The sequence below is a fragment of the Fistularia commersonii genome, chromosome 13, assembly GCF_037954325.1.
Source record: "Fistularia commersonii isolate RoL2024-O1a breed Wild chromosome 13, RoL_Fcom_v1.0, whole genome shotgun sequence".
Lineage (NCBI taxonomy): Eukaryota > Metazoa > Chordata > Actinopteri > Syngnathiformes > Fistulariidae > Fistularia > Fistularia commersonii.
The window spans coordinates 3,481,597-4,058,312 of NC_141296.1; the positions used below are offsets into that span (position 1 = coordinate 3,481,597).

General features: G+C 41.3%; 32 protein-coding genes and 10 pseudogenes across 85 annotated transcripts; 38 read left to right on the forward strand and 4 right to left on the reverse strand.

The window, feature by feature from the left end:
• Nucleotides 1-5,581: 5,581 nt before the first annotated feature.
• LOC147227603 (protocadherin gamma-A11-like) lies at nucleotides 5,582-8,009 on the forward strand. Its single transcript, XM_086157690.1, has one exon. The coding sequence runs from the start codon at nucleotides 5,688-5,690 to the stop codon at nucleotides 8,007-8,009; it is 2,322 nt and encodes a 773-aa protein (XP_086013816.1). The 5' UTR covers nucleotides 5,582-5,687.
• Nucleotides 8,010-10,735: 2,726 nt separating this feature from the next.
• Nucleotides 10,736-365,091, forward strand: LOC147227604 (protocadherin gamma-C5-like). 43 transcript variants are annotated; one of them, XM_086157845.1, is made up of 6 exons: nucleotides 133,851-136,366; nucleotides 357,560-357,618; nucleotides 358,079-358,102; nucleotides 358,485-358,538; nucleotides 360,619-360,716; nucleotides 362,314-365,091. In XM_086157845.1, the coding sequence occupies exons 1-6, from the start codon at nucleotides 134,015-134,017 to the stop codon at nucleotides 362,595-362,597; spliced, it is 2,871 nt and encodes a 956-aa protein (XP_086013971.1). In that variant the 5' UTR covers nucleotides 133,851-134,014; the 3' UTR covers nucleotides 362,598-365,091. The 43 variants fall into 43 exon arrangements, with proteins under 43 accessions (XP_086013988.1, XP_086013971.1, XP_086013976.1 ...); XM_086157825.1 differs by lacking the exon at nucleotides 133,851-136,366 and adding an exon at nucleotides 195,562-198,008; XM_086157826.1 differs by lacking the exon at nucleotides 133,851-136,366 and adding an exon at nucleotides 231,390-233,912.
• LOC147227605 (protocadherin beta-18-like) lies at nucleotides 18,909-23,626 on the forward strand. The gene is made up of 3 exons (XM_086158790.1): nucleotides 18,909-21,293; nucleotides 23,321-23,355; nucleotides 23,476-23,626. Exons 1-3 carry the CDS (start codon nucleotides 18,909-18,911, stop codon nucleotides 23,624-23,626), a joined length of 2,571 nt encoding a protein of 856 aa, XP_086014916.1.
• Nucleotides 25,362-27,878, forward strand: LOC147227606 (protocadherin beta-16-like). Its single transcript, XM_086158791.1, has 2 exons — nucleotides 25,362-27,761; nucleotides 27,849-27,878. Exons 1-2 carry the CDS (start codon nucleotides 25,377-25,379, stop codon nucleotides 27,876-27,878), a joined length of 2,415 nt encoding a protein of 804 aa, XP_086014917.1. The 5' UTR covers nucleotides 25,362-25,376.
• On the forward strand, nucleotides 29,967-142,610 carry LOC147227607 (protocadherin gamma-A11-like). Of its 2 annotated transcripts, XR_015107002.1 has the most exons (3): nucleotides 50,193-52,675; nucleotides 53,053-53,179; nucleotides 141,518-142,610. XR_015107002.1 is itself a non-coding variant. In XM_086157865.1 (2 exons), exons 1-2 carry the CDS (start codon nucleotides 30,120-30,122, stop codon nucleotides 141,524-141,526), a joined length of 2,394 nt encoding a protein of 797 aa, XP_086013991.1. In that variant the 5' UTR covers nucleotides 29,967-30,119; the 3' UTR covers nucleotides 141,527-142,610. The 2 variants fall into 2 exon arrangements, 1 of the variants encoding a protein (XP_086013991.1); XM_086157865.1 differs by lacking the exons at nucleotides 50,193-52,675; nucleotides 53,053-53,179 and adding an exon at nucleotides 29,967-32,504.
• On the forward strand, nucleotides 42,699-45,110 carry LOC147227608 (protocadherin gamma-A11-like). Its single transcript, XM_086158792.1, has one exon. The coding sequence runs from the start codon at nucleotides 42,699-42,701 to the stop codon at nucleotides 45,108-45,110; it is 2,412 nt and encodes an 803-aa protein (XP_086014918.1).
• Nucleotides 62,537-65,035, forward strand: LOC147227609 (protocadherin beta-15-like). The gene has a single exon (XM_086158793.1). It carries the CDS (start codon nucleotides 62,618-62,620, stop codon nucleotides 65,033-65,035), a length of 2,418 nt encoding a protein of 805 aa, XP_086014919.1. The 5' UTR covers nucleotides 62,537-62,617.
• Nucleotides 68,719-71,276, forward strand: LOC147227610 (protocadherin gamma-A11-like). Its single transcript, XM_086158794.1, has one exon. It carries the CDS (start codon nucleotides 68,862-68,864, stop codon nucleotides 71,274-71,276), a length of 2,415 nt encoding a protein of 804 aa, XP_086014920.1. The 5' UTR covers nucleotides 68,719-68,861.
• LOC147227611 (protocadherin gamma-A11-like) lies at nucleotides 107,912-110,311 on the forward strand. The gene has a single exon (XM_086158795.1). The coding sequence runs from the start codon at nucleotides 107,921-107,923 to the stop codon at nucleotides 110,309-110,311; it is 2,391 nt and encodes a 796-aa protein (XP_086014921.1). The 5' UTR covers nucleotides 107,912-107,920.
• Nucleotides 137,609-141,152, forward strand: LOC147227612 (protocadherin beta-15-like). Its single transcript, XM_086158132.1, has one exon. The coding sequence runs from the start codon at nucleotides 137,771-137,773 to the stop codon at nucleotides 140,225-140,227; it is 2,457 nt and encodes an 818-aa protein (XP_086014258.1). The 5' UTR covers nucleotides 137,609-137,770; the 3' UTR covers nucleotides 140,228-141,152.
• Nucleotides 144,915-147,620, forward strand: LOC147227613 (protocadherin beta-16-like). The gene is made up of 3 exons (XM_086158796.1): nucleotides 144,915-145,360; nucleotides 146,642-147,414; nucleotides 147,603-147,620. Exons 1-3 carry the CDS (start codon nucleotides 145,006-145,008, stop codon nucleotides 147,618-147,620), a joined length of 1,146 nt encoding a protein of 381 aa, XP_086014922.1. The 5' UTR covers nucleotides 144,915-145,005.
• LOC147227614 (protocadherin beta-16-like) lies at nucleotides 149,856-153,927 on the forward strand. The gene is made up of 3 exons (XM_086158797.1): nucleotides 149,856-150,210; nucleotides 151,498-152,264; nucleotides 153,901-153,927. Exons 1-3 carry the CDS (start codon nucleotides 149,856-149,858, stop codon nucleotides 153,925-153,927), a joined length of 1,149 nt encoding a protein of 382 aa, XP_086014923.1.
• Nucleotides 154,804-157,230, forward strand: LOC147227615 (protocadherin gamma-A11-like). The gene has a single exon (XM_086158799.1). The coding sequence runs from the start codon at nucleotides 154,804-154,806 to the stop codon at nucleotides 157,228-157,230; it is 2,427 nt and encodes an 808-aa protein (XP_086014925.1).
• On the forward strand, nucleotides 158,372-160,939 carry LOC147227616 (protocadherin beta-16-like). Its single transcript, XM_086158800.1, has 3 exons — nucleotides 158,372-158,726; nucleotides 160,014-160,780; nucleotides 160,931-160,939. The coding sequence occupies exons 1-3, from the start codon at nucleotides 158,372-158,374 to the stop codon at nucleotides 160,937-160,939; spliced, it is 1,131 nt and encodes a 376-aa protein (XP_086014926.1).
• LOC147227617 (protocadherin gamma-A11-like) lies at nucleotides 161,950-164,376 on the forward strand. The gene has a single exon (XM_086158801.1). It carries the CDS (start codon nucleotides 161,950-161,952, stop codon nucleotides 164,374-164,376), a length of 2,427 nt encoding a protein of 808 aa, XP_086014927.1.
• LOC147227618 (protocadherin beta-16-like) lies at nucleotides 166,177-170,209 on the forward strand. Its single transcript, XM_086158802.1, has 2 exons — nucleotides 166,177-168,701; nucleotides 170,159-170,209. Exons 1-2 carry the CDS (start codon nucleotides 166,293-166,295, stop codon nucleotides 170,207-170,209), a joined length of 2,460 nt encoding a protein of 819 aa, XP_086014928.1. The 5' UTR covers nucleotides 166,177-166,292.
• LOC147227619 (protocadherin gamma-A7-like) lies at nucleotides 171,164-173,888 on the forward strand. Its single transcript, XM_086158803.1, has 3 exons — nucleotides 171,164-171,518; nucleotides 172,806-173,572; nucleotides 173,844-173,888. The coding sequence occupies exons 1-3, from the start codon at nucleotides 171,164-171,166 to the stop codon at nucleotides 173,886-173,888; spliced, it is 1,167 nt and encodes a 388-aa protein (XP_086014929.1).
• Nucleotides 175,111-179,042, forward strand: LOC147227620 (protocadherin beta-16-like). Its single transcript, XM_086158810.1, has 3 exons — nucleotides 175,111-175,465; nucleotides 176,753-177,519; nucleotides 179,010-179,042. Exons 1-3 carry the CDS (start codon nucleotides 175,111-175,113, stop codon nucleotides 179,040-179,042), a joined length of 1,155 nt encoding a protein of 384 aa, XP_086014936.1.
• On the forward strand, nucleotides 179,940-183,296 carry LOC147227621 (protocadherin beta-15-like). Its single transcript, XM_086158243.1, has one exon. It carries the CDS (start codon nucleotides 180,006-180,008, stop codon nucleotides 182,430-182,432), a length of 2,427 nt encoding a protein of 808 aa, XP_086014369.1. The 5' UTR covers nucleotides 179,940-180,005; the 3' UTR covers nucleotides 182,433-183,296.
• On the forward strand, nucleotides 184,649-187,120 carry LOC147227622 (protocadherin beta-16-like). The gene has a single exon (XM_086158811.1). The coding sequence runs from the start codon at nucleotides 184,649-184,651 to the stop codon at nucleotides 187,118-187,120; it is 2,472 nt and encodes an 823-aa protein (XP_086014937.1).
• On the forward strand, nucleotides 187,651-195,387 carry LOC147227623 (protocadherin beta-16-like). Its single transcript, XM_086158812.1, has 5 exons — nucleotides 187,651-190,214; nucleotides 191,692-191,806; nucleotides 192,905-193,347; nucleotides 193,483-194,028; nucleotides 195,370-195,387. Exons 1-5 carry the CDS (start codon nucleotides 187,794-187,796, stop codon nucleotides 195,385-195,387), a joined length of 3,543 nt encoding a protein of 1,180 aa, XP_086014938.1. The 5' UTR covers nucleotides 187,651-187,793.
• On the forward strand, nucleotides 199,461-209,287 carry LOC147227624 (protocadherin beta-16-like). Its single transcript, XM_086158813.1, has 5 exons — nucleotides 199,461-199,881; nucleotides 201,169-201,941; nucleotides 206,845-207,127; nucleotides 208,415-209,181; nucleotides 209,276-209,287. The coding sequence occupies exons 1-5, from the start codon at nucleotides 199,527-199,529 to the stop codon at nucleotides 209,285-209,287; spliced, it is 2,190 nt and encodes a 729-aa protein (XP_086014939.1). The 5' UTR covers nucleotides 199,461-199,526.
• Nucleotides 210,323-212,930, forward strand: LOC147227625 (protocadherin beta-16-like). The gene is made up of 3 exons (XM_086158814.1): nucleotides 210,323-210,716; nucleotides 212,004-212,770; nucleotides 212,922-212,930. Exons 1-3 carry the CDS (start codon nucleotides 210,362-210,364, stop codon nucleotides 212,928-212,930), a joined length of 1,131 nt encoding a protein of 376 aa, XP_086014940.1. The 5' UTR covers nucleotides 210,323-210,361.
• On the forward strand, nucleotides 214,549-216,984 carry LOC147227626 (protocadherin beta-16-like). Its single transcript, XM_086158815.1, has one exon. The coding sequence runs from the start codon at nucleotides 214,549-214,551 to the stop codon at nucleotides 216,982-216,984; it is 2,436 nt and encodes an 811-aa protein (XP_086014941.1).
• On the forward strand, nucleotides 219,795-226,922 carry LOC147227627 (protocadherin beta-16-like). The gene is made up of 5 exons (XM_086158816.1): nucleotides 219,795-222,389; nucleotides 223,978-224,092; nucleotides 225,191-225,633; nucleotides 225,730-226,314; nucleotides 226,905-226,922. Exons 1-5 carry the CDS (start codon nucleotides 220,005-220,007, stop codon nucleotides 226,920-226,922), a joined length of 3,546 nt encoding a protein of 1,181 aa, XP_086014942.1. The 5' UTR covers nucleotides 219,795-220,004.
• LOC147227628 (protocadherin beta-16-like) lies at nucleotides 244,445-249,015 on the forward strand. The gene has a single exon (XM_086157866.1). The coding sequence runs from the start codon at nucleotides 245,317-245,319 to the stop codon at nucleotides 247,753-247,755; it is 2,439 nt and encodes an 812-aa protein (XP_086013992.1). The 5' UTR covers nucleotides 244,445-245,316; the 3' UTR covers nucleotides 247,756-249,015.
• LOC147227629 (protocadherin beta-16-like) lies at nucleotides 261,784-264,453 on the forward strand. Its single transcript, XM_086158818.1, has one exon. The coding sequence runs from the start codon at nucleotides 262,018-262,020 to the stop codon at nucleotides 264,451-264,453; it is 2,436 nt and encodes an 811-aa protein (XP_086014944.1). The 5' UTR covers nucleotides 261,784-262,017.
• On the forward strand, nucleotides 268,819-273,051 carry LOC147227630 (protocadherin beta-16-like). Its single transcript, XM_086158819.1, has one exon. The coding sequence runs from the start codon at nucleotides 270,616-270,618 to the stop codon at nucleotides 273,049-273,051; it is 2,436 nt and encodes an 811-aa protein (XP_086014945.1). The 5' UTR covers nucleotides 268,819-270,615.
• On the forward strand, nucleotides 304,581-307,889 carry LOC147227631 (protocadherin gamma-C5 pseudogene; annotated as a pseudogene). Its single transcript, XR_015107001.1, has one exon. The product of XR_015107001.1 is annotated as a protocadherin gamma-C5 pseudogene (transcript).
• Nucleotides 308,540-311,200, forward strand: LOC147227632 (protocadherin gamma-C5 pseudogene; annotated as a pseudogene).
• LOC147227633 (protocadherin gamma-C5 pseudogene) lies at nucleotides 312,801-315,565 on the forward strand (annotated as a pseudogene). The gene has a single exon (XR_015107052.1). The product of XR_015107052.1 is annotated as a protocadherin gamma-C5 pseudogene (transcript).
• LOC147227634 (protocadherin gamma-C5 pseudogene) lies at nucleotides 317,167-319,931 on the forward strand (annotated as a pseudogene).
• LOC147227635 (protocadherin gamma-C5 pseudogene) lies at nucleotides 320,963-324,292 on the forward strand (annotated as a pseudogene). Its single transcript, XR_015107053.1, has one exon. The product of XR_015107053.1 is annotated as a protocadherin gamma-C5 pseudogene (transcript).
• On the forward strand, nucleotides 324,653-328,660 carry LOC147227636 (protocadherin gamma-C5 pseudogene; annotated as a pseudogene). Its single transcript, XR_015107054.1, has one exon. The product of XR_015107054.1 is annotated as a protocadherin gamma-C5 pseudogene (transcript).
• LOC147227637 (protocadherin gamma-C5 pseudogene) lies at nucleotides 330,375-333,025 on the forward strand (annotated as a pseudogene). The gene has a single exon (XR_015107055.1). The product of XR_015107055.1 is annotated as a protocadherin gamma-C5 pseudogene (transcript).
• On the forward strand, nucleotides 333,374-337,374 carry LOC147227638 (protocadherin gamma-C5 pseudogene; annotated as a pseudogene). The gene has a single exon (XR_015107056.1). The product of XR_015107056.1 is annotated as a protocadherin gamma-C5 pseudogene (transcript).
• Nucleotides 337,717-341,779, forward strand: LOC147227639 (protocadherin gamma-C5 pseudogene; annotated as a pseudogene). The gene has a single exon (XR_015107000.1). The product of XR_015107000.1 is annotated as a protocadherin gamma-C5 pseudogene (transcript).
• Nucleotides 341,784-346,071, forward strand: LOC147227640 (protocadherin gamma-C5 pseudogene; annotated as a pseudogene). Its single transcript, XR_015107057.1, has one exon. The product of XR_015107057.1 is annotated as a protocadherin gamma-C5 pseudogene (transcript).
• A 22,071-nt stretch (nucleotides 365,092-387,162) lies between the features above and the next one.
• LOC147227641 (protein diaphanous homolog 1-like) lies at nucleotides 387,163-406,284 on the reverse strand. Its single transcript, XM_086157869.1, has 10 exons — nucleotides 406,190-406,284; nucleotides 405,943-406,037; nucleotides 405,455-405,556; nucleotides 404,898-405,137; nucleotides 404,381-404,510; nucleotides 404,091-404,215; nucleotides 403,822-403,986; nucleotides 403,063-403,195; nucleotides 398,902-398,991; nucleotides 387,163-390,345 (listed from the first exon to the last, which is right to left on the reverse strand). Exons 1-10 carry the CDS (start codon nucleotides 406,248-406,250, stop codon nucleotides 390,158-390,160), a joined length of 1,329 nt encoding a protein of 442 aa, XP_086013995.1. The 5' UTR covers nucleotides 406,251-406,284; the 3' UTR covers nucleotides 387,163-390,157.
• Nucleotides 406,285-442,875: 36,591 nt separating this feature from the next.
• On the reverse strand, nucleotides 442,876-476,337 carry LOC147227642 (protein diaphanous homolog 1-like). The gene is made up of 18 exons (XM_086157870.1): nucleotides 474,945-476,337; nucleotides 462,763-462,789; nucleotides 462,123-462,287; nucleotides 460,844-460,945; nucleotides 460,171-460,301; nucleotides 459,776-459,859; nucleotides 459,630-459,693; nucleotides 459,045-459,184; nucleotides 458,583-458,691; nucleotides 458,349-458,459; nucleotides 457,914-458,031; nucleotides 456,201-456,318; nucleotides 453,759-453,874; nucleotides 451,904-451,968; nucleotides 449,884-450,063; nucleotides 445,848-446,378; nucleotides 443,199-443,313; nucleotides 442,876-443,032 (listed from the first exon to the last, which is right to left on the reverse strand). Exons 1-18 carry the CDS (start codon nucleotides 475,038-475,040, stop codon nucleotides 442,899-442,901), a joined length of 2,406 nt encoding a protein of 801 aa, XP_086013996.1. The 5' UTR covers nucleotides 475,041-476,337; the 3' UTR covers nucleotides 442,876-442,898.
• Nucleotides 476,338-478,526: 2,189 nt separating this feature from the next.
• On the reverse strand, nucleotides 478,527-481,441 carry smim32 (small integral membrane protein 32). 2 transcript variants are annotated; one of them, XM_086158556.1, is made up of 2 exons: nucleotides 481,014-481,441; nucleotides 478,527-479,489 (listed from the first exon to the last, which is right to left on the reverse strand). In XM_086158556.1, exon 2 carries the CDS (start codon nucleotides 479,453-479,455, stop codon nucleotides 479,114-479,116), a length of 342 nt encoding a protein of 113 aa, XP_086014682.1. In that variant the 5' UTR covers nucleotides 479,456-479,489; nucleotides 481,014-481,441; the 3' UTR covers nucleotides 478,527-479,113. The 2 variants fall into 2 exon arrangements, with proteins under 2 accessions (XP_086014682.1, XP_086014681.1); XM_086158555.1 differs by having other exon boundaries at nucleotides 478,527-479,492.
• Nucleotides 481,442-500,503: 19,062 nt separating this feature from the next.
• Nucleotides 500,504-561,275, reverse strand: trpc7b (transient receptor potential cation channel, subfamily C, member 7b). 2 transcript variants are annotated; one of them, XM_086157871.1, is made up of 12 exons: nucleotides 560,800-561,275; nucleotides 552,245-553,007; nucleotides 543,721-543,903; nucleotides 538,916-539,080; nucleotides 530,877-531,093; nucleotides 529,151-529,384; nucleotides 526,265-526,529; nucleotides 509,295-509,490; nucleotides 506,555-506,776; nucleotides 503,761-503,841; nucleotides 501,559-501,634; nucleotides 500,504-501,258 (listed from the first exon to the last, which is right to left on the reverse strand). In XM_086157871.1, the coding sequence occupies exons 1-12, from the start codon at nucleotides 561,273-561,275 to the stop codon at nucleotides 501,119-501,121; spliced, it is 3,018 nt and encodes a 1,005-aa protein (XP_086013997.1). In that variant the 3' UTR covers nucleotides 500,504-501,118. The 2 variants fall into 2 exon arrangements, with proteins under 2 accessions (XP_086013997.1, XP_086013998.1); XM_086157872.1 differs by lacking the exon at nucleotides 538,916-539,080.
• Between the last annotated feature and the right edge of the window lie 15,441 nt (nucleotides 561,276-576,716).

Genomic DNA, 576,716 nt, shown 5'->3' on the forward strand with positions numbered 1-576,716 from the left:
TGCTACCTCTGTCTTTACCTTTCGCCGCACCTCCCTGAACTCCTGTCTGTTCTCTTCAGTCCTCTCAGTATCCCACTTCTTCGCTAACCGCTTTCTCTGTATATACTCCTGCACTTCCCCATTCCACCACCAAGTCTCCTTATCTACTTTCCTCCCAGATGACACACCAAGCACTCTTCTACCTGTCTCCCTGATAACACTAGCTGTAGTTGTCCAATCATCTGGAAGCTCTCCCTGACCACCCAGACCCTTTCTCAACTCCTCCCTGAAAACCATGCAACACTCCTCCCTTTTCAGCTTCCACCATTTTGTCCTCTGCGCTGCCTTTGTCCTCTTCATCTTCCTTGTCACCAGAGTCATCCTACAAACCACCATCCTATGCTGTCTGGCTACACTCTCACCTACAACTACTTTGCAGTCACTGATCTCTTTCAGGTTACCTCGTCTATACAAGATTTAGTCTACCTGCGTGCTCCTACCTCCGCTCTTATAAGTTACCCTATGTTCCTGTTTTTTCCATCCTTTTTGCAAAATCTACCACCATCTGTCCCTCTGCATTCCTATCCTGGATACCAAATCTGCCCATCACTTCTTCATCCCCTCTATTGCCTTCACCGACATGTCCATTGAAGTCTGCACCAATGACCACTCTCTCATTTCTGGGAATATTCTGCATCACTTCATCTAACTCATTCCAGAACTTCTCCTTCTCTTCAGATTCACATCCCACCTGCGGGGCATAGCCACTAACAACACTGAGCATCACACCTTCGATTTCCAGTTTCAGACTCATAAGTCTATCTGACATTCTTTTCACCTCTAGGACGTTCCTAACAAACTCCTCCTTCAAGATAACTCCTACTCCATTTCTCTTGTCAGTACCATGATAGTACAACTTAAAGCCTGCTCCTAAGCTTCTAGCCTTACTACCTTTCCACCTGGTCTCCTGGACACACAGTATATCCACCTTCCTTCTCTGCATCATGTCGACCAACTCTCTACCTTTTCCTGTCATAGTCCCAATATTCAAAGGCCCTACTCTCAGTCCCAGGCTCTTTCCTTTCCTCCTCTCTCTCTGCTTCCGAACACGCACTCCTCCTCTTCTTCTTGTTCTTCGACCCACAGTAGCCCAATTTCCATTAGTACCCTGTAGGTCATCAGTACCAATGGCGGTCGTTGTTAACCCGGTCCGCGACCGATCCGGTATGGTATAGTTTTGGTTGTCTCGCATATTTGGTTTTGGCAAAAGTTTTACGCCGGATGCCCTTCCTGACGCAACCCTCTGCATTTATCCGGGCTTGGGACCGGCACAGGGAGACACTGCTCCGTGCCCTCCCAAGGCAGGCTTGGAGAGGCACGAGCCAGTGCCGCCCTGAGGCTGCATTTGTCAGGAAACTATACATACATGTATAAAATGTTTGTAAAGATGGAAATGGAGGATATTTATTCGACAATGACAATGTGGTTACTTGTATTGAAAGAAAAAAAAATGGGATAAAATCTCTTTTCTGAGCTTGTTTCACTACACAGCATGTTCAGTATGATATTTTTTTTATGCTTACTAATGAAAAAAATTGTCGTACATCAGAAATAACCTTTTTAGGTGGATTATGTTGTGGACTAGCCTCATGAGAACCATAACTTCTAAAGTTTGAATGCAGTTATTTTATATTGAGCTCTCACTGCACTTAAGTGTCTTAATGCTCTGCCAAAACTGTTCATATTTTTAATAATGTGTACTATCATTATTAACACATCGAAATGCACTGCGGTCAGCAAAGTAGGAATTTCACTGTACAGGAGAGCACGTTTATATACTGTGCGTGTGAAAATAAAGGCTTTGAATCTTGAATTGGATGGTGCCTCTCCCTACGCGAGATGGTCCTTTCTGTATGTTTGAATGTTGCTCTTTGTCAGCTTGGCTTTTTCTCTGCATTCTGAGGTTTCCACGTGCAATTCAGAATCCACTGATCAGTCTCAATGTAAATCTTTCCTCTTGCGCAGTGGCCAGAATCCAGGACAGATAGTGAAAAGTGACTCTACCTCACATTCAAAAAGTTTATTTTTGTGTTTGGATTCCCAACATGGAATTATTGATCATATTTGTAAACTCCAAACTGACAATATTAGTAATAATGATACTACAACTTGCCTTCAAATTGTTAGTCCTGACTAGAAACAACTGGCAGATAATGACGTCTTCATGTGGTTTGTGGGGAAACTTAATTTTTTTTTTACCATTCTGCCTCAGTCAAGTAGTGTTTGGAACTCTGCTTGTATAGCACATTTGCAATATTCCACCTTTATATGTGCAATAATACTACAACCCCTATGTGCAATATTCTACCAAAACATGTAAAAGCTGGACAATATTTGACTGTGCCTTACCTCTATGTTTGACTCACAGTGTGCCACCTGAATAAGTGAACTTGGATAATTATTGACTTTGTCTTACTACTTAATTCATCACGTGTACATCTTGTTTTATAATTGCTTCGTAATGATAATCACTCCCTTTCAATGAAACCGCATGGACAAAAAAGTCTTTCAGTGATGTCACATGATCACAAACATCACCTATTCACCATCAATATGGATAAGGTGCCATGAGGCAATAACTAACAGATCATATTTTGAAATTATTATATATGTTTTTCCTCCGCAACCCTGAGTGCAAGATAAGCAGCAGAAGATGGATGTATGGAAGGATGTTTGTGTTTCACTCATATCATATTGTTCAAAAAATGCTTCAAATGTGAAATAAGGGATATATTCTACTTCATTGCATATTGTATCAGCCACACGCCCCGTCTGTGAAAGTGGGATTGGTCAGTTTGTAAATGTAAGATGGTAATAACATAAATGTGTGCAGGTTAGAAAAATAAGGGCTCATGGTGTCGCTGTGGCTCAGCAGAAATGTGGACCCGATATGCCCACCCACTGCTGATGTATTTAATCATTTCCTCTTTTCCTTTCCACTGCTCCCTTCAGGGATTGCACAGCGAATCAACCTCCCCCATCTCGCCCTATTCTTTGTATTCTCTCAACCGAACTAATTTCATGTCCTCTGTCCCTATATCCATAAATCTTCTTTGGTCTTCCTCGAGGCCTCCCACTTGGCAGTTGCACCCTTAGCTATGGAGTGTAAAAACTACAAAAACGACATCCAATCTCTCTACTCCATGTATATAATAATTTCTACTAACTTTACACATAAGTATTGGTCATTATAATAATAATAATTATTATTATTTAAAAAATGATCTCAAAATTACTATTTGCCACCTGCTGGGCCGACTTCAAGGAAAAAATCTGTCTCAGTACCTCTTTTACATCTTTTGGATGATGTAGATGGATCTGTAGAAATATGTTCAAGGTGTTTTCTAGTGTCCATAGATATTTTAAGGCTTTTTATACTGCAGTAATGGGAGCATAAAAGACATGGTGTTTCTATTATGCCAAAAAAAATCCAACTCATGGATCATTTACTGGTTCTCTTCACAATTGTTTAAACTCCTGGTTCTTAATTGAAATGTTTGATTTGAGCTGCTGAGTGTTCTGTTATGTCCCTCTGCCTATGTAGCTGTATCTGTGTAGCTGTCCATGGTGCTGAAACGTTGGTCTCGTCAAGCATACTGTATCTGAATCTACATACTTCCTTATCATAAAATGTTGTTTATTCTGAATACGATTTAATAAAGTTTCAAATGTAAAACTGATGTGTGATCTTGGATTGTTTCTTTGTTGTAAAGTTCAAGCTATGGACTACATTACTGGGAATGATGCAATTACTGTTGGATGAGTCATTCAGCTGAAATCATTTCTAAGTTATGATTCTGAATTTTTATGTATTCTGAAACAGTTCTCTGATCCAGGTAAATGTTCTTTGATAATGGCAGAAGAGTTGAGATTCGATAAATGATTGACTTTTACTTCTTGGTTCTTAACATTTTAATTTGCCACGTTTTACAGTTACAGTGTCAAATAGTCATGAGATGATGGTTATAGCCGAAAAAACAAGACCACTTGTGGAACCAAGTGGCTGAAATGAGTTTTTTCTGCATGTTGTCCAGCTCTCTCTTAGTGATAGGGTGAGATGGTCAACGATTTGGTTGGGGCTCAGAGTAGAGTTGCGGCTCCTCCACCGGCAGAGGAGCCATGGGAGGTGGCTCAGGCATTTGGGACAAGGTGCCTCCTGGACATCTTCCTCCTTAGGTGTTCCAAGCATGTCCGACGGGGAGGAGCTTCCAGGTAAGATCAAGGACACACTCTACCCCACCCCCAATAAATATTTCAGTCCACCGCTGGCATGTTTTTCAAGTACGTAAACTTCAACAATTCACCCATGATTTCATTCCACACTTTTCCCTTCTTGGCTAAAGTAATCTCCATGCTTGTCCTTTTTCACCTATTTCTCCATGTTTGTACAGCTCTGTTGATCGTCAAGCATTGAAAATTGTGATTCTGTAATTGGTGTGTTGTTCAAAGTTCACTTGAATTATTTGGGCTCCCTCATGCGTTCTCTACTTTGGAGGACAACATTTATCGTTGTTTCATATATTTTAGCTACTGTATGCAGGTGTCTTAAGGTTTTGTCCCATTATTTCTAATGCACACATTGGTACTTACGATACCTAAAGTTAGTTTCTACAAAATTCGACAAATGGAGAGTAGTTATATAACTGATGATAGACTTCAACAATGTTATTTACTGTTTATTGTTTTAAACAGAACACAAAACAGCCCCAAATATATTAGTCTGAAATTGTTACGTTTATACATACATGTGTACAGTTTATTTATAGATGTGTGGATCTGCAGATGCTACTACATGTGCCCTTCACTTGCCCCTGTGGGACAGATAAGTGATTCTGATGCAATATTAGTGTCTGAAACCTATCAGAATTTCTCACACTGCTCCTACAACTCTGCTGTTCACAGTATACAAGTGGCTTGTGCTTTGCCTGAACAAAATTTTCACTAAATTGATAATTATGACCCCTTAGCTAGTTTGTAATAAACTTTTGAACATTATCTTGTCTTTTCATATTAGAAATGAGTCTGTATTTGTTCTGCATTGATTATCTTATTCTGTCTATATGAAATGTGCTGAGAGAAAAAAAAAAAAAACATGTTACGGTAAGGAGCACTGGATAAATTTTGCCTTATTTTGTCTTTTTGAATTCATGAAGCGTCTATGTAGAGTTATTGATAATTTTTATTCTGCACCTTTTATAGGTGTTTCATTTTTTTTTCTAGCACTTTCATAGATGATGGGAATTTGAATCTCATTCCAGCCTTGTGTGCTGCCTCCACTGATTATAATGCAGCCGAGTCTTATGCGTAACAGAGTGTTATGCGACTCACGGTGTCGCTGTTCACTGATACAAAATAGACACACAACTCCACCCATGACTACGGAAAGGGTATCATTCCGTTTCAAAAAGGACTGTCAGTCATATGTTACCCTTTCAACTATTAACCATATCTCGAGTGTCTGGATATATTTTGTGATTGGTCGTGGATTTTGATTTTTTTTGGGGGGGTGGGGGGAGATAAAAGCCGTGGTTTATGTGAAGATGGGAGACAAAGGATTTTCAGCGCTTCGTCCGATCATCTGCTTCGCTTCCTTTATTATAACGCTGCACCTCGTTAATGGCGATCTGAGTTATTCCGTTCCCGAGGAGATGAAACGTGGATCTGTTATCGGAAATATAGCCAAGGATCTGGGTATCGACCTGAAGACTTGGTCTGCTCGAAAGGCCAGGTTTCATTTGGATGGGACTCAGGACCACATTTGCGACATAAATCGGAGCACCGGAGACTTGATCACGTCGGAGAAAATCGACAGAGAAAGCCTCTGCGGACAGAAACCTTCTTGTGTGGTTAAAATAGATCTGGTTTTGGAAAATCCTCTGGAGCTTCATCGCGTGAGTCTTCATATTCAAGATATAAACGACAATTCGCCGACATTTCCGGAGAGTTTAATTGGAATGGAAATAAGCGAGTCCGCTGCGAAGGGAAACCGCTTCTCCATCGAGGAGGCCCATGACGCAGATATCGGTCAGAACACTGTTCAAAGATACAACCTGCAAAAGAACGACAACTTTATTCTCGCTGTTGACAATAACAGAGTCGAACTGGTTCTGGACAATGAACTCGATCGAGAGAAACAGCATGAAATGGATTTGCTTCTGACAGCCTTAGATGGCGGCTCTCCTCAGAGATCAGGTACAGTCGTCATTCACGTCACTGTACTGGACGCCAATGATAACGCGCCAGTGTTCAGTCAGGCCGTTTATAAAGCCAGTCTGCCTGAAAACTCTCCTGCAGACACGGTTGTGATTCAAGTGACTGCGACGGACGCGGATGAAGGAATAAACGGTGATGTGACCTATCAATTTGGTCATATAACTAATGATGACGCTAATGTGTTTGCAATTGATCCCAAAAGCGGAAAAATTACGGCGACTGGTCTGATTGATTTTGAAAAGAGTAGGTCTATTGAAATGCGAGTCAAAGCTAAAGACGGTTTGGGCCAGACCTCGTATGCCAAACTTGTCGTTGATATCGTTGATATGAACGATAATGCTCCTGTGATCAATATAAATTCGCTTTCTAACTCCATGCCTGAGAATGTGTCTCCTGGTACAGAGGTGGGCATCATTCATGTGGAGGACAGAGACTCTGGCAATAACGGACAGGTTCGCTGTTTTATTCAGCAAAATGTGCCTTTCAAGCTGGTTCCTTCTATTAAAAACTATTATTCCCTGGTAACTACTGGACACCTGGACCGTGAACTGGTGTCTGATTACAACATTACAATCAGCGCCACTGACGAGGGCTCTCCTCCTCTGTCCTCCTCTAAAAGTGTCCAGTTATCTGTAGCAGACATCAACGACAACCCACCTGTGTTTGAGGATCAGTCCTACAGCGCATATGTGAGTGAAAATAACAAACCCGGCTCCACTTTGTGTTCCGTTACTGCTCGAGACCCCGACTGGAGACAAAACGGCACCGTGGTTTATTCTCTGTTACCCGGCGAGGTGAACGGCGCCCCGGTGTCCTCCTATCTGTCCGTGAACGGAGACACGGGAGTGATCCACGCCGTCAGGCCGTTTGATTATGAGCAGTTTCGGAGTTTCAAAGTCCACGTGATGGCCAGAGACAACGGTTCTCCTCCGCTGAGCAGCAACGTGACCGTCAGCGTCTTCATATCGGACGTGAACGACAACTGTCCTCAGATCCTGTACCCCGCCCCGGAGGGCAACTCCTTCATGACCGAGCTGGTCCCCAAAGCTGCGCACGGAGGCTCTCTGGTGTCCAAAGTGATCGCGGTGGACGCGGACTCCGGCCAGAACGCCTGGCTGTCCTATCATATAGTCAAATCCACCGACCCGGGACTTTTCACCATCGGCGTCCACAGCGGAGAGATCAGGACGCAGAGGGACGTTTTGGAATCGGACAGCATGAAACAGAACCTGATCGTGGCGGTGAAAGATAACGGACAGCCCTCTCTGTCCGCCACCTGCTCCATGTATTTACTTATTTCCGATAACTTGGCCGAGGTGCCCGAACTGAAGGATATATCTTATGACGAGAAGAATTCCAAGCTGACCTCCTACCTGATCATCGCGCTGGTGTGCGTGTCCACCTTTTTCCTGACCTTCATCATCATCATCCTGGGAGTGAGGTTTTGTCGTAGGAGGAAGCCCAGACTGATGTTTGACGGAGCGGTTGCCATCCCCAGCGCGTATCTCCCTCCAAATTACGCAGACGTTGACGGCACGGGAACTTTACGCAGCGCCTACAATTATGACGCCTACTTGACAACAGGCTCTAGAACTAGTGACTTTAAGTTCGTCTCCTCTTACAATGACAACACGCTGCCTGCTGACCAGACTCTGAAGAAAAGTCCGTCTGACTTTGTGGATCCTTTTGAGGATTTGGAGGCAGCTGTAGAGGTAGGAGATATTCAAGACCTTCTATTACAATTTTTTCTGAACTAACCATAGAATTCATCAATATCTTTGAAGAACACTTTTTATTCATATTTGATTATGGCATTTGAATCAACTGATTTTTGTCCTCTTGCACGATTTAACAATGTATTAACTCCCTACCCACAAACATTACATTCACAAAGCTCCATTCATTGTCACGGGTTCTGTCATTTTTCTCCCCCTGTGCCCCTCTCTTTGGTCCCTTCTTGATTGTTTCTGGCTGCCCATTCCGTGGTTTCCTCTATATAGCCTGTGTTTAACCCTTTGGTGAGGGTAGTATCTTACTGGATTGTGCTGAATTCTAGGTCGCAGTGGTTACATGATTTTTGCTGGTTGTTTGGTTTAGATTCCTTGGAGCTTGTGTTATTGTTTTTAGTTTCAAATTATATCAGGTCATTGGCTTTTCTTGGTTTTACATTGGGGTTCTCTTTAACCTCATTAAGTCATTAACTTAAAATGTAAAACTTATTTTTACAGTGATATCATTTTTTTTTTCCGAGTCCTGGTTCTGAGTTGATTTGTTTGAATACAGCTGGTGTTTCAAGCCCTTGAGGGTTCAAAAGGGTTGTAACAGCTTTGAATTATTTTCTATACTTTCTGGAAGCAGGGGACATTTAATACACGTTTCTTGACGTTTCACATTTCACGTTTCTAAAATGACCAGTGAATGAAAAACCTCCTCTGGAGTTTTAGGACCTTCCTCTGTTTATGGAACATCATCTCAGAATGTTTGTAAGTGACTCGCGTGTTTTGCCACATGATTGGCAGTGACATGTTAAGTCCCCTTTTCAAGTCTTGAGGTTTGAATGAGATATTATCTTAAGGAGGTAAAACCCCCAAAATAGTTGGACTTGTTTCTCTACTTTGCCCTTATTGCTTGTCTTCATCTCAATCAATTTCTTCATAATTTTGTACAGCCCTGCTCATTATTTAGCCGCACAAAAAGTAATTCACTTTTTGCCAAATATTTCTACTGTATCTTCCTCTGAAAGAGTGAGGATAAGTGTGCCACCATATCTGAATTTCTGTTGTTCACTGCTTATTAATTTGTTAAGCCAATGCCCAGCACTGTATAAAAACTTCTCAGCGGGGCCTGGGAGTTGATGGTTGATTTGCCCAAGCAGTTGGTAGTCCCAACATATATAGTTATCACCCGACTTCAGCTGGATATGTTGCTGTGGTCTGAGATAGAGAGGATATTGTATTTTATTAAACTTTCGGTCTTCTGGGAGGATCAAGCTGAGGAGGCTCGTGAGCACAAAAAAGCTAGGTATGCTGAGATAGCAGTAGAGGTAGAGCAGCAAGATTGAAGGGCATGGGTGCGGCCTGCAGAGGTGGGTTGTTGTGGGTTTGTGGCAAAGTCTGTCATTGCATGTGAACATAAATATGGTCACCAGTGTTCTTTGTTGTTTTTTTTGCAGCAGAATAAGCTATAAATCTACAGTTGTTTAAAATTTTTGAGCTTGTTGAGTTAAAAAAATAATTTTTATATTATTTTAACTATCTCTTGATATTTTTTTTTTAACTCAGTGGTAAAACAGGACCAAACCAAGCATTTAGTATTTAGACTCGCTTTTAAAAATCCAATATTACTGGCAGTACTGCTGGATCATCCCAAAGAAAATAGCATATTCCCTTCTGAACACGTACACTAGTACTGAATATTATGTCAGATTATTCACATATGAGCCCAGCAATTGATATGAAAAAATGTATTAAATGCAAAATTCTATCAAGTCAGCAAATGCTGCTTGACTCATTCTGGCTCTTTCAGTGTAGCAATCTGCAATTGTTGATTCCATCTTTCGACTTCAAGTATCATGAAACTGCTCTCTGTATTGAGTAAATCTTGGCAAGATGGACACTAGAATCAGTTGTCCAATTTACTCATGTTTTCATTTGATACGTTTCCAGTATTGGGCGAAGTTACTCCTATGCTTGTTGTTCTACCTTTTCTGCATATTTATGTACAGCTCTGCTGATCGGGAAGCAGTGCAATAGCTGTTCTTTTCTTCCATAAAGCTTCCTGCTGTGTCTTTCTGAACAAGATGTTTGAAACCATGTCTGAACTTGTGAAGGAGACTGCTCATGGAAAAAAAGGTTTTCCAACCATCATCGTCATATGAGATTACCTTACATATGCTTGATGACTTTGTTTTCATTGTTCTGCAATAGTCTTACTTGTACAATCTTATTCGTAAAATATTACTTCATATTATTTGGCTTTTGTGAAATATCTTGGTCACTTTTCGATCTGTCAGAGGAGATCGAGGAGAATAATGTTTATGGAACACCATCTCAGAATGTTTGTAAGTGACTGCCCATGGAAAGATGTGGACGATAGTCCGGACTCTCTCTGAATGTCAACCTTAACTCACATGTCTATGATAAACTCATTTGAAGAGCTCTGCGAAGTCTTGTCCTGGACATGATATCCAGCCTTTCTGACATTTGCAAAAAAATCACTCTGAAGTGTTTTATTCACCAGTGATGAAACAAAAGTGTCTCGTGGTGTCGCTGTGCACCGACACAAAATAGACGGACGCAACTCCACCCATTACTAATGCAGGAATATCACACACGGTTATTCATGACAACCGCTTGAAACTCCGCTTCCATGTCAGATTTATCCGCTGACAACTGATTACTTCTTTACTTTATTGGGATATCCTGTGCTTTATATTTGACCAACGTTTTTTTTTTATATCAAAAAAATGCTTTTTTGTGTGAAGATGGTAGACAAAGGATTTCCAGCGCTTCGTCCGATCGTCTGCTTCGCTTCCTTCATTGTGACACTGCAGCTCGTTTATGGTGATCTGAGTTATTCTGTTCCCGAGGAGATGAAACGCGGATTTGTTATCGGAAATATAGCCAAGGATCTGGGTGTGGACCTGAAGACTTTGTCTGCTCGAATGGCTCGTGTTGATTTTGACGGTGGACGGAAACGCTTTTGTGACATCAATCTGAACACCGGAGATTTGATCACGGCGGAGAGAATCGACAGAGAAAACCTTTGCGGAAAGAAACCGTCTTGTGTTGTGAAAGCAAATTTTGTGCTCGACAATCCTCTGGAGCTTCATCGTGTGAGTCTTCATATTCAAGATATAAACGACAACTCGCCCGGATTCAAGAAGAATCGAATCGAAATGGAAATAAGGGAGTCCGCTGCGAAGGGAAACCGCTTCTCCATCGAGGAGGCCCATGACGCAGATATCGGTCAGAACACTGTTCAAAGATACAACCTGCAAAAAAACGACAACTTTATTCTTAATGTTGAAAGTAACAAGGTCGAGCTGGTTCTTGATAATGAGCTCGACCGAGAAAAACAGCATGAAATGGATTTGCTTCTGACAGCCTTAGATGGCGGCTCTCCTCAGAGATCAGGTACAGTCGTCATCCACGTCACTGTACTGGACGCCAATGATAACGCGCCAGTGTTCAGCCAGGCCGTTTATAAAGCCAGTCTGCCTGAAAACTCTCCTGCAGACACGGTAGTGATTCAAGTGACTGCGACGGACGCGGATGAAGGAATAAACGGAGATGTGACGTATGACTTTGGTCACGTGTCTGAAGATGAAGTGAATGCCTTTTCAATTGATCCTCTATCAGGGGAAATTAAAGTAAAAGGCATGGTTGATTTTGAAGAAACACCCTCTTTTGAGATAAGAATCCAAGCTAAAGACGGGTTAGGACTAACTTCGTATGCCAAAGTTATCGTGGACGTCATTGACGTGAATGACAATCCACCAGTGTTAATTCTTCACAGATTATCAAACCCCATACCTGAGAATGTGTCATCTGGTACAGAGGTGGGCGTCATTAATGTGCAGGACAGAGACTCTGACAATAACGGACAGGTCCGCTGTTTTATTCAGCAAAACGTTCCTTTTAAGCTGGTTCCTTCCATCAAAAACTATTATTCCCTGGTAACTACTGGACACCTGGACCGTGAACAAGTGTCTGATTACAACATTACAATAAGTGCCACTGACGAGGGCTCTCCTCCTCTGTCCTCCTCTAAAAGTGTCCAGTTATCTGTAGCAGACATCAACGACAACCCACCTGTGTTTGAGGATCAGTCCTACAGCGCATATGTGAGTGAAAATAACAAACCCGGCTCCACTTTGTGTTCCGTTACTGCTCGAGACCCCGACTGGAGACAAAACGGCACCGTGGTTTATTCTCTGTTACCTGGCGAGGTGAACGGCGCCCCGGTGTCCTCCTATCTGTCCGTGAACGGAGACACGGGAGTGATCCACGCCGTCAGGCCGTTTGATTATGAGCAGTTTCGGAGTTTCAAAGTCCACGTGATGGCCAGAGACAACGGTTCTCCTCCGCTGAGCAGCAACGTGACCGTCAGCGTCTTCATATCGGACGTGAACGACAACTGTCCTCAGATCCTGTACCCCGCCCCGGAGGGCAACTCCTTCATGACCGAGCTGGTCCCCAAAGCCGCGCACGGAGGCTCTCTGGTGTCCAAAGTGATCGCGGTGGACGCGGACTCCGGCCAGAACGCCTGGCTGTCCTATCATATAGTCAAATCCACCGACCCGGGACTTTTCACCATCGGCGTCCACAGCGGAGAGATCAGGACGCAGAGGGACGTTTCGGAATCGGACAGCATGAAACAGAACCTGATCGTGGCGGTGAAAGATAACGGACAGCCCTCTCTGTCCGCCACCTGCTCCATGTATTTACTTATTTCCGATAACTTGGCCGAGGTGCCTGAACTGAAGGATATTTCTTATGACGAGAAGAATTCCAAGCTGACCTCCTACCTGATCATCGCGCTGGTGTGCGTGTCCACCTTTTTCCTGACCTTCATCATCATCATCCTTGGAGTGAGGTTTTGTCGCAGGAGGAAGCCCAGACTGATGTTTGACGGAGCGGTTGCCATCCCCAGCGCGTATCTCCCTCCAAATTACGCAGACGTTGACGGCACGGGAACTTTACGCAGCGCCTACAATTATGACGCCTACTTGACAACAGGCTCTCGAACCAGTGACTTTAAGTTTGTCTCCTCTTACAATGACAACACGCTGCCGGCTGACCAGACTCTGAGGAAAAGTCCGTCTGACTTCGTAGATCCTTTTGAGGATTTAGAGGCAGCTGTAGAGGTAGGAGATGTTTAATATGCTTTCAAATACAGAGGTCTTTCACATTTGTGGTATATAATGTTTGCTTTCTAACTTTTTGTGTGTTTGAATCATAGTAATGGAATATATATATACATATATAAATGTGTGTGGTAAGCTAAGATGGCTCCGAAGTGACCATGAAAGTGCTCTGTCACCATTTCATCAAAATGCTGTGGTATTACAGTATAAACAAAATCAGCACACAAATCATTAGTCATATATCAATTGAACTTCACTATTCTATTTATTCTTATTCTTTTATCAATATACACAGGTTTAGTGAATATGACTTAATCATAAGCTAGTATTGGAATTCAAAATATTTTTTTGTTTTATCTCAATCCAAAAATTGAAAGTTATTTTGTGATTTGTCTGTTTGCTGAAGAAAAGTTAAGAAAACCCTCAACTCATCTCTACTGTAGGATTATTATTCACTGTATTTCCTGAGGAAAAGCCAAGGGGTGAAAAAAAATTCCCATGTGGATTGAGCTTTTTAAAAGTTTATAATGGAGTGAAGTTTTTTATATTCATACCATAATTGCTGCTTGTAGATTTTTTTTCACTAACATAAGTAGTTATCATACCGTCGTTTATATTCTTAATTTTGTAGGTGTCTCACAACCGTTTTTTGAACCATCTGTCGATATATTTTGTTCTGAAATGTAATCACGATGAAACCACACATTCAGCAGCAAGGTTTCTTTTTACTTGACTGTTCCTCAGAAATGAAGTGTAGCTGTCCATGGTGCTGAATGTGTTCCACCGCAGATTTTCTTTTTCTGATAGATGGATGGATGGATGGGCTGACTTTATCAGTCCCAAAGGGAAATTCTCGAGACATGTATCGACGCACAGGCTGAATAGTGAATAAGTAATTTAAACATAATACTGATGATTCCTTTGGCAAACGTTTTTGGGTGTAAAGCTTGCGAACAAGAAGGGGCTCAGAGCTGATCCCTGATGGAGTCCCACCTCCACCTTGAACTTCTCTGTTACCCCTACAGCACACCGTACCAGTGTCTCACAGCTAGCATACATGTCCTGCACCAGTCTAACATACTTCTCTGCCACTCCAGACTTCCTCATACAATACCAGAGCTCCTCTCTTGGCACCCTGTCATATGCTTTTTCTAGGTCTACAAAAACGCAATGTAACTCCCTCTGGCCTTCTCTGTACTTTTCTATTAGCATTCTCAACGCAAATACTGCATCTGTAGTACTCTTCCTAGGCATGAAGCCATACTGCTGTTCACAAATGCTGACTTCTGCTCTCAGTCTAGTTTCCACTACTCTTTCCCATAACTTCATTGTATGGCTCATCAACTTTATCCCTCTGTAGTTGCCACAATTCTGCACATCCCCTTTATTCTTAAAAATAGGCACCATCACACTTTGTCTCCATTCTTCAGGCATCTTCTCACTCTCTAAGATCCTGTTGAATAATCTAGTCAGAAAATCTACGGCTGCCTCTCCTAGACACTTCCACACCTCCACAGGTATATCATCAGGACCAACTGCTTTTCCACTCTTCATCCTCTTCAATGCCTTCCTCACTTCACTTTTACTAATTTTTGCTACTTTGTGGTCTACGATAATCACCTCTTCTACCCTTGCCTCTCTTTCATTTTCCACATTCATCAGTTCTTCAAAGTACTCTTTCCATCTTCCCATCACTCTTCTAGCATCTGTCAATACATTTCCCTCTCTGTCCTTTATCACCCGGACCTGTTGTACATCCTTTCCATCTTTATCTCTCTGTTTCGCCAACCTGTATAGATCATTCTCACCCTCCTTACTATCCAACCGAGCATACAAGTCATCATAAGCCCTTTGTTTTGCCTTTGCTACCTCTATCTTTACCTTTCGCCACACCTCCCTGAATTCCTGTCTGTTCTCTTCAGTCCTCTCAGTATCAAATGGAGTGCAAAAAGCTCAAAAGAAAAATCTAAGATTATACTGCATACAGCACCAAAGATATGTACAGGATATCAAAAATGAGCAAACAAAACAAGACAGTGCTCTTTTATCAATCTGCATATGAAACCGTATAAGTGTGAACGTGATAAATATGAAATAGATATTGTTCGAGAAGTGCTCTCAGCAAGAGTGACTGTTGCACGTGAGCACAGATAGTATTGTGTTTTAAGGATTTTGCAGGGGCTGGGGGATGGATGTCCTCAGTTATTTGTTTAGGAGTGATTCAACACCTTGTAGCTAGAAAATGTTTTTGAGTTTATTGGTTTTTGTCCTGAGTTCTGTGTAACCTTTTCCAGAGGGAGGGTGGGAGAAGATAGTTACCTGAGTGTGAGGAGTCTCATGATTCTCCTGCATTTTCGCTGGAGTACCAGTATTAATGACATTGAAGGGGAGGGTGGTGTAGACCCAGTCACCTGGTGTGTTGGAAAAGTCTGAGGCTCTGAGGAAGACTGAGACTCTGAGGAAAAGTCCGTCTGACTTTGAGGATCCTTTTGAGGATTTGGAGGCAACTGTAGAGGTAGGAGATGTTAAAGACCTTCTATTGCCAACGCGTCTTTGAACTAACCATGGAATTCATCAGTATCTTTGAACAACGCTTTTTATTCTTTTTTGATTGTGGCATTTGAATCAACTGAATCTTGTCCTTTTGTACAATTTATCTATCTATTAACTCCTTGCACACAAAAATTGCATTCACAAAACTCCATTCATCGTCATGCGTGGTTGATCTGTCAATTTTTTTCACCTGTGCCCCTTTCTTTTGTGCCTTCTTGATTGTCTCCTGTTGCCCATACAAAGGTTTCCCCTATATATCCTGTGTGTTACCTTTTGGTCACAGTAGTATCTTACTGGATTGTGCTGAATTCCAGGGTGCAGTGGTTACATGATTTTTGCTGTTTGTTTGGTTTCGATTCCCTGGAGCTTGTGTCATTGCTTTTAGTTTCAAATTAATTCTGGTCATTGGATTTTCTTGGTTTTACATTAAGGTTCTCTTCAACCTCATCAAGTCATTCACTTTAGATGTAAAACTTATTTTTACAGTGATATAATATTTTTTATTTATTTTTTTTAAAGTCCTGTTTCTGAGTTGACTTGTTTGAATACAGCTGTTGTTTAAAGCCCTTGATGGCTCCAAAGCATAGTAACAGATTTGAATTATTTTCTATAGTTTCTGGAAGCAGGGTACATTTAATACATATTTTTTTTTATAATTTTCTTCTATGTTTTGACCACTGATTATCTCAACAGTTGTTTTATGCTGTCCTACTTGTTTCATACTTTGTTACCATCATCAGGGATCATTTAATTTTAGGATTCTCAAAGCCAAAATCTGGTCTGCGCAAGTTCTCCGTCATCAAGGTCAAAGTCAATTATTGTCAAATCTTGTCATGGTCACAGGAAAGAGAGTAAGTCCTGTGGCCCTGGCAAGACATAATCGGACAAAATAAAACATTTGGATTTCTCATTGGGAATGTTATCCTGGATGTTACAGGAACTCTCTGTGGTACTGAAATGTTCATTCCAAGCAATTGTGTGTATTTCTTTCTGACTTGTACAGGTGCTAATGCAGTATATAGTGTCAAAATAGTCCAAATATAAAGCAGGTCACCATTTGACCCTGAAGGTTTGACAAGTTTTACGTTGAGCACGCGACTGGAGAATCTTTAATACAGCTAATTAGATATTATTTCAAGGAGGTTAACCCCCAAAAATAGTTAGACTTAATTCCCTACTTTTCCCTTATTGGGAGCAGTCATTGCTCTGTTTGTCTTCATCTCATCCATTTTCTCCATATGTTTGCACAGCCTTGCTCATTAATAAGCAGCAAAAAAAGTAATTTTACTTTCCCCAAATATTTTATTGTATTTTCCTCTGCAAGAGTAAAGATAAGTGGGCCACCATATCTGAATTTCTGTTGTTGACTGCTTATGAATTTGTTGAGCCAATGCTCAGCGCTGTACATAAACTTCTAGGCGGGGCCTGGGAGTTGATTGCTGATTTGAACAAGCAGCAGGTTGTCCCAGCATATAAAGTTAGCACCTGGCTTTGGCTGGATATGTTGCTGTGGTCTGGGATAGAGAAGATACTATATTATATTAAATTTACGGTTCCCTGGGAGGATGAAGTTGAAGAGGCTCCTCAGCACAAAAAAGCTAGGTATGCTGAGATGGCAGCTGAGGTAGAGCTGCGAGGTTGGAGGACGTAGTTGCAGCCTGCAGAGCTGGGTTGTTGTGGGTTTGTGGCAAAGTCTGTCATTGCATGTGAAGCGAAATATTGTCACCAGTCTTTGTTTTTTTTTTTTCTTGTTCTTTTTTTTTGAAGCAGAATAAGCAATAAACCTCCAGTTTGAATCTTCAAGCTTGTCGAGTTGAAAAAATAATTTTGTATTTTTTAACCATCTCTTGACATTTTTTTTTAACTCTGTGGTAAAACAGGAGCAAACCAAGCATTTAGTAGTTAGACTTATTTTTAAAACTAAAATGTTACTGCCAGTAGTGCTGGATCATTGTTCATCCCAAGGACAAATGCATATTAGCTTCTGAACACAGACACTAATACTGAATATTATGTCAGATCATTGCACATATTAACCTAGTGGTTGTTAAGAAATAATTTCTTTAAGGCAAAGTTTTATCAAGTTTTAAATAAGCAAATGCTGCTTGACTCATTAACAACAGTTAAGACAATACATATTTCATTATATTTCTTATTCTTCCTCCTTTCTACTATTATCTATTACTGTTATGTTTTTTTACTTAAAACTCTGGCACTCGGGAAACTCGTGATTAATAAAGTTGTTCTCATCTCTCATTCTGGCTCTTAAAGGGTAGCAATCTGCAATTGTTGATTCCATCTGTTGACTTTACGTATCATGAAAGTGCTCTCTGAATTGAATAAATCTTGGCAAGATGACAGAAGAATCATGTGTCCAATTAACTCCTGTTTTCAATTGATACTTTTCCAGTATTGGACAAAGTTACTTCTATGCTTGTTGTTCTTCCCTTCTCCGCATATTTTTGTGCAGCTCTTCTGATCATGAAGCAGTGCAAATAGCTATTCTTTTGTCCATAAAGCTTCCTGCTGTATCTTTCTGAACAAGATGTTTGAAACCATGTCTGAACTTGTGAAGGAGACTGCTCATGGAATTATACAATTACTAGCCACCATAGTCTTTTGACATTACGTTACATATGGCTGATGGCTTTGTTTTCATGGTTCTGCTCCAGTCTTACTCATAAGATATTACTTTATTTTATTTGGCTTTTGTGAAAGATCTTGGTCACTTAAGGATCTGTAAGCTTTGGAAATGGTGACTGTTTTCCTCATAGCTGTTTGTTGATTTTTCCTCGAGCTGAGTAATAATGGATATGGAATACCATCTCAGAATGTGTGTAAGTGAGTGTCCATGGAAAGATGCGGACAATAGCGTCAACTCACATGTCTATGATCAACTCATTTGAAGAGCTCTGCAAAATATTGCCCTGGACATAATAGCCAGCCTTGAATTACCTTTTCAACGAAATCACTCTAAAGTGTTTTATCCACTAGTGATGAAATAAAAGTGTCTCGCGGTGTCGCTGTGCACCGACACAAAATAGACCCACGCAACTCCACCCATTACTACTGCAGGAATATCATACACAGTTGTTCATGGCAATCGCTTGAAACTTCGCTTCCATGTCAGATTTCTCCGCCGAGAACTGATTGCATCGTTACTTTATTGGGATATCCTGTGCTTTATATTTGACAAAGGGTTTTTTTAATCAAAAAAATGCTTTTTGGTGTGAAGATGGGAGACAAAGGATTTCCAGCGCTTCGTCCGATCGTCTGCTTCGCTTCCTTCATTGTGACGCTGCAGCTCGTTTATGGAGATCTGAGTTATTCTGTTCCCGAGGAGATGAAACGCGGATCCGTTATCGGAAATATAGCCAAGGGTCTGGGTGTGGACCTGAAGACTTTGTCTGCTCGAAAGGCCAGGTTTGATTTGGATGGGACTCACGAACGCATTTGCGACATAAATCGGAGCACCGGAGATTTGATCACGGCGGAGAGAATCGACAGAGAGAGCCTGTGCGGAAAGAAACCTTCTTGTGTTGTTAAAATAGATCTAGTTTTGGAAAATCCTCTCGAACTTCATCGTGTAAGTCTTCATATCCAAGATATAAACGACAACTCGCCCGGATTCAAGAAAAATCTAATCGAAATTGAAGTGGGGGAATCCGCTGAAAAGGGTAGCCGCTTCTCCATCGAGGAGGCCCATGACGCAGATATCGGGCAGAACGCTGTTCAAAGATACAACCTGCAAAAGAACGACAACTTTATTCTCGCTGTTGATAGTAACAAAGTCGAACTAGTTCTTGATAATAAGCTCGATCGCGAGAAACAGCATGAAATGGATTTGCTTCTGACAGCCTTAGATGGCGGCTCTCCTCAGAGATCAGGTACAGTCGTCATTCACGTCACTGTGCTGGACGCCAATGATAACGCGCCAGTGTTCAGCCAGGCCGTTTATAAAGCCAGTCTGCTTGAAAACTCTCCTGCAGACACGGTAGTGATTCAGGTGACTGCGACGGACGCGGATGAAGGAATCAACGGAGATGTGACGTATGACTTTGGTCATTTATCGGCAGATGAAGTAAATGTCTTTTCAATCGATCCAAGATCTGGGGAAATTTCAGTAACTGGATTGATTGATTTTGAAAAAGGTAGTTCCTATGAGATGAGAGTACAAGCTAAAGATGGTTTAGGACTAACTTCGTATGGCAAAGTTATCGTGGATGTCATTGATGTGAATGACAATCCACCAGTGATCAATATAAAGTCCCTTTCAAACCAAATACCTGAGAATGTGTCGCCTGGTACAGAAGTGGGAATCATAAATGTGCAGGACAGAGACTCTGGAAATAACGGACAGGTCCGCTGTTTTATTCAGCAAAATGTCCCTTTCAAACTGGTTCCTTCCATTAAAAACTATTATTCCCTGGTAACTACTGGACACCTCGACCGTGAACTAGTGTCTGATTACAACATTACAATCAGCGCCACTGACGAGGGCTCTCCTCCTCTGTCCTCCTCTAAAAGTGTCCAGTTATCTGTAGCAGACATCAACGACAACCCACCTGTGTTTGAGGATCAGTCCTACAGCGCATATGTGAGTGAAAATAACAAACCCGGCTCCACTTTGTGTTCCGTTACTGCTCGAGACCCCGACTGGAGACAAAACGGCACCGTGGTTTATTCTCTGTTACCCGGCGAGGTGAACGGCGCCCCAGTGTCCTCCTATCTGTCCGTGAACGGAGACACGGGAGTGATCCACGCCGTCAGGCCGTTCGATTATGAGCAGTTTCGGAGTTTCAAAGTCCACGTGATGGCCAGAGACAACGGTTCTCCTCCGCTGAGCAGCAACGTGACCGTCAGCGTCTTCATATCGGACGTGAACGACAACTGTCCTCAGATCCTGTACCCCGCCCCGGAGGGCAACTCCTTCATGACCGAGCTGGTCCCCAAAGCTGCGCACGGAGGCTCTCTGGTGTCCAAAGTGATCGCGGTGGACGCGGACTCCGGCCAGAACGCCTGGCTGTCCTATCATATAGTCAAATCCACCGACCCGGGACTTTTCACCATCGGCGTCCACAGCGGAGAGATCAGGACGCAGAGGGACGTTTTGGAATCGGACAGCATGAAACAGAATCTGATCGTGGCGGTGAAAGATAACGGACAGCCCTCTCTGTCCGCCACCTGCTCCATGTATTTACTTATTTCCGATAACTTGGCCGAGGTGCCCGAACTGAAGGATATTTCTTATGACGAGAAGAATTCCAAGCTGACCTCCTACCTGATCATCGCGCTGGTGTGCGTGTCCACCTTTTTCCTGACCTTCATCATCATCATCCTGGGAGTGAGGTTTTGTCGCAGGAGGAAGCCCAGACTGATGTTTGACGGAGCGGTTGCCATCCCCAGCGCGTATCTCCCTCCAAATTACGCAGACGTTGACGGCACGGGAACTTTACGCAGCGCCTACAATTATGACGCCTACTTGACAACAGGCTCTCGAACTAGTGACTTTAAGTTTGTCTCGTCTTACAACGACAACACGCTGCCTGCTGACCAGACTCTGAGGAAAAGTCCGTCTGACTTCGTAGATCCTTTTGAAGATTTGGAGGCAACTGTTGAGGTAGGAGATGTTAAGAAGTTTCATTTTTATTAAACGTGTGTTTTTAATTAACTAGGCAGTAGTCAATATCATTGACATTTTTGCACACTGTTCTATTATCGTGTTCACAAGTAGAGGAAAAAGGGAATATTGTCAACAAATCAGCGAAAGCATATGGAGAATTGCAATGGCTTACAGTATCGAAATTACTATTTACTCCATGTTCAAATTATAAACATTATTTTAGAATTGTGCTTGATTGAAGCATTTCAATTAATTTTCCAATTATACTACTTGTTTACGCCTGTTGCTCTTTGTGCATAAAATTTAGATTCAGACCACTTCATCATGGATCCTTCTTACGTCAGTTATCCTAACCTGTCCCTTCTTGGGTTTCTCCACCTGTTCCCCATTCCAGTTTGGCCTACATTTGCTGTCTGTAACGCTTGGGTGAGAATGGATTGTACTGATTCCTGAGTTGTTTTGATCACATGGCTCATGCTGTTTGATTTGTTTTCATTCATTGGGTCTCTTGTCGTTGTTAATTCCTCATCATTGTCAGGTCATCAGAAGTTTTTTTTTTTTTTGTGTGTTTGGAATGTCTTCCACATTGTCAAGTCGTACAGTCCAAATGTGAAGCTCATTTCCACAGTGAAGTTATCGTTCCCTGCCTTACTTTTTTACTTACTTTGCCTTATTTCTTTGTTCTCGGGAGTCGTTGTTCTAAATTGAGTGATTTCAATACAGCTGATGTCTAAAACTCTTGTGGGGTCAATTGTTTTTTTATATAATATCTGAAATCAGGGAACATTCAATCCATGTATTATTTTAATTTATGTTTTGAGCACTGGTCATATCAACAGTTATTTATGTGTTGCTGTTACTTGTTGTAGCTGTCCTATGTGTCTGAAACGTTATCATTACGAAAAAAAAACAGTGTGAAAGTACTTGGTCATCCAGCCCATGGCCAATCTTTGTCGAATTATATCATGGCAATGGAAAAGAAATGAAGTTTGTTGGTCCTGAAAAGATATAGCAACAGGAAAAAATAAAACAATCAGATTCCTCTTGGGAAATGTTATTCTGAATTAAATGGAACTGTCTGTGGTGCTGAAATGTTCATTCCAACCAAAGTAACATAATCCCTCCTGAGATGTCTGGATGCTAATGCTGAGCATCAGAATAATTCAAATCTACAACTAGTAATTACTTCATTTTTTCCCTTCCTTTGACACATCTATATCTAGCAAATTTTTGCCTGCTTAATACAGTTGTGGTGAGCAATGTGATCAGTGAATTGATAACTTTTACTTGAGTTTCATCACTGTCCTCTAACAGTTGTTTTTCCCACATGTTTGGCAGTGAAATGTCAAATATACTTTCTATGGCTGCAGTTTTGAATGTAAAATCTTTCTCAAGGAGATAAACCCAAAAAATTGTTCATGACTTGATTCCCTACTTTGCCCTTATTGGGTGCAGTCATTGCTCTGCTTGTCTTTATATCTTTCATTTCCTCCATATGTTAGTACAGCTTTGCTTATTGTTCAGCAGTACAAAATGTTATTCACTTTTCATAAAAAAATAATTCAATTATATCTTCCTGCGCAGGAGTAAGAATCTGTGTGCCACGATCTCTGAATTTGTGTTGTTGACGGCTCATGGGATTGTTTTTTTGCCGATGCCTAGCACTGTCCATACTCTTAACTATCAGTTGAGCTGACCACACATGTTTGAGGACCCTATTTGAATGAGTCTGTAAAAGTCTTTACTGAAAAACAACTTTTGCATCAATCTTGCATCAAAATTCCAAGTGTTTATTGTCATTTGTACAGTCTTGAAACGTGTTTCCTTGAACAGTAACATTCTTATTTGCAAATGTAAACTGCTTAAAGAAATGTGAAAAGCATTAAAGGGATTTGCAAGTTGAGAAAGTGCAGATTGACATCTTAAAAGTTGAGTGCAGCATGAGTTCTCAGGAGTATAAAGGCAGTTGTGTAGAAGAAGCTCTTCTGTGTTGATGTCTTACATTTCACACTCCTGTACTTCAGGCTGGAGGGTCGGAGTGTGAACAGTCTGTGTTGGGGTGGGTCTGGTCCTTTGCAATGGAGACAGCTCTCCTGGGGACTTTGCGGTGGTTGATGCTCTGCAGAGAAGGCAGTTGTGTTCCAGTGATCTTTTCTGCAGTCTTTACCGCTCACTGCAGGCATTTGTGGTCCAAAGCAGTGGTGCGACCATGTCACATAGTGAGGAAGCTGGTTAAGAAACTCTCAACGATACAGCTGTGGTGTTGTATGAAGATCTTTGACAACATGCTAAACTTCCTCGGCCTCCTCAGGGAGTATAGTCGCTTTTGAGCCTTCTTCAGTGTGTCTGTGTGGTGTTGAATAACCAGGTGAGGTCCTCCCTGATTTGGATGCCCCAGGTATTTAAAACCGCTCACTTCTCTGTGTCAAGCTCAAGATAAACAGTGGTTGATGAGGTCTCTTCACTTTCATGAGGAAAGTGAAGTGACAAATTGAGTCTTGTTAGTAAAGTAGCATGCAAAGCTAAATATAGTCATCAGTGATGTTTTTTTGGTTGTTTTGGTTTTTTTTTTGCAACAGAATGTGCAGTAAACCTGCAGTTGTTTATATCTTGAGCCCTGTTGAGTTGAAAAAATGATTTAGTATTCTATATCCATCTTTAGACATGTTCTTTTGTACTAAATGTTCGACAAGGACCAAACCAAGCATTCAGCATTTTGGTTTGTTTTAAAGAATGAAATGTAACAGCTCATGGTGTTGGATCATTGTTCATCCCAAGCGAAATACCATTTTCCCCTGAAACAACAGATGCGAAGGGATTATATTGTCAGACTATTGCACATATGAACTCAGCGATTGATATAAAATAATTTCTTAAGTGCAAAGTTCTACCAAGTTTCAAATGAGAAAATGCTGGTTGAGTCACACTGGATGTCCAAGTGTAGCCATCTGCGAGTAATGGGTTTATATTTAGACTATATATGATTAAAAAGCTATCTCATTATGGTAAATGTTGGAAATATGGACATATGAGTTTTGGGCTGCAAGAACCATTTGTCCTGAGAAAAGGACTGGATTAATTACAGATTTCCACTGGAGATGATTGCCCCATACAACGGTATTTACCTGATTGTGTCATTTATGTTGTCAAATGTTTTAAGTGTTCAGCTTTGAATCTGAAAAATGTTTAACAGTTGGAAACCAGACCAATTTACTTATAGCTCGATACAGTACTTTTCCTTTTTACAGTTCCTTCTATGCTTCTTGTTCTTTCTTTTTCTGTGTATTTTCATGTAGGTCTGCTAATTGTGAAGAGGTGGAAACTGCTCTTCTTTTTTCATGAAGATTCCTTCTGTGTTTTTCAAAAGAGTAATTCTGTTTGAAACCATGTCTGAACTTGTGAAGGACATTGCTCAGGGAAATATGCAATTATATGCCATCATAGTTGTTTGAGATTGCTTTGGATACGCTTGCTGACTTTGTTTTCGTGGTTCTGCAACAGTCTTTCATGTTCAGTATCTTTGATGGCCTGTGTGAAAGCTCTTGGTCACTTACGGATCTGTAAGCCCTGAAATTAGTGACTGTCTTTCCCAAAGCTGTTTGCTGATTCTTTCTCTAGCTGAGTAATAATGTTTATGGAACACCATCTCAGAATGTGTGTAAGTGAGTGTCCATGGAAAGATGTGGACGATAGTCCGAACTCTCCCTGGATGTCAACGTCAACGCACATGTCTATGATCAACTCCTTTGAAGAACTCTGCAAAATCTCGCCCTGGACATGATATCCAGCCTTGAATTGCCTTTACAACAAAATCACTCTGAAGTGTTTTATTCACCAGTGATGAAATAAAAGTGTCTCGTGGTGTCGCTGTGCACCGACACAAAATAGACGCACGCAACTCCACCCATTACTACTGCAGGAATATCACACACAGTTGTTCATGACAATCGCTTGAAACTCCGCTTCCACGTCAGATTTCTCCGCTGAGAACTGATTGCATCTTTACTTTATTGGGATATCCTGTGATTTATATTTGACCAAGGTTTTTTTTAAATCAAAAAATTGCTTTTTGGTGTGAGGATGGGAGACAAAGGATTTCCAGCGCTTCGTCCGATCGTCTGCTTCGCTTCCTTCATTGTGACGCTGCAGCTCGTTTATGGAGATCTGAGTTATTCTTTCCCCGAGGAGATGAAACGCGGATCTGTTATCGGAAATATAGCCAAGGATCTGGGTGTGGACCTGAAGACTTGGTCTGCTCGAAAGGCCAGGTTTCATTTGGATGGGACTCAGGACCACATTTGCGACATAAATCTTAACACCGGAGATTTGATCACGACGGAGAGAATCGACAGAGAAAACCTTTGCGGAAAGAAACCATCTTGTGTGGTTAAAACAAATGTTGTGCTTGACAATCCTCTTGAGCTTCATCGTGTGAGTCTTCATATTCAAGATATAAACGACAATTCGCCCGGATTCAAGAAAAATCGAATCGAAATGGAAATACGGGAGTCGGCTGAAAAGGGCAGCCGCTTCTCCATCGAGGAGGCCCATGACGCAGATATCGAGCAGAACGCTGTTCAAAGATACAACCTGCAAAAAAACGACAACTTTATGCTTAATGTTGACAATAACAAGGTCGAGCTGGTTCTGGAAAATAAGCTCGACCGAGAGAAACAGCATGAAATTGATTTGCTTCTGACAGCCTTAGATGGCGGCTCTCCTCAGAGATCAGGTACAGTCGTCATTCACGTCACTGTACTGGACGCCAATGATAACGCGCCAGTGTTCAGCCAGGCCGTTTATAAAGCCAGCCTGCCTGAAAACTCTCCTGCAGACACGGTAGTGATTCAAGTGACTGCGACGGACGCGGATGAAGGAATCAACGGAGATGTGACGTATGATTTTGGCCACGTGTCTGACGATGACGTGAACGTTTTCATGATCGATCCTAGAACAGGTGAAATTAAATTGACTGGTTCGATTGATTTTGAAAAAGTAAGTTCGCATGACATGAGAGTGCAAGCAAAGGATGGTTTGGGACTGACGTCGTATGTTAAAGTTATAATAGATGTTGTTGATGTAAATGACAATCCACCGGTGGTAATTCTTCACAGATTATCAAACCCCATACCTGAGAATGTGTCTCCTGGTACAGAGGTGGGCGTCATAAACGTGCAGGATAGAGACTCTGACAATAACGGACAGGTCCGCTGTTTTATTCAGCTAAATATCCCTTTCAAGCTGGTTCCTTCAATCAAAAACTTTTATTTCCTGGTAACTACTGGACACCTGGACCGTGAACTGGTGTCTGATTACAACATTACAATCAGCGCCACTGACGAGGGCTCTCCTCCTCTGTCCTCCTCTAAAAGTGTCCAGTTATCTGTAGCAGACATCAACGACAACCCACCTGTGTTTGAGGATCAGTCCTACAGCGCATATGTGAGTGAAAATAACAAACCCGGCTCCACTTTGTGTTCCGTTACTGCTCGAGACCCCGACTGGAGACAAAACGGCACCGTGGTTTATTCTCTGTTACCCGGCGAGGTGAACGGCGCCCCGGTGTCCTCCTATCTGTCCGTGAACGGAGACACGGGAGTGATCCACGCCGTCAGGCCGTTTGATTATGAGCAGTTTCGGAGTTTCAAAGTCTACGTGATGGCCAGAGACAACGGTTCTCCTCCGCTGAGCAGCAACGTGACCGTCAGCGTCTTCATATCGGACGTGAACGACAACTGTCCTCAGATCCTGTACCCCGCCCCGGAGGGCAACTCCTTCATGACCGAGCTGGTCCCCAAAGCCGCGCACGGAGGCTCGTTGGTGTCCAAAGTGATCGCGGTGGACGCGGACTCCGGCCAGAACGCCTGGCTGTCCTATCATATAGTCAAATCCACCGACCCGGGACTTTTCACCATCGGCGTCCACAGCGGAGAGATCAGGACGCAGAGGGACGTTTCGGAATCGGACAGCATGAAACAGAACCTGATCGTGGCGGTGAAAGATAACGGACAGCCCTCTCTGTCCGCCACCTGCTCCATGTATTTACTTATTTCCGATAACTTGGCCGAGGTGCCCGAACTGAAGGATATTTCCTATGACGAGAAGAATTCCAAGCTGACCTCCTACCTGATCATCGCGCTGGTGTGCGTGTCCACCTTTTTCCTGACCTTCATCATCATCATCCTGGGAGTGAGGTTTTGTCGCAGGAGGAAGCCCAGACTGATGTTTGACGGAGCGGTTGCCATCCCCAGCGCGTATCTCCCTCCTAATTACGCAGACGTTGACGGCACGGGAACTTTACGCAGCGCCTACAATTATGACGCCTACTTGACAACAGGCTCTCGAACCAGTGACTTTAAGTTTGTCTCCTCTTACAACGACAACACGCTGCCTGCTGACCAGACTCTGAGGAAAAGTCCGTCTGACTTTGTGGATCCTTTTGAAGATTTGGAGGCAGCTGTAGAGGTAGGAAATGTTCACGACGTGTTTTGGCACAGCGGCATTTGTCACTTGCGATGTACGATATGTGCTTTCCGACACTTCTTTTCTCAGCATGACACAAATGCTCTGTCATCTGTTTAACAAGGTTTACATACTGTTTGGTCTGTGCTCCAAAGTGTTGAAGTTCCAAAAATTGAAGAGTCACTTCGGTGGAAATTTCGATTCCATCAGCTCCACTTTTCCTCTACGTTCATCATTAGCACACTGATGTGTGCGTCTATTCAGGAATGAAGTGTATAATGAGGTATCATTGATATCACCCTACACTATCACCTTTCCATGCGGTCATGAGTTCATCGACATTTTTACCGATGGAAAAAAGTTATAATCAAGTTTTTTAAGCCGCAAGAGTCGAGGCTGGTGGCTCCTTTGGTAGTGTAACTTCGTCCAGGATGATTGAGAGTAACCCCCCCAATTTTTCATCATCTTTGCTTCTCAGTCATCTGTTGAAGATTTATATTAGATTGGTGTCTTGTTCAGTATGATCTTGGATTCATCGTGTTCTTGCGCTTGTTTCATATCTTACGGTTCAAGTGTAACTTGCTGAGTTTCTTGTGAATTTTAAATGCCATCATGTACCCTTGTTCCAGCACCTCATCTCTGTTGGGTGCAAAACATATTGTCTTAGGATCATTGGACTACACAAGTGAAATGACTTAACATATACTGAAATAATTACAATGTGGTTTCAAACAAAATTGTAAACTCTGAATCATAGCTGAAATTAATACAGAGTTCTTGAGTTTCTAAAACCTTGTAAGAAACATAATTATTTCATCATGTATGTCACAAATACCTGTCTTACTTAATGCAGCTATTTAACAGTTGATGGTAAATTGTATATTTGTTCCAGAGCAGAATCTACTACAGACAGTCTTCACAGAATAAGCACACATTTAAAGCTATTCGCAGCTGCTTCTTTTTCTCCCTGCAGGAGAGACCACAGTTACCCCTAGCTTTCATCAAATCCAATTCTTGCTGCATTACTCCATGTGACTCCTTCATTACTTGGTCTTAGGTAATGCTTGGTTACGAGCAAAAAGCTCCCCTTGTATGTAATTTGAAAATGAGCATCTCTACTATTTTGATGATGTCTTACCCTCCATTTTCCACCATCCGTTAGTGATCCCTGCTTTCACAGTGTGCCGTTCATTCATCTGAGGTGCAAATATGAAATAGTCAGACAGACCAGTAAAGGGGGGTTATTCCTTTCCCTTCTCAACCCCTTGCAGCTGATTTAATAATTGTATTGAAAACTTTTACATTTTGTTTGAAAAGTCTTGTTGATATTTTTTTCCACTTGTGTTTGGTCTGCAAGAGTAAACGTGTTTCTCTGTGATCGCAATCTGAGGTTTTACTACTGGTCCTTCTGAGGACCTGTTGTGTATGTATATATGTTTATATATGTAGCTTATGTATGTATATTGTGACATGCTGTCCAGAGCTTTGTGGGGGAGTTTCCCTGCACCCTTCCTACCTTTGAATCATCAGCTGGTCACTTTGCCAGCCTCCTGCAGCTTGACAATGTAAAGGCCAAGTGTTTGTCAAAGTATGTTTGTGGAGGTTCTCAGTCATCCAGGTCATTGTGAATTCTTGTCGTGGCTACTGGACGCAGATTTCTTCGCTTGAAGATGTTTCAACCTTCACTCGAGAGGCTTCTTCAGTTCTAATGGCCTTTGAGGAGTTTCTGAATAACACAGAGTTAGTGGAAGTATGCTATACATATACCCTCACCTGTGCTGTACATTTGCATGATGGGCGAATAGAATGTTGAGACACCATCAGAGTGTATTTGTGCAGTTGATCAGGCCCTGAAGCTGTTATGTTTGTGATATACTTGTCAATCCTGCACATTTCTTAAAAGATTAGTTTTTAAAGTACTATGTCCTCTATTTCCTAGCTGTAACTTTGGCTCACAACAACACACACACATATATTTGTACATGTGTGTGTGTGTGTGTGGGTTTTGATACACACACACACACATATATATATATATATATATATATATATGTATATATATATATATATATATATATATATGAACGAACTCACCCTGGAAAAAAAGGTACATTAGTGGTAGAATTATATAAAAAGCGTCTCATGGTGTCGCTGTGTACTGACACAAAATAGACACTCAACTCTCCACCCATTACGACTGCAGGAAAATCACGTTCTGTTGTTTATGGCAATCGCTTGAAACTCATCTTCAGTGCAACTGATTTTTGCGCTGAGATCTGATGACATCTTTACTTTATTCGTACATTTCATTTGTTGTATTGGATCTAATTTCTTACAAGCAAAGGGGTCTTTCGTGTGAGGATGGGAGACAAAGGATTTCCAGCGCTTCGTCCGATCGTCTGCCTCGCTTCCTTCATTGTGACGCTGCAGCTCGTTTATGGAGATCTGAGTTATTCTGTTCCCGAGGAGATGAAACGCGGATCTGTTATCGGAAATATAGCCAAGGATCTGGGTGTGGACCTGAAGACATTGTCTGCTCGAATGGCTCGTCTTGATGTTGATGGTGGACGGAAACGTTTTTGTGACTTCAATCTGAACACCGGAGATTTGATCACGGCGGAGAGAATCGACAGAGAAAACCTGTGCGGAAAGAAACCGTCTTGTGTTGTGAAGGCAAATTTTGTGCTTGACAATCCTCTAGAGCTTCATCGTGTGAGTCTTCATATTCAAGATATTAATGATAACTCGCCCGGATTCAAGAAAAATCGAATCGAAATGGAGATTAGCGAGTCCGCTGAAAAGGGCAGCCGCTTCTCCATCGAGGAGGCCCATGACGCAGATATCGGGCAGAACGCTGTTCAAAGATACAACCTGCAAAAAAACGACAACTTTATGCTTAATGTTGACAATAACAAGGTCGAGCTGGTTCTGGAAAATAAGCTCGACCGAGAGAAACAGCATGAAATGGATTTGCTTCTGACAGCCTTAGATGGCGGCTCTCCTCAGAGATCAGGTACAGTCGTCATTCACGTCACTGTACTGGACGCCAATGACAACGCGCCAGTGTTCAGCCAGGCCGTTTATAAAGCCAGTCTGCCTGAAAACTCTCCTGCAGACACGGTAGTGATTCAGGTGACTGCGACGGACGCGGATGAAGGAATCAACGGAGATGTGACGTATGATTTTGGTCACGTGTCTGAGGATGAGGTGAATGTCTTTTCAATTGATCCTCTATCAGGGGAAATTAAAGTAAAAGGCATGGTTGATTTTGAAGAAACCACCTCTTTTGAGATGAGAGTACAAGCTAAAGACGGGTTAGGACTAACTTCGTATGCCAAAGTTATCGTGGATGTCATTGACGTGAATGACAATCCACCAGTGTTAATTCTTCACAGATTATCAAACCCCATACCGGAGAATGTGTCTCCTGGTACAGAGGTGGGCGTCATTAATGTGCAGGACAGAGACTCTGACAATAACGGACAGGTCCGCTATTTTATTCAGCAAAACGTGCCTTTTAAGCTGGTTCCTTCCATCAAAAACTATTATTCCCTGGTAACTACAGGACACCTGGACCGTGAACTAGTGTCTGATTACAACATTACAATCAGCGCCACTGACGAGGGCTCTCCTCCTCTGTCCTCCTCTAAAAGTGTCCAGTTATCTGTAGCAGACATCAACGACAACCCACCTGTGTTTGAGGATCAGTCCTACAGCGCATATGTGAGTGAAAATAACAAACCCGGCTCCACTTTGTGTTCCGTTACTGCTCGAGACCCCGACTGGAGACAAAACGGCACCGTGGTTTATTCTCTGTTACCCGGCGAGGTGAACGGCGCCCCGGTGTCCTCCTATCTGTCCGTGAACGGAGACACGGGAGTGATCCACGCCGTCAGGCCGTTTGATTATGAGCAGTTTCGGAGTTTCAAAGTCCACGTGATGGCCAGAGACAACGGTTCTCCTCCGCTGAGCAGCAACGTGACCGTCAGCGTCTTCATATCGGACGTGAACGACAACTGTCCTCAGATCCTGTACCCCGCCCCGGAGGGCAACTCCTTCATGACCGAGCTGGTCCCCAAAGCCGCGCACGGAGGCTCTCTGGTGTCCAAAGTGATCGCGGTGGACGCGGACTCCGGCCAGAACGCCTGGCTGTCCTATCATATAGTCAAATCCACCGACCCGGGACTTTTCACCATCGGCGTCCACAGCGGAGAGATCAGGACGCAGAGGGACGTTTCCGAGTCCGACAGCATGAAACAGAACCTGATCGTGGCGGTGAAAGATAACGGACAGCCCTCTCTGTCCGCCACCTGCTCCATGTATTTACTTATTTCAGATAACTTGGCCGAGGTGCCTGAACTGAAGGATATTTCTTATGACGAGAAGAATTCCAAGCTGACCTCCTACCTGATCATCGCGCTGGTGTGCGTGTCCACCTTTTTCCTGACCTTTATCATCATCATCCTGGGAGTGAGGTTTTGTCGCAGGAGGAAGCCCAGACTGATGTTTGACGGAGCGGTTGCCATCCCCAGCGCGTATCTCCCTCCTAACTACGCAGACGTTGACGGCACGGGAACTTTACGCAGCGCCTACAATTATGACGCCTACTTGACAACAGGCTCTAGAACCAGTGACTTTAAGTTCGTCTCCTCTTACAACGACAACACGCTGCCTGCTGACCAGACTCTGAGGAAAAGTCCGTCTGACTTTGTAGATCCTTTTGAAGATTTGGAGGCAGCTGTAGAGGTAGGAGATGTTCAAGACCTTCTATTGCAAACGTGTCTGTGAACTTACCATGGCATTCATCAATATCTTAGAATAACGTTTTTTTTATTCTTATTTGATTATGGCATTTGTATCAACTGATTTGTGTCCTCTTGTACGATTTAACAATTATTCACTCCCTTTGCACAAACTTTACATTCACAAAGCTCCATTCATTGTCATAGCTGCTTGTTCTGTCAATATTCTTCATCTGAGCCCATCTCTTTTGTCCCTTCTTGATTGTCTCCTGTTGCCCATTCGAAGATTTCCTATATACATCCCGTGTGTAATTCTTTTTGGTGAGGGTAGTATCTTACTGGATTGTGCTGATTTCTAGGTTGCAGTAGTTAGATGAGTTTTGCTGTTTGTTTGGTTTTGATTCCTTGGAGCTTGTTTCATTGTCTTTAGTTTCATATTGAAATCAGGTAATTGGATTTTCTTGGTTTTACATTGGGGTTCTCTTCAACCGCATCGAGTCATTCAGTTTAGATGTACAACTTATTTTTTCAGTGATGTTAGCATTCTATTGTTCTGTAGAGTCCTGGCTCTAAGTTTACTTGTTTGAACACAGCTGCTGTTTAAAGCCCTTGGGGGTTCAAAAGCTTTTAATACATATTATTTATTCTATGTTTTGACCACTGATTATCTCAGCAGTTGTTTTATGCTTTCCTATGTGTCTCATACTTTATTGTTACCATCATCAGGAATCCTTTAATTTTAGAAATCTCAAAGCAAAAATCTGGTCCGCGCAAGTACTCAGTCATCCAGTTCAGTCAGTTTTTGTCAAATTGTGTCATGGTCCCCGGAGAGATAGTAAGTCCCATGGCTCTGGAAAGATATAACAGGACAAAATAAAACATTTGGATTTCACATTGGGAATGTTATCCTGGGTGTTACAGTAACTGTCTGTGGTACTGAAATGTTGTTCATTCCAAGCAAACATATGTATTGCTGTCTGACTTGTACAGGTGCTAATGCAGAATATAGTGTCAGAATAGTCCAAATATAAAGCAGGTCACCATTTGACTCTGAAGTTTTGACAAATTTTACATTTCGCATGAATGGAGAATCTTAAATACAGCGATTCAGTTGTTACAACCTCCAGCATTTATTTCTTTTGTTTGGGTTCATGTATTTGAATCAGATCTGTTATAAATGACTGTTGCTCATGTGAACAAAGCTGCTTGGAATATATAACACAATTGTTGTGAGCAAAATGACCAGTGAATAATCAACCTCCTCTGGAGTTTTATGACCTTCCTCTAAAACTTTTTTACCACATGATTGGCAGTGACATGTCATATTCACATTTTAAGTCTGCATGTTAGAATTAGATATTATTTCAAGGAGGTAAACCCCCCAAAATAGTTTGACTTGATTCCCTACTTTGCCCTTGTTGAGTGTAGTCATTGCTCTGTTTGTCTTTATCTCTCTCAATTTCTGAATATGTTTGTACAGCCTTGCTCATTATTAAGCAGCTCAAAAAGTAATTCACTTTCCCCAAATATTTCTATTGTATCTTCCTCTGCACGAGGAAGGATAAGTGTGCCACCATCTCTGAATTTCTGTTGTTGAGTGCTTATGAATTTGTTAAGCCAATGCCCAATTCCTTCAAGAAACAGGTAAAAACTTTTGTCTTTCAGGACTATTTACTGCGCTGATGCTTGAGCTGCCCCAGATCAGGTTAGGCACCAAGTTAGGCTATTGTGTGTGTGTGTGTGTGTGTGTGTGTGTGTGTGTGTGTGTGTGTGTGTGTGTGTGTGTGTGTGTGTGTGTGTGTGTGTGTGTGTGTGTGTGTGTGTGTGTGTGTGTCCTAAAAAAAAAAAAAAAAAACCCAGCATACTGGTCTGTATATTTCCTGTGCACCTTGTATTTGCAAGTGTTATTTGCAGTTTATGTCCTCTATTGTAAGTCGCTTTGGATAAAAGCGTCTGCCAAATGTAATGTAATGCCCAGCACTGTACGCAAACTTTTGGCGGGGCCTGGGAGTTGATGGTTGATCTGACCAAGCAGTTGGTTGGCCCAACATATATAGTTAGCACTCAACTTCAGCTGGATATGTTGCTGTGGTCTGTGATAGAGAGGATATTGTATTTTATTAAACTTACGGTCACTGGCAGGATGAAGTTGAAGAGTCTCATGAGCACAAAAAAGCTAGGTATGCTGAGATGACAGCTGAGGTAGAGCTGCGAGGTTGGAAGATGAGGGTGCGGCCTGCAAAGGTGGGTTGTTGTGGTTTGTGGCAAAGTCTGTCATTGCATGTAAAGATAAATGTGGTCACCAGTGTTTGTTTTGTTTTTTTTGCAGGGGAATAAGCAATAAACCTCCAGTTTTTTTAAATCTTTGAGCTCGTCGAGTTAAAAATTATTTAGTATTATTTTAACCATCTCTTGATCTTTTTTTTAATTGTGGTAAAACAGGACCAAAGCCAGCATTTAGTAATCAGGCTTCCTTTCAAAAATCAAATGTTACCGGCAGTAGTACTGGATCATCCCAAAGAAAACAACACATTCCCTTCTGAAAAGAGACGCAAATACTGAATATTATGTCAGATTATTGCATATATGAACCCACCGATTGATATGAAATAATTTCTTGAATGCAAAGTTCTATCCAGTCTTAAATAAGCAAATGCTGCTTGAGTCATTTTGGCTTTTCAAGTGTAGCAATCTGCAATCGTTGATCCCATATTTTGACTATTTACCATGAAACTGCTCTCTGTATTAAGTAAATCTTGGCAAGATGACAGAAGTATCAGTTGTCCAATTTACTCATGTTTTCATTTGATACTTTTCCAGTACTGTGCAAAGTTACTTCTATGGCTTTCGTTCTTCTTTTTTCTGCGTATTTATCTGCAGCTCTACTGATCGGGAAGCAGTGCAAATAGCTATTCTTTTTTCCACAAAGCTTCCTGCTGTGTCTTTCGGAACAAGATGTTTGAAACCATGTCTGAACTTGTGAAGGAGACTGCTCATGGAATTATACAATTACTAGCCACATTGGTCATTTGAGATTACATTGCATATCCTTTCTGACTTTGCATTCATTGTCCTGCAACAGTCTTACTCATAAAATATTACTTCATATTATTTCACCTTTGTGAGAGATCTTGGTCACTTATCAATCTGGAAGCTTTGGAAATAGTTCAGTTTCTCTCAAAGCGGTTTCCTGATTCTTCCTCTAGCTGAGTAATAATGTTTATGGAACACCATGTCAGAATGTGTGTAAGTGAGTGTCCATGGAAAGATGTGGACGATAGTCTGAACTCTCCCTGGATGTCAACGTCAACTCACATGTCTATGATCGACTCATTTTGAAGCGCTCTGCAAAATCTTGCCCGGGACATGATATCCAGCCTTAAATAACCGTTGCAACAAAATCACTCTGAAGTGTTTTATTCACCAGTGATGAAATAAAAGTGTCTCGTGGTGTCGCTGTGCACCGACACAAAATAGACGGACGCAACTCCACCCATTACTACTGCAGGAATATCACACACGGTTATTCATGACAATCGCTTGAAACTCCGCTTCCATGTCAGATTTCTCCGCTGAGAACTGATTGCATTTTCACTCTTTTAGGATATCCTGTGATTTATATTTGGCCAACGTTTTTTTCTTTAAATCAAAATATTGCTTTTTGGTGTGAAGATGGGAGACAAAGGATTTCCAGCGCTTCGTCCGATCGTCTGCTTCGCTTCCTTCATTGTGCCGCTGCAGCTCGTTTATGGTGATCTGAGTTATTCTGTTCCCGAGGAGATGAAACGCGGATCTGTTATCGGAAATATAGCCAAGGATCTGGGTGTCGACCTGAAGACTTTGTCTGCTCGAAAGGCCAGGTTTGATTTGGATGGGACCCACGAACGCATTTGCGACATAAATCGGAGCACCGGAGATTTGATCACAACGGAGAGAATCGACAGAGAAAGCCTGTGCGGAAAGAAACCGTCTTGTGTTGTGAAAATAGATCTGGTTTTGGAAAATCCTCTCGAGCTTCATCGTGTGAGTCTTCATATTCAAGATATAAACGATAATGTCCCTGGATTCAAGAAGAATCGAATCGAAATGGAAATACGGGAGTCTGCGGACAAGGGAAACCGCTTCTCCATCGAGGAGGCCCATGACGCAGATATCGGTCAGAACGCTGTTCAAAGATACAACCTGCAAAAGAACGACAACTTTATTCTCGCTGTTGACAGTAACAACGTCGAGCTGGTTCTTGATAATGAACTCGACCGAGAGAAACAGCATGAAATGGATTTGGTTCTGACAGCCTTAGATGGCGGCTCTCCTCAGAGATCAGGTACAGTCGTCATTCACGTCACTGTGCTGGACGCCAATGATAACGCGCCAGTGTTCAGCCAGGCCGTTTATAAAGCCAGTCTGCCTGAAAACTCTCCTGCAGACACGGTAGTGATTCAAGTGACTGCGACGGACGCGGATGAAGGAATAAACGGTGATGTGACTTATGACTTTGGTCATTTATCGGCTGATGAAGTAAATGTATTTTCAATCGATCCAAGATCTGGGGAAATTTCAGTAACTGGGTTGATTGATTTTGAAAAAGGTAGTTCTTATGAGATGCGTGTTCAAGCTAAAGACGGTTTAGGACTAACTTCGTATGCCAAAGTTATCGTGGACGTCAGTGATGTTAATGACAATCCACCAGTGATCAATATCAAGTCTCTTTCAAACCCCATACCTGAGAATGTGTCACCTGGTACAGAGGTGGGCATCATTAACGTGCAGGATAGAGACTCTGACAATAACGGACAGGTCCGCTGTTTTATTCAACAGAATGTCCCTTTCAAGCTGGTTCCTTCCATCAAAAACTATTATTCCCTGGTAACTTCTGGACACCTGGACCGTGAACTAGTGTCTGATTACAACATTACAATCAGCGCCACTGACGAGGGCTCTCCTCCTCTGTCCTCCTCTAAAAGTGTCCAGTTATCTGTAGCAGACATCAACGACAACCCACCTGTGTTTGACGATCAGTCCTACAGCGCATATGTGAGTGAAAATAACAAACCCGGCTCCACTTTGTGTTCCGTTACTGCTCGAGACCCCGACTGGAGACAAAACGGCACCGTGGTTTATTCTCTGTTACCCGGCGAGGTGAACGGCGCCCCGGTGTCCTCCTATCTGTCCGTGAACGGAGACACGGGAGTGATCCACGCCGTCAGGCCGTTTGATTACGAGCAGTTTCGGAGTTTCAAAGTCCACGTGATGGCCAGAGACAACGGTTCTCCTCCGCTGAGCAGCAACGTGACCGTCAGCGTCTTCATATCGGACGTGAACGACAACTGTCCTCAGATCCTGTACCCCGCCCCGGAGGGCAACTCCTTCATGACCGAGCTGGTCCCCAAAGCTGCGCACGGAGGCTCTCTGGTGTCCAAGGTGATCGCGGTGGACGCGGACTCCGGCCAGAACGCCTGGCTGTCCTATCATATAGTCAAATCCACCGACCCGGGACTTTTCACCATCGGCGTCCACAGCGGAGAGATCAGGACGCAGAGGGACGTTTCCGAGTCCGACAGCATGAAACAGAACCTGATCGTGGCGGTGAAAGATAACGGACAGCCCTCTCTGTCCGCCACCTGCTCCATGTATTTACTTATTTCCGATAACTTGGCCGAGGTGCCTGAACTGAAGGATATTTCTTATGACGAGAAGAATTCCAAGCTGACCTCCTACCTGATCATCGCGCTGGTGTGCGTGTCCACCTTTTTCCTGACCTTCATCATCATCATCCTGGGAGTGAGGTTTTGTCGCAGGAGGAAGCCCAGACTGATGTTTGACGGAGCGGTTGCCATCCCCAGCGCGTATCTCCCTCCTAATTACGCAGACGTTGACGGCACGGGAACTTTACGCAGCACCTACAATTATGACGCCTACTTGACAACAGGCTCTAGAACCAGTGACTTTAAGTTTGTCTCCTCTTACAATGACAACACGCTGCCTGCTGACCAGACTCTGAGGAAAAGTCCGTCTGACTTCGTAGATCCTTTTGAAGATTTGGAGGCAACTGTTGAGGTAGGAGGTGTTAAGAATTTTTAATATTATAAAACGTGTCTTTGAATTTACTACGGCTGTAGTCAATATCACTGATTTTTTTTTTTTGCACACTGTTGGGTGATAGTGTTCGCAAGAAGGGGAAAAAGGGAACATTGTCAATAAATCAGTGATGGACGATTACAACTGCTTCCAGAATCAAAATCACAATTTATCTAATTCATCAAATCATTCAGATTATCGACATAATTTTTTCACGCATTTGATTGTTGCATTTCATTAATTAAATGATGTAATTTTATCCTTTTAAACTATTTTACACTTTTTGCTCGTTGTTATATAAAATTTAGATTCAGAAAACTCCATGCTTGTTATGTCAGTTATCCCAACCTGTTTCCCTTCTTGGTTGTCTCCATCTGAAATGTCAAATACAAATTCTATGTCTTCAGCTCTGAATGTAAAATTTTTATCAAGGAGGTCAACCCCAAAAAATGGTTCATGACTCGATTCCCTACTTTGCCCTCATTGGGTGCAGTCATTGCTCTGCTGGTCTTATATCTTTCATTTGTTCCATATTGTCACCCTCTTAAAATAATTGCCTGAGGTATTTTTTTTACAAAAATGTTTCTTTTTGCCTAAATCATGTCCTCAGGATGCTGACCACCTCTGGCAAAATTGCCTATATTCTCAGTTAAACAGATTGTGCCATTCTACCCCTTCAGTAGAAATTGCATATGTCAAGAGTGTGTTAAATGGTTCAGTTTTTTTGTGTTTCCTGAAAAATCTGAAAAAAAATTACTTAGGCGATTATTTTAAGAGGGTGACGGCTTGGTGACGGCTTGTTGACGGCTCATGGGATTTTTTTTTTTTTTTTTTTGATGATGCCTAGTACTGTCTATACTCTTAACTATCAGTTGAGCTGACCACACATGTTTGAAGACCCTATTTGATTTTCTTTACCCTATTTGTTTTTCTTTACTGAAAAACAACTTTTGCATCAATCTTGCATCAAAATTCCAAGTGTTTATTGTCATTTGTACAGTCTGGAAACGTGTTTCCCTGAACAGTAACATTCTTATTTGCGAATGTAAACTGCTTAAAGAAATGTAAAAAGCATTAAAGGGATTTGCAAGTTGAGAAAGTGGAGATTGACATCTTAAAAGTTGAGTGCAGCATGAGTTCTCAGGAGTATAAAGGCAGTTGTGTTGAAGAAGCTCTTCTGTGTTGTCTTACATTTCACACTCCTGTACTTCAGGCTGGAGGGTCGGAGTGTGAACAGTCTGTGATGGGGTGGGTCTGGTCCTTTGCAATGGAGACAGCTCTCCTGGGGACTTTGCGGTGGTTGATGCTCTGCAGAGAAGGCAGTTGTGTTCTAGTGATCTTTTCTGCAGTCTTTACCACTCACTGCAGGCATTTGTGGTCCAAAGCAGTGGTGCTACCATGTCACATAGTGATGAAGCTGGTTAAGAAACTCAACGATACAGCTGTAGCGTTATGTGAAGATCTTTGACAATGCTAAACTTCCTCGGCCTCCTCAGGGAGTATAGTCGCTGTTGAACCTTCTAAGGTGTGTCTGTGTGGTGTTGAATAACCAGGTGAGGTCCTCACTGATGTGGATGCCCCAGGTATTTAAAACCGCTCACCATCTCTCCTTCATGATCTTCAGATGAACAGTGGCTGATGAGGTCTCCACTTCTTCCTCGTGTCCACTGTTATCCCCCGTTATCATTCTTTGTGTTTGAGGTAAAAGATTATTTACAATATTTGTGAATATGAGATTTCATTTCAAGCTGACATTTTCATCTATCAAACAGTCGTTTTTTGGCTTATGCTCAGTGAAAATATGTCAGGGATTTGTTTCTAAACAAAAAGAAAATTGACAAAAAAAATGCTCCACTAATTTCTACAGTAAAATTATCATTCCACCATTTCAACTGAGAAAAATACTGCTCCAAATTGAGATTTGTCACAAAAGTGGATTTTAAAAACATAAGGTGTCAAAACTGGCCGTAACATATTTGGATAAATTTATTAATGCGTGGAAAGAAGGGAACTTTTAATCAATCAAGTCAACTGTGTTTTGTTTTTCAATAGAAAAAGCAGTGAACTTGCAGCACCCGTATCAATGGACAAATCATTGTGAACAAGATGAATATGAAATAGATATTGTTTGAGACCTGCAATTGTCATGAGAGACAATTGCACATGAACAGAGGTAGTATTGCTATTGAAATGTGTTGCAGGGGTTTTTGGATGGATGTCCTTAGTTGTTTATTTGAGTGTATTCAAGACCTCGTAGGTAGAAGCTTTTTTTGAGGTTATTGGTTTTTGATCTTGAGTTCTCTGTAACCTCCTCTAGAAGGGAGGTTGATGAAAAGGGAGTTACCTGGGTGTGAGGGTTTTTTAACTATTTTACTGTCTTTCATTGGAGTCTGCTAGTGTAAATTTCACAGAGAGGGAGGGAAGGGTAGTCCCAATCACCTGGTCTATTCGCCATCACCATCTGGTACAGGTCATTTCTGTCTCCTGCAGTGCAGCAGTTGAACCAAATTGTGCATCAGTCCGTAAAATGGGTCTCACAGTTGGATTTGTGAAACATGATGATCATCAGGTTCTTGGCGAGGTGGGCCTGATGCAGCTTCTTGAGGAAGTATTGTCGGCTGTATCTTCCCAACCTAGTGAGATCGGCAAAGATGTGGACCCCAAAGAACTTGAAGCTTTCCTCCCTTTCTACCTCCTCTCCATTAAAGTAGAGGCCAGGGTGCCTAGTTTGCTAAGGTGTCCTGAAGTCCATTACCATCTTCTTCGTCTTGGTGGTGTTGAGGTACAGGTTGTTTGAGTTCAGGAGGGGGCTGAGGACAAACCCCTGTCATGTAACAGTGTTCAGCATTAGAGTGGAGGGTATGTGGCTTCCCATCCTGATTTTTGGGGATCGTTACATAGGAAGTCCAGTATCCAGGTGCACCGTGAACTGCCAAGGCTCAGGCTGCACAACTTCTGAACCAATTTGTGGTGGAACCTGTCTTAAAGCCAGATTGGAAGTTCACAAATAGCATTCTCATTTTAGTGCTACTCTAATTCAGGTGTGTGGGGGCTTTATGGAGAGCGTTCTGCTTATTGAATTTTGACTTTTACTGCTTCACCCTACCCTTGGGGGGTGGCTTTTTACCTAGGGGTAAAAAGTATTTACCCCTGGCAGGCACTTAGTTTTTAATTCAGAAAATTATTTGTGGCTCTGAATTAGAAATTTATATAAAAATGGGAAACCTACACACTCTACTTGTGATTTGATTCTGTACTTTCTCAGTCATCTCTGTGCATGTCCTTATTCCTTCCGATTTCTGCATATATTTGGACACCTCTGCTGATCATTGGGCTGTGGAAAGAGTGATTCACTTCTCAAAAACTGACTGTTGTGTCTTTCTCAACAAATGTAAGAACCCGCATTTGACATCATCAATGTAATCAATACCCAACACTGTCAATGTAGATCAGCAACACAACCATTTGAGTTGACCTCACATATGTGTTGACCTTGTTTTAATAGCTCTGCAGCATTCTTTCTTGTACTTTTACAGCCTTTTTGAAAGCTCGAGGACTCAACTACTTCTATAAGATTTGCAATTGCGATTTTCTTGACACATAGCTGCTTTCTGTTTACTGGTATTATTATACAAGAGTAATAATATTTACGCAATAACGTCTCTGAATTTGTGTCTGTGGCTACTCATGGAAAGGTCTGGAAATTTTCCCCGATCATCACTGTCAACGTGCGATTTACCACGTATTCAGCTGACCTCGAATATCTATGATGAGCCCGTTCGAAGGGCTGTGCAAAATAGAGTCCTGTACATGATTTACAGTATTAAGATACCGTCACAACGATGTAACTATATTGTTCAACACCACAGTGATATAATAAAATGTAACTCGTGGTGTCGCTATGCACCGACACAAAATAGACGACCGCAACTCCACCCATTACTATTGCAGGAATATCTCATAAACACTCACACAACAGTTCGTGACAATTGCTTGACACTCCGCTTCAGTGTCAGATTTTTTTTTTTGCCGAGAACTGGTTGCATCTTGACTTTTACTCGTACCAGAAATGATATATATTGGATCCGCGTTTTTATCGCGATTTTTGTTTTATGCGAGGATGGGGGACAAAGGATTTCCAGCGCTTCGTCCGATCGTCTGCTTCGCTTCCTTCATTGTGACGCTGCAGCTCGTTTATGGAGATCTGAGTTATTCTGTTCCCGAGGAGATGAGACGCGGATCTGTTATCGGAAATATAGCCAAGGATCTAGGTGTCGACTTTAAGACTTTGTCTGCTCGAAAGGTCAGGTTTCATTTGGATGGGACTCAGGAACACATTTTCGACATAAATCGGAGCACCGGAGATTTGATCACGATGGAGAGAATCGACAGAGAAAGCCTGTGCGGAAAGAAACCTTCTTGTGTTGCTAAAATAGATCTGGTTTTGGAAAATCCTCTCGAACTTCATCGGGTGAGTCTTCATATACAAGATATAAACGACAACTCGCCCGGATTTAAGAAAAATATAATCGAAATTGAAGTGTGGGAATCCGCTGAAAAGGGCAGCCGCTTCTCCATCGAGGAGGCCCATGACGCAGATATCGGTCAGAACACTGTTCAAAGATACAACCTGCAAAAGAACGACAACTTTATTCTCGCTGTTGACAATAACAAGGTCGAGCTGGTTCTGGATAATAAGCTCGACCGAGAGAAACAGCATGAAATGGATTTGCTTCTGACAGCCTTAGATGGCGGCTCTCCTCAGAGATCAGGTACAGTCGTCATTCACGTCACTGTGCTGGACGCCAATGATAACGCGCCAGTGTTCAGCCAGGCCGTTTATAAAGCCAGTCTGCCTGAAAACTCTCCTGCAGACACGGTAGTGATTCAGGTGACTGCGACGGACGCGGATGAAGGAATCAACGGAGATGTGACGTATGACTTTGGTCATTTATCAGATGATGAAGTCAATGTTTTTTCTATCGATTCGAGAAATGGGGAAATTATAGTAACTGGGTTGATTGACTTTGAAAAAGGTAGTTCTTATGACATGAGAGTTCAAGCTAAAGATGGTTTAGGACTAACTTCGTATGCCAAAGTTATCGTGGACGTCATTGATGTTAATGACAATCCACCAGTCATAAATATAAATTCCCTTTCAAACCAAATACCGGAGAATGTGTCACCTGGTACAGAGGTGGGCATCATTAACGTGCAGGACAGAGACTCTGGCAATAGCGGGCAGGTCCGCTGTTTTATTCAGCAAAATGTGCCTTTCAAACTGGTTCCTTCTATCAAAAACTTTTATTCCCTGGTAACTACTGGACACCTGGACCGTGAACTGGTGTCTGATTACAACATTACAATCAGCGCCACTGACGAGGGCTCTCCTCCTCTGTCCTCCTCTAAAAGTGTCCAGTTATCTGTAGCAGACATCAACGACAACCCACCTGTGTTTGAGGATCAGTCCTACAGCGCATATGTGAGTGAAAATAACAAACCCGGCTCCACTTTGTGTTCCGTTACTGCTCGAGACCCCGACTGGAGACAAAACGGCACCGTGGTTTATTCTCTGTTACCCGGTGAGGTGAACGGCGCCCCGGTTTCCTCCTATCTGTCCGTGAACGGAGACACGGGAGTGATCCACGCCGTCAGGCCGTTTGATTATGAGCAGTTTCGGAGTTTCAAAGTCCACGTGATGGCCAGAGACAACGGTTCTCCTCCGCTGAGCAGCAACGTGACCGTCAGCGTCTTCATATCGGACGTGAACGACAACTGTCCTCAGATCCTGTACCCCGCCCCGGAGGGCAACTCCTTCATGACCGAGCTGGTCCCCAAAGCTGCGCACGGAGGCTCTCTGGTGTCCAAAGTGATCGCGGTGGACGCGGACTCCGGCCAGAACGCCTGGCTGTCCTATCATATAGTCAAATCCACCGACCCGGGACTTTTCACCATCGGCGTCCACAGCGGAGAGATCAGGACGCAGAGGGACGTTTCGGAATCGGACAGCATGAAACAGAACCTGATCGTGGCGGTGAAAGATAACGGACAGCCCTCCCTGTCCGCCACCTGCTCCATGTATTTACTTATTTCTGATAACTTGGCCGAGGTGCCTGAACTGAAGGATATTTCTTATGACGAGAAGAATTCCAAGCTGACCTCCTACCTGATCATCGCGCTGGTGTGCGTGTCCACCTTTTTCCTGACCTTCATCATCATCATCCTGGGAGTGAGGTTTTGTCGCAGGAGGAAGCCCAGACTGATGTTTGACGGAGCGGTTGCCATCCCCAGCGCGTATCTCCCTCCGAATTATGCAGACGTTGACGGCACGGGAACTTTACGCAGCGCCTACAATTATGACGCCTACTTGACAACAGGCTCTAGAACCAGTGACTTTAAGTTCGTCTCGTCTTACAACGACAACACGCTGCCTGCTGACCAGACTCTGAGGAAAAGTCCGTCTGACTTTGTGGATCCTTTTGAAGATTTGGAGGCAGCTGTGGAGGTAGGAGATATTCAAGACATGTTTTAGTACAGCGGCATCTGTCATTTGTAATGTATTTTATGTGCTCTGGCTTGGTGTTTCTTTAAATTACATTCCCAATTCAATTAAAGGCCCTTTGGTGTATTTAGGACCTTTGTTTCTTCCATTCACCACGAGTAATAGATGTATTTTAATATTTGAAGGGGAAATTATTCAGAAAGACTTCTGTGAAATGATTACGATTGCCAGCCATTTCCTTTTTCATATTGTTACAACTGTCGAGGGAGTAAATGTTCAAGACGCTTGATTTCAAACATGTTTGAACTAATAACGCAATTATTCAAGAAAGAAATTCAACTCCATCAAAGAATATGGATAATTTGAATGCCCTTATTGGCCCCTTTCATTAAATATTTGAAATTTTTCACACATTTTGGAACAGTACTTTATTTCTTTTAATGCGGTATTTGAATCAACCAAATGGTGTCATTTTATGAGTTTTTTAGAATGAAAGTCTTCACTTGTTGTTTGTCTTCATGCAGAAATATTAGATTCATAAAACTCCAGTCATTGTCATTGGTGCTCCTCTCCTGTGTCTGCAACGGTTTCCTTCTCCACAGTCCTTCCCTCGTTGTCTCCACCTGTTCCCCATTCCACTGTCACCTACACATTCTGTGTGAATCCCTTTGGTGAGGTCGGGTGATACTGGTTTGTACTGTTTTCTAGGTTGTATTGTAGACATGATTTATGCTGTTGGTTTGTTTGCATTCATTGGGGCTTGTGTCAATTGCGATTTAGTCTCTCATCATAGGTAATTAGATTTTCCAGGGTTTTAATTCTTCAAGTTATTCAGTTTTTATGTGAAACTATTTTCTATAGTGAGGTTATCGTTTACGATTTTATTTATTTATTTTTTCCTTTTCCTTGGGAGTCCTGCTTTGAATTGAGTTGTTTGAATACAGCTGATGTTCAATGCCCTTGAGGAGTCAAAAGCTTTTTTTTTTTGTTTAACAAAAGCATCATTTGATTTAACAATTGTAAAAGGAGAAAAGTACTCCAGAACATGGCCAGTTATTCTTGAATTGTGTCATGGCCAGAAATTTGGTCCTGTAGCACTGACAAGATATAACAGAACAAAATAAAACGTTTAGGCATTGGGAATCCTGTTCCTGTATATCATTGTTACTGTCTGTGGTAATAAAAATCTAATTCAAAAAATGTTGTGTCCCTTGGGGGCAATTACCAGAACTGTTGTTTATTCCAAGCAAAATTCCACAATCCCTTCTTTTATGTATCGATGCCAATGCTGAATATAGTGTCAGAATGATTCTAATTTAAAACAGGTCATCAATTTGACTTTTTCTCTGAGATTTAAAGTTTTGATAAGTTCTACATTTTAATGCTGTAGAACCAGTTACTGTAACAACCTCCAGCATGTTGTGTCATAGTTTGGATATGTGTATTTTGAGCCAGATCTGTTATAAATTAATGTTGATCATTTGAGCAGAACTGTTTGGAATATATATGACACCTATAGTGCCAAAATGTTATGTAAATGAACTACCTTCACTGGAGATTTATTACTTAAAAACCATTTGTTTTTAACACAGGTTTGGCGGGGAAATCTTAAATACACATCCTAAATCTGCAGCTTTGAATTTTAAATTTATGTCCAAGAGGTAAACCCCTCAAAAGTGTTTGCGACTTGATTCCCTACTTCATCTCCTCAGCTATCTGCATAGATTTGTACAGCTTTGCTTATTGTTAAACAGTGCAAAATTGTTTCCATTGGATTTTCTTCTGAGTGTCCAAATCAGTTTGCCACCATCTCTGAATTTGTGTTGTTGACTGCTGAGGGGAGGCTTTAGACAATCCTGAACGCTGTCTATAATTCTAACCATCAGTTGAGTTGACCACACATGGTTATGATGAACTTGTTGGAATAAGTTTGTAAAATACTTCCCTGTAAATGATATACACCTTTATTGAAAGATGGTTACAGCATCAATCATACATTTCAAGATTTAGAATATTTGTTATTTGTAAAGTCTGGAAATGTGTTTCTTTGTACAGTGAAATTCTTATTTCGCTGTCCATGTTGAAGCGAAACTGGGAGCAAAAGGGTTGAGTGTGCAAATTTACAAATTATAGATAGTATGCAGACAGAGATATAAACGGATAAGTTAAATGAACAGTTGAGTACAGCACCTGCTGTGCTGTACTCAACTGTTCATTTAAATTATCTGTTGTGGAGTGCAGAAAAGTGACAAATCGGCTGACTCCTGTCAGTTTCTCAGGAGTCTATTGGCAGTTGGATGGAATGAGTTCTTCAGTTGTGACGTCTTAAATTTCCCACTCCTGTACCTCCATCAGGAGGTTATGAATGTGAACAGTCTTTGTTGGTGGTGGATTTGGTGCTTGGCAATGGCGGCAGCTCTCCTTTGGTGTCTGTGGTGGCCGATGCTCTGCAAAGAAGGCAGTGGGGTTCTGGTGATCTTCTCTGCAGTCTTTACCAATTGCTACAGGCAATTGTAGTCCAAGTAGTTTTTCTGCTGAATCATATGCTGATGTAGCTGGTTAAGATTCTCTCAACAATACAGCTGTAGAAGTTGCTGATGATCTGAAGTGATAGAACAAAAATTCCTCAGCCCCCTCAGAAAGTGCAGCTGCTGTTGAGCCTTCTAATCCGTCTGCATGGTTTTGAGGTACAAGGTGAGTACCTCACTGATGTGGACGGCCAGGTGTATTTAAAACCACTCACCCTCTCTTCTCCATAATCTCGGATGAACATTGGCTGATGAGGTCTCCTCCCTCCTCACCCCCGCTATCATCTCCTTTGTGTTTTGTGTGTAATCTTCAATGGTTATTCTCACTTTTTTGAATGTGAGTCTTTTTTTATTTCAGACTTGTTTTTGAGTATATTTAGCAGTATTTGATGAGGGTGTCACAATTAAAAATATGTCAGTGTTTTTGTTTGCTAACAACAAAAATGACACAAAAATATCTACTCATTTCTAGTGTAGAATTATCGTTCCACTCTTTCAAGTCAGAAAAAAAGCTGAAGTTCCAAACTGAGATTTCTCACAATAGTGGATTTGGAAAACATTTAGGTGTCAAAATCTACTGGAACATATTTGTATTACTTTCTTTAAGTTTGTAAAGAAGGGGGACGTACATAACTTTTGTTGTCAGTGGTTTTTTTTTTTTTGTTTGTTTGTTTGTTTTCTGCTATAGCTGAAGCAGTGAACCTGCAGTTATTTCATCTTTAAATTTGTAGAGTGAAAATAATATTTTTGATATTCATATCCATCTTTAGGTATTTCTTTTTCAACTAAAAGGTCAAACTGGGCCAAACCAAGCACTCGTTTTTCAGTTTGTTTTTGAGATTGAAGTGTCGCTGTCCGTGGTGCTGGGTCATTGGTCATCTCAAGTAAAATAGCATATTCCCTTCTGACTGCAGATGCCAATGTTGAAAGTGTGTCAGCATATTTCAAATATGATCTTAGCAATTAAATTTGAAATAATTTCTTAAATGAAAAGTTCCATAAAGTTTTAAATCAGCACATACTGGCTGACTCTTATTGGATATTCAAGTGTAACAATCTGTGTGTTATGAGTTTATATTTTGATTTTATGTATTATGAAACATCTTTATGTTGGAAGTAGATGTTGCCAACATGTACAGAAGAGTTGAAGGGAACAAGAATCAGTTGTACTGAGGAAGGGGCTGGCATATTGACTGGCTTTCACTGGAGTTATTATCATGGCTCCTGACACCTCTATTCACCTTATTGTGGCATTTATGATGTCAAATGTTTTTAGTGTACAGCTTTAAATCCGAAATTTATTTCAACACTGGAAACCCAAACAATTTGCCCATTGTTTGATTGGTACTTTCCTTTATTGGTTACAGTCACTACTATGCATATCTTTTTCTGCATATTTCTGTGGAGCTCTGCTCATCGTGAAGCAGTGAAAACAGCTATTCTTTTTCCATAAGGCTGCCTGCTGTGTCTGTCTGAACACAAGTTATTCTGTATTTGAAATCTTGTCTGAATTTGTGAAGGAGACTTCTTCTCCTTCCTTTTGGCTTTTACCTTCAGGAGTCACTGCAGAGAATCAACCTTCTCCATCTAACCCTGTTCTCTGTGTCCTCCTCTCTCACTACACCCATAAATCTTCTCTTTGGTCTTCCTCGAGACCTCCAATTCCAGCATTTGTCTCCCAATATATTCATTGTCCCTCCTCTGTACATGATCCAACCATCTCAGTCTGGCCTCTCTGACCTTCTCTCCAAAACATCTAACATGTGCTGTTCCACTGATGGACTCATTCCTCATCCGATCCATCCTCATCAATCCCAAAGAGAACCTCAACATCTTCATCTCTGTTGTGAGGGAGACTGCTCCTCAAAATATGTAATTATTAGCCATCCCAGTCACTGTATATCAGCAACACTATTATTTGTGTTAACGATGCTTGCCGACCTGATTTTCGTGGTTCTGCAACAATCTTACTAGTACATTATTATTTATGGCCCTTGTGATTGATCATGGTCACATCATTTAAACTTAATAACATGCTATTTTTTTCATCTATTTTGATTCTTCTCCACTTTATCCTATGATTAGACGCTGCTTTCAATAAAAAGCAATTTCCCCCTTGGGGATCAATAAAGTATTCTGATTCTGATTATAGATCTGTAAATTTTGAAAACAGGTGACTGTTTTCCACAAAGCTGATGCTGATTCTACCTCCACTTGAGTAATAACGTTTGTGGAACATCATCTTTGGATGTTTGTAAGTGACTGCTCATAGAAAGATGTGGACATTCCCCACACTTTCCTTGTTTATCAACGTCACATATTCAGTTCAACTCACATCTCTATGATTAACTCATTTGAATACCTCTGCCAAAGAATGGCCGGTAATGGTTTCGAGCCTAAAGTTACCAAAAATATCTCTCCTAAGTGTTTTATTCGCTGGTGATTGAAGAAAAGGGGCTCATGGTGTCGCTGTGCACCGACACAAAATAGACGCACGCAACTCCACCCATTACTACTGCAGGAATATCACACACACAGTTGTTCATGGCAATCGCTTGAAACTCTGCTTCCATGTCATAGATATCTCCGATGAGAAGTGATTACATCTTTACTTTATTTGAATATTGTATCCATTATATTGGAACATAGTTTTTAAAAGCAAAAGAGTATTTTTTTGTCGAAATGGGAGACAAAGGATTTCCAGCGCTTCGTCCGATCGTCTGCTTCGCTTCCTTCATTGTGACGCTGCAGCTCGTTTATGGAGATCTAAGTTATTCTGTTCCCGAGGAGATGAAACGCGGATCTGTTATCGGAAATATAGCCAAGGATCTGGGTGTGGACCTGAAGACTTTGACTGCACGAAAGGCCAGGTTTGATTTGGATGGGTCTCGTAAACGTTATTGTGACATAAATAGGAGCACCGGGGATTTGCTCACGGCGGAGAGAATCGACAGAGAAAGCCTTTGCGGAAAGAAACCATCTTGTGTTGTTAAAATAGATCTGGTTTTGGAAAATCCTCTCGAGCTTCATCGTATGAGTCTTCATATTCAAGATATAAATGATAACTCTCCGAGATTTCCGGAAACTCGAATCGAAATGGAAATACGGGAGTCCGCTGTGAAGGGAAACCGCTTCTCCATCGAGGAGGCCCATGACGCAGATATCGGTCAGAACGCTGTTCAAAGATACAACCTGCAAAAGAACGACAACTTTATTCTTAATGTTGACAGTAACAAGGTTGAACTGGTTCTGGATAATGAACTCGACCGAGAGAAACAGCATGAAATGGATTTGCTTCTGACAGCCTTAGATGGCGGCTCTCCTCAGAGATCAGGTACAGTCGTCATTCACGTCACTGTACTGGACGCCAATGATAACGCGCCAGTGTTCAGCCAGGCCGTTTATAAAGCCAGTCTGCCTGAAAACGCTCCTGCAGACACGGTTGTGATTCAAGTGACTGCGACGGACGCAGATGAAGGAATCAACGGAGATGTGACGTATCAGTTCGGACATATATCTGATGATGACGTCAACGTCTTTTCAATCGACCCAAAGACGGGCGAAATTGAAGTAACTGGCCAAATTGATTATGAAGAAAGCATTGTTTATGAGATGCGTGTGCAAGCTAAAGACGGTTTAGGACTCACCTCGTCTGCTAAACTTATCGTGGATGTCATTGATATGAATGACAATCCACCAGTGATAAATATTAATTCCCTTTCGAACCAAATATCCGAGAACGTGTTACCTGGTACAGAGGTGGGCATCATTAACGTGCAGGACAGAGACTCTGATAATAACGGACAGGTCCGCTGTTTTATTCAGCAGAATGTCCCTTTCAAGTTGGTTCCTTCCATCAAAAACTATTATTCCCTGGTAACTACTGGACACCTGGACCGTGAACTGGTGTCTGATTACAACATTACAATCAGCGCCACTGACGAGGGCTCTCCTCCTCTGTCCTCCTCTAAAAGTGTCCAGTTATCTGTAGCAGACATCAACGACAACCCACCTGTGTTTGAGGATCAGTCCTACAGCGCATATGTGAGTGAAAATAACAAACCCGGCTCCACTTTGTGTTCCGTTACTGCACGAGACCCCGACTGGAGACAAAACGGCACCGTGGTTTATTCTCTGTTACCCGGCGAGGTGAACGGCGCCCCGGTGTCGTCCTATCTGTCCGTGAACGGAGACACGGGAGTGATCCACGCCGTCAGGCCGTTTGATTATGAGCAGTTTCGGAGTTTCAAAGTCCACGTGATGGCCAGAGACAACGGTTCTCCTCCGCTGAGCAGCAACGTGACCGTCAGCGTCTTCATATCGGACGTGAACGACAACTGTCCTCAGATCCTGTACCCCGCCCCGGAGGGCAACTCCTTCATGACCGAGCTGGTCCCCAAAGCCGCGCACGGAGGCTCTCTGGTGTCCAAAGTGATCGCGGTGGACGCGGACTCCGGCCAGAACGCCTGGCTGTCCTATCATATAGTCAAATCCACCGACCCGGGACTTTTCACCATCGGCGTCCACAGCGGAGAGATCAGGACGCAGAGGGACGTTTCGGAATCGGACAGCATGAAACAGAACCTGATCGTGGCGGTGAAAGATAACGGACAGCCCTCTCTGTCCGCCACCTGCTCCATGTATTTACTTATTTCCGATAACTTGGCCGAGGTGCCTGAACTGAAGGATATTTCTTATGACGAGAAGAATTCCAAGCTGACCTCCTACCTGATCATCGCGCTGGTGTGCGTGTCCACCTTTTTCCTGACCTTCATCATCATCATCCTGGGGGTGAGGTTTTGTCGCAGGAGGAAGCCCAGACTGATGTTTGACGGAGCGGTTGCCATCCCCAGCGCGTATCTCCCTCCAAATTACGCAGACGTTGACGGCACGGGAACTTTACGCAGCGCCTACAATTATGACGCCTACTTGACAACAGGCTCTAGAACCAGTGACTTCAAGTTTGTCTCGTCTTACAACGACAACACGCTGCCTGCTGACCAGACTCTGAGGAAAAGTCCGTCTGACTTTGTGGATCCTTTTGAAGATTTGGAGTCCTCCGGAGAGGTAGGGCAAATCTATGCTTTCTCATCATATAACTTCGTGGATTCTGTTATGGACAATTTGTGCTCATGAGGTTCAGATTTTCTTCTAAGTTGCAGAATCAGTGGAATTTGAAATAAGAAATCAATTATTAGAAATGGCTTGTTTTCAACATTCAAACTCAACATCCGTGTCCCTCCTCAAAAATATGTAACTGGTGGTTGTACTGAAGATTGTTCATCTCAAGGATGTTTGCATATTTCCATCTCATATTTCTTTTATATAATATACAGTACCATGTAGTATATGGTGCTGATTCTGAATATGATTTTGCAACATTTGAAAGACTGAATGAATACTTTCTTTATCTATTTCTTTGAGGGGAAATTCATGTGTTACAGCAGCAGGTGAGCTGCTGCAACAGGCTGCCATATTTCAGTGCCATCTTCAAATATAACACTGATGAATGATTTCAAGTAACTGAGGAAAAGCAAAGTTCCAGCAAGTTGTTATTTCTACACATGCTGGGTGAGTCTTATATTAAGCTGTTAACATGTTAACATGATGTTAAGATTTAATAGTTTAACATAATATATTTTGAAGCCGCTCTCTCTCATTTGAATAATTGTTGGACAGACAGACGGAACTGTTCGAGGGAACAAGAAATAGTTGTACTGAACTTGCCCCAACATTTGTCTTCTCCTCATTTTAGCACTTAGTGTCAAAAATCTTCTGTCTGCAAATTTGTTTTATCTTAAGGAGGTAAATCCGAACAATTTCCTGATGACTTGATTCCATTCTTTTTCCTGTATTGGGTCCAGTCATTTCTGTATGTGTCCTTAACTCTTCCTGCTTCTGCATGTGTTTGGGCAGCTCTGCTGACTGTTGAGCAGTTTTTGGCAGAACAAGGTCGTACAGCAGTGACAAAGCGTGAACCCAAATTAGTACCGAGCTTAGACGAAAGGAAAGAAAAAGAAGAGACCCTCTGCAGCATTACTGTTCACCTCTCAGTTTACTGCAACCCCAAGCAGTTGAGTGCAGGAAGGCTCTCATGAAACACGGCCAAAACAAGAGTAGCTCATCTGTGTCAAATTACAATTAAATTACTGAGTTTGCCCAACATCATAACAGATAAATACAAATAAATAACAATTGAGTGCACAATTAAGCACCTCTACTTGCTCTCACATTATCATGTCAAACATGTTATATTCTGTCAAAAACTGAACAAAATGACATCACCTTTTCCATTTTTTTTTCATTTAGTTATCTCCAAACATTAACTTGGCAAACTTAACTAATTTAAATGTTGCAGGTTTAGTCATAAAATCCACGACCATCTGGTCAGTTGGACATTCTCCAGAAGTACTTTGTCATCAGTCACAGCCAACTGTATAAAATGGTACTTTATATCCACATGTTTGCGCCTCTGTCTTCTGACAGGATTCTTAGCAAAAGCAATCATGCCCCGATTGTCATCATACACCCTGGGTATTGCATACAGATGTTTATTAATACCATCTAAGAGCTGTGTGAGGTGCAAACACTCTTGAATGGTTCAGCTAGAGCAATATACTCTGCCTCACAAGTAAACAGTGCTACTATGGGCTGTTTTTGGTTCAGGTTAGGCTCACACAATACCCACTTGTACTTAGTCTGTCATTAATATCAGTAGTCCAATATGTATCTCTGCAAGCTTCTATACACTCAGGTTTTTTGGAACACATTTTCATGTCACTTGTACCCTTCAGATACCTCAGTGTATGTTTGGCAGTACCCCATTGCTGCTCTGTAGGTTCAGAAAAATACTGTGGCAGTTTGCTTACAAAGAAACTCAAATCAGGTCTTGTACAGACAGTCAAATAGATTGGACTGCACCCTGCCTCTATGTATTTTATAACATCACCCATAAGTGCAGTATCATCAGTGAAATATAATTATTTTTCACAAGATGTTGAACTAGGGTTCCAATCATGCAAGTTGAACCAGGATTTTACCAACTTACTTTGACTGTAACATTGTTACACAGTTGTCATTGGTCAAAATCAGTGTTGAGAAAATGTCTTAGTTTGTCCAGGTCCTTCATTTGAAACCCTGTCATAAGCTGGTCTTTTGTAACCTTCATGGCCTCTTCATCACTTGTTGCAATGATTAAGTCATAACACAAATGCTGCGATCACCACCCGTTTTGTTTCCCATGTGTAAACACAATGATCGGCCTGATTTTGTTGAAACTTATTTTTGGTCAGATATTCATGTAACAGCTTGTTCCAATTCCTGCCCGATTGTTGTATCTCATACAGCAATCTCTCTAGCTTGTACACCAACTCTTTCTTTGTGTGACATGTGTGGCCCTCTGGCTCTTCCATGTATATCTCACAGTCTATGGATGCATTTAAGACTGTCTTGACTTCCGTATGGTGTAAGATCAAATTTATCTGTGCTGCTTTCTGCATCAAAATTCTGACACTAGTCATGTCAAATGGAGGAAACAATGTCTAATAATCTTCTCCCATCTGTAGACTTTTTCCCTTCGCAAAATACAAGCTTTTTATTTCTCAGACCTGTCAACCTTAGTTTTAATAGTATATGGCCATCTGTCCTCCGCTGCTTTCTTACCCTCAGGCAACTTGGTTATAGTGGATGTGTTGTTTTCTCTAAGTTAATGCAATTTTTCATCCATTGCTTTGACCCACTCCTTTGACTTATCCGAGTGCACGGCTTCTGTAAATGCCACAGGTATGTTACAGGTCACTCAAGAGCAGTCATCTATGTTACTCTGGACTTGGTCAGTCGCATACTTTAACAAATATGTAGACAGAGTGTTGTCTGTGTATCTGTCTGGCTTCCTCCTCTCTCTGGAGGGCTGTTGTATAGACTTTAAACTCACACTTTACTTCAACTCTGTGGTTGGTGGTGGATCATTTCAGGCTCATGTTGAGGCAGTTTGGACTTCTGGAGCTGTACAGTATGAAGCCATCATCTTCCAGTGTTAAGTTAGTCTCTGTCTGCTGTTTTACACTTGCTTTAGCCCCAAATTTTACCAATCCATGCTTCTGCACCTTCTTACTGGCACAAAAGTACACAATGTATTTAGGATATATTTTGCTCATATCTGATAAAGACACACTTTTGACGTCTTGGATTCAGTTTTCTCTTGTCCTGTTTGTAAGCAAAACACTTCCATCCTAATTGTTGCATTCTAGACAATCTGCCTGTCAACATATTGGGCTGGTGTCTGGTGGGCTGGTGCCCCGTGCACTTATAAAAACACCTGTTTCTCAGCACAGTGGCAGTCTGGAATGCATAAGTCCTCAGGTCTTTGGGATAAAGCACTTGTGTTTACCATCCCCCTTGCCACGTCAAGAAGTGTATGCTGGTTACATTCAACCATGCCATTTTGTTGTGGAAAGTAAAGTGCTGATACTTCATGTTTGATCCCATTTTTGAGGAGTATGGTCTGGTAACATTTTCCTGTGAATTCGGTACCATTGTCAGATCTGAAGCATTTCAGCTATCAAAAGGACATATTGTGTTCTATGAATTACTCTCTTCAATGACATTTTTGATCAAGTTGATTTGGTCTAATATACTGCGTGAAAATTACAAATACCATGTTTATATACATACTCCTGATGAAATGATTTTTTAAAATGTATTAATTTGCTATATTTCATCAAACACTATAAATTACTCAAGATTTAAATTCTTCTCCACGCTGATTTTCAGTTTATCTTGATCAAAAGGTCATTTATGACAAATATTATACAAGCTGTTGTGCTTAATCCCAATATTGACTTTTTTGGTCACTTTAACTTTTCTTTTCATGTATTACTTTTAAAATGTTACATTCAAATGTGTGCCTGCTCTTTGAAATAATTTGCCTTACCGTCCCGATTGCAATTATAACTCCTGATCTGAAACTGTACATGAAGTATTTTGTTTCTGCATACGAGCGTCTTTCATAAAAAAATGTCACCGGTCATTTTTGGCTTATGAATTGTACAATCTGTTGTTCCAGTCTGTCTGGGTTAGGGTTTGGCTGACGCTGACATTTCTTCCTGCCGTTGTTTTCAAACGAAAAGTGACTCACGGTGTCGCTGTTGACTTGCAGACAGTGAACACGATCACTTCTCCACCTTCTAGTCTTGGAGGGGGACGTAAATCTCTCTCTATATATTATTTTTCCTGGGGAGGAGTAAACGTCTCGATTACGTTATTTTACACGGATGTCTAACATCTCGGAGCGTTGCCTGTATTCGGAATCTATTTTGTCCCCTTTGGGCGCTTGATTTTAAAATCTGGAGCAGTATTTTTCAGGATGGGAGACAAAGGATTTTCGGAGCTTTGCGGGATCAGATACGTATTTTCCTTCATTTTAACGCTGCATCTCGTTCATGGAGATCTGAGTTATTCCGTTCCAGAGGAGATGAAACCGAATTCTGTCGTTGGGAATGTAGCTAAGGATCTTGGCGTTGGCCTGAGGATGTTATCTTCCCGAAATGCTCGGCTTGATTTTGAGGGAACACGAAAACGTTGCTGTGACTTCAATCTGAACACCGGGGATTTGATCACGTCGGAGAGAATCGACAGAGAAAACCTCTGCGGAAAGAAACCTTCTTGTGTTGTGAAATTAGATCTCGTTTTGGAAAATCCTCTAGAGCTTCATCGTGTGAGTCTTCATATACAAGATATAAACGACAATTCGCCCGGATTTAAGAAAAATACAATCGAAATTGAAGTGTGGGAATCCGCTAAAAAAGGCAGCCGCTTCTCCATCGAGGAGGCCCATGACGCAGATATCGGTCAGAACGCGGTTCAAAGATACAACCTGCAAAAGAACGACAACTTTATTCTCGCTGTTGACAGTAACAAGGTCGAGCTGGTTCTGAATAATGAACTCGACCGAGAGAAACAGCATGAAATGGATTTGCTTCTGACAGCCTTAGATGGCGGCTCTCCTCAGAGATCAGGTACAGTCGTCATTCACGTCACTGTACTGGACGCCAATGATAACGCGCCAGTGTTCAGCCAGGCCGTTTATAAAGCCAGTCTGCCTGAAAACTCTCCTGCAGACACGGTAGTGATTCAGGTGACTGCGACAGACGCGGATGAAGGAATCAACGGAGATGTGACTTATGACTTTGGTCACGTGTCCGAAGATGAGGTGAATGCCTTTTCCATTGATTCTCTGTCAGGGGAAATTAAAGTAAAGGGCATGGTTGATTTTGAAGAAACCACCTCTTTTGAGATGCGAGTGCAAGCTAAAGATGGTTTAGGACTGACCTCATATGCCAAAGTTATCATAGAAGTAACTGATATAAATGACAATTCACCAGTAATAAGTCTGAAATCACTGTCTAACCCCATACCTGAGAATGTGTCTCCTGGTACAGAGGTGGGCATAATTCACGTCCAGGACAGAGACTCTGAAAATAACGGACAGGTCCGCTGTTTTATTCAGCAAAACGTCCCTTTCAAGCTGGTTCCTTCCATCAAAAACTATTATTCCCTGGTAACTACTGGACACCTGGACCGTGAACTAGTGTCTGATTACAACATTACAATCAGCGCCACTGACGAGGGCTCTCCTCCTCTGTCCTCCTCTAAAAGTGTCCAGTTATCTGTAGCAGACATCAACGACAACCCACCTGTGTTTGAGGATCAGTCCTACAGCGCATATGTGAGTGAAAATAACAAACCCGGCTCCACTTTGTGTTCCGTTACTGCTCGAGACCCCGACTGGAGACAAAACGGCACCGTGGTTTATTCTCTGTTACCCGGCGAGGTGAACGGCGCCCCGGTGTCCTCCTATCTGTCCGTGAACGGAGACACGGGAGTGATCCACGCCGTCAGGCCGTTTGATTACGAGCAGTTTCGGAGTTTCAAAGTCCACGTGATGGCCAGAGACAACGGTTCTCCTCCGCTGAGCAGCAACGTGACCGTCAGCGTCTTCATATCGGACGTGAACGACAACTGTCCTCAGATCCTGTACCCCGCCCCGGAGGGCAACTCCTTCATGACCGAGCTGGTCCCCAAAGCTGCGCACGGAGGCTCTCTGGTGTCCAAAGTGATCGCGGTGGACGCGGACTCCGGCCAGAACGCCTGGCTGTCCTATCATATAGTCAAATCCACCGACCCGGGACTTTTCACCATCGGCGTCCACAGCGGAGAGATCAGGACGCAGAGGGACGTTTCGGAATTGGACAGCATGAAACAGAACCTGATCGTGGCGGTGAAAGATAACGGACAGCCTTCTCTGTCCGCCACCTGCTCCATGTATTTACTTATTTCCGATAACTTGGCCGAGGTGCCCGAACTGAAGGATATTTCTTATGACGAGAAGAATTCCAAGCTGACATCGTACCTGATCATCGCGCTGGTGTGCGTGTCCACCTTTTTCCTGACCTTCATCATCATCATCCTGGGAGTGAGGTTTTGTCGCAGGAGGAAGCCCAGACTGATGTTTGACGGAGCGGTTGCCATCCCCAGCGCGTATCTCCCTCCTAATTACGCAGACGTTGACGGCACGGGAACTTTACGCAGCGCCTACAATTATGACGCCTACTTGACAACAGGCTCTAGAACCAGTGACTTTAAGTTTGTCTCCTCTTACAATGACAACACGCTGCCGGCTGACCAGACTCTGAGGAAAAGTCCGTCTGACTTTGTGGATCCTTTTGAAGATTTGGAGGCAGTTGTAGAGGTAGGAGATTTTCAAGGCATATCATTCCAAACATTTTTTTGAACCATGCATCTACTCAATATCATCGCATTTTCACTGCGCTGGTATATGGTGTTATGAGCAAGAACAGGGGAAAAACGTAAATCAGTAAAAGCATATGGGTAACTTGCCTCATACACAATACCTATGAAATCTGTAAAATTCTGCACATATTTAATGAATAGCAGATTTCTATTTTAATTGCAGGTGAATAGAATAAATTTGTATTTCATACTATTTTAACAAATGGTAAACACTTGGTGGTGTTTGCTCACAAATATTACATTCAGAATACTCCAGTCATTGTCACAGGTACTGATTTTTTGGTTGTACTGGTCAAAGGTCAAAAGATTTTAATTATTCGCTCTAAAATATCTTTAAGTGAGGAATATTTTATAGTCTGTCTTTCTTTTTTTGTTTTGAACACTGATCATCTCTTTAGTTGTTTATATATTTCAATTTGTATGAGTGTTCTGCAGTTTCTGTCACCATTGTTTGGTGTCATTTGATTTGAAAAGGAAGGGGGATATTTGTGAAGGTTCTCGGTCATCAAGGTCATGGTCACTTGTTGTCAAATCATATTGTGGCAACTGGACAGACATCAGGTCCTATTGCCCTGACAAGATTTGAGAAGACAAAACTGAACTTCCACCCATCTATCCATCCATCCATCCATCCATCCCGGCTTATCTGGAGTCGGGTTGCGGGGTCAGCAGCCGGTGCAATGAGGCCTAGACCTCCCTCTCCCCCCCGACATAGTCCAGCTCCTCTGGAGGGACTCTGAGGTGTTCTCAGGCCAGCCAGGAGACATCGTGTCTCGAGTGTGTCCTGGGTCTTCCCCATGGTCTCCTCCCAGATGGACTGAGCTACCTCATCTGCCTCCTCACTATGCAGAGGAGCAGCGGCTGAACTGTTGTTTGGTTCACAGCCACAAACAACAGTCAGAACCCGTCCCCCCACCTGAAGGCGGAGGGAGGCTACCCTGTCCTCCACCAGGTTGAAGCCCAACATGCATGCCCCGAGACAGGGGTTAATCAATATGCCCACACCTGCCCGGCGCCTCTCACCAGGGGGCAACTCCAGAATAAAAGAGTCCAGCCCCTCTCTAGAGGTCTGGTTCCAGACTTCACGCTGTGCGTTGATGTGAGTCCAACTATATCTGGCCGGAATCTTTCAGCCTTGCGCCTCAGCTCGGGCTCCTCCCCCACCAGAGAAGTGACATTCCATTCCAGTGAATTTTCAGTATTCAGATTTCTTCCTAGGAATGTTTCCCGGAATGTCATTGTAACTGTCCGTGGTGCTGACATAACAACAATACCTATTAAAAAAAAAAGCATGTTCCCTTCTTACTTATATGGATGCTATTGCTGAATATAGTGATTTCAGTGTATGGGGTGTCCTCTAGGGTTCTCCGATTTCCTCCCACAGTCCAAAAAAATCCAGCAGGTTAATCAGAAAAAAAATTGCCCCGAATGATTGGGTGAATGGTTGTTTCTCTATATGTGGCCTGGTGATTGACTGGCGACTGGTCCAGGGTGTGCCCTGTCTCTCATCCTGTGACAGCTGGGATCGGCTCCTGCACCCCCCGTGACCCCGAGTGCTGGATAAGCAGCATATGATGGATGAATGGACTTACCAATGCATTGAACTCTTCATGTAAACTAACTATTATAAGAGTCAATCCAAAGTTTTTGAGAAGTGAAACAGAATGAGAATATAGAATCCCTTGTGGTCAATAATCTGAGAAAGTCCTGTTTCACTCAATGCAGCCATTTAATTGTTGTTGATAGCAAACACTGTATTTGCAAAAGAGCAGAATTCACTGTCACGAAAACTGCCAACCCTCCAAAAAAAAGAAAAAGAAATCAAAAGCTGATTACTTCCAAAATTTCTAGTGAGTGCTGCACCACTTCACGTGACTTCTCCATTATGTGCACCATAGTTGCTTTTATTGGTTGGACTTCCGTGCCTTTTTTTCTTTAATTTTCATTCAAATGTGACCATCTGCACTATCTTGATGAATCTTCCCTTTTCATTCTTGAATATTCTTTGGTGAATATTGTTTTTCAAAACTTGTGGTGCACACACCAAAAGTAGAATGCCAGACACATAGTAACTTTTACAGGGAGTTGTTGCTCTCAATCCTCGACCCCTTAGAGTTTCTTCAATCTTTCTGTTGAAACTTTTTTTTCCTGAACAATGTTTTGGCGAGTGCTCTTTCTGCAAGTGAATCTTACATTTGGCTGTATTTCTACAGTCAGCATCATTATTTAACAAGTATGTGTACATTTGCGTGTAATTGTCTTTCTTGGAGATGTTCAGCTGTTGGGTCTTATTGTTATTGCTCTTTTTTGGCAATTAATTGCATTTTTGTGAATTTAGGATAGTGATGGGATAGAAAGAACTTTGAGATGTGTTGTGATGGTACTTTCCTGACTGAGTTCAGGAGGGGAATAAGGAATTAAGCTGTTATTCTAGTAGACTCATAGAACAGAAGCTCATAATATCACTATGAAAACCTATGGAGATCAATTACAATCTTTGTCTTAATATCATATCTTATCATCCATCAGTATCTACATACTAGTCATATTGATTTATTTCTCTATTGCGTATTTCATGTAGATTTTCATTTGCATACAAAGATGTGCCTATTTATGTCTATTGTGACGTGGGTTTGGGAGCTTTGTTGGATTGTCTCAGCACACCTTTGACACCTTTGAATTATCGTCTGGTAGCTGTGCCAGGCTCCTGCTGTTTTACTGGTTTTTGTATGTTTTTTTTCCCACCTGCACATTATTAAGTAGTCCCTCGTATTCCACATATACACATATTCAAATATACATATTGATGCATCTGTGTGTTTTTATATATATATATATATATATGCGTGTGTTTGTGTGTGTGTGTGTGGTGTGTGTATAACATACTTTCACATGTAATTTTAACTTAAATTGAACATATAAAATCTCCGTTCCTCTGAAATATTTTGGACACCGGTGGGAGTCACATAAAGACCGACTGATGGTGTCGCTGTGCACTAACACAAAAAAAGACAGTCAACTCTCCACCCATTACTACAGCAGGAAAATTCAACACACATTAACCGCATTTGGTAGAAACTGCGCTCCAGTGTCCCGGATTTCTTCGCCCAGAGCTGATTACGTATTTTCTGTATTAGTATCTGTTATTCTTCATATTGGATCTTAGTTTTTTGAAGCAAAAGAGTCTTTTTTGTGAAGATGGGAGACAAAGGATTTCCAGCGCTTCGTCCGATCGTCTGCTTCGCTTCCTTCATTGTGACGCTGCAGCTCGTTTATGGAGATCTGAGTTATTCTGTTCCCGAGGAGATGAAACGCGGATCTGTTATCGGAAATATAGCCAAGGATCTGGGTGTGGACCTGAAGACTTTGTCTGCTCGAATGGCTCGTGTTGATGTTGACGATGGACGGAAACGTTTTTGTGACATCAATCTGAACACCGGGGATTTGATCACGGCGGAGAGAATCGACAGAGAAAACCTGTGCGGAAAGAAACCGTCTTGTGCTGTGAAAGCTAACTTTGTGCTTGACAATCCTCTAGAGCTTCATCGTGTAAGTCTTCATATTCAAGATATTAATGATAACTCGCCCGGATTTCGAGAAAATCTAATCGTATTGGAGATAAGAGAGTCCGCTGAAAAGGGCAGCCGCTTCTCCATCGAGGAGGCCCATGACGCAGATATTGGTCAGAACGCTGTTCAAAGATACAACCTGCAAAAGAACGACAACTTTATTCTCGCTGTTGACAATAACAAGGTCGAGCTGGTTCTGGACAATAAACTGGACCGAGAGAAACAGCATGAGATGGATTTGCTACTGGCAGCCTTAGATGGCGGCTCTCCTCAGAGATCAGGTACAGTCGTCATTCACGTCACTGTACTGGACGCCAATGATAACGCGCCAGTGTTCAGCCAGGCCGTTTATAAAGCCAGTCTGCCTGAAAACTCTCCTGCAGACACGGTAGTGATTCAAGTGACTGCGACGGACGCGGATGAAGGAATCAACGGAGATGTGAGTTATTATTTGGGCTATCTGTCCGAAGATTTGAATGTTTTCTCAATCGACACGAAAACTGGACAAATTAAAGTAACAGGCTCCATTGATTTTGAAGACACCGTTTCTTATGAGATGCGAATACAAGCTAAAGATGGCTTAGGACTGACCTCTTATGCCAAAGTTATCATAGAAATAATAGATGTAAATGATAATTATCCATTGATTGTTCTGAATAGATTATCAAACCCCATACCTGAGAACGTGTCACCTGGTACAGAGGTGGGTGTCATTAACGTGCAGGACAGAGACTCTGACAATAACGGACAGGTCCGCTGTTTCATTCAGCAAAATGTCCCTTTCAAGCTGGTTCCCTCCATTAAAAACTATTATTCCCTGGTAACTACTGCACACCTGGACCGTGAACTAGTGTCTGATTACAACATTACAATCAGCGCCACTGACGAGGGCTCTCCTCCTCTGTCCTCCTCTAAAAGTGTCCAGTTATCTGTAGCAGACATCAACGACAACCCACCTGTGTTTGAGGATCAGTCCTACAGCGCATATGTGAGTGAAAATAACAAACCCGGCTCCACTTTGTGTTCCGTTACTGCTCGAGACCCCGACTGGAGACAAAACGGCACCGTGATTTATTCTCTGTTACCCGGCGAGGTGAACGGCGCCCCGGTGTCCTCCTATCTGTCCGTGAACGGAGACACGGGAGTGATCCACGCCGTCAGGCCGTTTGATTATGAGCAGTTTCGGAGTTTCAAAGTCCACGTGATGGCCAGAGACAACGGTTCTCCTCCGCTGAGCAGCAACGTGACCGTCAGCGTCTTCATATCGGACGTGAACGACAACTGTCCTCAGATCCTGTACCCCGCCCCGGAGGGCAACTCCTTCATGACCGAGCTGGTCCCCAAAGCTGCGCACGGAGGCTCTCTGGTGTCCAAAGTGATCGCGGTGGACGCGGACTCCGGCCAGAACGCCTGGCTGTCCTATCATATAGTCAAATCCACCGACCCGGGACTTTTCACCATCGGCGTCCACAGCGGAGAGATCAGGACGCAGAGGGACGTTTCCGAGTCCGACAGCATGAAACAGAACCTGATCGTGGCGGTGAAAGATAACGGACAGCCCTCTCTGTCCGCCACCTGCTCCATGTATTTACTTATTTCCGATAACTTGGCCGAGGTGCCTGAACTGAAGGATATTTCTTATGACGAGAAGAATTCCAAGCTGACTTCCTACCTGATCATCGCGCTGGTGTGCGTGTCCACCTTTTTCCTGACCTTCATCATCATCATCCTGGGAGTGAGGTTTTGTCGCAGGAGGAAGCCCAGACTGATGTTTGACGGAGCGGTTGCCATCCCCAGCGCGTATCTCCCTCCTAATTACGCAGACGTTGACGGCACGGGAACTTTACGCAGCGCCTACAATTATGACGCCTACTTGACAACAGGCTCTAGAACCAGTGACTTTAAGTTTGTTTCGTCTTACAATGATAACACGCTGCCTGCTGACCAGACTCTGAGGAAAAGCCCGTCTGACTTTGTGGATCCTTTTGAGGATTTGGAATCAACTGTGGAGGTAGGAAATGGTATTCACAACATGAGTTGTGAATAGCACTTGAATGTCACATTTGACTCACTATGGGATAATCTGACACAATTTAATTAAGTATTTGTCAACACTTGTTGGTCTTTGCACACCAAAATTAGATTTAGGAAACTTCACTAATTGTCATGGGAGCTCATAATGTCAATAGTTTGTGTCTGTTTCCCTGTTCTTGGATCCTTCTTGACGATCTCCACTTCTTCCCCATTGTGCCCTTACCTGTATATGTTGGACGTATCCCTTTGGTGAGGTTGGCTTCGTGCTGGATTGTACTGATTTGTAGGTTGCAATGGTTACATGATTTGTGCTGTTTGTTTTTATTCCTTGGTGCTTGTGTCATTGTTTACAGTTTCTAATCATAGTCAGGTCATTGGATTTTCTAAGTTTAGTGATTTGGTTCTCTTCAACTAACTCGAGTCATTGACTCTCGATGTGAAACCCATTTCTACAGTGAGTTGTCATTCACAGTCGTATTTTTTTTTTCTTTGTCTTGGGAGTCCTAGTACTAAATTGAGTTGTTTGAATAAAGCTGATGTTTAAAGACCTTGAGGGGTCAAAAGCTTTTTGTAACAGATTTGAATAATTTACCATAAAGTATCTGGAAGTAGTTTATCGTATTTTATCTTATGTTTTGACCGATGATCAAGTCATTTATATATTGCTGTTGCTTGTGATAGCTGTCCCATATTTCTCATACATTTTTGTTGTCATCACCAGGCATCATCTGATTTTGCAAAAGCAGAAAACCAGTGTGTGAAATTACTCAGTCACCCAAGCATGGTTGATCATTGATGAATCATATCATGGCAACTAGAATGAAATTAAGTCCAGTGACCTTGACAAAATATAGAATGACAAAGTGAAACATTTGGATGTCTCACTGTGATTGTTATCCTGAATGTCATTGCAACTGTCTGTGGTGTGGAAATGATGTTCATTCCAAGCAAAATAGCATATTCCCTTCTGACTTGTATGGGTGCTAATGTTCAATACAGTGTCAACATAGTTCAAACATGAAAATGATCATCAATTTGACTCATTTTTCTAAAATTTAGAGCATTGACAAGTTTTCCATGTAGCACATGCTTGGAGAATCTTAAATTCAGCAATTCAACCTCCAGGTTGTAGTATCATATTCTGTGACTGTTTTTTGAAACAGGTCTCTTTTGGAATTCACAATGGTCAGATGAACAGAACTGCTTGGGCTGTATATATATAACAGTTGTAGTGATAAAAGCATTTAGTTAATTAATTACTTTCAGTGGGGGTTTATTAATATCCAATGACAATTGTTTTACCACGTATTTGGCACTGACATGTCAAATACACATTTTAGGTCTGTAGCTTTAAATGTGAAATTTATGTCAAGTTGGTAAACCCCCAAACATTGTCCTTGACGATATCCCCTACTTGACTCTATCTTTTTTCTTTTTCTGCAAATGTTTGGACAGCTTAATTATTGTCAAGCAGAGCAAAAAGTAATTCACTTTCTCCAAATATTTGCTCTCTCCATAATCTTAACCATTGGTTAAGTTGATGACACATGTATGACAAACATGTATGAATAAGTCTGTGAAATACTTCTCCGTAAATGATTTACAGCTTCAGTGAAAGATAACACATCACTCATACATATCATCTTCATGTATTGTAATTGGATTTTGAATTTCAGGAGACTAATGGTTTCAATTGTTTAATTAGTGTGGCTTTTGGCATTTGGCTAAGAAGATAATCTCCACTTTGTACAGTTATCACACTTTTTCTTCCTTTCTTCAATGCACCTTGCAGCTGTAAAGGCAAATATGTTACAACAACACATGCTCCATCTTCAGGGTTACATTGCAGTACCTGTATATTTTGCTGGCTTGCAGTTGTCAAAGACATCATGCTTTATGTTAATATGAAATCTATAAATGGCTCAATACTTGAGAAAGTGACCCCTGGTTTGCAGGTGAGCATCATTGTATTCAGATATTTCAGAATCTGACTCATAGAAATAGAATCTGATTGTGGTGATGAAAGAATATGGACAGCTCTCTCTCGATCTCTCTCTCTCTCTTTCTCTCTTTCTCTCTTTCTCTGCCACCTGCTCAATGTATTAACTTTTTCAGATAACTTGGCCGGGTTGCCTAAATGAAAGGATACTTTTTGATATTGTGAGGAATTCCAAACTGACCTGTTAGATCATCGCGCTTGTCTGTGTGCTTGTGTCTTTGTATGTGTTTGTATATGTGTGTTTGTGTGTGTGTGTGTGTGACGCATTCGGTGAGAGACCGTCTTGGTTTGATGACAGAGAACATTGCACTGAGGCACACAATCTTTTCTGAACTTGCTTGCTTACTTACTGTCTAATTATATAAAAGCACAATATTTGTTTTGATTGTGTAAAACAAAACATTTAGTCATGACTTGATTGGATACGTTGTCTTTGATGGATACAGTCTTCTCCATACTTGTTGTTATCGCTTCTTTGTCTTCACATGTTTGTACAGCTCATTTCAGAGCACACGTAAGCATTCATCAGAGGGAATTGTGGAGAATCCTTTCTCCAAAGATTTCCATTGTGTCTTCAGTTCCAAGTTTAAGAATCTCTGTGTAAAACCATCTCCAAATTTGTGTGGGGAACTACTCATGGAAAGCCATGGACAATGTCCTACGCAGTCCCGCCATACCAACCTAATTATCACTTCATTTTGACATTACATCTATTTTCAGCTTGATTTAATCGCTCTGAAAACACTCTTGTCCAGTACACTCTGTATCTAAGTTAGAGCCTCGGTGATAACTTATTCTGCAGTGAAAAATATACGTCTTTAATTCAATAAATAAAAAGGATGGTGGATACAGGTACAGTGATCATGTGATATCTTTGGAGACACCCACATGAACTTAAAATAATCAATCCGTCCCCAACGTGTGTGCCCTGTATCAGGTGGCAAATTATGTCAATCAATTTGATCTATATGGCCTTAGATTTTAGGGTAAGACGATGATTTGTCTTTTTGCCATTATGCTGTTTTTTGTCTCAAGAACATCTGAAACCTCTGGAAAGGCAAGAAACAATACATATTCCAACATGGAGGTTACAACATAATGTAATAAATCCATCGCAGAACTGCATATACAAGCATATTTTGAATTTTGACTAGAATTCAAAAGGCAATGTCTTTTATTTAACTGGTGTGTGTGTGTGTGTGTGTGTGTGTGTGTGTGTGTGTGTGTGTGTGTGTATACTTTAACATTGTAATTTTGTAATATTTTCTTTCTTTTCTTGGTCATTGTCAACAATTTGACATTTTTATGAAAATCCTGCATTTCAATAGCACAGGATCGTGTCACATGAAGAACTTTGAGGCTTGTTGTGATGACACTGCTGAATGAATGCATTTAGGAGTGAGAGCCAGGAATGAAGATTTTTTAAGCGTTTTATGAACGACTGAAACTGAATCTATGATCGGTGTGATGAACTCGTCAAAAAATGTTTTTTTTTTGTTTTGATATTACACAATACATTTATAATCTATCAATCTATCTATCTATCTTTTTTATCATTTTACTTCTCTAACTCCGAACTGTTACACACACTGGTGAAAGAATAAAATAAAAAGCGGCTCAGGGTGTCGCTGTGTACCGACACAAAACAGGCAAATACAACTCCACCCATAGGTTCTGCAGTTTTTTTTATACACAGTTGTTCATGTCAAATGCTGGAAACTCCGCTTCCATGTCAGATTTCCCAAACCAAGTCGGATTATGTTCTGAGTTATTTTGATTAAACTCCACGGTTTGCATTGGATCATAGTTTTTACATGTCGAAGAGGATTTTCGTGTGAAGATGGGAGACAAAGGATTTCTAGCGCTTCGTCCGATCGTCTGCTTCGCTTCCTTCATTGTGACGCTGCAGCTCGTTTATGGAGATCTGAGTTATTCTGTTCCCGAGGAGATGAAACGCGGATCTGTTATCGGAAATATAGCCAAGGATCTGGGTGTGGACCTGAAGACTTTGTCTGCACGTAAGGCTCGTCTTGATTTTGAGGGGACTCGTAAACGCTATTGTGAAATTAATCTGAGCACCGGGGATTTGATCACGTCGGAGAGAATCGACAGAGAAAACCTGTGCGGAAAGAAACCGTCTTGTGTCGTGAGAATAGATCTGGTTTTGGAAAATCCTCTTGAACTTCATCGTGTCAGTATTCATATTCAAGATATAAACGACAACCCGCCCGGATTCAAGAAGAATCGAATCGAAATGGAAATACGGGAGTCCGCTGCGAAGGGCAGCCGCTTTTCCATCGAGGAGGCCCATGACGCAGATATCGGTCAGAACGCTGTTCAAAGATACAACCTGCAAAAGAACGACAACTTCATTCTCGCTGTTGACAGTAACAACGTCGAGTTGGTTCTTGATACTGAACTGGACCGAGAAAAACAGCATGAAATGGATTTGCTTCTGACAGCCTTAGATGGCGGCTCTCCTCAGAGATCAGGTACAGTCGTCATTCACGTCACTGTACTGGACGCCAATGATAACGCGCCAGTGTTCAGCCAGGCCGTTTATAAAGCCAGTCTGCCTGAAAACTCTCCTGCAGACACGGTAGTGATTCAAGTGACTGCGACGGACGCGGATGAGGGAATCAACGGAGATGTGACGTATGACTTTGGTCACGTGTCTGAAGACGAGGTGAATGCCTTTTCAATTGATTCTCTATCAGGGGAAATTAAAGTAAAAGGCATGGTTGATTTTGAAGAAACCACTTCTTTTGAGATGCGAGTACAAGCTAAAGACGGGTTAGGACTAACATCGTTTGCCAAATTTGTTGTGGATGTCATCGATGTGAATGACAATCCTCCAGTAATAAATATAAATTCCCTTTCAAACCCCATACCTGAGAACGTGTCTCCTGGTACAGAGGTGGGCGTCATCAACCTGCAGGATAGAGACTCTGACAACAACGGACAGGTCCGCTGTTTTATTCAGCAAAACGTCCCTTTCAAGCTGGTTCCTTCCATCAAAAACTATTATTCCCTGGTAACTACTGGACACCTGGACCGTGAACTGGTGTCTGATTACAACATTACAATCAGCGCCACTGACGAGGGCTCTCCTCCTCTGTCCTCCTCTAAAAGTGTCCAGTTATCTGTAGCAGACATCAACGACAACCCACCTGTGTTTGAGGATCAGTCCTACAGCGCATATGTGAGTGAAAATAACAAACCCGGCTCCACTTTGTGTTCCGTTACTGCTCGAGACCCCGACTGGAGACAAAACGGCACCGTGGTTTATTCTCTGTTACCCGGCGAGGTGAACGGCGCCCCGGTGTCCTCCTATCTGTCCGTGAACGGAGACACGGGAGTGATCCACGCCGTCAGGCCGTTTGATTATGAGCAGTTTCGGAGTTTCAAAGTCCACGTGATGGCCAGAGACAACGGTTCTCCTCCGCTGAGCAGCAACGTGACCGTCAGCGTCTTCATATCGGACGTGAACGACAACTGTCCTCAGATCCTGTACCCCGCCCCGGAGGGCAACTCCTTCATGACCGAGCTGGTCCCCAAAGCTGCGCACGGAGGCTCTCTGGTGTCCAAAGTGATCGCGGTGGACGCGGACTCCGGCCAGAACGCCTGGCTGTCCTATCATATAGTCAAATCCACCGACCCGGGACTTTTCACCATCGGTCTCCACAGCGGAGAGATCAGGACGCAGAGGGACGTTTTGGAATCGGACAGCATGAAACAGAACCTGATCGTGGCGGTGAAAGATAACGGACAGCCCTCTCTGTCCGCCACCTGCTCCATGTATTTACTTATTTCTGATAACTTGGCCGAGGTCCCTGAACTGAAGGATATTTCTTATGACGAGAAGAATTCCAAGCTGACCTACTACCTGATCATCGCGCTGGTGTGCGTGTCCACCTTTTTCCTGACCTTCATCATCATCATCCTGGGAGTGAGGTTTTGTCGCAGGAGGAAGCCCAGACTGATGTTTGACGGAGCGGTTGCCATCCCCAGCGCGTATCTCCCTCCTAATTACGCAGACGTTGACGGCACGGGAACTTTACGCAGCGCCTACAATTATGACGCCTACTTGACAACAGGCTCTAGAACCAGTGACTTTAAGTTTGTTTCGTCTTACAATGATAACACGCTGCCTGCTGACCAGACTCTGAGGAAAAGTCCGTCTGACTTTGTGGATCCTTTTGAAGATTTGGAGGCAGTGCCAGAGGTAGGAGATGTTCAAAACGTGTCATTATAAACAGTTCTTTGAACTGACCATGCAACTACTCAGTATCAGATATGATCAAGAAGGGGGGGGGGGGGGGGCATCAGTCAAAGCGTATGGGTAATTTGAACATCCGTATACCCCAAATTTATTAAATATGTCAAATTATGCACATGTTTCATGAATAGCATATTTTATTTTTATTTTAATTGCAGTTTAATAAATTAAATTGTGTCTTTTTATACCATTATGACAGCAATTTGTAAACGCTTGGTGGTGTTTGCTCACAAGTATTACATACAGAATGCTCCATTCATTGTCACAGCTACTCATGTCAATAACAGCACATGTTTCTCTCTCCTCGGTCCCTTCTTGAGTTTCTCCACATGTTCCCCATTTCAGTGTTACCTAAATAAGTTGTGTGTACCTCTTTCTTGATGTTGGCTTTGTTCAGTGGCCCTGACACGATATTACAACAGGACAAATACGAATTTACAGTATTTCAGATTTCTTTCTGGGAATGTTTCCCGGAGTGTCATTGTAGCTGTCCGTGGTGCTGAAATGGCAACAATTCCTGTCCAAAAAAATCATGTTCCCTACTTACTTATTTGGACGCTATTGCTGAACACAGTGTCAGAGTAGTTCAAACATAGTATCTGTGGTGGGTATAAAATATTCTTCTCAAATTTAATGTCTGAAAAAGTTCATTATTTGACACGTGATAGGACTATTTTAAATTCAGCGGCACAAATCTCTATGTTATGATGTCATACTTTGGGTTAATGCAGTTTGAGACAGCTCTCTGATCTAAATAATGATCGCCAGATGTGTAGAATTGCTTGGAAGGTACAAGACATGGTTGTAGTGTGAAAGGAAATCCAGTGAATTTTTGACTTTCTCCTGAGTTTTAATGGTTTCCTTAAATATTTGTATTTACCCCATGCTTGGCAGTGATGTTGTCAAAGACTCATCTTAAGTTTGCAGCTTTAAATTGCAGATTTCTCTGAATGAAGTGAACCAACAACATATACTCATGACTTTATTCCATACTTTTCACATTTTGGGTAGAGTCAACTCTCTTCTTGTCATTGTCTCTTCCTGTTTCTGCATATGTCTATGCAACAGTTTTCAGAGCACTTCTGATCATGACCTCATGCAAAAAGTGATCAATTTTTCCAAAGTTTTATTTATTTTTTCTTCCTCTACAAGAGTAAGAATCTGTTTACCTCCATCTTTTAATTTGCGTTTGACACTGTGAAAAGACGTAGATGTCCAACACTATCAATAATCATCATCATTACTTGGGTTTAACGCACACCTAATGAACTTGTTTGAAAGGTTTGGAAAAATACTTTCCTGTAAGGGATTTACAGCTTTAGTCAAAGATAACTATTGCATCAATCTGTAAGCACGTGATATATTTACGGACATTGACATGAACTGAAGACATGCCAGACCTATTTGGTTTTCATCAGCTCGTTAATGATTTCTTTCAGTTTGATTACTTTGAATTTTGATATTAGGATAAGAAGATAATCTAGACCTTGTGCTAACGTTGAGGCTGCAATGCGGGTTGCAGTTAAGCATAATTTAGGATATCGCAATACTTTGAAGTCAGCATCCGTTTGTTTGAATAACAGAGCCTTTTTTTTTCAATCTCCATTCGGTCACTGCCTTCTCCAGTAACTCTGCGATGATCATTCCCTCATGCTTGTCCAATATGGCTTTTTGTTTTTACCATGGCTCAAAGTGGTCTCTCATCTTTTATACAGTGTTTACATATTTTCTTGCCCCAAACTGTTCAAGTCTTAAATAGTGAAGCCACCAGCTCAGGTGAAATGTGAGCCTCCATCAGTTCCATATTTAACCCCAGCATGCTGATGTCTTTTCTGGAGGAAAGTGTCATGAAGTATCATTGCAATGCCCTTATAGGCCTGTCACCTTTTTTGACAGGAATGAGTTCATACACATTTTACAAGTGACAGAAAATACTGATTGAGTCATCTCAGATGCAAAAGTTGAGGTTGGTGATACCTTTGGTGGTGTATCTTCTCACAGTATGATTTGAGAGGAATCATCTGAATTTATGAATCTTTGTTTCTCTCTTATCTGCCATTCCATACTCATGTTTTGCACACCTCATCTCTGTTAGATGCAGAAGTTGATCCAAATGTTTTCATTCCATCACCGAGAACTGGGTTGGCTCAAAACAATGTCTGACGTTCATTCGAGTACGCAATAAAAATGGCAGAACACTACTGAAGCAATACGCTTTAGAAATGTGTCTTTTAAACAAAACATTTGCCAATGCATCAAACTCTGAATGTAAACCAACCATTATAAGAGTCAATCCAGAGTTTTTGAGAAGTGAAACAGAATGAGAAAATGCAATTCCTTGTGGTCATGGCTCTCAGAAAGTCCTGTTTCACTCAATGCAGCCATTTCATAGTTGTTGATACCAAACATTATATTTGCACAAGAGCAGCATTCGCCCCCCCCCAAAAAGTCAAAACCCGATTACATCCATCACTTCATTTCACTTGTAAATGATGTGGCTCTTAGTAATTTGGTTGGTAGGTCCTCCTTGCCTTTTTTTTTTTAATTTTCATGAAAAAGTGATCATCTGCACTATTTTGCTGAATCTTCATTTTCATGCTTAAATATTCTTTGGTGATTTTCAAAACTTGTTGTGCAGACAACAAAAATAATGTTCCAGACACACAGTGACCTGAACTGGGAGTTGTTCCTCTGAATGCTCAACCCCCTGCAGTTTGTTCAATCTTTCTGTTGAAACCCGCTTTTTTTCCTGAATGTCGTCATGGCGAGTTCTCTTTTTGCAAGTGAATCTTCAATATTGGCTGCATTTCTACAGTACAGTCAGCATCATTATTTAACAAGTACATATATATATATATGTGTGCACTTCCCTTTCTTGGTGGTTTTCATTATTTGGATTTATTGTTATTGATTGTAAATTTAGGATAGTGTCCCATGAGGAACTTAGAGATTTGTTGTGCTGGTACTTGACTGAATCAATTTGGAGGAGGGGATAAGGAATTAAGCTGTTATTCTAACAGACTCAAAAAATGGAAGCTCATAATAGCCATGAACAATTGCAATTTTGTCTTCATATTACACCATTTCAATGTATTAGCCGTCAGCATCTACATAATTTTCATATGTATATATTTTTCTTTTGCATACTTGGTATAGATAAACATTTACATACAGAGATATGCATATTTATGTAGATTGTAACATGTCTCCCCACACCTTTCCCACCTTTGCATCATCAGCTGGTAGCTGTGCCAGGCTCCTGCTCCTGTAAGTGTGCTAATTGTGCACACTGGTGGTGCACTATTAATATGATGGGGGTGTGGAGGCAGTATCAGCGCAACTGTTCGTGCACTAAATCTGACCCTGAGGTTTTTCTGTTTGTTCAACAGTCTTTCAAGCTCATTATTTATAGAGAGTTTGTACTGAAGTATGCTATACAGATATGTGTGTGGGTGTGTGTAACATGCTTAACATACTTTAACATTAACATATTTAATTTTGACTTAAACACAACATAAAGTTTCGGTCCCTCTAAAATATTCTGTGCACCAATGATGGAATAAAAATAGGCTCTTGGTGTCGCTGTGCACTGACACTTAACTCTCCACCCATTTCTACTGCAGGATAATCACATTCAGTTGTTCATGCCATTTGGTTGAAACTCCGCTTCCATGTCATAGATTTCTCTGCTGAGAACTGATTACATCGTTACTCTGTTTAAATATTGTATCCAATATATGTTGGACCATATTTTTGAAAAGCAAAGGAGTCTTTTTTTCTGAAGATGGGAGACAAAGGATTATCAGCGCTTCGTCCGCTCGTCTGCTTCGCTTCCTTCATTGTGACGCTGCAGCTCGTTTATGGAGATCTGAGTTATTCTGTTCCCGAGGAGATGAAACGCGGATCTGTTATCGGAAATATAGCCAAGGATCTGGGTGTGGACCTGAAGACTTTGTCTGCTCGAATGGCTCGTGTTGATGTTGACGGTGGACGGAAACGTTTTTGTGACATCAATCTGAACACCGGGGATTTGATCACGGCGGAGAGAATCGACAGAGAAAACCTGTGCGGAAAGAAACCGTCTTGTGTTGTGAAAGCAAATTTTGTGCTTGACAATCCTCTAGAGCTTCATCGTGTAAGTCTTCATATTCAAGATATTAATGATAACCCCCCCAAATTTCGAGAAAATCGAATCGAAATGGAGATTAGCGAGTCCGCTGTGAAGGGAAACCGCTTCTCCATCGAGGAGGCCCATGACGCAGATATCGGACAGAACGCTGTTCAAAGATACAACCTGCAAAAGAACGACAACTTTATTCTCGCTGTTGACAGAAACAACGTCGAATTGGTTCTGGATACTGAACTCGACCGAGAGAAACAAAATGAAATGGATTTGCTTCTGACAGCCTTAGATGGCGGCTCTCCTCAGAGATCAGGTACAGTCGTCATTCACGTCACTGTACTGGACGCCAATGATAACGCGCCAGTGTTCAGCCAGGCCGTTTATAAAGCCAGTCTGCCTGAAAACTCTCCTGCAGACACGGTAGTGATTCAAGTGACTGCGACGGACGCGGATGAAGGAATCAACGGAGATGTGACGTATCATTTCGGACATATATCTGATGAAGACGTAAATGTTTTCGCAATCGATCCGAAAAACGGACAAATCAAAGTGACTGGTTCGATTGATTTTGAAGAAAGCAGTTCATTTGAGATGCGTGTACAAGCTAAAGACGGTTTAGGACTAACTTCATATGCCAAAGTTATCGTAGAAATAATAGACATAAATGACAATTATCCACTGATAATTTTGAATAGATTATCAAACCCCATACCTGAGAATGTGTCGCCTGGTACAGAGGTGGGCGTCATTAACGTGCAGGACAGAGACTCTGACAATAACGGACAGGTTCGCTGTTTTATTCAGCAAAATGTCCCTTTCAAACTGGTTCCTTCAATCAAAAACTATTATTCCCTGGTAACTACTGGACACCTGGACCGTGAACTTGTGTCTGATTACAACGTTACAATCAGCGCCACTGACGAGGGCTCTCCTCCTCTGTCCTCCTCTAAAAGTGTCCAGTTATCTGTAGCAGACATCAACGACAACCCACCTGTGTTTGAGGATCAGTCCTACAGCGCATATGTGAGTGAAAATAACAAACCCGGCTCCACTTTGTGTTCCGTTACTGCTCGAGACCCCGACTGGAGACAAAACGGCACCGTGGTTTATTCTCTGTTACCCGGCGAGGTGAACGGCGCCCCGGTGTCCTCCTATCTGTCCGTGAACGGAGACACGGGAGTGATCCACGCCGTCAGGCCGTTTGATTATGAGCAGTTTCGGAGTTTCAAAGTCCACGTGATGGCCAGAGACAACGGTTCTCCTCCGCTGAGCAGCAACGTGACCGTCAGCGTCTTCATATCGGACGTGAACGACAACTGTCCTCAGATCCTGTACCCCGCCCCGGAGGGCAACTCCTTCATGACCGAGCTGGTCCCCAAAGCTGCGCACGGAGGCTCTCTGGTGTCCAAAGTGATCGCGGTGGACGCGGACTCCGGCCAGAACGCCTGGCTGTCCTATCATATAGTCAAATCCACCGACCCGGGACTTTTCACCATCGGCGTCCACAGCGGAGAGATCAGGACGCAGAGGGACGTTTCCGAGTCCGACAGCATGAAACAGAACCTGATCGTGGCGGTGAAAGATAACGGACAGCCCTCTCTGTCCGCCACCTGCTCCATGTATTTACTTATTTCCGATAACTTGGCCGAGGTGCCCGAACTGAAGGATATTTCTTATGACGAGAAGAATTCCAAGCTGACTTCCTACCTGATCATCGCGCTGGTGTGCGTGTCCACCTTTTTCCTGACCTTCATCATCATCATCCTGGGAGTGAGGTTTTGTCGCAGGAGGAAGCCCAGACTGATGTTTGACGGAGCGGTTGCCATCCCCAGCGCGTATCTCCCTCCTAATTACGCAGACGTTGACGGCACGGGAACTTTACGCAGCGCCTACAATTATGACGCCTACTTGACAACAGGCTCTAGAACCAGTGACTTTAAGTTTGTTTCGTCTTACAATGATAACACGCTGCCTGCTGACCAGACTCTGAGGAAAAGCCCGTCTGACTTTGTGGATCCTTTTGAGGATTTGGAATCAACTGTGGAGGTAGGAAATGGTATTCACAACATGAGTTGTGAATAGCACTTGAATGTCACATTTGACTCACTATGGGATAATCTGACACAATTTAATTAAGTATTTGTCAACACTTGTTGGTCTTTGCACACCAAAATTAGATTTAGGAAACTTCACTAATTGTCATGGGAGCTCATAATGTCAATAGTTTGTGTCTGTTTCCCTGTTCTTGGATCCTTCTTGACGATCTCCACTTCTTCCCCATTGTGCCCTTACCTGTATATGTTGGACGTATCCCTTTGGTGAGGTTGGCTTCGTGCTGGATTGTACTGATTTGTAGGTTGCAATGGTTACATGATTTGTGCTGTTTGTTTTTATTCCTTGGTGCTTGTGTCATTGTTTACAGTTTCTAATCATAGTCAGGTCATTGGATTTTCTAAGTTTAGTGATTTGGTTCTCTTCAACTAACTCGAGTCATTGACTCTCGATGTGAAACCCATTTCTACAGTGAGTTGTCATTCACAGTCGTATTTTTTTTTTCTTTGTCTTGGGAGTCCTAGTACTAAATTGAGTTGTTTGAATAAAGCTGATGTTTAAAGACCTTGAGGGGTCAAAAGCTTTTTGTAACAGATTTGAATAATTTACCATAAAGTATCTGGAAGTAGTTTATCGTATTTTATCTTATGTTTTGACCGATGATCAAGTCATTTATATATTGCTGTTGCTTGTGATAGCTGTCCCATATTTCTCATACATTTTTGTTGTCATCACCAGGCATCATCTGATTTTGCAAAAGCAGAAAACCAGTGTGTGAAATTACTCAGTCACCCAAGCATGGTTGATCATTGATGAATCATATCATGGCAACTAGAATGAAATTAAGTCCAGTGACCTTGACAAAATATAGAATGACAAAGTGAAACATTTGGATGTCTCACTGTGATTGTTATCCTGAATGTCATTGCAACTGTCTGTGGTGTGGAAATGATGTTTATTCCCAGCAAAATAGCATATTCCCTTCTGACTTGTATGGTTGCGAATGTTCAATACAGTGTCAACATACTTCAAACATGAAAATGATCATCAATTTGACTAATTTTTCTAAAATTTAGAGCATTGACAAGTTTTCCATGTAGCACATGCTTGGAGAATCTTAAATTCAGCAATTCAACCTCCAGGTTGTAGTATCATATTCTGTGACTGTTTTTTGAAACAGGTCTCTTTTGGAATTCACAATGGTCAGATGAACAGAACTGCTTGAGTTATATATATATATATATATATAAACAGTTGTAGTTATAAAAGCATTCAGTTAATCAATTACTTTCAGTGGGGGTTTATTAATTTCCAATGACAATTGTTTTACCGCGTGTTTGGCACTGACATGTCAAATACACATTTTAGGTCTGTAGCTTTAAATGTGAAATTTATGTCAAGTTGGTAAACCCCCAAACATTGTCCTTGACTATATCCCCTATTTTGCTCTAATGGGCTCCTGTCATCTCTCTTCTTGACTATCTTTTTTCTGCAAATGTTTGGACAGCTTAATTATTGTCAAGCAGAGCAAAAAGTAATTCACTTTCTCCAAATATTTGCTCTCTCCATAATCTTAACCATTGGTTAAGTTGATGACACATGTATGACAAACATGTATGAATAAGTCTGTGAAATACTTCTCCGTAAATGATTTACAGCTTCAGTGAAAGATAACACATCACTCATACATATCATCTTCATGTATCGTAATTGGATTTTGAATTTCAGGAGACTAATGGTTTCAATTGTTTAATTAGTGTGGCTTTTGGCATTTGGCTAAGAAGATAATCTCCACTTTGTACAGTTATCACACTTTTTCTTCCTTTCTTCAATGCACCTTGCAGCTGTAAAGGCAAATATGTTACAACAACACATGCTCCATCTTCAGGGTTACATTGCAGTACCTGTATATTTTGCTGGCTTGCAGTTGTCAAAGACATCATGCTTTATGTTAATATGAAATCTATAAATGGCTCAATACTTGAGAAAGTGACCCCTGGTTTGCAGGTGAGCATCATTGTATTCAGATATTTCAGAATCTGACTCATAGAAATAGAATCTGATTGTGGTGATGAAAGAATATGGACAGCTCTCTCTCGATCTCTCTCTCTCTCTTTCTCTCTTTCTCTCTTTCTCTGCCACCTGCTCAATGTATTAACTTTTTCAGATAACTTGGCCGGGTTGCCTAAATGAAAGGATACTTTTTGATATTGTGAGGAATTCCAAACTGACCTGTTAGATCATCGCGCTTGTCTGTGTGCTTGTGTCTTTGTATGTGTTTGTATATGTGTGTTTGTGTGTGTGTGTGTGTGACGCATTCGGTGAGAGACCGTCTTGGTTTGATGACAGAGAACATTGCACTGAGGCACACAATCTTTTCTGAACTTGCTTGCTTACTTACTTTCTAATTATATAAAAGCACAATATTTGTTTTGATTGTGTAAAACAAAACATTTAGTCATGACTTGATTGGATACGTTGTCTTTGATGGATACAGTCTTCTCCATACTTGTTGTTATCGCTTCTTTGTCTTCACATGTTTGTACAGCTCATTTCAGAGCACACGTAATCATTCATCAGAGGGAATTGTGGAGAATCCTTTCACCAAAGATTTCCATTGTGTCTTCAGTTCCAAGTTTAAGAATCTCTGTGTAAAACCATCTCCAAATTTGTGTGGGGAACTACTCATGGAAAGCCATGGACAATGTCCCACGCAGTCCCGCCATACCAACCTAATTATCACTTCATTTTGACAGTACATCTATTTTCAGCTTGATTTAATCGCTCTGAAAACACTCTTGTCCAGTACACTCTGTATCAAAGTTAAAGCCTTGGTGATAACTTATTCTGCAGTGAAAAAAATACGTCTTTAATTCAATAAATAAAAAGGATGGTGGATACAGGTACGGTGATCATGTGATATCTTTGGAGACACCCACATGAACTGAAAATAATCAATCCATCCCTATTATGTGTGGCCTGTATCAGGTGGCAAATTATGTCAATCAATTTGATCTATATGGCCTTAGATTTTAGGGTAAGAAGACGATTTGTCTTTTTGCCATTATGCTGTTTTTTGTCTCAAGAACATCTGAAACCTCTGGAAAGGCAAGAAACAATACATATTCCAACATGGAGGTTACAACATAATGTAATTAGATCCATCGCAGAACTGCATATACAAGCATATTTTGAATTTTGACTAGAATTCAAAAGGCAATGTCTTTTATTTAACTGGTGTGTGTGTGTGTGTGTGTGTGTGTGTATACTTTAACATTGTAATTTTGTAATATTTTCTTTCTTTTCTTGGTCATTGTCAACAATTTGACATTTTTATGAAAATCCTGCATTTCAATAGCACAGGATCGTGTCACATGAAGAACTTTGAGGCTTGTTGTGATGACACTGCTGAATGAATGCATTTAGGAGTGAGAGCCAGGAATGAAGATTTTTTAAGCGTTTTATGAACGACTGAAACTGAATCTATGATCGGTGTGATGAACTCGTCAAAAAATGTTTTTTTTTTGTTTTGATATTACACAATACATTTATAATCTATCTATCTATTTATCATTTTACTTCTCTAACTCCGAACTGTTACACACACTGGTGAAAGAATAAAATAAAAAGCGGCTCGGGGTGTCGCTGTGTACCGACACAAAACAGGCAAATGCAACTCCACCCATAGGTTCTGCAGTTTTTTTTATACACAGTTGTTCATGTCAAATGCTGGAAACTCCGCTTCCATGTCAGATTTCCCAAACCAAGTCGGATTATGTTCTGAGTTATTTTGATTAAACTCCACCGTTTGCATTGGATCATAGTTTTTACATGTCGAAGAGGATTTTCGTGTGAAGATGGGAGACAAAGGATTTCTAGCGCTTCGTCCGATCGTCTGCTTCGCTTCCTTCATTGTGATGCTGCAGCTCGTTTATGGAGATCTGAGTTATTCTGTTCCCGAGGAGATGAAACGCGGATCTGTTATCGGAAATATAGCCAAGGATCTGGGTGTGGACCTGAAGACTTTGTCTGCACGTAAGGCTCGTCTTGATTTTGAGGGGACTCGTAAACGCTATTGTGAAATTAATCTGAGCACCGGGGATTTGATCACGTCGGAGAGAATCGACAGAGAAAACCTGTGCGGAAAGAAACCTTCTTGTGTTGTGAGAATAGATCTGGTTTTGGAAAATCCTCTCGAACTTCATCGTGTCAGTATTCATATTCAAGATATAAACGACAACCCGCCCGGATTCAAGAAGAATCGAATTGAAATGGAAATACAGGAGTCCGCTGAAAAGGGTAGCCGCTTCTCCATCGAGGAGGCCCATGACGCAGATATCGGGCAGAACGCTGTTCAAAGATACAACCTGCAAAAGAACGACAATTTTATTCTCGCTGTTGACAGTAACAAGGTCGAACTCGTTCTGGATAATAAACTCGACCGAGAGAAACAGTATGAAATGGATTTGCTTCTGACAGCCTTAGATGGCGGCTCTCCTCAGAGATCAGGTACAGTCGTCATTCACGTCACTGTACTGGACGCCAATGATAACGCGCCAGTGTTCAGCCAGGCCGTTTATAAAGCCAGTCTGCCTGAAAACTCTCCTGCAGACACGGTAGTGATTCAAGTGACTGCGACGGACGCGGATGAAGGAATCAACGGAGATGTGACGTATGACTTTGGTCACGTGTCTGAAGACGAGGTGAATGCCTTTTCCATTGATTCTCTATCAGGGGAAATTAAAGTAAAGGGCATGGTTGATTTTGAAGAAACCACTTCTTTTGAGATGCGAGTACAAGCTAAAGACGGCTTAGGACTAACATCGTTTGCCAAATTTGTTGTGGATGTCATCGATGTGAATGACAATCCTCCAGTAATAAATATAAATTCCCTTTCAAACCCCATACCTGAGAACGTGTCTCCTGGTACAGAGGTGGGCGTCATCAACCTGCAGGATAGAGACTCTGACAACAACGGACAGGTTCGCTGTTTTATTCAGCAAAACGTCCCTTTCAAGCTGGTTCCTTCCATCAAAAACTATTATTCCCTGGTAACTACTGGACACCTGGACCGTGAACTAGTTTCTGATTACAACATTACAATTAGCGCCACTGACGAGGGCTCTCCTCCTCTGTCCTCCTCTAAAAGTGTCCAGTTTTCTGTAGCAGACATCAACGACAACCCACCTGTGTTTGAGGATCAGTCCTACAGCGCATATGTGAGTGAAAATAACAAACCCGGCTCCACTTTGTGTTCCGTTACTGCTCGAGACCCCGACTGGAGACAAAACGGCACCGTGATTTATTCTCTGTTACCCGGCGAGGTGAACGGCGCCCCGGTGTCCTCCTATCTGTCCGTGAACGGAGACACGGGAGTGATCCACGCCGTCAGGCCGTTTGATTATGAGCAGTTTCGGAGTTTCAAAGTCCACGTGATGGCCAGAGACAGCGGTTCTCCTCCGCTGAGCAGCAACGTGACCGTCAGCGTCTTCATATCGGACGTGAACGACAACAGTCCTCAGATCCTGTACCCCGCCCCGGAGGGCAACTCCTTCATGACCGAGCTGGTCCCCAAAGCTGCGCACGGAGGCTCTCTGGTGTCCAAAGTGATCGCGGTGGACGCGGACTCCGGCCAGAACGCCTGGCTGTCCTATCATATAGTCAAATCCACCGACCCCGGACTTTTCACCATCGGTCTCCACAGCGGAGAGATCAGGACGCAGAGGGACGTTTTGGAATCGGACAGCATGAAACAGAACCTGATCGTGGCGGTGAAAGATAACGGACAGCCCTCTCTGTCCGCCACCTGCTCCATGTATTTACTTATTTCAGATAACTTGGCCGAGGTCCCTGAACTGAAGGATATTTCTTATGACGAGAAGAATTCCAAGCTGACCTACTACCTGATCATCGCGCTGGTGTGCGTGTCCACCTTTTTCCTGACCTTCATCATCATCATCCTGGGAGTGAGGTTTTGTCGCAGGAGGAAGCCCAGACTGATGTTTGACGGAGCGGTTGCCATCCCCAGCGCGTATCTCCCTCCTAATTACGCAGACGTTGACGGCACGGGAACTTTACGCAGCGCCTACAATTATGACGCCTACTTGACAACAGGTTCTAGAACCAGTGACTTTAAGTTTGTCTCGTCTTACAATGACAACACGCTGCCTGCTGACCAGACTCTGAGGAAAAGTCCGTCTGACTTTGTGGATCCTTTTGAAGATTTGGAGGCAGTGCCAGAGGTAGGAGATGTTCAAAACGTGTCATTATAAACAGTTCTTTGAACTGACCATGCAACTACTCAGTATCAGATATGATCAAGAAGGGGGGGGGGGGGGGACATCAGTCAAAGCGTATGGGTAATTTGAACTGCCGTATACCCCAAATTTATTAAATATGTCAAATTATGCACATGTTTCATGAATAGCAGAATTTATTTGTATTTTAATTGCAGTTTAATAAATTAAATTGTGTCTTTTTATACCATTATGACAACAATTTGTAAACGCTTGGTGGTGTTTGCTCACAAGTATTACATACAGAATGCTCCATTCATTGTCACAGCTACTCATGTCAATAACAGCACATGTTTCTCTCTCCTCGGTCCCTTCTTGAGTTTCTCCACATGTTCCCCATTTCAGTGTTACCTAAATAAGTTGTGTGTACCTCTTTCTTGATGTTGGCTTTGTTCAGTGGCCCTGACACGATATTACAACAGGACAAATACGAATTTACAGTATTTCAGATTTCTTTCTGGGAATGTTTCCCGGAGTGTCATTGTAGCTGTCCGTGGTGCTGAAATGGCAACAATTCCTGTCCAAAAAAATCATGTTCCCTACTTACTTATACGGACGCTATTATTGAACATAGAGTCAGAGTAGTTCAAACATAGTATCTGTGGTGGGTATAAATTATTCTTCTCCAATTTAATGTCTGAAAAAGTTCATTATTTGACACGTGATGGTACTATTTTTTATACAGCGGCACAAATCTCTAGGTTATGATGTCATACTTGGGGTTAATGCAGTTTGAGACAGCTCTCTGATCTAAATAATGATCGCCAGATGAGTAGAATTGCTTTGAAGGTACAAGACATGGTTGTAGTGTGAAAAGAATCCAGTGAATTTTTGACTTTCTCCTGAGTTTTAATGGTTTCCTTGAATATTTGTATTTACCCCATGCTTGGCAGTGATGTTGTCAAAGACTCATTTTAAGTTTGCAGCTTTAAATTGCAGATTTCTCTGAATGAAGTGAACCAACAACATATACTCATGACTTTATTCCATACTTTTCACATTTTGGGTAGAGTCAACTCTCTTCTTGTCATTGTCTCTTCCTGTTTCTGCATATGTCTATGCAACAGTTTTCAGAGCACTTCTGATCATGACCTCATGCAAAAAGTGATCAATTTTTCCAAAGTTTTATTTATTTTTTCTTCCTCTACAAGAGTAAGAATCTGTTTACCTCCATCTTTTAATTTGTGTTTGACACTGTGAAAAGACGTAGATGTCCAACACTATCAATAATCATCATCATTACTTGGGTTTAACGCACACCTAATGAACTTGTTTGAAAGGTTTTGAAAAATACTTTCCTGTAAGGGATTTACAGCTTTAGTCAAAGATAACTATAGCATCAATCTGTAAGCACGTGATATATTTACGGACATTGACATGAACTGAAGACATGCCAGACCTATTTGGTTTTCATCAGCTCGTTAATGATCTCTTTCAGTTTGATTACTTTGAATTTTGATATTAGGATAAGAAGATAATCTAGACCTTGTGCTAACGTTGAGGCTGCAATGCGGGTTGCAGTTAAGCTTAATTTAGGATATTGCAATACTTTGAAGTCAGCATCCGTTTGTTTGAATAACAAAGCCTTTTTTTTTCAATCTCCATTCGGTCACTGCCTTCTCCAGTAACTCTGCGATGATCTTTCCCTCATGCTTGTCCAATATGGCTTTTTGTTTTTACCATGGCTCAAAGTGGTCTCTCATCTTTTATACAGTGTTTACATATTTCCTTGCCCCAAACTGTTCAAGTCTTAAATAGTGAAGCCACCAGCTCAGGTGAAAAGTGAGCCTCCATCAGTTCCATATTTAACCCCAGCATGCTGATGTCTTTTCTGGAGGAAAGTGTCATGAAGTATCATTGCAATGTCCTGATAGGCCTGTCACCTTTTTTTGGCAGGAATGAGTTCATACACATTTTTCAAGTGACGGAAAATACTGATTGAGTCATCTCAGATGCAAAAGTTGAGGTTGGTGATACCTTTGGTGGTGTATCTTCTCACAGTACGATTTGAGAGGAATCATCTGAATTTATGAATCTTTGTTTCTCTCTTATCTGCCATTCCATACTCATGTTTTACACACCTCATCTCTGTTAGATGCAGAAGTTGATCCAAATGTTTTCATTCCATCACCGAGAACTGGGTTGGCTCAAAACAATATCTGACGTTCATTCGAGTACGAAATAAAAATGGCAGAACACTACTGAAGCAATACGCTTTAAAAATGTGTCTTTTAAACAAAACATTTGCCAATGCATCGAACTCTGAATGTAAACCAACCATTATAAGAGTCAATCCAGAGTTTTTGAGAAGTGAAACGGAATGAGAAAATGCAATTCCTTGTGGTCATGGCCCTCAAAAAGTCCTGTCTCACTCAATGCAGCCATTTCATAGTTGTTGATACCAAACATTATATTTGCACAAGAGCAGAATTCACCCCCCTAAAAAGTCAAAAGCCAATTACATCCATCACTTCATTTCACTTGTAAATGATGTGGCTCTTAGTAACTTGTTTGGTTGGACCTCCTTGCCTTTTTTTTTTTTTTTAATTTTCATTAAAAAGTGATCATCTGCACTATCTTGCTGAATCTTCATTTTCATGCTTAAATATTCTTTGGTGATTTTCAAAACTTGTGGTGCAGACAACAAAAATAATGTTCCAGACACACAGTGACCTGAACTGGGAGTTGTTCCTCTGAATGCTCAACCCCCTGCAGTTTGTTCAATCTTTCTGTTGAAACCCTCTTTTTTTTCCTGAATGTCGTCATGGCGAGTTCTCTTTTTGCAAGTGAATCTTAAATATTGGCTGCATTTCTACAGTACAGTCAGCATCATTATTTAACAAGTACATATATATATGTGTGCACTTCCCTTTCTTGGTGGTTTTCATTATTTGGATTTATTGTTATTGATTGTAAATTTAGGATAGTGTCCCATGAGGAACTTAGAGATTTGTTGTGCCGGTACTTGACTGAATCAATTTGGAGGAGGGGATAAGGAATTAAGCTGTTATTCTAACAGACTCAAAAAATGGAAGCTCATAATAGCCATGAACAATTGCAATTTTGTCTTCATATTACACCATTTCAATGTATTAGCCGTCAGCATCTACATAATTTTCATATGTATATATTTTTCTTTTGCATACTTGGTATAGTTAAACATTTACATACAGAGATATGCATGTTCATGTAGATTGTAACATGTGTCTCCCCACACCTTTCCCACCTTTGCATCATCAGCTGGTAGCTGTGCCAGGCTCCTGCTCCTGTAAGTGTGCTAATTGTGCACACTGGTGGTGCACTATTAATATGATGGGGGTGTGGAGGCAGTATCAGCGCAACTGTTCATGCACTAAATCTGACCCTGAGGTTTTTCTGTTTGTTCAACAGTCTTTGAAGCTCATTATTTATAGAGAATTTGTACTGAAGTATGCTATACAGATATGAGTGTGGGTGTGTGTAACATGCTTTACATACTTTAACATTAACATATTTAATTTTGACTTAAACACAACATAAAGTTTCCGTCCCTCTAAAATATTCTGTGCACCAGTGATAGAATAAAAATAGGCTCTTGGTGTCGCTGTGCACTGACACTTAACTCTCCACCCATTTCTACTGCAGGATAATCACATTCAGTTGTTGATGCCATTTGGTTGAAACTCCGCTTCCATGTCATAGATTTCTCTGCTGAGAACAGATTACATCGTTACTCTGTTTAAATATTGTATCCAATATATGTTGGACCATATTTTTGAAAAGCAAGGGAGTCTTTTTTTCTGAAGATGGGAGACAAAGGATTTCCAGCGCTTCGTCCGATCGTCTGCTTCGCTTCCTTCATTGTGACGCTGCAGCTCGTTTGTGGAGATCTGAGTTATTCTGTTCCCGAGGAGATGAAACGGGGATCTGTTATCGGAAATATAGCCAAGGATCTGGGTGTGGACCTGAAGACTTTGTCTGCACGAATGGCTCGTGTTGATGTTGACGGTGGACGGAAACGTTTTTGTGACATCAATCTTAACACCGGGGATTTGATCACGGCGGAGAGAATCGACAGAGAAAACCTGTGCGGAAAGAAACCGTCTTGTGCTGTGAAAGCAAATTTTGTGCTTGACAATCCTCTAGAGCTTCATAGTGTAAGTCTTCATATTCAAGATATTAATGATAACCCCCCCAAATTTCGAGAAAATCGAATCGAAATGGAAATTAGCGAGTCCGCAGACAAGGGAAACCGCTTCTCCATCGAGGAGGCCCATGACGCAGATATCGGTCAGAACGCTGTTCAAAGATACAACCTGCAAAAGAACGACAACTTTATTCTCGCTGTTGACAGAAACAACGTCGAGCTGGTTCTTGATAATGAACTCGACCGAGAGAAACAACACGAAATGGATTTGCTTCTGACAGCCTTAGATGGCGGCTCTCCTCAGAGATCAGGTACAGTCGTCATTCACGTCACTGTACTGGACGCCAATGATAACGCGCCAGTGTTCAGCCAGGCCGTTTATAAAGCCAGTCTGCCTGAAAACTCTCCTGCAGACACGGTAGTGATTCAAGTGACTGCGACGGACGCGGATGAAGGAATCAACGGAGATGTGACGTATCATTTCGGACATATATCTGATGATGACGTAAATGTTTTCGCAATCGATCCGAAAAACGGACAAATTATAGTGACTGGTTCGATTGATTTTGAAGAAAGTAGTTCATTTGAGATGCGTGTACAAGCTAAAGACGGTTTAGGACTGACCTCGTATGCCAAAGTTATCGTAGAAATAATAGACATAAATGACAATTATCCGCTGATAATTCTGAATAGATTATCAAACCCCATACCTGAGAATGTGTCTCCCGGTACGGAGGTGGGCATCATTAACGTGCAGGACAGAGACTCTGACAATAACGGACAGGTCCGCTGTTTTATTCAACAGAATGTCCCTTTCAAGCTGGTTCCTTCCATTAAAAACTATTATTCCCTGGTAACTACTGGACACCTGGACCGTGAACTTGTGTCTGATTACAACGTTACAATCAGCGCCACTGACGAGGGCTCTCCTCCTCTGTCCTCCTCTAAAAGTGTCCAGTTATCTGTAGCAGACATCAACGACAACCCACCTGTGTTTGAGGATCAGTCCTACAGCGCATATGTGAGTGAAAATAACAAACCCGGCTCCACTTTGTGTTCCGTTACTGCTCGAGACCCCGACTGGAGACAAAACGGCACCGTGGTTTATTCTCTGTTACCCGGCGAGGTGAACGGCTCCCCGGTGTCCTCCTATCTGTCCGTGAACGGAGACACGGGAGTGATCCACGCCGTCAGGCCGTTTGATTATGAGCAGTTTAGGAGTTTCAAAGTCCACGTGATGGCCAGAGACAACGGTTCTCCTCCGCTGAGCAGCAACGTGACCGTCAGCGTTTTCATATCGGACGTGAACGACAACTGTCCTCAGATCCTGTACCCCGCCCCGGAGGGCAACTCCTTCATGACCGAGCTGGTCCCCAAAGCCGCGCACGGAGGCTCTCTGGTGTCCAAAGTGATCGCGGTGGACGCGGACTCCGGCCAGAACGCCTGGCTGTCCTATCATATAGTCAAATCCACCGACCCGGGACTTTTCACCATCGGCGTCCACAGCGGAGAGATCAGGACGCAGAGGGACGTTTCGGAATCGGACAGCATGAAACAGAACCTGATCGTGGCGGTGAAAGATAACGGACAGCCCTCTCTGTCCGCCACCTGCTCCATGTATTTACTTATTTCTGATAACTTGGCCGAGGTGCCCGAACTGAAGGATATTTCTTATGACGAGAAGAATTCCAAGCTGACCTCCTACCTGATCATCGCGCTGGTGTGCGTGTCCACCTTTTTCCTGACCTTCATCATCATCATCCTGGGAGTGAGGTTTTGTCGCAGGAGGAAGCCCAGACTGATGTTTGACGGAGCGGTTGCCATCCCCAGCGCGTATCTCCCTCCTAATTACGCAGACGTTGACGGCACGGGAACTTTACGCAGCGCCTACAATTATGACGCCTACTTGACAACAGGCTCTAGAACCAGTGACTTTAAGTTCGTCTCCTCTTACAATGACAACACGCTGCCTGCTGACCAGACTCTGAGGAAAAGTCCGTCTGACTTTGTGGATCCTTTTGAAGATTTGGGGGCAGCTGTAGAGGTAGGAAATGTTCTAGACGATAATGCTTCATTCTCTGCCTCGTTCCCTCAGAATTTCCATTGAAACAATCCTTGTGTTTCTTGGAATTTTAGGGATTTTTATTAACATAAGGCTTTTAAGTGGTCGAAATGTGTGTAATATATTTGGATTATTCACAGTCTAATGGATCTAAGCATGGCACATTATATATATTTTCATTTTCTGTTAATTATATGGTCAGGATCCTATTCTTTTAATCTTATAAATGTCTCATTATTTTGTAACCATCTTTAGAATTAATTTGTATTGGACATTGAACAGCAAACAAGTGAACCTTGAACATTCTGATCCTTATTTTTGGAACTGTTTCACCAAATGTCAGTGTGACTGTCAGTGGTTGTGATGGTGAGTAAAGTATTGATGACTTTAAGTTATGATTGACTTTAATGGGGTTTCAAGGCTCACCTCTCATGTTTGTAGTCGTTAACATTTTGGAATTGGAAATGTCAATAACACATTTTAAGTCTGCAGTTTTTAATCTGAGCTTTATTTGAAGCGGATAAGCCCTATTTAGTCATGACTTGATTTTATATTTTTCCCATTTTCAAAGGGAATTTGGGGATATACAGCTTGCTGCTAGTCCTCATTTTCTTCCAGTTCCTGTTTTTGTGTATCAGAGTACTGCAACTTCATTACTGACTCACTCTTAAGAGTTTAGCTGATCATTTATTGGTGTGAATGCTGATTGTTGATCCCTGAAAGTGTATACTTTGCCTTCCTCTTTAAAAGCAGGAAACTCGGTATAGCATCATCTCTGAATTTGTGTAGGAGACTGCTCATGGAGAGATATGGACAATATCCTACACAGTCCCTGCATGTCAGGTTCATCACCAGTTGACTTTGACATGTAGCCACACCAAGGCTGAATATGTGTGAATATGTGGCACCTGAGTGAGAGAGCCATGTTACAGGGAATGGAGGTGGAGGATGTGGAGTAGATGGGGTCAACAGTCCAGAGCAATGTAGGATGTGGAAAAGAGGGGAAGAAACATGTGGAAGCAGATACGCTGGCAAACGTTTGACTCATGATGCCTTTCTCGATGCAACTGTTTGGTTAAAGACTTTGGCTTGTGCCCCCCTGAGGCCTCTTTATTTAATCTTTTTGAAACTGTACTATTATTTTCCATGACTGAAAGGCAACAGCTCATTGAATGGCTCATATTTGGTTAGGCTAACGTATAAACCAGCTGTATCGTGGAACATAATTCATTTTCTCAATAATATACAATCCAGCTCCAATACGGCTTTCAAATTGTCTGTCACAACATTTGGTAACTCTGTTGTGAATGATTTACCTCAGGTTTCATCACATTCCATATCCCCCTTTTTTGATTTAATTTTCATTTTATGATTTATTTTTTATACAAGTGCTGATTAGTATGTATGACTGTGTGATATATTTTTTATTGTTTGTTTTTTTCACAATTTCATTTTGTTTTTTCGCAATTTTTCAATTGTAATGATAATAGTGTTCACATCACATCATGGCCACTCCTGAACATGGTGATCTCTGAAGATGAAGGTTGCTAGTTGACCTGCCCTCCTCCCACAACAACCAGAACTTTTCAAAACATTTTGAGTATTGAAGCTGAACACCAATAAAATGGATAATCTCGAGGTGATGTAAAGACCCTGGCTGCTTCCTGAGAAACTAAATTAAATTAAATTAAGGTGTTTGTATCCTAGTACTAGTCAAATATGAAGCATGAAGTTCAAAGTGTAACTTCCTGTGTTGCCTCAAGAAAGAAATCCAGATAAAATTACATTTACCAATATCAATAAAATATTTAATTACAATTTATTCTAATGTAAAGTTCCCTTTATTGATATTGGCATTTTAAACGGGTGTGTTGAGCATTGTTTCTTATTTTCTCAATCTTGCATACTGTAAATTAATATGAATTCATACATCTTTCTAGACTCATATCTGCAAAAAGCAGCTCATGGTGTTTTTTGGTGAACAGCGGGAAGTAAACCCAGCTGACTCTCTAAAAGCTGGTACTTGATCTACTGTATATAAATGTCTTAAGGATATAAATCATTTGTTATTTGCACAGCTGAGTATACAATCTAATGTCACCTGTGTCCATATGGGGACCAAATTATTGCCTGATAGCTCTGATCAGCCACACTTGTTTTCTTTCTTGGTTATCATGCTACACCTCCTGCATGTTGTCCTGAAGCATTGGGTTGCAAGAAGGATTCATTGTGAGCATGTTTTGTTCTGGTGGAAGATCTTGCTGTTGACCAGAGAAGTTATCTTCTTGTCAGGTATGAGTTGATGATGAGAAGCTAAGAATTGCACTGCAATATAAATTTTATGAGGCAACAATGTGATTACGCGACAGTCATTCAATTGCATTGTCTAAGAACACATCTATAATCAGTGTATCTTATATTAGATACAGGAACATGCTTAGAATATTAAGGACAGATTTTTGTGAAAAATATGTGTGTTTTGAAAACCATACATAAATGCTTTTTCTTTTATTGGAGCATTAATTTTTGGGACACACTTTATTCTTAGTTTGAGTGTGTGATGACATTAGTTGAGTTTGAAAAACTGCCATAACACTATCAACAACTGAGTTGTCTGTCAATCCCTGTCTGCCTCTCTTTCTGACACTGTACATGCAAACACACTATCTCTCTCTATCTCACACACACACACACACACGCACACACACTAATTTTATTTTTTGGAAGAAAAAAATACAGCTTGAGATTTTGGATTTTTTTTTTCAAAGAAACTTCAAATTCTAGCATCACTTACAAAACTGTCTTATACCTAATGATCAGATTTCACTACGAAGGTGTGTGTGTGTGTGTGTGTGTGTGTGTGTGTGTGTGTGTGTGTGTGTGTGTGTGTGTGTGTGTGTGTGTGTGTGTGTGTGTGTGTGTGTGTGTGTGTGTTTTGGTTCTTGGAGTTTGGAGTCTTGGAGCCCAGTTTCAGAACAGGATGAGCTCCCTGACACATGTTTACATCCTCAGAATTAGGGGAGCTGCCCCAATGGTTGAAAAGAAACATTACTAACTTATGATTGAAATATTCTTGTGAACTGGATTTCATTGCTGTGTCCCAATCTTTCCTTATTCTACAGATAGAATCTGACATTCTCTCTTTCTCACTCCCTTTCATATTTGTTTAATATTCCTTTCATTTTTTGTTTCATTAATTTGAATAAGTCTTCATCCCTTTTTTGGCTTTCAAAGGGATGCATTAATTTGTCATTTAATGCATGACTATATGTCCTCATGCTTATTTTAAGATGCTTTTACAGTATGTTATACTGGTAAGGAGCATTTGGTGGAAATAGACATTTTCGTCGGTGAACAGTGAATTTTGGAAAAGAGAAAATGAACCATTTTACACACCGTTGATAGAATAAAAATAGGCTCTTGGTGTCGCTGTGCACTGATAGAAAATAGACGTACACAACTCCACCCATTACTACTGCAGGAATATCACAGAGTTGTTCGTGACAAATGGTTGAAACGACACTTCCATGTCGTACATGTTGCGCTGCAGAGAACGGATTATATTTTGACTTTTAGTATTTTTCATTGTTTGGATCAGATCATTCTTTCTACAAACGGGAATATCTCTTTCGCGTGAAGATGGGAGACAAAGGATTTCCAGCGCTTCGTCCGATCGTCTGCTTCGCTTCCTTCATTGTGACGCTGCAGCTCGTTTATGGAGATCTGAGTTATTCTGTTCCCGAGGAGATGAAACGCGGATCTGTTGTCGGAAATATAGCCAAGGATCTGGGTGTGGACCTGAAGACTTTGTCTGCACGTAAAGCTCGTCTTGATGTTGATGGTGGACGGAAACGTTTTTGTGACTTCAATCTGAACACCGGAGATTTGATCACGGCGGAGAGAATCGACAGAGAAAACCTGTGCGGAAAGAAACCGTCTTGTGCTGTGAAATTGGATATGGTTTTAGATAATCCTCTAGAGCTTCATCGTTTGAGTCTCCATATTCAAGATATCAACGACAATTCACCGACGTTTCCGGAGAGTTCGATCGCAATGGAAATTAGCGAGTCCGCTGTGAAGGGAAACCGCTTCTCCATCGAGGAGGCCCATGACGCAGATATCGGGCAGAACGCTGTTCAAAGATACAACCTGCAAAAGAACGACAACTTTATTCTCGCTGTTGACAATAACAGAGTCGAACTGGTTCTGGATAATGAACTCGACAGAGAGAAACAGCATGAAATGGATTTGCTTCTGGCAGCCTTAGATGGCGGCTCTCCTCAGAGATCAGGTACAGTCGTCATTCACGTCACTGTACTGGACGCCAATGATAACGCGCCAGTGTTCAGCCAGGCCGTTTATAAAGCCAGTCTGCCTGAAAACTCTCCTGCAGACACGGTAGTGATTCAAGTGACTGCGACGGACGCGGATGAAGGAATCAACGGAGATGTGACGTATCAATTCGGTCACACATCAGATGATAATTTAAACGTTTTCTCAATCGATCAAAAAACCGGACAGATTAAGGTGACAGGATTGATTGATTTTGAAGAAACCTCTTCTTTTGAGATGCGAGTAAAAGCTAAAGACGGTTTGGGACTGACCTCGTATACCAAAGTAATTATAGAAATTACCGATGTTAATGACAATTATCCGCTGATAATTCTGAATAGATTATCAAACCCCATACCTGAGAATGTGTCTCCTGATACAGAGGTGGGCGTTATTAACGTGCAGGACAGAGACACTGACAATAACGGACAGGTCCGCTGTTTTATTCAGCAAAATGTCCCTTTCAAGTTGGTTCCCTCCATCAAAAACTATTATTCCCTGGTAACTACTGGACACCTGGACCGTGAACTAGTGTCTGATTACAACATTACAATCAGCGCCACTGACGAGGGCTCTCCTCCTCTGTCCTCCTCTAAAAGTGTCCAGTTATCTGTAGCAGACATCAACGACAACCCACCTGTGTTTGAGGATCAGTCCTACAGCGCATATGTGAGTGAAAATAACAAACCCGGCTCCACTTTGTGTTCCGTTACTGCTCGAGACCCCGACTGGAGACAAAACGGCACCGTGGTTTATTCTCTGTTACCCGGCGAGGTGAACGGCGCCCCGGTGTCCTCCTATCTGTCCGTGAACGGAGACACGGGAGTGATCCACGCCGTCAGGCCGTTTGATTACGAGCAGTTTCGGAGTTTCAAAGTCTACGTGATGGCCAGAGACAACGGTTCTCCTCCGCTGAGCAGCAACGTGACCGTCAGCGTCTTCATATCGGACGTGAACGACAACTGTCCTCAGATCCTGTACCCCGCCCCGGAGGGCAACTCCTTCATGACCGAGCTGGTCCCCAAAGCCGCGCACGGAGGCTCTCTGGTGTCCAAAGTGATCGCGGTGGACGCGGACTCCGGCCAGAACGCCTGGCTGTCCTATCATATAGTCAAATCCACCGACCCGGGACTTTTCACCATCGGCGTCCACAGCGGAGAGCTCAGGACGCAGAGGGACGTTTTGGAATCGGACAGCATGAAACAGAACCTGATCGTGGCGGTGAAAGATAACGGACAGCCCTCTCTGTCCGCCACCTGCTCCATGTATTTACTTATTTCCGATAACTTGGCCGAGGTGCCCGAACTGAAGGATATTTCTTATGACGAGAAGAATTCCAAGCTGACCTCCTACCTGATCATCGCGCTGGTGTGCGTGTCCACCTTTTTCCTGACCTTCATCATCATCATCCTGGGAGTGAGGTTTTGTCGCAGGAGGAAGCCCAGACTGATGTTTGACGGAGCGGTTGCCATCCCCAGCGCGTATCTCCCTCCTAATTACGCAGACGTTGACGGCACGGGAACTTTACGCAGCGCCTACAATTATGACGCCTACTTGACAACAGGCTCTAGAACCAGTGACTTTAAGTTCGTCTCCTCTTACAATGACAACACGCTGCCTGCTGACCAGACTCTGAGGAAAAGTCCGTCTGACTTCGTAGATCCTTTTGAAGATTTGGAGGCAGCTGGAGAGGTAGGAAATGTTCAAGACGCCTCATATCAAACATCTGTTTGAACAAACCATGCCACTATTCAGGAAAGAAATCTGTACCCAGTCAAAGAATACACATAATTTGAAAAGCCTTATTGGTCCTTTTTAATTGAATATTTCAAATCACACACACCGTCAGCACTTTTTTTTTCTTTCAACGTTGGATATGAATCAACTAAATTGTGTCTTTTTATATAATTTGTAGAATGAAAGTTTTCACTTGTTGGTTTTCGTGCACAAAAATTAGATTCATAGAACTATTCATTGTCATGGGTGCTCCTTTTCTGACTGCACTGGTTTCCTTCTCAGTCCTTTGTGCTCATTGTGTCCACCTTTTCCCTGTTCCACTCTGACCTACATATACTGTGTTTGCCCTTTGGAGAGGTAGGGTTAAACTGGTTGTACTGTTTTCATGGTTGTAGTGGTTACATAATTCGTACTTTTGGTTTTGTTTCCATTCCTCGGGGCTTATGTCATTCCTAATTAGTTTTGAATCATAGTCAGGTCTTGTGTGTTCCTTTTTTTTTTTTTTTTTAACTACCTTTGTTGAAGACAGTTATGTTGACACTCAGCTCATGGCGTGCGCCCTGGTTTCAAACTGTTTGAGTCCAGTGTTTGGGTCAAAAGCTTTTTATTCACAGATTTGAATTGTTTACATTAGCAGTGATGTTCATACATCGACTCTTTTTATTGATTTTATTTTTCCATATCTTCCATTTTTTGCATAGGTTGGTACAGCTTTGGTTACTATTAAAGCAGTGCAATAGGTAATTCACTTTCCCCAAAGATATTCATTTTGTCTTTCTCTGTAAGAGTAAGAATCACTGGCTCTGAATCGTTGTAGGACCTCTTATTTAGACATATAGCGATTGCTGAATGCTGTCCATAATCTTGACGTCAGTTGAGTTGAGCACACATGTTTGATGAACTTTTTTGCATTGATCTGATAGATATTTCCCAGTAAATGATTTCCAGTTTTGGTCAGACGATTCTTGCGTCAGTCGTACATTTCATACACATTTTATTCATTGTAATTCTCATACCAGCTGGAAAATTATTTCCTCCAGTTTCATTACTGTGGCATTTAACAATAAAGCAAGAAGATAATCCAGTCTCAAGTACCTTTATTTTCACTTTGTTATACATAAGAAATAGTGCTTGCGAAATGAGACATTTTCCTGGGACTCAACTCAAAACAACACATCACATACACACCCTATAGTGCCCCACACATGCACACATGCATCCTTGAGATGTGTAAAGCACCAGGAAATAATATGGAATTAATAGAAATGTGAAACTTGCTAAAATTAGAACAGAGACAATGTGCCGACAAAGTGCTGGAGTTATTCAAGGTGCAGTAGTTATTCCTGCTCAGGATGGGCTGATCAGCATTTTTAACAGCTTGTGTGAGGAAGCTGTGGATCAGCCTGGTGGCTCTGTCTTTCATTCTCCGGAAACATTTGCCTGATGGCTGCAATTCAAGGTGTTTGTGGAGAGGGCGTGAGGTGTTCCATATGATTGACATGCTTCTGCTCTCACAGTGGCTCTTGAGAAGTATTTGGGCAGAGGGGAGGGAAACTCAGATGATCCTCTCACTAACTGTCCTCTGCTGGGCTCTTTTGTCTGCCATACTACAAGTGGAGTACCACGTTAAGATGCAGTATGTCAGGATGCTCTCAACCACACCTCTGTGGAAGGTCCTGAGGGCGTGGGTGGGGAGAGAGATGTATTTCAGCTTCCTCAGGAAGTGCATTCTCTGTTGACTTCAATTCACAATCCCAGAAGTGTTCTTATTCCACTTCAGGTCCTGGGATATCTGCATACCGAGGAACCTGATGTTGTCCAGTCTCTCTACTGTGCGGTGTAGCAGAGCGGGGCTTTCTTGGGTCGTGACTTCCGGAAGTTGATGATCATCTCTTTTGTCTTGTCCACATTGTTCTCTGCACCAGCCTTCCAGGTGTTTAACTTTTTTCCTGTGCATTGATTTCTTATTGCCACGCATGAGTCCCACCACTGTGGTGTTATCTGCAAACTTGATGATCTGGTTCCCCTCGTGCCTGGATAGACAGTCGTGCATTAGTAGTGTAAACAGCAATGGACTGGGGATGCCGCCTTGAGGAGACCCAGTGGTCAGCGTAATGAATTTGGAGGTGTTCTTTCCACTGACTGTTATCACTCAGACAGAAAGTCCAGTATGGATCCAGAGACATGTGGGGGTGTTCACGAGTACGAGTTTAGTCTCTGGGGGACGATGGTGTTCAACACTGAGCTGAAATCAATGTAAAGGATTCTGACGTTGTGGTCCGAATGTCCACAAGATGTCTATCAGGAGATCTGCCAGCCTAACAGTGCAGGTTTTGAGCAAATATCCTGGGATGTTATCTGGACCTGCAGCTTTCCACTGGGTTGACCCTGCCGACGGTCTTCTGTGTGTCTGCTCCGTTGATGGTGAGGTGGGACCAGCCCACCCTCTGGTTGTCAGGTTAGATGCTCCAAAGCTCGCAAAGAAGTAATCTGGACTGTTTGCCATTATCATGCTGTGTCTTATTTCATTCAATGCACCTCAAGACTATGTAGGCAAGAATAACACAGCTCAAAATCTGTCTCAGGATAAGGGTTACACTTCAGTATATTTTGCTGTATTGCAATACTGTAAAAAAATCTGTGTTAGCATCCATCTGTATGACTGAAAACGCTAGCCTTCTCTCTCTGCCGGCTGCTTCATGTATTGCTTCAGATAACTTGACTGAGGTGCCTTTTTGTTTTGTGAAGAATTCCAATGTGACCTATCTGATCATCACATTTGCGTGTGCGTGTGTTTCCACCTTTTCCCCATCAGACTTTGATAATATGTTTGATAAAAATGATCATTCCTCTGAGGCATAAAATGTGTCTAGAACTCAAATGGTTTTCAGTTTTATGCTGGTACACCATTCATCTTTGCTTGTGTAAAACAAACAATTTTCTCATGAATCCACCCCATACTTTTCCTTTACTGGATCATGCTCTTGAATCTCGTATCCTTCTGTTTGTGCACATATTTGTGCAGCTCATTCAAGAGCTCATCTGACCATTATTCAGAGAAAATTGTGAGGAATCCTTTCTACAGAGATTTTCATGATGTCCTGCACCCCAAGGTGGACAGTCTCTGTGTAACGCCATCTCTTAATGTATGTAGAAAACTAGTATTTGAGAGATGTCGATAATATTCCACATAGTCCCTGCACATTAGCTTCATTGTAAATTTATGTTCCTCCTGTTTGAATATCTCTGATAATACTCCCCTGTAAATAACACCCCTCTACATGACTTAGAGGGTAAATAAAAAATAAAACAGCAATTAATAATACTTTTCACAATATGAAATCAATACATTGGAATGTGTTACACGGGGGTCATGTGATATTTCCCTGATTCATTAAAAAAGTCAAAGTTTTTTTTTCATATGTACAGTCTGGAAACATATTTCCCTGTACAGTGGAATTTTTGTTTTTCTGTCCACAGTGAAGTCGGATAGGAAGCAAAAAAAAAACAAACAAAAAAACAATAAATAATAACATTATTGCAATGAGGTGTAAACAGTGCCAAGAAATGTAAACAGAACTAAAAGGGTTTGCAGGTTGAAAGAAAGAGTGCAAATTGAAATGAAAACTGTTGTGTTCTGGAGATGTGCAAGTTGAGAAAGTACAGATTGAAAAGTTTAGACGTTGAGTAAAACTTTGACTGAAACAAACATCAGTCAACAGATAACTGTCTACTTGTCTTCCAAATCTGCAGTCTTTGTAAGGTGGCTAATGATTTTAAGTACTTTAATTAATATTACTGAAGACATTCGGGCAAGAAGATGCTTTATTCATTGTGACAAAATCATGCTGTTTCTTATTTTCCTTGATGTACCAAAAGGCTCCTGAGAGGCAATAATATGGCTGGGCAATATATTTCCCAACATGGGTGTTACATCTGAGATATATTCTAGTGTTTTGCAACACTCGACTGAAGTCATATGTCTGTTAGAATTACCTCCCAGAGTGTAAGACGTACACAGTGCTGTTTCTGCAAGTACATTTTGAATATGGACTCCATTCCACAGTTATCGTCTTTATCTAACCAGTTTGTACACATGTGTGCGCAGCTTTATAACATACTTTCTTGGTGGTTTTCAACAACTTTGTTTCATTGTTAATTATCAACTTCAGTATTTTAATAGTAACATTTTAATTGTAAAAGACAGCGTCACATAAACCTTGAGATTTGTTGTTTGGCCACCGATGATTTAAAGAATGCATTTATCAGAGAGACAGATATCATGTCAGTTTATTCAATAAACTGATTGAAGCTTGAAGAAAACAGCTGCAATTTTTTCGTGTGATATTCCACCGTATGCATATATGTATTTATCTGCCTTTCGTTTTTCTTTACTTCGTCGAAAAGTGTTTCACATACAGCGATTGTATACAAAGCGACTCATGATGTCGCTGTGCACCGACACAAAATAGATATACAACTCCACCCATTGCTACTGCAGGAAAATCCTCAGTTGTTGAAGACAATCGCTGAAAACTCCGCTTCCATGTCAGATTTCCCTGCCCAAGTCGGATTATATGCTGGGTTATTTTGATTAAAATCCACGGTTTGCATTGGATCATAGTTTTTACAAGTGAAAGAGGATTTTCGTGTGAAGATGGGAGACAAAGGATTTCCAGCGCTTCGTCCGATCGTCTGCTTTTCTTCCTTTATTATAACGCTGCAGCTCGTTCATGGAGATCTGAGTTATTCTGTTCCCGAGGAGATGAAACGCGGATCTGTTATCGGAAATATAGCCAAGGATCTGGGTGTGGACCTGAAGACTTTGTCTGCACGTAAGGCTCGTCTTGATTTTGAGGGGACTCGTAAACGCTATTGTGAAATTAATCTGAGCACCGGGGATTTGATCACGGCGGAGAGAATCGACAGAGAAAACCTGTGCGGAAAGAAACCGTCTTGTCTCGTGAGAATAGATCTGGTTCTGGAAAATCCCCTCGAGCTTCATCGTTGTAGTCTTCATATTCAAGATATAAACGACAACCCGCCCGGATTCAGGAAAAATAGGATCGAAATGGAAATACGGGAGTCCGCAGACAAGGGAAACCGCTTCTCCATCGAGGAGGCCCATGACGCAGATATCGGTCAGAACGCTGTTCAAAGATACAACCTGCAAAAGAACGACAACTTTATTCTCGCTGTTGACAGTAACAAGGTCGAGCTGGTTTTGGATAATGAACTCGACCGAGAAAAAAAGCATGAAATGGATTTGGTTCTGACAGCCTTAGATGGCGGCTCTCCTCAGAGATCAGGTACAGTCGTCATTCACGTCACTGTACTGGACGCCAATGATAACGCGCCAGTGTTCAGCCAGGCCGTTTATAAAGCCAGTCTGCCTGAAAACTCTCCTGCAGACACGGTAGTGATTCAAGTGACTGCGACGGACGCGGATGAGGGAATCAACGGAGATGTGACGTATGACTTTGGTCACGTGTCCGGCGATGACGTGAAAGCCTTTTCTATTGATCCTCTATCAGGGGGTATTAAAGTAGCTGGTGTGGTTGATTTTGAAGAAACCACGTCTTTTGAGATGCGAGTACAAGCTAAAGACGGATTAGGACTAACTTCATATGCAAAGGTAATTGTGGATGTGGTTGATATGAATGACAATCCACCAGTGATAAATATAAATTCCCTTTCAAATGCGATACCTGAGAACGTGGCTCCTGGTACAGAGGTGGGCATCATTCATGTGCAGGACAGAGACTCTGACAATAACGGGCAGGTCCGATGTTTTATTCAGCAAAACGTCCCTTTCAAGTTCGTTCCTTCCATCAAAAACTATTATTCCCTGGTAACTACTGGACACCTGGACCGTGAACTAGTGTCTGATTACAACATTACAATCAGCGCCACTGACGAGGGCTCTCCTCCTCTGTCCTCCTCTAAAAGTGTCCAGTTATCTGTAGCAGACATCAACGACAACCCACCTGTGTTTGAGGATCAGTCCTACAGCGCATATGTGAGTGAAAATAACAAACCCGGCTCCACTTTGTGTTCTGTTACTGCTCGAGACCCCGACTGGAGACAAAACGGCACCGTGGTTTATTCTCTGTTACCCGGCGAGGTGAACGGCGCCCCGGTGTCCTCCTATCTGTCCGTGAACGGAGACACGGGAGTGATCCACGCCGTCAGGCCGTTTGATTATGAGCAGTTTCGGAGTTTCAAAGTCCACGTGATGGCCAGAGACAACGGTTCTCCTCCGCTGAGCAGCAACGTGACCGTCAGCGTCTTCATATCGGACGTGAACGACAACTGTCCTCAGATCCTGTACCCCGCCCCGGAGGGCAACTCCTTCATGACCGAGCTGGTCCCCAAAGCTGCGCACGGAGGCTCTCTGGTGTCCAAAGTGATCGCGGTGGACGCGGACTCCGGCCAGAACGCCTGGCTGTCCTATCATATAGTCAAATCCACCGACCCGGGACTTTTCACCATTGGCGTCCACAGCGGAGAGATCAGGACGCAGAGGGACGTTTCCGAATCGGACAGCATGAAACAGAACCTGATCGTGGCGGTGAAAGATAACGGACAGCCCTCCCTGTCCGCCACCTGCTCCATGTATTTACTTATTTCTGATAACTTGGCCGAGGTGCCCGAACTGAAGGATATTTCTTATGACGAGAAGAATTCCAAGCTGACCTCCTACCTGATCATCGCGCTGGTGTGCGTGTCCACCTTTTTCCTGACCTTCATCATCATCATCCTGGGAGTGAGGTTTTGTCGCAGGAGGAAGCCCAGACTGATGTTTGACGGAGCGGTTGCCATCCCCAGCGCGTATCTCCCTCCTAATTACGCAGACGTTGACGGCACGGGAACTTTACGCAGCGCCTACAATTATGACGCCTACTTGACAACAGGCTCTAGAACCAGTGACTTTAAGTTCGTCTCCTCTTACAACGACAACACGCTGCCTGCTGACCAGACTCTGAGGAAAAGTCCGTCTGACTTTGTGGATCCTTTTGAGGATTTGGAGGCAACTGTAGAGGTAGGAGATATTGAAGGCATTTTCCTGCAAACATGTTTGAACTAACCACGGAACCACTTGGTATCAAGTGTTCACCACGCTATTAAATTTCAGAGTGAGCCACAAGGAAAAACAACAGCAAATGGGTTTGCATATGGAAATCCATAGCATGTGGATAATTTGAATTTCCTTATTCACACCATTTATCAAATTCCACACATCCCATACATTTTGTGAAGAGTATTTTAGTTTTATTTCAATGTGACATTTGAATCAATTTAACTGACATTTTATACAATTTTAACAGTTTCTTAATACTTATTGGTGCTTGTCGTGTCAGTTGAGTGCACTCGCATCTCCTTTGTCCCTTCCAGACTGTTTCCACCTGTTCCTCATTCAATGGTTACCTTTCTATGTTGTATGTATCTCTTTGGTGAGGGTTACTTCAAACTGATTCTTTAGGTTGTAATGGTTACATGGTTTATGCTGTGTTTTTTTTTTTCTTCCTTCATTTCTTGGCGCTTGTGTCTTTTGCTTTTCTGTTTCTAATCATAGACAATTTCTAGGTTTTGTTACTGTTTTACCTTACTTTCTTCCTTTGTAGTTAAGAAAACTGTGGCCTCAAGGTGTGCGCTTGGGGTCTCTTCAACTGCATCAAGTTATACAGTTTACTGTTGATGGGACACTAGTTTCAACAGGGTATCAATCTATGTACTTTATTTTTTCTCTCTTTTACGGGAGCTCAGGTTCTAAATTGAGTTGTTTTTAGTACATATGACATGCAAAGCCTTTTTAGCGTCCAAAACTTTTGTAACATATTTGAATTTTTCACTAGAAATATCTAAGCAGGGAACATTTTATACATTTAATTTTATGTTTTGTGTCCTCTATCTATAGCTTATCCTTGTTACAGCCATCCTATATATTTCACACAACTTTTGTGTCTGGTTGCACATTGTTTGAGCAAAAACGTCTGTGAAGGTACTCCATCATCCAGGTCATGGTCAAACACTGTCAGATATTTCCATGGCAACCTGAATGAAATTTTATCCTGCGGCCCTGACAAGATTTGACAGCAGGACAAAATGAAACCTTTAGATTTCTCAATGGGAATTTTCCCCAAATGTCAGCATAACTGTTTTTGGTGCCGAAATGTTCAGTCAAGCAAAACAGCACATTCTTGCCCTAATGCTGAATATAGTGTCAGATTATTTCAAAAATAAAATCTATACAATAAATATATGATATACGATCTTAAACTTAGCAAATGGGTTATAATATAATGGATGAATGTATTTTGAATTAGCTCCCTCATTCAAATGAATGATGAATTTGAGCACAAATACCTGGAAGGTACAATAGCCAGTGTTGAACAAAGTACTCAGTGAATTATTGACCTTCACTGAAGTTTTACTGCGTGTCCCAATACCAGTATTTTCCCAAATTTTGGCAGTGTCAGTGTCAAAGAGGTCTCCACCTTTGCAGCTTTGAATCTGACATAGCAAGGAGGTAACCCCCCCCCCCCCAAAAAAAAAAATCACTAATACTTTGAGTCCATACTTTACCTTTTTTAATTCAGTCACCTCTGTGCTTGTCCTTAAGTTCTCTGTTTCATCAGATATTTGTACAGCTTTGCTCATCATAAAGCACTGCGAAAAGTAATTCACCCTCCCAAAAGATTTCCTTTGTGTCCTCCACTACACGAGTAAGAATGCATCTCTATATTTGTGCTGGAGACTTTTCACTTAAAGATATCGACCATGCTTGACGCTGTCCGTAATCGTAACCGTCAGTTGAGTTGACCACACGTCTATGGTAAACTTCTTTGAATAGCTCTGAAAAATACTTCCCTGTACATAATGTACACCCTCAGTGACATATATTGATTTTCAAAAATACTTTCCATACACATTAGGGTTTATTTGAGCATGTGATATCTTGATAAACTGAAGACGTGTCTGACTTCGGTCTTTATCCGCTCGCAGTTCCACCTGTTTGATTACTGTGGCTTTTAGAATCAGTGCAATAGGATCATTTACTCTTTATACCATTATCACGCTGTTTCTGATTTTCTTTGATTGAAACTTGTGGCTGTGTGCGGCCCAGAGTATGTTGGCACAATACATGCTCCAGGATAGGTGTTGCAATCCAGTATATTTTGATATACTGCAAGAACTCCATGTGTTAGCATCTGTTTCCTCAAAAGACAAGGTATTTTGCTTTCAACATCAAATCAGTTGTTGCTTTCTCTGGTAGCCTTGCGGTGGTCTCGTATGAATGCTTCTCCAAGGCAACAGTGTTCAACTAGGCTGTTTATGAAGCCAGCCTGCCTGAAAACTCTCCTGTCGGCACTGTAGTGATTTAAGCTGTTGTGACTGAAGGAGTCGAGAGGGATGTGGCATTTATGTTTGGACATCTTTTAGAGGAGATAAAACAAAAAGGGTTTTCAGTTTCGATCAAAAATATTTGACATTTAAAATCAGTTTGATTCTTGACTGTGAAACTCTTGATGAGATTTGTTGGGAAAATGAAAGAAATTAACAAGTCTGATAGCTTGAAACAGAACCTAATCGTGGGAGAGGAGGATAACTGCAGTCCTCTTTCTCTGCCAGCTGCCCCATGTGTTTATTTTTTTTTTTTACTTTCATTTTATGAGAATAATTCCAAACTGACCACCTATCTATTGATTGTGTGTGTGTGTGTGCGCTTGTGTGTGTGTGTACCCATTTCAATTTGAATTTGATGTGTTGGTTAAAGTAGTCATTCTATCAAGGTATGCGATCTTTGCTGAGAATTCTTAATTAGTTTTCATATTATGAAAGTAGTGTCTTGGTCTTTGCTTGTTTAACATTTTATTTTTATACCAACAAGTGAATGTAAGAGTATGTGGTATCAATGCATTTTAAGCATTCAGCATGATGTTTTTAATTTGACCATTTATTGCTTTATTTGAATATTTTTTTGGACTAACATTTGCCAACCCTGACACATGCCTTAGCTTTATACAATTTGACTAAACACATCAGCTTCTCAAAATGCCATGATGTGTAAATGAGAGGATGAGTGCTTGTTTGTCTGTAAGTGGCCCTGCTATCATCAGGCTACCGGTCCAGGGTGAACCCCGCCTTTCGCCCCAAGACAGCTGGGATAGGTTCCAGCATCCTGCGACCCTGACTGCAGGGTAAGCGGGAGATAATGGATGGCTGGACATCAGCTTACCAATGCAATACACTGTAATTTCGAGGTTTCTCATTTAATTTCAGGAAACATACTCAAATGTTTACATACCAGTACCACGCAGTGAGGCAGGATATTTTTTTTACGTTTGCCTTTACTTTCAAACGTACCGTCTCGTGTTGCACCGCGTTCTGATCCCACTTGTTTTTCAATCTCCTTTGTAAGCCATCACCACTTTCCTCTCTGCAAATGGGCAGTTTTATTTTCAGTTTGCCCCTATTTTGTTTTGATGAAACTGCAATAGTCAAGGTTTGCTCTAATTTATGCTTGTTTGAAATCCACATGTTTGCCTCTCTTGGTAATAGTATTGTAAATTTCAGCAGGTATTATCTGAGATGAACATTAGGATTATCTGAGTGACATCACTCATCCATCTACGTTGGTTGTTCATGCTTTCCACTCTTGAACATGACTTCACAATTTGCCTGTCCATTAACTGCACTCTTTCACGTGCTGTCTTTATTTACTTCCAGGCTTCTTCTCCTGTTCCCCCTCCTGTTTCTGCTTCCTCTTGTGCTTTTTATTCTAATTCTACTGCTTCTTCTTCTACTTGTTCTTATGCATAACCTTTTTCTACTCCTCCTTGTTATCACTATTGACAGTACTGCTAGCAGCCAGGGTTGCATTATTAGTAGTTGTAGCTGTATTCATATTGTTAGGTTTTGTGTGGAGACTTGAAGAAGTGTCTTCCCAGCATCCTTTGCTTTGGTTGTCCGAACTTTGCTGGTCTTCTATAAATTAGCACTTGAAAGCCCGAGTGTTGATGGACGTGTCCTGTACAGCAGCGGTCCCCAACCTTTTTTTTTGTCCCATGGACCAGTTCTAGGCATGAAAATGTCTCCGCGGACCAGTTAAAGGTGCAGGGGTTCAAATAATAAAAACTGCTGTCATTTTTTCACAGTATTTTATCTAAATACAACAATTCCAATTTATAATTGGGAATTACAATATTAAGTGTGGCAGTACGGCCAAGGCGGACACAGTCGTTTATTCAGAATAAGATCCAGGGGGTTAATCGAAAAAATATAATTTGTACCAAGAAAGATTTTCTTTGCGGACCAGTACCAAATGATCCATGGACCGGGGACTGGGGATTGGGGAGCACTGCAATACAGGTATACGTGTGATGCACTAACCTGTGCATGACAGGAGGGCAGAATGTGGGGTCACCATGAACGGGAATGTTTGTGTCCTTAGACAGAGCCTGATGTTTATCTAGTTTTCCTATTGTGACTCCTTGATGCTTCTGGTGAACATACTACTGGAACACAGTGAATTACTGTTGTTGGGAATTGGAACGATATACTTTTTATTACCATTGTCTTGTATAATAATGCTCCTGTGGAAGTAGCCCACTGTACCTCCGATTGTTTGTCCATATACTCGTATTTTCCTCGTTTTATAAAAAGGCTGTTATTTCTTCATTTCCCTCGTGGAGTCGCTATTTGCTTTTGTTTGTGAAGCATTTCCCCCACATCGCCCTATTGTTCGAACACATGAAGGGATTTTCGTTGGTATTTCTTGGTCCGACACGCCATCGTTAGTTCCTGCGGATTTCTCTCGGTTTCTTGGAAACCATATCTGGATTACGGGTCGAATCTCCGATCTAAAGGAGTGCCGTTTTGTGCACGAAGATGGAGATTAAATTGTGCTTTTGCCTTTTCTTCACACTCTGGCCGTTGGTGGATGGTGATCTGAGCTTCATTGTACAGGAAGAAATGAAGCGTGGATCTGTTGTCGGGAACGTAGCAAAGGAGCTCAAACTGGATCCTGTGAAACTGGTGGCGAGAAACCCACGTTTTGATGCCTCTGGGAATCGCAAACGGTATTTTAATATGAACGCTAGAACGGGAGATTTAATTGTTGAGGACCGGCTGGACCGGGAGGAGCTTTGCGGTAAAAAGCCGTCGTGCGTCATCAAACGCGATATCGTGCTGGAGAATCCGCTCGAACTGTTTCCAGTTAATGTGCATTTACAAGATATCAATGATAACTCTCCACAATTCAACGAGGAATTAATCAGTATTAAAATTAGAGAGTCAGCAATGAGAGGAGCCCGTTTTGTGATCGAGGAGGCGCATGATACAGATGTCGGTAAAAATTCTGTCCAGCAGTACAACCTCGGAAAGAATGATTATTTTGTTTTGTCCACCGATGCAAACACAATCGAACTCGTTCTTGATAAGGAATTAGATCGAGAGAAACAACATGAAATGGATTTGCTTCTGACAGCCTTAGATGGCGGCTCTCCTCAGAGATCAGGTACAGTCGTCATTCACGTCACTGTACTGGACGCCAATGATAACGCGCCAGTGTTCAGCCAGGCCGTTTATAAAGCCAGTCTGCCTGAAAACTCTCCTGCAGACACGGTAGTGATTCAAGTGACTGCGACGGACGCGGATGAAGGAATCAACGGAGATGTGACGTATGACTTTGGACATGTTTCAGAAGAGGTTAAACAGGTTTTTACAATTGATCGGAAATCTGGGACCATTAAAGTCACGACCAGTCTTGACTTTGAAAGTGTGACAACATATGACCTGCGCATAAAAGCACAGGACGGTTTGGGGTTATCATCATATTCAAAGGTAACAATTGATGTCACAGATGTCAATGACAACTCTCCTTTTATCTATGTGAAATCTATAAGTAATCCAATATCTGAGAATGTGTCACCTGGTACAGAGGTGGGCATCATTAACGTGCAGGATGCAGATTCTGGCAGCAACGGGCAGCTTCACTGCTCCATACAACAAAAAGTCCCTTTCAAGCTGGTTCCTTCCATCAAAAACTATTATTCCCTGGTAACTACTGGACACCTGGACCGTGAACTAGTGTCTGATTACAACATTACAATCAGCGCCACTGACGAGGGCTCTCCTCCTCTGTCCTCCTCTAAAAGTGTCCAGTTATCTGTAGCAGACATCAACGACAACCCACCTGTGTTTGAGGATCAGTCCTACAGCGCATATGTGAGTGAAAATAACAAACCCGGCTCCACTTTGTGTTCCGTTACTGCTCGAGACCCCGACTGGAGACAAAACGGCACCGTGGTTTATTCTCTGTTACCCGGCGAGGTGAACGGCGCCCCGGTGTCCTCCTATCTGTCCGTGAACGGAGACACGGGAGTGATCCACGCCGTCAGGCCGTTTGATTATGAGCAGTTTCGGAGTTTCAAAGTCCACGTGATGGCCAGAGACAACGGTTCTCCTCCGCTGAGCAGCAATGTGACCGTCAGCGTCTTCATATCGGACGTGAACGACAACTGTCCTCAGATCCTGTACCCCGCCCCGGAGGGCAACTCCTTCATGACCGAGCTGGTCCCCAAAGCTGCGCACGGAGGCTCTCTGGTGTCCAAAGTGATCGCGGTGGACGCGGACTCCGGCCAGAACGCCTGGCTGTCCTATCATATAGTCAAATCCACCGACCCGGGACTTTTCACCATCGGCGTCCACAGCGGAGAGATCAGGACGCAGAGGGACGTTTCAGAATCGGACAGCATGAAACAGAACCTGATCGTGGCGGTGAAAGATAACGGACAGCCCTCTCTGTCCGCCACCTGCTCCATGTATTTACTTATTTCAGATAACTTGGCCGAGGTGCCTGAACTGAAGGATATTTCTTATGACGAGAAGAATTCCAAGCTGACCTCCTACCTGATCATCGCGCTGGTGTGCGTGTCCACCTTTTTCCTGACCTTCATCATCATCATCCTGGGAGTGAGGTTTTGTCGCAGGAGGAAGCCCAGACTGATGTTTGACGGAGCGGTTGCCATCCCCAGCGCGTATCTCCCTCCTAATTACGCAGACGTTGACGGCACGGGAACTTTACGCAGCGCCTACAATTATGACGCCTACTTGACAACAGGCTCTAGAACCAGTGACTTTAAGTTCGTCTCCTCTTACAACGACAACACGCTGCCTGCTGACCAGACTCTGAGGAAAAGTCCGTCTGACTTTGCTGACGTGTTTGGAGACAGTGATGCTTCTCCTGAGGTACGCACTCATTTCACACTGATCGATTAATTGACAATTTGTCATTGGAGTTACATCTTCCTTTATATGGATGCAGTATGTTCAACATTTCTGCTTGTTCTGTACGATGCTTTGAAAAGCTGGGGTTTCTTCTTTTTATCTTTTACATCAATTTATTGATGTGTGTGTGTGTACATACACACACATATAAAGACTTTACTTGGTAAGCAATCAACACACTTTAATCAAATGTAAGTCGAAAAAAAGTGCAGTATTTTCTGTATTTAGCCTTTTTATCCAAAAATTAGTCACCAATCATAATCCCGCATTGTCATTTCAACATGAACAGAATAACAAAGTTTACTCAGTTACAGTTCAGTTCAGAATAGTTTTCCGAGCTTTCTCTGGATTGGACTGTCGTGTCTTCGGTTTCTTTATCTGGTGAATTTTTCCAAGAGTCATTTTAATGTTTAGTTTGTACACAGTACATCAGCAGCACCTTCCACAGAGACATGCTTGTCACTTAATGAGTCGTTCAGTGTGATGGAGGAGGTCGGACCCATATAGTGAGGGAACATTCGGGCGTTGAGGAGTTCCGTGGCCGTTCTTATGAACGTATCAATAATGATGAAGGATTATTTGTTTGACCTGAGATGCAGATTCTTCTATTTTTTTTTTAATGTCTCTGGTGGTGGTGAAGTTGCTGCTGTCTATTTTCTAAGGCTGATGTCTATTTATTTGTGGATGTCTTGATATTCTCTCTTCTAATGTCTCTCTATTCATATTTATATTCATATTCATTTTATTTTTGTCTCATTTCTGACAAAACTGTTACGCTGCTGTGACAAAGGTTTTTTTTTTTAATTTTAAAGTTTATTTTATCTTAAGTTAAACTGGCACTGATGATATTTTTTTTTCTTGGACTGAAAAATCAACATAAAGGCTGAAGAACTGGCCAGTATGTTTACTCTCTACTCTGTATTCATAATTGGTCATTTACATCTAAGACTCTTTGTGTAACTGCATATGAAGAGGCCTCACGTGGATAAGAATAAGAATAAGAACAACTTTATTTATCCCGAAGGAAATTGTTGTGCTAGAGTTTCAAGTAAAACATAACAATAACAGATAATAGTAGGAAGGAGGGAGAATAAGAATACAAATAAAAATATGAAGTGTCAAAGTCAAGGCTATAAAGTGTTTTAAGGTCTTAAAAAGTACAAAGATTTGAATATTCCCTTCAGCTGAAGGAAGAGGAATTGAAAAGTCTGATAGCCTCAGGTAGGAAAGACCTCCTGTGGCGTTCAGTAGAGCTCCTTGGATAAGATAGGATAATACTTTATTTATCCCCATGGGGGAAATTCGGGTGTCGCAGCAGCACAGGGCAGAGAACAGGTATCAAGACATAAAACATTAAAAATAAAAATAAATAGAGACATTAAAAACAACAAATAGTGTACAACAACAGAAGAAGGATAAAAATAGATAACAAACACAAGTTTAGTTTTTCCTCAAAAAGTGACTCTGACTTGTCAGTCCAGTCCAATGTTGTAGTTTGCATTCAGCCCACCTGTTGTTGCAATTTCAAACAAAGCAAGTTGTTTTCTATTGACCAAAACTTCATTTTATGTCATTCATAGAATGTGAGGAAACATATTGCATACCATGCCTTGAATATAAGCTTCCCATAGAGAAACTCAAAACACACACACGTAATTTCCCTTTTTTTTTCTTCTTTTGTTTGTTGAATTCTTTACTTGTTTGTAATTTACATTCATACAGCCCCCACCCGTGACCACAGTCATTTCTTCTATCCTTTGACAACATCTTGTGAAATAGATAGTAGAGTAGATACACTTTATTGATCTCAAAGGAAATTAGGGTGTCAAGCAGCATACACATAACACACATTGTACAGATCAAACATATTGCAAACTTCTAGATACAAAAAAATATTAAATTAATTAAAAAGAATCATAAAATAATAATAATGATAAGAATATGATAATCCAATGAGGTAGGAAAAGTGTCCTGACAAGGTGCCTTCCAGGAATTCAAGTAGGATAACGTGTCCTAATAAGACTGTCCAGTGTTAAGGAAGAGTCCTTCAGTGCAGGACTGTATTTATCTCAGACAGTGCAGCAGACTGTTGTCCAGGGTAATATAGGAATAAAACCTCTTCTGAAATATTTGGCTTAACTGAAGTTTCAGTGATTGTGGGAGACGGACATAGAAGTCCAGGATTGCTTTCTGTTGCATGTAATAGAATGAGAGGTACCTTTTCCATGTAAGCTCTCAGTGTTATTGGTATAATTTAAGAATGAGTTTAATGTCGGTTCAGTGTTGTTACTTTCCTAAGCCATGTGTTCGTCCCTTAAGTTGTATCTGTTTTGTGGACATCAGGTTAATTTTGCCACACGTGTGTTTCTTGCTGATACTTTATACTCCCAGTTTGGTGGAAGGAAATAGAGAAAATACACAGACAGGATTGTTTCACATTTTCTGCTCCTTCATTTCCAGACCCTTATAGTTTTTGTACTATTATTTTTTTTCCCAAATGTTTGAACTTCACCTCTCGAGATTTTAATCCTTCCTATACATCATCAGTTCATGTAGATATCTGTTTAAGTAAAATATTTGTCAAATATTGGTAGGTTTAGTTCGGTCTTGTCATATCCGATACATGCTCATGGTGTCAGTGTGTGCCAAGTAACGACGAGGCGTCGTCACTCCCCACCTTCCTCCGAGGACAAATTTAAACCCGGAATCGCGTGTGGAACCGCATTTTATCAATTTTCCTCATCCAGCGAAGCAAATACACGTTTGTCATTTTTTAACAACAGATCTGGAGACCGTTTTTGAAACATTTTATCCCGTTTGATACCATTTCGGAACACCGCTTGCCTGACGATGAGACGCCGCGTATTCACTCTGCGCCAAGGCCCAGCTTTTGTTTTTCTTTTCCTCCACCTCGTCAACGGAGACTTAACGTATTCGATCCCCGAGGAGATGAAACGTGGATCGATAATCGGAAATATCGCCAAGGATCTGACGCTTGATGTGGACCGGCTTTCGGCTCGAAAGGCCCGCATCGATACGGAAGACGACGGCGTCCGGTACTGCGAACTGAACGGCAAGACCGGAGACTTGGTTGTTCGGGAAAGGATTGATCGAGAGGGGCTTTGTGCAAAAAGGGCGTCGTGTGTTTTAAAACAGGAGCTTGTACTGGAAAACCCGCTGGAGGTCCTGCGTATTAACATCCGCGTTCAGGATATAAATGATCATTCACCGCAGTTCCGTGAAGATTCGTTGAGACTGGAAATCAGTGAATCGGCAGTGAAAGGTGCGCGATTTCGTCTGGACGAAGCACATGATGGAGATATCGGTGAAAATTCTGTTCAGACCTACTCGCTTCAGCGGAATGATCATTTCTCTTTGAATGTTAAGACAGAGGGCAGTGGACGAAGGTATGGTGAGCTGGTTTTAGAGAAAGAGTTGGATAGAGAGAGTGAAAAGGAAATAATGCTGGTGCTCTCAGCTTTAGATGGCGGCTCTCCTCGGAGATCAGGCACGGTGGCCATTCACGTCACCGTGCTGGATGCTAATGATAATGTCCCGGTGTTTAGTCAGACTCTCTATGAAGCCAGTTTGCCTGAAAACTCTCCTCTTGATGTTCTGGTAATTACAGTGAGTGCAACTGATGCAGATGAGGGAGTGAACGGTGAAATTTCCTATGGGTTTAATCACGTTTCCGATGAAAACCAGGTTTTCTCTCTCAATCCTGAAACAGGTGAAGTAAAAGTTGCTGGATCTATTGATTATGAAAAAGACTCCTCATATGAGCTGCATTTAAGCGCAAAGGACGGCCTTGGGTTGGCGTCATATGCAAGATTAGTTATTGAAATTACCGATATGAATGACAACGCGCCGGTTATACAACTGAAATCATTGTTGAACCCCATACCTGAGAACATGTCACCTGGTACAGAGGTGGGCATCATTAACGTACAGGACAGAGACTCTGACAACAACGGACAGGTCCGCTGTTTTATTCAGCAAAATGTCCCTTTTAAACTGGTTCCTTCCATCAAAAACTATTATTCCCTGGTAACTACTGGACACCTGGACCGTGAACTAGTGTCTGATTACAACATTACAATCAGCGCCACTGACGAGGGCTCTCCTCCTCTGTCCTCCTCTAAAAGTGTCCAGTTATCTGTAGCAGACATCAACGACAACCCACCTGTGTTTGAGGATCAGTCCTACAGCGCATATGTGAGTGAAAATAACAAACCCGGCTCCACTTTGTGCTCCGTTACTGCTCGAGACCCCGACTGGAGACAAAACGGCACCGTGGTTTATTCTCTGTTACCCGGCGAGGTGAACGGCGCCCCGGTGTCCTCCTATCTGTCCGTGAACGGAGACACGGGAGTGATCCACGCCGTCAGGCCGTTTGATTACGAGCAGTTTCGGAGTTTCAAAGTCCACGTGATGGCCAGAGACAACGGTTCTCCTCCGCTGAGCAGCAACGTGACCGTCAGCGTCTTCATATCGGACGTGAACGACAACTGTCCTCAGATCCTGTACCCCGCCCAGGAGGGCAACTCCTTCATGACCGAGCTGGTCCCCAAAGCTGCGCACGGAGGCTCTCTGGTGTCCAAAGTGATCGCGGTGGACGCGGACTCCGGCCAGAACGCCTGGCTGTCCTATCATATAGTCAAATCCACCGACCCGGGACTTTTCACCATCGGCGTCCACAGCGGAGAGATCAGGACGCAGAGGGACGTTTCCGAATCGGACAGCATGAAACAGAACCTGATCGTAGCGGTGAAAGATAACGGACAGCCCTCTCTGTCCGCCACCTGCTCCATGTATTTACTTATTTCCGATAACTTGGCCGAGGTGCCTGAACTGAAGGATATTTCTTATGACGAGAAGAATTCCAAGCTGACCTCCTACCTGATCATCGCGCTGGTGTGCGTGTCCACCTTTTTCCTGACCTTCATCATCATCATCCTGGGAGTGAGGTTTTGTCGCAGGAGGAAGCCCAGACTGATGTTTGACGGAGCGGTTGCCATCCCCAGCGCGTATCTCCCTCCTAATTACGCAGACGTTGACGGCTCGGGAACTTTACGCAGCGCCTACAATTATGACGCCTACTTGACAACAGGCTCTAGAACCAGTGACTTTAAGTTTGTCTCGTCTTACAATGACAACACGCTGCCGGCTGACCAGACTCTGAGGAAAAGTCCGTCTGACTTTGTGGATCCTTTTGAAGATTTGGAGGCAGCTGTTGAGGTAGGAGATGTTGTAGACAGTTTCCTCTTTTTGAACTAACCATGACACTTCTTTGTATCATTGTGCCTACAATATGCTGTTATATTAAGAAATTAGCAAAAAAAGCAGTTGGAAAAAAAGGTCAGTCAAAGCACATTGATTATTTTGACTTGTCTCATTCACACAACTTATTTCATATTTTAAATTATACAAATTTTATGAATAGAGCTTTAATTTTAAGTGAATCAACTAAATGGAGTAATTTTTTAATCTGATTTTATTCATCAGGGTTATTTAATTTAAAGTCATGGAGGTCCAGTTGTGAAATTTCCTCCAAGTGAAAGGTCAAAACTTATGTCCAGCATGTGTCTTATGGCTGTCCTACCTTACGTCCGCATTTTCATACGGTTTCAACAATTGTTATTTCTTAAACTTGTATGGTTGCACTTGTATAGTAAACAGCTAGTGCTTTTTCTAAAAGTAAATGTTGTCCTATGCAAATAAATTTAAGGTCCTTATTTCAGAGACAGAAAAATACGAACTTCAGATTCCAAAAATTTAGAAATTTTAAACAAGTTAAGTAACGGTTTTTCCTCTTAAATTAAATACATTCTCAGCCTACAATAAATGCAAACTCGCACTTTGAGGGAAGACCAGGTGCAAAGAGAGTTTTGGCTATTTTTTTTCCTTCTTGAATTAAAGCGCTTCCAGCATAAAGTAACTAACTGAAGACCTACTTTTCAAGTAAAAATTGTAATTGTATGCATAATGAGTCAGTCAGGTAGATCTGTCGCACTGTGCTTGCATGTGGTTATTTTGCGTGTCCCTGCACTTCAGGAGATCATTTTGCTGAAATGAGCTGTTGCTTGTTTGGTAGCGGCGATTCACGCTTCCACTTTTAATTAAGGCCATGTTTTCAGAGCACATGAGATACACTGGTTTCGATCTGCCAGCCAAAAGAAGGAACTTCAGTTTCTCCGTCAATTTGTCTTTAAAACAAAGTTTTTTCCGCATCAACTTTCCTCCTTTTTTTCGAACAAGCCATACTGTCATTACTGGCTCTTCCTCTTTGCTCTGGTGCACTGGTGGCACAGAGCAAACAAACCACCAGATTGTCTCTATTGACGCTATTGTTGTAGTTAATTATGTATTCTATTTTGTGAATTTATCAGCTTGGTGAGGGGTCTGGATGAAATGATCCGCCATTTGATAATCCCTGCTATATATTCTCTTCTTTTTCCATCTATTTCTATGTTTTCGCTGATCATCTCTACAGTTGTTTACACATTTAAATCTGTGTGAGTTGACATCATTTGATACAAAAAGGAGTTAACATGTCTGTGGAGGTTCTCGGTCATTCAGGTCATGGTCACTTGTTGTGAAATCTTACAGTGACAACTGGAAAGAAGTTCAATGGCCCTGACAAGATTTGAAAACGGGACAAAATTGAACTTTCAGCATTTAGATTTCTTGGTTATTTTCCCCTAAACTGCACTGTAACTGTCCGTGGTGCTGAAATCCTATAAACTCTCTGCCAAAAACAACATCTTGCCTTCTTACTTGTATGGATGCTATTGCTGAATATAGTCAGAATAGCTGAAATACAAAAAAACAGTGTTCAATTTTGAATGTTTTCCTAAAATTAAAGTTCGAACTATTTCAATATTTTTAACATGATGGGAAAATATTACATTCAGTGGTTAAAAATCTCTGGGTAATGGTGATATATTTTGGGTTGAGGAAGTAGGAAACAGATCTGTGATCTAAGTAATAATTAGAACATTTTGGAAGGAAAAATCCACAGTTGCAGTAAGAAAGATATCCACTGAATTTATCATTTTCCCTGGAGTTTTGCTGCTTACCTTAAATATCTGATTCACGCCGTGGTTGGCAGTGACAGTTTCAAAGGCACAGCAAAGTTTACAGCTTTGAATTTAAGATTTTTCTTACATTTTATAATTGTTTTTCTCTAGTCTCTTCCAATTTCTGCCTACATTTATTTACTGCTCAAAAAATAAAGGGAACACTTTAGTTTTTGAGCAGAGTACAATAGTTTTACAAGCACTTCTCTTCATTACTTGAAAAAAGTGTTCAACTTTTCCCAAAGCTTTGTTTCTCGTCTGCAAGAGTAAGAATCTGTATTTCTCCATCTTCGAATTTGTGTTGGACTCTGCAAATGAAAGACATAGATGATGTCCAACACTGTCAATAATCGGAATCATGACTAAGGTTTAACGCACACCTAATGAACTTGTGTGACAGGTTTTGAAAAATACTTTCCTGTCAAGGATAACTGTAGCATCAATCATATATTTCATACACATTTGCAGTTATCTTACTGTGAGCATGAGAAATATTTCGGGACATCAACATACACTGAAGACGTGCCTGACTTATTTGGTCTTTATCAGCTTGCTATTGATTTCCTTCAGTTTGATTACTGTAGATTTTGACATGAGAATAAGGAGATAATCTAGACTGTCTGTTGTTTCTTATTTTCTTTGATGAGCCTTTAGACTCCACAGGCAAGAAATGGTAGTATAACCCATGTCCCCTGATAGGGGGGATAATTGAGTATCACAGTACTCTAAAGCAGTGTTTCCCAACCTGTTTTGAGCCACGGCACATGTTTTACATTGGAAAAATCACACGGCACACCACCAAATAAATATGTCAAAAACATTTTGAATGAAATAGAATGAAACTGTAGTCTCAATTTACTTACTCAGAGTGAAATCTGGCCCTGTTTGGTTGAAGACAAAGCTGATATTCTTGCAGGAGCTGAGGAGAGAAACACACAAAGATCTCCAACTGCTCTAAGTCTCTCTTATTTTAGTATTTATTATAATAATGCTTGAAAATCCCAGCTCATTTAGGTATATTGTGGAGAACAGAAGCAGACCTGAAATAGCTTTATTTTCCAGAATGGGCAACTCCTGAGCAACAGTCAGACAAAAACTGTCCAAAGGTAGATCAGCAAAGCTCAGCTTTGGATCATGACTATGACTGTTTGGTTATTTCCAACTGCAGTTGTGATGTATTAGTTTCCAACCCATCCTATGTTGGATTGATGTCTTGTTCAGAGTGTTTGTGGATTCATTGTGGTCCACCAAATGTTTCAAACCTTGTTATTCAAGTGTAACTCCTGAGTTCATTCTGCTCTGAGAAGGCCATGTTTTACTCACCTCATCTCTGGATGCAGAAGGTAATCCAGTTCTTCTAAATTCTGCCACTTGTAACTTGGATGGCTCAAGGTAGTTGCTGGGGTTAGTTGAAGTAGACGGGTAAAATGGCAGAGCATCATTAAAACAATACTTTTTCATAATGTGACCTTTAAACAAAATACTGACTAATGCATTGAACTCTGAATATAAACCAATCATCAGAAGAGTCAATGGAGTAACTTTAAGTGACCTCTACATTATGTGATTCATAGTAACTTGTTTGGTTGGAATTCACACACCTTTTCTTTTAATTCGCATTTCAAAAGTGATCATATGCACTGTCGTGATAAGTCTTCCCTCTTAATTTTTTTTTAACATTCTTTGGTGAATATTCATTTTACTCAACTTGCATTGTACACATCAGGAGTGAAAAGCCATGCAGAGGGAGTTATTCCTCTCAGTCTTTCCATTGAAAAACTTTTATTCCTGGACATTTATTAGACAAGTGCTTTTTTGGCAAGCGAATCTTGAATATTGGCTGTATATCCACACTCAGCGTCTTTATTTAACAGTTATATATGTAGTTGTGTGTTCTTTCCTTTCTTGGTGATATTCAACTTGGTTTCTTGTGATTAGTGTGTTTTTTTTTTTACTTGTCTGCCTTTTTAGCGTAAGATAGTGTCACAGAAGGAACTTTGAGATGTGTTGTGATGATACTTTGCTGAATTATTGAATTTCGGAGGAAGAATACGGAATTGAGTCTGTCTACATCCTGGGCATATCTGTTTATACTGCTCAAAAAAATAAAAGGAACACTAAAATACCACATCCTAGATCTGAATGAATGAAATAGTCATATTAAATACTAAATTCTTTACATAGCTGAATGTGCTGACAACAAAATCACACAAAAATGATCAATGGAAATCAAATTTATTAACCCATGGAGGTCTGGATTTGGAGTCACGCTCCAAATGAAAGTGTAAAAACACACAACAGGCTGATCCAACTTTAATGTAATGTCCTTAAAACAAGTCAAAATGAGTCACTGTTGCTTCTTAAGTGGACACTTTGATTTCACATAATTTCACATTCGGTTTCACATGTGATTGACTTGGAGTTACAGTGTGTTGTTTAAGTGTTCCCTTTATTTCTTTGAGCAGCATATTTCTCTCACACACACTTTGTACAGACATATATAAGCATATACATATATTTGTATATGGTGCAGAGTCACGAATGTTTGGATTCATGTTGATGCTTGTTTTCTGTGTGATTTTTGGGTTGCTGGCAATTTTGTGGGTGTGGTTTGGAGTGCAAAGAATTCTGTTTTTTTTGTTTTGTTTTTGTTTGTTTGTTTGTTTTACCAGGAACTGAGCAGTAACAGTTTGTTGTGTTGCAGGGTTGTGTGTTGTGTTATTGACCAACAACAGCTATTGCTAATTAAACAGACGTTTTACCGTCACCTGGATGTTTCCCTGACTAAAACACTACAATATACACATATATGTATATACATATATGCATGTGTATTGTGTCGTGCTGTCAGGAGCTTTCTGAGAGTTTCCCTTCACCCTTCCCAGCTTTGAATCATCAGCTGGTAACGTTGCTTAGTTTGACAATTGAAAGCCTCAGTGTTTGTCTAAGTATACTCTCCATGCAAACTAACCCGTGCTGTACATTTGCTGAGGTTTTTCTTTTTTGAACCTGCACATTTATTGAAAGATTGGACCTTAAGAATGAAGTCCTCTACTCTGTTTCCCAACTGTAACTCGCCACAACACACACACACATACACACGTATGTATGTGTATTTGTGTATATGTATATATATTTATGTATGAATATTACTTACCCCGAAATAATTTGTATACCAGTGGTAGAATTACCTAAAAAGCGACTGATGGTGTCGCTGTGTACTGACACAAAATAGACAGTCAACTCTCCACCCATTACTACTGCAGGGAAATCACACACACACAGTTGTTCATGACAATTGGGTGAAACTCCGCTTAAGCATCATGGATTTCTCCGTGGACAACTGACTACATCTTTACTCTATTTGAATATTGTGTCCTTTTTATCTGGATCTTGGTTGTTTCGAGCAAAAGAAGCTTTTCGTGTGAAGATGGGAGACAAAGGATTTCCAGCGCTTCGTCCGATCGTCTGCTTCGCTTCCTTCATTGTGACGCTGCAGCTCGTTTATGGAGATCTGAGTTATTCTGTTCCCGAGGAGATGAAACGCGGATCTGTTATCGGAAATATAGCCAAGGATCTGGGTGTGGACCTGAAGACTTTGTCTGCTCGAATGGCTCGTGTTGATGTTGACGGTGGACGGAAACGTTTTTGTGACATCGATCTGAACACCGGGGATTTGATCACGGCGGAGAGAATCGACAGAGAAAACCTGTGCGGAAAGAAACCGTCTTGTGTTGTGAAAGCTAACTTTGTGCTTGACAATCCTCTAGAGCTTCATCGCGTAAGTCTTCATATTCATGATGTAAACGATAACTCGCCGCAATTTAACGAAGATTTGATCGAGATGGAAATATGGGAGTCCGCTGAAAAGGGCAGCCGCTTCTCCATCGAGGAGGCCCATGACGCAGATATCGGTCAGAACGCTGTTCAAAGATACAACCTGCAAAAGAACGACAACTTTATTCTTAATGTTGACAGTAACAAGGTCGAGCTGGTTCTGGAAAATAAGCTCGACCGAGAGAAACAGCACGAAATGGATTTGCTTCTGACAGCCTTAGATGGCGGCTCTCCTCAGAGATCAGGTACAGTCGTCATCCACGTCACTGTACTGGACGCCAATGATAACGCGCCAGTGTTCAGCCAGGCCGTTTATAAAGCCAGTCTGCCTGAAAACTCTCCTGCAGACACGGTAGTGATTCAAGTGACTGCGACGGACGCGGATGAAGGAATCAACGGAGATGTGACGTATCAGTTCGGTCACACATCAGATGATAATTTAAACGTTTTCTCAATCGATCAAAAAACCGGACAGATTAAGGTGACAGGATTGATTGATTTTGAAGAAAGCAGTTTTTATGAGACTCGAGTGAAAGCGAAAGACGGCTTGGGACTGACCTCATATGCCAAAGTTATCATAGAAATTACCGATCTTAATGACAATTATCCAGTGATAAATCTTAATAGATTATCAAACCCCATACCTGAGAATGTGTCACCTGGTACAGAGGTGGGCGTCATTAACGTGCAGGACAGAGACTCTGACAATAACGGACAGGTCCGATGTTTTATTCAACAGAATGTCCCTTTCAAGTTGGTTCCTTCCATCAAAAACTATTATTCCCTGGTAACTACTGGACATCTGGACCGTGAATTGGTGTCTGATTACAACATTACAATCAGCGCCACTGACGAGGGCTCTCCTCCTCTGTCCTCCTCTAAAAGTGTCCAGTTATCTGTAGCAGACATCAACGACAACCCACCTGTGTTTGAGGATCAGTCCTACAGCGCATATGTGAGTGAAAATAACAAACCCGGCTCCACTTTGTGTTCCGTTACTGCTCGAGACCCCGACTGGAGACAAAACGGCACCGTGGTTTATTCTCTGTTACCCGGCGAGGTGAACGGCGCCCCGGTGTCCTCCTATCTGTCCGTGAACGGAGACACGGGAGTGATCCACGCCGTCAGGCCGTTTGATTATGAGCAGTTTCGGAGTTTCAAAGTCCACGTGATGGCCAGAGACAACGGTTCTCCTCCGCTGAGCAGCAACGTGACCGTCAGCGTCTTCATATCGGACGTGAACGACAACTGTCCTCAGATCCTGTACCCCGCCCCGGAGGGCAACTCCTTCATGACCGAGCTGGTCCCCAAAGCTGCGCACGGAGGCTCTCTGGTGTCCAAAGTGATCGCGGTGGACGCGGACTCCGGCCAGAACGCCTGGCTGTCCTATCATATAATCAAATCCACCGACTCGGGACTTTTCACCATCGGCGTCCACAGCGGAGAGATCAGGACGCAGAGGGACGTTTCGGAATCGGACAGCATGAAACAGAACCTGATCGTGGCGGTGAAAGACAACGGACAGCCCTCTCTGTCCGCCACCTGCTCCATGTATTTACTTATTTCCGATAACTTGGCCGAGGTGCCTGAACTGAAGGATATTTCTTATGACGAGAAGAATTCCAAGCTGACCTCCTACCTGATCATCGCGCTGGTGTGCGTGTCCACCTTTTTCCTGACCTTCATCATCATCATCCTGGGAGTGAGGTTTTGTCGCAGGAGGAAGCCCAGACTGATGTTTGACGGAGCGGTTGCCATCCCCAGCGCGTATCTCCCTCCTAATTACGCAGACGTTGACGGCACGGGAACTTTACGCAGCGCCTACAATTATGATGCCTACTTGACAACAGGCTCTAGAACCAGTGACTTTAAGTTCGTCTCCTCTTACAACGACAACACGCTGCCAGCTGACCAGACTCTGAGGAAAAGTCCGTCTGACTTTGCTGACGTGTTTGGAGACAGTGATGCTTCTCCTGAGGTACGCACGCATTTCAAACCCGTCCATTAGTTAACAATTTGACAAAACCAGGAGTTTGTTAGATGTGAATTTCATTTTCGCTTGGAATTTATTGTTTTGATATTGGAGAGCTCTTTTATTCAAACATAACATTTTCTCATATTAAATCCAGATACACTAACTGATATCCATTTTACTTGCATTAAATATATTTCACATTTGGCTTCAACTTCTGGTTGAAGCCAAACAGAGCAACATTTGCGCACATCAAGCAGCATTTTCGCCAAAGGTCCTGGTTGCCAAGAAATGAAGATTTTGAATTGAAATTTTGATACCACAATGAGATTCCCAAGCTCACAAATGAACAATTCTCTCTTCAATCATGGTTCAATTTCTTTTCTTTTTCTTCCTTACATCTTAATTGCTTTACATGGGTGTAGAGTCACTTCATTCCCATCTGGGATAATTTTCTTAGAATCCCTGCTGCTCTTCTTGCAGTCATGTTTCCTGATAGTCTTTTCAAAAAAAAAAAAAAATCTTAAAGCCCTAACAGCTGCTTTATCAAGCAGGTGTCTGTCATGAAGATATGAGCTACATGAGTTATGTTCTCCTACTTGGAATTGTCTTTGTATGTTTGCTTTTAGAAAGGTATTCTTGTCCTTTATTTCTACTGTATGTGTGGACATTTTCAGAAACCGAGGAGGTCAACACTTTGTTGAGAACGGTTTTGTTTTCTCTGCACAATAATCTAACTCTTGGTGTTCTTTGGTTGATCCTTTTGATGGCTCAACCATCAGGATTGATCTGAATAGACAGATTTTCAGACTTTACTGAGGTGTTTGGGGAATCAGATGGGTGTCCAAAGGTACACATATCTGCCATAATATCGTTTAAATCACATAAAGTAATACATTATATGAATAATTAATGAAAAAGGAAAACTATAAGTTGTAACAGAAATAATAAGAAAAAAGGAAAAAAGTTTCCCATTAACAAGATGGTTCAATTTTTATATGAATAGCCTTTCTCTGGGTAATTTTTTTCCAAACTTACCTTTTATTTTCCTGTCATCTGCTTATTAATCTTCAATGCCTTAAAGCTTTAAAGCATAACTTTGATTATCTTCCTTTACTTGATAAAGATGTAAGGCATGGTGTTACACCTTCTTTGTGGATTTGAAGATCCGACCTGTCTGGACACTGAAGGATGCAGAGATCTTAATCCGTGCATATGTGACATTGTGACTCGATTATTGCAGTGTCTTTTTTTTCTGGGTTGTCCAAAAAAATTGTCCAAGGCCTTCAAAATGTCCAGAATGTTGGCATAACTCCACAGGCTTCCTGCTCAGAACAAACTTTGGGCATTGCATCTCATCTATGAAATAGTCGTTGGCATTATAACATCATATCTGTCTGATTTGGTGAAGCCATGTATGCCTGGACATGCACTGTGTTCTGAGGGATACAGTCCTTTTGTGCCCAGTAGGTCTGGAATTAGACTGTTGGCATGAGGGTCATGTTTTGTGTACCATAATTGTGGAACTATTTGCTTCTTGCCATCAGGCAGGCCTGCTCTGTTTATCTTTAAAGCAATGCTGAAGACCCACATGTTTGCTGCTGTTTTTGAGTCCTGAGTTGTGTTTGTGCGAGTGTTTTTTGATTTATTTTCTCTCTTTGTAGCACGGTGATGTAGTGATTACCACTTCAGTCTCACTTCAAGAAGGTTTCTGGTTTGACCCCGGGCCTTTCTGTTAGGAGTTTGCATATTTCCCTGTGTCTGCATGGGATTCCTCTGTGTCCCCCAGTTTCCTCAGTCTAAAAACATGTAATAGGTTGATTTGATAAAACTTACCTATTCAAGACCTTCACAACATGATGGACAGAATCAATGCATTGAATTATGAGTCTATTCACTGTTCATTTACATCCCACTCTTAACCCACTCTCTCTTAAACAGCACTTTGACAGAAAGTGCCCTATAGATATACTTATTATCATCATTATTACCATGATGACACTGTATTAATATAATGAGGTGAAAAAAAATCCTTCTTATCCATGCCAACAAATAATTTCACCAGTCTGTCATTTAACCTTCATTCCATGGCCACAATTCTATTTAAAAAAGAAGTGTTCTTCTTCTTTTCCTTTTCTGCATTTCCCTTCTGGGATCGCCACAGAAATCAACCTCCTCCAACCAACCCACTTGTCCGTACTCTCTTCTCTCACCTCAGCTAACTTCATGTCCTCTTTCATAACATCCATAATTCTTCTCTTTTTAAAAAAGAAATACTGAGAATATTCAATTGCTTACACTGTCACAGGCCATGATATTTCTCCATCTCCATATGCATGGGTGCAAGGATTTGTAATTGTCATATAAGATGGCACATTATGCAAGATTATTTATTTTTGACTTGAGATGAAAGCAAATGACGGCCTTGGTAATCAAAGATCACACTTTATCTTGTGTTCCAACTACAAAACCAGTCTCACGCCATCACATGATCATTTTTGTTGAGGGAATTATTTTCTGAAACAAAACTCCCACACTCAATTATTTGGGGATAATTTGGCCAAGCATTATTGTCCAGAAAACTATCAAATAAGATTTTTATGACCTATACATTGGAAGAAAATGGTGATTTAGCTAATGCAATGGAATTCTTACTTTGCACATCACCCTCACTCCAGAGGAAGAGCAATAAAGAAAATAACACAAAGCAATATGACAACACACAACAATACAGGAGACAGATGACTGAGATGTGCTGTGAAATAGTGCAAGCAGTCAGGAAATATAATTTAATGAAGTAATAAACACGAACTATGAAAAATATATACTATTATGAATTAAGGAGGGGGGTGGCTCTTGTGCAGAGTTAGCAGTCAGTTGAGGTTTGTAGTGTGGAGGGGAATTCAAGACTCTGAAAGCATGTGGGCAAAAAACTGTTTTCAAGTCTTGCTGTTTTTACTGTCAGACTCCTGTAGCTTCTACCTGATGGCAGAAGTGTGAATGGGTTGTATTGTGGGTGTGAAACGTCCTTTGTGATGTAACGGGCCTCCTGATGAACCTTTATAAAAATGTCCTGCAGTGACGTAAAGGCTACTTCAGAAATGTGCTCGCCTGGTTTGATTACCCTCTGGAGAGCCTTCCTGTCCTGAGCTGAGCAGCCTCCATGCCACCCAGTGATGAAGCTGGTGATGACACTTTCCACTGTGTCTCGGTAAAACGCGCTGTGGATTTTGGTGGACTTTCCAAATTTCCTCAGCCTCTTGAAGATGTGCATCCTCTGCTGTGACTTCTTCAGGAGCAGCTGGGTGTTGTGAGACCGAGTAAGATCCACGCTAAAGTCAATGTAAACATGGGTATGCTGCGCCTTCCTCCCCCTGGGATCAATAACCAGCTCTTTGGTCTTCTCTGTATTTAAGGAGAGATTATTATCCTGACAACAGGCCACTAGTCCTGCCTGCTCTGCCCTGTATCAGACCGAGTACTTCGGTGTCGTCTGCAAATGTTATGATGCCAGTGTTGGTCTGGGACGCACGCGGTCATAAGTGGAGAGGGTGGACAGCAAGGTGCTCAGCTCATAACCCTGTGCTTAACAGTTCTGATGCCCGATATCCGATTTCCATGACTGAGTGACTGGCGTCTGTGTTGAAGACAGTTCAGCACCCAGTGGCAGAGGGAAGATGTCGGTCCGAAGCGGGCAGCCTCTCGGGGATTCTGTGTGGACGACTGTGTCGCCAGTGTCCTGAGTCGACAGGTTCCTCCCATATGCGTATTGTTTTAATGCCGGTCTGTTGTGTATCTTATTAACAAGCCACTCGCCTGACAAATGCAAAGCTGGACGTCACACTGAAGATAATGTGACGGCTTTTGAACTAAAGAGGAAAACTCTGATTTTGCTTAAATCCTCTCTTTAATGCAGAAGTTAACACACATTTATTTTATCAATTTCCATTTCAAGTACTTGCTCTGTGGTTCCTGTATAGATCATAACTTGATACCAAAAGATTCTTTCTTCGTGTCAAAAAGGTGCATATGGAGCTTTACGGATTTTTTTTTTTGATTTTTTTTTTTTTTAAAGCTGTATGTTTATATTTTCTTTTGACTCTGTGATTGTCGAATCGGACTCGGGGTGTCGCTGTACTCCTGCAGTCAAACGGTTCGCTCACTCCTTTGTGGAAGGACGTTCTTGTTCACACACGGACTGGACCATTACTGGAAAATCACCGCTGCGGCCGCTTCGCTGAGTATTTTCCTGCATAAATTCTCCATTATATTCGGAGCTCATCCTCAACTATGGATTTAATAGTCCGAGCGTTTCAGCCGCGCAAAATCTATTTCCTCCTCCTTTGGTCGCATTTCGTTCACGGAGACCTGAGTTTTTCTTTTCCAGAGGAGCAAAAACCAGGATCCGTTATTGGAAATCTCGCTAAGGATCTCGGCTTGGAGACGAGCGCCTTTTCCAGCAGGAAGGCTCGTATTGACAGCGATGGGACTGATAAACGTTATTGTGATATCAAGCTGAGAAACGGAGAGCTGATCGTCGCGGAGAGGATGGACCGAGAGGGGCTTTGTGGCAGAAAGGCGTCGTGCGTCCTGAAACAGGAGCTTGTGCTGGAGAATCCACTCGAACTGCATCGGATTAATCTACACATCCAAGATATTAATGATAATTCACCGCAATTCGACGACGAGCGGATCCTTTTAGAAATTCGTGAGTCGGCAGTCAGAGGAGCTCGTTTTGTGATCGAAGAGGCGCGGGATGCGGATGTTGGGCAAAATTCAGTTCAGAATTACAATCTGAGGAAGAATGAAAATTTTATTCTGGCCGTTAGTGGAAATACGATCGAGCTTGTTCTCGACAAAGAGTTAGATCGAGAGAAACAGCATGAAATGGATTTGCTTCTGACAGCCTTAGATGGCGGCTCTCCTCAGAGATCAGGTACAGTCGTCATTCACGTCACTGTACTGGACGCCAATGATAACGCGCCAGTGTTCAGCCAGGCCGTTTATAAAGCCAGTCTGCCTGAAAACTCTCCTGCAGACACGGTAGTGATTCAAGTGACTGCGACGGACGCGGATGAAGGAATCAACGGGGATGTGACGTATGACTTTAGTCATGTGACTGATGACGTAAGGAATATATTTAGTATTGACAATAAAATGGGTAAAATTATTGTTATCGGCAATATTGATTATGAAACAACTCCATCGTATGAAATACGAGTGAAAGCAAAAGATGGATTAGGTTTGTCATCTTACGCAAATGTAATTGTCGCTATCACTGATGTGAATGACAACGCCCCAGTGATCAATTTGAAGTCACTGACAAATCCGATAGCTGAGGACACCCCTCCTGGTACAGAGGTGGGTATCATTAACGTGCAGGACAGAGATGCTGAGAAAAACAGACAGGTCCGCTGTTTTATTCAGCAAAATGTGGCTTTCAAGTTGGTTCCTTCCATCAAAAACTACTATTCCCTGGTAACTACTGGACACCTGGACCGTGAACTAGTGTCTGATTACAACATTACAATCAGCGCCACTGACGAGGGCTCTCCTCCTCTGTCCTCCTCTAAAAGTGTCCAGTTATCTGTAGCAGACATCAACGACAACCCACCTGTGTTTGAGGATCAGTCCTACAGCGCATATGTGAGTGAAAATAACAAACCCGGCTCCACTTTGTGTTCCGTTACTGCTCGAGACCCCGACTGGAGACAAAACGGCACCGTGGTTTATTCTCTGTTACCCGGCGAGGTGAACGGCGCCCCGGTGTCCTCCTATCTGTCCGTGAACGGAGACACGGGAGTGATCCACGCCGTCAGGCCGTTTGATTATGAGCAGTTTCGGAGTTTCAAAGTCCACGTGATGGCCAGAGACAACGGTTCTCCTCCGCTGAGCAGCAACGTGACCGTCAGCGTCTTCATATCGGACGTGAACGACAACTGTCCTCAGATCCTGTACCCCGCCCCGGAGGGCAACTCCTTCATGACCGAGCTGGTCCCCAAAGCTGCGCACGGAGGCTCTCTGGTGTCCAAAGTGATCGCGGTGGACGCGGACTCCGGCCAGAACGCCTGGCTGTCCTATCATATAATCAAATCCACCGACTCGGGACTTTTCACCATCGGCGTCCACAGCGGAGAGATCAGGACGCAGAGGGACGTTTCCGAGTCCGACAGCATGAAACAGAACCTGATCGTGGCGGTGAAAGATAACGGACAGCCCTCTCTGTCCGCCACCTGCTCCATGTATTTACTTATTTCAGATAACTTGGCCGAGGTGCCTGAACTGAAGGATATTTCTTATGACGAGAAGAATTCCAAGCTGACCTCCTACCTGATCATCGCGCTGGTGTGCGTGTCCACCTTTTTCCTGACCTTCATCATCATCATCCTGGGAGTGAGGTTTTGTCGCAGGAGGAAGCCCAGACTGATGTTTGACGGAGCGGTTGCCATCCCCAGCGCGTATCTCCCTCCGAATTACGCAGACGTTGACGGCACGGGAACTTTACGCAGCGCCTACAATTATGACGCCTACTTGACAACAGGCTCTAGAACCAGTGACTTTAAGTTTGTCTCGTCTTACAATGACAACACGCTGCCTGCTGACCAGACTCTGAGGAAAAGTCCGTCTGACTTTGCTGACTTGTTTGGAGACAGTGATTGCCCCAGTGAGGTAAGAAAAAACATACCTTACTGCTTGACCCAATTATCACTGATTCTACAAATTCTCACCTGAAATGGCAAACAAAAAGAGGTGCATATTATGGAGAAAGCAGAGATAGATGTAACTCTGGAAATTGGGTTTTGGTCTTTTTTCCCTGCTTGTTTAGTTAGCTTCCATTTATTTGTAATGTGCTTCTCGCTCTTAGTCGTCTTGCAATTGCCAGTTTTATGTTCTTTTTTTGTATTTGAGATTATATTTTTATAACTTCACACATCCAGCATCCGTGTTAAACGGTTGCATGGTAAACATCCAATACCAGATGATCCATCTTTATGATTTAGAGTTTTTCTTTTTTGTCATTTATTTAATGACGGGGATAGGATCATAAACAGAATGACAATAGCAATGACAAAAAGATGTACGACATGGCTTTGACATCATCTTTGGTATCACATTGAATGGTCCAGCTTTACTGAATTAAAGTTCACGTCTTACTTACTGGTTATCAGTAAGTAAATGCATACAATGTATATAAACTGTTTCATGACATCACGTTCAAGATGAATTCTGAAAAGAAGTAACTTCTCAGGAGAAGTTATCTGTCTTTCTTAATCCTCAAAACAATCATCCATCTGAGTGATTACTTGAATTAGTTTTAATGTGTGTGTGTGTGTGTGTATGTGTGTGTGTGTGTGTGTGTGTGTGTAAAATCTTTGCTTTGTGGTATGCTTCATTGAATCATGATTATATTTTGATCATTCTGCTGTCATGACCTGAACTGAAAAATGGATGGACATGTTGAAGTTCTAAATGGTTTGCTGTTTGATTCCTGGCTCCTCTTGTCTGGATGTTGAAGTGTCCCTTGGCAAGATACTGAACCCTCACTTTTTCCCCAATGGTGTTTTTACTAGCACCTTGCATGGCAAGTCTGATGCCAGCATTGTGTGTGTGTGTGTGTGTGTGTGTGTGTGTGTGTGAGTGAATGGATGAATGATATCTGGTGTAAAGAGCTTTAGAACTGCAACGTGTGAAAGCCCTCTATAAGTTAAAACCATTTAGCAAGTGATGGCTCCTCAAGTGGTGGGCAAAGGCAATATCTGTTGTTTACAGTCCAGCCTGGAATAGACCTATACTTATCAAAGATCAGTGTGGTGTTTTTGTTTGTAAAGCTGACTCTTGTTTGCATTTTTTTTTACTTTTTTCTTTATTCAGTAGTTATTTAGTAGTCCAAATTTCACTTCATTTTAAAGGCCTTTTGTTTGATGATGCTGGTACTTTTGGCTCATTTTCAGAAATAAGTTGATGTTGGCTCTTGCATACATTGACTGGATACTGTTCATTCTTGAATGTGAAATAATTCAGTAAAGAAGAAAAAAAACAATGCAAAGGTTGTGAACTTCAAAACATATTTTGATGCATTTGTTTGAACTGGAAAGCAATATTGAGTTGACTGTCTCCGTTAGAAGAGGATGATTGAGCTTCTTTTGAGTTTGGATTAATGCACAATTTATAATAAAACACACGTGGAACAAAGAAGACAAAACAAAAACCTTCTGTCACAAAAGAATCACACAATTTAGTGTCCTATTCACTGAGATGATCTCACATGCTGCACCTTTCTACATCAGGCATGGCGTGCATGCGTTAATCAGAATGTTTTCTTTTAAATGTAATTCATCCAGTGAGTTGGAAGCTTGGAAGATAATTTTCAAATACATTTACAATTAACCTGAAAAGTGCATTTAATAAATGTATTACTAATTTTAAATGCAACTATAATGTAATAAAAATGATACACAAATGTTTCAGACCAATGTCAGAATCAACAAATCACTTGAGAGATAAATAAATGAAAACATAAATTTACTCAAGTCATGGTGATTACTTTGTTCTTCTTATGTATATATACAGTATATATTTCCACGAATACGGCACTATATATATACACAGAAATTGTCAAAGATTATCACTGATGAACTTTGTGCTTGACAATGACTGTAATTTAATTTAAAGAGTATTTTGAAGTAATTATCTTTATATAAAATTGATTCAAGCAGCACAGCTGATGGATTGGACACATGCATTTGATCTGCGTTGTACACTTTAGGACTGAAATTCTCTTCAGGATGACACAGATGACCAAGAGAGGATAAAAACAAAAATCCCCATCAGTCTGCTCTAGCATGATAAGCAAATGTGAAATTACCAGAGGCATAACATGTACAGGGGCAGATGACTGATATTCGAGGCTCTAAATTGCACACACGCGTGAATGAGGGTGAATTGTTGGATATCGCTATATAGACTCCTCAAAAAAATAAAGGGAACACTAAAATAACACATCTTAGATCTGAATGACTGAAATATTCTTATTAAATACTTTGTTCTTTACTAATTGAGTGTCCTGACAACAAAATCACACAAAAATTATGAATGGGAATCAAATTAATTCACCCGTGGAGGTCTGGATTTGGTGTCTCACTCAAATTAAAGTGGAAAAACACACTACAGCAGTTCAGAGAGTGAATGAATTAATGCACGATCAATTATAAAGGTCAATCTTTATATCGATTGTGTTAGCATTATTTATCATCTTGATTTTTCCTGGATGATAGGAATAGTTTGGTGAACACAGAGTAAGGTCGCTCTATCAACACTTAGGAATCGGTGCTTCAGCACAGAACAAGGACTTGACTGAATCTGTGGACGACATGCTGTACTTCTGTGAACCTCCAGCACAAACACTGCTGAGTCTGATGCGCAACTTTCCATGAGACTTCCATCTTGCCTTTTTTCAATGTCGGCTTTAGATTTTTTACCTAATTTCTGTCTTGGAAATGACACTCAGGGAGAGTTGATGGCTATGAAAAAGGGATATTTATTGGAGATCTGGTTGAAATCACCTGAATTAAGTAACATGCCCTATACATGTGAAAATACATGTTTGTGTGTATTTATTTATTTAAAGAAAGAAATCTCCATCAGTTGGAAATACTCTAATTCAGCTTCATTAATTGTGCGTATTGAATTGATGTCATGCAGTCTTTTTTTAAGAAGATCTGATTTTTTCCACTAATTAATCGTGACTTCTGTTTCCTTTTGATTTATTATTTTTAAAACAACGCAAACCCACATTAATGCACCAATCAATACAAGTAAATCCTTTTGTGCTTTATCTATAACAAAGAGGAGGCTTTATCAGAAAAGGTCCTAATTATTTTCCAGTGCAGTTTTAGGATTAATATTAATAATGTGTATCATCTGTAATAATACCATTAAATAGGGTGACGTAATTATTCATCTCCTCCTGTATATCTATTTATTCCAAGTCTTTGAGTTAATTATCCATCTGATTCTGTATAGTTACTTTCAATTCTGATTCTTTTACATCTTTTAACATCTTTTACATCTAATTATCTACATAATTATGTTTTGTTTCCCCAGGGATTAAAATAAGGTGCAGATCTATCTATACAAAATTACTTTTTATCAATATGTGAGTGTTTTCTGTCCTCTCTTTGTCATCATGCAAAGTAATGGGTTTAGTTTCACAGTGATTGGAAGGCAATTCCCTCAAAATATCATAGTTTATCTCATTTTATTTTATCACTTTTATTAAGATAATATCAACTTTATTGATCCCCATAGGGGAAATTCCTTTGTCACAGCAGCGTAACAGTTATAGTGTCCTTAAATATGAATATAAATTTAAACTGATAGACAATTAGAAGACAGAAGATAGCAAAAGACATCCACAAATAAATATACAGCAGAGAGAACAATAACAACAACAAGGAAAAGACGAGACAACAGAATGGGGGAGAAAAAAAAAACAGTATGAGTGAAAACAGACAACCAAAACGACAACAACGGGGATAGGATCATAAACAGAATGACAATAGCATTGACAAAAAGTAAGCAGGATGCTCATTTTTATTTATCATTATTATTTTATTTATTTATTTATTTTTAATTTAATGTTTAAAGCGAGGCCACCTCGCGGTGGCGCTCTACACCGTCCATAGGATATTTCTTTGTAGCTCTGTCCGTGAAGACGTAACATTTCTGTGCTCCTGTGTTCTGTTCCCGACTGATCCCCGCCTCGCCGAGCCAGTCCGCAACTCCTCGTTGATCACGGAGCTTCCAATGGCGGTGAATTATTTCCTCTTGATTTGCTTTCCTTTGGCGAGTGGAGACTTGAGTTTTTCTTTTCCAGAGGAGCAAAAAACAGGATCCGTTATCGGAAATCTCGCTAAGGATCTCGGCTTAGAGACGAGCGCCCTTTCCAGCAGGAAGGCTCGTATTGACAGCGATGGGACTGATAAACGTTATTGTGATATCAAGCTGAGAAACGGAGAGCTGATCGTCGCGGAGAGGATGGACCGAGAGGGGCTTTGTGGCGACAAAGCGTCGTGCGTCCTGAAACAGGAGCTTGTGCTGGAGAATCCACTCGAACTGCATCGGATTAATCTACACATTCAAGATATTAATGATAATTCACCGCAATTCGACGACGAGCGGATCCTTTTAGAAATTCGTGAGTCGGCAGTCAGAGGAGCTCGTTTTGTGATCGAAGAGGCGCGGGATGCGGATGTTGGGCAAAATTCAGTTCAGAATTACAATCTGAGGAAGAATGAAAATTTTATTCTGGCCGTTAGTGGAAACACGATCGAGCTTGTTCTCGACAAAGAGTTAGATCGAGAGAAACAACACGAAATGGATTTGCTTCTGACAGCCTTAGATGGCGGCTCTCCTCAGAGATCAGGTACAGTCGTCATTCACGTCACTGTACTGGACGCCAACGATAACGCGCCAGTGTTCAGCCAGGCCGTTTATAAAGCCAGTCTGCCTGAAAACTCTCCTGCAGACACGGTAGTGATTCAGGTGACTGCGACGGACGCGGATGAAGGAATCAACGGAGATGTGACGTATGACTTTGGTCACGTGACTGAGAGTGTGAAAAGGATATTTAGTATTGATCGCAAAGTGGGCGAGGTGCGAGTGATTGGCGGTGTTGATTATGAAACAACCCCATCGTATGAGATACGCGTTAAAGCAAAAGATGGATTAGGTTTGTCATCTTATGCAAAGGTGATCATTTCTATCACTGATGTGAATGACAACGCCCCTGTGATCAATTTGAAGTCACTCACAAATCCGATAGCTGAAGACACCCCTCCTGGTACAGAGGTGGGCATACTTAACGTGCAGGACAGAGACTCTGACAATAACGGACAGGTCCGCTGTTTTATTCAGCAAAACGTCCCTTTCAAGTTGGTTCCTTCTATTAAAAACTATTATTCCCTGATAACTACTGGACACCTGGACCGTGAACTAGTGTCTGATTACAACATTACAATCAGCGCCACTGACGAGGGCTCTCCTCCTCTGTCCTCCTCTAAAAGTGTCCAGTTATCTGTAGCAGACATCAACGACAACCCACCTGTGTTTGAGGATCAGTCCTACAGCGCATATGTGAGTGAAAATAACAAACCCGGCTCCACTTTGTGTTCCGTTACTGCTCGAGACCCCGACTGGAGACAAAACGGCACCGTGGTTTATTCTCTGTTACCCGGCGAGGTGAACGGCGCCCCGGTGTCGTCCTATCTGTCCGTGAACGGAGACACGGGAGTGATCCACGCCGTCAGGCCGTTTGATTATGAGCAGTTCAGGAGTTTCAAAGTCCACGTGATGGCCAGAGACAACGGTTCTCCTCCGCTGAGCAGCAACGTGACCGTCAGCGTCTTCATATCGGACGTGAACGACAACAGTCCTCAGATCCTGTACCCCGCCCCGGAGGGCAACTCCTTCATGACCGAGCTGGTCCCCAAAGCTGCGCACGGAGGCTCTCTGGTGTCCAAAGTGATCGCGGTGGACGCGGACTCCGGCCAGAACGCCTGGCTGTCCTATCATATAGTCAAATCCACCGACCCGGGACTTTTCACCATCGGCGTCCACAGCGGAGAGATCAGGACGCAGAGGGACGTTTCGGAATCTGACAGCATGAAACAGAACCTGATCGTGGCGGTGAAAGATAACGGACAGCCCTCTCTGTCCGCCACCTGCTCCATGTATTTACTTATTTCCGATAACTTGGCCGAGGTGCCTGAACTGAAGGATATTTCTTATGACGAGAAGAATTCCAAGCTGACCTCCTACCTGATCATCGCGCTGGTGTGCGTGTCCACCTTTTTCCTGACCTTCATCATCATCATCCTTGGAGTGAGGTTTTGTCGCAGGAGGAAGCCCAGACTGATGTTTGACGGAGCGGTTGCCATCCCCAGCGCGTATCTCCCTCCTAATTACGCAGACGTTGACGGCACGGGAACTTTACGCAGCGCCTACAATTATGACGCCTACTTGACAACAGGCTCTAGAACCAGTGACTTTAAGTTCGTCTCCTCTTACAATGACAACACGCTGCCTGCTGACCAGACTCTGAGGAAAAGCCCGTCTGACTTTGCTGACGTGTTTGGAGACAGTGATGCTTCTCCTGAGGTACGCACTCATCTCATGCTGATCCATTCGTCGACAATTGAAAAAACAACACACTTTTGACTTTCATTACATTTCCAATTGAAATGTTTTCTTTGTGGTTGTAACTACCTCCTCTGCATTTGGTTGCTTCCCAGAGTTTGAGAAGTGAATTTAACATACATTTTATTTTTATGTGTGTGATATATACAGTGGATAGATCGCTTAATTGAGAGATGAAAATTTGTCTGCTTCCGTCTGAATCGTTTTGAAATAGTGCCGGTTCTCCATAGGATTTTTTTTTATTATGTTTTCTCGGAATTTATTTTCCAACCATGTTGTCATTAATCTTCTCGTATAATTCAGGGTTACCCAATCAAAGTTGAGGAAATCAGGGTTTGTTGAATACCTGAAAAGGATTCTTAAATCATAGTTTTGCAGCAGACATGCAGTTTTCTATCATGTTTGCGTCATTGTTTGCTGATATCACCAACTCTTTAGCAAGATCTGCTGATCCATCTGTATGAAAGGTCATCCCATAATAATATATATTAATGTTATTATTATTAACATTATTATTTGTATTCATTTATATCATTTATTTATTGATTAATTCATTTTTTTTTATTATTTTTTTATTTTTTTTACCACGGAGTCTGTCATTCTTCACTTTCAAAGAACTTCCTTTTGCTCACATCTGCTTTTTATCTGTGCTTATTGCCAAACACAGACTTCGGTTGTCTTTTCTTGGATTAGACATTCATTTCACCCCGTTTGACATGATTTTCATGTCTATGAAAATCAAATTCAGTTCAGGCAAAACACCTTCAGTGGTGCATCAGCTCTGATTTAATTCAACTAGATTTAACTAATATAAAACCCTTGTATTTCTGTGCTGCATGGATACCCTGTTGTGATATATTCTTCTTTCCTATTCATTTAATCGCAAGTGTGTGTCTTAATTCTGGATGCTGTCATGTTTTTAGTCTTTTGGTGATGCTCTTTTGTAATATGTGACTCATGGATGCAGTGTCTCATCCTATCTGTGTCAGTGGAACTGGAGCATTGGGTTAGAGCTCAGGGCTGTGTGTGGATGTATGTGTGCGTATGAGGGAGGGACAGAAAGTCAGTCAGTCCGTTGTGCCTATTTTTTTTTCTCTCTTTTTCTCTCTCTCTCACACACACACACACACACTATATTTATCTGTCTGTGCGTGTGTGTGTATTCAGAGAGAGAGAGAGAGAGAGAGAGAGAGAGAGAGAGAGAGAGAGAGAGAGAGCGCAGCGTTGAATCGAGGAGAGGGAGGAATCCAAGCTGACGGCTTTCCTAATAGAGCATGATTAACTCGGCAGAGAAGCAGAGAACCGTTGGATTGCGGCATCATTTTTTGCTCCACTTTTGGATTACGCGGTCGGGATTTAGCAACGATGTTGAAAAATCTATACCCCAAAACATGTTTTATAGCAGACGGGCTCTTCGACTTGAAAACATGCCTGTTTTTCTTGACGTTTTTCCTCGTCTGTGGTGTTTCGTTCGGAGAAGTCCGTTACGTCCTCCCAGAGGAGATGCAGCGGGGGTCTGTTATCGGGAATGTCGCTCGAGATTTGGGATTGGAAGTGGAAGAGCTCTCCCGCCGTCGAGCACGGATTGTCGCAGAAGGAGCGACCCAGTTATGCGAGCTGGACACGGTGTCGGGAAACCTTTTGATCAGCCAGCGAATCGACCGAGAGGAGCTCTGCGCACAAGCGAGCGACTGCATCATACAATATCAGCTTTTACTCGAGGATCCCCTTCAAGCATATAGCTTGATATTAGATATCGCAGACATAAATGACAACAGCCCCGTGTTTGCCGCAGGAGAAATACGACTCGATCTTGTGGAGTCTACGGTGTTGGGGAGACGATTTCCTTTGGAGAATGCGCACGACCCCGATTTGGGCACCAACTCAATCCATGAATACAAACTGAGCCCGAATGATCACTTTGCTTTGGAAATGAATACGCAGATGAATGGCAATACTTATCCAGAGCTTGTTCTTACACATGCTCTGGACCGGGAGATGAAGGCTGCGCACGTCATGAAAATCAATGGAATCGACGGGGGAAATCCAGCCAGATCGGGCACCGCTTCGATCTACGTCCGAGTTTTGGACGCCAATGACAACGTCCCGGTTTTCAGCCAACGGGTTTATAAAGTCTCCGTGCCAGAAAATTCGGCTGTGGGAACTATCATAGCGGTGCTGAACGCAACTGACTCGGACGACGGTGTTTACGGAGAAATAACGTACTCTTTCAGTCACCTGTCAGACAAGACGGGAGGAGTTGTCGAAATTGGTCCTCACACTGGAGAGGTCCGCCTGGCGGGTGTCATCGACTACGAAGAGGCCACCGCACACGAGCTGGACGTTCAAGCTCAGGACGGGGGCGGACAGGCCTCTCACTGCAAGCTCGTAATCGATGTAATGGATGTAAATGACAATAAACCCGTCATAGAAATCAAGTCGGCATCCACGAGTGTGGCTGAAGACTCTAAGCCTGGAACTATGGTTGCGCTGATTAATATTTATGATCTGGACACTGGAAATAGTGGGCGCGTGACGTGTACGATTTCAGACGATGTCCCATTTAAAGTGTTGTCAGAGGTGAAAAACTATTACATGCTTGTGACGGATGGAATGTTGGACAGAGAATTGCAATCGGAGTATAACATCACGGTGACCGCCACTGATGCTGGCTCCCCGTCGCTCTCCAGCTTAAAGGTTTTAACTATTGTGATAAATGATATCAATGACAACCACCCGACTTTCACGCAGAACGAGTACAATACCAACATCTTGGAAAACCAACCAGTTGGCACATTTGCAATGAAGGTCAAAGCGGAAGATAGCGATGACGCATCTAATGCTAAAATACTCTATCAAATATCGAAGGACACGAGCCACGAAGTGTCGTCTCTCCTTACCATTAACTCGGAGACAGGGGAGCTTTTCACATCCAGGCCGTTTGATTATGAGCAGTCTGTTTATTTTCAAATTAAGGTTATCGCGCAAGATGCAGGCGTTCCTTCCCTCTCCACCACCTGCACTGTTAATGTTTTTATTAAGGACCAAAATGACAACGCGCCCGTCGTATTATATCCAGTCCAGAACTTTATCGCGGAGGATATGGTGCCGCACGAAGCGCCCAAAGGTTACTTGGTTACCAAAGTAGTTGCTGTAGATGCTGACTCTGGCCACAATGCGTGGCTTTCTTACAGAATAATTCAAGAGACGCAGCCTAACCTCTTCACGGTGGGTCTGCATACGGGCGAAATCAGAACTTTACGTGCGTTTATGGAGGACGAAGAATCCAAACAAACAGTGGCTGTTTTAGTTACTGATAACGGGCCCGAATCCCTCTCTGCCACCGCGACAGTCAGCATTGTTATCGGGGACGGGCTGCCAGTTTTACATGAACTCTTTGAATTCGCGGATGAATCGCAAGACAGTGATAATTTAAGACTCTACTTGGTTATTGCGTTATTTACAGTATCATCTCTTTTCGTCATATTACTCGGCGGATTGTTTTATTTCAAACTCTGCCGGCGCAGTTATGTTTACCGGTCAACGAATGCCAGTCTACCTGTTTTCCCCACGACCTACTATCCCTCTAGTTTCACCGATTTCAGCCGTTGCGGGACGCTGTTGCACGACGACCGGTACGATTCTTTCTTGACAACTGGTTCGTGGAGAGGCGATTTTCGTTTCGGTTCAAACACCGACACTGACACGTTAAAGAAAAGGAGTGCAGCCTACCAAAAACACACCCTGAGACGCACCAGTACTGAGAAAGGTAGTCTTAAGGTGAGAGCAGGTGCACCCCATCCTTGTTACATGATGAAATGAGAAATGCTATCACATTACTTATTTTCTTGTGGTTACCTTTTTCTTTTCTGTAATTGTATTTAGTGTCCTCCAGGCTGTATTACCTGTAAGGCATCTTGTACTGAGAGCTGTCGTGTTGCACTTGTGTTTATCACTGCCCAATATGTTCAACTTGTGCAGTCAATGTGAACCTCATTGAGTATTTATTATCCTGAAAACAACAACCACAACTGTGTGAAAATACTAACGGCATGAAATGCATATACTAGTTCTATTGTGATTGCTAATGTTGTAAATTCAAAAATATTTTTGTTAGCTGCCTGTTAGCTGTCAAAATGTTCTTGTCGTGGCAACTGGACTCGAACGTCGTCACTTGAAGACGTTCATCCCTCATCCGAGAGGCTTAAACTTTTCGTTTGTTTGTTTTTGTCCATCTCTTTTTCACTGACTCGGCAAATGTTCTGTGTCCTTCGGATACTTTGTTCTGGGCTGAAATCACCGAATTTCATTTTCTGTCACCCATTATCTATAAATATGCTACATTATTTTGATCCAAAATGTAAAGAATGGAGGTGGGGTTCTCATTATCTTATAACTATTCATCCTATGAGCCCGTGAAAAGTGAGCACAGTTTCACCAGAAGACTCAGAATCACCTGAAAACTCTTTCATTTATGGAAAAAGCAAAGGTGGTGGATGCAGAACTTTTACTTTATTATTTCTGTAATTCTTTCTTATTTCTACTATTTAGGTACATGTAGTTTGACAGTTGCAAACCTAATATACAGTCCCATTCTCCAGTATCCTCTTTGCTTCCTAACTGTTTTTCAATTAAATTACAACTGTTACACTGACTTATGGAGTTTTTTGCATTTGCAATTATATGGTACATGTTCTATATGAAATGCATTCAGTCCACAAATAAATAAATGATTCCAGCATTCCAAGTTTTCCATCATACCATTTTTGTTTGTGCCATTGTGTTTTCTGCACACACACACACACACACACACACACACACACACACACACACACACACACACGCACAGACACTTAGATATTAATAATGTGAATATTTCAAGAACATATTATTATTACTATTGTTGTATATTACTTGTGTTGTTTCTGACCTTTATGACCCTTATTCAACAACCCAGTGAGAACAGCGATGGACAAAGATCCATACCTGAAGTGATATTTGGTTCTTATAGCGATATATTTCATATTCTGACTTTTGCATTCTCTTTTTTTTTTTTTCTTCCATGTACCCTTGATGCACACCATGACTGAAAACTCATCTTTGGTCCAACAGGTAAGATAATTTTTCCTCATACTGATAAGTATTGGGCTAATAGTAAAATAGATTTCTCATTTGTACTACATTCTAACAAAATCCAGCATCAGCTTCCTTAACATTTCACTTACAGCAAAAAATATAGGCCCTTTTTTTCTTTTGCTTTTCTATCATTGGCTCTATCTCTCTCGCTCTCGGTCTCCCTCTCCCACGCACACACACATTTATATACATAAAACACATACAGTTCTGTTTTTTTAGATGCCAATTTCACATGAGACCCACATGCGCATAAATAACATGCGCATCTGCTGTGTCGCTGGGGCTTGAATAATGCATCATCACATTGCTGTTTTAGCTATTATTGTGTGTGAACATGGGGACCAAGGGAGGCACAGTCCTGACCCATTTAAAAACAGTGTTTGCCTGTGAAGGAATACTGTAAAATGTACACAGCTGTGGAACCGTGCAGTAGTTATTTCATGCTTTATATTAATTCCATCGCTCAAATGTAGAGCACTGGACTTCTCAGTCGTGTTTGATCATCAGAAATATGTCTTTGCAAGTATTTACCTTTCCAACTCCTCTTCCTTCCATAAGGAGAGACTTGTAATGTTTAAATGTATCAACAATTAGATAGTGATCAGTATTTCCAAATATGCTGTTTTACTACTTCACTGCAAGTGATGGTGTTCTTTTTAAAAAGTACTTGTGTAGCCCAGACTTAGTCCTTGACACCAGGTTTCCAACTGTGGAAAATGGGCGATGGTCATGTACTATACATTTGTCATTGGATTCTTTTTTTTAATATCCTATTCATGTTTTAAAACAATTGATAATGGTGCTCTGAGTTAACATAGTACTCAGTGTGGTATTTGGTAATGTCTTCATGCTGGTTACAAGTGTTTTGACTGTGTGAAAGCACAGCAACTGATGCTATGTTGACAATGATGGAACACAAATGTGGGAACAGTAAAAAAGCATGTCCCTTTTTGGATGCAACTGACAACAGACTTGCAGTCTGAACACCGTTTATATGTGATTTTGAAAATGTATAATAAAGCGCATGTAATTCCAAAGTGAATGCCATAGACTCAGATTACATTTATGGCCATCGTGGAAACTCTCACTCAACCGAAAGAGAACCGCTGCTCGATTTAACGGCCCCTGTTGTCATTTTGAAAATGTATAACAGGGTCGGCAATGCATCCACAAGGTAAGAGGAGTATCGTGAATGAACCACATCCTCTGATGGAAGCCTATGATGGTCATAATTCAAATTAAAATGCATCGGCTGAAATGTTTTTTTTTTTCAATCTCATAATGTGACTGCATATTTTGACTCATAAATAGAATGTGTAATAAGTAATCCAAACTATTTTCAGTATTTTCTTTAGGTCATTACTAATAAAAATGTGATAACAATTTGCTAGGGTATGTTTTGAAAATTAAATCCTAAATGTCTTTTGTCTTTCAATTAGTCACAGAATGAGTAGTCTGGAAGAAGAAAATGAAAACGCAGTTTGGATTACTTATTACTCATGAGTCAAAATGTGCAGCCGTATTATTAAAAGGAAAAAAGTGTGTCTGTTAATGTATTTTAAAGTGAATTATGATCATCACATGCTTCCATAACCCTCTAGTGGTGAGCTGGGAAATTCAGTTGGTTTTGTTGCTGTTTCTTTAAATGCATGACGTGGTTACTTACACTAAGCGATCATTTTGCCGTGATTTTAATCATGGTGAACAGCATCTGAAACCGACAATGACACTGAAATGGGGTCAGTGCAGTAGCGGCAGAGAAGGGAAAAAAAAATACTTGGATGAACCGAAGATAAGAAGTGGGTCGGGAGGATCTTTTACTCGCTGTCCATGGTGCTGAAATACAGCCTGGAAAAATTGCAGTCGCAACAACGGAAGGACCGCTCCCAAAATGAGCAAGAGGAGGAGGAGGAAAGGGAGAGGGAGGAGAGGGACGAGGAGGAGGAGGGGTAATGGGAGGAGAAGAGGAACAGCTCATTCCATTGTGTTTGCATAGACACATATCTCTGTGTTAAGCCGTGCAATCTACATAGATGTTGCCGCTATTCTGATTCAAGATTCAAAGTGTTTATTATCATATGTACAGAGTGGAAATGTGTTTCCCTGAACAATTAAATTCTTACTTTGTTGTCCGCAGTGCAATTGGATTTGTGTTGATGATGAATATTATAAATAAGACCACTGTTGGCAGTGCAAAGGTAAAATATTGAGGGCAGCTTTGTGTGCAACTCACAAAGTGCATGTGCAAGGATGATTGTAGTTTAAATGGCAGGATTTATATTTGAAGATGAACGCAGCACCGGCTGTGCTGTGCTGCTTGAAGAGTGCAGAAAAGATGTTGCTCTCACATCAATGTTTGATTTAGGAATGCATGTGCAATATTGAAGCACTCAAAAAAAGGCAAGTAATATAATGCTTGCGGTGAGTATATGTAAGAATCCACTGATAAATAAGCACAACGGTGTGGTTATGTATTTCAGCTGGTGAATCTGTACAGAATGCACCGCTCCGTGCACTCCATGTCCAAATATGTGTTTTAAATGTTAGCCTCTAAGAGACGCTGTTGCCTGACAAATCCATTGTGCTCATCACTTAGAGGGAGTGTCTCTCTCTCTCTCTCTTCACTGTGCACTGTGTGTGCACAACAGGCTCTGCTTGATGAGAGCAGATGCTGAACACACATGTGATCCAGTTCTACAGATTCTGTCACTGTGAATGAACCAGGATTGCACACATTCACTTTCATGGGCGGAAGCCATTATTAATTTGAATCAGTTGACTTTTAACACTTATTTGAAATGGCAAAGAAAATCATTGACGCTCTGCAGAAAGATGGTGCAGCTTTGGCCAACGGACAGTATGGCTTTCCATTTTACAGACTCTTTTGCAGCGTCAAATGAAGGCGCAGATTTTATACTTGATCCCAGAGGAGATGAAGAAAGGTTCACTCTTTGGAAATGTCGCGCACGAAATAATTACATTTTAATTTCCACTTTTGAAACTCTCAAATTTTTTTCTTCAATATATAAATCTGAAGCCAACACAATACAATACACTAATACTCTGACAATGACTGATATCATGACCACTACTTGTAACACTGCAAGTACTACGAAAAATAATAACGTCCTTATTTTTTATCCTATGTGATCATAAGCTCCATATGTTTAGAAATGATAATTGTCTCTCACTAGACTTGACACTATTAAGTTCATGAACACTTGTATTACTGTTAAAGGGCTCTGAGCGCCGCTAGTGACACATCACTGAATAACTGTGTAGGCAAGCAGCGACGGTCCACCTCCTGAATTCATTCTCTGCGTTCCTGCTGAGGAAGAAGACGGGCCGCCATTGGGTGTTAGAAAAACAAGCGTTTATCCGTCGTGTCGGACATTTGCAAATACGGACATCTCTGGCATTTTTGGATTTTATGTCGAAAAGGAGTCTGGATTGTTGGATTTAAAATGTGCGTTTTCCGGATTATCGCTCGCAGAGACCGATGGCGAGTACTGTTCGTCCTTCTTTGTCTTCTGAAGCTGAGCTCTGTGGTCGGACAGGCTCGTTATTCCATACCGGAGGAGCAGGCGGAAGGATCTTTTGTCGGAAACATTGCGAGGGATTTGGGTTTGGATGTGGAGAGGCTGGTGTCAGGTAAAGCCAGAATTATTATAAAAGGAGGCCGACAATATGTGGATTTAAACCGAGATAAAGGTACACTCGTTATCAGAGAGAGAATCGACCGGGAAGAGCTATGCAGAAAGACGACGCCCTGCAGCTTTAGCTTCGACATCGTTTTAGAAAATCCGATTCAGGTTTATCGTGTGACGGTAGAAATAATAGATATTAATGATAATAGTCCGTCATTTCCAAAACATGAAATCAATTTGAAAATAGTTGAAACGGCTGCGGTTGGAACGCGTTTCTCGCTGGAGAGTGCAAATGACCCTGATGTTGGTATTAATGACATCCAGAAATATACCCTGAAACCTACAGATCACTTTAAATTGGAGTTACAAAACCAGCCTGATGGAGGCAGATCCGTCGAAATGGTTTTACAGACCCCGTTAGACCGAGAGAAGGAGGAGACTCACACACTCGTCCTGATCGCGTCAGATGGCGGTGAGCCTCATAGATCGGGGACGGTGCGTATTCAAATCACTGTGCTGGATGCGAACGATAATGCGCCAGTGTGCAGCCAACCTGTTTATAAAGCAGAAATTAGAGAAAACTCCCCCGAAGGAACGGTGGTAACTACTGTTAGTGCAAATGATGCAGACACAGGAGTCAATGGAGAAGTTACATATTCCATCCCGCATGTGAGCAGGGAGGAAAAAAAGCTGTTTGATGTAAATGTTTATACAGGTGAGATTAAAGTAACAGGGGAACTGGATTTCGAATATTCTAAGACATTTCACTTGAATATTAAGGCCAGTGACCATGGAGGATATACTGATACATGTAAAGTTATCATTCAAATAATTGATGAGAATGACAATGTCCCTACAATACAATTGATGTCATTTTCTAACTCTATTCCTGAAGATTCTCTTCCTGGAACAACTGTAGCAGTTTTTAATGTTGATGATGAAGATTCTGGTAGTCATGGTGTTGTTAAGTGCTCCATTAACCAAGATGTTCCTTTCAAAATTGAGTCTTCTCTAACTGGATATTACACATTAGTCACTGATAATATCTTAGACAGAGAAAATATTCCCGAATTCAATCTCACAATATCCGTCTCTGATCAAGGCTCTCCTCCATTGTCCAGCAGTAAAACCATCCATGTTAAAGTGTCAGACGTGAATGACAGCCCGCCCACATTTGATCAGTCAGAGTACAGTAAGACGGTACCAGAGAACAACCCTCCTGGATTCTCTGTGTTTACTCTCAGTGCCACTGATGCAGACTGGGCTCAAAATGCTCGCGTGTCTTACTTCCTGGAGGACAAGGAGGTGAATGGGGTTCCTGTGTCTTCCTTGGTATCAGTCAGTCCAGAGAGTGGTGTCATTCATGCTGTGAGGTCCTTTGATTTTGAGCAAGTCAAGTCATTTGACTTCAATGTAACAGCTCGCGATGCTGGTTCACCTCCTCTAAGCTCAGTGGCTATGGTGAGAATCCTGATCCAGGACCAGAACGACAACCCGCCTCAGGTTCTGTATCCGGTCCAGACGGGCTCTCTGGTGGCTGAGATGGTGCCTCGTTCAGCAGATGTGGGCTACCTGGTGACTAAAGTGGTGGCTGTTGATGTGGACTCTGGACAGAATGCCTGGCTCTCCTATAAACTGCAGAAAGCCACAGACAGGGCGCTGTTTGAAGTGGGCTTACAGAATGGAGAAATAAGAACCATCCGCCAGGTCACTGATAAAGATGCCGCCAAACAGAGACTGACCGTGATAGTGGAGGACAACGGACAGCCCTCTCGCTCGGCCACGGTGGTCATTAACGTGGCGGTGGCGGACAGCTTCCCGGAAGTGCTGTCAGAGTTCACGGACTTTACGCAGGACAAGGAGTACAACGACAACCTGACCTTTTACCTGGTCTTGGCTTTGGCTGTCGTCTCCTTCCTCTTCATCACCTGTTTAGTGGTTATAATATCGGTGAAAATCTACAGATGGAGACAGTCTCGCGTCCTGTATCACTCCAACCTCCCTGTGATTCCATATTATCCACCGCGTTACTCAGACACTTTGGGGACAGGGACTCTCCCACACGTGTACAACTACGAGGTGTGCAGGACCACTGACTCCAGGAAGAGTGACATGAAATATATGCAGCCGATGAGCCAAAGTTTAGTGAATGTGGACGGAGCAGAAACTGATGCTACACTTACAGAGAATCAGCTGTCAGGAACCTTGTCAAAGATGTCTACTATGGTGAGTAACATACAATACTTATTTTCAGTAGGTTACTTTGTGAGATCATACAAAATGAATGTGAATGAAATTGGCGCAAATTTCTTGTCTTTTGCATCTCTCTTCGTTGTGTTGAAAACTCACATGCGTGTCTGTCTGTGTTGTGCATGTGTGTTTGAGTAGGTTTGTGCTTATGCATGTGTTCTTAGGTCTGTATGTGTGCATGAGGTGGGCATTTACATACCTATCAATAGGAACGAAAATAACGGTAAAAATGGAAATTCGATTACCGTATTTTCCGCACCATAAGGCGCATCGGATTATAAGGTGCATGTTCAATGACTGGCCTGTTTTAAAACTGTTTTCATATAGAAGGTGCACCGCATTATAAGGCGCATAGAAAGTACTGTAGTGGATGGGGTTTCATTATGCATCCACTAGATGAAGTTGCGCTAAAGGGAATGTCAACAAAACAGTCTCATAAGTCAGCCAAACTTCATTAATAGCATACAAACTAACATTCTGACAACTCCGTTCACTCCCAAAACAAGTTAGTGCACTCAGAAAACGGTACTGTACGTACCGGAAGCTCTTACTTGTATTTGTGCTGCCTTTGTTGAAAACAATGTATTTCCAACTCCATATGTCACAGTTCAAAGTGTTTCATAAAACAAAAGCACCAAGAAGGAGCGGCTCTAAGTTCATTGATGTTCATGTTGCTAGCTAGTTCTGTTGCCTTCATCTGAATAGTGACTGTAGAGACGCCTCTACTTGCCGCTCTCTGTTCGACAACCTGCTATTCGAGTTTTTCCTCCAACTGTGACCGTCTCGCTTTGTTCACTCGGAAACTCTGTTTAGTCTTCTTTACTTGCTGCTGGTCATCTTGTTGCTTCCTCCACTTCCGTACCATTGATTCGTTAGTATTGAATTCTCTCACTGCTGCTTTACTCCCTTGTTCTACTGCGTGACTGATCACCTTGAGTTTGAACTCTGCGTCGTAAGCATGTCTTTTGAAAGGTGCCATTTTGGGGTCTTTATACACACACACACACACACACACAAGTGTTGTGGGACTGGAGCTCCCCTTTACAGCTTTTACCGCTGCAACTTCGGCGACGCCCCCTGACTACGGTAGCCATAATTAGCCAATACTGATCCATAGATGAGGAGCATCGGAATATAACGCGCACTGTCAGTTTTTGAGAAAATTTGAGGCTTTTAGGTGTGGCTTATAGTGCGGGAAAATACGGAAATTAAAACTCTGTTAGTTTGAGAGAAAGGGCATTTAAATATTTAACTTTAGTGTTGAAGAATGTCTCGAATAGTCCTGTTGTTAGCAAACATTTGTGTATTCCGTATTGTACTAAGAAATCAAAACATGCACTGACTGTCACATGATAGTTCCAATCATTTGGCAGGCGATACCTTCACTTACCCTTTCCACTGCAGAAAATGTAAGGAACAAAAGAGATAATGAAAAGAATTAGTACTCATTTTAAGGACTCATATTGTTGCAACCTCATAGAAGAAGCTATATATTATCGACCTATCACTCTCCAGCCCGTCGCTGACCACTTTACTGCAGGTTTGTCATAGAGGATGTTGTCCCATGAAGATTCGAGAATGAGTGGTGTGAAGTGTAGGGTCTGCTAAAGTTTGAAAAGAAAGTCAATGTTTAGTGAGTGTAGATGGAGCAAAAACTGATCCTTTATATGCGATAATCAGGAGGTGAAAATTCATTTTATTAGTAAATGATCTTTGGAAATAATAACTTACTTAGGTGGCTTGAGATGAACCTGTAATGACCTTTGTCGCTGTCCATGGTGCTGAAATTTATCTTTGGTCTTAATGTCACAACAGTCACTGTGCTTACAGAACGGTTACTCTTGACTTGGATTTCATAAACATTTCAAAACATTGAAGAATTAAAGATCTACAGAAACAAAATCAATGATATAAAACCATTTTTATTTCTAGCATTGAACCTCAGGAGAAAGAATTTTCTGCGATATATATATATCTGAAGCCAACATCATACAATGCACTAATACTGTGACGATGACTGATATTGTGGCCATCACTTATAACAATGCTAAAACGAATAAAATTAATGAAAAATAATATTTTTTATTAATATTACATAGTGATAAATTACTGTCCATATATTGAGAAATTTTATTTGTCTTTCACAGGACTTGAATCTATAAGTCCATGAACACCTGTATTACTGTCAAACGGCTCTGAGCGCCGCTAGTGACACATCACTGAATAACTGTGTAGGCAAGCAGCGACGGTCCACCTCCTGAATTCATTCTCTGCGTTCCTGCCGAGGAAGAAGACGGGCCGCCATTGGGTGTTAGAAAAACAGGCGTTTATCCGTCGTATCGGACATTTGCAACTACGGACATCTCTGGCTTTTTTGGATTTAATGTCGAAAAGGAGTCTGGATCGTTGGATTTAAAATGTGTATTTTCCGGATTATCGCTCGCAGAGACCGATGGCGAGTACTGTTCGTCCTTCTTTGTCTTCTGAAGCTGAGCTCTGTGGTCGGACAGGCTCGCTATTCCATACCGGAGGAGCAGGCGGAAGGATCTTTTGTCGGAAACATTGCGAGGGATTTGGGTTTGGATGTGGAGAGGCTGGTGTCAGGTAAAGCCAGAATTATTATAAAAGGAGGCCGACAATATGTGGATTTAAACCGAGATAAAGGTACACTCGTTATCAGAGAGAGAATCGACCGGGAAGAGCTTTGCGAAAAGACGACGCCCTGCAGCTTTAGCTTCGATATATTTCTGGACAATCCAATCCAAGTCTATCGTGTGACGGTGGAAATAATAGATATTAATGATAATAGTCCGTCTTTCCCAAAACATGAAATCAATTTAAAAATAGTTGAAACGGCTGCAGCCGGGACGCGTTTCTCGCTTGCTAGTGCAAATGATCCTGATGTTGGTATTAACGATATACAGAAATATACTCTGAAACCAACAGAAAATTTCAAATTGGAGGTAACACAACAAGCTAATGGACGCAGATCCGTCGAAATGGTTTTACAGACCCCGTTAGACCGAGAGAAGGAGGAGACTCACACACTCGTCCTGATCGCTTCAGATGGCGGTGAGCCTCATAGATCGGGGACGGTGCGTATTCAAATCACTGTGCTGGATGCGAACGATAATGCGCCAGTGTGCAGCCAACCTGTTTATAAAGCAGATATTAGAGAAAACTCTCCTGAAGGGACGGTTGTAACTACTGTTAGTGCAAATGATGCAGACACAGGAGTCAATGGAGAAGTTACATATTCCATCCCGCATGTGAGCAGGGAGGAAAAAACGCTGTTTGACATTAATGCCCAAACTGGCGAGATTAAAGTTACAGGTAATCTTGATTATGAAAAATCGATTATATATGAGCTAAACGTTTTGGCTAGTGACCATGGAGGATATACTGATACATGTAAAGTTATTATCCAGGTTATAGATGAGAATGACAATGTCCCTATATTGCAGTTAATGTCATTTTCGAACTCTATTCCAGAAGACTCTCCTCTTGGAACAACTGTAGGTGTTGTTAATGTAGACGATAAAGACTCTGGTAGTAACGGTGTTGTGAGGTGCTCCATTAACCCAGACATGCCTTTCAAAATTGAGTCTTCTCTAACTGGATATTACACATTAGTCACTGATAACACCTTAGACAGAGAAAATATTCCTGAATATAATCTCACACTATCCGTCTCTGATCAAGGCTCTCCTCCATTGTCCAGCAGTAAAACCATCCATGTTAAAGTGTCAGACGTGAATGACAGCCCGCCCACATTTGATCAGTCAGAGTACAGTAAGACGGTACCAGAGAACAACCCTCCTGGATTCTCTGTGTTTACTCTCAGTGCCACTGATGCAGACTGGGCTCAAAATGCTCGCGTGTCTTACTTCCTGGAGGACAAGGAGGTGAATGGGGTTCCTGTGTCTTCCTTGGTATCAGTCAGTCCAGAGAGTGGTGTCATTCATGCTGTGAGGTCCTTTGATTTTGAGCAAGTCAAGTCATTTGATTTCAACGTAACGGCTCGCGATGCTGGTTCACCTCCTCTGAGTTCAGTGGCTACTGTGAGAATCCTGATCCAGGATCAGAACGACAACCCGCCTCAGGTTCTGTATCCGGTCCAGACGGGCTCTCTGGTGGCTGAGATGGTGCCTCGTTCAGCAGATGTGGGCTACCTGGTGACTAAAGTGGTGGCTGTTGATGTGGACTCTGGACAGAATGCCTGGCTCTCCTATAAACTGCAGAAAGCCACAGACAGGGCGCTGTTTGAAGTGGGCTTACAGAATGGAGAAATAAGAACCATCCGCCAGGTCACTGATAAAGATGCCGCCAAACAGAGACTGACCGTGATAGTGGAGGACAACGGACAGCCCACTCGCTCAGCGACGGTAGTTGTTAACGTGGCGGTGGCGGACAGCTTCCCAGAAGTGCTGTCAGAGTTCACGGACTTTACGCAGGACAAGGAGTACAACGACAACCTGACCTTTTACCTGGTCTTGGCTTTGGCTGTCGTCTCCTTCCTCTTCATCACCTGTTTAGTGGTTATTATATCGGTGAAAATCTACAGATGGAGACAGTCTCGCGTCCTGTATCACTCCAACCTCCCTGTGATTCCATATTATCCACCGCGTTACTCAGACACTTTGGGGACAGGGACTCTCCCACACGTGTACAACTACGAGGTGTGCAGGACCACTGACTCCAGGAAGAGTGACATGAAATATATGCAGCCGATGAGCCAAAGTTTAGTGAATGTGGACGGAGCAGAAACTGATCCTACACATACAGAGAATCAGCTGTCAGGAACCTTTTCAAAGATGTCTACTATGGTGAGTAAAATGCAATACTTATTTTCAGTAGGTTGCTTTGTGAGATTACATTCAATGAATGTGAACAAAAGTCACACAAAATTCTAGTCTTTTGCAACTCTGTCCATCGTGCTAAAATCTTCCACATGTGTCTGTCTGTGTGTTTGAGTAAGATCCTGTGTGTTTGTGCATTCTGAGGTGTGTGTGTGTGTGTGTGCGTACGAGGTGGGCACTTACAAGCATAAGTTAGAACAATGATAATGGTAAAATTAGTAATTTGATGAACAACACCCCTGTTGTTTTGGGATAAAGGGTATTTGAAATATTTTACTGGAGTATTTACGAATATCTACAGTAGTGTTTTGAGCAACCAGTTGTGTATTCCATATTGTACTATGACATCAAAACATGCATAGACTGACACATGATAATTTAGATCAATTGGCAGGCAATACCTTCATTTTTACTATCTGCTGTATAAAATCTAACGAACAGAAAAAAAATTGTAAATAAGTAGTATTCTTTTTAATGACACATATTGTAGTTGCCCCAGAATAGAAGCTACTGGCCAGGGCCACCAGCCTTTTTGAAACCGAGCTACTTCATGGGTAGTGGGTCATACGAAGGGCTACTTGTTTGATAGGCTCTCCTGAAATAACAAATTTGCTCAGTTTGCCTTTAGTTATACATTATTAATAATGATTAATGATATGCATCTATGTGAAGACACTGATCACGTTAATGATTTCTCACAATAATTATCAACAATGACAACAAGGTGCGAAACAGATATCAATATTCAGCATTTTATTAGTTCTCAGTGATTGTTAACTTTTCAGATGATCACTTACATCACTACGTTTCATAGGAACAATGTCTCATTTTCACTATGATGTTTCACCATGTTTATCAATCACGTAATGTTAAAGAAAAATCAACTTACTTATTTTGTGTAGCTCGAAACGAAGCTTTGTTTTTTTTTGTGACTTATTCGCCAGCTTTGTGAAAAAAGACAGTTACTTAATCAAAGCTACCTTCAGCTAACGGGCTGTTTCTGCCCGTAGTGCGCTTCCCGGTAGGTAGTTAGCATGCTAGCTTTTATGACACGTAGTCAAGTGTCTCTCCACATTGAGACGATTTGACGTCGCCACACTCGCCCCGGAAATGAGACACACGCATGTTTCTTTCACGGTTGTAAAAAAGAAGTCCTCCTCCAATTCGTTGTGTAAGTGATGAGTGTTTTTTTTCTTTTTTCTGACATGTTATGGGGTAAAAAAAATTGCATTCACCGTCCATTTCCGCTGCGCCCGCTAGCTTACTCTCCACTAGCACTGGTTTTGTCACATGCGCAATACTGACCTTTGAACTAGTGTAGGTCAGAGGTCACCTAAACTTATCTAAGTTCATGTATAATCAACATATTTTTAAGATGTTGTCATTTTCATATCTATGTAATGCAAGTGTGATAAATAAAGAATAGCAACAGAATAAAATTATTTTTCAGATGTAGCTCACTAGTGAGTTGTGCTATTTTTAGAACAGCCTGCGTCAATTTATGTGGTCCTTGGGGGTGACCTTGTGCCCACGGGCACCGTGTTGGTGACCCCTGAGCTATAGGCTGTCAACCTGTCAACCTACAGTCTTTGCTGCACTGCAGGTTTGTCTGAAGGATGAGGTCTGGTGATGATTCGAGAATGAGTGGTGTGAAATGCAGAGTCTAGTATCAAAGAGTCAGAGTGTTGTGAGTGTAGATGGAGCAGAAAGTGATCCTACACATGCAGATAATCGGCAATCAGAAACCTATTCAAGGATGTCTAATATGACGAATTATACATTTTGTAAGTGATTGATCTTTCGAACTAATAACTTATTGAAGTGACTTGAGATGAGCCAGGAATTGTCTTTATCGCTCTCCTTGGTGCTGAAATGAATCTTTGATCTTTCTGCCACAGCAGAGTCACTGTTCTTCCAGAAGGATCACTCATGACTTGGTTTTCACACAAACATTTTAAAATGATAAAGAAAGAAAAATCTAAACAAATACAGTTAGTCATGTAATAACATTTTTATTTATAGTCTTGAACCTCTTAACAAATATTTCTCTTCAAGGTATAAATCTGAAGCTAACAAGTGCAATTCATTAATACTCTGACAATTACGAATATCGTGATCACTACTTGTAACACAGCTAAAACTATTAAAATGAATAACAAATATATTTTTGTTTTTATCATTAGATAGTCATGAATTTCGGTCCATGTGTTAAGAAGTTATATTTGTCTTTCACTGGACTTTAAACTATTAGGTCCATGAACACTTGTATTACTGTTAAAGGGCTCTGAGCGCCGCTAGTGACACATCACTGAATAACTGTGTAGGCAAGCAGCGACGGTCCACCTCCTGAATTCATTCTCTGCGTTCCTGCTGAGGAAGAAGACGGGCCGCCATTGGGTGTTAGAAAAACAGGCGTTTATCCGTCGTGTTGGACATTTGCAACTACGGACATCCCTGGCTTTTTTGGATTTTATTTCGAAAAGGAGTCTGGATCGTTGGATTTAAAATGTGCATTTTCCGGATTACCGCTCGCAGAGACCGATGGCGAGTACTGTTCGTCCTTCTTTGTCTTCTGAAGCTGAGCTCTGTGGTCGGACAGGCTCGCTATTCCATACCGGAGGAGCAGGCGGAAGGATCTTTTGTCGGAAACATTGCGAGGGATTTGGGTTTGGATGTGGAGAGGCTGGTGTCAGGTAAAGCCAGAATTATTATAAAAGGAGGCCGACAATATGTGGATTTAAACCATGATAAAGGTACACTCGTTATCAGAGAGAGAATCGACCGGGAAGAGCTTTGCGGAAAGACGACGCCCTGCAGCTTTAGTTTTGATATATTTCTGGACAATCCAATCCAGGTTTATCGTGTGACGGTGGAAATAATAGACATTAATGATAATAGTCCGTCGTTCCAAAAAACTGATCTTAATTTCAAAATAGTTGAAACGGTTGCACTCGGGACTCGTTTCTCGCTGGAGAACGCAAACGACCCCGATGTCGGCATTAATGATATACAGAAATATACTCTAAAACCGCCAGGAAATTTCAAATTGGAGGTGAAAAACCAGCCTGATGGAGGCAGATCCGTCGATATGGTTTTACAGACCCCGTTAGACCGAGAGAAGGAGGAGACTCACACACTCGTTCTGATTGCTTCAGATGGCGGTGAGCCTCATAGATCGGGGACGGTGCGTATTCAAATCACTGTGCTGGATGCGAACGATAATGCGCCAGTGTGCAGCCAACCTGTTTATAAAGCAGAAATTACAGAAAACTCTCCTGAAGGAACGGTGGTAACTACTGTTAGTGCAAATGATGCAGACTCCGGAGTCAATGGAGAAGTTACATTTTCTATTGCTCATGTTGCTAAAGAGACAGAAAAGCTCTTTCATCTAAATGCTCATACTGGTGAGATTAAAGTTACAGGTAAACTGGATTTTGAAAAATTTAAAACCTATCAGTTGAATGTTAAGGCCAGTGACCATGGAGGACATACTGATACATGTAAAGTTATCATTCAATTAATCGATGAGAATGACAATATCCCTACAATACAGTTAATGTCATTTTCTAACTCCATTCCAGAAGACTCTCCTCCTGGAACAACTGTAGCTGTTGTGAATGTAGATGATGAAGATTCTGGTAGTAATGGTGTTGTCAAGTGCTCCATTAACCAAGATGTTCCTTTCAAAATTGAGTCTTCTCTAACTGGATATTACACACTAGTCACTGATAACACCTTAGACAGAGAAAATATTCCTGAATATAATCTCACACTATCCGTCTCTGATCAAGGCTCTCCTCCATTGTCCAGCAGTAAAACCATCCATGTTAAAGTGTCAGACGTGAATGACAGCCCGCCCACATTTGATCAGTCAGAGTACAGTAAGACGGTACCAGAGAACAACCCTCCTGGATTCTCTGTGTTTACTCTCAGTGCCACTGATGCAGACTGGGCTCAAAATGCTCGCGTGTCTTACTTCCTGGAGGACAAGGAGGTGAATGGGGTTCCTGTGTCTTCCTTGGTATCAGTCAGTCCAGAGAGTGGTGTCATTCATGCTGTGAGGTCCTTTGATTTTGAGCAAGTCAAGTCATTTCAATTCAACGTAACAGCTCGCGATGCTGGTTCACCTCCTCTGAGTTCAGTGGCTACCGTGAGAATCCTGATCCAGGACCAGAACGACAACCCGCCCCAGGTTCTGTATCCGGTCCAGACGGGCTCTCTGGTGGCTGAGATGGTGCCTCGTTCAGCAGATGTGGGCTACCTGGTGACTAAAGTGGTGGCTGTTGATGTGGACTCTGGACAGAATGCCTGGCTCTCCTATAAACTGCAGAAAGCCACAGACAGGGCGCTGTTTGAAGTGGGCTTACAGAATGGAGAAATAAGAACCATCCGCCAGGTCACTGATAAAGATGCCGCCAAACAGAGACTGACCGTGATAGTGGAGGACAACGGACAGCCCTCTCGCTCAGCGACGGTGGTCGTGAATGTGGCGGTGGCGGACAGCTTCCCAGAAGTGCTGTCCGAGTTCACGGACTTTACGCAGGACAAGGAGTACAACGACAACCTGACCTTTTACCTGGTCTTGGCTTTGGCTGTCGTCTCCTTCCTCTTCATCACATGTTTAGTGGTTATTATATCGGTGAAAATCTACAGATGGAGACAGTCTCGCGTCCTGTATCACTCCAACCTCCCTGTGATTCCATATTATCCACCGCGTTACTCAGACACTTTGGGGACAGGGACTCTCCCACACGTGTACAACTACGAGGTGTGCAGGACCACTGACTCCAGGAAGAGTGACATGAAATATATGCAGCCGATGAGCCAAAGTTTAGTGAATGTGGACGGAGCAGAAACTGATCCTACACATGCAGAGAATCAGCTGTCAGGAACCTTGTCAAAGATGTCTACTATGGTGAGTTATGCATTTTAATCACATTTTCTGTTATGAACCATTGATTTATTTCTGTCTTGAGATGACAGAGGAATGTCCCTTGTCACTCTCCAAGGTGCTGGAATTTCCAACGCTCTGAACTGAAATGTTGTCCGTTCTTTCGGTCATGTAAGACTTGTGTCGAAGGTTCACTCTTGCTTGGTAAACAGTCATGCACTTTATGACATTTGAAAACCTTCTTACCCTTTTCCAGTAATATTTTCCACTTCTATTCTCCTTATAGATTGAAAGAAATGTCTTCAACCGTACCATTGCACTTTCCATATGAAGTATTCATAAGTTGTCATAAGTTTAATGGATAGAAGCCTCTCAGAAAAGATATGAAAGGAAACTGAATAAAGGTGCCTCGATAAGATTTTATAATTATTCACCATGACCTTGGTGACTTAGAATATTCATTGAAAATTATCTGAGGAACTTTTCGAAGATAAATTTCTAACTTTACAGGGAGAAACCTTCCACACTGAAGGAAATCAATTCAAATTTACAATCCGACCACCATTGGGTTCAACCTGAGGAAAAAATCCCACATACAATAAGATAGAAAAAACACAAAAAAATTAAAAGTAATTAATCATAAAAATAAAATTATTTAAGTATCTTCATACAGAGCCTCAATTTATCTTTTCATCTTATAGACAATGTACTATTCTCGATTCACGTGCCTTTTCCACTGATCTGACAGAAATCGATTTCAGCTAAATCATTAAAAACATATATTAGTGTCAACACGGACTATTATTAGATCATTAGGAGTAGGAGGAGGAATCACTGTGTTAATAATAGTAATCATAAAAATGAACTTAATATGCCATTCAAAAAAGTGATCCTTTTTCAATCAGTGGTCTATCAAATGTGTACCAACACACACACATCACTTGTATTACTGTTAAAGGGCTCTGAGCGCCGCTAGTGACACATCACTGAATAACTGTGTAGGCAAGCAGCGACGGTCCACCTCCTGAATTCATTCTCTGCGTTCCTGCTGAGGAAGAAGACGGGCCGCCATTGGGTGTTAGAAAAACAGGCGTTTATCTTTATATCGGACATTTGCAAATACGGACATCTCTGGCTTTTTTGGAATTTATGTCGAAAAGGAGTCTGGATTGTTGGATTTAAAATGTGTGTTTTCCGGATTATCGCTCGCAGAGACCGATGGCGAGTACTGTTCGTCCTTCTTTGTCTTCTGAAGCTGAGCTCTGTGGTCGGACAGGCTCGCTATTCCATACCGGAGGAGCAGGCGGAAGGATCTTTTGTCGGAAACATTGCGAGGGATTTGGGTTTGGATGTGGAGAGGCTGGTGTCAGGTAAAGCCAGAATTATTATAAAAGGAGGCCGACAATATGTGGATTTAAACCGTGATAAAGGTACACTCGTTATCAGAGAGAGAATCGACCGCGAAGAGCTTTGCAAAAAGACGACGCCCTGCAGCTTTAGCTTCGATATATTTCTGGACAATCCAATCCAAGTCTATCGTGTGACGGTGGAAATAATAGATATTAATGATAATAGTCCGTCATTTCAAAATCACGAAATAGATTTAAAAATAGTTGAAACGGCTGCAGTCGGGACGCGTTTCTCGCTGAAGAGCGCAGACGATCCTGATGTTGGTATTAATGACATACAGAAATATACAATAAAGCCGACAGTAAATTTCAAATTGGAAGTAACACAACAACCTAATGGGCGGAGATCAGTTGATATGGTTTTACAGACACCGTTAGACCGAGAGAAGGAGGAGACTCACACACTCGTCCTGATCGCGTCAGATGGCGGTGAGCCTCATAGATCGGGGACGGTGCGTATTCAAATCACTGTGCTGGATATAAACGATAATGCGCCAGTGTGCAGCCAACCTGTTTATAAAGCAGAAATTAGAGAAAACTCTCCTGAAGGGACGGTGGTAACTACTGTCAGTGCAAATGATGCAGACACAGGAGTCAATGGAGAAGTTACATACTCTTTTGCTCATGTGGCTAAAGAGGCCGAAAACCTGTTTGATGTCAATGCACATACTGGTGAAATAAGGGTTACAGGTACACTTGATTTTGAAAGAAATAGTGATTTTGAATTTGACATTAAAGCTAGTGACCATGGAGCATATTCAGATACTTGTAAAGTTATTATCCAGGTTATTGATGAGAATGACAATGTCCCTTCAATACAACTGATGTCATTTTCAAACTCCATTCCTGAAGACTCTCCTCCTGGAACAACTGTAGCGGTTGTTAATGTTGATGATATTGACTCTGGTAGTAACGGTGTGGTAAAGTGCTCCATTAACCAAGATGTACCTTTCAAAATTGAGTCTTCTCTAACTGGATATTACACATTAGTCACTGATAACATCTTAGACAGAGAAAATATTCCTGAATATAATCTGACAATATCCGTCTCTGATCAAGGCTCTCCTCCATTGTCCAGCAGTAAAACCATCCATGTTAAAGTGTCAGACGTGAATGACAGCCCGCCCACATTTGATCAGTCAGAGTACAGTAAGACGGTACCAGAGAACAACCCTCCTGGATTCTCTGTGTTTACTCTCAGTGCCACTGATGCAGACTGGGCTCAAAATGCTCGCGTGTCTTACTTCCTGGAGGACAAGGAGGTGAATGGGGTTCCTGTGTCTTCCTTGGTATCAGTCAGTCCAGAGAGTGGTGTCATTCATGCTGTGAGGTCCTTTGATTTTGAGCAAGTCAAGTCATTTGAATTCAACGTAACAGCTCGCGATGCTGGTTCTCCTCCTCTGAGTTCAGTGGCTACCGTGAGAATCCTGATCCAGGATCAGAACGACAACCCGCCTCAGGTTCTGTATCCGGTCCAGACGGGCTCTCTGGTGGCTGAGATGGTGCCTCGTTCAGCAGATGTGGGCTACCTGGTGACTAAAGTGGTGGCTGTTGATGTGGACTCTGGACAGAATGCCTGGCTCTCCTATAAACTGCAGAAAGCCACAGACAGGGCGCTGTTTGAAGTGGGCTTACAGAATGGAGAAATAAGAACCATCCGCCAGGTCACTGATAAAGATGCCGCCAAACAGAGACTGACCGTGATAGTGGAGGACAACGGACAGCCCTCTCGCTCAGCGACGGTAGTTGTTAACGTGGCGGTGGCGGACAGCTTCCCAGAAGTGCTGTCAGAGTTCACGGACTTTACGCAGGACAAGGAGTACAACGACAACCTGACCTTTTACCTGGTCTTGGCTTTGGCTGTCGTCTCCTTCCTCTTCATCACCTGTTTAGTGGTTATTATATCGGTGAAAATCTACAGATGGAGACAGTCTCGCGTCCTGTATCACTCCAACCTCCCTGTGATTCCATATTATCCACCGCGTTACTCAGACACTTTGGGGACAGGGACTCTCCCACACGTGTACAACTACGAGGTGTGCAGGACCACTGACTCCAGGAAGAGTGACATGAAATATATGCAGCCGATGAGCCAGAGTTTAGTGAATGTGGACGGAGCAGAAACTGATGCTGCACATGCGGAGAATCAGCTGTCAGGAACCTTGTCTAAGATGTCTACTATGGTGAGTTATGCATTTTAATCACATTTTCTGTTATGAACCATTGATTTATTTCTGACTTGAGATGACAGAGGAATGTTCCATGTCTCTCTCCAAGGTGCTGGAATTGCAAACGCTTTGAATTGAAATGTTGTCTATGTTTTCCGTTTCCAGTCAGATTGATTGTACTTGTTGAAGCTTCACTCTTGCTGGGTAAACAGTCATGCACTTAAATAAGTCCGTAAACCATCTTACCCTTTTCCAGTAATATCTTTCATTGTAGATTGAAAGTAATTTCCTCAACTGTACCATTGCAGTATCCATATGAAGTTTTCATAAACTGTTATAATTAACATGGATAGTAGCCTCTAAGAAGAGATATGAAGGGAAACTGAATAAGATTTTAGAATTATTCACCATGACCTGGGTGACTTAGAACATTCATTGATATCTAACTGAGGAACTTTTCAAAAATACATTTTTGATTTTATCGGGAGAAACCTTCCACTCTGAAAGGAAATAAATTCAAATGTACAATCCAACCACTAATGGCTACAACCCGAGAAAAGAAACCCACATACAATAAAATTGAAAAATGAAAAAAATAAAATAAAATAAAAGTCATTAATCATAAAAATAATATTATAGAAGTATCTTCATAGACAGCCTTGATTTTTTTCATCTTATAAAGACTATACTATTCTCTATTCAATTGCCTTTTCAACTGATCTGTCAGAAATCCATTTCAGCTGAACCATTCAAAACATAATATTGTCAACATAGACTATTATTAGATCATTATTAATAGTTGGACTAATAGGAATTGTTGCGTTGAAAATAACAATAATGACATTAATGAAAATAGTAAACTTCATACTCCATTCAAAAAGTGATCCTTTTTCATTCAGTGGTCTATCAAACGTTTATCAACACACACACACATCACTTGTATTACTGTTAAAGGGCTCTGAGCGCCGCTAGTGACACATCACTGAATAACTGTGTAGGCAAGCAGCGACGGTCCACCTCCTGAATTCATTCTCTGCGTTCCTGCTGAGGAAGAAGACGGGCCGCCATTGGGTGTTAGAAAAGCAGGCGTTTATCCGTCGTGTCGGACATTTGCAACTACGGACATATCTGGCTTGTTTTTTTTAATTTTATGTCGAAAAGGAGTCTGGATCGTTGGATTTAAAATGTGTATTTTCCGGATTACCGCTCGCAGAGACCGATGGCGAGTACTGTTCGTCCTTCTTTGTCTTCTGAAGCTGAGCTCTGTGGTCGGACAGGCTCGCTATTCCATACCGGAGGAGCAGGCGGAAGGATCTTTTGTCGGAAACATTGCGAAGGATTTGGGTTTGGAGGTGGAGAGGCTGGTGTCAGGTAAAGCCAGGATTATTACGAAAACAGAACGACGATATGTGGATTTAAACCGAGATAAAGGTACACTCGTTATCAGAGAGAGAATCGACCGGGAAGAGCTTTGCGGAAAGACGACGCCCTGCAGCTTTAGTTTTGACATATTTCTGGACAATCCAATCCAGGTTTATCGTGTGACGGTGGAAATAATAGACATTAATGATAATAGTCCGTCATTCCAAAAGCAAGAGATCCATTTGAAAATACGTGAAACAGCTGCGGTTGGAACGCGTTTTTTGCTTGACAGTGCAGACGACCCTGATGTTGGCATTAATGACATACAGAAATATACACTGAAACCTACAGATAATTTCAAATTGGAAGTGAAAAACCAACCCCATGGGCGGAGATCAGTTGAAATGGTTTTACAGATCCCGTTAGATCGAGAGAAGGAGGAGACTCACATACTCGTCCTGATCGCTTCAGATGGCGGTGAGCCTCATAGATCGGGGACGGTGCGTATTCAAATCACTGTGCTGGATGCGAACGATAATGCGCCAGTGTGCAGCCAACCTGTTTATAAAGCAGAAATTAGAGAAAACTCTCTGGAAGGGACGGTTGTAACTGCTGTTAGTGCAAATGATGCAGACACAGGAGTCAATGGAGAAGTTACTTTTTCTATTGCTCATGTTGCTAAAGGGGCCAAAAACCTGTTTGATGTAAATGCAGATACAGGTGAAATCAAAGTTACAGGTAAACTTGACTTTGAAAAAGCTAGTTATTTTGAATTTGACATTAAGGCTAGTGACCATGAAGGATATACTGATACATGTAAAGTTATCATTCAAATAATTGATGAAAATGACAATGTCCCTACGATACAACTTATGTCATTTTCGAACTCTATTCCAGAAAATTCTCCTCCTGGAACAACTGTAGCTGTTGTTAATGTAGATGATAAAGACTCTGGTGGTAATGGTGTTGTCAAGTGCTCCATTAACCAAGATGTTCCTTTCAAAATTGAGTCTTCTCTAACTGGATATTACACACTAGTCACTGATAACACCTTAGACAGAGAAAATATTCCTGAATATAATCTCACACTATCCGTCTCTGATCAAGGCTCTCCTCCATTGTCCAGCAGTAAAACCATCCATGTTAAAGTGTCAGACGTGAATGACAGCCCGCCCACATTTGATCAGTCAGAGTACAGTAAGACGGTACCAGAGAACAACCCTCCTGGATTTTCTGTGTTTACTCTCAGTGCCACTGATGCAGACTGGGCTCAAAATGCTCGCGTGTCTTACTTCCTGGAGGACAAGGAGGTGAATGGGGTTCCTGTGTCTTCCTTGGTATCAGTCAGTCCAGAGAGTGGTGTCATTCATGCTGTGAGGTCCTTTGATTTTGAGCAAGTCAAGTCATTTCAATTCAACGTAACAGCTCGTGATGCTGGTTCACCTCCTCTGAGTTCAGTGGCTACAGTGAAAATCCTGATCCAGGATCAGAACGACAACCCGCCTCAGGTTCTGTATCCGGTCCAGACGGGCTCTCTGGTGGCTGAGATGGTGCCTCGTTCAGCAGATGTGGGCTACCTGGTGACTAAAGTGGTGGCTGTTGATGTGGACTCTGGACAGAATGCCTGGCTCTCCTATAAACTGCAGAAAGCCACAGACAGGGCGCTGTTTGAAGTGGGCTTACAGAATGGAGAAATAAGAACCATCCGCCAGGTCACTGATAAAGATGCCGCCAAACAGAGACTGACCGTGATAGTGGAGGACAACGGACAGCCCTCTCGCTCGGCCACGGTGGTCGTTAACGTGGCGGTGGCGGACAGCTTCCCGGAAGTGTTGTCAGAGTTCACGGACTTTACGCAGGACAAGGAGTACAACGACAACCTGACCTTTTACCTGGTCTTGGCTTTGGCTGTCGTCTCCTTCCTCTTCATCACCTGTTTAGTGGTTATTATATTGGTGAAAATCTACAGATGGAGACAGTCTCGCATCCTGTATCACCCCAACCTCCCTGTGATTCCATATTATCCACCGCGTTACTCAGACACTTTGGGGACAGGGACTCTCCCACACGTGTACAACTACGAGGTGTGCAGGACCACTGACTCCAGGAAGAGTGACATGAAATATATGCAGCCGATGAGCCAAAGTTTAGTGAATGTGGACGGAGCAGAAAGTGATGCTACACATGCAGAGAATCAGCTGTCAGGAACGTTTTCAAAGATGTCTACTATGGTGAGTAATGCATTTTAATCGCATTTTCTGTTTTGAACCATTGATTTATTTCTGGCTTGAGATGACAGAGGAATGTTCCTTGTCACTGTCCAAGGTGCTGGAATGACCAACGCTTTGAAATGAAGCGTTATCTGTGTTTTCCGTTACCAATCAGACTGATTGTACTTGTTGAATGTTCACTCTTGTGGGGTGAACAGTCATGTGTGCACTTCATGAAGTTCTCCAACCGTCTTACCCTTTTCCAGTAATTTCTTCCAGATATGTTCTCATTATAGTATTTGAGGTTTTCATAAATATTAAGAAGTAACATGAATAGAAGCCTCTCAGAAGAGATGCAAAAGGTCATTAAGAACTGAAACTAAATGGAGTTGCCGTAACGAGCTATTACAATTATTTGCCATGACCTGGGTCACTTATAGTTTCATAGTCTACTATTTTGTTTATTATCAATGTCTTCCGCTCACAGATGACCACTTCTTCTTGAAGCATCACTGTTGGCTTGGTGATAAAAATACTCTGCTGTCCTGTACAATGGATGAAGTTTGTAAACCCTCCTGACTTTTTTGGTTGTATTTTGCAGACATGATACTATAATGGGCCAAAAGCAATTTCATCCAACACATCATTGCATTTTCCATAGGAACTTCTCAGAAATTGTATGCAGTGACAGAGAAAGAAGCCTTTCAGAACACATGTGATACATTAGCAAAGACAGAAACTAAATGGAATTGCCGCATTGAAATTGTGTAATGATTTACCATGACCTGAATGACTGAAAGCATTCAGAGATAAATTATTTAGGAACTTTTCATAAATCCATTTTTAAATTTAGAAGGTCAAACCTACTACACTGAATAGAGACGAACTCAAAATATTGGGGTCAGCGTGACACAATAAGTGGAGCAATCTTCTTTGGAACAGAACATTCCTTGTTAGATTCCCATCTCCTCCTTGTGTGTCAAAGTGATGTTGAGTAAGACACTGAACCTCTAACTTCTCCTCTGGTGCTGGTTGACGGCATCCGACTGCTCATGGTTCATCCATGATGGGGTAATTGCAGAGAACAAATTTCCTCACAAGGGATCAAGAAAGGATACATTAAGATATACACTACAGCCATCATCACCACTAGCCGAAAAACAAAAGCAATCTACTGGACGAATGAAGAAAAAAAAAATCACAAAAATAAAAATGCCACAGTACTATCATACACAACCTTTATTTTCATTTATATTAGTCATAGACAGTATTCTCTTTTTCTAATGAAGTACCTCTTTACCTGCCTCCTCAGTAATCAATTTCAGATATGTAACACAATTATTATCATTATTATTGTTACTATTATCATTATTATTATTGTTAATCAGGATATGGAGGTAGATTCTGTGAGAGCTTACAGAGAATATGGTAAGGTGGAGAGGGTTGATTTGCTGTCGGGAACCCTGAAGGGAAAAGCTGAAAGGAGAAGAATATCATTACTGTTAAATATAATGATAACAACAATAATAATTATAATAATAAATAATAATAAAAATACCAAAAACAATAATGATCATGATAACAATCATAATTATAGTAATTGTTAATAAATGTGATTATAATTTTTATTGTTGTAAACGCAATATGCCATTCAAAAAGTGATCCTTTTTCAATCAGTGGTCTATCAAATGTGTACTAACACACACACATCACTTGTATTACTGTTAAAGGGCTCTGAGCGCCGCTAGTGACACATCACTGAATAACTGTGTAGGCAAGCAGCGACGGTCCACCTCCTGAATTCATTCTCTGCGTTCCTGCTGAGGAAGAAGACGGGCCGCCATTGGGTGTTAGAAAAACAGGCGTTTATCCGTCGTATCGGACATTTGCAACTACGGACATCTCTGGGTTTTTGGATTTTATGCCGAAAAGGAGTCTGGATCGTTGGATTTAAAATGTCCTTTTCCCGGATTATCGCTCGCAGAGACCGATGGCGAGTACTGTTCGTCCTTCTTTGTCTTCTGAAGCTGAGCTCTGTGGTCGGACAGGCTCGCTATTCCATACCGGAGGAGCAGGCGGAAGGATCTTTTGTCGGAAACATTGCGAGGGATTTGGGTTTGGATGTGGAGAGGCTGGTGTCAGGTAAAGCCAGAATTATTATAAAAGGAGGCCGACAATATGTGGATTTAAACCGAGATAAAGGTACACTCGTTATCAGAGAGAGAATCGACCGGGAAGAGCTTTGCGGAAAGACGACGCCCTGCAGCTTTAGTTTTGACATATTCCTGGACAATCCAATCCAAGTCTATCGTGTGACGGTTGAAATAATAGATATTAATGATAATAGTCCGTCTTTCCCAAAAAATGAAATCCATTTAAAAATACTGGAAACGGCAGCAGTTGGAACGCGGTTCACGCTTGCAAACGCAGACGACCCAGATGTTGGTATTAATGATATACAGAAATATACACTGAAACCTACAGACAATTTTAAATTGGAGTTACAAAACCAGCCTGACGGAAGCAAATCCGTCGAAATGGTTTTACAGACCCCGTTAGATCGAGAGAAGGAGGAGACTCACACACTCGTCCTGATCGCTTCAGATGGCGGTGAGCCTCATAGATCGGGGACGGTGCGTATTCAAATCACTGTGCTGGATGCGAACGATAATGCGCCAGTGTGCAGCCAACCTGTTTATAAAGCAGAAATTAGAGAAAACTCTCCCGAAGGAACGGTTGTAACTACTGTCAGTGCAAATGATGCAGACACAGGAGTTAATGGAGAAGTTACATATTCCATCCCCCATGTGAGCAGGGAGTTGAAACGGCTGTTTGATGTCAATGCTCATACTGGAGAAATAAAGGTTACAGGTAAACTTGATTTTGAAAAATCTACGACCTATCAACTGAATGTCTTGGCCAGTGACCATGGAGGATATACTGATACATGTAAAGTTATTATCCAGGTTATTGATGAGAATGACAATGTCCCTACAATACAACTGATGTCATTTTCGAACTCTATTCCAGAAGACTCTCCTCCTGGAACAACTGTAGCTGTTGTGAATGTAGATGATGAAGATTCTGGTAGTAATGGTGTTGTTAAGTGCTCCATTAACCAAGATGTTCCTTTCAAAATTGAGTCTTCTCTAACTGGATATTACACATTAGTCACTGATAACACCTTAGACAGAGAAAATATTCCTGAATATAATCTCACACTATCCGTCTCTGATCAAGGCTCTCCTCCATTGTCCAGCAGTAAAACCATCCATGTTAAAGTGTCAGACGTGAATGACAGCCCGCCCACATTTGATCAGTCAGAGTACAGTAAGACGGTACCAGAGAACAACCCTCCTGGATTCTCTGTGTTTACTCTCAGTGCCACTGATGCAGACTGGGCTCAAAATGCTCGAGTGTCTTACTTCCTGGAGGACAAGGAGGTGAATGGGGTTCCTGTGTCTTCCTTGGTATCAGTCAGTCCAGAGAGTGGTGTCATTCATGCTGTGAGGTCCTTTGACTTTGAGCAAGTCAAGTCATTTGAATTCAACGTAACGGCTCGCGATGCTGGTTCACCTCCTCTGAGTTCAGTGGCTACTGTGAGAATCCTGATCCAGGATCAGAACGACAACCCGCCTCAGGTTCTGTATCCGGTCCAGACGGGCTCTCTGGTGGCTGAGATGGTGCCTCGTTCAGCAGATGTGGGCTACCTGGTGACTAAAGTGGTGGCTGTTGATGTGGACTCTGGACAGAATGCCTGGCTCTCCTATAAACTGCAGAAAGCCACAGACAGGGCGCTGTTTGAAGTGGGCTTACAGAATGGAGAAATAAGAACCATCCGCCAGGTCACTGATAAAGATGCCGCCAAACAGAGACTGACCGTGATAGTGGAGGACAACGGACAGCCCTCTCGCTCGGCCACGGTCGTGGTTAATGTGGCGGTGGCGGACAGCTTCCCGGAAGTGCTGTCAGAGTTCACGGACTTTACGCAGGACAAGGAGTACAACGACAACCTGACCTTTTACCTTGTCTTGGCTTTGGCTGTCGTCTCCTTCCTCTTCATCACCTGTTTGGTGGTTATAATATCGGTGAAAATCTACAGATGGAGACAGTCTCGCGTCCTGTATCACTCCAACCTCCCTGTGATTCCATATTATCCACCGCGTTACTCAGACACTTTGGGGACAGGGACTCTCCCACACGTGTACAACTACGAGGTGTGCAGGACCACTGACTCCAGGAAGAGTGACATGAAATATATGCAGCCGATGAGCCAAAGTTTAGTGAATGTGGACGGAGCAGAAACCAATGCGACACATACAGAGAATCAGCTGTCAGGAACCTTGTCAAAGATGTCTACTATGGTGAGTAACATACAATATTTATTTTCAGTCGGTTGCTTTGTGAGATTACACTCAATGAATGTGAACAAAAGTCACACAAATTTCTGGTCTTTTGCGACTCTGTCCATCGTGCTAAAATCTTCCACGTGTGTCTGTCTGTGTGTTTGAGTAAGTTTCTGTGTGTGCATGTGTCCGTGTGTGTGTGTGTGTGTGTGTGTGTGTGTGTGTGTGTGTGTGTGTGTGTGTGTGTGTGTGTGTGTGTGTGCGCGCGAGGTGGGCCCTCACAAACATCAGTAAGAACACTAATAATGGTAAAATCAACAATTTGTTGAACAACACCCCTGTTATTTTGGGAGAAAGCGTATTTGAAATATTTAACTGGAGTATTTACGAATATCTACAGTAGTAGTGTTTTGAGCAACCATTTGTGTATTCCATATTGTACTACAACATCAAAACATGCATAGACTGTCAAATGATGATTTAAATCAATTCGCAGGCAATACCTTCATTTTTACTATCTACTGTATAAAATTTCAGGAAAGAAAAAGATAATGTAAAGAAGTAGTACTCTTTTTAATCACTCGTATTGTAGTTGCCCTGGAGTAGAGGCCACCTTTTCACCAACCTTTTTGAAACCGAGAGCTACTTCATGGATACTGAGTCATACGAAGGGCTACTAGTTTGATAGGCTCTCCTGAAAAAACTAATTTGCTCAGTTTGCCTTTAGTTATACAATAATTATCAACAATGACAACAAGGTGCGAAACAGATATCAATATTCAGCATTTTATTAATCTCAGTGATTGTTAAATTTTCAGATGATCACTTACATCACTACATTTCAGAGGAACAATGTCTCATTTTCACTGTGATGATGCACCATGATTATCAATCATGTAATGTTAAAGAAAAATCTTACACATTTTTTGTAGCTCTAACGATGCTTCGGTTGCTTTTTGTGACTTTTCCGCCGGCTTCATGAAAAAAGACTGCTGCTTACTCAAAGCTGCCTTCAGCTAACGTACTTAGCATGGTCGCTTTTATGACACGTAGTCAAGTGTCTCTCCACACTGTGACGCTTTGACGTCGCCACACACGCAGGTTTCTTTCACGGTTGTAAAAATTAATTCCTCCTTCGATTCGTTGTGAAAGCGATGAATTTCTTTTTTTTCCGCCATGTTTTTGGGTAAGAAACCGCATTCACCGTCCATCTGCGCCGCGCCCGCTAGCTTACTCTTTACTAGCACTGGTTTTGTCACGTGCGCAATGCTGACCTTTGAACTAGAGGAGGTCAGAGGTCACCTAAACTTATCTAAAGTTCATGTATAATTAACATATTTTTAAGATACTGTCATTTTCAAATCTATAGAAATGCAAATGTGATTTAAACAGAAAAGCAACAGAATAAAATTAAATTTTAGACGTAGCTCACTAGTGAGTTGTGCTATTTCAAAACAGACTGCCGGGCGACTTAGGTGGTCCTCAGGGGTCCTAGTGCCAGCGGGCACCGTGTTGTTGACCCCTGAGCTATAGGCTGTCGACCTGTCACCCTACGGCCTTTGCTGCACTGCAGGTTTGTCATAGAGGATGAGGTCTGGTGAAGATTCGAGAATGAGTGGTGTGAAGTGCAGAGTCCAGTATCAAAGAGTCAAAGTTTAGTGAGTGTAGATAGAGCAGAAAGTGATCCTACACATGCAGATAATTGGCAATCAGAAACCTATTCAAGGATGTCTACTATGAGGAATTACACATTTTGTGAGTAAATGACCTTTTGAACTAATAACTAATTGAAGTGACTTGAGATGAGCCAGGAATGATCTTTATGGCTCTCCTTGGTGCTGAAATGAATCTTTGATCTTTCTGCCACAGCAGAGTCACTGTTCTTCCAGAAGGATCACTCATGACTTGGTTTTCACACAAACATTCTAAAACAATAAAGAATGAAATATCTAAAGAAATACAGTTAGTCATGTAATACCATTTTTATTTGTAGTCTTGAACCTCTTAAGGAATATTTTTCTTCAATATATAAATCTGAAGCCAACCATTACAATATATTAATACTCTGACAAAGACCAATATAATGATCACTACTTGTAGCAATGCTAAAACTACTAAAATTAATGAGAATATCTTTTTATTATTGTCATTAAATAAAAATGAATTTCTGTCCATACATTAAGAAATTATATTTGTCTTTCACTGGACTTTAAACTATCAGGTCCATGAACACTTGTATTACTGTTAAAGGGCTCTGAGCGCCGCTAGTGACACATCACTGAATAACTGTGTAGGCAAGCAGCGACGGTCCACCTCCTGAATTCATTCTCTGCGTTCCTGCTGAGGAAGAAGACGGGCCGCCATTGGGTGTTAGAAAAACAGGCGTTTATCCGTCGTGTCGGACATCTGCAACTACGGACATATCTGGCTTGTTTTTTTTAATTTTATGCCGAAAAGGAGTCTGGATCGTTGGATTTAAAATGTCCTTTTCCGGGATTATCGCTCGCAGAGACCGATGGCGAGTACTGTTCGTCCTTCTTTGTCTTCTGAAGCTGAGCTCTGTGGTCGGACAGGCTCGCTATTCCATACCGGAGGAGCAGGCGGAAGGATCTTTTGTCGGAAACATTGCGAGGGATTTGGGTTTGGATGTGGAGAGGCTGGTGTCAGGTAAAGCGAGGATTATTATAAAAGGAGGCCGACAATATGTGGATTTAAACCGAGATAAAGGTACACTCGTTATCAGAGAGAGAATCGACCGGGAAGAGCTTTGCGAAAAGACGACGCCCTGCAGCTTTAGTTTTGACGTAATTTTAGAAAACCCGATTCAGGTTTATCGTGTGACGGTTGAAATAATAGACATTAATGATAACAGTCCATCATTCCCAAAACAAGAAATAGATTTAAAAATAGTTGAAACAGCTGCGGTCGGAACGCGTTTTTCGCTGGAGAGCGCAGACGACCCTGATGTTGGTATTAATGATATACAAAAATATACACTAAAACCTACAGATCATTTTAAATTGGAGGTACAAAACCAGCCTGATGGAGGTAGATCCGTCGAAATGGTTTTACAGACCCCGTTAGATCGAGAGAAGGAGGAGACTCACACACTTGTCCTGATCGCGTCAGATGGCGGTGAGCCTCATAGATCGGGGACGGTGCGTATTCAAATCACTGTGCTGGATATCAACGATAATGCGCCAGTGTGCAGCCAACCTGTTTATAAAGCAGAAATTCGAGAAAACTCTCCCGAAGGAACGGTGGTAACTACTGTTAGTGCAAATGACGCAGACACAGGAGTCAATGGAGAGGTTACATATTCTATTGCTCATGTTGCTAAAGGGACCAAAAACCTGTTTGATGTAAATGCTAACACAGGTGAGATTAAGGTTAAAGACAACCTTGATTTTGAAAAATCTAAATCTTATCAGTTGAATGTCAAGGCCAGTGACCATGGAGGATATACTGATACATGTAAAGTTATTATCCAGGTTGTTGATGAGAATGACAACGTCCCCTCAATACAGTTAATGTCATTTTCAAACTCTATTCCAGAAAATTCTCCTCCTGGAACAACTGTAGCGGTTATTAATTTAGATGATGAAGATTCTGGTAGTAATGGTCTTGTAAAGTGCTCCATTAACTCTGATGTTCCTTTTAAAATTGAGTCTTCTCTAACTGGATATTACACATTAGTGACTGATAACACGTTAGACAGAGAAAATATTCCTGAATTCAATCTCACACTATCCGTCTCTGATCAAGGCTCTCCTCCATTGTCCAGCAGTAAAACCATCCATGTTAAAGTGTCAGACGTGAATGACAGCCCGCCCACATTTGATCAGTCAGAGTACAGTAAGACGGTACCAGAGAACAACCCTCCTGGATTCTCTGTGTTTACTCTCAGTGCCACTGATGCAGACTGGGCTCAAAATGCTCGCGTGTCTTACTTCCTGGAGGACAAGGAGGTGAATGGGGTTCCTGTGTCTTCCTTGGTATCAGTCAGTCCAGAGAGTGGTGTCATTCATGCTGTGAGGTCCTTTGATTTTGAGCAAGTCAAGTCATTTGACTTCAACGTTACAGCTCGCGATGCTGGTTCACCTCCTCTGAGTTCAGTGGCTACTGTGAGAATCCTGATCCAGGACCAGAACGACAACCCACCTCAGGTTCTGTATCCGGTCCAGACAGGCTCTCTGGTGGCTGAGATGGTGCCTCGTTCAGCAGATGTGGGCTACCTGGTGACTAAAGTGGTGGCTGTTGATGTGGACTCTGGACAGAATGCTTGGCTCTCCTATAAACTGCAGAAAGCCACAGACAGGGCGCTGTTTGAAGTGGGCTTACAGAATGGAGAAATAAGAACCATCCGCCAGGTCACTGATAAAGATGCCGCCAAACAGAGACTGACCGTGATAGTGGAGGACAACGGACAGCCCTCTCGCTCAGCGACGGTAGTTGTTAACGTGGCGGTGGCGGACAGCTTCCCAGAAGTGCTGTCAGAGTTCACGGACTTTACGCAGGACAAGGAGTACAACGACAACCTGACCTTTTACCTGGTCTTGGCTTTGGCTGTCGTCTCCTTCCTCTTCATCACCTGTTTAGTGGTTATTATATCGGTGAAAATCTACAGATGGAGACAGTCTCGCGTCCTGTATCACTCCAACCTCCCTGTGATTCCATATTATCCACCGCGTTACTCAGACACTTTGGGGACAGGGACTCTCCCACACGTGTACAACTATGAGGTGTGCAGGACCACTGACTCCAGGAAGAGTGACATGAAATATATGCAGCCGATGAGCCAAAGTTTAGTGAATGTGGACGGAGCAGAAACTGATGCTACACATGCAGAGAATCAGCTGTCAGGAACCTTGTCAAAGATGTCTACTATGGTGAGTAATGAATGTAAACCGTTATTTTTTCTTTTGAACCATTGATTTATTTCTGGCTTGAGATGACAGAGGAATGTTCCATGTCACTCTCCAAGGTGCTGGAATAACCAACAATTTGAATTTAAATGTTGTCTATGTTTTCGGTCAAGCCAGATTGATTGTTCTTGTTTAAGGTTCACTCTTGCTGGGAAAACAGTCATGCACTTTATGAAGTCTGCCAACCTTCCTACCCCTTTCCCAGTAATATTTTCCGCATATGTTCTCCTTATAGACTGATATCAATTTCTTCAACTGCACAACTGCACTTTCCATCTGAAATGTTTATAAATATTAAGAAGTAACATGAATAGAAGCCTCTCAAAGAGATTTAAAAGGTTATAAAAGACCAAAACTAAATGGAGTTGCCGTGACAAGCAATTACAATTATTTGCCATGACCTGGGTCACTTAGAAGTTTCCTAGTCAACTATATTTTCTAATATCAATGTCTTCCGCTCACAGATGACCATTTGTTCTTGAAGCATCACTGTTGGCTTGGTTACAAAAAATACTCTTCTGTCCTGTACAATAGATGAAGTTTGTAAACCCTCCTGATTTTTTTGGTTATATTTTGCAAACATGATGCTATTATAGGCCAAAAGCAATTTCATCTGACACATCATTGCACTTTCCTTATGAACTTCTCATAAATTGTATGCAGTGACATAGATAGAGGCCTTTCAGAACACATGTGAAACATCAGCAAAGACAAACTAATTGGCATTGCAATGATAAGATTGTGTAATTATTTACCATGACACGGATGACTGAGAGCGTTCAGAGATAAGATATTTAGGAACTTTTCAGAAAGACTTTTTTTTAATTTTAGAAGGACAAACCTGCAACACTGAATGGAGATGAACTCGGAAAAAAAGTACAGCCACCACCAACACGAGCCAAAGAGACAAAAAAATTTACAGGATAAATGAAAAAAACGTATATCATAAACATGAAATACCACAGTATCTGAATACACAACCTTTATTTCAATTTATTTTGTCATCGTCAGTATGCTCTTTATCTAATGAAGTACTTCTTTACCTGCCTAATAAATAATACATTTCAGATATATTACATATTTTATTTAACTAAATATATATGATATCATTATTTTTACTTTCATCATCGTCGTTATTGTTTATAATAATGATGATGATTGATTGATAATAATAATAAAAAAAAAATCAATGTACATTGGAAGGAGTGATCCTTTTTGGTCAGTGATCTTTCAAACGTTAACCAACACACACACATCACTTGTATTACTGTTAAAGGGCTCTGAGCGCCGCTAGTGACACATCACTGAATAACTGTGTAGGCAAGCAGCGACGGTCCACCTCCTGAATTCATTCTCTGCGTTCCTGCTGAGGAAGAAGACGGGCCGCCATTGGGTGTTAGAAAAACAGGCGTTTATCCGTCGTGTCGGATATTTGCAAATACGGACATCTCTGGGTTTTTTGGATTTTATGCCGAAAAGGAGTCTGGATCGTTGGATTTAAAATGTGCGTTTTCCGGATTATCGCTCGCAGAGACCGATGGCGAGTACTGTTCGTCCTTCTTTGTCTTCTGAAGCTGAGCTCTGTGGTCGGACAGGCTCGCTATTCCATACCGGAGGAGCAGGCGGAAGGATCTTTTGTCGGAAACATTGCGAGGGATTTGGGTTTGGATGTGGGGAGGCTGGTGTCAGGTAAAGCCAGAATTATTATTAAAGGAGGCCGACAATATGTGGATTTAAACCGTGATAAAGGTACACTCGTTATCAGAGAGAGAATCGACCGGGAAGAGCTTTGCAAAAAGACGACGCCCTGCAGCTTTAGCTTCGACATATTTCTGGACAATCCAATCCAGGTTTATCGTGTGACGGTGGAAATAATAGACATTAATGATAATAGTCCGTCATTCCAACAACGCGAAATAGATTTAAAAATAGTTGAAACGGCTGCAGTCGGGACCCGTTTCGCGCTGAAGAGTGCAGACGATCCTGATGTTGGTATTAATGATATACAGAAATATACACTAAAACCGACAGACAATTTCAAATTGGAAGTAACACAACAAGCTAATGGACGCAGATCCGTCGAAATGGTTTTACAGACCCCGTTAGACCGAGAGAAGGAGGAGACTCACACACTCGTCCTGATCGCGTCAGATGGCGGTGAGCCTCATAGATCAGGGACGGTGCGTATTCAAATCACTGTGCTGGATGCGAACGATAATGCGCCAGTGTGCAGCCAACCTGTTTATAAAGCAGAAATTAGAGAAAACTCTCCCGAAGGGACGGTTGTAACTACTGTTAGTGCAAATGATGCAGACACAGGAGTCAATGGAGAAGTTACATTTTCGTTTGCTCATGTTACTAAAGAGGCTGAAAACTTGTTTGATGTAAATGTACATACTGGTGAAATAAGGGTTACAGGTACACTTGATTTTGAAAGAAATAGTGATTTTGAATTTGACATTAAAGCCAGTGACCATGGAGGATATACTGATACATGTAAAGTTATTATCCAGGTTGTTGATGAGAATGACAACGTCCCCTCAATACAGTTAATGTCATTTTCAAACTCTATTCCAGAAAATTCTCCTCCTGGAACAACTGTAGCGGTTATTAATTTAGATGATGAAGATTCTGGTAGTAATGGTCTTGTAAAGTGCTCCATTAACTCTGATGTTCCTTTCAAAATTGAGTCTTCTCTAACTGGATATTACACATTAGTCACTGATAACACCTTAGACAGAGAAAATATTCCTGAATATAATCTCACACTATCCGTCTCTGATCAAGGCTCTCCTCCATTGTCCAGCAGTAAAACCATCCATGTTAAAGTGTCAGACGTGAATGACAGCCCGCCCACATTTGATCAGTCAGAGTACAGTAAGACGGTACCAGAGAACAACCCTCCTGGATTCTCTGTGTTTACTCTCAGTGCCACTGATGCAGACTGGGCTCAAAATGCTCGCGTGTCTTACTTCCTGGAGGACAAGGAGGTGAATGGGGTTCCTGTGTCTTCCTTGGTATCAGTCAGTCCAGAGAGTGGTGTCATTCATGCTGTGAGGTCCTTTGATTTTGAGCAAGTCAAGTCATTTGAATTCAACGTAACGGCTCGCGATGCTGGTTCACCTCCTCTGAGTTCAGTGGCTACTGTGAGAATCCTGATCCAGGATCAGAACGACAACCCGCCTCAGGTTCTGTATCCGGTCCAGACGGGCTCTCTGGTGGCCGAGATGGTGCCTCGTTCAGCAGATGTGGGCTACCTGGTGACTAAAGTGGTGGCTGTTGATGTGGACTCTGGACAGAATGCCTGGCTCTCCTATAAACTGCAGAAAGCCACAGACAGGGCGCTGTTTGAAGTGGGCTTACAGAATGGAGAAATAAGAACCATCCGCCAGGTCACTGATAAAGATGCCGCCAAACAGAGACTGACCGTGATAGTGGAGGACAACGGACAGCCCTCTCGCTCGGCCACGGTGGTGGTTAACGTGGCGGTGGCAGACAGCTTCCCCGAAGTGCTGTCAGAGTTCACGGACTTTACGCAGGACAAGGAGTACAACGACAACCTGACCTTTTACCTGGTCTTGGCTTTGGCCGTCGTCTCCTTCCTCTTCATCACCTGTTTAGTGGTTATTATATCGGTGAAAATCTACAGATGGAGACAGTCTCGCGTCCTGTATCACTCCAACCTCCCTGTGATTCCATATTATCCACCGCGTTACTCAGACACTTTGGGGACAGGGACTCTCCCACACGTGTACAACTACGAGGTGTGCAGGACCACTGACTCCAGGAAGAGTGACATGAAATATATGCAGCCGATGAGCCAGAGTTTAGTGAATGTGGACGGAGCAGAAAGTGATGCTACACATGCAGAGAATCAGCTGTCAGGAACCTTGTCAAAGATGTCTACTATGGTGAGTAAAATCCAATAATTACCTTCAGTTGGTTGCTTTATGAGTTTTCATGAAATGAAAGTGAACAAAATTTGTGCAAATTTATTGTCTCTTGCGACTGTTCATCTTGCTGAATACTGACATGCGTGTCTGTCCGTGTGTTTGAATACGTTTCTGTGTGTGTGTGTGTCTGTGTGCATTCTGAGGTGTGTTTGTGTGTATGAGGCGGGCACTTACAAACATCAGAAAGAATGATAATAATGGTAAAATTAGTAATTTGATGAACAACACCCCTGTTGTTTTGGGAGAAAGGGTATTTGAAATATTTAACTGTATTGTTTACAAATATCTACGGTAGTAGTGTTTTGAGCAACCATTGTGCATTCCGTCTTGTACCAAGACATCAAAACATGAATGGACTGTCAAATGATTTAAATCAATTGGCAGGCAATACCTTCATTTTTACTATCTACTGTAAAAAAAATTTAGGAGCAGAAAAGATAATGTAAATAAGTAGTACTCTTTTTAATTACTCACATTGTAGTTGCCCCAGAATAGAAGCTACTGGCCAGGGTCACCAACCTTTTTGAAACCGAGAGCTACTTCATGGGCACTGAGTCATACCAAGGGCTACTAGTTTGATAGGCTCTCCTGAAATAACTAATTTGCTCAGTTTACCTTTAGTTATACATTATTAATAATGATTAATGATATGCATCTATGTGAAGACACTGATCACGTTAATGATTTCTCACAATAATTATCAACAATGACAACAATGTGGGAAACAGATATCAACATTCAGGACTTTATTGTTCTCAGTGTTTGTTACATTTTCAGATGATCACTTATATCGCTACATTCCATAGGAACAATGTCTGTCGTGTCTGTAATGTTAAATAAAAATCACCTTACATATTTTGTGTAGCTCTAAATGAGGCTTTGGTTGCTTTTTGTGACTTTTTCGCCAGCCTTGTAAAAAAAGACAGTTACTTACTCAAAGCTGCCTTCAGCTCATGGGCTGTTTCTGTAGTAATTAGCATGGTAGCTTTTATGACATGTAGTCAAGTGTCTCTCCACATTGTGACGCTTTGACGTCGACTCATGTAGGTTTCTTTCACAGTTGTAACAAAGAACTCCTCTTCCCATTCGTTGTGAAAGTGATATGTTTTTTTTTGTCATTTTTCTGCCATGTTTTGGGGTATGAAACTGCATTCACCGTCCATCTGCGCTGCACCCGCTAGCTTACTCTCCACTAGCACTGGATTTGTCACGTGTGCAATATTGACCTTTGAACTAGAGTAGGTCAGAGGTCACCTGAACGTATCTAAAGTTCGTGTATAAGGAACATATTTTTAAGATCTTGTCATTTTCAATTATATATATGTGCAAGAATGATTTAAACAGAATAGCAACAGAATAAAATTATATTTTAGGCATGGCTCACTGGTGAGTTAGGTAGTTTTTTGAACAGCCTGTGGGTGACTTATGTGGTCCTTTGGGGTGATCAGGTGCCCTATGGCCACTATGTTGGTGACCCCTGAGCTACAGGCTATTGACCTGTCACTCTTTGGCCCTTTGCTGCACTGCAGGTTTGTCATAGAGGATGAGGTCCGGTGAAGATTCAAGAATGAGTGGTGTGAAGTGCAGAGTCCAGTAAAGTTGTATCAAAGAGTCAAAGTTTAGTGAGTGTAGATGGAGCAGAAAGTGATCCTACACATGCTGATAATCGGAAATCAGGAACATATTAAAAGATGTCTACAATGAGGAGTTGTACATTTCGTTTTTTAAATGATCTTTCGAAATCATAACTTATTGAAGTGACGTGTGATGAGCCTAGAATGATCCTTGTCGCTGTCTTTGGTGCTGAAATTCATCTTCGGTCTTACTGTCACAGCCGAGTCACTGTTCTTCCAGAAGGATCACTCTTGACTTTGTTTTCACACAAACATTTTAAAGCAATAAATAATTAAAGATCGAAAAAAATAGATTCAGTCATGTTATAAATTTTTTTTATTTCTAGTCTTGAACCTCTGAAGAAATATTTTTCTTCATGGTATGAATCTGAAGCCAACAAGTACAATACATTGATATTATGACGATTATCAATATCATGATCACTAACAGTAACACAGCTAAAACTAATAAAATGAATGTTAAATATCTTTTTGTTATTATCATCTAATAGTGATAAATTACGGTCCATGCGTTAAGAAGTTATATTTGTCTTTCACTGGACTTGAAACTATTAAGTCCATGAACACTTGTATTACTGTTAAAGGGCTCTGAGCGCCGCTAGTGACACATCACTGAATAACTGTGTAGGCAAGCAGCGACGGTCCACCTCCTGAATTCATTCTCTGCGTTCCTGCTGAGGAAGAAGACGGGCCGCCATTGGGTGTTAGAAAAACAGGCGTTTATCCGTCGTGTCGGATATTTGCAAATACGGACACCCCTGGCTTTTTTTGATTATTTTTCGAAAAGAAATCTGGATCGTTGGATTTAAAATGTGCATTTTCCGGATTATCGCTCGCAGAGACCGATGGCGAGTACTGTTCGTCCTTCTTTGTCTTCTGAAGCTGAGCTCTGTGGTCGGACAGGCTCGCTATTCCATACCGGAGGAGCAGGCGGAAGGATCTTTTGTCGGAAACATTGCGAGGGATTTGGGTTTGGATGTGGAGAGGCTGGTGTCAGGTAAAGCCAGAATTATCACTCAAGAAGAACGACAATATGTGGATTTAAATCGAGATAAAGGTACACTCGTTATCAGAGAGAGAATCGACCGGGAAGAGCTTTGCGAAAAGACGACGCCCTGCAGCTTTAGCTTCGATATATTTCTGGACAATCCAATCCAAGTTTATCGTGTGACGGTGGAGATAATAGATATTAATGATAATAGTCCGTCATTCCAACAACGCGAAATAGATTTGAAAATAGTTGAAACGGCTGCAGTCGGGACCCGTTTCGCGCTGAAGAGTGCAGACGATCCTGATGTTGGTATTAATGATATACAGAAATATACACTAAAACCGACAGACAATTTCAAATTGGAAGTAACACAACAAGCTAATGGACGCAGATCCGTCGAAATGGTTTTACAGACCCCGTTAGACCGAGAGAAGGAGGAGACTCACACACTCGTCCTGATCGCGTCAGATGGCGGTGAGCCTCATAGATCGGGGACGGTGCGTATTAAAATCACTGTGCTGGATGCGAACGATAATGCGCCAGTGTGCAGCCAACCTGTTTATAAAGCAGAAATTAGAGAAAACTCTCCCGAAGGAACGGTGGTAACTACTGTTAGTGCAAATGATGCAGACACAGGAGTCAATGGAGAAGTTGCATATTCTTTTGCTCATGTTACTAAAGAGGCCGAAAACCTGTTTGATGTAAATGCACATACAGGTGAAATCAGAGTAACAGGTAAACTTGATTTTGAAAGGTATAGTGATTTTGAATTTGACATCAAAGCTAGTGACCATGGAGCATATTCAGATACTTGTAAAGTTATTATCCAGATTATTGATGAGAATGACAATGTCCCTTCAATAAAGCTGATGTCATTTTCTCACACCATTCCTGAAGATTCTCCTCCTGGAACAACTGTAGCTGTTTTTAAAGTTGATGATAAAGACTCTGGTAGTAACGGTGTTGTTAAGTGCTCCATTAACCAAGATGTTCCTTTCAAAATTGAGTCTTCTCTAACTGGATATTACACATTAGTCACTGATAATATCTTAGACAGAGAAAATATTCCCGAATTCAATCTCACAATGTCCGTCTCTGATCAAGGCTCTCCTCCATTGTCCAGCAGTAAAACCATCCATGTTAAAGTGTCAGACGTGAATGACAGCCCGCCCACATTTGATCAGTCAGAGTACAGTAAGACGGTACCAGAGAACAACCCTCCTGGATTCTCTGTGTTTACTCTCAGTGCCACTGATGCAGACTGGGCTCAAAATGCTCGCGTGTCTTACTTCCTGGAGGACAAGGAGGTGAATGGGGTTCCTGTGTCTTCCTTGGTATCAGTCAGTCCAGAGAGTGGTGTCATTCATGCTGTGAGGTCCTTTGATTTTGAGCAAGTCAAGTCATTTGATTTCAACGTAACGGCTCGCGATGCTGGTTCACCTCCTCTGAGTTCAGTGGCTACTGTGAGAATCCTGATCCAGGATCAGAACGACAACCCGCCTCAGGTTCTGTATCCGGTCCAGACGGGCTCTCTGGTGGCTGAGATGGTGCCTCGTTCAGCAGATGTGGGCTACCTGGTGACTAAAGTGGTGGCTGTTGATGTGGACTCTGGACAGAATGCCTGGCTCTCCTATAAACTGCAGAAAGCCACAGACAGGGCGCTGTTTGAAGTGGGCTTACAGAATGGAGAAATAAGAACCATCCGCCAGGTCACTGATAAAGATGCCGCCAAACAGAGACTGACCGTGATAGTGGAGGACAACGGACAGCCCTCTCGCTCGGCTACGGTTGTGGTTAACGTGGCGGTGGCGGACAGCTTCCCAGAAGTGCTGTCAGAGTTCACGGACTTTACGCAGGACAAGGAGTACAACGACAACCTGACCTTTTACCTGGTCTTGGCTTTGGCTGTCGTCTCCTTCCTCTTCATCACCTGTTTAGTGGTTATTATATCGGTGAAAATCTACAGATGGAGACAGTCTCGCGTCCTGTATCACTCCAACCTCCCTGTGATTCCATATTATCCACCGCGTTACTCAGACACTTTGGGGACAGGGACTCTCCCACACGTGTACAACTACGAGGTGTGCAGGACCACTGACTCCAGGAAGAGTGACATGAAATATATGCAGCCCATGAGCCAAAGTTTAGTGAATGTGGACGGAGCAGAAACTGATGCTACACATGCAGAGAATCAGCTGTCAGGAACCTTGTCAAAGATGTCTACTATGGTGAGTAACATCCAATAATTATCTTTAGTCAGTTGCTTTGTGAGTTTTCATGAAATGAAAGTGAACAAAATTTGTGCAATTTTATTGTCTCTTGCGACTGTTCATCTTGCTGAACACTCACATGCGTGTCTGTCTGTGTGTTTGAAAACGTTTCTGTGCGTGTGTGTGTCTGTATGCATTCTGAGGGTTGCGTGTGTATGAGGCGGGGACTAACAAACATCAGGAGGAACAATAATAATGGTAAAATTAGAAGATCGATGAAAAACAGCCTTGTTTTTTTGGGAGAAAGGGTATTTGAAATATTTAACTAGTATCTACGAATATCCACGGTAGTTGTGTTTTGAGCAACCATTGTGCATTCTGTCTTGTACCAAGACATCAAAACATGCATAGACTGTCACATGATGATTTAAATAAATTGCCAGCCAATACCTTCATTTTGACTATCTACTGTTTAAAATCTAAGGAACAGAAAACATAATGTAAATAAGTAGTACACTTTTTAATGACACATATTGTAGTTGCCCCATAATAGAAGCTACTGGCCAGGGCCACCAACCTTTTTGAAACCGAGAGCTACTTCATGGGTATTGAGTCATACGAAGGGCTACTAGTTTGATAGGCTCACCTGAAATAACTAATTTGCTCAGTTTGCCTTCAGTTATACATCATTAATAATGATTAATGATACTCATCTATGTGAAGACACTGATCATGTCAATGATTTCTCACAATAATTATCAACAATGACAACAATGTGGGAAACGGATATCAACAGTCAGGACTTTATTGTTCTCAGTGATTGTTATATTATCAGATGATCACTAACATCACTACATGAGACACACCCAGGTTTCTTTCACAATTGTAAAAAAAGAAGTCCTCCAATTCCTTTTCTGAAAGTGATAAGTATTTTTTTCTTTTTTCTGCCATGTTTTGGGATAAGAAACTGCATTCACCGTCCATCTGCGCTGCGCCCGCTGGCTTACTTTCCACTAGCACTGGTTTTGTCACGTACGCAATACTGACCTTTGAACTATTGTAGGTCAGAGGTCACCTAAACGTATCTAAGTTCATGTATAATGAACTGTTTTTAAGATCTTGTCATTTTCATATCTATGTAAATGCAAGTGTGATAAATAAAGAATAGCAACAGAATAAAATAATATTTTAGATGTTGCTAACTAGTGAGTTGTGCTATTTTTAGAACAGCCTGCCGTCAATTAATGTGGTCCTTGGGGGTGACCTTGTGCCCACGGGCATCGTGTTGGTGACCCCTGAGCTACAGGCTGTCGACCTGTTACTCTTTGGCCCTTTGCCGGACTGCAGGTTTGTCATAGAGGATGCTGTCTGGTGAAGATTCAAGAATGAGTGGTGTGAAGTGCAGAGTCTAGTATCAAAGAGTCAGAGTTTAGTGAGTATAGATGGAACAGAAAGTCATCCAACGCATGCAGATAATCAGCAATCAGGAACTTATTAAAAGATGTCTACAATGAGGAGTTGTACATTTCGTTTGTAAATGATCTTTTCAACTCATAACTTATTGAAGTGACTTGTGATGAGCCTGGAATTATCCATGTCGCTGTCCATGGTGCTGAAATGTATCTTTGTTCTCTCTGTCACAGCCGAGTCACTGTTCTTCCAGAAGAATCACTCTTGACTTGATTTTCACAAAAACATTTTAAAACAATAAATAATTAAAGATCGAAAGAAATACACTCAGTCATGTTATAACATTTTTTATTTCTAGTCTTGAACCTCTGAAGAAATATTTTTCTTCAAGGTATAAATCTGAAGCCAGCACTATACAATAGATTAATACTCTGACGATGACCAATATCATGATCACTACTAATAACACTACCAAAACTAACAAAATTCTTGGAAAATATATCATTACTATTATTATTGAATAGTAATGAATTACGGTCCATACGTTAAGAAATTATATTTGTCTTTCACTGGACTTGAAACTATTAAGTCCATGAACACTTGTATTACTGTTAAAGGGCTCTGAGCGCCGCTAGTGACACATCACTGAATAACTGTGTAGGCAAGCAGCGACGGTCCACCTCCTGAATTCATTCTCTGCGTTCCTGCTGAGGAAGAAGACGGGCCGCCATTGGGTGTTAGAAAAACAGGCGTTTATCGTTATAGCGGACATTTGCAAATGCGGACATCTCTGGCTTTTTTGGATTTTATGCCGAAAAGGAGTCTGGATCGTTGGATTTAAAATGTGCATTTTCCGGATTATCGCTCGCAGTGACCGATGGCGAGTACTGTTCGTCCTTCTTTGTCTTCTGAAGCTGAGCTCTGTGGTCGGACAGGCTCGCTATTCCATACCGGAGGAGCAGGCGGAAGGATCTTTTGTCGGAAACATTGCGAGGGATTTGGGTTTGGATGTGGAGAGGCTGGTGTCAGGTAAAGCCAGAATTATTACTAAAGAAGAACGACAATATGTGGATTTAAACCGAGATAAAGGTACACTCGTTATCAGAGAGAGAATCGACCGGGAAGAGATTTGCGGAAAGACGACGCCCTGCAGCTTTAGCTTCGATATATTTCTGGACAATCCAATCCAAGTCTATCGTGTGACGGTGGAAATAATAGATATCAACGACAATAGTCCGTCATTCCAAAAGCACGAAATCAATTTAAAAATAGTTGAAACGGCAGCAGTCGGAACTCGTTTCTCGCTTGCCAACGCAGACGACCCCGATGTTGGTATTAATGATATACAGAAATATACTCTGAAACCGTCAGACAGCTTCAAATTGGAGGTGAAAAACCAGCCTGATGGAGGCAGATCCGTCGAAATGGTTTTACAGACCCCGTTAGACCGAGAGAAGGAGGAGACTCACACACTCGTCCTGATCGCTTCAGATGGCGGTGAGCCTCATAGATCGGGGACGGTGCGTATTCAAATCACTGTGCTGGATATCAACGATAATGCGCCAGTGTGCAGCCAACCTGTTTATAAAGCAGAAATTAGAGAAAACTCTCCTGAAGGAACGGTTGTATCTACTGTTAGTGCAAATGATGCAGACACAGGAGTCAATGGAGAAGTTACATATTCCATCCCCCATGTGAGTAGGGAGTTGAAACAGCTGTTTGATGTCAATTCTCATACTGGAGAAATAAAAGTTACAGGTAAACTGGATTTTGAAAAATCTACTACATATCAACTGAATGTTTTGGCCAGTGACCATGGAGGATATACTGATACTTGTAAAGTTATCATTCAAATAGTTGATGAGAATGACAATGTCCCTACAATACAATTGATGTCATTTTCTAACTCTATTCCAGAAGATTCTCCTCCTGGAACAACTGTAGTTGTTGTTAATGTTAATGACAAGGACTCTGGTAGTAACGGTGTTGTCAAGTGCTCCATTAATGCTGATGTTCCTTTCAAAATTGAGTCCTCTTTAACTGGATATTACACATTAGTCACTGATAACACGTTAGACAGAGAAAATATTCCTGAATATAATCTCACACTATCCGTCTCTGATCAAGGCTCTCCTCCATTGTCCAGCAGTAAAACCATCCATGTTAAAGTGTCAGACGTGAATGACAGCCCGCCCACATTTGATCAGTCAGAGTACAGTAAGACGGTACCAGAGAACAACCCTCCTGGATTCTCTGTGTTTACTCTCAGTGCCACTGATGCAGACTGGGCTCAAAATGCTCGGGTGTCTTACTTCCTGGAGGACAAGGAGGTGAATGGGGTTCCTGTGTCTTCCTTGGTATCAGTCAGTCCAGAGAGTGGTGTCATTCATGCTGTGAGGTCCTTTGACTTTGAGCAAGTCAAGTCATTTGAATTCAACGTAACAGCTCGCGATGCTGGTTCACCTCCTCTGAGTTCAGTGGCTACCGTGAAAATTCTGATCCAGGACCAGAACGACAACCCGCCTCAGGTTCTGTATCCGGTCCAGACGGGCTCTCTGGTGGCTGAGATGGTGCCTCGTTCAGCAGATGTGGGCTACCTGGTGACTAAAGTGGTGGCTGTTGATGTGGACTCTGGACAGAATGCCTGGCTCTCCTATAAACTGCAGAAAGCCACAGACAGGGCGCTGTTTGAAGTGGGCTTACAGAATGGAGAAATAAGAACCATCCGTCAGGTCACCGATAAAGATGCTGCCAAACAGAGACTGACCGTGATAGTGGAGGACAACGGACAGCCCTCTCGCTCGGCCACGGTGGTCGTGAATGTGGCGGTGGCAGACAGCTTCCCTGAAGTGCTGTCAGAGTTCACGGACTTTACGCAGGACAAGGAGTACAACGACAACCTGACCTTTTACCTGGTCTTGGCTTTGGCTGTCGTCTCCTTCCTCTTCATCACCTGTTTAGTGGTTATTATATCGGTGAAAATCTACAGATGGAGACAGTCTCGCGTCCTGTATCACTCCAACCTCCCTGTGATTCCATATTATCCACCGCGCTACTCAGACACTTTGGGGACAGGGACTCTCCCACACGTGTACAACTACGAGGTGTGCAGGACCACTGACTCCAGGAAGAGTGACTGTAAATTTGGCACAGCCAGAAGTCAGAACGTGCTGATAATGGACCCCAGTTCTACAGGAACCATGCAGCGGATCCAGAGTGAAAAGAACATCCTTGATGAACCAGACTCTCCTATAGAGGTTAGTTTTACAAATATTCAGAATATATGCCATCCTGACAACGAAGGGCTCAGTTGACAAGGGTTGCTATAGTGATGTGAAACAATTAAGGTGTAATAGGTCCGAAGATACTGATATTTCTCCCTGGTAAATTGATGCATTTACATTATGCATTCTAAATGATGGAACATGTTTGCTACCACTTGCAATACACACACACACACACTCACAAACACACACACACACACACACACACACGCATTTTTAATTTTCATATGTATGTAAACACTACGATTTCAAAATATATTCAAATATTGCGTGTGTGTGTGTGTGTATCTTTATATATTTATATTTGTTTGCATGCATGTGTGCGCGTCTGTGCGCTCGCGTGTGTTTGGGCGTGCGTACGTGTGTGCCTTTTCTGCTCTTTTTTAAACGTATCTGATTTCAAATATTATGACTTAAAAAACCATCTCGGGTAGAGAAGGAGTTTTTTCTTGCTTTCACTTTTCTGACTCCAAGGGACGCTGTTGGCCAAGGAACTCCATTTCTGCGTCGTGCGTTATTTGTTTCCTCCCCTGACTGACGACACAGTCAGGGAGGGCGGCTCTGTCTGGTGCGTCGAGGTTTAGCGAAATTAAAGAGAAAATCGGATCTAACGGACTCGTATGAAACGTGTATTGACCGGGAAAATAATTTTAGAGATCAGAACGACCGCGATTGATCACTTCACTTGATTTTTGTCTGAAGAATGGGACCTCAGCGATCGAGTGGCTTTTGCTTAAGATGGCGATTTGTTTGCGGATTGCTGCTGCGCCTGCTGCATGCGGGAAATATGGTCGGTGGCCAGATTCGTTATTCTGTACCGGAGGAGATGAAGAAGGGATCCGTCATCGGGAATGTTGGACAAGATCTGGGTTTAGACGTGAAGAGGCTCCGTTCCGGGCGGGCCCGGATCGTGACTGGAGAAAACATCCAGTACACCGAGCTGAGGGCAGACAAAGGGATCTTGGTCGTGAACGAGAGAATCGACAGGGAGCAGCTTTGTGGAGACGTCACGCCATGTAGCTTCAGCTTTGAGATAATTCTGGAAAATCCGATAGAACTGCACAGAATCACCGTGGAAGTTCTGGATATTAATGATCACGCCCCGGTGTTTCCGAACAAAGATACAAATCTCCGCTTCGAAATCAGCGAATCCGCGACGGCCGGAGCGCAGTTTCCGCTGCGCAGCGCGGAGGATCTGGACGTGGGACTGAACACTCTGCAGGATTATATTCTATCTCCAAATGAACATTTTGTGTTGCAAAAACATGCGAATCCGGATGGAAGCGCGTATGTGGAAATGGTGCTGCAGAAGCCTTTAGACCGAGAGCGACGTCCGCATTTATCTTTAAAACTCATCGCAGTGGACGGAGGATCACCGCAGAGGTCTGGTTCTGTAAATATAGATGTAACTGTGTTGGATGTCAATGATAATATTCCGGTGTTTAACCAGTCTGTTTATAAGGCGTCTGTTTTGGAAAACACGGAGAAAGGTGCGAGTATTATTACCGTGAATGCAACAGACGCAGACAGCGGTTCAAACGGACTCGTTATGTACGCTTTGTCTGAATTGAAAGGAATCGCAGCAGGCGTTTTTAGTATTAATGTAAACACCGGGAACATTTTTGTGTCGGGTAAAATAGATTTCGAAACCAATAAAAAGTACGAGATAAGAGTCGAGGCAAAGGATCGGGGTGGCCTGACGGGCACAAGTAAGGTCGTGATCGACGTCATAGACGTCAACGATAATGCCCCGGTCATTAACGTGATGTCATTTACCAACCCGGTGTCTGAGGATGCGCGTCCTGGAACGACAGTGGCAGTATTGAACATAAAAGATGCAGATTCTGACAGAAACGGGCAAATCCACTGTTCGATTGATGGAAAACTCCCCTTCAAGATCGAGTCTTCCCTGACAAATTATTACAATTTGGTGTCAAATAATTACTTTGATAGAGAGTCAGTTTCAGAATATAATATCACAATAACAGCAGTAGATAATGGAAATCCGCCTCTGTCCAGTTCAACACAGTTACAACTGAGGATATCCGATGTCAATGATAACGCGCCTTTATTTGATAAAAGCATTTATTCTGCATACATCATGGAGAATAATTCCCCCGGTACGTCAATATGTGCGTTGAGTGCACGAGACTCTGACTGGAACCAGAATGCCAGAATCTCCTATTTCCTGGAGGACACACAGGTCAGTGGTGTTCCAGTTTCTACTTATGTGTCTTTAAATTCAGAAACTGGTGTTCTTAATACGGTTCGTTCCCTTGATTATGAGCAAATCAAACAAATTCAGGTGGTTGTCAAAGCTCAGGACGGAGGCTCCCCTCCGCTCAGTAGCAACGTGACAGTGAAAATCCTGATCCAGGACCAGAACGACAACCCGCCTCAGGTTCTGTATCCGGTCCAGACGGGCTCTCTGGTGGCTGAGATGGTGCCTCGTTCAGCAGATGTGGGCTACCTGGTGACTAAAGTGGTGGCTGTTGATGTGGACTCTGGACAGAATGCCTGGCTCTCCTATAAACTGCAGAAAGCCACAGACAGGGCGCTGTTTGAAGTGGGCTTACAGAATGGAGAAATAAGAACCATCCGCCAGGTCACTGATAAAGATGCCGCCAAACAGAGACTGACCGTGATAGTGGAGGACAACGGACAGCCCTCTCGCTCGGCGACGGTGGTCGTTAACGTGGCGGTGGCGGACAGCTTCCCAGAAGTGCTGTCAGAGTTCACGGACTTTACGCAGGACAAGGAGTACAACGACAACCTGACCTTTTACCTGGTCTTGGCTTTGGCTGTCGTCTCCTTCCTCTTCATCACCTGTTTAGTGGTTATTATATCGGTGAAAATCTACAGATGGAGACAGTCTCGCGTCCTGTATCACTCCAACCTCCCTGTGATTCCATATTATCCGCCGCGTTACTCAGACACTTTGGGGACAGGGACTCTCCCACACGTGTACAACTACGAGGTGTGCAGGACCACTGACTCCAGGAAGAGTGACATGAAATATATGCAGCCGATGAGCCAAAGTTTAGTGAATGTGGACGGAGCAGAAACTGATCCTACACATGCAGAGAATCAGCTGTCAGGAACCTTGTCAAAGATGTCGACTATGGTGAGTAACATGCAATACTTATTTTCAGTCGATTACTTTGTGAGATTACATGAAATGAATGTGTGTGTGTGTGTGTGTTGTCTGAGGTGTGTCTGTGTATGAGGTGGGCACACACAAACGTATAAGTAAGAATGATAATAAAGGTAAAATATGAAATTCGCTGAACAAAGCCCCCGTTCTATTGGGAGAAAGGGTATTTTAAATATTTAACTGTATTGTTTAACAATTGCTAAGGTAGTGCTGTTTAAGCAACCACTTGTGTATTCCGTCTTGTACTACGACATCAAAACATGCATGGAATGTCACATGACGATTTAAATAAAATGGTAGGCAATACCTTCTCTTTTCCCATCCACTGTAGAAAATGCAAGGAACAGAAAAGATAATGAAAAGAAATAGTACTCTTTTTAAGGACTCATATTGTACCGACCCCAGAATAGAAGCTATATATTGTTGACCTGTCACTCTGGCCCTTTGCTGCACTGCAGGTTTGTCATAGAGGATGAGGTCCGGTGAAGATTCGAGAATGAGTGGTGTGAAGTGCAGAGTCTAGTGCCGTTGTATCAAAGAGTCAAAGTTTAGTGAGTGTAGCTGGAGGAGAAACTGATCCTACAAATGCACATAATCAGCAATCAAGAACCTATTTTAAGGTGTCTACTGGTGAGGAGTTATCCATTTCGTTAGTAAACGATCTTTCGAACTAATAACTTATTGAAGTGACTTGAGATGACGCTGGAATAACCCTTGTCGCTGTCCATGGTGATGAAAATTATCTTCTGTCTTCCTGTCACAGAAGAGTCACTGTAATTCCAAAAGGATCACTCTTGACTTGGTTTTTACGCAAACATTTTTAAACATTGAAGAATTAAAGATCTAATGAATTATAATCAGTGACTTGATAACGTTTTTATTTCTAGTCTTGAACCTCTTAAAGAATTTTCTTCAATATATAAATCTGAAGCCAGCACTATACAATACACTAACACTCTGACTATGACTGATATCATGACAACTACTTGTAACACTGCTAAAACTATTAAAATTAATGAAAAATGATGAATATATTTTTTTATTATTATTAAATAATAATAAATTACTGTCCATGCGTCAAGAAATTATATTTGTCTTTCACTGGACTTGAAAGTATTAAGTCCATGAACACTTGTATTACTGTTAAAGGGCTCTGAGCGCCGCTAGTGACACATCACTGAATAACTGTGTAGGCAAGCAGCGACGGTCCACCTCCTGAATTCATTCTCTGCGTTCCTGCTGAGGAAGAAGACGGGCCGCCATTGGGTGTTAGAAAAACAGGCGTTTATCCGTCGTGTTGGACATTTGCAACTACGGACATCTCTGGCTTTTTTGGATTTTATGTCGAAAAGGAGTCTGGATCGTTGGATTTAAAATGTGTATTTTCCGGATTATCGCTCGCAGAGACCGATGGCGAGTACTGTTCGTCCTTCTTTGTCTTCTGAAGCTGAGCTCTGTGGTCGGACAGGCTCGCTATTCCATACCGGAGGAGCAGGCGGAAGGATCTTTTGTCGGAAACATTGCGAGGGATTTGGGTTTGGATGTGGAGAGGCTGGTGTCAGGTAAAGCCAGAATTATTACTAAAGAAGAACGACAATATGTGGATTTAAACCGAGATAAAGGTACACTCGTTATCAGAGAGAGAATCGACCGGGAAGAGCTTTGCGAAAAGACGACGCCCTGCAGCTTTAGCTTCGATATATTTCTGGACAATCCAATCCAAGTCTATCGTGTGACGGTGGAAATAATAGATATTAATGATAATAATCCGTCATTCCCCAAACAAGAAATAGATTTAAAAATAGTTGAAACAGCTGCGGTCGGAACGCGTTTCTCGCTGGAGAGCGCAGACGACCCTGATGTTGGTATTAATGATATACAAAAATATACACTAAAACCTACAGATCACTTTAAATTGGAGTTACAAAACCAGCCCGATGGAAGCAGATCCGTCGAAATGGTTTTACAGACCCCGTTAGATCGAGAGAAGGAGGAGACTCACACACTTGTCCTGATCGCGTCAGATGGCGGTGAGCCTCATAGATCGGGGACGGTGCGTATTCAAATCACTGTGCTGGATATAAACGATAATGCGCCAGTGTGCAGCCAACCTGTTTATAAAGCAGATATCAGAGAAAACTCCCCCGAAGGAACGGTGGTAACTACTGTTAGTGCAAATGATGCAGACACAGGAGTCAATGGAGAGATTACATATTCAATTGCTCATGTTGCTAAAGGGACCAAAAACCTATTCGATGTAAATGCTAACACAGGTGAGATTAAGGTTAAAGACAAACTCGATTTTGAAAAAACTAAATCTTATCAATTGAATGTGAAGGCCAGTGACCATGGAGGATATACTGATACATGTAAAGTTATTATTCAAATAATTGATGAGAATGACAATGTCCCTTCAATACAGTTAATGTCATTTTCAAACTCTATTCCTGAAAATTCTCCTCCTGGAACAACTGTAGCCATTATTAATGTAGATGATAAAGACTCTGGTAGTAATGGTGTCGTCAAGTGCTCCATTAACCCAGATGTACCTTTCAAAATTGAGTCTTCTCTAACTGGATATTACACATTAGTCACCGATAACATCTTAGACAGAGAAAATATTCCTGAATATAATCTCACAATATCCGTCTCTGATCAAGGCTCTCCTCCATTGTCCAGCAGTAAAACCATCCATGTTAAAGTGTCAGACGTGAATGACAGCCCGCCCACATTTGATCAGTCAGAGTACAGTAAGACGGTACCAGAGAACAACCCTCCTGGATTCTCTGTGTTTACTCTCAGTGCCACTGATGCAGACTGGGCTCAAAATGCTCGCGTGTCTTACTTCCTGGAGGACAAGGAGGTGAATGGGGTTCCTGTGTCTTCCTTGGTATCAGTCAGTCCAGAGAGTGGTGTCATTCATGCTGTGAGGTCCTTTGATTTTGAGCAAGTCAAGTCATTTGAATTCAACATAACGGCTCGCGATGCTGGTTCACCTCCTCTGAGTTCAGTGGCTACCGTGAGAATCCTGATCCAGGACCAGAACGACAACCCGCCTCAGGTTCTGTATCCGGTCCAGACGGGCTCTCTGGTGGCTGAGATGGTGCCTCGTTCAGCAGATGTGGGCTACCTGGTGACTAAAGTGGTGGCTGTTGATGTGGACTCTGGACAGAATGCCTGGCTCTCCTATAAACTGCAGAAAGCCACAGACAGGGCGCTGTTTGAAGTGGGCTTACAGAATGGAGAAATAAGAACCATCCGCCAGGTCACTGATAAAGATGCCGCCAAACAGAGACTGACCGTGATAGTGGAGGACAACGGACAGCCCTCTCGCTCGGCTACGGTGGTGGTTAACGTGGCGGTGGCGGACAGCTTCCCGGAAGTGCTGTCAGAGTTCACGGACTTTACGCAGGACAAGGAGTACAACGACAACCTGACCTTTTACCTGGTCTTGGCTTTGGCTGTCGTCTCCTTCCTCTTCATCACCTGTTTGGTGGTTATTATATCGGTGAAAATCTACAGATGGAGACAGTCTCGCGTCCTGTATCACTCCAACCTCCCTGTGATTCCATATTATCCACCGCGTTACTCAGACACTTTGGGGACAGGGACTCTCCCACACGTGTACAACTACGAGGTGTGCAGGACCACTGACTCCAGGAAGAGTGACATGAAATATATGCAGCCGATGAGCCAAAGTTTAGTGAATGTGGACGGAGCAGAAATTGATGCTACACATGCAGAGAATCAGCTGTCAGGAACCTTGTCAAAGATGTCAACTATGGTGAGTAACATACAATACTTATTTTCAGTAGCTTACTTTGTGAGATTACATTCAATGAATGTGAACAAAATTCACACAAATTACTAGTCTTTAGCAACTCTGTCCATTGTGCTAAGATCTTCCACGCGTGTCTGTCTGTGTGTTTGAGTAAGTGTCTGTGTGTGTGTGTGTGTGTGCGCGCTCGCGCAAGTGCGTGTGTGCGCATGTGCGCAGGCGTGCGCGCGTCTTCTGCAGCGTATATGTGTGTGTGTGTGTATTAGGTGGGCACTGAAAAACATATCAGTAAGAAAAATAATAATGGTAACATTAGAAATTCGCTGAACAAAACCCCCGTATTTTTGAGAGAAAATGTATTTTAAATATTCAACTGTATTGTTTAACAATTGCTCGAGTAGTATTGTTTTAGCAACCATTTGTGTATTCCGTCTTGTACCATGACATTAAAACATGCATAGACTGTCACATGATCATTTAAATCAATTGGCAGTCAATACATTCACTTTTCCTACCCACCGTATATAATTTAAAGAACAGAAAAGATAATGTAAAGAAGTGGTACTCCTTTAAAGGACTCCTATTGTAGCGACCCCAGAATGGAAGCTGTATATTATTGACCTATCGCTCTCTGGCCCTTTGGTGCACTGCAAGTTTGTCATAGAGAATGCGGTCTGGTGAGGATTCGAGAATGAGTGGCGTGAAGTGCAGAGTTTAGTAAGGTTGTATCAAAGAGTCAAAGTTTAGTGAGTGTAAATGGAGCAGAAACTGATCCGACACATGCAGACAATCGGCAACAATGAACCTATTCAAAGATCTATACTATGGGGAGTTATACATTTCGTTTTTAAAATGATCTTTCGAGCTAATAACTTATTGAAGTGACTTGAGATGACACTGGAATAACCCTTGTCGCTGTCCATGGTGATGAAATTTATCTTTGGTCTTACTGTCAAAGAAGAGCCACTGTAATTCCCAAAGGATCACTCTTGACTTGGTTTTCATGCAAACATTTTAAAACCTTGAAGAATTAAAGATCTAACGAATTATAATCAATGGATGGAATAACATTCTTATTTCTCAGCTTGAACCTCTTAAGAAAGAATTTTCTTCAATGTATAAATCTGAAGCCAGCACTATACAATACTTTAATATTCTGATGATGACTGATAATCATGACAACTACTTGCAACACTGTTAAAAACATATAAAATTAATGAAAAACAATGTATATTTTTTATTATTATTAAATAATAATAAATTACGGACCATACGTTAAGAAATTGTATATGTCTTTCACTGGACTTGAAACTATTAAGTCCATGAACACTTGTATTACTGTTAAAGGGCTCTGAGCGCCGCTAGTGACACATCACTGAATAACTGTGTAGGCAAGCAGCGACGGTCCACCTCCTGAATTCATTCTCTGCGTTCCTGCCGAGGAAGAAGACGGGCCGCCATTGGGTGTTAGAAAAACAGGCGTTTATCCGTCGTGTTGGACATCTGCAACTACGGACATATCTGGCTTGTTTTTTTTAATTTTATGTCGAAAAGGAGTCTGGATCGTTGGATTTAAAATGTGTATTTTCCGGATTACCGCTCGCAAAGACCGATGGCGAGTACTGTTCGTCCTTCTTTGTCTTCTGAAGCTGAGCTCTGTGGTCGGACAGGCTCGCTATTCCATACCGGAGGAGCAGGCGGAAGGATCTTTTGTCGGAAACATTGCGAGGGATTTGGGTTTGGATGTGGAGAGGCTGGTGTCAGGTAAAGCCAGAATTATTACTAAAGAGGAACGACAATATGTGGATTTAAACCGTGATAAAGGTACACTCGTTATCAAAGAGAGAATCGACCGGGAAGAGCTATGCGAAAAGACGACGCCCTGCAGCTTTAGCTTCGATATATTTCTGGACAATCCAATCCAGGTTTATCGTGTGACGGTGGAAATAATAGATATTAATGATAATAATCCGTCTTTCCCGAAACATGAAATCCATTTAAAAATGGTTGAAATGGCAACTGTCGGGACCCGTTTCTCGCTGGAGAGCGCTGACGACCCTGACGTTGGTATTAATGACATACAAAAATATACTCTGAAACCTACAGATAATTTCAAATTGGAGGTCCAGAACCAACCTAATGGACGCAGATCAGTTGATATGGTTTTACAGACCCCGTTAGACCGAGAGAAAGAGGAGACTCACACACTCGTCCTGATCGCTTCAGATGGCGGTGAGCCTCATAGATCGGGGACGGTGCGTATTCAAATCACTGTGCTGGATGCGAACGATAATGCGCCAGTGTGCAGCCAACCTGTTTATAAAGCAGATATTAGAGAAAACTCTCCTGAAGGGACGGTGGTAACTACTGTTAGTGCAAATGATGCAGACTCAGGAGTCAATGGAGAGATCGTATATTCTATTGCTCATGTTGCTAAAGGAGCTAAAAGGCTGTTTGATGTTAATGTACATACAGGTGAAATTAAAGTTACAGGTAAACTTGATTTTGAAAAAGCTAGTAATTTTGAGTTTGACATCAAAGCTAGTGACCATGGAGCATATTCGGATACTTGTAAAGTTATTGTCCAGGTTATTGATGAGAATGACAATAGCCCTACAATACAACTGATGTCATTTTCCAACTCTATTCCAGAAGACTCTCCTCTTGGAACAACTGTAGCCATTATTAATGTAGACGATAAAGACTCTGGTAGTAACGGTGTCGTCAAGTGCTCCATTAACCCAGATGTACCTTTCAAAATTGAATCTTCTCTAACTGGATATTACACATTAGTCACCGATAACATCTTAGACAGAGAAAATATTCCTGAATTCAATCTCACAATATCCGTCTCTGATCAAGGCTCTCCTCCATTGTCCAGCAGTAAAACCATCCATGTTAAAGTGTCAGACGTGAATGACAGCCCGCCCACATTTGATCAGTCAGAGTACAGTAAGACGGTACCAGAGAACAACCCTCCTGGATTCTCTGTGTTTACTCTCAGTGCCACTGATGCAGACTGGGCTCAAAATGCTCGCGTGTCTTACTTCCTGGAGGACAAGGAGGTGAATGGGGTTCCTGTGTCTTCCTTGGTATCAGTCAGTCCAGAGAGTGGTGTCATTCATGCTGTGAGGTCCTTTGATTTTGAGCAAGTCAAGTCATTTCAATTCAACGTAACGGCTCGCGATGCTGGTTCCCCTCCTCTGAGTTCAGTGGCTACTGTGAGAATCCTGATCCAGGATCAGAACGACAACCCGCCTCAGGTTCTGTATCCGGTCCAGACGGGCTCTCTGGTGGCTGAGATGGTGCCTCGTTCAGCAGATGTGGGCTACCTGGTGACTAAAGTGGTGGCTGTTGATGTGGACTCTGGACAGAATGCCTGGCTCTCCTATAAACTGCAGAAAGCCACAGACAGGGCGCTGTTTGAAGTGGGCTTACAGAATGGAGAAATAAGAACCATCCGCCAGGTCACTGATAAAGATGCCGCCAAACAGAGACTGACCGTGATAGTGGAGGACAACGGACAGCCCTCTCGCTCAGCGACGGTGGTCGTTAACGTGGCGGTGGCGGACAGCTTCCCAGAAGTGCTGTCAGAGTTCACAGACTTTACGCAGGACAAGGAGTACAACGACAACCTGACCTTTTACCTGGTCTTGGCTTTGGCTGTCGTCTCCTTCCTCTTCATCACCTGTTTAGTGGTTATTATATCGGTGAAAATCTACAGATGGAGACAGTCTCGCGTCCTGTATCACTCCAACCTCCCTGTGATTCCATATTATCCACCGCGTTACTCAGACACTTTGGGGACAGGGACTCTCCCACACGTGTACAACTATGAGGTGTGCAGGACCACTGACTCCAGGAAGAGTGACATGAAATATATGCAGCCGATGAGCCAAAGTTTAGTGAATGTGGACGGAGCAGAAACTGATGCTACACTTACAGAGAATCAGCTGTCAGGAACCTTGTCAAAGATGTCCACTATGGTGAGTAACATACAATACTTTTTTTCCAGTTGGTTACTTTGTGAGTTTCATGAAATGACTTTGAACGAAATGTTGCGCAAATTTCTTGTCTTTTGCGACTGTCCATCGTGCTGAAAACTCACATGCGTGTCTGTGTGTGTGTGTGTGTGTGTGTGTGTGTGTGTGTGTGTGTGTTTGAGTAAGTTTTTGCGTGTGCGTGCATTCTTAGGACTGTGTGCGCATGAGGCAGGCACTTACAAACTTATCAGTAAGAAGGAAAATAATGGTAAAATTAGGATTTCGATCTATAACACTTATATTCTTTGGGGAGAAAGGGTATTTTGAATATTTAACTCGTGTGTTTCAGAATTGCACAAGTATTACTGATTTTAGCAACCATTTGTGTATTCTGTATTGTACTGTGATGTCAAAACATGAATTGACTGTAACATAATAATTCAAATCAATTGACGGGCAAAACCTCCACTTCTTGTGTCCACTGTATAAAGTGTAATGAACAGAAAAGATAATGTAAAGAAGTTGTACTCTTTTAAAGGACTCATACTGTTGTGACCCCAGAATGGAAGCTATAAATTATCGACCTATCGCTCTTTGGCCTTTTGCTGCACTGCAGGTTTGTCAGAGTGGATGAGGTCTGGTGAAGATTCGAGAATGAGTGGCGTGAATTGCAGAGTTTAGTACAGTTGTATCAAAGAGTCAAAGTTTAGTGAGTGTGGAAGGAGCAGAAACTGATCCTACACATGCAGATAATTTGCAATCAGGAACCTATTTAAGGATGTCAATTAGAAGAAGTCATACTTTTCATTAGTAAATGATCTTTCGAACTAATAACTTATTGAAGTGACTTGAGATGACGCTGGAATAACCCTTGTCGCTGTCCATGGTGATGAAATTTATCTTTGGTCTTACTGTCACAGAAGGGTCACTGTAATTCCCAAAGGATCACACTTGACTTGGTTTTCACACAATCATTTCAAAACATTTCAGTAATCAATGACATAATCACATTTTTTATTTTTAGTCTTGAAATTTTGAAGAAAGATTTTCCTTCAATACATAACTCTGAAGCCACCACTATACAATACACTAATACTCTGACGATGAGTGATATCATGTTCACTAATTGTAACACTGCTAGTACTACTAAAATTAATTAAAAGTAAGCATAATATTTTTTATTGCTAAATATTAATACTAATATAAGGTCCATACGTTGAGAAATTATCTTTGTCTATCACTGGACTTGAAACCACAAAGTACATAAACACTTCACACTTGTATTACTGTTAAAGGGCTCTGAGCGCCGCTAGTGACACATCACTGAATAACTGTGTAGGCAAGCAGCGACGGTCCACCTCCTGAATTCATTCTCTGCGTTCCTGCTGAGGAAGAAGACGGGCCGCCATTGGGTGTTAGAAAAACAGGCGTTTATCCGTCGTGTTGGACATTTGCTACTACGGACATCCCTGGCTTTTTTGGATTTTATTTCGAAAAGGAGTCTGGATCGTTGGATTTAAAATGTGTATTTTCCGGATTACCGCTCGCAGTGACCGATGGCGAGTACTGTTCGTCCTTCTTTGTCTTCTGAAGCTGAGCTCTGTGGTCGGACAGGCTCGCTATTCCATACCGGAGGAGCAGGCGGAAGGATCTTTTGTCGGAAACATTGCGAGGGATTTGGGTTTGGATGTGGAGAGGCTGGTGTCAGGTAAAGCGAGAATAATTATAAAAGGAGGCCGACAATATGTGGATTTAAACCGTGATAAAGGTACACTCGTTATCAGAGAGAGAATCGACCGGGAAGAGCTATGCAAAAAGACGACGCCCTGCAGCATTAGTTTTGACGTCGTTGTAGAAAATCCGATTCAGGTTTATCGTGTGACGGTGGAAATAATGGATATTAATGATAATAGTCCGTCATTTCAAAAACAGGACATCCATTTAAAAATGGTTGAAAGTGCTGCGGCGGGGACGCGTTTCTCGCTGGAGAGCGCCGACGACCCTGACGTTGGTATTAATGACATACAAAAATATACTCTGAAACCTACAGATCATTTCAAATTGGAGGTCCAGAACCAACCTAATGGACGCAGATCAGTTGATATGGTTTTACAGACCCCGTTAGACCGAGAGAAGGAGGAGACTCACACACTCGTCCTGATCGCTTCAGATGGCGGTGAGCCTCATAGATCGGGGACGGTGCGTATTCAAATCACTGTGCTGGATGCGAACGATAATGCGCCAGTGTGCAGCCAACCTGTTTATAAAGCAGACATTAGAGAAAACTCTCCTGAAGGAACGGTGGTAACTACTGTTAGTGCAAATGACGCAGACACAGGAGTCTATGGGGAAGTTACATATTCTATTGCTCATGTTGCTAAAGAGGCCCAAAACCTTTTTGATGTAAATGCAGAAACAGGTGAAATTAGAGTTGCAGGTAAACTTGATTTTGAAATAGCTAGTAATTTTGAATTTGACATCAAAGCTAGTGACCATGGAGCATATTCAGATACTTGTAAAGTTATTATCCAGGTAATTGATGAAAACGATAGTATCCCTTCAATTCTATTAATGTCTTTTTCTAACTCTATTCCGGAAAATACTCCTCCTGGAACAACTGTAGCTCTTTTTAATGTAGATGATGAAGACTCTGGTAGTAATGGTGTTGTGAGGTGCTCCATTAACCGAGATGTTCCTTTCAAAATTGAGTCGTCCCTAACTGGATATTACACATTAGTCACTGATAATACCTTAGACAGAGAAAATATTCCTGAATATAATCTCACACTATCCGTCTCTGATCAAGGCTCTCCTCCATTGTCCAGCAGTAAAACCATCCATGTTAAAGTGTCAGACGTGAATGACAGCCCGCCCACATTTGATCAGTCAGAGTACAGTAAGACGGTACCAGAGAACAACCCTCCTGGATTCTCTGTGTTTACTCTCAGTGCCACTGATGCAGACTGGGCTCAAAATGCTCGAGTGTCTTACTTCCTGGAGGACAAGGAGGTGAATGGGGTTCCTGTGTCTTCCTTGGTATCAGTCAGTCCAGAGAGTGGTGTCATTCATGCTGTGAGGTCCTTTGACTTTGAGCAAGTCAAGTCATTTGAATTCAACATAACGGCTCGCGATGCTGGTTCCCCTCCTCTGAGTTCAGTGGCTACTGTGAGAATCCTGATCCAGGACCAGAATGACAACCCACCTCAGGTTCTGTATCCGGTCCAGACGGGCTCTCTGGTGGCTGAGATGGTGCCTCGTTCAGCAGATGTGGGCTACCTGGTGACTAAAGTGGTGGCTGTTGATGTGGACTCTGGACAGAATGCCTGGCTCTCCTATAAACTGCAGAAAGCCACAGACAGGGCGCTGTTTGAAGTGGGCTTACAGAATGGAGAAATAAGAACCATCCGCCAGGTCACTGATAAAGATGCCGCCAAACAGAGACTGACCGTGATAGTGGAGGACAACGGACAGCCCTCTCGCTCAGCTACGGTTGTGGTTAACGTGGCGGTGGCGGACAGCTTCCCAGAAGTGCTGTCCGAGTTCACGGACTTTACGCAGGACAAGGAGTACAACGACAACCTGACCTTTTACCTGGTCTTGGCTTTGGCTGTCGTCTCCTTCCTCTTCATCACCTGTTTGGTGGTTATTATATCGGTGAAAATCTACAGATGGAGACAGTCTCGCGTCCTGTATCACTCCAACCTCCCTGTGATTCCATATTATCCACCGCGTTACTCAGACACTTTGGGGACAGGGACTCTCCCACACGTGTACAACTACGAGGTGTGCAGGACCACTGACTCCAGGAAGAGTGACTGTAAATTTGGCACGGCTAGAAGTCAGAACGTGCTGATAATGGATGCAAGTTCTACAGGAACCATGCAGCGGATTCAGAGTGAAAAGAACATCCTGGATGAACCAGACTCACCTGTAGAGGTTAGTTTTCCAAATTGTGAAGGCCTTAGTTCTTGTTTTCTGTTCATTTATTTATAGTCTTTATTTATTTATTTATAGTCTTTATTTATACTGCAATTTCCTTCGGGATTAATAAAGTTGTTCTTATTCTTATCTTATTCTTATAGATTTCATCATAGATGTATTCATAATTGCCTAAAATTTCTTAGTTTCCCACGTTTCATCATTTGAGTTTTACATGTTTCTTTTATGATATCTTAGTCTGCGTGTTCAAGAAAATGCAAATGTTTAAATCATAAATACAGCAAGTTTTAATAGCATTCCTCTTCTTAGTCTTCAAATAATGATTATAATTCCTTAAAATGGATTTGCAAAACAAGTATTTAACTCTGTGTTTCTTTACACTTGGTGCAATCCTCTCAAACCAATTCTTGATACATATTCCAGTATGTCTGTACATCTTTAGTCTTCTCAAAGTCTGTCTTGGTAGAGCACTCTGCACACACTTTCAAAATAATGGCCACATGTATTTTGAGTGATCCTTCATATGAGACTGACTATTTTCAATGTTCCCTCACATTGTCATACCTTGAAACATTACTTTTGTCACAGGTGTTGTTTCAATTGTGGGTCATTGACTTTTAAGCTCCATAGTTTTTCTCTGATGTGGGATAAATGTATCAGTGTTTCATAAGTTATTGTGGGACTGGTCACTTTTGTACTTTGGCATGCTTTTGGTATTGTTTGTCAGAGAGTCAACATTACTTGTGTCAAACGGTTCCCTGAAGTCAATAATACTTTCATGAAAAACTACTCTTATGTGTTTGATGAATAGCATATTTGGTCAGAAAAGGTCATCAAAATGTGTCCTTTGCCAAAGTAGAGAACAGAAGGGCTGGACGAAAAAGATCATGTGAAATAATTCATGAGTAAACATAAAGTTCACTTTGTGGTAAGTCTAAAGTCCTATAGTGGCAAGACCATAAGTAAATACAGTGGTAAAATTAAAAGCTCTGCTCGGCCCCATATATATCTTGAAAAATGCTGGTACGTCCATCAACAATCCACTTTAAATGAGGGAATACACTGTCACCCCCTGAAAAGCATGTACCGTCTAAACTTCAACACACCATATTTTGCAATGAACTCTTGTTTTTGCTCAATCTACAGCTGGATTTTTCAACGAATGTCTTCATTTTGAATTGAAGAAATGTAGCCAACGGGTCGAATGTTTTTTCTGAAGTATTGCTCTCAAGGACAGTTCAATAACCTTTTCACCGTTCAACAAATACTTCCAATTCTGACAGTTATGGATGCAACAATTCTAGCTTCCCATCTCTCACATCACGATTTCATTTTAATTGATGACGTTTTTAAGATAAGATATTCTTTCTCGCTCTCCATAGGGGAAATTCTTTTGTCACAGCAGTGCAACAATGACAGTATTAATAAATATGAGCGCAAATATAAATAAGAGGGATGATTAAAAAATAGTAAAAGACATCCTCAAATAAAGAGACAGCGGAGTGAACGATAAAAAAGGAAAATGTAGCACTTACTACATATATAATGGGGTCTGGACCAGGACTAGATATGGAGCAAGAGCAGTTAAATGGTTAAAAGATAAAGAGATACCACAGACCAATAGTTAGTTTAACTGCTGGCTTGTTTATCAAAAGAATTTAAGTTGTTAGAAATAGTAGTAATTATGAATTGGTACAACATAGATGTTTACACAGACACAACATTAAGTACACAAAACCATTTGCATAGACATACAAATATGAGTTTCAGTGTCAACCCTTGTTTCCCCTAAAGTAAACAAACAAATATGAATGTCTCATTCTTCCATAGATTTAAACTTATTTAGTTTTGGTATCTAGTATTGAGCTCTCTTTAAATTCTGTTTTCAATCTTTGTCCATCATAGGTTCTTATTCAGTTCCTACTTTTAAATGTTTAAGCAGTAAGTTATTTTCTTTTAACTAGTAATCTCTCTTTTAAATCAAAATAGGCCTATGTTAGTGTTAAGAAATCCAGTATTGGTATAAGCTTCCTAATAGTTCAACAATAGTAATCACTGAGTTACTTTAAGCTTCTCAATTAACACAATAGGAAATGAACACATTCAATTGCAAAACACTAGAGATTCACAGGTCAACATATTCAAGGTATTCCGAATAAAATGAAACATAGAGTGAATACACAGTTCTATAGTTATAAAAATCTTGCTACACAATCAGTCCCTTAGCAAGTAAATTCTAGTTAGCAAGTGAAAGCAGAGCTATCTCTTCTTATGACCGTGTTGAGATCCTCTCGGGGTAAACACTTGGAAAAACTGAACTCAATCGGCTTGCAGTTCAAAATCCACGTTTTCTAAAAGCAGAAGAACAGAATAGTAGAAAAATTCTCCTACCGATTTCACATCCAGTCGAGTCGAGGTTCTTTTCGCGTGTGTCTCGCCATCAACATTCATATCCATGGATTCAAACACTTCACCGGTTCGCCGGCAATACAGTCATTAAACTTAGCAGGAAAATGTTCAAAGTAACCTCAGTCTATTGACATAGAAAATGAAATAAAACACTTGGAAAGATAAAATAAGCGTCAGAAATACTTAATATCTGTTCCCTTCTTTGTTCACTCACTCGATCAACTCGACAGCATAACGTTCTGTATCAGTTTTTTTTTTTTTTTTTTTCATTCTCGTAGCTTCTGGAACGAAATCGCTATCAGCGTTGTGATTGGCTGATAGATCGACCACTTCCTATAGCAACAGTGCTATTAAACTAAATGACAAAATAATCCACCAACAGTATGAAATAATATTTTAATCCTATTTATCTCAATTAGACATTTTTATATCACCAATATTACTTTTTTTAATGATGAAATTCTTCTTAATATTTATTCTTATTTATTGAAGTATTTATGAACTTATGGCTATTTTCACCTGGGCTACAACAAGAATAGGCAACAGAAGGGGGAGAAAGACACAGCAAGGGTGAGAACAGACAACCAAAACAACAACATGAATAAGAACAACATAGTGACAAAAATAACAAATATATATATATGTGTGTGTGTGTGTGTGTACAGAGGAGGGAAAGAGAATGTATTGGTAGACGGATGCTGGAATTGGAGCTGCCAGGCAAGAGGTTTCGAGGAAGACCAAAGAGAAGATTTATGGACGTAGTAAGAGAGGATATGAAGGTAGTTTGGGTGAGAGAGGAGGATACAGAGAATAGGGTTAGATGGAGAAAGTTGATTCGCTGTGGCGACCCCTGAAGGGAAAAGCCGAAAGAAGAAGAGGAAGAAGATATATTTATATACATATATGGAGATTTTTAAGTCGTGAATCACTTTGTTTGTATATATGTACTTTAGAAAAGTATAATATTGATCTGGTTATTGTTCTAATACAAATGGAAACACTTTATATCAGTACTTGTTTCCTTCAATGCATCCTTAGTCTTGTTCAAACAATTAGTCAGATGATTAGAAAGTGTGATCCAAGTGAGATCTACATGACAGTAATGCTATTTGTAATCTAGTTTTGTTCATTCTCTGTTTTTGGAGATATGGCACATCTGATAATAGTGTGTCAAAAAGACTTCTGTGTTGTGTGGCTGCATGTGTGTTTGAGTAAGTTTGTGTTTGGGCGTGCGTTCTGAGGTGTGTGTGTGTGCATGTGCATGCATGAGGTAGGCAATTACAAACATCCCAGTAAGAACTATAATAATGGTTAATGGGAAATTCGATAGATAAAACCTCTGTTATTTTGGGAGAAAGAGTATTTCAATATTTATTTGATGTTGAAGAATTGCTCGAGTAGTACTGCTTTGATCAACTTTTGGTGTATTCCGCCTTGTACTTTGCGACAAAACATGCTCGACAGCATAAGGCTCTATATCGTCACTCTTTGGCCCTTTGCTGCACTGCAGGTTTGTCATAGAGGATGCGGTCTGGTGAAGATTCGGGAATGAGTGGTGTGAAGTTCAGAGTCTAGTAAAGTTGTATCAAAGAGTCAAAGTTTAGTGAGTCGGATGGAGCAGAAAGTGACAAGACTTATGCAGAAAATTGGCAATAATTAAATTATTAAAAAATGTCTACAATGAGGAGTTGTACATTTCGTTTGTAAATGATTTTTCGAACTAATAAGTTATTGAAGTGACTTGAGATGAGCTTGGAACGAACCTTGTCGCTGTCCATGGTGCTGAAATGTATGTTCGGTGTTACTGTCACAGCAGAAACACTGTTCTACCGGAAGGATCACTCTTGACTTGGTTTTCACACAAACATTTTAAAACATTGAAGTTTTAAAGATCTAAAGAAATGTAATCAACGACATACTTACATTTTTACTTCTACTTTTTAAATTCTTCAGTTAGATTTTTCTTTGCTATAAATATAAGAAGCCAACATGATACAATACACTAATATCGCCATGATCATTAATTTGTGCACTTCTAGTCCTACTAAAATTAATTAGAAATAAGGATATTGTTTTTTTATTGCTAAATAATAATACTAATATAAGGGCCATACGTTAAGAAATTATATTAGTCTTTCACTGGCCTTCAAACTATGAAGTACAAAAACACTTCACACTTGTATTACTGTTAAAGGGCTCTGAGCGCCGCTAGTGACACATCACTGAATAACTGTGTAGGCAAGCAGCGACGGTCCACCTCCTGAATTCATTCTCTGCGTTCCTGCTGAGGAAGAAGACGGGCCGCCATTGGGTGTTAGAAAAACAGGCGTTTATCCGTCGTGTCGGATATTAGCAACTACGAACATCTCTGGCTTTTTTGATTTTATGTCGAAAAGGAGTCTGGATCGTTGGATTTAAAATGTGCATTTTCCGGATTATCGCTCGCAGTGACCGATGGCGAGTACTGTTCGTCCTTCTTTGTCTTCTGAAGCTGAGCTCTGTGGTCGGACAGGCTCGCTATTCCATACCGGAGGAGCAGGCGGAAGGATCTTTTGTCGGAAACATTGCGAGGGATTTGGGTTTGGATGTGGAGAGGCTGGTGTCAGGTAAAGCCAGAATTATGACGAAAGGACGCAGACAATATGTGGATTTAAACCGAGATAAAGGTACACTCGTTATCCGAGAGAAAATCGACCGGGAAGAGATTTGCGGAAAGACGACGCCCTGCAGCTTTAGTTTTGACGTCATTTTAGAAAACCCGATTCAGGTTTATCGTGTGACAGTGGAAATAATAGACATAAATGATAATAGTCCATCATTCCAAAAAGCTGAACTTAATTTGAAAATAGTTGAGACAGCTTCAGTCGGGACGCGTTTCTCGCTTGAGAACGCAAACGACCCTGATGTAGGTAGTAATGATATACAAAAATATACACTAAAACCGTCAGATAATTTCAAATTGGAGGTACATAACCAGGCTGATGGAGGCAGATCCGTCGAAATGGTTTTACAGACCCCGTTAGATCGAGAGGAGGAGGAGACTCACACACTCGTCCTGATCGCTTCAGATGGCGGTGAGCCTCATAGATCGGGGACGGTGCGTATTCAAATCACTGTGCTGGATGCGAACGATAATGCGCCAGTGTGCAGCCAACCTGTTTATAAAGCAGAAATTAGAGAAAACTCTCCTGAAGGAACGGTGATAACTACTGTTAGTGCAAATGATGCGGACACAGGAGTCAATGGAGAAGTTACATTTTCTATTGCTCATGTTACTAAAGAGACAGAAAAGCTTTTTCATATAAATGCTCATACAGGTGAGATTAAAGTTACAGGTGAACTCGATTTTGAAAAATCTAAAACTTATCAATTGAATGTAAAGGCAAGTGACCATGGAGGATATACTGATACTTGTAAAATTATCATTCAGATAATTGATGAGAATGACAATATCCCTTCAATACAATTAATGTCATATTCCAACTCAATTCTGGAAGATTCTCCTCTTGGAACGACTGTAGCAGTTTTTAATGTAGATGATGAAGACTCTGGTAATAATGGTGTTGTCAAGTGCTCCATTAACCAAGATGTACCTTTCAAAATTGAGTCTTCTCTAACTGGATATTACACATTAGTCACTGATAACACCTTAGACAGAGAAAATATTCCTGAATATAATCTCACACTATCCGTCTCTGATCAAGGCTCTCCTCCATTGTCCAGCAGTAAAACCATCCATGTTAAAGTGTCAGACGTGAATGACAGCCCGCCCACATTTGATCAGTCAGAGTACAGTAAGACGGTACCAGAGAACAACCCTCCTGGATTCTCTGTGTTTACTCTCAGTGCCACTGATGCAGACTGGGCTCAAAATGCTCGCGTGTCTTACTTCCTGGAGGACAAGGAGGTGAATGGGGTTCCTGTGTCTTCCTTGGTATCAGTCAGTCCAGAGAGTGGTGTCATTCATGCTGTGAGGTCCTTTGATTTTGAGCAAGTCAAGTCATTTGATTTCAACGTTACAGCTCGCGATGCTGGTTCACCTCCTCTGAGTTCAGTGGCTACCGTGAAAATCCTGATCCAGGATCAGAACGACAACCCACCTCAGGTTCTGTATCCGGTCCAGACGGGCTCTCTGGTGGCTGAGATGGTGCCTCGTTCAGCAGATGTGGGCTACCTGGTGACTAAAGTGGTGGCTGTTGATGTGGACTCTGGACAGAATGCCTGGCTCTCCTATAAACTGCAGAAAGCCACAGACAGGGCGCTGTTTGAAGTGGGCTTACAGAATGGAGAAATAAGAACCATCCGCCAGGTCACTGATAAAGATGCCGCCAAACAGAGACTGACCGTGATAGTGGAGGACAACGGACAGCCCTCTCGCTCGGCCACGGTGGTCGTTAACGTGGCGGTGGCAGACAGCTTCCCGGAAGTGCTCTCAGAGTTCACGGACTTTACGCAGGACAAGGAGTACAACGACAACCTGACCTTTTACCTGGTCTTGGCTTTGGCTGTCGTCTCCTTCCTCTTCATCACCTGTTTAGTGGTTATTATATCGGTGAAAATCTACAGATGGAGACAGTCTCGCGTCCTGTATCACTCCAACCTCCCTGTGATTCCATATTATCCACCGCGTTACTCAGACACTTTGGGGACAGGGACTCTCCCACACGTGTACAACTACGAGGTGTGCAGGACCACTGACTCCAGGAAGAGTGACATGAAATATATGCAGCCGATGAGCCAAAGTTTAGTGAATGTGGACGGAGCAGAAACTGATCCTACACATGCAGAGAATCAGCTGTCAGGAACCTTGTCAAAGATGTCTACTATGGTGAGTAACGCATTTCAACCGCCTTTTCCATTTTGAACCGTTGATTTATTTCTGTGTTGAGATGACAGATGACCGTTCCATGTCACTCTCCAAGGTGCTGGAATGACCAACGCTTTGAACTGAAATGTTTGTGTTTTTGTCACATAAGTCTCTTGTTGGAGGTTCACTCTTGCTTGGTAAACGGTCATGCACTTCATGAAGTTTAAAAACCTTCTTATCTCTTTTCCAGTAATATCATCCACCTATGTTCTCATTATAAATTGAAAGCAATTTCTTCAACCGCACCATTGCACTTTCCATATGAAGTTTTCATAAATTGTTATGAGTAACATGGATAGAAGCCTCTCAGAAGAGATTTTGAAAGGAAACTGAATCAAGTGTCCTCGATAAGATTTTATAATTATTCACAATGACCTGGCTGACTTAGGACATTCATTGATAATTAACTGAGGAACTTTTCAAAAATTCATTTTTGATTTTATAGGGATAAACCTTCCACACGGAAAGGGAATTAATTCAAATTTACAATCCAACCACGACTGTCTCCAACCCGAGAAAAAAAAACACATACAATAAAATAGAGGAATGAAAAAGAAAAAACAAATAAATAAAAATCATTACTCATAAAAATAAGATTATAGAAGTATCTTCATAGACAGCCTTGATTTTTTTTATCTTATAAACACTGTACTATTCCCTATTCAATTGCCTTTCCCACTGATCTGTCAGAAATCCATTTCAGCTAAATCATTAAATACATGATATTGTCAACATGGACTATTAATAGATCATTATTAATACTAGGAGTAGTAAGAATTGTTGCGTTACTAATGATAATAATGACATTAATGAAAATAGTAAACTTCTTACTCCGTTCAAAAAGCGATCCTTTTTCATTCGGTGGTCTATCAAACGTTTACCAACACACACACATCACTTGTATTACTGTTTAAGGGCTCTGAGCGCCGCTAGTGACACATCACTGAATAACTGTGTAGGCAAGCAGCGACGGTCCACCTCCTGAATTCATTCTCTGCGTTCCTGCTGAGGAAGAAGACGGGCCGCCATTGGGTGTTAGAAAAACAGGCGTTTATCCGTCGTGTCGGATATTTGCAAATACGGACATCCTTGGCTTTTTTTGATTATTTTTCGAAAAGAAATCTGGATCGTTGGATTTAAAATGTGCATTTTCCGGATTATCGCTCGCAGAGACCGATGGCGAGTACTGTTCGTCCTTCTTTGTCTTCTGAAGCTGAGCTCTGTGGTCGGACAGGCTCGCTATTCCATACCGGAGGAGCAGGCGGAAGGATCTTTTGTCGGAAACATTGCGAGGGATTTGGGTTTGGATGTGGAGAGGCTGGTGTCAGGTAAAGCCAGAATTATTATTAAAGGAGGCCGGCAATATGTGGATTTAAACCGAGATAAAGGTACACTCGTTATCAGAGAGAGAATCGACCGGGAAGAGCTTTGCGAAAAGACGACGCCCTGCAGCTTTAGCTTCGATATATTTCTGGACAATCCAATCCAAGTCTATCGTGTGACGGTGGAAATAATGGATATTAATGATAATAGTCCGTCATTCCAAAGACGCGACATAGATTTAAAAATAGTTGAAACAGCTGCAGTCGGGACGCGTTTCACGCTGGAGAGCGCTGACGACCCTGATGTTGGCATTAATGATATACAGAAATATACTCTGAAACCTACAGATAATTTCAAATTGGAGGTAATAAACCAACATAGTGGACGCAGATCAATCGAAATGGTTTTACAGACCCCGTTAGACCGAGAGAAGGAGGAGACTCACTCACTCGTCCTGATCGCGTCAGATGGCGGTGAGCCTCATAGATCGGGGACGGTGCGTATTCAAATCACTGTGCTGGATATAAACGATAATGCGCCAGTGTGCAGCCAACCTGTTTATAAAGCAGAAATTAGAGAAAACTCCCCTGAAGGAACGGTGATAACTACTGTCAGTGCAAATGATGCAGACACAGGAGTCAATGGAGAAGTTATATTTTCTATTGCTCATGTTGCTAAAGGGGCCAAAAACCTGTTTGATGTAAATGCAGATACAGGTGAAATTAGAGTTACAGGTAAACTTGACTTTGAAAAAGCTAGTTATTTTGAATTTGATATCAAAGCTAGTGACCGTGGAGGGTATACTGATACATGTAAAGTTATTATTCAAATAATTGATGAGAATGACAATGTCCCTTCAATACAGTTAATGTCATTTTCTAACTCCATTCCAGAAGACTCTCCTCCTGGAACGACTGTAGCTGTTGTTAATGTTGATGATGAAGACTCTGGTAGTAACGGTGTTGTCAAGTGCTCCATTAACCCTGATGTTCCCTTCAAAATTGAGTCTTCATTATCTGGATATTACACATTAGTCACTGATAACACCTTAGACAGAGAAAATATTCCTGAATATAATCTCACACTATCCGTCTCTGATCAAGGCTCTCCTCCATTGTCCAGCAGTAAAACCATCCATGTTAAAGTGTCAGATGTGAATGACAGCCCGCCCACATTTGATCAGTCAGAGTACAGTAAGACGGTACCAGAGAACAACCCTCCTGGATTCTCTGTGTTTACTCTCAGTGCCACTGATGCAGACTGGGCTCAAAATGCTCGCGTGTCTTACTTCCTGGAGGACAAGGAGGTGAATGGGGTTCCTGTGTCTTCCTTGGTATCAGTCAGTCCAGAGAGTGGTGTCATTCATGCTGTGAGGTCCTTTGACTTTGAGCAAGTCAAATCATTTGATTTTAACGTAACGGCTCGCGATGCTGGTTCACCTCCTCTGAGTTCAGTGGCTACTGTGAGAATCCTGATCCAGGATCAGAACGACAACCCGCCTCAGGTTCTGTATCCGGTCCAGACGGGCTCTCTGGTGGCTGAGATGGTGCCTCGTTCAGCAGATGTGGGCTACCTGGTGACTAAAGTGGTGGCTGTTGATGTGGACTCAGGACAGAATGCCTGGCTCTCCTATAAACTGCAGAAAGCCACAGACAGGGCGCTGTTTGAAGTGGGCTTACAGAATGGAGAAATAAGAACCATCCGCCAGGTCACTGATAAAGATGCCGCCAAACAGAGACTGACCGTGATAGTGGAGGACAACGGACAGCCCTGTCGCTCGGCCACGGTGGTCGTGAACGTGGCGGTGGCGGACAGCTTCCCAGAAGTGCTGTCAGAGTTCACGGACTTTACGCAGGACAAGGAGTACAATGACAACCTGACCTTTTACCTGGTCTTGGCTTTGGCTGTCGTCTCCTTCCTCTTCATCACCTGTTTAGTTGTTATTATATCGGTGAAAATCTACAGATGGAGACAGTCTCGCGTCCTGTATCACTCCAACCTCCCTGTGATTCCATATTATCCACCGCGTTACTCAGACACTTTGGGGACAGGGACTCTCCCACACGTGTACAACTACGAGGTGTGCAGGACCACTGACTCCAGGAAGAGTGACATGAAATATATGCAGCCGATGAGCCAAAGTTTAGTGAATGTGGACGGAGCAGAAATTGATGCTACACATGCAGAGAATCAGCTGTCAGGAACCTTGTCAAAGATGTCTACTATGGTGAGTAATGAATGTAAGCTGTCATTTTTCCTTTGAACCGCTGATTTATTTCTGGCTTGAGATGACAGAGGAATGTTCCATGTCACTGTCCAAGGTGCTGGAATGACCAACACTTTGAAATGAAATGTTGTCTGTGTTTTTCCGTTTCCAGTCAGACTGATTGTACTTGTTGAAGGTTCACTCTTTCTCGGTAAACAGTCATGTGTGCACTTCATGTAGTTTGCCAACCTTCTTACCCTTTTCCAGTAATTTGTTCCAGATATGTTCTCATTATAGAATATGAGGTTTTCATAAATATTAAGAAGTAACATGAATAGAAGCCTCTCAGAAGAGATGCAAAAGGTCATGAAGGACTGAAACTAGATGGAGTTGCCGTGATTAGCTATTACAATTTGCCATGACCTGGGTCACTGAGAAGTTTCATAGTCTATATTGTCTATTATCAATGTCGTCCGCTCACAGATGACCACTTGTTCTTTAAGTATGACTGTTGGCTTGGTGATAAAAATACTCTGCCGCCCTGTACAATAGATGAAGTTTGTTAACCCTCTTGACTTTTTTCTGTTATATTAAGCAGACATGATACTATAATAGGCCAAAAGCAATTTCATCTGCCACATCATTGCACTTTCCATACAAACTTCTCAGAAATTGTATGCAATGACAGAGATAGAGGCCTTTCAGAACACATGTGAAACATCAGCAAAGACAGAATCTATATGGCGTTGCTATGATAAGATTGTGTCATGATTTACCATGACCTGGATGACTGAGGGCACTCAGAAATACATTTTTCAGGGCCTTTTCATAAATATATTTCAAATTTTAGAAGGACAAACCTACTCCACTGAATGGAGATGAACTCAAAATATTGGGGTCAGCATGACAGAGGAGATAGAGCAATCCTCTTTGGAAACGAACATTCCTGGTTCGATTTCCGTCTCCTCCTAGTGTGTGGAAGTCTTGTTGAGCAAGACATTGAACCCCTAACTGCTCCTCTGGCGCTGGTACCCGGCTGCTCATGGTTCATCCATGATGGGGTAATTGCAGAGACCGAATTTCCCCACGAGGGATTAAGAAAGGATACATTATTGGTAGTACAGGTATATGCAACACAGACATCATCAACACTTGCCAAAAAAACTAAAACAATCTACTGGACAAATTTAAAAATATATATATAAATTATAAAAAGTATCTTCAGTAATAACAGTATCTTCATACAAAACCTTGTTTCCATTTATTTTAGTGATAGTCAGTATTCTCTTTTTCTAATGACGTACCTCCTTACTTGCCTGCTCTGTGAATTCATTTCAGCTAAGTAACACTATTATCCTTATTATTATTTTCATCATCATTATTATTATCAGTAATAATGATGATGATGATAATAATAATTATCATCATGATCATAGTAATTGTTATTATTATTATAAACTTAATATGCCATTCAAAAGTGATCCTTTTTCGTTCGGTGGTCTATCAAACGTTTACCAACACAAACACACACACACACACACACACACACACATCACTTGTATTACTGTTAAAGGGCTCTGAGCGCCGCTAGTGACACATCACTGAATAACTGTGTAGGCAAGCAGCGACGGTCCACCTCCTGAATTCATTCTCTGCGTTCCTGCTGAGGAAGAAGACGGGCCGCCATTGGGTGTTAGAAAAACAGGCGTTTATCCGTCGTGTTGGACATTTGCAACTACGGACATCTCTTGCTTTTTTGGAATTTATGTCGAAAAGGAGTCTGGATTGTTGGATTTAAAATGTGTGTTTTCCGGATTATCGCTCGCAGAGACCGATGGCGAGTACTGTTCGTCCTTCTTTGTCTTCTGAAGCTGAGCTCTGTGGTCGGACAGGCTCGCTATTCCATACCGGAGGAGCAGGCGGAAGGATCTTTTGTCGGAAACATTGCGAGGGATTTGGGTTTGGATGTGGAGAGGCTGGTGTCAGGTAAAGCCAGAATTATTATAAAAGGAGGCCGGCAATATGTGGATTTAAACCGTGATAAAGGTACACTCGTTATCAGAGAGAGAATCGACAGGGAAGAGCTTTGCGAAAAGACGACGCCTTGCAGCTTTAGCTTCGATATATTTCTGGACAATCCAATCCAAGTCTATCGTGTGACGGTGGAGATTATAGATATTAATGATAATAGTCCCTCATTTCAAAAGCATGAGATCCATTTGAAAATACGCGAAACGGCTGCGGTCGGGACGCGTTTTTCGCTAGACAACGCGGACGATCCTGATGTTGGCATTAATGAAATCCAAAAATATACACTAAAACCGTCAGATAATTTCAAATTGGAGGTACAGAACCAGCCTGATGGAGGCAGATCAGTTGAAATGGTTTTACAGACCCCGTTAGACCGAGAGAAGGAGGAGACTCACACACTCGTCCTGATCGCTTCAGATGGCGGTGAGCCTCATAGATCGGGGACGGTGCGTATTCAAATCACTGTGCTGGATGCGAATGATAATGCGCCAGTGTGCAGCCAACCTGTTTATAAAGCAGAAATTAGAGAAAACTCCCCTGAAGGAACGGTGGTAACTACTGTTAGTGCAAATGATGCAGACACAGGAGTAAATGGAGAAGTTACATATTCTATTGCTCATGTTGCTAAAGGGGCCAAAAACCTGTTCAATGTAAATGCTAACACTGGTGAGATTAAGGTTAAAGACAAACTCGATTTTGAAAAATCTAAATCTTATCAGTTGAATGTGAAGGCCAGTGACCATGGAGGATATACAGATACATGTAAAGTTATCATTCAAATAATTGATGAGAATGACAATGTCCCTTCAATACAGTTAATGTCATTTTCTAACTCCATTCCAGAAGACTCTCCTCCTGGAATGACTGTAGCTGTTGTTAATGTTGATGATGAAGACTCTGGTAGTAACGGTGTTGTCAAGTGCTCCATTAACCCTGATGTTCCCTTCAAAATTGAGTCTTCATTATCTGGATATTACACATTAGTCACTGATAACACCTTAGACAGAGAAAATATTCCTGAATATAATCTCACACTATCCGTCTCTGATCAAGGCTCTCCTCCATTGTCCAGCAGTAAAACCATCCATGTTAAAGTGTCAGACGTGAATGACAGCCCGCCCACATTTGATCAGTCAGAGTACAGTAAGACGGTACCAGAGAACAACCCTCCTGGATTCTCTGTGTTTACTCTCAGTGCCACTGATGCAGACTGGGCTCAAAATGCTCGCGTGTCTTACTTCCTGGAGGACAAGGAGGTGAATGGGGTTCCTGTGTCTTCCTTGGTATCAGTCAGTCCAGAGAGTGGTGTCATTCATGCTGTGAGGTCCTTTGATTTTGAGCAAGTCAAATCATTTGATTTTAACGTAACGGCTCGCGATGCTGGTTCACCTCCTCTGAGTTCAGTGGCTACCGTGAGAATCCTGATCCAGGATCAGAACGACAACCCGCCTCAGGTTCTGTATCCGGTCCAGACGGGCTCTCTGGTGGCTGAGATGGTGCCTCGTTCAGCAGATGTGGGCTACCTGGTGACTAAAGTGGTGGCTGTTGATGTGGACTCTGGACAGAATGCCTGGCTCTCCTATAAACTGCAGAAAGCCACAGACAGGGCGCTGTTTGAAGTGGGCTTACAGAATGGAGAAATAAGAACCATCCGCCAGGTCACTGATAAAGATGCCGCCAAACAGAGACTGACCGTGATAGTGGAGGACAACGGACAGCCCTGTCGCTCGGCCACGGTGGTGGTTAACGTGGCGGTGGCGGACAGCTTCCCCGAAGTGCTGTCAGAGTTCACGGACTTTACGCAGGACAAGGAGTACAACGACAACCTGACCTTTTACCTGGTCTTGGCTTTGGCTGTCGTCTCCTTCCTCTTCATCACCTGTTTGGTGGTTATAATATCGGTGAAAATCTACAGATGGAGACAGTCTCGCGTCCTGTATCACTCCAACCTCCCTGTGATTCCATATTATCCACCGCGTTACTCAGACACTTTGGGGACAGGGACTCTCCCACACGTGTACAACTACGAGGTGTGCAGGACCACTGACTCCAGGAAGAGTGACTGTAAATTTGGCACGGCTAGAAGTCAGAACGTGCTGATAATGGATGCAAGTTCTACAGGAACCATGCAGCGGATTCAGAGTGAAAAGAACATCCTGGATGAACCAGACTCTCCTGTAGAGGTTAGTTTCCCCAAATTATGAAGGCATTAGTTTTTCTCATCTGTTCATGTATTTATAGATTTCATCGTCGATGTATTCATAATTACCTACAATTCAATAGTTTTTTACATTTTATTATTTGATTTTTATATATTTTCTTCGATGATATCCTAGTCTTCAAACTATAAATGTAGGAGTTTTAAATACCTGTTTTCCTCTTTTTATTCTTCACATTCTGATTACAATTCCTTAAAATGGATTTGCAAAACAAGTATTTAACTCTGGGTTTCTTTACAAGTGGTGTCATCCTCTCAAACCAATTACTGATACATATTCCACTATGTCCGTACATCTTCAGTCTTCTCAAAGTCCGTCTTGTCATAGTGCTTTGCACACACTTTCAAAATAATGGCCACATGTATTTTGAGTGATCCTTCATATGAGACTGACTATTTTCAATGTTCCCTCACATTGTCATACCTTGAAATATTACTTTTGTCACGGGTCTTATTACAGTTATGGGTCATTGACTTTTAAGCTCCATAGTTTTTCTCTGATGTGGGATAAATGTATCAGTGTTTCATAAGTTATTGTGGGACTGGTCACTTTTGTACTTTGGCATGCTTTTGGTATTGTTTGTCAGAGAGTCAACATTACTTGTGTCAAACGGTTCCCTGAAGTCAATAATACTTTCATGAAAAACTACTCTTATGTGTTTGATGAATAGCATATTTGGTCAGAAAAGTACATCAAAATGTGTCCTTTGCCAAAGTAGAGAACAGAAGGGCTGGACGAAAAAGATCATGTGAAACAATTCATGAGTAACCAAAAGTTCACTTTGTGGGAATTCTAAAGTCCTATAATGGCAAGAACATAAGTAAATACAGTGGTAAAATGAAAAGATCTGCTCGGCCCCGTATATATACTGTCACCCCCCGAAAAGCATGTCCCGTTTAAACTTTAATACCCAGTATTTTGCAGTGAACTCTTGGTTTTGCTGAATCTACAGCTGGATTTTTCAATGAATTTATTCATTTTGAATTGAAGAAATGTAGCCAAGAGGTCAAAGGTTTTTTCTGAAGTATTGCTCTCAAGGACAGTTCAATAACCCTTTCACCGTTCAACAAATACTTCCAATTGTTACAGTTATTCGTGCAACAACTCTAGCTTCCCATCTCTCACATCATTATTTCATTTTCAATTTATGACATTTTTAAGATAAGATAAGATATACTTTATAGCTCTCCATAGGGGAAATTATTTTTCAGTCTTTGTCCATCATAGGTTCTTATTGAGTTCCTACTTTTAAATGTTTAAGCAGTAAATTATTTTGTTTTTACAGTTAGTTATCTTTCTTTTCAATCAACATAGGTCTATTTTAGTGTAAAATACTATAATATTGGTATTAACTTCCTAATAGCAGGTCATTTCAACTATAGTAACCATTGAGTTACATTAACACTCGAAGGACTAAGGATGGATCATCTTAATTAACCCAATAGGAAATGAACGCATTCAATTGCAATTACACTAGAGATTCACAGGTCAACGTATTCAAGATGTGCCAAATAAAATAAAAAATAAAGTGAATACACAGTTCTATAGTTATCAAAATCTTGCTACTCAATCAGTCCTTTAGCAAGTAAATTCAAGTTAGCAAGTGAAAGCAAAGCTATCTCTCCTTACAACCGTGTTGAGATCCACTCTCGGAAAAAAAATACTCAATCGGCTTGCAGTTCAAAATCCACGTTTTCTAAAAGCAGAAGAACAGAATAGTAGAAAAATTCTCCTACCGATTTCACATCCAGTCGAGTCGAGGTTCTTTTCGTGGGTGTCTCGCCATCAACATTCATATCCATGGGCTCCAACTCTTCAACGTTTCGCCGGCAATACAGTCATTAAACTTAGCAGGAAAATGTTCAAAGTAACTTCAGTCTATCGAGATAGAAAATGAAATAAAACACTTGGAAAGATAAAATAAGCGTCAGAAATACTTAATATCTGTTCCCTTCTTTGTTCACTCACTCGATAAACACGACAGCATAACGTTCCATATCAGTTTTTTTTTTTTTTTTTTTTTTTTTCATTCTCGTAGCTTCTGGAACGAAATCGCTATCAGCGTTGTGATTGGCTGATAGATCGACCACTTCCTGAAGCAACAGTGCTATTAAACTAAATGACAAAATAATTCACCAACAATATGAAATAATATTTTAATCCTATTTATCTAATTTAGACATTTTTATATCACCAATATTACTTTTTTAATGATGAAATTCTACTCGATATTTATTTTTATTTATTGCAGTATTTTTGAACTTAGGGCTATCTTCACCTGAGTTACAATAAGAATAGACAACAGAATAGGGGGAAAAGACAGCAAGGGTGAGAACAGACAAACAAGAATAACAACAACATGAATAAGAACAACATAGTGACAAAAATAAACATGATGCAAGTGGAGTGACACCAACAGGGATAAAAAAAAAGATTTTATATTTGTTTGTATATGTGTACTTTGAAATAGTATAATATTGATCTGGTTATTTTTCTTGTACAAATGGAAAACACTTTACATCAGTACTTGTTTCCTTCGATGCACCTTAGTCTTGTTCAAACAATTAGTCGGATGATCAGAAAGTGTGATCCAAGTGAGATTTACACGATAGAATATCTATTTTAATTTCAATCTAGTTTTGTTAATTCTCTATATTTGACGATATGGCACATAAGGAGACATTCGCTAATAGTGTTTTAAAATGACTTCTGCATTGGCTCGGTTTTAGATTTTCGCTGCAGTGTTATTATATGAACTCTTAGGGACGCTGTCGACCTGAGTGTTGACGGCTGAGCGCAGGCTGGAGCACATCCTCCAGTGTTGCGTGGATTTAATACAGAAAGAGGACGCCGAGAGACAAACTGGATATTCGGAAAGGATTGTTTATCGAGAAGGAAGATTTTTCCCATCGTTTAATTTCGATTTCCGGATTACTTTGCTGATTTATCGAGATCGGACTCCCAGAGCGTCTTTGTGTCGGGATTTAATTCGTCAGTTGGAGAAAATGGATAGAACAATGATGTGGCAAGTATCGTTGTTCGTGTCTCTGGTTCTCCTCGGCTCGGTGTCCGGGCAGGCCAGCTATTCTATCCCGGAGGAAATGCCGAAGGGATCTCAGATCGGCAACATCGCGCAAGATTTAGGCGTCGAAATCAAACGTTTAATATTCGGGAAAGCCAGGATTTTTTCCAGGAACAATGACGATTACATCGAGCTGAACCGAGAGAAAGGAGTCCTCCTCGTGAAAGAGAGAATAGACAGGGAGGCGCTGTGCACGGAGTCGGCGCTTTGTGCTTTACATGTTCAGATTATCTTGGAAAACCCGATGGAATTTTACACCGTTACGGTGCAGATTACAGATATCAATGATAATGCACCGACCTTTGAAAAACATGAAATGAAATTTAAAATCAGCGAGTCTGCGATGATCGGTGCGAAATTTGTTCTCGAGAGAGCCGCGGACCTCGATGTTGGAATAAACGACCTTCAAAATTACGAATTGAAACATAACAACCATTTCGCTATTAAGCTCCATACCAATGCAAACGGTCAAAAAAACGTCGAGATGGTTTTACAAAAGCCTCTGGACAGAGAGACGGAGGAGCAGCTTTCTCTGGTGTTGACGGCGGTGGACGGCGGGGAGCCGCAGATGTCGGGAACCATGTTGATTCTTATTACGGTTTTAGACGCAAATGATAACGCCCCTGTTTTTACGCAGTCCACGTACAAAGCTGTCGTTCACGAAAATTCACCTCTGCATACCGTTATAGCAACTGTTACCGCCTCAGATGCTGATCGAGGCTCCAATGCCAGAATTACATATTCAATAACGAGTCTAGGAAACGTTAAAAAGATATTTACCATCGACAATGAAAATGGTGAGGTGTGGTTGAGTGGTGATGTTGACTACGAAAAGTCGAGACATTTTGAAATAAGTATAATGGCGAGTGACGATGGAGGACTGACTGATTCTTGCAAGTTAATTGTTGATGTTCAAGATGAAAATGACAACAAGCCAGAAATTAAAATAATGTCCAAATCAAATGTGATATCGGAGAGCGCTGAACTTAATACTGTGGTTACAATGATAAACATCGAGGATCGAGATTCAGGAGAAAACGGGAACGTGAATTGCTTTATTACAGAAAATATACCTTTTACATTAAAAATGTCAACAAATAATTTCTATAGTTTAGTGACGGAGGGAGAATTAGACAGAGAGCGATCCTCTGAGTATAATATCACAGTGACCTGCTCTGATGAGGGAGTGCCCTCCCTCTCCAGCAGCGTCACGCTCACCTTACAGATCTCAGATGTGAATGATAACACACCTGTCTTTGAGAGGAGCTCATATGAGGCCTATATTGTAGAAAACAACACACCTGGTCTCTCTGTATTCACGGTGAAAGCCAGAGATGCTGACTGGAACCAGAATGCCAGGATTTCTTATATACTGGAGGACTCTTCTGTTAACGGAGTGCCAGTGTCCTCATACGTGTCTGTCAGTGCTGATAGTGGAGTCATCCATGCAGTGCGCTCTTTTGACTACGAGCAGATCAGAGATTTCCGCTTCCGTGTCAAAGCGCAGGACGGAGGCTCCCCTCCGCTCAGTAGCAACGTGACGGTGAGAATCCTGATCCAGGATCAGAACGACAACCCGCCTCAGGTTCTGTATCCGGTCCAGACGGGCTCTCTGGTGGCTGAGATGGTGCCTCGTTCAGCAGATGTGGGCTACCTGGTGACTAAAGTGGTGGCTGTTGATGTGGACTCTGGACAGAATGCCTGGCTCTCCTATAAACTGCAGAAAGCCACAGACAGGGCGCTGTTTGAAGTGGGCTTACAGAATGGAGAAATAAGAACCATCCGCCAGGTCACTGATAAAGATGCCGCCAAACAGAGACTGACCGTGATAGTGGAGGACAACGGACAGCCCTCTCGCTCGGCCACGGTGGTGGTTAACGTGGCGGTGGCGGACAGCTTCCCGGAAGTGCTGTCAGAATTCACGGACTTTACGCAGGACAAGGAGTACAACGACAACCTGACCTTTTACCTGGTCTTGGCTTTGGCTGTCGTCTCCTTCCTCTTCATCACCTGTTTAGTGGTTATTATATCGGTGAAAATCTACAGATGGAGACAGTCTCGCGTCCTGTATCACTCCAACCTCCCTGTGATTCCATATTATCCACCGCGTTACTCAGACACTTTGGGGACAGGGACTCTCCCACACGTGTACAACTACGAGGTGTGCAGGACCACTGACTCCAGGAAGAGTGACATGAAATATATGCAGCCGATGAGCCAAAGTTTAGTGAATGTGGACGGAGCAGAAACTGATCCTACACATGCAGAGAATCAGCTGTCAGGAACCTTGTCAAAGATGTCTACTATGGTGAGTAACATACAATACTTATTTTCAATAGTGAGTGAATTGTTAGTTTACATGAAATGAATTTGAACGAAATGTTGCACAAATTTCTTGTCTTTTGCGACTGTCCATCATGCTGAAAACTCACAGGCGTGTCTGTCTGTGTGGTTGTATATGTGTTTGAGTAAGTTTCTATGTGTGTTTGTGTATGTGGTCTGAGGTGTGTTTATGTATGAAGTGGGCAAGTACAAACATATCAGTAAGAATGATAATAAAGGTAAAATTACAAATTTGCTGAACAAAACCCCCATTCTTTTGAGAATGTCAAAAGTCATTTTAAATATTTAATTGTATTGTTTAAAAATTGCTCGAGTAGTACTGTTTAAGCAACCATATGTGTATTCCGTATTGTGCTATGACATCAAAACAAGCATAGACTGTCACTTGATTATTCAAATCAATTGGCAGTCAATTCCTTCACTTTTTCTATCTACTCTATAAAATTTAAAACAGAAAAGACAATTTCAAGAAGTAGTACTCTTTTTAAGGACCCATATTGTAGCGACCCCAGAATAAAAGCTATATATTGTTGACCTGTCACTCTCTGGCCCTTTGCTGGACTGCAGGTTTGTCATGGAGGATGCAGTCGGTTGAAGATTTGAGAATGAGTGGTGTGGATTGCAGAGTTGAGGAAAGTTGTATCAAAGAGTCAAAGTTTAGTGAGTGTAGATGGAGCAGAAAGTGATCCTACACATGCAGATAATTGGGGATCAGGAACCTATTCAAAGATCTCTACTATGAGAAGTTATACATTGCGTTAGTAAATTATCTTTCGAACTAATAACTTATTAAAGTGATTTGTGATGAGCCTTGAATGATCCTTGTCGCTGTCCATCGTGCTGATATTTATCTTCTGTCTTAGTGTCACAGCTGTCACTGTAATTCCCGAAGGATCAGTGTTGATTTGGTTTTCACAAACATTTTAAAAAATGACAATATCAAAACTCTGCAGAAATATAATCATTAACATGATTACATTTTTATTTCTACTCTTGAACCTCATAAGAAATATTTTGCTTCAAGATATGAAACTGAAGCAACACAATACAATGCACTGATACTCTGACGATGATTGATATCATTATCACTACTTGTAACTCTGCTGAAATTAATACATTTAATGAAAAATGAGACTTATATTTTTTTGCTAAATAATACTAAAATACGTTCCATACGTTGATAAATTATCTTTGTCTTTCACTGGCCTTGACACTGTTAAGTACAAAAACACTTCACACCTGTATTACTGTTAAAGGGCTCTGAGCGCCGCTAGTGACACATCACTGAATAACTGTGTAGGCAAGCAGCGACGGTCCACCTCCTGAATTCATTCTCTGCGTTCCTGCTGAGGAAGAAGACGGGCCGCCATTGGGTGTTAGAAAAACAGGCGTTTATCCGTCGTGTTAGAAATTTTCAACTACGGACATCTCTGGCTTTTTTGATTTTATGTCGAAAAGGAATCTGGATCGTTGGATTTAAAATGTGCGTTTTCCGGATTATCGCTCGCAGAGACCGATGGCGAGTACTGTTCGTCCTTCTTTGTCTTCTGAAGCTGAGCTCTGTGGTCGGACAGGCTCGCTATTCCATACCGGAGGAGCAGGCGGAAGGATCTTTTGTCGGAAACATTGCGAGGGATTTGGGTTTGGATGTGGGGAGGCTGGTGTCAGGTAAAGCCAGAATTATTACTAAGGAAGAACGACAATATGTGGATTTAAACCGAGATAAAGGTACACTCGTTATCAGAGAGAGAATCGACCGGGAAGAGCTTTGCAAAAAGACGACGCCCTGCAGCTTTAGCTTCGATATATTTCTGGACAATCCAATCCAGGTTTATCGTGTGACGGTGGAAATAATAGACATTAATGATAATAGTCCGTCTTTCCAAAAACGCGACATAGATTTAAATATTGTTGAAACGGCTGCAGTCGGGACGCGTTTCTCGCTGGAAAGTGCAGACGACCCTGACGTTGGTATAAATGATATACAGAAATATACTCTGAAACCTACAGATAGTTTCAAATTGGAGGTAATAAACCAACATAGTGGACGCAGATCTCTCGAAATGGTTTTACAGACCCCGTTAGACCGAGAGAAGGAGGAGACTCACACACTCGTCCTGATCGCGTCAGATGGCGGTGAGCCTCATAGATCGGGGACGGTGCGTATTCAAATCACTGTGCTGGATGCGAACGATAATGCGCCAGTGTGCAGCCAACCTGTTTATAAAGCAGATATCAGAGAAAACTCTCCTGAAGGAACGGTGGTAACTACTGTTAGTGCAAATGATGCAGACACAGGAGTCAATGGAGAAGTTACATTTTCTATTGCTCATGTTGCTAAAGAAGCCCAAAAGTTTTTTGATGTAAATACACATACTGGTGAAATTAAAGTTAAAGGTAAACTTGACTTTGAAAAGAATAGTGATTTTGAATTTGATGTTAAGGCTAGTGACCATGGAGCATATTCAGATACATGTAAAATCATTATCCAAGTTGTTGATGAGAATGACAATATCCCTACAATACAATTGATGTCATTTTCCAATTCTGTTCTGGAAGACTCTCCTCCTGGAACAACTGTAGCTGTTGTTAATGTTAATGACAAAGACTCTGGTAGTAACGGTGTTGTAAAGTGCTCCATTAACCCTGATGTTCCCTTCAAAATTGAGTCGTCATTATCTGGATATTACACATTAATCACTGATAACACCTTAGACAGAGAAAATATTCCTGAATATAATCTCACACTATCCGTCTCTGATCAAGGCTCTCCTCCATTGTCCAGCAGTAAAACCATCCATGTTAAAGTGTCAGACGTGAATGACAGCCCGCCCACATTTGATCAGTCAGAGTACAGTAAGACGGTACCAGAGAACAACCCTCCTGGATTCTCTGTGTTTACTCTCAGTGCCACTGATGCAGACTGGGCTCAAAATGCTCGGGTGTCTTACTTCCTGGAGGACAAGGAGGTGAATGGGGTTCCTGTGTCTTCCTTGGTATCAGTCAGTCCAGAGAGTGGTGTCATTCATGCTGTGAGGTCCTTTGACTTTGAGCAAGTCAAGTCATTTGAATTCAACGTAACGGCTCGCGATGCTGGTTCCCCTCCTCTGAGTTCAGTGGCTACCGTGAGAATCCTGATCCAGGATCAGAACGACAACCCACCTCAGGTTCTGTATCCGGTCCAGACGGGCTCTCTGGTGGCTGAGATGGTGCCTCGTTCAGCAGATGTGGGCTACCTGGTGACTAAAGTGGTGGCTGTTGATGTGGACTCTGGACAGAATGCCTGGCTATCCTATAAACTGCAGAAAGCCACAGACAGGGCGCTGTTTGAAGTGGGCTTACAGAATGGAGAAATAAGAACCATCCGCCAGGTCACTGATAAAGATGCCGCCAAACAGAGACTGACCGTGATAGTGGAGGACAACGGACAGCCCTCTCGCTCGGCTACGGTTGTGGTTAACGTGGCGGTGGCGGACAGCTTCCCCGAAGTGCTGTCAGAGTTCACGGACTTTACGCAGGACAAGGAGTACAACGACAACCTGACCTTTTACCTGGTCTTGGCTTTGGCTGTCGTCTCCTTCCTCTTCATCACCTGTTTAGTGGTTATTATATCGGTGAAAATCTACAGATGGAGACAGTCTCGCGTCCTGTATCACTCCAACCTCCCTGTGATTCCATATTATCCACCGCGTTACTCAGACACTTTGGGGACAGGGACTCTCCCACACGTGTACAACTACGAGGTGTGCAGGACCACTGACTCCAGGAAGAGTGACATGAAATATATGCAGCCCATGAGCCAAAGTTTAGTGAATGTGGACGGAGCAGAAACTGATGCTACACATGCAGAGAATCAGCTGTCAGGAACCTTGTCAAAGATGTCTACTATGGTGAGTAACATACAATACTTATTTTCAGTAGGTTACTTTGTCAGATTACATTCAATGAATATGAACGAAATTCATACAAATTTCTTGTCTTTTGCGACTTTGTCCATCGTGCAGAAATCTTACACGAGTCTTTGTCAGTGTGGGTTTATGTGTGTTTGAGTAAGTTTCTGTGTTTGTCTGTGTGCATTCTGAAATGTGTGTGTATGAGTTGGGCCCTTACAAACATATCAGCAAGAATTATGATAATCATAAATATTCGATGTGTAAAACCTCTGTTCTTTTGGAAGAAAGGGCATTTTGAGTATTTAATTGGAGTGTTTAAGAATTGCTCGAGTGGTACTGTTGTGAGAAACCATATGTGTATTCCATATTGTACTAAGACATCAAAACATGCATAGACCGTCCCATGGTGATTTAAATCAATTGGCAGTCAGTACCTTCACTTTTCCTATCCACTGATTAAAATGTAATGAACAGAAAAGATTATATAAAGAAGTAGTACTCTTTTTAAGGACATATATTGTACCGACCCCAGAATAGAGGCTATATATTGTCGCCCTGTCACTTTCTGGCCCTTTGCTGAACTACAGGTTTGCCATAGAGGATGAGGTCCGGTGAAGATTCGAGAATGAGTGGTGTGAAGTGCAGAGTCTAGTGCAGTTACGTCAAAAAGTCAAAGTTTAGTGAGTGTAGATGGAGAAGAAACTGATCCTACACATACAGATAATCGGCAACAAGGAACTTATTCTATTATGTCTACAATGAGGAGTTATACATTTGGTTTGTAAATGACCTATCGAACTAAAAACTTATTGAAGTGACTTTAGATGAGCCTGGAATGATCCTTTTCGCTGTCCATGGTGCTGAAATTTATCTTTGGTCTTACCGTCACAGCAGAGTTACTGTTCTTCCGGAAGGATCACTCTTGACTTGGTTTTCACACAACCATTTTAAATCATTATAGTTCTAAAGATCGAAAGAAATGTAATCAACATAATTACATTTGTATTTCTACTTTTTAAATTCTGAAGAAAGATCACTCTTCAACATATAAATCGGAGGCCAACACGATACATGAATACTCTGATGATGACTGATATTATGATCACTACTTGCAACGCTGCGAGTACTAATAAAATTAGTAAAAAAAAATGTATACTTTTTATGGCTGAATAAAAATAACAATATAAGGTCCATTAGTTAAAAAATCGTATTGTCTTTCACTGGCCTTCAAACTATTAAGTACAAAAACACTTCACACTTGTATTACTGTTAAAGGGCTCTGAGCGCCGCTAGTGACACATCACTGAATAACTGTGTAGGCAAGCAGCGACGGTCCACCTCCTGAATTCATTCTCTGCGTTCCTGCTGAGGAAGAAGACGGGCCGCCATTGGGTGTTAGAAAAACAGGCGTTTATCCGTCGTGTCGGACATTTGCAAATACGGACATCTCTGGCTTTTTTGATTGTATGTCGAAAAGGAGTCTGGATCGTTGGATTTAAAATGTGTATTTTCCGGATTACCGCTCGCAGAGACCGATGGCGAGTACTGTTCGTCCTTCTTTGTCTTCTGAAGCTGAGCTCTGTGGTCGGACAGGCTCGCTATTCCATACCGGAGGAGCAGGCGGAAGGATCTTTTGTCGGAAACATTGCGAGGGATTTGGGTTTGGATGTGGAGAGGCTGGTGTCAGGTAAAGCCAGAATTATTACTAAAGAAGAACGACAATATGTGGATTTAAACCGAGATAAAGGTACACTCGTTATCAGAGAGAGAATTGACAGGGAAGAGCTTTGCGAAAAGACGACGCCCTGCAGCTTTAGTTTTGACGTCATTTTAGAAAATCCAATCCAGGTTTATCGTGTGACGGTGGAGATAATAGACATTAATGATAATAGTCCGGCCTTTCCAAAACACGAAATTCATTTAAAAATACTTGAAGCGGCTGCGGCCGGGACGCGTTTCTCGCTTGCCAGTGCAAATGATCCTGATGTTGGTATGAATGATATACAGAAATATACTCTGAAACCTACAGATAATTTCAAATTGGAGGTACAGAACCATCCGGATGGACGCAGATCAGTCGAAATTGTTTTACAGACCCCGTTAGACCGAGAGAAGGAAGAGACTCACACACTCGTCCTGATCGCGTCAGATGGCGGTGAGCCTCATAGATCGGGGACGGTGCGTATTCAAGTCACTGTGCTGGATGCGAACGATAATGCGCCAGTGTGCAGCCAACCTGTTTATAAAGCAGAAATTAGAGAAAACTCCCCCGAAGGCACGGTTGTAACTACTGTTAGTGCAAATGATGCAGACACAGGAGTCAATGGAGAAGTTACATATTCCATCCCTCATGTGAGCAAGGAGGAAAAAAAGCTGTTTGATTTAAATACACAAACTGGTGAGATAAGAGTTACAGGTAATCTTGATTATGAAAGATCGATTATTTATGAGTTAAACGTTTTGGCGAGTGACCATGGAGGATATACTGATACATGTAAAGTTTTTATCCAGGTCATTGATGAGAATGACAATGTCCCTATAATACAATTGATGTCATTTTCCAATTCCGTTCCAGAAGACTCTCCTCCTGGAACAACTGTAGCACTTTTTAATGTTAATGACAAAGACTCTGGTGACAATGGTGTTGTAAAGTGCTCAATTGACCCGGATATACATTTTAGAATTGAGTCTTTAACTGGATATTACACATTAGTCACTGATAACACCTTAGACAGAGAAAATATTCCTGAATATAATCTCACACTATCCGTCTCTGATCAAGGCTCTCCTCCATTGTCCAGTAGTAAAACCATCCATGTTAAAGTGTCAGACGTGAATGACAGCCCGCCCACATTTGATCAGTCAGAGTACAGTAAGACGGTACCAGAGAACAACCCTCCTGGATTCTCTGTGTTTACACTCAGTGCCACTGATGCAGACTGGGCTCAAAATGCTCGCGTGTCTTACTTCCTGGAGGACAAGGAGGTGAATGGGGTTCCTGTGTCTTCCTTGGTATCAGTCAGTCCAGAGAGTGGTGTCATTCATGCTGTGAGGTCCTTTGATTTTGAGCAAGTCAAGTCATTTGAATTCAACATAACGGCTCGCGATGCTGGTTCACCTCCTCTGAGTTCAGTGGCTACAGTGAAAATCCTGATCCAGGACCAGAACGACAACCCGCCTCAGGTTCTGTATCCGGTCCAGACGGGCTCTCTGGTGGCTGAGATGGTGCCTCGTTCAGCAGATGTGGGCTACCTGGTGACTAAAGTGGTGGCTGTTGATGTGGACTCTGGACAGAATGCCTGGCTCTCCTATAAACTGCAGAAAGCCACAGACAGGGCGCTGTTTGAAGTGGGCTTACAGAATGGAGAAATAAGAACCATCCGCCAGGTCACTGATAAAGATGCCGCCAAACAGAGACTGACCGTGATAGTGGAGGACAACGGACAGCCCTCTCGCTCGGCCACGGTGGTCGTGAATGTGGCGGTGGCGGACAGCTTCCCGGAAGTGCTGTCAGAGTTCACGGACTTTACGCAGGACAAGGAGTACAACGACAACCTGACCTTTTACCTGGTCTTGGCTTTGGCTGTCGTCTCCTTCCTCTTCATCACCTGTTTAGTGGTTATTATATCGGTGAAAATCTACAGATGGAGACAGTCTCGCGTCCTGTATCACTCCAACCTCCCTGTGATTCCATATTATCCACCGCGTTACTCAGACACTTTGGGGACAGGGACTCTCCCACACGTGTACAACTACGAGGTGTGCAGGACCACTGACTCCAGGAAGAGTGACATGAAATATATGCAGCCGATGAGCCAAAGTTTAGTGAATGTGGACGGAGCAGAAATTGATGCTACACATGCAGAGAATCAGCTGTCAGGAACCTTGTCAAAGATGTCTACTATGGTGAGTAATACATTTTACAGTAATTTTTCTTGCACTTCTCAATCCACTTATTTGTCTTGAATTGAGATCCAGACCAATGACAATTAGTATTTCCATAGATAGTACCCAGTCCACATGCAGACAGACGTTGTGATCTTGAAGTTCTCCTTTTTTTTTTTGTTCATGGTCCATGTTTTTCTGTTCATGAACACTTGAAAATATAAATTGTCTGTGTCTCTTGTGTTTTCACGATGTGAATAAGAAATTTCCCATTTTTTTAATAGGGTTTTATGAATTTATAATGAATGCATGCGTGTGCGTGCATCGTGTGTGTGTGTGTTTGTGTGTTCTTGCTATTGTTTGTGCTTGTGCAAGCATATGTAAATAAGAGAAAGCTGTATTCCACTATTAATATTAATTATGATCACTCAGCATATTCAGCAGCTATTTCAATGGATGATGTCGCCATTTTGTTCTTTTGAATTAAGTACCTTCAACAATTTGTTGACTGTTCTATCACTCTTTGGCTAAATATAGCCTTTTAAATTGAATTTTCACCTGTCAGTGATTATTCCATCACATCAAGATCTGCTTACATTTTTAGAAAAATCTAGCCTTGTCAAATTGCAGTTGATCAACTTATGTTGATCTAAACTGCCCCCTGTTTGCCAAAATTAATTGACAAACAGCATATTCTTTTTTTAAATCCACTGCAAAACATTAATTGAAATAAAGTAATAAAATCATAACGCAATATTTTTTAAAGGACACCTATGATTGTTTCCGTCAAACCTGTTTAGATTATTACTTGGACTTGACATTTGGAAGTCTGGGCTTTGTATTTTACCTTCTGCATTATATATTATTTTAAAACTTACATTTTGAGAGGAACTTGAAGACATCTGCTATGATACTTTCAGGTCCTGTTACCTCAGTCTGTTGTTGAAGTTGGTGATTTGCTCCTATGTTCTCCGTTACAGCTTGATGATTTCTGTCTGTCAGAATACAATTATTCCATAGTCCATCGTAAAACACACCATGTGTATTACTTTTAGAGGGCTCTGAGCGCCGCTGTTGATTCATGGCTGAATTTCTGTCCAACCAGGCAAAGCAATGGTCCACCCTTTATTCCATCTCAGTGCGTTACTGGTGAGGAAGAGGATGGTTTGTCGCGGCGGATGAAAATACGGATATTTCTTGCTGGATCGGGCGTCTGAATTTAACATTGAACGTCGCACTGTCGGATCTAATCTCGACGCATTTCCTCACTGAGGCATTCCCGAGTCTGGATCGTTGGATTTAAAATGCGTATTTTCCGGATTATCGCTCGCAGAGACCGATGGCGAGTACTGTTCGTCCTTTGTCTTCTGAAGCTGAGCTCTGTGGTCGGACAGGCTCGCTATTCCATACCGGAGGAGCAGGCGGAAGGATCTTTTGTCGGAAACATTGCGAGGGATTTGGGTTTGGATGTGGAGAGGCTGGTGTCAGGTAAAGCCAGAATTATTACTCGGGAAGAACGACAATATGTGGATTTAAACCGAGATAAAGGAACACTGGTTATCAGAGAGAGAATCGACCGGGAAGAGCTTTGCGGAAAGACGACGCCCTGCAGCTTTAGTTTTGACATATTTCTGGACAATCCAATCCAGGTTTATCGTGTGACGGTGGAAATAATAGATATTAATGATAATAGTCCATCATTCCAAAAAGCTGACCTTAATTTAAAAATAGTTGAGACAGCTTCAGTCGGGACGCGTTTCTCGCTGGAGAACGCAAACGACCCTGATGTAGGTATTAATGATATACAAAAATATACACTAAAACCTACAGATCATTTCAAATTGGAGTTAGAAAACCAGCCTGATGGAGGCAGATCCGTCGATATGGTTTTACAGACCCCGTTAGACCGAGAGAAGGAGGAGACTCACACACTCGTCCTGATCGCGTCAGATGGCGGTGAGCCTCATAGATCGGGGACGGTGCGTATTCAAATCACTGTGCTGGATGCGAACGATAATGCGCCAGTGTGCAGCCAACCTGTTTATAAAGCAGAAATTAGAGAAAACTCTCCTGAAGGAACGGTGGTAACTACTGTTAGTGCAAATGATGCAGACACAGGAGTCAATGGAGAAGTTACATTTTCTATTGCTCATGTTGCTAAAGAGACAGAAAAGCTCTTTCATCTAAATGCTCATACCGGTGAGATTAAAGTTACAGGTAAACTTGATTTTGAAAAATCTAAAACTTATCAATTGAATGTGAAGGCCAGTGACCATGGAGGATATACTGATACATGTAAAGTTATCATTCAATTAATTGATGAGAATGACAATGTCCCTTCAATACAGTTAATGTCATTTTCTAACTCCATTCCAGAAGACTCTCCTCCTGGAACAACTGTAGCTGTTGTTAATGTAGACGATAAAGACTCTGGTGGTAATGGTCTTGTAAAGTGTTCCATTAACCCAGACATGCCTTTCAAAATTGAGTCCTCTCTAACTGGATATTACACATTAGTCACTGATAACACCTTAGACAGAGAAAATATTCCTGAATATAATCTCACACTATCCGTCTCTGATCAAGGCTCTCCTCCATTGTCCAGCAGTAAAACCATCCATGTTAAAGTGTCAGACGTGAATGACAGCCCGCCCACATTTGATCAGTCAGAGTACAGTAAGACGGTACCAGAGAACAACCCTCCTGGATTCTCTGTGTTTACTCTCAGTGCCACTGATGCAGACTGGGCTCAAAATGCTCGCGTGTCTTACTTCCTGGAGGACAAGGAGGTGAATGGGGTTCCTGTGTCTTCCTTGGTATCAGTCAGTCCAGAGAGTGGTGTCATTCATGCTGTGAGGTCCTTTGATTTTGAGCAAGTCAAGTCATTTGAATTCAACGTAACAGCTCGCGATGCTGGCTCACCTCCTCTGAGTTCAGTGGCTACTGTTAGAATCCTGATCCAGGATCAGAACGACAACCCGCCTCAGGTTCTGTATCCGGTCCAGACGGGCTCTCTGGTGGCTGAGATGGTGCCTCGTTCAGCAGATGTGGGCTACCTGGTGACTAAAGTGGTGGCTGTTGATGTGGACTCTGGACAGAATGCCTGGCTCTCCTATAAACTGCAGAAAGCCACAGACAGGGCGCTGTTTGAAGTGGGCTTACAGAACGGAGAAATAAGAACCATCCGCCAGGTCACTGATAAAGATGCCGCCAAACAGCGACTGACCGTGATAGTGGAGGACAACGGACAGCCCTCTCGCTCGGCTACGGTTGTGGTTAACGTGGTGGTGGCAGACAGCTTCCCCGAAGTGCTGTCCGAGTTCACGGACTTTACGCAGGACAAGGAGTACAACGACAACCTGACCTTTTACCTGGTCTTGGCTTTGGCTGTCGTCTCCTTCCTCTTCATCACCTGTTTAGTGGTTATTATATCGGTGAAAATCTACAGATGGAGACAGTCTCGCGTCCTGTATCACTCCAACCTCCCTGTGATTCCATATTATCCACCGCGTTACTCAGACACTTTGGGGACAGGGACTCTCCCACACGTGTACAACTACGAGGTGTGCAGGACCACTGACTCCAGGAAGAGTGACATGAAATATATGCAGCCCATGAGCCAAAGTTTAGTGAATGTGGACGGAGCAGAAACTGATCCTACACATGCAGAGAATCAGCTGTCAGGAACCTTGTCAAAGATGTCTACTATGGTGAGTAACATACAACACTTTTGTTCAGTAGGTTACTTTGTGAGATTACATGAAATAAATGTGAAGAAAAGTCGCACAAATCCTTTGTCTTTTGCGACTCTGTCCATCATGCTGAAATCTTACACGAGTGTGTCTGTGCGGTTGTATATGTGTTTGAAGAAATTTCTGTGTTTGTCTGTGTGCATTCTGAGGTGCGTTTATGTATGAGGTGGGCACTTACAAACATATCAGGACGAACGATGATAATGATAAAATTATAAAATTCTTTGAACAAAACCCCTCTTCTTTTGGGAGGAATGCTATTTTGATATTTAAGTTTAATGTTGAAGAATTGCTTAAATTGTAATGTTTTTAGCAGCCAAATGTGTATTCCATATTGTGCTATGATATCAAAACATGCATAGACTGTCACTTGATTATTCAATTCAACTGGCAGGCAACACCTTTTCCTATACACTGTATAAAAAGTCATGAACAGAAAAGATAATGTCAAGAAGTTGTACTCTTTTTAAGGACTCATATTGTACCGACCCCAGAATAGAAGCTATATATTGTCGCCCTGTCACTTTCTGGCCCTTTGCTGCACTGCAGGTTTGTTATGGAGGATGAAGTCTGATGAAGATTCGAGAATGAGTGGTGTGAAGTGCCGAGTCTAGTGAAGTTGTATCAAAAAGTCAAAGTTTTGTGAGAGTAGATGAAGCAGAACGTGATCCTACACATGCAGATAATCGGCAATCAGGAACCTTTTTAAAGATGTCTACTGGTGAGGAGTTATACATTTCGATTTAAACGATCTTTGGAACTAATAACTTATTGAAACGACTTGAGATGACCCTGGAATAACCCTTGTCGCTGTCCATGGTGCTGAAATTTATCTTGAGTCTTACTGTCACAGCAGAGTCACTGTAATTCCCAAAATATCACTCTTGATTTGGTTTTCATACAACCATTTTAAAACAATAAAGAATTAAAGATCTAAAGAAATATACTCAATGACGTAGTAAAATTTTTATTTTTGGTCTTGAACTTCTGAAGAAAGAATTTTCTTCAATGTATAAATCTGAAGCCACAGCTATACAATACACTAATACTCTGACAATGGGTGGTATCATGACAACTACTTGTAACACTGCTAGTACTACTAAAATTAATTTAAAATAAGCATGGTATTTTTTTATTTCTAAATACTAATAAAATATAATCCATACGTTAAGAAATTATCTTTTTCCCTCACTGGAATTGAAACCACAAAGTACAACACTTCACACTTGTATTACTGTTAAAGGGCTCTGAGCGCCGCTAGTGACACATCACTGAATAACTGTGTAGGCAAGCAGCGACGGTCCACCTCCTGAATTCATTCTCTGCGTTCCTGCTGAGGAAGAAGACGGGCCGCCATTGGGTGTTAGAAAAACAGGCGTTTATCCGTCGTGTTGGACATTTGCAACTACGGACATCTCTGGCATTTTTGGATTTTATGTCGAAAAGGAGTCTGGATCGTTGGATTTAAAATGTGCGTTTTCCGGATTATCGCTCGCAGAGACCGATGGCGAGTACTGTTCGTCCTTCTTTGTCTTCTGAAGCTGAGCTCTGTGGTCGGACAGGCTCGCTATTCCATACCGGAGGAGCAGGCGGAAGGATCTTTTGTCGGAAACATTGCGAGGGATTTGGGTTTGGATGTGGAGAGGCTGGTGTCAGGTAAAGCCAGAATTATTATTAAAGGCGGCCGACAATATGTGGATTTAAACCGAGATAAAGGTACACTCGTTATCAAAGAGAGAATCGACCGGGAAGAGCTTTGCGAGAAGACGACGCCCTGCAGCATTAGTTTTGACGTATTTCTGGACAATCCAATCCAAGTCTATCGTGTGACGGTGGAAATATTAGATATTAATGATAATAGTCCGTCATTCCAAAAGCATGAGGTCCATTTGAAAATACGCGAAACGGCTGCAGTTGGAACGCGTTTCTCACTGAAAAGCGCAGACGACCCTGATGTTGGCATTAACGATATCCAGAAATACACACTGAAACCTACAGATCATTTCAAATTGGAGGTGCAGAACCAGCCTGATGGAAGCAGATCCGTCGAAATGGTTTTACAGACACCATTAGACCGAGAGAAGGAGGAGACTCACACACTCGTCCTGATCGCGTCAGATGGCGGTGAGCCTCATAGATCGGGGACGGTGCGTATTCAAATCACTGTGCTGGATGCAAACGATAATGCGCCAGTGTGCAGCCAACCTGTTTATAAAGCAGAAATGAGAGAGAATTCCCCCGAAGGGACGTTGGTAACTACTGTTGGTGCAAATGATGCAGACACAGGAGTCAATGGAGAGATTACATTTTCTATTGCTCATGCTACGAAAGAGGCCCAAAAGTTGTTTGATGTAAATGCAGATACAGGTGAAATTAAAGTGTCAGGTAAACTTGACTTTGAATTATCTAGTATTTATCAGTTGAAAGTCCTTGCCAGTGACCATGAAGGATTCTCAGATACATGTAAAGTTATTATCCAGGTTATTGATGAGAATGACAATATCCCTACATTACAACTCATGTCATTTTCTAACTCCATTCCTGAAGACTCTCCTCTTGGAACAACTGTAGCTGTTTTTAATGTTGATGATGAAGACTCTGGTAGCAACGGTGTTGTGAAGTGCTCCATTAACCAAGATGTTCCTTTCAAAATTGAGTCATCTCTAACTGGATATTACACATTAGTCACTGATAACATCTTAGACAGAGAAAATATTCCTGAATATAATCTCACACTATCCGTCTCTGATCAAGGCTCTCCTCCATTGTCCAGCAGTAAAACCATCCATGTTAAAGTGTCAGACGTGAATGACAGCCCGCCCACATTTGATCAGTCAGAGTACAGTAAGACGGTACCAGAGAACAACCCTCCTGGATTCTCTGTGTTTACTCTCAGTGCCACTGATGCAGACTGGGCTCAAAATGCTCGCGTGTCTTACTTCCTGGAGGACAAGGAGGTGAATGGGGTTCCTGTGTCTTCCTTGGTATCAGTCAGTCCAGAGAGTGGTGTCATTCATGCTGTGAGGTCCTTTGACTTTGAGCAAGTCAAGTCATTTGAATTCAACGTAACGGCTCGCGATGCTGGTTCACCTCCTCTGAGTTCAGTGGCTACTGTGAAAATCCTGATCCAGGATCAGAATGACAACCCGCCTCAGGTTCTGTATCCGGTCCAGACGGGCTCTCTGGTGGCTGAGATGGTGCCTCGTTCAGCAGATGTGGGCTACCTGGTGACTAAAGTGGTGGCTGTTGATGTGGACTCTGGACAGAATGCCTGGCTCTCCTATAAACTGCAGAAAGCCACGGACAGGGCGCTGTTTGAAGTGGGCTTACAGAATGGAGAAATAAGAACCATCCGCCAGGTCACCGATAAAGATGCCGCCAAACAGAGACTGACCGTGATAGTGGAGGACAACGGACAGCCCTCTCGCTCGGCCACGGTGGTCGTGAATGTGGCGGTGGCGGACAGCTTCCCCGAAGTGCTGTCAGAGTTCACGGACTTTACGCAGGACAAGGAGTACAACGACAACCTGACCTTTTACCTGGTTTTGGCTTTGGCTGTCGTCTCCTTCCTCTTCATCACCTGTTTGGTGGTTATTATATCGGTGAAAATCTACAGATGGAGACAGTCTCGCGTCCTGTATCACTCCAACCTCCCTGTGATTCCATATTATCCACCGCGTTACTCAGACACTTTGGGGACAGGGACTCTCCCACACGTGTACAACTACGAGGTGTGCAGGACCACTGACTCCAGGAAGAGTGACTGTAAATTTGGCACGGCTAGAAGTCAGAACGTGCTGATAATGGATGCAAGTTCTACAGGAACCATGCAGCGGATTCAGAGTGAAAAGAACATCCTGGATGAACCAGACTCTCCTGTAGAGGTCAGTTTCCCCAAATTATGAAGGTTTAGTTTTTGTCGTCTGTTCGTTTATATATAGATTTCATCATAGACGTATTCATAATTACCTACAATGTCATAGTTTTACACATTTTATTATTACATTTTATATAGTTACTTTGATGATATCTCCGTCTGCGTGTTCATGAAAAAGCAAATCATCAAATTATAAATGTAGCAGTTTTGAATACTGGTTTCCTCTTTTTATTCATCAAATCACGATAACAATTCCTTAAAATGGATTTGCAAAACAAGTATTTAACTCTGGGTTTCTTTACACTTGGTGCCATCCTCCTCAAACAATTCCTGATACATATTCCAGTATGTCTGTACATCTTTAGTCTTCTCAAAGTCTGTCTTGTCAGAACACTTTGCACATACTTTCAAAATGATAGCCACATGTGTTTTGCATGATCCTTCATATGAGACTGACTATTTTAAATGTACCCTCACATTGTCACACCTTGAAACACTGTGTTTATACTGTGTGAATACTTTTGTCACGAGTGTTGTTTCAGTTGTGGGTCATTGACGTTTAAGCTCCATAGTTTTTCCCTGATATGGGATAAATGTATAAGTGTTTCATAAGTTATTTTGGGACTGGTCACTTTTGTACTTTGGCATGCTTTTGGTATTGTTTGTCAGAGAGTCAACATTACTTGTATCAAACGGTTCCCTGAAGTCAATAATACTTTCATGAAAAACTACTCTTGAGTGTTTGATGAATAGCATATTTGGTCGTAAAAGTACATCAAAATGTGTCCTTTGCCAAAGTAGAGAACAGAAGGGCTGCATGAAAAAGATCATGTGAAATAATTCATGAGTAACCAAAAGTTCACTTTGTGGGAAGTCTAAAGTCCTATAGTTGCAAGACCATAAGTAAATACAGTGGTGAAATGAAAAGATCTGCTCGGCCCCGTATATATCTTGTTGAATGCTGGTACCTCGGTCAACAATTCACTCGAAGTGAAGGAATACACTGTCACCCCCTGAAAAGCATGTACCGTTTAAACTTTACTACCCAATATTTTGCAATGAACTCTTGGTTTTGCTGAATCTACAGCTGTATTTTTCAATGAATTTATTCATTTTGAATGAAGAAATGTAGCCAAGAGGTTGAATGTTTTTTCTGAAGTATTGCTCGCAAGGACAGTTCAATAACCTTTTCACCGTTCAACAAATACTTCCAATTCTGACAGTTATGCGTGCAACAATTCTAGCGTCCCATCTCTCGCATCACTATTTCATTTTAATTGATGATGTTTTTAAGATAGGTATACTTCATAGCTCTCCATAGGGGAAATTCTTTGTAGTTTTGGTATCTAGTATTGAGCTCTGTTTAAATTCTGTTTTCAATCTTTGGCCACCATAGGTTCTTATTCAGTTCCTACATTTAAATGTTTAAGCAGTAAGTTATTTTCATTTAACTATTTATCTCTCTTTAAAATCCCCACAGACCTGTTTTAGTGTAAAGAAATACAGTATTGGTTTAAACTTCCAAACAGTTTAACTAGAGTAACCACTGAGTTACTTTAAGCTTCTCAATTAACACAAAAGGAAATGAATACATTCAATTGCAAAAGACTTAAGATTCACAGGTCAACATATTCAAGATAAGACACATTAAATTAAACATAAAGTGAGTATACAGCTCTATAGTTATAAAAATCTTGCTACTCAATCAGTACTTTAGCAAGTAAATACGAGTTAGCAAGTGAAAGCAAAGCTATTTCTTCCCACGACCGTATTGAAATCCACTCTCGGTAGACACTTGAAAAAAATGTACTCAATCGGCTTGCAATTCAAAATCCACGTTTTCCAAAAGCAGAAGAACAGAATAGTAGAAAAATTCTCCTACCGATTTCACATCCAGTTGAGTCGAGGTTCTTTTCGTGGGTGTCTCGCCATAAGATTCATGTCCATGGGCTCCAACACTTCACGGTTTGTCCAGCAAAACAGTCATTAAACTTCGCAAGAAAATGTTCAAAGTAACCACAGTCTGTCGACATAGAACATGAAATAAAACACTTGGAAAGATAAAATAAGCGTCAGAAATACTTAATATCTGTTCCCTTCTTTGTTCACTCACTCGATCAACTCGACAGCATAACGTTCTAGATCAATTTTTTTTTTTTTTCATTCTCGTAGCATCTGGAACGAAATCGCTATCAGCGTTGTGATTGGCTGATAGGCGACCACTTCCTAAAGCAACAGTGTTATTAAACTAAATGACAAAATAATTCACCAACAATATGAAATAATATTTTAATCCTATTTATGTAATTTAAACATTTTTATATCACCAATATTACTTATTTTTTATGATGAAATTCTTCTTAATATCTATTCTTATTTATTGAAGTATTTATGAACTTATGGCTGTCTTCACCTGAGTTACAATAAGAATAGGCAACAGAAGGGGGAGAAAGACACAGCAAGGGTGAGAACAGACAACCAAAACAACAACACTAATAAGAACAACATAGTGACAGAAAAAAACATGATGCAAGTGCAGTGATTCATCAAGGATAAAAAAAACATTTTATATTTGGATATACTTTGATTTGTTAATCCTTTTGTTTGTATATGTGTGCTTTAGAATAATATAATATTGATCTTGTTATTGTTCTTATACAACTGGATAACACCCTTATACCAGTACTTGTTTCCTTGAATGCACCCTTAGTCTTATTCAAACAATTAGTCGGACTATTAGAAAGTGTGATCCAAGTGAGATTTATATGACAGTAATGCTATTTTAATTTCAATCCAGTTTTGTTCATTCTTTGTTTTTGAAGATATGGCACAACCGATAATAGTGTTTAAAAACACTTCTGCATTGTGTGGGTGTGTGTGTGTTTGAGTAATTTTCTGCGTGTTCGTGCGTTCTGAGGTGTGTGTGTGTGTGTGTGTGTGTGTGTGTGCGCGTGCGTGCATGAAATGGGAACTTACAAACATCTCAGTAAGGACTATAATATTGGTTAAATGGAAAATTTGATTGATAAAAAACCTGTGTTATTTTTTGAGAAAGGGTATTTAAATATTTAACTCGAGTGTTGAAGAATTGCTTGAGTAGTACTGCTTTGATCAGCATTCGGTGTTTTCCGTCTTGTACTATACATGAATACATGCTTAGACTGTCACATGATGATTTAAATCAGTTGGCAAGCAATACATTCACTTTTCCTACCCACCGTCTAACATTTGAGGAACAGAAAAGATCATGTGAATAAGTACTCTTTTTGAAGACTAATATTGAACCAACCTCAGAATAGAAGCTACATATTGTATACCTGTCGCCACAGTCTAATACAGTTGTATCAAAGAGTCCAAGTTTAGTGAGCGTAGATGGAGCAGAAACTGATACTACACATGCAGATAATCGGCAACCAGGAACCTGTTCATAGATGTCTGCTATGAGGACTTATACATTTCGTCAGCAAATGATCTTTCAAACTAATAACTTATTAAACTGACTTGAGATGAGCCTGGAATAACCCTTGTCGTTGACCATGGTGCTGAAATTATCTTAGGTTTTACTGTCGCAGTAGAGTCACTGTTCTTCCTGAAGGATCACTCTCGACTTGGTTTTCACACAACCATTTTAAAACATTGACGAACTAAAGATCTAAAGAAATCAACTCAATGATATAATCAAATTTTTATTTCCAGACTTGAACCTCTGAAGAAATATGTTTCTTCAAGATATCAAACTGAAGCAAACACGATACAATACATTAATATTCTGACAATGACTGATATCATGATCACTACACGTAAGACTGCTAAAACTAGTAGCATTTATGAAAAATAATATACATATATTTATTACTATTAAAAAATAATAAATTCCTGTCCATAGGTTAGGAAATTATCTCTGTCTTTCACTGGACTTGAAACCACAAAGTACAAAAACACTTCACACTTGTATTACTGTTAAAGGGCTCTGAGCGCCGCTAGTGACACATCACTGAATAACTGTGTAGGCAAGCAGCGACGGTCCACCTCCTGAATTCATTCTCTGCGTTCCTGCCGAGGAAGAAGACGGGCCGCCATTGGGTGTTAGAAAAACAGGCGTTTATCCGTCATATCGGACATTTGCAAATACGGACATCTCTGGCTTTTTTGATTTTATGTCGAAAAGGAGTCTGGATCGTTGGATTTAAAATGTCCTTTTTCCGGATTATCGCTCGCAGAGACCGACGGCGAGTACTGTTCGTCCTTCTTTGTCTTCTGAAACTGAGCTCTGTGGTCGGACAGGCTCGCTATTCCATACCGGAGGAGCAGGCGGAAGGATCTTTTGTCGGAAACATTGCGAGGGATTTGGGTTTGGATGTGGAGAGGCTGGTGTCAGGTAAAGCCAGAATTATTATTAAAGGCGGCCGACAATATGTGGATTTAAACCGAGATAAAGGTACACTCGTTATCAGAGAGAGAATCGACCGGGAAGAGCTTTGCAAAAAGACGACGCCCTGCAGCTTTAGTTTTGATGTATTTCTGGACAATCCAATCCAAGTCTATCGTGTGACGGTGGAAATAATAGATATCAATGATAATAGTCCGTCATTCCAAAAACGCGAAATTTATTTGAAAATAGTGGAAACGGCTGCAGTCGGGACGCGTTTTTCACTTGACAGCGCAGACGACCCTGATGTTGGCATTAATGAAATCCAAAAATATACTCTAAAACCGGCAGATAATTTCAAATTGGAGGTGAAAAACCAACATAGTGAACACAGATCAATCGAGATGGTTTTACAGACCCCGTTAGACCGAGAGAAGGAGGAGACTCACACACTCGTCCTGATCGCGTCAGATGGCGGTGAGCCTCATAGATCGGGGACGGTGCGTATTCAAATCACTGTGCTGGATGCGAACGATAATGCGCCAGTGTGCAGCCAACCTGTTTATAAAGCAGAAATTAGAGAAAACTCCCCCGAAGGAACGGTGGTAACTACTGTTAGTGCAAATGATGCAGACACAGGAGTCAATGGAGAGATTATATATTCTATTGCGCATGTTGCAAAAGAAGCCCAAAATTTGTTTGATGTAAATGCACATACAGGTGAAATTAGAGTCACAGGTAAACTTGACTTTGAAAACGCTAGGTATTTTGAATTTCACATTAAGGCCAGTGACCATGGAGGTTATACTGATACATGTAAAGTTACTGTCCAAATAATAGATGAGAATGACAATGTCCCTTCAATACAGTTAATGTCATTTTCCAACTCCATTCCAGAAGATTCTCCTCTTGGAACAACTGTAGCTGTTCTTAATGTCGACGATAAAGATTCTGGTAGTAATGGTCTTGTAAAGTGCTCCATTAACCCAGACATGCCTTTCAAAATTGAGTCTTCTCTAACTGGATATTACACATTAGTCACTGATAACACCTTAGACAGAGAAAATATTCCTGAATATAATCTCACACTATCCGTCTCTGATCAAGGCTCTCCTCCATTGTCCAGCAGTAAAACCATCCATGTTAAAGTGTCAGACGTGAATGACAGCCCGCCCACATTTGATCAGTCAGAGTACAGTAAGACGGTACCAGAGAACAACCCTCCTGGATTCTCTGTGTTTACTCTCAGTGCCACTGATGCAGACTGGGCTCAAAATGCTCGCGTGTCTTACTTCCTGGAGGACAAGGAGGTGAATGGGGTTCCTGTGTCTTCTTTGGTATCAGTCAGTCCAGAGAGTGGTGTCATTCATGCTGTGAGGTCCTTTGATTTTGAGCAAGTCAAGTCATTTGAATTCAACGTAACAGCTCGCGATGCTGGTTCACCTCCTCTGAGTTCAGTGGCTACAGTGAAAATCCTGATCCAGGACCAGAATGACAACCCGCCTCAGGTTTTGTATCCGGTCCAGACGGGCTCTCTGGTGGCTGAGATGGTGCCTCGTTCAGCAGATGTGGGCTACCTGGTGACTAAAGTGGTGGCTGTTGATGTGGACTCTGGACAGAATGCCTGGCTCTCCTATAAACTGCAGAAAGCCACAGACAGGGCGCTGTTTGAAGTGGGCTTACAGAATGGAGAAATAAGAACCATCCGTCAGGTCACTGATAAAGATGCCGCCAAACAGAGACTGACCGTGATAGTGGAGGACAACGGACAGCCCTCTCGCTCGGCCACGGTGGTGGTTAACGTGGCGGTGGCGGACAGCTTCCCGGAAGTGCTCTCAGAGTTCATGGACTTTACGCAGGACAAGGAGTACAACGACAACCTGACCTTTTACCTGGTCTTGGCTTTGGCTGTCGTCTCCTTCCTCTTCATCACCTGTTTAGTGGTTATTATATCGGTGAAAATCTACAGATGGAGACAGTCTCGCGTCCTGTATCACTCCAACCTCCCTGTGATTCCATATTATCCACCGCGCTACTCAGACACTTTGGGGACAGGGACTCTCCCACACGTGTACAACTACGAGGTGTGCAGGACCACTGACTCCAGGAAGAGTGACTGTAAATTTGGCACGGCTAGAAGTCAGAACGTGCTGATAATGGATGCAAGTTCTACAGGAACCATGCAGCGGATTCAGAGTGAAAAGAACATCCTGGATGAACCAGACTCTCCTATAGAGGTTAGATTTCTCCTCTTTTGCTTGTTCCGGAGTTTTGTGTTTCTCTTTCATTTGCATCGTGACAATAGGAATTCAGCACTGGACAGAGGCAGATTCGTGCCGTCTGTCCCTTCCTCTCTTTCTCCCTCTTCTGCTCTCTCACGCTCTGATTCACCGCGGTTTTCTCAGTTTGTCTACAATTCCCATTCTTTACTGATTTCCATACATCCTGTTCAGAATCAGAATCAGAATACTTTATTGATACCCGAGGAGGAAAGCAGCTCCTGCACACAGATCAAAGTGGAGACAAATCAAAATAGAGCTTCATATCAAAAATATAGAAAATAGTGAATTATAAAATAAAATAAAAAAAAAACAAACATCAAAATAAATAAATGAAAATAAAGTTAAAGGTATGTCAAAATATATGTTACATATATACATGTGTATTTACAAGTACACGCATGTGATTAGATGTAGTATTTATGTGTATAAATCAGGGATTTTGCACAGGAAACAATGGAATTTTTACATATATGGAAAATTATTACACATCCTCATTGCACATTATATTCCACCCTTTCTTTTTTTCAATTCAGTATTTCTTGTAATTTCTGTGTGCGAACTCTGTGGGACGCTCTTGGCCAGCGTGTTGCAGATTGAACGCACACGCATAGACCCGCCTTTTGTAAACCAGCATTTCAGAGAAAGAAAGGATCGAATCGGTCGGTCGTCGGATGGAATATGTTTCTGGAACCCTAATTTAAACCCTGGAATATATATTTTTTTCGGATTTTATCAGATCATCTGTTTATTATTTGTGTTTTCTCTCGGACGTCGTGTTTTTTGGGGGTCTCCTTTGTGTGCGTGTTGAAGCTGCGCGCAAACCACGGATGAACAATGATACGGCAAGTGTGGCTTTACATGTCCGTCCTTTCTCTTCGCGCTGCGCTCGGCCAAGTGAGCTACTCCATCCCGGAGGAAATGGGGAAGGGTTCCCTCGTCGGTAACATCGCTCGGGATTTAGGTTTAGACGTGAAACGACTGAAATCGGGAAAAGCACGTATATTTACCAGCGATGGCGAGGATTATATCGAGCTGAGTCGAGAGAGAGGCGTCCTTCTTGTGAAAGAGAGAATCGACAGGGAGTCTCTCTGCAGACAGACGACGCCTTGTGCGTTACATTTGCAGGTCATTTTGGAAAACCCGATGGAATTATTTCGTATATCCGTGGAGATAACCGACATAAACGACAACGGTCCGAGTTTTAAACACGACGAGAGACGTTTTGAAATCAGCGAATCTGCGATCGTGGGTTCTAAATTTGTATTAGAAAGGGCGATCGACGCCGACATCGGCGTAAATGGTTTGAAGAATTACAGCTTGAAGCCGACGGATAATTTTGTGCTTAAAACAGAACGACAGGCAGACGGGAGTAAAAAAGTCGAGATGGTTTTGCACAAGCCGTTAGATCGGGAGAAAGAGGAGAGGATATCACTGCTGCTCACGGCCGTGGACGGCGGGGAGCCGCAGATGTCCGGCACGGTGCGGGTTTACGTGACGGTGCTCGACGTCAATGATAACGCTCCTGTTTTTACGCAATCCGTTTATAAAGCAACGATCGCGGAAAATTCCGTTAAAGGCACAACGCTGATCAGAGTCAGTGCGTCAGATGCAGACGACGGGACAAACGGGGAGGTTTCCTATTCGCTGTCCACAACCATGGACATGGTGACAGACATATTCGCCATTAACCAACAGGGGGAAGTGATTTTATGTGGCGTTGTGGACTTTGAAAAAGCTCAGCATTACCAGATTGATGTTGAAGCAAAGGACAGCGGTGGTCTCTCTGACTCCAGTAGAATTATGGTGGATGTGGTTGATCTTAATGATAATCAACCTGGGATCAATATACTTTCCAAATCGGAATCAATTCCAGAAAACTCTCCACAAAATACTGTTATAGGTATGATTACTGTTCTGGACCCCGATGCAGGTGACAATGGCCAGGTAGACTGTAGTATACATGGAAGCGTGCCATTTACTATTGTGACGTCTTCCACTAATTTCTATAGTTTAGTGACAGAAGGAGAATTAGACAGAGAGCGATCCTCTGAGTATAATATCACAGTGACCTGCTCTGATGAGGGAGTGCCCTCCCTCTCCAGCAGCGTCACTCTCACCTTACAGATCTCAGATGTGAATGACAACGCGCCTGTCTTTGAGAGGAGCTCATATGAGGCCTACATTGTAGAAAACAACACACCGGGTCTCTCCGTGTTCACGGTGAAAGCCAGAGATGCTGACTGGAACCAGAACGCCAGGGTTTCTTACATACTGGAGGACTCCTCTGTTAACGGAGTGCCGGTGTCCTCTTACGTGTCTGTCAGTGCTGATAGCGGAGTCATCCACGCAGTGCGCTCTTTCGACTACGAGCAGATCAGAGATTTCCGCTTCCATGTCAAAGCGCAGGACGGAGGCTCCCCTCCGCTCAGTAGCAACGTGACGGTGAAAATCCTGATCCAGGATCAGAACGACAACCCGCCTCAGGTTCTGTATCCGGTCCAGACGGGCTCTCTGGTGGCTGAGATGGTGCCTCGTTCAGCAGATGTGGGCTACCTGGTGACTAAAGTGGTGGCTGTTGATGTGGACTCTGGACAGAATGCCTGGCTCTCCTATAAACTGCAGAAAGCCACAGACAGGGCGCTGTTTGAAGTGGGCTTACAGAATGGAGAAATAAGAACCATCCGCCAGGTCACTGATAAAGATGCCGCCAAACAGAGACTGACCGTGATAGTGGAGGACAACGGACAGCCCTCTCGCTCGGCCACGGTGGTTGTGAACGTGGCGGTGGCGGACAGCTTCCCGGAAGTGCTGTCAGAGTTCACGGACTTTACGCAGGACAAGGAGTACAACGACAACCTGACCTTTTACCTGGTCTTGGCTTTGGCTGTCGTCTCCTTCCTCTTCATCACCTGTTTGGTGGTTATAATATCGGTGAAAATCTACAGATGGAGACAGTCTCGCGTCCTGTATCACTCCAACCTCCCTGTGATTCCATATTATCCACCGCGTTACTCAGACACTTTGGGGACAGGGACTCTCCCACACGTGTACAACTACGAGGTGTGCAGGACCACTGACTCCAGGAAGAGTGACTGTAAATTTGGCACAGCCAGAAGTCAGAACGTGCTGATAATGGACCCCAGTTCTACAGGAACCATGCAGCGGATCCAGAGTGAAAAGAACATCCTGGATGAACCAGACTCTCCTATAGAGGTCAGTCTCATAGAGGCAAAGTCTTTTCAGTCAGATGCTCGTGGTTTTCAGGGAATGTAGAGATTTATGAGTGATACCAAGCTTTATAATTTCTGTCCTTACTAACAACGAACTTAAACTCAATACTTTCAACCCTGTCTTCATTGATTTTATAATTCTACTATATACTGTACAGTAAATACTATATACTATTATAGTTTATAATTACATTGATTTTTTACTCACTATCATTCATTAATTACTTAATTTTATACTATATTTAAAACCCATTGCCGAATTCCATTCTATGAGTTAGAAAAGAAAAACACCCGCACATCCACTGCCCAGTAAGGGCTGGTTGCTGGATCAAAACAATTTGATTTGGTTTATTTGAGTTTGGGAAAAAATCTGACCACCAAAAATATACTGCAAGAAGAAAAGTTGATTTTTTTTTTCACATATAACACAAAACACTTGCATGACGTTTTGAGCAAAAGTTGTCTCTTCCTCAGATGCTTACACATATTTCCGATAAGCATCTGAAGAGGAGCCTATTTTTTGCTCGAAACGTCATGCTTGCGAGAAAAAGTGTTTGTGACATATATAAAATATCTGTAAAATAGATCATCTTTTCTTTTTTGAGCATATTTCTGGTGTGCAGATTTTTTTCCGAACGCTACATATTCGATTTCATTACCTTTGAAAATCTGTTTACACACATCCATATCTATGGATGTATCTGGTTTTACTTCTTTATCTATGTCTATATCTATATCTATTTCTATATCTATAATGTATGTGCACGCACCTCCAAAAGACAGTCACACGATTTTTTTGACTGGAGGGAGCTGTGAAATGAAAGGTAATATAAACGCTCATCAAAACCGAACTGCTGTTTGTCATTTGATGAACAGAACAGAAGAATTCCAGTTGAGATGTTGTTTTAATTTGCATGCATCACCCGCGGTTGTGTAGAAACCAACAGCTCTCTGTGCATAGTGTGATTATTTACGGTGCTGAATGTGTTTCTACGCCTGTTGTGGAACCAAAGATGGCTGCAAAGTTTTTCTTATTTTCTCCAAATACCTTGACCTTGATAATGCCCTTTGTTGTCACTACTTTAGTTATCTTGAAGGATAACTGCTCCACAATAGGCTTTATGAACCGCTGAAGGATAGCTCAACCGTTTTTTCTTCTTTTTTAATTCAATGTTGGATATTGCAAATCATCTATATGTGGTAGATGATACGGACAATCACTCATGGCGCGCTTTTGTCTAATTTTATACTTGAATAATATTCTAACGTGATCTCTATCCTTACTATTTTTCACCCCCTTCATGCAAAGTCCTCACTGTGTGGTGAGCTATTCTGCAGTACAAGTATTTGGGCTCTCAGGGACGCTGTTGACCAGTGCTGAGGTTTACCATATTTCTCTGTTTGAGCAGCATACGAGTCACACATCGGTTGTTCAGCAGAATCAGCCTCTCATTCGGCGGCGCGGAGACAAAGAGATATCCTCGCAGCCCGTTATTTTTCATCCCGCGAAAAAAAAAAAAAAAAAAACTGGATTATATTTGGATTACAACGACGCTCTTGCTTTGGATTACGTGCTTTTTTTTTATTAACAATATTCTTTTCATGACGGACAAAATGTCGGACGGAACGATAAGATGGCAAGTACTATTGTTTGTCCTCGTCTTTTCCCGCAGCCTTGCGCTTGGCCAGGTCGCCTACTCGATTCCAGAGGAAATGTCTAGAGGTTCTTTGGTCGGAAACATCGAGCAGGATTTAGGTTTGGACGTGAAAAGACTGAAATCAGGCAAGGCTCGCATATATACCGAAGACAATGAAGAATACATCGAGTTAAATAAGGAAAGAGGCGTCTTGCTGGTTAAAGAGAGAATCGACAGGGAGGCGCTCTGCGGACAGACAACACCGTGCGCTTTTCACTTTCAAATAACGCTGGAGGATCCGATTGAATTCTTTACGGTAACCGTAGAAATCAACGACATCAACGATAATGCCCCAGCATTTAGAAAGGAAGAGATGAGATTTCGGATAAGCGAGTCGGCGGCAGTCGGAGCGAAATTCGTGCTGGAGCGGGCCATGGATCTAGATGTCGGTTTAAACGGCGTGCAGAGTTACGCGTTAAAACCCGCGTCACACTTCCACCTGAAACATATCACCGAGCAAGATGGGGGTAAAAATCTGGAGATGGTTTTACAAAAGCCTCTAGATAGAGAAGCGCAAGATCATCTCTCGTTAACGTTAACAGCCGTGGACGGCGGTGATCCGCAGCTCTCCGGTGCGATGCGAGTAGAAATTTCAGTTTTAGACGCAAACGACAATGCCCCGGTCTTTACACAGGGAGTTTATAAGGTAAATATAATAGAAACAACTCCTAGAGGCACGATTTTAAGTACAGTTGAGGCCGTTGATGCCGATCAGGGTTCATATGGAAAGGTGTCATATTCAATAACAAATACATTAGATGATGTCCCAGTTATGTTTAAAGTGGATGGAGATGGAGGTTTGGTCGTTTTGACCGGGAGCCTAGATTATGAAAAGACGCAGCGCTATGAAATAAATGTCCAAGCGAGTGATGAGGGAGGGCTGACAGACTCCTGTAAAATTATTGTTGAGGTCATCGATACAAATGACAACGCCCCGTCTATTAATGTCATGTCTAAAACAAATTCAGTTTCTGAACATTCTGCTCCTGGAACTGTGGTCACTATTTTCAATGTGCAGGACCCCGATTCGGAAGAGAATGGAAGGATTCAATGTAGTATTGTGGAGCATATGCCATTTCTAATGAAATCCACATCAAAAAAGTTCTTCAGTTTAGTAACAGAAGGAGAATTAGACAGAGAACAAGCCTCTGAGTATAATATCACAGTGACCTGCTCTGATGAGGGAGTGCCCTCCCTCTCCAGCAGCGTCACTCTCACCTTACAGATCTCAGATGTGAATGACAACGCACCTGTCTTTGAGAGGAGCTCATATGAGGCCTATATTGTAGAAAACAACACACCGGGTCTCTCTGTATTCACGGTGAAAGCCAGAGATGCTGACTGGAACCAGAACGCCAGGGTTTCTTACATACTGGAGGACTCGTCTGTTAACGGAGTGCCGGTGTCCTCATACGTGTCTGTCAGTGCTGATAGCGGAGTCATCCACGCAGTGCGCTCTTTTGACTACGAGCAGATCAGAGATTTCCACTTCCGTGTCAAAGCACAGGACGGAGGCTCCCCTCCGCTCAGTAGCAACGTGACGGTGAAAATCCTGATCCAGGATCAGAACGACAACCCGCCTCAGGTTCTGTATCCGGTCCAGACGGGCTCTCTGGTGGCCGAGATGGTGCCTCGTTCAGCAGATGTGGGCTACCTGGTGACTAAAGTGGTGGCTGTTGATGTGGACTCTGGACAGAATGCCTGGCTCTCCTATAAACTGCAGAAAGCCACAGACAGGGCGCTGTTTGAAGTGGGCTTACAGAATGGAGAAATAAGAACCATCCGCCAGGTCACTGATAAAGATGCCGCCAAACAGAGACTGACCGTGATAGTGGAGGACAACGGACAGCCCTCTCGCTCGGCCACGGTGGTCGTGAACGTGGCGGTGGCGGACAGCTTCCCGGAAGTGCTGTCAGAGTTCACAGACTTTACGCAGGACAAGGAGTACAACGACAACCTGACCTTTTACCTGGTCTTGGCTTTGGCTGTCGTCTCCTTCCTCTTCATCACCTGTTTAGTGGTTATTATATCGGTGAAAATCTACAGATGGAGACAGTCTCGCGTCCTGTATCACTCCAACCTCCCTGTGATTCCATATTATCCACCGCGTTACTCAGACACTTTGGGGACAGGGACTCTCCCACACGTGTACAACTACGAGGTGTGCAGGACCACTGACTCCAGGAAGAGCGACATGAAATATATGCAGCCGATGAGCCAAAGTTTAGTGAATGTGGACGGAGCAGAAACTGATCCTACACATGCAGAGAATCAGCTGTCAGGAACCTTGTCAAAGATGTCTACTATGGTGAGTAACTGATTTTAACAGAAATATATCTTGAATCAACTTTTGCCAGTTGACATTGAGGATTTTGACAAATCCTCCTAGATAGTAACCAATTCACATGCACTCAAACCATTGTAAACCTCAAGTCTTTCCTTTCTTTATCTCTCCATGATGCTGAACACTTTACAACATTATCTTTTGCGTCTGTTAACTGCAGTCTAACAGTGTGAATAAGAAAAGAATATCTGATCTGAACCAGACTTTCCTATAGAGGTTAGAATGCTGTGCCTTCTCTGATTACCAAAGATATGTGTGTGTGTGTGTGTGTGTGTGTTTGTCTGCGTTTTCAGCTGTTTTTTTGCTTCTCTTTAATTGTTCGTATTGGCACAAGTCCATTTCAGCACCAAGGACAGCAACCTTGTAGTTTTTTCGAAGCAGGCTCATCCATATGCTTCATCGAAAACTCAAATTAACTTCACCTCCCCTTTTTTTTTTTTGTTTCCCTAACATCCCACAATATTTGTTTTGAAACAGAAGACTCATTATCACATCAAAACAATATAACATCAGTGCGAGTTTAGTAGTTTCATTTTTCTGCCCTGCAGTGCCTTCATTTTTGCACCATTTGGGCAATCTCTGGTATTTGGTTGCCGTCTGTGTTTTGGATGAGCCAGACTCCCCGGTAGAGGTTGGTCATACTTTGTTGTTTTGCCTACAGTGTATGCAGTTCCTCGGTTTTTCAATATTTGCATTTCAGCACAGTGGAGAGCAACAAAAACATCATAGACAGCAATTGTTTCATTAAACCTCAAGTTTAGAAAGCCATGTATCATAGAATACATGGCTTTACATGACAATACATAGAGTCCTCTACGTCAATGAATCATTAAAAAGACAAAATGTGCTGAATGGCCGGGGGAGCATTAGGTCTTTGTTTAATTAATCTCCACCATTTTTGTAGTTTTTGGTGCGCTGGAAGCCTCTGTTTACGGAAATTCCCCTTTCTCTCCTCGGACCTGAATTTGTACGATGCCACCAGTTTTTTTTTGTTTTTTTGTTTTTTTTTTTTCCTCCTGCAGCGTCTCAGTTTGAACTCTTCGGGCCGCTGTTGCCCTGCACGTTTCTGCAGCGTGTTGCTGTTGTTGCAGATCCTCCCAACCGCCGTGTTAAAACGACACAGACCGCCAGTCTGGGCGGTTAGAAAGCTCGCTTCGGGGATCGGATCGCACCGTATTCGGACATTTTCTCTTTGGATTTCGATTTTATTTCTTCCTGTGAGACCACCGCCCTTCTCTCCTTCGATTTCCATCGCGCCATGAACGAAACCCGGGGATTATAACGGACTAAAACTGTAGCTTTGTTGAGAAAGAGGAATCGGAAAGAACAATGAAACGGCAAGTATTGTTAGTCTCCATCTTCTGCATCGGTTCTGTGATCGGTCAGGTCAGCTATTCCATACCGGAGGAAATGGCGAGGGGCTCTTTAATCGGTAACGTAGCTCAGGATCTGGGTTTAGACGTCAAAAGGCTCCGATCCGGGAAGGCCCGCATTTACACCGGAGACGGTTCGCAATACATCGAGCTGAATAAAGAAAGGGGGGTTCTGCTTATAAAGGAAAAAATAGACCGCGAATCGCTGTGCAGGCAGACGACGCCTTGCGCTCTGCATTTCCAGATTACGTTAGAAAATCCGCTGGAATTATTCCCCATCACGGTAGAAATCACCGATATTAACGATAACGCGCCGCTTTTCCAGAAAACCGAGAGAAAACTCGACATTAGCGAGAGTGCGGTCGTCGGCTCCAGATTCATGCTGGAAAAAGCGATCGATCCCGATATCGGACTGAACGGGCTTCAAACCTACACCTTAAAACCGACTGATAATTTCGCGTTAAAATTGCACAGTCAGTCGGACGGGAGCAAAAAGGTGGAGATGATTTTGCAAAAGCCGCTGGACCGAGAGAGACAAGAGCACATCTCTTTAATTTTAACGGCGGAGGACGGAGGTGAGCCGCAGATGACCGGAACAATGCAGATCCACGTCACTGTTTTGGATGTAAACGATAATGCGCCAGTATTTAGCAAAACTGTGTATAAAGCAAGCATAACAGAAAATTCCGCCGTGGGAACGATGGTTGCTAAAGTGAGTGCTTCAGATGCGGACAGAGGCACAAATGGAGAGGTGACCTATGTGATCGGGAATAGCATGGATGCAGTTTCTAAATTATTCGGAATTAACAAGAACGGTGAGATTATATTACAGGGATTTATTGACTATGAAAAAGAAAAGCGATATCACATAGATATAGAGGCGGTGGATCGAGGCGGGCTCTCTGATTCAAGTAAAATCATAATCGATGTCATCGATGTAAATGACAACAGTCCTGCTGTCAGTCTGATTTCAGCCTCGGGCTCGGTGCCGGAGGATTCACCACGAAAAACAGTCATAGCTTTAATGAGCGTAAATGACCCGGACTCTGATACAAATGGCAGGGTCGACTGTAAAATGCATGAACACATCCCGTTTGAAATTAAACGGACAGCAAATAATTTCTATAGTTTAGTGACCGACAGCGAATTAGACAGAGAGCGATCCTCTGAGTATAATATCACAGTGACCTGCTCTGATGAGGGAGTGCCCTCCCTCTCCAGCAGCGTCACTCTCACCTTACAGATCTCAGATGTGAATGACAACGCGCCTGTCTTTGAGAGGAGCTCATATGAGGCCTACATTGTGGAAAACAACACACCGGGTCTCTCCGTGTTCACGGTGAAAGCCAGAGACGCTGACTGGAACCAGAACGCTCGGGTTTCTTACATACTGGAGGACTCCTCTGTTAACGGAGTGCCGGTGTCCTCATACGTGTCTGTCAGCGCTGATAGCGGAGTCATCCACGCAGTGCGCTCTTTCGACTACGAGCAGATCAGAGATTTCCGCTTCCGTGTCAAAGCGCAGGATGGAGGCTCCCCTCCGCTCAGTAGCAACGTGACCGTGAGAATCCTGATCCAGGACCAGAACGACAACCCGCCTCAGGTTCTGTATCCGGTCCAGACGGGCTCTCTGGTGGCTGAGATGGTGCCTCGTTCAGCAGATGTGGGCTACCTGGTGACTAAAGTGGTGGCTGTTGATGTGGACTCTGGACAGAATGCCTGGCTCTCCTATAAACTGCAGAAAGCCACAGACAGGGCGCTGTTTGAAGTGGGCTTACAGAATGGAGAAATAAGAACCATCCGCCAGGTCACCGATAAAGATGCCGCCAAACAGAGACTGACCGTGATAGTGGAGGACAACGGACAGCCCTCTCGCTCGGCCACGGTGGTCGTTAACGTGGCGGTGGCGGACAGCTTTCCGGAAGTGCTGTCAGAGTTCACGGACTTTACGCAGGACAAGGAGTACAACGACAACCTGACCTTTTACCTGGTCTTGGCTTTGGCTGTCGTCTCCTTCCTCTTCATCACCTGTTTAGTGGTTATTATATCGGTGAAAATCTACAGATGGAGACAGTCTCGCGTCCTGTATCACTCCAACCTCCCTGTGATTCCATATTATCCACCGCGTTACTCAGACACTTTGGGGACAGGGACTCTCCCACACGTGTACAACTACGAGGTGTGCAGGACCACTGACTCCAGGAGGAGTGACTGTAAATTTGGCACAGCCAGAAGTCAGAATGTGCTGATAATGGACCCCAGTTCTACAGGAACCATGCAGCGGATCCAGAGTGAAAAGAACATCCTGGATGAACCAGACTCTCCTATAGAGGTTAGAAACTTTATAATCTCATCTTTGTGGCAAGCACGTCTTTTCTTCCCTCCCACATTTTGTCAGTGTTTCACCTTCCAAAGCAGGTTCAGTAACCTGGACAGGGAAATAACAGCTTTTCTGTTTTTTCCTTTTCATCACATTTTTCCGCCCAAATGATTCTAATGTGTTAATTCTACAGCTTGATTTATCTTTCATTGAGACAATTTTCTATTTTCTTTGTGGAATACCACAGTAATCTGTCACTATTGCCTTTTTTCGACCGCAAACTCGTATGTGGCCAGAGTATGTCTTGCACTTTGCATTTCCATGTCACCTAAGAACATCAGATAGAAGTGTACTCCATCACTGTCAAAATCACTGATATTAGTGACAACTATCCTCTCTTCTTTCTCAAAGAGAGGATTTTTGTATTCAGTGAATTGGCAATAAGTGGATTGAAATTGCGCTTAGAGGTTAGACATGTATAACCCCCTCCCAACCCTTGTATTAGCATTTGCACTCCACCTCTCTTCCTCCTGAACATGGGAGAAAACACTTTGCACGGTGACCCATGGGTCAGAGAGGGGCAAATGTTAGACTGGCTGCACCGAACGTCAATTAAGTGACAATTTTCACAGTGACGACGGATGATGGGCTGAGTCTATTTTTTCTATACCATGTGATCTACCCACACTACCTTTGCGATCGACCGGTAGATCGCGAAAGACGTATTGGGCTCAGGTGCTCTACAGGAACAATGCAGCGAAAACAGAATGAAAAGAAGATCCTGGATGAACCAGAATCTTCTCGAGATATTAGACTTTTGTACCTTTATATTGGCACATTGAGGTGACCCTTCAAAGGTGACCGCTGTTCTGTTCAGCACCTTGGACAGTGACATGACTCATTTCAAGCATGTTTTCCTCCCAATAATGCCTTGTCAATGTCCTTCAATATAAAATGTCATCCTCTTAACACTAAACCATGAAAATTGTAAAATGTAGTGACACTTTTTTCAAAATCCTAAAATATAATTTTACTTTTATTATTTGCTTTCAAATATATATAAATCTATCTATATATACATATATCTATTACAACTGAATGCCCACGTAATGAAAAACCACGAATTTTAAAGTGGTAGTAGTGATTTTATCAATATAAATCATATTTCTAGCAGTTTTTCATGCGATTTTAGGAAGTATTAACCATTTCCAGCTTTTCAAATTAACTTCCTTATACTTACAGCATTTTGTTTTCAGATACACGTTTTGTTTCATACGGAATCAACTCGTCCATGTACAAATTTTAAGGCTTATGTCTTTTTGAACCCAGTTTCAAATGTAGTTTAGTTCTGTGGACTCACAGCGCCGCTGTTGACCAGCGTGTCGTAGATTTAGCGCGGATTCGACGCACGTCCCATCCTGTCTTTATTTCACATACGCAGACAAAGCACATCGTCTGGATTTTGACCGGAGACGCTGGGATTTATCGTTGTCCACGTTGGGAATATTTTTTTACTCCTCTTTTGTGTTTTCAATGGTGGAATCTACACATTTTTTGCGTTTACTGCGTTTCGCTGCGGAATAATGGCGAGCAGAACAATGGCGGGGCAAGTACTCGTGTTTTTCTCGGTCCTCTCTGGCAGCCTGGTGCTCGGACAGGTCAGCTACTCGATTCCCGAGGAAATGCCCAAAGGCTCTCTCGTTGGCAACATGGCGAAAGATTTCGGTTTGGATGTTAAACGCTTAAAAGCTGGCAAAGCGCGCATTTTCACCGCCGACACGACCGAGTATATCGAGCTGAACAAGGACAGGGGAGTCCTCCTCATCCGAGACAGGATAGACAGAGAGGCGCTTTGTCGGGAAACGACGCCCTGCGCTTTGCATTTTCAGATCATTCTAGAGAATCCGATGGAGTTTTACACGGTGACCGTTGAGATTACGGATGTGAATGATAACCCCCCCTCCTTTGAAAAGAGCGACGTTAAATTCAGAATCAGCGAATCTGCCGTCATCGGAGCTAAATTCATATTAGATCGTGCCGACGACCGTGATGTCGGACAAAATGGGCTGCAAACATATAAACTTGAACCCACTGATAATTTTGTCATAAAATTACATGATCAAATAGATGGGACAAAGAACGTGGAGATGGTTTTAGAAAAACCTCTGGACAGAGAGAAAAACGAGCATCTGTCTTTAGTGCTCACGGCGGTGGACGGCGGGGAGCCGCAGATGACGGGAACAATGAAAATTCTTATAACTGTTTTGGATGTGAATGATAATGCTCCTGTATTTACACAGAATATTTATAAAGCTTCAGTCAATGAAAATGCACCTATTGGCACAGTGGCGCTGACTGTTACTGCGACAGATGCAGATCAAGGGTCTAATGGCAGGATAACATATTCAATTTCAAGTATGTTAGACCATGCTCGTGGATTATTTGAAGTAAATGAGGAAAATGGTGAAATTCGACTGAAAGGAAACATAGACTTTGAAAATGCTCGAACTTTTCAGATAAATATGCGTGCAAGTGATGATGGAGGACTAGTTGACTCCTGCAAAGTAATAATTGATGTCATTGACATGAATGATAATAAACCTGATATCCATATCATGTCTAAGTCAAGTGTGATATCAGAAGATGCCAAACCTGGTACTGTTGTTACAATGATTAATATTCAGGATGCAGATTCAGGTGAAAACGGCATTGTACAGTGTACAATGGATAATAATATCCCTTTTATGATGCAGTCGACTTCCAATAATTTCTATAGTTTAGTGACGGAGGGAGAATTAGACAGAGAGCGATCGTCTGAGTATAATATCACAGTGACCTGCTCTGATGAGGGAGTGCCCTCCCTCTCCAGCAGCGTCACTCTCACCTTACAGATCTCAGATGTGAATGACAACGCGCCTGTCTTTGAGAGGAGCTCATATGAGGCCTATATTGTAGAAAACAACACACCGGGTCTCTCCGTGTTCACGGTGAAAGCCAGAGATGCTGACTGGAACCAGAACGCTCGGGTTTCTTACATACTGGAGGACTCCTCTGTTAACGGAGTGCCGGTGTCCTCATACGTGTCTGTCAGTGCTGATAGCGGAGTCATCCACGCAGTGCGCTCTTTCGACTACGAGCAGATCAGAGATTTCCGCTTCCGTGTAAAAGCGCAGGACGGCGGCTCCCCTCCGCTCAGTAGCAACGTGACGGTGAAAATCCTGATCCAGGATCAGAACGACAACCCGCCTCAGGTTCTGTATCCGGTCCAGACGGGCTCTCTGGTGGCCGAGATGGTGCCTCGTTCAGCAGATGTGGGCTACCTGGTGACTAAAGTGGTGGCTGTTGATGTGGACTCTGGACAGAATGCCTGGCTCTCCTATAAACTGCAGAAAGCCACAGACAGGGCGCTGTTTGAAGTGGGCTTACAGAATGGAGAAATAAGAACCATCCGCCAGGTCACTGATAAAGATGCCGCCAAACAGAGACTGACTGTGATAGTGGAGGACAACGGACAGCCCTCTCGCTCGTCCACGGTCGTGGTTAACGTGGCGGTGGCGGACAGCTTCCCAGAAGTGCTGTCAGAGTTCACGGACTTTACGCAGGACAAGGAGTACAACGACAACCTGACCTTTTACCTGGTCTTGGCTTTGGCTGTCGTCTCCTTCCTCTTCATCACCTGTTTAGTGGTTATTATATCGGTGAAAATCTACAGATGGAGACAGTCTCGCGTCCTGTATCACTCCAACCTCCCTGTGATTCCATATTATCCACCGCGCTACTCAGACACTTTGGGGACAGGGACTCTCCCACACGTGTACAACTACGAGGTGTGCAGGACCACTGACTCCAGGAAGAGTGACTGTAAATTTGGCACAGCCAGAAGTCAGAATGTGCTGATAATGGACCCCAGTTCAACAGGAACCATGCAGCGGATCCAGAGTGAAAAGAACATCCTGGATGAACCAGACTCACCTATAGAGGTGAGATTTTGTTGAATGTCTGTAGCTCCTTTGAGGTGACTTGTAGAAATGTCTGTCCCCTCATGTCGAGCACCTTGGACAGTGGCATGATTTATTTCAAATATTTTATCTTCTCTCATGCCCCATACATGTTATAGTTTCTTTCTGAATCAATTCTTGTCTTCCTGCAGTATGCCATGCACACTTTAGGATGTATTAGCCTTTTTCTTGGTTTTGAAAGTATCGTTCTGGATACCTTATCGAATAAGGGATCACCAACCTCTTTGAAACCGAGAGCTACTTCATGGATACTGAGTCATACGAAGAGCAACTAGGTTGATAGGCTCTCCTGAAATAACACATTTTCTCAGTTTGCCTTTAGTTATACATTATTAATAATGATTAATGATACTCAACTATGTGAAGACACTGATCACGTTAATGATTCCTCACAATAAGTATCAGCAATTACAACTAGGTGTGAAACAGATATCAATATTCAGCACTTTATTAATCAATCATTGTTACATTTTTCGATGATCACTTACATCACCACATTTCATCGGAACATTGTCTCATTTTCACTCAAATTTTCACCGCCCGAAGTGCGCTTCCCGGTGGGTAGTTAGCATCTTAGCTTTTATGACAAGTAGTCAAGTGTCTCTCCACATTGTGACGCTGGGACGTCGCCACACTCGCCCCGCAAATGAGACACACGCAGGTTTCTCTCACAGTTGTAAAAAACAACTCCTCCTCCCATTCGTTTTCTGAAAGTGATACTTTTTTTTTTTATTTTTTCTGTCATGTTTTGGGGTAAGAAACTGCATTCACCGTCCATCTGCGCTGCGCCCGCTAGCTTACTGTCTGCTAGCACTGGTTCTGTCACGTGCACAATACTGACCTTTGAACTAGAGTAGGTCAGAGGTCACCTAAAGTTATCTAAAGGTCATGTATAATGAACAGATTCTTAAGATATTGTCATTTTTAAAAATCTATATAGATGCATGTGTGATTTCATAAAAATAGCAACAGAATAAAATTACATTTTAGACATAGCTCATGAGTGAGTTGTGCTATTTTTAGAGCACCAGCGGGCGACTTATGTGGTCCTTTGGGGCGACCTGGTGCCCGCAGGCACCGTGTTGGTGACCCTTGACTTATTCTTTTAAACATGTTTTGTAAGTGTTCCTCTTTGAAAGTGAGAGAGCTACTTTTTGGTTAACAATTTGTGGGATGTAAATCCAGTTTGATGCACACTTCTGAAATAGTGTATTTGCTGAATTTCCTTTCAATGTTATGCTGTTATAAATAATTAATGTTTACAGACATGTGAAGACACACTGATCATGTTAATGGTTTCTGACAATAAATATCAACAATGACACACATGGCAGGAAACAGATAAATATCAATTTCCAACACTTGATTTATTTACATCTCAACAAATAGTTATATTTTCAAATGATAATCTCCATCACATTCGTCAGAAATCACAATGTCCTATTGTCACAAACCACTACTTCAATATATTATACACTACCTCACACAATATTTTGTCACCATTATCAAATGCGTGATATACAAAACTCCACTTCCAGATTATTAAATCATTCTCATCATATTTTGAACTTATCACCAAATCTACAGTACTTCAAAACTGTCATATGTTACAATGTGACATATGATGTTTTACCTGAAAAATCTACTTACATACATAGACTCACTATTTAAGCCCTAATTAATGAGTGTAATGCTTTCCTATCGAGGACGTTTGATAATGTTTTTGACATTACGTTTTCACTTGACAACTCAGAGAAAACAAACACACACTAATACAAACACACACAAGGAGAGAGAGAGAGAATTGATAGTCAGGCGTCCAAAGTGAATTGATCCCCAATAATATAGCTTCTGCAAAAATCTTTACTAGATCTGAAGCTTTTATTTTTACCTGTTATAGTGGTCATGTAGGAATGTCGCAATGAGCGGTGTGATCCTCATTACAGATTTAGAGGACGGGATATCTTATACACAAAAACACACACACACACAAATACACACACACACACACACACACACACACACTATGGCTGAGCTGGTGAGGGCACAAATGGAGGTTACTACTTCTGTTTTTTTTTTCTACTTTGATTTTCATATTTACACCAAAGCAAGTGTGATTTACTAAAAAGGATAATTCCAAAAAATATTTGCAGCTCACCGGTAAGTGGCCCTTTGGCGAGCTATTTTTTAGCAGTGACACGCCGGTCACTCTCACTCATGCGGTCCTTCCAGGCGACCTGGGGCCAGCAGGGACCACGTTGTGATCACTGATTGAAATTGCATTTTGATTTTAACCCAGTTTCAAATGTAGTTTAGTTCTGTGGACTCACAGCGCCGCTGTTGACCAGCGTGTCGTAGATTTAGCGCGGATTCGACGCACGTCCCATCCTGTCTTTATTTCACGTACGCAGACAAAGCACATCGTCTGGATTTTGACCGGAGACGCTGGAATCTATCCTTGCTCACGTTGGGAATATTTTTTACTCCTCTTTTATCTTTTCAATGGTGGAATCTACACATTTTTTGCATTTACTGCGTTTCGCTGCGGAATAATGGCGAGCAGAACAATGGCGGGGCAAGTACTCGTGTTTTTCTCGGTCCTCTCTGGCAGCCTGGTGCTCGGACAGGTCAGCTACTCGATTCCCGAGGAAATGCCCAAAGGCTCTCTCGTTGGTAACATGGCGAAAGATTTCGGTTTGGATGTTAAACGCTTAAAAGCTGGCAAAGCGCGCATTTTCACCGCCGACACGACCGAGTATATCGAGCTGAACAAGGACAGGGGAGTCCTCCTCATCCGAGACAGGATAGACAGAGAGGCGCTTTGTCGGGAAACGACGCCCTGCGCTTTGCATTTTCAGATCATTCTAGAGAATCCGATGGAGTTTTACACGGTGACCGTTGAGATTACGGATGTGAATGATAACCCCCCCTCCTTTGAAAAGAGCGACGTTAAATTCAGAATCAGCGAATCTGCCGTCATTGGGGGTAAATTTGTCTTACACCAGGCTGTAGATCACGATGTCGGAATCAATGGGTTGCAAACATATAAACTTGAACCCACGGATAATTTCGTCCTGAAATTACATGATCAAATCGACGGGACAAAGAGCATTGAGATGGTTTTAGAGAAACCTCTGGACAGAGAGAAAAACGAGCATCTGTCTTTAGTGCTCACGGCGGTGGACGGCGGGGAGCCGCAGATGACGGGAACAATGAAAATTCTTATAACCGTTTTAGACGCCAATGATAATGCTCCTGTATTTACACAGAATGTTTATAAAGCTTCAGTTAATGAAAATGCACCTCTAGGAACAGTGGTGGTGACTGTTACAGCGACAGATTCAGATCAGGGGTCTAATGGTAGGATCACATATTCTATTGCAAGCATGTTAGATTATGCTCGTGGATTATTTGAAGTAAATGAGGAAAATGGCGAAATTCGACTGAAAGGAAACATTGACTATGAGAATGCTCGGACTTTTCAGATTAAAATTAGTGCAAGTGATGATGGAGGACTTTCTGATTCCTGCAAAGTAATAATTGATGTCATTGACATGAATGATAATAAGCCTGATATCCATATCATGTCTAAGTCAAGTGTGATATCAGAAGATGCCAAATCTGGTACTGTTGTTACAATGATTAATATTCAGGATGCAGACTCAGGTGAAAATGGCATTGTACAGTGTACAATGGATAATAATATCCCTTTTATGATGCAGTCGACTTCCAATAATTTCTATAGTTTAGTGACGGAGGGAGAATTAGACAGAGAGCGATCCTCTGAGTATAATATCACAGTGACCTGCTCTGATGAGGGAGTGCCCTCCCTCTCCAGCAGCGTCACTCTCACCTTACAGATCTCAGATGTGAATGACAACGCGCCTGTCTTTGAGAGGAGCTCATATGAAGCCTACATTGTAGAAAACAACACACCTGGTCTCTCCGTGTTCACTGTGAAAGCCAGAGATGCTGACTGGAACCAGAATGCTCGGGTTTCTTACATACTGGAGGACTCGTCTGTTAACGGAGTGCCGGTGTCCTCATACGTGTCCGTCAGTGCTGATAGCGGAGTCATCCACGCAGTGCGCTCTTTTGACTACGAGCAGATCAGAGATTTCCGCTTCCGTGTCAAAGCGCAGGACGGAGGCTCCCCTCCGCTCAGTAGCAACGTGACGGTGAAAATCCTGATCCAGGACCAGAACGACAACCCGCCTCAGGTTCTGTATCCGGTCCAGACGGGCTCTCTGGTGGCTGAGATGGTGCCTCGTTCAGCAGATGTGGGCTACCTGGTGACTAAAGTGGTGGCTGTTGATGTGGACTCTGGACAGAATGCCTGGCTCTCCTATAAACTGCAGAAAGCCACAGACAGGGCGCTGTTTGAAGTGGGCTTACAGAATGGAGAAATAAGAACCATCCGCCAGGTCACCGATAAAGATGCCGCCAAACAGAGACTGACCGTGATAGTGGAGGACAACGGACAGCCCTCTCGCTCGGCCACGGTGGTCGTTAACGTGGCGGTGGCCGACAGCTTCCCGGAAGTGCTGTCAGAGTTCACGGACTTTACGCAGGACAAGGAGTACAACGACAACCTGACCTTTTACCTGGTCTTGGCTTTGGCTGTCGTCTCCTTCCTCTTCATCACCTGTTTGGTGGTTATTATATCGGTGAAAATCTACAGATGGAGACAGTCTCGCGTCCTGTATCACTCCAACCTCCCAGTGATTCCATATTATCCACCGCGTTACTCAGATACTTTGGGGACAGGGACTCTCCCACACGTGTACAACTACGAGGTGTGCAGGACCACTGACTCCAGGAAGAGTGACTGTAAATTTGGCACGGCCAGAAGTCAGAACGTGCTGATAATGGACCCCAGTTCTACAGGAACCATGCAGCGGATCCAGAGTGAAAAGAACATCCTGGATGAACCAGACTCACCTATAGAGGTTAGATTTTGTCGAATGTCTGTAGCTCCTTTGAGGTGACTTGTAGAAATGTCTGTCCCCTCATGTCCAGCACCCTGGACAGAGACAGGATGCGTTTCAAAACTATTATCTTCCTTAATGTCCTTTCCATATTATTTGACCTTATCAAATCAAATCTTGTCTTCCTGCAGTATACCATGCACCTTATAGGACCTTTTCCCTTTTTTCATGCTTTTTAAAGTACATTTTTTGATGCCTTATTCTCTTAAAACATGTTTAGTAAGTGCTGAATGAACTCATCTATGAATGTATTTATGTCAGAGGTGATCTAGCCCTTTGAAATTGAAAACTACTTTTTTGGTGCCAATTCATTGGAAGGCCTCCAGTCTGATACACACTTATAAAATAACTAAGTTGCTCAATTTACCATTGATAATATGCTAGTTTTAATAATTAAAGCTATTCGTCTGTGTGAAGTCACACTGAGCATGTTAATGATTTTTCACAATAATTATCAACAATGATTTAACATGCTAGGAAAGAGTTAATTTCAACATGTAGCACTTTATTTGTGTAAATCTCTTCAACTATTTAGATTTTCAAAGGATCACATCCACAACATCCCTTTGAAAACACAATCTCCCATTTGCACCAGCGGCTATTTTTTGTCAGCATATCATACACTACCTCACACCATGATCTGGAACAGTTATTAACTGCATGATATACACAAATCCACTTAAGGGTTTTTTAATCATTCTGACCACATTTTGAACTTGTTATCTAATTTGCAGGAATTTTAACAAAATTGTCACATGTTGCAATCTGAAATGATAGGTTGACCGATACATCAACCAGGCTGTGTTGGACTTTTGCCTACACTTGTTATTCTGTCCAACACTTCCTTGTTGATTATTCTGTTTTACTAAAATGTTAGTTGTTTGATATACAAAATTACACTTTTGGATTTTTAAACAATTCTTATCACATTTTGCAATTGCCACCCAATCTGCAGGTCAACAAAATTGACACTAGTTACAATGTGACTTGTCACATCAGCCTACATACCGAGATTCCCTATTTAGGCCCTAAATAATGAGTTAATCTCCAACACAGTCTGATTGATTTTTCAGTATGACTTCAATTGTTATTGTTTAATAAATAATGCTTTCCTATCGAGGGATGTTTGATCAGGTTTTCTCAACGTGACGTCTTCATATAACAGCTCATACAGGAGAGAGAAATTACATTGAATTAGGCTTCCAAGTGAGTTAATGCAAACAGAATACAGTTTCTGCAAAAACCTTTACAATATCTGAGGCATTTTTTACGTGTTGTGGTTAATTCGCCATGTGACAGAACAATCTGATAACCAACCGCTGACTGAGAGGACGAAACAATCACACACACACACACACTCACACACACACATTGGTGGCTGTGCTGGTGAGTGCACAGATGGAGACGAATTATTATTCTATTCTAATTACATATTGTCATTCAATTTTACACCCATGCAAGTGAGATTTATAAAGAATAACGCCAAAAATCAAGGGCATCTCAGTGATAAGTGGCCCTGTGGCGAGATATTTTTTAGAACGGTTCGCCCGTCACCCGTGGTCCTTGCAGGCGACCTGGGACCAGCGGGGACCTTGTTGGTGACCACTGTTGGAAATGTTCCTGTTTTTTAAGCCCTGCTTCAAATGTAGTTTAGTTCTGTGGACTCACAGCGCCGCTGTTGACCAGCGTGTCGTAGATTTAGCGCGGATTCGACGCACGTCCCATCCTGTCTTTATTTCACATACGCAGACAAAGCACATCGTCTGGATTTTGACCGGAGACGCTGGGATTTATTGTTGTTCACGTTGGGAATATTTTTTTTACTCCTCTTTTGTCTTTTCAATGGTGGAATCTACACATTTTTTGCGTTTACTGCGTTTCGCTGCGGAATAATGGCGAGCAGAACAATGGCGGGGCAAGTACTCGTGTTTTTCTCGGTCCTCTCTGGCAGCCTGGTGCTCGGACAGGTCAGCTACTCGATTCCCGAGGAAATGCCCAAAGGCTCTCTCGTTGGTAACATGGCGAAAGATTTTGGTTTGGATGTTAAACGTTTAAAGGCTGGCAAAGCGCGCATTTTCACCGCCGACACGACCGAGTATATCGAGCTGAACAAGGACAGGGGAGTCCTCCTCATCCGAGACAGGATAGACAGAGAGGCGCTTTGTCGGGAAACGACGCCCTGCGCTTTGCATTTTCAGATCATTCTAGAGAATCCGATGGAGTTTTACACGGTGACCGTTGAGATCACGGATGTGAATGATAACCCCCCCTCCTTTGAAAAGAGCGACGTTAAATTCAAAATCCGAGAATCTGCCGTCATCGGAGCTAAATTCATATTAGATCGTGCAGTCGACCGTGATATTGGTATTAATGGGCTGCAAACTTATAAACTTGAGCCCACTGACAATTTCGTCCTGAAACTACATGATCAAATCGACGGGACAAAGAACGTGGAGATGGTTTTAGAGAAACCTCTGGACAGAGAGAAAAACGAGCATCTGTCTTTAGTGCTCACGGCGGTGGACGGCGGGGAGCCGCAGATGACGGGAACAATGAAAATTCTTATAACCGTTTTAGACGCCAATGATAATGCTCCTGTATTTACACAGAATGTTTATAAAGCTTCAATGAAAGAAAATGCACCTCTAGGAACAGTGGTGGTGACTGTTACTGCGACAGATGCAGATCAGGGGTCTAATGGTAGGATCACATATTCTATATCAAGTATGTTAGACCATGCTCGTGGGTTATTTGAAGTAAATGAGGAAAATGGTGAAATTCGTTTGAAAGAGAAAATAGACTTTGAAAACGCTCAGACATTTCAGATAAACATTCGTGCAAGTGATGATGGAGGACTTGCTGATTACTGCAAAGTTATAATTGATGTAATTGACGTGAATGATAATAAACCTGATATCCACATCATGTCTAAGTCAAGTGTGATATCAGAAGATGCCAAATCCGGTACTGTTGTTACAATGATTAATATTCAGGATGCAGATTCAGGTGAAAACGGCATTGTACAGTGCACAATGGATAATAATATCCCCTTTATGATGCAGTCGACTTCCAATAATTTCTACAGTTTAGTGACGGAGGGAGAATTAGACAGAGAGCGATCCTCTGAGTATAATATCACAGTGACCTGCTCTGATGAGGGAGTGCCCTCCCTCTCCAGCAGCGTCACTCTCATCTTACAGATCTCAGATGTGAATGACAACGCGCCTGTCTTTGAGAGGAGCTCATATGAGGCCTACATTGTGGAAAACAACACACCGGGTCTCTCTGTATTCACGGTGAAAGCCAGAGATGCTGACTGGAACCAGAACGCTCGGGTTTCTTACATACTGGAGGACTCCTCTGTTAACGGAGTGCCGGTGTCCTCATACGTGTCTGTCAGCGCTGATAGCGGAGTCATCCACGCAGTGCGCTCTTTCGACTACGAGCAGATCAGAGATTTCCGCTTCCGTGTCAAAGCGCAGGACGGAGGCTCCCCTCCACTCAGTAGCAACGTGACGGTGAAAATCCTGATCCAGGATCAGAATGACAACCCGCCTCAGGTTCTGTATCCGGTCCAGACGGGCTCTCTGGTGGCTGAGATGGTGCCTCGTTCAGCAGATGTGGGCTACCTGGTGACTAAAGTGGTGGCTGTTGATGTGGACTCTGGACAGAATGCCTGGCTCTCCTATAAACTGCAGAAAGCCACAGACAGGGCGCTGTTTGAAGTGGGCTTACAGAATGGAGAAATAAGAACCATCCGCCAGGTCACTGATAAAGATGCCGCCAAACAGAGACTGACTGTGATAGTGGAGGACAACGGACAGCCCTCTCGCTCGGCCACGGTGGTGGTTAACGTGGCGGTGGCGGACAGCTTCCCAGAAGTGCTGTCAGAGTTCACGGACTTTACGCAGGACAAGGAGTACAACGACAACCTGACCTTTTACCTGGTCTTGGCTTTGGCTGTCGTCTCCTTCCTCTTCATCACCTGTTTAGTGGTTATTATATCGGTGAAAATCTACAGATGGAGACAGTCTCGCGTCCTGTATCACTCCAACCTCCCTGTGATTCCATATTATCCACCGCGTTACTCAGACACTTTGGGGACAGGGACTCTCCCACACGTGTACAACTACGAGGTGTGCAGGACCACTGACTCCAGGAAGAGTGACTGTAAATTTGGCACAGCCAGAAGTCAGAACGTGCTGATAATGGACCCCAGTTCTACAGGAACCATGCAGCGGATCCAGAGTGAAAAGAACATCCTGGATGAACCAGACTCACCTATCGAGGTTAGATTTTGTTGAATGTCTGTAGCTCCTTTGAGGTGACTTGAAGAAATGTCTGTCCCCTCATGTCCAGCACCTTGGACAGTGGCATGATTTATTTCAAATATTTTACCTTCTCTAACATACCGTAGAATTTATAGTTTCTTTCTGAATCAATTCTTGCCTTCCTGCAGTAGGCCATGCACACTTAAGGATGTATTTGCCTTTTTCATGGTTTTGAAAGTATCGTTCTGGATACCTTATTGAATAAGGGATCACCAACCTCTTTGAAACCGAGAGCTACTTCATGGATACTGAGTCATACGAAGAGCAACTAGTTTGATAGCCTCTCCTGAAATAACACAATTTTCTCAGTTTGCCTTTCGTTATACATTATTAATCATGATTAGTGATACTCATTTATGTGAAGACATTGATCACATTAATGATTTCTCACCATAATTATCAACAATGACATCTAAGTGGGAAACAGATATCAATATTCAGCACTTTATTAATGTCAGTGATTGTTAAATTTTCAGATGATCACTTACATTACTACATTTCATCGGAAAAATGTCTCATTTTCACTATGATGTTGCTCCATGTTTATCAGTTATTTAAAGTTACAGAAAAATCAACTTACATATTTTGTGTGGCTCTAAATTAGGCTTCGGTTGCTTTCTGTGACTTTTTCGCCGGCTTCGTGAAAAAAGACTGTTGCTTACTCAAAGCTGCCTTCAGCTAACGGGCCGTTTCTGCCCGTCGTGTGCTTCCCGGTGGGTAGTTAGCATGCTAGCTTTTATGACACGTCATCAAGTGTCTCTCCACATTGTAACGCTTTGACGTCGCCACACTCTCCGCGTAAATGAGACACACGCAGGTTTCTTTCACAGTTGTAGAAAAAAAGAGCTCCTCCTCCAATTCATTTTCTGAAAGTTATATATTTTTTTCTTTTTTCTGCCATGTTTCCGGGTAAGAAACTGCATTCAGCGTCCATCTGCGCTGCGCCCGCTAGCTTACTGTCCACTAGCACTGGTTCTGTCACGTGCACAATACTGACCTTTGAACTAAAGTGGGTCAGAGGTCACCTAAACTTATCTAAAGCTCATGTATAATGAACATTTTTTGTTCATTATGCTGTAACTATTTGGGCAGTAATTAATTAGTGAAACGCTTTCCTATTGGGAACATTTGATACTGTTTATAAATGTAACGTTATCATGGAACAACTCAGAAAAGAGAGGCAAATGACAGTCAGGCTTCCAAGTGAGTTGATACCAAAATACAAATCTTCTGCAAAAACCTTTACTAGATCTGAAGCATGATTTAACCATCTTGTTATGCAGGCAAGTTGACACACACACACACACACACACACATACTTCTACAGATGAGCTGGTAAGGGTGCAGATGTAGGTTTCTACTTTCGTTTTCATATTTAAACGAAGGTAGGTGCGATTTAAGAAAGAATAGCCCCAAAATTTAAATGCACCTCACCTTTAAGTGGCCCTTTGGCGTGTTATTTTTCAGCAGTGACACGCCGGTCAAACTCACTCGTGCGGTTCTTGCAGGCGACCTGGGTCCAGCAAGGACCCTGTTGTGATCACTGACGGAAATTGCATTTTGATTTTAAACCCTGTTTCAAATGTAGTTTAGTTCTGTGGACTCACAGCGCCGCTGTTGACCAGCGTGTCGTAGATTTAGCGCGGATTCGACGCACGTCCCATCCTGTCTTTATTTCACATACGCAGACAAAGCACATCGTCTGGATTTTGCCGGAGACGCTGGAATTTGCGATCCTCTTGCACGTTGGGAATATTTTTTGCTCTTCTTTTGCCTTTTCAATGGTGGAATCTACACATTTTTTGCAGCTATTGCGTTTCGCTGCGGAATAATGGCGAGCAGAACAATGGCGGGGCAAGTACTCGTGTTTTTCTCGGTCCTCTCTGGCAGCCTGGTGCTCGGACAGGTCAGCTACTCGATTCCCGAGGAAATGCCCAAAGGCTCTCTCGTTGGCAACATGGCGAAAGATTTCGGTTTGGATGTAAAACGCTTAAAGGCTGGCAAAGCGCGCATTTTCACCGCCGACACGACCGAGTATATCGAGCTGAACAAGGACAGGGGAGTCCTCCTCATCCGAGACAGGATAGACAGAGAGGCGCTTTGTGGAGAAACGACGCCCTGCGCTTTGCATTTTCAGATCATTCTAGAGAATCCGATGGAGTTTTACACGGTGACCGTTGAGATCACGGATGTGAATGATAACCCCCCCTCCTTTGAAAAGAGCGACGTTAAATTCAGAATTCATGAATCTGCCGTCATCGGAGCTAAATACATGTTAGATCGTGCAGTCGACCGTGATATCGGAGTAAATGGGCTGCAAACATATAAACTTGAACCCACTGATAATTTCGTCCTTAAATTACAAGATCAAATCGATGGCACAAAGAACGTGGAGATGGTTTTAGAGAAACCCCTGGACAGAGAGAGAAGCGAGCATCTGTCTTTAGTGCTCACGGCGGTGGACGGCGGGGAGCCGCAGATGACGGGAACAATGAAAATTCTTATAACCGTTTTAGACGCCAATGATAATGCTCCTGTATTTACACAGAATGTTTATAAAGCTTCAGTCAATGAAAATGCACCTCTAGGAACAGTGGTGGTGACTGTTACTGCGACAGATGCAGATCAGGGGTCTAATGGTAGGATCACATATTCAATAACAGGCATGTTAGATAATGCTCGTGGGTTGTTTGGAGTAAATGAGGAAAATGGAGAAATTCGACTGAAAGGAAACATTGACTATGAAAAAGCTCGAACATTTCAGATAAATATTCGAGCAAGTGATGATGGAGGACTTGCTGATTCCTGCAAAGTAATAATTGATGTCATTGACATGAATGATAATAAGCCTGATATCCATATCATGTCTAAGTCAAGTGTGATATCAGAAGATGCCAAATCTGGTACTGTTGTTACAATGATTAATATTCAGGATGCAGATTCAGGTGAAAATGGCATTGTACAGTGTACAATGGATAATAATATCCCCTTTATGATGCAGTCGACTTCCAATAATTTCTACAGTTTAGTGACGGAGGGAGAATTAGACAGAGAGCGATCCTCTGAGTATAATATCACAGTGACCTGCTCTGATGAGGGAGTGCCCTCCCTCTCCAGCAGCGTCACTCTCATCTTACAGATCTCAGATGTGAATGACAACGCGCCTGTCTTTGAGAGGAGCTCATATGAGGCCTACATTGTGGAAAACAACACACCGGGTCTCTCCGTGTTCACGGTGAAAGCCAGAGATGCTGACTGGAACCAGAACGCTCGGGTTTCTTACATGCTAGAGGACTCCTTTGTGAACGGAGTGCCGGTGTCCTCATACGTGTCTGTCAGTGCTGATAGCGGAGTCATCCACGCAGTGCGCTCTTTTGACTACGAGCAGATCAGAGATTTCCGCTTCCGTGTCAAAGCGCAAGACGGAGGCTCCCCTCCGCTCAGTAGCAACGTGACCGTGAAAATCCTGATCCAAGATAAGAACGACAACCCGCCTCAGGTTCTGTATCCGGTCCAGACGGGCTCTCTGGTGGCCGAGATGGTGCCTCGTTCAGCAGATGTGGGCTACCTGGTGACTAAAGTGGTGGCTGTTGATGTGGACTCTGGACAGAATGCCTGGCTCTCCTATAAACTGCAGAAAGCCACAGACAGGGCGCTGTTTGAAGTGGGCTTACAGAATGGAGAAATAAGAACCATCCGCCAGGTCACTGATAAAGATGCCGCCAAACAGCGACTGACCGTGATAGTGGAGGACAACGGACAGCCCTCTCGCTCGGCCACGGTGATCATTAACGTGGCGGTGGCGGACAGCTTCCCAGAAGTGCTGTCAGAGTTCACGGACTTTACGCAGGACAAGGAGTACAACGACAACCTGACCTTTTACCTGGTCTTGGCTTTGGCCGTCGTCTCCTTCCTCTTCATCACCTGTTTAGTGGTTATTATATCGGTGAAAATCTACAGATGGAGACAGTCTCGCGTCCTGTATCACTCCAACCTCCCTGTGATTCCATATTATCCACCGCGTTACTCAGACACTTTGGGGACAGGGACTCTCCCACACGTGTACAACTACGAGGTGTGCAGGACCACTGACTCCAGGAAGAGTGACTGTAAATTTGGCACAGCCAGAAGTCAGAACGTGCTGATAATGGACCCCAGTTCTACAGGAACCATGCAGCGGATCCAGAGTGAAAAGAACATCCTGGATGAACCAGACTCACCGATAGAGGTTAGATTTTGTCGAATGTCTGTAGCTCCTTTGAGGTGACTTGTAGAAATGTCTGTCCCCTCATGTCCAGCACCTTGGACAGAGACAGGATGCGTTTCAAAACTATTATCTTCCTTAATGTCCTTTCCATATTATTTGACCTTATCAAATCAAATCTTGTCTTCCTGCAGTATACCATGCACCTTATAGGACCTTTTCCCTTTTTTCATGCTTTTTAAAGTACATTTTTTGATGCCTTATTCTCTTAAACATGTTTAGTAATTGCTGAATGAACTCATCCATGAATGTATTTATGTCAGAGGTGATCTAGCCCTTTGAAACTGAAAACTACTTTTTTGGTGCCAATTCATTGGAAGGCCCCCAGTTTGATACACACTTATAAAATAACTAAGTTGCTCAATTTACCATTAATAATATGCTAGTTTTAATAATTAAAGCTATTCGTCTGTGTGAAGTCACACTGAGCATGTTAATGATTTCTCACAATAATTATCAACAATGATTTAACATGCTAGGAAAGAGTTAATTTCAACATGTAGCACTTTATTTGTGTAAATCTCTTCAACTATTTAGATTTTCAAAGGATCACATCCACAACATCCCTTTGAAAACACAATCTCCCATTTGCACCAGCAGCTATTTTTGTCAGCATGTCATACACTACCTCGCACCATGATCTGGAACAGTTATTAACTGCATGATATACAAAAATCCACTTCAGGGTTTTCAATCATTTTGATTACATTTTGAACTTGTTACCAAATTAACATGAATTTGGTTGACCGACGAATCGACCAGGCTGTGTTGGACTTTTGCCTACACTTGTTATTCTGTCCAACACTTCCTTGTTGATTATTCTGTTTTACTAAAATTTTAGTTATTTGATATACAAAATTACACTTTTGGATCTTTAAACAATGCTTATCACATTTTGCAATTGTCACCCAATCTGCAGTTCTACAAAATTGCCACATGCTACAATGTGACATATGATGTATTAACTAGAAAATCAGCTTGCATACATAGACTCACTATTCAGGGCCATAATAATAAGTTCATCTCCAACACAGCCTGGTTGACTTTTCAGTTTGACTTCAATTATTATTATTTAATAAATAATGCTTTCCTATCGAGGGACGTTTGATCAAGTTTTCTCAACCTAATGTCTTCATGTAACAGCTCATACAAGATAGAAAAATGACATTGATTTGACATTGAAGTGAGTTAATGCAAACAGAATACAGTTTCTGCAAAAACCTTCAAGAGATCTGAAGCATTTTTTTACCTGCTGTGGTTATTTCGCCGTGTGACAGGACAATCTGATAATCAACTGCTGACTGAGAGAACGAGACAATCATACACACACACACACCCACACACATTGGTGGCTGAGCTGGTGAGGGCGCAGATGGAGACGAATTATTATTTTGTTTTATTCAGATATTGTCTTTCAATTTTACACACTGTAGTTTGGTTCTGTGCAAGTGACATTTATAAAGAATAGCACCAAAAAATCAAGGGCAGCTCAGGGGCGAGCTATTTTGTAGAATTGGTTCGCCCGTCACCCGGAGTCCTTGCTTGTGATCTGGGGCCAGCAAGGACCCTGTTGTGACTACTGATAATCATTACATTATGATTTTAAACCCAGTTTCAAATGTAGTTTAGTTCTGTGGACTCACAGCGCCGCTGTTGACCAGCGTGTCGTAGATTTAGCGCGGATTCGACGCACGTCCCATCCTGTCTTTATTTCACATACGCAGACAAAGCACATCGTTTGGATTTTGACCGGAGACGTTGGAATTTATCGTTGCTCACGTTGGGAATATTTTTTGCTCTTCTTTTGCCTTTTCAATGGTGGAATCTACACATTTTTTGCAGCTATTGCGTTTCGCTGCGGAATAATGGCGAGCAGAACAATGGCGGGGCAAGTACTCGTGTTTTTCTCGGTCCTCTTTGGCAGCCTGGTGCTCGGACAGGTCAGCTACTCGATTCCCGAGGAAATGCCCAAAGGCTCTCTCGTTGGTAACATGGCGAAAGATTTCGGTTTGGATGTTAAACGTTTAAAGGCTGGCAAAGCGCGCATTTTCACCGCCGACACGACCGAGTATATCGAGCTGAACAAGGACAGGGGAGTCCTCCTCATCCGAGACAGGATAGACAGAGAGGCGCTTTGTGGAGAAACGACGCCCTGCGCTTTGCATTTTCAGATCATTCTAGAGAATCCGATGGAGTTTTACACGGTGACCGTTGAGATTACGGATGTAAATGATAACCCCCCCTCCTTTGAAAAGAGCGACGTTAAATTCAGAATCAGCGAATCTGCCGTAATCGGAGCCACATTTATATTAGATCAGGCTGTCGATCACGATGTCGGAGAAAATGGGCTGCAAACATATAAACTTGAACCCTCTGATAATTTTGTCCTGAAATTACATGATCAAAACGATGGGACAAAAACCATTGAGATGGTTTTAGAGAAACCCCTGGACAGAGAGAAAAACGAGCATCTGTCTTTAGTGCTCACAGCGGTGGACGGCGGGGAGCCGCAGATGACGGGAACAATGAAAATTCTTATAAGCGTTTTAGACGTTAATGATAATGCTCCTGTATTTACACAGAATGTTTATAAAGCTTCAGTTAATGAAAATGCACCTCTAGGAACAGTGGTGGTGACTGTTACTGCGACAGATGCAGATCAGGGGTCTAATGGAAGGATCACATATTCAATAACAGGTATGTTAGATAATGCTCGTGGGTTGTTTGGAGTAAATGAGGAAAATGGAGAAATTCTGCTGAAAGGAAATATCGATTATGAAAAAACTCGAAACTTTCAGATTAAAATTCGTGGAAGTGATGATGGAGGACTAGTTGGCTCCTGTAAAGTAATAATTGATGTCATTGACATGAATGATAATAAGCCTGATATCCATATCATGTCTAAGTCAAGTGTGATATCAGAAGATGCCAAATCTGGAACTGTTGTTACAATGATTAATATTCAGGATGCAGATTCAGGTGAAAATGGCATTGTACAGTGTACAATGGATAATAATATCCCTTTTATGATGCAGTCAACTTCCAATAATTTCTATAGTTTAGTGACGGAGGGAGAATTAGACAGAGAGCGATCCTCTGAGTATAATATAACAGTGACCTGCTCTGATGAGGGAGTGCCCTCCCTCTCCAGCAGCGTCACTCTCACCTTACAGATCTCAGATGTGAATGACAACGCGCCTGTCTTTGAGAGGAGCTCATATGAGGCCTATATTGTAGAAAACAACACACCTGGTCTCTCCGTGTTCACTGTGAAAGCCAGAGATGCTGACTGGAACCAGAATGCTCGGGTTTCTTACATACTGGAGGACTCCTCTGTTAACGGAGTGCCGGTGTCCTCATACGTGTCTGTCAGTGCTGATAGCGGAGTCATCCACGCAGTGCGCTCTTTTGACTACGAGCAGATCAGAGATTTCCGCTTCAGGGTCAAAGCGCAAGATGGAGGCTCCCCTCCGCTCAGTAGCAACGTGACCGTGAAAATCCTGATCCAGGATCAGAATGACAACCCGCCTCAGGTTCTGTATCCGGTCCAGACGGGCTCTCTGGTGGCTGAGATGGTGCCTCGTTCAGCAGATGTGGGCTACCTGGTGACTAAAGTGGTGGCTGTTGATGTGGACTCTGGACAGAATGCCTGGCTCTCCTATAAACTGCAGAAAGCCACAGACAGGGCGCTGTTTGAAGTGGGCTTACAGAATGGAGAAATAAGAACCATCCGCCAGGTCACTGATAAAGATGCCGCCAAACAGAGACTGACCGTGATAGTGGAGGACAACGGACAGCCCTCTCGCTCGGCCACGGTCGTGGTTAACGTGGCGGTGGCGGACAGCTTCCCAGAAGTGCTGTCAGAGTTCACGGACTTTACGCAGGACAAGGAGTACAACGACAATCTGACCTTTTACCTGGTCTTGGCTTTGGCTGTCGTCTCCTTCCTCTTCATCACCTGTTTAGTGGTTATTATATCGGTGAAAATCTACAGATGGAGACAGTCTCGCGTCCTGTATCACTCCAACCTCCCTGTGATTCCATATTATCCACCGCGTTACTCAGACACTTTGGGGACAGGGACTCTCCCACACGTGTACAACTACGAGGTGTGCAGGACCACTGACTCCAGGAAGAGTGACTGTAAATTTGGCACAGCCAGAAGTCAGAACGTGCTGATAATGGACCCCAGTTCTACAGGAACCATGCAGCGGATCCAGAGTGAAAAGAACATCCTGGATGAACCAGACTCACCTATAGAGGTTAGACTTTGCCAAATGTCTGTCGCTCCTTTGAGGTAACCTATAGAAACGTCTGTCCCCTCATGTCCAGCACCTTGGACAGTGGCATGATTTATTTCAAATATTTCATCTACTCTGACATCCCGTACATTTTATAGTTACTTTCTGAATCAATTCTTGTCTTCCTGCGATATGCCATGTACATTTTAGGTTGCATTTGCCCTTCTTTCATGTTTTTGAAAGTATCACTTTAGATGCCTCATTCAATAAGGGGTCTCAAACCTTTTTGAAACCGAGAGCTACTTCATGTGGTCTAAGTCATACGAACGGCTACTAGTTTGACAGGCTCTCATGAAATAACAAATTTGCTCAGTTTGCCTTTAGCCATACATCATTAATAATGATTTTTGCCACTCATCTATGTGAAACATCGATCACATTAACGCTTTCTCACAATAATTATCAACAATAACAACTAAGTGGGAAACAGATATCAATATTCAGCACTTAATTAATCTCAGAGATTGTTAAATTTTCTGATGATCACTTACATCACTACATTTCATCGGAAAAATGTATCATTTTCACTATGATGTTGCACCATGTTTATCAGTCATTTAATGTTAAAGAAAAATCAACTGACATATTTTGTGTAGCTCTAAACGAGGCTTCGGTTGCTTTCTGCCCGTCGTGCGCTTCCCGGTGGGTAGTTAGCATGTTAGCTTTTATGACACGTCATCAAGTGTCTCTCCACATTGTGACGCTTTGACGTCGCCACACTCTCCGCGTAAATGAGAAACACGCAGGTTTCTTTCACAGTTGTAGAAAAAAAGAGCTCCTCCTCCAATTCATTTTCTGAAAGTGATAAGTTTTTTTTTTTCTTTTTTCTGCCATGTTTTGGTAAGAAACTGCATTCGCCGTTCATCTGCGCTGCGCCCGCTAGCTTACTCTCCACTAGCACTGGTTCTGTCACGCGCACAACACTGACCTTTGAACTACAGTAGGTCAGAGGTCACCTAAACTTATCTAAAGTTCAGGTATAATGAACATATTTTTATTCATTATTTAGGCAGTAATTGATTCATGAAATACCTTCCTATTTGGAACATTTGATAATGTTTATGAATGTAACGTCATCATGTAACAACCCAGAAAAGAGAGAAATGACAATCGGGCTTCCAAATGAATTGTACCAAAATACAAATCTTTTGCAAAAACCTTTACAAGATCTGAAGCATGATTTTAAACATCTGCAGATGTTATATAGACATGTTGAGACACACACTCACACACACTCTCACACACACACACACACACACACACACACACACGAACACACGAACACACACATTCATTTCTATAGCTGAGCTGGTGAGGGCACAGATGGAGGTTGCTTCTTCTCCTTTTTTATCTATCTACTTTCATTGTGATATTTACACAAATGAAAGGTGCAATTTAAAAAGAATTGTTCCAAAAATTAAATGCACCACAACGGTAAGTGGCCCTTTGGCGAGCAACTTTTATAGTACAGACACGTCGGTCACTCGCACTCTTGCGGTCTTGCGGGCGACCTGGGGCCAGCAAAGACCCTGTTGTGATCAGTGATTGAAACTGCATTATGATTTTATCCCAGTTTCAAATGTAGTTTAGTTCTGTGGACTCACAGCGCCGCTGTTGACCAGCGTGTCGTAGATTTAGCGCGGATTCGACGCACGTCCCATCCTGTCTTTATTTCACATACGCAGACAAAGCACATCGTCTGGATTTTGACCGGAGACGCTTGAATTTGCGATCCTCTTGCATGTTGGGAATATTTTTTGCTCTTCTTTTGCCTTTTCAATGGTGGAATCTACACATTTTTTGCAGCTATTGCGTTTCGCTGCGGAATAATGGCGAGCAGAACAATGGCGGGGCAAGTACTCGTGTTTTTCTCGATCCTCTCTGGCAGCCTGGTGCTCGGACAGGTCAGCTACTCGATTCCCGAGGAAATGCCCAAAGGCTCTCTCGTTGGCAACATGGCGAAAGATTTCGGTTTGGACGTTAAACGCTTAAAAGCTGGCAAAGCGCGCATTTTCACCGCCGACACGACCGAGTATATCGAGCTGAACAAGGACAGGGGAGTCCTCCTCATCCGAGACAGGATAGACAGAGAGGCGCTTTGTGGAGAAACGACGCCCTGCGCTTTGCATTTTCAGATCATTCTAGAGAATCCGATGGAGTTTTACACGGTGACCGTTGAGATCACGGATGTGAATGATAACCCCCCCTCCTTTGAAAAGAGCGACGTTAAATTCAGAATCAGCGAATCTGCTGTTGTCGGAGCTAAATATGTTTTACACCAGGCTTTAGATCACGATGTCGGTATAAATGGGCTGCAAACATACAGACTTGAACCAACTGAAAATTTTGTCCTGAAATTACATGATCAAATTGATGGAATAAAGAGCATTGAGATGGTTTTAGAGAAACCTCTGGACAGAGAGAAAAACGAGCATCTGTCTTTAGTGCTCACGGCGGTGGACGGAGGGGAGCCGCAGATGACGGGAACAATGAAAATTCTTATAACCGTTTTAGACGCCAATGACAATGCTCCTGTATTTACACAGAATGTTTATAAAGCCTCAATGAAAGAAAATGCACCTCTAGGAACAGTGGTGGTGACTGTTACTGCGACAGATGCAGATCAGGGGTCTAATGGTAGGATCACATATTCTATATCAAATATGCTTGATAATGCTCGTGGGTTGTTCGAAGTAAATGAGGAAAATGGAGAAATTTGCTTGAAAGGAAACGTTGACTATGAAAAAGCTCGAACTTTTCAAATCAAAATTAGTGCAAGTGATGATGGAGGACTGGCTGATTACTGCAAAGTAATAATTGATGTAATTGACGTGAATGATAATAAGCCTGATATCCATATCATGTCTAAGTCAAGTGTGATATCAGAAGATGCCAAATCTGGTACTGTTGTTACAATGATTAATATTCAGGATGCAGATTCAGGTGAAAATGGCATTGTAAAGTGTACGATGGATAATAATATCCCTTTTATGATGCAGTCGACTTCCAATAATTTCTATAGTTTAGTGACAGAGGGAGAATTAGACCGAGAGCGATCCTCTGAGTATAATATCACAGTGACCTGCTCTGATGAGGGAGTGCCCTCCCTCTCCAGCAGCGTCACTCTCACCTTACGGATCTCAGATGTGAATGACAATGCACCTGTCTTTGAGAGGAGCTCATATGAAGCCTACATTGTAGAAAACAACACACCGGGTCTCTCCGTGTTCACGGTGAAAGCCAGAGACGCTGACTGGAACCAGAACTCCAGGGTTTCTTACATACTGGAGGACTCCTCTGTTAACGGAGTGCCGGTGTCCTCATACATGTCCGTCAGTGCTGATAGCGGAGTCATCCACGCAGTGCGCTCTTTCGACTACGAGCAGATCAGAGATTTCCGCTTCCGTGTCAAAGCGCAAGACGGAGGCTCCCCTCCGCTCAGTAGCAACGTGACCGTGAAAATCCTGATCCAGGACCAGAACGACAACCCGCCTCAGGTTCTGTATCCGGTCCAGACGGGCTCTCTGGTGGCTGAGATGGTGCCTCGTTCAGCAGATGTGGGCTACCTGGTGACTAAGGTGGTGGCTGTTGATGTGGACTCTGGACAGAATGCCTGGCTCTCCTATAAACTGCAGAAAGCCACAGACAGGGCGCTGTTTGAAGTGGGCTTACAGAATGGAGAAATAAGAACCATTCGCCAGGTCACTGATAAAGATGCCGCCAAACAGCGACTGACCGTGATAGTGGAGGACAACGGACAGCCCTCTCGCTCGGCCACGGTGGTTGTTAATGTGGCGGTGGCGGACAGCTTCCCCGAAGTGCTGTCAGAGTTCACGGACTTTACACAGGACAAGGAGTACAACGACAACCTGACCTTTTACCTGGTCTTGGCTTTGGCTGTCGTCTCCTTCCTCTTCATCACCTGTTTAGTGGTTATTATATCGGTGAAAATCTACAGATGGAGACAGTCTCGCGTCCTGTATCACTCCAACCTCCCTGTGATTCCATATTATCCACCGCGTTACTCAGATACTTTGGGGACAGGGACTCTCCCACACGTGTACAACTATGAGGTGTGCAGGACCACTGACTCCAGGAAGAGTAACTGTAAATTTGGCACAGCCAGAAGTCAGAACGTGCTGATAATGGACCCCAGTTCTACAGGAACCATGCAGCGGATCCAGAGTGAAAAGAACATCCTGGATGAACCAGACTCACCGATAGAGGTTAGACTTTGCCAAATGTCTGTAGCTCCTTTGAGGTAACCTATAGAAACGTCTGTCCCCTCATGTCCAGCACCTTGGACAGTGGCATGATTTATTTCAAATATTTCATCTTCTCTAACATCCCGTACATTTTATAGTTACTTTCTGAATCAATTCTTGTCTTCCTGCTATATGCCATGTACACTTTAGGTTGCATTTGCCCTTCTTTCATGTTTTTGAAAGTATCACTTTAGATGCCTCATTCAATAAGGGGTCCCAAACCTGTTTGAAACCGTGAGCTACTTCATGTGGTCTAAGTTATACGAACGACTACTAGTTTGACAGGCCCTCATGAAATAACAAATTTGCTCAGTTTGCCTTTAGCTATACATTATTAATAATGATTTTTGCCACTCATCTATGTGAAACATTGATCACATTAACCCTTTCTCACAATAATTATCAACAATAACAACTAAGTGGGAAACAAATATAAATATTCAGCACTTTATTAATCTCAGAGATTGAATTGGAGATTGATTGGCATGATTTATTTCAAATATTTCATCTTCTCTCACACCCTGTAAATGTTATAATTTCTTTCTGAATCAATTCCTGTCTTCTTGCAGTATGCCTTGCACATTTTAGGATGCATTTGCCCTTTTTTAATGGTTTTGAAAGTATCGTTCTGGATACCTTATTGAAGAAGGGGTTTCCAACCTTATTGAATCAGAGAGCTACTCCATGTGTACTGACTCATAAGAAGGGCTACTAGTTTGATAGGCTCTCCTGAAATAACAAATTCGCTCAGTTTGCCTTTAGTTTTGCATTATTAATAATGATACTCATCTATATGAAGACATTGATCACATTAATGATTTAACACAATAATTACCAACAATGACAACTAATAGGGAAACAGATATCAATATTCAGCGCTTTATTAATCTCAGGGATTGTTAAATTTTCAGATGATCATTTACATCACTATATTACATAGGAACATTGTCTCATTTTCACTCACATTTTCACCGCCCGTAGTGCGCTTCCCGGTGGGTAGTTAGCATGTTAGCTTTTATGACACGTAGTCAAGTGTCTCTCCACATTGTGACGCTTTGACGTCGCCACACTATTCCCGCAAATGAGACACGCACATGTTTCTTTCACAGTTGTAAAAAAGAACCCCTCCTCCCATTCGTTGTGAAACTGATACGTTTTTTGTTTTTTTTGCCATGTTTTGGGGTAAGAACCTGCGTTTAGCGTCCATCTGCGCTGCTCCCGCTAGCTTACTGTCCAGTAGCACTGGTTCTGTCACGTGCACAATACTGACCTTTGAACTACAGTAGGTCAGAGGTCACCTAAACTTATGTAATTTTCATGTGTAATGAGAATATTTATGTTCATTAGGCTGCAATTATTTAGGCTGTCGTTAATTATTGAAATGTTTTCCTATTGGTAACATCTGATATTGTTTATAAATGTAACGTCATCATGTAACAACCCAGAAAAGAAAGATAAATAACAGTCAGGCTTCCAAGTGAATTGATACTCAATTCAAATCTTCTGCAAAAACCTCTACTAGATCTGAAGCATGATTTTAAACATCTGTAGTTGTAATGTAGGCATGTTGAGACACACACACACACACACACACACACACACTCACACACACACATATGAACACACACATTCAGTTCTATAGCTGTGCTGGTAAGGGCACAGATGGAGGTTACTTCTTTTCGTTTTTATCTATCTACTTTCACTTTAATATTTACACCAATGCATGTGCAATTTAAAAAGAATTTTACCAAAAATTAAATGCACCACACCCGCAAGTGGCCATTTGGCGAGCTACTTTTTAGTACGACACGTCGGTCACTCGCACACTTGCGGTCGTGCAGGCGACCAGGGGTCAGCAAGGACCTCGTTGTGACCAGTGATCGAAATTGCATTATGATTTTAAACCCAGTTTCAAATGTAGTTTAGTTCTGTGGACTCACAGCGCCGCTGTTGACCAGCGTGTCGTAGATTTAGCGCGGATTCGACGCACGTCCCATCCTGTCTTTATTTCACATACGCAGACAAAGCACATCGTCTGGATTTTGCCGGAGACGCTGGAATTTGCGATCCTCTTGCACGTTGGGAATATTTTTTGCTCTTCTTTTGCCTTTTCAATGGTGGAATCTACACATTTTTTGCAGCTATTGCGTTTCGCTGCGGAATAATGGCGAGCAGAACAATGGCGGGGCAAGTACTCGTGTTTTTCTCGGTCTTCTCTGGCAGCCTGGTGCTCGGACAGGTCAGCTACTCGATTCCCGAGGAAATGCCCAAAGGCTCTCTCGTTGGCAACATGGCTAAAGATTTTGGTTTGGATGTAAAACGCTTAAAAGCTGGCAAAGCGCGCATTTTCACCGCCGACACGACCGAGTATATCGAGCTGAACAAGGACAGGGGAGTCCTCCTCATCCGAGACAGGATAGACAGAGAGGCGCTTTGTGGAGAAACGACGCCCTGCGCTTTGCATTTTCAGATCATCCTAGAGAATCCGATGGAGTTTTACACGGTGACCGTTGAGATTACGGATGTGAATGATAACCCCCCCTCCTTTGAAAAGAGCGACGTTAAATTCAAAATCCGCGAATCTACTGACATCGGAGCTAAATATGGATTGGATCAGGCTTTAGATCACGATGTCGGTATAAATGGGCTGCAAACATACAGACTTGAACCAACAGAAAATTTTGTCCTGAAATTACATGACCAAATCGATGGAACAAAGAGCATTGAGATGGTTTTAGAGAAACCTCTGGACAGAGAGAAAAACGAGCATCTGTCTTTAGTGCTCACAGCGGTGGACGGCGGGGAGCCGCAGATGACGGGAACAATGAAAATTCTTATAACCGTTTTAGACGCCAATGATAATGCTCCTGTATTTACACAGAATGTTTATAAGGCTTCAGTTAATGAAAATGCACCTCTAGGAACAGTGGTGGTGACTGTTACTGCGACAGATGCAGATCAGGGGTCTAATGGCAAGATAAAGTATTCTATATCAAGTATATTAGATAATGCTCGTGGGTTGTTTGATGTAAATGAGGAAAGTGGTGACATTCGACTGAAAGGAAACGTTGACTATGAAAAAGCTCGAACCTTTCAGATAAAAATTCGTGCAAGTGATGATGGAGGACTTGCTGATTACTGCAAAGTTATAATTGATGTCATTGACATGAATGATAATAAACCTGATATCCATATCATGTCTAAGTCAAGTGTGATATCAGAAGATGCAAAATCTGGTACTGTTGTTACAATGATTAATATTAAGGATGCAGACTCAGGTGAAAATGGCATTGTACAGTGTACAATGGATAATAATATCCCTTTTATAATGCAGTCAACAACAAATAGTTTCTATAGTTTAGTGACAGAGGGAGAATTAGATAGAGAGCGATCCTCTGAGTATAATATCACAGTGACCTGCTCTGATGAGGGAGTGCCCTCCCTCTCCAGCAGCGTCACTCTCACCTTACAGATCTCAGATGTGAATGACAACGCGCCTGTCTTTGAGAGGAGCTCATATGAGGCCTATATTGTAGAAAACAACACACCGGGTCTCTCCGTGTTCACGGTGAAAGCCAGAGACGCTGACTGGAACCAGAATGCTCGGGTTTCTTACATACTGGAGGACTCCTCTGTTAACGGAGTGCCGGTGTCCTCATACGTGTCTGTCAGTGCTGATAGCGGAGTCATCCACGCAGTGCGCTCTTTTGACTACGAGCAGATCAGAGATTTCCGCTTCCGTGTCAAAGCGCAAGATGGAGGCTCCCCTCCGCTCAGTAGCAACGTGACGGTGAAAATCCTGATCCAGGACCAGAACGACAACCCGCCTCAGGTTCTGTATCCGGTCCAGACGGGCTCTCTGGTGGCTGAGATGGTGCCTCGTTCAGCAGATGTGGGCTACCTGGTGACTAAAGTGGTGGCTGTTGATGTGGACTCTGGACAGAATGCCTGGCTCTCCTATAAACTGCAGAAAGCCACAGACAGGGCGCTGTTTGAAGTGGGCTTACAGAATGGAGAAATAAGAACCATCCGTCAGGTCACCGATAAAGATGCCGCCAAACAGAGACTGACCGTGATAGTGGAGGACAACGGACAGCCCTCTCGCTCGGCTACAGTTGTGGTTAACGTGGCGGTGGCGGACAGCTTCCCAGAAGTGCTGTCAGAGTTCACGGACTTTACGCAGGACAAGGAGTACAACGACAACCTGACTTTTTACCTGGTCTTGGCTTTGGCTGTCGTCTCCTTCCTCTTCATCACCTGTTTAGTGGTTATTATATCGGTGAAAATCTACAGATGGAGACAGTCTCGCGTCCTGTATCACTCCAACCTCCCTGTGATTCCATATTATCCACCGCGTTACTCAGACACTTTGGGGACAGGGACTCTCCCACATGTGTACAACTATGAGGTGTGCAGGACCACTGACTCCAGGAAGAGTGACTGTAAATTTGGCACGGTCAGAAGTCAGAACGTGCTGATAATGGACCCCAGTTCTACAGGAACCATGCAGCGGATCCAGAGTGAAAAGAACATCCTGGATGAACCAGACTCTCCTGTAGAGGTTAGACTTTGCCAAATGTCTGTAGCTCCTTTGAGGTGACTTGTAGACATGTCAGTCCCCTCATGTCCAGCACCTTGGACAGTGGCATGATTTATCTAACATATTTTATCTTCTCTAACACCCTGTAAATGTTATAGTTTCTTTCTGAATCAATTCTTGTCTTCTTGCAGTATGCCTTGCACGTTTTAGGATGCATTTGCCCTTTTTAATGGTTTTGAAAGTATCGTTCTGGATACCTTATGGAATAAGGGGTTTCCAACTTTATTGAAACAGAGAGCTACTCCATGTGTACTGACTCATCCGAAGGGCTACTAGTTTGTTAGGCTCTCCTGAAATAACAAATTCGCTCAGTTTGCCTTTAGTTATACATTATTAATAATGATACTCATCTATGTGAAGACATCGATGACATTAATGATTTATCACAATAAATATCAACAATGACAACTAAGAGGGAAACAGATATCAATATTCAGCGCTTTATTAATCTCAGTGATTGTTAAATTTTCAGATGATCATTTACATCACTATATTTCATAGGAACATTGTCTCATTTTCACTCACATTTTCACCGCCCGTAGTGCGCTTCCCGGTGGGTAGTTAGCATGTTAGCTTTTATGACACGTAGTCAAGTGTCCCTCCACATTGTGACGATTTAACTTTGCCTCACTCGCCCCGTAAATGAGACACACACAGGTTTCGTTCACAGTTGTAAAAAAAAACCCTCCCCCCATTCGTTGTGAAAGTGATACGTTTTTTGTTTTTTTGCCATGTTTTGGGGTAAGAACCTGCGTTTAGCGTCCATCTGCGCTGCTCCCGCTAGCTTACTGTCCAGTAGCACTGGTTCTGTCACGTGCACAATACTGACCTCTGAACTAAAGTAGGTCAGAGGTCACCTAAACTTATCTAATTTTCATGAGTAATGAGAATATTTATGTTCATTAGGCTGCAATTATTTAGGCTGTCGTTAATTATTGAAATGTTCTCCTATTGGTAACATTTGATATTGTTTATAAATATAACGTCATCATGTAACAACCCAGAAAAGAAAGATAAATAACAGTCAGGCTTCCAAGTGAATTGATACTCAATTCAAATCTTCTGCAAAAACCTCTACTAGATCTGAAACATGATTTTAGACATCTGTAGTTGTAATGTAGGCATGTTGAGACACACACGTACACACACGCACAATCGCACACAAACACACACGAACACACACACTTCTATAGCTGAGCTGTTAAGGGCACAGATGGAGGTTGCTTCTTCTCCTTTTTATCTATCTACTTTCATTTTCATATTTACACCAATGCATGTGCAATTTAAAAAGAATTTTACCAAAAATTAAATGCACCACACCCGCAAGTGGCCATTTGGCGAGCTACTTTTTAGTACGACACGTCGGTCACTCGCACACTTGCGGTCGTGCAGGCGACCAGGGGTCAGCAAGGACCTCGTTGTGACCAGTGATCGAAATTGCATTATGATTTTAAACCCAGTTTCAAATGTAGTTTAGTTCTGTGGACTCACAGCGCCGCTGTTGACCAGCGTGTCGTAGATTTAGCGCGGATTCGACGCACGTCCCATCCTGTCTTTATTTCACATACGCAGACAAAGCACATCGTCTGGATTTTGCCGGAGACGCTGGAATTTGCGATCCTCTTGCACGTTGGGAATATTTTTTGCTCTTCTTTTGCCTTTTCAATGGTGGAATCTACACATTTTTTGCAGCTATTGCGTTTCGCTGCGGAATAATGGCGAGCAGAACAATGGCGGGGCAAGTACTCGTGTTTTTCTCGGTCTTCTCTGGCAGCCTGGTGCTCGGACAGGTCAGCTTCTCGATTCCCGAGGAAATGCCCAAAGGCTCTCTCGTTGGTAACATGGCGAAAGATTTCGGTTTGGATGTAAAACGCTTAAAAGCTGGCAAAGCGCGGATTTTCACCGCCGACACGACCGAGTATATCGAGCTGAACAAGGACAGGGGAGTCCTCCTCATCCGAGACAGGATAGACAGAGAGGCGCTTTGTGGAGAAACGACGCCCTGCGCTTTGCATTTTCAGATCATTCTCGAGAATCCGATGGAGTTTTACACGGTGACCGTTGAGATCACGGATGTGAATGATAACCCCCCCTCCTTTGAAAGGAGCGACGTTGAATTCAGAATCAGCGAATCTGCCGTTATTGGGGGTAAATTTGTATTAGATCAGGCTGTAGATCACGATGTCGGTATAAATGGGCTGCAAACATATAAACTTGAGCCCACTGATAATTTTGTCCTTAAATTACATGATCAAAACGATGGGACAAAGAACGTCGAGATGGTTCTAGAGAAGCCTCTGGACAGAGAGAAAGACGAGCATCTGTCTTTAGTGCTCACGGCGGTGGACGGCGGGGAGCCGCAGATGACGGGAACAATGAATATTTTAATAACCGTTTTGGATGTGAATGATAATGCTCCTGTATTTACACAGAATGTTTATAAAGCTTCAGTTAATGAAAATGCACCTCTAGGAACAGTGGTGGTGACTGTTACTGCGACAGATGCAGATCAGGGGTCTAATGGTAGGATCACATATTCTATATCAAGTATATTAGATAATGCTCGTGGGTTGTTTGAAGTAAATGAGGAAAATGGTGAAATTCGATTGAAAGGAAACATTGACTTTGAAAAAGCTCGCATTTTCCAGATCAAAATTCGTGCAAGTGATGATGGAGGACTAGTTGACTCCTGCAAAGTAATAATTGATGTCATTGACATGAATGATAATAAACCTGATATCCATATCATGTCTAAGTCAAGTGTGATATCAGAAGATGCCAAATCTGGTACTGTTGTTACAATGATTAATATTCAGGATGCAGATTCAGGTGAAAATGGCATTGTACAGTGTACAATGGATAATAATATCCCTTTTATGATGCAGTCAACCTCCAATAATTTCTATAGTTTAGTGACGGAGGGAGAATTAGACAGAGAGCGATCCTCTGAGTATAATATCACAGTGACCTGCTCTGATGAGGGAGTGCCCTCCCTCTCCAGCAGCGTCACTCTCACCTTACAGATCTCAGATGTGAATGACAACGCGCCTGTCTTTGAGAGGAGCTCATATGAAGCCTATATTGTAGAAAACAACACACCTGGTCTCTCCGTGTTCACGGTGAAAGCCAGAGACGCTGACTGGAACCAGAACGCTCGGGTTTCTTACATACTGGAGGACTCCTCTGTTAACGGAGTGCCGGTGTCCTCATTCGTGTCTGTCAGTGCTGATAGCGGAGTCATCCACGCAGTGCGCTCTTTTGACTACGAGCAGATCAGAGATTTCCGCTTCAGGGTCAAAGCGCAGGATGGAGGCTCCCCTCCGCTCAGTAGCAACGTGACGGTGAAAATCCTGATCCAGGATCAGAACGACAACCCGCCTCAGGTTCTGTATCCGGTCCAGACGGGCTCTCTGGTGGCTGAGATGGTGCCTCGTTCAGCAGATGTGGGCTACCTGGTGACTAAAGTGGTGGCTGTTGATGTGGACTCTGGACAGAATGCCTGGCTCTCCTATAAACTGCAGAAAGCCACAGACAGGGCGCTGTTTGAAGTGGGCTTACAGAATGGAGAAATAAGAACCATCCGCCAGGTCACTGATAAAGATGCCGCCAAACAGAGACTGACCGTGATAGTGGAGGACAACGGACAGCCCTCTCGCTCGGCCACGGTGGTCGTTAACGTGGCGGTGGCGGACAGCTTCCCAGAAGTGCTGTCAGAGTTCACGGACTTTACGCAGGACAAGGAGTACAACGACAACCTGACCTTTTACCTGGTCTTGGCTTTGGCTGTCGTGTCCTTCCTCTTCATCACCTGTTTAGTGGTTATTATATCGGTGAAAATCTACAGATGGAGACAGTCTCGCGTCCTGTATCACTCCAACCTCCCTGTGATTCCATATTATCCACCGCGTTACTCAGACACTTTGGGGACAGGGACTCTCCCACACGTGTACAACTACGAGGTGTGCAGGACCGCTGACTCCAGGAAGAGTGACTGTAAATTTGGCACAGCCAGAAGTCAGAACGTGCTGATAATGGACCCCAGTTCAACAGGAACCATGCAGCGGATCCAGAGTGAAAAGAACATCCTGGATGAACCAGACTCTCCGTTAGAGGTTAGACTTTGTCTAATGTCTGTAGCTCCTTTGAGGTGACCTATAGAAATGTCTTCCCTCTCGTGTCCAGCACCTTGGACAGTGGCATGATGCATTTCTCACGTCTTATCTTTAATTCCCATACAATTTATCGGGTATTTTCAAAACAAATATTGTCTACCTGCGGTATATCATGCACATTTTCGTTTGTTCGTGAAGTTCTTTTTTTTGAGTTTTTGAAAGTATGTTTCTCCTTGTCTTATTAGATCAACCATGTTATTTAAGCACTCAATGTACTCGTCCATACATTTATAAAAATGTTGCTATTTTTTAAACCCCGCTTCAAATGTAGTTTAGTTCTGTGGACTCACAGCGCCGCTGTTGACCAGCGTGTTGTAGATTTAGCGCGGATTCGACGCACGTCCCATCCTGTCTTTATTTCACATACGCAGACAAAGCACATCGTCTGGATTTGGACCGGAGACGCTGGAATTTGCGATCCTTTTGCACGTTGGGAATATTGCTCTTTTTTTGTTTTTTCAATGGTGGAATCTACACATTTTTTGCATTTACTGCGTTTCGCTGCGGAATAATGGCGAGCAGAACAATGGCGGGGCAAGTACTCGTGTTTTTCTCGGTCCTCTCTGGCAGCCTGGTGCTCGGACAGGTCAGCTACTCGATTCCCGAGGAAATGCCCAAAGGCTCTCTCGTTGGCAACATGGCGAAAGATTTCGGTTTGGACGTTAAACGCTTAAAAGCTGGCAAAGCGCGGATTTTCACCGCCGACACGACCGAGTATATCGAGCTGAACAAGGACAGGGGAGTCCTCCTCATCCGAGACAGGATAGACAGAGAGGCGCTTTGTCGGGAAACGACGCCCTGCGCTTTGCATTTTCAGATCATTCTCGAGAATCCGATGGAGTTTTACACGGTGACCGTTGAGATTACGGATGTGAATGATAACCCCCCCTCCTTTGAAAAGAGCGACGTTGAATTCAGAATCAGCGAATCTGCCGTCATTGGGGGTAAATTTGTCTTACACCAGGCTCTAGATCACGATGTCGGTATAAATGGGCTGCAAACATACAGACTTGAACCCTCTGATAATTTTGTCTTGAAATTACACGATCAAATCGATGGGACAAAGAACGTGGAGATGGTTTTAGAGAAACCCCTGGACAGAGAGAAAAACGAGCATCTGTCTTTAGTGCTCACGGCGGTGGACGGCGGGGAGCCGCAGATGACGGGAACAATGAAAATTCTTATAACCGTTTTAGACGCCAATGATAATGCTCCTGTATTTACACAGAATGTTTATAAAGCTTCAGTTAATGAAAATGCCCCTATTGGGACAGTGGTGGTGACTGTTACTGCGACAGATGCAGATCAGGGGTCTAATGGTAGGATCACATATAAGATTTTTAGTATATTAGATAATGCTCGTGGGTTATTTGAAATAAATGAGGAAAATGGTGAAATTCGATTGAAAGGAAACGTCGACTATGAAAAAGATAGAACATTTCAGATCAAAATTAGTGCAAGTGATGATGGAGGACTAGTTGACTCCTGCAAAGTAATAATTGATGCCATTGACGTGAATGATAATAAACCTGATATCCATATCATGTCTAAGTCAAGTGTGATATCAGAAGATGCCAAATCTGGTACTGTTGTTACAATGATTAATATTCAGGATGCAGATTCAGGTGAAAATGGCATTGTCCAGTGTACAATGGATAATAATATCCCTTTTATGATGCAGTCGACTTCCAATAATTTCTATAGTTTAGTGACGGAGGGAGAATTAGACAGAGAGCGATCCTCTGAGTATAATATCACAGTGACCTGCTCTGATGAGGGAGTGCCCTCCCTCTCCAGCAGCGTCACTCTCATCTTACAGATCTCAGATGTGAATGACAACGCGCCTGTCTTTGAGAGGAGCTCATATGAAGCCTATATTGTAGAAAACAACACACCGGGTCTCTCCGTGTTCACGGTGAAAGCCAGAGACGCTGACTGGAACCTGAACGCTCGGGTTTCTTACATACTGGAGGACTCCTCTGTTAACGGAGTGCCGGTGTCCTCGTATGTGTCTGTCAGCGCTGATAGCGGAGTCATCCACGCAGTGCGCTCTTTCGACTACGAGCAGATCAGAGATTTCCGCTTCCGTGTCAAAGCGCAAGATGGAGGCTCCCCTCCGCTCAGTAGCAACGTGACCGTTAAAATCCTGATCCAGGACCAGAACGACAACCCACCTCAGGTTCTGTATCCGGTCCAGATGGGCTCTCTGGTGGCTGAGATGGTGCCTCGTTCAGCAGATGTGGGCTACCTGGTGACTAAAGTGGTGGCTGTTGATGTGGACTCTGGACAGAATGCCTGGCTCTCCTATAAACTGCAGAAAGCCACAGACAGGGCGCTGTTTGAAGTGGGCTTACAGAATGGAGAAATAAGAACCATCCGCCAGGTCACTGATAAAGATGCCGCCAAACAGAGACTGACCGTGATAGTGGAGGACAACGGACAGCCCTCTCGCTCGGCCACGGTGGTCGTGAACGTGGCGGTGGCGGACAGCTTCCCAGAAGTGCTGTCAGAGTTCACGGACTTTACGCAGGACAAGGAGTACAACGACAACCTGACCTTTTACCTGGTCTTGGCTTTGGCCGTCGTCTCCTTCCTCTTCATCACCTGTTTAGTGGTTATTATATCGGTGAAAATCTACAGATGGAGACAGTCTCGCGTCCTGTATCACTCCAACCTCCCTGTGATTCCATATTATCCACCGCGTTACTCAGACACTTTGGGGACAGGGACTCTCCCACACGTGTACAACTACGAGGTGTGCAGGACCACTGACTCCAGGAAGAGTGACTGTAAATTTGGAACAGCTAGAAGTCAGAACGTGCTGATAATGGACCCCAGTTCTACAGGAACCATGCAGCGCATAGAGAGGGAAAAGAACATCCTGGATGAGCCAGAATCTCCTATAGAGGTTAGAATGCCACAATAAATTAGCTAATAGTGTGTCAATGTAATTGTTATGCAGTTGCTTTTTGATATAAATACCAGTACTTTTTCCCTCTCAACCCTTAAGTGCCACTGGCGAGCCCTCCTCCTCTCTTTGGCAGTTGCTTTTCTCTCCAATGGCAGTACAAAGAAGTGTTTTGAAAACATGAATTACTTGTATACTGAAGTGCAGTGATTTTTTTGCATTTTAACATCTGAGGATGTTTACTTTTGTTATGGATGGCATTGTTTTCTTCCCCCATTTTTTTCTGCGTATTTACTGCTGACTTGACCATTGGGCATGGCTGTTATTCTTTACCCGAAGGGATAGCAGAGTGTTCCAGTCAGAAATATAAATCGGGATTTGGGTTTGGATCTTAGTGGCTGAAATCCGGGCAAATGAAAGTATTTACAGAGAACTATAGTGAGTATATCAGTCCTAATTTGGACAAAGGAACACTTGTCATGAAAGAGAGGGTAGATCGAGAGTAGCAATGCTTGTAAGAGTCTTCCTGCTTTCTGTATTTTCAAATTACATAAAATAATGTGGTGCAGCTGCATCAGGTGGATGTGGAAATTACAGAGGTTATATGGAACGATAAGGTCCAAAGTTGTTTTTGAAGATAAATTTATTTTTAAATAAATGAATCGGCCTTTTAAGGTTCTCTTATTTCCCTTTATTAAACACCCTGCTAACATACAAACTAAGTCTTTTGGAATATCGTCAAGTCAACGTTCTATCTCGTCCTGGCAGGACTAGATCAGCCGAAATGGTATTGCAGACACCAAACTCATTCTTACGGTGTCTGATGGCTGCCAACCCCCTAATGGTCAACGCAAATAACGTCACCAGTGTGCGTTCAGTCCCTTTACAGAGTTGCTGTATTGGAAAACACGTCTCGGTGTACTGTGAGTGCCACTGATGCTGATAAGGGGACAAATGGAAAGACACCGTATTCATTCTCTAAAAATATCGATATTAGAGGTGAGTTAGATTACAAGAAAGATTACAAATGCCTATTTTCTAACTCAAGAGCCACTCAACCTATTATTTTGTATGATTCACCCCTTGATGCAGACGCAGGAGGTGCAGTTTTTCTGAGCTGTCAGATTATTGATTACACTAATACAAGGTTTAAAACAGATTCAGAGAATTAGCTCACATACTCTTCCTTCCACATTGGTGATATGAAGTCAGTTTGTGATATTGTTTTGCTATCGTGGATGAGTTTCCATTGACTATGCTAAAGAATAGTTCTAATATCATGCCTACATATGAATTCTAAAATATATACTCCCATACTAGTACTCTTGAGCGACTTGTGCTTGATAGATAGTTTGATTATTTGCATTTCACAAATAATATTGATGTTTTATCCTTGCTCAGTGACAACACATGATTATACTGTCAGGAATAATTACAATTAGGGAATTTGTTCATTGTTAAAAAAAAGCGCTATTTCCATCACTGTTTAAGCACTTCTTGGCAGAACACTTTTGAATAAATGATATGAGAAGCCTGTACACACATTTTGCTATGTAAATAGTATATTATATTTTCCCACGTCCCTCTCATGTGAATCTTCATGCACTGGTCTTTTTTAAGCGTGATAACATAATTTGGCATTCATTCCATTTCATTGTCCTTCCCTACAGTTTTCAAATTGAACTGAATCGTGTCATAAATCAAATAAAAATGTGCTTTGGTTACTCTTACACTCTCCCATGCAATGAAAAGCGGCTTCACCAACATGCAAACACACAATCGCAGAGCGTACTATTTTTCTCACTGACCCACTTCTCTGTTTCACATGGTGCAGCTGCAGACATTGTGGTGTTTACAGGGGGGAAACGAATAGATGCACAAAATCCAAACAAGTAAAAGGGATGACATTCAATTAATCCTGAAACACTGGCACAATAACATTCAGGATTTAAGAAGGTGGCAGGGGGAAATGAGAGAAATGGTTTTTAATCAGCGCTTGAGAGATTGAGAAACGGTGGGATGGAGAAGCAGGCGGAGGCGGTGGGGGAGGGGAGGAGGCACATGGCAACAAGCACGGTCTCATCCATCCCTGTGCAGCCTTCTTGTGAGTAAGTCACAGCAGCCATTTTGATCTGCAGTGTTCTTTGTCTCCTAAAATAGGTACATAAGGAAACTGGTATGTTTAAATCAGGGATACGTGGCAACTTTTTTAGCCCCTGTTGTAAGCTAGTTGGGGTGAGATATGTTGAATTATACATAAAGGAGCGGGAGATTACCCAGAAGGAAGTGAGAGCCCTATATAGGTTAAGTCACAGATAACAAGGAGATGTCAAAAATGAGGACAGAAGCCTCATGAGTTTCATCAGTTGAGTTAATTGAAGAAATGAAGCAGGGCAGCCAAAGAAATTAATTGGTAAATACAGGAATTGATTTTATTCAAAGCAACATCAGTGGTCTAAATAATTCATGGTTTTGTTGTGTTTATTGACATATGCACAGCACAGAATCATGTTTCCCTGTACAATGAAATTCTTGTTCCGCTTATTTATATATATGTGTATATATATTTTAACACACACACACACACACACACACACACACATATATATATATAATTCACATAAGTATATATATACTAATACACATATATACACACGTGTGTGTGTGTGTGTATATATATATATGTATATATATATATATATATATACATATATATATATATATATATATATTGTAGTGAGTCATGAATGTTGGGGTTTATGTTGCTTGTTTACTGTGTGATTTTGGTATTGCTGGGAATTTTGTTGGCATGGTTTGGGGTGCAAGGAATTCTGTTTTTTTGTTTTTTTTTTTCCTGGATTTGAGCGGGAACAGTTAGTTGTATTGCAGGCTTGTGTGGCGAGGTTGTGGCCAACAACAGCTATTGCTCATTACACAGACGTTTTACCGTCAACCAGCTGTTTTCCCTGACTAAAACGCGACAATATATACAAATACACATATATATGTGCATATGTCTACACACACACACACACATATATATATACACAAACGTACATATGTATATATATATACTGCTTGAAAAAATAAAGGGAACACTTGAACAACACAATGTAACTCCAAGTCAATCACACTTGTGTGAAATCATAGTGTCCACTCAGGAAGCAACACAGATTCATTTTGACTTGTTTTAAGGACATTACATCAAAGTTGGATCAGCCTGGAGTTTGTTTTTACACTTTAATTTTGAGTGTGATTCCTAATCAGACCTCCATGGGTTGATACAATTGATTTCCATTGATCATTTTTGTGTGATTTTGTTGTCAGCACATTCAACTGTGTAAAGAGCAAAGTATTTCATAAGAATATTTCATTCATTTAGATCTAGGATGTGTTTTTTAAGTGTTCCCTTTATTTTTTTGAGCAGTGTATATGTGTGTATATTAATAATTCATATTCAAAACAGCATTGTTTGTAAAAAAAAATAAATTAAAAAAACGAGACAAAAAATTAAGGAAAAACATCAACATGCAGCCTGATGTGAGGATATGAGTGTGTTTTTTCAGTGTAATCAGCTACATTTCCCTGCTTTGAGCTTTAGATCTGATGCATGGACTACATCCGTTATTTTACACTCAAAGGTAGTTAAGATTTATTGTCAGCCGGATGTTCTGTCTGTGTGTGTGTGTGTGTGTGTGTGTGTGTGTGTGTGTGTGCTCGCTAAATACTTAAGGGTTATAAAAGTTCACAAACTACATAAATTACAGTTAATTGTGTTGGTTCTAATCGCCGCCACAGGCAGTCCATCATTATCATCTGCCCACATCTGTGTCTGTTTTACATGTTTCAACTGCCATTATGTTTTATTTTCTCAAGTTCGTTTGTTGTTTTTAATGAGTATCATAAATTCTTTAGATGTCAGTGTCTCTAGAGGAATTAAATCCTTTTAAAACTTTCTTTCAAAGTGGTTAAATAGTCGGGCCTGTTACACACAGACACAGCATAGCCTGTTTTTCCTCTCTGCTGGTGGTTTGTTTCTTTTTAGCTTCTTCTTTTTTTTTTCCTCTTGTCCTTTTAGTTGTACCTAACCCCCCAGTCATCAAACCAGATTTGCTACTGACCACTAAAACTACAACTACATGCAGAAGTTCCTTCCGCAGGGTGAAGTTCTTGTTTAAGTGTCTTCTTTCAACCGTTGCCAAACAGTCTGGTGAACAGCTGCGTGCATTTGTGCTTTTGCCCACTGGTGATCATCAACTTACTGTACCCTGTGTTATTCAGGGATGTGGCTAATATTTCTCTTTGAAGCCTGCATTGTATTTGGTTTGCAAGATTTTCCAAATATCTGAGTTATCAGGTTCCTTATTGTTTGTTATGTTTTTTTACACAAAGCAGATACAATGCGAACATGCTAGTCACTAACATTTTTGTGACTAGCATGTTTCTTGAGATGCAGAAGAATTATTTTCTGTCCAAGATTCCTCCAGAGAATAGTCGCTGGTTAATTTGAGTTTTTGTGGGGAAATTGACTGCTTGATTACAATCAAGCACAGATGCTATTATAGTAGGCAAAGGACATGGTTGTTGTCCCATGAGTGCAAGTGCAGATGTCCTGTCTCTTAGGGAAGCATTACACGACTGATTAGTCAGAACAGAGTAACCTGGGGGGATAGCAAAGTTGTATCAAAGTTTTACCAAGATATCCACGCACACTCTTAAAATATACAAAACGTCTAATCGCATTTTAATATTGTCATCTTATCGTCTTTTTCTAAGGCTATCAAATTATGATATTTTTAGAAATTTAATCCAGTTAATATGATTCTAAGTAGACATACTTTCATGTCCTTGAAGGGGGTCTGTCCATATTGCTCTATAAAATGTATGTACATCATTTATCCTCAATATATTCAATATATTCACATCAAACTCAGTGCTTTTGATAATGATATATGCCACATAACTGTTGTTATAATGCGCTACATCTAAACAGCAAATGCTCAGCTCTGGTTCCCGCTTCTGACAGTTTTTCCTTTTTTTTCTTGATCTCATTTTCTGCATCTCTCCCCTCCCCCTCTCCAGCTGCACCATTCTGGTGCAGAGGGAGAGAGAGACTCAATGAAAGGGAGAGGAATATTGCTCTGTGTCGGACATTTTGTTCTTTCTATAAAAAGCCAACAGAGACATATGGTTTCATTTTACTTTCCCGTTGCTGACATTACAGATTAAATGGAAGCTTTTCATTGCTTTCCTGCCAGGAGTCAATATGTGCTCTCACAAGTATTTCATAAGACCAATCTATGTATGACTGTGTGTCGGTCTGAGCACAGTTCCTCCTCTTTTCTTACATTTTATTTTTCTTTAATGATGCTTCTGAATCCCTTTTTGTTTTCCTGGCCATGACTGCCAGCTTGTAGATTGTTAGGGTGGGATGCAGGCAAGAGATGGATGTATTACCATGGCAACAAGCTGACTCATTGGCAGGACTGTACCATTTTCACTGAGTCACCGGGGGTCAGAGGCAGAAGCGGCCTTGTGTTTACAACAGCCTCCTAGCGTGTAGAAGATAGAAGGCACCCCTATTTTATAAAAGAGATGTAAGTTTGTCATTCCCTGGTACTGGCGATGGAGAAAGGGGATGGGGAGAAAAAAATAATTGCCACTAACTGCATTCTCTCTGATTTCTGGCCCCCACCCTTTTTCACATACAGTTATCCTGTGTCCATGAGATACACAAGGTTTTGATTTTGATTCCAAATGCAAGGAAGTGCATTGTTTTATTCAATTATTCCTGGATTCATTTCTGGTTACGTAGGTTTCGTTTTGTTTTGTTTATTTTCCATTGAGCATCTTCAATCTTTTGTTTGAATAAAACTGTTTGTACACCAAACAGATGTATGTATGTATGTATGAATAACTATCTTCAGTCCAATCAAAATATTTTTTTACATTGAATTTTCTCCCACGATGTAATTATTCCACGAGCCGCTCATGACTAACTGGTTGTCACAAAGACAAGAATCTCATTAATAAGGCATGCGTGTGTTTCTGGCCATCGCCTTGAGGCCCTCTGCTGTTGCTTTCATGGTAGTGGTCCTGTGCAGCAGGAAGGTGCTGAACTGCATCTTGGTTGAGAACGCAAACATTTTGAAAACAAAGACAGAGGTGCCTATTTTCGTGTCTGTTGGAATGAACAATCTGGAATATTTTTGTCTTCTTTGTTTGATTAGTTTGCACTCTAAAAATTTTCAATTTTAGATATTAGTGGCCCGACATACAATATTGTTTTTGTTCTGAATAATTATTGATCTGAGTCATTACTCAGTATCTTTTTTGCAAAGCATCCAGTCTCATTTTGATAATAAACGCATAATTAAACAATTTCCATAGATTGTCTCAGTGTAAGAATCAGTAGTATTATACTGAGTGATGATATATCTTGTTTTGTTCATTATCAAAAAGGACCCTCTCTCTCTCACGGTAATTGCAAAATAGATACTTTCTGATTATCTCTCTACATCATATGTGTCAAACTCAATTCATAAATGTCTATTTGTTATTTTATTTACTACAACTCTGCCATCACAGCCTTTTTAGTATTATTCAGACATGACATAAACTAACAATAACCTCTCAAATGCAAAGAAAATTATGAAACATGATAAAAAAAAACACATAAAAGTCATATATTAAAAAAAATCCTTTTAGAGTACTTTTATTGCTAATGAGGTTCGGTATTACATCAATTGTGACACACCTGAGTTACAGTTTTGATGCATTGTTTGAAGCATGACACAGCAGAGGTCAAACGAACTGTTCCCACATTTCTGACATATGCAAATACAGTGTGTGATTTTTGCCAGTGCTAAAATCATGATAATGTTAAACGAACAGCAACGTCATGTTTATTTGATGGTTGTGGTAAGTATGGTGGTAGCTATCATCCCAAAACTAGACATGGCATTCTGAAACATCAGTCTAATAAGCATCTCCTTTCTCTTGTTTTTCACTTTCATGTCCTCCTTTTGTGTGATCCGGTTGACGCCTCCTCCGTGAATCCTGTTAAAACCTGACTCACTACATAAGGTAAGAAATAGTTTTCCTTTATTTCGCTCGCTGAAACATCAATGATCCCACAATTACAGACTACTGATATACAGTTCACCACAAGCTCCAACAGTGATTAACTTCACAATTTTAAAACATTATTCTGTGTAAGGCGGGAATCAATCAGTCAATAAGAATTTCTTATTTAAGGGGACAAATCTGTTCCGTCTACTTGACTCACAACAGTACGGGTGGTTATTTCACATGCAAAACATGCCTCTTTGTGGGCTGCTCAATGCCAAAGATACACGCTATATGTTTCACTCGGGTATCACATGTCCACACGTTCATCTATCTAGCTATTTGGGGAGCTCTTAAAAAGAAAAGACTTAATCTGAGAAGGTATTAAGGTGATAAATAACACATAAATAGTTCTGTGTACACACCTGTTTTCCCCCACCGAACTTAAATTGAACATGACATCAACATGGAAATCTGCTCATCCTAACAGGCTTAATGGGTTTAAGAAAAGTATTAGCAAGACAACCAACTGTTAAAGTAACCCTTTCCATTCCCATTCTCCAAACATCAATCATAACAAACATGTTTCAAAACATTGTCAAGAGAAAACAAGATATTTTCAGACTCGGCGGATAAGGTAAGTCAAATAAAGTCTGTAAACTCTGTGATTGATTTTTATTTCATGTTACTTAATACACAAAATATGACAAAGACAGCCAAATATCAACACGCACACACACATACAAACACACACACACACCAAACACACACACAAATATTCAAATACACATGGACGTACAAAGGAACAGGCAGACCGATGACATTTTCTTGGCTCTGTAAAGTAAAAACAGTATACAGACTCAGAAATTACTTCAAAATATGTGAATAATACATACATGTTTTGACTACATGACACTTATGTTGATTGGGGAGCATTTAAATATTGTAATCTTAATAGGAAAAAGTACCAAAACATAATATTTTCAAATAATATAACAACAACAAAAACAATTATAATAACGCAATAAATTATGTTTTTGTTTTTTTTTTTTTTTTTTTACACTCAATCAGATTTCGAGCAACATTTGCACATCCTCATTTCTACCTGGGTGGGCTGTGGGATAAAAAGGGTGTCATACTGACATGGTGTCTATCACTCTGGTAAATAAGGGTCTGAAACTGCTATGTTTTTTTCCTCCTGTCGGTCTGCTCTATGAGATGCTCCTCGAAAAGCGCCTGCAGCAGCAGCAGTTGGCCGCCTGTGTGGCGCTGTCCACCCCCGTGGTGCTGAAACCGGCCTCAGCATCACCCCCTCCCCCTCGCTCACGCTCTGCCGCTCCATTATTTTATGTTGCGTAATATACAATACGTGACAAAGAAAAACCGATATAAACAATTCTAATACATTTACAGAGAAACAGACTTACACGGATGGTATTTTTTGGGCTATGTAAAGGATAAACAGTATATAGACTCAGGTATAAATTAAATATATGTGATTTATACATGAATGTTTTGTCTCCGTGAAGCGTATGTTGATTGGGGAGCATTCGGATATTCTAATCTTAATTGGAAAATAACTTTCCAAAAGAGAAATAAATATATTATTATAGAATAATATATCAGTTGAAAAATAATATCATTTGAAAATAAAAAATGCATCATCTGCTCTATTATTATTATTATTATTGTTGTTACTATTATTAGTAGCAGTAGTAGTAGTAGTATTCACAATAATAGTAATAATCAAACACACATAATATTTCATATTATGAAATGTTTTGACACTTACATTTTGACTCCATATTTCTTAATCATATGTGGAGCAACATTTGTTCATGACCTCATTTTAACCTAATTGTTACCTGTTGTTTTATATTGCTTAATATGCGGTATGAGACAAGGAAAGACCGATATCAACACACATTCAAATACACAATACATTTTTTCATGACCTCATTTTTTTTTTTGACCTCAGTGTTCTACGGGATAATTTAGGTGCGTACTAATTTACATGTTGTCCATCGTGGTGTAAAAGAAAGGGCTGAAACCGCATTTTTATTTCTGGCTGTCAGCTCTGTAGAAGTCATTGCGGTGAAGCGCCTTCCCGCATCGGCCGCAGCGGGACCGCCTGTGTGGCGCTGTCCACCAACATGGTGCTGAAACAAGTATCCATCCCCCTCCCTCTCGTTAGGGATCCGCCCCTGTTGTTTTGTGTTGCTTAACATACAGCATGTGACAAGGAAAGACAGATATCAACACACAGAGAGACACATTCAAATTCACATTCACATTTGGAGCAACATTTTTCAATTTGTACCTCAGTGTGCTGTGGGATAATTTAGATATAAAACTGACTTGGTGTTTATCACGGTGGGAAAGAGGGGGCTGAAATGGCATGTTTTTGCTCTTGACTGTCTGCTCTATAAAATCCATTTTTGTAAAGTGCCTTCCCGCACTGGCCGCCTGCGTGGCGCTGTTCACCTGCGTGGTGCTGAAACCATCTCCCGCATCCATCTCCCTCCCTCTCGTTCGCTCCGTGCTGTTTTACAACTCCCTCTGTCGATCACATCCGTTTCGAGCAATCCGTTGTATGCGTTTATTGTGTTAAATTCGTGTCTTACTTTAATACCTGTGATGTAATATAATACTTGCAGCAATACATTTTCGCTTATATCAGCCTTTTCGTAATCGCTTGATGGTAGTGCAACAATTTGGTCATTTCATTTGTTCTGATGCCATGTAAGCATAGCACTTCCTTATATGTTGTTAAGTATTACACTTAATATCCAGCATGATCAGCCTCTCCCTGATTCAGTACAGTGAAAAAGGAGATGACGTGTGTGTGTGTGTGTGTGTGAGAGAGAGAGAGAGAGAGAGAGAGAGAGAGTGAGAACTGGAGGGGAGGAGGAGGGTGAGGGAGCAGCCCCTCCCAACGCTTCCCATCCGTCCTATTTTTGAGCACCCCCTCCCTTTCCGTTTGCTCTACAGACCTCCATACGGGTATTTCAGGCTGGCCGCGGAGAGAATCAATCCTCTTACGCCGGTGTAGAGAGAGCGGTGAAGACGTCATGATGTAGACAGGCTGCACTTTCTGTCTCTGGCCACAGGAAGGCAACGAAGAGCCTTTCAGTCTCAGAAGGATGCTTATATACATGTGCATCCGGGCCACCATGTGCGTGTATGCGTGCGTGCATGTGTGTGTGTGTGTGGATTGAATAAATACCTTAGAGCATTGTGGCTTGCCATAATATTGAGCAGATAGATAGATAGATATACAGACAGACAGATAGATGGATAATGTGTGTGTTAAAACCAAAGACCTATTTCAATATTTGATACGATGACTGGTTTATCAGGTTGGTTATTAGGTGAAGTTGTGTGTCATAGTGCGGAGCATGAGAAATGCTTAATATGGAAAAGAAAACGGAGTTTCTTAACCATGTCATCCCATGCTACTCCTTAAAGTATACAAACAAAGGCAATCACCTTTATTTGTCTGTGATTTTGGCAAAAATCTCAGAAGCCGAAGCTGGAGGACATGACGCCGCCGGATATGCATTTTAAATAGGGACAGAATAAGATGCATTTAGTACATTTATGCTCTGAACACCAGCTGAGCGTTCAAAGGGAAAATGTCCATTTGTATGTGTGTAGTATAGTTGTGTGTGTGTGTATGTTCGTTGACAATCTCCATAGAATTGCGACTTAACATACTAATGAGCAGTCATTTACTATTAGTAAGCTGTAGAAAAATTTGTGCAGATGCATCCAGATAGATAGACAGGTAGACAGATAGATGAATAGATGGATTGATGGATTTGGAGTTAGTTTTTGGAGTTAAGAGATGTTTGTAAATGCTACAACTACAAATAGCAATAATAACTGTATACATAAAATAATGTCAATTTTTAAAAATAAAATGGCCACTTTTGAGTATTGATTATAAGATCATTTTAGATCTTTTAATTATTCGCTTGATTATTGCTGTTGATGATAGCTATTGGCTAACATCTTGAAATGGTGGAGCTCTGCTAATCATTAAAGTAACATACTATATATATAAATCCACATACATATATGCATGCATCAGCAAACAAACTTTATCCATCAAGAAAGGGATTTGTCAGCATTGTCTCAGAGTCAGTCCTTCCGCTTCTGCATGTCTCCAATATCAGAGTACAGTGATTTCACCTTGATCAAGCCCAGCAGTTTTTTTTTTTTTTGTTTCTTTCAATCAAAATGTTGAAATAGGGAGACATTCTTTCTTGTGAGCTGCACGCATGCGCACTGTCCCTCAACCACTGTTCAGCACCACCATGAAGAACAGCGACTTTCTGTGGCCTGCAGGGGGGCTTGCAGATGCCACAGAAATATCTCCCAACCTGCTTCTTACGTCCGGATTGCGTTTTCTCACTTTATTTTACGTTCATTAGACATATTCATGAATCAACCCCCTTCAGGATAACGTCTTTCATATATAAATAGTGATTTATTTGCAGCAATTCTCGATGCCACATCACGCTACTAATACCCGTCGTAGCTGTAAAGGAGCGAACAGAGGAGAACTGAGATGCTGGGACTTTAAGAGCCACGATTAACTTCCCTCTTATTGGATAGCCGAATGTTATGTTCTGCTCCAATAGGATTCCACCGTGTACAAAGAAATCTAGTCCCTGCCCCCACGCAGGCGTGTCGCTGTGGCATTTAAAACCAAAGGATGTGAGGAGAAGGAAGGGGAGAGATCGGCTCACGCTTTATAACATTTAACACATAATTTATCACGCAACAGCTATGCGGGGGAAATGTGTGTTTTTATGTGGAAAAAGACGTGCGATGACGGATTCCGACTCTGGTCTAAGCGTCGTTTGGAATACATGTTTTAAAGCGGAATAGGGATGACAAAGACAATAGGATGCAGAGACTGGAGATGGCTGGTGCTTTGGTGGCATCATTTCTTCATTTTGTGGAGTACGATAAACGGACAGACTCGCTACAGCATCCCGGAAGAGCTGCAACAAGGCTCCGTGGTTGGAAATATAGCCAAAGATTTGGGTTTGGGACTCTCTGAGATTTTTGATCGGAAACTGCACGTCGCTTCCGAGGCTGGTAAGCAGTATTTCAGCGTGGATGCGGGGAAAGGAGAGCTGCTGGTGAACGACAGGATAGACAGAGAGGCTCTATGTGGACAAAGCGCCAGCTGTGTTTTACCTCTGCAGGTCGTAATCGAAGACCCGCTGCAGCTTTTCCGCGTCGAGGTCGAAATTCTGGACATTAATGATAATGCACCGAGATTCCCATCGAATGAAATCACGGTGGAGATCGCCGAGTCCACGAGCGTGGGTGTTCGTTTCCCGTTAGAAAGCGCCATCGACCCAGACGCCGGGAGTAATTCACTGAAGTCATACAGTTTAACTAAAGATGAGTGTTTTAATATCCGAGTTAAAGAGGTCGCCGGTGGAAGGAAAGTACCTGAATTGGTTTTGGCAAAACCTTTAGACAGAGAAAAACGATCTGTGCATAAACTCGTCCTGACAGCTCTGGATGGAGGCAACCCGGCTCGATCCGGCAGCTCTCCAATATCCGTCAGGGTCCTTGACATTAACGACAACGTTCCCATCTTTGAAAAAACGTCATATACAGTTACCGTTGCTGAAAATGCTGAAGAAAACACGGTGATTGTACAAACTAAAGCTACAGACATGGATGAAGGTCCTAACAGTGAAATAGAATATTTATTCGGAGCTCATACACCAGAGAATATCCTCTCCCTTTTTGCTATTGATAATGTATCAGGGATGATATTTTTGAAGGGAAAACTCGATTTTGAATCAACAGCAAATTACGAATTAGATGTAAGTGGGAAAGATAAAGGTTCTCCCCGAATGGAGGGACATTGTACTGTGCATGTTGAGGTTCTAGATGTTAATGACAATGTGCCAGAAATAATACTCACCTCGCATCCAAAACCGGTGCGTGAGGATTCAGCCAATGGCACTGTAGTCGCTTTGCTAAGTGCACGAGATCTCGACTCTGGTGAAAATGGTAAAATAACGTTAAGCCTTAACAATAAATCTCCGTTTACCTTAAAAGCGTCCTTCTCTAAAAATTATGAACTGGTTACAAGCGGTGCTTTGGACAGAGAGAGAGTCTCAGAATATAACATCGAGGTAACGGCCACTGATTCAGGCTCTCCTCCTTTATCCAGCAAGAAAGTGATTCCTGTCAGCATCACCGATGTGAACGACAGCCCCCCTGTGTTTTCTCAGCCTCACTATAACGTGTATTTAAAAGAAAACGGCGTGCCGGGCTCCATACTGTACTCAGTATCGGCCTCCGATAGGGATTTCGGCGAAAACGCCAAAATCTCCTACTCCATCCTGGAGTCTAAGGTGCAGGACGTGTCGGTCTCGTCCTACGTTTACATGAACTCGGAGAACGGCAGCATCTACAGCATGCACTCCTTCGACTACGAGAAGCTGAAGGTGTTTGAGATCCGGGTTCAGGCGAAGGACCAGGGCTCTCCGTCTCTCAGCGGCAACGCCACGGTCCACGTTTTCATCCTGGACCAGAACGACAACGCCCCCGCTGTTATTTACCCCTCCGCCGCCGCGCTGGGCTCCTTCTCTCATCAGAGGATGCCCCGCTCGGCCAAAGCGGGTCACCTGGTCACCAAGGTGACGGCCGTGGACGCCGACTCGGGCCACAACGCCTGGATCTCCTACAGGGTGTCGGAGGCCACGGACGCCTCTCTGTTCACGGTCAACCAGTACACGGGGGAGGTGAGGACTAAACGCGGCGTGACGGAGCAGGACGACTCCTCTCAGAGAATCCTGATTGAGATCTCGGACGACGGGGATCCGGTCCAGTCCGCCACTGTCACGGTGTCGGTTCTCCTAGAGGACGGGCCCCCCGAGCCCATCCTGGACCTGCGACAGAAGGCGTCCGAGCCCGGCAGGAAAACCGGGAGGATCACCCTTTATCTGATTCTGTCTCTGGCCTCGGTGTCCGTGCTGTCGCTGCTGACGTTCCTCATCTTGGCGGTGAAATGCATCAGGAGCGGCCGAGGCGGCGGCGGCGGCGGTTGTTGCGTCAGACGGACGGACTGCGACGATTACAAGAACCCCGGTAGAAACCTGCAGATTCAGCTGAACACGGACGGGCCCATCAAGTACGTGGAGGTCCTGGGAGGAGACATGTTGTCTCAGAGTCAGTCCTTCCGCTCCTGCATGTCTCCCATGTCAGAGTACAGTGATTTCACCTTGATCAAGCCCAGCAGCACCACCGACTTTAAGGAGGTGATCAGTGTCCTGGATGCGTCTTTACCTGACAGCACCTGGACCTTTGAGAGCCAGCAGGTGAGATAACCATCCTTAGACATTGGCAGGAAATAATCACAAAAATGTGTTTAATCCTTGCATAGCGCTGTTGTGTTTACATCATTTATTGACACAAAACTGCATTTTCATGCATTTTTATTCTTATGCTATTCAAATGACACACAACTTCATGTAATAACAAACCTCCAACCTGAGAAATAGGTCATCATATCAAATATCTACATTCATCTGTCTTTCTTTGATTTCACCACACACATTATCTATCTATCTATCTATCGATCTATCGATCTATCTATCTATCTATCTATCTATCTATCTATCTATCTATCTATCTATCTATCTATCTATCTATCTATCTATCTATCTATCTATCTGCATGCGCACATGTTTCTACAGTTTAGTAATGGTAAACGACTGATCATTATTATGGTCACTTACAATACTATGGAGATTGTCAACACACACACACACACACACACACACACATATATCTAGACTAAACATACACACACAGACAAATTGACTTTTTCTCTTTGAACGCTCAGTTGGCATTAAGAGCATAAATATACCGAATGAGTCGTATCCGGTGCTTTTTTTTTCTGCTCCTATTTAAAATGCATAGCCGGTGTTTTCATGTCCTCCAGTCATTTTTGCCAAAATAACAGCCAAATAAAGGCCACGGCTATAAAAGATGCTGTGACTTTAAGAGTGCTGATCAGTTTCCTCCTCATTGGACGGTAGAAATGGATGCTGTGAACCAATAGGATTCAGAATTGTACAAAGCAATCTAGTCCCTGCCCCCCCTGCTCAGCTTCATCTCAGTTAGAATGAGCAAGAGAGAGCGATGGAGAAAACGACCACCTCTTCTTTTGATATTATTATATTCTAAGTTGAAGCTTACAACCATGGTCAGACTTGGCGGCGATGTCAAGCCGGAAATATTTCCTATTGTCGGGGATTTCAACATTGCCGTGAACGGATCGTCCAGCGGGACTGCGGTGTTATAACGGACCGAAGATGACAAAGAGGATAGGATGCGGGGACTGGAGATGGCAAGCTCTTTTGTTGCAGAATTTATTTCTCTTTTGGAGTACAATAGACGGACAGACCCGTTACACCATTCCAGAGGAAATGAAACAAGGCTCCGTGGTTGGAAATATAGCTAAAGATCTGGGTTTGGGACTATCTGAGATTTTTGATCGGAAACTGCACGTCGCTTCCGAGGCTGGTAAGCAGTATTTCAGCGTGGATGCGGGGAAAGGAGAGCTGCTGGTGAACGAGAGGATAGACAGAGAGGCTCTATGTGGACAAAGCGCCAGCTGCGTTCTGCCTCTGCAAGTGGTAGTTGAAAATCCCCTGCAGTCGCATCGAATAGAAGTTGAAATTCGAGATATAAATGACAATGCTCCGCGTTTTCCGTCCTCGGAGATTAATTTAAAAATACCTGAATCCGTCACGGTTGGTAGACGCTTTCCCCTGGAGAGCGCGGAGGACCCCGATGTCGGGGGTAATTCCTTAAAAACGTACTCTCTCAGCAAAAACGACTTCTTCTCTTTGAAATTCAAAGGGGTAAAAAACGGTAAAGCCGTCCCAGAATTGATATTAGAAAAAGCATTAGATCGGGAAAACGACGCGCAGCACCAGCTCGTCCTCACCGCGCTGGACGGAGGAAACCCGGCCACATCGGGAACCTGTGACATTATTATCACAGTTATTGACAATAATGACAATTTCCCGACGTTTAATGAAAATGAATATAGGGCTTCTGTGAAGGAGAACAGCACCAAAGGAACTCTTGTAGTCAAAGTCACCGCCACAGATGCGGACGATGGTCTAAACGGTGAAGTCAGATATTCTTTCGGATCCCGCACTCCGGAGGTGGTTTTATCAACATTTGATATCAATGATGAAACGGGAGAAATCGTGTTAAAAGGAGAATTGGATTATGAAACCGCTGCGACATACCTCATTGACGTGACTGCGAAAGACAAAGGCGTGCCAGAAATGGAGGGTCACTGTCGTGTACAGTTGGATGTAGAAGACATCAATGATAATCCTCCAGAAATTCTGCTCACCTCAAAACCCGCTCCGGTACGCGAGGATGCGCCAAGCGGCACGGTCGTGGCGCTTATCAGTGCGAGAGACATTGATTCTGGTGATAACGGTAAAGTGACCTTACAAGTTCCCAAAAGATCTCCTTTCTCTCTGAAACCGTCCTTCTCTAAAAATTATGAACTGGTTACAAGCGGTGCTTTGGACAGAGAGAGAGTCTCAGAGTATAACATCGAGGTAACGGCCACTGATTCAGGCTCTCCTCCTTTATCCAGCAAGAAAGTGATTCCTGTCAGCATCACCGATGTGAACGACAGCCCCCCTGTGTTTTCTCAGCCTCACTATAACGTTTATCTTAAAGAGAACGGCGTGCCGGGCTCCATACTGTACTCGGTATCGGCCTCCGATGGGGATTTTGGAGAAAACGCCAAAATCTCCTACTCCATCCTGGAGTCTAAGGTGCAGGACGTGTCGGTCTCGTCCTACGTTTACATGAACTCGGAGAACGGCAGCATCTACAGCATGCACTCCTTCGACTACGAGAAGCTGAAGGTGTTTGAGATCCGGGTTCAGGCGAAGGACCAGGGCTCTCCGTCTCTCAGCGGCAACGCCACGGTCCACGTTTTCATCCTGGACCAGAACGACAACGCCCCCGCTGTTATTTACCCCTCCGCCGCCGCGCTGGGCTCCTTCTCTCATCAGAGGATGCCCCGCTCGGCCAAAGCGGGTCACCTGGTCACCAAGGTGACGGCCGTGGACGCCGACTCGGGTCACAACGCCTGGATCTCCTACAGGGTGTCGGAGGCCACGGACGCCTCTCTGTTCACGGTCAACCAGTACACGGGGGAGGTGAGGACTAAACGCGGCGTGACGGAGCAGGACGACTCCTCTCAGAGAATCCTGATTGAGATCTCGGACGACGGGGATCCGGTCCAGTCCGCCACCGTCACGGTGTCGGTTCTCCTTGAAGACGGGCCCCCCGAGCCCATCCTGGACCTGCGACAGAAGGCGTCCGAGCCCGGCAGGAAAACCGGGAGGATCACCCTTTATCTGATTCTGTCTCTGGCCTCGGTGTCCGTGCTGTCGCTGCTGACGTTCCTCATCTTGGCGGTGAAATGCATCAGGAGCGGCCGAGGCGGCGGCGGCGGCGGCGGCGGTTGCTGCGTCAGACGGACGGACTGCGACGATTACAAGAACCCCGGTAGAAACCTGCAGATTCAGCTGAACACGGACGGGCCCATCAAGTACGTGGAGGTCCTGGGAGGAGACATGTTGTCTCAGAGTCAGTCCTTCCGCTCCTGCATGTCTCCCATGTCAGAGTACAGTGATTTCACCTTGATCAAGCCCAGCAGCACCACCGACTTTAAGGAGGTGATCAGTGTCCTGGATGCGTCTTTACCTGACAGCACCTGGACCTTTGAGAGCCAGCAGGTGAGCAAAGTGTAAAACCTTTCATGCCAGTGTTATTGTGAGAAGCCATCGCTTATTTTATCATACGGTTTCCTGTTGAAATAGTGATGGCCTTTCTTTTTTAAGGCATCATTGGAATTGGTATCATTGGTTTCAAATAGGAGGCTGCATTACCGAATGATGGTTACATTATGAAGCTCATCTTTGACAAGAAACTCATTACAGGGACAAAATCTATAACTAGGAATAATAAGATAGTGAACTTTACTTTAGAGAGATGCGATCTTGGACCAGACATGACGACCACATCAAATATATTGTAGCAAGTCTCAAATGTTGGTATTTGTGTTGATGCTTGTTTTCTGTGTGATTTTAGGGTTGCAGGGAACTATGTGTGTGTGTGTGTGTGTTTTGTGGTGCAATGAATTCTTGGGTTTTCTACCTGGATTTGAGTCGAAACAGTTATAGTACAGGCTTGTGTGGTGTGGCAGTGGCGGACAACAGCTATTGCACATTAAATAGACGTTTTACCGTCACCCGGGTGTTTTCCTGACTAATATGATACAATATTATCATCATAGTCATTTAATGTTGTAGTTTTTTAGTGACCGACTGAGTTGTCCTTTTAAATTTGTTATTTTTTCCCATGGTTTTGTAACACCTAGACACACTATTTGTATGCTTTTGTGTATACTACCTCTGTACAGGACTGTCTCAGAAAATTAGAATATTGTGATATAGTTCTTTATCTTCTGTAATGCATTTACGAAAACAAAAAAGTCATACATTCTGGATTCATTACAAATCAACTGAAATATTGCAAGCCTTTTGTTATTTGAATATTGCTGATAATGGCTTACATCTTGAGAAAACTCAAAAATCCTATCTCAAAATATTAGAATAGGATGAAAAAGTATTTCTTGTTTTTTTATTGCATTACAGACAATCAAGAACTTTATCACAGTATTCTAATTTTCTGAGACGGTCCTGTAGGGATTTGATTTTAGATTTAATTTTGCAGTTAGGCAAATGTAATTAAACTACCAATATCAAATAGCTAGGAGAAGTTTACAGATGAGGTGATAATGTATTTTTTTCACGTAGGATATTAAGTTATTTTTCTTATTTGTCTTTTTCTGCCTCATTGTGAGGCGACATAGTCCTTTCCAACATCCTTGCATCCTTTTATTTTATGACGCCGACTATACTATCACTTATAAGACTTGTTGATTTTTTTTTTTATATGTTTTCGCACATAGAAGGATTCAGTTTTTCTTACAGTTTGTATTCTTTTGACTATAGTCCACCTTTAGGGATTTCATCTTCGATTGAATTTTCAGTCGGGTGAATATAATTAAAATACCAACATCAAATACTTAGGAGAAGTCAGGATTTTGTTTGAAATCGCAGCAGCAAAAATATAGAGACTGTAGAGATGCACATATCCGGATCCTCATAAATATGATGGGAAGGCTTTAGTAAATGAGCTGTTAGTTATTTTACGTTTAAGAAAATATGGTCTTTATCTTTACTTGGCTTTTTCTGCCTCATCGTGGGGAAACATGGTCATTTCATACATCCTTGCAGTGCAAGTGCGGTTCTGTCTGCAGAGCACAGTTGCTTCAATCCTACTGGATGCTGGAGAAACTGTGCGCGCCAATAGAATCGTAGGTGATACAAAGAGATCGACTCCCTCCCCCTCCATCGGCAGCCTTGTAGCCAGTACTGTGCTCCGTGCGGGAGGAGAGAGGAGGATGCTTTTTCACCTCCACTTTTCCCGACATATTCGATTGCCGCTCCGCGATGCGTAAACGGGGATCTTCGGAGGGACGAGCCGGGTCGTCGCTGGCGGATTTTCTGACCGGCATCGCGGTGCTGAGATCTATTCGGATGGGGAAATAACGTTTCGTAACCACATCGGGGATGACAAAGAGAATGAGATCCCGAGACTGGAGATGGCGGGCGCTGTGGTGGCATCATTTCTTCGTCCTGTGGAGTACAATAGACGGACAGACTCGCTACAGCATCCAGGAGGAGCTGGAACGAGGCTCCGTGGTTGGAAATATAGCCAAAGATCTGGGTTTGGGACTCTCTGAGATTTTTGATCGTAAGCTGCGCGTCGCCTCCGAGGCTGGTAAGCAGTATTTCAGCGTGGATGCGGGGAAAGGAGAGCTGCTGGTGAATGACAGGATAGACAGAGAGGCTCTATGTGGACAAAGCGCCAGCTGCGTTCTGCCTCTGCAGGTCGTGGTGGAGAATCCCTTGCAGTCGCATCGAATAGAAGTGGAAATTAGAGATATAAATGATAACAATCCCAGTTTCCTGAATAGTGATCATGTAATAGAAATTGCAGAATCCGCCGTTCCCGGTGTGCGTTTTCCCTTAGAGAGCGCAGAGGACCCGGATGTTGGTAGTAACGCGTTGAAGACGTACACTCTTAGCAAAGATGAGTGCTTTACACTAAAAATAAAAGATATCGAAAACGGCAAAAAAATACCTGAACTCGTGTTAAATAAATCTTTAGATCGTGAGAAAAAAGCGATTCATAATTTAGTTCTGACTGCGATGGACGGCGGGAATCCGGTCAAATCCGGAACTTCGAAAATTACAATAAATGTGCTTGATTTTAACGACAATACGCCGACATTTGAGAAGAGTTTATACAAAGTTGCTGTTCCAGAGAACACTGCAAACGGCTCCTTTGTCTTGACAACGAAAGCAACGGACATGGATGAGGGTCTGAACGGGGAAATAGAGTACTCTCTTGGAAAACACACACCGCCAGCGGTGATGTCGTTATTTCATATAGATCCTGGAACGGGAGATTTATTTCTCAAAAATAATCTGGACCATGAAACTCAAGCCTCATATCGAATTGATATCAGTGCAAAAGACAAAGGCTTCCTTAAAATGGAGGGTCATTGCAGCGTTCAGGTGGATGTTATAGATGTAAACGATAACGCGCCGGACATTGTTCTCACTTCAGAACCCAGTTCTGTTCCTGAAGACTCTCTCAGTGGGACAGTTGTGGCTTTGCTGAGCGTCCGAGACTTTGATTCCTCTGAGAATGGAAAAGTGACGCTTCAACTTCCCCGAGGATCTCCTTTTACTCTCAAACCCACGTTTTCCAACAATTACGCACTGGTTACAAGCGGTGCTTTGGACAGAGAGAGAGTCTCAGAGTATAACATCGAGGTAACGGCCACTGATTCAGGCTCTCCTCCTTTATCCAGCAAGAAAGTGATTCCTGTCAGCATCACCGATGTGAACGACAGCCCCCCTGTGTTTTCTCAGCCTCACTATAACGTTTATCTTAAAGAGAACGGCGTGCCGGGCTCCATACTGTACTCGGTATCAGCCTCCGATGGGGATTTTGGAGAAAACGCCAAAATCTCCTACTCCATCCTGGAGTCTAAGGTGCAGGACGTGTCGGTCTCGTCCTACGTTTACATGAACTCGGAGAACGGCAGCATCTACAGCATGCACTCCTTCGACTACGAGAAGCTGAAGGTGTTTGAGATCCGGGTTCAGGCGAAGGACCAGGGCTCTCCGTCTCTCAGCGGCAACGCCACGGTCCACGTTTTCATCCTGGACCAGAACGACAACGCCCCCGCTGTTATTTACCCCTCCGCCGCCGCGCTGGGCTCCTTCTCTCATCAGAGGATGCCCCGCTCGGCCAAAGCGGGTCACCTGGTCACCAAGGTGACGGCCGTGGACGCCGACTCGGGTCACAACGCCTGGATCTCCTACAGGGTGTCGGAGGCCACGGACGCCTCTCTGTTCACGGTCAACCAGTACACGGGGGAGGTGAGGACTAAACGCGGCGTGACGGAGCAGGACGACTCCTCTCAGAGAATCCTGATTGAGATCTCGGACGACGGGGATCCGGTCCAGTCCGCCACCGTCACGGTGTCGGTTCTCCTTGAAGACGGGCCCCCCGAGCCCATCCTGGACCTGCGACAGAAGGCGTCCGAGCCCGGCAGGAAAACCGGGAGGATCACCCTTTATCTGATTCTGTCTCTGGCCTCGGTGTCCGTGCTGTCGCTGCTGACGTTCCTCATCTTGGCGGTCAAATGCATCAGGAGCGGCCGAGGCGGCGGCGGCGGCGGCGGTTGTTGCGTCAGACGGACGGACTGCGACGATTACAAGAACCCCGGTAGAAACCTGCAGATTCAGCTGAACACGGACGGGCCCATCAAGTACGTGGAGGTCCTGGGAGGAGACATGTTGTCTCAGAGTCAGTCCTTCCGCTCCTGCATGTCTCCCATGTCAGAGTACAGTGATTTCACCTTGATCAAGCCCAGCAGCACCACCGACTTTAAGGAGGTGATCAGTGTCCTGGATGCGTCTTTACCTGACAGCACCTGGACCTTTGAGAGCCAGCAGGTGAGCAAAGTGTAAAACCTTTCATGCCAGTGTTATTGTGAGAAGCCATCGCTTATTTTATCATGCGGTTTCCTGTTGAAATAGTGATGGCCTTTCTTTATAAGGCATCATAGGAATTTTTTTAGTTGGTTTCAAATAGGAGGCTACATCACTGAATGATGTTTATATCATGAAGCTCATCTTTGACAAGAAACTCATTACAGGGACAAAATCTATAACTAGGAATGATAAGATAGTGAACTTTACTATAGAGAGATGCGATCTTGGACCAGACATGATGACCACATCAAATACTATAGCGAGTCTCAAATGTTGGCGTTTGTGTTGATGCTTCTTTTCTGTGTGATTTTTAGGGTTGCAGGGAACCATGTGTGTGTGTTTGTGAGTTTTTGGGGAAATGAATTCTGGGGTTTCCTACCTGGATTTGAGTCAGAGCAGTTATAGTACAGGCTTGTGTGGTGTGCCTGTGGCCGACAAAAGCTATTGCACATTAAACAGAAGTTTTACTGTCACCCGGGTTTTTTCCGGACTTAAACGCTACAATATTATCTTCATATTTATTTAAAGGTCTAGTTTTTTAGTGACCGACTGAGTTGTCTTTTTAAATTTGTTATTTTTTTCCAATGGTTTTGTAACACCTAGACACACTATTTGTATGCTTTTGTGTATACTACCCCTATGCAGGACTGTCTCAGAAAATTAAAATATTGTGATTAAGTTCTTTATCTTCCGTAATGCAATTACAAAAACAAAAAAGTCATACATTCTGGATTCATTACAAATCAACTGAAATATTGCAAGCCTTTTGTTATTTGAATATTGCTGATAATGGCTACATCTTGAGAAGACTCAATAATCCTATCTCAAAATATTAGAATATCATGAAAAAGTTATTTTTTTATTTTTTTTTTATTGCATTGCAGACAATCAAGAACTTTATCACAAAATTCTAATTTTCTGTGACAGTCCTGTTGGGATTTCATTTTCGATTTAACTTTGCAGTAAGGCAAATGTAATTAAACTACCAATATCAAATAGCTAGGAGACAGTTACAGCTGAGGTGATAATGTTCTTTTTCAAGTAAGATATTTAGTTATATTTCTTTATTTGTCTTTTTCTGCCTCATTGTGAGGCGACATATTTATTTCACACATCCTTTTATCCTTTTCACTAGTGACTCTGACTATACGACCACCTATAAGACTTGTTGATTTTTTATATGTTTTCAAACACATAGAAGGATTCAGTTTTTCTTACAGTTTGTATTCTTTTGACTATAGTCCACCTTCAGGGATTTCATCTTAGATTGAATTTTTCAGTCAGGTGAATATAATTTAAATACCAACATCAAATACCAAGGAGAAGTCAGGATTTTCTTTGAAACCACAGCAGCAAAAATATAGAGACTGTAGAGATGCACATATCCTGATCCTGATAAATATGATGGGAAGGCTTTAGCAGATGAGCTGTTAGTTACTTTACGTTTAAGAAAACATAATTTTTTGTCTTTATTTGGCTTTTTCTGCCTCATCGTGGGGAAACATGGTCATTTCATACATCCTTGCAGTGCAAGTGCGGTTCTGTCTGCAGAGCACAGTTGCTTCAATCCTACTGGATGCTGGAGAAACTGTGCGCGCCAATAGAATCGTAGGTGATACAAAGAGATCGACTCCCTCCCCCTCCATCGGCAGCCTTGTAGCCAGTACTGTGCTCCGTGCGGGAGGAGAGAGGAGGATGCTTTTTCACCTCCACTTTTCCCGACATATTCGATTGCCGCTCCGCGATGCGTAAACGGGGATCTTCGGAGGGACGAGCCGGGTCGTCGCTGGCGGATTTTCTGACCGGCATCGCGGTGCTGAGATCTATTCGGATGGGGAAATAACGTATCGTAACCACATCGGGGATGACAAAGAGAATGAGATCCCGAGACTGGAGATGGCGGGCGCTGTGGTGGCATCATTTCTTCGTCCTGTGGAGTACAATAGACGGACAGACTCGCTACAGCATCCAGGAGGAGCTGGAACGAGGTTCCGTGGTTGGAAATATAGCCAAAGATCTGGGTTTGGGACTCTCTGAGATTTTTGACCGTAGGCTGCGCGTCGCCTCCGAGGCTGGTAAGCAGTATTTCAGCGTGGATGCGGGGAAAGGAGAGCTGCTGGTGAATGACAGGATAGACAGAGAGGCTCTATGTGGACAAAGCGCCAGCTGCGTTCTGCCTCTGCAGGTCGTGGTGGAGAATCCCTTGCAGTCGCATCGAATAGAAGTGGAAATTAGAGACATAAATGATAACAATCCTAGTTTTCTGAATAGTGATCATGTAATTGAAATTACAGAATCCGCTATTTTAGGTGAACGTTTTCCTCTTGAGAGCGCGCAGGACCCGGATGTTGGTAGTAACGCGCTAAAGACGTACACTCTTAGTAAAGATGATTGTTTTACATTAAAAATTAAAGATATCGAAAATGGCAAGAAAATACCTGAACTCGTTTTGAATAAATCCTTAGATCGTGAGAAAAAAGCAATTCACAATTTAGTTCTGACCGCGATGGACGGCGGGAATCCGGTTAAATCCGGAACATCGAAAATTACGATTATGGTGCTTGATTTTAACGACAATATGCCGACCTTCGATAAGAGTTTATATAAAGTTGCTGTTCCAGAGAACACTGCAAACGGCTCCTTTGTCCTGGCAATGAAAGCAACGGACGTGGACGAGGGTGTGAACGGGGAAATAGAGTACTCGCTGGGAAAACACACACCGCCGGAAGTGGTGTCCTTATTTCATATAGATCCTGGAACGGGAGATTTATTTCTCAAAAATAACCTGGACCATGAAACCCAAGCCTCATATCGAATTGACATTACTGCAAAAGACAAAGGCATTCCAAAAAAGGAGGGTCACTCCAGCGTTCAGGTGGATGTTATAGATGTAAACGATAACGCGCCGGACATTGTTCTCACTTCAGAACCCAGTTCTGTTCCTGAAGACTCTCTCAGCGGGACAGTTGTGGCTTTGCTGAGCGTCCGAGACTTTGATTCCTCTGAGAATGGAAAAGTGACGCTTCAACTTCCCCGAGGATCTCCTTTTACTCTCAAACCCACGTTTTCCAACAATTACGCACTGGTTACAAGCGGTGCTTTGGACAGAGAGAGAGTCTCAGAGTATAACATCGAGGTAACGGCCACTGATTCAGGCTCTCCTCCTTTATCCAGCAAGAAAGTGATTCCTGTCAGCATCACCGATGTGAACGACAGCCCCCCTGTGTTTTCTCAGCCTCACTATAACGTTTATCTTAAAGAGAACGGCGTGCCGGGCTCCATACTGTACTCGGTATCAGCCTCCGATGGGGATTTTGGAGAAAACGCCAAAATCTCCTACTCCATCCTGGAGTCTAAGGTGCAGGACGTGTCGGTCTCGTCCTACGTTTACATGAACTCGGAGAACGGCAGCATCTACAGCATGCACTCCTTCGACTACGAGAAGCTGAAGGTGTTTGAGATCCGGGTTCAGGCGAAGGACCAGGGCTCTCCGTCTCTCAGCGGCAACGCCACGGTCCACGTTTTCATCCTGGACCAGAACGACAACGCCCCCGCTGTTATTTACCCCTCCGCCGCCGCGCTGGGCTCCTTCTCTCATCAGAGGATGCCCCGCTCGGCCAAAGCGGGTCACCTGGTCACCAAGGTGACGGCCGTGGACGCCGACTCGGGTCACAACGCCTGGATCTCCTACAGGGTGTCGGAGGCCACGGACGCCTCTCTGTTCACGGTCAACCAGTACACGGGGGAGGTGAGGACTAAACGCGGCGTGACGGAGCAGGACGACTCCTCTCAGAGAATCCTGATTGAGATCTCGGACGACGGGGATCCGGTCCAGTCCGCCACCGTCACGGTGTCGGTTCTCCTTGAAGACGGGCCCCCCGAGCCCATCCTGGACCTGCGACAGAAGGCGTCCGAGCCCGGCAGGAAAACCGGGAGGATCACCCTTTATCTGATTCTGTCTCTGGCCTCGGTGTCCGTGCTGTCGCTGCTGACGTTCCTCATCTTGGCGGTCAAATGCATCAGGAGCGGCCGAGGCGGCGGCGGCGGCGGCGGTTGCTGCGTCAGACGGACGGACTGCGACGATTACAAGAACCCCGGTAGAAACCTGCAGATTCAGCTGAACACGGACGGGCCCATCAAGTACGTGGAGGTCCTGGGAGGAGACATGTTGTCTCAGAGTCAGTCCTTCCGCTCCTGCATGTCTCCCATGTCAGAGTACAGTGATTTCACCTTGATCAAGCCCAGCAGCACCACCGACTTTAAGGAGGTGATCAGTGTCCTGGATGCGTCTTTACCTGACAGCACCTGGACCTTTGAGAGCCAGCAGGTGAGCAAAGTGTAAAACCTTTCATGCCAGTGTTATTGTGAGAATCTTATTTTATCATACAGTTTCCTGTTGAAATAGTGACGGCGTTTCCTTTTTAAGGCATCATTGGAATTGGTATCATTGGTTTCAAATAGGAGGCTGCATTACCGAATGATGGTTACATTATGAAGCTCATCTTTGACAAGAAACTCATTACAGGGACAAAATCTATAACTAGGAATAATAAGATAGTGAACTTTACTTTAGAGAGATGCAATCTTGGACCAGACATGACGACCACATCAAATATATTGTAGCAAGTCTCAAATGTTGGTATTTGTGTTGATGCTTGTTTTCTGTGTGATTTTAGGGTTGCAGGGAACTATGTGTGTGTGTGTGTGTGTGTTTTGTGGTGCAATGAATTCTTGGGTTTTCTACCTGGATTTGAGTCGAAACAGTTATAGTACAGGCTTGTGTTGTGTGGCAGTGGCGGACAACAGCTATTGCACATTAAATAGACATTTTACCGTCACCCGGGTGTTTTCCTGACTAATATGATACAATATTATCATCATAGTCATTTAATGTTGTAATTTTTTAGTGACCGACTGACTTGTCCTTTTAAATTTGTTATTTTTTCCCATGGTTTTGTAACACCTAGACACACTATTTGTATGCTTTTGTGTATACTACCTCTATACAGGACTGTCTCAGAAAATTAGAATATTGTGATATAGTTCTTTATCTTCTGTAATGCATTTACGAAAACAAAAAAGTCATACATTCTGGATTCATTACAAATCAACTGAAATATTGCAAGCCTTTTGTTATTTGAATATTGCTGATAATGGCTTACATCTTGAGAAAACTCAAAAATCCTATCTCAAAATATTAGAATAGGATGAAAAAGTATTTCTTGTTTTTTTATTGCATTACAGACAATCAAGAACTTTATCACAGTATTCTTATTTTCTGAGACGGTCCTGTAGGGATTTGATTTTAGATTTAATTTTGCAGTTAGGCAAATGTAATTAAACTACCAATATCAAATAGCTAGGAGAAGTTTACCGATGAGGTGATAATGTTTTTTTCACGTAGGATATTAAGTTATTTTTCTTATTTGTCTTTTTCTGCCTCATTGTGAGGCGACATAGTCCTTTCCAACATCCTTGCATCCTTTTATTTTATGACGCCGACTATACTATCACTTATAAGACTTGTTGATTTTTTTTTTAATATGTTTTCGCACATAGAAGGATTCAGTTTTTCTTACAGTTTGTATTCTTTTGACTATAGTCCACCTTTAGGGATTTCATCTTCGATTGAATTTTCAGTCGGGTCAATATAATTAAATACCAACATCAAATACTTAGGAGAAGTCAGGATTTTGTTTGAAATCGCAGCAGCAAAAATATAGAGACTGTAGAGATGCACATATCCGGATCCTCATAAATATGATGGGAAGGCTTTAGTAAATGAGCTGTTAGTTATTTAACGTTTAAGAAAATATGGTCTTTATCTTTACTTGGCTTTTTCTGCCTCATCGTGGGGAAACATGGTCATTTCATACATCCTTGCAGTGCAAGTGCGGTTCTGTCTGCAGAGCACAGTTGCTTCAATCCTACTGGATGCTGGAGAAACTGTGCGCGCCAATAGAATCGTAGGTGATACAAAGAGATCGACTCCCTCCCCCTCCATCGGCAGCCTTGTAGCCAGTACTGTGCTCCGTGCGGGAGGAGAGAGGAGGATGCTTTTTCACCTCCACTTTTCCCGACATATTCGATTGCCGCTCCGCGATGCGTAAACGGGGATCTTCGGAGGGACGAGCCGGGTCGTCGCTGGCGGATTTTCTGACCGGCATCGCGGTGCTGAGATCTATTCGGATGGGGAAATAACGTTTCGTAACCACATCGGGGATGACAAAGAGAATGAGATCCCGAGACTGGAGATGGCGGGCGCTGTGGTGGCATCATTTCTTCGTCCTGTGGAGTACAATAGACGGACAGACTCGCTACAGCATCCAGGAGGAGCTGGAACGAGGTTCCGTGGTTGGAAATATAGCCAAAGATCTGGGTTTGGGACTCTCTGAGATTTTTGACCGTAGGCTGCGCGTCGCCTCCGAGGCTGGTAAGCAGTATTTCAGCGTGGATGCGGGGAAAGGAGAGCTGCTGGTGAATGACAGGATAGACAGAGAGGCTCTATGTGGACAAAGCGCCAGCTGCGTTCTGCCTCTGCAGGTCGTGGTGGAGAATCCCTTGCAGTCGCATCGAATAGAAGTGGAAATTAGAGATATAAATGATAACAATCCCAGTTTTCTTAATAGTGATCATGTAATAGAAATTGCAGAATCCGCCGTTCCCGGTGTGCGTTTTCCCTTAGAGAGCGCGGAGGACCCGGATGTTGGTAGTAACGCGTTGAAGACGTACACTCTTAGCAAAGATGAGTGTTTTACATTAAAAATTAAAGATATCGAAAACGGCAAAAAAATACCTGAACTCGTCTTAAATAAGTCTTTAGATCGTGAAAAAAAAGCAATTCACAATTTAGTTCTGACCGCGATGGACGGCGGGAATCCGGTCAAATCCGGAACATCGAAAATAACAATAATGGTGCTTGATATTAACGACAACATACCGACATTTGAGGAGAGTTTATATAAAGTTGCTGTTCCAGAGAACACTGCAAACGGCTCCTTTGTCCTGACAATGAAAGCAACGGACATAGACGAGGGTGTGAACGGGGAAATAGAGTACTCGCTGGGAAAACACACACCGCCGGAAGTGATGTCCTTATTTTATATAGATCCTGGAACGGGAGATTTGTATTTGAAAAACAATCTAGACCATGAAACTCGAGCCTCATATCGAGTTGATATCAGTGCAAAAGATAAAGGACTCCCTAAAATGGAGGGTCATTGCAGCGTTCAGGTGGATGTTATAGATGTAAACGATAACGCGCCGGACATTGTTCTCACTTCAGAACCCAGTTCTGTTCCTGAAGACTCTCTCAGCGGGACAGTTGTGGCTTTGCTGAGCGTCCGAGACTTTGATTCCTCTGAGAATGGAAAAGTGACGCTTCAACTTCCCCGAGGATCTCCTTTTACTCTCAAACCCACGTTTTCCAACAATTACGCACTGGTTACAAGCGGTGCTTTGGACAGAGAGAGAGTCTCAGAGTATAACATCAAGGTAACGGCCACAGATTCAGGCTCTCCTCCTTTATCCAGCAAGAAAGTGATTCCTGTCAGCATCACCGATGTGAACGACAGCCCCCCTGTGTTTTCTCAGCCTCACTATAACGTTTATCTTAAAGAGAACGGCGTGCCGGGCTCCATACTGTACTCGGTATCGGCCTCCGATGGGGATTTTGGAGAAAACGCCAAAATCTCCTACTCCATCCTGGAGTCTAAGGTGCAGGACGTGTCGGTCTCGTCCTACGTTTACATGAACTCGGAGAACGGCAGCATCTACAGCATGCACTCCTTCGACTACGAGAAGCTGAAGGTGTTTGAGATCCGGGTTCAGGCGAAGGACCAGGGCTCTCCGTCTCTCAGCGGCAACGCCACGGTCCACGTTTTCATCCTGGACCAGAACGACAACGCCCCCGCTGTTATTTACCCCTCCGCCGCCGCGCTGGGCTCCTTCTCTCATCAGAGGATGCCCCGCTCGGCCAAAGCGGGTCACCTGGTCACCAAGGTGACGGCCGTGGACGCCGACTCGGGTCACAACGCCTGGATCTCCTACAGGGTGTCGGAGGCCACGGACGCCTCTCTGTTCACGGTCAACCAGTACACGGGGGAGGTGAGGACTAAACGCGGCGTGACGGAGCAGGACGACTCCTCTCAGAGAATCCTGATTGAGATCTCGGACGACGGGGATCCGGTCCAGTCCGCCACCGTCACGGTGTCGGTTCTCCTTGAAGACGGGCCCCCCGAGCCCATCCTGGACCTGCGACAGAAGGCGTCCGAGCCCGGCAGGAAAACCGGGAGGATCACCCTTTATCTGATTCTGTCTCTGGCCTCGGTGTCCGTGCTGTCGCTGCTGACGTTCCTCATCTTGGCGGTGAAATGCATCAGGAGCGGCCGAGGCGGCGGCGGCGGCGGCGGCGGTTGCTGCGTCAGACGGACGGACTGCGACGATTACAAGAACCCCGGTAGAAACCTGCAGATTCAGCTGAACACGGACGGGCCCATCAAGTACGTGGAGGTCCTGGGAGGAGACATGTTGTCTCAGAGTCAGTCCTTCCGCTCCTGCATGTCTCCCATGTCAGAGTACAGTGATTTCACCTTGATCAAGCCCAGCAGCACCACCGACTTTAAGGAGGTGATCAGTGTCCTGGATGCGTCTTTACCTGACAGCACCTGGACCTTTGAGAGCCAGCAGGTGAGCAAAGTGTAAAACCTTTCATGCCAGTGTTATTGTGAGAAGCCATCGCTTATTTTATCATACGGTTTCCTGTTGAAATAGTGATGGCCTTTCTTTTTTAAGGCATCATAGGAATTTTTTTAGTTGGTTTCAAATAGGAGGCTACATCACTGAATGATGTTTATATCATGAAGCTCATCTTTGACAAGAAACTCATTACAGGGACAAAATCTATAACTAGGAATGATAAGATAGTGAACTTTACTATAGAGAGATGCGATCTTGGACCAGACATGACGACCACATCAAATATTATAGCGAGTCTCAAATGTTGGCGTTTGTGTTGATGCTTCTTTTCTGTGTGATTTTTAGGGTTGCAGGGAACCATGTGTGTGTGTTTGTGAGTTTTTGGGGAAATGAATTCTGGGGTTTCCTACCTGGATTTGAGTCGAAACAGTTATAGTACAGGCTTGTGTGGTGTGGCTGTGGCCGACAAAAGCTATTGCACATTAAACAGAAGTTTTACTGTCACCCGGGTTTTTTCCGGACTTAAACGCTACAATATTATCTTCATATTTATTTAAAGGTCTAGTTTTTTAGTGACCGACTGAGTTGTCTTTTTAAATTTGTTATTTTTTTCCAATGGTTTTGTAACACCTAGACACACTATTTGTATGCTTTTGTGTATACTACCCCTATGCAGGACTGTCTCAGAAAATTAAAATATTGTGATGAAGTTCTTTATCTTCTGTAATGCAATTACAAAAACATAAAGTCATACATTCTGGATTCATTACAAATCAACTGAAATATTGCAAGCCTTTTGTTATTTGAATATTGCTGATAATGGCTACATCTTGAGAAGACTCAAAAATCCTATCTCAAAATATTAGAATATCATGAAAAAGTTATTTTTTTATTTTTTTTTATTGCATTGCAGACAATCAAGAACTTTATCACAAAATTCTAATTTTCTGTGACAGTCCTGTTGGGATTTCATTTTCGATTTAACTTTGCAGTAAGGCAAATGTAATTAAACTACCAATATCAAATAGCTAGGAGACAGTTACAGCTGAGGTGATAATGTTCTTTTTCAAGTAAGATATTTAGTTATATTTCTTTATTTGTCTTTTTCTGCCTCATTGTGAGGCGACATATTTATTTCACACATCCTTTTATCCTTTTTACTAGTGACTCTGACTATACGACCACCTATAAGACTTGTTGATTTTTTATATGTTTTCAAACACATAGAAGGATTCAGTTTTTCTTACAGTTTGTATTCTTTTGACTATAGTCCACCTTCAGGGATTTCATCTTAGATTGAATTTTTCAGTCAGGTGAATATAATTAAAATACCAACATCAAATACTTAGGAGAAGCCAGGATTTTCTTGAACTCGCAGCAGCAAAAATATAGACTGTAGAGATGCACATATCCTGATCCTGATAAATATGATGGGAAGGCTTTAGCAGATGAGCTGTTAGTTACTTTACGTTTAAGAAAACATAATTTTTTGTCTTTATTTGGCTTTTTCTGCCTCATCGTGGGGAAACATGGTCATTTCATACATCCTTGCAGTGCAAGTGCGGTTCTGTCTGCAGAGCACAGTTGCTTCAATCCTACTGGATGCTGGAGAACCTGTGCGCGCCAATAGAATCGTAGGTGATACAAAGAGATCGACTCCCTCCCCCTCCATCGGCAGCCTTGTAGCCAGTACTGTGCTCCGTGCGGGAGGAGAGAGGAGGATGCTTTTTCACCTCCACTTTTCCCGACATATTCGATTGCCGCCCCGCGATGCGTAAACGGGGATCTTCGGAGGGACGAGCCGGGTCGTCGCTGGTGGATTTTCTGACCGGCATCGCGGTGCTGAGATCTATTCGGATGGGGAAATAACGTATCGTAACCACATCGGGGATGACAAAGAGAATGAGATCCCGAGACTGGAGATGGCGGGCGCTGTGGTGGCATCATTTCTTCGTCCTGTGGAGTACAATAGACGGACAGACTCGCTACAGCATCCAGGAGGAGCTGGAACGAGGCTCCGTGGTTGGAAATATAGCCAAAGATCTGGGTTTGGGACTCTCTGAGATTTTTGACCGTAGGCTGCGCGTCGCCTCCGAGGCTGGTAAGCAGTATTTCAGCGTGGATGCGGGGAAAGGAGAGCTGCTGGTGAATGACAGGATAGACAGAGAGGCTCTATGTGGACAAAGCGCCAGCTGCGTTCTGCCTCTGCAGGTCGTGGTGGAGAATCCCTTGCAGTCGCATCGAATAGAAGTGGAAATTAGAGACATAAATGATAACAATCCCAGTTTTCTGAAAAGTGATCATGTAATAGAAATTGCAGAATCCGCCGTTCCCGGTGTGCGTTTTCCTCTTAAGAGCGCAGAGGACCCGGATGTTGGTAGTAACGCGTTAAAGATGTACACGCTCAGTAAAGATGAGTGTTTTACATTAAAGATTAAAGATATTGAAAACGGAAGAAAAGTACCTGAACTCCTTTTAAATAAATCTTTAGATCGCGAGAAAAAAGCGATTCACAATTTAGTTCTGACTGCGATGGACGGCGGGAATCCGGTCAAATCCGGAACATCGAAAATTACGATAATGGTGCTTGATATTAACGATAATATGCCGACATTTGAGAAGAGCTTGTATAAAGTTGCTGTTCCAGAGAACACTGCAAACGGCTCTTTTGTCCTGACAATGAAAGCAACGGACATAGACGAGGGTCTGAACGGGGAAATAGAGTACTCGCTAGGAATTGACACAGTACCAGAAGTGATGTCGTTATTTCATATAGATCCTGGAACGGGAGATTTATTTCTCAAAAATAACCTGGACCATGAAACTCGAGCCTCATATCGAGTTGATATCAGTGCAAAAGATAAAGGACTCCCTAAAATGGAGGGTCATTGCAGCGTTCAGGTGGATGTTATAGATGTAAACGATAACGCGCCGGACATTGTTCTCACTTCAGAACCCAGTTCTGTTCCTGAAGACTCTCTCAGCGGGACAGTTGTGGCTTTGCTGAGCGTCCGAGACTTTGATTCCTCTGAGAATGGAAAAGTGACGCTTCAACTTCCCCGAGGATCTCCTTTTACTCTCAAACCCACGTTTTCCAACAATTACGCACTGGTTACAAGCGGTGCTTTGGACAGAGAGAGAGTCTCAGAGTATAACATCGAGGTAACGGCCACTGATTCAGGCTCTCCTCCTTTATCCAGCAAGAAAGTGATTCCTGTCAGCATCACCGATGTGAACGACAGCCCCCCTGTGTTTTCTCAGCCTCACTATAACGTGTATTTAAAAGAAAACGGCGTGCCGGGCTCCATACTGTACTCGGTATCGGCCTCCGATAGGGATTTCGGCGAAAACGCCAAAATCTCCTACTCCATCCTGGAGTCTAAGGTGCAGGACGTGTCGGTCTCGTCCTACGTTTACATGAACTCGGAGAACGGCAGCATCTACAGCATGCACTCCTTCGACTACGAGAAGCTGAAGGTGTTTGAGATCCGGGTTCAGGCGAAGGACCAGGGCTCTCCGTCTCTCAGCGGCAACGCCACGGTCCACGTTTTCATCCTGGACCAGAACGACAACGCCCCCGCTGTTATTTACCCCTCCGCCGCCGCGCTGGGCTCCTTCTCTCATCAGAGGATGCCCCGCTCGGCCAAAGCGGGTCACCTGGTCACCAAGGTGACGGCCGTGGACGCCGACTCGGGTCACAACGCCTGGATCTCCTACAGGGTGTCGGAGGCCACGGACGCCTCTCTGTTCACGGTCAACCAGTACACGGGGGAGGTGAGGACTAAACGCGGCGTGACGGAGCAGGACGACTCCTCTCAGAGAATCCTGATTGAGATCTCGGACGACGGGGATCCGGTCCAGTCCGCCACCGTCACGGTGTCGGTTCTCCTTGAAGACGGGCCCCCCGAGCCCATCCTGGACCTGCGACAGAAGGCGTCCGAGCCCGGCAGGAAAACCGGGAGGATCACCCTTTATCTGATTCTGTCTCTGGCCTCGGTGTCCGTGCTGTCGCTGCTGACGTTCCTCATCTTGGCGGTGAAATGCATCAGGAGCGGCCGAGGCGGCGGCGGCGGCGGCGGCGGCGGTTGCTGCGTCAGACGGACGGACTGCGACGATTACAAGAACCCCGGTAGAAACCTGCAGATTCAGCTGAACACGGACGGGCCCATCAAGTACGTGGAGGTCCTGGGAGGAGACATGTTGTCTCAGAGTCAGTCCTTCCGCTCCTGCATGTCTCCCATGTCAGAGTACAGTGATTTCACCTTGATCAAGCCCAGCAGCACCACCGACTTTAAGGAGGTGATCAGTGTCCTGGATGCGTCTTTACCTGACAGCACCTGGACCTTTGAGAGCCAGCAGGTGAGCAAAGTGTAAAACCTTTCATGCCAGTGTTATTGTGAGAAGCCATCGCTTATTTTATCATACGGTTTCCTGTTGAAATAGTGATGGCCTTTCTTTTTTAAGGCATCATAGGAATTTTTTTAGTTGGTTTCAAATAGGAGGCTACATCACTGAATGATGTTTATATCATGAAGCTCATCTTTGACAAGAAACTCATTACAGGGACAAAATCTATAACTAGGAATGATAAGATAGTGAACTTTACTATAGAGAGATGCGATCTTGGACCAGACATGACGACCACATCAAATATTATAGCGAGTCTCAAATGTTGGCGTTTGTGTTGATGCTTCTTTTCTGTGTGATTTTTAGGGTTGCAGGGAACCATGTGTGTGTGTTTGTGAGTTTTTGGGGAAATGAATTCTGGGGTTTCCTACCTGGATTTGAGTCGAAACAGTTATAGTACAGGCTTGTGTGGTGTGGCTGTGGCCGACAAAAGCTATTGCACATTAAACAGAAGTTTTACTGTCACCCGGGTTTTTTCCGGACTTAAACGCTACAATATTATCTTCATATTTATTTAAAGGTCTAGTTTTTTAGTGACCGACTGAGTTGTCTTTTTAAATTTGTTATTTTTTTCCAATGGTTTTGTAACACCTAGACACACTATTTGTATGCTTTTGTGTATACTACCCCTATGCAGGACTGTCTCAGAAAATTAAAATATTGTGATGAAGTTCTTTATCTTCTGTAATGCAATTACAAAAACATAAAGTCATACATTCTGGATTCATTACAAATCAACTGAAATATTGCAAGCCTTTTGTTATTTGAATATTGCTGATAATGGCTACATCTTGAGAAGACTCAAAAATCCTATCTCAAAATATTAGAATATCATGAAAAAGTTATTTTTTTATTTTTTTTTATTGCATTGCAGACAATCAAGAACTTTATCACAAAATTCTAATTTTCTGTGACAGTCCTGTTGGGATTTCATTTTCGATTTAACTTTGCAGTAAGGCAAATGTAATTAAACTACCAATATCAAATAGCTAGGAGACAGTTACAGCTGAGGTGATAATGTTCTTTTTCAAGTAAGATATTTAGTTATATTTCTTTATTTGTCTTTTTCTGCCTCATTGTGAGGCGACATATTTATTTCACACATCCTTTTATCCTTTTTACTAGTGACTCTGACTATACGACCACCTATAAGACTTGTTGATTTTTTATATGTTTTCAAACACATAGAAGGATTCAGTTTTTCTTACAGTTTGTATTCTTTTGACTATAGTCCACCTTCAGGGATTTCATCTTAGATTGAATTTTTCAGTCAGGTGAATATAATTAAAATACCAACATCAAATACTTAGGAGAAGCCAGGATTTTCTTGAACTCGCAGCAGCAAAAATATAGACTGTAGAGATGCACATATCCTGATCCTGATAAATATGATGGGAAGGCTTTAGCAGATGAGCTGTTAGTTACTTTACGTTTAAGAAAACATAATTTTTTGTCTTTATTTGGCTTTTTCTGCCTCATCGTGGGGAAACATGGTCATTTCATACATCCTTGCAGTGCAAGTGCGGTTCTGTCTGCAGAGCACAGTTGCTTCAATCCTACTGGATGCTGGAGAACCTGTGCGCGCCAATAGAATCGTAGGTGATACAAAGAGATCGACTCCCTCCCCCTCCATCGGCAGCCTTGTAGCCAGTACTGTGCTCCGTGCGGGAGGAGAGAGGAGGATGCTTTTTCACCTCCACTTTTCCCGACATATTCGATTGCCGCCCCGCGATGCGTAAACGGGGATCTTCGGAGGGACGAGCCGGGTCGTCGCTGGTGGATTTTCTGACCGGCATCGCGGTGCTGAGATCTATTCGGATGGGGAAATAACGTATCGTAACCACATCGGGGATGACAAAGAGAATGAGATCCCGAGACTGGAGATGGCGGGCGCTGTGGTGGCATCATTTCTTCGTCCTGTGGAGTACAATAGACGGACAGACTCGCTACAGCATCCAGGAGGAGCTGGAACGAGGCTCCGTGGTTGGAAATATAGCCAAAGATCTGGGTTTGGGACTCTCTGAGATTTTTGACCGTAGGCTGCGCGTCGCCTCCGAGGCTGGTAAGCAGTATTTCAGCGTGGATGCGGGGAAAGGAGAGCTGCTGGTGAATGACAGGATAGACAGAGAGGCTCTATGTGGACAAAGCGCCAGCTGCGTTCTGCCTCTGCAGGTCGTGGTGGAGAATCCCTTGCAGTCGCATCGAATAGAAGTGGAAATTAGAGATATAAATGATAATAATCCCAGTTTCCTGAATAGTGATCATGTAATAGAAATTGCAGAATCCGCCGTTCCCGGTGTGCGTTTTCCCTTAGAGAGCGCGGAGGACCCGGATGTTGGTAGTAACGCGTTGAAGACGTACACTCTTAGCAAAGATGAGTGCTTTACACTAAAAATAAAAGATATCGAAAACGGCAAAAAAATACCTGAACTCGTGTTAAATAAATCTTTAGATCGTGAGAAAAAAGCGATTCATAATTTAGTTCTGACTGCGATGGACGGCGGGAATCCGGTCAAATCCGGAACTTCGAAAATTACAATAAATGTGCTTGATTTTAACGACAATACGCCGACATTTGAGAAGAGTTTATACAAAGTTGCTGTTCCAGAGAACACTGCAAACGGCTCCTTTGTCTTGACAACGAAAGCAACGGACATGGATGAGGGTCTGAACGGGGAAATAGAGTACTCTCTTGGAAAACACACACCGCCAGCGGTGATGTCGTTATTTCATATAGATCCTGGAACGGGAGATTTATTTCTCAAAAATAATCTGGACCATGAAACTCAAGCCTCATATCGAATTGATATCAGTGCAAAAGACAAAGGCTTCCTTAAAATGGAGGGTCATTGCAGCGTTCAGGTGGATGTTATAGATGTAAACGATAACGCGCCGGACATTGTTCTCACTTCAGAACCCAGTTCTGTTCCTGAAGACTCTCTCAGTGGGACAGTTGTGGCTTTGCTGAGCGTCCGAGACTTTGATTCCTCTGAGAATGGAAAAGTGACGCTTCAACTTCCCCGAGGATCTCCTTTTACTCTCAAACCCACGTTTTCCAACAATTACGCACTGGTTACAAGCGGTGCTTTGGACAGAGAGAGAGTCTCAGAGTATAACATCGAGGTAACGGCCACTGATTCAGGCTCTCCTCCTTTATCCAGCAAGAAAGTGATTCCTGTCAGCATCACCGATGTGAACGACAGCCCCCCTGTGTTTTCTCAGCCTCACTATAACGTTTATCTTAAAGAGAACGGCGTGCCGGGCTCCATACTGTACTCGGTATCGGCCTCCGATGGGGATTTTGGAGAAAACGCCAAAATCTCCTACTCCATCCTGGAGTCTAAGGTGCAGGACGTGTCGGTCTCGTCCTACGTTTACATGAACTCGGAGAACGGCAGCATCTACAGCATGCACTCCTTCGACTACGAGAAGCTGAAGGTGTTTGAGATCCGGGTTCAGGCGAAGGACCAGGGCTCTCCGTCTCTCAGCGGCAACGCCACGGTCCACGTTTTCATCCTGGACCAGAACGACAACGCCCCCGCTGTTATTTACCCCTCCGCCGCCGCGCTGGGCTCCTTCTCTCATCAGAGGATGCCCCGCTCGGCCAAAGCGGGTCACCTGGTCACCAAGGTGACGGCCGTGGACGCCGACTCGGGTCACAACGCCTGGATCTCCTACAGGGTGTCGGAGGCCACGGACGCCTCTCTGTTCACGGTCAACCAGTACACGGGGGAGGTGAGGACTAAACGCGGCGTGACGGAGCAGGACGACTCCTCTCAGAGAATCCTGATTGAGATCTCGGACGACGGGGATCCGGTCCAGTCCGCCACCGTCACGGTGTCGGTTCTCCTTGAAGACGGGCCCCCCGAGCCCATCCTGGACCTGCGACAGAAGGCGTCCGAGCCCGGCAGGAAAACCGGGAGAATCACCCTTTATCTGATTCTGTCTCTGGCCTCGGTGTCCGTGCTGTCGCTGCTGACGTTCCTCATCTTGGCGGTCAAATGCATCAGGAGCGGCCGAGGCGGCGGCGGCGGCGGCGGCGGTTGTTGCGTCAGACGGACGGACTGCGACGATTACAAGAACCCCGGTAGAAACCTGCAGATTCAGCTGAACACGGACGGGCCCATCAAGTACGTGGAGGTCCTGGGAGGAGACATGTTGTCTCAGAGTCAGTCCTTCCGCTCCTGCATGTCTCCCATGTCAGAGTACAGTGATTTCACCTTGATCAAGCCCAGCAGCACCACCGACTTTAAGGAGGTGATCAGTGTCCTGGATGCGTCTTTACCTGACAGCACCTGGACCTTTGAGAGCCAGCAGGTGAGCAAAGTGTAAAACCTTTCATGCCGGTGTTATTGTGAGAAGCCATCGCTTATTTTATCATACAGTTTCCTGTTGAAATAGTGATGGCCTTTCTTTTTTAAGGCATCATTGGAATTGGTATCATTGGTTTCAAATAGCAGGCTACATCACAGAATGATGAAGCTCATCTTTGACAGGAAACTCATAACAGGGACAAAGTCTATAACTAGGAATGATAAGATAGTGAACTTTACTATAGAGAGATGCGATCTTGGACCAGACATGACGACCACATCAAATATTATAGCGAGCCTCAAATGTTGGTGTTTTTGTTGATGCTTGGTTTTTGTGTGATTTTGGGGTTGCAGGGAACTATGTGTGTGTGTGTGTGTGTGTTTTGTGGTGCAATGAATTCTGGGGATTTCTACCTGGATTTGAGTCAGAGCAGTTATAGTACAGGCTTGTGTTGTGTGGCAGTGGCGGACAACAGCTATTGCAAATTAAATAGACGTTTTACCATCACCCGGGTGTTTTCCTGACTAATATGGTACAATATTATCATCATAGTCATTTAATGTTGTAGTTTTTTAGTGACCGACTGAGTTGGCCTTTTAAATTTGTTATTTTTTGCCATGGTTTTGTAACCTCTGGACACACTGTTTGAATTGTTTTGTGTATACTACCCCTATACAGGACTATCCCAGAAAATTAGAATATCGTGATAAAGTTCTTTATCTTCTGTAATGCAATCACAAAAACATAAAAAACATACATTCTGGATTCATTACAAATCAACTAAAATATTGCAGGCCTTTTGTTTTTTTGATATAGCTGATTGTGTATTATATCTTAAGAAAACTCAAAAATGCTATCTCAAATTATTAGTATAGTGAAAAAGTACTTCTTGTTTTTTTAATTGCATTACAGACAATCAAGAACTTTATCACAATATTTTAATTTTCTGAGACGGTCCTGTTGGGATTTCATTTTAGATTTAACTTTGCAGTAAGGCAAATGTAATTAACCTACCAATATCAAATAGCTAGGAGAAGTTTACCGATGAGGTGATAATTGTCTTTTTCAGGTAAGATATTTAGTTATTTTTTCTTTCATTTTTTTCTGCCTCATTCTGAGGCGATATAGTCATTTCACAGATTCCTGGATCCTTTTTATTAATGACGCCGACTATACGACCACCTATAAGACTTGTTGATTTTTTTTGTAGTTTTCAAACACTTAGAGGGATTCAGTTTATCTAGCAGTTTGTATTCTTTCGACTATATTCCACCTTTAGGGATTTTCTTGGATTGAATTTTGCAGTTGAGTGATTATAATCAAAATACCAACATCAAATACCAAGGAGAAGTCAGGATTTTCTTGAACTTGCAGCAGCAAAAATATAGACTGTAGAGATGCACATATCCTGATCCTGATAAATATGATGGGAAGGCTTTAGTAAATGAGCTGTTAGTTATTTTACGTTTAAGAAAATATAGTTTTTTGTCTTTATTTGGCTTTTTCTGCCTCATCGTGGGGAAACATGGTCATTTCATACATCCTTGCAGTGCAAGTGCGGTTCTGTCTGCAGAGCACAGTTGCTTCAATCCTACTGGATGCTGGAGAAACTGTGCGCGCCAATAGAATCGTAGGTGATACAAAGAGATCGACTCCCTCCCCCTCCATCGGCAGCCTTGTAGCCAGTACTGTGCTCCGTGCGGGAGGAGAGAGGAGGATGCTTTTTCACCTCCACTTTTCCCGACATATTCGATTGCCGCTCCGCGATGCGTAAACGGGGATCTTCGGAGGGACGAGCCGGGTCGTCGCTGGTGGATTTTCTGACCGGCATCGCGGTGCTGAGATCTATTCGGATGGGGAAATAACGTATCGTAACCACATCGGGGATGACAAAGAGAATGAGATCCCGAGACTGGAGATGGCGGGCGCTGTGGTGGCATCATTTCTTCGTCCTGTGGAGTACAATAGACGGACAGACTCGCTACAGCATCCAGGAGGAGCTGGAACGAGGTTCCGTGGTTGGAAATATAGCCAAAGATCTGGGTTTGGGACTCTCTGAGATTTTTGACCGTAGGCTGCGCGTCGCCTCCGAGGCTGGTAAGCAGTATTTCAGCGTGGATGCGGGGAAAGGAGAGCTGCTGGTGAATGACAGGATAGACAGAGAGGCTCTATGTGGACAAAGCGCCAGCTGCGTTCTGCCTCTGCAGGTCGTGGTGGAGAATCCCTTGCAGTCGCATCGAATAGAAGTGGAAATTAGAGATATAAATGATAACAATCCCAGTTTTCTGAAAAGTGATCATGTAATAGAAATTGCAGAATCCGCCGTTCCCGGTGTGCGTTTTCCCTTAGAGAGCGCACAGGACCCGGATGTTGGTAGTAACGCGTTGAAGACGTACATTCTCAGCAAAGATGGGTGTTTTACATTAAAAATAAAAGATATCGAAAATGGCAAGAAAATACCTGAACTTGTTTTGAATAAATCTTTAGATCGCGAGAAAAAAGCAATTCACAATTTAGTTCTGACCGCGATGGACGGCGGGAATCCGGTTAAATCCGGAACATCGAAAATTACAATAACTGTGTTTGATATTAACGACAATATGCCGACCTTCGATAAGAGTTTATATAAAGTTGCTGTTCCAGAGAACACTGCAAACGGTTCCTTTGTCCTGGCGATGAAAGCAACGGACATAGACGAGGGTGTGAACGGGGAAATAGAGTATTCCCTGGGAATACACACACCGCCGGAGGTGATGTCGTTATTTCATATAGATCCTGGAACGGGAGATATATTTCTGAAAAATAATCTCGACCATGAAACTCAAGCCTCATATCGAGTTGACATTACTGCAAAAGACAAAGGAATCCCAAAAATGGAGAGTCACTGCAGCGTTCAGGTGGATGTTATAGATGTAAACGATAACGCGCCGGACATTGTTCTCACTTCAGAACCCAGTTCTGTTCCTGAAGACTCTCTCAGCGGGACAGTTGTGGCTTTGCTGAGCGTCCGAGACTTTGATTCCTCTGAGAATGGAAAAGTGACGCTTCAACTTCCCCGAGGATCTCCTTTTACTCTCAAACCCACGTTTTCCAACAATTACGCACTGGTTACAAGCGGTGCTTTGGACAGAGAGAGAGTCTCAGAGTATAACATCGAGGTAACGGCCACTGATTCAGGCTCTCCTCCTTTATCCAGCAAGAAAGTGATTCCTGTCAGCATCACCGATGTGAACGACAGCCCCCCTGTGTTTTCTCAGCCTCACTATAACGTTTATCTTAGAGAGAACGGCGTGCCGGGCTCCATACTGTACTCGGTATCAGCCTCCGATGGGGATTTTGGCGAAAACGCCAAAATCTCCTACTCCATCCTGGAGTCTAAGATGCAGGACGTGTCGGTCTCGTCCTACGTTTACATGAACTCGGAGAACGGCAGCATCTACAGCATGCACTCCTTCGACTACGAGAAGCTGAAGGTGTTTGAGATCCGGGTTCAGGCGAAGGACCAGGGCTCTCCGTCTCTCAGCGGCAACGCCACGGTCCACGTTTTCATCCTGGACCAGAACGACAACGCCCCCGCTGTTATTTACCCCTCCGCCGCCGCGCTGGGCTCCTTCTCTCATCAGAGGATGCCCCGCTCGGCCAAAGCGGGTCACCTGGTCACCAAGGTGACGGCCGTGGACGCCGACTCGGGTCACAACGCCTGGATCTCCTACAGGGTGTCGGAGGCCACGGACGCCTCTCTGTTCACGGTCAACCAGTACACGGGGGAGGTGAGGACTAAACGCGGCGTGACGGAGCAGGACGACTCCTCTCAGAGAATCCTGATTGAGATCTCGGACGACGGGGATCCGGTCCAGTCCGCCACCGTCACGGTGTCGGTTCTCCTTGAAGACGGGCCCCCCGAGCCCATCCTGGACCTGCGACAGAAGGCGTCCGAGCCCGGCAGGAAAACCGGGAGGATCACCCTTTATCTGATTCTGTCTCTGGCCTCGGTGTCCGTGCTGTCGCTGCTGACGTTCCTCATCTTGGCGGTCAAATGCATCAGGAGCGGTCGAGGCGGCGGCGGCGGCGGCGGCGGTTGCTGCGTCAGACGGACGGACTGCGACGATTACAAGAACCCCGGTAGAAACCTGCAGATTCAGCTGAACACGGACGGGCCCATCAAGTACGTGGAGGTCCTGGGAGGAGACATGTTGTCTCAGAGTCAGTCCTTCCGCTCCTGCATGTCTCCCATGTCAGAGTACAGTGATTTCACCTTGATCAAGCCCAGCAGCACCACCGACTTTAAGGAGGTGATCAGTGTCCTGGATGCGTCTTTACCTGACAGCACCTGGACCTTTGAGAGCCAGCAGGTGAGCAAAGTGTAAAACCTTTCATGCCAGTGTTATTGTGAGAAGCTTATTTTATCATATGGTTTCCTGTTGAAATAGTGATGGCCTTTCTTTTTTAAGGCATCATTGGAATTGGTATCATTGGTTTCAAATAGGAGGCTTCATCACTGAATGATGAAGCTCATCTTTGACAGGAAACTCATTACAGGGACAAAATCTATAACTAGGAATCATAAGATAGTGAATTTTCCTTTAGAGAGATGCGATCTTGGACCAGACATGACGACCACATCAAATATTATAGCGAGCCTCAAATGTTGGTGTTTTTGTTGATGCTTGGTTTTTGTGTGATTTTGGGGTTGCAGGGAACTATGTGTGTGTGTGTGTGTGTGTTTTGTGGTGCAATGAATTCTGGGGATTTCTACCTGGATTTGAGTCAGAGCAGTTATAGTGCAGGCTTGTGTTGTGTGGCAGTGGCGGACAACAGCTATTGCAAATTAAATAGACGTTTTACCATCCCCCGGGTGTTTTCCTGACTAATATGGTACAATATTATCATCATAGTCATTTAATGTTGTAGTTTTTTAGTGACCAACTGAGTTGTCCTTTTAAATTTGTTATTTTTTGCCATGGTTTTGTAACCTCTGGACACACTGTTTGAATTGTTTTGTGTATACTACCCCTATACAGGACTATCCCAGAAAATTAGAATATCGTGATAAAGTTCTTTATCTTCTGTAATGCAATCACAAAAACATAAAAATCATACATTCTGGATTCATTACAAATCAACTGAAATATTGCAAGCCTTTTGTTTTTTTAATATAGCTGATTATGGATTATATCTTAAGAAAACTCAAAAATCCTATCTCAAATTATTAGTATAGTGAAAAAGTACTTCTTGTTTTTTTAATTGCATTACAGACAATCAAGAACTTTATCACAATATTTTAATTTTCTGAGACGGTCCTGTTGGGATTTTATTTTAGATTTAACTTTGCAGTAAGGCAAATGTAATTAACCTACCAATATCAAATAGCTAGGAGAAGTTTACCGATGAGGTGATAATTGTCTTTTTCAGGTAAGATATTTAGTTATTTTTTCTTTCATTTTTTTCTGCCTCATTCTGAGGCGATATAGTCATTTCACAGATTCCTGGATCCTTTTTATTAAAGACGCCGACTATACGACCACCTATAAGACTTGTTGATTTTTTTTGTAGTTTTCAAACACTTAGAGGGATTCAGTTTATCTAGCAGTTTGTATTCTTTCGACTATATTCCACCTTTAGGGATTTTCTTGGATTGAATTTTGCAGTTGAGTGATTATAATCAAAATACCAACATCAAATACCAAGGAGAAGTCAGGATTTTCTTTGAAACCACAGCAGCAAAAATATAGAGACTGTAGAGATGCACATATCCTGATCCTGATAAATATGATGGGAAGGCTTTAGCAGATGAGCTGTTAGTTACTTTACGTTTAAGAAAACATAGTTTTTTGTCTTTGTTTGGCTTTTTCTGCCTCATCGTGGGGAAACATGGTCATTTCATACATCCTTGCAGTGCAAGTGCGGTTCTGTCTGCAGAGCACAGTTGCTTCAATCCTACTGGATGCTGGAGAAACTGTGCGCGCCAATAGAATCGTAGGTGATACAAAGAGATCGACTCCCTCCCCCTCCATCGGCAGCCTTGTAGCCAGTACTGTGCTCCGTGCGGGAGGAGAGAGGAGGATGCTTTTTCACCTCCACTTTTCCCGACATATTCGATTGCCGCCCCGCGATGCGTAAACGGGGATCTTCGGAGGGACGAGCCGGGTCGTCGCTGGTGGATTTTCTGACCGGCATCGCGGTGCTGAGATCTATTCGGATGGGGAAATAACGTATCGTAACCACATCGGGGATGACAAAGAGAATGAGATCCCGAGACTGGAGATGGCGGGCGCTGTGGTGGCATCATTTCTTCGTCCTGTGGAGTACAATAGACGGACAGACTCGCTACAGCATCCAGGAGGAGCTGGAACGAGGCTCCGTGGTTGGAAATATAGCCAAAGATCTGGGTTTGGGACTCTCTGAGATTTTTGACCGTAGGCTGCGCGTCGCCTCCGAGGCTGGTAAGCAGTATTTCAGCGTGGATGCGGGGAAAGGAGAGCTGCTGGTGAATGACAGGATAGACAGAGAGGCTCTATGTGGACAAAGCGCCAGCTGCGTTCTGCCTCTGCAGGTCGTGGTGGAGAATCCCTTGCAGTCGCATCGAATAGAAGTGGAAATTAGAGATATAAATGATAACAATCCCAGTTTTCTTAATAGTGATCATGTAATAGAAATTGCAGAATCCGCCGTTCCCGGTGTGCGTTTTCCCTTAGAGAGCGCGGAGGACCCGGATGTTGGTAGTAACGCGTTGAAGACGTACACTCTTAGCAAAGATGAGTGTTTTACATTAAAAATTAAAGATATCGAAAACGGCAAAAAAATACCTGAACTCGTCTTAAATAAGTCTTTAGATCGTGAAAAAAAAGGAATTCACAATTTAGTTCTGACCGCGATGGACGGCGGGAATCCGGTCAAATCCGGAACATCGAAAATAACAATAATGGTGCTTGATATTAACGACAACATACCGACATTTGAGGAGAGTTTATATAAAGTTGCTGTTCCAGAGAACACTGCAAACGGCTCCTTTGTCCTGACAATGAAAGCAACGGACATAGACGAGGGTGTGAACGGGGAAATAGAGTACTCGCTGGGAAAACACACACCGCCGGAAGTGATGTCCTTATTTTATATAGATCCTGGAACGGGAGATTTGTATTTGAAAAACAATCTAGACCATGAAACTCGAGCCTCATATCGAGTTGATATCAGTGCAAAAGATAAAGGACTCCCTAAAATGGAGGGTCATTGCAGCGTTCAGGTGGATGTTATAGATGTAAACGATAACGCGCCGGACATTGTTCTCACTTCAGAACCCAGTTCTGTTCCTGAAGACTCTCTCAGCGGGACAGTTGTGGCTTTGCTGAGCGTCCGAGACTTTGATTCCTCTGAGAATGGAAAAGTGACGCTTCAACTTCCCCGAGGATCTCCTTTTACTCTCAAACCCACGTTTTCCAACAATTACGCACTGGTTACAAGCGGTGCTTTGGACAGAGAGAGAGTCTCAGAGTATAACATCGAGGTAACGGCCACAGATTCAGGCTCTCCTCCTTTATCCAGCAAGAAAGTGATTCCTGTCAGCATCACCGATGTGAACGACAGCCCCCCTGTGTTTTCTCAGCCTCACTATAACGTTTATCTTAAAGAGAACGGCGTGCCGGGCTCCATACTGTACTCGGTATCGGCCTCCGATGGGGATTTTGGAGAAAACGCCAAAATCTCCTACTCCATCCTGGAGTCTAAGGTGCAGGACGTGTCGGTCTCGTCCTACGTTTACATGAACTCGGAGAACGGCAGCATCTACAGCATGCACTCCTTCGACTACGAGAAGCTGAAGGTGTTTGAGATCCGGGTTCAGGCGAAGGACCAGGGCTCTCCGTCTCTCAGCGGCAACGCCACGGTCCACGTTTTCATCCTGGACCAGAACGACAACGCCCCCGCTGTTATTTACCCCTCCGCCGCCGCGCTGGGCTCCTTCTCTCATCAGAGGATGCCCCGCTCGGCCAAAGCGGGTCACCTGGTCACCAAGGTGACGGCCGTGGACGCCGACTCGGGCCACAACGCCTGGATCTCCTACAGGGTGTCGGAGGCCACGGACGCCTCTCTGTTCACGGTCAACCAGTACACGGGGGAGGTGAGGACTAAACGCGGCGTGACGGAGCAGGACGACTCCTCTCAGAGAATCCTGATTGAGATCTCGGACGACGGGGATCCGGTCCAGTCCGCCACCGTCACGGTGTCGGTTCTCCTTGAAGACGGGCCCCCCGAGCCCATCCTGGACCTGCGACAGAAGGCGTCCGAGCCCGGCAGGAAAACCGGGAGGATCACCCTTTATCTGATTCTGTCTCTGGCCTCGGTGTCCGTGCTGTCGCTGCTGACGTTCCTCATCTTGGCGGTGAAATGCATCAGGAGCGGCCGAGGCGGCGGCGGCGGTTGCTGTGTCAGACGGACGGACTGCGACGATTACAAGAACCCCGGTAGAAACCTGCAGATTCAGCTGAACACGGACGGGCCCATCAAGTACGTGGAGGTCCTGGGAGGAGACATGTTGTCTCAGAGTCAGTCCTTCCGCTCCTGCATGTCTCCCATGTCAGAGTACAGTGATTTCACCTTGATCAAGCCCAGCAGCACCACCGACTTTAAGGAGGTGATCAGTGTCCTGGATGCGTCTTTACCTGACAGCACCTGGACCTTTGAGAGCCAGCAGGTGAGCAAAGTGTAAAACCTTTCATGCCAGTGTTATTGTGAGAAGCCATCGCTTATTTTATCATACGGTTTCCTGTTGAAATAGTGATGGCCTTTCTTTTTTAAGGCATCATTGGAATTGGTATCATTGGTTTCAAATAGCAGGCTACATCACAGAATGATGATTATATCATGAGCTCATCTTTGACAGGAAACTCATAACAGGGACAAAATCTATAACTAGGAATGATAAGATAGTGAACTTTACTTTAGAGAGATGCGATCTTGGACCAGACATGACGACCACATCAAATATTATAGCGAGCCTCAAATGTTGATGTTTTTGTTGATGCTTGGTTTTTGTGTGATTTTGGGGTTGCGGGGAACTATGTGTGTGTGTGTGTGTGTGTGTTTTGTGGTGCAATGAATTCTGGGGATTTCTACCTGGATTTGAGTCAGAGCAGTTATAGTACAGGCTTGTGTTGTGTGGCAGTGGCGGACAACAGCTATTGCAAATTAAATAGACGTTTTACCATCACCCGGGTGTTTTCCTGACTAATATGGTACAATATTATCATCATAGTAATTTAATGTTGTAGTTTTTTAGTGACCGACTGAGTTGTCCTTTTAAATTTGTTATTTTTTCCCATGGTTTTGTAACACCTAGACACACTATTTGTATGCTTTTGTGTATACTACCTCTATACAGGACTGTCTCAGAAAATTAGAATATTGTGATATAGTTCTTTATCTTCTGTAATGCATTTACGAAAACAAAAAAGTCATACATTCTGGATTCATTACAAATCAACTGAAATATTGCAAGCCTTTTGTTATTTGAATATTGCTGATAATGGCTTACATCTTGAGAAAACTCAAAAATCCTATCTCAAAATATTAGAATAGGATGAAAAAGTATTGTTTTTTTATTGCATTACAGACAATCAAGAACTTTATCACAGTATTCTAATTTTCTGAGACGGTCCTGTAGGGATTTGATTTTAGATTTAATTTTGCAGTTAGGCAAATGTAATTAAACTACCAATATCAAATAGCTAGGAGAAGTTTACCGATGAGGTGATAATGTATTTTTTTCACGTAGGATATTAAGTTATTTTTCTTATTTGTCTTTTTCTGCCTCATTGTGAGGCGACATAGTCCTTTCCAACATCCTTGCATCCTTTTATTTTATGACGCCGACTATACTATCACTTATAAGACTTGTTGATTTTTTTTTTTATATGTTTTCGCACATAGAAGGATTCAGTTTTTCTAACAGTTTGTATTCTTTTGACTATTGTCCACCTTTAGGGATTTCATCTTAGATTGAATTTTCAGTCAGGTGAATATAATTAAAATACCAACATCAAATACTTAGGAGAAGTCAGGATTTTGTTTGAAATCGCAGCAGCAAAAATATAGAGACTGTAGAGATGCACATATCCGGATCCTCATAAATATGATGGGAAGGCTTTAGTAAATGAGCTGTTAGTTATTTTACGTTGAAGAAAATATAGTTTTTTATCTTCACTTGGCTTTTTCTGCCTCATTGTGGGGAAACATGGTCATTTCATACATCCTTGCAGTGCAAGTGCGGTTCTGTCTGCAGAGCACAGTTGCTTCAATCCTACTGGATGCTGGAGAAACTGTGCGCGCCAATAGAATCGTAGGTGATACAAAGAGATCGACTCCCTCCCCCTCCATCGGCAGCCTTGTAGCCAGTACTGTGCTCCGTGCGGGAGGAGAGAGGAGGATGCTTTTTCACCTCCACTTTTCCCGACATATTCGATTGCCGCTCCGCGATGCGTAAACGGGGATCTTCGGAGGGACGAGCCGGGTCGTCGCTGGCGGATTTTCTGACCGGCATCGCGGTGCTGAGATCTATTCGGATGGGGAAATAACGTATCGTAACCACATCGGGGATGACAAAGAGAATGAGATCCCGAGACTGGAGATGGCGGGCGCTGTGGTGGCATCATTTCTTCGTCCTGTGGAGTACAATAGACGGACAGACTCGCTACAGCATCCAGGAGGAGCTGGAACGAGGTTCCGTGGTTGGAAATATAGCCAAAGATCTGGGTTTGGGACTCTCTGAGATTTTTGACCGTAGGCTGCGCGTCGCCTCCGAGGCTGGTAAGCAGTATTTCAGCGTGGATGCGGGGAAAGGAGAGCTGCTGGTGAATGACAGGATAGACAGAGAGGCTCTATGTGGACAAAGCGCCAGCTGCGTTCTGCCTCTGCAGGTCGTGGTGGAGAATCCCTTGCAGTCGCATCGAATAGAAGTGGAAATTAGAGATATAAATGATAACAATCCCAGTTTTCTGAAAAGTGATCATGTAATAGAAATTGCAGAATCCGCCGTTCCCGGTGTGCGTTTTCCTCTTAAGAGCGCAGAGGACCCGGATGTTGGTAGTAACGCGTTAAAGACGTACACGCTCAGTAAAGATGAGTGTTTCACATTAAAGATTAAAGATATTGAAAACGGAAGAAAAATACCAGAACTCCTTTTAAATAAATCTTTAGATCGCGAGAAAAAAGCGATTCACAATTTAGTTCTGACTGCGATGGACGGCGGGAATCCGGTTAAATCCGGAACATCGAAAATTACCATAATGGTGCTTGATAATAACGACAATATGCCAACATTCGATAAGAGTTTATATAAAGTTGCTGTTCCAGAGAACACTGCAAACGGCTCTTTTGTCCTGACAATGAAAGCAACGGACATAGACGAGGGTGTGAACGGGGAAATAGAGTACGCGCTAGGAATAGACACAGCACCCGAATTGGTGTCCTTATTTCATATAGATCCTGGAACGGGAGATTTATTTCTCAAAAATAATCTGGACCATGAAACTCGAGCCTCATATCGAGTTGATATCAGTGCAAAAGATAAAGGAATCCCTAAAATGGAGGGTCATTGCAGCGTTCAGGTGGATGTTATAGATGTAAACGATAACGCGCCGGACATTGTTCTCACTTCAGAACCCAGTTCTGTTCCTGAAGACTCTCTCAGCGGGACAGTTGTGGCTTTGCTGAGCGTCCGAGACTTTGATTCCTCTGAGAATGGAAAAGTGACGCTTCAACTTCCCCGAGGATCTCCTTTTACTCTCAAACCCACGTTTTCCAACAATTACGCACTGGTTACAAGCGGTGCTTTGGACAGAGAGAGAGTCTCAGAGTATAACATCGAGGTAACGGCCACAGATTCAGGCTCTCCTCCTTTATCCAGCAAGAAAGTGATTCCTGTCAGCATCACCGATGTGAACGACAGCCCCCCTGTGTTTTCTCAGCCTCACTATAACGTTTATCTTAAAGAGAACGGCGTGCCGGGCTCCATACTGTACTCGGTATCGGCCTCCGATAGGGATTTCGGCGAAAACGCCAAAATCTCCTACTCCATCCTGGAGTCTAAGGTGCAGGACGTGTCGGTCTCGTCCTACGTTTACATGAACTCGGAGAACGGCAGCATCTACAGCATGCACTCCTTCGACTACGAGAAGCTGAAGGTGTTTGAGATCCGGGTTCAGGCGAAGGACCAGGGCTCTCCGTCTCTCAGCGGCAACGCCACGGTCCACGTTTTCATCCTGGACCAGAACGACAACGCCCCCGCTGTTATTTACCCCTCCGCCGCCGCGCTGGGCTCCTTCTCTCATCAGAGGATGCCCCGCTCGGCCAAAGCGGGTCACCTGGTCACCAAGGTGACGGCCGTGGACGCCGACTCGGGTCACAACGCCTGGATCTCCTACAGGGTGTCGGAGGCCACGGACGCCTCTCTGTTCACGGTCAACCAGTACACGGGGGAGGTGAGGACTAAACGCGGCGTGACGGAGCAGGACGACTCCTCTCAGAGAATCCTGATTGAGATCTCGGACGACGGGGATCCGGTCCAGTCCGCCACCGTCACGGTGTCGGTTCTCCTTGAAGACGGGCCCCCCGAGCCCATCCTGGACCTGCGACAGAAGGCGTCCGAGCCCGGCAGGAAAACCGGGAGGATCACCCTTTATCTGATTCTGTCTCTGGCCTCGGTGTCCGTGCTGTCGCTGCTGACGTTCCTCATCTTGGCGGTGAAATGCATCAGGAGTGGCCGAGGCGGCGGCGGCGGCGGTTGCTGCGTCAGACGGACGGACTGCGACGATTACAAGAACCCCGGTAGAAACCTGCAGATTCAGCTGAACACGGACGGGCCCATCAAGTACGTGGAGGTCCTGGGAGGAGACATGTTGTCTCAGAGTCAGTCCTTCCGCTCCTGCATGTCTCCCATGTCAGAGTACAGTGATTTCACCTTGATCAAGCCCAGCAGCACCACCGACTTTAAGGAGGTGATCAGTGTCCTGGATGCGTCCTTACCTGACAGCACCTGGACCTTTGAGAGCCAGCAGGTGAGCAAAGTGTAGAAAAGCTACACAAGGTGTTTTTATCTGAGGTCACAAAATGATAACCTGAGATAGAACATTCATTCACTTTCAGTTCTATAACATAACACCATAGCTGGACTTTCCCCCTGTGCTGGACCACCTTTTTTTTCTTGCAGTTTGACAAAATTTAGAAAATATCTTCGCATAATTTCCTTTGAAATCATTACGAGTCCGTGCGATTTTAGTTATCTAGCGATTTTATTTGTCCTTAAAATTGTATGTATATTTTTTTTGTCACCGTCCTTCGGGACATGTTGACTATCAGCTCCCTGTAGACAGTTTCAGCACCACCGCGCTGGACAGCGACTTCCTCCAAGTGTCTCTCGGGCGGCAACATTACAAACTGCCAGTGTGAAGACTGGAATTCACCTTTAACACATCACCTTCTTTTATTTAGTTCTCCAAAATGGGCAGTAATATATAGATAATATGCTATGTATAATATAGTATATCATATCATATTGTATTATATTATATAGAGAAAATTTAACTTACATATATATTAAGAGATAGAGATTTATAGATATATAGATTGATAGGTATATAGATAAGATATAGAGATATCTAGTTTTTCATTGCAAACAGGACTATATCAGATGTTGAGCAGCGATTTTCAGCCATTTCAGCAGGTAGTGTAAGGATGTGCGCTGTCAGTTGGAGCTTCTTGACTGTAAGTGGGAGGAGATAAACATACATGTCCTTTTTATTTGTCTCTACTTCTCTTTCGCTCTTTGAAGCATAAGGTTCAAACCATTTAGTCTAAATTGACTCAATTTATTGTATTTAGCTCAGGTTTGGATGATGCTTATTCACTTTTTTGGCATTATAGGTTCAGAGTTTTAATGGATATCTTAGTGTGGGGTTTTATTTGATTTTTTTTCTTGATGCTACTCTACAGCAACTGTGTGTGTGTGTGTGTGTGTGTGTGTGTGTGTGTAGCAGTGCCGTTCAGTATATCTTTCATTGGATAAGAGCCACTGATGCTGTGCACCAATCGCATTCAGGCATGTACAAAGAGATCTACTCCCTCCCCCCCGTAGCATCAGCACTGAAACCACAATGCTTGCACTGGGAGGAGAGAAGGTAGCATCCAGATACTCGGAATATTATCATTTTCATGACATTTTTTTGGACCATGAACAGCCCGTGTACAAACGGAATGGTGGACACCCGCGAAATAAGGACTTTATCTGCATTGTCTCCGCTCCTTCGGACTGACAACGATATATTTCACTGAAAAGGCGATGACAAAGAGAATGAGATCCCGAGGCTGGAGATGGCGGGCGCTGTGGTGGCATCAGTTGTTCCTCCTGTGGAGTACAATAGACGGACAGACCCGTTACAGTATTCCCGAGGAGCTAAAACGGGGTTCCGTGGTTGGAAATATAGCCAAAGATCTTGGTTTGGGACTCTCTGAGATTTTTGATCGTAAGCTGCGCGTCGCCTCCGAGGCTGGTAAGCAGTATTTCAGCGTGGATGCGGGGAAAGGAGAGCTGCTGGTGAATGACAGGATAGACAGAGAGGCTCTATGTGGACAAAGCGCCAGCTGCGTTCTGCCTCTGCAGGTCGTGGTGGAGGATCCGCTGCAGTTGCATCGCGTTGAGATCGAAATTCGAGATATTAATGACAATTCTCCGAGTTTCCGCACAAATGAATTATCTTTGAATTTGCCCGAATTGGCAGCGGTTGGCACACGGTTTCCTTTGGAGAGCGCGACCGACCCGGATGTGGGAAGCAATTCGATTAAATCATATAGTCTTGGTAAAAATGACTGCTGCTCTCTTAAATTGAAGGAAGTCGGAAGCGGTAAGAACGTCCCTGAACTTGTTTTAGAAAAGCCGCTGGACAGAGAGAAAAAGGCGTTTCACAAAATTCTACTCACTGCATTGGATGGCGGGAATCCGGCGAGAATCGGAACATCCCAAATAACCATCAGTGTTCTGGATACAAATGATAATTTCCCCGTGTTTGAAAAAAATATCTATAATGTCACGGTGGGTGAAAATACCGCAAAGGGGGCGGTTATTATTAAACCGAAAGCAACGGACGCCGATGAAGGTTTAAATGGAGAAATCGAGTTCTCCTTCGGCCCCCGGACACCGGACGCGGCGTCCGTTTTCCATATCGATCCCATAACGGGTGAAATCACTTTAACCGGAGAGTTAGATTATGAAAAGATCAAATCGTATGATATCGACGTGACGGCAAAAGACCGAGGCAGCCCGGTGATGGAGGGACACTGCCGCATCCAGGTTGACGTCCTGGATTTTAACGATAATCCACCGGAAATCGTCCTCACCTCTCAGCCGAAACCGGTTCGGGAGGACGCGCCGAGCGGCACGGTGGTGGCGCTGATCGGTGCCCGAGACCTCGACTCGGGGGAGAACGGTAAAGTTACCTTACAGCTTTCTAAAGACGCCCCTTTTGCGCTGAAACCATCATTTTCAAACAATTACGCACTGGTTACAAGCGGCGTCTTAGACAGAGAGAGAGTCTCAGAGTATAACATCGAGGTAACGGCCACTGATTCAGGCTCTCCTCCTTTATCCAGCAAGAAAGTGATTCCTGTCAGCATCACCGATGTGAACGACAGCCCCCCTGTGTTTTCTCAGCCTCACTATAACGTGTATCTTAAAGAGAACGGCGTGCCGGGCTCCATACTGTACTCGGTATCGGCCTCCGATGGGGATTTTGGCGAAAACGCCAAAATCTCCTACTCCATCCTGGAGTCTAAGGTGCAGGACGTGTCGGTCTCGTCCTACGTTTACATGAACTCGGAGAACGGCAGCATCTACAGCATGCACTCCTTCGACTACGAGAAGCTGAAGGTGTTTGAGATCCGGGTTCAGGCGAAGGACCAGGGCTCTCCGTCTCTCAGCGGCAACGCCACGGTCCACGTTTTCATCCTGGACCAGAACGACAACGCCCCCGCTGTTATTTACCCCTCCGCCGCCGCGCTGGGCTCCTTCTCTCATCAGAGGATGCCCCGCTCGGCCAAAGCGGGTCACCTGGTCACCAAGGTGACGGCCGTGGACGCCGACTCGGGCCACAACGCCTGGATCTCCTACAGGGTGTCGGAGGCCACGGACGCCTCTCTGTTCACGGTCAACCAGTACACGGGGGAGGTGAGGACTAAACGCGGCGTGACGGAGCAGGACGACTCCTCTCAGAGAATCCTGATTGAGATCTCGGACGACGGGGATCCGGTCCAGTCCGCCACCGTCACGGTGTCGGTTCTCCTTGAAGACGGGCCCCCCGAGCCCATCCTGGACCTGCGACAGAAGGCGTCCGAGCCCGGCAGGAAAACCGGGAGGATCACCCTTTATCTGATTCTGTCTCTGGCCTCGGTGTCCGTGCTGTCGCTGCTGACGTTCCTCATCTTGGCGGTCAAATGCATCAGGAGCGGCCGAGGCGGCGGCGGCGGCGGCGGCGGTTGCTGCGTCAGACGGACGGACTGCGACGATTACAAGAACCCCGGTAGAAACCTGCAGATTCAGCTGAACACGGACGGGCCCATCAAGTACGTGGAGGTCCTGGGAGGAGACATGTTGTCTCAGAGTCAGTCCTTCCGCTCCTGCATGTCTCCCATGTCAGAGTACAGTGATTTCACCTTGATCAAGCCCAGCAGCACCACCGACTTTAAGGAGGTGATCAGTGTCCTGGATGCGTCTTTACCTGACAGCACCTGGACCTTTGAGAGCCAGCAGGTGAGCCGTGTAGAACAACCACACGAGGTGTTTTTATCCGACTTTCCAAAAAGATACAGCGAGAGAGATAATCCATTCACGTTCAGTTCTTTCATGTAGCTCCATAGCTGGACTTCCCCGTCCTTACTTGTGAACTCCTTTCATTTAGTTGGACATATTTTGGACCATATCTTTGTGTCATAATCTTTAAAATCATCGGAGTTTTTTGTGAGTAATAGTTTTATTGGATGTTTCATTCAGCCTAGAAATCGTATTCGCCATCATTCGAGATGAGTTGAGAGCCGGGAGGTGAGAGAGGAAAATAATAACAGGTCATAATGACTGAGATAATGAAGAGCGGGTCAAAAAGTCAGTTGTTTTGTAGAAATGCAGAAAGATGCCTTGTCTTATATTCATCAGTGAAGCCAATTTGTACATCGCTTTGCATTTATCTCATAATTTTGTCCTGCCTCTCGCGATGTAAGTTTGATATCCTCTTCACAAAAGTAGTTTTTTATTTTCTCTTTTGGCACTGAAAAGCAGTTTTTCTTTTTTTTTTTATTATTTATTTCTAAATAATTTATGTCATATTATTGCAAAGTAGATATCCATATAATATAATTTTATTTTTTTTTTACAATATTTTATCATTTTAACATTTTACAAAATGGTACTTTTTTTTTTCTTTAAAAACAGCTCACTGAAGCGTGTTTCGCGGTTTATGACGTCGTGCGTGGCGTCGCCCGCCATGGCCGCCACATGGCCTCCGCATGTCCCGCTTCCAAGTTTCCTCTTCTCATTTCTGCACTTCCAGGGTGGAAAATACGCCTCCCTGCGGAGGGCGGGCGCAAACGCTGTTCTAGAATGCCGGTTTTGGCATGAAATTGATCCTAATAATCGATTACAATCATATTTACATTAACAAATAAGTCACTGCCATCGTGTGCGAATGGCGTTTTCTTCTAACTGTGATGTTCTCGCCGATGCAATAGGAACCATGAGAACAGTGTGTGTGTGTGTGTGTGTGTGTGTGTGTGTTCGCGGGCTCGCTTGGGCATGCGTGTCTTTCCCTTCCAATCAGCGGGAGTCTTTTGTGGCCTTTCCCCGCCCATGAGGGGAGCAGCTCCGGGCGAGGGACGGGGAAAGGAAGGGGGGGACCCGGAGAGTAGAGTTTCAGTGGAGGCAAACAAAACTTTTGAGATTTTCTTTTTCCTCCCTTTTATTTCTCAACCCCCCCCCATCCACTCCGATCCAAAGTAAGATGAGATGATCACCTCAGAACTCCGGATTGTTCTCCGTTTGAAACGGGAAATGTTTCTCATCGAACCGGGCAGCCTGTTCGTAACGTGGATCATGGATACGTAGAAAGAAGAAGAAGAAGGAGAAGAAGAGGAGGAGGAGGAGGGGGGAATACTTTTGCCGTTCTCCGATCCCTCGGAGCGCCGCACAATGGACTCCAGACCGAGGCGCCGCTCCGGAGGAGGACGGCAGCTGCTCCGGTTGTGCTCCTGTCTGGCTTACATGTCCTTCGCGGCCGCTCAGCTGCGCTACCCCGTGCTGGAGGAGTTACCCCCGGGATCTGTCGTTGGGAATATCGCGAAAGATCTGGGTTTGTCCGCTCAACGGATCGCCCAGCTGAAGTTACAGGTGGTCTCGGAGGATCCGACGCAGTACTTGGAGGTAAGACAAGGGACCGGCGATTTGATTATTAAACAAAAAATCGACCGGGAGGAAATGTGCGACACGTTGACGTGTTCGCTTCACTTCCAAGTGCTGCTGGACGATCCTCTGGAGAGCCATCCCGTGGTGGTGGACATCGTGGACGTGAACGATAACGCACCGAGGTTTTCCACCAGCAATATCTCTTTGGAGATCTCCGAGGCGGCGGTGCAGGGAACCCGGTTCCGCCTGGAGAGCGCGCACGATCCGGACGTTGGTGCCAACTCTTTACGCACGTACCATCTAGTCGCCAATGACTTTTTCGCTTTGAATGTGGAGACCAAAAGCGATGGCAGCAAGTTTCCGGAGCTGGTGGTGGATAAACCTTTAGACAGGGAGGCGCAGGCCTCCTTTCAGCTGCTACTCACCGCCGTGGATGGGGGTCAGCCGGAGAAATCCGGCTCTACGCTCCTGTCCATCAAGATTTTGGATGTAAATGACAACGCGCCCGTCTTCGACGAGCCCGTGAAGAAGATAACCCTGTTGGAAAATGTCGAACTGGACACTTTAGTACTGAAATTGAACGCGACCGACGCGGACGTCGGTCGGAACGGGGAGGTATCGTTCCTGTTTAGTAAGTACACACCCGAGCGCATCCTCAAACTTTTCAGAATAGACCCTAAAAGCGGCGAGATTCGCGTGAAAGGCCACGTGGATTACGAGAAAGCCAGCGCTCATCATATCACGGTGCAGGCCAGAGACGGTGGCTCTCCAGCCATGGAGGGCTCCTGTAACGTCGTGGTGGACGTCGTCGACGTCAATGACAACGCGCCCGAGGTCACCCTGATGAGCCTAAGCAGTCCTATCAGGGAGGACTCGGCGGCAGAAACTGTGATCGCCTTCATAAGCGCCCGGGATCTGGACTCCGGTAAGAACGGGGAGGTCACACTAACTGTCCAACCGGGTTTGCCGTTCAAACTTAACTCAGCCTATGGCATGCGCTACAGCCTCATCACTGCCGGTAAACTGGACCGCGAGAGACTCCCGGAGTACACGGTGGTCATCAAGGCCACGGACGCCGGATCTCCCCCCTTGTCATCGCAGACGACGTTCGTGGTGTCGCTGTCAGACGTAAACGACAACGCCCCCGTCTTCTCCCAGCCGTCGTACACCGTGGATATCCCAGAAAACAACGTCCCGAGTTCTCCCATCACGGCGGTGTCAGCCACCGATCGGGACCAGGGCGACAACGCTCGCATCACCTACTCCATCCTTCCCAGCACGGTCCAGGGCTCGCCCGTCTCCTCCTACGTTTACATCAACCCGGAGAACGGACACATTTTCAGCATGCGCTCTCTGGATCACGAGCAACTCCGAGCTTTCCGCATAGAGGTGCAGGCCCGGGACGCCGGCACGCCCTCGCAGACGGCCAACGTCACTGTGCACGTGTTTGTGGTGGATGTGAATGACAACAGCCCGGTCATTGTACACCCTGTATACCCAAAAGACAAAGGTTTACAGCTCACTCTGCCGCCGTCCGCCGGCCCGGGCTACCTCATAAATAAACTCGTAGGGGTGGACGCAGACAGCGGGCACAACGCTTGGTTGTTTTATTCAATCGCCCCGGGACCAAACGCCGGCATGTTCTATGTCGGGGCGCACAGCGGTGAGATTCGAACGGCCCAGAAGTGGGCAGAGGAGGAAGGTGGCTCGACATATGACATTGTGATCATCATTCAGGACAACGGCGACCCGCCGAAATCCAGTTCTGTGAACATTTCAATAACGGTAGACGAAAAGGACGCGGCAAAAGCGGTTCCCAAAAATGCTCACAAGACGCCTTTTTACCACCGCGCCGGGATGTCGGACATAACCTTGTATCTCATCATCTCTTTAGCCTGCGTATCCGCCGTCTCCTTCATCACATTTGCCGTTCTCATGGTACGTTGCTTAAGGCACCGCGGTCCGGGGCTGGGCGGCTCCGATTGTTGCTGCTACGGTCACCATCGGTCCACCCGATACCACCAAAGGCCGAGCAAAGATCTGCACCTGCAGCTCAACACCGACGGGCCCATACGCTACATGGAAGTCGTCGGAGGTCCCCAGGAGCCTCACACGCGCACTTACAGACCCTGCTACTCCACCATATCCAGCCGAAGTGACTTTGTTTTCATGAAGACGCCCATGCTGAGTCACAACAGCACACTAAACATGACTCTCAGCAGGAAACATCTTATGAACTCAGCCAGTGAGGTGAGGGCTTAAGTGGGTACGCGGTTGCGTCGTCGGGACGATGTGCCACCGTGGGATAACGCACAGATTTGAGAATATAGCGGCACGTTCGGGGGACGCGTTAAGTTTTCACAGTTTTGACATTGGAATGATATCGAGCAACGGACTTGGCAGTAAATGACTATCTCTATTTCTTCAGTCGCGTCGCTCAGCGGTAATGTCTTCCGAAACTCCCCTTTTTTTCGCATCGAGACGGTACCTTCTGTTCGTGCTGAAAAAAGGTCACAACTTTTTTTTTAATTTCCCTCAGACACAGATTCGGGAGGAATTTAGCTCGCACCTTAATATTTAATCCAACGCCGGCAAAGGAATGGGGAAAAGGGGGACCATGCCTCTAACAGATGTGGGGGAGGAGACGAACAGATGAAAAAAGGTCCTGCAATGTTGGCTCACTGTAAGGGCTGGGGGACAGAAGGGAAGAGGATGACAGTGAGAGATGGGATCCGAGCAGAGGAAAAGGGCCAAGGGGGGAAAAAAAAGGGCTTGAGGAGGGTTGTGGGTGGGGGTGGGGCTCCATGAATAACGCTATAGCTAAAAACAGGAACTCACGAGGTCACTTGTGTGACATTTGACTTCCTGTCGTCCTCTGAACTCTTGACGCTTGGTTCCAGGATGTAGCAACGCGTCGCCGTTCTTGCTTTGTGGTCGGTACACATGTTTGTATTTTCAATTCTGGGTCAGGGGCCTTTTTTCATTCAGTGTGCTGATCTATAATAAGATAAACAAAAAAACACAAGCTGACTTTTTTTTTTTTTTCTGGTCTGAAGCAGAGGAAGATGAATCATAGCTGACATGCTCTAGAAGGGTGATTATTTGGGATATTGCTGCTTTATTTCCCCAGTAATGCACATAGTTTCTTCTCCAACAATGTGGAAATATTACTTTTATCGTTGTTATTCACAACTTCAAATCTCATTACGGTGTCAGCTTTTCAAAGCTTTGTCCTGCCTACCCTGAATGAGCTGTTCTTTTAGGTCAGCTGGGTTCCATCTGTCTCACTGGTTTAGTGACACGTGGCCATTGAGAAGACAATAGAAGAGAGAGGCTCAGATCACGGAAAATGAAGGACGGTTTTATGCGTAGGTGCACGACAACGTGTTGCGCGCTTCATCACCGCTCGAAAGCGTCGGCCGCCACTTTGTGTGCTTATGTCGCCGCACGCGAGTGTATGTGTTACACGTTTGCGCACTTTTAGCGAACGCTCGATCATCTATCGCTTTCTGTTGCTCTCGTTTAATACCGTGTGGGTATTTAAAACTTTGAAAGGAATGTTATTACATTCCAGTGGCCTTCCATGTCTTGTGCTTTCCAGACAGAACACTGTTCCCTGTCTTTAAATTAATACCATGTGTGTTAAATCTGGATTAGAATATTATTCAAACTGCTTCTGACTAGGATAGGCAATTTGTGATTGTATATTGTTTGTTAGCTTACTGGTAGTTTGCTTATTGTTTGTTGAATTCCTTGTTAGTTGCTTCATAATTTAAATTGGGCCTATAGGGATAGTAACATCTTGCCCTGTGTATTAAAGAATGCTCTTCCCCAGCCCTCGTTGGTGTTGAAGGAGTTTGATGGAGTGTTTATTTATTTTATGGATGACAAAGTCTGCGTCCCTAACCATCTGGTTCATTCGGTGAGATGTTTGGTCATATGAGTAACGGTGTTTGACTTGCTTGGGATGGGACTGCCTTTTTAAGAAATGTGAGATAAGCAAGTGAGTGGATGTGCCAGGCCGTACGTGCTGGAGTTCATCAGAATAACAGAACAGATGTTATTAGTTTCAAGAGCACCGGGTTCAGAACCACTTTTGACTTTTTTTTTTTTTTGTATTTGGATTTTTTATTTTAAGAACATTTTCACCGAAAATATCCAAAGGGAATGTAAATGTTTATAGATGTATGAAAAGGTTATAGGCCGATATCAAAGGTGACACTTTTACCAACACACTAGATGTTTGCCAGATGAACCCACGTCCTCCTGCTACAGATGGAATTTCCATCAACAGATACCGAAACTCATCGCTATCATGCTGGAGTACTTGAAAACTCAGACATGTAACCTGGCTTTGTGGTGGGAAAAAAAAACCAACTTTGTTTTTAAGTGTCTATTGTTCATCTGCCCCTGGAGGTTATCATGTTTAAAGGAGAAAAGAATTGCATTGTATTCATATATCTTTTCCCATGTCTCACGCTCACAGTGAAACCCAAATGTTCAGTCAGCTACCCTTCGTTCCATGTGTTTGCAGTGGGTTCTGACCTTGGTAATGATGAGCATGTGTCTGCGACTGTGTGTGTGCTTTGTGTTTTGAGTCACATAGCTGGAATGCTGGGCCTCTCTGGGGATGTTTGCCTGAACTCAGGGGCAATCATTTTGTCTCACCAACAAACCCAACCCATTTTTGATTTTAAGAACTAAGAGTCAACCGATCTCTGCATTAAGGGAGGGTTAATATTCAGTCATTTTCAGAAAATGCTGAGTGTCGGGGTTTGATGTGAGCTTTCTTCTGGCTATTTTTTTTTGTTATCTTCCTTCAGGACGTGGCATGATGCCATTAATTGGGTTACCATCGAGGTTAATTAAATATTTTATTTTTTCTTGTCTATTAATAGACATTGTTACCGTAGAAGATACACAAAATAGGTTAATTCTCCAAGTGACCTAAATTACAATGCGGCTATCACGTGTGGATCATTGGAAGTCATTCTGTGTCCTTCTAATGTCCGAGCTGCATTACTTGTCACTCCCTTATTTGAGCTTGTAGATTTGTCTTTCTGCAGGGATCTCCTCAATTTATTCGGATTATCATCCCCGGTTTCCTTGGCTCCGAAAACCCGTGCCCAGCCGTGCATTCAGCCTTAGCGGTGCATTCAGTCACAGTTATTTTAGTTTATCCTATGATCCCCTTCCCGTTGTAGCTATATAGATATTCCGTGTAGCATTAATTTTTAAGGGACTTTCCCTTTCTTGTGCCTCTTTAGCGCTTTTTTTTTTTTTTTTCATTCACTGCAGCAGAAGAGCTCTTTCAATAATGTAGTGCATCATCCTGCAGGCCTCGCTTGGGAGCTCTTGTGTCGATTTAGTGGTAGAATCTGGAGCCCAGCCAAAGATCTATTCCCTGCATCGCTGCACAACAAGAGGGATTGTGGAGAGGGAGAGCACATGGTGACATGGACATTGTGGATAGATGGGCAGCAGTGCAGTGGACTTGAAGACATTAATAGAGAGTCGGAGCAGTATATAGAGATGAGAGAGGAATGCAATGTAAAATGGCTTTTTATCGCTGCTGAGCTGCCATCTTGAGTAACAACAGCGGTCAGATGTTTCAAGGTCTGTTTACCTCAGATGCATAAATGCGCAAAAAACAATGTATTCTGGAGCAGGGATGCAAAGTAAAACAATGCTTTTCACGTTAAGTCTTTGGACATGCACTTCATGCTTTAGTGGCATCACAGGAAACATTGTTTTTTTTCTAAGTTGCGGAGTTGTGATCATAATGTCCTCTTTCTAGAGCCATCTGCCATTGTTTATATTTTCAGTCTTATTTTAGAAGCATAGTTCTAGTTTTGTTTGTGAACTACTTTTCCATATATAATAATCTACTGCTGTCCGTAAACAACACGGAAAGACCGACGCAAACCAACTTGTGAAGTTAATCACGCACACATACACGCACACGCACACGCACACACACACACACACACACACACACACACACACACACACACACACACATCTACAACAACAACACTGATCCACGCACAGCTGAGAAGAAGCTTCATGTTGTTGAATGAATCATGTATTTCATCATGCATCATTTGTTGTCTTCACAGCAAAAGCCCCCCAACAATGACTGGCGTTTTACACAGGGACAGAGACCTGGACCTAGTGGGTGAGTAAATCAACACACACACACACACACACACACACACGCACACACACAAACACACACAGACACACACACATGCGATACCAGGCGATGAAACAGGGATTGATGCAAGATGAGGAATAAACAGTGGAGTTGGATTGTAGGACAGTTTGTCATGATGTGAACGTCTGAATCTGACAATCATCTATATGGTGATTTTAAACGTTACGATGTCATCTACACAGACTACATTTCTGATTCTGTATCCCTCTGCTTTAAAAGGCAGCTTTATAAAATGGCTGCCGCAGCTTCCACTCCCCCTCCCTTTCTGTTTCTCCCCTCTCTGCTCTCTGTGCGCCATTACTCAGTGCTACTGATGAGGGACAAGGACCAGAGCTAGTGGGGGATGGGATTACTTACTCTGCGTGTTCTCTCTCCATTTGTACCATCTAAGAGCTTGTTTATTTTCTTTTAATACCATCAGTTTCATCCGTGAATTCCCTGCTAAGTGAGTATCGTTGTATGTGTGTCGATCACCTTCCCCCCCCCCCCATATCATGTGGGCCAATATAGCATCAGTTCACACGGTGACAAGGCCTAATTCTTAATAAACAAGCTTAGGCGGAAAAAAAAGTATATATATATATATATATGCATATATCAGTTAAGCAAGTTGGGAAATGTGAGAAAATGCTGTTTGGGAACGATGGATGCGTTAGACATTGCTCATACTGGTTGTGGGGGAAAAAAAATGCCTGGCTTACCATGGGTTATTTCTTAAATTGATGTTTAATACACTTGGGTAACATATCCTGTTCCTTATACTAACCCCAGTCTTCAGTCAGGCTCTTTCTTATTTTCTCAGACTGTATAACTTGTTGTGTTTTTAGTCCCCACATGCCATACGGTACACACATACGATGGACGCCGAAGAGTGGGACAAGGTACTAATTTAGGTGTAGGAACTCTAGCCCCTTTCTGCCCTTAATATCTGCTCAGTGTTCGGTTTTGTCTCGTCACTCTTTAGAGGAAGCGGGACCTGATCAGTTAATAAGGGCGGATAGTTGTATGTAGGTAGTTCACCCAGGTTGAGTGCTGTGCTGTCTGTAGATGTACCCGACCCGAGGCTTCTTATAGCTTCCCTGAAAGTTTGATCAGGTTTGTGGATCGATGTGCTTAGGCCACAATGCCTGCTGTGGTACTGAAAGGACCGTAACACTTTTGAGTTTGTGTGCAGTGTTTTGTAGTACTGCTATGCCGTGTCTTTGTGTTATGAATGATACATCATGGTTAGTATAGTCTGAGAGTTTGTTTTCCCATCCCTTCAGAATGGCTTATCATAGCTTGTTGCAATTGATGTACGTGTGTGATGGTTGTAGCCCAACGTCATCATGCGGCTAATTCTACCACCCAACAGGAAACACTAGTAGCGGTACCAAAAAAAACCAAACTAGATTTACGGAGTTTTAATCGACTTAAAAAAGCTGACACCGATGTGAGAAAGTCCACCTTGTGGTTATCTGTTTGGACTTGGATGAACTTTGAATTGTTCCGCACTGTACTTGGTAAAAAATACAGTGGAGAGAGACAACCTAAGCGATAAAGCATATCTTGTGAGATTTCACAAGCCGAAACCAGCCTTTTTCAACCCCGGGAGATTCATCTGGTCCACAAAAGTATGTGCTTCCCCAGAGGAAGTGATAATGCTGACCACAGGAAGCCCTTAACACAACCATGGGATGCGATAAGTCCCATGACATGCTAATTTACCATAAATGAAGCCCTCACTTTTATCTCAAGAGGCCCTAAAATGTCTGTCCAGGGTTTTCTGACAATACCCAAACATTGGCTGCCTGGTACAATTCTTTTTCTCAGACCCTGGCATTGAAATAAAAACTACATAAGAGCTGCGGTGGTGAAATTTGGCAACCCGATTCCAAAGTAATCTCTGCTTTTTCTCTTTAATTCATAAATAAAATGGTATTAACAAGTGTCACATTTAAATTGGTGTCTGCGTCCCTTTTAAATCTCACATTCAACCCGTGTTTTTACTTCTGTGCTTCAGAACTCAGTAAAAAAAAATTGGTTAGGTTAAAAACTCTTAACTAAATCCTCAATGTGTTTTTATCTTTTGCTGCCAAATTGACGGCCTTCTTCTTATCTCCTCGTTGGATAATATTTCTCCGAATGTCCTCAGATGTTTTATTTACTTCTCCTTATAATAGCTTTCAAGGAAAATGGAAAGTATGTTTTAGCCTTGCGTGAAATACAACAACACTACGATCTGACCGGCAGCCAAAATGTTTTGCCGGCATGAGTGTAATCATATTTGATGTGTATTAACGATCTGTGGTTAATTTGAAAATAAATGAAGATGATTTTAGCACTTTAGGAACAGAAACGGACAAGAATTTAGCATTGTAACCCAGCCGTGGGACTTCAGAGCTATGTCGGCGTGTCGGTAAAGGAATGGAAATAAGTACATGAGCATAATAGATGGCAGATCTAGTTTTTTTTTTTCCCCTTTGTTCCCTCCACATGCAAATTACAGACTTTTCAAATAAATAAGCTTCTAAAGGTGAATGTTGCCCACATGGAAATGATCAGTATTTCCTGAACGCCGCATGTGTGACTTTGCAGACAGCTATTTCCTTTAAAGGTTGGATCATTAAATATTTAATCAGATTTACAACGCGGCGGTGCTCACGGCCATACCGGAGATTGTGCGAATGTTGTACGATGTTTACTTTGTGTGAAGGCTTGAACACGCTTGCTGCTGTGTGTCTGTGTGCAGACACATTAGTTGCCTTAACAAAAGTGTGCTTTAGCGTGTGTTTTTGTTTGAGACACACCGTGTTTTGTATACAATACATGCTACTTGTTAGGCTCCCCCGAGTTTTCCTCAGGCTGTGTATTTCGCTGTCAGCTGCTTTGCCGTTACATCATAACAAACCACATAAACACATATAATCTAGTGGATAAAAACAGTTGTTTACATTTTTTGTCTTCTTGATTTCCTGTCAGGGCTACTGGAGGACCTGAAGTTGCCATGGGAACCGGTCCTTGGCCCCAGCCCCCGACTGAGGCTGAGCAGCTCCAAGCCCTGATGGCTGCAGCGAACGGTGAGTCCAATACCTTGTCTTTTTTTTTTTTTTTTCCCCCGCCCTCCACTCCCCCTATACTATATTGGCTTTTTTACAAAATCTCTCTCCATCTTCAATAGCACAGGTTTGAAGTATGGCATGACTCATATACCTGTGCGGGATTTATGTGTCCGTGACATATCGCACGGACTGGGCGCATGCTGATAAATGCCGTAAATCTTGCTCCGGACGTTACTACCCGCAGTTACTGTCAGACAAATAGTCTTGTGTGTTTATTTCAATAACATAAAGATGATGTATGTTTCCACTGCACACAGTGATCACATGGACACTGTTGTGCCATAAACAAAGACAATAGGTCCACATGTAACATTCAACCTTGTTCACAGTTCAGTCATATTCCACTTTTCCTGGAATATTCCACTCTTTCTGCCATATTAGCGTTGCCCCGGCGCAGAGGACGCGGACTCAGTGACTCACTGCTGTGCTGTTGCTGCAGACAGCCTTATAATCAAACGGAGATTGTGTTCAGTGACAAACAAAATCCACATCTGAGGATGCATACGAATGTTTACAAGATTTGTTTTAAAATATATCAAGTCATTGTTTCCACTGTTCTTCTGACCAATATCACATCCCTCTTTCCCTGATATTCTGAGCCAAAACCTTTAGGAAATGGCACTGGCCACGGTGTGTGTTTTTTCCATCTACAAAAGCAGAGGGAGAAAATTCTGTCTTGGATTTGCCGCTGACCTGCATGTGAGAGGGAAAATTAAACAAAGCAAACAAACAGTCAGCAAATGTGATAATTATAGAAGCCTGTCTTTCCTCTTGAATTAAAATCACTACGTTGACAAGACCAAAAGTAGCAAAATAAAGGGTGAGCTTAGTATATAGGTAGCACGTACAGTTAACCTGGCAGCTTCGGTGTGTTTATATAGGCTGAGAGGAACTACGGGGTGGGGGAGGAGGAATGCGAGCGGCTCTGCAATGCAGGGGCTGCGAGAGAATTATGAGCTGAGCAGCTACGTCACACACACACACACACACACACACACGGAAACAGCATAATGACAGAAACGGAGAAGAATCATTTCACTGCCTGTACACATTTCCTTGAAATGTTCATATTTGCGAAACTGAGGCTATTTTCCATCAGTGTAAAATATTTAGCCGAAATTAAATCTTATTTTACATTACATTTGGCAGACGCTTTTATCCAAAGCGACTTACAATAGAGGACATAAGGACTGCAAGTAACACTGCAAATACAAGATGCACAGGAAATATACAGAACAGTAAGCTTGGGTTAGTGTTTTTTTTTTTTTTTTTTTTTTTTTGTTTTTGACAAAGACGTACACAAACGTACACACACACACACTGCATAGCCTAACTTGGTGCCTAACCTGATATGGGGCAGCTCAAGCATCAAAGCAGTTTTATTTCACGATAAATTCTATAACTGATTATCCCAGTTTCTCTTTCATGAGCTACTTTCATTTTGTATCTCTGTTATAGAGTTTCCACTGGGAATTAAGGAAGTCTAACGAATTTCATCCCTTTCTCCTCTCCCGCCTCGTCCCCGATTCCCCCACTCTGTCCCTCTTTCTCCCAGAAGTGAGCGAGGCTACGGCCACTTTGGGACCGGGCACGATGGGCCTGAGCACCCGCTACAGCCCTCAGTTCACCCTGCAGCACGTGCCTGACTATCGCCAGAACGTCTACATCCCTGGCAGCACAGCAACACTCACCTCCAACCCCCAGCAGCAGCAGGCCACAGCCCAGCAAGCCGCACAGCAGGCGCTGCCGCCACCCCAGTCCTCAGGCCAACCTGAACCCCCAAAGGCTGCCCAGACCCCTGCCTCCAAGAAGAAGTCCACCAAGAAGGAGAAGAAGTAAAGCAGGAAAAAGTGAAGTTGAGGAATATGCTAAATCTTGCTTGATCCGATAAGAACCCCCCCCCCAACCCCACCCCCAATCCCTAACCCCCGCGCCCCCATACCCACCACTAGGTATCTCACTGCTCTGCAGATTCACTACTCTAAATGCTGGTGGCGAGTAACTTTTGACCACATCGACGCGGTCGATGGCTCAATGAAAAGGTGTTTTGATGGCCTTCGATTGAACGTGCTGAACGCCTTTGCTGGTTTAATCCATTCTGTGCTGGAAGTCTAGTAATGCTCTTGTGATCTTCTGCAGTAGATATTTTTGGCAGGATATGGGGGGATTATGTGATTTTATTTTCAAATTTGGCAAATCAAATAAACTTGGACAAAGAGATTTAGTATAACCAACCTTGATGGGGTAAGAAGGATATAAGCAGTGATGTAACCCGAAGTGAAATGTTAATGTCTTTCATGTTGGAGTTATTGTTCTCTTTCCATTAGGTGGAAAGTTTGCTATTGTAAAGTATGCTAGTTGCCATCCATTATAATACTATATAGGGTCAGCCTTGCGGGATATTAATGCATAAGTCCCGCGGATGCGGGGCTTCTGTTTCCACGGATATTACAATCTCTTCTGCATGCTCTTTAAGGTTCCAACCACATATACTAGTTTAGAGATTCAAACTATGCATTGCAAAAGCTAAAAGGAGGAAATCCTCAATCTGTTTTCCTCTCTTCAATTGCTGGTCAATATAATGCACATATAGCATTTACTTGACCCAAAATGGGAAATTACTTTTGTAATCATAGTTGGAAAAAAAATGAAAGGAAAAAGATTTTAACCTTCTGGTATTTTTATGACCTGAGCATGCCCCTGGAAGACGGGCTGGCAGAGGGTATGGCAGCATGGAGTTGCCAGAGTCATTAGTCACGCTGCCCACGGGGGCGGCAAAAAAAGCATAAAGGCCTTGCATCTTGTGTAACACTTCCAGATGGACTCAAATATGTCCTGTTGCCATGCACACTCGACCCTCCCCACTTCACATCCAGCTCGCGTCCTCCCCCTCGCTGCCCCCATGTTGAGAGCCAAACTTTAAGAAATGCACTGTTCGTATTCTGAAGACCAGACGACGTAGGGGTAGTTACAATGTCGGTCTCTAGGGAAACATGTAGACACGTTTAATGTAAGAGCTTAGGTGTTTTTAGACAAATGAAGAAGATTTCCCCCCCTAGCCGCCCCAAAGTGCTGAAAACAACTTCTTAGCGTGTCACAGTGTTGCTTTTCTTTTTTTTTTTTTTTTCCTCCGGGGAAATGATAACTCAATAGCTTAGAGAAAATGTTTGTACAAGAACTGAACTCTCTACCGTCCATTTGCCTGCCAGGAGCTTGGTTAGACACACCTGCATGACAAAGGCAGCTTGGAGGCCGGGTCAGTGGGAGAAGAGGGGCTCGGTGATGGGCACGCTGGCCGAGGTGGCACCATCGGGGCTGGGAAAACAACCTTGGCTCTATCCACAGAATGTACAGAGGAACCGCTGTTGAACCGCCCCCTCGCGTCTCCCCAAATTCTCTCCGATTTGCACTGACCCATATAGAGGTCACCAGAGCCAAGCATAGTGTCCCTGTTGGTGAGAAGATGCCACTCAATCGTCCTCGACAAATAAACGGGAAGCCTCGGCCCCGTCAACCGCCCGCTTCGGTCCTCCCCTCCTCAGTCCTGTGAGGCTCATCCCCACTGTAAATAAACACAAGTCCTGTTGATGGTATGAGCCAGTTGTTTGTATTGTGGGGACCACGTCCAACAACTTAGAAGTATAAAGAAAAAATTTAAAAAAAGTCCCTCTTCGCAAGGCGTGGCTTACTACTGGAATGTGTTGCATTTTGTTTTTCAGGAAAAATAAGAAAAACCACAGATTTAAAAAAAAAAATAAGAGGAAAGAAATCACTCATGAATAAAAATCTAAGATGTTCTTCTACAGTTTGTGTTGCAATGTAGTAACTAAGCACCATGAAAGCCAACTAACTCTTCAGTGTAAATAAATGAATTAAAGATAAGTTTAGGTAAGTAAACAAGGTGACACACGTAGACTAGTTAACTTGTGATATGTGTTGCGCATATTTTTGTGTTCATTTTCTCTCTTCTATCTTTTATCACCCTGTATAGAAACAAAACAAAAACAAAACAAAACAAAAAAAAAAAAAACAACTGAAATGTTTCTATCCTTCTGTAACCTCTTAATGTTCTTTTGCGGTGATTTTATCTTGTGCATTTGTGAAAGAATGCCTCTCATGCTGTTTCTGTCCATATGAAGAAATTATAAATATATATGTGTAAGTCCGTCCGCTGCTGAATTAATACTCTATCCTGCTGTATTATCTTTCTTATCAAATGCTTAGTTCCCACGCTATATCCCTGTGTTATTCTCTTATTTTTATGCTAATATTTATATTGCTGTTTTATTTTCTCTTGAACACTGACATTTCAAATAAAAAGATTCTGAAATCATTTAAGATTTCTCGTGTGCATTTTAACCATGTTAACATGCTCATCTTTAGGCAACTATGTTAACCTGCAGTTAACCTCGTGCACAATTGATATTGCTAATGCTATTAATTCAAGACAACTTACAGACGCCGAACACGGCCAGACGTCTATTTCAAGCTCCTTATCTGACCCACGTTAATCTTCAGTTTAATGTTTCCCAGAATGTTTTGTTGCATCCCTTTAACTTCTCTCCTGTGGGCAGTGAAAACTGTAAAAATTTCAAGATTGGTCACCCCCAAAAATGTTATTTATGTAATTCACGCGTTTAAGGAGAACTGCTCTGCGATCGGATGATCTTTTAAAGTGTGCTGCTACATTTATCCCATTCACTTGAATTGTATTCAAAATATATAAATGCAATGCAAACAAACAAATTGCATGACATATCACAAAACCTGATCATATCTTATGTAACAAACACGGGTCTTTTTTTTTTTTTTTTTTTTTTGACGAGGAGGAGGACGTGTCGGTAACAAGTTATAATGACGGAGCAAAATGAGTGTAGTCGCATTTTGTTAAGAGGCGAGTGGCCTTTCACAGGATCTTGCACAATAACAAAGATCTCTATAAATAGCCCATATGCTGTCACTGAGCAAAAGCAAAGGAGGAGTCTGTGATTCACTGCTGGAGATGATGGGGGAGGGAAGGAAGGATGCAGGTGATGTGAGTATTTTTATGCATCACTTGTCCACTCCACAGCATCCAATTCAGCTTTTGTTTGACGATGGCCTGAGGGGACAAGTCTTACAAACATCTAGTCATTCAAGGGAAAAAAAAAAATTATCTTTCAATTACATAACATTACATTACATTACATTGCATTTGGCAGACGCTTTTATCCAAAGTGACTTACAATAGAGGACATAGGGATTGCAAATACACTTGCAAATGCACGATGCACAGGAAATATACAGAACAGAATTAAAATGTTGGGTCATCCTTTTTTTTAAATTGTTCGTATTTGTTTATTCCTCATTTCAAATACGTGATATAACCACCTTTTACATACATTTTTGCTCAGGCCGACCCCAAAATGGCTGATTTCTCTGGTTTCATTATCCGGTTTCCACGGTGACTGTCAAACACATTCTACACGCGTTTCCCTGTTCTCATTGCGAATCTATGCAGTGGCCATTATTGGCTTCACACAGGGCTTCACTGGGCTGGATGACCAAACGTATTCAGCCATTAGTCAAAGCTGGCGACTGTGAATGAGACGTGATGTCGGAAACATGGCAGAGCACCAAGGAGAACGTCCAACACGGAACAGTGAGTGAGTCAAAGGTAACCCAGCGCTTTGTCTGGGTATGATTCAAAGGAGACTTCCTGTGAAAGCGCTTTTCTAATATTGGCTCTTCAAACAATGACAGGAAATTATTATTCATGTTATTCATCATCCATGAGGGTGTTATATGTATATTCATATACAACTGGAGTTTCGAATTGTAACATGCTATTATGTAATGATTTTTTATGAAGTCGTTTTTCTCTCCACGACTGATGAGGGACTCTGGCAAACCATCCGCAGAGCCGATCCGAGTTTTTCCTCGCATGTGTCAAATATCAGCTTTGCGCCGAGCCAGGGAAATTTAACAGATATGTTTCCAACCTAATTTATGTGAAAATGAACCTGATATCCGTTACACTCCATCATCGGAGTGGAAGAGTATCACAATTGACATGTTTCCTTATTTCTAAAATTTTCCTGTGTAGCGGGATGGACTAAAAAGCCATGTAAATGTCATACCTTGATTGCAGCAACCCAAGAAAAGTGCCAGCTTTGTGCGGTTCAGTAAAAGAAGATTTTATTGAGCAGCTCTGGACAGCTGGATGGCAGGACTTTCTGCCTCGGTGCCAAGCTTCTCTGCTGCTACAGTTGAGACACAGACTTCATTCAAAGTGTTTCCATTGTTCTCCCATTTGTGAGACATTTATTTCAAAAATAATGTTAAAAATCGGCAATCTTTCAAAGCGATCATTGATCTATGCTGTTGTTTTAGGATTGTTCTATTTGTTGAAAGATATCTATTTTAAGTGCTTATGAGACAAGGACAGATTAACCTTGAACAGTTTCTATAATCTATGATTGTCAAAATAGCAGTTAGTGTTAAACATGATGGCAACTTTTTGGGAAAAAATACTGTGAAAAATGAACACTGCTCAGTAGTGAGTAGTACACTGTTGTCGTTGTTATTGTCTGCTGTCTATTGATCTTCGGTCCATTTATTTGTGGATTTTTTTTTTTTTTTTTTGTCTTGCTATCTTCTGTCTTCCGCCTTTCTATTTATATTCATATTTATTTTCCTTTTTTTTTGACATTAGAACTGTTACGCTGCTGTGACAAAGGAATTTCACCTAAGGGGATCGATAAAGTTTATCTCATCTTATCTTAAAAAATAGTCTAAGCCTGAGATTTCTACAAGTTGTAGTGTAGAACACGGTGAAGAACATTGTAGAAATGTCCCAAGGGTACTTCTTGTCCACATAAAATACACCTCTGAAAAACCAATGTAGAGCCCTTGTCGGTCTCCCATTGAGGCTCAGCAAAATAGTCTGCTTGTTCTTAAACAACACCCACCCTGTCCGACTTAATTGATAAAATTCCAACTCATGACAATACAGCTATAGAAAAGATGTACCGCTAGTGATGTAGAACGAGATTGTAAAGAAAAAAGAAATCATCCCTGACTACGACTTATCAAAGAATTACTTTGTGCCCTATCATTAGTCGGACATCCATGACTCAAGACACAATTCATATCCCTAAGTGTGACAAATGGAGCTGTAAGTCAGGATGTGACACACGGGGAGGGGGTTTGCGGGTCAGGGAGTGAAAAAAAAAAAAAAAAAAAATCACAGACTCAAAGACATACGCAACAATCTCCAAACAAGGAAAGTGTTACAGTTTTTTTTTTTTTTTTTTTTGCCTCATTGCAAATATGGGACAGCTGTCCAGCCGGTCCAACCAGGATTCCAATTCAGACCAAGGATGAGCACATCTGTTCCTTATAAGGAAATAGGAGGAAATGATGTAATAGCTGCTTGTGGCGGGACAGGAAGTGAGTTTACGCGCTTTTTTTTTTTTTTTTTTTTTTTTTCCTCCACCCCACCCCCTCGCTCAACCCATCCGCTTAAGTTAAAGGAAGGAACCCTCCCCTGTCATTCCCCGCTGCGGACTTCCTCCCCCCCCCTGCGCTGCAGCTGGCTCTGGCAGCAATGTGTAATGTCAACACATGTTCACAGACAGACCACCACTTTGTGGATAAAGACCAAATTAATCTGGAATTATCTTGGGATAAATAAATATATGTGTGTGTGTGTGTGTGTGTGTGTGTGTGTGTGTGTATATATCCTGTCGGACTTTAATACAAATTACACACTTGCTGCAGATTGTATATAAGCAGAAATAGCAAGGGGTTAATGGTTTCTCCTCTCATGTGGTGCCGAGAAGGAGAGAAAGATTTTTAAATGGAGGTTGCTTAAAAAAGGAGCACGGGGAGACAGTATAATCCTTTTTTTTTTTTTTTTTACAGTTTTAACCCACTCAGTCAGCTCTGAAAATACTGTGACAACACAAAGTGACGCTGATTAAATGAGAATAGATCTGAGACGGGAGCAGAAATGATCTCCTGAGAAACACAGTTAACTGACCATATTTCCGACGGGCTTTCCATCGGGGAGGAATGTGCCTGACGGGCAAACTTAAATAAGGATTTCAGTGGCTGGGAGGAGAGGTGGCAGCCATTGAGCAGGAACATTTGGGAGCACTGGAGCCTGAATGCTGCTGAGGCAAACACTACCCTGATTTAAAGAGACACAGTAATGTGCTGGCTGCGGGCTTGACTAAATCACAGAGATGGGACTATAGCAATGTGAAGGAGAACACAATGCACCCTTTGAAAAGTGCAGACCCTTTTTTCTGTTCATCTGAAAAGCCCCTTCTCTACTTGTACTTTCTCTAGCCATCTCTCACTCCCTGGCCTCATCTCCTCTGCCAAGAGCTCTCGCTCCTGTTTTCTCAGCTGGGAGGATGGAAAACAGACCGGGGGGGGCGGAGTGGGCAACAGGAAAGAAGGGGAGACAGACAGAAATGTAGCAAGGGTTGAGAGAAAAGGCAAGGTTAACAGCCTCGTGTGATTTTTTTTTTTTTTTTCCACAAAAAGAGGAAGTGGCGGAGGCATTTTATCAGTACAGGTGGATGGTTCAGTGTCATGTTGTCTCTGTGGACAGAAAACAAACAGGATAAAACAGGAAACAGTGTCACCGGTTATTATGCAGCTCTCATTTATTTGAAATAATGGGAGATATAAAGGGGATCAAGGGCTTCCATCTGGCGCAGTGTGGTTTGAGGGCATCCCCAAACAGCAACACACACACACACACACACACACACACACACACACACACACACACACACACACACACACACACACACACACACACACACACACACACACACACACACACACACACACACACACACACACACACACCATAACCCCAATTCCTTGTCTTACAAGCCTATAGCAAAGCGTTAGCACCCTCCCCCCAGGAGATTTCACATTCCCAGCACAGTGCAGAGTATCTAATCCATTTCCTCTTCTGCTACTGTGGTTGTCATGGCAACGTAAAATTCCACATCTGAGCGACAAAAGGCAGAAAGAAGTAAAGACACAGCGGAGGGAATGCAGAGCATACAAATATGTGAAGATGAAATCAAGATTCTGATAGGATTTAAATTTATCTGCTCCTTTCCATCAGGGTAATTCCTTAATCACTGCTGTTGCTTATGTTTATGCTTGTTTGTGTGTGTGTGTGTGTGTCGAGCACTGATACAGACACAAAGGCATGTCTAAAACCCAGCGCCATTTCCACAGTGACAGGTGTTGCTGTGGAAATGGTGCAGCTGCTGCAGGGATATTTCAGGCTAATATGCGTGGACGATCCAGCTCCTTCCTCTTCTCCACGTCATCCGTTTTGTCCCTGAACTAAACAAACCCTCTTGTCGATACTGCTCAGTCCAATAGCATCCAGCTTGAATTTGCACATGTATGTCGTTACATATTAATGTTGTAGTTTTATGACTCACCGTATTGGAATATTCATCATATAAAATCGCTGGAATATTCACAATGTAATAATCAGCTCACTCAGCTGCTGTAACAGTCAGAATCTTGACTATGATAACTTGATTTAATATGTCAAGCAATAGATCAGTGTTTCCCAACCTTTTTTGAGCCACGGCACATATTTTGCATCAGAAAAATCACACGGCACACCACCAAATAAATATGTCAAAAACATTTTTTTAATGAATTAGAATGAAACCATAGTCCCAATTTACTTAGCGTGAAATCTAGTATATCGAATATCTGTAGATTCGTCAAGTTGCAATGCAAATTTCCCACTGATGTGCAACTTTTCCAGAACACTTTTTTCAATGTCCAAAGACATGTCATCAATATGTCTGAAAATGGTAATATTTGAGAGAACTCTGGGTATTTCTTTATCAACGCCAGAGCCGAGCATTTCTTCAAGAATGATTTTGCCGGCTGGTAGTATTAATGTTTTGCTACGGTGTGTGGCTGTTTGGATTTAGAGACGAGTTCAGCAACTCTGTAGCAGCTTTCACTGCTTTCTCACTCGTCTTGGTACTTTTCAACGATGCTGCCTGTTTGTTTACGCAGATACAAGTACTTTTTATTTTAAAAATGTATCACGCAAAGCCTCACTAAACACTCTAATACACAGATGCACAGGTTAATTCACTACCCATTGCCATGGAATGGGCACGCTGCCCACACAGACATAGGAAGACACATTATTTGCGTTGGATAAATTAATTTTCGGACCAATCGGGTGAAAGTGGGCATTTTTCCACGGCACACCTGATGATCTTGATGGTTCTTGGTGGTTGGGAAACACTGCAATAGATCAAGATTCACTGGACCCAGATGTAAGAGCTCGCCAATGCCCGCTATATTCATGGATTAACATTTAGATCCTTTTCCAGCTGCAACCCCAAATAAAGAATCACCTTCTTGCAGCATTTCCCAAATTACAGAACACAGAGTCAACCATTGAGAGTTGCACAAGGTCTTTGCCATCCTGCTGCAGGAGGAGCAAGTGACTCAAAAAATGACAGTGCAAAGGAACAATACCCTTTTTTAGACGAGGGGGAGGCGGTACAATATAATTCAAACCATTTCCACGGGAAAAATGACGAAGAAGACACAGCAAATCCAAAAAGTTGCATAACTGTCCTCATAAATTTTGCATTCTTTAAGAAAACTGTACAATTGAGGAAACTTTCTCAGAGGAGAAAAAAGTAATCCCTCTTGGCTCCTGCATGGGCACCCAAAGCATAGTTATGGATAATAATACACAAAGAATAGATAAACAGATAAACATTTCAGGAAAAAAAAAAGCTATTAATTAAACAATACTAAAAAACTTCACGTGTTAAATACTGACATATTATGATTCATTTCATTGAAAAATCAACTGAAAAAAAAGTCAGTATGGTATTCAGACTGTTTGGGTTGACTGAGGGCAAGTAAGTAATAGACTGCAAAGATCTGTAATGTAATTTTGATGTTTTTAAAGAAAGTTATTTCTCTTTTGCTGCTTACATGTTGAGCTTTTTATTCATTATGGTAGACTTGGGCGTTTTACAGCCCGCGGGCTGCATCTGGTCCGTTTTGTTTTTTTATCTGGCCCACTACACTAATTTCTTTGATTATTTAAACAAGTATTTTCAATCAATATTGAATTTGGAAACTTATTTTTTTTCTTTTTATTTAATTTTGTATGGATAATTACATGCAAAATAATGTCGCTCGGTACATTTATATGATCATTAATGATTTTAAAATTGGAATAAAATGCTGAAAAATTGAAATATTTAAATTGCAATTTTCATTTTGTTCACCTCGTTGGCCGCACATAAAAATGAAATGAGAGATATGAAATGAAATGAAAGAAATGACAAAAATGAAAGAAAGAAATGACCTGCCAGCAAAAATAATTGCCCACCGCTGCATTATGTTATGCTAAGTTCAACCTCCCAAATCTTTTTTTTTTTTTTTTTTTTTTTTGCAAGCTTTATAGCAAATGGAAAAGTCATCCATGTTTCCATCCAACGCATTTGTATCATCAAGCAACTAGAGAAATATGTGTGATGTTACGGTTTAATGTGATTACATTTAGTAACACTTACAGGTAGTCACTTGCATTATTACTCACTCTGATTGTGGCAGATGTTGTGATGGACATTCTGTTATGGAGAAGTGTCAATCAGGTCAAGTTAATTGGGAGAAAAAAAGAGAAAAAATATATAAAAAATACAAAAGTTACTTGGAAAAATTATATATATATATATATATATGTATATATATATATATATACTTATGTACTGCTCAATAAAGGGAAGACTTAAAACCCACAATGTAACTCAAAGTCAATCACACTTGTGTGAAATCAAAGTGTCCACTTAAAAAGCAACACTGATTCATTTTGACTTGTTTTAAGGACATTACATCAAGTAATGTAATAAGTCCAAATCCGGACCTCCATGGGTTCATACATTTGATTTTCATAGATAATTTTTGTGTGATTTTGTTGTCAGCACATTCAACTATGTAAAGAACAAAGTATTTAATCAGAATATTTCATTCATTCAGATCTAAGATGTGTTATTTTAGTGTTTCCTTTTTTTTGTTGAGCAGAGTATATATATTTATACAGTATCTTTATAAATTCTGGAACCAGGAAGTGCAACTGCTCATGTTGTCTCCATTCATTCCTCATGAAAGAATGTGCAGGAGGACTGGGTTAAGGACACCAGACTCCAAAAATGTTTATGTTATTTACAGATATTGATAATGTAGAGTGTTTGATAAGTTCTAATAAGAAACATGCAAGCTGTGTTGAATGTTATTAAACAGTCATGGTGTTAGGACATGGGGAGCATGAACCCTAGAGGGTAGCTTATTCACCGAATAAGCCAAGGAGGCACAAGAAGAATCCCTGGAATCAAGAGCGCCCCCTACCGTGAGGCAGGAGAGCTGCGTGCCTCACTTAGTGGCTCTTTGCAGCAGTTTTATGATCGCTCAGCACAAGAAATTACTAACACATATGCAGAGGTTGCCAGAAAACACAGTGCATTGGAAATGTGGTTCATATTGCAAAAGTGTCGTCACATTTTAATTGCAACATACAGAGAGATAGCAATACATATGTAGTGCAAAACTGTCATTGCACAATCTACGTTGAGGCTCAACAGCCGGCAGCCTCACCACATATCTCTTCTCAGTATTTTAACAGTGAATGTGGAAATCCAGCGATTTTGAATTAAAAAAACAATCAAAACTGGTGATATTAATTGAAAAATACCTATATAGTGCAAATCACCGATATCAAAATTGCCCATTGCCCATTGCCCTGGTTTAAAAAATTAAAATTAAAATTAATCACATCATCTTGTTATTGCATTTTGCATTTTTCAAGATATCTGGCCCTAACAAGTGGTACGAAATGAAAACCTGGTTTAATTAAAGATTTATATCTAATATTTTGAAAGTAAACATCAATGATGCTGCTAGTATATAGAAGAGTCCAATGAATGTCAGGTTATGAAATCCATCTCTAGCGGAGGACACTTCTACAAAGATGCAAAAATCCACGCCGGTAATTTATAATCGGGTTAAATGTGTCATTAAATTGAGGCGAGAGGACCGGAACTGTACAAACTCGGGGTGATGTCACACATGTTGAGATTCTTGATGCAATGCAGTTTCAACGGGAACAATTAAACTTCTAGTCATTTCCCTGCCTCATCATTAAATCCCTTTGAATCATGCCAGGCTTGTTGTGAGCGCGTTCAAAACAAGCAAGCAGAAGATTAATGAGAAAAAATACTGCAGGATATTCTGAGAAATGAAGAGGAAGCAGGGAAGGGTGTGAGAGGGGGGAAAAAAAAAAAAAAAAGCTCCAGTGCCCTAATTTACCGCTCTCATGGCGTGCCCAGTCTCCTTCCATCATCTTCTTTGTTCTCCCCCTCCCCTCATCTGCTCTACATTTGTGTCAGCATGCAGATATCAGTCACTAACTAAACCCCCATTTTTGTTTTTTATCCACCCCTGCATCCATTTCAGCTGTTTCCTTGCCTCCTCTCTTCTTAACCCAGATAACAAGGTTCTTTTTGTCCTAGATAAAATGGAGGTCTGTCAGTCTCTCTCTTCGTGACCCCGCCTTTTTTTTTTTTTTTTTTTTTTTTTTTTTTTTTCCATCCATCCCTTCTGAGCCTTCGTCCCACTTCAGTGACCTCTCCGTGCCTCTATTTGAGGTGGCGGCGATGGTTCGGGGGAGGGAAGTGACAATTTTTTTTTTTTTTGTGTCATTCATCTGTCCGTGTCCATAATTCTGAAATATTCATGCGGCTGCTTCTTACCGCATAAAAAGAGATGATGTCGGCTGGCGGCAGACATGCAGTTTCCATGGCAACCGGCACCATCCGATCCCCACCCGCCCCTCTCTCTCTCTCCCTTTCTGAGTGCGATGCTTGGTAGAGAGCACGGCGGCAGTGGTGATCAACGCCTTGGTAACGTGGGAAAAGAAAGAAAGACGTGCTCGTATCACAGGTGGGAAATCACAGGAGGGAACTGTGGGTGAAAATAAAACGATGAACATCGTCAGGCAACATGCAAAAAATAAATATAAGATGGTTGAAAAAGAGGACGATATCCAGTACGCCTTGTTCATTTTCTCATCTATGTATTAGTTGTGGAAGCAGGACAGAAACTATAAGCTGCTTACTTTAATACAATGGCTTCCACCTCTGTTGTCTCATCTGCTGTGCTGCGTTTATGACACACTACATTTTCTTTCACAGCACCTGCGCAGCTGTGTTTCCAGACTATGTGGGTCAGCTGGACATCTGTATGTATCTGTTGCATTTCCCTCCAACCCTCTGTTTTCTGAATGCAAAAAAAAAAAACAAAAGGAGTTAAAAAAAAAAAAAAAAAACATCCAGCAGCAGGTATCAAGTTAGAATGGAAAAAAAAAAAAAAAAGACAGGCGTCGAGGTACAGTGGGGGGGAAAGGAAGAGGAAATAAAAAAAGACAGAAGTGTCAAGTTTAGAGGTGCTATTTGCCAGCTTAATACACAGGACTATCTAAAAAAATTAGTATATTGTCATAAAGTTCTTTATCTTCTGTAATGCAATTAGAAAAAAACATTTCATGATATTCTAATATTTTGAGATAGAATTTTTTTAGTTTTCTTAAGATGTAAGCCATAATCATCAATATTAAAATAATAAAAGGCTTGCAATATTTCAGTTGATTTGTAATGAATCCAGAATGTATGACATTTTTGTTTTTGTAACTGCATTACAGAAGATAAAGAACTTTGTCACAATATTCTAATTTTCTGAGACAGTCCTGTATGTGTAACCATGGTTACCCAGCAAAGGAGTGATGTCATTGCCTGGCATGTTGGGGGGGGTACTGTCGGGGGAAAAGGGGTGTTTCTAGTCGTCTCATCATGAGAAAAATGGCGAGTCCTGTAAAATATCTCTGTGTTCTTTATTCATTTCCCACGATGAAACATTTACTTATATTATATTTCCGGTTCCTCTGGGATTATTATGCCTTCCAGCTCAAAGCATTGCCGGTCTGCTTAGGGATACATATTTAAATATAAGGAGAATAATCAATAGTATTTTTAACCAATAAAGGGAATCAGATCATGTTTTTTGCACACCAGTCACCAGAATTGGGTGGCTTGTTGCGGTTTTGAGTGTTTCAAAGGCTCGATTTATGAAAAGTGTGATTTACCAGCCTACAATTTCAAAAGTAAGAATTTGATATTCGCTTTTTAAAAACACTTGAAATAATCCCTACACTGGTTCACCAGTATTGACCAGCTTGAAACGGTTATATTCACCCCTCACACGTCAGAAAGAGCAAACACGCACACGTCTGTGCGCAAAATCACACCACACGTAGAAATTAGAAAGCAGATCGATCTAATGTAGGTCAATTGACTGGTCAACCCTACAATCCCATCAATGTGTGTGGACAGATAGAGGGCAGGAGGGAGGGGCAAACATGAGGTCACAGAAACGCCACCATAGTTTTTGATCAAATAGGTCACGGGTTCAGACTCCAGACGGACAATAATAGCCAGCGGGGTTTCCACGTGAACACCAGCTCGGGTTCTTCACAACAGCGTATCCTCATCATCTAGTCCACCGTCTTTCTCCATCTGAACAACAACACGTTCTGTAAAAAAAAACATATTTGTCCTCATGCTGTAAAGCCACCAGAAAGAGGCAGAAGGCAGCTTTAAATGATTGAAAATTCCTCACTTTGGGATGAATAATGGCACTTTTTTATTCTATTCAAAATGCATCCAGCCATCTGATGGGTTTATTTAAATATACTGCTCAAAAAAATAAAGGGAACACTTTAACAACACAGTGTAACTATCAAGTCAATCGCACTTGTGTGAAATCAAAGTGTCCACTTAGGAAGCAACACTGAGTCATTTTGATTTGTTTTAAGGACATTACATCAACGTTGGATTTGATAAGTTTGATTTACATTGATAATTTTTCTGTCATTTTGTCATCAGCGCATTCAAATATATAGAGAACAAAGTATTTGATACAAATATTTCATTCATTCAGATCTAGAATGTGTTATTTCAGCATACCCTTTATTTTTTTGAGCAGTGTAGATAGATAAATATACTTTATTAATCCCCATATGGGAAATTCTTTTATCACAGCAGCATAACAGCTTTTGTATCAATAAATATGAATAAAAATATCAATAGACAGACAATTAAAAAGACAATGGAAAGATAGCAAAAGATACCCACAAATAAATAGATAGAATAAAAACAGAATAAACAAAAACCAAACAGCAGGAGTGAGGACAGACAACCAAAATGACGACAAGGATAAGAACATAAACAGTGACATTAGAAATGAAAAAAAAAAAAAAAAGAAATCTAAATAAATAATAAATAATAAATGAATACATCTTGCAAAAACGACAACATTCATCTTTTTTTCTTTTGGATCGGACTTACATCCACTGGAGTCCAAGACTGTTTGTAAGGGCAGGGTTGATATCTAATAGTAACAGGAAAAGAGGAAACAACTTAAATATTTATTAATATTAATTAATATTAATATAAAAATGGCTAACGCTAGATGTGTGAAAAACATACATGGATGCAAGTTGTGAATACATTTCTTAAACGTGATCTTGATGATGCTTCCGACTTTAGCACCGGAAGTGTCTACTACTTTTCCAGGGGAGATGAAAAATCACGTGACCGACCGTGAGGTTTGCTTCTTATCGTTCCAGTGTGTTACGTGGTCAGGCCAGCCTTCGAGCTTCTCCTCTCACACACTGAGGAAGAGAAAAACTGACCAACTGTGGATTAAAGGGGAAATGGTATGAAAACGTAAAAAAAAACAAAAAAAAAAGGGTTTACAGATGAGAGTTTGGAAATGAGCACGAATTATTGGGATCCGGGTGAGGTGGGATGCAGGGATGCAGCGCACACCTGCGGATCTTCATGCTGAGCTTAAGAGGAGCTCGCTGAAGGCCCTTCAGGGCCTGATTCTTGTCTAGGGTGGGAACCTCCGCACGGACCCGTCTCCTGGGCTCCATTCATCCCTTCTTGGCGGATCTTCATCTCCGAACCGATCGTCCACGACCGGGCTATGTCCTAGATTCCAGAAGTCCACGCCTTTCCTCACTAGTCCCTAGTTCCTGATGATCGACGCCTCTCCCCGCCATTTTGTAGTTGAGGAGTCAATGTCTCTCCTTGACACTTCCCAGTTCCTTGGGGTCGAAGCCTCCCCTCGCCACTTTGGAGTTCCTGAAGGTCGACGCCTCTCCTTGCCATTTCCCAGTTCGGATGTCAACGTCTCTCCTCGCCACTTCCTCGTTCCTGAGGCTCGACCGCATTTCCAAGTTTCTGAGAGTTGACGCCACTTCCCAGTTCCTGAGGGTCGATGCCACTTCCTAGTTCTTGAGGGTCAACACCTCTCCTCGCCACTTCCAAGTTTCTGAGGGTCGACGCCCCTTCCCAGTTTTTGAGGGCCGACGTCCCTTCTCGCCGCTTCCCAGTTCCTGAGGGTCGACGCCTCTCCTCGCCACTTTGTAGCTCAGAAGTCAATGTCTCTCCTCGCCACTCCCCAGTTTCTGAGGGTCGATGCCACTTTCACATCCTGACATAGATCCCAGTTCCTAGGAAGTTCCTCGCCACTTCCCGGTTCCCGAGGCTCGACTCCTCTCCTCGCCACTTCCTAGTTCCTGAGGCTCGACGCCTCTCCTCGCCACTTCCTAGTTCAGAAGTTGGCGCCTCTCCTTGCCAGTGCCTTGTTCCTGAGACTCCTGTGACGCAACCTCAGAAACCATCTGGACCCAGCACAGCTCTCTATTCATTCCCCTTGTCAAATAAACCCCCTTAAGACGCCTTACCTCCTGAGGGTCCTTGCGTTTGGGTCAGACACACCCACCAAAAGCATGACACATCCAGTCAAATTAAGACAAAAGAGATGAAATTCAAAAATGACTCAAGTGTTTTGATCTGAAATGAAAACAGGGACGTGATATATTGTCAACATGGTGTTGCAGAATAACATCATCCTCAACGCGTCCAAGACGATGGGGTCGATTTCAGGAGGAGAAAATCGGATATTTAGCCTGTCCTCATCAACGGAGACGTAGTGGAGAGGGTCCCAGACTTCAGGTACCTGGACACTCATACTAAGAACCTGACCTGGACAACTAACACACCCAGAGGCTGCATTTCCTAAGGATACTTAGGAGGAACAACCTCACCAAAAAGCTGCTAATGTCCTTTTGTCGTGCCTGGAGGCACTGCAGAGGACCATAAACACCGGCCGATCAGTCATCCTGTCCCGTCGATCGAGGACATCTCAACCACACGGTGGAACAGGAGAACCCGCAGCATCCTCACAAATCCATCCCATCCCGGCCATCACCTACTCCAACTGTTGCCTTTAAGCAAGCGGTTTAGGACAATCAATGCAAAAACAAACAGATTGAAAAACAATTCATACCTCAGAGCGATCATCACTCTAAATTTTTGCACGAATAACCTTTTTTTTCACTTTTTATATATCTATTTATTCTTCTAGATATATTTTCATATATTTTTACATTTTTTTAATATCTTACATCTCCAACCCAGAGACGCTATTATCATTGCATTGTTGTGTTGTCTCCTGCTTTTTAGCGCTGTTTTTGTTTCCACCGAATCTGAGAGCTGCTATCTCTAAATTTCATTGCACTCTTTTTGATGACAATAAAAGTCTTGAATCCTTGAAATGTAGAAAGCCAAAGGAAAAAAAAAAGGTGAGAGACAAAAAAAAAAAACAATAAAGAAAATAGATGAAGTATTTAATGTTGTCACACTTAATTGCATAGACAAGCCCAGAGAGGGTTTGAGATGAAGACGGAGATGTCACTCAAGGGTGTGACGCACAACCAATCGGTTGACACTTTCTGGCCCGTGTTAATTGCGTGCTAATTGGGTGTCGTATGAAGTGTGTTGTACAAGCCGGCGAGTAATTCAATCAGCGGGAATAATATTAAGATGTGATGTCTGATCCGTGCAGTCAGAAATAAGCATAAGGCAGTGACACGTGCACTCTCCTGCAGGTTAAGTCAAAACAATGCAAATAAGCAAACAAATGCACTCATTTATTCGAATGTTCATCAATGTCATCGTAGCGTCTCGTAAAAAACACGTGTGCGCTTTTTTTTTTTTGCAACTGTCAGCGGTCTTTTAAAACCCCTTTCTTTGGAATGGAGTTTAAATGCCACAGTTGTGTTTCTTTCCTAAAGCAACAGGAAAGTTGAGAAAAGGCCAGTTCAAACAAATGAAGTGAGGCTTCAATCCACATTTCTCTGAAATGGAGACTTAGGAGATTGTTAGTGTGCCGCCAACTTAAAGTCCACAAAACATGTTTTCTTTCATAGCCCTGGCAGTGCTAACAGCGGCGGCAAACACACACAAAGGGGGAGAGACGAGAATGAAATAAAGAAAAAAAATGGAAAACGACAGAATACATACAAAGAAAGCTAGAGCTTGCAGTGTGTGTGTGTGTGTGTGTGTGTTCTCTGTTTTCTTTTTTTCCCCCCTCAGCTGAGGTTACATCTCCTCCCCTACATCCAACATCCCCTCCTCCCTGCAGAAGGTGGAGGAGCAGCAGATGCCCGAAGGTTCACTCTGCTACCTGGAGACCGACGGTCTCCTTCAGCTGGCCAATCAGAGGCTGCGAAAAAGAGCCTCCTGCGTTGCCATTGGTCCTTCTCTTCCGAGAACCCATTCCGCTATCAATGGCCGTGTCATTGTGCAGTCTGGTGGTGCCGAAGCCAATTATACTGCCCCCTTTCTTTGTTTGGTGCTCTTCTCTCCGGCAACAGCCCCTTCACGCATATGAGGTCATAAACACCCTCGCCACACACACACACACACACACACACACACACACACAAATGAATCTCCCCCGACTCCCTCGGATGTCTGCACAACAGACTAGGGAGGTCTGAGAATCAGCAGGACCTGAAGCTCATAGTAATGAGGCATCAGGAGCCGAATCCAGGCTGCACAATCTATCCTTTCGCCTCAGACTGGCTGGTACCAAAATAAACAGTTTGCTCTGTAATTTTAACAGGCTTTTCCAAAAAAAAAAAAAAAAAAACCTCAGATTTTTTTTTATTTTTTCTTATTTTCTATTTTAATGCTTAAAGCAACCTCCAGCAGCTTCCTAATAAACACAGTCATATCTGTGAAGAAATATTTAAGATAAACTTTATTGATCCCCAGTGGGGGAAAATCTTTTGTCACAGCTGTGTAAAAAAAATAGAAAAAAAATAAAAAAAATTGAATATAAATATAAATAGAGAGACATTAGAAAACAGATGATAGCAAGACATCTACGAATAAATAGACAGCAGGGAGAACAACAACATCAGGGATAATAATGGACAACATAATGGAACAGTAAGGGTGAAAAATACACAACCAGAACTAAACGACAATATAAATATTTTTTTCAGCTGGATTTCTTTATTTCAGTGGTAGCCTTCGGTAAAATTAAGATTACTCTTGTGGCCTGCATCCTGTTTTTTTATTTTCAAATTTCATACATCTTTGACATATTATTTTTGCAATCTATCAACTACCATAATCTAGAATTGACGCTAATCAACTGAAATAATACGGCATCAAAAGAAAAACAATCTGAATCAATCCACATTTTAGAAGAAATCAATATCAGGACCGTGAAAAATATTTTGATAAATATAGAATATTTAAATAGACCATGTAAAATATTTTTGTAAATATGAGAATATCCGGCAAAGAATTAACGGTATTTAAATACTTGTTAAAAAAAGAGCTCAGCATTTGATTGGCAGCAGTTAAGGTTTAAAACCTCATACCAGTTTTCTTCACCCATAAAAACCGTTGCACACAAAAAAAAGCACATTTAATTTTAAAAAAAGTCATTACGCTCTTACCTTTACTTATAAATGAAGTCCATGCGCCGCTCCTTCTGATCAAAAGCATCGATAACTTGTTTACGGAAGTTGTCCTTGTCGTCCTTCAATTAAAGATAACCTTACAGTGCAAATCAATAATAAATATAACCATTTCATACTTCTTTTCATTTGAGTTTTTTTTTTTTTTTTTTTAGCAGGTGAGGCACGGCCTCTCCTGCCTCCCCTGACTGCACGTCACTACTGCAAGCTCAAACACACTGAGACAGTAGTTGGATCCTGCTCAGTTTTTAGCGGTATTCAGATGCTGGAGGTGATTAACACACGATTACTTCTGTCATCAACATGTGGAAATTCAATCGAGAGACAGATACAGACAAAGACTGGCCTTGCATTTTCCATCGCTGAGCCAGAAGATTGAATATTATATCGATGGAAGGCAGCCATGGCTTTTCTGGTTCAATTATTCATTAAACAAAAGTTTATTGTCTTAGACTCCTTTAGGTTGTTGGGCTGTGGGGAAAGAAGAGGTCAATTTAAATTCTGGTACATTCTAGACAAATAACACTGATGGATGTCACTGCATTTTGGAGCAAAATAGGTTAAAAAAAAAAAAAAAAAAAAATTAGGGGGATAAGAAGGCCTCATGCTGAGAAAGTCAAATAAAAATGATTGAAGATGTGTTGAAGGAAATCTGTAACAAGAAAAGAATCATCTCAAGATAGGACCTTTTTATCCTCATGGGGGAACTTCGTTTGTCACAGCAACAACAATAAGGTCTTAAAAACCGAAGAATTAACCATGACCTGGATGACAGAGTTCACTCCTCTCCTTTCCGACAACAACTAAAAATATGAATATAAATATAGAAAGAAGAGACAATTAAAAGGACGAAGACAACAAGGTAACATAGGTAACAAAAATACAGGACTGTCTCAGAAAATTAGAATATTGTGATAAAGTTCTTTATCTTCTGTAATGCAATTACAAAAACAAAAATGTCATACATTCTGGATTCATTACAAATCAAATGAAATATTCCAAGCCTTTTATTATTCTAACATTGCTGATTATGGCTTACATCTTAAGAAAACTCAAAAATCCTATCTCAAAATATTAGAATATTATAAAAAAGTAATTTTTGTTTTTTCAATTGCATTACAGAAGATAAAGAACTTTATCACAATATTCTAATTTTCTGAGACAGTCCTGTAGGTATCAGAACAAGGACATGACATGCAAATGTGTGACGTAGTGAGGTTTTGGTAGCACAGATGCACCTCCGGCCGGTCAGAGTTGTGTACAGTCTGATGGCCGTGGGCACAAAGAACCCGCTGGCCGTCAGCAGGGGTTGGGAAGGATTGTCAAGAACAGCTCCCGGTTTGTCCTTCACCCTTCTCAATGCCACCAATTGAAGATCGTCCAAGTTCGGTCCCACCGGCTTGTTTAGCCTGTTGACCTCAACAATCCTGGCACCGCCCAACCAGCACATTATAGCGAAAAAGTTCGCTACCATAGGAATAGAAGGTCATGAGGAGCCCACTGCAGACCTCAGTCTCCTCAGGAAGAACACCCTGGTCTGACCCTTCATGTCGAGAGCATCTGTGTTCTGCGACCGGTTCGGTTTCTTGTTAACGTGGAACCCGAGGTGCTTGTAGGAGTCCACTAACTCCACCTCCCAATGTACATGTCTCCTCTGATTCTTCCTAAAATCTTGGTCTTAGAGATGTTGCTCCACTCAGCGAAACATGCAGTCGCACTTCTGTACTCTACATTGTCGTCGTCGTTGTTGTTGATGCATCCAACGATGGAAGAGTCATTGGAGAACTTCTTGAGGTGGCAGGAACTGGAGTTGTGCCGGAAATGGAAAAGGAATGGAGACAGGACATTACTTTAGGGCACTTCTTTGCTGCACGGCATGACCTCAGAAACACAGTGCTTCCTGCTCTGTCCAGATGGGTGAGGGATACAATTGCATCCTCCGCATCGACATACTGCCTGTACGCAAACTGCAGACGGCCCAGGAAAGCAAACAGCCATTCCTTTGGGTGCTGGAGTACAAGCCTCTCAAATGACATCATGACATGTGACGTCGGTACCACCGGCCTGTAGTTGTCGAGAGCACTCGGACATCCTTTCTGAGGTACTGGGACAATGCAGGAGTTCCTCCAGAGGTCAGGCACCTTCAGCAACCTCAGAGGTTGAAGAGGTGCTGGAAGACTCTAGCAAGCTACCTTGAGGACCCTTGGGCTGATGTGATCTGCCCCACTGGCTTTTCTCTGGAGAACTCCCTCTGCTCCTGGCTGGTGGTTCGGGTGAGGCTGTGGATGTGGGACGGGGAGGGTGGGGTGGCGGAGGGTTGTCTGAGGAAGCTGCAGATCCACCATCTGAGTTCACCGGGGTGTCAAACCTATTGAAGAAAAGGTGGGTATCGACGGCTCGGTGATCTCTTGGCTCCCGAAGGAAATTCTTTTACTGGAAATATATTGATTTTACTGCTTTCAGGTTTCCTTCTTGCAGAAAGGGGAGGAAGTTTGATGGCCACAGGTAAGAAAGACCTTCTGTAGTGCCCCTCGGTGGTCTCAGTCTACGGCTGGAGGTGCTCTGGTAGGACCTCGGCACAGTATGCAAGGGGTGAGAGGTGTTATCCCTGATTCCGAGCAGCTTCTTCAGCATCCACCTCTCAGACACCTTCACTAACAAGTCCAATTCAACTCCCAGGACGGAGCCAGCCTTCTTGATGAACTTACTGAGTCGGCTGCCTTTGGCCTCACGCCTACAGCGTCTTTCAACGTCTGCAGCATGACGTCGAAAGACCAGAATCTCCTGAGAAAGAACAGACGGCTCTGACCTTTCTTGTATACGACATCTGCGTTTTCAGTCCCGTATAGTTTATCGTCTATATGGACGCCCAGGTACTTGTACTCGTCGACATCTGTCCTTTTGATGGAGATGGGGTTTGGACAGGACCCCCACTGTACACCACTGACTTCCAGTTCAGCACAGAGTCAAGCCACTTACAGAAGTTCTTGAAAGACTCGGCTGTTGTCAGGCTTATAAGAGGCAGCGGACGGGGGAGTACAGGATGCTGGTGGACGGATTTGTAGACCGGACTGAATGAAACCACTCGAGGCTGAATGTCAGCGAGACCAGGGAGATGGTGATTGACTTCAGGAGGAAGACGGACACGCCGGCACAGATCAGGAGTGAGGTGACGGAGATGGTTGAGAACAAAAGATTTCTGGGTGTCGTGATTGACAACAGACTGGACTGGATATCCGACACAAGAGTGTGTGTACAGGAATGAGCAGACTGTACCTCGCCAGGAAGCTCAGATGATTTAATGTATGCTGCAAGATGTTGGGAGATCTTTTATCGGTCTGTTGTCTCCAGCGTCATCTCTTTTGCAGCTGTGTGTTTTGGGGGAGCAGCATCAGATCCAGAGACTCCCACAGACTTGACAGGGTCATCAATAACTCACCGATCACTGATCGATACCACCAAGGAGCTCCACTGAACGCCACAGGAGGTCTTTCCTACCTGAGGCTTTCAGACTTTTTAATTCCTGTTCCTTCAGCCGAAGGGAATATTCAAATGTTTGTACTTTTTAAGACCCTAAAACACTTGATAGCCTCAACTTTGACACTTTATATTTTATTGTATTTCTTACTCTCCCTCCTACTATTATTGTTATGTTTTGCTTGAAACTCTGGCACAACAATTTCCTTCGGGATAAATAAAGTTGTTCTTATCTTATCTGTTACGGCGCTACTTAACATTAAACCTTTGCTCATTATTTATTTATGTTTATTGGTAAATATGGAAAGACTTTATTTTTAAATTGTTTTTTATTTTTACAATTATACTTTTTACTTTAACACTACAAAATTTTATTTATTTATATATTTACTTTTAATTTGTATTTTTTGCTAGCCTGTCACTGTCTTATCCTTGTATTGTCTTGCTGCTGCTGCTAAACAATTTTTAGTCATTAATTTACATCTCATCGTCTTGACTTCAGGGCCGCCTTTGGCTCCAGGTGTGGTTTTCCCACAGCACGTCATCTTCTCCCCCTCCCTCCAAACCTCTTTTCTTTTGTTCTGCTTCATCTTGGACTTAACCATCTCCTTAAAGTTGAGTTTTTGCCTCCCTCAGCTCTCTCTGGACATCCTTGAGGGTCCGTTGCTCCTCAGCCATGAAGGCTCTCTTCTTCATGTTAAGAGGTTCTCGTCAATCCATGGCTTGTTGTTATTGAAGCAACAGAGCGTTTCGGATGGGACTGTTTCCCATACAGAATTTAACGCGGTCTGTGATACGAAAGACCGTTGATGCCGCCACTTCTTCGAAAAGACTCCAGTTGGTGACATCGCAGCACTCCTGCGACACCTCCTCTGTGAGTTTGGACCAGACCTTCACCATCTATGCACAGGTGGTGTCCAAGTGTACCAGTTTATGGTCCGGATTGCCCAGAGTTGTATGCATCCCTCACACTGGCATACAGGAGGTCCAGGGTTTTAATCCCTCTCGACATGCAGTCTACATATCTGGTGAAAGCGGGGAGGACGGGAGTGAGAGGGACATGGTTGAAGTGGACCAGGATGAGAGCGCTGGGGCGGGGGCTCGGCTACCACCAGGATGGTGTGTGAAAACACACGCGTTCACGCTGATGTGACTTGGATTTACTATTGACAAAGACGGCAAGCCCTCCTCGTCTCTTCTTGCCGACCAGCGTGAGTCGGCGTGAAGCCGGGGCAGATCGATGGCGCTGTCCGGTGGTTTCACCAGGTCCGCGTGAAGCTCAGCAGCTACATTCCCTGTAAGGCGCTCCTCTGGGATGCACGCAGCGGGGAGTTCGGCTACTTTCTTGAGTTGGAGAAGCTCCTCCCGAGTGCATGTGATCAATTATATTGAGACAGCATGATATTTCGGAGTCTCAGACAAGAGAGGCCACAACTAGTCAATCACAACAGGGAGGAGATCAAGGAACGGTTTGAATACTTGTGTTACCGTTGCTGTTTGGAGGAGGTGATTTAAGTAACAGGGCCAGAGATGAAAGTCAAAAACACCTAGAAAAACACACCTATTATTCATTTAACTACTCAAAGAAGTGACGAAAGAATATGAATGATGGAAGCCGTGGTAACAAGTAAACACTGTGAAAAACATTTAAAAGTTCCAAGCGAGGGATCATGTTTAAACATTGGATGTCAGGTTGGAAAATGTCTCTGGAAACCCTCTGGAGCCACAGCGAAAATCTGCAGTGTATCAGAGAAAGTTACTCATTCCACTATTTATACATTCTTCTGCTGCCTTTGGCAATGAAATTATCTGGTATTTTTTTTCAGAAACGTGTGTTTAGATGGGAGGGAGTGAGGAGACTGAAGAATGTGCTTCAGAAGAATTAGTTGAAAACACGTGAGGAAAGTGACAGTTTTCCCTTTTAAGTTAAGATCACACAAACATTTATCCAAAGAATTAAATTATTTAAGACATTTAATAGTTCTGTGTAACAAACATATTGTGCATTATTCAGTTTACATAGAGCAGTCTCTGGAAAAAAAAAAGAAAAACAAAAAAATTGTATCTTGAATGATTCATGTTAGAACATGTCAACCGTAAAAATGAAGATAGAAAATGAACTCTTACAAAAAAAAAAAAAAATTAAATCATCAAAAGGAATGATTCATCGAGGAATATGTCACACAGTCCAGTGATGCTTCGCTATGTTCGTTTTAACCGCCTTCCCCCCGTTCGTAAAAACCGTTGTCTGAAAATCCTCCAAATTCTAGGGCGAGACCTGACAGACACCAACAAACAGGCATGTTCTTCATTACAGATACAGTAGATTTGTGCTTAAACCGAGTTACAAGAATCTGCGTCCTAGTTACTTTGCTGACTAACGTGTGTTATTACATGAAGCTGTGGTGGCTAAAACATAGCCCGCCGCCCTCGAACATACCTTGAAAGATGCCCAGTGTTTAGTGCCACTTCCTCTTCACATAAACATTCAAACATGTCGCATAGAAGTTGCTGTAAGGTCAGAATATGAGACGTATTCTCCCCTGAGGTTGGCGTGATTTCAGGGCCGGAGGAAACACTACAGCGTTGTTTGCATAGGAATACATTTTGCAGCTTTAAGATTTCTGATTCGCCCTTACGTTACACACAGCGTCATGGCAACACATATACCGATGGCTGCTGAATACAAAAAGTTAGCAACACAAGACATTCAGCAACTACTGTTGCAATTCAGTGGGATAAAGTGGGGAGGGGGGGGGGGGGGGGGGGGACACCCACATATACAACTGAACAAACACAAATAGTTGTCTCAGCAGTTTTGGGCAGTTTTCCAGTGTCGAATATCCTCAGCAAAAAGACCACAAAGCTGTTTATGGAGCCTAACATTCATGACAGCGTTGTAATTATAGATGGTAACACACAAACCTACATAGTGCACTAACAAATACACAAAGAAACTAGACTGCGGACACAAAAACTAAATATAGATGACTTACACCAGACACGTTCTCATACTGGAAAACACAGACGATGTAAGCTGCTGTTTGAAATGGGTGTTTCCTTGCAAACCTTGCCTGAGCAAAGGTTTTTTTTTTTGTTTTTTTTTTGTTTTTTTTTTTAGGCTCAAGGCTTTTCCACCCCTCTAACACATGAATGCCCGGAGAAAGGTTCAGGAATGTTTGACGACGTGATAAACAGGTTCATTTCTTAAAGCTATTTCTAACATTTGTGGCGACATATGAAAATTTTAAAAATGCTTGCACACCTGTGACCTGTGTCTTTTAACCGCAAGAAAGGAAATGAATAAAATATACACATATGTGATGACTGAAACCTGTGACTTCGGACAAATTAGATACTCAAAATGTCCACAGCATATGTCTTGCAGTTGGCACTTATTGCAAAATGACATGAACATGATTAACATTTCCAAAACAGTAATATGCAATATTTCAAACAGTGACAAAGCTATGTGTTTTATACAATGTAATGGTGCCGTGAAAACAGGAAAGTTGTCGAGGCATAAAGAATGGAGAGGACACAGTATGAAGGATCATGCACACACATACACAAACAAACATCTTTGGAACAGAAGCCCTTTGTGAAATGATAAGTAAATCAAGATATGCAGAATCAAACAATATCCATCAACAAATATGTGCTCAACATCAAGAAAAGAAATTATGGTTTGGCAAAGATCCATGGACAAAAGTTGGACATCCAGGCTATCTTCTGTCCTTCAAACAGCAAAGTTTGTGATATCCTAAATGACAGACCTGTTCAAAGGTTAATTTTCAGCTTGAGGCTTATTTCCGCTTGGAATAATGAATTGAGCCAATATTTTTGAGTCACCATGAGAAACTCAGAGCAATAGTACCAAGCCGATCCCATTGAAATTTACACAGCTGATAATCTCAGATTGCAGATATAGTGTCTGACACCATCAGAGATCGTGTGTGTGTGTGTGTGTGTGTGTAAATAAAGTTTTACTTTGACCTCGTGGGAAGGGTCACTGTATATCTGTCCAGTGGTTTTCGTTAACAATCGAAAAAGCCTGGTGATATCTAAAGACACCCTGATACTTTCCGAAAGTGTGCCAAAAAAAGACAAAACATGCAGCATCATGGTTTGACAGACTCCCTCTGGGGGCCAGAGACATGCAGAGTCTGGCAAATTAAAGGCCTCTAAAAAAAAACTACCAGAATGGAAAAACAACTGCTGCAGCATGGAGATGCACTTGGCTAACAGTTAGCTGCATCTGAACAAAAAGCCAGACGGGAAAAGGAACGGCGTATAACATCTTCTTTATGTTAGAATTGGTCATTGATTTGCTGATGATGAATTACAACAAAAGTTATTCAGGGAGATACTGCAGATGTTTATTCTGTCGAATATCCACAGCTGGGTGTAAATTCTTGAGAAAATGCAGCCTGTGAATTTTAATATGTGCGGACTGTTACTTTGCAGATGTGTTTACAAAATGTATTTGCTTTTATATGCGTGTGTGCGTATTTTGCTATAGTGATGAGTCAGATATCCTGATGGGAATAAACAATCTAAAAATGTGAAAACCAAAACAACAAACGTCTTAGTGTCCTCACGATGTGTGTAGACATTAAGAACAATCTCAGATGATGAGCAGCAAAACAAACTTTAAGCGTACGCTCATGCTCGATACCCCCCACTCCACCGCAACTACGAGTAAGCGTTTGTGCTCAATACTGGACTGCCTTCGCTCATTTTTAACCATTCCAACCTTAGTACAAGTGGAAAAAACAAAAAAGCCCTTGGTTGAAAAAAATATTGGAAGACAAATCTGGGCACACGTGGCTGATAATGAACTAACACGTTGGCTCTGACCTCAGATTGGTATCAGTCCCTGCAAATAAAAGCCTGCTCTGTTTTGGATACTACTCACTCTATGCAAAAACACATTTTTGCCAAGGTTAGCCTAATTAGCACGAGAGGCGGCCCCCTCTAGTATCTCCTCCAATGATGCTGGCCCCTCCAGCTTAGGCTCCGCCTTTTCCTCCGTTTTGGCCTTGCCAATGGTCACTTTGCTTGATGAAGGCGAGTCCCCCTGCATGAGCTCTTTAGTCAGGATGTTGGTCACTGCATGACCAGCTCGTCGGTGGTTGGCTGAGGAGGAGAAGTCAAATCGCAGCGCATTAGATGAGCAAAGAGGCAACGTTCGTGACATTTTCATATCCACGTCGGTATGTCAGCGCAAACCATGAAGAGACATAAACATGCTAGTTGGTATTAAGGACAAAACAGCCAAGATACACTGCATTGCAATTTGCAAAGTAACAAACACATTTATTGACATGGGGTTTTGGATGATCAAAATACAAACTTGGTGGTCGATGTGTATGTGTATTATAAAAACACACTTTATGTAAACGTTTGCATTGTGATGAAAGTAAAGATGAGATGAGAATGAGATGAGAACAACTTTATTTATCCTGAAGGAAATTGTTGTGCCAGAGTTTCAAGCAAAAACATAACAGTAATAGATAATAGTAGGAAGGAGGTAGAATAAGAAATACAATAAAATATAAATTGTCAAGGTTAAGGCTATCGAGTGTTTTAAGGTCTTAAGTACAAAGATTTGAAGATTCCCCGCGGCTGAGGGAAGAGGAATTAAAAAGTCTGATAGCCTAAGAAACATCTAGAAGAAGAAAACAGTGTATCCTCACTTTTCGCGGGAGTTATATTCCAAGTGAATTTCCACAAAGTAGAGACGTGATCATTTTGAATGTATTTACAGATATATCGACCCTTTACGAACCTCCAACAAGCTGTTATCAACCCACTATCACCTGGATTACGTTTACCACACTCTTATACAGTATAATAAACACTTTTGGATAATTGTAATGTACAATAAACATTACAATTAATTCATTTTGTCACGTCATCGCCCGTTTGACCGAAGCTTGAGGTCGCTGTCTTCCTAATGTTAGCTTTGTCTTCCTTAATGTAAAAAACTGTAGGTTCATTAAGGCTGTAAGGTGGCCAACTTCAGCAAAACGTCTGCCTTTCTTTAACATTTCGAGAAATTTTATCTTTTCAGCAACAGTCGGCATCTTCCCGCTAAAGACATTTTCACAAACTAAACAGCGCAAAGTTGATAGCATTCTTCTTAGGCTATATATGGCAATTTCATCACGAAAAGAAATTCAAACGTAGTAGCGAGGGCGCGAAAGCCGAACCGTGTAAGTAACAAGGGTCCACTGTAGATGGGATTGACGACATGATTAGTATGTATGGAAGAAAAGAAATGACAGAGATGGCAGGGTGCTTTCTGCTTGGGGAGGAAGGAGGAGACAAGGTTGAATGAAACAGACAGATGGAGGAGGATGACGAGGCTGGAGGGAATGAAATCATAAGACAGAAATATGCAGTAAGACATTCCACAGATAGCAGAGTGAGGTGAGAGAGGCAAAAGGACAGGGATACAGTTTGTTTTTAAATAACGCTGATTCTTCATTTTTTTCCAATATATTTAGTTCTCTGTTAAAACACACAAAAACAGGGCCGCTTTTATCTCTTTCCATGCCTTTTGCACTCCTCTGTGGGAGGACAGCGTTGCAATTTGAGCCATTTTGAATTATATAGGTCAGTGGGAGGTTAGGTTTTCTGTTTAGTTTATGGTGGGAACTCAGGATTTCTCAGAGACACAGCAATATTAGGATGATAGAAATGAACGGAAGCATGCAGAACAACCATGGGAGGACAAACAGTCCTTCAACCATGCCAGGACAAAAAAAACAAACAAAAAAAACAAGAACAGACCCAAACTCACACAAAAAATAAACAACAACACAGTTACCAAACAGGTCTCCAGAACAAGCTGTGACAAAGAAATAATTGATTCTGCAAAGAAAGAGGAGAAGGAGCAGTGTGATATTTTGCTACTCAACTTGGCCGGACAATTCAGGACAACTTCGCACCCTTTTTCCCTTCTTGAACACCAATTAAATAAAGTTTTCTATTTCTAGCATACATTAATGTATATCCAGAGCTTCTAATACACTCAGAAACACAAGAAATTAAGCAAAAGGTCCTAGAGAAAATATTGGACTGTGTGGGTTTTTAAAGTATAGGTGCTCAGTGCTAAGTTTAAAGTATCGAGTATAGTTGGAAATATTCAAGTCTTGATTTTTTTTTTTTATTAACTAGTATATATACAGAAATAGCCCTGGTAGCAAAACTAAGGATAAGAGTTGAACGGCTTTTCAAAACTTCACATCACCTGAGGATGAAGGAGGGGTTGCGGGCGGTTTCATAGCCATAAAGTGCTAAAGAGCATTTTGAATTCTAAAAAATGCATATTACAATAATATATTGATCCTGGAATTCATCACAGTTTGCTATGTTCATGAGTGTAGTTGTGTCTCTTTCATGCTGGACATGGCTCAAATTCTTTTAGTCCGTGGCACCATGGTATCAATACCAGTCTCACTACAATGTACTGGCATAATACTAAATCATTGAATTCAATATCCTTGGATTTTTACAATGAATTACAAGTTTTTCATTTCTGGTTTGTAACTTGTGCATTATGGAACAAGTGACTACGGATATTTTGAATTATTTACAATTTTTGTAATTCATTTAAACAGAAAACTTGTGTTTGTTGTTCAAAAAGACCCTTTCCTTGGTGGCAGATACACCAAAAAACAGTCAGACAATTAAAAATGGATGATGCTCTTTTGATTAAATTGATATAAATCTTGGAACGGAAACGAAATGTTGCAAAACTTAAAAGTGTCAGTGTCATGCTTTTTACGACTTGACAGTGGTGACGAGTGTGACGCTCCTGCTTGTGTAGGATTGCCACAATCTTGCAGTTGGCAAACCCTGTGCACAGTTTATACATTTCCTCTTAAATCACGATTCACCTTCTTTATTTTATTGTGGGGTCAAAACAGCATCATCCCCATGTTGCTATTCTATCAGGCCTCAACAATCTTCTGAATGTAAATCTCTTCTTCTATTAACATCTGATAACTATAAAACCTGCCGAAGAATCTATCAGAACTCAGACTTTATCCCAATATTAAATATGGCCTGAAATAACTTTCAAGACTCCTTAGGCATTATAACTCTTCAGTATCTGAATCTTCTTTTCTAAAGTTGTTTCCTGTAAGAGTTTGTTCATTATTATGTGACTGCTTTTCCACAAATTTCTCACTTCCTTGTGGTGTCTCTGTTTGCTTGATAAAATTTGTTCTCAGTTGCTAATGAAACAGCATTATCTTTTTTTAAAGTCACCCCTCTGTGGCTTATTTTGGGAGGTTGACACATACAGTAGTTCAGAACAATATACTAAAAATAAGTCAAGAGAGAATGGACAGTTTTGTGTTGATGGGAACAGCATATGCAGCCATGTGATATTTCAAGAGAAATAAGGGAAAGCAAACTATCATCTTGTAAAAGCTTGGTATGAAGGGGAAAAAAAACAAACAAAAAAAAACCAACTACATGCTTTAATGTTACAAGCCAGATGGTGGCTTAAGCATTCAAATATGACGGATCCATCTGATTATAATACAAAAGTTGAATTTACTGATCGCAAGAGCTTTTGCGATATAAAAGTAGATTGTAAAATGCCCCCCGTGGATCTGGAGTAACGTTACAGAACAGCTTCACTCAGATATTACACTTTATCTCTGGTCTAGTCCCTTAATACGTGGCAGCTTAGACATAGGAAATACTCGGCATCCACACTCTAGCTGTGATGTTGGCAAAATGATCCATGCACTTGGCCTGATGCCTGATTGCACAGCAGTAGGAAATAAGATGCTGAGAGGCATCAAAGAGTTGTTTCCTGGTGGATGTGATGTTAAATGAATGTGTTTGCATTCTGAGGTAGGATCGTTGGCACCAAGATCAAGTAAAAATATCATCTGTAACACATTACATTGCAGTATGCACACTGACCTCCTATTGAGAAAGAGAGAATGCATTACTGCATGCTATAAATAGTTTTGTTTTGGTGATGGGTGAATACAGAAACAGGAAAAAAGAGTAAGGAGATTAATTGTGTGGAGCAGCTTGAGATTAGGATGTAACCTAACACCCAGCTGCTTTGATGCAGAAAATTCCATCTCTCAGGTTATGGGTATCCTTGACGTTAACAAACCAAAAAATTACACCACTATTCCAGATGAAGAATGTAGTGCTGATCATTTTTTTCAATATTATATTATTCCTACAAAATGTGAAGCAAAGTTAAAGCCACATGAAAACAAGGAAAGCGCGCCAGGACTGGATTGATGGTGTATTTGGAGATCCAAGGAGATCTCAATGAGTATTTTTTTTTCAGTTTAGCGGGGACTCCTATCGCCCTCCACAGGCCACTTTGCATAACACACTACTGCTCAGCAACAGAGGACCCTGGGAAGGACCAACATCACCGAGCACTGCTATTGGTTAGTCCCTGTGGGTTAGCGCTCGTGCGCAGGCATACATTTAATGGTCATCTGGTGTATGTGTATTTGCTGTGCTAAATCATCTCAATGACCAAGTCTGCTTCAGTAGGGGGTTGATTGATGCCAGCTCGCCATTGATCCCAGTTGTTCTTTGTGTGTTTGTGTGTGTGTTTGAACATCTGTGAAAACTAAGATCTTTGCAAAGGACTATTTCCTTTCAGTGTGAGCAGACTGTCTGCAGAGCCAGCGTGTGCCTCTATTGTTGCCATCCTCTTTATCTGTGTTGCTCTCCTGGGATTGGTGCTTTGTGTACTAGTTATTGCAGTGATTGGTTGTTCTGACAAGGGTCATGACCCGGCAGATGGGTCTGTAGTCAGAGTTCTACATACCTCTGGTCATAATTTTTGATACCATACAGATACATTGGCAAGGAGCATAACAATGGCTAACTTTCTTGGTGTTTAGCTAAAAACACATGAATAGACCTTGAAGTGACAATCTGAATAAACCGTGTCTGCGATAGTGTTTGAAATGGTATGCGAGGTCATTGGTCCTCTGGAACATGATGTGTCTGATAGGGTGTCTGTATAGGCATGCAAGCATCTGGTGTTTGTGTTTTGTGTGTATCACTGTGCAGTGGGGGGATTGGACTAAAGGCAGACAGAAAAAGAGGCCGCAGGCTGTCTGGCGCTTTTATACAACTTGTAAAACCATCCACACAGTGAGCTGAGGTGCAGGTCAAAGGTGAGGGGGTATATAACCCCTTCAGACTCGTGGCTTTTCTGTTAGTCATACCGCTGAGGCACAATGAGCGTGACAATGCTCTCAGAATGAGCATGATAGCATACTCAAATTATCGTAACTTGAAGCTGTTAATGTTAGTTGTTGGCGACACAATAGTGTATAAAAACACTGCGGCAGGTGTAAAAAGCAGGGAATTTAGAAAAATATAAAACACAATCTGCTATGAAAATATAACTTTTTGTAATTTACCTTACAAAAACTTCAGGACCATCTGCTCAAAATGTAGGCTTATAGCTCTTGTCAGACATAGAGTGCAACACATTTCTTATTCTACTTATTCCATCTGCATTTAAACGGCAAGTGTATGAAAATGATCTTTGAGAGTCATTTTAACTTTTTATTTGCAATTATTACTGACACTTTTCAATTGAGAGAAAAAAAAAAAAATGTCCGCAAAGCCATTACAAGGTGTTTATGATCAGTTCTGTGAAAGTGGAGTTTAAGAAGACTATCGTGGGTTTGCTAAATTTTAATGAGATTATTCAACTTTTCGCTGTTATTCACCATAAATACAAGGTACCACATTTGCCAATGCTCCATTAATTTTCATATTTCTTCTTAGAAATTACACAAAAGCTTGAGCGTGGCTCCAAAGCATTACCTACTTACTTCAGTGTGATAATATTGCAAGTCATGAGTGATGAAATAGCGTTAATAAATGTTGTTTAACTGATCAAGCCTCAGATGTCCGGCTCTGAAAACTGTACCCATAATGAGATCTAATGTCATCATCCTGCAACAATGTCAACTGGTGTAAAATAAAATCACATTCAAAATCTTAGTTCCTGTACATTTTACTAACCCTAACTATCTGCAATTTTTTTTACATCAATGGTCAAGACTGGACTGCTGATTGTCCCATCCATTGACATGGCAAGTTTTGAGTAGAACTGTACAAAACACGAGTAACCCTAGATCCTCATGTTTTTTTTTTTTTTCAATCTTACAGCTTTGTTAGTATTTTAAAACAAAATTTGGACCAGTTGAATATACCGAAAGCTGTAACACGTATGTCTATGAGATCTCGATAGAGAAGCAGTTGAACACAGTTTGTTTGGAGTGATAGGCTACATGGTGATCAAATCTGAATTCTTTAGATCCATTTATCTGACAAAATTACATCTCAGTTGTGAGATGGGCCTTTGCGGTAATATCCATCTTCTATCTTGGTACAAACCCTTGAAAGAACAAATTAATAGTAATGATAAAGTTCCTGCGGCACATGGTAATATATCCACTGAAACAATTAGTTCTGCCTTCTCAGATCATTGTATCAAAGTATTTATATTTCACTTACTTTTTTTCCTGCACAAAGCAGCCAAAAAATGAGTTAACAAGCCAATAAATCTAGGAAAAGTCTTTTTTTTTTTTTTAAAAACTGATGCTTAGTGAAAAGAAAATCTCCATGTTCAGTCAAAGCACCTTCAATCTAAGTTGCAATTATGTTTTGACATTTCAGAATGTTAAATGCGAGGTCTGCTTACCGGCCGGATGATAATTTGATATTTTGCAAAATTAATACATGAGGGCGAGCAGAAAATCTGAAGGGATACACTAAAATGTACACGACTGGCATTAAACATTTAACTAACTGAGCTAACAGATAGTTAAATGTAAGTAAGATAAAGTGATATACTGTTCTTAGACAGTATTCCTTAGATTTACTTGAGCCAAACAGCTTAAAGCTACATTACTTGCTACCAACAAAATGTTTGCATGGTAACCTAAGTTCAATGAAAAGCTGGGCAATGTCAAATCTCAGATTTTGACAACTTTTATTCTTATAATAGTCTGTCATGCATTAAATGTAATTTTTATCTGTGGTACCTGTAGAGTGAAAAACATGAAAAATGGTGAAGCCTAACTGCCTCGCTGAGATTCATTGAGAAATCCCATCCAGAAAGGCTTAGCGTCACACAAAACCTAGGGTTTGACTTGAGAAATGGAAAACATCAAACTTGAGTTTGGGTATGTGATATTGCCCCCTTGAGGTATTGAAACCACTGAACATGGCAGGCACATCCGCCCTCACACACCCGCCAACCCCCCCGCCCCTCCACACACACACACACATAAAGATCAAAGTGTGAAGACGGGGTGAAAGATCTATGCACAAATGGGATGCATAGAGGTATATTTTTGTACTCCCCCCTGTCATAGCTATGTGAACACATGGAAACATACTCTGGTCCCACTCCCTCTCTCACACATGCATGTTCAGGTATTTCCTGTTACGAGTGTTAGGATTGCCAAAGAGTATTATGGGTGACTGAGTCAACCCTCAACAGGGCCCCATCACATTGCTCCTTTCCAGCTCCCTCTTTTCTCTCCGACACCCCCTTCTCCTTTGTCTCGGTTAGGCAGTTTACTGGTGATGAGCCTTGGGATTTTCTGGTTTACTATGTCATTTAAACGACCTCCGAGGGCAACAGAAAATCGTATCGAGTTTATCTATTTTACAACAAAAGACCAAATACAGTCAAAACCTTTAAAGATGAAGTGTAAAAGAAATCAGAAAAGACAGAAGTAGTACAAAGCGAAAAGAATGCAGTTTACTCTTTCCATTCTTGAGCACAACTTCACATCTGGATTTTATTGAGGAAGGGATAGGGTTGCAAAGCCATTCCGAGCAGCCTCTCCCCTCTTTTGTGTGAATATTCATCCACAGAAGACTGCAAGCACACCCACTCACCACCCACTAATCAAACCACCCACAAGGACGCACATGCACACAATCCCAACTTTTCCACTTGTTTGATGTCATTTATGTAATCCTGAGAATCCCGCTGCCACTCACTTTAACTTTTACTTGCATGGGTTTATCCCCACATATTATCAAGAAGGTTTGTTCCCTGTTAACGGAACATTAAACTGAGAATGTTGCTCTTAGATCCGAAAAAAAGGTTGTAACAAGGTGACAAATACTTTCTAAGCTCACAGATTTAGCAACTATTTGGCACTCCCAATTCTTCTCAAATTATAAAAGAAAAGACAACATAGTTATTATTATGACACAATCATTTACATGTGTGGTAAATTAGAGACTGCCTTGACATGTATATCCTATTTAAAATATATTATTTTTCTGTGGCTACTCAAATGACTGTCCGGCCATTTCTTGCTTTTTAGATGTCACATTTTCATCCAGCATCTGTTCTCCATTCCTGTTACCCACTTATTTTCCTGTTATACAACACCTTCTCTCTTTAGTATCTTACTGCCTACAGCATCGCTCCGCTTTTGTCGTGAAAACCATTAGTGTCTTGCTTTTGATATTGCCATCAAGGCAACCACAACCTACATTCTCTGAGCTGCAGCAGATGGAATAGAGATGGGGAACTGAAATACATGGTCTTGTGTTTGGCAGAAAAAAAAAATGGACAGAAGACATTATACCTTGGGTCATGTTTTAGTCATATGTAAAAGGTGAAAAAGGACTTTGCATGTTTACCTGCTGGCCGAGGTCCTCTCTTTCGCCTGAAAGCAGCGCCAGACTGCAGTGCCTCCAAGAGGCCATCCATGATACCAGTTTCATCACCCTCTGTAAACACAAGAGCAAAACATCAGTAGTGGAATCGATAAATAACAATTGTGAGGTCATATTTACGCTTTGAGTCACGTTCGATGACAAAGATTTTCAAAAGCATGGAACTTCAATTATTACAACTCTTGTGTTCAGCCATTTTTCTTTCAAAAAATTAACCCTAGCCCTAACCCAAAGCAAACAAAAACAAAAACAAAGCTGAGGATTGATTTTTTTAGGGGATTTTCAGACACTACCTATGTCAATCTTATTACCTAACACACATGGGCGGGAGGGATGTTCTGCTGGTAGGTTTGCTAACACTAACCCAGATAGGCATTGACCTAGTTCAAGTGTTGTTCCTGCCTGGAGCACCACAACACATTTTCAGGATGGTACGCTTGAATAATAATACAAACGGGCTTATTGTAAAGGCAGGGAAATGATTAATGCCTCAAGATACTTCTGACGTATCGACAACTTACTCAATTGCTTAGCAAATGTTGTTCAGAATTCTAAAGTTCAATTTGTTGCAGTTGGCATGGATATTCCTATGGTTGAAAAAGAGGTTTGAGGTTGTTGTCACCTCAGACAAGAAACTAAAGGGGGATACTGGTTGAGAATACGCTGTGCGTAAGTATGAGCAGCGTTGTGATTGTTTTCGAATTGCGCTCAGTGGCACAGCTCAGCACTCGAACAGATGGTTTTAATTATTTGTATTTAGAACGAGAGGCAGTCAGGATGGGGGTTAAAGGTTTACGCCCCCCTCCCGCTACTTCCACCCCCCACGCACACACCGTTTAAGCCACTAAGCCATGCACCAGATGGCACATAGTCTCGCCTGTCACATCAGAGAAAGTCACACGCCACAATATGTTTAAAACTTATATCCATACACCCCTGACAGGGTTTGAGACTGTACAGATTCCTAAAAACGGTTCGCCATATTTTTGTCCTTCAGTAGGCGCGCACAGTAAATGCGCACACGTGGCGCATTTCCACTCACTAATCACATGGTTGGCTCTGACCACTAGTGCAAGCCGTAAGTACTGGAGGCATTAGTTCTAAACAATGAGGAGTCTGCGTAAATAGAGTCCTCATTGTTTACTCTGTGAATTCCCAATTAAATTTAGAAAGTCCTGGAGTCAGTCTAGTGTACAACATTTTACAACCAGCTTTCTTCTCCGTGTACTGTGACTGAAAGTGGCCTTGGGCTAAAGTACTTGAAAATAGTCTCTTTCATCGGCTGGAAAATATTTCTTTGGGGAGTTAGTGATAAAAAATACAGGACATGTTATTGTCAGATCCTCGTTGATAATCATGTTTTCTTGTTCATTCATGTAGTATTTCTGTGAGACAGACTTTTGAGTAAAATTGCTATTGACGGCGGTGGCTTCTATCAGAAAACAACAGGAGAACGGTGAACGGGTGAAATCAAAGATTTAAACATGACCTACAGTGCAGGTTACAGAGAGCAACATAGTCTCCCTAATAGCATTAAACAATTACATGCATGCTCTCCCCCGCTCTCACACACATTTACTCACGCACACACACGGGCTTGAGTTTCGGTGGAGCTGTATCTTGTGTGGAGTAATAGCACCCCTTGTGGAGTTTCAAAAAATAGCAGGTCAAAATAAATAAATAAGTCACACAGCCAGTAATGCACTACAGCTGTATGCATTACACACAGAAGTAGAGCAGGAGAGGATTGGCGGAATATGACATTTTTCTCAGTCATTACTATAATCATCATCATCTTTTCCCTTCAGGGGTCACCACAGTGAATCAACCTTTTCTATTTAACCCTATTCTCTGTGTCCTCCTTTCTCACAGCAACTAACTTCATAACCTCTCTCACTACATCCATAAATCTTGAATTTGGTCTTTCCTCTAAACTTCCAGCCTGGTTGCTCCAATTCCAGCATCTATCCACTAACATATTGACTGTTAAGTCATTACTACTAAGATCTTCTGTGTTCAACCAGTTCAGACATGAACCAACCTTAGGGGGAGATTACCATCATCTATCTTACACCCTCACAATTTGCCTCAATTTATTAACCTCCTTTAAGAGACAAAAACACAGTCTAATCCCAATGAGAGCATCTGCTGCCCTAGATCCACTTTACTCCCCTCCCCCACACTACTCACTCGCTCACTTGCTCTCTCAGTGGTGTGTGAGCACTCCTACCGGTGATTTCTAGGTTGCAATTGTCTTGGTGTAACTCAGTAATGAACACGCCCTGTGCTCTACGCAGAAGAACTGAGCCTTAAACCATCTTTTATGGACAGTAGTGGCGCCTAGTGGTAGAAATGCAAAACTTTCATTTTCCGAGATATGACGATTCGTTCCTTAAAGGGGTAGTGAACAAGATTTAAAACATGCAACAAAATTCCAATGATGGCACCTCAATACAGAGCCACCTGAGTGAACCAAAGCCTGCGTAAAAGTCATCATACCATCAGCTTGGCAAATTGCTCACTTTTTATCAAACCTGCTGGCTAAAAGGGGGAATTTGTTGTTTACAGTTACCAATATTACAAGTGCCAAATTACATTTTGCTGCTGAATCTTTTGCCTACTCCCTGGTATGACAGAGCCTCAGACAGTACACAATCATTAACCTCCTAGGGTTTAATGAACTACCTGGAGTATCATATTTACATTGTGACAAAGTTGTCTGGTAAATGAGTCTTTGTGAGTACACAGGAGGCAGATGGAAGAAAGGGACAAAAGGATGATAGTTTCAAAGAATCCCAGTTGAAAACAAGTATCGTGTTGTTTTTCCTTTCAGTTTGAGGGTTATTATCCAACAGACAACAAAGATTGGGGTGGTACACAGTGGATTTTGTAAATGCTTGTAATATAAACATGGTTTTGAATGACCCTGCTTTACAAGGGATTTCATATGTGCCACCTGTATGTAAATGATCTATATCCTAGCTATTCACACACAAAGGTATCATCATTGCACTATTTTATTACCATAGTGCACTCATTTTGGATCAAAACATAAAAAAATTAAAAATGATTCTATGTGAAATCTTCAACTTTATAGTTTTAACACAGAGGCAACTTATTCTAAGTGGCAAATCAGTGCTTCCTGTGTCTTTCAACTGCCTTTAAATGAGTGAAACACACTGGGGGAGGGACAGGAAAAAAAGGAGAGTGTGTGATGGAACAAAAGCAATACGGAGCAGACGGCTGGAATATAGAGCAGAAAGAGCAGGGACGGGGAAGCTTTCCAAAAAGCAAGCGGTACATTTGAGTGTGCAAACAGATCTCGCACACGCATGCACACAATCACGCACGCACACGCACTAAAAAAGAAACATTCCCATCAATAAAGTAATGTTAATGTTAATGTTAATTAATGTTAAAGCATAAATTCATGCAGAATGCACAGCAGCTGTAACACATTTGACGGTGGAACGGTGGAGTCTCGAGAGAGCTCTTGTGGAGCCGGAGACAGGAGGAATGCACAGAAACTAGGTCAGTCTGAGAGAAAGATGAAATGTGCCTGTGCATTTTAGTGCTGGCAAAGCGGAATTCAAGTGCAAACCTCATTTCCCCAGATGAGTGTGAGAACATGTTTGCTTGGACTTCTGGCATTTTTCAGTATCAAACCATCTTGTGTAAAAATGAATAAATGAATGAATAAAGATTTATGCTCCCTTTCATTTATCTTGCTTGAAAGCATATCTCTTGTTCACCAGAAGCGAGGGCATGCGGTTTATTGTGTATATCCTCTTCGCTCTCTCTTTCCGAAGAACTTCTTTGTTACTTACATGCCTCTAAACACAAGTCATCAAAATTAGATTAACTCTGGTCTATAAATGGAAACAGGTTTTTTTTTTTTCTCTCATTCACTCAGGCGGGCGCGCACACACGCACATACACACACACAAAGACAGACAGACACACACACAGACAGACACACACACACACAGACACACACACAAAATCTATTCTACTGTGGACTCTGACTGCCCCCAACTGGAATCTACAGGAAATACAAAATCAAAAATGTGGCCTTCTCCCTTTCAACAACATGAAGATAAAGTAAATATGATCGAAACTTCGGACCTGCGTTGATATCAAGGAGCTGGTTCCTCTTGAGTTTCTCCTCCTTCTCCTTTTCTGCCTTTTCCCTGGCCAATTTTGCCCTCTTCATCTTTTCCTCGGCCTCCTTCCTCTTCTGATTCTCCTTCACTGCTTGCTGATGGGAAGAAGAAGACATTATCTGTGAGATGCCTGTGAATGTAAAATATAGCATTTTTAAAGGAATGCGGTAAACCGTATGATTAGCATTAAAGTGAATCTTAAAAGACAAGATGACATTAGTATGACATTTTGATGTTTGCTTGTGTATGTAACTAAAACGGAGTTTGACAAAAACTGGTAAAGCAAGTTACCCCAGCATGAGTACTTGCAAAAAAATAAGATTCAGTTGATGTGCATACTGAAAATGTAAGGGTCACTTTAATTTGATCTGATGTCATTCAATGCTGCTCCGCTGTGGCCTTTACTTGTCCTTCAGGTTAAACAATTGTCTTTCATTTCTACCTTATTTCTTCACAGTTTTGAAGCCTTGTTGTAAGCCTGTGTGGTAGGAAATTAGTAATAGGGAAGACATGAAAAGTCAAATCCATCAGCTCCCTTATGAAATAAAGTGATTCAGTTCATTTCGTATTCTGACAGTAGAAGTATGAGTCAGGGACTTGAAAATGGGAGAGAAGGACCCTTTCCTGTGAAAACACAAGTGTTGGTCGACAAAGAAACTATAATGGACCCACCCCACTCTCTGGATCCAAGAAAGTACACCAGAACTCAAGAGACACATACCTGGAACATGTTTTTGAAGGTGTTAAGATCTCCAAAGAATTCCTCTACTGAGATTTTTTTGTGGTTGAAAACAAAGTACTCTCCCAGATCCACATATTGCTTTTCCATATTTTTGTGCATCAGATCCAACTTCTCATGTTGCTCCTTGGCACTTCCAACAAAATCGTAAAGACATTGAGTTAAGGAACTTTGTACTTGCATGTTTGAGATTTTAGTTCAACTTCATTTTAATTTCTGAAACTTCAACTTGAAGAATTGTATTAGGATATGGACATCTTTTCCACAAACAGGTCTTTCTCATTTTGTGGAGGGGGGAAAGTTTCTAGGTCTTTTTCCAGGTTGCTTATCTGGCGACCCATCAGTTCCAGGTTCTTCTGAAGTGTCTCTGCAGAAACTGTATTAGCAGAAAGAAAAAAATAAAAACCAATAATAGAGACTATATAACACAAACCTCTCACGACAACAGTTCTTTTTTGCTATCATAAACAAACACAAAAGGCTGTGACTATATTGGTAAATTAATAGTTATGTAAAGGTGCCAATTAAATGCACAAGGTACCTCTGCTGGCCTTTTCCACATGGATAAGTTCATCTGGAAAGCTCATGACATCCGCATGCCGCTCCTGGCACAAATCCACAATAAAGTGAAGCAGCGTTTGCTTCAGATCTGCAGTTTTTGTGTCCCGCAGCTGATGGAAGAAAAATTTGTTTTAAAAGAATACGATGAAATGGTGATCAGTCACAATCTATTGTGTGTTTTTATGCGCCCTGAGTAAGACTACAATCCAGTTTGAAAAAGAATGGTCAGTTAAGGTGAAGGATTTGCAAAAAGCATTTAGTGCTGAATTGTTTGGCTTTCACTGTTTTCCCAAATTAAAAATGCATGTTTACATTATGTTAAATATTTGACGCATATTGAAAAAGTATGGATTGCAAGATTGACTTTTTTTGTCCTTTTTTTTTTTTTTTTAAATCAAACTTCAAATGTTAACCATGTCAAAGTGTAAGAAATATCAAGTTCCATCAGGTAGTATATAGTGGTTTTATGTATACCGTGGAATGAAAATGTATCGTACCTTGCATAGGTAGGATATGGAGAAGCCAAAAGCCTTGCCATTGCGAGAACCAGCATTCATATAGTTTCCAACAAGGAGGATGATCTGTAGCAGGTCGGAGAAGGACTGGCTTTTTCTGACCTCCTCACACGCTGCTGTCACAGAAACTACATCAGGCTTAATGTTGTTCAACTGCTCATCAAACTGCAGCTTGAAAAGAATGGCCGTCAACCGTAGCTTCAGTCGCTTTACACTGGACATCTGGAAAAACATAAGGTAGAAACATTTTGAAGCAATATTTTAGTGTTTGATGCGCATCGGATCATGCCGGATGTTATTTGTGAATTAGGATGTTTGCAAAAAGAGAATTCCATTCATTATACTTATCTTCAGTTAAAGAATGTGGTCTGTGTTTACCAGGATGAGCCTATTCCCTGTCTAATGTATGAACAATGGTATGACTCATTGCTCACGTGGACTTTCCTGCTACGTGTACAGCTAGCCGGGGGATTTTAATAAAGTAAATACATAGAAAAGTACTACTTTTATGTTATTCATTAGTGTTTGTGTCGCTTTACCACAACTCCGAACTGCTCCGCCTCAGCCAGGTCATCATATTCATCCTTCATTTCTCCCAGGATACGCAGTTGCTCTGGATCTGGCAGTTGTTTGACAAGGTTCTACATGGCCAGAAGAACGAAACATACAAATACAACAGAGGGTTGATATACCTATGTTTTTATCATGTGTACACGGTGCTAAATCCCTAAATACTAAGCGCGGCTAAGTATTTCCAAAAATACACATTGTAAGATAATTTGGCACAAAGTCATTGTATGGCTTAACCAACGGTATGTGTATGTAAAGCTGACGAGTAACAATATTAATATTCTATTTATACTCATATTTAACAGTTAAATACAAATAAAAGTAATGTATGATGAAAACTGTGAAGAAATATCCAAAAGTACTGCATTATGTCAAAAGAGAAGCCATGTGTCTCTGTGATATCGTACCTTCAAAATACGGATTTATAAAACCTTAAGGGAAATTTCAGACTACCCACCTGAACCATGGACTCAGTGAGGATCTTCTCGTTAACCTCTAAGATGGCATTCTTGATCTCTTCATAAGGGATACGGAAAGATCCCAGGAAAATAGCTGAATGAACAAAGACACAAGTTTTAGTCTACATTTAATTCTTCAAAAACGGCCAAACCTTAACTAAACATGCTTATATTTATGAAGGGGTTTACCATGCAAAAACACAATTTCTTTTATTGCAAAGCTACTTGATATCTTCATGTACTTACAAAGGTTCTGTGAGGACTTTGAGTCCAGAACTTTCAGCTCTTTCACCTTCTTTTTCTGCATGAGCTTCTTTTCATCTCCACCATCCTGCTCTTTTTTGGCTGACAAGGAAGATAAAGAAGGGGAAGAGAGAAGAATATTGACTTCCTGGGAACAACAGCTTGGTGGGTACGTACATTAAATAATAATGATAAAAATGGAAAGCTAAATACAAATAGCAGTAAAAGAGATACATAGAAAAAAAGGAGAAATGTGGCGATAACCACACAGTCAACTCAGTTTCAAGTTATGTGTTGTTTTCATGTGGATGTGTTTTCTCATGATAAAAAGAGTCATCGTTAATGTCATTTATGAAATTAATGTTGCTGTGTATCAGTTGTAAATAATGTGCATGGTATATATTGATTAGACTGATTGAATGTTCCCCCACGGCCTTTCCCTATAAGACTGCAATTTACAGAGGAATAAAAATCTAATCTCATTTGAAACAGGCCTAAATGGCAGCACTGTCCACATTCTTTCAAGACAGCATTTACACAGGGTCACAGATATAAACATGATGGTACAACAAATCGTCTATCTGGCCGTCCATTCATATGACGAGTAAAAGGGTTGCTTTGTTTCCGAAGAGGCCAATGATCTGGAGATCTGTTAATGAGGCCGGGCCTCTGAATGAGTTCATCATTTCTCCATTGTGAGCAGAAATACACACCTCTCAATAAGTTCAATTGTTTCAACTATATGGGCTTGAGCTTTGAACTTAAACTTCATTACCAGTCCAACTTCCTGTTTTTAACTGAAAACCCCTTCTGTGTGTGTTCTCAGCATCAAGAGCTACAGGAATAAATAATATATTTGTGTGTCCGACACAGTAGGAATACCCCTGCTGAGAGCAGGAAACCAAGGCAGGAAGTCAACCCAGCACACAATCATGCAGACAGGCACACACGCACACGCACACACACAAACACACACACACACACAAAGAGGGAACTCCACCAGGTCATCTGAAGGGATAGTAACAAAATTGCTTTTAAAAAATGAGGGTCTTAACTGGGTAAAATAACATGTAGAGAAGCTCTTATACCGTAATGCACCTGGTCAACATGTAAAGGTCTTACATCTTCATGATTAAAATAACACAAACAGCACAATGAGAATAATATGTATGATCCAATCATAGGATCTTGAAAAGTAACATCCAGTTAGTCTGGGATTTGACCTTTGTGTCATATCCTTACATCAGTGTGTGCTTCTGTTTGAGACTGATGCAGGACTGCTGCGGGAGCATGTGTACATCCATGCGATATTAAACCCCAGTACGAGCTGCGTCCCAGCCAATGAGATCGGTCTTGGAAGTGCTGACATCATGGCTGATTCATAAAATGGGGTCTGGTGTACAGATTGTAAAATGGCTGCTCTGTGATTTCCACATGCACAGCAAAAACATTTCATTTATGGGCTGATGGCACCCCAAGTGGTGGCTACGGAGAATGTGACACGATGCACTTAGTCATTGTGGGGAGGACAGTGAGTGGCGGAGCATGCGTGTGACTTGGCAAAAACAAAAACATGTGGAGTGAAAAAAAAAATCCACAAATTTAAATAACCCCGGGCTGTTTTTTTTCCTTAAACCTAAGAAAATGGTAGCAGCTTTTGTGAAAGCATACTATTATAACCCAAGACCCACAGCCACAGCCACGCACGCACACACACACACACACACACACACACACACACACACACACACACACACACACACACACACACACACACACTTGGGTTTTCCTGGAACACCTCCCACTCCTCTTGAGGCTTCCCAACAGCTGCTTGGCACTGACTGATGATTGGGAAAAAGGGGGGGGGGGATTTTTTTTTTTTTACTGCATATGTGTGTTTTTGCTTTGCCTGCCCCTCTAAACTACCAGCAAACCCCTACATTCTTTATTTTGGACTCTATTTTGATTTAAGGAATGAGATGGAGAAGTAAAGGAAGAACCATAGGAAGCCAACTCATGGAGATGTGTCACACTAAATGTGTGTGTGCGTGTGTGTCTGCACAAAGAGGAGTCTGTTTGTCAGTCAGCAGACCTGAAAGTGTCCTTCAACCCCCCCCCGCTCCCTCCTCCAATTCCCTTCCTCTCTTGTTTCTTCACTCCTTAAAAGGAGAAAAATTGTGGTGGAGAGCATGAAGCATCATCAGGCATGTAGTAAATAAATGAACAAAAAGGACAGGCAGACACATGGAGAAAAAGAAGTCATAGACCCCCCCCCCCCATTCCTCCCTCCACATACACAAATCAGAGCAATTAAGTTTCGGTATTCTCCCGCAAAAAATAGAATTTCTCTTTTCATATGGTCTATTCATCCTCTCAACACCAGTCACTGTTTATGGAGGAATAAAAGTTACTTTTAAGTCACTTAAAGCTTTCAGATGATGTGCTGTACTGTGAATCTGTAGCTCAGCAGTGTTTTCATATGCCCTTCGAAAGTAAGATAAGAGCAAAACTTTAATGTTTAGTCTTATAATTTCCAGCTAACTTTTTTTTTTTTTTTAGCTGACAGCATTCCAGAGCTTCTGACTGTCTGAACTGGGAGAGAGGGGAAAGAGTTTCAAGTTTCAACATCAATATGTGTGTGGTAAGAAATACTTGCGAAAATGTTGCTGGAGAGAAAGAATCACTCTGAGACAGATATTTTCAAACTGTCAACAAAGCCTGTATGCTAAGGAAAAAAAAAAAAGTGTTTATTCTACTAAGCCAACTTTAATAAAGCTCATCTATTGGTAATAAGCGAAAAAGAAAAGAGGAAAGAAGGGGAAAACTGAGGAGGAGCATCAAGTTTTCTTTGTCTAAAGTAAACAGAAGGCCAAAACTATGGCGGACAGAGGAACAGCTGTAGTCTTTGGCCCTTTAAACTTTAAATGTCCAACATTCTGTCAAACACTATAGTAGTGTGTGCCGCTGCGAGACAATGTGGAAGAAGAAGAATAAGGATGTTTCCAGGGTAACCTTGGGGCTGAAAGAGTCCCTTCATCCTGTTTTTCACTGTGAAAGGAGAAGAGGAGAAAAAAAAACCCAGTGTGTGTGTGTGTGTAATTGTGTGAAAAGGACCAGATGGCAGGGTGGGGCAGAGGGGAGGGGGTGTGAGGGCAGGAAGTGGGAGGGCCGGGATGTAGAGGGAGGGCTTAGGGGAGGGGCTAAGACTCTGCTCACTTGCGCTCCCCTGGTGCATGAAAAGTGTAACTGCAGTTCATTATTCATAATTGGAGAATATAAACCCTGTTGATCACTTTAATTACAAAAATTGATGAGTTAAAATTAGGTTCTGTTGGGTTTTAAAATTTCTGAAGGGTTTCTGATTCGATCTGGTCATCAAAATTTGGCCTGTTAGTTTTCATATTCTGCTAAATGACTTGGGAGCGAAACACTTGCAATGATTGTTTTCCAAGAAATGTTTCTATTAAGTTAAAAACACATTCCTATTTAGAATTTGTACAAAAAAAATCAATTATCACAGATAGATCTTATCAGGCAAAAATGTTTGACACCCCCATGATAACGGTCAGACCTCCTAAATATAGCTGTATTAGAGAACATAAAATAGTCCATCCAAATGTGAGTGATTTCAATAATAGAGGAACATTATTGAACCTTTGGATTAAAGATGCATAACTACTCACTAGTAACAAAAGGCACCATTCAACCCAATCAATGCCTCCTCTTAAATAAAAAAGGAATGAACACAAATTTTGTACCCCAAGGAGGCATAAAGTGTGGCTCCTTCAGCAAGGCTACTGTTTATACGTGAAGTCATACTGCCCTCTACTGGAGAAAGTAATGTACTGCAGATGAGCAGCTCGGGTTTTTTTATATTCACAATTCATCTCACTCATTACACAAGTTATATGTAAGTGACAGAATGAAATTTAAAAAAAAAAAAGATTGTGCACACGCACACACACACACTGGAAAAATAGTATAGTGGTTTGAAAAATGTGTTTGCACACATCTGTGTGAATGTTTGCCTCTCAGGGTCTTTCTGACCTCTCTGCTCCTTTGGCCATGAAGGTCATATGTTATGACGCACACATGGCATGCTACAGTATTGGTGATGAGATGCAGGGGCACACACGTATGCAGAGAAAGGGAGAAATAGAGAGAGAAAGAGAGATAGAAAGAAAAAAATCTGGCTGCATTGCTGATAAGGTATACTACAGTCAACACAGTACTACCTTGAACCCAAATTCACTTGCTGAAACCACACAAACAGCCCATAAATCCCAATAGCAAATAAAAGGACACAGAGAGACCCTCGTCCTTCCTAAAATGCACGTCCGCACACACGCACACGCACGCACGCACGCACGCACGTACGCACGCACGCACGCGCATGCGCACACACTGGAGCTGAAGTGTTTTGGTGTGCTTATTAAACTGGTTCTATATCAGCCGGTCTCATTGGGACAGCAGAAAAAAGATTTACTACAGCAATTACACTGGCTAATTATAAGGGGGGAGAGATAGACTGAGGGAGAGTTTCAGAGGGAAGAAGGAAATCAAATCAGTGGGAGCACGTGTAACATAAAAATGAAAGACAGAGAGAAGTTAATACGACTGGAAAAGGAGACGGGAGCGTGACCTTGAGGAATTCACAATGTCTGAACGGGTTCACCAAGTACAGCAGTCTACAGAAAGGTTCAGCCTTTACCATCTAAATGAGAGTGTGCATGTTACACCAAGCTGGGCACGGAGACATGAGTTAGAGAGCAAGTTTCTAGTTCTGCTGTGGCACCCTGCTAATTTGTATGGTGATTGGGTGTTTGTTATTCACAGAGTGAGTGTCCTTGATATACCAATGGCCTTCACAGCATTATGCTCCCTCTATTGGGAAAAAAGTGAATTACAGCGTTTGGCTGGCTCGCTCACTGTTGTGCTGGTAATAGTCAATCCTGATTCTTTGTCCTTGTACTGAGGATGACATGAGGTGACATAATCAGACTGCTGGCTGTTGATTATCTTACAGAGAGCAATCTGCGAATGTCTACTACCGGTATCTGATATTTTGATAAACAGCCAATAAAATTGTCATTTTGAATAGCGAGGAACTTGAAACTTCACCTTAAATTTCAGTTTGTACCTTGCTGCAGCACAGGTTTTTTTTTTTTTGTTTTTTTTTTTGACTGGATTTAGTGTGTGTTTCTAATTCAGACAGGTAAAATATATTGGCATTGTCTCGTAAAGTTTCCATGCGGGCTGCTTCGATGACATATGCATAACCTTGCGAAAGGCTGATTTACAAGAGCACAGAGATGGGAATGAAAACTTCCAAATTGTGTTCCTATCTCTGAAAAGTTAGATGAACTGTAACACACATACATCCCATAAGGCACACTTGCTCAGGGCAAAAAGGATTAGGTGCTCTGCTCATGTCAGCCCTAAAATATTCATTATAACCTTATGGAAAGATAGCAGACATCGACTGGGAGCAAAAGCTGGCCCGAGTAAGTGATAGAGAAGCACTTCATGAATACAAGCAGTTCTGACTTATGCAAAGCTAAATAGATTAAAGTGGACTGAAAAAGGGAGGCCTACACAATGACATGCCAAGGAGGACAGTTTAACGCTTGTAGCGGGGTTGAAGCAAACATTTGGCTTTTGTTAATCCCCCAGTTTCTGTCCGGCCATGTCCGACAATCCGTTCTGTTACTCATCTTTACATCTGCTTCAGTGATGAGGACAAAGGAAAGCACTCACTTATTCGCCTTGCCTCTCCCTTATCACACCCCCTGCCATTCCCTTCCTCTTGGTTTCTTTGAGAGAGGCTTGCAGGCTTGATTAACAATTGTGATTTGACCGCATGGTGGAAAGATTGCATGCACATTTATGATCGGGAGTGTGTCTGCATACGTATGGGTGTTTACACAGATATACACGCATGTGTGGCAAAGGCAAGGATGAGGGACGGTTTCTTGGTTTAATTAGCCCTTAAGTAAAGCCCTTAGATACCAAGGGGTGTGGAAAGGAAGAAGAAATTTGCCTTTTCAAATGTCAGCCATTGCTTGCGGGGAATATGCACACACTCACGCACAAAGACACTTGGTAAAAAAAAAAGTGTATGTGTCTGGCGGTAAAAGGATTGGGCTGATATTTGGTGCATGTCACTATATTTTCTTTTTTTGCAGCTAACATTCTTAACATGATGAAGATGTTTAAAATAGAATGTGAATGAGAAAGACGGAAAAGCAAAAACGAAATGTAGTGAAACAGGCTTGAGGATAGATGAAGCAGATGAGCGTCAAACAAGAGTGTTTGGGAGAAAAATTCAGGCACACGAAGGACAGGAGACAACGATTAGAGAGAGAAACAAAGTGACCTCGGTAAGGGTGAATAAAGAAAGAGAAATGAAAATGTATTTCCATGCGTCATACGACTATTACGATTTAAACACAACCCAGACATTCTTTCAAGTAAACACATCAATTTACATACTGAATGTTCGTCCCTCCAAGGAGATTTCACTGTATTGTATTTAACGCTTAAAATGAAAAATATGCATTCTGTTTCCGATGTCCACATTACAGAGAAAAGAAAACAGAGATGGCTTTTTTTCAATATGAACTGCTCTTGTTGCAAATGCTTTGTAAAAACTACAACATGTGTTTGAACTACATCAATAAGACTGGATCACAGTCAAGCTAAGTAGCTGGAGGGGTACGACAACCATGATCTGGCAACCTCCACCTCTGCATGGGAACCTGGGGAAAATGTCTCTGTTATCAAAGATCTACTGAGGTGCTGCAGGGTTTCAAGTTTCTGAAATCAGTTTCACCCCGTTCCCAAAAGAGACAAAATATAAAAACTACACAAGAGGAACAGATATTTGTGCAGAGAAACAAAAATGCAAATCCTCTCATAGAACATCTGTCTGGTGGACTCTCGCAGGAATTGACTGTAGTTGGGGCTCAACAAAAAGATGTGCGTGTGTGTGTGCGCGCGCCCACACACATGCACACTAACACGAACACACACATACACGTAGGCACACGCACACACACGCACACCTAATCCCAACATGTACTTAGTGAGCCATCAGGGGATGTGTTGCCAATCAGACAGCTATGTGAGGCAGGGCAAATGAAAACAATCAAGAAACAACACACAATATGGTCCAGGGATAGGACAATGTTTGTGTAGAATGCGCGCGTGTGTGTGTGTACGTGTGTGCATGCATGAGTTCACAGATTCATACATAATGCCAACTAGCAATGAGTCTGTCCTCACCCATAATATTCCTACGGGGCACATTGGGTAGATGTTTTCTAGGTCTCCTGTAACTAAAAGTCACAAGTTTCGCAGTCAAAAATAAAAAAAACAAAAGAAGAATTCACACGTATATATCTTCCTGGTTTTCATTATTTCTAACTTTTGATTATTTTCTGGATTGATTTTGAAAATTAACATGAGGTAAGACTAACAAATCACTTAAAATCGCTAGGCAATTATTTTCTCTTAATTCCTCCCGTCCAGGACTTTGTAGCAGTGATTCATGGTGTGGTTATGTGTGTGTGTGTATGCGTGTGTGTGTGTTGCGAGCTATCGCTTCTCTCTGTCTTGTCTCTTCTCACAGCTCAGTGAGTGTGTCAGTCTGCATTGGGCCTCTTTCAGAAGCTACTGAGAGATGGCAGAACCATTAAAATTTAACCCACTATCTCACCACTCACTGACAAGCGAGAAAGAGGGAAAGGCAGCGATAGCAAGAAGGCATACAAGGATTTACTAGCATGTGTCTGACTGAAGAAATGTACCCACGCTACCGCACACACACACACAAACACACGAACACACACACACACACACACATTGAAAAGGAGTCAATCAGATGTGATAGCCAGAGATCAGAAGCGATGGAGCAAAAGATCCGATGCAGACAGAAAGTACAGAACAAGATGGAAGAGATTATGGGCTGAAAAACATAGACCTATTGCAAAGAAGGTTCTGGCAATGAGGAACATCAATTCAGCAGAGGAAATGCATATAATTCTGATGTGCCATCAACCTCCTCTATCACGCCATCTAAACCCACACTATTTACTTTCCCCCCCCCATCATCAGATCTGGCTCCATCCTCTCAAACAGATTTCCCATTAGTTTCTCTCGCTTTTCTTCAAATTCTATCTCTTCATCTCTTATTCTTCAAAAGAGCATTTGATGTCTTGCAGCCCTCGGTGTATTTGTCCTCAGTTATTCTTTCATTCACTTTCCCCCTGTTTCTTTTCTTTTACTCTCGAGGAATATGGAAAAAACAGTCAGTTCAAGAGACCCATGATCTCTTAATTTAGAAGCAAAGCAACAAACACACACACACACACACACACACACACACACTCTTTGCTCCTCTAGCACAGAACCAAATTGTCTCAAAGGAACCTGTGATATAACTTAAGAAAACATCACCTGAACTATAACCCTATTATCCTGTCGAAATTAGTATGTAATCAACAACATTTCCTCACTTTACAATTATGATGCTCCAAACCTCTAAAAATCTGGATATGCACAAATAGACTAATCAGAAGACCTGAGACACAAGGACCCAATCAGCTGGCAAACAAAGATCCAAAACACACGGTTGCTGCGACGTATCCACTCACAAAGCTCTGATTACAGAGTGAGGACACAAAATAAACCTTGAGTTGATGGATAGGAAAAAGGCCATGATATTATTAAGTGTACTTCATCATCACTGTTACTACACATACATATCCAGAAGGGGTATGGATAGAAGTAGCTATTTTGAGAACATGTGCTTATGTTGTCTGCAAAGGTGACTTTGGCCTGGATGGAGTGGTAATTGGGTACACATACAAATGCTTTTTTCTTCCTCTTCCCCGTGTTTGCCTTCAACACGCAATCCCTTGTTTTCCACCCACAATGCCTCCCTCACCCTCCACCGCGGCCCTGGACTTGATTACATTTCTGACATGAGTGAGGGGTGAGGCGAGATTGAAGTGAAATGAGGGAAAAGTGAAATAGATGATTGACTTGAAAAAAACAAAAAAAAACAAAAAACAAAACAAAAACTGGGTAGAATACGGTTCTTGCCACGAATGTACGAACATAATTCATGGCAAGTGGGTATGCGTAAGGAAACACACACGTTTTCCTCCATTTCCTCCAAAATGTACACCTATCCTATCATATATACTAATGTATCCTTTACTCGGCAACAAAGCAAGGAAGTGATGTAAAAAAAAAAAAAAACAACAAATTGTCACTCTGTCCATCATCTTTTCAGTTGAGAAGAACACTGCAGTGGCTATCTCATTTCCTCAGACAAGTGACATTTTCTCTATCTTTTTCTCGCTCCTATTACACTCTGTTGCTGTGGTGATAAAATTAGCATTCCTTCCCTTCCTCTGTTTCTCCCTCCCTCAACAGCTGGACAAGAGGTGAAGACCAGGGGGACAGAAAAGAAAGAAAGAAAGAAAGAAAGAGACAGAGAGAGAGAGAGAGGATTGTAAAAAGGTATTATGAGGGAAAGGGAAAAAGCCTAAGAGAAACAAGACAGAGATACAAACAGTGAATGCAGTTTGACTGACAGAGAAAGAATCGGCTGGAGACAAAGAATGAAAGATGCAACGAGAGAGACACTGTGATGTCAAGAACTATAGATAGAAAGATGCAGATTTTGTGGAAAGAGTCAATGGGCTGTGGGGAGTAATAGGTATCGCCTCAAAGAACTGTCACCTTGATAACACTTGTCTGTTTCCTTCACTGTCCAGTTATTAAACTGTGACTTCGGTGGACCTTATATATTGACATTGACCTCGTACCAAAATCTAAACATACAATAACAGGCTGATAAACAAAAAAACCAAACAGTATATCTAGCAGGAGCATTTGTGCATGCATCAAAAAGTGGTGCAGTCTTTTAGATTGACTGCAGCAAGAATTTTATGGTCAGGAAAAAAGAAGAAGGGTAAGGAAATAAAGAAAAAATATATTTGACCTTTAAAACCAGAATGACACAAAAAGAAGTGCTTATAAGTGAAGCGCAATGGAAGATGGGGCAGAAGAAGACAGAGTGATTTAAATTACAGTGAATTGAATGTAACAAAGAAAGAATATATAAAAAAAAAAAAAAAACAAGGGAAAGGGCAGACAAGAAACAACATGTGACAGTATTTTTTCAGGGGGGCAGAGGACAGATCGAAAGAGGGACAGGGATGGGGATCGAGAGGAAGCAAGAGAATTCTAATCAGAAATCTGAGGAACAACATAATAAGGCTGCCTGACAGCAAATGTCAGTGAAGGGAGGGGAAGCAGATGGAAGGAGGGGGATGGAGTGCAAGACAACGAGAAAAGGCTGAGACAAGAAAAGGAGAAAAGAACCATTCTGCCGAAGACAGGTGAGGATGAAGTGATGGAGACACTTCCCTATCACTTCTCCCTCAGTAGCAAGCATGATGATATTTCTGATGTTAAGAAGCAGCACACATTCCCCACAGTCCGCTCCAGGGAAAGAAAAAGAACCATAAGGTCAGATGGGTGACTGCTCATAAATCGGTATATATTCCTGCGTGTCTAAGTTTACGCTTTTACACCAACACTGTAATTCCCTGGCCGGTAAACGTTGCCCTTGAGCAAACCTTGACTTCGGTTTCACTCTTGCTAAGCTGTGCTTTAATTCCCAAATCAAACATCTCTTTTTCTTTCGATGTCTCTTCTTCATTACGTGATAGTGAGGCAACGGATCTCACATTGCTCAGTAAAAGTACTGCAGTGCTTTTTCACAAAGAAAAACAAACTACGGTGCAGGATTAAAGATGTTCTTGTAGAAATGAAGGTCTTAATCTTCCAATCATACAAGCATTGGAAAGATTATCTTTAAATTATCTATAAAATTGAGCTAATATAAACTTGATAGCTGGATCGAGGAGCTGAACAGTCTATACAATATTCACATTTGAATGGAAGATATGCGAGCTGCGGAGCAAAGGCGACGTGGGGGCTCATTACTTTGCAGATCAATGACTTCACATTGTGTTTTATCGGAGGCATCACCTGGTTCCAAAATAAACAATGAAGCATTGTTTGTTTAATTAGTTCCTTGTATTTGCTTTTCGTGTCATAAAATCTCTCGCCAGAGCCTATGTGCATGTTTAAATATCCTAAACCCTTGTCCATCACTCCACATCTGTCTCTTTCTATCCCTTTCTCACCAATTGTTTCTCACACTCTCATCTTATCATTTCACCATCACAGCAATCATTTCGCTTTTTCTCCATCCCTCTCATTTTCCACCACTACTCTCTCAGGGAGCTAATAGCCTCCTCTTTTGTTCTTGGAGAACAGCAGGGAACAATGGCAGAGTGGGGCTTGTCGTTGTGGCAACAGGCATGAGACAAGCAAGAGGGAGGAAGGGAGGTAAAGAAGAAAGGGAGAGAGAGAAAGAGCAAGCACAGAGGGGATGCTCGTTGTTAGCAGGGCGGCAGGGAAATGAGCGCTGCCTAATTACAATCGTTTCTATGCACACTGCAATTAAACCCTGACGCTCACATACACACGACCTACACTCAGAATATCCAACACAGCCACACACGTATTCACTTATTCGGCTACATCAGAGAAGGTGCGAGAAAGAGAGGAGGTGGCAAAGAGACTCGGAAGAGAAAAAAGACACAGCGTGACTCAGACATCTATTCTATAAAGTTGCACGATGAAGATAATTGAACATACAGTGCAAACAAACTCAAAATATATTTAAGCGGTCAAATTGGTCAAACAAAAATAGGTTGTAATCCCAACTTTAAAGCTATACTTAGAAATTATAATTCTGGATTACCTCACTTTAGCAGGCTTTTTTGGCGGCAATAAAAACAGAACAAAAAAAAAAACATTATCTGGTAGAGAAGCTTGAAAAAGAGGATTTTTTTTTATACCTTTTTACACGAGCTCTTAGTACAGAAACACAAACAATGACCTCAGTCCGATAATTAATTGGTGTGGAAATAGATACTTTGGTGATACATAGTAAGAATGTAAATATGACGGATGCACCAGCTGGAGTTTTGAGTCTTGTATACTACAGTCCTAAACTTTCCCAGTTTTGGGATCAGTAAAGTGCATTCTCTTCATTTCGATAAGTTACAGCTTTGGGCAGGAGCATCAAAAGCTACCAGATAGGGTGTGAAACTCTGCATGCTAATTGTAAAGATTTCAAACCTAAGTATACATAGTCTTTAAAGGAGTATCAGGCCAGCTATTGATTGCTCTCAGTGTCAATATTCAGTGATCATTGTTAAATTTAATCTTAGTATGTGTACAGATGTGTGCGTGTGTGTGTGAGTGTATATATATGTAAATAGGACAAAGGGCTCTACTGGAAACCAACACACACCGATCAGTACTTTTTATTTGACTCTCACCAACCTCTTAAACATGAACTCGGGGTCGGTCACTTCAATTATTCACCATCAGGTGGTGAACATCCTGACAACGACACACTCATTTACAATGAACTCCATTCCGCCTAGATCAGGGCCCCCGACCCTTGCATTTACACCCTGGAAACTTCCCAGTCTTTTAGAACTGACCTTGGAGTCGAGGAAAGAAACAAAGTGCATTTGCCATAATAAGATATCGGCGCTAGGCTGTGACGGGCATGACTGAGAACCTTCACAGGCACAATATTCAGTGACATTCACAACAATTTGTATTTCTTTAGTTATATTCCAGTTACTCTGAATATACCATGAGCAAATACTTTGTCTAGTAAAGAAATGCAACTTTATCTGTTTGCAGCTAGTGCTCTGGTTCCTTTTTAAGCTTTACAAAGTGAGAAAGGTGAAGAAAGTCAGTAAGAAAGGTAAAAAGACAGTAAAACCTGCTGAGATATATGACAGGAAAAGAATGAGATAAATAGAGACGGGAAGTCTTATCCATTGCGGCCACACAAACGCATAAGCCAGTGTTCCACTTGTAGAAGGTTGTTTCAGGCTAGGTATTCGACGTAAAACCTATTCGAAACTAAATGCACACGTCGAACCTACGAGAGTTGGAAGGGATGGAGATATTCTGAAATGAATGAAATGATGTGATGCAGAGTATCTCTAGAGGTGAGTGTGATAATTGGACATGTTTTTGGCCGGTTAGGTATCCAGGAGAGAACACAGAGGGACAGAAGGCAGTAGACTTTTGCAAAAAGGATGGAAATGGCTGAACTGAACACTTTCTACCACAAGAGACAGGAACAAAGGGTAACCTACAGGAGCAGAGGGGGGGAAGCGCACAGGTGGACTACATCTTGTTTAGACGATTTAATTTCGAGGAGAACGATGATTGCAAAGTAGTGGTAAGTGACAGCAAAGGATGGCGGCGTGCGGGGCGACTCTGGCGGCAGGAAAGACGAAGGGGACAAAGGCAGAGCAGAGGATGAAGTGGTCGAAGCTGAAAGAGGAAGTGTTATGTGCTGTTAAAAGAGGAGTAGAGACAGGCTATGGGTTGTTAGGAGTTTCCAGATGGCCGGCAACTGCAGGGAATGAAATCGGGGAGACAGGTAGGGAGCGTACTCCGTTCGTCGTCTGGAAGGGAAGCGGATCAGACGACTTGGTGGTGGAGGAGTGTATGCAGACAAACAGGTTCACTAAGAAGTGGGACACTGAAGGAGCTGAAGGGAGTAGACAGAAGTATAGGGAGATGCAGCGTAAGATTAGGTTAGAGGCGGCAATGGCAAAACAAAGGGCGTAGAGAAATTCTAGTTTATACGGCAAAACAGAAAGATAATGACGGGAAGGACATGCGGCGGGTTAGGTTGATTCAGGATAGAATGAAATATACTGCTCAAAAAAATAAAGGGAACACTTGAACAACACAATGTAACTCCAAGTCAATCACACTTCTGTGAAATCATAGTGTCCACTCAGGAAGCAACACAGATTCATTTTGACTTGTTTTAAGGACATTACATCAAAGTTGGATGAGCCTGGAGTTTGTTTTTACACTTTAATTTTGAGTGTGATTCCTAATCCAGACCTCCATGGGTTGATACAATTGATTTCCATTGATCATTTTTGTGTGATTTTGTTGTCAGCACATTCAACTGTGTAAAGTATTTCATAAGAATATTTCATTCATTTAGATCTAGGATGTGTTTTTTAAGTGTTCCCTTTATTTTTTTGAGCAGTGTATATTGATAGGTGCCACAGATGTGATGGGAGGATAGAAATAGTGCTTCGAAGAGCAGATCGAGGAGGGAAATCTAAAAAAACAAAGAGTAGAAGAAGTGACCGCTGTGGACGAAGAAGTAGCTAATATTTGTAAAGCTGAAGTGAAGAGGGAGAAGAGTGGAAAGGTAGTTGGCTCTGATTGATATACAGGTTGGAGTGTTGAGGAGAAGTGGCAGCAGGGTTTCTGACTAGATCATCAACAGTATCTTAAGAGAGTGAGAGGATGCCTGAGGAATGGAGAAGTGTGTGGGTGTTGCTTTTTATGAACAAAGAGATGTGCAGAGCAGTGGAATCTACAGAGGAATATAGTTAATGAGCCATACAATTAAGTTATTGGAAAGAGTAGTTGAAGCTAGACTGAGGACAGTGTTGAGCATCAGTAACTCTTAATGCTAAGAAAGAGATCTACAGATGCGGTATGTGCTTTGAGAAAGTTAGAGGGAGCTGCATAATGCCTTTGTAAAATTGGAAAAAGCTTAAGACAAGGTGCCAAATGAGGTATTATGTTACAAATGGATATGTCTTTAAATCCAAATTGACATGCCTCCAAAATATTGTGACAGATGCAAGCAGATGAATGATATGTTTATGAATAGTGGAGACATGGCAACTCTATATAAAAAGGTAACCGTATGAACCTGTGTATAATTTGAATAGCTTGGTATTAAATACATAGAAGTAATGCATGTATATACATGGCACTAAGCATGTTTAATATTAAGCACAATTTTAAGCGATATTTATAATGGGGCACAGGAATGTCCATGCTCCATTTCCGAAAAAAACATTGAGGACCCCTGGTTTAGAGACCGTGGCAGTGAGGACAAGACAGGAGGCCGAACTGGAAGTAGTACAGATGAAAATATCAAGGTTCTCTTTGGTAGTGACAAGGATGGATAGGATCAAGAATGTATCAGAGATAAAGTAAGAGTTGCCAGACTGAGATGGTCTGGACAAGTACAAAGGAGGGACAGTGAATATATTCTGGGAGAAGAACGCTGAGGTTGGCAGGAGGGTTGGAGAAAGACCAAAGAGGAGATTTATGGATGTAGCAAAAGAAGACAAGAAGTTAGTTGGTATGAGAGAAGGGGATGCAGAGAATAGCATTAGACTGAGGAAGATGACTTGCCGTGGCAAACCCTGAAGGGAACAGCTGAAAGGAATAGGAGAAGTCTTAAATCCAGGTCACAACACCCTGTAGGGGTAAGAAATAATTCTCTCTTCAGAAACACTCCTTTCCAGCTTCCTCCATCCTTGTTTCCATGCCCTAACACGCTTTCCATTAGCACACGTCTCGGAGAAACATGTGTTCCATGCAGTCTGCTGGTCTATTTTATTATTCATGCAGTTTAATGCTTGGCCAAAGTGTGTGCATTGCAGTGTTAAGAGTGTAAGAAGTTCATGTTAAAGAGCAGTAACATTGTCTTTTGTCTTCACACCACATGTGTGAAGACAAAAGACAAACTGATAAAACAGTGGAGGTTCTATTATATCACCAGCGAAGCTGTCAAAGCATGTACCTTTGTGTGAAAAGCTTAATATGATTCAAATAAAAAGTCAAAAAGAAGTGCGAACACGCGGTCACACACATACACACACAAAAACCATCGCATATTGCCACTGAGGCAAATGAAGAGTGAATGGAGTCACATTAAACAGCCAAACTTTCCCTGCTATGCTTTCATAGCCCCAGTCTGTTTTCATAACATATTAAAACCACCACCGAGAGGAGTGTAAGATATGGAGAGATGTGTTCGGGCAGAATGAGTTGGAAAAGAAGGGACTGGGGACAAGGAACCTTCTAAAAGCAATCTAATCTCAGTGGATGTATTGATGTTCAAGAAATCAAGATAAGGAAGAGAGCAGAAGAGGAGAAAGAAAAGAAAGCTTGCCTGAGAGGCAAGATATGGGAATAGAAAGTGTCTGATCAAAGCCCAAACAGATTAAGGAGGTATATAGAAGCAGATAGGATGCAGTAATAGTATCACAGCAGCAGTAAGCGATGGTAAATATTTAGTCTTTAAATTTATTAACTTTGAATGTCATGAATATGTACGTTTTTGTGTCACTACATCTCTCTACATTTGTGTGTGTGTGTGTGTGTGTGTGTGTGTTTCTTGTGCCAAAACTATCTGAAAAAATGATTGTTACTAATGGTACGGGAAGGTACTACCTACCCATGCTTTGTTTAAAAAAAAAAAAAAAAAAAAAAAAAAACGCGAAACAAACAAAAACAAATGCAAAAAAAAAAAATATATATATATATATATTTTTTTTTAGAATTTCTAAAAATACTGTGAACTGGTCTCATCAATGGCAAACAGCATAATGTCCTTGCAGGTGAATGATGTAAATCTTTTAGTTTGTGACTCATGCTCTTTTCCTGCAGATAGCAATTGGTGACAGCTGGTAAAAACATGTGTCAGTGCAGCCTAAAAGGGGCTTGCTCTGGGCTCTGGTGGCTGCATTTGTTATCTATGTTTTCCCAGATTGCATGGGATTAGGATTTTAAAGTACCAGTACCTGTAACTTACATAGCATAAAACAGCCTCAATTTAATCTCACATTCTCACAACATTATCAGGCTCCACAAGTTTAGTGTTTGCCAACTAAAATTTGATAAAAGTTGATTTCAAAAGGAGTTGGTTCCAAGACAATATTTACTAGATTTAACCCCAGAACAATTCTCTCTTGTTAAGCTGTCATTGCTAGGCACATGAAGAAGGTCAATAAGGTGGCATAAAAAAAAAAGACAGAAAAACACAGCCAACCTGTGTTATTCAGGAACAGCATAAGCACACTGCAGCATATTCAGTGAAGCAACACAGGATGCCATGAAATAGACAATCGCACAGTATATGAGAGCATTTGTTGTTGGCCCAATTGTAGTATGTGTTTGGTGTGTGTGTGTGTGTGTGTGTGTGTGTGTGCATGCGTGCGTGTGTGGTGGAAAGGGGCATAAGGTTCTCTGTTTCAGCACCAGCAGGCTGATGAGAGTTTGGGGCCAAACAGCCTGGAGGCAGAACTGGCCTTGTTATTCTCTTTTTTTCCCCTTGTTCCCTCACACAAACAGACATACAAATTCCTATTTCAATCAAGCAGAGGTTTAGCCTCAGACAGACGTCAAGGCATTTTGAAAAATTAACCTCAGATTGTAACGACATGTTGGAAACCAGTGTTATTGTTAAAATGTACTAAATATATATGATACTCTTTATAAACTGTGTTTTAGTTTGTCCATCATGACACAAGAAGTAAGTGATTACTGGATAACTGTTTTGGCATTTATAACAAAACAGATGGTTCCCTGTAATGTAACAGTTGAAAGAACAACTGGTCAAGCAGAACAGAGAACCGTCATCTCTGTGCTGCTTTTTGGCATTGTTGTCGCTGGTCGGTATCTTTTTGTCAACAGCGCTCACAAATTCTCTGTTCAATTTCGGCCAAGTCTCTATACAAAAAAGGCTGTATAAATCCATGCTATATGATGAGAATATGGGCTGACAGCCACAGAAAATACATGTTTCTATCCATCCGTGGATATCGTCCATATCTATTCATTTATCCATCCATCCATCCATCCATCCATCCATCCATCCATCCATCCATCCATCCATCCATCACATATTACATATTGTCCATATTATCAATGTATTTATTTTGGTTTTGGCTCCGTTATTGATTTTCAGACATCATCCTGTATTTCATAAACATACCATTTCATGAATATAAACAGGCAATGTTGAAAAAAGATTTCTAAGAATCATTACAACAACAAAAAAAAAAACTTAATGTGTATGAGTAAATGTGATTACACTTTACCTAAAAGCTAAAAAAACACATCAAAAAACACAGAAAATGGTATGATGCAGATGAGGAGACATTATCAACAGGGACTTGAACCACTGACAGCACTGAGTACAAAGTGACTGAATGTATCATGTGCAAAATAAAACCTACAAGAATTAGGTGAAAATATTGGCTGGGAGAGAGGAACGCTGACATTCAAAAGCCAATCTCCTCAAAATGAATTGTGTGAGGACCATCTCACATGTACACGACGGAGACAGAGTGCTGCCAATTGCGCTAGAAGCAAAAGGAGAGGGAGGGCAGGATACAACAAAAAGGGGATCAAGAGAGAAAAAAAAGTGGGAAGAGAAAATAGCTGAAGAGAAGAAAGAAAGTATGAAGAAGGGGTATGACATTTTTATTGAAGAAATGTGAGTGCAGTGGCCGGCTGATTAGAACAAGACGAACCCCTGCTTGTCTTGATTTAAAGGTTTTCTTATTAGTCATGAGAAAAATCTGGAACAAGGAGTCGAGATACCGAAAAGTTTTTTTTTTTCTGTATTTGCCGGTTAGTTGGTTAACAGATATGGGAATAGCAATAAATCCACTGACAAAAGAGCTTCATCGGACCTTTCATTAAAGACTTGATTAGGATTATGTTAGTAAGGTAAGAGTGTTGAAGGAAATATTGACAAATTGCGAAAGGAAGACTGCTATAAACACAAATATAAATAAACATATTGCGCTTCTCCTGTTTGGTACTTTTCATGAATCTACTGACTGCCTCTCATCTATCAGAGAGAACATATCTTAAACTGAGTAGCTAGATAGGTAGAGGACTGAATAGCAGGACTGAGCGCATAATCACAAGGACAAAGGTAAGCCATTCAGTCTTGTCTGAAAGCAGTACTGCTTCATACAGCAACGCTTTGGAAATGTGAGTCTGATGTGTAGCTCCCCGAAACTATGAAAAATGCGAAGACAGACACAGAAGGAGCATACACAAAAGTATATGTCAACGTCTTCTCGAAAGAGTAGCTGAGGTATAGGCATTCCTTACACTGTCTATCTTTTTTAAAAAAGCGATGCCGGAAGGGTGAAAGCTTATACAGCTTAAAAAGACTGATGGCACCTAAAGCAATGACGGAAGACCTAAAACTAGGGTGAGGAAACTGCATAGTCATTTTATGGATGTTCCCACATACAAAAGAAAAAAGTTAAAGGAAGACACACAGAGGGGGGAAGTTTGAAGAGAAGTATAGGGAAATAAGTGCCGAATTGTTTTCATAGTGCTGTTTCGATTAATCGATATGCAAACATCGTGGCGCTTTTATGAATAGGTTTCATTCGTATTTGATAAAATTGCTACTTACTGATTGCAAGTGAGCAATGATCCCATTTTCACAGATTGTAATACTATTCAAATAAATTCATGTTTTTAAATAAAAAATATATGAAGTCAGCTCTCTCCGAGTCACAGAGTGATATTTTTTCATCATCTTATAACAATGTGTGGCACAGGAAAATTTATGGCAAGTTCAACTCTAACATAAATTGGATAGTCCACTACAGCAGTGTTCACAAGATCCATGTAAGGAATAAGTCCACAATTTTTATGCTCAGCTGGACAATTAAGAGCCCGGACCAGAGATTTAACACGAAAGTTTTGCTTGCTGGCTTATGTTTTAGATAACTCTATTAGTTTGCTGTCCCACTTTTATCATGCAGATTATTGCAGGTGGTTTACTGGATGGATGAATGAATGCAGTCTACATTTTCGTCACCCATGTTTAGTCACTAATCTCTCACAAATTTGGATCTATTGATGATGAAGAAAGAAAATGTGGGGGAAAAAAAACAACCAAAAAAACCCCCACAAAATCAAACATATTTCTCCTCCTGTGTGGTTTGTCACAATTAATACATTCATCACCACATAGTTTAGTCAAGAAATGAGAGGTGAAGACAGGAAGGAATTTAAAGAGGAGGGAAAAAAAAAGTGTCTAGTCTGACGAATGATGAAAATTACTTACGTTTTCTTTCTCAAGTCTGAATAATATTTGCCCTACATACACGCTGAGACAGAAAGTGGCATGTGTATGTGCATGGCTGAGCGGATCATACAGTGATAACATTACACTCCTTAATTCCAAATTAATCCTTCTAAACTGGATTATGGTGCTGAGCATGACAAGGACAGGATTCCACTTTGCCCTAATGGCTGTGTTTATGTGAGTGTGTGTGTGTGTGTGTGTGTGTGTGCATGTGTGTGTGTGCGTGTGTTCAGTGTCACTTGACTCTATTTCAGCTTGTAGTCTCAGAAGGCTAGCCTGTCCTCAGTTATATGATGTTGGGAAATGAAGCTGACAGTATCTTATGTCTCCTATGACTGACATACACACACTTTCTCTCTTTCTAAGTTTTTCTCTTTTGCTTGATATAATTTGTTATATTTATAGAACTGGAAATGTGACGGGTGATGAAAAAAAAGAAGTAATCCAAGGTGGCTTACAGCTGGTGTCAGGAAAACAACTGATACTGATATAATTCCATGCTTCTTTTCGTTATGCGTCTCCGCATACCTTAGTATCAACATTTTTTCCTTTTCTATTTCAAATATACAGTTTGGTGATCATACACAAGTATCTTTGTCTGTATGTATGTATGTATGTATGCAGTGTTGCTTTTTTAAGGTATTTGCCTCGGTGCAAATAACTTAACCAACTTTTGGGGTACAAGGCCAGTGATATTTGTAGAATATCCCTTGGATTTAGAACCCTTCGACTTGAAGATGATACTATAAATTAATAACAGGACATATTGTGCTGTCCATTATTTTCCTGAATCTGTAAAGTCTTTTGTTCCTTACGCCTGAAAAACCATCCTCGGGTAGAGAAAAGAATTTGGAGTAGGGGGGAGCAGTATGATAGATGAGTTGGATGTGGATGTGTGTGTGTGTGTGTGTGTGTGTGTGTGTGTGTGGGTGTGTGGTGCAAAGCATAGATGGAGTGAGTTAGGGAAAATTAGCATGCTTTCATGCGCTCTATGCCTCAGTGGAGTACTACAGGGCTTGTTGATGCCTTTAAGTGCTATGCAGTATTAAGTAGACAATCTCTAAGGAGGCCAGTGCTAGAATGTTTGTGGTGTGTACTGAATGACCAGTGACTGTGTATAGTTAAGAACCAAGCCCTAAATAGCCTATTGAGGGAGCAGAACCATTGCAGGGAAAGAGACAGATTCAACGAAGAGTCAAAAATGACAGAGGAGTGACAAATGAAGGGTGGAAAAAAAAGATTTAAAAGTCGAGAAAAGTTTCTGTCAACCATGCTTGTCCAATTCAAATTTAACATGCCGAGCATAGACTGTACACTCGCTTGTCATCAGGAGATACATCTTGTCGACTTGGCATGCAAACATGGGGAACACCAACAGGTGAGGTTCAAACCACCAATGAGAATGGAAAAGAAAGCTGATTTAAAAGTCTTTGAACGTGTTGGCACCGGAGAATTTCACAAACTTGTGATGAACATGTTGTTAGGACTTTAGAATCTCAGGAACTGGAGGTCACCTGAGATTTCAGCCGTACAACCATCTCCAATGTTTTAAGGAATGGGCCAGAAAAAAGATAGGAGAAATAACCAGTGAGCAGAAGTTCTCTGGGTGAATGTGCCTTGGTGTTTCAGTGGTCAGAGAAGACTAGGTAGACTGAATCAAGATGATATACTGACAAGTAGAGTATATTTCAAACAATCATGATAGAATTCAAACATGCAGAGGACCAACTCTGAACAAATACAGAACAGAAGAACTCGTAAGTTGCCACATCGGTCTTCTTAGAGCAGAAGACTCAAGACTACAATTCCCATGGGTTCACCGCAATCTCACAATAAAAGATTGCTGGAAGTGACGCATTGTTGCAAGGAGTACTTTCTTAGAAAACTTTGGCACCCTCAGTATCATCTGAGTGCTGTTTAAATGCCACAGCTTTCCTAAGTGTTGTTGCCAACCATGTTCATAACTCAATGGTCGCAGCATAGCCATCTTCTAGCAGGGCGATGTGCCATGTCACAAAGTTCAAATCAAATTAAATTGGTTTCTTGAATACAATGAGTTCACTGTATTAAAATGGCCTCACAGCCACTAGAAAAAAAAAAAAAAGTGAATTCTGAGTGTCAAGTCGACAAGGTCTTCAGCAACTGCATGATGCTATCTAGCAAATACTGACTAAAATATCCGAGAATGGTCTTTGGCAACTTGTTGAATCATTTAGGCAAAAAAGGGGTTCAATCCTGTAACTGTAGCATTGGTTGGGAACAAATGACCTTCTGATAAACTCTAACAATGACAACTTTATGGTGGAGAATTCAGATCTGCTCAGCCATTATACTGGTCATTGCAGTGCACTTCTATGACAGATCTAGAAAAAAAAAATAATGGGCTTCATGTCCAACTTTTTCATTTTCACTTTGCTCATTGCCTAGCTCTGAATGCCGGCTTGAATGAAGCCACCTCATTATACCCCACTCTAATCTCTATCTCCAAAATCAGTTCAGTCATTCATGTACCTTCACCTTTTGATCATTTGTCATCACACAATCAGTCTGTCTGCCTTGCTCTCGAACAATAAAATCAATTTTCTCTTCAACTGAACCGAAACTGGTCTTTATCCCTCTGTGCTTTATCATGTGTTTATTGTATGAATGCTGCTTTTAGGTTTAAAGTTTGTATTCATGAAAAGCTGAAACATATTCAGAGCAGTACATAAATGCCCCAAAGGTCTGGTGCTCTCATTAGGCTAAAAGTAATATTTGTATCAAACAAATTATGTTCAATTATGCCTGACTTAAAAAAAAATTTGTGCTAACATCAGTGATAATGGATGAACGCAGATGTATCAGCTGATTTATGAAAAACAGTCAGGCATTTAAATCAGTTATTCCCTTGCTGTATTTCAAACTTGTGCACCAGATCAAAAAACAAAAAAGCTTGATGATGTTAAAGTCCCAACTAATCTTCGGGAGCTCTTGTGTCACAGTTCATTTCACAAATGATGCACTTCATTTTAACTGCTGGAATCACATAAGTAACAATATCCTTCATAATACGGATAAAAACGAGATCCATTCCTTTGCATTTACAGCCTGAGACTTAACCCCCCCATTGAAATGCATGAGGAACAGTAAACACGAATGCTGCCATTAACATTTAACAATCATCTTAATAATCTTCTTAGCGATTATAACTATTTACCTTCATATGGGAAACAAAGTAAAACAGAAAGGAGGGAAAAGTTTGAGATTTGTCATTGCACAGTCTTTCTCTGAGCTGAAACTTTCCACAACAGACTCGAGAGAGAGAGAGAGGGGAGGAGAGAGAGAGAGAGAGAGAGAGAGAGAGAGAGAGAGAGAGAGAGAGAGAATGTAGGAGAGATCTTAAGAAGTCCCTGGCGTATCACTAGATTCACTCAGACAGGAGTTTCAGTTGATGCTGTGTGAATGCACAACTAGCTGTGAAAGGCTCACTGTTCTCCCTGCACTTCTACTATTGAACAATTCTAGCACACTAAGTACTTCTGTGTACAACACACAGAACATAAAAACAAACTACACAGGCAGTATTTTTTTGATGAACATTTAAAAAGGTACTCTACAGCTTGTTTTTCCGTGATGCAATTCAATAAAATTTAGATGTCGATTTGAAAAGCCCTATCCTTGCTCAACTTTTTTTTGTGATACGAAGTGCTTCACTGTTATTTCAAAATCATGCCAAAAGATGTGAGTTCCAGTTACCAGTCTAAGTCAAAATTTCAAATCCCAGTCAAACTGTCATAAGACTTCAGTCCATTCAGTTGATTACAAATCTTTAAACAGCTTTTTCTTCCACCATGTTTCCTTGACGCTCTGCTGTAACCATACAGCATTACATGTTAAAATTTCACCCTGCAGTTAATCTGCTTGGTGGGCCGATGAGTGCTATGGGAGTGGAGAGAATAATGAATGAGATGAAGGAGGAGCACAATGAAAGGAGACTGTAGGGGACGGAGTGTGAGAGATGTAACTGCATTATTGAGCATGCATAGTTGAGTTTTTAGGGGATAAATGGGAAACCGTGTTTAGGGACAACCTTTTCCCTTCTGCCTCCCCCACCCTTTCTCTTCCTTCAATAATTGTCCTCCATACACTCCCTTTCCATTCCCCATGAGGACATCCACATCTCTTATTCAGGAGGGAGGTTAAAAATTTAAAGCTGGAAGGGAGAAGGTGGAGGGGTGAGGAAAATAGAGTACCTGAAATGGTCAAAATGAAGACATGTCTTTAGGGACTTTTCTTAAGTACTAATCGAGAGAGCTCCTTGCTTTGATTAGCCGCGCGTATATGTGTGGCGAGAGGTGGGTGGTGATTATGGTGGGGGGAGTATGAGGAAGGAGGAAATAGATGAAATGGAGAGTGCGAGGAAGAGAGAGCAGAAGTACACTTTCATGCAGAGCAGTGTAGTGTAGCAGAGTATGGTGAAAAATTAAGGCGCCTGCAGGGCAAAGCAGAACCCTCGTCTCACCCAACGACACGTGGAGATAGTGAGCGATGTAGCAAGGGTGAACACACACAGAAAGACGGGAGGGAGGGAGAGAGAGGGAAAACATTCAGCAGGGGGAAAAACAGCTCATATAACATGTGCATTGAAGTCTAACTTGCAGATCTATAACACATTAAAATGCATTTCAGTGCAGGTACAAACCACAACATGGTTACTTGCACATTAAGGTCAGAAAGTGGAGCATGGCCTAGTGTAAATGCCACTGGGTTACACATATTACACAGAAATGGACAGAAAGGGAAGGGGGGGGGGGCATTCTGCAGCAACAGCAATGAAAGACGGTCACATTCCGACACAGAAATAACTATCATACCAATCCCAGCATTAGACATGCAAGATGAAGATTAAAAAAAAAAAGATGACTGAATTTAATTTAAGAAAATTGGGAGTGTGAAAGAATGATTGGGGGGGGGGGATTGATTGCTTTAATTGTATCTTTGTGAGGGATACATGGCATTAGCCAACAAAATAATTGGTATATTCTTAACAGGCTCCCCAAAAATAATATTTTTTATAACGAAATTGTCCTGTGAAAGGTTTCGGTATTAAACACAAAAAAAAATTAATTAAAAAGAAAAAAAAGAACAATCGAAAAAGAAGGACAAAAGAGTGTTGTAAAAGAGTAAATCTCAGCAGAACAGGCCATTAGCAGACCACAGCACGCTGTCCATTTTAATTCATACTGGCTGACGCTGTCAACGGCTAGTTAACATACTATTGAAAACAGCTTAAGGCTACTATCAAATAGCACAGGAGCATCAGACTTTAAAGGATACTGTCAAATGCCTGCTGCTATGATCTATCGTTCTTCTTTCACATCTAACAGCTTCCTTAATCTTCCACCAACCACCGCTACAAGTCCCTGACATTTTTCATAATCTATCCCTCATTCTTTGTCTCTTTTCATAAGAACCCCTTCAGTTGACACTGATAAGAGAAGAGAGGTGGAAATCAGAAGAGAGGTAGAAAAAGAAGGATAAGGCTCTTAGCTTGTCAACTCCATCTTTGAAGTTGTTGGTGTGTACTGTTCTTTTTCTTGTGAATGACTTCAGTGACATGTCTTGTGTAAGTCTATATGTCCACATGAATATGGGCCTGTAACTAGCCTTGAAGACAGGTAGGTAATATGAGGAGCTGAATCCAGGCACTACTTTTCTTTATCAGTGCATAACTTGACAATTTCTTCTCCGACGATTCCATTCTATTTACTCGAGAGTTCATTTCCGGGGAAACGCAATTAATTCCCTTTAATGCAACTCTTCACACCCAACACAGATTAACTGTTTATCTCCCTTAAAACGGAGCAGAGGGAATGCCATACTTGTGTTTCTGCACAAGTGTGTTGCAGGACTTTAGCTGGCTTCAATTCCAGGACTTTTGTTCTGGAATTTGCATGAACAGAGTTACGAACAGTAAGTTCACAATTATTCAATTTCACTTTACAAACCTTTGCACTATAATCGCGTAAAAACGCATTAATATGCACCCTGTCCTATCACATTGGTGGATTATCAGTATTCATGCATCAGCTCTGCATTATTCTATTTAACAAACTGGAAAAACTTGCATCATGAAATCTTCAGCTTAAACAGGGTAAGCGACACACTATGGAAAAACCCATTTTCCATGCTTGTGTCTCCCTCTTCTAAGGTTTGGTAAAGTATATGAAAGGGTTGTAAAAAAAAAAAAAATTTACCTAGTCACAGGTATGATTAGCAACATCCAAGCAGTAAAGGGAGGCCACTTTGCTTTGTTTGGGCGGGAGCAGGGTATGTGGCTGAATACATGCTTGTTCCATAGTAACTGGGATATTAATCACCATAATGGCATACTATTATTGGTAAGAACACCCCAAACATACATTTTTAAAATCAGAAGAGGGGAAAAATAATGCAGCCCCAAAGGGGACACAAGCCAATGTCCTCTTTGTGCCAGTACCAAACCCAGATAAATGCAGAGGGAAGACAAAATGCAGAAAGGTTCTCCAACCAAAAAAAACCTATGCCAAATTAAATATGCGTATTAAAACCAATAAAGCAATATGTGGATTAGAGATAGAGAAGGTGAACTTAGTGTGACAGAAGAAGACACACAGATTGGGTTATATATGCTGTGGCGACCCCTAAAAGAAACAGCTAAAAAAGGAAAGAAGAGGAAGAAGATAGGCATTACACATTGCACACTTTTAAACTTTACTGTGTTTGTTTCAATTAGCTACAGACCCAAAAGGTCAGCTCCTCGGCAGAGTGATCAAACTGTGATCAAAACAAGGGTGAGGAAAAACCAGACGGGTTACCGATGACAACAGGCGATGAGAAACACAGGCAACAACAACAGGCATGAGAAAAACACACAAAAAAAAACAAAAGAAAACAAACAAACAGATTACATTAATCTATGCTTTCCTAATCAATCTCCTATCATTCTAGTTACTAGTAACGAGTAACTTCAGACAAAATTCACAACAGAGTATGACAGTCTCACTCTCAGCCTGACAATTCAACAAAGTTCAAACAGACAAAACCAACATAAGATCCTGACAGGCACTGACTGACAGGTTTGCTAAAGCAGTGAACATTTTTCAGAGAAAACTGTTTACAAGGAAGGCCTTGAGTAAATGAAGCAAGTACTGTAATTTATTGACCTCAAATATTGTCGATGTAGCAATGAAGAGCATTGGTTTATTATCCTGGAGAATAAAATGGCAGCCAGCATTTTCTCTTATCTGATGCCAGGGAATGTAGCACATGACATTGGCGGCTAGCTTTTTCTCTCTGTAACTCTGTAGCATGTTGATCAGAATGCTGATAAAGGGCTGCCTAGGCGTACCAATACAATTTGAGTTTGTCCTTTGTGATGTGGTATGCGGTGACAAAGCTTCCTTTTGTCGAAATACAGATCAGTTCCTGGTAATAATCAGTGCACTAAACAACTCCCAATACACAAAATGACAGATTTGTGTAATAGCTTAACTGCTTTTAAAATGCCGTGCTAATGCTTGCTTTGTCACTGACAATGCTTGTTATTATTAGAGTTCAAAAGGCTGTCTGCCTCAAGAGATGTGCTCTTCTTAAGGCTACATATCCCACACATAAACTCTGGAAATTCCCAACAGGAGTACTATAAGGGTGAGTGGCAAAAGTTTGGGGTGTTGGCAATCATCTTCTGTGCTTTGCATCTGACAAATATGGCTTACATTGATGGGACAGAGACAAGGCAATGCCACCAGGACTGGGACAATTGTGATGTTAAAGGACACTTGAGGTGCCATACTGCCTTATGCAGAGAAGCTGAGATCACTACGCATTGGAACCATACAAGTTTCCATCACCTCCTGTATCAGAACAACTTATAGCTGATTTTGATTGGCGTCTCGGTGCTTTACCGTTAATTCAATATTGTTCAAATAATGGAATTCAAAATTCATTTGGTTCAACTCCCATACCATCTGCTCAATTTGAGTTACCCTTGTTTGAAGCACATGAGAAATCTCGATACAGCAGCTTTTTTACTTCTCAGCAATTGGATTGAAATTTGACAATTCAATTGTGGCTCATTACAGAAATATGAATGTCCACACAATCTCTGGCTTATAACAGTAAACTAAATATCTAAATGATAGAGTATATGCAGAGCTGTTTCTAAACAGAGATAGTGAAAGTATTATCAGAGGCCATGTGTGGCGGTGATACAGTTTTCTTTCTTGAGGATTGATCATTTCTGTAGAAAATGTGTCTTGACAGTAGAGGATATGGACCCATGATTTATTTCACTTTTTCTACACATAAATAGAATGAACATGTACAGAGGAGTATGGTATCCCACTCTCAGACATATCCAAACAAATGGTTAAATGTGACACAAACTATATTAAGGGAGCCGTTATAATACCTTGGCAACCTTGGCAAGTCTTTCCTATGCTTGGAACTCCCTGAGTTTACTAGGAGGAGAGAACTGAAACGTGCCATTGTATGTGGACACCCTCAAATTGAACAGATACTTTAGTCATAGCCATACTTTCAAGAAAACTTTTTTCTCTCAACAAAGCATCAAGGTTAAAATTAAAAATACTTTTACCTGGATTAGACACAGCCAAGCGCACAACACACTCACATATAACATACGTAGGAGAAAACAGTGTAGGAGGTACAAAAATTTGCTGCTGTGACCAAAAGAAGCAAAACATTGAAGAGAAGTGGGTGGAATGAGTGTAGGAGTTCATACATTTATCCTTTTATTCCCCCACATTCTTGAATCTTTTTTTCTTGATTCTTTTCCCTCTTGGCCTTAGTAAAAAGAAGCAGAACCACGTAGACTTGTGATACTAAGCATCTTTAACAAGGTTTTGAGCTTATCAGTCAATGTCTAAATTAAACACAGATGCTCACTGACTCATAAATACGATGAACATACACACACGCAAACACACAAAGATTTTTTTTTTCGCTGCTGTTTAGCTGTCGTTTTATTGGAAACATTTAAAATGTAGTGGTGTTGCAATTGTAGATTGGAAACTGGCAGGCTAGCTGGCTGGCTGGCTGACCAACTGGCTAACTGGCTGGCTGGCTGGAGGAGATGAGTGAAGCAAAGAGAGCCTATTTGATTTAAAAACAGGATAATCTCCAAGAAAAGGAAAAGGCAGCGGGGAGATTAGGCACACACTGCAGTAATGCTCCAGTATGAGTACACTTAGCTCATTTGCATGTAAAACAAAGGCGAGAGAAGTGTAACGAGGACGGGATGGAAGGAAGAGAATGAGTGGGACAACGTGGCATGTGTGAGCGTGTCTCAAAGCGTGTCTATATACGTGTGTGTGTACAAGCACAAGTGTATGCTCCTATTTGCGCATCTAACTGAGAGTCAATGCGAACATCAGTACCGATGTGTTTGAAACCGATAAGGCCAGATGAATAAGCGGCTCTTTGTGCCGGTTTCTAACCCATGAGGAAATGGTGAATGAAAGAACGTTTCCTATTTCAACACCGAGGATACATACACAGCTTAGAGTGAGCAAAACCAACCTAACACAGTCGCTTGAAACATGGTAGAGCTTAAGAGGTATAACTGGGATTTAAAATCAAGCACTAAAGCACATAAGCAATCTACAACCACACAGTTGAGAAATTACATGTTTAATCTACTGGCTATTGCTGTATATTCAAAAATTCTGTAGTACAATCTAAAGCTGTTAATAGAGCTACCTGCCAGCATCATGGGGTAATTGGTTGATAAATCTAGAAACTAAATGAACGAGTAAAGGATAGTGAAAAATCGTGCACATTGGTGACCCTTTCATTCACCAGTGTTCTTCCTGTAACGAGTACATGAATACCTCAAGATTTACCTGAAGGTCTGCTTCTGTGAATTACAAAAGGACAAGACACACAAATAAACACTAATGGCTTCATAAAGTGTGCACGTATTACTCATTTAGTGATCTTAGCACTTTATTAAACAATATTTTATTAAAGCTGTCCCTTAAAATTGTCTATATATATCCTATAAGCATATCTGAATATCTGATTTCAAGAACACATGCATACACGGCCGCTTAAAAAAATGTAATGACTCTGAACTACTGAGCAGTGGGTTGTGCTTGACACACACACACACACACACACACACACACACACACACAACTGTGATCAGGCAGTCTCAGGGGGGCACGGGCCAGTGTCTCCCTGAGCCAGTACCAAGCCCGGACAAACGAGGGTTGCGTCAGGAAGGGGGCATCCGGCGTAAAATTTTTGCCAAAACCAAACATGAGACTCAAACCTTATAATCTCATACCGGATCAGTCGAGGCCTGGGTTAACAACGACCACCACTGGTACCGATGACCTTCAGGGTACCAATGGAAACTGGGCTACTGTAGGTCAAAGAAGGAGAGGCGGAAGGCGTGTTCGGAAGCGGAGAGAGAAGAGGAAAAGCAAGAGCCCTGGACTGAGAGTAGGGACTTTGAATTTCGGGACTATGACAGGAAAAGGTAGAGAGTTGATAGACATGATGCAGAGAAGGAATGTGGATATACTGTGTGTCCAGGAGACCAGGTGGAAAGGTAGCAAGGCTAGAAGCTTACGAGCAGGCTTTAAGTTCATGGTACTGACAGGAAGAGGAATGGAGTGGGAGTTATCTTGAAGGAGGAGTTTGTTCTGGAGGTGTTCTGGAGGTGAAAAGAATGTCAGACTTATGAGTCTGAAATTGAAGGTGTAATGCTCAATGTTGTTAGTGGTTATGCCCCGCAGGTGGGATGTGAGTTTGAGGAGAAGGAGAAGTAGTGGAATGAGCTAGATGAAGTGATGCAGAATATCCCCAGAGATGAGAGAGTGGTAATTGGTGCAGACTTCAATGGACATGTTGGTGCAGGGGATAAAGAAGAGGGGATAAAGAAGTGATGGGCAGATTTGGTATGCAAGATAGGAACACAGAGGGACAGATGGGGGTAGACTTTGCAAAAAGGATGTAAATGGCTGTAGTGAACACTTTTTTGAAAGAGATCAGTGACTGCAAAGTAGTTGTAGGTGAGAGTGTAGCAAGACAGCCTAGGATGGTGGTTTGTAGGATGACTCTGGTGACAAAGAAGATCAAGAGGACAAAGGCAGAGCACAGAGAGGACAAAGAGATGGAATCTGGAAAGAAATGAGTGTTGTATGGTTATCAGGGAGGAGTTGAGAAAGGCTCCGGGTGTCAGGGAGAGCTTCCAGACGACTGGACTACAGCTAATGTTATCAGGGAGACGGGTAGGAGAATATTTGGTGTATCATCTGGAAGAAAAGTAGATCAGGAGACTTGGTGGTGGAATGAGGAAGTGCAGGAGAACATACAGAGAAAGCGGTTAGCAAAGAAGAAGTGGGACTGGAGAGAGCAGACAGGAGTACAGGGAGATATGGTGTAAGGTAAAGATAGAGGAAGCAAAGGCAAAACAAGGGGTGTATGATGACTTGTATGCTCAGTTGGACAGTAAGGAGGGAGAGAATGATCCATACAGGTTGGCGAAACAGAGATAAAGATAGAAAGGATGTAAAATAGGTCCAGGTGATTAAAGATAGAGAGGGAAATGCGTTGACAGATGCTAGAAGAGAGATGGGAAGATGGAAAGAGTATTTTGAAGAGCTGGTGAATGTGGAAAATGAAAGAGAGGCAAGGGTAGAAGAGGTGACTATTGTAGACAACAAAGTATCAGTCATTAGTAAAAGTGAAGTGAGGAAGGCATTGAAGAGGATGAAGAGTGGAAAGGCAGTTGATCCTTATGATATAGCTGTGGAAGTGTATGGAGGAGGTGTGAGAGTGAGAAGATGCCTGAAGAATGGTGACATGGTGTGATGGTGCCCATTAAAAATAAGGGGGTTGTGCAGAATTGCGGCAACTATATAGGGATAAAGTTGATGAGCCATACAATGAAGTTACAGGAAAGAGTAGCGGAAACTAGACTGAGCGCAGAAGTCAGCATTCCTGAACAGCACTATGGCTTTGTGCCTGGAAAGAGTACTACAGGTGCAATATTTGCTTTGAGAAGACAAATAGATAAGCACAGAGAGGGCCAGAGGGAGGTGCATTGTGTTTTTGTAGACCTAGAAAAGCATATGACAGGGTGCCAAGAGTGGAACTCTGGTATTGTATGAGGAAGTCTGGTTCGGCAGGACATGTATGCTAGCTGTGACATGGAGTGCGGTGTGCTGTAACAGAGAAGTTCAAGGTGGGGGAGGGACTCCATCAGGGATCAGCTCTGAGCCCCTTCTTGTTTCCAGTGATGATGGACAGGCTGACAGATGAGGTTGGACAGGAATCTCCATGGACCATAACGTTTGCAGATGACATTGTGATTTGTAGTAAGAGCAGAGAACAGGTTGAGGAAAATCTAGAGAGGTGGACGTATGCTCTGGAAAGGAGAAGAATCTAGGTTAGGCGCAGCAAGACAGAGTATATGTGTGTGAGGAACCCTGGTGGAACAATGAGGCGACAGGGAGTGGAGATCAAGAAGTTGGAGGATTTCAGTTACTTGGGAGGTCAATAGTTCAGAGCAGCGAAGAGTGTGGAAAAGAGGTGAAGAGACGGGTTCAAGCATGTTGGAATGGGTGGAGAAAAGTGTTAGGGTTACTATGAGATAGAACACTATCAGCCAGAATGAAAGAAAAGCTGAGACCAACGTTGTAACAGTATGACCTACAGTTACAATGACGAAAAGACAGGGGGCAGAGCTAGAGGTCGTAGAGATGAAAATCCTAAGGTTCTCATTGGGAGTGGCCAGGATGGATGGGATCAGGAATGAGTCCATCAGAGGAGCAGCACATGTTAGATGTTTTGGAGAGAAGGTCAGAGAAGCCAGACCTGGGATGGTTCAGTGATGTACAGAGGAGGAATAGTGAACATATTGGTAGATGGATGCTGGAATTGGAGCTGCCAGGCAGGAGGTCTCGAGGAAGACCAAGGAGAAGATTTATGGACGTAGAGAGGATATGAAGTTAGTTGGCGTGAGAGAGGAGGATACGGAGAATAGGATTAGATGGAGGTTGATTCGCTGTGGCGACCCCTGAAGGGAAAAGTCGAAAGAAGAAGAAGAAGATATATAATGTTGTGATCTGAGAGACAGAAAACGGTATGAGAAAGCGAGAAGATGATCAACATAGAGAAATATTTTCATCATTTGTCCTCCTCTCCAAAGTAAACTTGCCTGTAATTCATCGGTCCTCTAAAATCAGGACCAACTGCTTTGAGAGTTGGAAAAAAAGAATATGAACAAAGCACAGACACCTATTCTTTGTATAATTGCAGACCAAACTCTAGATGACAATGGCAATCTGAAATTACAGATTTTCTCTGACACAAAGTGGCCATTAGCCTGTGTTTTCGTAATTCAGTTTTTAGCGGATGACACAATGACCTAATCAACACTGAGCGAAGCCGCCTATTCATCAAATCATATCATTAGGACCCACGCGCCACCTCAGGCAAGCAACTACACACAGTCTTGTTGATAGTCATGTAATTAACTGAATAGGGAATAGAAAAAAAGAGCAAAAAGAAAATTCTGCAACCAAATACAGATAATACAAATACCTACAGAGAAAGAAACTGAAGGAAACAAGAGAAGATCAAAAGCCTTATTAAAATTGGTTTGCGAATGTAGCCGACAACCACCCACTTTCTCGATAAAATACAATTTTCCAGATTACACACGTCCCAAAAATTACAAACATGTTGTCATCTACAAATACATATTTTTGCCGCAAAGAAAAGGGAAGAATGTTTAGCAACAGCAGACAGTGGATGGTATCAGAGTACCTTGTTATAGGAATAGAATATCAAGAAATAAAAGAAATGTAGGTCACCAAATTACAACAGATCATGAAAATACAGTGATTGAGATAGAAATAAAGAAGAAGAATGAACACACTGGGGAATCGGGATGTGAAAATGATCCCCCCCCATTATGAGGATTAATAATCTTATACACTCATGGTCCTTTCTTCTCTCCTCTTTCTTCAGTCAAATTAATCATCCCTGCTTCCTCAGCTTAGGCTTTCCCTTTGCTTGCTTTTTTTTTACCCGCCTACTTTCTATCTCTATTTCTCATTCCATTTTGCTACTATAGTCCAAGATGTCAGCATAAAAAGCGGCATTTATTCAGCACAAAAGTCATAAAAACATACAGCTATAATATTCATCTACAATGAACAAGCGGAAAAAATAATAGGCAAAAGAACATTTTGCTGAGCAATTCCAAGACAGACGAACAAGAAGTCTGTTTTTTTTTTTTTTATTCTTCATTAATACGGAAAATATATAGCATCTATGTCGAGGGTCCAGTGATACAAGAATGAAATGATTCTTAAACTCTCAGACATAAAGAACATCGCTGTACTCTCATCGTCACAGTCAGCTCATTAAGTAGTTAATATTTTATTTGTCCATCATGTCATATCAGGACAGCTTTACAGCTCTACAGATGTCTACCGGTTCTCAGGGTTAGACACAGATAATTACACAATTTAGAGATAACCTTGGATATGGACACAATGTCCTGCACACAAAGGCAAGGTTAGTCATATCCTTAAAATCAATAGTAATGGATGATACAAAAAATAAATAATTGGTTGACCGTGACTATCATTATTTTCATCATTATGGAAAACAGAAAGCGAATGCTTCAATTTAGAAAGGGAGCAAGGACATTAAAAGGTAGGACTTAAAAAACAGTTAACTCTAAAACATGTGAGGAGGAACTTTCTCTGCAAAGCTTTGTGCGCGTCAATAGAAAACTCTGGAGCCACATAAATGTACCAATCCAATGATTTCTCAATTTCAGTAACCAAAGGTTTGTATTTGTATATAAACAACTCATAAATGAATCAATCTAAATAAGACATGGCACAAATTGGGGCAACATTCAACAACTTGTTTGCAGAATGACTAAGCCAAATTGTATCGAGTTTTATCACATGTTCACAGGTCCAGAGATAACAGATAATGTGAATCCAAAATGAAATGCAACAGTTGTTCTGCCTGAGACAAACACACACACACACACACGCAAAATCCCCAATTAATGTATGGTTTGCGTTGATTTGATAGTTTGAGATGGAAGTCCTTTGGTGGAATAGAAACAGTGAAACAGAAATTCCTTCTTGTTCTATACCAATTGGTAGACTGTGGTCGACATTTTAATCTTATTAATGGGTAAATTGAATAAATCTGAGTTCATGTCCTAATTTTGACAGCCCTAATGTACATCATCATATATGGTGTTTACACGCAAATATATACACGGTGTGCAAAGATAATGTGTCAAACTCTTCAAGAGAGCCGTGTTCACCCAGAGGATGTGCCTGCCACTATCAGAGCCGTGCCCTTCCAAAAGAGCCGCTGAGGTCGATACCCTTGAATTCGCCCTGGCTATGCTACACTCCCTATGTGCTCTGGTCTGAGTGGGTGTGCACGTAACCAAAGTTGAGCTGCTGGGAACTTGGATAGAGAGTAATGGAAAGGCTGAAAAAAGGTCAACGGCGGCTCGATCTTAAGAGTCAGTGGTGCCTCCGTCTGTCTGCTTTTGCTTGGTAGCGGGCGCAATGGGAAGAGGAGGCAAAAGGTGAGGAGGAATATATCACAGCTCTTAGAGATGAAGGATGAGGAGCAGGATAAAGAGGTCAAAAGGAATGTATTAGGCCTTCAGCAGTGTGGAGGGGTTAAAGATCAATCTCCATAACCAGAGCCGTATTTATAGTCATTAATGCATGTAGAACCACTATAGATTACATGAAATTTGCCCTCACGCGCATTTCGCAGGATACACGATCCTTCCGCAACTACCTCTCCTCTTCTCTGTACCCTCACCAGTACACAATTATGAATTGCATCCACAAAGACAGACCTGCCGACAGGTTTGGGGCAATGAAAAGGCCACACTGACGTTATAGTCAGCTTTCAGAAAAGGTTATTAGACATCAACCGGAATTGGCAGTTGCCTTAGCAAATAAAAAGGGGGAAATGTTTGGACTGGGGGTTGTGGAGGGTCAAATTAGGAGTATAAGGAGTCGCCGCACGCCCGAAAGTAGATGGGACAGCTGCCAACGCGTATATTTAACTGGCAGTGGCAGGTAGAATCTGCCATGTGTGCACGTCTGCTTTTGTTTATGCATTTGACATGAGCCAGAGTATGTATATATTGGACAGGATATGAAGGTCAGATGTGTGCATGCAAGCACGGACGAGCGCGCGCGCACACACACACACACACACACACACACACACACACGCGCGCACACACACACACTTTCTGTGAGTTCTTGGTGTCCTGCTCATGAAATGAATATGGAAGAGGCAGAGCAGAAGGCTTTGTGACACAGGGACAAGGTGATAGGAGCGGACAGGTGTGCGTGTGCCTCTGTGTCCGTGCTTTGTGCCAGGACAGCAGGTGGCTAGTCAGAGGACATCAGTGACCTTATCTTTCCTTCCCCCTTTTGTCTGTCTTTCCCTCCGTCCCCAAAAACCTCATCTAATCTGAGAGTGAACGCTCCCGCGCTGCAAAAGTCAGGGGCACGCTGAGAAGATATGACCAAAAGATACAGGTGTGGGTGGTTTATTCATGAACTTATTGGGATGCTATTTTGACACAGTGTTGCTGAATAATGTAAATGTGCACCGAGTCTTCCGAGCAGATGGGATAAAAGGGCAAGAAAGGCCAGAGAAGGCGTGTGAAAGAGAACTAAATGGGTGTGTGTGCATAATATTCGTACCTTTAGTGGCTGATGGAAGCAGAGCAGGAGGATTATAATGGGCGTTGAGTCATGGAGAGAGAGGGGAGAGATATGGGAGAGGTGAGCGGCAAAGAACGATATTGCTCATTATAAAAGAACCCAGATGATAACAGCAGTAGTAATATCACGCAAGCTAATCACTCACTCTTTGTCTGGGATGAAAAGGCCAAGGTGAGTTTGGCAAAGAGCTCAACGCATTCAAATTTCTCTTCTTTCGCCGCGGTCCAGAAGCTGTCCTTAGTCAGGTCTTCAGGTCCAATCTAAAAATAAACAGATGAATCGATTGAGGAATTCAAAAAAAAAAGTACACGCCCATCAACAGTGTGCAAAGCAGTAAGTGAGATGGAATGACCAAATAGGAAAGGAGAGACGAGTTACGTTTGTGTCAAAGACATATAAGATGGTATAACTATAATAAACTATCTATACCAGACATCCAGGCATTTAGTTTTGTAAACTCCGCTCTAATTTGGGTTGTTTTATCATGATGACTACATAAATCGCATTTTATTCCAAATACTTGGTGGCTTGGCCTTTCTGTGTATCAGCTGTAGGTTAATTAAGACTCTAAAATGCCCATTGCTGTCAATCCAAGAGCATGTATGTATGTAGCCCTGTGATTGACTGGCAAACTGTCCAGCGTTTATCCACCACCCTGTGACAGCTTGGATTTGCTCTCGCTCCCCTGTGAATTTCTGAAAGTTCAGCTGTATGGATAATGAATACATTATCTTGACTCTAAACAAATTCAAATGCTTTTTAGAATAAAGTACTAACCTATGATCCAAGAGCCACACTGTTTTTATTGATTCAGATGTTTAAAACATGTGCATTCATTTTTCTTGATTGCTGCTACAATATTCTGTTGTCTCATTTTTTCCTTCTATGTATATCGAAATTAATACAAATATAATACTTCTGCGATTTATGATCGATTAGCGGTCGCAGAAAGAGGAGTTATACTGTTAAAGCCGTGTGAGGCCTTTGGCAGATATAAGGACAAAGGGTATGAGAAATAATGCACAAAAATGAGAAAAAGGAGAAAACAAGCACCCGTTTCCCCTAATCTTTGGACGCCATCTCCACCAGAAAGCTGCTTGAGCTTCACTGAGAAACTCAAAGAAATACAGAGGATTCTACTTTTCCCCTTTTTTACCTATTTTATTCCCACTTAAGCAAAGACGTCTTTCTGTACCAAACATATCTAAGTCTCACTCTCCTTTTCAGTCACAAATCTATGTGTTTCTTCATAACTTTTTGATGATTCTCATGAAAGGAACGGAGAAAAGTAAAATAAAACGAGTGAGAATGCACCGATCGTAAATTTACAGATACCGAGCATTTATTATGGACAAAGCCTCGGGGAAGGGCGTCAGGGATGGAGAAAGACAGAGCGAGAAAAGGAAATGTGATATGGGGATGAACTGAACGAGAGCAAAAGGAAGCAAGAGAGCACATAAAAAGAGGTTGAGACCAAGCTCGGAAAAAGTTAATTTAAATTACAAAAGAATACTGTCCTTTCTAGCTGCAATTTAATTATCTTTCAGTGGTGCAGTTAAAAGAAGGAGGCTTATTAAAAAGCAATTTCTGTGACATCCTCGTCAAACACAACAGACCAAGGGAGGAAAAGACAGAGACAGAGAGACGTAGAGAGAGACAGAGAGAGAGAGAGAGACTGTGAAAGCCATTAAACAGTAGCTTTAGGCAAAAGAAAGACAGAGGGCCGTTTTGATGTTTTAACCATCACAGATGAGAGGGAGGAGAAAAACATAAAACGCATACTCATGAGAAACACTTTTGCAACCATGTCGCTTTAGGTCAGAACGTTACTTAAAGCTCTATCTCTAAAGTATTTCACACAATTTACATTGATGTGTCGGGCTGAGGGTTGGACAACAATGTTTGCAGATGACATTATGATCTTTAGCGAGAGAAGGAAGCATGTATGTAAATGAAGGAAGCCAGGTGGAACGGTGAGGCTGCGGTGAAAGGAGGTGAGGAAGGTGCTAGAGTTTAGTTATTTATTTAGGGTCAACCATCCAGAGAAATGGGGAGTTTGAAAAAAAAAAAAAAAAAAGGTGAAGAAACAAGTACAGGCAGGGCGGAGCTGAGGTAGGAGAGTGTCAGGGCTTCGGTTTATCAGTGACAGAAGAGCGAAGGGAAAGATTTACAAGACAGCAGTAAGAACAGCCCTTCTGTGCAGCTTACAGACAGCTGCTCTGACCAGAAGACAGGATGCAGAGCTGGAGGTGTTCACTTTTTTTTTTTTTTTTTTTTTTTTTTGAGGGGGTGGGGTGACAAGGATGGATAGCATCAGGGTGCAGATTAGACATCTTGGAGACAAAGTCAGAGAGGTCTGATTGAGATGGTTTGGGCACAAGAACAGGAGTGAGAGTGGGTGTAATGGTAGATGGATGTTAGAGAGGCAAGAGGAAAAGGGGGAAGACCAAAGGAGCCTGGTGGATGAGGTGAGGGAGGGCATGGAGGTAGTCGGCGTGACAGAAGACGATACACAGGCTAGGGCAAGGTGGAAAACAGGTGATCTGCTGTGGCGACCCCTAATCAGGGAGAAGCCAGAAGGAGAAGAAGTGTCTGACTGAGGCTTCCTCCTCCATTTGATTAATATCAAATTAAGCAACCATATGTTAACAGTCTCTGTTTCATGTCCAAAATCGCAATAATTTATAATGGCATGTATTCTAGCTTTAAAACCCATCAAGGTTCCTGCATCCTCTTCCAGTGTTTTGGGAATCTGATTTACTACTTTTGAAATTACAGTCTTCTAACAACTGACCTTACTCCAGTTGGCTCTCTTTAACTGGACTTCTGGCTTGTACTCTTTCTTCTGCTGGAGGCCAAAAGGCAAAGGCGGTGGTGCCATCGTACCCCAGCCACCCATGCCAAATGGTGGAGGTGGTGGCAAACCTGGGCCTGGTGGTGGAGGAGGAATGCCTGGACCCCCAGGTGGCGGTGGTGGTGGTGGAGGAGGTCCCATTCCAGGGAGGGGAGGAGGAGGTGGAGGTCCAGCCATGCCCGGTGGGGGTGGTGGTGGTGGCGGTCCAGGTACACCTGGCAGAGGGGGAGGTGGAGGAGGAGGAGGAGGAACAATACCCGCTTGTCCCGGTAAAGGCGGTGGCGGTGGAGGAGATGGCATGGCTGCATGGCCTGGCAGTGGTGGGGGTGGAGGCGGACAGGGCACGCTTCCATTCTGGCCACGAGTGGGATGCAGAGGTGGTGCAGGGGGCACACCGGTCGCTGGCACAGGAACGGTTACCGTGACAACTTTGGCCTTTGCCTCTTCCAGGTCTTTAGAAAGGTGTTCAATCTACATCGAAGGAAATACGTTTCTGTGATTAATGAGGTGGGAAAATCTTTACACCCTAATATTGAACGAGTGCATGATTCAATAATTATGCCATCTTTATTACCCAGACTGCTTGACCTATAAAAATAATTGTATACAACCTTATTTCATTTTGGCAATGATACACAATTAAATTTGCGCAAATTTACCAGATGTCAGTCATTAAAACACTGTTTGATGAAACTCAATATACTTCCTTGACTCGGGCGGAAATAATAATTTAGTTAGATGTCCACATCATGATTATGGATTCCCAACCCACTGAAAAACTTAGTAAATATATTATCACTGTGGTGTCTGAGCCACATCCTTGGGAAAATTTCATGCAACATGATTGTTAATTCAACATAAGTTGTAACTCCTGTTTGTGTTTAGTCCTTAACCCCTGATGCTGAAAAATAAACCGCCTGCACCCAGGGAATTAGTTGTTTGAATTATATTTAAGGAGATGCTGTCAGTATGATGTTATGCAATCTCTCATGCAGAATTTTCTTTTGCTGTTTTTGCTTTTAAGGGCGTCAGATTTATTAGCACACATCTTGATTATACTAAAAATATGTTGTTTTTACAGGCAAGTATTATGTTGTTTACAGCTCTGTACAAAGAGATGTGTCATATTTGGTTTTTGCTCTTTCTTTTCAATTTGCTGCATAAATACTGCTGTCGGAAAATGGTAGCAAGGGAGCGCAAAACACTGTCCCACCGCCATGAAACTAGGAAAACACTTCTCCTATTACAGGATATCAAAATGCCCAGATTGAACTTTCATGACAAGAAATAATCCTTAATGATAGAATTTGTGTGTCTATATGCCCCCCCATCCCAAATAAACCTAAAAATTAACTCAACATGATGTTTACTTTCATTGCACATGCAATAACATTATTATATAATCATGTACTGTTTAGTATAAACTCTATGAATTAATATTAGTTTTGTATCACTGACAAATTCTACTATTTCTAATTCATACCCGTACCGACGGAGTGATTAGATTTAAAAGACAGAGGGGAGCAAAGGGATGGAGGGAGGGACAAAGAGGGATTAAAACCTTGGGAGAATTGGATTTCAGGATAGATGAGAGAACAGGGCATAGGACATTTTTGAATTTGTTGACCATTACGACCACATATATAAAACTTATTAAGAAAACATCTCTACTGTGAATCATCTTTCTGAAAAGCAAGAAATTCTATCTTGTTAAACTATTTGACAGAAGTTTAACAGACATATAATATGTTTGACTAGGTTTTACTGAGAAGTTTTGTATGTGTTGACAATAAACTCTTGAACTCTTATTCATATAAATAGGGTGCCCAAGTTACAGCAAGTGCTTTGAGGTTTTGATGTCTACTGACCACACAAAGGGCTTTACCAAGATATCACATTCACACGGAAACTATGGTGTCATGAAAGGTGACATGTTGCTCATCGGGAGTGGTTAGGAATTCTGGTCAATGTTGAAAAAGACCCTTTTGAAGCCGTGGAACAAAGAAGGAACAGTGAATTACAGAAAAAGACACACTATTGCCCCCCTCCCATGGCTTCTATATTAGGAATATCTCTAATGATAGATTCCCAGAAGGGTATTTGCTATTTTTTTCCCCGTCTGCATGAACAGTTGGTCTATGATGAAGTGTCTGTATGCAGAACAAATGTTCTTGTTTTGTGACTTTTAAGAAATGACAGTCGCAGGCATACAGCGCCTCTAAGGCAAGTTTTCTCTGTGAGACAGCAAAAGAAAAGTTGGGCACAGCATCACACGGTGGAATGAGAGTTCTACATGGGCAGGACTCTTCGATGGGCAAATAGAGAGAAAGTGAATCATCACAGAGCGAGAAGCCTGTTTGATGACTGGCTACTGAGACTTAGGACAACTGTGTGGTGAAAGGATGATTGTCTGGCATCAGTCACTTTGGCTTAAATGCCTTACCGAAACCATAGTTCTTTGACAAACACAACACAAGGACATAGTCAAGTGTTTATCCATAAATATGTACACAGGCAGACTGTTCTCAGACACTTTATGTACTTGTGAACTTTGGAGTTACTGTGAAGTAAAGTCCAGCTGGTCTTGAACCAAACCTAAGCCTCCCATTGTAATCATTTGGACATTTTAATACAAATACATTTTGTAATTAGCTATGAAATGTGCTTCTGTATTTTAAGACACTTGGTTATGCTAAGTGTCCCTTCATCATTCAAGGAAATCATTATTCCAGGCTTTAATTTGCAAGTGGAAATTTAATGTTGCAGAAGCAGAATAGCATTCTATCAACAGCACAGCACTCTCTGTCTGACTGACATTGCACAAGAGTCTGACTCTAAATACATTTGATTTCGGCCAAACCTCTAAAGCAACTTACGAACATGAGTGGACATCGGCTAAAAAAAGGAAGGTTAAGAAATGCACGACCAGGGGGAAAAAAAAAAGCGACTTTTTAAGACAGTTTGCAGGCTCGACTTGAATACTTAACAGTGAGTTTGACAGCACATTAGAATGCTTTTGTGGTTAATATTCTTTAAAAATCAATCACAGGGATGGTATGACTGAAAGCAACAGCTGTGTGTCTCCGTTCCATGCGGTGAACAACAGCACTCTGGTAATCTGCCAGCTTCTGTCGATCAAAGAAGACACCGAATGCCCCTCGAAGAGCAATTGCTTTTTTTCCCCCCAGGACATCTTTGTCTTCACTTCTTTCTTTTAATGATATTAAAACTATTATATTTTTGATTATAATTTTTGGCATGGGCTTTGTTTTGGACTGAATTTGGTTTTAAAAATAATTATAACTCTTGTACCCATCCTTTTTTTTTTCGCAGATAGTCATTTTTTTTATACTCCAATTCTTCCATTCTATTTTTAATCTCTTCAGAATTTGACATTTGTTCGCAGGGGTGCTTTTGAATTTGTTAGAATTTTTTATGACCCTTATCCACATTATTCTAGCTGCTGTTGGCTTAATAGGTTTTAGGGATCTATTTGTGGTTTGCATAGATTTTGGATGTATTTCTTTGGTGTCAGAATTCAGTAATGTCCTAATACTTTAATTTTTCACCATATTTTCCCATCAGCAGACGTTTATGATCACAAACTTCCAAGTAATTAAACATGTCGTCTTGAATTATTTGATCGGTTTTCGTTTCTTTCATATTGGTGACTTTACAATAACACGATGATTGTTTTAGCTTTCCAATAGATGATGAATACATATATAAGGATGTAATAGATACATATAAGCATCAAAATAAGTTAAGCAAATGCCTGGGTCGATTTTTTTTTATTATTTTTTTTTTTAGATTCATTCACAATTTTAAATCTGTCAGTGGAAACTTCCACAGTTTACTTCTCAAGATAAAAAAAAAACCCAAGAAAACAAATGAATATTGATTACCAATCAGTGTCTTATTTGAATGTAAAATTCACTAAGACCCATGCAGACAAGTGGTTGGATATTTGAATTACCTGCTGTTGCAGGGAGCTCAGCTGTTGATGCAGTCCCAGGTTCTCCTTTTCTTGTGTCTGTTTAGAAGTAGCCAGCTGTTCCTTCTCCTGGCTCAGTTCCATGAGCTTTGTTTCATAGTCACCCTCGAGTTTCTTCAGCTCCACCTGCAACTCATGTCGTGCTGTCAACTCTGCATCCAGCTGATTTGCAAATAAAGGGGAGACAACAGGGTCAGTCTTTACAGTTACTGCATCCTTGAAAATAAAAGGGCTTTTAATGTAAAGGGAAAATTGGCAAGATACCAGAAATATACAAATATAGTTCCACCATTGCTCTTTTTTTGTGATGCTGAAATATCAAACTGATTCTAAGTAGTTTTGACTTGATTTTGTCTTGCCAAGTCTCTTCATTTTTTGTAAACCTTTAAAAAAATGTATAAAAGTATTACTTAAATTAGGATTAAGCGATGTACGATATCCATGAAGCCACTCACAAATAATCTACCCTCTTCTAAGATTTAATCGCAAACAAACCTATGTGACTAAAAATATGCTTCAATATAATGATGAACAATACAGAGATTTTGGAAATAAAGAGTAGTATGGAAAAGATACTATGGGAATCAAATTATTTGAAAACAGTTTGAAGATGTTTTTTTTACAAAATAAAGTAATGCAATTCACTTCAGAGAGCATCAGTCCTAAAGCTTTCATGACATTAGAGTACTTGTACAATTTCCAGAAAATGTGCCACTTTCGAAAACCTTGGTGAAATTTCAATAACTTCACGTTGTAATTTAACGCAACTTTTACAGTCACTTGCTTTCAAGAGTTCCAACATCTCAAAATATTAATAAAACTAAAGCAACTTTTGATTTGATTAAGCTGCCCTAAATTTTGCTTTCCCACCACAACAGGCAGAGCATTGTGACACACATTACAGATGCATTGGGATTTAATTACAGTCTGCCCTGTCCATGATCCTGCACTTAGCTTCATGGAAAGCAACATGGAAAATTGGCTGTGTCAATGTTGACAATTGTGTTACACAAGTAGTTTGCTACACAATGAGGCTAATTGCCTAAATATCTATACACATGATGCCAAAACTACATAATCTACAAGCCAAACATACCTGAATTGTTTATCCTATTTACTGTAACTTTGAAAGAAAACAAATATATTGATAGAGAAAAATACCGCTGGAAACTGGGTAACAAATAGAAAATGAAAATTGATCCTGCTTTGATTACAAGCAACAGATACATGACGATGAATGATGAGGTCTGATTCCTAAATTTAGATTGGATATGCACAGTTGTGTAGAATAAGGAGAAAATTAAATCAGAATCTTATGAAAGTTCTTATGAAAGAAACTTGTAAGAGGTTTCTGTAATAATACTAAATGAATATAAGAGCACATAGTCACATATAGCTGTCAAATCTGCACACAGACCCTGCATGGGTGCTGTCAGCATCCTGACAAGTCTCATCTGTAATTTCTGCTAAAGAGACTGCCTGCAATTACCCCATCACACAATACTAGCAGTATGATGTGTGTGCGTGTGTGTGTGTATATGTGTGTGTGCGTGTGAGATGAAAGTGAAGCCAGGTGTAGTTGCGTAACGTGGACTTGTGTGGATACCAGTTCATATGATGGATATAATCCCACATGTGATTGTGTATCTTTATGTGATGCTGAATGAAGGCTAGTTTCAGCTCCCGCATTACAATTATTCTGTCACTGAGACAAACACAATGTGGAAGCTGCACACTGCAATCAAGGCATTTACCTCCTGATGCGAATGCTTCTATATTTGTGTTGAAAATGTTTTTTTTTGCAAGCCTTTTATAGTCTGGTGGGTCACAACTAGACATGTCTCCTAATTCGAATCGTAACCCTCTGTCCCTCCATCTTCTCATTTGTCACGCCATGTCCAACCAGCCACTGTGTTGTGAATGTCATTATAACCCCAGTACGTGAGTGTGTTGGGGCGGTGATGGTGGGGGTTACAATACGACTTCAATTTGATTATTTCACCTTCTTCTCGAGCTCAATGGCTTTTGCCTCGCTGGTCTCCACCTTTGTCTGGTCCACCATGTTATCTGTGAATAAGCAAAAGGAAAACAAAAATCAGCGACATAAAGAAGTTGATGGAATTAACACACAATTAAATTTGTCATTCGGCTATTTTTCCAATCCTTCTATAATAAATAAAACAAATACTGTGCTGCAGACAGAGGAGCATGGATGGCAATCCACCAACCATTTTCTCATGTGCAGAAGACTAACCAGCAGTTTCAGTGCAAGCACTGAAACTGTCTACAGGTGGTTCAGGGCTCATAGGATTACTGAGCATCTGAAAAAGGAATGAAGGAATTAAAAGAAAAAGGTAATTAAAATGAAGATTAATGTCAGGCGAAAAATAATGAACCGAATAAGAGAGAAGGGATATTATCAAGTAAGCTGAATTAGAAAAGAATCATAAAACATGTGGAAAAGCCTAAAAAGTATTCAGAGAATGTGACTTGATGTGAAACTAAGTCTTTCAAAAGAGTTATAACGGCAACTTTCTGTCTAGATACATACATTGATAAATCAAGGCAGCGCAAAATGGGAAATTTGATTTGACAGACTGACATCCCTCGTGTGAGGGGGGGGGGAAAAAAAACAACAAGTTTTGCCAAATGGAAGCGCTCGCGACGATATGCCAACTGACATACATTTCAGATTGCGGCTTTGTATCCGAGTTTGCATGATTATTGGATATAATATATAGAGGAAATTCTTCTGTCATGGTGGTGGGGATAAATGGGACAAACTTCGAAATAGAGAACACTAAGGGAGACTGAATGTGGGGAAAAACTGTGCTGAATTTCAGAGTTCAAAGAAAAACACTAAATAATGCATGCGGGGCAGAATTGGGCTGCTTTCCACCGATAATAACTCTGGCAGCCTTAAAGGAGGCCAGCCAGGCTGTGTGTGTGTGTGTCAGTACACTTTTAGAAGCAGTGCAATTAGAGCCTCCTGTGGTGAGCAACAGAGACTTACTATAAAGGACTACTGAACGCTTGGGACATAGCCTTCACCTCTACTCTGCTCCGGTTTAGTTTAGACCACAGGTATTTTACAGCTAATACATTTTACTCAAGTCAATCAAATCTATATGCTTAAAATCCAGTAAGGAGCCCTCGTCGACTCCGTACAAAGCCCAGTGAGAAGCGTCATAGTTTTTGGATTTATGTTATAGTCCAAAGTCCAACTGCTTCATATCACAAGTAAGCAGAATATATGAAATGGTAATGGACCAAAAAATACATCATCCAGCATATTACCTTACTACAGATAAAAATGTATGCTGATAAGGTTGTGGGTTTGCTGAATATGTATTTGAAATAAATTGACCAAGCTATGTAAGGGTGTGTATTATCTATATCATGACACTGATGTGTTGCTTTGAAGACAACATGCACCAAAACTCGAGACTTCAAAACACAAAAGTGCTTCTTGCATTTTATCTGTCTGGTCTGTTTCACGTGTTCTTCAAGAGTAAAATATATCATCGGGAAGCTTAGTAAAATTGGTAACAATATGGATTTCATGTATTCGGTGAAAAACCTTACTGGCGCCATCTTGTGGGCCAGGATGGCACCATAGTAACATATATGTGAATCTTAACCAACACATACTAATATACATTATCAATAAGGTACACTCAAATACACAACATGCCACTATACTGTTTGGTTTATGATTTGTGTGCTACATTATTGTAATGGTGCAGCAACAAAACATGTTCATTTTTAAGTCAAGTTTATTGACTGCAACGCTATCACATGCAATCACTTGGAAATGAACAAAGGAGATCTCTGTGTGTTATTTTCAGATGACTCACCTATCAAACCATCTATATTGAGGCGTAAATTACGGCACTTAAAGTCAGGATCTGCTCCGTTCCTATGAAGGACGATCTGTGCAATACATTCATCTATCAACTTGTAGTACTGAGGCCTGTGAGAGACAAGAGTAGACAATGAGATGGATTAGGAGACAGACAAACAAATTGGCATAAATATGAGGCAGTCTAGAAAAAGGAAGGATTTTATTAGTGGAGAAGGAACACTTATGTTGCAATTGCGAATTTTAATTCCATTTTATACACGATTTGAAGATTAGGCTAACATTGCGAGATAGACCGCACATTCTTTTCTAAACAGGTGAATACACATTGTTAGTCATGTTGTTGGCAACTAAGAATGGCTGTTTGTGTAGCCATGACAGTTTGACTTTCTTGTCACAAAGATTGATTGTGTGCACCTGTTTGCCAGCGAGCATTGGAGTATGGCCAGTATTACGTGTGTGATCAAACCATTAAGCACAAACATCCAATTCTGGAGGTGTATTATTCCTTGACCTCATATGATCCTGTCAGAGACACAGACTCAATATGTTATTTATTCTGTTTTCCCACCTCCCTTGTCTGTTATTCATGCTCTCTTTCTTTGTCTACAATACATCCCACTCAATCACTAAACTTTACAGAATTTACTTCTTCGAGCTTAGATTCATCCGTGGAGCAAGAGAGACATCTAGTGTCCTAAATGTCGAAAAACTGAGTGATGAAAATAATGGTATCTGCATTTGATCTACAAAATTAATGTTCTATAGGCCAGAAAACAGGTAAAAAAATAAAAGACGAAAAAAAATTAGTATTTCTTGTCGGTTGTTCTTTTATAATATTCATTAAAACATAAAACAAAGGGTGCTTTATATCTTAAATCTACATTATCATGTGCTATTCAGTGGTGTAAGCAAGCTTGTGCATATCTTTGACCATTAGGTTAGCTGCTTAAAATTACTGAATGCCTACAGTCTGAGTCTGAAATACCAAACTTTCGTGACTTCTTGAGACAAAAATACAGTTCCTTATATTTTCTTATCTTCATTAACAAGCTGTCTTGTCTCTCACTGAATGTGCTTCTCATCACTTGTACTGTTTCCCACCATATGAAGTATAGCAGAATGGCTCTATACTTCTTCCTCTCACACTTACTCAAATATTAATACAAAAACATTGAGAAAGAAACAAACTGAAAAACAAAATCAAAGTCAGCTAACATCCCTTGTGTTAATTTGTCTGTGTTTTGTGAGTGCATTTCAACTTTGAGGCTATCATTCTCTTTATATCAGGCTCAAAAGTTAATGCGTGTATAAGATGGCTTAGTATAGCATTTGAGATATTCTTCTGTCTACACAGTGATATAAGGGCTGGTATCGCTCAATCATTTAGAATTTCAAAAGGCTGTTAATGTGAAGTCCCATATATTTGTTATTTGTTCATTTATAGAACTACATACTAAAGGGATGGCGTGATAAATAGTTAAGTGAACATATGTATGAATATAACAGGTTAGTCAGAAAAAGTGTAACTGAAAAATGTCAGAGCAAGTGAATTAATGACAAAAATTTCACTTGGTATGAGAGGCGTAACTCCATTAAATTATTCAATTGCAAAAGCTGATTTTTTTTAAGATCTTTTCTCTTCAATGACGATCCATTACAGGTAACATGCTGCTGGTCTACACGTGTTGTGTCACAAATCGGCATGTACATTGGGCAGGCGCCAAATAAATATACCGATATTTGTTGTTTTAATTTTCAGTGCAAATTACACAGGAAAATGTTTGCGTGATTACAAAAACAGTTTTTTTTTCAAATTCACACTAAGTGCATGAATTTGTCTTTCTGATAAGGTGGAATATGCACATCTGTTCAGTGATCAAGAGCGAACAATTTGGGTGTTCACTTTAATTGCAAGCCCTAATTCAAACAAGACGCTTAGGGGAAGCTTACAAAAAGGGAATCCGAATTATTTTTTTAAGGAAAAAATAACCCATACACAGACAGAATGTCAAAATCATTGTCTCTTCTGCTATGACATTCGATTTAAGATCTCTACAGTCTAATAAAACAGTGTAAGCAACATCATATACCTTTCCGCAACAGGTTGTAATCGATAATAGATTTCTTTACAAGAGCAATGAATAAAATTGGATGGCGGGAATGCTAAAAACTTAAGAACATCTGAAATTTAGACATGTCACATTTCCGTAAGTTACTCTTCCAGATTTACTGCTCTTCAGGTACAGTGATTAGATGACGTCATCTCCTTGAAAAGTAAACACAACATTATGTTGGACTTTTAATTTCTTAAGTAAAATGTATGGAAATAGAAGAGTAGTAATTGCAGCATCTGAAACGTTTCTGAAGAAATATTGACATTCAACAAGAGAGTGGGATGGAGTGTGAAGTCCAAAAGTGTGCATGTTCGCAGTACCTGGCCAAGTAATCATTACGGATCAGCAGGAGGTGCTGCATCAGGGACAAGAAGTGACTTTCAGCCTTGGAGTCCTTCACCGTGTTGAACAAAATATCAAACACCTCTCTCACATCATTGCAAGCAAGGGTAGTTAAGGCTTAAAATGAGATGAAATCCAAAAATAAATCAGATTAAGATAAACCACACAAATGAACGAAATTATTACAACATAACATATTGAAAAAAACTGCACGCACCAGGCTTGATTCAACACAAATGACTAAGGTTTATTTTGTAAACCTAGTCCAATAAGTCTCAGAGTGAATAAACTCTTAAGGTAATAATATCCGCTGGAAAACATACTTAAATAATGCATCGAGGAAATCTGTTTATGTTCTACAAGGCACCACTGAGACACCTGGTGTTGAAAATTGTAGCTACATATCAAAATCAGCTCCAGTGCTTAAGAGGCCAAAATATATGTCAGCATTTATCAAGATCTATGTCAAAATCACCAGTTAAAAAATGAAAATGATGTCAGGGAAGATGGCTATTGTCATCAGGATCACATACATAAAGGGACATATCTGCAATATATTTGTAGGCGTATTTACATATCTATTGGTAACTGACATTTGAAAGATGTTTTTCAGGCTTAATTTTGTTCATGACTGTTTAAGTTTGAATGTGGCCACTGCGGGGATCAAGAGATCACCAGCTATTTATACCTCCTTCAGCCAGCAACAGTACAACCAATGTAATGTGACTGACAAAAAGTAAACGTGCAATCACATTTGAGCAGACATTGATTCTGTACAGATAAACAATTCATGAGGCGAGTAAAACAACTGGTACACACTAATAACATGCAGGAGGAAAATAAACTATAGATAAGAAGAGGATGTGGACAGAACTTAGAAAGTGATCATTTTTTCTCTTCGAACTGTCATTTAAATTCAAACTTGGAATACTGCAGTCCCCCACATGAATTTATTACCCTTTCATCTCACATTACTCAATATTCAGCAACTATCATTCATCGATAGCTGATAGAATATATCATTTACCATTAAGAATTAAGTTTTTTTCCCATGATAAAGCTCATTCATACATATCAGATCAAGTTACTGACTGTGACAAGAATACTGTTGTCTAAAAACCTTTCAAAGGTGGTTAATCACAGTTCAACCATACGACTCATTTGAACAAACTGCTACACGTGGAAGTAGGGGACAGGTTCTGAACTAGCCTGATGGAGTGTGTCCTAAACCCTCCTCTACAAAATGAATGAGGCAAACGCATCCCAAACATCCCAAACGCTTTGTCAGTTCTATCCTCAGTTGATGTTTAAAAAAGATGATGGAACTTCTATTCAATACTAGAAATAGCAGCGTAGTTAAAAGTAGTGCTATGGTTTCCAATTACATAGTGCTTTCAACATCTTGCAGTTTCAAAGCACTTTACACAGGACCTCAGTCAGCCGTTCACATAAGCACTCACACCTATGGCAGCAGTGCTGCCGAGCAAAGCGCCAACCGGACCATTGGGAGAGACTGGGGATTCAGTGTCTTGCGTAAGGATATTTCTGCATGCAGACAAGAGCCGAAGATCAAGCAATTAAAAGTAAGTAAAGAACTGCCCATACTTGCTTTGATTTGGAGTGGATTTTTCTTTCAAAACAATATGACTAAGCAGTTTAGAAGAGGCGGAAATTTACAGTGGAAGGATATTCCATTTCAAAGCGAATGTCATCAAGACGCGCTTTCAGGTCCTCCGAATCATCTTCAGCTTGTTCGTCAAATACGTTAAGTTGTACCCTCAGTTCCTCGTTTTCAATAGTTCGGACCTCCTGTTGGGATAGATTGAAAAGGAAAGTTGGAAAAAAAGAAGGATGTTTGAAAAAACAAAAATAAATCATACAATATGAGTTTGTACAGCTTGGTAATAATTTTTACATGATGTGAATATGATGTTCAAGCTGACAAACACACACTGGAGTAAGATATTCACAATTTATCTAGCTATCCTGCACACAATTGCAGAATACCTTGGGCAAGTGTCAGGTTTCTCTAGAATTCTGTGGATTATTGACTAATCACATTAGATTAACTTTAGCTTTTGAACATGTAAATGGAGAAAGAAAAAGAAATGTCTTTTTTGTATTACCGACAACTGGTCTCTTAACCCTAATCTGAGCAATTCGGATCGAATGTGAATCCTGAAGTCCAACTCCTCTCCACGGCTAATTAAGGCATTGATCAGCTGCATGCAGCCACCCTGCCAAAGGGGGAAAAAAAAATACGAAAACATCAAAATTCAAACTGGTTGGAGGATAACTATAAATTAAAAATGTGTCAATATTTTATTCATTTGGCAACACTATCTTTCACATGTGTTTACCTTAAGAGCGATGTTATTATGAATTTTCATGCCAGCCAAAAGAGGCTGAAACCTCTCAATATCCTGCTTCTCTGCCTCCTCAGTGATGGCTTCCAAAACACGTTCATGGCTGGGATGATAGTTAGAGAAAACGAAGTGTTAATTGACTACAATGACAAATATGCTGCTGTTCAAGTCACAGGTCAGTGGTCAGTCATTAAACTGATAATGCTTGTGTTACAGCGAGATTTAAGTATACATCTTTATATAAATACTGCTCAAAAAAATAAAGGGAACACTTAAACAACACAATATAACTGTAAGTCAATTACACTTCTGTGAAATCAAACTGTCCAAATAGGAAGCAACACTATATATATATATACATATATATATATTTGTTAATAACTAAAAATGCGCTAATGCGAGAATGTTTTGAGGAAGATGTGAAGCAAACAGTCGGTCTTTCAAGTAAATGCTTACAGATTTTCAGGTTGTTCTAAAATGGAGATAGCAGATAGCAGCCTGACAGCATCCGTCATCATATGAGGCACCCTTGGGTTGATGGCTCTGACCAGCAGAGGAATCCCCTCATTTGTCTCCAACATTGATTTCAGGCCATACTAACAGGAAGATAGGGGGGAGTAAGATTTTACAGCAGTCAAAATGAGCAGCACTGAAGTCGCAGTCTTTAAACAAGAAAGTGCATCACTTCCATTTTGTTTAAAAACATGCAAGAACATTAAAAAATTGCACTTCTTACTTATTTTGGCAATCAAGTCAGAAACTTTATGAGAGTCAGCAGTCAGTTGACAGTCTGATGACAGACATTGATTACACTACACCATTATCAGATCAACTGTTTTATTCATAAATACTCTTAACTAATCCTGCTTTCTGAACTAATCCCACTATTAAGAGGGAGCGCAGATGCTAAACTGGAATCACTGCTGCCCTCTAGTGGACGTATCAAACTAGAGTTAAACACAATTCGCCATTTAAACATTTTTCAATTTAGAAAAGAAAAATACTTTTGTAATTTATTACTGAAACGGTGAGAAATCTTACCTTGTTATTCATGAAGGCTTTTAGGCAGCGAATGATCTCGTGTTGACATTTCACACCCATCATTCTAATTGGGACAAGTATCGAAAGGCAAAATAAAAACAATGATTTACTAAACATGTGCTCACTTAGTGGCTCGAAAGTCTTACGAATATTCGTCCTTGTCTTCTTGAAGTCTTCGGAGCAGATTCAGCAGCAGGGCCAGCCCCTCATTTCCAAAATTTTGAACCCAGCTACAAGTGAAAAAAAAGCACAAAAATCAACAGACTAATATGATTTACAGTTAAAAATGTACGTTTTTAGCCACTTGCCGAGTTGAGTGTTTGTGTGGAAACTAATAATTTTGTTTTCTATTAGGCATAACTCAACTGAAAAGGACCTGAAGTTCACTGCAATGTTTAACCCACTTCAAAACCGGAGTGAACAGAGGAAATAGATGCACGTTGTTCCTCTTAACTTATAAACTTAATTGATGGAACAGAGAAAAAAGAAGGATGTAGTTTCTCTTTGTGAATGTGTGTGTGTGTATGTGTATGTGTGTCACCTGACGGGGTTGTTATTGAGTGAGACTCTGAGGGATTCCAGACAGCTTAGCAGTTGTGTGTCTCTGTAGTCTGATTTTAATTCCTGGATGTAGATCATGGCTGACTTTGAGCCCTCCTTCTTGTCTTGGCCCTAAAGAATAGACACAATTAACTACCCAATAGATAGCAGGGCATCAAGTAGGACCACAGTGCTAAAAGCAATTTGTCATATTGTTGAATCTGTATTTCAATATTAAATGCATTTCATATCATCGTTAATGGACAATACTGCAATTGAAAAAGACAATCTCTGAGCAGACACATTAAGTGAGAACTAAGAACATTCACCTAAGCAAATATTAAACCATTAGTGCCGCTCTGTTATTTTGTCCTGGTCATCTTTCTCTTTATGTTATTACTTTTATATTTAGATGTGGGAAAACTATTGCTTTGTGTGTCTTGGGAGTATTGAGTTATAAATGAGTAAAGAATACATAATATCAAGCCAATTCTCAGTTACGTATTCCGAGACCAAGAACTACCTTTTTAGCATCTTTGGTCCACTGAATCATGAAATCAAACAAATAAAGCAAATACCAAATGAAATTGAGGCTGTATACTAATGTACCCTGTCTAAAAAAGATCCTTTTCCACTAACTGAACTTCCTATAATCAGTTCATTTTAGTACTCACGGCTTTAGATGTGTGGAGATACTGGACGACCATCTCTCGTTTGATCATTATATCCTTCTCTCTGAGAGGCTGCTGCTTCTCCTCGTTCAGGTTCATATCCAGCTGAAAAAAAGACAAAAGGGAGTGCAAATACAAACAAACAATCAAGATGGAGGGTTTCATAAATTTTGAGATATGCAAATTGTATTCCAAAAACCTGTTAATTCAAGCAATAAATGTGTTTTGCAAACAGAAAATAAGGATGCGAAAACAATAACAATCCTACAAGATATTCAAAACAGACAAGTGTTTTCCATTCTCAATTCAAATTTGGTATTAATGGGGAAACCAAGAATAAGTTTATAGAGGCACAATAATAGGAAAAATCAAGGAGCTGTGCATTCTGCTTTATGTCGAGCAACTTGCAATGATAATATATATTATACATGCAATTCGAATAAGAACACTGTTGAAGGACAAACACTGTGTATTCTAAACCTACAGCTCCCATAGCGTCATAGCTATCGTGGATGAGATGAAAGAAACATTATGTACAAATGTTTATTGCTTAGATAGGATCATTTACTGATTGGATTTGTTCCTATATTATTTTTTAAGACAAAAAATAACAACCAGAACACATATTACCATTAACTGTAACATATCAACGTTTATGTCATGTTTAGATTAAATGGTGATAAGGACAATACACAACTATTCTCTATAAAACTCTATAAAAAGATATTTAAACACTAATCTGAGATGGTTTTGGATATACTGAGACAATGGTCAGGTTAATTGGACTGAAACTACACTCCTGGATTTAGCTCTCTTTATATGATAGACCATTGATGTCATAATAAATGCCATTCTAATGTAGAAAAACTGCCATGTAAACTGATGCAAAACATTATTTTTCTCCATGACAACCTCTCCTACTTTTCCACAAAATTAATACATGTAATCATATACATGTACTTGTAAATACACATGTATATACGTTCCATTTATTTCTATATATTTTCACATTCCTTTAATGTTATTTTGATCTTTACTGTTCTATTTATTTTATTTTCATTATTTCCATTCATATTTTCCATATAGTTGTATTCTGATTCTTCCCCACTTGACTCTGTGGTAGGAGCTGCTTTCAACGAAAAGCAATTTCCCCCTGGGGATCAGTAAAGTATTCTGATTCTTATTCTGACATTGTAAATATTATCAACTGTGGTACAGGTGCAAAAAAAAAAAAAAAAAAAAGGTGTAATTTTCAAACATTCCTCAAAACAAATTGACTCACCAACATTTGTTCAAAGAGCTCCAGGACATACTCATCTGGGTGGTCATTCAGCAAGGAACTCTGAGCACTAATCTCATAGTTGGCAGCTGAAGAGTGACGCTGACCGGGCATGTGACTGGGCTTCTCCTTGTCCTTTTTCATTCTCATACTGGTGAAACGCTCCAACTAAAGTAGTGGGCAAAATTACAAGGATTAGCGAAGTTCAAAGATTCTAATAATTCTCTAATGCCTCAAAACATAAACCCTGATAAACTTACCAGTCTCATATAAGCTTCTTGCCCTAACACCCATAATATATTTTTTTTGAAAACATAAGATTAGTAGTAGTAGAAGGAGGATTGGTAGTAGTAGTAGTAGTAGTAGTAGTAGTAGTAGAAGAAGCAGCAGTCACACAAACTGAACATGAAGTTGGATTTCAACACATTTTGTGAGTGAGAGTCAAAAATACCCAAAGGCACCATAAAAACTACACACATCTCGGTACTCCACAAGAAAAACGATTAATATTTAACAACATATGTTAGGCTGGATTAGGGTGACCATGCATCAAACGGAAAACAGTGATTGATTGGACCACATTGGACCACCACAGATGGATCGAAAGCACACAGGTTGCAGTAACAAGTGGTAACAAACCTACCTCATCGGGAAACAGCCGTTTCAGTGTCTACAGGAGTGATCATTGGCATGAGAGAGTGAATTAAGATGATTAAGGAGAAGGTCATGAAGAGAAGGAAGGAAGATGTGGGGGACAAAGAGAAAGAACCAATTAGGCAGAAATAATATATGGCAGAGAAGAAAATATAGATATTTGCCTTCAAAGTTTATGAATGTTTTACAGCTGGAATGTAAAGCAGTTCAGTCATCAGCTGTTTTGAAAATAAATGATGCACGATCTCTGAGGAACTAAGACATCCAGCAGGCAAGTATACAATAAAGACATTACTGTATGTTATAGTACTAAACACATCTGGAAGTCTATTGATATTTGTGTAACCATCATTTGAAAAGTCAGTCAAAGGCATGCTGAGAAGTTATATCATTTTATCTGAAAGATCCATGCGAGTTGGACAACAGCTGCCAGGATTCACATGAAACTTCCCATATATTGGAAAAAAAAAACCTTTTTGAAACTAACAAATACACTCTATTAAGACTTGAGAAGTATATTATAACATTAATTTATTTAAATATTTAGAAATATTTCAATGAAAATAAAATGGCATACTCAGGTCAAACCAAAAGGACAATAAACTAAAAGTAAACTTCGAAATATTCTGAGAATGGTTTGACTTTTAATAGCGCTAAAAATGCCTAAATTTGCCCTGAGTGTTATACTTTAACAGCTATTGATAAAACAGAGGTCTATTTACATGTTCACATTAAAATGGAATTCAAAGTTCAGCTTTAATAAATGCCTTTGAGCGGTAGGGGTCTCGGAGTTTGGAGCTCACATAGTCAAACAAAGATCAAGTTTGTGAGCTTTCTTCACCTTCAGGAACACACGAAAAAAACTCAGCGGAATGCAAACGCACCTTTTCTCATGGATCAAACCCCTGTAAAGAGGCTTTTGCCCGTCAGCAGATTTATGATGAACTACGTCTGCTCAACCAGCCTATACGCATAAACATCTTAATGAAATGCTTCATAACAAGATGAGTATCATTTCTACCATGAGTGCTATTGGAGAAGGACACAATCTTTGGCACAGATATTTTGTCAAAATGATCTAGATCAGGGATGACAAACTTGTAGTGAATTTCTAGTGTCACATCAGGATTCAAGTGTCAGATGGGTATACGGTATGTATCTACTTGTGATAATATAGGTCTACATTCTGCATTAGACAAAAAAAAATATATCTCAAATGTCTACAACACAAAAAGATTCACCACAAAAAGGTAAAAGGGACAAATTGAGGGGCATGTAGAGTAGTTTCTTTCTCGACATGACGTAAAATGGTTTTGTGATGATTTTTCTTAAGGTTAAGAAAGTTGAAAAGCCAGATTTAGTTGAATATCATTTTTTTGAGTCAAGTGCTAGAAAAACAAACATGATATCCCTCTTGATATTTTGAGGAGAGCAGTGAAACATGCCAAGCCTGAACCAGGAAATAAATAAATGAATACAATTGAACTTTAAAAACAGTATTAAGAATGTGGAGAAGATTTGCAATGTGTGTATTGTTACAGCCTTTGTGACGTACCAAAAACATGGTGTCAGAGTCCAAACAATCTCCGTGAGGCACTGTTAAGTTCTGGGTTAGTTAGATAAATTTGGGTCAGCTGCCAACTGTCTGGCAAATAATTGAATTGTGCCAGGTTCACGTCACAGCACTTTTTAATGCGCTTAGACAGTGGAGACTATTGTAGATCTTGCTGAGTTCCAATCACGACGCCCGCAATTCAGTACATTAAATTAAAGAAACATATTTGTTTTTGCTATCTACCCATCTAACTTACTGTTGAGAGATATGCAACACATACTAGGCTAAAAGTCCTGGGCTTGGCCACAAGTTGCACCAGTGTTAAGTAAGCCATCTAGATACTAAATTGAATTCTTGCCAGAGCACACACTGGAGATTTATCTTTAAAGAAAAGAAATGAATGAATGAATGAATGAATGAATGCAGCAGGGTGTGTGAAACATAACAGTTGAAGCTTACCACTATACCAAAACCACTTAGAGGACTTATCTGGACTTGACACGAGTGGAAGCATTTACAAGCTGGGGGACATTATGTAGCGACTCAGACTGATGAGTACACCCCCTGACCAACTACAAACTGGAGTTGCTCAACAAAACTCAATGATATTGCCAAACATCAGCTAGACAAAGTGCAGTCAAGTAGTAAATCCTCGAGCATACAAAAAAAAGGACTAATTTCATGCAGATGTAACACCTTGGCACGGAGTATAATTTCCAGGAAATAGGAGATGGCTTTATAACATATATTTTGTTATTGAATGTGATCAGCAGATCCTTTTATTTAAATTCAGTAGCCATTGTGATTGTTCTTAGTATATTTCTTATGCTTTCCCCCATTTTAAATAATGTTTAAAATAGTCTTCCAAGACACCAACTTTCATGAAAGACTGCTTTGAATATATGTGAGTAAATGTCATAACTGAATGCTTAATTTTTGACAACATTATGGGTGACATTGTCAAATAACTTTCTTTTAACGTAGTGCCCAATCAAATTATGTCGATTTTGTTTTTAATTCTTAATTCAGCAACAATATCACTTCAGATTGGGGAACAAAATCAACTAAAGAGCTCTCAAAAAGTATTAAGTTCCACATCCCAATACAAAGGGGGCATTTTGAAGAGAAAAATCTAATATAAATATAATATCAATACATGTAACATAAATAATATCAATATATGTAAACCTGATAAACCTAATATCAATATTGAACAATCCATTGAATCCATTGAAAAAGAAAGAAATTTACTACAGAGATGCAAGACTACAAACATTTAACTGTGAGAATGAAAAGAAAACATTTTCTGAATGGAGGGGGCCTTTAAACTGTTGTTGATGAAATTACCTTGAATATTACAGTTGAGAGTTTAAATTCAGCCTCTCCAAAAAGGCCACTAGATTGGCAGAGAATCCATTTGCAATGAAACTCTATCTACAATGTTCATAGCGAACAGCAGCTGATCTAGCTGCTTGGTGGCCATGATGGTGACCCCAAAAATTAACATATCAATAGACTTGGGCCCTGTTCAGACACAGGTGGTCCATTATAGGTTTTGTGCATAAAATGGGGCGCAAGTTAAGGTTTCAATGGGAAGAAAAGACTTCACAATAGAATATGTTTTTCCTCTGCACAAACTCTGACCCATGAATACAAATATTTGGATGAGATTTGCAGGTGAAGAGGTACAAAAGTGACCAGAATTATATTCAGAATTATCTACCTTGTACCCATTTGGGTTCAAAGGAGATCTGCATTAAAATTTGAAAAATATTCTGTACTTAAATAACTAGTTTTTTAAGGCCAAAAGTTTCATGAGGCAAAATGTGCAACCTGGTTGAGATAACAAACAAAAAAGGATTTGCACGTTAAAAGTGAAATTCAAAGTCAATATCAACTGACATGATCTACAACTATATCCAAAACTGGATAAAATCACAGGCTTAAGCTATTTTTTTCTGTACTGATTTTATTACAAAGCAGATATATACACTGTATTTCTGATAATAATTAGCTTCTGTGAAAAATATCCGACACTGTTGTTTTTTAACAAACTATCTCACCCTTCACTATAAGCTAAGTGCTTTGTATGACCAGCAAAGCGGGCTAAATTTGCGATTATTCACTTAAAAGTCCACTGACATAAAATTTTACACAGTACACAGAGTCAAACCATATTTTGGTGATACCAAAATACCATAGTTATCTTACCCACAGATATTGCGTGACTCATTATCAGTCTACAGAGATCGCGATTGATTATTACTTTTTGACAGACTAAAATTAAAAGGAAGAACTATGGGGGTGGGGCAAGGCACATTATGTATTTATAGCATTGTGAGTGTATTTTCTACATAGATAGAAATTATAGATAGATTTGAAAAGTTCAGCATATGTTGTAGGCGTAGGCAAAAGTCTCTGACTGAATATTTCTGATCCCCATACCCTGGAGTACAGTTTGTGGCAAACATGCTACATACCAACTATGTTGTGATTGTTGTTTACATCCTACCCCCTCTAAGCTGGTAACCATGAGTGACATGATCCACTCTGCTACCGAGGACTCCAGACTCCCTACTGCTTAACTACATGCGCTCTGGAAACTTAAATCAGATGAGACTGTTCTATTCATTCCCCTTGCCTGGCTGTTTTTTTGCAACTGAACGCTAATAAATTAATTACAGTCCGATGACTGTTTTTAATTCAACAATAAGTAGCTACCGGTACTTAGAAGATGTTTTTGCGAAGAGAAATGAAATACAGAAAATTTTTCTCTTCAAGATCTTTTCTGATTCTGTAAGTAATCATAAATATGAGGCTGTTGATAACTGCAAATTCATGATGTCACATGAGCCTAAAAGGTGAAAAGCTCAAAAGATCAAAAGTCTTTCAAAAAGAGTGAAAACTGAAAATGACTGGCTCAAGTTATAGCTTCTCAAATGTGATAACATGCTTGATCTAGGCTTTGTAGATACAGTGATAGGGTCTGCGTACACACGCATGCACGCACACACACAAGCTGTGAAAATAGGAATATTGATTAACGGTTTTATTCCTGTCTAAAATATTTCGATGCTTATGCAATGGAACCAAGAAATACATGTTTGCATCCAGGCTCCAAAAGCGTGCATGTGTAAGAAAAGTATTTGTGGGCCCTCTTATACATCTTTACACAGTGGAGGGAAAGGCAGAAGAAAAATATGAGAGTGCAATAACGTAGAAGAATAAGAATACATCCTGTTTGCCTTTTTTACACAACTTCCTCTCAACGCCCTCAGAATTTGAGCAAGAATACAACAGTGTGGGGACAATGACATACGGTGATGTGTGTGTAGGCAACAAATGAATGCAGATGTAAAATTCAAGAAAGTCACAGAATTAAACTGCTCCCTGCATTTATTCCAGTGTCAACAATTAAGAATACAAATTAAAAGAAGTGGCAAATATATTCAGGTAAAGTAATTTTGGTGAATGAGCAACAGGCAGTTTTGCAAGTATACATACAAGTCAGGAATAGGAAATGACTTCAACGATAATGGCGAAGCAAATATAGAAGTCAGTGGTATCCTCCATTTCTTTTATGCAGAAACACATCCTGCACAACTGTCATCTCAAAACAAATACAGACCCGAGAGCACAAAGAAGTCTATGCTCAAACAGCACATTAAATACACAAATCTGTCAGACCATCTGATGAGTTTTAACACTGACTGTCAGTAGGAGTGAGCTGTTGACTGACAACATTGCTTTGAGTCTCATTAAATACTCAATCATTGCCTCACTGTTAGCCAATTTCGAGCTGCTCTCTAAGTTTGGGATCATTTCCTGATATGTTAATCTCATGGGTACATGTTAATTATAAAAGGTTTCCACCAGAAACATTGAGAGGCCCAACAGCACCTATGTTGACAGTTACCAGGGGCAGGAACAGACTGATGGCTTCATGAAAACTGTGAATCACAAATGAAATTGCAGACTTGAGCATTTTAAAAGGCTTCTTAGTAAAACAGAGCATGATGGCTCATATTTCAAAAGTTTTCTATTAATACCAAGAATAAAATAGACTGCTCTCAATTTTGAGAGAGAACACTCATAACCGTTTGCAGAATTTCTTCAAATTTTGAATAAATCTGTGTCCAAAACGCTGGTGAGAGCCTTATATTCTTGTCAAATGTTGGTTGAAACCATTAAAAATAATAACGATCGATAGACATTTTGTCTTCCTTATCACTGAAATAATAAAACATGCGCATTGCCTTTGTAAATACAGTACTTTTAAAAGGTGATCCAGATAATTTAAATGAAAATGTATCAATTGGGATAAGCCCTTGGTTAGAATGACTCATTTTTGACTGCCATATAATCATGCAACACATAAGTTACAATTATACCTTTCCAAATCATCAAAAAGATGATAATGGACATTGAATGATTATTGTGTATTTATAAGTGCCTCTATAGTTCTATTCATGTCACAGCATGATGTGTTGATAATAAACGACCAGTCTTCCTGAGCACCCTGCCCTTTCACATGATGATGCATCCACGTTTAAGGACGAACAAAAATATATTAACAGCATTACAGGCAGGACTGTAAGTGGAGTCGTTTTAACCTCATTTAAGTGACAAAGTTCTGTATCCCTCGCCCACATATTTCCACTATTCCTTGAATTGTCACTAATTTTCACCAGGGTAACTACCCAAAGCGAAGACAGAATGTTACAATATTTTAGGAGCTGAATTACATTTAAGCTACATTTAGTTTTAAATAAGATGTACGTTACATTTGGCTGCTAAGACAATGCGGCATACATTAGCATACTCTCAGACCATTTATGGCCGAGAGACATTTCTGAAAATAGAGTGTAACATTTAAAGTGTAATCGCTTTAAAATGCCATATAATTTCATTTTAACTAATGCATTTGTGTTCTATGTATATGCATACCTGTTTGTGGCAGCATAGGGTTATGTTTTCATTATGAGATGGTTAAGTTCTTGATTTGCTGCCCTACTATTGTGGGTGTTTTCAACTGTTGGTTTCATTTTGACATTGAAGATTTTTTGCAAAATTGCTCACATCCACATACCTTTGGACAAATGCAGGACAAATAGGTACCAACAACCCCCCAAAACATTTAGCATGCAAATTATCCCTCTGTTGACAGGCTATGGTATGTGTTCCGGTAGTGGGTCATTGTTGCTGTCCATGTTGTTGTTTGTTTCCCTGACAGCTGTAAAACAAATTACCCCTCACAGGAACAATAAAGTTCAACTTCAACCTTATTTTAACCCTAGACACGTGCCAAATCCAAATTGTATTGACTTTGCAACCACAAGGTGAAAAACACAACAGTTTGCTTGTTTGTCAGCAGTCTTCCTGACAGATTAGTGACATTCAGGAGAGAAGTTACTGTAGAATTGCTGACAGAAAGGCACTAGAGATGGGAAAAGTTCTCAGGATATGCATTATTTACATGTATCTCAAAGCTCAAGCGATGACAGATTGTTCTCACACCTTAAAGTTGGGAGGGGGGGTTGCTATTTCGGTTTGCTATGTCAAGACGCTGAAATCATCCATATGACATTATGTAGTTGTGACAATTGCTCGACTGCAGCCGTAATGCATCTTCCAGCTGGCTTACCACCCGTCAACAAACACAAAAAGAAGACTACTAAGACAACCGTTCTTCTGTTGGACAGAAGACAAGACAACACTCTACAACTATGCCTTAAAACCCATAGTCAGCATTATCTTGCTGAATGCTTTGCATTTTTGTTTATCTTCCTGAAGCCCATGATACACTGCATTTAGCTCTGCTTCTGCTCTTTGGTCCAAACTCAGTTAATTTGCTTTCTTACCTCAAACCCCACCAGAGTTTAACTAGAGGCTAACCAAGACCTGGCTTTAAGTGGAACACAGTTCATTTATTTGATCTACACCAGAGTCTTGGAGTCATACTGATCTAAAAATACCAGACTATCCAAAAAAGCACAACAGGTTTTGTTTCAGGCTGATCAAACAGTGCTCGTGTGAATGTGACCTTAGTCTGGAGAGAATGGGATACTAAAAATGTCTAAAGAACAATAGAAATATCCTGCTCCATATGGATTATCAGTAAAATGGCATTTTTTTAATTCACAACTTTAGAATCAGATACTATAAAAAAATTACACCAGAGGGGTCACTGAGTCAATTGTTTTATCGTTTAGATTAGTTTTATTTATGATACATTTACCTGTGATATAATACAAACTTAAATAAAAAACATGAAAATATATGTTTAGGCTATCTGTTAATGCAGTGCAATCACGTGCAGAAAGCAAGAATGGGAGCTGAAGGCGTAAAGGCATAAGTTATACCCCAAACATCAGGAAGCACGGTTACTCTGCATGGCTATTAGGTACATAAGAACCATACAAGATAAACAAAATTTCCCAGTTTTGGAAAAAATAAAAATAAAATAATATGAAAAAGAAACACTTTAGGAACAAACAAAACACTGAAGTTACAGGGCTTTATTTACTTATGTACAGTATGCTAGGTATTTTGTTAAGATATATACCTGAGCAACCGAACAAACAGTATTTTTTCTCCAAGGAAAGTATGACTAATTTCTGCAGTGACTGCTCCTTCTATCAAGCATAAAATCTTGCCTGCTTTTGTGCAACAGAGCTCTAACTTCCTGGGGGAACCACCTCAGCAAATGTTTGATTTAATGACTTACATGCTTGGCTTGAAAAGTCCATCCAGAGACAAAGTTGATAAAAATAAGTTGTGTTTATAAGCATCAAGTTGTAAAAAAAAAAAAAAAAAAAAAAAAGACTGCTATTTTTGGCTAATGTCGTCAATGGCTTCATAGTTAACTTCCCTCAAGTACTGGTCAAGCAAAATACAGGAACAGGTCTTGAGGAGTGTTTATGCTTATTCTACGACAAAATGCTCCATGGAATTAGCTTTGCCTCTGACATTAGTTCTACTTTATTATGACAAAATTCACAATCACTATTATTTTTTTTACTGCAGATTGATAATGATTAAACATTATTCACAGACGAAAAAAAATAGATGTATCAAAGCACATACCTCAAGTCCAACATGTTTCCACCTGAGAAGGGCCATGATGTTCAAATTCCCTATCAGCTAAAACTCTTGACAACTGTGACTGGGTAGCTATTTTTAAATAAGTTTAATAAACCAACTCTAGGGTTTCTTTTTACAGTCAAGTATCACAAGTTTTTGGTATAGTTAGATAGATATAGCAAGCAATGTATTTGACAATAAAATTTCAAATGTTTTTCCTTACACAGAGGCCCTGAATGAATAAACAGCAGGGGTGTCAAACTCAATCACAGAAGGGATACACATTTAGAAATTGGTTCAAGCTGCATTGCGATAAGGATTGAAATGAAACCATCAGTTTCAAACTGACTATGGTTTAAACAAATAAGTGAATGAAAATCGACAAAGAAATTTGTCAAGTATAAACTGCCTTTTGATGTCTGGAATTTTTAGTTAAATTTTAAACAAATAAAAAATGCATGGGCTATTTGGCTTTTCCTTCATATGCCATTTTGTACAAATGCTTGCCATCTTTTCTTGGCTGCAAGGTCATTGATATTTTAGGCCAGGTTCAAACCTATGAAAACTCACAAGATAGAGAGAGGAATGCATCAGGGAGATGATGTTTATGGATGGTTTCGTTCATTTCGTCTTCATCACAGAGTAAAGGTGGTCACAGAGGTTTGTACTACCAAACACACAGAGCAATCGAGCATCATTTCGGCGATGACCAGGAGGACTTTTCAAGCCCTGCAATCATACTGCACACACATTAGTGTGCCATAACATTAGATTATTGGATGTTTGTAAGCCCTTTCTCACCACCAGCTACATACAGATTGCTGAGCATACCGAAATGGAGCTTCTTCTTTTCAAAATCAGCCAAGCGCCATGTGAAATCTTAAAGGGGATGCTCATTTTATTGGCAAATTGTGCACACTTTTTACTTTTTAATGTCAACAAATAAGTACCCAGCCTTCCACCTTTTAATAAAGCCATCATTTTCAAAGCCTATTTTTCATTTAGCTCTTTTCTGGGGATGGCTAACGCTGGCCACTGATGGCTGTGTCATAAAAAGCTGCAGGAAGGAGGGGCTGCTGCTCCCAGCTCTGCACTGCAGGACAGATGTTGTAGTGCTTTGTGGGATTTTGTAGAGTTTACTGGCTGGCAATCAATGAGATGAAATTATCTGATATAATCATATCATAGCCTGCAAGCCTTGAGTTTGAAATACAGTATCTGATTCAGATCTTAAAGGTCAGAAGGCGACAAACATTTGACCAATAGTATTTCACATTTCTGAGGTTGAACATTCTAAGAAATATTGTAATTATTCCTGATTTTTTGTGTGTGATGAATATCTTAGTGGACACAGAATGCTACATTGTGATGAGAGCATTAATTCATGGAGGCTCAGACTGCGTGGTTAGGAGACATTTTAATTGTTCAGAAAATGAACAAAGAAGCAATAAGACTTTCAACATGCTTACGGTTCTCTTTATATTTGCAAACATTGCCGGGAAAGTTCAAGACCAGAGCACTCTGCCGGGTACACTCTGGACCAATCACAGAGCCACAAACAACCATTGTCACAACTGGGCAATTAGAGTCTTCGATTAACCTATTTCACATTTTTGAACAAACGGAGGAAACCAGCGAACCTGGATAAAACCTACAAGGAAATGGGGAGAAATTGCAATCTCTACAAAGACAGTCTGGATTGAAGCAGAAATATTGTGCTGTGGGCAACAGAGCTAACCACTTCCCTATTGTGACAAATAATGTATTTAAGTATGCATATGAATTGGTTTAGTTTTTTGGAATTAGAAATTTGAGGACATCATGTTATAAGGTTACCAATACGGCCTCTAACATGTCACTTGCTTAATTTTGAACAGATCACCCGAAAAGTCTTAGGAGGAAGTGGAGTAAAGCTTATCACTCAGATGTCATACATTGGCACAGCAAAGGACGTACAGTTTGTGCTAAAATTTTTTTTCAAAATGATGTCAACTCATACCATTTTTTCTGGCCTCTATATACTGTGCATCAAGCAATCTTTGATTACCCGATAGTAGCTACAAAGGGCTGTTGAGATAAAAAAAAACAAAAAAAACGGGAACTAAAACAAAATAATGAAGGCACACAGCCTCAGAAGTGATAAAGTGAGCACTTACGCAAGAAAATTCCTGATGTTAGATACAAAATAGCAAACTGCCTGGTGCTCACATGTCACAACACATAATGTTGATGGTGTTGCTGAGGTGCACTGGAAATGAGATTGATGAGGCTATAGTTATCCTGATATCACATTGAAAAATGACGTGACAATCAATTGCAGTGCAGCCTTAACCCTTATCTGAACTCCTCTGACAATAACTTTGTGAATCTGTGTGTGTGTGTGTGTGTGTGTATGTAAGACATGTCTCACTCTAGGGAGTGCCCAGTAACTGCACACTCAGACATGAACACACATTCAGGCAGATTCTAACTCTAAGGTCTATGCAATGGCACCCCAAGGCACAGTTTCTTTCTGCCTGACCCACTATTCCTAGCTGGCCCACCTGGCACCAGTATGATATCTAAGTGATTACAATACAATTGATTTAAGAAAAGTAGAATAGCTTATAAAAATTACAAACATGTGATTGAAATATATTCCCACGGCTGTATAAATGATTTCATTACCACTGCACCAAGAAGAAAAGTAAATGGGGAATGATGGGCCCATGCACAGGCGACACTATTTTCAAAACAATATACTTGAAAAAAAGGCTGATTGACTGCCTGAAACCATTACCATCAAATAAAAAAATGGATATGCATGTGAGAGTGAGAGAGTGAGAAGAGAGGGAGAGAGTCGACATGGAGAGGTTTATTCGGTGACCAGATGTGTCTTCAGTGCATCTTCTATAGTTACCGAGTGTGTTGTTTGGAATATCAGTTTTCAGTTTAGACATGCCAGAAGGGGTTAAATTACGCAACTATTTCAGTCTTGTATGACAAGCCTCAATTCTGAGACTGTTGTGAGTCATATGGCTGGTGACGGCTCACCAGGTACTCTCCACATGATGCAATGACAATTAAGTCATCTTGGAAAAATTCAGAAAAAAGCTACTCAGTATCTTACGTGAGTTAATTCAAAACGTTGCCATGAAAAATATTTCGTCATGATGAAAATATAAGTTGAAGGTAAAGTCTGTGTTCCAGCTGATAAACTCTTGCTTTTGGCTTAACAGCAACAAATAAAATAAATAAAATGTGTGCAATTTCGAGTTGCAGAATCAAAAACTCTGCAGGTTCATTTGTTTTGACAGAGAGTTAGAGGGCTTTCTTACAACTGAGTTGACACGGCAACCGAGTATAAACACGTCTGGAACGCGGCTTTCACTTCTGAAGGAAATTGCAGGTGTAGACACAGTTGGTTGCCTTGCAGTTGTACTCTAAAATAGTCTTTAAAGAATTTGGCCATCGGTGTGTCTTTGAGGCTTCCTAATGCCACCTGGAGAGGATAGACAGAAGCCAGCAGCACATTGAACCGACTGAATACTCACAAATTTCTTTTTCCCATCTCCATCCTCATAATTCTTCTTCGGTTTCTTGTCTTTCTTTCCAGCAGCGGACGCTGAATTTCCAGTGTGTGGATCCATACTTATGAGTTAATCCGTTTCCTTGAGCTGAGTGTCAAAATAGAACCGCGGAGCAGTAATCTGCCTACACTTAAATCACAAAGCAAATTATTTGCTTTGACGCAGTAGTTTTTGTTTACGGAAAAGACAAACTTATTTCTCGAGGGCCTATGCTAGTACCCTGGCCAACTAGCCACAATTAGCACAATGTTGCTAATGATTTGGTGAAGAGCCAAACTCAACGAAGGAGTCACCGCTAAGCCGCCGGTCTATATTCGGGAGGGAAATTCAAAGCACACCCCGAGTCCGCGGGACAAAAAGTAGCAAAGAACCTGTTGCGTGAAGACAACACAGATGCGAACTTTGCTCTCACTATAACGGGGTGTTTTATATTTCATATCTTTATCAAAGTGAGTTTTGAGACCCCAAACTATTCAGCACTAACAGAGCTAACGTTAGCCTTAGCTATGCTAGTTTTGCCCAACGACTTGAGGTGAAGTACAAAAAAAAAAACTTCAACTAAAGTGGGGAGAAAAAAAACAAAACCCGACTTTCCAATTCCGCGACGATGTAGTAATACTACGGATGCCTTGGCTCGACTGGGTACTCCACATTAGTATCCATGTCAGCGGCCGCTTAACTTTGTAACTCCAGCATGACAGAGGCGACTGCGACCTGTTAAGCCCCAGCGGTCTTCCTGTTCTCCTGACAGTCAGTCTGCTCGGAGCTACTTTGGGCGGAGCCTGCGACTTCACCTGGGAGGGTTTAACTGCTGTCTGCCCTGGTAAGGCCCTTTCTCATAAACACTGGGTTCACTCATGACTCAGGCACGAAGAAATGATAAAAACACAAGGGAAAAAGAAAATAAAAAAAAAAATTATACAATGCCCCCCCACCCATACAAAGCACTCAGCTGCACTTTAAACTCAGTCACACATATCACGCTTCATACCGTCCACCTATGTTACAGTGCTCAAAAAAAATAGAATAGAATGACAAAAACAAAAATGTTCCTTTTCGGTCCACAGGTCCAAGAAAACATATATGCAAGTGGTCAGTTATTAAGCTGACATTTAATATATGCATCTATCATTATTTTACGTTTTCTTTCGGCTTTTCCCTTAAGGGGTCGCCACTCACTCATGACCTAGGCACAAAGTAATGATAAAAACATAAGAGAAAAACAAACAAAACAAACAAAAAAAAACACTAATACAAGGCCCCCCACTCATTCAAACCACTAAGCTGCACTTTAAACTCAGTCACAGATATCACACTTCATACCGTCCACACTATGTATAGTGCTCAAAAAAATAGAATAAAATGACAAAAATGTTCCTGTTCGGTTCACGGGTCCAAGAAAACATATATGCAAGTGGTCAGTTATTAAACATTAAACTGACAATTAATATGTGCATATATCATTATTTTACTTCTTCTTTCAGCTTTTCTCTTCAGGGGTCGCCACCATGAATCAACCTTCTCCATCTAACCTTAGCCTCAGTCTGGCTTCTCTGATCTTCTCTCCAAAGCATGTAATATGTGCTGTTCCTCTGATAGCATATATTATTATCTTACATTATAAATATTATATATCATTATATTACTGTATATATTATATATACTGCTCAAAAAATAAAGGGAACACTTAAACCCCACAATGTAACTCCAAGTCAATCACACTTCTGTGAAATTTCGTCTTCTCCCACACAGCCTATTTTGTCATCAAGAACAATTGAGTAAATTATTTTGGGCACTTGCCTTGAAAACTGGCTATTAAACACACTAACACATGCATATATGGGTATATATGAGATAAATACTTAAACACCACAATATATCTCCATGTCAATCACAATTCTGTGAAATCAAACTGTCCACTAAGGGGGCTTGACTTGTTTTAAGGACATTACATCAACATTGGGTCAGCCAGTAGTGTATTTTTCCATTTTAATTGGGAGTGTGACTCCAAGTCAAGACCTCCATGGGTTAATAATGATAATCTGTGTGTGATTTTTATGTCAGCACATTCAACTATGAAAAGAACAAAGTATTTAACCAGAATATTTCATTCATTCAAATCTAGGATGTGTTATTTTAGTGTTCCCTTTATTTTCTTTAGCAGTGTATGTAACTGCACACTATGTATATAACTTGTTTTTCTATTTAGTTTTATTTTTACCCTGTTCAAACTCTGAGCTTGGACCTCTCATTGCTAAAATTTCACTGTGCCTGCACAATGACAATTAAAAATCTTGATTCTTGAAAATGTATCATCATACACTTCACTGAACACATTCATTGAATGTAAAACTGCAAAAGCTACAAATCCTGTACGCAGTCCATGCTTAATTTTGGGTTAAGCAATCTCACCTCCATGCAGACACGTAGTCAACATTGGAAATTGTGTAATTAGTTTTTACAGGTCAGCACTGGATGTCAGACTTTTGCTGTGCACCAATAATGACTCTGTCTTTTTCAATCATTTAGCCAAAAGGCTCCAGAAGAAAATCCAATTCACCTGATACTGTACTTCTCCCCTGGCTCAATTTCTGGGTCTGGAAAAAAAACGATGACATGATGTACAAAATCACACTTTGGGCCCCATCAAGTGGTCAAAATATAAACTGCAGGCACTGGTTGGGAACTTCCAAACAAGCAGCTCGATCAAAATAAAAGTAAATACTCCAACAAAGAGTTGACCGAAGAAAAGTTTGCACTACTTTAAAATACGGCGATCAATTATTTTGAAAAATCACATAATAGTAAATAGAAATAACTTTTAACAGCGCAACAATTACAATTGGTTGTAGGTCCTTATGAGTCCAACCGTCAGACGTTGCCACCCGTCTTTTTGTTTATATATTTTCTAGTTTCATGATACTGATAGCTATCACTGTGCTTAACTCTTCAATGTATTTTACTCATCAAATTTTAAACATCAAATTCATGCTTTACTGAAAGTAACTCAGTCCCGTGCCACTGTTTTTTCACAGTATCTTTGTTACAGCCCGGGAGAAATATGTATACACCTTTCAAAATCTGTGAGCTCATACATGCAGACACAAACATTCACAGTCACACAGGAACAGGATTACACAGATATGCTCATCTATCTGTCCTGGTATGTGAAGGATGTTTCCAACAACAAGACCGAAGGGGATTTGCACATTATCGGTGGTGCTGAGAGTGACAACAGTTTTAGTTTATCGTGCACAACATGTCATATTTTCGCCTCAAGTCCTCATTCAGCAGGATATTGGTGCTACAAATTGCAAGGGAAAGGTTAATTAGATGTCAGAGTGCACAATAAGACTGGCAGCCCTTTGGCTCTCATAGAGACTTGTACGCAAGAGAAATGATTAAAAGTAGACCCTTCTCGTCAGCAGCTGCACCAGCACAATCTTCATGGTTCACCATTCATAAGCATGTGGACTGTTGAAAGGACTTTGAATTCAGAGTACTTAAACACCTTTGTCATAATGAGGGCCAGCACTTGGCCTTTTAATTGTGATGTTTACAGTTGACAAAATAATGAAAATTATATAGTTGTTTGAATAATTTCACAAGACAACAAAATATCAGTCACAGTTATACAAAATATTTTATATACAAACTACTGTAGTCCCGTTCTTCAGCAGAGGCCTGGGTAAATTTGTGAGCAAATAGATAAATTTGCCAAAAGCTTTGCTTATACTGTGAGGAGGTTTGCAGCTTATTTCCCAATTGCACTCTGCATGATGGTTTCGCATTTCAGCTATTAATTGCCAAAAAAATAAGCGAGTCATTAAGCTGATTATGTATTCCACAGTTTTTGTTGCATCCCATGGGTTGTGCTACCTTTCTCTGATGTGGCTAATGGGGAAAACTATTAGAGAAGGTTTGATATAATCTAAGACCTGACCAGCCATGTAAAGTCTTTTTTTTTTTTTTTTTGTCTTTTGTTTTTTGGAGAATCACGGCAAGAGCCCATTCTATGGATCCGAGAGAAATCATAAAGGCAACCACTTGATGTGAACAGTACATGCAGCAGCAGTTTAGGGGGGGGTCGGTGAGTATAAACCCCCGTCGCATAGACCCAGAATGTTATGGGCCTACTTATAGGATGTCCGGGCCTCTCGCAGCGACCTGTCATATGGCATGGAGGCAAAGAAAGAATTCCGTAGCTGGCAGTTGATGAAGAACACGATGAGCAGCACCAACAGAAAGAGCAGGAGGCACATAACTATATAGGTGATGAGATCTGGCTTGTGGAGCTCGCCTTCTCGCAAACCTCCACCTCCCCGCCCAGTCGTGGGTCTCAGGACCGCAGCCACGCTCACCAAGCCACCGTGGGAGACGTTCACGGAGGCGGGGGCATTTGTGGATGACTGGGCCATGAGGACAAAGTCGAAGTCTTGGGTGTTTGTGGAGTTGAGGAAGATCTGCCTCAGCATGGTGTCCCGTAGGCCTGCAGGCTATGTGGATCAGCTGCTGTTATGAAAAACAAACAAACAGAAAAAACATGGATTCAGAATGTGTTATATACAGTCAGGAAATTCTGTAAAACCTTTGAATTACATGGAGGAAAGGGGAAGTAGGGGCCATTTTTATGTGATTACATGAGAAACTGACTTTATGCGACTATTCTACTTGCATTATGTATTATCATCTATGAGAGCAAGCTCAAGGTTGCCATATTGTGGAAAACAGACACTAATATGAAATTTCTAAACTTTCATCAGTTTTCTCTTTAAAGTTGCCCTTCTTTTCTCTAAAGAAATCTCTTTTTCTGTTTTTTGACGACATTAACACAATTCAAGCGCTCTGTTTTTATATCATCATTTTTGAGCAAATCTGACTGATCGGTCTAGCACTTTCCACCCTGCCAAGATGCGGCTAGTATTTGATTTTAATATGCTCTGGAAAGTGCTCGCTACTATCCCACATGTGCCAAGAGCAAAACATCAATTTGTCATTGATCACGCCTTCACCATTGTTCTCACCAACTTTAGTTTCAGAAATTAAAAATTATCAGATTGCATGGGATTTGTGCTGTTCAAATACCCTTTAGTCCCATATGACAGAAGAAAAAAACAGATTTGGCTCTATGATCAGTGGCTTGTGAATACAGCCTACATTCTGGAACAGGCTGCTGAGCATCAGGGCAGCATTTGTTTCCAACTTATTGCATGAACAAATGACTTGACAGATTTTCAACAACCTTGAATCAAGGATTTATTGGCGTACTTCAGGTAGCTGTCTTGGCAACTTCATCTAAATTGGTATTTCTATTAAAGATTAGAGTCTGCAACTCTTGATACACATTTTTTTTGTTATTTATTTATTTATTTATTTATTCATTTTTATAGTTTTTATTTTTATTTTAATTTTTCTTTTTAATTTTTTTGTAAAGATGCTAAACCCCTGACTGCTCCCCTGGCGCTGAGGGATTGCAGCCTACTGCTCATGTTTCATCCATGATGGGTTAATTGCAGAGAACTAATTTCCCCACGAGGGATTAATAAAGTATAAATTATTATAATTATTTGTTTTTTGAGACAAGTGAGTCTTTCAACTGCACCTGGATATGAATGAATAAAAAAAAAATCCTCATAGAGATCCATCTGCTGTACAGCAACTGACAGTGAAGCATGTATATAAATTGATTTTTATGTCTAAAAGTCAGAGACTGAATTGAAATTGAAATGTTGTTGACACACTTTTTTCTTCCTTTTTCTCTTGTGAGGTACACCAAATGAGAGTAATCACCAAAGCATTTGGTGTATACATATATATATATATATATATATATATATATATATATATATATATATTTTTTTTTTTTTTTTTTTTGGGGGGGGGGGTGTAGAAAAACCCAGTCCACTGCCACTAAACTAATCGTATACACTGGATGCACTGGGTCACTGTGAACCCAATAATCCATCGGGACTTCGTGTTTTGGCTTTCTATGTTTAACAAAACACATGCTTGGAATTAGAGAGGATTGCTTACTTCGGTGGTCGCCGCAAGTGAGCTGGAAACAACTAAATCCCGGCTCCGCATTCCTCAGCGTCCCCGGCTCTGTCCTCTCCAGCCCGTCGAAGACGCAATGTGGAGAAGCTCCGGATCAGCGCCCACTCTGCATATTTCACTGGATGGGATACAGAGTTAAAACCAGTCCGATAAAATCCATGTGGTATAAGAGAACACGGATAGAGTCCGATGAAGAAACGCAAAAAAAAAAAAAAGGTGAAATCCAAACAGTCCTGCAGAGCGTCCTGTGCAAGGATAAAAAGGTATCCAAAAAAAAAAAAAACTGTGAGGGAATAGGGGTCGCGAAGTTCAGCTGCGATCACGCACAGGTCTTCTAGTGCGCCAGGGTGCGCAGTGAAACATGGACGCGTTTGGCGTAAATGTGCGCGCAGGACGCGGGGGGAAGGACACGCCTGATCCACCACCACCACCACCACCGCTGACACCCCACCCGCCCCTCCCACCCTCTAACACCGCCTTGCCCAACCAGTTGCTCGGCCTATTATTCAGTCATGGGTCGATAGTTATCAGTTAGATGTTTCACCCGAGGGTTGCTCGCGGCGTTATCGATCCGAAATTGGCGAAAGGTTGGATTAACTGAGGGCACAACACTACAGAGCATCGCTTCAAATCTTCGTCCTTGGTACAGCACAGGGAAATAATGTGGTAATAAATATATATATAGAGAGAGAGGGAGGAAAAAAGGGGGCGCAGGAGGCTCATCACTGGATGGGGTATGTGAAGTCACAGAGGAACGCACTTCCCTCTTTTTTTTATTTTATTTTTTTTTATTTTACGCATATCTGTCATATGTGACATTGAAAGTAAGTTAATTGAGATTCGTTTTCGAGCCAATGCGGGGAATTTCTCACACTGGGGTGACGAGTGATCAGCGGTCAGAATGGAAGGCATATGCAAAATCTTGTTTTGGATCGTTATATGATTGAAAAATGTCATTTAAAGTTTCTTACTCGTTTCATTTGAATAGAATAAGCTATTTAACCACATTGACAAGTATATGACACCATACCGGGCAGATAGAATAGAATAGAATAGAATAGAATAGAATATCCTTTAGTATTGTTGCAGAATATAACAAAATTGGGATTCTTCACCTTGGATGTAGGCAAAAAGAGAAGGAAGACAATATGCTGCACATTACAATAACAATAATGAAAATAATAATAATGATAATAACATTATTAACAATAATAATAATAATAATGTTATTAGTAACAACAACAACAACAACAATAACAATGTTATTAACAACAACAACAACAACAGCAATAATAATAATAATAATGATAATAACAATTATAATTATAATAACAGACAGACAGACAGACAGACAGACAGACAGATAGACAGACAGATAGATAGATAGATAGATAGATAGATAGATAGATAGATAGATAGATAGATAGATAGATAGATAGATAGATAGATAGATAGATAGATAGATAGATAAAGGTCACTGCAGTGGCCCTGTGGTTCGCCCTGCCACCTCACAGCAGTGTATTGTAGATAATGAATGAAAAAAATGAATAAATCAGGTGGGGAGAATAGGCCACTCTATATATTCCAAAGAGGACAAATTTGACCTGCAGAGTTGAAACCTAATTGTTTTGCATTGTGCATGACATTAAAAAGAAGGTAGATTTGAAGCCATGTTGCTTTTACATGATTCTTCTGACATGAGCATGCATACAAAGGGCCGGGCCCCTTGAAGCTCAGCCGATCTGTTTCATATTCATCTGCACCTGTTCCATCAGAACAGAATGGCTGGCAGGCAGAGAGCAAGGACAGGACACACACACACACACACACACACACACACACACACTGTAACCACAACACATAAAAACTAGATGAGGAAAAAGTTTAATGACAATAAATAACCAATAAAAGTGAGTTACAATGGACCGGCATATAGGGGAATGCGAATGTCACATGAGAAATCGAATTACTGGCGAAAGCCTGGTTTGCGTATGTGGAGTGGCAGTAGTAATTGTGAAGGCTAAGGAGATTACAGTTCATATTGCTTTTTGGATGTGGCACGTTTCTTCTTCTCCGCTAAGGGCTTGCAACTATCCTCATCAGTATCTCTCACACACACAGCAATACAAGCAGCAATTTGGTTTTGCAAATACAATTGCAAAACAAAGCACAATCGTTCTGCCATGGAAAAACCTGTGGAATTTAAATACTCGCAAACTTCCACTTCGGGGAGGTTTAAACCTCTTCTAATCAGGTGATGGGATGAAGTTCAAATGAGAACGAGAGTGTGAGAGTGGCAGATATGCCATGTCATGTGATGTCTAGCTGTGACTAATTGTATCGGTTATCAAGCGAAGCTCATTAGCTGTAACCTACGACAATGGAATTTTGAGTAGGAACAGTCTCCATTGTGAATTTTTACCAATTTGAGTCCCTTTTCACCCTCCTTGACTCTGTCAAGCACCATGTTGAATGGAACAATGACCCCTTTCATTCACTGTTTGTCCGCATGTTTATCCTGTGTACCTCTTACAGAATACACAGGGATAGACATAGCAGAAATGCAAAATAAACACTGCAAGGACAGGGTTTTTCATCAGTCCTCACAATGCTGTCCATTTGCAGATGTGTGGTCTTTTTCTTACCCCGTTCTTTTTCATGCTCCCCTCCCCCATTTTTCTCCACTCCATACACCCCTTATTTCCCTCCTTCTGTTTCTTAATCCGTTAAATCCATTAAAATCCATTAAAATCCATGAAGCATTGAATCCCCAAAATGGAGATAAACAAGAAAAATCAAAAGTTTTTCCATAATGTTTAACTAACTTTAATAATGTTGGTTTTTTTTGATGGATGAAAGGGTCGTGAAATGCTTTAAAAGAAGCTTAATGTTCTCCCCCATGAGACATAACCAAAGTACGGCTTGAAAGAAAACTTCTGTAGTCTCCACACAAAAAGAACACGGATATAATATTTCTTTATTGTTATCCCACTGTTGTTAATAAATGCTAGAGTAAGATTTGTTGAAGCCCCCTGCAACTGCATTATTACACTGCATCACTCATATTTTGTTTCTTTCCTCAGATTATGCCTTGTCAAATTTGCTTTAAGTAAAGCGCTTTAATAAATGTAAATATTGTTGGTAATATTAGTACCGCCATGCTTAACCTTTATTAGTTTTCTCTCTGTGACAAATTTGGCTGAGTTGACTGAATTGTGTTTATTTTTGCTTCATGGGACACTTATGTTGTTGGAATTAAAAAGCAATAGCAGAAAAAGAGGAGATACTCAGTTTGGGTTAGAAGAGTTAAGAAATAAGGAGGTCTATTAAAGGAAAGTTTTGCATTATTTTTCAACCTGTGACATATTTCCACTGATACATAGACCAGATTTGACTGCTGGACAAAATAAATAACAAAACATTGATTAGTTAGGTTTTTGAGTGAGAACACGGCAGTCTAGTAGTGAAGGTACTAGAGGTACTAAAAGTCCTTATACTAAAAGAGCTGTTCAGTTGCCAACAGTCCCCTAGAAAAAGCATACGACTGGGTGCCAAGACAGAAGCGCTGGTATTGTATGAGGAAGTCTGGAGTGGCAGAGAGGTATGGTAGACTGGTGCAGGACATGTATGCTTGCTGTGAGACAGTGGTGCGGTGTGCGGTAGGGGTAACAGAGAAGTTCAAGGTGGAGGTGGGGCTCCATCATGGATCAGCTCTGAACCCCTTCTTGTTTGCAGTGGTGATGGACAGGCTGACAGATGAGGTTAGACAGGAATCTCCTTGGACCGTGATGTTTGCAGATGACATTGTGATCTGCAGTGAGAGCAGGGAACAGGTAGAGGAAAATCTAGAGGTGGGGGTATGCTCTGGAAAGGAGGGGAATGAAGCTGTGTCTCAGCAAGACAGAATATATGTGTGTGAATGAGAGGAGCTCAAGTGGAATGGTGAGGCTACAGGGAGTGGAGATCAAGAAGTTGCAGGATTTCAGGTACTTGGGGTCAACATTTGGTGAGTGTGCAAAAGAGGTGAAGAGTGTCAGGGGTACTATGAGATAGAAGACTAGATGAAAAGAAAGGGTGGTGGTGAGACCAGCGATGCTGTATGGACTAGAAACAGTTACAATGTCGAAAAGACAGGAGGCAGAGCTAGAGGTCGCAGAGATGAAGATGTTTAGGTTCTCTTTGGCAGTGACCAGGATGGATGGGATCAGGAATGAGTCAATCAGAGGAAGAGCACATGTTAGATTTGTTAGTTTTGGAGAGAAGGTCAGAGAAGCCAGAATGAGATGGTTGGGTCATGTACAAAGGAGGGATAATAAATATATTGGTAGACGGATGCTGGAATTGGAGCTGCCAGGCAGGAGGTCTTGAGGTCTCGACCAAAGAGAAGATTTATAGATGTAGTGAGAGAAGATATGAAGGTAGTTGGTGTTAGAGAGGATGATACAGAAAATTAGGGTTAGATGGAGAAGGTTGATTCGCTGCGGCGAATCCCTGACAGGAAAAGCCGAAAGGAGAAGGGGAAGAAGAAGAAGAAAAAGAAGAAGAAGACGATGCTAACAGTCCCATATTTGAACTATCATCATGTGATTTTATCATAATAACCAACAAATGGGGGTATTACAGAGGTAAACTTTTTTGTTTTGGTGTTTGAGTTCTCGGCAATCAAGGTATCATTTATCTGGAGCGGAAATATAAATATCCGCTCGAGCTCAGAAATGTATTCGTCCATATTGAAATGGTTTGTTGATTGGGGCATACAGAAAAATGGCATACAGAAAACTGAACACAAATGGGATCTCACCAAATTACTTGTCAGCAAGTCTCATCAATGATGTCTCCAAAAACAGCTAACAGTCAACATCATTAGCATATCTTAACCCCATAGCAGTCTGTCTTGCTTTTCTCTGAAGTGAAATGGTTTAAAGCAGGATATCTTCTGTTTTTTTTTTTCCACCATCTGCCAACTTTATCTAAATCATTTCCCCAAAAATAATAGGCGGTTGGAAGAAGTGCTTGGACTCGGTGTTTTTTATCAATGCATTGATGACCAATCAGTCACAACCTCAGTATGTTTACATATCTGTAATTTAGTCTTGAAAATGTTTATGTTTTTTTGTATCTTTTTGTTGGAAATGCAAAAACATGAACAATAGTTAGATAACACTGGGCTATTTCGGTGACATGGGTCCAAATACAATCAACTTTCCACTTGTGTTGAGAACTCAGAATGAGACACTTACACACACACACACACACACACACACACACATACACACACACACAGGCAGGCTCCTCTAGAGAATTTGTTAAGTACTTATAATAACAATTTGAACCTGTCAGCAGCAAAACGAAGCTCTTTTAGCAGATGGTCTCTGCCTCAGGCAATTGCCCTGTAATATTGGTTTCCCAGCAGTCTCACTCAATACTAGAGTGATTGTAATAATTTTTACTCCCATCAATCATTATGACCTATATACATGGGGAAAGAGATCCCAGGTTGGAGAATGCAGGAACTTTCCTTGAAGGGATTGGTGTGCTCTATTCACATCCCTTTATTTTGTTGGAAGCCATGATGCCACATCAAGTAAGTGATTTTTTTTTTTTTTCACTGAATATTTCATGATTTTTTTTCGGTTAATTCTTCTGAGTTATACTTTTCACAGGATGCATCACAGTTTAAATTGTTTAGCTAGCTTTCTGACAAACTATGGGGTATTTTTGGGTGGTTGTTGAATAAATAGTTTGACCAGTCCATCAATCATGATGTTCATCATGTGTCGTGAAATAGTGCATCTTTGGGGAGTAACCAATGGTTTTAGAATTAAATATCAATTCAACCAATAACTAATTATATTTCCACATGACGGATACAAGAAGAATATTAAGAAGCCCTTCTTTATCTTGGTAGATATGTTGATAATGTAACAGTTACTCAAAGCTGCTTTTTTTCAGCTGACCTATATAGGAACCTTCTTGGACCTGAGATACTTCTCAGACAGGCAGCGATCCAAAAAACATTATTTAATGTAGTCTATTGCAACCAGCTTTGTCTCTATTTCCCTACCTCATCAGTAGAATAATTAAAGCAATTTTATACAAATTCAAAAATAATGAGTGACCTGGCATTCGAAAAAATAAAGCAATGCCCTTCTTGCCCACTGAGATAATTGCACGGAAACAGCCACAGCATCTGATAACAGTAATATGCCCAGACTGTCTCTTTAGACTAAAACACAGACATATTATGGGAAAATAGATGTGCTCATTGTACACAAAGGCACACGCAAAGAAGTCAAATAACGCAAAAAATACATGGAGTGCACATATCCGTGAATTCACACAGCTTTCCATTTATATAAATGCCCCGGGAGGAAGATTTGCAGTGAAAGAGAAAGAATGCATGAAGTCACAGACAAAATAATCACTAATGGATACAGAAACAGCTTCTAATCCTTTATCTTCAGAGTCAACAATCCATTTTCTGTCTGACTTAATTCCGCAAAGAGTCTTAAACAAACAGGAAAAATGCAACATTTTACCCGTCACTGATTTTTGTTTGTATTATTTTTTCCAAACCAGCACCTCCTCTTTAGCCCTCCTGCAGAAATTAGCCATCAAAACAGGATTTCTCTCTGCTTTTTCTCAGCGCATCAAACGCCCCCATTGGCAGAAATCAGATGCTCTACAATTAGTCACTTGATTATCTTGTCAGAACACCAAATGCCTTTTTCTAATTTCAGTGGAGAGTAAAAATAGACATTTATTTTCTTGCACAGTAAAGAAAAATACAAAATTGATACTTTAACAGAGTACAGGCACTGCCTCAAAAACTACCACCAATCATAGATTCCTAATATACATAGACATGTTATGTTCAACTGCAAATATAGTTACACTTGCTCTTTAAACTAAATAAGATAGCAATTCTAATATCCAAATTGTTACAAAAGTGAACATAACCCAACTAAATTCCATTCTTATTTTAGTTCTCTGTTGTATTGCAGTATGGCCCTAAACACCAGCTTTACTTTGCAATACAGTTTAGTTTTCAGTTTAATTGCAGAATAAGATATCTCTTAGTTACATACTAAACAATGCAGATTCTTCCAGAGGCTGCTTCGGGGATTTCAGATGTACATGACAGTCTTGGGGGACTTGCCTCTTGTAATGAGGAAGGAAATTTGCCCCAGGTTCACAGTCATCAAACTTGACGTTAGAATTTAATTTCTGTTTTTAATTATAATTCCGTTATCTGAAGTGGCATTGACTATACTAAGTGCACCCAGATGGGTATGAATAAAAAAAAGGTGTAAAAATAGTCTCTTACACAAAAGCGGCACATGAAGATGATGGGGAAAAGCTGCTGGTTTGACAGGAACTTCACTTTCATATTTAAACTTACACAAATCTGCATAACAGATATTTGGGTTGGCAGCTCACGGCATTTTGTGTTTCGGTTCATTATATCAGAATAGGCTCAGAATGATACACTAAAATGTGATTAGTTTGACAAATAGCCTCCATTTGGCCGAGTATTCATTTGGTTTTTATTGTTACTACCATAATTGTTATCATTCTTTCCTGATATGAAATGTTGGTGATTCAAAAAAAGTGATAATTTTACATTTGCTTTCAATGTATACCTCAACTTGGCTCACATTTCAAATATGAATGGCAAATTATACTTAGAGACCTGACCTTCATCAGATGGCATGTAAACGTTCATGTGCCGTCGTTACATTTCCGTTATTGTTTTCTGAGACTTTGTTCCAAACAGGAGCAGTAGGTTTGCTATCCTGATGACAAACGGGAGACTGAAATGAAAATCTAAACCCCTTATTCAATCAATGTTCAGGTGGCGATCGGGTGAAAGCAGTGTGCAGGTGGCAACTCCAGTATCCACGTCTTCGTCTTCTTTTTCTGACAGCTTTTCCCCTCAGGGCAACCATTTCCATCTTACCCTATTCTCTGTATCCTGCTCTCTCACGCCAACTAACTACACATCCTCTCTCATTACATTTATAAATCTTTGGTCTTCTTTGAGACCTCCTGCCTGGCAGCTCCAATTCCAGCATCCGTCTACCAATATATTCACTATCCCTCCTCTGTACATCACCCAACCTTCTCAGTCTGGCTTCTCTGACCTTCTCTCCAAAACATCTAACATGTGCTGTCCCTCTGATGGACTCATTCCTGATCTTATCCATCCTGGTCACTCCCAAAGAGAACATCAACATCTTCATCTCTGTGACCTCCAGCTCTGCCTCCTGTCTTTTTGTCATTGTAACGGTTTCTAGGTCATACACCATCGCTGGTCTCACCGCTGTCTTGTACACCTTTCCTTTCATTCTGGCTGATAGTCTTCTATCTCTTCGTACCCCTGACATTTTTCCCCACCCATTCCAACCTGCTTGGACCCGTTTCTTCCTCTTTTTCCACACTCTCTGTTGCTCTGGATGGTTGACCCCGAGTACCTGAAATCCTCCAGTCTCTTGATCTCCACTCCCTGTAACCTCACCGTTCCACCCGGGTTCCTCTCATTCACACACATATATTCTGTCTTGCTGCGACTAACCGTCCTTCCCCTCCTTTTGAAGCGCATACTTCCACCTCTCTAGATTTTTCTCAACCTGTTCCTGGCTCTCACTGCAGATCACAATGTCATCTGCAAACATTATGGTCCAAGGAGATTCCTGTCTAACCTCACCTGTCAGCCTGTCCATCACCACTGCAAACAAGAGGGGGCTCTGAGCTGATCCATGATGGAGTCCCACCTCCACCTTGAACTTCTCTGTTACCCCTACAGGACACCGCACCACTGTCTCACAGCAAGCATACATGTCCTGCGCCAGTCTACCATACTTCTCTGCCACTCCAGACTTCCTCATACAAGAACAGAGTTCCTCTTTCACCACCCTTTCATATGTTTTTTTTTAGGTCTCACTCCAGTATCCACGGAATAGAGAAAATACATTCACGGATTTAAAAGAACCAACAAATTGCTGAAGGACAGAGAGACATAGGAGATGTGCGGTGGTAAAAAAGGAAAAAAAAACAGAGGAATAATAGAGCCAGTACTGTCAGACCAGATGCACTGATGGAATATATAATTCAATCAATGTATTTGTTTTGTGTTCACATCTGTGGCAATACTTTGAACCGAATCTTTTCATAGAGTAGAGATAAATACACATGGATTGAATCACAAATTATCGCTTGCAAGGTAATTCTATGGGTCCAATCAACCTTGTGGAAAAAAAAAAACAAAAAAAAAACTATGGAATGACGAAAAAAACATTTCAATCGGTCGGAAAAAAAAGACTAAGAAGATGGAACGACGGAGTAAATAGCCGAGAAAACAAGAAGAGGAACAAAACAAAGCAAAACAAAGGGCAAGGAAGGCAACATGAGTCAGAAGACAAATGATCCGACTATTACGGCTCACCCGTAAAAGGGAAAGTATGTTGCAGGAATACACGGAGGGGAAATGCTGCTGTATATTACAAGAAGCTGCAGTGGTGTTGTTTTAAATAAAAACTTCCTCTCTATGTTTCAGCCGTCAGTCACACAAGCAGCGAATGCAGAGAGAATGCAGTTTACCTACAGCACCGTGATGGGTGACAACTTTAGGTGATAGCAGGGACAAAGTTTAAAAAAACGGATTGTGAATTAACACAGTTTTGCCATTGAAGTGAAGATGATGTCTCTGATGACAACGGTACATGTGGAAAATGTAATAAAGAGGATTGTAATACAAATATATTTGGCCCGGCTGTCATTTTCCTCCTTGGAGCAGATTTTATAGTTCACGTTTATACTTTAGCGATTACAATAAACTCATGTCACAAAGCATCTATAAAACAGAGGTTGCTTCCTTTATAAACATTTGTGAGTAATAAACAGTCATAAATCAGTTGGTCTCTTTTGAGTTATTCCTTTAACATATATTTTTATACATACACAATGGAGTCATCATTTATAAACATACCATAAAATTAATGGAAAATAAAAACCTTTCCTTGTCTATTATGCTTTTGGCACATACTAATAATTAGGGAATTTGATCTTTTGATAGATGCTGTATAGATTTTTACTGACAACGGGTTTCATGATTAATTCGGGTTGTTGTGAGCAAAGTCCTTTGAGGACCTATAAAGTGAGGACAAAGTACGGCTTCTAAAGAAATTAAAAGTAAGATTTAACAGCTATCACAATGTGAACACCCATGAGTATCATAATAATTTCTCCCTAAGAAAATTAATCACTAAAAATGTAAAAATTTACCGATAGAAACAAGTAAATTGAATCCTGGTTGCTATTTATTCTAACAAAAAAAAAGAAAATAAAATAAAATAAAATAAAATAAAATAAAATAAAATAAAATCATTATAATCAGATGGCAAAAAAGAGGACAGAGATGTAGAATAAGGCAGAAAACTTATTGTAAAGAAAGAAAAATAACTTTTGGCAAGGAGGGATTTACGAAATCGGTTTAATCGTCTCTTAATTGATAAGAAGCAGGTATTTGCTCGAAGGATCTACTTTTCCATTTCCTCTCAAAAAAATAGCAATTTACTCCCCAAAGCGCAATTCCTGATCTAGAGAACTGAAAATGAGAAAGTTCCCTAAAGTGACTGAAGTTTGGAGCACATTGATTGTGATCAATGTATTGCGCAGAGTAATGACCTAGAAAAATGAGACTTTATGAGATATGAATCTGAATGACTGTGTCAGTGTTTGAAGGGAGAAATGGGTGTGTGTGCGCGCGTGTGTGTGTGTGTGAGCGCGCCCGTGCACATGCACGCGCAAGTTCATGAACCCATTTCCAATCACAAGTGCACGCTCTCCTCACGCGCCCCAAGCCGGAGCTTGGAGGGGGTTCACCAGAAAGTAAACGAAAACAAAGAAAACGGACAGTTTGCCGGCGTCCATCCATCACGAAGATGGAAGATCTTTCTCTGAAGAACCGAAAACCACTCAGCGATCTTTTGTGATCACGCTCCGACCACCTGCTTCCTCTAAGCAATGCACCCGGGCCGTCGCTGCTCCAGGAACAACAAACTCTCGACCTCTCGACGTTAACTTCAATTTTTATTTGTTTTTATTTAAGTCCATCATCTTGGCTGAACAAGATGTTATGACTCGCAGTGGTCATGAATGGCCCTGATTGTTAGATAGTGACAGCTTTATGATCGACAATATTCTCTCAGATTGTTTAAGAGCTCTGTCCTGATAAGATTCACTCCAGGGGGGTTTCATGAAATGAAATACTGTGATGAGAGAGTGAAATAGCTTAGAGGGTACTGATGCATTGGATAAGGGATTTATCTCTCTCTCACTCACTCTCTGTTACTATGGGTGTGCATGTGTGTACGAAATGATAAAATGATGATGCTCACACACACACACACACACACATACACACACACACACACACCCCAAACGCCTACTTTCATACCAAAGAGTACATTTTCTGTTTATGTCCGTTTGAGAGTGAAAGGGATTCTTTACTTACCATCAAGTTTTCAGTTATTGTTTAAATGCATGAGATGTGTGTGTGTGTGTGTGTGTGTAAGTTTGCATCTGTGTCGAGTGACACACTATTCCGTGTGATATTTGAACATTTCTGGCAAAGGGGGTATCTCAGCCCTCCTACGTCTGTATTCAAGCTTCTAATAATATTCCAAGAAGGGAAGGGTAGTGTGGGTAAGCTTGGCTGTGTGGGTAAGTGTGTGTGTGTGTGTTAATACATGCACATAGTGTACATTGATGTGTGTTTAAATTTGTCTCCTGCTTGGGTTTTCAGGCACTCGGCATGTTGGAGAGGTAGTCTAATCTCTTCTTCAAATCCCTGCAATCCTTGTCTTTAGAGCCAGGAGGTCACATTGCTCACTTGTCAGCCAGAAGAGAGAGAAACAAGAATGATGGTAGAAAAGGGAATACGGGTAGAGAGGGAGAGAAAGGATGGAGAGAAAATGAAGAGGAAGGAGGGAGGGAAGGAAGGAAGGAGGGAGGGAGGGAGGGGGGTGAACTGAGGGCTGGAAATACTACCTTGCCTTGGGCCTCAAGGCCAAATTACGAGAAAGGAAGTTGGTAATAGTGGGTTGTACTGAGAAACACACACACATGCACTTGCACACCACATACATGTACAGCACACACACACACACACACACACACATGCTTCACAGGGGGATTACACAAGAACACTCGCCAGTTTGTAGCAAAAGTCCCACATACTCAAGTGCAATTCACTTGAATTATCATTGTTAAAACTGAAAATACGCACAAATAAATAATCATCCGAGAGCCACGAAAGTGGTGTTTTATTAAATACGGTCCTTCAGGGTTTAGCTCATATCGCAAGTCTGACAGAGACCATTGACGGAAATCAGATAACAGAACTTCCTGTGAACTTCCAAAAGAGAACATCTGCCTCACACAGGTTTTGTTGCTATGGAGATAGCCGACAAAAAAAATTATCTTAATGTGTGGAGCCTTTCATGGATTAATTAACTCTTATTTTAGAAGTATTTTTTGTTTTACCGACCCTCATCAACAAGGGCAGGAGAAAGAGGTTAAAGTGAAATTAATGTCGTTTACACTATTATACGGCATTTTGTGGCTGTAATGGAGACTTTCTTAATGACTTAAAATTGTAGTTTATTCACAGCACCGAACCTAAAAAGAGAATGGACACCAAATGTGTCTCATTTTTACGAAAGATTACCACGAAAGCTAAGATGGAGCGTTGCGTACTTCAGTGGTTCGTTGTGCAAAGGGGGACTAAACATTTAAATCAAGTGGGTCTGTAAGATCGTGAAATAATGCAGACATTGTTCTATGAGAGCGGTGAATCAACCATATGGAGTAACGGAGAAAGTATAAACATTGTAATAGATGTAGGAACAGAGGGTTTACAGGATGTCTGACATGAGGTTAACTCTCACTGCTGCTTTCCTCACATGTACGCACAGTTTGCTCATTAAATGAAAGGCAGAATGACTGCGGGATTCTCAAATCATTAAAAAAAATGAGGTGAAATCTACCGTGAATCTATATAACGCCTTTACACTCTGGAGCCGGAGTTTTGACAAAAGTGCTTTTTTTCAAAAATATGTCAAATTTAATAACATCCGGAGAAGTGTTTTCATGTTGATATTTCCTCTGAGCTGAAACGCTTCTGTTTTGGAAAGTGAAGTTTTATGTGCGTGTTTTGGGAGTTGAATACCATTCATGAACATCCGGGGACTTTTGGATTGAAAAAGAAAACAGTAAAAGGGCTTACGCCTTTCTGTTTCGATGATTGGCAACATAGGTGTCAAACTTTGGCCCGCGGGCCACTTTTGGCTCGCAGGGTGATTATTTTTGGCCCGCAAAGCTATAATAAATAATATGTGCCGGCTCGCCAGTATTATAGCCTACAGCGCATGTACCGCTAATACCACAAATCCCAGAATGCTTTGCTGGTGTTTCGGCACGAAAATCACGACAGGACCCATAAACGTCTTCTCCTCTGTTGACAGTAAACATAGCAACCTTATGCTAATACTGGGAACGTATTACTCTTCCGAAAAGTAGCAAAAAGAAAGGCATATGATCAGAGCAGATCAGTGTGTAGCAAACAGAGCTATAATTAATGTTTTCTTGAAGCACTATCATTATTATTATTATTATCATTATTATTATTACTATTATTATTATTATTATTATTATTGTCATTTCATTTTTACATTTATCATCAGCCTGTGGTAAAAGGTTAAAATTAACTCGGAAGATTGCAAATATAAAGAAGCACACAATTTTTATGTAATTTTTATTCAAATAAGGAATGCCATTAATGTGCTTTTTTAATTTGAATTTGAATTTTAATATTAAGTTATATGTTGCCTTGTATTAAGCTTTGCTTGTTCCAAAAATAGTTTTTAAGCACAGCTTGTTTGGGTGAAAAGGGTCACTGTTATATCTGGAGGAAGATTTTTTTTCAATAAATATCAATGTTGGCCCGCGACTTTGCCCCAGTTTTAAATTTTGGCCCACTGTGTATTTGAGTTTGACACCCCTGTTTTACAATGATTATTGAGTTTTCTTATATTTTGATTGTTAAATCACAAGAATCATGATTTTTTATTTTCATGAAGCAGTAATTTGTAGGCACTCCCTGGGGAATAATGAAGACCCAATTTTACGAGAACGGGATAAAAAGCTTTACTGCTTCATTTGAACTTATTTTCAAAACATTTTAAAATTATTTAAGATACATAACATAAATAAAAGCTACAGATGGAATATAGTACATAAATAATGCAAAAAAACGTGTCTCATCAGAGACACAACGGTGAAACTTGGAGTGAAATAAAATTTTAAATAGATACAAAATGTTAGATGGTCTCAGATATCAGTCACACCTGTAGTGAGCGGTTATGAGATGATAAGAGCAAAGTGAAAAAATAATCTTGAACCTGGCTGATGTGTGTTTAGGGCTGCACTGTGTTTCACAGGTTGGAGGCGAGGGAGCTTTTTAAAGTCAGCAGGATGTCCTGGACAGGATCAAACACTTGTTACTTACAAATAAGTGCAGAATTTGCTCTTTGTTTAGCTTTACGCAAGTTCAAATGTCATTTCAGACCGCTTTCCCTGCTACTTTCGATCGATCTGTCGTCAATACTGCTAATGCCACACTCTGGCTGCGTTACTGTTTTTATAGTTCTTTAAATCCTACCTCGCCATCACGGTAAAAAAAAATGAAATATTTTTCACTAGAGTTAAAAAATAAATAAAACATCGACAAATCTAAACCTTTCGCTTCTGGCACCATTTATTCTAAAGTGCTGGAAAGAATCCTGTTAACAATGTGGGAGATGCTTGTCCTCAGTGTTTATAATCACTTTAGGCTTCAAAAGAAACATTGCTCGAGTGCGTATTTACGCTTAAAAGAGAATAGCGGCTAAATATGGAAGTAAGAATTTCACCGTACTTACCATTATTGATACATGTTGGGCCTTCGGCAGAATGAAACATGTTGACTTATGTTTGAAATACTTTGCTAAAAGGTGTCACAAAGAACTGTAGATAATTAAAATAGTCGTCTTTGCGCGTACCAAACAGATAAATGAGGCAGTGTTTTTTTTTTCCCAATAATCGGGCGCCAAGGTGAAATTTTGCCTCCCACATTGTTCGATGTGCATATGAATGAAAAATCTCAGCCACCTAATGGGTGTAAAAAGAGGTGACTCATTTGAAACTCTGTTATCATACATCTTATTTATGCAGATTAAATGCCATTTTCATTTTTTCCTCCCTATTACGCAAAGGGTGAGACAACCTGTGAATGGCGGCACAATCTTTTACAGCATTTGTTATTTACTTTACTAGTGATTTCAAATCACACTAAATGAAGCCATGTAAATTATTATTTCTGCATAATTTTTCTCCTTGGCCGTCTTTATTCTGAACTTGATTTTATGTGCACTGTTGTTGTCTAATATTGTTTTTATTGTATTTAAAAATAATTTGGGAGCTTTTGATCTGTTCTATATCTTATGATATAGAATGCTGGGTTACACTCTTAGAGCAATCACAAAAGCAAAGAAAAAAACAAAAAAACAAAAAACAAAAACAAAACCAAAAAAAAAACAAAACAATAAAACAAAAACAAAAACAAAAAACAAATAAAACAAAAAACATAAAACAAAAAACAAAAAACAAAACAAAGCAAAACAAAGCAACAAACAAAACAAAACAAAGAAAAAACAAAACAAAAAAAAAACAAAAGGCAAAAAGACAAAAAGACAACAAGACAACAAGACAACAAGACAACAGGACAACAGGACAACAAGACAACAAAACGAAACAAAACAAAACAAAAAAAACAAAACAAAACAAAACAAAACAAAACAAAACAAAACAAAACAAAACAAAACAAAACAAAACAAAACAAAAATCATAAAATCAAAAAAGCAAAGCAAAGCAAAGCAAAGCAAAACAAAGGAAAGCAAAGCAAAAAACAAACCAAAAAAACAAAACCACAACAAGACAAAAAACAAACATTTGGGAAAAAAAAAACTTGGTTGGAAAGGTTTGTTTAATTAAAACCAATTAGCCGAGACTTTGAATACATCAGATACGTCTGACATTCAAAGTGCTGTTTAACAGCGTTGGAAAGGCTGCTGCTTCAGCGTCCCAGACGGCAAAGTGCCAGTCAGTAATTTGGGATTCTGGAACTCCTGCATGTGAGAAGCCTATAATTGTACATCATTTCAATGAAACAGAAACACAGAAGCTTTGAAGCGGTGCGTCCAAACTTAGTAGGTTTCAGAAAACAGGATCTTTCTATCCTGCACATGAACAACCTTTGAAAGGAATTCCATTTTTTCTTTCCCCAGAAAAGCTTTTGTCTTTCAACTCTAATAATATTCATCCATTATCTGTACTGCTTTTATTGCACACAAGGTCACTAAATTAATAATTCACACATCTGAGTAATTTAGGGTCCTCCAATGAACCTGCTGTATGACTCCACATAGAAATAGAAAGACAGATAAATATATATAGATGACTTCATTAATCTCCAGCGGGAATTAAGAAAAAAAAATTAAATGCAAAAATACAATAAGAAAAATTCTATTATAACATTGCAATGTCTTTGATAACATACAAGTTATTTTAGATTTTACTGTCATGGATTTACCAAGATGGTGAAATCTGTTAAAGCACAAGTTAATAGTTCTCAATGGACTGTATTTCCGGAGTAAGATAAAAAAATGGTAAAATTGTAGATTGACTGCCAGTCGCTTCTGCCGGGAGTTTTCGTTAAAATCTTTGGAATAATTACTCTCACAGAATAACAACAAATATTGATATTGTAAAAAAACAAGTTCATTACGAGTTTTGATGTGACAAATGTTGCATTTCATTTTGAGTTTTCTTTCAAGACAATTATAAAATGAATGAATGCAGAAAAAAATATATAACATTGACAAAGGACATGAATGCATAATGCATTTTTTTTTTCACACACTAAGGTTTCTGTAGTTCAACAAACTGTAGCAAAAAACTTTATAATTGAAAATGAACGTTCAATATACAATATAATTCCAATAAAACCCAAGTTGTTGTTTTCAAAGCAGCAGAAGTTGTGTTTATGATTCCGTGAGCTAAATATTCGTTAAAATTAAGATGAAACAACTTGTTTCCCAAACATGGCAAATTTCTTAAATGTTAATTTTGAAATTCTCAGACATGGGAGAGCCTACTGGACTGTTAAACATCACCCATCAGCTAAATGTTCAGTGAAAATGCAATGATTTGTGTTAAGATTTCCAACACAAAGAGATAAAGCATTTTAGATTCATTTGTGTAAAAAGTTTAGTTTTGTTTTAACCTCGTGCATGTTGTTGAGTGGCAAAAAAACATTACCATTTAATCTTTCTAATAATCTTATGTGACAAAAATTTGGGAGAAAGTCTGCTTTTTTCCCACTATTGATAAACATAGCAAATTTATTTGAGAATTGCTTGCAATTTTTTTTATTTTTGTTGATGTAATTGCTTCCTAGACATTATTTTTTTTCTTTAATTTGGAGCTTTGACTGTCATAAATACAGATGTCATGTTTTCTTTTCATTTCCTTTCACCTAAATCGCCTCTAGCTTGTGTGTAGGTGTGTGTGTGCGTATATGAGGATGTGTGTATGTGCAAGAGAAATTGAATTATCACAGACTAGATTTGAATAATGAAGACCCATTATTAGGTTTCAACATATAACTTAAAACACACTGCAAAGATTAAACACCCAGTTTAGAGATTATTGTTTATTTCAAGGACGAAAAAAAATGACATTGTACAATACAAGTGTTATGTTTGATCAGTGTTCTTGTGCAATAAAAATATTCAGCTTTTCTGGCTATGAGAACAACATATTGATATTATGCAGACATTCTGAGGGAAATGTTGTTATTATCATGTTTTTATTGTGGCTCTGCTGAAAAAAAAAGGACGTGTCTCTCGGTGGTTGACACGACAAAACTGTTAAAGATGAGCTCTGACACCTTTTTTTTTTTGTCCTGAATGGCGCTCACTGATTTTATTTTTGCTGCAGAGTGTATAATTTTGTCAAATCCCTTGATTGAAAATAAAAGATATGAGTTTTAAAGACCATATACTTCTTCTATTAATGAGAACGATGGAGAATAGGTTGTAATAAATTACCCATTTACAGAACTCATGCTTTTTTGATCCAGCATACAATTTGACAATTTAAATGTTTGTGTCCTTCTATTATTAATTTGCTTTAAAACAGTTGGTTAGACAGACTGGAGACGACTCATTTGTAATCCGCTTCGATGTTTTCGAGCTAAGCTGAGTCTCATACAATTGGAGAGTCTTTTCTGCGCTCAGGCTGGTGCTTTCTGCTGAATCAAAAGTATTCGGTTAGCAGTGATAACAGGAGTGTCACATATGCCGCACAAAATAGTTTCTAGAAGCATTACTGTATCTTTTATTTTATTTTATCTTATTTTAATTTAATTCAATTTTATTTAATTTTATTTAATTTCATTTCTATTACTATTTTTTATTTTGTAGGTTGTGACACCATTATGCACTGAGCACAGTTAAAAAAAGACAATCTGAAAAGTCATAATTTTAATTTTTTTAATTTTATTTTTTATCAATTAATCAATGGGCATGATATTGTTGTTGTTGTTTAGCTAAACAGCATCGTGTCATTAATAACTCGGTCTTTTCAGGACAAATACAATAAGCGCTGCTGGATATATCCCTGTAGAAGAAACACAAATAAGACAATAATCTAAATTTTCATAACCAAATTAAGTCTCCCGAAGTATATTTCATATATGATCATTTTATAAATATCTGATAACTCTAACGTCTAAAGAGCAGGAGGTTTACTACCTTCGTACCTTCCTGAGAACTACTGACCTGCACTGGCAGTTGTAAACAAAGCTACTTGAGGACAAAGGCTAAAAGGAGTAATCGTACGGAGCCACTATGTTTAGCAAACACTATGGTTGTATGAGAGTCTCTGCATTGTTTTAAAGTAAAACATGAACCTAAGAATCAAAACTATAAAAATTTGGTTTCTAATTATTCCAACGTAAAAAAAAAAAAATCTCTCTCCTGAGTGTGACAAAAGATGCTTTTTTTGCTACTATTACACATTTTGGAAGCAGCTCTTGTACTGAGCCGTGCTACTATGTGCTCACATGCCACGGTAATCCATCTTTTCTGAAATTACTCTCATATCTGATGAAATGTAGTGTTTTGTGGATAAAAAAAATGCTTTAATTAGATCGCCTGGGGTATCAAGAGATATAATCCTGCCTGTCAGGACACAATTAACCCTCAGATTGAACTAGAAATGGCACCTTTCTCATATATATTTTTAATGTATTAATTATTATTTTAATAATTAATAATTTAAAAATTAAACATTAATTTAATCATTAATTTTTTTTTTTTTTTTTTTTTTTTTGCTTTTCTTCACAATACAAATACCCCTTTTCTTCTAATTCATTTTCCCTCCGGCCTTCCCCTCATCATCAGTCACAGTGATACGCTGATATCTCTTGGCAGTGGATGCAGGGGCCCTCAGCGGTGTGCTGCTTCAGTCTTGTGCTCCTCGGTGCCTCTTCGTATTATATCTCATGGCGCTCGAGTACTTCTCTACATCTGATTGCATCTCTCTCCCACCCAGTGTATGAACGCCTGCCTTCCCCTCCTCCCCGGTTCCCCGAAAATGATGCCCTTAATCAGAATTCGAGCGGCAACCCGGGCTGATTTAGCTCCACTTCCGCCCCGCGTTCTCCATGCAAAATCACATCCTCGGTTTTCTCCTCGCGCTCCATTCGAACCGGCAAAGAGTCTTCAAAAATGCATGTCGTTGCAGTTTTGCTCTGAAAATTGTTTCTATAATGAGTCTCCATTTTCCCTCGTCATAAAAACATAAGTCAATCTGTGTCCGTTCCTTCCTACTTTAAAAAAAAAAAAAACATACTTGCCACAACCTCCTTCAGGGTTTGACTCTCCCAACTTTTTTCCTCCCTCCCTGCTGGAGCTGTCCGGTCAATGTCTCATGGCGTTCTTGCCAAATTTGTCACCTAGCTGTTGAATAAGGAGAGCCAGCTCTCCGGCAGCTTGTGACTTCTCCTCAAGAAGCTCATAACGGAGGCTGGAAATGTCCTGCTTGATCTCCTTCAGCTCACCTGCAGGATATACATATATATATATATATTTAAGAGTCTCAACATTTTCTACTTAAGAAAATATTCAGAAAATAACCCCCTTTTTTTTTTTTTTTAAACAGTCATTTACGGCTGCAGATTTACACCGCCCCGAATCCTCAGCCATCATTGCTCTGCAGAGCTAACCGGTAAAATTCCCTTAAAACAGCCATGCTATTGGAATGCATCTTTAACAAACTATTTCATTTGTGCATAATGGAAACATAACACAAATAAAAAAAAAAAAAAAAAAAAAATTGGGAAAAAAAACAACAACTTTACCTTCATTGACTTCATCATTCTCTCTGTCCACCTGTGCCTTCAGCACATACCTCTTTATCAGACGCTTCATGATCTTCTGTGAGGGCAGAGAGCAGGATTCATGAGACGAGTTGACTGTTACGTCACATTGCATCATGCATTTATCCAGTTAACAAGTGTATATATGTATATATATATATATATATATATATATATATATATATATATATTACATGTATACATTTACATACAAAAATGTCATAGATTCAAGATTCATTACAAATCAACTGAAATATTGCAAGCCTTTTCTTATTTTAATATTGCTGATTATGGCTTACATCTTAAGAAAACTCAAAAATCCTATCTCAAAATATTTGGAAAATCGTGAAAAAGTAATTTTCGTTTTTTTTTTATTGCAATCCAGAAGATAAAGAACACAATATTCTAATTTTCTGAGACAGTCCTGTATATACATGTATGTATATGTACACATACATGTATACATGTATATGTATATATGTCTATGTCTATGTCTATTTATATGTATGTAAATATAGATGTATATGTGAACAAATATATATATATATATGATGCCCAAAGACAGCTGGGATAGGCTCCAGCATCCTTGCTAGTGGGAGTAGAGGATAGGCTGAAGATGATGGATGGATGGATATACATATATATATATATATATATATATACACATATACATACATACATATATATATACATACATACAGAAATATTATATATATGTGTGTGTATATATATATATATATATGTGTGTGTGTGTACATATATATATATATATATATATATATATATATATATATATATATATACGCCACACCTAGGCATTTTGCAGCCCGTTTTGTTTTTTTAATCCGGCCCGCCAAACTATTTTCTTTGAAAATTTCAATAAGTATTTTCAATTGTAATATTTTGAATCATTTTTTCCTTTTGCTGAATTTTGTATGGATGATAACATACAAAATGATGTCCGTACATTTATATGATCATTAATGATTTTAAAGTTGAAATAAAATTCCCAAAAATTTTGTTTACAATTTTCATTTTGTTCACATGATACCTAGTTGGCCCGTGCATAAAAACTAAATAAGAAATGTGGCCCGCCAGCCAAAATAATTGCCCACCTCTGATATACACATATATATAGAATATATACATATATAACACATACATATCACTAGAAACTAGTAAAACAGTTGTTGATAAAAAATTGGAAATGTAGTTCATAAAGCAAAAGTGTTTGCAGTGTAAAGTGTAAAGCAGTCATTGCAAAATGTACAATGAGGCCTAAGCGCACGTCTCTTCTTAGTATTTGAACAGTAAATGTGAAAATCCAGCGATTTCGTATAAAAAAATGTGAAGTTATTTGAAAAATACCTTTATAGTGCAAATCACCAATAAATATAACCATTTAATTATTTTGTCATTTTACAGTTTTTCTTTCAAAGAATGCCAAGTGAGGCATGGTGTCTCCTGCCTCCCTTGACTGCACGTCACTGATATGTAAATATATGTATATATAAATTTGTTTGTATATTTATTTTACAGTCCTGGTCTCATACAAAATCACACAAATACTTTAATAGTCTTTCCAACAAGAATTTTCTACAGCCACTTGCACTCCTCAAGCAGTCTTTCCTTTGGTTGGACGCTGAACACGGGTCGAGTCCCGTCACCACGCGTGTGACACTGCCGACTATCATTGCCCACACGTGTTTGTATCCCGGTGTCAAAACCTCTGCGGTTTGAGACTGGAGAGCGCAAATTGGGGAAAGAACTTCCAGAGGTTTCTCCCGGAGGGAGCAAAAGCTCAACATTTGACAGGAAGATATGTATCTCTTCCCTCTCGAGTGTTCATTTGCCCTGTTCAACTCACACCAAGTGCTAATAAGAAATACCATCCTTTCATTTTTATCCTTTATCAGTTCTATTGGACTTTGGTAGTCGCCATGCGACAACTTTTTTTCTAATGCTGTTTTTTTTTTCCCACATCATAATTCAGCTACTTTTCTTGGGGTCAATAAATCTTCCCGTGCTCCTTTAGCACCTTCTTTCTGTTTTTTTTTTTTTCCAATTCGTCTCGTAACCATACCACTTTATTTTCTTTTATCTAAGGCGATGAATTTTTTCTAACTCAAATTTCTGTGCTTTCTCCCCCTCTCTTCCTTTCCCTATCACTCGTTTCCATCTCACCTGGTATCTGGTGGGATGTTTTCGAGGTTTCCTCGCGATGAAATCTTCTCCCGGTCGAGGAAAAGACCGGAAACAGTCATCCTAAGCCAGACAAATGTACAAGGTTAATATGAGAGGTATAGATCATTAAAATAAAATCATTTACAGATAAGACTTGGTATTCATATCAAATCCTTAAACATTTCATCACACATAACTGAGAAGAAATATAATCATAAAGTCAAAATAATAATAATAATAATAATGATAATAATAATAATAATAATAATAATAATAATAATAATAATATATGTATATATAATAAGCACTAATATAATAATAATCTAATAATACATCATATATATATACATTATATATATATATATATATATAATAAGCACTAATATAATAAGCACTGTTTTGTCAAAAGAAGTTTAAACTTAAGAGTGAACGCTTGAAACTACATGTCACCCTTTGCTCGCTGGAGCCACAGCCTTGGAAAAGTTAGCAGAAAAATAAAATTGATAAAACCAAAAAAAATTGGTTTTAAAGTGCTTTTCATATGTAAAGCTAAAAACAAATCTCATCTAATCTATCATTAAATGTACATGAGTAAGAGAAGACGTAAACTAAAAGGAAGAGTATTTTAACAGAAAGCATCTTAATCCCCTGAAATTACATTTTTGAAGAATTTACATGACAATAATAGGAAGCTTGTTATTCATCATTTACTTTTTTTGTGTGCAAGTCCCTGCTTTTGAGTCGCACATCCAGATGGCAACTGCTGCTTTGGCTCCAAGCAAATGTGAGAGACACATTTTTATTTTTTGTTATTTTATTTGTTGAAAAAGGCCTATATATCTCCTCCGTCTGTTAAGCGTTCTACACAAATGAACTGATTTGTAGCATCTGCTTTCTCCATTCAATGCGTCCTTCTAGTTCAGAATGTACTTTTCTCTTTTTTGTTCCTCCAATTTATTATTTAGTATTCGCTGCATAGACTAATGGACAGTGAGTGCCATCACTGAAGATGAAATCCTGCTTTGGCATGTGGGATACAGACCCTGTTCCAACATTCAGCATGCTGGAAACTGAGCATGTGTGAATTTTAATCTCATCTGTAGAAACATTTGGAAACGCTTTATCAATGATTTTTGGAGAATATGTCCTGCATTATGGACAAAATATCCTGCAGTTGTGACCTGTGCTGAATCGCTCTCTCGCCCTCTCTCTCTGTATATATATGTATGTATATATGTATATATAAAATAATATTAATTTATATACTGTATATTCAATACAATATTATAATATAATATTTTATAAAATAATATAATATAATAAATCATATTATTTTTGTTAATAATTTTAAATAATTTAAATAATCATTTTAAATCTATATTATTTTCTTTATTTTTTCATTCCAATGAAATCATTAAAATTCCCTAAAATATGCATGCAAAAGAAAATTCAATGACATGCAATGATTTGTAAGCAAACAAATATGACCTGATGACTTAAACCCACACCGATCGATCAATGACGATATTCACGTGAGCAACATAAGGACAAGGTTGAAATATTCTTGCACAAAAAAAGAGTTTTTTTGATTTTAAAATCTAATTTTAAACAAATATTTAGCATTTACTTGTTAAATCTCCTCCCACTGAATTAATGAAATAATTGGAAACCGTCATCTGATGAATGTCACAGACATGGGTCTCCGCTATCTCTCGCTTGCTGCAGCTGCTTGGCTCTACGGTAAAGTTGTCGGAGCTGCGGGGAAGCCGGGCGCTCACAGAGGCAGCAGCGTGTAACCCATCTTGTCCCTTTCCAAAACCTACCTAGATATTTGAGCAGAAGCAGACAGATCCAATGGTCTGGCTAATAGCTTAGCGGGGGCACTGAGGTGTATCATTTGAGTACAGGAATCAGACAAAGGATATTTGGGAAGACAGTGGCACAGGGAACTGTGACTTTTGGTTAAATAGCTGACACCTTTTTTTCTTGTTAAATTTTCACTTGACATAAATCTTAGATAGGTAACCTGCAATGCAGGCTTGCAGTGGGAATATCATATTTTTCTTGGTCTTTACCACTAGGCCATACTGAAACAAATGAAACTGATGAAAACACAGTTGGCAGTTGTTTGACTTCATTTTTGTTGTTGTAGTAATAGTAGTAATAATAATAATAATGATAATAATAATGATAATAATAACAATAATAATAATAATAATAATTATTATTATTATTATAGAATATATGTGTATTATTATTATTGTAATATTAACAATAATAATAACAATGATAATTATATAGATAACATGATATTTTCATCATTATTATTGTATTATGATGTCACTATAATTATTACTATTATTATTATTATTATATTATATATCATCATATTATTATTAATAATAACAACAATAATAATAATTACTCTTATATTACGAACACTAAATATGATGTTATTATTATTATTATTATTATTTTGGACTACAGAGAAAACATGAACACAAGTTTTTAGCAAGATACTGAAACCAGATAATTGGATGAGGGATGAATTGGCAATAGATGAAAACTAACTAGAGTGTCAAGCCATGTTGCTCGATTATCTTGATAGATAACAAACACAAGAACAATAAACCATTGTTCAGCAAAGTCATTTGTACATAAAATGTCTTGTAAATACTTTGCGTTCTTGTCGTCATGTCAGGACTGAACCAGAATTTGAGAAAACAAGTTGCAAGTTGCAAGTAAGTGCTGCTCCTCGAAACACTGCAGAGTGACATCAGGTGATGATACTCACCCTGGCCTGAGAGTTGATCATGCCCATCTCCACTTCATTGTTATGGTGATGGCCATTGGCTTTGCAGAGGCCTATTAGGCAGGATTTGATACGGATGACTAGATAGTAGAACGACTTTGGACTGGGAACTAGGTTGAAGGGAGCAGGCAGTGTTCTGCCTTCGTCAAAGTAGGAGAGCCACAATTTGGCTCGAGCAAATTTCCATTCCACATCGGCGTCTTCCTGTGCACACAAAAACCCAGGGTGAGGAAGAATTATTGGGGAATAGAAAAAAAAAAAAAAATCAGCAATCCCTTGATTCATAATAATAATAATAACAATGAGTGAAAATGTTATTTGAAAATAAAAATAAAAATAAAAATAAAAATAAAAATAAAAATAAAAATAAAAATAAAAATAAAAATAAAAATAAAAATAAAATATGATCACGGAATGTGTGGTACAGAGGACCAAATATTCAAAAAGCGTTCTCGCTATGGAAGGGAACTCCATCTGGGAGGACTGACTGGCATTGATCTGTTTTAATTTTTGACTCGTACTAGCATGTATTGTCAAACGGCACAAAGAATTATTTGTTTAAAAATCACAATTTATAACATATTTTTTAACCAACTGGTGCAGCCATTGTTTTACTAATGCATTGCATGCCGGGTTAATGATGTATAGAGGTTATTGGAGTTAACTTTCGCTCTGCAAGGTACGGTATATGTGGTAATAATGCCACATTTTGCTGCTTTTGGGTGTGATATCAGTCCGAGGGAAACAAAGGGACCGATGCTAGTCTGAACAGCTTTCCAAGGGACGAGAAGACAAGACAGGAGTGGGAAATGGTAAACGGATGGATGGTAAACAGCGGATGATAGAAAGCGGAGCTCCGTGCGACAGACTCTCTCTGTTAGCATAGCAACGCAAAGTCTTAGCGTCTTTGTTCGTCTTCATTAATTTTGAGTTCTGACTTCAGCGTTGCATAGATGACATGTTTTCGAAGCGTACGGTAAAATGAGCCGGTGCAACCTTGTGACATCACTACCCAGTGAGCTTTGCAGCAAAATAATAAACAACAATGGCGGCTCTGTTCTCTATTTGTACCCTTGTTGGTCTCAACTCATTCGCATCATGATTATTTTTTTTCTTTGTTTTGTTTTTGTCATTGCTATTGCCACTTTATTTATGCTGTCATTTTGGTTGTCTATTTTCACCCTTATTGTCTTTTATTTATTTTTTTCCCATTCTGTTGTACATTATCATCCTTGATGTTTTTTTCTCTGCTGTCTATTTAATTGTGGATGTCTTTTGCTCTTTTATTTTTTAATTTTCTTATTTATTTTATTTATTGACATTATAACAGTTATTCTGCAGTGACAAAAGAATTTCCCCTGTGGGGATCGATAAAGTTTATCTAAGTTTATCTTATCTTATCTTATCTTATCTTATCTTATCTTATCTTATCTTATCTTATCTTATCTTATCTTCTCTTATCTTAATTTTTCTTTTAATAATTTTATACAAAGAAACAAGACATGCTTAGAGATTTCATGATAATTTTTTGGTACAAATATCGATGAACCAGGTTACCAGGTTACCTTGGTAACCAGGGATGCAGGACATTTGAGCATAGTGTATGGTTGTTTATGAAAACCGGATTGTTGAATTCATGGACGGGTGAGTGAGGCTAAGGGATGCTGTTGTTAAACAAACATACAATTTGCAGTTGGCTGATGCACAATGCCTCAAATATTACCAATATACAATGGCTAGCCACCACAAGCCTGGAAATAATTGGCTGACTTATTTCTCCAACATTTCCCAAACAAAAGGAAATCAATGTCAAATCTGACGGTGAAATCTGTGCACGTAAAGTCCGGAGGGATTGCAGTGGAGGCCAGAAGCTGGAATCACTTGATGGGAACAAAGGGTCTCGTCAAACACGGTTACTTGTTGGTAGTCGACATATAATTTTTCTGGTTTATTGTTAGAGATACTGTAGACGCAGTGTGGAAACACCGTTGGCTATTCAACGCGCGTCATCGATTCGTTCGCACTTGTAAAAATAAAACCCGAACCCTCCCTCCTGTTCGTTCGCATCACTTTTCACCGCTCCTGTCAGCGAGCCGGCATCCCTGATTTGTTGGTGTAAACAGTAAGACTGGGAAGTTACAGCGCAGATGCATTTGGGAACAAATGTTGCCAAATAAAAGACAGCAGAGCACTTTAATCACCGGATTGGATGGGTGGATACTCCCAGGTGTCATTTTAAGCCGACAAATACACAACATTTATTAATTTTGTGTGGTTATCGAGTGATAAAATTGTATGATGGATATTTTTTTTTGTGCTAATATCCATTCAAATCCTAAAAAAAACAGCTCCTGGAAAGAATCACAAGGGGAAGACAAATATATCCTGAAGCGGACCTGAGTGTTGTGCCGCCAGAACGTTTGATCAACTACTATAAGTATACGATAATAGAGGAAAATTTACAAGTGGGCTTCATCATAGGATGTAATGGATGGCAGGATATGACTCAGTTACTAGATAAGGCACATCTCTGTTGTGATTACATTTAAACATAAATAAAAAACAGAACCAGAAAACAACACATTTATCAAAAGTTACGGATAATCACTGAAAATGAATAATGATGGTTCGTAACGACTGTCACGGGGGGATTAAACTACTGTTATTGTTTTTTTGAAAATCAACCTCCCCCTCCATTGTGACTGGGTGTTTGTTGTTGTACCTCGATCTCCTGATAAGAGCTGTTTATCATGGCGATGAGCATATTGAGGAGGACGACCACCATGGTGACGTTGTAGACGCCGTAAAGCACGTAGCCGATATTTTCGATGAATTTGTGGTCATATTTCAGCACCACTGAGATGACCTCAGACAACCCAAAGATGGACCAGAAAAGGGTCTTAAAACTCTCCTCCACTCTGCAAAGAGAAAGAAAACATTATGGAAATGCAAATGTTCACAAAGCATGCTAAAATTATTATTTGTCTCTTTTGTTTCTTTTTTTTTAATCTTCATTTTTTTTTTCATTATTGTCTTCCGTGTGGATTGCGGCATGATATTACTTTGCGTAGTTTTATTTGTGTGAGTTAAGTGACCAATTTTTTGTACATGCAAGAAAGAATGTGATAATATTATTTAAGAAAACAGACTAAACATAGCAAAAAAAAAAACAAAAAAAACAAATCAAACAAAAAAACAGGAACTAAGGGGGGAAAAAAAGATGGTGATTTTTAAGCTAGGAGAGACATGTAAAATCACCAGTAGGTGATTTACTCCATTCAATTTTTATGCAATTTAGTGACAAGATCAGAAGAGGTGAATAGGTTTTCCAGCTGATTTAGATAAGATAAGATAAGATAAGATAAGATAAGATAAGAACAACTTTATTAATCCCGAAGGAAATTGCTGTGCCAGAGTTACAGAAAATATAACAGTAATAAATAATAAAAAGAAAAGGCAGAATTAGAAATAAAAATAAACTATAAACTATAAACTGTCTCAGTGAAACCATAAAGTGTCTTAGTAAACAAGTGATAAAACTATAAGTGTCTTAGTAACAAGTGAGGTAAGGAGTGCACAATAGTATGGTATGATAAAAGGAAAAATTGTAGTGTAGCTGTTATGAAATGAAATATTGCACAGTTCTGAATATTGCACAACTAGTTGTTTATGCAAATATCCTTTATGAAAAAGGCGGATTTCTCATAGAATATAAGTTTTTTCAAATCATATGGTGTTTTTGCATGAAACATATTTTGTGCATTTGACCAGAAATGTGTGGTTACTAGACAGTCCCAGAATATATACCAGTGATCATCTTGCAGATGACATTGTGAGCTGCAGTGTGAGCAGGGATCAGGTTGAGGAGGATCTAGAGAGGCGGAGGTGTGCGCCGGAAAGGAGAGGAATGAAGGTGAGTCGCGACAAGAGAGAATATATGTGTGTGAAGGAGAGGAAGACGGGTGGAACGGTGAGGCGACAGCCAGTGGAGAACAAGAAGTTGGTGGAAAAGACAGTGGTGAGACCAGCGATGCTCTGGTAACAGTGACAATGAGGAAAAGAAAGGACGCGGAGCTGGAGGACGCAGAGATGAATAAAAATAAGAATAAGAGCAACTTAATTTATCCCGAAGGAAATTGTTGTGCCAGAGTTAAAAGAAAAATATGATAATAATAAATAATGGTAGAAAATTGTATAAACAGTAAAAAAAATAAGAGAAAAAGGGAGAATAAGAAATACAAATAAACTATAAAGTGCCTTGAATAACAAGTGAAAGATAAGGAGTGCAAAGAGTATGAAAAAATATTGTACATGTAGCTGTTATGAAATATTGCACAGTTATGAACATATATACGGATAAATTATTACAGTTTAAATTATTAAAACCTGCATTAAGTGGGTGATTTTTTTTTTATTTTGTTTTATTATATTGAGGTTCTCTTTGGGAGTGACCAGGATGGATAGGATCAGGAATGAGTCCATCAGAGGGAAACCACATGTTACATTTTTTTGGAGAGAAGGTCAGAGAAATATGGATTTATGAAAGTACTGCAGTTTCAAAGAGATGCAAGTTATTAGCATGAGGCAGATTTTGGTGATCTTTTTATTCTCTTTTATTCTCCTTCTGACCTGAAGGTTATACCTTAACCTTCTCCATTGCTCTCATCACCTTTGAGCATCTGGAACCAACTGCGAGCGCAAAAGATCCAAGAACAAATTCTCGGGCGGAATCTACTCTAAACTGAGAACGTGTTTAGCGGCTTAATGCAACGTATCTGAAAAGCATTTATGAGTCTTGTCTTATAATATAATAATAGCATCCCAAGGTAGCATATGAGTGTGCCAGTGCAGGAAATGCGGTTCACATTTGCAATTAAAATTAGTTAAAGATGTCAAGGGACTGCTCCAGGTGGAACCCGGGTGGAACGGTGAGGCTGCAGGGAGTGGAGATCAAGAAGTTGGAGGATTTCAAGCAACAGAGAAGGTGGAAAAGAGGTAAAGGAACGTGTTCAAGCAGGTTGGAGTGGATGGAGAAAAGTGTCAGGGGGTACGAAAAGGTAGAAAACTATCAGCTGGAACAGGGTGGGCAATTATTTTGGCACATTTCTGATTTAATTTTTATGCGCGGCCCAACTAGGTATCGTGTATATTGAACAAAATGAAAATTGCAATTTAAATATTTAAATTTTGGAGTATCTTTTATCAAAACTCAAATCAGTAGTGACCATCTGGAATCATCCGTAAAAAATCAAACAAAAGGAAAATATATAGTTTCTAAAGTCAATATTGATTGAAAATACTTATTAAAATATTCAAAGAAAACAGTTTGGCGGGCTGGATAAAAAAGCAAAAGGGGCCGTAGAATGCCAAGGTTGGAGCGAGACTGAACGGATGGAGAAGGTTGCGATGAAAAATGGAGAATGAATGCAATGAAACATGCAACAATGAAGAAGAGCTCAACAGTAGCCGGCTTCCATTTTATTTGGACCTTTTGTTAGTTTGCATCTTCTCCCCGTGTCTGTGTGGATTTTCTCCCGTTTCTCCCAAGAAAATTGTTGAAACAGAACGGAGGCTCGTAAAATGATAGTTTGTGACGTCGTCTGCACGTGCTGAGGAACTTCGATCGATCTGAGTTATTCGGTTGTTTCATGCAGATGTTTTGCAAACAAACAAGACATATTTGTGCAATACTAGGTTGCAACCTTGCTATCCACAATCGGTTATTAGCATTTTGTGCTCCTAGCGAGTTGGCGGTGCCCGTGTGTGTCTTGTATAGCTTATCACGGAAACAGTCATAGTCAGAACCTGAAACTGCTGCTTTCTAGATATTTACTGAAATAAAAAAAAGGTAGAAAAAACTACAAATATGTCAATTAAGATCCTCCCACCTAGAAAAAAAAAACAAATTGCACGGTGATTAGCGCTTTGGGCTCACACCAACCGAGGACTCTGGGACTCTCTTTGTTCTCCCCGTGTCTGCGTGGGTTTTTCCTCCGGTTTCTCATGAAAAACCCCGAATGACTGACTGAATAGTTGTCTGTCTCTACACGTGGCCTTGCGATTGACGACAGCAGAGACAGGCTGCAGCTTCCCTGCCACCCTGACTGCAGGATCAGCTGCAGAAGATGGATGGATGGATGGATGGATGGATGGATGGATATCTAGTGGTGGCTTGATTGAAGGAGGTTGTAGAATCTCGGTATGGAGCTCGGGGCATCTTCAAAACGATTTTATTAGAAAGCTGACTGGAAATACGCGAAGGAAATTCTCTCATGTGTAAAAAGATAAAGGTGCATATCGGGACTATCCTCCCTACTTTTTTGTTGCACGCATGAAAACACATATAGGCTGAGCTTTAACCTTTTTCTGACAAAAATACAAACAAACACGGGTCTTTAACCTCCTCGGCCGGGTCGGTGTGCCGTCGCTCTTTGCAGTAAAACCTTCAAAATACGCCTGGTGTTATTAAAGAATCGGAACAAGAATGCCTTATCGATCCCCCAGGGCGTCAAGAGGGGAAGAATCAAAATAGACCACTATATAAAAAGAAAGAATAAAAATAGCGAATAATAAAATAAAATAAAACAAAATAAAATTAAAGTAAAATAAAATAAAATAGAGTAAAATAACATGAAATAAAATGAGAAAAAAAAAGAACAGTAAAGATCAAAAGTAATGAATGAAAATTAATTTGAAGGTATGTAAGGTATTTCCTTGGAAATTTTACTAGGAAAAATCCAAAACGAAACAAAACACGACCACACACAATTTAAAAACATTTAACTGCCAATGCAAATAGACTGAAAAGCTCCTTTCAGGTATTCAGAGGCAAATCAGTTGTAATTTGAAACAACACGTCATTTGCCTTATCATCCGCACCCATGTCCCAACAATGACCTAAAGGTTAATTCAAAAGCAAGTGAGAACGGGATTTCTGGGAGGAAGAAATGGAATTGTCATCCATTCAGTCCCCGCCTCTACGTTGCGTCTCGGCAGAACACTTTTGTATGAGCACATTTGGCGGCGTAATATATTTGGAAAAAAACAGTGGCCACGCGAACGCAACAGTCAGGTTTGACGTCAGTGCAACGTCACAAATCTGAATCCTGTTATCTTCAGAGCTAACATACTGTATTAATATCCCTAATATGGGATACTAATATGACAAAAAATAATATGAAATATCATATTAGTATAATATGAAAAAATACTCCATGAGAAATAAAGAAATCATTATAAAATAGTGTACAAATTATTTCTTCTAAAAACAGTAAAAAATGAATGGCTCAGACAAACATTTTGGTGAAGGCTCTCATGAAAACACAATTCAGGGATAAAGCCATGAAGAATAGTGTCGATTAATTTATTTATTTTCTACTTTATTTTTCATATTCAAGGCGTAATATGCCCACACATTACAGTGACACATTGAAACTTGAAGCAGCCGGAACCACATTCACAATCATCGGTGGTTCACAAGTGGTGTCTGTTCTTATGAGAGATTTATTGGCCGCCTGACAAGCTATTGCCGGATCCAACTATTTCGCCTTCTAACACACACCCTATTATGTCATCAAAAACAATCTGGAAAGTGATTTTGGTGCACTTGCCTTACATATGTACATATACATACTGTATATACACATATACATATTTGTGTGTGAATTTATCTGTGTGCATATATATGTATGTATACATATATATATAGATATAATGTTCAAAAAAATAAAGGAAACACTTGAACATCACAATGTTACTCAAGTCAATCATGCTTCTGTGAAATCAAACCTTCCACTTCGGAAGAAACACTGATTCATTTTGACTTGTTTTAAGGACATTACATTAAAGTTGGATCAGGCTGTCGTGTGTTTTTACACTTTCATTTAGAGTGCGACTCCAAATACGGAACTCCATGGGTTCATGTATTTGATTTCCATTGATAATTCTTGTGTGAATTTGTTGTCAGCGCATTCTATGTGAAGAACAAAGTATTTGATAAGAATATTTTATTCATTCAAATCTAGGATGTGCTATTGTAGCATTCCCTTTAGTTTTTGAGCAGTGTATATATACCGTAATTTCTGGACTATTAGGCGCACCTCACTATAAGCCGCACCAGCTAGCTGATCTAGGATGTGCTATTGTAGCATTCCCTTTAGTTTTTGAGCAGTGTATATATACCATAATTTCTGGACTATTGGGCGCACCTCACTATAAGCCGCACCTGCTAGCCAATCACTATCTTGGGCTTCCTCCGACGCACTGAAACCGTCAAAGTTGTCTTTTCTGGTGTCGGAGTTGACTTTCCCGGTTATTTCATCGGGCCGATGTGACGAGGATAAAAGTTTTAGCGCCGTGAAGCTTATTGCCCCCCCCCCCCCCCCCCCCAGAAAAATTCATGTATTAGCTGCATTGTTGTTTAAGTGAAAAAAGTCGCGGCTTATCGTCCGAAAATTACAAAATATATATACTAATACATATTTGTATATGCATATACATATGCATATAAATATATATATATATATATATATAAAATCTTTATTTAAAGTCTCATTGCAAAACAAAATTCTCCCAAACAATGGCAAAAAAAAATGACCAGATAACTGCGTTTGTCATATTTCTCCTAATTATCACTTTGAAGCAAACGTGTAGATGTTTAAGTTATGCCTTCCTACGCTTAGAGGAAAAAGCCGCGTCGATAATGACAACAAGCATTTGTTCCATTAAAGAAAACTCCTTGGGGGGCAAGACATAAACCTTACTGCAGAACCAAAGCTTCCTGCGTAGCGTAGCCTATTTATACACTGCTCATCGCGGCAATTAGTTTTTATATTCGGCCCGAGGAGGAAACAAATGCCTCCCCGTTGCAGGAGCATCCAAGTGAAACACGAACAAACACAGACGAGGATATATTGTATGCTACTGCACAATGAGTAGAGGGATATATATATACGGGAGGGGTCTTCTTCAGTAATATCGACGCATGGCAAACCGGTGCAGCTCTGCGTCATCCCTATTTTGGTTGACTTTCTGCTTTTCTTCTTCACTGCAACTGATTGACTGCAGTTGACTTCTATTGAGCGTATTACAATGTTCTCTGTTACCGAGTTGGACAAGCCTTAACGTGAGATAATTTAATTTCCAGCTCTTCTTTGTGTGTGTGTTTATTTCACGGGCAAGCGGAGACAGAGATGGACGGTGTGTTATTATCTCTCATTAAGTGGCATCGGCAGCATAGGCGGTGGTTCCAGAAGGAAGCCACACTCCGGATGTGTGTCAGCGAGGATGGTGAGCCGCCTCTGTTTGGCAGGGGAGGTAAAAAAACGCTATCACAGAGGGACCCGAATCAACCTCTCCCCCTCCGAGATGTGCTCCGAGTCTCTTTGCGTCGTGCCTCCGTCATTGTTTTAGCCCTCAGCTGTGCCGCTATTTCATTTATCTATGTCACCCGTTTCCTCATTAATGCTGCTGCATTGATATCTCCGTCCCGTTAACCCTTTCCCTCCCTATCACTTTCTCCATCTTTAGAAGCAGCAGCCTTTCCTCGCCTCTATTCCTTAATCTATTCTTTTGATTTATGTGTGGGTCAGAATGCTGCACTGAGGTGTTTCTGCTTTGGATGTTTTAGGTTGAGCAGTTGACTTTACGTTTCCATTTGTGCTAAGTTGGTTTTTTTTTTTTCCTTTCTTTAAGATGAGATAAGATAAGATAAGATAAGATAAGATAAGATAAGATAAGATAGGATACAATATGATATGATATGAGGAAATGAGATGAGATGGTATGAGATAAGATGAGATAAAAAAAGATAAGATATGATACAATATGATACGATACGATGTGATAGGATGAAATGAGATAAGATAAGATAAGATGAGATGAGATGAGATGAGATGAGATGAGATGAGATGAGATGAGATAAGATAAGATAAGATAAGATAAGATAAGATAAGATAAGATGAGATGAGATGAGATGAGATGAGATGAGATGAGATGAGATGAGATGAGATGAGATTGGATAAGATAAGATAAGATAAGATAAGATAAGATAAGATAAGATAAGATAAGATAAGATAAGATAAGATAGGATAGGATAAGATAAGATAGGATACGATATGATATGATATGATATGATATGATATGACCCGATGAAATGAGATGAGATAAGATAAGATAAGATAAGATAAACTTTATTGATCCCCAAAGGGGAAATTCTTTTGTCACAGCAGAATAACAGTTATACAGGACATGTCTCAGAAAATTAGAATATTGTGATAAAGTTTATTATCTTCTGTAATGCAATTACAAAAACAAAAAAATCATACATTCTGGATTCATTACAAATCAACTGAAATATTGCAAGCCTTTTATTATTTTAATATAGCTGATTATGACTTACATCTTGAGAAAACTCTCAAAATATTAGAATATTATAAAGAAGTAATTTTTGTTTTTTTAATAGCATTACAGAAGATAAAGAACTTTATCACAAATATTCTAATTTTCTGAGACAGTCCTGTAGGTATCAATAGATATGAATATAAATATGAATTAGAAGATAGCAAAAGACATCCACAAATAAAGACAGCCGAGAGAACAACAAGGTTAAGTAAAAGAAAATGGACAAGAGAATGGGGAAAAAAAAAAAAACAACCAAATCAACAACAACAAGGACAGGAACATAAACAGAGCGACCATAGCAATGACAAAAATAAACATGAATAAGTAGGATGGGAATATGTTGTGACTAACAAGGATAAGAATAAACTTAGGGCATGACAAGTGTGAATGGATGAGGATTATTTCTCATTATCATTATTTTTGTTTCTCTTGTTGCTTAAGATGAAGGACATCTGTTGCTACTTCTTGTCTTGGATCAATTATTTCTCCCATTTGATCTCTTGCCCCACCCTAATCTGGTTTCCCATCGATTGTTCTCATCCGCCCTGCCTTTCCCTTGTGCTCCTCGCTATCTCACCGCCTTCTCTGCACCTTGGAGAACAACTCCCAATTGTTATTTACTTTCGGACGTTGAAACAAGATCAGAGACTCGTAAGATGAATCGATTCATCCGCGTAATTTGGTTGTTTTCATGCGGATGTTTTGCAAAAATACGAGACATATTTGTGCAATACTAGGTTGCAACCTTAATACCCACAATAGTTTATTAGCATTTTGTGCTCCTAGCGAGCCCGTATGCCCATATGTGTCCTGTATAGCTTATCATGGCAATAGTCATAGTCAGAATATCAACCGGAAACTCTGCTGCTTTCCAGATAAATACTGGAGGGAAAAAAGGTAGAAAGAACTACAAATATGTCAGTTAAGATCCGGCCACACAGAAAAATAAATTGCACGGTGGTGCGAACTCTAATATGCGTCCGCCCAGGTTGCCATGTGGCTAGCGCTTCGGCCTCACGGCGACGAAGGACTTTGTTTTGATTCCGATAAGAGGACCTTTCCTTGTGGATTTTGCGTGTTCTCTCCGTGTCTGCGTGGGTTTCCTCCAGGTTTTCCAATTGGGAAAATTGTCCCGAATGAGTGAGTAAATGTCTTGTATTTGTCTCTGCGATTGGGTGAACCCCGTCTTTCGCCCAATGACCAGCTTCCCCCTTGAACCTGAGTGCAGGATAAGGTGAAGAAGATGAATGGATGGATGGATGGATGGATGGATGGAACGTTGGATGGATGGATGGGTGGATGGATGGATGGATGATGGATGGATGGATGGATGGATGGATGGATGGATGGATAGGTGGATGGAACGTTGGATGGATGGATGTAACGTTGGATGGTTGGATGGGTGGATGGATGGATGGATGGAACGTTGGATGGATGGATGGATGGAACGTTGGATGGTTGGATGGGTGGATGGATGGATGGATGGAACGTTGGATAGATGGATGGATGGATGGATGGATGGATGGATGGATGGATGGATGGATGGATGGATAGGTGGATGTAACGTTGGATGGATGGATGTAACGTTGGATGGTTGGATGGATGGAACGTTGGATGGTTGGATGGGTGGATGGATGGATGGATGGAACGTTGGATAGATGGATGGATGGATGGATGGATGGATGGATGGATGGATGGATGGATGTAACGTTGGATGGTTGGATGGGTGGATGGATGGATGGATGATGGATGGATGGATGGATGGATGGATGGATGGATGGATGGATGGATAGGTGGATGTAACGTTGGATGGATGGATGGATGGATGGATGGATGGATGGATGGATGGATGGATGGATGTAACGTTGAATGGATGGATGGATGGATGGATGGATGGATGGATGGATGGATGGATGGATGGATGGATGGATAGGTGGATGTAACGTTGGATGGTTGGATGGGTGGATGGATGGATGGATGGATGGATGGATGGATGGATGGATGGATGGATGGATGGATCCACCCACCTCAGTCACATGGAGGCTTCATTGTTCCCATGTATGTTATTTAAAGTACTACTAATGTCCCAGATGTTTATATTTCCTCTCACTTTTAACTCTTTCCAATTGGTTCCTCACCTCTCCACTTCTCTCCCAGGTGTCATGAGGTCAGAACGGAAAAATATCATCCATCCATCCAACCATCGCCTGCCGCTCATCCGGCACTCAATTTTCCCATTTTTTTCCGATTAACCTGCTGCTTTTTTGGACCGTGGGCGGCGGAAACCCATGCAGACACGGGGGAAACATGCAAATTCTACACAGAAAGTTCCCCTCGTCGGGGTCGAATCTTCGGGATGGGAGGCAACCGTCTTCAAATATCCCAAAATTTCTATATATATTTAATCTCTAAAGTGGTATATAATGCCCCTAGTGATGTGTGGGTATTTATACGACACTGGCATGGAAAGACAGCGACACGTAGCAAACCAGTTTGGGGTGTTTTCCTCAGGCAAGGATTGAGGTGAAACTTATTCAAACATGGACAATGATGTGATTTGAAAGGAAATCAAACACAGCGTGAACTTCTTAAATGTTTCGCTGCCACGTTGAGCTTTTAATCAATTTGATTTGGGCTGTAAAAACGACTTAAAAATACCATTTTCTTGGCACATTCTCTTGAAACATCAACCACACCCTTAATGTCCATATCTTTATTTAATTTATAAGCTGCTATTTGTCTTATTTAGAGATGTTTACCACCTCAATCATTGAGATTGCTAACTCAAATAGCAACCAAATGATAAAAATAAACAATGGAATGAACTTGCGACCGCATTTGGTGTTATTTTCATAACATTTCTTCATCTTATCACTTTTTCTCGCCGCACCTTTTGACTTTTATATTGCGGGTCTTTGTCTTCACCTCCTTGTTTTCTTGCAGACATATTTCATCCAGCCTCTCTTGCATTAGACTTCCTTTAACCCTCGGTTCCACCTCAGGCTTTCCGGTAATTCGGAATAAAGATACTTCACTGTCGGTGAAGTGATGACGCAAATTGAGTATAATATAAATATGACCTTACATTACAAGATGTTGATGGAGCGGAACAAGAGAAACTGACGATATACTGAAAACGAATCTATTTTCAGTAGCTGGCGGTGAAACGTGTGGAATCCGGGCAAAAAAGACGATATCCGTGCTTCTCCGTGTTTGACCTTCTCCCCTCCTCAGTCGTTCGCTCTCCTTTTGTTTTTGGATCCTGGCTGGATTCCCACTTTTTGCCTGAACAAACAGCTGAGACAGAAACACCCTCCTTTGCATCTGTTTACCTCCCTGCGGTTCTTTTCCACGCCGTCTCCTCTCTGTCCTCCTCCCTCCGAAAAAGGATTTCGGCTCCTTCTTTTTTGTTTGCGTCGCGATTTTTTTTCGCTCCCGCCTTGATTGCGCTTCATTTATTCTGTTTTTTTTTTTTTTTTTTTTTTAAGTTGCACTTGATTGTTTTTAATCATTATATATATATATATATATAGATTTTTTTTTTTTTTTTGGAAGATCCTAGATGTCCCACTTACAGGATTGTCTCAGAAAATTTGAATATTGTGATAAAGTTCTTTATCTTCTGTAAAGCAATAAAAAAAAACAAAAAACAATTAAAAACAATTTTCACCAGCGGATTCTAACATGATGCATCCCGAGAGATGGTCACGGATATTAGATATAACAATATATCTTAAAGAAGCTGAAATGTGCACCTACAGGACTGTCTCATAAAATTAGAATATTTCGATAAATTTCTTTATCTCCTGTAATGCAATTAAATAAACAAAAATTACTTTTTCATGATATTCTAATATTTTGAGATAGGATTTTTCAGTTTTCTTAAGATGTAAGCCATAATCAGCAATATTAAAACAATACTATTTCAGTTGATTTGTAATGAATCCAGAATGTATGACATTTTTGTTTTTCTTATTGCATCACAGAAGATAAAAAAACTTCATCACAATATTCTAATTTTCTGAGACGGTCCTGTCGTCGTTTCCCTCACACAGCTACAAATGATATACGTCTTCATCCTCGGAATATTTTAAAAAATAATTTACTTTCAACCATCCCCCTCTCTCTGTTGTCATGCATGGCTGATTAAAACAGAGCGAGGGAGGTTTACTGCTCTGCCAGCTTTATCAAAATCGAATTCTCGATAAGCATGTGCGCACGTTTTAAAGCACCCACAAATATTTATTTGGCCACTAAAGCACCTGCTATAGTGTGCAAACACAGAGTGTTTGTATGCACTTATGTGAATGGACGTCCCCGCTTAAGTATATTTGTACATGTGGGAACATTCTTTAAATGTGTGAGTACTCAGCAAAGATCAGATTTTTGTGCCACTGGGGACGTGGGGTTTTAACTTTTCAGTCTTCATTAAGCGGTATCTATGTGTGTGTGTGTGTGTGTGTGTGTGTGTGTGTGTGTGTGTGTGAGTGTGTGTGTTCCCATCCCTCGCCATGAACGGCCCCTCCTGGGGTGTCATTACTACTTCTACCTGCTTCTCGCTTCATCTCTCTAAATGCGAGTTCTCAGGCAAGCCTGTTCTACTGCCCTCCGTCTAACATGCCTTGCGAAATAGCTTAAATTGCACACACACACACACACACACACACACACACACACACACACGCAGATGACAGAGAGAGAGAGAGACTTCATGATTTGGACACGGTGTAGGAGAGACTATTATTAAGTCATTGTAGAAATATCACACTGGCAGCCGGCAATTGGATTGAAAGGGACACACTGCCCATGCAGAGATTTGGTCTTTTGTAAAAAAAGTTTTATAAAAATGCATCGCGGTAGAATGAGGGGGAAATCAAAAAAAAAAAAAAAAAAAAAAAAAGACAATGGCAGAAGAAATATTGAGAGGGGAAGAAAATTAAATGCAATTTAAAAAAAAAAAAAAAAAAAAGCATCACCGTCACTATAATTCAGGCCAATCTGATGGGAAGAATTTAATCCAGACTGACCCCTTGTGGTGAGTTTTGACACCTAAAATATACGTAGAACCCCGAAAAATGAAAACCGTTTCGCCCGCACGTGTGAAAAGATAGAAAAAAAAATATAAAGAAAGGTAACAGTAACATCACTTGATCGCTTTAAGAGAACGGGTCAGACGTCGCAACCGATGAACGCGGATTTGTTTTTCCGACTGGCCTTCGCAGATCTCCAGATCCTGCGCTCACGCCGATGGAAAAGTTAAAACGTATATATTATATTGTCCGGTGCCCGGGGGTCCCTCTCTCTCTTGTCACGCTCCGGCGTCTCCTTTTCATCTGTCAAATTGTGACCGTTTGCTCTGCGGCTGTCCATTTTTACCCTGCCTGTCAGGGCTATCTACCTGTCTATCTGGCCTTCGCGCCGCCGCCGCCGCCGCCGTCTGCCGGCTCATCTCTGGCTCCGTGCGAGCAGCCAAGCAGAACTTACAGCTTCTAAGACCCTCTCGTGCTGCAGATAAGTAAAAAAAAAAAAAAAAAGCTGCTCTACATGCACCGCGCACAGGTAGGAGGAATGTCTGCGCTTGAAAAGTCGAGCCAGAATGAGCTATTTATCATCTGTTTATCTGGTTTTGGAAATGACTCCGGTCCAAGCGTGCATTGTGGCCGACGGCACGATAGCGCCGGTCCAAGGCGAGATGTTTTCTCTCCACTTTTTTGCTTCCGAAGGATTTAGGATCATTTAAAATCCCTTTCGCGCTCCCGCGTCCCTCATCGAATCTAACCACCGACAATTAAGATTCTAGCCCGATGCCTCCGGCCAGACTCGCAAAAACCGCCGTCGTGAGGAAGCCCGACGTGCGATAGAATCGGCGGTGAAGGATCTGGAAGTCGGCGTTAAAAAGATTAAAAAGCCACCGGGTTTGTTTTAAAAATAAGCACAATGGATGGTTCTTGGAGGTCCTTTCCACTTCTTCTTTTCCTTTGGGCGTTTCCCCTTCAGGGGGTCGTCACAGCGAATCAAGAGACAAGATCAGAAGAGGCGAATAGATAAGATAATGATTGATTCAGCTTAATAAAACTCTGGAATGGTGCTTCGACCTCCTGGGTACGTCAGAGAGACATTTTGACCAGGACTTGGAAAATGCATCCATTTGCAAACGATGACAGACGGTAATCTTTTCCATTGTATATATTTCATATATATCGTAGAGCAGACCTGGGCAATGTACGGCCCGCGGGCCACATCCGGCCCGCGGGATGGCACTGACTGGCCCGTATGACAGACCTGGGCATTGTATGGCCCGGGCCACATACCTTTGGTTGACTCTGACCGCCAGTGTAAGGTTAATTGGAAATTACAAAATAAACATACTTTCTAATTTCACCTCATTCATGGGCTAAAGCTGCACTGCTTTTATTCTGAAGTTGTTGTTTTTTTTTTTAATTCACGCACATAATGACGTAATGCGTATATCAAGACATGCGCGCGATTGAATCCCAAGAAGACGACTTTCGCCCTCAAAAATGTCCGCTCAGGCTAAAAAAAGAAAGGTAGATGCCGAATGTAGGATTTTCAACAAAAATTGGACAGCTAAGTATTTATTTACTGAAGTTGGAGGTAAAGCTGTGTGTTTAGTTTGCGGGGAGCAGATCGCCGTGTTTAAGGACTACAATTTGAGTCGGCATTACCAGACGAAACATGCAGAGAAATATAAAAACCTGACTGATGATGAAAGAGCGCGGACATCGGAAGCTTTGCTAGCTAAGCTGCAAATGCAGAAAGGCTTTTTTACCAAGCTTCATACATCCAGGGATGCAGCAACCAAGACCAGCTTTGTGATATCCCACAAAATAGCCAAAAACAGCAAGCCATTCGCAGAGGGGGAGTTCGTGAAAGAGTGCTTGGTAGACTCTGCAGCACTAATATGCCCTGGAAAAAAAGCGGCATTTGAGGACAACAATGGTTTTCCTGCCGGCTGATATCATCGCAAAGGTGTTTTTTGAAATTTCCTTCATGAAAAAGGTGCATTTCTCGTTGAATATCTTCTTTTCCTTCGGGTTTTTCCCCTCAGGGGTCGTCACAGCGAATCAACCTTCTCCATCTAACTCTCGCTTCGTCCATAAATCTTCGGTCTTCTTCTAGACCTCCTGCCTGGCAGCTCCAATTCCAGCATCCGTCTACCGATATATTCACTCTCCCTCCTCTGTCCATGATCCAACCATCTCAGTCTGGCTTCTCTGACCTTCTCTCCAAAACATCTAACATGATGGACTCCTTCCTGATCCCCTCCATCCTGGACGCTCCCGAAAAGAACCTCAACATCTTCATCGCCGCGACCTCCAGCTCAACCTATTGTCTTTTCGTCAGTCACTCATTCCAGACCAGACCCGGGCATTTTACGGCCACATCCGGTCCGTTTTGCTTTTTTTTTTTATCCGTCCCGCAAAACTATTTTCTTTGAATATTTTAATTAATATTTTCAATCAGTACAATTTAATATAATTTTTTAAATTCTCAATAATGTAATTTTTTCCTTTAATTTTGTATGGATGATTACACACAAAATAACGGCGGTACATTTATATGATCAGTACTGATTTTAAAGTTGAAATAGAATGCCAAAAAATGTCAATATTTAACTAGCAATTTTCATTTCGTTTATTTTACAGGATACCTTTAGAAATTAAATTAGAAATGTGACTCAAAATAACTGCATTTCCTGCACTGGCACACTCATATGTTACCTTGGGATGCTATTATTGCATTATAAGACAAGACACATAAATGCTTTTCAGATATGTTGCATTAAGCCGCTAAACACGTTCTCAATTTTAGCATTTATTCCGCTTGAGAATTTGTTCTTGGATCTTTTGTGCTCACAGTTGGTTCCAGATGCTCAAGGGTGATGAGAGCAAAGGTGAGGGTGTTTAAAAAAAAAAAAAGATCAACAAAATCTGTCTCTCACGCTTATAACTTGACATGTTCTTGAAGTGGATGTAATGTTTTAATTTTTTTTTTTTTTTTTTTTTTTTGGAAAGGTGGTTTTGGGTTACCTTGCAGATCCATCCATATTTCAGTTCAAGTTTATAGTGTATTTCAAGGTTTTAAAGCCTGGTATTACATTTCACTTCCAGAAACTGTCACCCGCATTCACCGAAAACCCCGAGAAGACGTATACAAATGATAACCCACTTTATATAAATTTGCAATTCGGGCTCTAAAACTGTCCGTTTTAAATGTCAGTGTGATCCTGGGTTAAAAACAACATTTCACCCGACCTGTGAAGCATTAAATCGAATGAATAAACGGTGTAATATCATCTATCCGCATATGAGAATTTCTATTTTTGCCAAATTGAAGAATGATGACACGAAGACCTCGGAGCGAGAGTTTCATTTGGAGATGAAAGATGGAAAATTTGTTTTTAAACAATAAATTGATTTTGGGGAGAAGATGACTTGAGATAGTTAAGATATGGGTATGAGACAAGAAAGGTACTGCGCGGATTACAATCTGAAGAAAAAAAAAATTTTTTTTAAGTGGTTCACAAGTATTTTTTTTTTTTTCGTTGTAAAATAATTCGAAAAAAAAAAAAATCTTTCAGAGATGCTACAGGAGGAATGATATCATCATCTTTTAATTTGGGAGTTGTGATTTCAAATCATCAATTACAATGACGTTGTGTCTCGGCTGACGGATAGACCGCTCTCACTTTATCCATTTTGTATTTCATCACTGTCGCTGTCATTTTTTTTTTTGTGTGTGTGTGTGTGTGTGTGTGTGTGGGGGGGGGGGATCAGTTAATAATTCATATAAAAGTCTAAAAATAATGGATCGCGACAATTGTATGAAAATGCCGGATTCGACGTTTGTGATTTATTAAATGATGAGCTTCATCTAGTACACTCCATCTGTCCCATCTGCCACTAGTACTCTTTTGCATTTGCAAAAAGTAATAAAGAATAATTCATCTGTTCCATAGTGGATGTCTTTGAAAAAAACAAAAAACAAAAAAACAAATAAAATAGATTGTTGTTGTCAGCCCGTCATTAATCATTTCATAGTATTACGGTTTTTATCTCACAGCCGGGACCAAAATTTGGTTTGAAAAATGATCGCGAATCAAAGCAGAAAGCAAACGAACGATCGCATTAAATGTTTCACGCCGAGAAAATCAATATATGTCGCGACGGCGTCTCTAACGCCAGATTATTTTCTATTTAATTTCCCTGCATTTACATAAAACACGCCAAAAGGAACCTTAAACGCGAGCGAATAACCGGTTGGACTCACGTGGTGAATGCAGGATTGTACTTGGCTCCCAGGTAGTAGGAGTACAGGTTGAACATGCCGATCATGAAGGCCACGAACACCATGATGAAGATGACCATGAACTTGAAGATGTCTTTGACGGTGCGTCCCAGAGAGATCTGCAGCGGGCCGAAGCTCTCGTTGGCCGGGAGAATATAAGCGATGCGTGAGAAACTCAGCACCACGGCGATGGCGTAAAGGCCCTCGGAGATGATCTGCGGGTCGGACGGACGCCACTTGTTTCTGGCTGGAAAGGAAACAAAAGTGTTGTTGAAGAGCTGCTTTAATGTTTTATTTACATTTCTAAGGAAAATGTTGCAACTGTAGCACAGGTTTTTTTTTATTTTTTTTATCACGCTTACCCTTTTTAGAGAAACTGGAGATTTAATTAATTCTTTTTTTTTTTTTTTTTTTTTTTCTATTTTTTTGTATGGGATTTCAAGTTTTGGAAAAGGATGTAATCTTAGATTTGTTTTGCTTTGGCGGCAGGGACGGTGTGTCGGATAGAAACGGGCGAGGATGAAAAAAGTTAAGAGAGGAGTAAAGGGACGGGGGCTTAGACGAAAAGCTAAAAGGATAAAAAGATGAGCACAAAGACCTGTAGGCTTCGGGCGTCGGGGAGGATCAACAAATCAGAGAAATGGAGGAGGAAAACAACTGAAATGAGATCCGGGGAAAATCGTTAAAGCGAGAGACATAAACGGACCAAAGGAGAGCAAACTGTCTTTTTTTTTTTGTTAAAGGAGTGAAATAATGGCTTGTGGAGGGAAAGGATAAGATGTGCATGTTTTGGTGAAGGTAAACAGAAGGAGGGCTTAACTAAGATGATATTTGGAATTGCAATAAGAATGACAAGAGGTGAATCGTGCCATGACAGCAAGTGGCCGCTAGATGGAAGCACTGATGAAGATTCTCTCCAAACACAACCGGTTGGACTTCAACATCACCCTCACTTCTCTTTCTTTTATGTCAAACTACTAGATAATCATGCGATTCAGAGATCACACTTTACATAGGTAAAGATAAAAAAAATGATAATTGCATGTTTTCTGAGACTGTTTTTGCTTTCCTTTTTTTGTCTGCCAATATCAAACAAATATAGTTTAGTTTAAAAGAACAAACTAGTTTTTTAGTTAAATACAAAAGAGCAAAATACACTCATTCTCATCGCGTTTTCTGGGGATACACACATAAATATATATACATATGCTGTCGTCTTTTTTTCATTTCATTCTGTTTTTTGATCATTGTTTATTTTGCTGTCTTTTTTTATGTGGATGTCTTTTGCTATCTTTTAATTTTTAGTATTTTTTTATATAATATAGATAAATACATCTAAATATTGATATATCTAATAGTTTTGAATTTGTTAATTTAAAATTTTAATAAAAATAATATGTCGTATTTTATATATAATATGGAATTTTACATTTGTAATATGTAAATATATATATACATATTGATTATTATATCATTATTGTATTCATATATACAGTTATATATTCATCATATTAAAATTGTATATTTATACATTTTTAATACATTATATATATATATATGTACTCATATCTAATAATATTGTCATTGTTATGCTGCTATATATACTGTATATGTGTGTGTGTGTGTGCATGTATGTATACAGTATCTATATGCATGCATGTATGTAAACATAATATATATAGGTATATATAGATATATATCTATAAAAAAAGATAGAGACATAGGTATATGCATGCTGCATATAAATGAGAGAGAGAAAGAGAGAGATTAGGAGACCAGAATGAAATACATTGACTGGAATATAAACATAAACTGATGCTAAATACTTAAAATCTGCTTCAAGCTTAGCCGCTGATTGGATGGCAGTACTAATTCACACATTTTCTGCTCGTGTACATCTGATTGGCCTCTCCTCACTATTAACTGCTGCAGAAAATCTGCAGCTCAGGCATACTAAAGCTATTTCTAATCATATGGTGTCAAAACTGCCATCTGTGGAGGGAAAAAAAAAATAAAAAATATGGCAGCGTCATTTCAATATCTCCAGCAAGAAAATTCATTATTTTCCTCTGCTTGAAAGTCACAACAATAAGTATATGGAAAATAGCTATATGAACAGGCAGTAACTCTGTTATGGCTAAAGTAACAATCTGTGGGAGAGGATGCTGCAGAACATAAAAGTGATGGAAAAAAAAGCAAAGCAACCAGTGTTTCTCAATCTCCCTCCCTTGGGAGCTGCAGCCTGGAGGGAAGTGTGTCTGAGCTCTCACACTCACCAGTCAAATTAATAGGCTGTTTTGAGGACTCATTCTGTGACCCATTCACTTCTAATCAGGTGTATTGACACACAGGGACCCGCATTAGTGGCTCATCAGGAAGCGACACTCTAAGACATCTTGAAAACTTTTTAATTTTCAGCGACACGCGCACATCTATATCGATGGCCTGGAATGCAAAACCTCCTATCTGTGAATTTTTTCGATTTTGGGTTTTTGCATTGAATGGCGAGAAATGGGACGGCTCCGCATTTTCAGTCTATCTGCAAGATAATCCCGCCTTTTCTTTAGACATAAATGTCACATGACAAAACTCCGAAAAAGCAGAAAAAAATTTGGAAAAAAAAACACATCTGCATTGTCAGTGGTAAAAATACATGCTATGTATTTTTAAATTATAACAGAAATATAGTCTGTGAACAATAGAATATCTTGAATATCCTTCACAAAGACCATACAATAATCAAATGAAATTTTGTTAAAATTTCCTGATAAAAGTGTTTTTTTCAGATAGGATGTATTGCATTCCAGCCATCGCTATATTTTGACGGGTAAGTCGGTAGAACGAACGAATGGAGAAAACATCGCTTACCGAAGGTAAAATAGGCGATTTCGTCAGGAAGGGAGGCATTGCTGATGTCCACACCTGGAACGTGCATGTCCACATACTGCTGCGCTTTGGAGGCTTTCAGGAACGCCATGAAACGCGCCGTGAAGGACGCCACAAATATGGAGAGCATTCCAAAATCCAGCACGTTCCAAAGATGCATCACGTACTCCCTGGGTCCGTCGCTCCAGATCTCCTTACATTCAGACCAAATCATACCTGATCCAGGAGCCGCACATACACAAAGAAAAACACACACGGGATCTTTATTAACGATCGGGGCTTAGGGGAAATAATTTTTTTTTTTAGCATTAAATTTGCCTTCAAATCCAAGCTCTGGAATTACACTGATCCATCATGCACATACAGATAAATAGAATAGCCACCTGGAAAAAACATACACGGGTGGGGGAAAAAAAAAATGTCCATGCAATTCCATGCAAACAAATGACAATTGGATAGTATGTAAACACCATGTATAGCATCCTCACCCGTATAACACTATTATATGTGGTTGGAGATGAAATGGAGAACATCAGCAGATGGGGAGCAGCTGAGGTTTGACTGAAACAGCCTCTGGCAATTTATTTATCTTCCTGTGGTTTTATGCCTGCCTTGCTTCACAATTGCCCCTTCTTTCAAGATCATCCATTTCTGCCAACTGTAACTGTCTCTCCTGCACTGGTTGTTCTCCGAAGCTCCAATGTTTCTTCAGCCGCTTCATCGATTTCCCTCCCATTTTCTCCTAGAACTGACCGAGGTCACGGCTTCAACACGATCCGTTTGCAAAGGAACCAACCTTGTGTTGCTCGTCTAAGTAGGTTGGTATGATCGCAAGTTCATTCATAATTCTACCTCATATGAGAGCCAATATCTGTCAACCTTGCATTAAAAAAAAATTACACATTATCTCTTACTACATTGAATTAGCATCTGAAACCACATTATAAAATTCCTGTCAATCCCTTTTGATAAATGGCTAGATATTCATTCGTGCTGATTTCTGAAATGAATTCATGCATTATGAACATATTTCAAATTCAAAACATTAAATCAAATCACATTAAATTGCAGAGGAACTAAATCAAATTATATAACATTAAATTAAATTGCAAAGTAACTCAATGTACTTTGATTTAATTTAATTTAATTTAATTTAATTTGATTTGATTCAATTTAATTTAATTCAATCTAATTTAATTTGATTTAATTTAATTTAATTCAATCTAATTTAGTTTGATTTAATTTAATTTAATTCAATCTAATTCAATTTAATATAATTCCTTTGCAATTTAATTTAATTTAATTCCTTGCGATTTAATTCAATTTAATTTAATTTGATTCGTTTGCAATTCAATTTAATTCAATTCCTTTTCAGTTTAATTTAATATAATATAATTAAATTAAATTAAATTAAATTAAATTAAATTAAATTAAATTAAATTAAATTAAATTTAATTTAATTTAATTTAATTTAATTTAATTTTAATTTTAAATTCTGATTATCCATGCCCCTTATAGTTGTTGAATTTGATATTAGAATATGGATACATCACACTAATTCCAAAGGGAATATTCTGAAAGATGTTGAACGAAATTTAATGGGAACTATTAAATAAACCAAAACAAATAATTTAGGATATAAACTAGCGACACATGACGTGATTCCCAAGCAGTGTCACATGACTTTTGCTGAACGTATACAACTCACCCAATACCCACTTCATGATCAACATCTCCGTCCAGGAGAATTGGGTTGTCTTGACCCTGAACACCTGACGGGGGTGATCCGTGATGGTCTCGTTGGGCAGGTTCTTGACGCCCTCGAAACGATCGGAGGCATTTATGACCAGCAGACCCAGGAAGATGGTGAAAGAGACGGCGTGGGCCACAAACTTCATGAAGGGGCTTCGTAAGATCTGGCCCAGCTAGAAAAAAAACCAAAACAAAAATAGAGACAAACATTGGAGAAGCATTGGAACTGTTGTTAACATCTTGGGAAATTAAAAAAAAGTGTTATTGATAAGACCATATTTATTCCCTATCATTTCCAACGTGCAAACCCTGCTGAGTGTGTCACTGATGTGCAGATTATTTATTAAAAATACAGTAAACGGCAGACTTTCCCAGCTGTGGGATGAAATTTATATAGAATTTGCTGAACAGTTTTTTTTTTTTTTTTTTGCATAGATTACCATAAGACAGACTAAAACGGAGTACCAATTAAACATCTGTTGTTGTTTTTTTTTTTCCTATAACCTCTTGGTTTTTGCAGAATTTCTAAAATCTTGGTCTTCGGAGGTTAGAGTGTGTGGAGCTCCACATAATAACCATCTCTGAAGGTAAACAGCAGCGGTTAGTTTTCGCTGGTATGCTTAACCAACGAGCACCTTCACAGCGTCAGCTTCAACCAAACTGAAGATATAAATTTTATTGAAGGCACGCGGTGCAAGAAGCTTTTAAAAAAATCCCACCAGGTCTCATATACCTGCACGGAATTCACGATATTGTGGGGGGGGGGGGGGGGGGGGGGCACATCCATGCGCCGACACACACCTGCTCTCTCGCGTCCACACACACACACACACAGACACACACCGTTCACTAAAACCTGCTGTGTTCAATATTAACTACCCACAGGATATCTCTAGTCTGCATACAAATTGGATCCAACTGTGGTCTCCATATCACACACACCAATCTAAACCAGGAGAAGGTCAATCTTAACCTTCTCAAACCCGCCAGCTGCCACTAGACAACTCTGCCTGTTTCATGCTGGCGCGCTGATAAGGCTGATTTACTTCACCCTTAGATGAAATGAGATGGTCACCCAAGATCAGGCAAAGGGAAAGTATTGTGTTGGGCCTGCAAACCCCACAGGCTCCTCTTTTTTTTGTTGATGTTAACAAGAACTGATTTTCTGTGTTCTGGGAAATTCTCTCTCCAGGAAGGCGGTGTGAAATAAAAAATCTCGCCGTGGTCGGTGTGGTCGTTCTTTCACAATTTTCACCGGCGGATTCTAATATGACGTATCCCGAGAGATGGTCATAAATATTAGATATAATAGGATATCTTAAAGAAGCAGAAATGTGCACCTGCGAGACCGTCTCAGAAAATTAGAATATTTTGATACATTTCTTTATCTCCTGTAATGCAATTAAAAAAACAAAAATTACTTTTTCATTATATTCTAATATTTCGATACATTTCTTTATCTCCTGTGATGCAATTAAAAAAACAAAAATGACTTTTTCATGATATTCTAATATTTTGTGATAAGATTTTTGAGTTTTCTTAAGATGTAAGCCATAATCAGCAATATTAAAATAATAAAAGGTTTGCAATATTTCAGTTGATTTCTAATGAATCCAGAATGTATGACATTTTTGTATTTGTTATAGAACTTTACCACAAAATTCAAATTTTCTGAGACAATCCTGTATGTCACGAAACTTCTACCTCACTTATTCTAATATAAAATCTAAGAACGGCTTATTCCACCTGAATTCAATTTTAATAATGTCAATATTTCTCACCCTATTTCATTAAGAAAGTGATAGTCAATAATATCCTTCCACTGCATTGCAATGCTTTGCTCTCCTGTGTCTGCGTGCACACACACACACACACACACACACACACACAAACACACATATAACTAATTTTCTGAGATAGTCCAGGTACAGCAAAATCTGCTAGTATTTGCACGCGTGTCGACAGGAATAAAATTCTGCATTTACGATAAGAAATGGAGTCCGTCCCATCCCGTGAGTGCGGATTTTGTTTCCACTTCTGATGACCTGGATGTCCGAAAAGACACGATAAGGGACAAGATAAGGACAAAGATACAGAGGAGGAACTAAAGCGTTCAACCATGTGTACAGTAGCGTCCATCCAAACGTAAGATTCATCTGTTTTTGTCTTTTTTTCAGGTTTCTGCACCGCGATCTATCACCCGCTGAACGTGTTTTAACATCTGTGTTTCCCCCGCAGACTACGATCCCCAACGACGACATCATTTCCAGAGCATCTCCTTCATCCATTCCAACTGATATAAAATGCAATTTGGTTTTTGTGTTGGGTTTTAAAAAATGGATGCAACTGCAGCGGGGGGTCGATGAGGGCTCGGCCAAAAAAAAAAAAAAAAAAAAAAAAAAAAATGATTATAACAAGCCTGCACCTGTCTATGCAAATGCACACAGACACGTGCACAAAGGCGTCTCGTGCGCCGTAATTGAATACATGTCTGGTTTTGAGGATCTCTCAGCCCTTCGATCCCTTAAGCTGGCAAAATGAAAATCCATCGGTGTCCCTCGATATAGATCACCCGTACGCCCTTAACGGTTGTCTGAATCGTAACATGAACGGTACACGCGCTCGCAAACCCTGACAATGAGGCCTGACGATGCTTCAAGGATTATTAATTTAGTTGATGAGTAGATTTGCATAACCGCTCTCTCTGCTTCCATGAGTCACGCTGTGTCTCTTCACAGATGATAATTTACCTGACCGAGTATGAACTTAAATGCCCGGCATCAAATAGCGTTTGCGCCTCGAGGCATCGAGTAAATCTCGACAGTGTGAAACTTTAATGTTGTAGTAACAGTTATGGAAATCAGAATCAGAATCAGAATACTTTATTGATTCCCGAGAGGGAAATTGCTTTTTGTTGCAGTGACTCCTGCTCACAGATGAGAGATAGAAGTATCAATGTGAAAAGAAAAGCGATGGAACTTCATGTAAAAACAGAATAAACGTATGTAATGTATTAACAAGGTATATGCAATTACAGTTACAGATAAATATTCTGGGTTATTGCATTATTCACAAGTAGTCAGGGAAATATCAGCCATTGAAATAGGCTGTCACTAAAGGGACGGTGGGGAATTCACTTTTTAATCGGCATGCTTGTTTAACACAAGAATTTTTTTTTTTTTTTTTTTTTAAATCCCCACACCAAAACCAAAGAAACCAAAATTATTTTATGTAGAGTTCAGAAAATTCATTATGGCATGATGTTCCAAGCAAAAATTCACTTTTCCTCAGATGCTCCCCAAAATATATTTTTTTTTCTTATCTTTATATTTTTTTAAACCAACATGTTATTGTGGCACCATTTTTAAAGGGAATGATCATCTGATCAATTCCCTCCCTTTTTTTTTTTTTTGCATCTCTTGTCAGATTTCAAATTTCATTTTAATATTATCTTCAATTTGTTTTGAGAAAATACCCAAGAAATATGTTGAAAATGAAATTATATATCTAACAAGAGATGTAAAAAAAAAAAAAAAATCAATCACATGATTATTCCCTTTAAAAATGGCGCCACAATAACATGTTTGTTTAACATATTTTGGTAAGCATCTGACAAAGAGTTTAGCTTTGCTTATAACGTCATGTTATAATATTTTTTATTTATCTCATGCTCTAACTCAATGTCTACTTTTCTTTTTTTTTCCTATCCTTGTTGGTCTCACACCACGCGAATCATGTTTATTCTTGTCATTGTTGTTATCGCTGTTTCTGTTCTTATCCTTGTTGTCGTTTCGGTTGCCAATTTTCACCCGTGCTGTTTTTTATTTTTATTTTTTTTATCATTCTGTTGTCTATCCTTATCTATCTTCTTGTTAATTTTGCTGTCTATTTATTTGTGTTTTACTATCTTTTAATTGTCACTTTTATTTATATTTATACCTACATTTATTGATACTGTCAATGTTGCGCTACTGTGACAAAAGAATTTCCCCTATGGGGATCAATAAAGTATATCTTATCATATCTTATTTCTGTACTCTACATAAAATAAATTGTCTTTAGTTTTGAAACACTTCTGGCGTGAAGATTTTTTTACAACTTTATTCAGCCGATAGTTTTGATCCAGCATCCATCCCTAATTGGGCAGCGTGATTTTCTTTTTCTCTTTGTTATCATCTATAATAAGGATGTAAAATAATTATCATATGATTATTATAATGTAATACATTTATATCATATCCTTCTTATTTAACACAACAACTGATAAGTTAGATTAGGTTAGATCAATGTTATTGTGATTACACATGTAAGGATACAGAGTAATGAAATGCAGTTAGAATCTCATCAGAAGTGAAAAAAAAGAAGTGCATAAGTACAGAATGTGCAATATTTACAGATAAATGCAATATTAACAAATAATTGCAATTTTTTAAAGCTAGTGCAAGTAGAGGTGGATAGGATATGAATTAGAGGATAACAAAAAATTGCTTTCATTAAAAGAAAGGTGGAATTGCTTGTTCCTTTAGAATATTTTTAATAATGGTCTTGTACATTGTACATTGTTAAGTACCTTGATACAAACATGTACAAAAGAGTATCTTTTTTTTATTGATAGGATAAATATAGGGTTGTTAACTTAAAAATTTCACATCGGTTAAATATGGATGTAACAGGGAGGGTCACAAGGTTATGACAGAACAGTTAATTCTTCCTTCAGAAACATAACAGAAAATAATAAACCAATAAAGGGCGTAACACAGAGAATTGCTTAAGATATTGATTGTATTATATGTGGGTTCCTCTTGGAAAAAAATAATAATGTCAAGTACCGAATGTAAAGTTTACAACAACCCAAGCTGCTGTTATGGCCGGAAGAATGGGTACACGGGCATGTTATTAACCTACCCATGAAATCTTATTACCAAAAATTAATTATCAGGAGGTGCCCTTGTCAAATCACTTGATTGCCGGGAAGAAACGATGTATGTACATCAAACAATGACCCGTAAGGAAGATGAAGGCTGCCTTTATATAATCATAGTCTTAGGAGGGTTGAAACAATGGAATTTAATTTTCAAATAGCTGTTCTGGTTTATTTGGTTTATTAATAATGTCTATGGAGGCTCTCAGTCATACAAGTCATGGTTGACTTTTGTCGAAATCTTTCCATAGCAACTGGACTTGAATTTCTTCCCTTTTTATGTTATGTTCCTTGTTATGTTAATGGGAGAGTTGTTTTGCAGAAACTAGGTTAAATAGGGTTGTTATTTTAACCGTCTCGACCTCTCCTATTAATCGCTTCTTTTGCACAACTTTGCACCACTTGTCTTGGTTTTTACTTTTTGATTTAATGATTATTTTATGTTGGCCGCTAAGCACAGACAAACCATATAATGCAACAGGGGAAATAAGGTGTCCAGTGTTGTGTCTCAGTGATGTGCAGTGAGATTAACGGCAGGTGAGGCAATCAGATTTACAGAATCGGTTTATGAGAGTACCAGGAATCACGAGCGCCCCCTACCATGAGGCAGGAGAACTGCGTGCCTCTTCGCAGACGTATTATGATCGCTCAGCACAAGAAACTAGTGACAGGCATACAGTTGTTGGCAAAAAACAACAACACTGCATTGGAAATGTGATTTCTATTGCAAAAGTGTTTAAGCATTTTAATAGTGACATACAGCGAGAAAACAATACGGTCTTGGTGCAGAGCATGCCAGCAGTCAGCCTTAATGTGCAATCCATGTTGAGGCTCAACAGTCGGCGGCCTCACCGCATGTCTCTTGCATTTGAACAAATGTGTAAATCCAGCAATTTTGATTAGAATCTAAAACTGGCAAAGTTAAATGAAAAATACCTTTATAATCACATACAAATATAACCGTTTAATCTTTTTTTTTTGTTCACACTTTTTTCATTCCAAGATTGGCAAGTGAGGCACGGCATCTTTGCCTCCCCTGACTGCACGTCACTGTTATGACTGATTTTATGGTTTGGGGTGAACTTGTCCTTTAAATAACAATATATAGTATGAAAGGCCCTTGTTATCCATTTAACAAATGGAGAATATACAAATATAGCTCCTCTTAAAAAAGGTCAATTGTCAGATATATTGCTTTCCTTGCCTGGTTTCTTACACTACTGTCACTACATGCCAAGCAGTAAAAATGCAAACTGCGAGTAGGGACTTTGAATATTGGGACTCTGACAGGAAAAGGTATGGAGTTGATTGACCTGATGCAGAGAAGGAAGGTGGATATACCGTGTGTCCAGGAGACCAGGTGGAAAGGTAGTAAGGCTACAAGCTTAGGAGTAGACTTTAAGTTGTACTATCATGGTACTGATATGAAGAGAAATGGAGTAGGAGTTATCTCGAAGGATGTCAGACTTATGTGTCCTAAATTGGAAATTGAAGGTGTAATGCTCAGTGTTGTTAGTGGTTATGCCCCGCAGGTGGGATGTGAGTTTGAGGAGAAGGAGAAGTTCTGGAATCTTCAATGGGCATGTTGGTGCAGGTAAAGAGGGGATGAAGAAGTGATAGGCAGATTTGGTATACAGGATAGGAACGCAGAGGGACAGATGGTGGTAGATTTTGCCAAAAGGATGGAAATGGCTGCAGTGAACACTTATTTTCAGAATAGACAGGAACATAGGGTAACTTATAAGAGCGGAGGTAGGAGCACCCAGGCAGACTACATCTTGTATAGACGAGGTAACCTGAAAGAGACCAGTGACTGCAAAGTAGTTGTAGGTGAGAGTGTAGCCAGACAGCATAGGATGGTGGCTTGTAGGATGACTCTGGTGACAAAGAAGATCAAGAGGACAAAGGCAGAGCACAGAGAGGACAAAGTGGTAGAAGCTGAAAAGGGAGGAGTATTGTATGGTTTTCAGGGAGGAGTTGAGAAAGGCTCTGGTCAGTGAGAGCTTCCAGACTTCCGCAGCTAATGTTATCAGGGAGACGGGTAGAAAAGTACTTGGTGTGTCACCTGGAAGGAAAGTCGATAAGGAAACTTGGTGGTGGAGTGGGGAAGTGCAGGAGTATATAAAGAGAAAGCGGTTAGCAAAGAAGAGGTGGGATACTGAGAGGACTGAATAGAACAGACAGGAGTACAGGGAGATACAACGTAAAGAAAAGATAGAGGTAGCAAAGGCCAAACAAAGGGGGTACGATGACTTGTATGCTCGGTTGGACAGTAAGGAGGGAGAGAATGATCGATACAGGTTGGCGAAACAGAGAGCTGGAGATGGAAAGGATGTACAACAGGCCCTGGTGATCAAGGATAGAGAGGGAAATGTATTGACAGATGCTAGAAGACTATAGTAGACCACAAAGTAGCACATATTTGTAAAAGTGAAGTGAGGAAGGCATTTGAAGAGGATGAAGAGTGGAAAGGCAGTGGGTCCTGATGATATACCTGTGGAGGTGTGGAAGTCTCGAGGAGAAGCAGCGGTAGAGTTTCTGACTAGATTATTCAACAGGATCTTTGTGAGTGAGCGAGAAAATAAAAAATTCACATGATCCGCGCCAAGGGAGTTCCCGCAACTTGAATACACTTCGTGACGCCGCCGCACCTTTTGAACCGGCGTTGCTCATCTTGGAGAACGCCTAGCAGCTTCCAGCATACCTCGGCCACTTCATCCGGGTAGTTCGAACAATACGCATACCAAATGTCGTGTTCCTATCTTTCGTGTGGCATATTTTTATATCTCTGTGCTTATTTTGTGTACTTTTTAATTACCATCATGGGCCCTAAGAAAGCAACTGGTGAACCCAGAAAGAAGATGCTCTCTAGGGAAATTAAGCATGAAATAATAGCAAAGCATAAACATGGAGTACGTACAAACCTGAATATAATATCTGGTTGGATTGAATCAATTTGTTTTCTGTGATTTTAAAACGGGGGGAAAAAAAATCAACATATGGACCCACTTCTGGAGCGAATTAAACTTGTATCTTAAGGGACAACTGGATATTTATTCAACACACGTTCCTACCTTGCTGCAAGGCATTATCCAGTAGGAAACAGCCAAGAAAGGCAGGCCGACAGTGACGCCCAGCACCGTCCAGCATTTCACCCCGATGGATTGCTGCCTCAGGCCGGGCAGGTTCTCGTACCAAATGGTCAGCAGCTGCTGCTGACAGTTAGGATGGGCGACAAACTGGCGAGAGAGTCAAACAAATGAGAGAAAAATGTGAGATGGAAGGAGCGTGTAGCGTTTATCATGGATGTTACCATTTATAAAGAAGAAAAAGGCTTATCTTCCTCGCTTTTAAACATTTGAAAATATTTCACACCACGGACCCGAACACTGTGCGGAAATAGACCGAGAACATAAAGCCTGATGTGAAACACTGCATTTACCAGAAGATTTTTTTATATACAATAATACATGCGAGATTTTTTTTTTTTTTTTTTTTCAAAAATTACATTTTTTATTATCATTCCAAGCTTTGATTGAATTATCATCGTCAAAGCAACAGTTGTGATTGGGGTTTCTTTGACCTTATTTTAATATTCAAAAATTCCTGGGAAACTAAGTTTGCAGGATAAATTCAAATCCGACGTTTTTTGTTTTTTTTTTCTATGAGAAATTATCACCAATTAATTTATCAAGAGGTGAAAATTAGAATATTGTAGTAAAGTTCTTTATCTTCTGTAATGCAATTACAAAAACAAAAACGTCATATATTCTGGATTCATTACAAATCAACTGAAATATTGCAAGCCTTTTATTATTTCAATATTGCTGATTATGGTTTCCTTCCTAAGAAAACTCAAAAATCCTATCTCAAATATAAGAATATCATGAAAAAGTAATTTTTGTTTTTTTAATTGCATTACAGAAGATTAAAGCACTTTATCACAATATTCTAATTTTCTGAGAAAGACCTGTATGAGAATTATTAGTCATGGTGATTTTACTCTTAAATACAGAATGATCCGTTTCACCGGCGATGAAATCAAGGAATATATCACCGCACAGTAAATAAGGGTATTCACAAGGCTCGTAAGTGTTGGAAAATTAAAAAAAAATCCTGAAGTAATGAAAATAAGCATTTCAACCTCATGAGTAAAGGAAATGATGAATGATGTACTTTTCCCCTTCACATGAAAGAAATCGATAATGTTGTTACGTATGTTTAAATTCAAAAATTCCTGGGAAACCAAGTTTGCAGGATAAATTCATATCGGACGTTTTTTCATTTTTTTTGGTTTTTATGTGAAATTATCACCAATTAATTTATCAAGATCTGAAATTCAGCTGACGGCATCTTGTTACTGGAAGCATCCACACGGCTTATTCAGAGAAGCCGGTTGAGAAATTAATTAATCATACATTGTGCACATGAAAGCGGGCAGAAAATTTGTGCGCGCACATCAATAAATGAAGAATTTGCTTAATGACACATCACTTCCTTGGCATTTCAGCATCTGCTGATGAATTTAACCAAAGAAATAAACTGATTCATTAAAACGACTCCCAGTCTGGTGAGGCTTCTTAGAAAAAAAAACAAGGAATGAGGATAAATGGTTTTGTTCCATCTGGAGGAAGGATGTTGAAAACAGACCAATCAATGCTCAGTATGCAATCGCGTTCGTATTTGAGCTTTGATTTTCTTTCACAGCTTTGAGCCGCCGAGTTCTTCCTTCGTTGGTTTTTTGGTTCCTCTCTCTCTCTCTCTCGTATCAATCTTTTCCACGGCTCGGCTAAGACCGTCGTATTAAAGTATCCGAAATGACATTTGGCATCCTTCCCTCCGTGGGTCAGTGGGTCAGGTATACGCCGGGTCAATATTTTCCGCATCCAGAGGGCGACCGCTCACCATCGGACATGGCGCCCCGATCAAAAATTGGGGTTAACGTAGTTTCCCCGCCGGTGTCCGGCGGCCACGCTGTCAAATCACCGACCCGTGACATTACCCCTCTCTGCATCCAGCACCGAGTCACGCTCCACCTGGTTTCCATGGCAACCTTTCCCTCCCCCTCTCTCCTGGTCTCCCTTGTAATTAGCTTTCCAAGAATTGGCGACAGATAGCTTGTACGGGATAAAGACGCAGCTTGAATATTTACGGGAAAAAACAACGTAAATACACATATGAGATTCTAAAATACAAGAAAACAGGCTTCGCTCGAGTTGAACGAAGCAACTGAATATGACTTTTTTTGCATCCCTCGATTTGTACTTAATCGCAAAGCCTCGCTTACATGTCCTGTCGGCCACAATGTTCCCCACGGGCCGAGAAAGCCCTCCATAACGGCGTGATGTAAAATTTTAGTTAGCCTACTTTTTTAAAAATTTTTTTAAATTTTATTTGCCTATTTCTCTTGCACTCTTCTAAAGTTCCGTGCAACTGGATCCCTCAATCGCCACAGTTTAATCCATACGCGATTAAATATTCTGTGGGCAGGGATATCACGCTAATCGTGTTCTCAGTGCAACAGTACGCCACTTTTAGGCTGTTTTACAGGACAGAGTTTTATTTAAAATAGATATTTGAACTCAGTCGTACTCATATGAATAACTGCGCACCATGTAAATAACTTGCCCCTTTATTTTTATTTTTATCCTGTATATACTCCCATTGCAGATTTTTTTTTTTTGTGCCCTTTTTTTAAATCCTTATTCATTTCTAACCAGTATCCAGCATCAAAAAGAAAAATGCAAAATTACATATCCTCAATACTTCTTTTCTAAGGCAGGTACAGTTCATACCACTTTCCCCATCTGTTTAAAATACACAATTCCCAGTTTATTTCGCTAACATGAAACAAGGTGCCGCTAACAGGCATATTTTTGTTGTGATTTAAACACAGTCGACACACAAATACAAATAAAAACCACGCCGTGTGAAAGGGTGAACGCTGTTTATTTTGATATCGCAGTTACTGTCTGAGTAATAGGGTCTTTTTCCGTCCAGAAACAGGAATGTGAAAATGAGCGAGGCAATAAGTGGGCTATAACTTTGGTTTGTCTTCATTATGCGGCGCACAAGTATGGAGCCCGGATCGTTTAAAGGGCTTTCGCACCACCTATTTATGGGTTTCTGTGAAGTTTATGATTATTAGAACCAGAATTATGTGTAAGACAGCAGACGCGGCGCTGTATGCAGATGATGAAGGAAATCAGGCCTGATGAATATTCTGCATATGGTGTGTGGCATCCCTTTGGTTGAATTCCGGCTTTTGACAGGAAATAATCATGATTCATTTCTATCTTTGGATTCATTAATATGAATCCGCTCTATCTTCCTTTTTTTTTTCTTTTTTTCCCGAACCATCCATCTTCGAGCGCGGTCGAGCCACTCGGCAAAGCTTACCGACATGTCCAGACAGTGAAAAGGTCTGTCCGGGTCGTCCATTTCTGCACAAACCCCCCCCCCCCCCAAATCTCAGTTCACGTACTTGAGAACAGAACCAATTATTTGGCCTCACCGCAAAATACAGGGAGCTGTTCCGCGGCCCGCGTACCAGATTCCACGGGTATCAGCGCGATAGCTCGATAACCGATCTGACACGGAAACTGTCAAAAAATGATTGTAAGTGACGGTAAACCGAACGGACGACCGTGGAGGATTGCAGCCCAGATGAAAAATCTTGCTCGGCTCAGCTCGCGCGAAGTGATTTCGGTTCTCGGAGAAGTCGTCGAATCCCGTCAACGCCGGTTAAATAAAACGTCTGACATACCGGGAAATGCTGATTTGCATCCTTGCAGTCAGTTCAATTACAAGGACAATACCAAGTGGGCGACATAGCTTAGAGGTATGTCATGTTGGGGGGGGTAAGGGAAAGGTTAGCCCTTGTATAAACAATGTTAATCTACATGTAAACAAACAGTTCAGAGAACCAGAACATGAATCCAGTCTGGCCTTACTCCTACTTTAAGGGTACTGGAAAATGATTATGCTCCATTTTCCCCATCAATTTTATTTATCTCACCCAATCCCAGTGCAGGGTGTGCAGCATAAGAACTATAAGCGGTATGGATCAGTATATTATGGTATGGATAAGTGGGTTGTATTCACATTGCTTATCTTTCACTTATGTTTTCTGTATAATGTATATTTTCATGAGTAAGCCGGGTTCCCCTGACAGCCCGAATGCAATACCCTCTTCCATTGTTTATGTTTGATCGTTCCAATAGTTGAAATAAAATGGAGAATGAAATATACTGCACGAAAAAATAAAGGGAACATGTAACAACACAATGTATCTCCATGTCAGTCACACTTGTGTGAAATCAAATTGTCCATCAAGGAAGCAACACTGATTGATTTTGACATGTTTTAAAGACGTTTTGATCGGCCTGTCGCTTTGTTTTTTCCGTTTTAATTTTGATTTCAATCAAGACCTCCATGTGTTAATCATAATAATTTGTGTGTGATTTTGTTGTCAGCACAAGTACCGTAATTTCCGGACTATTGAGCGCACCTCAATATTAGCCGCACCGGCTAGCCGATCGCTATCTCGGGCTTCCTCCTGCGCACTAAAACCATCAATGTCGTCTTCTTCGGTGTCGGAGTTGAACGGACTCAGAATTTCCCCGTCATTTCATCGGTCCGATGTGACGAGGATAAATGTTTTAGCGGCGTGAGGCTCGTTAGCGTCCACAACCCCAAAAAGTCCATCTATCAGCCGCATCATTGTTTACGTGAAAAAAGTCGTGGCTCATCGTCCGGAAATTACCGTATTTAATACGAATATTTCATTCATTCCCATCCAGGATGTGTTATTTTAGTGTTCCCTTTATCTTTTTTGGTGGACCCCGTTCTAGAAGAATTGGTCAAAAGCCCATCTTACCTTCTTTACTTCATATTTAATTGCAAGTTTGACACGACTGAGGCAGGGCCGGTTGTAGGGGCTCGGTACGCACTGGTCCACGTCGCCGTTCAGAATGGCCTCCACTTCTTCTGTGTCGCGACAAAGGTCCAGCACGCCGACCACGAAGTCCTTGCACTGCATGGAGAGCTTGCGGTAGTCGTTCTGCACGAGGCCGGACACACACGGATAAACAACATAGCAGAAAGGGAAAATAAGAAGTGTGAAAACGGTGAAGCTCCGATAAAAACAAATACCAATCAAACAACAAGTGCGCCATCACTTTCCAATTTTGCATCATACTTTGTACCTTTGCATGTCTAATTTGCAATTATATGTATGAACCGGTTCTCCAAACACTACAGGGGGAGAAAGTGAGTCATCATCTGTATCCCTTAGAAATATGCAAATGAGCAGTTTCTGCAACATCGAAACAAGTGAATGTTAAAGGAAGGTTGATCCTGTGATTCGGCTGGTGACCTTTCCATTTAAAGGTTAGCGCGGCTTCATGCTCGATATCATATCAACCGGATCATGCAGGAATATTTCCTTAGGGATATACTTCTGTGGAAGAAGTTCTCTTATCTTGATTAATACTAATAAACAACTCATTCTGACGCATGTATCAAACTCAAAATAAATAAAATAGGCTTATCAATAAAAAGCATCGCAGATAATGACTTTGATAACCCAATACATTTTACCGTCTTGATATCCTATATAGCAGCATCAATTTGTGAACATCAAAGAATAGAATATATATATAAATTATTTAAGGAAAAAATTATAACAGATTTTTTTAAGTAAAATAAAATAAAAGTAAATTGAATGAAATAATATATCTATGTTAAAAAATACACCTATATATATATATATATATATATATTATATTTATGTACGTTTTTTCTTAATCTTTATGTTGTGTGTATATATAAATATCATATAATGATAATAATTATATACATATATTTATTATATATATTATATATATATATATATTTAATTTAATTTAATCTAATTTAATTTGATTTTTTTTTTTTGTATCAATAAATTACCATACAGAAATGTGAAAATTGATGAGATGAGAGAGAGATGAGAACAACTTTATTAATCCCGAAGGAAATTGTTGTGCCAGAGTTTCAAGAGCAAAAACATAACAGTAATAGATAATAGAAGAAAGGAGGAAGAATAAGAAATATAATGAAATATGAATTGTCTAACTGTTAGCAGTAACTACAAAGATTGAAGATTCCCTGCGGCTGAGGGAAGAGGAATTAAAAAGTCTGATAGCCTCAGGTAGGAAAGAAAATTGTAAGTAAGCTTGGATTTATATAGTAGATATATCATGAGCGGCATTACACTCAGCAGATTTGGGGTTTGCAGGGTTGCTGAGAATTGAGTTGGACGGCTCTGGGGGACAAAGGTTGACCTTCTCCTCTGAGATTTGCAGGCGGGGAAGCGGCAGAGTCTGCGACCAGCTAATCTGTCCGTTTGCAATGTACAATGATGATCAAATTTCATATTTTTAGGTACAGCAGACTTTGAAGGGTATGACTAGAAATTGCATAATAACTTATTATCATACTAAGATGTTACTAGGATGTACAGTCTGGCCTACTGGTGTATGAAATGTAACATTTATGTTAATCACCATTCATTTTGAATGAATGTGTTGAATTTTTGTTTTCATTGACCAACCTTGGCACCTTAGTGAGGGCTTTTCTTGTTCAAAACATTAGCATTACAGCATTACGCAATTAATTTTAAGACTCCTAATTGTTCTCCACTGAATGAGATGGAATTGTTATACACGGGTAATTAGGTTTGTGATTAAATGAAAACTGGTCCAGCGTGCAGCCAGCGTCTCAGGCAAAAACGACTGAACGTTATACTGAGTATAACTTTGCGACCCAATTTAAAGTAATTTAGACACAGTGATCTTATGCTTAAACACTCAAGATATCAAATTAAGGGATACAATCAAATGTATTAAAGTAATGCTTCATCATATAATATATAATTGTATATATATTCAAATTTTGAGAATTTTTTTAGTCTTTGCCACTACCACATTTTCAAAAACCTCACAGAACTCAGAGACAAGTGTACACTTGGAAACCTCACAGTGTTTTTGCAGTGCTCATCTGAAATACGTATTCAGTGTATTTCTTTAACATAATGCACAACAAGGGAAATTGATTTTGAAAATAAATATATACGAATAAAAAGTAAATAAACCTTTTTTACCATAGCTACATAGATACAAGGGAGGTTCAAATTATTCAAAATATATAATTTACTATCATGCTGAACAGTCTGGAGTTCCACAAAAATATTTTAAAATTAATGTGATCCCCATAACATTTAGGAATTTATTTCAAAGTTGTTTACTTGAAAAATAAGTCAGGCAAATGAGTAAATCTAATGTTAGTTTTGTCTGTGGAGGTTCTCATTCATCCAGGTCATGGCGAATTCTTGTGGAAATCTTCTTGTCGTGGTGACCGGACTTCACCCCAAATTCAAGCCTAAATTCATTTATATTTTCAAATACGCAAGTATCATTTTTCATGTTACTGCATCAGAATTTCGTAACCGTCAAGCGGTGTCTCACATCTTGTGATTGTGTTACCCAACAGTGTCTGAAATTCACTCCTCTGCTATCTTCTCGGGGGCAAAAATAATAAAAATCTGAGACGGTGACGAGCTGTGGCAGCGAGAGTGTGAAGAACTCTTGCCGTTCGTGGCTTTTAATCTGACCTCCAGGGCTCCCGGCAATCAGGAGCCAGGAGACGCGCTCTGCAGAGCAGTTATGCGAAAAGCGATATAAAATTAATAGGATTAAAAAAAAAAAAAAAAAAAAAACGGTTTCGTACGAACATAGATCACTGTATGCTATGCTACCATTAGTATTTTCTTTTTCGTTTAACAGTAATATTGCACTGATTTTATATGTCAACATTTTTTATAAAAAACTATTTTGGAATATTTTGCCTTTTTTTAGATCATTTTATAGTATCTTTGAATTAAGTTAGTCACGGATCTCTGGTTAAACAAATAATACCTGTAGATGATTCAACGCTAATGCACTCAACAAATTGTTTTTTTTTTTTTTCCAAAGCATTCACGGGCGCTTTGCTTGTAAATGCCGAGATGAAATAAAATAATACATATTAATAGAAATAAAATAAAACAGACACAGGTCTTTCCGCCACATCCAAATAGATCATTGCTGAGCATTTGTTAACCCACCCAGACATTGTGTAGCGGGTTTGCATCCAGCCCTGGATGCTTACTGTGGACAATAATAAAGTGACAAAAAAAAAAAAAAACCTTTCCACATCTCCCAAACACTCCCGCATCGCCACACATCTCACACACCCAACAAGCACATTTCAGAACTGTGTGATATCATGATGCTTGAAATAACATCATTTGGACTTACAGTTCCCTGATATTTTTCTAAAAGCAGACACACAAAAAAAAACAGCCAATAGCAAAGCAATGACATCATCGGAAAGAACAATAGGAGGTAAAGTACGGCAGCCAAAACAGAGATCTAATATTTGGAGGTCAAGCCAGCCAGATGTTTACAGTATGAGAGCCGGATTCTTTAAAATGAATCATAACGTCGCATATTTCAACAGCATATGTTATCCAAGCAAAGCATATACAGGACTGACTCTTCTGTATTACAATTACAACAACAAAAATGTCATATATTCTGGATTCATTACAGATCTACTGAAATATTGCAAGCATTTTATTATTTTAATATTGCTGATTATAGCTTACATCTTAAGAAAACTCAAAAATCCTATCTCAAAATATTAGACTATCATGAGATGGGATGAGATGAGATAAGATAAGATAAGATAAACTTTATTGAAACTTTATTTATTTTGTCACAGCAGAATAACAGTTTTACAGGACTGTCTCAGAAAATTCAAATATTGTGATAAAGTTCTTTATCTTCTGTAATGCAATTACAAAAACAAAAATGTCATACATTCTGGATTCATTACAAATCTACTGAAATACTGCAAGCTTTTTATTATTTTAATACTGCTGATTATGGCTTACATCTTAAGAAAACTCAAAAAATTCTATCTCAAAATATTAGAATATCATGAAAAAGTTTTTTTTTTTTTTTTTTAATTGCATTACAATATTCGAATTTTCTGACACAGACCTGTATGAGAATAAATAGTCATGTTGATTTTTACTCTTAAATACAGAATGATCCGTTTCACCGGCGATGAAATCAAGGAATATATCACCGCACAGTAAATAAGGGTATTCACAAGGCTCGTAAGTGTTGGGAAATAAAAAAAAAAAAAAAAATCCCGAAGTAATGAAAATAAGCATTTCAGCCTCATGAGTAAAGGAAATGATGAATGATGTGCTTTTCCCCTTCACATGAAAGAAATCAATGATGTTGTTATGTATGTTTAAATTCATCTAAAGGTGCAGCTTCAGGGTAAAACATGAACAAGTATGTCATCTTATCCCAACAATTTGCATCGTTAGACACACATCAAGAACACGGAGCCATTAAATGCACATGTGTGCATTTTCAATCAAAGTGCAAGGCGAGAGGCTCGTGCCTCGAGGGGCCGCGATAAAAGAACGGGAAAAGATGTTTTGAGATTGAAAATGGAGAGAGAACAGTGTGAAGCGGAGTGAAAATGGTCACAGATGAGTGATCCGAGGGGCGACGTGAGCTGAGCCTCCGCTACAACGAAGGGGGTGGAGGGTTGAAATAGAGGAATGAAAAAAAAAAAAAAAAGAAAAGATCGGTTACTTTTCCTTGACGACGATTCTAAACGTCTCCAAATATTTTTAAAATATTCAAATATCCTCAATTAAAGATGAAGGGCAGTTGCAGGATGCAGAAAAGCCTGAAAAATACGGTGAATTTCTGCATATCCGATAGAGTCCGATGATTCATTTGGATTCTGTTTAATTAGGTGTCACCATAAGTAATCATTAAATTATCATTTAAAAATTCATTTTTTTATATATTTTTTGAAATGAACATCTATATGTTGAGCATTCGACAAAAGTTAACATGCCAGCCACTTGTTTCCTGTAAGATTAAGATGGATTATTTTTGGAACCGTAAGCTTGTCAAAGGGGCGTTGGCAAGAATTACAATTAAAATAACTATGAATTGAAGGAAATTTGGCTGAAATTAAATAGGTGCAGATAGAAATGTCATAAAAAGCAAGCAAAAGATAAAATCGGCAGCATTGTTGAGAAAGGGAAAAATTAAGTTAATATAGAAATATAGATATCTTATTAAGTTAAGATATCTATATTTCATGTCAGATAAGTTGGACATATGTGTTTTGAATGAACTGCTCCATGAGTCGCACATACTTTTGAATTAACAACACGTTTACTTTGTTGTTACTTAAAATGTTTATTTTGTTTCTATGTTTCTAGATTAGTTAATAACCATTTTTTTGTTTTCACATAACTGGTGTGCGTCTGACTCCTTTTGCTTTGTGCAAGTTGTGATATCCAGTCTTTTCTTCTTTATTATACAGATAATGAACTCACATTTAGTAAATGAGATAATCATTATGTGCTATACCTCAAATATAAGTGTCTCCCTATCTATTTTGACATGAGTTTGCGATGAAAAATCAATTCTATTTGAACTACAGCAGCTTTCTCTAATATTTGCAAGCTGCTCCCAGCCTCTGGGAGAATCGTATGGTTTGTTACAAAACGAGCCGGAATTAAACTCCTGAAAAGCGTATTCAAAACCGTATTTCTTGGCCTGGATCAAATTAGCCGCCACAAATACTGTGAATCGGTATCAGCTAAAGAAAACTTTTTTAAGGAATTTTACAATGCTTGCAGTTCCAAAAGCACAAACAAACATCTCTGTTTCGTCGTCGGAATCTGCAAACGTCCGAACAGCATAGCGTTGTTGATGATCTAATTCGTCCCTAGGAAATCCACCCGTCGGGTTTCCCCGCAGAGGGACCAGGCCCGACTGTCAAAACACGGTTTGATATTTAACTGCAATTAGGAGACAATGTTGAGGAGGAGTCTTGGCATGGTGAAAGAGGGTGTAGGCAGGTGATAATGGAATGGTAATGAGACACAACTCCAATTCCTCAGGTGGACCCTTCTCATTAACTTGTCTGGAGACGGCGGCTGGAATGACAAGTGGGGAGTCGGAGGAGGAACGATAGAGGAATGGATGACGAGGGAGAAAATTCCAACCGTGCATGGCTGCGCATAGGAAGCTATTTAAACACAGATACAGAAATGGCGTCACATTGTCGCTTAATGATTCCATATCATTTCTTTCCCAAGACTTGACATAGAGTCCTTTTTAAATAGGATTCTGTATGAAGATGATTGTCCACCGAAGAAAACGTAAAACAAATGTTGAAAATAAATAGAAAAAAAAAAGGAATAAATTCATAAATTAATTGATTAATTATTCAATTAATTACTTAAGTAAGCAATTAATTAATTGATGAATTAAACAGTTAATTAATTAATTTATCAATGAAAAATTAAAAAAAACATCTACAGTGTACCCTGACATTTTGTGGGAGTTATGTTCCAAGACCTCCCCACGAAAAGTGAATTTCCATAGTAGAGATGTGATCATTTTGAGAGTATTTACAGATATATGTCTATATATGTCTGCTGTCTGTTTATTTGTGGAATTTTTTTTGTCTAGTTTTTTTGTCTGTTTATTCGTATATTTTTTTGTCTAGCTATTTCCAGTCTTCTGTCTTTCTATTTATATTTAAGTTTATATTTATTCAACATTATTTGTGTGGGTACAACAGTTGGAGCGAGAGTGCGCGAAGCTGATGTTTAGCAAAGGAGATCATTTTGTTTATTTTATGAAATGAATTTTAGTTTAATTTTACGTTATATTTTTTTTACTGTTTTTTTCTTCTTCAGCTAGAACATGGCTATTTCATCACGAAAAATAAATGACAAAACCTGCCGAAAAAAAAAGTGAAAAAACGACAAATATTGTGAAAGCAAAATTTATATGTGGCAGCAGCTGCAGCCTAAAGATTGCCGCCCACCTCCAAAATAAACAAACAAACAAACAAACAAACAAACAAAAAAAGTGCTCCCCTTTTCCCAGGGTTATTAAAATCTGAGTGGTCTCATACATTCTTAATGTGTACGAAAACAAATGTATTAAACCAAAACAGACTCTTTGTTTCTCACATGCTTTCTCTGCGCACGATGATGTTTGTTGATAATTAACATTGCAGTGAGTAAAGTTGTCTAACTTCTTGAAGACATTTAAACCCTCATCCCAGCTTCTTCTGTTGTACAGTAGAAGACTGTCCATGCCCAAGTCCAGATGTAAAGTTTATACCCCTTTGCAGCATATTAGAGTATGAATATATAATTTCATACGTTCCTAATTTCAGCCACAGGGAGATTTTATTGTCTAAAATGTTAGTTCCCTCTCTCTAACTTTCTCATTTGCAGGTCAGTGTGCAGAAGTCAATCTCCACAGGTAATTGATTCGGGGAAATGTAGCAGGTGGCACATTTGGAATCGAGTCCAGCACCTCCAGGCAGAGCCGGAGTCGACAGGGAGCGTGATTGGACATGTTTTGTGTCTTTTCTGAGACAATCCACGTGGATAAATCCCTAAAAAAAAAAAACACCCAAAAGACAAATCGGTTCAAGCTGAGATTCCAGTGGCTCAGTCAGATGCTGGCAATGGGTTTGCAGAATATATGTTTATCATTACCAAATCCGGTTGGTATTCACTCAACCCAAAAGGGTTCATGTTACACCTCTGTTCATCCAGTTGCACTGGCTACCAGTAGCTGCCAGGATCAAGCACAAGGCCCTGACCCTGGCATTCAAAACCACCTCAGGAACAGGTCCAGCATATCTGACCGAAATGATAAGACCTTACGTTCCCGGCAGAGAGCTGCGTTCCTCTAATTCCAACCTATTAGCAGTACCTTTTGCTCGCTCTAAGCGATCTCAGGCAAAACTGTTCTCAGTTCTACTACCTCAGTGGTGGAACAAACTCCCAGAAGCAACAAGACTAGCATCATCTCTCTCAACCCTCGAGAAACTGGCAAAAACATTTCTCTTTCAGGACTTTTTACTGCGCTGATGCCCCAGATCAGGTTGGCAGCAAGTTAGGCTATGCAGTGTGTGAGTGTGTGTGTGTGTGTGTGTGTGTGTACGTTTGTGTGTCTCTGTCCAAAAAAAAAAAAAAAAAAACCCTCACTAACCCAAGCTTACTGTTCTGTATTATTTCCTGTGCATCGTGTATTTGCAAGTGTATTTGCAGTCCCTATGTCCTCTATTGTAAGTCGCTTTGGATAAAAGTGTCTGCCAAATGCAATGTAATGTAATGTAAAATCCATGTCATTTAATTATACACACAGAAATGAACATTTTTATTGGGATAGTTTGATCCAAAATCGGCCAAGTACCTGCAAACGAACCAAAAAGAAGAGTAGGAGAAAAGAAATATACTGACTTACCTTGAACTCTGTCTCGATGTTGGCTAATCTTGCCAGTTCGTTGCTAAGTTCCAGAGCAGTGAGTACTGGATCCTCGCTGCTGAGCGACAGATAAGCGGCGCTGGCCAGGCCCTTGTAGGCATTCATCCTGGAGCGAGAGTGACTGAAGGAATCTTTCTTCTGCTTTTCCACACATTCTGAGCATTTACAGAAGTAGTCATGCGGTCTCTCTATGCGAGCCCCTTTGGTCAAGAGGATATGGACTATCTCATATTCCTGGCAGTGAGCGGCCAGGATGATGGGCGTGATGTCGTGAGAGAAACGCGTTCCGTCTTCATCGTAAGCATAAAAGTCGTCATCGCGCATCTCCTGCTCCAGAGGACTCAAAGCTAAACGGAGACCCCCGCCGAATGCAGGGTGGGCGAGAATGGCTTCCACAATACGGACATAACCCTTGGAAATGGCCAAAAGTAGGCCGTCTCCGATCCTGGCCAAGCCATCCTTCTTAAGCAGCAGCTCGGTGACTTCCAGGTGTTCGTTTCCAACCGCTAGCTGCAACGCATTCTGGCCCATGTAGTCCACGCAGTTAAAGTTAAGTGTTTTGGATTCATCCAGCATTTTGCGAACCACGGGAATGTTTCCGTATTCGGCGGCGTCCAGGAATCGCTCCTCCTCGGCGGTGAGGGCCGAGCCCCGCTCGTTGAACATGTAGGCCGGGCCTCGCACCGCCTGGCGACGCCCCTTCTCCCGCAGGGTGGTGTGGCGCCGATGCATGGCCTCCACCCTGGAAGGGGAGAGAGGAAATCTGGTAATTACCGTATTTTCTGCACTATAAGGCGCATCTGATTATAAGGCGCACCTTCAATAAATGGCCTGTTTTAAAACGGTTTTCATATATAAGGCGCATAGAAAGTACTGTAATGGCCGGGGTTGCGTTATGCTAGATCAGGGGTCGGCAACCCTTAACACCCAAAGAGCCATTTGGACCCGGTTTCCTTGGTAAGAAAACACTGGGAGCCGTAATTACTTTTTGACGTCTAAAATAAAGGTACCACTGTATATATTGCTTTTAATTACCTTTACACTTTGTACAAACAAGTGTGTGGTGGGTTGCTTCTGAAATTCACAAAGTATTACGGAGAAAATTAAATTTTATTAATGTAATGAACCCATTTTGAGCTTTGGGCTTTCAGAGCGTGTAGCGGAGCCTTGACCTGAATTTCAAAAATAAATCGGGAAAAAAATCACTGTGTCAGTAAACAATAAAAAAATAATTATTTGCAAAATATCTTCATAAATATTCATTTTACCTGGTTTACGGGACTTCTACGCCTGAACTTCTGCGCACAGCATCTGCAAATCGGGGCTACCGGCTTCCGCGAGTGTGACGAAAAATAATAAATATAATTTTATTTAATATTTCAAGATCACAATAATCTCCCGACTTAGAACTAAAACTTAAAAAAAGGAATTAACACAAATGAAATACATTTCAATTAAATATCTATAATTTATTTTCCCAAGCCACTCGGGGCCGCAGTGTGAAGATGCATGCGGCTCCGGAGCCGCGGGTTGCTGACCCCTGTGCTAGATGAAGCTGCGCAAAAGGGAGTGTCAACAAAATAGTCAGATAAGTCAGCCAAACTTCATTAATAGAATACAAACCAACGTTCTGACAACTACGTTCACTCCCAAAACAAGTTAGTGCATTCACAATACGGTACCGTACGTACCGGTAGCTCTCTCCGGTATTTGCGACGCCTTCGTTGAAAACAATGTATTTTCAGCTCCATTTGTCACAGTTCAAAGTGTTTCATAAAACAAAAGCACCAAGAAGGTGCTAAATTCACTTACGTTCATGTCGCCAGATAGCGCTGTGAGAGACGCTTCTACTTCTACTTGCCGGAAACTCTGTTTAGATTTCTTTACTCGGTGCGGGTCATCTTGTGGCTTCCTCCACTTCCGTACCATTGATTCATTAATGTTGAATTCTCTCGCTGCTGCTTTATTCCCGTGTTCTACAGCGTGATTGATCTCCTTGAGTGTGAACTGGAATCTATAACAAAGAACTGGAATTCCCCTTTACCGTTTTTTTACCACTGCTGCGACGCCCCCTGACTACAGTAGCCATAATTAGCCAATATTGATCCATAAATAAGGCGCATCGGATTATAAGGCGCACTGTTTGTTTTTGAGAAAATTAAAGGCTTTTATGCGCGCCTTATAGCGCGGAAAATACAGTAACTGAAAGATCGAGGGTTGTTAATACCATTGAAACGGCGGATATTAATGAATGAATTGCGAGATAGAGGCGGCAGCCCAAACGAAAAATGTCATCAGTTACACGAACATAGCTTCTTAGTCTGTAAAGGGAAACAAGCAAATTACTGCCTCTAAAATCAGATTTACGGTGGGGACTGGCTAAAAACAACCTGCAGGGGCTCAACACAGACTTTTCCCTGGACCTAAAAGGAAAACCTGAAATCCAATACGTCTCAGAGCGTATCCGCCTTTGTATATTCATCGAAATCAATGAGCTGCCGCTGAGGTCAAAGGTCACCGTAAGGCCATTTGAGAGTGACACCTCTGATCAGAGGGGAGAAAAAAAAAAAAAAAGAATCAAGCTGTCACTCCCGTCGGCTCGGCAAGACGTATTCGCACTTGGAGTTAGCGGTATCACCACTCACGGGGATTGCGGGAACATAAAGCTACTTATTTGTACTCTACATGTGTAAAAGGAAACAATGTGTTGAATGTTTCGCACGAGTGTCCGTCACTCACGGGCAGAATCCCCGGTGGTGCAAGAAAACACTTTACATCGTACCCCCGTTGTGTGCCAGAAATATAAACTCTCCCAAAATGCCTCAACTGTCTGCTCTTATCTCTTGCCCCACATTGTGTAAAAAAATAAAAACAATTTTGCTCCGAGCTAGTGCAAAAACAAAAAAAACAAAAAAAAAAAAGGGAATGGAAAATTACAATCCCGCTTTACAAAACTCAACACTGTTTTATATTATGCAACTAGAAAAAAATGAAAGGTCACCTGTGGATGAAATAACCAATATTTGCTAATGTAAACCTTTTTCTGGATGACGTGCAAACCTGTATGTTTGTCAGTTTTCTAGCTGAAGGGTCAAGAAAAAAACTAAAACCTTGACACAGGCAATTACTTATACGGTAACCTTGAAATTTAATTTGGCTAATGCTAACATGTAAGTGTTTTACACAGAGAAAAAACACACAATGATCTCTTAACTTAAAATACTGGTCCGGTTTCTCAATGTCGCACAATAAATTAGTAGATTAGTTGATTTATAACATAACGGGACCTGTCATTGATATTAATAAATCATACCTGTGTACATTCTTGTGTGTTTACAAGCGAGAGCTGTTTCGGGGAAACACCCGCCCTCGTCCTGCTGCGCACGTGGGTTCTTGGAAATCTTCTTCTGAGAAGCAGGCGGGTTTTTAGAGCAGCAACGCCAATTAACTTTGAGCGATTAAGGAACAACAACATAAAAACACTCTTTAAGATCATTAACTTGTGACAGAATCACTGCCTTCGGCTGCTCTCTTGAGATCAGATCCACAACTTTCCAGCTAACAGCTTTCTTTTCATTTTTTTTATTCATTTTTTTTACTGTTTTGGGGGTTTCGCCTCCTCGTTATCATGAATTAAGTACCAAATCTCATAATGTCGCAAAGGTAAATAAATCCCTGCCGCCTTCACTTCTGATCACTCAAACTTTCCAAATGAATTTGAAACCCATATTCCAAGGATTTTGATAAGATATCATCTCTTTTCCTGTCCGAAATATTCTAATCATGTACATTATTCCATCTAATTACATTAAATTGAATAATAATTGACAAGTAAAACCAATCACTGACAGCTTTGACCTCACAAGCTTTCCAAATAGTAGGATTGGATTTTAATTTATTAGTTAAAGTTGAGTTTACGGTCAATGTTTTTGCTATATATTCAGTTATATGTGTGTGTGTGTTTTTGTGTGTGTGTGTATGTGTGTGTGTGTGTGCGCGCACGCAGACACAAGAGAGCAAAGCATTGCAATGCAGTGGAAGTATATTATTGACTATCACTTTCTCGATGAAATAGGGAGAGAAATATTGTCATTACTTAAATTAAATTTAGGCGGAATGAGCCGTTCTTAGATTCAATATTAGAATAAGTGAGCAAGAAGTTTCCTGACAAACAGGACTGTCTCAGAAAATTAGAATATTGTGATAAAGTTCTTTATCTTCTGTGATGCAATAACAAAAACAAAAATGTCATACATTCTGGATTTATTACAAATCTACTAAAATATTGCAAGCCTTTTATTATGTTAATATTGCTGATTATGGCTTAACTCAAAAATCCTATCTCAAAATATTAGAATATCATGAAAGTCATTTTTGTTTTTAAATTGCATTACAGAAGATAAAGAACTATATCACAATGTTCTAATTTTCTGAGACGGTCCTGTATATAGTTGATTTTTTGGCACTCAGGAAATACACAAAGTCTGCGTCACACACTCCCATCAGTACATAAAGTACTTTCAGCATGTGTCCCAGTATTAAAAAAAAAAAGGCAAAGCAGCTTAGAAAAAGAACAATACGTATGAGTAATAACCATTTGCCATGTGTTTACCATCGGGATTATTAAAAAGAACCATCCTGGGCAGCTCATGTTAGCTCACGACCAATAGACACATTTTGATTACAGCTTTCAAGGAAGCAGAGTTTGTTAGTTTTTAGTAACAGCTGTTATTCTCCCAAACACCACCAGATAAGACTTTCATTTCCTGTCAAACACATTTAAATACGCTGCAATTATTTGCATGGCCTAAAAATACAGTCGTATTAGTCGTCTGGTGTAATTAGTCATCCATCCTTGTCATTTCATCAAAGATATATCACAGATGTTCAAAAAAAGAGGGAGTAAACAAAGTTATTATTCCTCTCTTTCAATCAATCCATAACAGCTACTTCCCATTTCAGGTTATCCTTATTTTTGGTTGTAATAAAGTAATCCACAATGGTTGCTGCTGGTCTCACTGGAAGTTTGTCATTTGAGCCTCACTGAGTTTTGGCATTAATTGACGCGTTGAGCGCACACTCTATTCCTACATTTGGGTAACTTTGTTTATTTACTCAGTTTTGACCGAAAGCCATTTACTCACATCTGTATTTCAACATATGCATTCAACCGCATATTAATATCATCGTTGTTCTCATTCTGTTATCTATTTTTATCTTGTCGCTGTTGTCTCTTCTATTTAAATCTTTATTTATATTTATATTTTTACTCATATTTATATTTATATTTATGTTTATATTTATATTATAGTTGCCTTGTGACAAATAAATTTCCCCTATGGGGATCAATAAAGTACAATCTTATCTCATCTCACCTTATCTTATCTTATCTTATCTTATCTTATCTTATCTTATCTTATCTTATCTTATCTTATCTTAAGCATTTAAGGAATTCCTCCAAATCGGAAGGTGTAGCATGGCTGCCATCCTCTGTGGATTACCTCATATTTACCTCATATTTTGCTAATGAACTTTCCATCTTTCGGTATCTCCCGCCGCATCGCTCTTCATCTAATTGTGATTCTGATTTGCATTGTTTGGCAGTCATTCACATCTTCACATAAACAGCTGCAGAGACAGACTAGCATGGACAAAATGGGAAATGAAGGAGTGAAATCGGCAAGGAGAGGAGAAAATGTATGCAAGTCTGCTAGCCGGCGCATTTGTAAGTCACTTACGGAGACATACGGCGTCACAGATGCTTTATCCTTAATGGAAAACCGAATCCCGATGTAGGATTTGCTAAAAGCTCAATTTTGACTTTCATTGTAAGATATTAATGCAAAGCAGCGTGATTATTCCTTTCTTAGTCCTAGCTGTAATATTCCGTGCAATCCACCAAGAATTTCTGATTGATAGATGTATAACAAGGTTAGGTCTCTCTGTGAGCTTCCATTTATTTCCATTTAAAAAGCAAGTTTCTGTCAGCATGGCTGCTTAGCTTATCATTTTAAACAACTCTGGATGCGATTTTGTTTTTTCGTCTTCTTCTTTTTTAGTTGGTTACATTATGAATCTGCCACAGTGATTGTAGCATACTGGGTTTTCCATTTTTTGTCACAGAAAACTTCTCAGCAATTGCTAAGAATGTCCGGCTATTTGTGTTCTCATTAATAAATAGTAGGGGTGGTGTAATAGATCAACTGACAGACATTGAGCTATTATTAAAAGGCTATTTAAAGGCATTCTTTGGGGATTTGTGGGTATTTTAGGGATGCCCGTTTGACCAAAAGGTACCGCTGCACAATCTGAGTTCAACGTTTTACATTTCTTCCTCTTATTATTCATAAATAATCTTGTGATTTTTGCAGACTTTGCGCTGTTCGTTCCAAAACAGCAGCTGTCGGGGAATGAAGCTTCCCCCTCTTATTAAAAGCAAACCTGTCAGACAGGAGAAACTGTTCGTTCTACACACTCAAACCCCATTTCAGCTATTTCCGAAACAATTCATTTAATCCGTTTTTATATATATATATACACACATATATTTAGTTAAAATCTAAATCTATTACTCCTGTGTTTTAAGACTCGTTGTTCTGATATGGTACTTTTTGGCAATTATAGTCATACTTCAAATAGTATGCAAAATAATCTTTTTCCATACTTTGAATGTATTTATGAATAATGCTATATTGGTTCCAGTGATATTTAAATAAAATACCAACACAACGGCGCAGCTTTTCCTCAGTTCTCTCAAAGCGTCCAGATTGGGATTCTGCATCCATGGAGATAAATCTGTGACGAATCGAGGGAAACCTCTATCGAGAAATCCCCTATGTATAACTTCATTATTTATACTAATGAGATGTCTTGCTCTGTGACCTTTTAATGTCCTAAACCTTCATGCATTTAAGAAACTTAGCATGCCAGTTCATCTATCTTATATATGAAAAGTGAAATCCAACATCACAGCATTCAGTAATAAATTCGAGAAAATGAGAGGATGTAAATAATAATAATAATAGAAGACGATGATGAAATATCTATGAAATCGTATTCTGAGGCTGAAAAACCAGGTCCGACTAAAGCGGGGGGGTCAAACTCATTTTAGCTCGCGGGCCAAAGAAAAGAAAATCTATTCTCAAGTGTGCCAGACGGGTAAAAACAAAAAGTTTCTTAAGTCGTCTACTCATGTGTCCATTCATTCACCACTGCGAGTATCGCTGTTGTTTGCCGCTCGTCGACACTTTTGCACGTTTATACCGTTCATATATTCTCAACGGCTTCTTATTTAGGTGCAATTTGTTCAATAAATCCTACTTGTTTATATATATTGTTAATACCATTTCTTATTTTGAGTTTTCTGTTTTTAATCACTTTTCTTGCACTAGCCACTTTCTGCCGTGGGCGGTTGAAATTTTCCCCAAATTCCACTCTCTATTTTATTCTTCAAATCAAAAATTGCAGCTCATTTTTACTCTTTTTCAACGTAATCTCGCGGGCGTGATTAAACACGTTAGCGGGCGTGATCCGGCCGCGCGTTTGACACCCCTGTGCTAAAGGGAAATATTTGTGAAAATAAAGGAGTGACCTTAGCAAAAGCTAACACACACTATTTCAAGCAGTAAATTGTTCATTTTAGGGATCTCAAAGGTGAGTTTCTCTCCCGATGGCTGCCAACATTTTAGTCCAGTTGAGCTTCCGGATAGAGCGCACGTGCTAATTTGCATGCAAAGGCCTTTCAGCTTGAACGGCGGCGAATCGAATCGGCAGAGCGGAGAGGATCAAAGAGCCAACGCCTCGGCCTGCCGCTCTCCATATCTGATTGTCACAGCGAAAATAACTGTCACTCTCGTGATTATTTCGCGTCCCTGTACGTGCCCCGTTTCATTTCTGAGGACGCCCGCCGGAGCGCGTGGACTCGGCGGTCTCATCCGAAGGGAAGGCTATCGTCATCGCCCGTCGTGAAGCCATTAAACCGAAAAGAGAACCGATGGAAATAATACAGGGAGGACTGCGGTTGGGGAAAAGCGGGTGTCGCCGGGTTGCAATTGAAACGTCTCTGCATCCGCTCCGGCTCGGCGTCACGTGGATTAATGTGGACGTGCACGCGGACACAAACCCACGTCTCGACGACGATGACGGGGCCCGCGGAGGAAACCCCCTCCCCAACCCCTCGAAGAGGTGCTAATTCGTTAAAACCCACACATACGTCACTCCCATACATACATCTGCGTCCAAAATTGACGTACCGGCGTGATTGCCGGTGGATGGATCCACCAAATGTACAATCATTTAAAGCAGTTTTACATCTAAAAAATGTAAACGTAAGCGTGCGATGTAATCTATAATGCAACGGTCCATAAGCGCACAGTGACGAGCCGCTCGGCTTCACTCTCCATCAAACTTGTTGACAGTCCAAGTCTGATCAATGGTTTTGATCAATCCTGCTGAATGCCTCTCGGGGCACCGGTTATACCTCTTATTTTCAATTTTAAGTGAAGTTATCTCGAGTGTTTGAAAGGGAGACTCACGTTTGCCGGGTTTCTGACTTGAAATCGGGGTCTACGTGCTCAACAGGGTGGTGGTTCCCGTGCTCCGGCCGCTCCGGGACCCGGCGCGATCTCTGTCCGCGGTGCTGAAGCCGCTCGGCGGGCTCCGCCGCTCCTCCGCTCCCGTCCGGCGACGGCGGGTCATCGCGGGGGTCCAGGCGGACGTACTGCCGGAACCGGAACGGGGAACCGGTGTCCGCCGCCGGCGTGCGAGAACGGAACTTCGGCGGCGTGAAATGCGGGGAGTCCCCGTTCGCCGAGGACGCGCGGAGGCGGTCCGGGGAGGTCCAGCGAGCCGGCTCCGGGTCCTCCAGAAGCGGGGAAGCGGAGGAGAAGAGGTCCAGGGGCCGCGCGGAGGAAGGGGATCCTCCGGGGAGACGGACGGACGGAGGCGGGGAGGGAGGCGCGGAGCGACGCGCTCCGTCGCCTCCGTCGGTTCCTTCCCCCGCGTCAGACATGGGGAGACGCGGAGGTTTTTTTTTTTTTTAGAAAAGCATACGGTTATTGGACAAACATCACACGACGGTAATCGAAAGTTTCGACCGGACAAGTTTTCCGGTGAGCGGCGCGGCGTCAAAGCTCCACCTTTTCCACCGGAGTGCGCGCGCAGGGAGGCAACGCTTTCCACGGAAACATCACGCAAAACCCACTTCCACGGCCGTTGAGCCAATGGCTTATTTCCTCCTGTGTGTGTGTGTGTGTGTGTGTGTGTGTGTGTGTGTGTGTGTGTTTCGTCTCGTTTCATGACCTAAGAAGCCACTCAACACTTTTTCTTTTCCTTTCAGCTTTTTCCTTCAATGGCCAGATGGATATTTAAGTTAAGATAAGATAAGATAAGATAAACTTGATTGATCCCCATACGGGAAATTCCTGTCTCACAGCATCGTAACAGTTATAAAGTCAGAAATAATAAATTAAAATAAAATGAAATAAAATAAAATAAAATAAAATAAAATAAAATAAAATAAAATAAAATAAAATAAATTAAATTAAAATAAAATAAAATATGATTTCAGAAAAAGTGGGCACCAAACCCATTCAAAGATTCAAGCATTTAGTGTATTCATTGTTATATGTACAGTAAGAAATATGAATTCTTTAGTTTTTGGGTAGATAAGATAAAATAAGATAAGATAAGATAAGATAAGATAAGATAAACGTGATCCCCATGGGCGAAATTCCTGTCTCACAGCAGCATAATCATTACAATGTCAGAAATAATAACAAAAATGAATAAATAAAATGCATTAATGATAATGCAAGATATTTGTTTGATTTCAAGAAAAGTGGGCACCAAACCCATTCAAAGATTCAAGGACTTAAAGTATTCATTGCTACATGTGCAGTAGGAAATATTTTTTCTTGAGTTTTTGAGTCAATAAGACAAGACAAGACAAGACAAGACAAGATAAGATAAGATAAGATAAGATAAGATAAGATAAGATAAGATAAGATAAGAGAAGATAAGATAAGATAAACTTGATTTATCCCCATAGGGGAAATTCCTGTCTCACAGCATCATAACAGTTATAATGTCAGAATAATAATAAAAATATAATTTAAAAAATAATAAGATAGAAGAATATATAATAATAATAATTTAAGATAAGATATTTGTTTGATTTCAGTAAAAGTGGGCATCAAACCCGTTCAAAGATTCAAGGATTTAATGCATTCATCTTTACATGTACAGTCAGGAAACATGTTTTCTTGTACAATAAAACGTTTACTTTTCTGTCTCCAGTGACTGCAATTGTTAGATAGAGGAGTTTTTTAGTTCATAAGTTAAGATAAGATAAACGTTATTGATCCCCATAGGGGAAATTTTTTTGTCAAGTGTCAAAGAAATATGAATATAAATATGAATAGAGAGATAATTACAAAACCAAAAGACATCGTAAACAAATAGACAGCAGTGAGAACAACAACAGCAACAACATCAAGGATAGGAATGGACGTGTAAATAGATAACCGAAACTAAACAACAACATAAACAGAGTGACAACGGCAATGAGAGGAATAAAATAAATCAACAAGCATCGGCAGGAAGCGAGTGGGCTGAGACCAACGTGATATAAGGATAAAAAAGACAAGCGAGTTCGGACACATGGATGAATGGGTGAGGTAGCGAGGTTGCGGTAGCACAGATTCATCTCAAATAAATACGCGCAAAAATAGACAGTGAAAGAAAAGATGTAATGAAAATAAATCTGCAATGGTCGTCTCTTTCAAACTGTTTTCCCATCAAACAGCAGATGCACAGATGATCAACTGGTGATCCTATGTAATATTTGAGTAATGAAGAGCCAGATATTTCCATTAGAATTCAATACATTGAATATTGGACTTAGCAGCTTGACCTGAACCTGAACTGATGGATTTTCAAATAAGCTTGTGTTTCCCTACAAGCGTAGAATTTTGAGCGGTTCTTTATTTTTCTCCCGATGTAGAAAAATATGAAAACAGAGGGAGGCATGACTGAAGAAGGATTCATGCAACAATCGTTACTCTTGCATGAGAGAGTCTTTTTCTTTTTCTTCTTCTTTTCCTTTGGGCTTTTCCCTTCAGGGGTCGACACAGCGAATCAACCCTCTCCGTCTAACCCCGTTCTCTCTCACACCAACTAACTTCATATCCCCCCGAACTATGTCCATAAATCTTCTCTTTGGTCTTCGTCTGCCAATATATTCACTATCCAGACTCTAGTCATCTACAGTAACTTCCTCCATGCCGGCTCCCCAGCGGTGACCATCAGGCCTCTGGAGCTTATTCAGAAAGTGTCTGGTGTTCAACCGTCCCAAATTCTCCCACACAACTTCCCTTTCTTATGTCCCTTCACTGGCTCCTGGTCGCCGCCCTGCATCAAGTTCAAGTCCCTGGTGCTCGCCTACCGGGCGGTGAACAGGACCGCCCCGTCTTCCCTCCAGGTTATGGTCGAGCCACTTGTCTCTACCCGTCCCCTCTGATCTGCCACCTCCGGGCGACCGTCCATCCCATCGCTCCGAGCCCCCGGCTGCCGGTCGAACCGGTCTCGGCGCTTCCCGGTCTCGGCTCCTCAGCGGTGGAACGAACTCACGAAAAAGGTCAGAACAGCGGGGGCGCTACCCGTCTTTCACCGTGAGCTGAAAACATACCTCTTCATCAAGCACTACCCTACTAATCCCATTCAGCCCCCAACCCAAAAAAAAAAAAAAAAAATTAACAATGAAATGAATGTATGCCTGTAAATGGTTTTGAGAAGCCTATTTGGTTGAGTGGTCACTTCTGACTTCTGACTACCGGTACTTCGAATCTGACTGACATGCACTTCTTGTAAGTCGCTTTGGATAAAGGCTTCTGCCAAATGACTGTAATTTAATATAATGTAACTATCCCTTCTCTGTATATGACCCAACCATCTTCTCTGACCTTCTGTCAAAAACATCTAACATGTGCTCTGATGGACTCATTCCTGATCCAATCCATCTTGGTCACTCCCAAAGAGAACCTCAACATCTTCATCTCTGCGACCTCCAGCTCTGCCTCCTGTCTATTGGTCATTTCTCTGTTTCCAAACCATACATCATCGCTGGTCTCACCACTGTCTTGTCCACCTTTCTTTTCACTCTGGCTGATAGTTTTCCATCTCATTCCAACCTGCTTGAACCCATTTCTTCACCTCTTTTCCACACTCTCCATTACTCTGGACTGTTGACCCTGAATACTTGAAATCCTCCAACTTCTTGATCTTCACTCCCTGTGGCGAGAAGCCACTCAACACTCAATGTCAGTAATTGCTATGCTTGAAAAGAAGGCCATTATTTAGAAGAAGATGATGAGAAAAATGTGGAAGGAGGAAATCGAAGGAAACTGCGAAAAGTTTAAAACGGTCAAAGAGAGATGGAGTTTAACAAAATTTGAGGTCGGTGACTAGTCATCTTATTATTATTTCGGAGAAAAAAACATTCATTCGTCCTCACTTAAAACTCCTGATAAAAGATCAACGCTTTTTAAGAACGAGGAAAGAATTAAACAGCCACTTATTGTCAGCTGCGGGAAAGGATGGAGAGAAGTTCAAAATCTGGGGACGGTTATGTGAAAAACACACGGGCGCACAATCAGACACAATAATTACTCACCTGATCTTGTCAACAGTACGCTCCGGGACGTATGAAGGGTTGTTACCTGGGAAAAAAAACATAAGTGGATTCTGCACTCCAACTGAACACTGAATTCAAAATTAGACAGAAAAGCATTCGGTAACGAAATGTCGAAATGTGTCAGAAATTCAAAGTTCTCCCGAGGACGTTATAAATCATCATGTTTTGAACTTGAGCTACTTTAGTAAAGCTGAGAACCCATTACAGGAGCCCAGCTGGTTATATTACACATGTAATTTTTACAAATGCTATACGACTGATAAAAGCTACTCATTAAAACTGAGTTCTTTGTAGGAGGAGGAGAAAGAAAAAAATATTTCCCTTCATACCAATTTATCTGTAACCACTAAACCCGGGTGTCAAACTCATTTTGGTCCGGGGGTCACATGTGCGTCCTAATTTGATGTCAAGGGGGCCGGACCAGAAAAATCACAGCGTAATTACTGAGAAGTAACACAAAGTCCATATTTTTCCCTTGTTTTAGAGAACAGGTAAATTCTAAAAATCTTTATAAAGTATGTAATGAACTGTTCCTTTAAAAAAGATACATGACAAGCAACCTGAGATTAATTTAGAAAAAAGTAAGTGCAATTTCAAGATTATGTCTCTGTGCATTTTCTTGTATTTTTGGCCATGCAGGTCTCATAGCGGCACTGAAACTCTCTGCATCCACATCAAGCATACAGGTTTATTATTAACCTCAACGGACAAATAAGAAGTCGTCCATTTTTCTTGGAAACTCGATGCTGATGAAGGTGTCGAGGCTAACGGAAAAGCAGGTACATTTCTAACAATACGTAAAAAATACATAAAAAAAATGATATTTACAGACCTGGAAGCAGTATTGCTACCATCTGCTGTAAATTCTGAGTCACATCATGCTGTGCCATTTTGCTAACGCTGACAAAAACTGCACGCCCCTAGCAGACAATACAGGAACTGCATTCTTTTTTTTTTAAAGTAGTTCATGATTTTTGCAGATTTATTCCACGGGCCGGATTGGACTCCCTGGTGGGCCAGTACTGGCCCGCGGGCCGTACGTTTGGCCCCCCTGTTTTTGACCAAGACGTTGCTCATCTGTGATAGCTTAAATGCAGAGGCCAAATTTCACTGATGTTGTCTTCTGTGTATAACTGGAAGCGACAATAAAGGTAACAATAAAAAAAAAAAAGACTCATGAATATTACTTCGGTTGAGACTTTATCCATCCAAGTCTGACCCCAAAGGCTTTACGGAAAGATTGAGAGAGCTGGAAAAGCAATAACTACACTGTACATGTCCTCACTGAAAGTCAAGTGGTAAAGAGTGGCCGAAAAAGTGTGTAAGTGTATTTCAGTCTAATCTACTGTCATGCTGTTCCATGTAACATAGAGCTTTTTTTTTTTTTTAGGTCTTCGTTTAAGAAGGACTTAAGATGTTAAGCCAAAGGAAGAGTCCAAGCCGCTGCTCGTTTTTAGGGTCCGAGAAAAGCAGCAATATCACCGCAGCTTAATTTTAGTTTTTAGCTTGTGCCTTTCTGACCCTTCGGACATAAGTGAGTGTTGTGCTCGTTTTATTTTCAGGATTTATTTTTATGACGTTCCTAATTAAAACCCTATGTGTGAGCCATGTGAACTGGGCCCCTGCAAGGTGTGTTCGGTGTGACGGACCCAGAAAAACAGCATTACTTCGCGTTATTATTGTTGCACTTCATTTGTCTTTTTGGAGAAATCAGACTCACAGGCGCCTCAGACATCACTGTTAGATCAAAAAATGATAACCTCCGAAACACGCGCTAATTTCAAATGCCAGTAAATCATGTGCTCGGAAAGAAGTGTGGTGAAGGGTGAGTATGTTTTTCCAGCTACTTAGCATGTAGCTTCTTAGCTTCACCACCTGTGTGTTACAGAAAGCAAAATGCCGCAAGGTTAATTATAAGTGCAATTCGAAAGCACCCATTGCTTTTCTGCACAAAAACCTTTCGGGTATGTTTTTGTGACAACCATACAAGCTAAAACTTCAAAGAGAGGGTGATTGTTGTTCCTGAAAAGCATATTTTGTGACAGCTGATTTTCACTTTTCATCCAAACAGGCAAAAATAAATAACATGCTTTGACGAATAAAAGGCGAACAAACAGTGTCTGTCTGGGGACTGTCAGAAAAACTCCTCCAATTACTGAATTCCGACCGGTAACAATAACTTGACAACATACTGTGTGTTTACCTTCCTGTTTATAACCTCTCTACTTATGTACGCATTGCACTTTACCTGCATAAAACTTAGTATAACAACATTTTTGGATGGTCTTGCCTGTTCATTTGCATGACGTCGTGATCGCAGATTTTAGATTGAAAATGCAAACCTCGCTTGTTAAATTAGATTTCAAAATAGCCATTTCCATATGTTACCACCAGATTTGGAAACTAACTTCTGTTCCTTGGTTACATTTTTTCCTTGGTTACATTTTGGGGAGTGACATGGGCCGATATTTTCAATAACTGATCTCGAACAATGTTCTGCAGTTGTTTAAAGTCAATTTAACATCTACATGAATGGGACCTTCCCAAGTGATCCCACCAGAAAACTGTCCAAAGCGACACACAGCCACTAAACGGCCACCAAGATTTAAAAGAAAATCAGATTACTCATCCCAGGGCACTTTCTATTTGCGTGGACGCTCACATGCCCATTTCATGTGCTTTTGGGTGGTGGACAGAGGTCATGGACATCCTGACAAATCTCCACTGACAAATTGATGTTTTTTGACCACCTATGACTCCATTTTTGGTTTAACAGTTTTCTTTCTTTGAACCACATGCCCAAGATACTGACCACAAGGGCTGCAGCTTCAGAGAAGCTGCCCCAATTATCTTTTCATGACAATGAAGCTTTTTCCCGGGTCATGCGCATCATTATACTTTTTCTTTTTCTTTTCCTTTTGGATTTTCCCATCAAGGGTCGCCACAGCGAATCAACCTTTTCTAGCTAATCCTATTCTCTGTATCCTCCTCTCTCAAACAAACTACCTTCATATCCTCTTTCGCTACGTCCATAAATCTTTGGTCTTCTTCCAGACCTCCTGCCAGGCAGCTCTAATTTGAATATCCATCTACCGATATGTTCACTATCCGTCCTCTGTACATGATCCAACCATCTCAGTCTGGCTTCTCTGACCTTCTCTCCAAAACATTAACAAGTGCTGTTCCTCTGATGGACTCATTCCTGATCCTATCCATCCTGGTCACTCCCGAAGTGAACCTCAATATCTTCATCGCTGCGACCTCCAGCTCTGCCTCCTGTCTTTTTGTTATTGTTATAGTTTCTAGCCCACACATCATTGCTGGTCTCACTTCTGTGTCCTCCATCTTTCCTTTCATTCTGGCTGAAAGTCTTCTGTCTCATCGTACCCCTGACACTTTTCTTTGCCCATTCCAACCTGCTTGAATCTGTTCATTCACCTCTTTTCCACACTCTCTGTTACTCTGGACTGTTGACCCCAAAAACTTGAAATCCTCCAATTTCTTGATCTCCTCTACCAGTAGCCTCAACGTTCCACCCGGGTTCCTCTCATTCACACACAGATATTCTGTCTTGCTGCGGTTAACCTTCCTTCCTCTCCTCTCCAGTGCATACCTCCACCGCTCTAGATTTTCCTCAACCTGTTCCCTGACGTCACTACAGATCACAATGTCATTTGCACACGTCATGGTCCAAGGAGATTCCTGTCTTACCTCTTCTGTCAGCCTGTCCATCAGCACCACAAACAAGAAGGAGCACAGAGCTGATCCTTGATGATGTCCCACCTCCATCTTGAACTTCTCTGTTACATCTATAGCACACCCCACGACTGTCTCATAGCATGCATACATGTCCTGCACCAGTCTAACATGTTACTTTGCGACTCCAGACTAATTTGCCACTAATTTGAAAAGTTTTGTGATTTAAAATTAAACTGACACACCATGACTATCAGCCGAGCATTGTGTAGGTCCCCCTTTTGTTGCCAAAACAGCCCTGGCCTCTCCTGAAGATATGCTGCTGTATCTTGCACATAGATGTTATCAGCAGATCCTGAAGTCCTGAGAGTTGCAAGGCGAACCCTCCATGGCTCAGACTTGTTAGTCCTGCACATCTCACAGATTCTCGATCCGATTGGGATCTGGGGTATTTGAACACCTCAAAGCTTTTTTGTGCACCTAAATCCTTCCTGAACCTTGTTTGCTTTGTGTCATGGCCAAAAGAAGCCACAGTCATCAGGGGATGTTGTTTTCCATGATGTTCACGATCTGCAACAATTTTAGGCAGGTAGTATGTTTCAAAGTTGCATCCAGACGGATGGCAGGACCCAGGATTTCCTAGCCTTCTTCCCATAGCGCATCCGGGTGCCCTGCACTCACCAGGTAAGCAACCCACCTTCCCCTGTCCATTCATGTGATGTCAAAGGAAAACATGATTCAACAGACCAGGCCGCCTTCTTCCATTGCTCCATGGTCCAGTTCTAAGGCTCGCATACCAATTGTTGGTGGTTTGCTGATGGATGGGGACCAGCAAACAATCCTGACTGATCCACTGCCCCATAAACAACAAATCGGGACACACTGCGTATTCTGACACCTTCCCATCAGAGCTAGCACTCACTTCATGGACAAGTTGAGCAACAGTACACTGGACAGTCAGCCTATAGCCCCATCCCCCGCTCACCACTGTCCCCTCCTTGAACCAGTCTTGAAAGATACTGACCACTGAATTTACCAATTTTTCCTGCTTCAAACACATTGACTTTGAGGACAAAATGTTCACTGGCTACCCCATATATTCCACCCACTAACAGGTGCCATGATGAATTCACTTCACCTGTCAGTGACCATCATGTTAGACCTGATGATGTCTGGCACTGTTGGCAGTCAAATGAGAAATCACATATTATATATTATATAATAATAATAATAATAATAATATCTACAAGCTAATGCTCCATGTTTATAAGGCGCAGAATATAATAAGCTCCACCTGGAAATAAGAAATATTCTCACGGCAACAATAAACTCACACACGCACCGGATGTGGACTTTGTCGCACAATGAAATACAGCAGAAATTGTTTTGGGTGAAATACATGAAGTCAAAATTGTAGTTTTGTATATTTAAAAATCTGAAAGAATTAATCATCCAATACTGTATTAAGGTATGTAGAACCCTGTATAAATACTGTAATTTCTGGATGATAAGCCGCGACTTTTTTTAGATTAAACAACGATGCGGCTAATACATGGATATTTGGGGGTGAGGGGCTAGCCAGCTTCACGCCGCTAAAACATTTAACCTCGTCACATCGGGCCGATGAAATGACCGGGAAATTCTGAGTCCTCTAAACTCCGACACCGAAGAAGATGACTTTGACGGTTTTAGCGCGCAGCATGAAGCCAAAGATAGCGATCTGCTAGCCGGTGCGGCTTATATTGAGGTGCGCCCAATAGTCCGGAAATTACGGTACCTCAAGAGATATCCTTTCATGGGGTTGTTATCAATGGGATTATATGTGGGATTATAGTCTGCTTAGAAAATGTGCATTAACATAAATTGGTTATAATATTGTGAATAAGGCACAAAAAGCATCTCAGTTTATCGGTCTCTTTGGTGTGATGGTAGAAGATCTCACGGGAGTAAGTAGTGGACAAAATTTGTAAACTAAAGTGAGAATCTTTAGAATTTTTAGAATTTGGCTCACAGAGATACTCTGCCTATTATTTGGTAAGAAGAAGGCCGGCTTCCTTCCTTAGCTTCAATAGCTTCCTATTGACTTCATTACGCCAATCAGACTTTGTGTGTCAGGAGACCGAAGCCAATCAGTCACACCAAACATCGACCTCATAATTTCATTGGTCCCCTGATCAACGATATGTCATGTCTTCAATCTGGGCTGGACATCAGATGAAAATGGAGACGTTTCCCTGTGGATCCGTTCTTTTGTTTACATCGCTGTTACTCGGCTTCCGATTCCAGTTATATTTTGTACAGCCGGGTTGTAATAACAGGCAGATATTGGAGTCAATATACACTCCATGCATATTTCAGCGATATAGAACAACTGAAGTGGCACTGAAGTCTTTAAAACTTTTATTACATCTGCTTGCTAGGGTTTGATAAATGACTCGTGAGCGAGCAATTAATGAGATATTCTGCCCTTTCAAAGATATCAGATACACACATGCACACAAACATGCATATTTCATTTATATGTATTTTGGTTTACTATTGTATGCATCGCAACAGCCGATTCAAACACTTTAAATGGCATCATTTCTTTTAATCCCCACAAGAAGCTACAGTCGTTGTTATTGATTGAAGAACCTTGCTGGAGGAATACCAAAATGTAGCTATTTTTGGAGAAATACACATTTGTTTACAACCTGGTAATATACTTTTAAGTGTAAAATCATAAAGTACACCTCTACTCTCTCCTTGCCATGGCAAAGTCACTGCATTCCAACCTTGACACATGACTTGAAGCAATTATGAAAGTGGTGCCAAGGGTGTGTGGTTCAAGGAATTGTATTTTCCAGTCTATCTGTGTGTGTTGGTGAGAGTTCCTGGCCTTGGAAACAATAATTGAGCATGCTGATTTTTTTTTTTTTTTTTTTTTCCAAAAGAACAATAAATCTTTTTAATGAAATTGACATGCTTAGGGCAAGTGGAAAAGGGGAAAAAATGTAACCGGCACTTAAACAAGGCCAAGCAATTATAACATTTCCCTCGACCGTTAAGTTAATACTCGCCTCGGTGTCAGTGACTCCGCCACGCGAGTTTGCTCCACCGGCATATCATGACTAACATATTCAACCGGGTTTGTTTCTTGTATTGTAGAATGGCTGAAAATCCAATAAGAAACACTGCTGAAAAAAATAAAGGGAACACTAAACTAACACATCCTAGATTTGAATGAATGAAATATTCTTATTAAATACTTTGTTCTTCACATAGTTGAATGTGCTGACAACAAAAATCACACAAAAATTACCAATAGAAATCAAATGTATGAACCCATAGAGGTCTGGATTTGGAGTCACACTCCAAATTTAAGAGGAAAAACACATGACAGGCTGATTCAAATTTAATGTAATTCCCTTAAAACAAGACAAAATGAATCAGTGTTGCTTCCTAAGCGAAGTGACTTGGAGTTGTTATTGTGTTGTTTAATTGTTCCCTATATTTTTTTCCGAGCAGTATATTAATGACGTATTATGCACAGACATCATCAAGTCCAGAACAGGCAGTTGATCTACATGTCATTTACATTCGATTTCTAAAAAAAAAACGATCAAATGCAAATTTTTTCTGACATCCAGCCGCTAGCCAGAGCGAGTTTGGAAATACAGTGCTGCAATGATTTCCTTCCTCTTTGCAGAGCAGATCACTGGAGTATTACCTGACATTAATCATCCTCACCAGTGGACTATGTGAGGACCATTTCTGCACCATCAGCCGAACAGCTGGAGCACCGAATATCCCATCATCCAGAGAGAAGTCTCCGAAAAAAAAAAAAAAAAAAAAATCACCTGGAGTGTGCTGATCTTAAATAACCTGGATCAATCGATCCACAAATGATGAAAAAAAAAGAAAAGAAAAAGACGATCGACAAATCAATAGCTGTTGTGCTGCGGCACCGAAAACCTGAAAAATAAACTGAAATTACGTCAATATTGAAATATTTTATCATGAGTTTATTACAAATACACAGCCCTAACTGCCATGTGGCTTGTTCATTCCTAGAAACAATTAATTTAAAATGCATTCAGATCATGGTTGTAGCAATATGAGTTTAAATTAGGTTCTCAATACTTGTTGGCTTGAATATTAAATAATAATTTCAGATGGAAATTGACCGATGATTGATTACAATGTAAAACACATCAATGGACCAAACCATGCTTGGTCTCCCTGGCATAATTTTATATAAAAAAAAAACACACAAACTGCGAGGTTCCATTTATTTTATCTCATTTGTGAAATAGATCAACAAAAATCATTGCTATTGTTCTCCTGATGCAGATTAATTTTTTTTTTTTTTTCAAAAAATGCAGACTTGTGAATGTCAAGATCACCTCAATTGATTAACATGTATTTTGCTACACAGAAAAAAAACATGCTTATTAATATTTACTGCTGGATGACCAGAGTACAGCAGTTAGATGGCACACTGGCTGGGACACTGCATCATTAATAATAGTTTTCAGGCCCTCTTACTGGTGTAATCTCATCAGCAGAGTAGAGGCTTATGAAAAGCTGTCAGTGAAATTATATAGATAGTTATTTCTAAAAAGGAAAAAAGGTTGACGGACTATTCCCCATTTAATTAATGAGTAAAAATGGGCGAGAGTTTTTCATTCACAAGTCTGATGCTGGATTATTTAATGTAACTGCTGTTTAGTCTGCATTTGTATTACTATTTATCTTTGCATACTTACTCGGAGATGACTTGGAATTTAAAGTAGTTAAATTAGCATATAAAGCAGGACCATTACTGTAGTCTTCGGCCATGCATGTCGTTTATTCGCTCCCGGCATGCACTTTAAAGTTAACCACACACACACACACACACACAGACACACACACAAAAAAAAGAATAGAAATGGATTCACTTACTTTTAAAGAGTGGCTATTGATTCAAATTTGCAGACCAAATATCCCATTGAAATGAACAGCACGGATGCAATCATATTGAAAATCATCACCACAATGGCAACAACCATGAAAGGCCAATATTCTCATACTGGAAGTGAAATGATTAAATAATAAGTTCACATATACATAAGAAAACCCCGGTGACCGAAAACTTAACTTCCAGTGACTCCTAAGATTTAAATGAACTTTTTGCATTTAAATGCATGGTATTATTTGCAGCCAATATAATCTAATTAACATGTCGAACTCCCGAGTCATCCGCAAACTAATAACAAAATACTGACGTCCCCAACTTTTTTTTTTATGAAAATGTATTTGCTGAATCAGCTATGTATTGAAACTCTTTATGATTTTCTTGCCTCAAGAACCAATTCTGAAATTAAAATTAAAGCTCTAATTTCCCCTGTAGATTTGCTATAAACCTGCCATCGTTTCCTTTTCAATATACATTAAAAAAAAATACATTATGGCTGCTGTTCAGTCAAAACAAACCAGCTTTCAGTCAATTTGAAAATAGGACATCAACATAAACTTTAACTCATCCTGAATAGAAATAACAAAATAAGAAAATTCAAACCCATTCATTCTGTGTGACAGTACCTTCGCTTTGCTAATCTATATGTAAATGACAGCGAAATCCATAATCCTAGAGTTCTTTACTTCTGGCACTTGCTATTCTTGTATCTGCTACTTTTTCTGAACGTCCAAAAGCCGAGTGTGACGGGCTTTTTTTGGTGTTTTCCAAAGATCTCTCAAGTTATATGAAGCTTGGATTTTGAGGAAGATTCATTTTTGCACACATCACGGTAAAAAAAAAAAAAAAAAAAAAAAAAAAAAAAACAGACCTGGACTCAGTTTTATTTTTTTTTCGCGAAGAGTTTTAACATATGCAAGCAAACCAGAGGTGGACTGCCTGTGACTGGTATTTGACAGATGGTTTAACACACTAGTTGGCAGGCAGGCTTGGGAAGATGAATGATCCCGGCGTTTCGTATTATAAAGCAAATTAGAAGTCATTCAAATGACGTTCGCCTTTGGGATCACATTCAGAGTGAATGTAAAACATTATTTTTAATCAACTAGGCTGAATCTAGGCTTCAGTTGTGTCATTCAGCCTGCAAATACGAACTCAATATATCATTGAAATCACTATTTTTATCTCCTGTCCTGGCTTTGGGTGTTGTTTTTTAATTTCATTTCATCATATTTATTATTTGGGATATAGAGACGGTAAAAGGTTCATCATGGAGGAATCAACACATGCTAATCTGAGTGAGAAGGTGTATTTTGGAAAATTAGGCATGTTGAGCTGCATTTTGTAATGTCAGTGCATTTTGTAATAAACGTCCAAAATGTAATAACTTTTTCCATTTCATTTTGTAATAAAGCTACATTTTGTAATAAACTGCCGCATTTTGTAATAAATTTTGCCGCATTATGTAATAAGTTATTACATATTGAGAAGATTATTACAAAATGCACTTGCAACTTTTTTATTTTCTAGGAAATGTAATAACATGGTGCATTATTTAATAACAATTCAAAAGCATAAGTTTGTTAATTGTATTTTATTTGACTTAAAAGTATTTGTAAAAGCTAGGCCTATTATTAGTATCACTGTATTAGCCTAGTAGCAGTACTTAGCAATTACTATCAGTACACCATTCAAAGGTTGCATTAACAGAGAATATTATATAAATTCCATGTTATTACATTTCCTAGAGAATAAAAAGTTGCAAGTGCATTTTGTAATAATCTTCTCAAAATGTAATAACTTATTACATAATGCGGCAAAATTGATTACAAAATGCGTTGGGGCAGTTTATTACAAAATGCGGCAGTTTATTACAAAATGCGGCTTTATTACAAAATGAAATGAAAAAGTTATTACATTTTGGACGTTTATTACAAAATGCACCGTTATTACAAAATGAGGCTCAACAAGGCATCCATGAAGATGTGAAAGAGGGAAATATGTAACTTGTTCCTGTTCAGAAAAAGGTTTAAATATTTCAGGAAAAATAATTCCAGCTCCACAGCCCAAGAAACAGTCGCCAGTTAAAACAAACAGGATTTCGGCGCTCGGTCATATGTGTCCCATTTACACTAAATCAAAATTCCTTAAATGTTTTATCACATTTTTTAATCAATTTATGAACCAATGAGATTCAAGATTCACCATTCAAAGAGATTATTGTAATATGCAGAACGTGAAAACGTGTTTCCCAGCACAATGAAATTCTTATTTTGCTTTCCACAGTGCATTTGGATTTGCGTTGACAATAAACAGGTAGCGTAAACATTATTATAAACATGAACGGAGGCGAAACATTGGTGTGCAACTCACAAAGCGCAGGTGAAAACACGTCGATACACGTGCATCGCTGCATTTAAAGCGCAGAAAGTAAAAATAAGAGTCGTTTCAAGGCAATCGCCGAATCTCCTCCCTATTATTGATTTTGGAGTTCAGCGAGTGTCTTGTACGACCCCCGATGTTACTTTCAAACAAAAGGTGAGAGAACGACGCGGGAGAAATGAAGAGAAACTCAGAAGGGAAGGGCTTGTATCGTGTGTTTTGTTTTGTAGCTACAGAGCGAGAGTTAATGATGGCAAGGGAGACGCGGGATCTGCACAATGTTCTGCATGCTTCACCAAAACAAACATCTCTCCTGTGAAACACACACCTTGTTTATCGTTCCAACTTGCTGCCCGGTCGAGGCTTTTGCTCGTTAGACCCGGGGGTGGGGGTTGGACGGATGTGTTCGCTTCGAAACCGGAGTGTGTGTGTGTGTGTGAGCGAAGCGAAAAGACGAGAGTCTGACACCCCGACGGCAGAAGCTGTCAGAAGCGAAACTCGTAGCTCGGAAAGATTAACGTCAGGACTTTTTGAGGCCATATTTAGTTTTTGAAGGACGACATCGGAGTTTTTGGAGGAATGCCGAAATGCAAATGTGTCGCCGAACAAAGTGAAATAATTCGCTTTCAATTTCACGGTTTCCCTTGAAGCCTCACTACCTGTGTGCAGGAGAAATAAAAAAAAAAAAAAAAAAAAAAAAAAGAGAAAGAAGCGTGTATTTTTTTAAGGAGGCATTTCCCCCG

What these genes read in the sequence shown, in the direction of transcription:
- LOC147227603 (XM_086157690.1), top strand. Translation starts at nt 5,688, where the DNA reads ATGAAACGTGGATCTGTTATCGGAAATATAGCCAAGGATCTGGGTATC.
- LOC147227605 (XM_086158790.1), top strand. Translation starts at nt 18,909, where the DNA reads ATGGGAGACAAAGGATTTCCAGCGCTTCGTCCGATCGTCTGCTTCGCT. An exon ending in ATTTGGAGGCAACTGTTGAG is followed by an intron (nt 21,294 to 23,320) that starts GTAGGAGATGTT and finishes CCTGTACTTCAG; the next exon opens with GCTGGAGGGTCGGAGTGTGA. An exon ending in TGTGAACAGTCTGTGTTGGG is followed by an intron (nt 23,356 to 23,475) that starts GTGGGTCTGGTC and finishes CGCTCACTGCAG; the next exon opens with GCATTTGTGGTCCAAAGCAG.
- LOC147227606 (XM_086158791.1), top strand. Translation starts at nt 25,377, where the DNA reads ATGGGAGACAAAGGATTTCCAGCGCTTCGTCCGATCGTCTGCTTCGCT. An exon ending in ATTTGGAGGCAGCTGTAGAG is followed by an intron (nt 27,762 to 27,848) that starts GTAGGAAATGTT and finishes TTCTTTTCTCAG; the next exon opens with CATGACACAAATGCTCTGTC.
- LOC147227607 (XM_086157865.1), top strand. Translation starts at nt 30,120, where the DNA reads ATGGGAGACAAAGGATTTCCAGCGCTTCGTCCGATCGTCTGCCTCGCT.
- LOC147227608 (XM_086158792.1), top strand. Translation starts at nt 42,699, where the DNA reads ATGGGGGACAAAGGATTTCCAGCGCTTCGTCCGATCGTCTGCTTCGCT.
- LOC147227609 (XM_086158793.1), top strand. Translation starts at nt 62,618, where the DNA reads ATGGGAGACAAAGGATTTCCAGCGCTTCGTCCGATCGTCTGCTTCGCT.
- LOC147227610 (XM_086158794.1), top strand. Translation starts at nt 68,862, where the DNA reads ATGGGAGACAAAGGATTTCTAGCGCTTCGTCCGATCGTCTGCTTCGCT.
- LOC147227611 (XM_086158795.1), top strand. Translation starts at nt 107,921, where the DNA reads ATGGAGATTAAATTGTGCTTTTGCCTTTTCTTCACACTCTGGCCGTTG.
- LOC147227612 (XM_086158132.1), top strand. Translation starts at nt 137,771, where the DNA reads ATGTTGAAAAATCTATACCCCAAAACATGTTTTATAGCAGACGGGCTC.
- LOC147227613 (XM_086158796.1), top strand. Translation starts at nt 145,006, where the DNA reads ATGTGCGTTTTCCGGATTATCGCTCGCAGAGACCGATGGCGAGTACTG. An exon ending in AAATCCGATTCAGGTTTATC is followed by an intron (nt 145,361 to 146,641) that starts GTGTGACGGTAG and finishes CTCTAAGCTCAG; the next exon opens with TGGCTATGGTGAGAATCCTG.
- LOC147227614 (XM_086158797.1), top strand. Translation starts at nt 149,856, where the DNA reads ATGTGTATTTTCCGGATTATCGCTCGCAGAGACCGATGGCGAGTACTG. An exon ending in CAATCCAATCCAAGTCTATC is followed by an intron (nt 150,211 to 151,497) that starts GTGTGACGGTGG and finishes GTTCAGTGGCTA; the next exon opens with CTGTGAGAATCCTGATCCAG. An exon ending in TTTCAAAGATGTCTACTATG is followed by an intron (nt 152,265 to 153,900) that starts GTGAGTAAAATG and finishes GCTGCACTGCAG; the next exon opens with GTTTGTCTGAAGGATGAGGT.
- LOC147227615 (XM_086158799.1), top strand. Translation starts at nt 154,804, where the DNA reads ATGTGCATTTTCCGGATTACCGCTCGCAGAGACCGATGGCGAGTACTG.
- LOC147227616 (XM_086158800.1), top strand. Translation starts at nt 158,372, where the DNA reads ATGTGTGTTTTCCGGATTATCGCTCGCAGAGACCGATGGCGAGTACTG. An exon ending in CAATCCAATCCAAGTCTATC is followed by an intron (nt 158,727 to 160,013) that starts GTGTGACGGTGG and finishes GTTCAGTGGCTA; the next exon opens with CCGTGAGAATCCTGATCCAG.
- LOC147227617 (XM_086158801.1), top strand. Translation starts at nt 161,950, where the DNA reads ATGTGTATTTTCCGGATTACCGCTCGCAGAGACCGATGGCGAGTACTG.
- LOC147227618 (XM_086158802.1), top strand. Translation starts at nt 166,293, where the DNA reads ATGTCCTTTTCCCGGATTATCGCTCGCAGAGACCGATGGCGAGTACTG. An exon ending in TGTCAAAGATGTCTACTATG is followed by an intron (nt 168,702 to 170,158) that starts GTGAGTAACATA and finishes CGGGCGACTTAG; the next exon opens with GTGGTCCTCAGGGGTCCTAG.
- LOC147227619 (XM_086158803.1), top strand. Translation starts at nt 171,164, where the DNA reads ATGTCCTTTTCCGGGATTATCGCTCGCAGAGACCGATGGCGAGTACTG. An exon ending in AAACCCGATTCAGGTTTATC is followed by an intron (nt 171,519 to 172,805) that starts GTGTGACGGTTG and finishes GTTCAGTGGCTA; the next exon opens with CTGTGAGAATCCTGATCCAG. An exon ending in TGTCAAAGATGTCTACTATG is followed by an intron (nt 173,573 to 173,843) that starts GTGAGTAATGAA and finishes TTCTCCTTATAG; the next exon opens with ACTGATATCAATTTCTTCAA.
- LOC147227620 (XM_086158810.1), top strand. Translation starts at nt 175,111, where the DNA reads ATGTGCGTTTTCCGGATTATCGCTCGCAGAGACCGATGGCGAGTACTG. An exon ending in CAATCCAATCCAGGTTTATC is followed by an intron (nt 175,466 to 176,752) that starts GTGTGACGGTGG and finishes GTTCAGTGGCTA; the next exon opens with CTGTGAGAATCCTGATCCAG. An exon ending in TGTCAAAGATGTCTACTATG is followed by an intron (nt 177,520 to 179,009) that starts GTGAGTAAAATC and finishes TGGGGTGATCAG; the next exon opens with GTGCCCTATGGCCACTATGT.
- LOC147227621 (XM_086158243.1), top strand. Translation starts at nt 180,006, where the DNA reads ATGTGCATTTTCCGGATTATCGCTCGCAGAGACCGATGGCGAGTACTG.
- LOC147227622 (XM_086158811.1), top strand. Translation starts at nt 184,649, where the DNA reads ATGTGCATTTTCCGGATTATCGCTCGCAGTGACCGATGGCGAGTACTG.
- LOC147227623 (XM_086158812.1), top strand. Translation starts at nt 187,794, where the DNA reads ATGGGACCTCAGCGATCGAGTGGCTTTTGCTTAAGATGGCGATTTGTT. An exon ending in TGTGGAGAGGCTGGTGTCAG is followed by an intron (nt 191,807 to 192,904) that starts GTAAAGCCAGAA and finishes TCTCTGATCAAG; the next exon opens with GCTCTCCTCCATTGTCCAGC. An exon ending in GCTCTCTGGTGGCTGAGATG is followed by an intron (nt 193,348 to 193,482) that starts GTGCCTCGTTCA and finishes GTGGGCTTACAG; the next exon opens with AATGGAGAAATAAGAACCAT.
- LOC147227624 (XM_086158813.1), top strand. Translation starts at nt 199,527, where the DNA reads ATGTGTATTTTCCGGATTACCGCTCGCAGTGACCGATGGCGAGTACTG. An exon ending in AAATCCGATTCAGGTTTATC is followed by an intron (nt 199,882 to 201,168) that starts GTGTGACGGTGG and finishes GTTCAGTGGCTA; the next exon opens with CTGTGAGAATCCTGATCCAG. An exon ending in AACCAGACTCACCTGTAGAG is followed by an intron (nt 201,942 to 206,844) that starts GTTAGTTTTCCA and finishes TGTCTTCTGAAG; the next exon opens with CTGAGCTCTGTGGTCGGACA.
- LOC147227625 (XM_086158814.1), top strand. Translation starts at nt 210,362, where the DNA reads ATGTGCATTTTCCGGATTATCGCTCGCAGAGACCGATGGCGAGTACTG. An exon ending in CAATCCAATCCAAGTCTATC is followed by an intron (nt 210,717 to 212,003) that starts GTGTGACGGTGG and finishes GTTCAGTGGCTA; the next exon opens with CTGTGAGAATCCTGATCCAG.
- LOC147227626 (XM_086158815.1), top strand. Translation starts at nt 214,549, where the DNA reads ATGTGTGTTTTCCGGATTATCGCTCGCAGAGACCGATGGCGAGTACTG.
- LOC147227627 (XM_086158816.1), top strand. Translation starts at nt 220,005, where the DNA reads ATGGATAGAACAATGATGTGGCAAGTATCGTTGTTCGTGTCTCTGGTT. An exon ending in TGTCAAAGATGTCTACTATG is followed by an intron (nt 222,390 to 223,977) that starts GTGAGTAACATA and finishes TGTCTTCTGAAG; the next exon opens with CTGAGCTCTGTGGTCGGACA. An exon ending in TGTGGGGAGGCTGGTGTCAG is followed by an intron (nt 224,093 to 225,190) that starts GTAAAGCCAGAA and finishes TCTCTGATCAAG; the next exon opens with GCTCTCCTCCATTGTCCAGC.
- LOC147227628 (XM_086157866.1), top strand. Translation starts at nt 245,317, where the DNA reads ATGATACGGCAAGTGTGGCTTTACATGTCCGTCCTTTCTCTTCGCGCT.
- LOC147227629 (XM_086158818.1), top strand. Translation starts at nt 262,018, where the DNA reads ATGGCGAGCAGAACAATGGCGGGGCAAGTACTCGTGTTTTTCTCGGTC.
- LOC147227630 (XM_086158819.1), top strand. Translation starts at nt 270,616, where the DNA reads ATGGCGAGCAGAACAATGGCGGGGCAAGTACTCGTGTTTTTCTCGGTC.
- LOC147227604 (XM_086157817.1), top strand. Translation starts at nt 347,337, where the DNA reads ATGACAAAGAGAATGAGATCCCGAGGCTGGAGATGGCGGGCGCTGTGG. An exon ending in GGACCTTTGAGAGCCAGCAG is followed by an intron (nt 349,800 to 357,559) that starts GTGAGCCGTGTA and finishes TTGTCTTCACAG; the next exon opens with CAAAAGCCCCCCAACAATGA. An exon ending in CAGAGACCTGGACCTAGTGG is followed by an intron (nt 357,619 to 358,078) that starts GTGAGTAAATCA and finishes TAATACCATCAG; the next exon opens with TTTCATCCGTGAATTCCCTG.
- LOC147227641 (XM_086157869.1), bottom strand. Translation starts at nt 406,250, where the DNA reads ATGCAGAAAAAGAAGGTGAAAGAGCTGAAAGTTCTGGACTCAAAGTCC. An exon ending in AAAGTCCTCACAGAACCTTT is followed by an intron (nt 406,038 to 406,189) that starts GTAAGTACATGA and finishes TTGTTCATTCAG; the next exon opens with CTATTTTCCTGGGATCTTTC. An exon ending in CGGAGCAGTTCGGAGTTGTG is followed by an intron (nt 405,138 to 405,454) that starts GTAAAGCGACAC and finishes ATGTTTTTCCAG; the next exon opens with ATGTCCAGTGTAAAGCGACT.
- LOC147227642 (XM_086157870.1), bottom strand. Translation starts at nt 475,040, where the DNA reads ATGGATCCACACACTGGAAATTCAGCGTCCGCTGCTGGAAAGAAAGAC. An exon ending in CCATTGAGCTCGAGAAGAAG is followed by an intron (nt 450,064 to 451,903) that starts GTGAAATAATCA and finishes TTTGCAAATCAG; the next exon opens with CTGGATGCAGAGTTGACAGC. An exon ending in CTTTTCATCCCAGACAAAGA is followed by an intron (nt 443,033 to 443,198) that starts GTGAGTGATTAG and finishes CAGCCACTAAAG; the next exon opens with GTACGAATATTATGCACACA.
- smim32 (XM_086158556.1), bottom strand. Translation starts at nt 479,455, where the DNA reads ATGCTGAGGCAGATCTTCCTCAACTCCACAAACACCCAAGACTTCGAC.
- trpc7b (XM_086157871.1), bottom strand. Translation starts at nt 561,275, where the DNA reads ATGTCTGACGCGGGGGAAGGAACCGACGGAGGCGACGGAGCGCGTCGC. An exon ending in GGATAATGCCTTGCAGCAAG is followed by an intron (nt 531,094 to 538,915) that starts GTAGGAACGTGT and finishes TTTTTTTTCTAG; the next exon opens with CTGGGCCAGATCTTACGAAG. An exon ending in GATCATGAAGTGGGTATTGG is followed by an intron (nt 529,385 to 530,876) that starts GTGAGTTGTATA and finishes CTCCTGGATCAG; the next exon opens with GTATGATTTGGTCTGAATGT.